Below are 422,007 nucleotides of genomic sequence, written 5' to 3' on the forward strand. Positions count from 1 at the left end.
TCAATCAATCGATGTGAGTTGATCATATAGAAATCACTTGGCGCATTGGCCAATTGTGTGTGTGTGTGTGTGTTTCTCCTTACCATTCGGACAAGACAAATCGATAAACTTAAATAATGAAATGAGAATCGATTACAGTAGAAAAAAAACAATTTAATCAATTATGATCCAAACATCATCATTCACATTTGAAAATGTCGAATTTCATTTTCGAAATTCTAATGGGTCGATTTTTGTTGGAGAAAATTAATTTTAAAAAAAATTCAAATTCAAATAAATTTCACTTAGGCGCCGTCTATCGAATGAACGACAAAGTTTTCATTTGATTATAAAAACGGTTTTTCTGTTAAAATCATATCAAATCGATTATCATATCGAACAAAATGATGAATAAAAAATTGACAAATAATATTCGGTTCAATCCACCATGCGCATACATTGAATATGATGAGAATTGTCAGAAGAATTAACGTCATTGACCACCATTCTATGGATACAGAAAGGATGGGAGAAAAAATTATCAAAAAAATTTAAAAAAAAAAATTTACCCAATCTATTCTGTTGTTGAACAATACATTCATCTGCCATTTCGCCAATAAAAAAAAATTTCAAAAAATACACGAAAATTTTCATAGAATTTTTGACATTTTTTTTAAAAAAAAAATTTCGAAATAATAAATTTTCAATCAAAAAAAAAAAACAATCGAAATAAATGTAATTAATTATGCACACGCATAGTTTGTCAACCTTGATCTGTCACCACCACCACCACAATTGTTCATTTCTGAATTAAACATCTGATTACCATACCACAAACTGAAATTGTCAATTTTGAAAAACAAATGTGAACAATTTTGACAGCAGTTTTTTTTGCCCTTTTTCATTCCATCATGTCTAATCGGATCCATCTACATCTCATCCAGAGGATATCACCATCAAAAAAAAAAATTGGTGTCAAGAGCTATAGATGTCAAGAATGAAATTTTTCGGTTTTTCAATAATCCATATGCACAAGCACACACACACAGGTTATATATAAAAGATTCTTGATGAAAAAAAAAAAAAAATTTTCATCTTTGAAATTTGAAAAAAAACGCGCACCTTCAGCATCAGCACATTGATGATAATGAAAATGAAAATGATTTTCATTTTGCCCGTAATATTATTGTTATCCACAAATATCAAACAATCAACAAGTGATTTAATTGATCTACATCAAAATCTACCTATTGAACAATTATGGAAAGAAATTGATGTTGTATTACAATTAATGCACATGAATCGTACGATTGGTGATTTAGTACCAACTGCGATTGATGATTTTACTAGGCCATTAGAAAATATAACTGGTTGTTATGCATTTGAAGTACATGATCATCATCAAAGTAATCAAACAACATTTATGAATATTTTCAATAAAAATCGTCCATTTAGTGATGTTGTTAAATTTTATTATCAAGCATTTCCTCACAATGATATTTCTGCCGATTCAATACGTGCATTATTATTATCAACACGTGAAATTATCAATCTGTGTATGATATTCGAGAATAGAAGACAACATCAATCAGATGAAAACTCGATGAAATTTGGTTTTACAGAACTTTCTGATAAGGTAAGATTTTTTTTTAATTTTGGAATTCATTCCATTGATTGATTTTCAATGTGTTCAATTAGAATGATGGCTATATGAAAAATATGCAAGGACTTTTAACGGATGAAATTTATACGCCAGTAACGACATTATATTATCTTTGGTATAATGGCATGATTCGGCCATCAACACAATCAACAGCGTTGGATGGCTCAAATCCTGAATGCGTTCGTTTTGTCGATAATTTACCGGAATCATTTGATTGGCGTGATAAGAATGTTGTTACCGATGTTAAAAATCAAGGTGAATGTGGTAGTTGTTGGGCATTCGCCACTGTTGGATCGATTGAATCAGCTTATCTTATTCATAGTAATATGACAAAAGATCAAATTAATCTGAGTGAACAAGAATTGATTAGCTGTGCACGTAGTAATGGTTGCCACGGTGGAACATCAACGTTATCATTTGATTTTGTTCGCCATCATGGTTTAACTTCGGGACAAGTTATGCCTTATCAAGCTAAAGATGGTAATGGTTGTTTACATGCACCACCACCATTGGCAGGTATTCGTGGTTATTGTGTTCGAAGTGAAATACGTTATTCAAATCAATATTCATCTGAATATCTTACCGATGATGATATTAGAAATACATTAGTATCATATGGTCCACTTTATATTGGTGTTAATGCTGATAGATTATCAAGAAATTATCGTGGCGGTATCATTGATGATGATACATGTTCAATGCGTGTTAATCATGCTGTATTATTGGTTGGTTATACACCGGATTCATGGATATTGAAAAATTCCTGGGGTAAAACATGGGGTGAACAACAGGGCTATTTTCGTATTGCACGTGGTAAAAATATGTGCGGTATCAATACAGAAATTGCTTATCCATTAGTGGTTTGATTTTTTTTTTTTTTTTTATAAATATGAAATTTTTGGAAACAAAAAAAAAATTAAATTAACCCATTAATGCCCAATTTTTTTTTTTGAAAAAAAGTTATCAATTATAGAAATTTGATGGCTACAAGTAATAAATATGACATTTATTTATTTTTAAAATTTTTATATTCCGAGAAATTGAACTTTGAACTTCCATCCTATATATAGGATGATGGGCACACAGACAACAAAAATTGCATATATTGGATATTATTGTTATTTTATCAAATACAATTGATATATTCGGTTTTTCTCTTCGAAATCCTTTTACAAATACAAATAATATACAACGTAACAATTAAAAAATATAAAACAACTCGATTCGACGATGATGATAGAATTGAAATATAATCAACCAATCAATCGAATCATTAAAATGGATTCAAATGTTTCGATTATTATCATTGATCATGTTGTTATTATTATTATCGTTTACCATACCATCAACAACATTATTTATTATTTGTTGAAGCCGTTTGTTGTTGATCATTATTGTTTCTGTTGTTATTGTTATTATTATCATTATTTGTAACCGTACGTTGTCTGTGAATCAAGCAGGAAATGAAGAGTGAAAATCCATTCAATGAATTTAAAAAAGCACATGTTATCGAACTTTCTGTACAAATGATTTGTGCTTGTGTTGTGATCAATTTGATTTTTGTTCCTGTGTAATTTTTAAAGATATACCAACATTTGGTATGAAATCTATTTTAATCATTATTATAATTTATAATTTTATTGTTCAATTTTCAGAATTAAAGATTACAATTTGTTGTGTAACAATTATTATTTGAAGAAATCTGGCCATAATTAAATAATGAATGCCGTGCCATTCCATTATTATGATTTAATCATAAACCAATTGTTGTAGATCGGTAAAATCTTGTAAAAAACTTGCTATATTTGAACCAAGTGATGATTCCTGTTGATTTAAACATTGTTCAATACTGATTCCTGAATTTAATAATGAAAAAATTTTCTCATAATCGATGGCAATCGATATTCGACATATTGGACATTTTTTATTTTGTTTCAACCATTTATCAATACATTTTATATGAAACACATGAAGACAAGGTAATCGTCTAAAAAAATCCAATAAAAATTAACCAATAATTTCATTTTAAACACAACAGACAAACACATGTAGGAAAATATACCTCCACAACAACAGCACCATTGTGAATGAATCAATGAAAAAAAAAGACAACAAAAATTGCATATATTGGATATATTGGATATTATTGTTATTTTATCAAATACAATTGATATATTCGGTTTTTCTCTTCGAAATCATTTTACAAATTAAAAATACATCAATTTGTAGTGTATTTATTTTATAATTTACTATGATATTATTTAAAATCATTTAAGCCGAAACTTTTATTGTACAAGATCCATTGATACGGTGATTTTTTTTACAAACATGGCATGTCCATTGTTTGTGATCTTGTATCTTGATGATGAAATGATTCCCTGTATTTAATAATTCATCACTGAGGCTAAAATGTCTTGGTCGACCAAGATTTTTAATTTTGAAAATGAGTCCAATGATAAATAAATTTTTGAAATTGACCTTTTATATTCAAGAAATTTTTTTTCTCTTGGGTCTACAATACAATAAAATGTATGAATTGGTGAATGACTGGTTAAATCGATTGAATTAGTGAATAGCAAAAAATACTACTTCCTCGATTTTATTGATAAATGGTAATTAGAAATATTTTACTAAACAACATATCCCATATTACTCAAATAATCCTCAATCAACTTTGGTTGTTTGATGGTCATGTTTTTTGAGTTTGGTCCAATACACATTCAGTTTATTTTATCATGTTTATTCCTGGGAGCTATTCATGGTCCTCTTCAACACCTGACCCTGGATATACGCTTGGATTTTCTCTGTAAACCCCAGGCCTTTTTGAAGTATCTTGTGACCAAACCATCCCGCATCAATACAATTAGCACTGTGGTCACCTTACTTCCATACATAGATTTCAGTTCGTTGGCCAGCAGTTCGTCAATTCTGTGTTCGGAATAATCCTCTTGTTCGAAATAACATATACTGTTTTATTATCTTTTCAACCTACAAGAAACAGTTCATTTTTCTTATCAAAACTATAATCTAATTTTTCCCTTTCTTTGTCGATCTTCAATGGCCAGATTCAGAATAAAATGCGATTCTTATTGCTGGTGTGGAGTTTGAATAATTTGTTTCTCTCACTAATAAAAAGAATAGCACTCTAACAATTTGGCATAGAAATTCTTAGGGTTACCATACGTCTGGATTTAGTCCGGAAATATCCGGAATTTCTGTAATAATCTTGTATTGATTGTCTTGTCTTGTATTGATGGTGACCCTATGGTTGAGAAACACTGATAAATAGATTAACCAGATTTTTGTTTGGAAAAATATGCTAGTCCTACATAGAAAACAAGAGATACTACGATGTAATACATAGGTTTCAATAATAACAGAAGTTGATGTTTTAGTACTTTGAATGCCCATGATCCTATATATAGGATCACCGGAAAATCATCATTGCGGTAATTAGATCTAATTTTAATTTGATAACTCATAATTAAAAATGTTATTTAAAGATCATTTTACATTTTTCTAATATAAATTGTTATCATTTTCGGATTATAAAATGGTCTTACAACACTTTGAATTCTAGTCATTCAGAAAATCCGACTTTTCGACAATCAAGATCAAATTAACTGTACTTAGATAAAGATAATACAGATGAGTTATATATCATTTTGAAGCTAAATAAACGTGAATAAAACGCTTTTAATTTTATAAAAATTGAATGAATAGTTTTGAAATTATTCATCTTCAAGTAAATATCCTATATCAGGGATGGCGAACCAATTGGCACGCGTGCCAATTTCCCACAGAGCTCTATTGAACAGGGGGCGCACGTTCGCCACCCCTGTCCTATATATATAGGATGATGGGCATTAGTGGGTTAAACAAATTTATATTTTCAATCATTGCCAATAGATGGCTGTATTGAATTAAAAAAAATTTGAAATTGTATACAAACAACAAAAAAATAATTTATTTCCAGTTTTTTTTTTGAAAAAACAAAATAACACATCAGAATAATGTTGTAGTAGTGAGTATATATGAGTCATCAAATTGCAATTTAAATGCAACACATTCTATAGATTGAAAATTGGGCATTACTGAATTGAATGGTGTGTATGTTTAGTATTTAAAGGATTGAAAATTCATTGATTTTTGTTTGTTTGTTTGTTTGTTTGTTTGTTCCAGTAAACGGATTCGACGCACAATTTTATGGATCTGAACATCTCGTGAGACAATCAAATCGACACCCTTTTTTTCATATAAATTCCCAATGTCCTGAAATTTTCAAGAATCATTTTTTTTGATTCTATTGCACAAAATGAAAATTTTCACATTTATTCAATACGTGTGAGAATGAAACTTGTATTTTTTTTTTTTTTTTGTATCATGAAAGATTTTTCGTTCATTTTTCTGGACCACTTATTATTCGAACAAACAAACAAACAACCGAACATAACCACTACCATAGTCTCGTCTGGTTTTATCTTACTATATATCTTGTCAACTTGTACTGGTGGTGATGGTGGTGGTGGTGGTGGGTATGTTGAAAACCAAAAAAAAAAAAAAAAAAAAGTTGAATGCGCTTGCGAAACATAATAATAACCAGCATCATCAAGTCTTTGTATTTTTTATATATACGAAATTGCTGTAAGTGTGCGTATATTCATTCATTTGGCCATTCTGTATTGTTTGGTGAAGATCTTCCATTGTCATCCGTGTTTTCTATGTGTTTGTATTCAAATGTTTGTTCCAAATGGAACAGTCGAATATTCATCATTCATCACACACACACACGCACACAAGCATGAACAAAACACAAGCAAAAATATTCGTTTTTTTCTGTTTATTGGTCCAGGTGAATTAGCCAATAGCCAATTTCAATGACGAATTAGAAATAGTGGTCCGTATTGGTCATCATCTTAAACACGAAGGTCGACATCGATGGTCTGGTGTGTGTGGTGGTGGTGACCTTCTCAAGTCAAGACTACTTCGTTCGTTTTCATTCTCTTGGATCGGCCAAATAAAAAACATCTGTTCATCGAGAACATAAACGACTAATCTAAGACCATCTTGGAAAAAAAAAGAAAAAAAATTGTGTTTCAATTATGTTGTTGTTGTTGTTTTGATGTTGACAATAATGATGATGATCAACATGATGATGATCATTGATTATTTTTGTCTGCCAATTTTTTTTTTCGTTTGACATCTTTATAATTATTGATTTTTTTTTCTCATCCACTGTTGTGTTGTGTTGTGTTTTGGCACCAATTTGTTTGTAAGGGCGTTTGCCTTGATGATCAAATTTTTGTTTTGTTTATTTGTGTGTCCATTATCATGTCACTATAAACAATGTATGTCATTTATTGATCCAAATTTAATTCAAATATCAAATCATCAACAACGACGACGACGAAAGAAAGAAAGAAAGATAAATATCGAATTTCAATCGATCTCAATTTCTCATTCTTTCAAACAAACAAACAAACAAACAAAAAAACTCAACCACTCATTGCATTGCAATGAGATATCAATTTCTCAGATGATAATCGATGAATTATCAATTGATGCCAGCAAAAAAAAACGATACAGCTACACAGTTCTCTGAACATTGAATTGAAAATTTTTATTGTTGATGTTTTTTTTGTGTTGTGTTGTGTTGTGATTGTTGAAAATTTCTCTGAAAAGCAAAAAAAACTTGACAAAAAAGGAAAACGAAAATTTTCACTCGATGATTATCATTGTTCAATTCAGCAATATTTATGAATTAAATTTCGACCAGATGGTTTTTTCATTCATTCATTTTGATTGGTCATCATCAATTCATCATTGATTCATCATGTTTACTGCCACTATTTTTATTTGGTTTTTCATATTGTTATTTTCATCACATTCAAATGGTAATCATCATCATCATTGTTTTTTTAATTCTCATTTTAATTCTAATTTCATATTGTAGCCATTCCATATCCAGGCACAATAGATGGATCATCCAGTGGTGGTGGTGGTGGCGGCGGCGGTGTTGGTGGTACAAAACCACGATTAAAATCATTCAATTTTGAACCAAACATTTTGGATGGCCAAACTGTTCGTGTTTTCTGTCAATTAATCGATGGTAGTCAACCATTATCATTTCAATGGCTTAAAAATGGCCAACCATTATCATCTACATCTACATCGTTGTTTCAACAACAAAATTCTTTTACATCATCATCATCATCGTCGCCCACATTGGCTACAATGACAAATCATGTTGATATACAAACATTTCATGATTATTCATCATTAGCCATTTATCGTGTTGATCGTAATCGTGATATGGGAAATTATTCCTGTCTTGTATCAAATAGTTATGGTTCAGATCAACATAGTTCAATGTTGATTGTACAAGGTTTGTTTGTTTCGTTTGTTAATCTTTTTTCTTTTTCTCTAATCTTCATCTTCATATCTTGATTGGTTTACAAATTTGTCTTTGAATTTTCTTTTTTGGAAGTTGAAAATTTACATTTTCAAAGTGAAATGCACACACACACTACTCGAAGAATATATTCTAATTTTAGAATTTTTTTCTTTTTTTTTTGTTAGTCAATGGAATGTGATCATAGCATCTAAACGATGATTCTAATGCAAATGACAAACAACAAACTTTTTTAAATGAATTCAATGAACTTTTTTTTTCTCTACTTGTCGTGTCTTTTGTCCTAATTTTTTCTTCTTCTTCTTCTTCTTTTCAATTTGCATTTGTTTTGTTTCGTCTTGTTTTCATTCAGCTTAACTTTACTTTGCATGATAATTGGCCATTTGCATTTTTTTTTTCATCTGGAAAAAGTGGTAGGCAATAACAAAAAAAATGAAAATGAAAAAGAAGAAACAAAATTGAGAATTCAGAATTTTCATCATTTGTTTAACGATTCTATCCTATCCTAATAGCAGGATAATAACAACAACAAAAAAAATCTCTTAGGTTTCTGAGAAACAAGAAAAAAATTTTTTTCGAAAAGTTTAATTCCTCTGTTTCTCTCTCTGTGTGTGTATACGATAAAATATATCGTTTCACAATTGTCCTAGCTGTGGCTAATAGTCCCTATGGATCCAGATTTTTCTTTTTTTTCTTCTTATTAGATTCTTCATTATTCTTTCAATAATCTTTTTCTTCATTCCATAACAATAGATTGATTTTTTTTTTGTTTCTTTCTTGGTTGTCTTGGGTATTGCCAGCCAGAAAAAAATCATCATTTTCAATTTGGTTTTATTAATATATGGTATATATTTATTTGTAACGAAACGACACGAAAAAAAAATACAAAATCCAAATTGTTTAGACAGCTGTTAAGCTTTTATAGAATGGAATTGAATACTTATTACAACCAACATTGAGTTTCTGTATTTTGTTTTGTTTGTTGTTGTTAGTTGTAATTTGCAAACAAACAAACAAACAAACAAACTTCAAAACAGCAGTAGCAGCAGCCAGTCAATCAAGCAAATAATGAAAATAAATTGAAAATGAGATGGAATCGATACTTTTTTTTTGTTTTGTTTTTGTTTTTGCCAGATGATAGTCGCGTGGCATATTTTCCATTTGTATATTTAGACATGAATGATGATTAGTGATGAATTTTCTCTGTGTGTGTGTGTGTGTTTTCAAATTAAATAATCTTAAACATTTGACCTTTCAACTTGATTTTTTTTCTGATCTTGTGGCAGTTGCTGATGATTTTAAGTGGTGATGGATTTTCTTGTCGTTTTTTTTTTTGCTCTGGATCATGAACCATCCATAAATGAAAAAGAAAGGTTATTGATGAGGAGATGAAAAAAAACGGAATTTGTTGTTGTCATTGACATGTTACCATAATTGATTAACTCGATACGATTGTTCCAGATTTTGTTGTTTTTTTTCCTGGTAAAATGTTAATAATGTTTCGCAAAGAAAAAATCATCATGTTCCAGACATTTTTTTTGGAAGGGGCGGTATGTGTGTGTGTAGAAAATTAGAATTTCATGTTCTGACTCCATTTATCCATATATAGGTTAATTAGTTTGTTCAAACATTTTTTTTATATTTAGAACAATGATAAATTAATCGGAAAAAAAGAATATCTATCGATTGTCGGTCGATTCATTCTGTTTTTTTAATTATTATCATAGCAACATCAGAATTTTTTCTACAGAATTCATTTACGAATATTTTCTTCTTTTTTTTTATTTATAATGATTTGCAATTAATTAATTGCAGCCATTTGTTGTTGTTTCATAATTATCATTTTTATTTTTTTTACGAACAACACCCACACACAGCGACAACAACAACAATCGATTAAGTTGAACTTTTTGACTCCATTTTTTGTGTGTCATTGCCTTGATCGTTTTTTTTTACTAATAATCATTATTTCAATTCATTGAATTTCATTATGTTTTCGGTTTTCAATATGTGTCTAATGTGTGCGTGTGTGTGTATGTGTTAAGAAGAAGAAGAAGATCACTTTATGAACGGAAATCGTTATGAATGATAGACAGGATGCACGCAATGATCGTTTTTCTTTCTTTGTTTATATATTGCTTGTCATTATTTGGCCTCCTTGTACGTGTGTGTATGAATATGTTGACCATCGTCGTTGACAACAGACAAACGATCATTTATTTATTTAAATGAAAAGTTTTTTTTTGTCGTTTAGGGAATGGTGTGCTGAAAAAAAAACAAAAAAATTCATGCTAGATTGACTTTTTACGTTGAGCTTGTTTTTTTTGTTGATATCACGTGCAGCTTGAATAACCGATGTAAATTGTTACATGTTTTTTTTCAATCTATTTTTTTTTGTGGAAAATAAAATAGAACCACCAAGTTTTTTGGAAAAACCACGAGATATATCGCTAGGTTTAAAACAATCAACAATTATTAAATGTCGTGCCACAACACCAATGCAAGGACATATTAAACCGGTGATTAAATGGAATCGTTTATTATTGGATATTGGATCATCATCATCACTAGCAATACCAAATAGTAATATGGCCATTCCAGGTAAATATAAATTGTATTGGATGTAGTTAATTAAAAGAAAATAAAATAAATTTCACACACACACACAAACACAAAAAAAACTAGATGCTAGACGTGAACAAATATCAAGTGGTGAACAATTACATTTAACCGATATCCGTATTGAAGATGCTGGCCTCTATGAATGTGTGGCGGAAAATCCACATAATCGTTTGACTATAAGTCATCAATTCACGATTACAGTCAATGGTAATTAAAAGTTTACACGAATCGTTGTTGTTGTTGTTGTTTGAATTTCATGTTTTTCATTCATTTATAGTTCCAGCATATTTTAAAACAAAATCAGATCAAATAGAAGTGAAACGTGCCGAAACAGCTAAATTAATTTGTGAAACATTTGGTGCAAAACCTATTCATATTGAATGGATGAAACAACAGCCACAAAGTGGTGAATTTGAACCATTGAATTTGGATTATATTCCTGATGCATATTCATTTCCACGTTATACGGCATTGGAAAAGAATTTTGATTCAAATTTTGATCAGGAAAATTCTGCCATAGAATCATCATCATCATCATTGTCATTGAAATCAATGCCTTTTGTTAATAATAATCGAACATTATTCGAATTACATATTAATTCTGTAAATTCAATGGATAATGGTCAATATGGTTGTCGGGCATGGAATGATTATGGTGAAGATATGCGCCGTATCAATTTGTTTGTACAGGATGTTCCAGCTACGGTTCGTCAACTGCAATTGAATCAAATATGGACTAGTGAAGCATCTATTAGTTGGTTATCACCCGAATCGATTGGTAATTCACCAATCACACAATATCTGTTGCAATATTGGAAAGAAATTCGACTGCCAAATTCTACGATGATTTCATCTGGTTATCGTTTGCATGAAATTGAATTGCCATCCACGAATAATGTTTATTTGATAAAAAATCTTACACCCGGTACATCATATGCTGTACGAGTGATTGCAGTGAATCAATTCGGACATGGACCATCATCACAATTATTACGTTTTCAAACTGAACAAGAATCACCCGCTGCTTCACCGATCGATATTCATGTTGAACCACAGGGTACACAAGCATTGTTTATACGATGGAAAGCACCACCAAAAAGTAATTGGAATGGTCGTTTAAAAGGTTATTATCTTGGTTATCGTTTGATTACCACAAACGTTGATGATCAACAACCACAACAACAACAACAACAACGTGCATATAAACAAATTGAATTCAATGGTATGGCTGAAGATAATTATCAAGAAGAATACATCTTGACCGGATTGAATAAAGCTTCATTATATGGGTATGTTTCATCCATTGTTTTTTTTTGTCTAACGGGAGGATTTAGGATTTCAAAATCTGAAAATGTTTGACAAATGATGGTTTGAATTTGAGGAAATGAGAAAAAAAACATTCATTCATTTAGGGTGTAACGTATTTACAAAGTTCATATTTGATCATAACTGGACACACAATAAGGGCAATTGAACTTTTCTATTTTTAAATATTGATTCAATGATGATGAAGAATGAGTTTGATATATTCTTCAATTCGGTGAAAATGTTTTTTTTTCTTCAGGGTAAAAAAAAATCCATTACTTTAGTTCACTAAATATGCCAATATGAAGTTTGTCTAAATTGAATAAGATTTTTTTTCTCGCTGAATTTTTTTTCCTGAATTTCGAATCGAAACATACAATAAATTCATTTATATAAATCATATACGGTTCGAAACATACAATTGTGTTTCCTGAGGTTCTGGATTTTGGTTGTTGATGATGATGATGATGATGGAAAATCGAAATTGAATTTTCCTTTTACCCATGTTATTATAAAACCGGCAAAATTCTGTTAGCTTTTTTTCCCAAGTTTTGAAGATGATCTATGCCGACAATTTTTTTTGAAAAAATTTGAAAAGAAAGCCCAATATTTTCGATTATCGATCCGATATCTTTATTATATATGATTCTCATTGAATCTTATCGATCTATCGATCGATTCATTCGTTCAAGAGTTTTTTTTTCTTCAAGTCAAGTTTTTTTTCTCCTGTTCTCGACTTGATATTTTGATATGAAAAAATTTTATGACAACAAAATAAATCTATACGTTTTTGTTTCAGAAACAATACAAAAAAAAACACATTCGGGTTATATCTTTATCATTGAATCGGCGGCACGTTTTGTTGATTCTGTTGTCCCAATCTATCCACCCAACCTAAACAACAACAGCAAAAAACAACATAAAGTTTACTGTCTGGATAGCCGGGAACATTTATTATGTTCCTGGCCATTTCAGATTGACCAGAATTAACTGGGTGTTTTTTTTCTACACTTTCTGTCACTTTATTTTTCAAAGCTGATAGAAAAAAAGTTTGAAGTTTGACCTAATTCTTTTTTTTTATATAAATAGCCATTCTTTTATTATTTTCATTATTCAATTATAGGGTATAGAAAAAAAGCACATCATCATTATTATAGTTCGAACTGCTTCAGGTACAAAAAAACATTGAAATTTTTTTTTTCATTTCCTAAATTCATCCAATTATGACGATGGTGTTGGTATAACGAGAGAAAAAAAATTGCCCAAAATCCCAGTGAAATCATCATCATCATCATCATTATTTTGATTGCTTGTGTGTGTGTGCATGTGTGAACCAAACTATTTTGTTGAAACGAAAAAATCATCTTTAATATTTAAGTACAAGGTACATGAATGATGGTGCAAAGGCCTTGATGATGATGATGATGATGATGATAATGAGCTTCATCACCAACACCAACCAAGTGCCAGAAAATAAAACGAAAGAAATACTTTTTTTTGTGGGTTTCAAACACGAATTTCAGTTTTTTTTTTCATTCCCGTCATTTCAATTTTTTTCCTGTTGTTGAAAAATGGCACCATTGTTGTGTTGAGTCAAAAGAAAAAGAATTTTTGTGTGTTTTGGCGCACGATTCTGGATCAATACACACACACACACACACACCCAATGACAGCCACATACACACACACAAAAAAGCAATTCTCTAGATTCTGGACGCTGAACTTGTGTGTGTGTCATCCTAATTTTCAGTCATTGCATTGTTGTTGCCTTCATGTCTATCTATTATTTTTGATATGAGCCTATACAACTATCGACGACCACGAATGACACGAAAAGTTTGTTTATTTGGGATGCTTGGAATTCTAATATATAGAACGAGGGAGATATATATATTTATTTCCTGGAACATGGGTCTATAGCTGCAAAATAAATTTATATATGCAATGCCATAGTATACACATACATTTTCAATGAATGTAAAAGTTTTGTGTGTGTGTGTGTCTGTTGCCATTGGGCCAATGATAAAAAAAAATTTCCAGTTGATCAATTCAGAAGAAATTCAGAGAATTATTTTTATTTTCCATTATCATCATTACACACGGAAATTAATCATACTACCAATAAATTAATGTAAAAATATTCTTTGTCTAAATTTCCGGTTTGTTTGTTTCATGGAATACCAAAAAAAAAAAAAAAAAAAAATTATAAATCTAACCAGACACACACACACAGAGAGAGAGAGAGAGAGAGATTCGATTTTTTCGTTTTTAGCCAATTATATTCACTGTGAATGTTGAATTGTTCAATTTTCCACGATTCCAATGTTCCGGGTGTGAGAAAATTTTTTTTTTTTTTTTGATATTCAGATAAAGATTGTGTCTAGAGAATCTATGAACAAAACGAATGTGTAATTTAAATTCATAAATTTCAATGAAAAAAAAACGGTCCATTCACAAAATGAAAAAAATTCTTTTATTCCTATTTAGGAAGAAAATGACACACACACATTCATTAAAGAGCATTTCCCTTCCAGTGTTTATCATTAATATTCATAAAGGAAAAAAATGGAAAAATTCCTGATGACGATGATGCTTTCAATTTTAAATCAGAACAGTTTTGATTCATTCATTCATTGGTTATATCTGTGTAATTAGAACTACTCATTTTCATTTTTTTTTTTTTTGCTGACATGACAAGAATCGTATATAGTAAGAAAGGAACATTTTTTTTTCGGAAATTCGATCCTTTCCACCAATAATTATAGAGTTTAAATCTTAGTATGATTGAGAATTTTGATTAAAAATTGCAGAATAAATTTTGGATTCAAATAAATTTACATTTACATTTCAATAACATCTGTAGAATCCATTTATCATTGTCATTATTAATGATTTCATATTCTCGAATTCGTCGATTCTTTATAATATATGTGTTGGTTTGTTTGATTTATGTGATTCACAAAGAAAAGACACAGAGAAAATCTCCAAGGATTTTCATTGATGATGATGATGATGATGATGGTTATTTAGCAACATCCATATGTTGTCGTTTTTATTTATTTTGTAAAAAGCTTTTTTTTTGCTTCCAAAATGTTTATATTAAATAATAAGTATATGTAATGCACATATGATGATGAAAATGTTTTTTTTTCATTACAAAATAAACATTGGCGCAGTGTGCATATGTATCGATTGTTTCGATCATCAATTTCAAATTTATTAATTTTTTGATTTTTTTTCTCTCAATTTTCATACAGAATCATTTTAAAATGTTTCAACGATGTAGGTGAAGGACCTAGTTCACATGAAATATTTGCCACCACAGCAGCTAAAGGTAATGGTTTGGCTTTTCATTTTTTATTTAATTTGCTGATGATTTTTTTTTCTCATATATATAGATCCACCACCAAAACCGACATTGATATTAGTGGAAACAAAAGAAAATTCTGCATTACTTAAATGGAATAAAGATTCTGTTGATGATGATATAAGTCGTAAGAATTTTTTTTTACAAATTCATTCGAAACAATTTATGATTGATTTTGTTTTTGAAATGAAATGAATAGATTATATGATTGGCTATAAAGAAGAAAAGAAAAATAAATGGATGGAATTGGAATTGGCTAAATCGAAATTAACCACCACCGATAATGATGATGATGATGATAAATATTACAATTATCAGCTGAATGGTCTGCAACGTGGTACCGTGTATCAATTATATCTTCGTTCAATTGGCCAAGATAAAAATTCCATTTCTGAACCAAGTGATATGTTGACAATACGCACCGGTGGTGAAGGTAATTATTTTTTTTTGTTGTGAATATTCTCGAAAATTGAATTTATTTATTTATTTTTTCTTCCAAAAACGATGATTATTTAGTACCATTAGTCAATATGCTCAATTCGAATCAAATAGAATCACAACCACAACAACCTTATCATGCTGTAGCGGCTATACCGACAGCCGCATTTATGCCAACATTAGCTACGTATAATCATCAACAACAACAACAAGTGCCTCCTTATTTCCGTATCGGTTTTATTATACCAATAGCCATTGCTATCGTTGTCATTGTCATCGCTTGTGTTGGAGCCTATGTCTATATTCGTATCGATGATCGTAATCAACAAATGAAATTATATAATGCTGCTGCTTCGGTTTCTGCTCCAGGAAATGGCTGTTCCAATGTTCATGTTGGCACATTAGCTGTTGGACCTGGAAAACGTTTTCAATATATTTCACCTGGACATACAAGTAGTAGTGGTGTTGGTAAAATGTTCAATACTTCTATAACACCATCATCATTGAATTCAAGCGGTATTGGATTACGTGATAATTCTTGTACACAAAGTTTAGTATCTGAAGAAAGTAGCTTATCGTTTCGATATTCCGATAGTTCATCTGATAAAGGACGTTTATTATTATCAAGGCCACCACCTCAACAATCATCATCGTCGTCGTCGTCGATGATACCAACTGGCGTTGTATGGGCACAACAACAATCACCAATACCTGAAGAAGATGAAGCAATTGTCGATATTGATTCAAGCGCATATGAAACATTACCATTTCAAAAAAATGGTCAATTTCAATCAACACCAATGCAAAGTTTTACATCAGCAGCAAATCAATCACAGCATCAGCTGACTAATAGTAGTAATAATTCCACAAAATCACCATCATTTCCACCACCACCACCGCCACTACCTGGTGCAATATTTAAATCATCACCATTAAACAATGCCAAGCCAAATACTTCTCAGAACAACAACAACAACAACAATATATTCTGTCATCACGTCGATGTACATCATACACAATCATCTGCAGCAACATCCGATACGAATAATTCTGATTCATATGATGATTTTCGTTTCTTTTCACGTGTCTAGAACACAGAATACAGAAAACAAAAACGCAATTAAAACCAATAACAACAAAGCCATTTCTTTTTTTGCTGTGATCAATGCTCATTATTCACAAACACACACACACACACACTCACATTCAAACGACAAACGAATTGAATCATTAAATCAGTAAAAATCCAATTGTTTTTGTCATCTTTCAAAAATTTCTGTGATTTTATATTATCTACATCTGAGAAAAAAATCATAAATTGAACAAATTTCTTTCACTTTTTTTTCGATTACAATTTACATTTCCACATTCATCATCTAAAAATCAATTAATTAGAATCCAAAATTTAATTAATCAATTAATTTATTGCAAAAGTAAAAAAAAACAACATCAACAAAATATTCGTGCGTGTGTGTGTGTATGTGAGGCTAGCAACAACAACAACAACGATGTTTGTAAATACAACAATTTCAACGAAATTTTGCCAAAAAAAAAAAAAAATTGTTTCTGTTATCACACACACACACAAATCAAAAAATCATTGATTCATCATCATTCATGCATTCATCATTTCATTGTTTTTCGATTGAATGAATTTTCATTTTCATATAATTCCAACAAAAACCATCATCATCTCATATATTTATCATATGTGTAAAAATTCTGAAATTCTGAATTTTCTCTTTTTCTTGTGAATTACAATTTATTATTATAATATATTCTGGTTGAAAAATATAATGTTTCCATCATCTGTATGTATGTGGGCGTCGGGGGACGTTGGTCAATAGAAAAAAAATCAATCAATTAATTAGCCATTTTTCAACTCTTGTTAAAAATTAACCTTTTTTCAACTTGGGTGAGTGTACATGTGTGTGTGTGTGTCTGTGTTTGTGTTTAGAAGCTGCAATTTTTCCACTTATTGATCAATCTGAATCAACACTTCAATGATAGTGGTTTCTATTGATTTTTATTCGAGAGAAAAAAAAGAAAAGAAAACGAAAAAACAATATTAAAAATGAAAAGAAAATTTGTTAAAATTTTTTAAACAAAAAAATGAAAAATAAATATTCTGCTGCTAATCTGGGTCCAAAAACCAATTGGTCAATCCAGTCTAATCTATTCTGGTCATGAATTAATTATCACATCACATAGCATCATGATTTATCACTTGTTTTCATCATTTTGTTTGAGATTAATATGGAATGAGATTTGATTGTTTTTTTTTCAACATAAACAACAACACAACAATCTATGAAATACTACAACATTTGGGCCGAACATGATCAGTAGATTTCATTTTTGTTTTATCTTTATCATCATCATTACTGGTAATGATACGCATTCTGCCTGAAGAATTATTTTTCATCATCACACCATTTGTTGTTCCATTTGAATTTACATAATGATTTTGAGCGGATTTCTTTTCACCACGATAAAAATGACCTGAACCAACACTAACGCCCTTTGTTGTGTTGTTGGCAGTTTTTCTTTTCGCTGCTATTGGTGGTTCAATTTGTTTATTTTTATCTTTATCTTTATCATCATCAAAATTGGACCCTTGTTTTTGTTCCTGATTTTCATCACCATCATCATTATTGGATAACAACGTTGAATCACCTTTCATATCAGCCTGTGTACTATGATCAATCGATTTTTTATCATCCACAATCATCATTGAATTATTATTCATATCCGATGTTGATATAGCCTTGATTTTTGACGAGAAGATCAAAAAAAAATTATCATTTTAATGAATCCATGAAAAAAACATTGAATTTACCGTATCAAGTAGTTGGCTTTTAGTAAGTAGATTACCGTTTGATTGACAATCGTTATCACTTAATTCATGTTTACATAATGGACATAAATGTTCCGGATTTAAATCGGTTTGTATGGCAACATTAAATGATTCGGTTGGTGTCGTCATCGTCGTCGTCGCCGTTGTTGTTGTTGGTTGACCTGAAGAAAAGAATGAAAAAAACGACGAATTTGATGTTTGCTGTTGTTGTTGTTGTTGTGGACCAAAATCTGCTTGTGTCGATTTATCCATCAAACAACAGCTATCAGTTTCGATAGCTTGATCACAAGTTGCTAATTTTTGACCAAATTCTTCAAGATTTTGATCCACCTCTAAATCAAATACTTTCGCTGCGTTTGTTGTTGTTGTTGTGGTTGTTGGTGAACGTGGTCTCGATGTTGGCCGTGATGTTTGCCTCGATACCGATCGTGAACCTGGTTGTGATGATGAAAAACTGAATTTAAATCTTCCATCAATTTGATCACGTAATTTTTGTAATTCTTCAACAAATTCTGTTTCATCAATATTGTTTTTATCATCATTAATATTGTTCTGATATTGTGAATCATTAAGAAATAATTTCAAACGGGAACGTGTAAAATTTTCATTTTCAAATGCTGAAAATCCAGATGTCAATGATGCAATGCTGATTTGATCATCAAAATCATTATCATTATTATTATCCCAATCGGTTTGTGTACCACGTGAAACTTTATTAATGAAAGATTTCACCAATGATTGTAGTGATTGTTGTGGTATAAAACGTCCAGTGCCGCCAACAGTAGTATTTGTACCGGATGGCACACGCCTCAATGAACCGGAAAGCATTGTTGGTGGTGTTGGTGATGTGGATCGTGATGATCCAGTCCATCCATATGGTGAACTGGATAGCTGTGCCAGCAACGATTGACTTGGACTACGGCTAACCAAATTGGAATTTGTACCGCCGGCTAATAAATCAGTTTCTTCTTGTGCCACGGCATAGTTTATTGGCAAATCTGGTGAATGGAATCAAAAAAAAAGAAAAAAAAATTAGATTTAATAAAAAAAAATTGAAAATCAATCAAAATCGAACATTTAGCAAGAAATAGATTATTAACACTATTTGGCAATGATGATGACATGATAATAATGATTATTCATTTCAAATTTGTATTGCACATGATGTGGACAATATCACAAAAAAATAAGGCTCTACATGATCCATTTGAGAAATGATTGACAGATTTATATAATTTATTATTTTTTTTCAAATAAAAACAAAACAAAACATCACAATTTCCAGGTATTTGCATACATTTTGTAATTGTATAAATCTATTAATGTTAAAATGAAAATGCTAAACAAAAACAAGAAAAATATTGGAGCCAGTAAATTTTACGCAAGCGCATACTTTCAGAATCCAATCCAATTTTTTTTTATTATTTTATTATTTTGGAAACAAAACAAAAAAAAATTTAGCGTTTACGCCCAAAAAAAAAATTTTTTTTTTGCAGTAAAAAAACCAATAAAACTTACTTGAACCACTTGCTCTTCGTCTTGTTGTTGTTTCCATCATTGTAATTATTTCTGATGATAATGATTCAGTTTTTGTTTGCTGAAATGATTCATCAATTTGAATTGATCGATTAATATTGATTGGTTTTGTTGTTGTTGTTGTTGTGGTTGTTTTTGAATCGATTGCATTTAAATTCGCTTCAATAGATGGCAGCGACGTTTTTGTTGACCAAAACGGTGTTGATAGTTCCGTTTTTAGTCTTAATATTGGTTCAAGAACTTTTGGTTTGTCCAGTTTGATAAAGAAAAGAAATTTTTTAACAAAAAAAAAACAGAAAAAATTCAATTAACACCTTCTTGGCGTCTAGAAAGAGAAATACAAACACACAGAAAAAAATATCGAGATCTTTCAACGCTCTGTTGATCTTTATTTCAGCAAACAAACAAAAAAAAAATGACGCACACTGTGAACACTGTGAAGAGACTTGAAGATCAACACTCACACAGTATATAATAAAAGATTATGATTATTATGATGTTGATGACGACAAATGACGATCATGATGATGATGATGATTATTTTGAATTTTTTTTTCTTCTCATTTGAATATCAACAACAACAGCAACAACAACAACAACAGTTTATTATTTGCATAAAGATGCTGATGATATTTTGATGATGATTATCTTGATTTTCACTTTTTCATTAATTGAATGTGGATATCAATTCGTGTTAATTGTGAGTGAAAAGAAAAAAAAACCCAATGAAAAAAAACCGTACACACACACACACTGAAACACATCGAATGATACAAATTTGATAATGTCTTGATTTTTTTTTTTGTTTGAAACAAAACTCTGAATCCAAATGAAGATTTTAAATGCTTTTTTCAATGTTTCAATTCACTATTTGCTTGGCTTGGTATTCTGTACTTGTATGATCACATCATCCACAGAAATTGATTCCAGTTTGAATTTATGAATTTATTTTTTATTGAATAAAAAAAATTGCTGCCTGTTGAATGATTGATAGATTGTGTATGTGTGCCTGTTTTTTTTTCTGTTGTTTAAAAATATTCATCATCCTGAATGACAAACTTTTACGACTACCAAACATACACACACGAACAACACGGCAACATTAACACGCAAGGATTCGTTGTTCTATTTTTTTCCATCGTCGTCGTCGTGTATGTGTGTGTGTGGTTGACATTTGAATTTTGATTGGGATTTTTTTTTTTTAAAAATTAAGCTTTTTTTTGATTTGTCATTTCTGGATATGAAATTTTCAAAAATTTTTCGCCTTGTCTCTCTCTCTCGTTCTACGAATGTCATCACTAGAATTAAATAAGTTTTTTTATTATACCCGTTTGATAAAACAGAAAATCTGCAGGAAAAAAAACGGAACAAATTGTAATCATCACCGTTGAATGATGATAAATAAAAATGACTTGTTTACACAAAAAAAACAACAAAACGTGATTGGGAAAACAAATGAAAAAAATGCCGATTTTTTTTGCTTCGTAATTGTCAATTGTCGGTTCATAAACTGTTTCATTGTCATCATCATCGATATTTATCCATAGATTTGAATGTCATCTCAGTGTTATCTCATTTATTGAACACTAGATGACGCGCCACACGCTTGTCATCGCCAACAACAACAAAATTATCGATTTGAAAAAATTTTTTTTGGCGCCCATTTCAATTTCTTCTGATTTAATTCCGCGAAATGTTTCCATTTCAATACCAAGGAAATTTTAATGAAATTTTGAAACTTTTTTTTTTTGCTTCTCAAAATCGATTTCTGTTCCGATAAAAATCATTAAATGATGGATACAGTAATGAGAAAAATGAATGAAAGTGGTGGAAAAAAAATTCGACAGAAATTTTTTTTCATTTTTGTAATTTGATATTTGTCTATTCTTCGTTTTCTTTCCATTGTCAATGAGAAATTGTCAATAATATCTTTCAATGTGCCCTTGTCTCGTTGTCGTTGTCGTTGATAAAAAAAAATAATTCCCATTGTTCTGACCGAACATTTGTAATTTTGGCCAAAATACAACAACAAACTCGAACGATGAAAAAAAAAATTCTTATTCTTCCACCGATCTACATCATCATCATCAACATGGAGTGAATGATTATTAAAAAATCTCATTATATCATCGCACTACCTACACACTGTGAACTAGGGGCAGCCCGTTTTCTTCTGAAAAAAAAATTCTGGCAACTGAATGTAAAAAAAAAATCAGACTGTATTTTTCCACTGTTTCTTGGCTCGAAAACTATGATTTGAAAAATACAATGATCTAACATCTTATGTCTATTATACACTTATGTAAATATACTGATGGCAAATATACTTCATATTACGAATATATGAAAAAAAACTGTCAAAAAATTGAAAAATAAATTGATTGATAATTGATTTTTAATTTTATTCAATCAATAAATTAAGTAAATCACAAATCATGGAATAATGTGATAGTGAAACAGTCACGCATGATTTTCATTTTATTTCACAGATTCTATCAACAATATGCTATCTATAGATAAAAAAAACGGTTGCCAACTAGCGATTCTGAATTCTGTAGAGAAAGAGAGAAACCGAAAAAAAGTACCACTGCTGGCAATCCAATGAGATTCCAAGCCTATTTTTTGCGAAATAAAAAAGAAGCAGAGGCACACACACACAAACAGTGAATATTCTTTAAATTCTCTACACGAAACAAACGACCTTAACTTAACATTTGGTTCATCATTTAGTTGATCTAATGTTTGTGTGTGTATAATAGGTCTATTTGGTCTAATTTGGCGTGTTGGTAGCACTAACTTGCCCACATACACATAAACAGACATACACACCCATTGAACATGCGTTTATATGGTAGACAAGAATAAGAAAAAATTATATAAAAACCAAAATCAAGACTATTAAGATTTATCACATTCAATTTGTCCGTTGTCAACCGTGTATGCCTGTGTGCCTGTGTGTCAATTTAAATTCATTTTTTGTCAATTTTTTTTTCATTTGTTGAGAATTTAAAATTTAAAACTTCAAAAATGGTTGATCAAGCTGTCATCGATAAATTGGAAGCTGGCTTTCAAAAATTACAATCATCAGCTGAATGTCATTCATTGTTGAAAAAATATTTGACACGTAATGTATTGGATGCATGTAAAGGTCGTAAAACCGGCATGGGTGCAACATTGGTCGATGTTGTTCAATCAGGTAAATTAATTAATTACCCGATGAAATGAATCGCAATTTTATAATGTTAATGTGGCTGATTGACCGACACTACTGCAAAATAAAATATGACACATCCAATCTAACGAATGAAGGTGACCTTTTGTCATCATCATCGTGTTCATCATCATCATTTTTTTCTTCATAGAAAGACAAAAAAAAATCTAACAGTCGATAAATCAATATATTTGCGGTAGCAGTATTTTGTTTTTTTTTTTTTGTTTTCATTGGAAACAAAAAAAAAAATTTTTTTCTCTCTCACTTAATGATTGTTAATCACGCAAATAATGAACATGTTAATTTTTTTTTCGACCCCACTGCTAATTGTGTGCAATGTCAATCACAATCAATAATCTAAAAAAAAATTCAAATTTGATTCACTAGTAGTAGTAGTAGTAGTAGCAATTTTAAAAATTTCGATGAATGAAAATCGATTATGTTTAAACTGTATCATCAATCGATGCGATTGCGCAGAATTTTCTTATCCCGATTTATGATGCTAAAAATAATCCACTTTCGTTTCGTTTTATTTATTACTGTTTTGGCGCTGTGTGATAGGTTTCGAAAATTTAGACAGTGGTGTTGGACTCTATGCACCGGATGCTGAATCGTATACTTTATTCAAAGAATTATTCGATCCAGTCATTGAAGATTATCATAAAGGTTTCAAACCAACGGATAAACATCCACAAACAGATTTTGGTGATGTTAACACTTTGTGTAATGTGGATCCAAATAATGAATTTGTCATTTCAACACGTGTACGTTGTGGCCGATCATTGCAAGGTTATCCATTTAATCCATGCTTGACCGAAGCTGTAAGTTAATTGATTGATTGATTAAATTGTTGATGATGACAATTCACTGTTCTGTTTATTCTGTAGCAATACAAAGAAATGGAAGAAAAAGTTAAAGGCCAATTGAATAGCTTTGAAGGTGAATTAAAAGGAACGTATTATCCATTATTGGGAATGGATAAAGCAACACAACAACAATTGATCGATGATCATTTCTTGTTCAAGGAAGGTGATCGATTCTTACAGGCTGCAAATGCATGTCGTTTCTGGCCAGTTGGTCGTGGTATTTTCCACAATGATAATAAAACATTTTTGATCTGGGTCAATGAAGAAGGTATGAAACAAAAAAAAATCTGAACTAAATTGAATGACTGATTTCATTTCATTTTTTTTAGATCATTTGCGTATTATTTCAATGCAAAAAGGTGGTGATTTGAAACAGGTGTTCAGCCGATTGATTAATGTAAGTGAAAATTGAATTTTTTTTTGTGAATCTCATTACACTGGGTTTTAATCATGAATAATATTTTTTTCATTTAGGGCGTCAATCATATTGAAAAGAAATTGCCATTCTCAAGAGATGATCGTCTTGGTTTTCTTACATTTTGTCCAACTAATTTGGGTACCACTATTCGTGCATCGGTACATATTAAATTGCCAAAATTGGCTGCTGATCGCAAAAAATTGGAAGAAGTTGCCGGTAAATATAATCTACAAGTACGTGGTACTGCCGGTGAACACACCGAAAGTGTTGGCGGTGTTTACGATATCAGTAATAAACGTCGTATGGGTCTTACTGAATATCAGGCCGTCAAAGAGATGCAAGATGGTATTCTTGAATTGATTAAAATTGAAAAATCTATGTAAATCCAATCAAGAAAAATGGCAAAATTTCACCAGAATTTAAATCAACAAGAAAAAATTCGAATATTTAAAATTTTAAAACTGGATGAGATTTCATAGCCACACCAAAAAAATTCGAGTCACACCCACCAAACATTGGCATATATTTTTCCTCACAATTTTACCAAAAAAAAAAAATTCAAGCAAAAATTATTTTAGCAAGTTTTTTTTGTCTGTTGTTTAAACTGCCAAAAATCAATGTAATGGATTAATTTGAATTAAAAAAAAAATAAAAAGTTATGAAAAGAAAAAAAATGATAAATTCTCAGACATCAAAGGGTTAAAAATATTTTTTTTTTTTTGCTAATAAAACTGAGTCCAAAACAACGACGACGGCAACAAAAAATATTATTAAAAGATGAATTATGCTGTTAACGTCATCAATTTTTTTTCACCATTTGTTTGTCACCGATGGTTTTCTATAAATAAAATGTTTTTTTCACATTCAAACATTTTATTATTCACTTGGAGATAATAAAATTAAAAAAAAATGATGATGATAATTGATCTAGTGCAGAGATGAAAGATTTTGTTGTGTTGCCAAAAAAAAAATTTCTTCTTTTTTTCTTAATTTCTTCCTGCATCTCTCAATTTACAATACATATGGCAAATCATCTTCTTCAAGGCTTCAGAAATTTTGAAATTGAATTTTTTTGAATTTATTTGATCAGTTTTCATCATCATCATTATTCTGGATCCATAAAGTTTCAACACAATGGCCATAATGTAAAATCAAGAATGCACATGTAATGGCTAATGGATAATAATAATAAAATTCTGTTCCACATTCTTTCTCAGGGCGTCATCATTCAATGTTATCGTCATTATCATTATTATCATGCTTACCATTAAAAAAAAAGAATTGTATCATCGTCATCATCATCATCATGAACACAATTCTTTCGTGTTTGTCTTTGGAAGCTAATCTATTATTAGTGACATTTTGAGCTAGAATTTCACTGGTTTACAAACCTACATTCAGAGAGGCAAAGGGGAGAACAAAAAAAAAAAATGCAAGAAAACAGCATTTTCGTCACATAACTGGGAACTTTTTGTTTTGTTACGGACGAAAGAAAGCTTTTTTTGCGGTTTTTGTTTTTTTTATTATTATTATTCTAGCAAATGATCAACAGTTGATAATTCTTTGATCAATGGCGGCTGGTATGTATTATATTGATTTGTTTGTTTCACCGTATTAAAAATCACATCATCATTTTGTAATTTAATAACCGTAGCAAATACAACGATGATTCGTGTACCATATGCAATTAATTGTAGCCTATGTGGCTGTAATGGTGCTTCCGTACGATGTTCAAAATGTAATTCAATGGCATTCTGTATTGGTTGTGATGATATGTATCATAGACATCCAAAACGACGTACCCATCTACGACAAGCTGTTGCATTGGAATATGTATGATTTTGAATTTTTTTTTGTGCCACGAAAATTTTTAAAAATTTTTTTTTCTCTGCAGATACAATTATTGGAAAAATCAAAACAACAAGAACAAAAATCATTGCCACAACCACCACAACAACAATCGATGAATAAATGTGAAACAACAAATTCTCTATATCCATGGCGTATAACACGAACATTACCACGAAATCCGGATAGTCTTTGGGAAGATTATGGTAATGGTCATCCATCCAAAATGCCAATACCACCACCAAGACGAAAGAAAAAAAATTTATTCATTTCCGGTATAAAAGATACGCTTAAAAAATGGGTAAATCAACCTGTTCAATCAACATGTGAACAACAACAACAATCTCATAATTATCAGCCAAATGGACATCGAATGTCCACACCGAATTCATCATCATCATCATCATCATCATCAGCATTTCGTCCATTACCACAAACACCGGCTACTGATGAATTGTATGCAAATATGCGTAAACATTCATTACAACCACAGCAACAGCAACAGCAGCAGCCACCTGTAAATATTCGAATGTTGAAAACTCGACAATTTGCAACGACAAGTACAATTGATCTATCGAATAGTGGTAATGGTCATAATCATAATGTGGAAAAACTAACAAAAAGATCAAGTTTACCACGTAAAAATTTTTCATATCAAGATTTAGAATTTTTTGGTGCAGAAAATCAACAACGAGAAAGTTCCATATTCTCGTGTAATCATCATCATCACCATAGCCATCATGGTGGTTCAACACAATCATTGTATCCGAGTTGTCCGATGAATCATTGTTCTCCATCATCAATTCAATGTAATCATTGTTCTCATCATCAGCCAAATCTCTGTTACGGTTGTAACAGCTGTTGTAATCATCGATGGTCCACAAATTCAATGGAAGAATTGCGAAGAAATTCCAATCATCATGACGTCGACGACGACAACGACGACGATGGTGATTTTGAAACAGATGATGAAGATGATATGATGATAATGAGAATGGTTAATAATGATGATGGTCGTTTATCATCGATTGGATTAAGTCGTGAAACTAAAAATCGTATACGAAGAGCTCGGATGAAACGTTCACAATCAACATATACTATGTATGGTGTTGGTAATCATAATTATGACGATGATGAACAACAACAACAACAACAATTTCCAACAGAGTTGCGGCATAATAATATTGGTTATTCAAATCGTTCGCCATCGATAATACGAGCTAATAAATTTCCTACATCATCATCGCCAACACCATCATTGAAATCAGTTAAAAGTTTTTCCGATCGTTATCGTTATTCGGATTCAATTTCAGATTCAAGTTCAAGTTCACAATCTAGAAATAAAGTGAATCCAATTGCCAAAACAAATATTGATGCTAAAATCTCACCAAATGATGATGAAGAAGAAGAATTGGTCACTGAATCTGGACAATGGTCATGTCGATTCTGTACATTCGTAAATGATTCTGGCCGTAATGTTTGTGAAATTTGTTGTAAAACAAGAATATCTTCAAATTCCGAACAAATTCATTCGAATAAACAAAAAGTATCATTAGTGATGAATGAAAAAACAACCAACTCATCAACAACAGAAACGGAAATTCAGAAACAACGTGATCATCAGCAGCCACCACCACCACCACCAACAAAAACCCAGGAACAAGAAATCATTTTTGATGAATCATTTGTACGTGAACAAATTGAAATTGAAAAAGAATTACAGAAACGAAAAGAAAATGAATTAAAAGTGGTCGAAGAAAATAAAAAATTGGAAATAAATGATCAAGATTTATCTGCAAGTAAAAAATCGAATGAAAACGAATCGACAAACACGAATCAATCAATAACAGCTGATGAAAACGAATGTAAAGAATTAGATAATCATGAAAAAATAGTGGCAAAAATGATTGAAGAAAAAATTTCCGAACAATTTGGTAAATTGAAATTAACGCCACCGGCAGCCACTGTACCAGTGGATAATAATCAAAATGTTTCACCAATCAATAATTCGACGACTACGATGGCGATGATGAACGTACCGATTTCAAATGCAAATCCGTGCACTGCATCGATGATGGTACCACCAAATTTTAGTCAAAATAATTCAATACAGAATAATCCACAACAATTTTATCCAATGAATAATCAATGGTCAAATAATTCGACACCATTACCGAATTTCAATATGAACAATGGTGGTGGTTTCATTCATCCGAGAACACCATCATCAAGTAGTAGTAATTCAACGGCCAGTATGTTTGGCTATAATGGCTTGAATAATTATCCTCAACCGATAATCAATCCAATGATGGTGATGGATCATCCTCAATCATCTTTCAATCATCATCAACAGGTATCTAATGATAATTGGTTTTCCAATTTTAAATTCTTTTTGTTTCACATTCTATATAGAATCCAGATTCATGTTCACAAATCAGTATGAATCGATTTTCAAGTTTCGACGATCTACAATCACTTAGTAGCGTGACAAGTTCGTCATTATTTTATCCGGATTCAAATTTATGTTGCACTACCAAACAAAAACAACAGCAACATAAATCAATGATTAATTCTAGTAGACAAATGATACAAACACTTCGTGAAGCAGAGAAAAAAGGCTATACAGCCGATGATCTTGAAGCAGCCATACAATTTTCTCCAGTTTCACCATTGGAATGGTTGGAAAAAAATTGGAAAAATCTCTATGAAACCGTAATGACAATGTCAAATAATCAGATTGTCGAATTAGAACGTACGAATGGAAATAAGATGCCGAATTTCATAATGATAACTGAAAAAGATGCTAAAACTGCATTGCGTTTATGTAAAGGAAATTTATGGCAATCGATAGAGAAATGTGTTCAAAGACATCGAGAGAATAAATTGTTTAATAATGACACCGCCAACAACAACAATGTTATCAATAAAAATCTACCATCGAAAAGTGAATTTTTTGCAATGAAAGTAACAGGATTAGGATCTGGTCGAGCAAATAATGATGCAAATCATGTGCTGATTGATAATGAAGATAATGATGATGGAAATGAATTTCAAAAATCATTTGCCAATGAAACGCAAGAATTTAATTATTCAGAACATTCAAAATTACCAATGGAAGAATTTCTTGCATCACAAGAATCAATGATGGATAGAAATGAATTATTAGATTTTTATCTACAAAATATTAAAAAATCAAAAAATCTGGATTATAATGAACTTGAAACATTGATAATGAATTGGCAACAGGAAAAAGCATCGTTTGATCGTGAACGTCAACAGTCCAGGATAAGGGAAAAAGAACGTGAAAAAATGCAGAAAATAATTGATGTACAAAAACGTATAAGTGGTGGTAGTGGTGGTGGTTATTTATCCGATGGTACCACCACTGAAGAAGAATTGGATAGAGAAGTTGCACGTGTTTTTCAGAATCGACGACTATCACAATCTATGATGGAAACAATTGATTCAGATCGTACACCAACATTTACACAAGAAATGGATCTATTTACAATGTCTTCACCGGGAACAAGTGGAATTCAAAATATTCGGCCACAATCACAGATAAAACAAAGAATTGAATCAAAATTGAATGAATTTGCAGCAAAACATTCTGGAACAGCAACAACATTATCTAGTCGAACAAATAGCATTATTTCAACGAATGATGATGAAAATATTACGACGCCTATTCAACAGCTTCAGCAACAAGTTGAATTGTCACCCATTTCAATTTCGGATAATTCTGATGAAAATTTCATTGATGCCGTCGCAGAAATTGTTGAATCATCAACATCACCTTCATCATCGGCTAAATCTACGGAAAAAATCGTCAACACACCAAAACCGTTGAAAGCACAGATTGTTGTGGACGAAATTTTCAATTTTATGGCTAAAACACAACAATTATCTAATGTTTGTGAAAAACACCAGACTGGAATAGCTGTCGTTAAAATAGCACCAGCCAAAGCTTTGGATCAAATTATTACCACTAATCAAAATGATTTGAAAATCATATCCAGTGTCAAACACACCAATGCCTGTGTGCCAATGTCAACAGGTGAACCAATTGTTATAAAACCACCACCACCAGTAACGAAATCGAATCCGGTTGAAACCACGACGTCATCATTATCGATAAAGGTAATTGTATTTTTGGATTTTGTATTTTTTAGAGTTTAATTGTCTATAGTTGTTATTGCTGTTTTGATTGAAACGCATAGGAACAATTAAAAATAAAAAAGATTAGATTATCGTCATCAAAATCTTTGAGCTTGACGGAATTATCATCATCATCATCATCATCATTCACTATGGATAATCAAGAAAACGCCAATTGTATACCACACGAGCCTGTATTTAGTAAATGTCGTGGTTGTGATAAACTGCAACGTGCATATCTAATGATGAATTCGGAAACAAATTTATCTAGATTAATTTATGATGATGATGTTAATGAACAAAACAAACACCAGCAGCAACAGAATCAAACAAAACGTATTAAAATTAAATTAACACCAAAACAGCGGCAACAAATCAAAGAAGAAATGACGAAAAATGTGTTTAAATTACATAAATCTGAGAGTATTGAATCATATCTAGCAGCTAATAATAATTATGATGATGACGAGAAACTAAGAAAAGAAGGTGCAAGGAAATTTCTTGTTAAAAAATTGCAAAAATCAATAGAATCATTGAATTCAAAGACAATAAAAATGAATAATGATGATGATGATGATGATAATCTCATTGTTAGCTTTCGATTTTCATTGATTGATTGTTGAATAAATTCATAAAAAAAAACAATTCACCATTGTTGATTGATTTTTTATTGATTAATTTGTTTAGCAACCAATAACGGGACCATCATCGTCATTGTCCTTGATTGGAAAATCACCAGTAGATGATCAATATTCCTATGAATTTCAATGGGCACGAACCGAATTGGAATGTGAATTATGTACGACAATTATGCCGATACAGGATATTGTCGTTATGATTGCTTGTACACATTATGCATGTCGTGATTGTATGAAAAATTATCTTACCATTCAGATACGTGAACGGCAACGTTTAGTTATTACCTGTCCATTTTGTAATGAACCAGATATTAGTGCCGATCAAGATGAACAAGTTTTTGAATATCTTGCCATATTTGATCCATTCATAAGGCATATAATTGATGCTGATATTTATGAATTATTTCAACGTAAAATGCGTGATCGTGCCCTAATGCGTGATCCAAATTTTATGTGGTGCGTAAAGGTATGTATGCATGCATAATGATTGAAAGATTTGAATATTTGACACTTGATTAATTCATATTTACATCACCAGTGTTCATCAGGTTTTATTGTACCGAATCCAAAAGCATTGACAGTAATCTGTCCAGATTGTCGTAATGCATTCTGTCGTCAATGTAAAAAACAATGGAAAAATCAACATCTAAATCTATCGTGTGAACAATTTGCACGATGGGAAAACGAACATGATATTGATTATGCTGAACAATTGTTGAATAAACATCTGGAAGAATTTGGAATCGGTTTGCTTCATTTCACATATATTGTTGATAATCATTTCATTTTTTCCAATTATAATCCATCTAGAATGTCCAAATTGTCATTTTCGTTATCAATTGGCCAAAGGTGGCTGTATGCATTTTCGTTGTACACAATGTTCATTTGATTTTTGCGGTGGCTGTTATCGTCCATTTAAATTGGGTAGTGTAAGTGAAAATTTTTCCTGTTTTTTTTTTAAATTAAAAATTCTTTTCCTTCAAATGTTTTTATAGAGATGTTTTCGTGCTAAACTATGTGAACGGCTTGGCCTTCATGCACATCATCCAAGAAATTGTCTATTCTATCTTCGTGATAAAGATATTGGCGATCTACAAAAATTACTTAATGTATGAGTCTGTGTGTGTGGGAAAATATGATTTTCATTAATTAATTAATTGAAATTGATAGCAAAATAACATTGAATACAAGACCAATGATGGTGATGTCGACCATGGTGCTAATAATAATAATAATAATAATAAAACGACAACTATGACAATTTCAATATCACGATGTCAAGTAATGGAACAGAAAGAGGTGAATTTTGTTATGAAAGATAAACCATGTAATCGTTTTGTTGAAATGGCTGGCCTTTGCAAGTGAGTTTTTTTTTCTTTGCTGATTTATTTCCAGAAAAAAAATGAATTAAATTTTTTTTTATTCTCACTAATCAAGATTACACTATAAAGAATATCTTGGAAATTTAATCTATCGTAATCAAATTGATCCGATTCCAATTCTAACTGAAAGTGAATTAGAATTAACATTGAAAAGAGAAAATATTCGTATTCCATCAAAAATTCGTGGCGAAGATTACATTGGAAAAATTGAAAGAGGTTTGGTTTTTTTTTTAATTGATTTGCTAAAAATAATGTAATTTTTTATTTCTATTTTTCTCTCACATGATAGTTGATTCGGGAAAAAATTCCATTAGAATCAAAATAGCGATCAATTTTTTGTTAAAAGATTAATATACGATAAAACATTAATGAAATAATTAAAACCAAAATGGTTGAATAACTAATAATTGGATAATTGATTGTAAATGCTGATGAAACGATGCTTTCCACATTATTCGATGGTTCATGTTGTGGTTCTTCTACATCCGATGAATTTTCATTTCCTTGATCTTCCGACGGATTTTCATTGCCATTACCACCACCACTATCACTACCGTTATCATCTCCATTTTCGACATCTTCAACACCACCATCATCACCGCTTTCTCCTTCATTATCTTCCTCCTGTGATGAATAAAAATATGCATACAAAATTGGATTGATGTAAAAAAACAAATTCACTGCATATCAATCATACATACGCCATCAGCAGCAGCACCACCAACAGTTATGCCTAATGGAATTTTATCCGAATCAATATGAAGCCAAAAATGTTTTGCATCAATAGCGACAGTAGATAGAAATAAAATTTCATTGTTCATTGTTGAATCAGCTGGAAACCAAAATGCAGATACACGTTTTTTTGGACTACTATTCGAATGTGTCCATGTATTCTTGTATTATTATTCACAAATCAAAATGAGAGAGAAAAAAAAATACGAATGATTGATTCTTTGATGATAAAATGATTCTGTACTTACATTTCCTTCCATATTATTTTCATTACAAGTAAATGAACGTGTTTGATTTGAATCTATTGGTACGAATGTACCGTCGGCAATCATTTCTGGATTATTAGCCATACGTGCTTGAACAATAAAACCACGAAATACTTGATGATCATTATGGGAATGAATTTCCACATGAATGAATTCTTCTTCATTCATATATGGATAAAGGGTAACATTGAATAGAAATGGATTCGTTGATTTTGGCTGCGATTGAATATTGTTTCCATGTCTTGGTTTCAACGTTATACATGATTCAATTGGTGCACCATTACGACGACCATTTACAAATAACGAATCATTATTTGAGAATAGAATTATTAAACATAATATCAAAGCACACTTAAGCGGTATTACACGATGATAAAACATGATTCTAGATATATCGATATCTTAAAAATGAACCAAAAAAAAAAATCAGATAAATCGTTGTCGATGAAAGTCCGCCATCCATCTACTATAGTGAAACTAATCTGAATATATGAAAATGAAGCACAATTTATTTGTTGTTTTTTTCATGAATCACCAAAAAATCATTTGTCATTGGCCGTCATAGATTATAAACAAGCAAAACGTTTATTTATTTATTTATTTTACTAATTAGACATCAACGTTTCCTTTTCTTTTGATTTTTCGTTTGTTTCAACAACAACAAAAGCAAAAATTTCAATGTTTAAAAAAAACATTCAAAATGATTATTTTCATTATTGCAAGGAAATAATCAATATTTGTTATTGTTGTTGGTTTTTTTTTTCTTCAGACTTTATATATTTCAAATTTCAAAGGAAACGACCAATACAATATTCTGATAACAATATATATGTATTTATTTTTTTCTACAGATGATAATTTTAGATTTGAGAAATTGTGGAAAAAAATTGCTTATGGCTTAATTATGATCATTTTGTTATGAATGAACAATAATTATTATATTGTTGTTGTATTTGAATCAAATGATACAATTTTTTCATTAATCCAAAAACAAAATAAAGTTTATTTATTTCAGAATGTATAGATTAAACATATATGTGTGAATTATTATTCAATTAATACAATTGTTAATCATTGAATTATCGATTATAAAAATGAATGAAATGATGATGTGGATATATATGATATGAATTGAAATATTGATTAAATATTCGATAAATTTTCGATGCTGTGTTTACAAGGTGGCAAAACCACGTTCAAATTCTTCGTAGATATCTACTGGTGGAATTAAATCCATTTTCATACTTTCCCGTATAGTGGCAAACTCTTTACAGCAAGCTTCAATCTGCTGGACGAATACTTTCCAATTGTCCTCAGTCTGCATAGCTTTCAATTTTCGCCAGAAATTCCATCGTCTTGTTTCCAAAATGTAATTACTAAACATACTAGACGATACGTAATTAATGGCATGTCTCATTGCCTGACGCTTTTCTTTCTGTCCCATAACTTTGAAAATAATATTGAACGAAGCCAATCGAGCACATTCACCTAGGTAATGGAACTCGGATGGAATCAGGGATGATACAGCAATACAATGGAAAGGAGATGGTATGTTGGCATTGATATCTTCTGTATCATGCTGCATAGACATACACCAAACTTCGGGTATCAAAAGCATAGCAAGATTAACCGTGAACAAAATACGATTGTTTCTATCATTCCAAGAAATGACCAGTTTTGAAGTTACCTCATGTACAAGTTTTCGGCCCTCTTCTGACATTTTAGCCATGAATTTATGGAATATTGTGCCTCGCGTCGCCACCAGCGCTGCAGCGGTACCCACCGCTTTAAAATAATTTGGCAATTTTTCGAAATCTATGCGTTGCAATTTAATAGGATCATCATTGTAAAGGAGAGGATAAAAAGCAACGTCCGAATCCTCATCTTCAAGGAAGTCTTTAGCTGTCTCTTCAAGGAGCGAACAAAGCTCATATCGATTACCCATAAGCCAATCCGATAGGCATTCTGATACAAAACCAAGATTGTTTGGGTCAATTCCAATGGCGAATTTAGTGTAAAAATCATAAGTTCCATCAATAGAACTAGAGCCAGAGCTTTCACTTTTTTCACTGCCTTTGGCCTGAGTGGCTTGCTCAGCTTGTTTTCGATCGTTTGGTTGAGACATCATAAGAAAATGCACAAATTTTTTTCTTTATGAAATATAGATCAATCAACTTTGACAAATTGAATGTGGATGTAAATGAAAAAAGCACGACACTTGAAGGTTTAGTAATTGAAAAATAATAATAAAAAATGTGACGTGTAATGAGCAAGATTTTGTCGGTGATGTAATCACATCCAACAGTGGGGAAGAGTTTTTATACCTTTGGACAGTGCTTTTTCGAGAATGTTCTCAGCGACGTTCACAATATATGTTATGATGATGATGATGTTGATTCAGAAAAACAATGAAAATTTTTTTTTATTTAGAGGGAAATGACATTTTTAATCAGATTAAATGGATAAAAATAATAAATTGTAACAATCAATCAATCAATCAATCAATGATGATGCAATCACGATTGATCGATTGATAAATCATCAATACAAAACATATCGATAGATCAATATAGATTGTGTCATTGAAATAATTGTACGATGCCATCCAACGATTTGGGTTTTGTTTCCATGGTGAAAAAAGAAGATTTGACATATAAATTTCTGATAAAGAAAAAAAATCTTTGTTTTAAATCGTATGCAATTAAACAAAATTGATGAGTATAAATTTTTATTTAATCGCCTACGATTATTGATGGAATGATCATCTGTGATTTTTTTGTTTTGTTTTGTTTTCGTTTCGAAAGAATTTTTAAAATTTCAAAATGTCTCGAAGTCGTGCTTTGAGTTTATCTTCCATTATAAGTGGTTCTGGTGGTGGTAATGATATGATCACCATCGAATCGAATCATATTGGCGTTCGTAATGCACAACATCTTACGATTGCTGGTGGATTCTTGGATTTTGCACTATTTGTGGCCGATGTTGAACATTTAAAATATTTACTGGATGTTGGTTCAGATCATGTTAAATATTATATATTATTAATCATTTTGCTTTGTGCTTCATTAATTTTACAGGTAAATTTTTGTTTTATTGAATTGAAAACAAATTTGTTAATTTCCATTTCCAGTTAGTCGTAGTATTTCTCATGTTTATCGTTGGCTTTAAGAATAATAAACCACGAGCAACATATCAACGTTCGTTTAAGAAATCCAATAATGATAAAACGGGTGAAGAATTATCATCGAACCAAAATGGACAACAACCATCATCATCATCGACATCGATAAGTGTACCGTTTAATGAGAATCAAATGGTTTCCATTAATGACAAGGAAAAAGTCGATACCATTAATCATTTGACAATATGTTTGGTTACAATAATTGCAATATTGAATGTATTCATCACTGTGTTTGGTGATCGATCATCAATCAATTTTGAACATATGAAACATTTATCCAATCATACTGATAATATATCGATTTAATTTTTCATAATCTATTTTTATTTAAAAAAATCAATTTTTATTCATTAATTAATAAATAAAATTCAATTACAAACGGCATTCATTATGCACATACAATATATTGAAGTGTATCCGAACGATTCGAATGATAATGACAAATCATTCGTGGACAAATAATGCAAACAAAATCCAGAAATTGTCGCATTTCATTTGCAATGGCGAATTGAATTCGATATCGATCATGATTTTTTGATTTTGACGATGATCGTTTTGATCTATCAATGGTAATTATTGAACGATTCGTTTCGACATGAATCCCATTGATTTCTTGCCATCCACATTGGCCAATAAATGTTGGTGATTGTTCTGTACATAATAATTCGAAATGATCACGAAATAAATACATTTTCATACGAGTATTCTGCACCATTGATGGTTGTAGAACGTTGACGTTGAACCAGACCATTTTTGTATTGCTGAATTAATCGAGGAAAAAAAGCTTTGTTTATGATGGGATTAAATAGTAAACAAAAAAAAATCCTCGTCAATAATCATCATGGTCAATTTTTTTTTTCATATTTCAATTTGAAAATTTGTTGCTTTCGAAATTCCGTCATAAATGACGTTACGCAATTTCTTGAGAAAAACAGTGTTTTTTGTTTGTTTTTGTGTTTTTATCATAATTTGACAATTGCTTTATTTATCATCATCATTATCATAAAAAACAATGGAAAATGAGACAATGATGAACATTGGCAATCAATCTGAGAAAGGCTTAATTATTGACAATGAGGATGATGGCGAAATATCTGAGAAAATGCCGTCATCTGATTCAAATCAATCATCAAAACAAATAGCAGAAAAAGATGAGCCACCGAATAAACGAACTAAACAGGATCGATGGATATATTCTACAAACTATGATGGTGGTAATAATGATGGATCTGAAATCCAACCGAAACAAGATAAAAAAGACGATGATAATCAAAGTCTTGATGAAGGTGAAATTGTCGACGATGATGATGACGAAGTTTGTTTAAAAAATCAATCAAATTCTACTTCAAAATTACCAATTGATGATGATGACGATGATAAATTCGAAGAAGGTGAATGTAATGATCAACTAATCAAAAATAGCAACGATAATGATATTGGTAAACAAAAAGACCAAGCTGATGAAATTGCATCAAATTATAGTGATTGGAGTGAAAGTGAAGATGATCTACTTAAAGCTGATAATACACAACAGGAATCGAAAATCGATACGATTCAAAAAGTTGACAAAACGACTCTATCGGTTAAAGGTAAGCGAAAAAGGGATTTTTTTACAAAATTTTAAAATTTTTCCAATTTCTAAAAGGCAACAATGATCTTGAAGCAATAAGCGATGATGATATCGATACGATTGCCGATGATATTTCGAACAACAATAAGACGGGTGCAAATGTAGAAAAATTATTACAACAAAAAGAAAGCAATGAAATTGTGGAAAAAGATTCAGAAGAAATTAGCATTCTGGATATATTGAAAATTGATTGGAAAAGTTTGATCGTTGAAAATGAAACAAATATTGTCAATAATGAAACAACAAATGATGATGACTTGAATCCAGCTGATATCAAATCGACTTTGAACAAAGATGAAAAAGAAACGAAAAAACAACGTAGTGAAAAATTTCGACAAAAAAATTCAACAATCGCCATGCTGAATCGTATTGGATTCAGTCAAAAATTTGCTGGTCCAGATGTGACCGCAAAAATCAATGATTATCTAGCACGTGAATTAGGTGCTGAAACTTATCGTCCAATGTTACATCCAGTACCTGCATTACATTCATTTTATCTATCCAAACAACAACACAATGATCATGATAAAGATCATTCCATCATGTAAATTATCTTTCCTTTTTTTATAAATACAAAAAAATGTACATTTTCTAAACGATGGACATTAACAATCATCAAACACAACAACAGAAAAGAAAATAATATAAATTGATTTAAATCTGACCATTGAATGAAAAAAGATAAATGAATTCAGATTAATACACACAGAAAGAAAAAAAAACTCTTTCATTTTTTGAATTTCTAACATAACAGCCATCTCAATAATGGATAATTATCGAATGTGAAAAAGAATCAAATGAATCTGTTGTTTTTGTTGCCAAGGAGCTATTGCTGTATTCATTGTTGTTGTTGTTGTTGTCATTCATCAATACTTGTTGACCATTGGTATTTTTTTTTTTTTTTTTAGTACAGATGAAGTATTTTTGAAGGACAATTTGTCAGTGATTGTGTTTTGATTTTGATTTCATGCGCCCATGAAAACCTGTTGGAATTATAAAATAAAAAAAAAGAGAAATGAAAATGATAAATGGATGATAATCTAATTCAACGATGTTGATAAAACTTTTGTTTTGATAGACACAAAATCATTTCATCGTCGTCGTGTGTGCTGTTGTTTCAAATGTCCATCGCGTAGTTGTCGATTGGATTGATTGATTTTTTTTTTGTTCGTTGGCAAAAGAAAAATGTTACGCTGTAATCCATTGTTTGTCATAATTTTATTTATTGTTGTTGTTGTTATTTCATTGCCTACTGAAGCAACATATCATTATGGAATCGGTAGCTCATATTATTATTCTGGTCCAAAAATTCCATTATTTCCGGCAACATATTGTCCACCTATTATAGCCCCCACTATACCGACTACTACTAATTATTATCAGCTAATACCGACTGTTTATCGTCCTTATGTTCCAGTAGTATATACATCACCATTACCAATATGGTATTCATCGTGGCCACATTCATCATATTTTTGGAAAATTCGTTCACAAAATGGAACAAATACAACGGATTATATTTATAAATCAAAATGGTATTCACCATTTTGGAAATATCAGGGTTCCATTCAACATTTTCCATTATCCAATGAAACCAAAAATGCTGATGATGATTCTTCTTCTTCTTCTTCTTCTTCAGCAGTGGAAAAAGAATCCGAACCGATAATGATGATGAAAGAAAATGAAACCGAACAGCTGGAAAGAGAATCAGAACCAATGAATGAAAATAAAATGGAAATGAAAAATGAAAAATTGAAGAAGAAAAAATCACAGAAAAAAAGAAAAACAACAAAAAAACAAAAAAACGTGATGTTATAGTTGAACCAACAACAACAACACGGTCATCGATTAATAAACGAAAACGTTCAAATTGAATGAAAGAAAAATTTCTGCAGTGAAACAAAAAATTGCCGCTTAGAGTAGCCGTTTAAAATTGACAAAAAAAATGACCACCAGATCACCAGATAAATAGTAGCAGCAGCAGCAAAAAAAAAATGTTTGTTTACATCAATCAATATTTTTTTTTTATTTTGAGAGAAAAAAAATCATAATCATCGTAATTTAATAAAATAAAAATCTTTTTTAGATCATTTGTATTCGTAATAATATTTTTTTTTTAAATATCGATAATCGATAACAAGAAATTAAACTTCAATAACTGCACTATTATTGATTGTTGTCGTTGTCGTCGTCGTTGGAGCCATAGTTGGTTGATTAACATTCGATAATAAATTATCGAATCGAAGTTTTAATTCATCAAATTTTCGACAAACCGATGATATACGTCCCTGTAATTCATTCGGTATATCAACATTCAATCCATTACGTAGACGATCTTGTAATTCTATAAATGGTATTTCTTCAATTAATAATCGTTGATGTAATGATACAATTTGTTGTTGATCATCATTAGAGAATAAATGTGGACAAAATTGATGTTTCCGATGGAACCATTCCATTTTACCGGTAATCATACGTAGACAATCAGTAGCATCAGCGATAGATGCTTCAGCATCCTGATGATGTATTGAACATTTATGATATTGTATAATATCAGATATTGATATATTTCTTGTTAATAATCTTGATGGTTCCATTGATACCGATAATTCATCTATCGGACTTGATGTTGTGTTTGTTGTATTCAATTCATCGGATGGACTTGAATCATCATATGTTTGATGAACAAAATGAGCCATGATATTATATGATCAGAACGAATTCGAATTCAATTCAAACATTCAATGTGTATGACGATGAGTTGGCAAACGAGAAACACAATAATTTTGAACTTTTTTTACATGTAGATATTATCTGTTTTAAAGAAATGATGGAAAAAAAAGAATGAAAAACATTGAAAAACAATTAACAATTAACAACAACAACAACAACAAAAACAAGTCATCAGACAAAAAAGAGATAATAATGAGAGAAAAAATCGTTGCCAAGTTTGTCATAGAGCGAAAGAAAAAAACTCAAGTGAAAATTGGTGAAAAGAATTTTTTTGTTTACCCGAGGAGAGGGAAAGAAAAAAATTCTGAATTAATTCAGTTATATTATCCGGTGTAAAGGTTGTGTATATCACGTCGTCGTTGTCAAATTACAACAATTCATATACGGAATGAGTTGAACATTTTTCATTCGAAAACACCATCATATGGATATATATCAATTATTTTCGAATGTTTTTTTTCGTTTGTTTACAAATCCAAATTGCGTGTGTATGTCAGAAAAACATTTACTCGTTTTGTTTGAATTTCATTGTCGCTGTCATTGGATATGGGATGAAAACATATTGAATGGCAGCAAGTCTTTCTGGTCTCTTTCAGTTACGTTCTTTTCACAAATGTGCAAATGAATGAATGAATGAAAAATAAAGTTGGTGGTTGCCAATAATGGATGGAAAAGACGGAATGAAAAAAAAAATAATCTGTGTGCATGTGCAGAATTTCATTCAATAAATTTCGATTTGATGAGAATGGCAAACAACCGACGACACACACACACATACACACACTTACTGTTTATCCACAAATATTAAAAGAACACATCTTGAAGAATTTATACTTGAGAATATGGAATAGTTCAAGGATAATGGAGAACAATGGAAAATCTGAACAAAATCTTGATGTTTTTAAAGAAGATCATCATGATGAATGAATGAAAATTTTTTTTGGATTAAGGCCCATAATTCATTTCATTTCGTCATCATCATCATCATCATCAGAGGATCGGGATTAGAAATTCGAAAATTATAAAATTCTTGTCATGTAATGTGATTGTAATCGGATTAAATTGAAAGAAAAAATATTCTAGAAAGAAAAAAGTTTTTTTCTGATTGAAATTTTTCGTTCACTTAAAACTTTTCTTAACTTGAATAAGAAATGAAGAAAAAAAAAGATTACCAGTCAAAACAGGTTCAATTCGAATTTGTTGACAATTCTAGTTGCAACCATAAATTCGATTCGACGATGATACACACACACACATTCACAATAGTAAACAAACATTTCTGGATAAATGGCAAAAATAAAATCAACAGCCCACCATTTTTCAATATAAATGATGATGATGGAAAAAAAATTCAATCCAAAATATCAATTTCGCTATATATTAAAAAAAACGAACACACATAGTGACGGTTTCAAAAATCATCATTTTCAAAATCCATCCGTATCTCCATCTGTAGGATTTTTGGCAAAATATTTTTTTTTAAAAAAACAAATTTATTTTTTTCCAAAATTATCAAATCCGATTAATAATCAATATTTCAATATATAAATTAAGGTGTGGTCAAAAAAAAAAAATTTTTAAATACAAATTTTGTACAGATTACAATATATATGAATCAACGATCATCATGATGCCATCATCAATTGATCAATATTATCGATCCAAGGATAATCATTTGGACATTTTTGACATGTTTTAAAGAATCTAGAGCCAATTTTTTCTCCTTTTTTAAATCGTACATGACAAATATTTGGTACAAGACATTCCGGCATTTGTTGTTGTTGTTGTTGTTGTTTTATTTTGTTGTTTTGATGATTCATTGCTCGACATTGCCATGGTTCAAATTGATCGATACGATCCAGATTGATTGGATTTTTTATCCATTGTAATAGTTGCCAATTTGTGACGAAATAAACATCACCCAATTTTAGGACTTCATCAATGAAACGTAAAAAACCTGCTTTATGATGTGCAGTGGTGAACCAATTACTTTGATAGAAAAGACCAAATGGTGCACGATTTGTTTCATAATGTCTTTTAAAATTTGTCATAATCAAATCGAATACACCTTTTTCATCTGTAGGTGATGTACAACTATTACCCATTGTACAACGGCCACCGCCCATTAAATCATGCCACATTATTAAACCAATTTCCCATAGACCTAGAAATATTTAATTTAAAATAATGAATATGACTCGAATTTTTTATTTTACCTGGATATGAACGTGTTGGACATGGTGTTATCATGCAATCATGTTGTATACCGAAATCCAGTGTATATGGCCAATATGGTGGTGCATTATCGAAAATCGAAATGGACGAATCGTATGTCATATTTGCATCCATTAACATTTGAAATTGTTCATCACCACCAATCTGTAGGAATGGTGCACGCATACCACGAATTTCATGTCGTGGTATGCCGGCAAAACGATGTAATATTTCACGTTGTCCAGCAATTTCACGATACCATTGTTTTGTCGAGAAATTTTCACCATAGCTATGTCTAATATACAAAAAAAAAATTTTACAAGCTAAATCAAATTTTTTTAAAAAAAACTCACGTTATCGAATGCGATGCAATTTCATGTCCACGTGCATACAATGTTTGTACTTTACCATAATCAGTCCATTCATGTGAAACAAAAAATGTACCCTTCATTGGACAACCATTTGGATTTGTACGTTTTGTTTGCCGTTCGAATATCTCTTGATATAGAGGAAAATTTACATCATTAACAGCATCATCAAATGTCAACAGAATCATTTGTGGTATTTCTTTACGTTTCAAACCAGCTGAATAAAAATGAAATGAAAAAAATTTCATGACAATTCTCTTATAAAAATCATCGAAAATTCAATACTTACAAGGTGGTTTAACATCTGGACAAAAACATTTTGGCAGTCGACAATTAAGTTTTGGATCACATTGTTGTTGATGATTTTGATCACTTGATGGTGGTGGTGGTAGCACATAATTTATTGATTCTTTTATCAATGATTTAATCGTTGATGATGCGGATGATGATGGCAATGGATTCGAACTAGATGTTATCAATGCATCATTTGTTGCTGTTGTCGCAGTGGATTTTGTTGTTAAATTTCCAGCAGTAGAAGCGAATAAATTCAAATGAAATACGGGCAGCATTTTTCGTAACGAATGTCCATTATCAAATAAAGCTGTTGTGGTTGTTGTTTTTGTTGTTGGTTTGACACGTTTCTCACTAATTTGACTAGCTTGCATCGATGTTATTAATGATGATGATGAATTATTGTTATTTTGATGATTATAATTTTTCAATAGAAAATCATCTGAACGAATTGTAAAAACTTCCATGTTATTATTCGTTGTCGTTGGTTTCGATGGATGAATCATGCTGCTGTTATTATTTACATCAACAATCGATTGATGTTGTTGTTGCTGAATTGTTGGTAATGAATTTAATCTTTTTCGAATAAATGTATCATCATTTTTTGAATTTCTTAAATTATCTCTATAATATGAATAGAATATAATTTGTGAATCTTGTCGTGGTTGTTTATTTGATTTCGATTCAGCCAATGTATTTCGATTTTCTATCGATGATTTGCGAGGATTATTATTCATGAATCTTTGTTGCTGTTGTTGTTGTCGATTCATTGGAAATGATAAACTTGGTAACAGATAACGTCGTCGTTGTTGATGATCTTTGTTGTTGGTTTGATTATTATTATAATTCAATGGTGATGATAATTGAGCACGACGAAAAACCTGTAAAAATGAATCCTGATTAAAACTTGTTGCTGCTGCTGCTGATGGTTGTTGTTTTTGTTGTTGATTGGAATTATTCTTTATCGAATCTCCAAGATCATTATTAGAGATTTTATTTTTCAATGATGATGTTCGAGTCGAATCAAATGCAATTGCTTTCGTATTCAATTCATATGATGAATCCATTGGTATAATGTGGTTCATTGTGCGTTGTTGTTTGGATTGTCCATTGGATGGAAATTTCGTTTGAAATTCATTGAAATTCCATAAATCTCTTTTATTTAGATAATCATCATTTAGATCATCATTAGCAGTGAATGTTATCGTTCCATCCGTTGTTGATGAATGATGTTGATTATGGTGGCTATTATTTTGTTTCATCATCATCATCACCATGACTGGCTGTTGTTCGATAACATTATTTCCATCATCATCATCATCATTGATGAAATTTTTATCAAAAACCAGATTTTGTCTAGAATCTAATTCTTTTGTATTTGAATTATTCGAAAATTTTTCTTGTCTATTTTTCTGTGTCATTTTTTGTTGACGTGATGTCATAGATGATAATAATGATTCTGTTTCAAAATCTTTCAATTGTTTTTTAACAATTTTCAAACGTGGGAGTAAATGTTCCGGATAACGATTTTCATTTTCATTGATTTTTACTTTCAACTTTTCATCATCATCATCATCACCATCGTCTTGTTTTTGACCGGATTGTTGTCTTGAATTTAAAGATTTCTGATCCGAATAATTTACATCCGTTTTATTATTATCATTATCACCATCATTACCAAAGACAATATCATCATCGCCATCGACACCACCACCATCAACGTCATCATCATCAAATTTTATATTTCCATTGTTGATCAATGTTGATGTAATATTTCTGTTATCATTTTGCTTCATGGTTGTTGTTTTTGTTGTTGTTGTTCCGTATTTCATTCCATTATTTTTATTTTCATCAATCATCATTTTAATATGTTTGACACGATTCTTCTGTTTAAAACGACAAGAAAAAAAATTAAAAAAAAAATCTGGTTCATGTTACATGTTTTTATTCGAAACTATTTTTACCATTGTTGTTGTTTCTTGCTGTGGTCTTGTTGAAATCGACAATGGATCGGCAATAGTATTTGTACGTTGTTCCAATAGTGAATATCGTAAATCGTTCGGTGTATGATCATCATCATTATCATGTATATAAATTTCACCATTTGTATCGATAAATGATGCGATTGATTCATCAAAATTTTGATTATCATCATCATCTAGATTATTGTTATCATAATCAAAATTGATTGCTGATGCTGTTGTGGTTGTGGTTGATCTATTTTTTTCATTATCAATAATTTTTCGTCCATTTTCATTATTATTATTATTATTATTATCGATAGTGGTCATTTTCATTGTTTTATTCAATTCGATAATCATATTTTTAAATCGGCCACCATCATCATCATCATGATTAAAATTCGTTGTTGCCAATGTTGTTGATGATGTCATTAGGATGGTACAGACAACATTTTGTGGCCAATCACATGTTTGTAATTCAGCAGAAAAATATAGACCACCGGTACATTGTTCATGTAATGGATCACCAAATACACATACATAATAACGTGAACAATCTTTTCTATCAGCAAAATAACCAAATTGTTCTGGACAAATGAATGCAGATGGTAGTGATGTTGTTGTTGTTGTTGTTGTTGGAGGCGTACGTAATTGTTGATCATTTTTATCATCATCATTACTAATGATTGTTAAATAATAATTACGTCGATCATCAATATTATTGCCAATTGTACGATTATTGATGGCCAGTTTCATCATTCGATCATCATCATTGTTGATGATGATATTATTTGCCACCGTTTTCATTTTCATCGGTAAATTAATCAATCGATTTTGATGATGATGATCATCGGTCGCATCTATATGGAATGGCAAAAAAAATGTAGTTAAAGTAAGAAAGTGAAAAAAAAGACAATAAAAACCCATCAATTTGGATCCAAAATCTTGATCTTTTCTTTTTTCTCTTGAATTAAATCTGATTTTTTAAAATTTAAATCTAATCACAATCACAATAATTTCACTTCCCGAATGTGATTGACACTAATTAGTTTTTAATACATTTTCAATACAATCGATCGATTGATTGATTGATTTACGCGCACAACTTTATCTTATTTCATTATATTATTGTTTTTATTTTATTTGATTGCTCATATATTTGATTGAAAACTAAAAATCGATTAATCCTCAATCGATTAGGATTAACAATAGTGTTTTACGCACACACACACACAAATACAGAGACATTTCGAGGAAAATTTCCTTCTACAAAAAAAATAAATAAATGATTCTTTTTTTCTGGTAAATTTCTATTTCGAGTTTTCTTTTTTCCTTTTTTTTCATTTTATCGTTTTTTTTTGTGAATTAATCGAATTTTTGATGAACCTAATAATGGTCTGGTCACCCACGAATGGAACAACAACAACAACAACAACGACAACAAAATGAATTGAATGGAATAAATTTTGTTGTAAATCCACGCAAAAAAAGTCAATGAAAAAAAACTAGATCATAAAATAATGACACCAGACCAGTAATGTTCATTTCATTTTTTCATTCATTTCATATCATCATCATTTGTGAATCTAATGGTGGCTAAGATAATTTCTGTCTACAGCTGTGTAAACAAACAAACAATCCACAAAACGAAAACAATTTCATTTCGTTTCATTTCATTTTTTTTTAATTCTTGCCACGAGCTTATTTTCAAACGAGATCACAAATCCATTGTTATATGAGGGACTTTTATTGAATTTTTTTGTTTCGCATTTTGTTGTTGTGATCTATAAATTTCAGATTTTTCGTATTTCAATTGTATCAGAGATAAAAAAGAAAATTTTTTTTTAATGTTATTTTTGGTGGTAGGTTATTTTGTGATCTAAATTTATATATATATATTGAAATCCATTTTAGATGTTCTGTAGAAATCATTTTGTAGCAGACTACTATTACTACTAATACCAATGTTGTATCACTAAAGTGATTTATTTGAAATCATTAAAAATAATCTGTATGGATTGAAAGGGAAAAATAAAATCTCAATGAATGAATGAATGAATGAAAAAAATAATGATGCTTCGTCGATCCGATGTTGTTTGTTGGATTACACATGTATATTTCATTATGGTGGTTTTGTTTGGGTTGTTGTTGTTGGTGGTGGCGGTGGCCGCCAGACAATACAATTCAATTCAATTGAATTCAACCGAATTGCATTTTTGGTAGCTTTACTGGTAGTTTTTTTTCTCTCTTTCTTTCATTCCATGATGAGAGATTGATTGCAATAATAATAATGATGATGATCATCATCATAATTGGCCAATGCACATAACAAACAAATAATTGATGGTACAACAACAATGCTATCTTTGGATAAAAATTCTTCAAATATTAGAATTGATCAATACCGATCGTTCAATCATATATATCTATTTCAATATCCATGATAATTATCATGAAAATTGCTCACACACGACAATCAACAACAACAACAAAATCAATTTTCATTGATCATTGAACAAACAGCTAAAGGTTATGTAAAATCATGGCAAATGGAAAAACCATAAAAAATTAAACGAGGAAGAAAATGCAAATAATTGAATGAAAAGAAAAAAATGGAAATTATGATTTTGTCATGATGATGACGAGAACACGAAAAAGTTATTTACCTGAAGACAATGGTCATCATCATCATCATCATCAGTATCCAATGGGATATCACAAACACACACACACACCAAACACCAAACACACAAACATTTATTGATCAGCAAGACGAAAAAAAAAATTTTCTGTTTTTTCCCCAAAAAAATCACCCGAAAAAAAATTGTTGCTGCTATTCGGGAACACACACACACACACACACACACGCACACACACACCGGAAGATAATTTACTAAATTCAATTTTCTGGCCAGAAAAAAAATGTCAAAAATTTTCATTTTTATTTTGACAATCATCATCATCATCATTTTTTCCATATTTGAATGATGATAATCAGAATTTTGCATGTTTTTGTCACACACACACACAGAGATTGACAATGTGTACACTGTTTTTTTTTCTCTTTATTACAAAAAAAAACAACAAGATTTTTTCATCTGCGTGTGTGTGTGTGTGGCCACCTGACCGCCGCATCACAAACAAACACACACACGCAAAATACCGGATAATCATTATACGAATATTAAAAAACGATTTACGACATAATTCATATTGAAAATTTTGTTAATTTGATAAAAATTGATGGCATCGGGATTTTTTTTTTTTTGTTCATTTTCATTTTCATTTTTGTGGCAGCTAATTCATACACATTACATCAACTTGTTGCTGATGACAGATGTGATTTTTTTTTTGCTGTTTTGTTTCTGTTACATTATCATCATATGTTCCGGTCAAATCGATTTGACAATGGAACGCGAAAAACAGAAAAATTTTTTTTTTTGTCATTTTTTTCTATCGTTCATCATATCACTTGAAGGTTACACCAATTATCTGTAGCTGTTGTTGATTTAAAATTTTTGATGATGTTGACTGTGATAATGTGAAAATTAATTAATTACACATCTGGTGTAATGTAATCATCATCATCAAATGTGCCTGTGACAATCAAAAAAAAAAATGTCGTCAAAGAAAAAAACTGAAATATTAACATCTGCCCTTTGTTCTTTTGTGTGAATGAACAAAAATTATGTTAAAACAATGTGGAAAAAAGAAACAAAAATGGATCATCATCGTTATCAACCGGCCATAGAGAACGAGAGAAACTCAAAATTAACATCATCAATGCCATTGCATGTATAAAAAAAAGATGAAAAACATAGATAAATAGTAAAAAAAATGCAATGACCAGTTTGTTCATTGTTATTGTTGTTACAATATTGTCAACTTTGACTTTGAAAAATGGATTGTAAATTTCATCAATAAATAAATCAATATAATCGAATCCATTTAGTGGTCACATTTGGTCATTATTAAAAAGGAAAACTTTTTTTTTTTTGTTCAATAGCACAAAAAATCAGGTTAAAAAGCTGCTGAAAAATTTTTTTTTCTATTCATATTGTTCAATTTCAATCTATTTGTATTTATCAATAATACTGTATTCTATTCTGAAAAGAAAGAAAAACAATTTAAAATATGCAAATTTTATCAAACAAACAAACAAACAAAAAAAAAGAAAAAGAATCAACAAACAATAAACATAAATAAAAATTGCAAAGTCCATTGTATTCTAATATGGACATTGTCCAGCACTCATCATCATCATCATCATCATCATTATCAAATGGCAAACCAAATACAAAACACAAAGAATGGACAAATATTAATTAATATTCAGCCAAAAAAAAGTGAATTGTTTTTTCATGTTCAATGTGTGTGTGTGTGTGTCTTCTCAAAAACATGAGCTTTGTATGTAAATCTTGTCAGAGAAAAAAAAATGATGATGATGAAAATCAAAACAACAATATGAATGACTGACGGACGGACAACCAACAACAATAATGAACGAAAAGAGATTATTGAAAGTGTGTGTGTGTGTGTGTGCGAGTTTGCATAGATTAACACGGTAGCCAAAGTGAAAGAAAATAAAAATTTAAAAATCAAATTCAGTTTGACGAATACACAGCCAGTGATGATCATCAAAATCATTTTATTTTTTTTTTTTTACTTCAGAACGAAAAAAAAATTGAATTAAACCGGATAATAGTAGATGATACCAATACAATATTGAATTTGGTGGCAGACAAGGATTTTCCACACCAAAAAAAAAAAATTAAATTGTCACCTGTGTACATGTACTACGTGTTATGAATAATGATCTGTTTTTTAATTAACATGTTCACACCTTTTTTGGGGTTTTTTTCCGGATCACACAAAATGAGATTGATGATTTATCGTTTTTTTTCTTGTTCACACACTCACAGACACACGGCAATTTGTGTTCATCAGAAATCAAGTACAAAAAAAACGAAACTTGGTGACATTTTTTTTCTTGCATAATTTCATCTATAATTTAAATAACCAATTGGGCGGCTTTAAACATTGGCCAGTTTTCTGCTCATTGAATGGCATTAATGAATGAATGAATGAATGAAAAAGAAAATTCTGAAACAAAAAAAAAACATACAATGATTAATTGAAATACAAATTGTTATGATCATTATGATGATGGCCAATGATGATAAGAGAATTTGACCACACAAAAAAAATGTATCATCATCTCGATCAGCTAAAACTAACCTACTAGTGGCGGCTAGTTTCATGAATAGAAATTATTTTGAAATTTAAACGAAACAACAGATAATTTAATGGATTTGAATCGAAATAATAAAAAAAAAATGTAAAATTCGTGAAAAACGAACAAAAAAAATTTCAGTTCATATTATATAATAATGGTATCATCATCATCGTCATAAGTGGTAGTAAGTAACTTGTTGCGCATCATTTTCGATTACAAAAACAACAAAATAATAGTGGTCAAATTAGCTGATTATTAGGATGATGACTAAAAAAACATCCACACACATCCAGCATTAAATCAGGGAAAAAAAATATTTATAAATACCGAAACTAATTATCGGCCATGTTTTTGAAATATGAATATCTCTGTGAATGGCTAAATGGTCCATTTATATATACGTTTATGGTAGATGATATGATCATGATTGAGATGATGATGATGATGATGATGATACAATAATGATGGTATCGTCGTGCATCACATTTCAACAATGAAAATGAATCGCAATCAAAATAATGCTTTGTGTGTGCGAGTGCGAGTGTGTGCGTTTGTTTGATCCATATATATATATATGGTGTCTATAGGTTTAAATTATGGTCATGGTCGACTATTTCAATGATAATAATAGGATTTTATTTTTTTGGAGCTGAAAAAGAAATCATCAAAGTTTTTCGTTTCCATTTTTTTTTAAAGAACAACAACAAAAAATGCATAAATCTTGCTACTGGTATTTTGTTTCACGGCAAATGAAATGAGATTGATCACGAATTTGTTTTTTTCTCGTTTCTTCATCTATGGACTTTGTTTACGAGTAGATAGAGACAATGTTTGAATGTTTTTTTTCAAGTTTTCAAAATAAAATGGAATGAAAATGGCAAAGAATTTATCAATGGAATCCAGAGTGTCAAATGAAAACGATTTCGCGATCAGGTCAGTCAATAGAGATTTTAAAATCAAAATGATCGATAATAATACAATTGATTAACGTGATTAATTGAGAATTTAAACTTACTTTTTATGTAACGTTGCTGCTGAGATCTGTCATTATCACCGCCTACACCATGCAATGTTGTCGATGATAATGTATTGGCTGATTTTGGTGGCAACAATGTTGTTGCAGTCGAATGATGATGAATATGAATGAATCTTTGTAATGATTGATTCGATAATTTTGATTTCAATAGTGAACAATAATTGAATAATGATGTAATGAAAAAAATACAAAACAATAATCGACACCACCATAATGACCAGCAACACCTACGTCGATAATTATTATGATGATTTATAATTCGATTAGATCGATTCATTATTATTATACACATAGTTGTCATCATTGTTTTCTAACGATGATAAATTGATTCAAACAACAAATGGCATCGTTCTGGACAAGGATATGTAACAGACACACATACACACGCGTTCAGATCATATGAAACTTTGAATTCCAAATGAAGATGAAGATGGGCGCCAAAATCAGACAACAAACATCTTATGGAGAAAAAAAAATACGATAAAAAAGAGAATTGTATGAGACAGTGGTAACAAAAAAAAAGTGAAAACTTACAGCGGCTTTTTTCATTCAAAATCATCATCATCATCATCATGATGAGAGACAGAGAAAATAAAAAAATTTCGGCTTCTTTATAACTGGCAGTTTGCTCTCTTTATTTTTTTGTTGGCTGTTTATTTTCCACATTAATGAATGTGATGATGATGATGAATATTTCGGCGATACCATATTATTTACCATTTTGACGATTATGATTAACATTAGATCGAACATCAAGAAATGATGAAAAAGAGACGAATTTATACATTGGAAGTTCTTCTTCATCCATTCAGTTGATATTTATATCACAAGAATCAAGGATAAATTTCGCAAAAATTTTCATGAGAAAATTTAAAACAAAAAAAAATTTTTTTTTTGACCAAATAATTTCACTTTTAATTCATTTTCACACACACACACACACCACTATTACATCATTCTATTCTGAAATCCATGGATAGAATTACCGAGAAAACAAAGAAAAAAACAATGATGATGATGATGATGAAAACGAATCAATCGTGTATCATCATGATGATTAACAAAAGAATGTGTGCATGAGATTCTTTTCGCTAGATTATCATGGATAAATGATTGATGAAATCAAAAAAAAAAAAAAAAAAAAAAAGAAAATTTTTTGAATTAAAATTGGATTTCGTTTTTATTTCTTTGTTTCGTTAACTAAACTTGATCATCATCATCATCGTCAGCAACTGGGAATATAATTTTTATTGTTGTTGTTGTTGTTGTTGTTGGCAACAAGATTTTCTCATTTTCTTATGCGGTTTAATTATCACCCCGTATAAAGTGATGATGATGACACATGGTGATGACAGTCACGGACAACAACAACAACAGCAAACATGATTATTATGATGATGATGTGACCAATGTTATTTGAATGTGAATGAATTTAAAAACTATATATTCAAACAACAACAAAAACGAGAAAAAAAATATCCATCATCATCATCATCATTATTATCATCATCGTTGAAAATTCTTATATTGTTTATACCCTGGAGAGAGAAAGAGAGCTAGCGATTATCTTGCATAGAACAAAACAAAACAAAACAAAAAAAAATCATTTGATCCATATGGACAATGAAGATGATGATGATCTAAATAAAGATGTTTTTCTTTTGTTTCGGTTCATTGATGATTTAAAATCGCACACACACACACACAAACACACACTGACAAGGCCGGTTATAATGATCATTAACGGTGTGAAAAAAAATTTTCATTTTTTTTTGTTTAAATCCACGAAAAGAGCAATTTTTTTTCGCGTTGAAACAAAACAAAAAAAAAAATAAATTTGATCAGATGATCATCATGATGATGATGATGATGATAAATAATGATTAAAATCAGAGAAAAAAAATCCTCAGAAAGCGTACATATCATCATAATGATTATGATGATGATGATAAGTCTTTGTTTTTTTTTCTGGAAATTTTCATAATTTTTTTTTTTGCTTTTTTATTTCAAAACATTTCTGAATTTAGGATTTTTCGTGTGTGTGTGTGTGTGTGTGAATATGTGTTTTGGTGAGAACTATTTTTTTGAAATGATGGTCCACACCGTTGTATCGATTATTGCAAATAATAATAATGCAGTGCTGGTGGTGGTGGTGGTGGTAATCTCATATTGACCAAATGAAAATTAGATCACATGACATGGGATTTATTATATTCGAAATTTGTGTGTGTGTGGCTATTTTTAAATTTTTTTTGGAATTTTTTTTTGTTGTTTTTATTTTTTTGGAACATCTGCCAAACATACACACACAAACACACAAATGGACATAAAAATCAAGGTCAAACCAATGATAATGATGATGATGATGATGATGACATTGATAATATTGGATAAAAAAAATGAAACAAACAAACAAACACATCCGTCGTAAACAACAACAACGTTCAAACATCATAAATTTTTCTTTTCTTTTTTTTTGCTTTGTTTTTCAAATTTGGTACAATAAATTCTTGATGATTTTTTTGTTTCATTTCAGGTTGTTTATCAAGGTTATCATAATGATGATAATGATGTTGAGAAGATGAAAACAAACGAAAAAAAACAAAAATTTATGATTTTATCATTCAAAAATATGTGAAATTTTCTCATCAACAACTTTTAATGTACCCAGAGAAATGAATGAAAATAGACATTTACGAATCTGTTTTGTTTTTTTTCACATTTATTTTCTTTTAAAATATCAAATTTTTTTTGTTTGTTTGTTTTGTTTTGTTTTCATTATTCTTTGACGATGAATATAATATTTGGATTGCATTCGTTTATTGTTGTTGTTTTTTTTTTGGGTAGGTGGGTGGGTGTGTGTGTGTGCGATGGATACGATTTGGCATTTTGCTTTGTTTTTTTTTTGGTATTTGAAAGAAAAAAAATTGGAAAAGAAGAAAAAAATACAGATTTTTTTTTCGACCGGTTTCCGATAATTGAAACATTTTCAGTGTGTGATGATTAAAAATGATGATGACGTTTTTTTTTGGTTACTTCTTACTTCAGAGATTTGATAAAAAACAAACAACGGTGAAAAAAAACAGGGATTGTGCATGTGATGATAATGAAATGAAATTTTTTTTTTTTTTTTTTTTGTTTCCAATTGGTCTGTACGTGTAAGTGGTGGTATGAACATGCGAGAAAAAAAATGAAAATTTGATCTCATACAATGGTGATGATGATAATGGAAATAACAGATGAATGTGTGTGTGTGTTTGGATGTTTTCGTGGTTTTTTTTAAATACTTTTTTCAATTAATAATGATTAATGATATATGATGATTTTTGAATTTGAAATGATTTGTTTTCGTTGTTGTTGTTTTGACTATAGGAAACAAAAATTTGATCATTTGTGTCTACATTTATAATAATAATGATGATACGATACGATGATGATCCTTGACAATGTTTGGCAATCGATAGTGATGAACAACAAGTTTTTCCCACTGGACGATTTCTGGTTTTTTTTTAGTAATGAACCTGAAATATTTTGGTTTGGAAATGAAAAAAAAATTGATTAATTTTTCCCCCATTCCGCGAAACAAATTTAAACTTACCCGTGTATTTATGTTTACTTGGTTTTATTATCTGTGTGTTTATTGTGGTTTAATTTTTTTTTCCAATAAAAAATTTTCACACACGTTTGTCACCACCATAATTCAATCGATTAATGATTGGCCATGATTGTTTTTTTGAATTAATCCTTATTTGTCGTTTTATGTTTGTTGTTGAACTATTGCCAATATCGTTTATTAATCGATCATATGCAAAATATTTATTATTATTACGAAAACGTTGATGCTTATTCAATGTCGGATAACGATGTGCCATTGTATATTGTTCACGATGATTTGATATCGGATGATTCGTTATCGGTGAAATACTGCGACGACGACGACGTCTTCTTCCTAATTTTTTCAATATCTCTGTATTGATTGCAATCTGTTCTTCAGTTTCTTTTGCTTTTCGCCTGGCAAGTTCAGCCATTAATCTTTGCCTCAATACGGTCAATGGATAATCAATCGATAATTGTGGACCTTCACCACGTTTTTTCACCACCGTTGGTGTATTCATCATACGATTAAGAATAATTTCAAAATTTTTATTATTCTCCATTACTTTATCAACATTTTTCGGTTTATTATTCATTATTTCATCTTTATCCGGTGTAAACGAATCATCTACATCTTCAAATGATAATAAATCATCAACAACATCAGTTGCATCACCACCAAGACCAGCATCTTTGAATAAAACTTCATCAATTTTACGTAGATAATATAGTAATTTTTTCGTCGATGAATGTTGGATCCAACCAGAATCGATAATTTTCTTCACAGAATCTACTTCATCAACACCAGCATTATCAAACAATAATGAATGTTGTTTACCAGATTTCGAATCACTTATATTATTGTTGTAGTTGTTATCATCACCGGAATCGTCTATATCCAATTTGATTGGTTTATTATCAAATTGTTTGCCATTATTATCTGCCACCATCGATTGCTGCTGTTTTGGTCTTGTTGAAGAATCTAATGAAAATTCTTCAATAGTTGGATCAAAAATTGGATCATCAATCAATCGTGATTCTGAATTATGATGCGAATGATGATGATGTACACGTCGATGTTTATCATTATTATTATTTAAACGTAATTGTTTCAATATCTTAAATCTCATTTGATTTGCTGATGATGATGATGATGATGGTGATCCAATTCTTTGTTGAATATTCGATTGTTGATTAAAATTATCATCATTATCATTATCATCATTATCCATTCTAGTATTAGAATAAATCATCATCATCAATGCATCATCAGCATTATTATTATCGTTGTTGTTGTTGTTGTTGTCATTAGCAATTTTCAACAATTTTGGCTGTCTATTTGCAAATTTTATGGAATTCCCCATTACACAACTATTATGAAATATCATCATCATCATAATAATAAATATGGTGATTAATAATGATAATGATGATAATCGTGATGACATTATTAATTTTGAATTATTATGTTGTTGGTTGTGGTGCTGATGCTGGTAATGATGATGTTGTTGTTGTTGTTGGGGGTGGTGGTGGTCAGAATTCAAATGATGTGGTTGTTGTTGATGATGATTATTATTATTGTGATGTTGATGATGAAGATGATTATTATATTTCGATGCTGTTACTTTGGTCATTGTTGTTGATATTTTATTTTTCATTTCTTTTTGATTCATATCATTATTGTTGATGAATTTAGTTGCAAAAGAATCCATTGATTTCATATTATGATCCGGAATAAGAATATTTTTCCAATTCAATTGTTGTGTATTATTTATGAAACATTTAAATTTTTCTTGCACAACAACAAGTGGTGCACTCTGTTGATGGTCAATGAAATCAGATTGTTGATCAAATGCTACCACCATGTCTTTGTGAATTCGGTTTGATTCGGTTTCAATTTTATTTTCTCATCAACCATATGAATTTAACGATGTAAAAACTATATGAACAATAAACGGAAGAAACAAAAAATCAAATTAGTTATTCTGTGGTAATAATAATTGGCATATATGTGAATGTGATGAAAGTTTAGCTCAATAACGAGCTAGAAAGAGAGAGAGGATGCAAATAACAAATTCGTTTAAATACTGAAAATTTTTACTAAATCCAGACTCCCTGATGTCTCTGGACGTGATATATATCTTGGGGTATATGAACGCGGCAGCCAATTGATATTTTTTTTTCTTTATCAAAAATGAACAAAATCTGCTGTAATTTATTGAACTGAGGTGCATATAGTGATGATGATGATGAATCAATGTATGTATGTAGTAACGATAAATTGTTTGATAAGAATCTAAAATTTCAAAAAAATCAATTTAAATCAACAAGTGTGTGTGACAGAAACGTAAATAATAAAAAAAAATCTAATCATCATCATCATAAGACAACTTTGTCGGCATTGTACCTATTTATACATGCTAATTGTACTGATTGATTCTGTCAATCAATCAATTAGTGAGAAAAAAAATTCACACAAACAATCAATCAAAATAGTGATACTCACCTCCGTGATCAAATTCACACAAATTGAATGAGATTTAATTTAAAAAAAATCATGATGATCAATCATCGATCCAATAATCAGATGATTCTTTGTTTGTTTGCCAATTTTTATATTCACAAATAAAAAAAAATTAAAAAATTGAAAGCAAAAAACAAACAAAAAACAAAACCAATAAAGTAAAAAAAAACCAATTTCTGATTCAATAAACAGAAAAATTATTTTTCACTCTGATCAATAATGATCAATCGATTGATTCCCTCTTAGTAAATTTATAAAAATTATATATATACTTGAAATCAGGGACGAGAAATTTCGAATGACAAACACACACACACACACACACACACACACATACATATTAAGCTGTAATCAATATTTATTGATTAAGAATAAGAAAATGAATTGATTTTGCCAGGGGAAATCCGTCCTTTTCTAAGTAAATCAGGTCAACAAGATTATTATTATTCACACCAAATGGTAATATTTGGATTTTTTCATTTTGTTTCAGCTGAAAATAAATAAATAAATATATATAAAAGAGCATCTTGTGTGCTTGTGTTTGTTGACATTATCACACACACACACACACACACTTACACACATATAAAAAATGATAAAAAAAAATTCAGGTTTTTTGTAATAGAAAAGAAAAAAAACTGAAAAGTTTAAAAATATACAAAATGCAGCAACATACCTTTTTTTCAGTGGTCGAATTCTGGATGTAAAATTTTTTTTTTTTTTTTTTTTGACTCAAACATACAGACACATTTGGTGAATGTCAATTAATCAATCAGTTTTTTTTCTTCTTTTAAGTTATTATTTATCAATCAATAATCGATGATTCATGTCATAGCGGCGTACAGATTGTTTATTCATCGAAAAAGAAAAAAAATTGTCTTTCAATTTGAATGGTAATCGCGATGGAGTGTATGCGGCGTGGGGGGGGGTTGTGAATTTCGTTGTCAACCGAAATGAAATTTCACCAAGAAAAAAAAAACAAAAAACAAAACAAACTTGATGATGATCAATTATTATTATTGTCACACAACAATATTGTTAGAATTTGTTTCACCGCGATATAAAAAAAAACAACAAGAATAATAAACCACCAACTTTATTTATATATGTGTGAAGAAGAATAAAATTTTCAAGAATTTAAAATTAAATATCGAATCAAATCAAATCAAATCTCAAAATTTATATATCATGAGTTCGTTGTCGTTGTAAATATAGTCTCGTATTGTGTTAATGTTACTGCTGCTGTTTATGTTTGTTGTTGTTGTTGTTGTTGATTGTTTGAATGCAGTTTTTAAAATGAATAGAAAAAAAATATTCATTGCTACCAGTGTTGTTCTTGTTTGTTAGTGTGTGTGTATTTGATGTTTGATGTTTTAACCTAACCAACCAACCAGCCAATCATTCAAAAATAATGATAATCACAATTATCATCATCATCATCATCATTATTTGCCGTGTGTAGTGTGCTGAACGCTATAGTATGTTGTGCAATTCAATTTCTATACTATTTTCTATGCCCGATTACAATGATGATGATGATGATGATTATATGACGCGAACCCGAATGCGCGTCAGTATTTTTTTTTTCCATTTTCTTTTCTTTTTTTTTCTCATTCATTCTCTCCATTTCTATTACATCTCATTGGTTATTACCAAAAAAAAAAAAAAAAAAAAAACATTCGTATACATACATTGCTTGTCAACGATACATTACACACACACACACACACACATTATTATGGTTGGCAGCCATCGAAAGTGACAAAAGAAAAAAAAAATTAGAAAAAAAAGCTGACGACTATTACCAGTATCAAAGTATAAATGATGAATGAATAACTATTACTGTTGCTGCTGCTGATGCTGCTGACTAACTTTTCTAGAGAAAAAAATTTTTTTCAAATTAGATTGCCCAGACCACTGAATAATAATAATATAAGAAAAAAAAAACGAAAGAAATCAACTGCTGAATCAAATGTTGATTGAATGAATGATTGACTGACTTGTTGTCGTTGTCGTAATCGTAATCTTTATCGAAAAATAGAAAAGATATGCATCATCTTCATACCGTACAAATATTTAATGTTTATAATTAGATTTTGGTGTGTGTGTGTGTGTGTGTGTGTGGAAAATGATTGACGAATAAAAAAAAAATGCGGTATCTTTTTTTTCCGATTCGATAATAATTTAGTAATTGTCGAAAATCAAACAGAAAAAAAAACATTTGTTATCATCATCAAAAGAAAAAAAAATTTCGACAAATTCTAATAAACTAGATTTGAATTCAATTTTTTTCTTTACCGGGAAAATTTCCTTTTTTTCTATTCTTTCATTCTACAAAATTCAAAACATAATGGCATTCAACAGTGAAAGAGAAATCTGTCTGTTTTCATTGTTCAATGTAAATGGATTGTTTTTGAATTTTGAAATCAAAAAAAAAAAAAACAATTACGAATGACAAAAAAAAATGGTTTATTCATGCAAATAATAATGAATTTGAATAGATGATGTTTTTCAATAACATAGATTCAAATTCAAATTTTTTTTCGCTACTTTTAAATTTCATTTCATTTTTATCAATTTAGTCAATCATGATCAAAATTGAATAAAAATGAAAAAATAAACCAAATTCTGAGATGTTTTTTTTTTCTTTTCAATCTTGCAGGTGGGTGGATGGTAGTTGGTGGTGGTGTTGCCATCATTAAAAAGTATTATAGATGGTTGAAAGAAAAGCACCGGAATTTGTGGCTAGAGATTCTAGATTCTGGATTTTTTTTTTTTTTTGGTTTCAAAAAAAACATTCTGTCAATCAAAATTTTTTTTTTAAAATGCCACACATTATGCACCAAAACAAAAAATGATTGTGATAATTATAATCATTCACATTTGGAAGAAAAAAAAACGACAACTTTTCAGCTGCAAAATCATCATCGTCATTATTTTTTATTTTATCTTCAAATGAATCAAATTATCGATTATTTGACAAATAGAAATGTTAGTTAGTGCAATAAGAAAAAAAATGAGTAAGAGAGAGAGAGAGGGAGATGGCCGGATGTTTTTTCGCTAAAATGCAAATTTTGATTTCTATTTTTATTTTTTTTTTGTTTTGATTTTTTTTTTTTTGATTATCACATATGAACTGAAATCGGTCATGTTTTTCGATGAAAAAAAAAGTTCATCAATCGTTTTCTCTGTCATCATTGTCATCATCATCATCATCATTCACACCAATGAATCCATTTTGTTCTAGTGAAAAACAAAAAAAAATTTAATGAATAATCAATGATGGTCGACGTCGATGAATTTTATGATGATGATGATGATGATGATAATAAGCAATGAATAATAATGATGTTGTTGATTCGAATGACAAAAAAAAAAAAAAACAACAACCCGAAGAAGAACTTGACCTTTTTATTCACCAAATGAAAAAAAAACAACAAAAGAAACAAATCATACACATGATTTCAATCAAAAATTATCGACATATGTAGATCACAAATTGAATTGCAGCGGGAATTTTGATTTTGTCCATCCATAATGACGATGTGGATGTTGAGGCAATTTTTTGTTTGTTTGTTTGACATTTAAAATTATTGTTATTATTACAACCAACAACGAAATGTTTTGTTTGATTGTCCATCAAACCATCAAGTTCAATGTTCATACACACTATATAATTGACCACATTAAATGTCAATAAAGAATATTGAACTGATTGAAATGACTACATAGTGGCAACAAGTGGATGGCATATTCGTGGATTTTTTTTCCAGTTCCCTCACTGAAATCCATCAAACGTCATTCATAGTGAATGAATGATTAGGAATTGATTTTGAATGCGGAAAAAAAGAAAATTTTTTTTTTAATTTCAATTAAAGATGATAACGATTTTTAATCAAATTGAATGTATGTTTAAAGAAAAATAACAAATTATCATATTGGCCATTGTATTCAGTGGTAAATATTTCATTTACATTCATATGACAATGGTCATGGTGATCATGATCATGATGATTATTAAACAAATCAAACATTGTCATATGAATTTGTATAAGTAGATAATAAATCGCTTCAATTGTCGATAAATGATTCATTGGACGTCCACGTTGATAACGCCAAAACATTGTCTGTTTTGAATCGATGATCAATGTTTTCAGTTCTATAAAATGAAAAATAAAGAGAAAATCAGATAGAAAAAAAAGTTTAAAAATCCGAAATGAGATTTGGGAAAAAGTAGACAACCGGAATTTCTGGTTATAGATCATCATCATCATCATCATCATTTCCTATGCATTACCAACAACAGCAGCAACAACAGCAACATTAAAGATTGATAAATATTTAATAGAATATTAAAAGTTGAATCAAGAAATTATTACCAGGAATAAAAATTCCGGTGTATGTGTGTGTATGCGTTTAATTTTATGAACCAAAAATTGTTTGATGAAACAATAACATGAATATTGAAATTGTTACCAAATCGGGTAAATGAAGAAAAACAAGGAAAACTTTTTCTTCATCATCATCATCATCATCATCAAAGCATTATATTTGCGGGATATTTTCTCGATTCCTTTCGCCCGTTCATCAAGGGAATAAAATTCCTTGTGTATCATTTATAAAAACAGCCAAAAAGCAAAAAGAAAAATCCAGAATAATAATTAAGAATGGAGTTCATTATGAAAAGAATTTTTGTTTATGTTCACGAAATTGATGATGATCTGCTTTCAATAAATTTTACTCAATTTTGTAGTTTTGAATATTTGAAAAGAACAGAAAAAAAACAGATATTCAGAGATTTTTTTTTTTGGCTAAATACAGCATATAATGTTTCGTAATCAAAAAAAAAAAATTGTTAATTAATTTCATTTGAATTAATGGTGTTTTATGATGAAACCAAATAATCATCCTAGTGTTGTGATTAGCTGATTAGTATTATTTGTGTTTCAAAGAAAAACTGGTCATTTAAAGGTCGTTAGTTCATCATTGTATTTTGTGTGGTTGAGGCCATAAAAAAGCCTATTTAGAATTGATTCATTCTATGTGTAGGAGATAGAGAATCTGTGTGTGTGTGTGTGTATCTAATTGACAAGTTTTCTTTTCACGGAATAAATCGAGGACACGGGCATACACACAAACAAAGAATCACATACTTATATAATTGGATTCCAATGTATCAACAAAAAGAATTCGAAACACGAAAGAAAAAAAAAGAACTATTCTGTTGAAAAGAAAAAAATTCTTCAAAAGATCGACACACACATACAAGTGATTAACAGAATAAAAGAAATCTAAAAGTTTTTTCATTTTCATTTTTTTTTTTTTTTTGAAAAAATTTTTCCTGGGGAATTTTTTTTCATTTTCTGTCACATGTTTCAATCAATCCTTTTCACATTAGTGTTAATTAGATCGATAATTTAATTATATTGTTGTTATTGTAGTTGTCGTTTCAAACGGAAAAATGCACACACACACTAATGAATTGATGTACGTTTGATGATAAATTTTAAAAGAATCCCGAAAACAAAACAAAAAATTATTGGCTTGACACACATATGATGATGATAATGATGATGTGATTAACTAAAAATAGATTTTGGAACATTTTCATTTTGAAATGAAAAAAAAAAATAAAATGAATCCACACATCACCATCATTATTAATGCCAGAATATGATGATGATGACGTCTAAATAAATTTTGCAAAAAAAAAAAAAAAAATTTCAACACTTACGTTGTATACGAACATTGCGTAGAATTTTTTTCGTCTGTTGCCAAGTGCTTTTATTAGCATCCAAAAAAAAAAAAATCGATCGATCGATTATTATTGGTGATTGAATGTGAAAGCAAAAAGAGAGAAAGATAGAAAGAGAAAAGAGAATAAAAATAGAAATAAATTTTTCAATTATAATTCCAAATATATGTGTGTTTGTCATCATGTCTTCTATCCCGATCTATTGATCATCAAATATTTAATCCGTTCAGGAAGTCAGAGAAAAAATTAAATTCCATTATTAGAATTATAATCCACAGAATAAAAATATGAATTTTGATACATATGAATTGGTAATGGAATCACACACACACACACAAGCAACTTTTCATTGATTCTAATAATACGTCAATATGTATTACGTGACCACTTTGTATGATTTTTTCTGTTGTTATTATGGCCATCGGATTTCATGGATGAAATTTATGATATTGAGAATCGGCATTGTCAAGTCATGTTGATCAATTTTTTTTTTGTTTCAAACAATAAAATGTTTGTGGTTTTTTTTTGTTCGCAGTTCTTTTTTCTTTGAAATTTGGTTTGTGAAATGGCGAGGAATACATTGAAAAATGAAAAATAAATAATAATTACCTGTCTATGACAACGATTCTTTCGATTGGAAATTCCGCAGATAAACATTGTTGTTGCTGTTGTTGTTGTTGTTGCTCATCATTATGATGATGATGATGATGGTAATAATTTTGAAGAAATTCTTGAACAGTTTGTGAACCAGGTTTTGGAAATAATAAAAATATCTATATAAGAAAAAAAAGAATCAAAACTCGAATCGCAAAAATTTTACAAAGAAAAAAATTGCAACAACAATCAAATACACAAACGAAGAAAAAAAAAACAAAAACAATAACATCATCCTGATCGGTATAGAATAAACAAAATGATGATGACATTAACATACAACCAAAAAAAAAAAAAAAAAAAAAAAAATACCGGAATCGTAAATTGAACGGAACAAATAAACAAACTAACAAAAACATGCACTGGTAATTTGAAACGAAAACAAAACAATCAAACAGAGCGAGAGAGAGAGAAAGAATCAGTTTTTCAATCAAATAAAATGTTACAAAAAAAAAATTAATGTTGATGTTGATGATGATGATAATGTTTATGTGCGTTTACGATTCGTTTCTAATGAACAATAAAAAATCTATTTATCCGGAATAAAGTGAATAATACTGTGTGACAGTGCAAATTTATTCTGTTTTTTTTTTGTTTTATTTCACGAATGTCAATAACGTTCACAAGAATTATTAAGATGCGTAAATATTAATTCTGATGAGAATTGAATTCAATAATCATTATTGCCATTATTCTCTATTTTGGATAATAGAAAATTCTAGCACATATGTGCGTTTTAAATTCAAGAATTATATCATCGTCATTGTCATCACAAGTAATCCCTATGAACAACCGAAATTGTACTAAAATATCATCATCATCATCATCAAATTGGTCGCACAAATTCCCAGACAAATAATGATGACGACGACGATGAACAAACAAACAAACAAACAAAAAAAAAGAGAAAAAATCATGGAAAAAAAAACAAATTTTTTGTTCCATTTTCTAATAAAACAAAATGAAAAAAAAATAATAGTGACCGCACCCATAGGAATTATGGATGAAATTCTATAAATTAAAAAAGAATCATCATCATCATCATCATACAAATAACATTGTGACCGACAACAGAAACAGAAACGGAAACTGAAAAATAAATTTTCTGTCCATTTATATTCAATAGATAAAAATAACATTAACGAATGTAAACAAAAACCAAATGAAATGTAATTTACATCGAATAATAATCATAAATCGAATGAAAATCTCACACACACACATATTTTTTCCATTGGATATACAAAACATAGAAAGAATCTATTGGTTTTCAATTTGAAAATTTTCTTTTTCTTTCACTCTATTCAGTATCTGGGCAATATGTGTGTGTGTGTGTATATTTGAAATGAAATTGAATAAAATAAAATAAATGAATACTATTGGTGGGCGATTTTGGGGTGATTTGTGAAATCATAAACATGGATTTGGCGTTCGTTTCGTATTATTATTATTTTTTTTTTCAAAATTGAAAACCAATATATTCATACATACGAATATAGAATATAGAATATATCTGGGTTATGTTTGACTTTTCCATGAATGAATGAATGTCATATGTGAATGGAGAAAAAAAAATAAATAAATAAATAAAATTCATGTCATTTAGAATATATATAAATAGAAAATAGAAAAAAAAATTAATAACGTTGAATGACAACACAGTAGCAACACAGCAACAACTATTACATAATAAAAAAGGAATTATGTTACACTGGAAAAAAAACGGAGAGAATTTGGATCAAAAGAATATGAATATTTGAATATTTGGAAATACACAAATATTAATAATTATTATTATTATTATCATGTAAATGTCATTTTCATTGACAACAATTAATATTAATAATGATTATGATTGATGATGATGATAATAACTTTTAATAATGATTTCATATTAATAAATGTTCAGCATATATTCAGCACAAATAAATAAACTAAACAAAATTGGACAAAGTCATCGTCATCATTATGTTTTATTTTCTTTGTTGTTGACAAGCATGTAACGAGAAAAACGAAAAACGAATATTTAAGTATTTGACCACTCAATGATGATGATGATTTAATGAACGATCCATTGAGATGACCATCACAAGTAATTTTTATTCTTAATTGTTTGATTTATATATGAAATAATTCTTTAATTTGGGCAAACACTTGGAAAACAGACATTTTTACAGTTTCCGTTTGTTTGTTTTTTTTTTTTTTCGGTGTTAGAACAAACACACACACACACCCACAAACAATTTGCATAATCATTGTTATCATAAATATCAAAAAAAAATTGAATCATACACATACATACCTTATTCAAATCATGCCAATCATTTGGCATATCTGGATAAGTGAATATTCTGACATCTTTTGGCGGTGTTGTTAAAATCATTGCATGAGTACTAGTACTTTTTCCATTCAATTCTTGTGGATGTTTTATAATATCAATTTTAATCGGTAATCGAATCATTGGTATTTTTCCAATCAATTCTGGTGATATGATGAAACATGTATAACAATAATAAAGCCGTGAATGATGACATTTTTCACATATAAATCGATCTAAGATGATGAGAAATTTCAAAAAAAAAACAGAAAATTAATCAATCTTATCAAAACCATAATGATTATCACTTACCACTAATTCGATCAAGAATACTACAATCGGCAATTCTATTGATTGATTGGAAAAATTTGAAATTTTAAAAATTAAACAGAAATAATTATGCCATCATCAAATCATACTTGAATTCATCAAATGGATCACCATCTTTACAATGTTCTAGGAATTTTTGTTCCAAGTGTATGGTAAAATCTTTACGCAAAACACCAGGTCGTCGGCCAAAAAATTTATCGATCCAATCGTTATCAATTTTATTTGATGATGATTCATCGCAATTGTCATCGTTATTCTTGAAATCAGCATCAAATTCACTGAAACTATTGAGAAAATCTTGATAAAAATCATCCGTAGTCATGATTGATTTGATTTTTTGTAATCAAAAAAAAAAAAAAAAAACAATTCGATGGATGAACTTGATACAACTTGAAACACGTGTTTGTGATGATGATGATTGGTTGATCACATTCAACAAAATAGAAAAGTTTCAAACTTCATCTCACAGATGGTGCTACTGTATACATGTGATCAACAACAAACCGGCAAATTCAAACAACAACAACAACGAAAACAAAAAACAAGCTTTAGTTGCCAAGTTTTTGATCTACGAAAAAAAAAAATTTTCATCCAAATCTTGACTTTGATTGAGGTTTTTAAGGTAGTCAAACTTCTCTTTTTTTTCTCTCTATCTCTTTTTTTTTTTTTTTTGATTTAATTTTCTCTTTCTCTTTTTCTCTTGATTTGGTTCGTCATGAAAACACAATAAAGTTATCCAATATTAAACGCAACAAGTTTCCCACACACACACACACACACACACAAACACTTTTAACAACAAAAAAAGCTTGGATTTATTTATTCAATGAGATTCATGAACTGATCATTTTGAATTTGTAATTCTACATGACAATTTCATGGTGTTTTTTTTTGTATGTGTGTTTGTTGGTGTGTAATTATGATTGTGAATTGTAAACAAAAATGGCCAGTGTAAAATCTATTTCCACATTATTTATGGATCCAAATCGTTTGGCAAAAAAACTACAAAATTTTACCGCTAATAACATTAATCATAATTTGTGTCTGCAAATGTTTGATCACTGCATTTCATTGATTTCATATTGGAAATTATTTTCCAATGAATTACGTAAACATTGGCTTCGTATATCCATCAGTCTAGCTATTGTTTCGATACAATTGATTTGGTTTTCATCATTTTATATTTCATTAAATCATGACCGAAATCATTGTTTTCAATCGATCAAATCAATCGATAATCAGCCAATAATGATTCCAAATAAAAGTGTTGAATCATCTTCTTCGCTTATAATGGTGAAAACCAGCGCCGATAATCATGAAGTGGATTCATCGTTTCATATGGCAAATAATGCTGACGATCCAAAAGAATCAACAGAATGGTTTTCATATTTTCTTGATCGATTATTATTCGTCATTAGATTAACAATCATTATGGTTATAATGGAAATATTACGATCATCAGATACAATATGGTCGATACTGTTGACAATCAAAAGATCAAATCATGTGAATAAAAAAATGAAATCATGTCGTGATCGTAAATCATTCATCGATTTAAGCTACATTGAACGTAATCGTAGTTATAAATAAATAAAGAAAAGAAAAATCGAATATTTGAACATTCACTTGTTTTTCATATTTTTTTTTTGGTCACAATTTTCCCAGAGAAAAAAATCAATCAATCAATCAGTTTAACTTTAGCTAAAAATATGAGCAAATTATCTCCGAAAAAAAAACTTATTGAACCTGAACACAAATATCGATGATGAGAAAAATTATGACCTTGAAATACAACCGAAAAAAATTTAATTTTACCAGCTCAGCTGCGAAAAAAAAAGATTCAAAAATTCATCATCAAGGTTATTCATGCTTGAAACCGTTAAAATCGTAATATTTTGTTCAAACGTTAAAATTCAATCAAAAAAAAAAAAAAAAAAAACTCATCAACTGATGCACACCACTTGCACACACACACACATAAACTCAGCGTTGGAAATGATGATTGACCGTCGATTCAATATTGAATTTTTTTTCCATTTGAATGAGGTTATCAATCATCAAATCCGATTATTATAAAATTTTGGCTGAGAAAAATAATTTTTTTTTCTATTATTTTGACATTGACAATTCCTGTTCGATTGATTATTAGTGATCAATAAACAAGTTGAGTTGTCGTCATATAAATGTCAATCAACCAATTGATTTGAAAAAAACGCACATTCATTCATTTTTATCTGCATTACAAATTGTTTCATTTACCCACCGCCATCACCTCAAACCTTTAATTGATCATTAAATATTGATTTCAATTTTTCTTGAATAAAAAAATTTTTTTTTTTTGACATTTTATCAGTTTGTTTTCAATCAATCGATCTGAAATCGGAAAAAAAATTTCATTTTTAAACACATAAAAACGTGATTTTTGTTCTATTGTTTTTTTCTACTAGATCAATCCAGATTAATCATTCAATCAATTTGAGAAAATAAAAATAAAATAATTGAATTTGTCAAATTAAACAATCAAGAGATTGATTTCAAATCATGCAATTCAAGTCGTTTGATCATCAATTATTTGATGGTTTTTTCTGTGATTATAAATGCTAAAATTTTGGGTTTGATTCAGAAAATAAAAACACAACAATGACCGGATCAAATCAATCATTTATATCGATCTATGCGGTGATTAATAACATCTCAATCATCATCACAATGGACAATTCAAACATCGATCAAAGTTGATTATGGAATTTATTTTTAACTTTAAGTTTTTCTTTCCGAAATTCTTTTGCCAGTTTGACACAATTACATTTATTGTGTTGTTGCCGCTGTTTTCCAATCGATTTATTGATCAATTGATTGAATGATTGATCAATTTTGTACAAATATCTCAATGAAGAAAAAAAAATTATTTGAATAATCATCATTTGATATTCGAGAGAGAAAAAAACAAAATCGATAATCGAAATCAACAAAACATTAAAAGTCAAATTGATTAAAATCATGACCGACAAATTATCAGTTTGTGAACATGAGAAAAAAAACAATACGAGTAATTGGGCCAATGAAAGAAAAAACAACATTCAAATTATCGGTCTGTGGTCAAAGAAACAACAACAAAAAAAACCAAATTATTTGGTCAACTAGTGTCATTATTATCTCCGTACCACAGTGACCACATCTCTTTCACTTTTTTCCAATTTGAATTCAATGAAGATTGATTGATTGATATAAAACAAAAAACACAAATTTTAATTAAAAACCAAACACGCACACACGCACGCAAGCACGCATGATTATCAAATTTTATTTTTGTCATGGCAACTTAAATGGCTATATATATATGCTGGACCTGGAAACGGAATTCAATTAAAATAATAATAACCAGAAAACAAAACAAAAATAAAAATGACCAGACAGATAGCCATTAATTGCAATAAATTGCACTTTTGAATAAAAAAAACTTTTTTTTCTGCATGTAAATTTATTTGATAATTTCTTCAATCAAAAAAAAAAAAAAAAAAAAATTTGTCATTTCATTTTCTTTGCCCCCGGAAATTATTGTTTTTTCATTTCGTTTTCATTTCATTCGCACGGAAATGGACTGGACAAAAAAAAAAGATTTTCTGATAACCATCATAATCATCAATTTCATCATGAATGTAAGGTGTGATGATGATGGATGATTATGGTTTTTTTTTGGACATAAAAAACAACAACAACAAATCAGAATGAAAGCAATGTGTCATCATTATCTTTATTATTTGTGCTGGACAAAGCTTGCTGATTTGCATATTTTTATCCATATAATAACCTGCTGGAAAGCAATCATTATGAAAGAAGGAGAAAAACAAAATGTTATATCAAATTAAGGAACAATGAAAAAAAAAACTCAATGAAATTTAAATTTAAAATGGCCACAAACAAGTCATTCATTCATTCATTCGTTCATTTCATTTAGACAATTAATAAAAAAAACAACAAAACAGTCCACTGTCAACGGGATGTGTTTGATGAATGTGAATGAAAATGTGTATTATTCTGTCAAACCATATAATACCTAAATCAATAAATCAAACATTTGGCCTACATCCTTAATCTTTGTTTGTTTGATTGAAATAAATTTTTTTTTCACTGACATTTTGTGATTTGATGATTTCAATGTAGTGAAACAAAAAACAGAAATTAGAAAAAAAAATCCTAGCCATTTATCTATTTCTAGAGGAATTCCGCCATAATTTATTCGAAAACAAAACGGCCATTTATATTTGCATGATGTTGATGATGATGATAAAACAATTGGATTTGAATGAACAACAACAACAACAAAAAGTAAACAAACAATGAAAAGCAAGCAAAGGAAATTGCACTGGATTTTTTTTGTTCATTTTTGTCGATTATTTTTTTCCTGTTTTTTTTTGGCAAAACGATTCTGAATGAATTAAAACGACCACATTAGATTCAGTTTGTCGAATCAAATTAGTTGACGATCGTCAATGGTTGATGATTGTACACACACACATTTGGTGAACAAACCTGAAAAAATGGCTATACAAAAAACTGTAATTTTATGCGTTTCATTTGGCCTGATGATGATCATAACATCGTTATTGGTGGCCACCGTTGTTGATGCTATAAGTAAGTTTTAAATTTGAATATTAATTCACTGTGTGTCTTTGATGATTGATCCATTGAAAACAAAACAGAAACTGAAGATGAATGTCTAGGTGAATTTGAATTCTGGTCCTGTCAATCATCAACACGACAATGTCAACGTATCTGTGAAAATAAAGGGTTTGTAATTTTGTTCTGCATTTAAATCAATCAATCAATTGCATATTATTGATTTATTTTGTTTTAGTGTCGATAAAAAGAAATTAAAATGTGATGGTGAATGTCAACGTGCTTGTGTATGTGAAGCCGGTTATCTACGCGATGGCATTGATGGTGAATGTGTTTATGATACTGAATGTAATCTTGGTGATGATGATGATGATGTTTCCGGAAAAGTGGATCAAATTCAAACGGAATCCACAACAACAACGACAACGACAACGGCAAGACCAGTGGTGAATAATAGAAATATTGGAAAAAAATTAGCCGATGTAAAGAAAAATAAACCAAAAAGATATGCCGGTGAAACTGAAGAATATGCGCGTGATGAAATTGATGACACGAATGAAATCATTAATGGTGATAATGATGATGATGATGATGATCATGAAGAATTAGAAGATTTTTCACGATTCTAGAATTTCAAATTAAAAAAAAAAAAATTAACAACATTCTAAACAACCAGATGGCGATCATGTCACCAGGTAATATTAACCAATCTGATGACGTTGTTTCGAAGATTATTTTCTTTTCTGTTTTTCTTTGCTTTAATAATAAACCAATTTATATCTATCGTCGTATAGTTATTATTAGTATTTTCGAGTGTAAGAATAAATAGATTTTTTATTCGTCAAGAAGTTTTTGTTGTTGTTGTCGCTGCTGTTGTTGTTGTTGTTGTTGTTATTGTTCAATCAACCAAATATATTTTTGGTCCGGTAATACAGTTATACTGGCACATTGGGTGTGGAGAAATAGAATGGATATATCTGTCCAAAATCAAATTCAATTTAATCAATTTGATTTGTTGTCGTTAACTGTTGTATAAATGAATGGGAAAAAAAGTGATGGAATGAAAAACGAAACGATATGAAATTGTTACTTTTAGCCGGAAATAAAAAGAGAAATAGAGAAATGTCAATGATGTTCAATCAATGGTCAGTTTGGACAAATAGACATATTAATGTGTAACATATTGAGAATCAATCAGATTGATATTCGTGTTTGCGTTGTGTGTGTGTGTTTGATGACCACATAAACGGCAAAATGAAATTTTTGGCTGTTTTGGCCAAAGAATTTTTTCATTTTTCCATTTTTTTTTTGTTCACACCAAATTCATGAATATTCTTACACTACTTACAAGCCAGAGAACAAAATCAACCACCATGATAATGATGTAATCAATTTTCTTTCCGGTTTTGTCAAAGTATTTTTTTTATTCTTGGAACCAAATTCATCATCATCATCATCATTATTATTATGATGGAAATTTTTTTTTTTATAATTGAAAAACAAAAACATAATAAACAACAACAACAACAACAACAAGCAATCTTGGCTATGTTTTTTGTTTCTAAATTTAGCATGGAAATAGAAAATTACTTATTCATTGTGCATTGTGCACTATGTGAATAGAAATTATTTAGATTTTCGGGTTTTTTTTGTTGTTGTTCTTTCATTAATAATTTAAGCTGGTAAAATTTTAAAATCGATTTCTCTCTCTCTTTTATTCTAATTTTTTTTTATCGCACAACAACAACAACAACGAAATTGATCGTCAGGCTTTTCCGGTAAATTGTCAATTGTTTATTGTTATTATTATTATTTTAATCGGAGAAAATCTTGAGATTTTTTTTTGTTTTGAGCGCGCGAAAAAAAATGTACAAAATTATCGATTTTTTTTTTGTTTGAATTTACCATAAGACTTGCATGCAAACGCACGAAAATAAAAAAAACGCACATAACGAATCTTTTCAAGTTTTTGTATATAGTGTCTGGATTCTGCTTTGCAGAATCTCTCGCGCTCGCTCTCTCTCTCTCTCTCTCGAATTTGATATTTTTAGATCTGGTCAAGTCATCTGGTCCGCACACACAGAGAAAAAATTCACAATTAATCAATAATAATTAATTATATCAAGACCAAAAAAAAAACAAACAATGTCCATTACAATGTTTTTTTGAAACAATTTTTTTTTTCATAAAAAAAACATGTGAAAAAACAAATCTTCACATTCCATATAAATTGGCCATAATGGAATGACATCGACATACACACAAATATTCGATGTAGAGAGAATAGATTGATGATTGTTATGAGAAAAAACAAAAAAAAAAAAAAACAAAAAAAAAACAATGATAATGAACAAAACAAAACAAAACGAAACAAAACAAAAAAAACTTGTCGGTAATAATGAGAAAAAGAAAAAATTTTTCTTACTTTGTTTTGATCCATTTTAATCTCATTCGATTTCGTTTGTGTGTGTGTGTGTGCGTCCATTGGAATTTTTTATTATTAGATTTTCAGATAAAGAAGAGAAAACGAAATTGTCGACATTCATTTAAACAACAACAACAACAACAACAACGACGACGACGACGACGACGACCACGACATTGATAGATAATAATGAAAAGTAATTTTTCTTCACCATTTTGTTGTTGTTGTTGTTGTTGTTGGTGACTAAAATCCATGTGTGTGTCATGAAAAATTAAATAATTTTTAAACTTGGGTCATAAATATAAAAAAGTTTCTGGTCTGTGTGTGTGTGCGTGTGATCGTGATTGTAAATTTTCGTGATAATCAACACACACACACATTATAATCTTGATGTCTTTATTTTTCTTTCTATATAAAAAGAAATAATTCACCAACTCTAGTTGAAATTGCTTAATTGATAATAATGTGGCCATTTTCATTCAAGTCAATGGTGATAATTTTCTGGCCATCGATGATGATGATGATGATGATGATGATTGCTTTGACTCAAACTTTTTTCCAATTCTATTTTGAAATCAAAACAAAAAAAAAACAACCACGGTTTGTGTGTGTGTATTGTTTTTTTTCAAAATACGTGATTTAATTACTTTTTAGTTGCAACTTAATTTAACCGAAACAAAAAAAACGAAACGAAACTAAAACATAAATGTGCTGCCATCGTTTTGAGCGTTTTTACTCATTTTTTTTTTATTTTCATTTATTTCAAAATCAAAATTTACATTGTACATATATTGTAAAAAAAATGTGTATTTACAGGCAAAAAAAAACCAATCAAATTTGGACAAATATAAAAAATTCAACAATAAAATGACAGATATATGAGACAAACAAAAAATCATTTTTTTCTGTAAAAATTTTGTACAAATTGCGTGTCTGTGTAATGATGGTCATGATTGGTCATTTTTTTGTGGAAAAATTCTCTTCATCGTTGGCCAAATCATAGCTACCAGAACTGTGGCTTAAATCATCACCAGAATCATCATCTTCGTTTTGATTTTCTAATTCTTTTTTCATGTTTTCTTTCGATGATAATGATAATGATGACCGATTATTGTTCTGATGATGATGATGATGATAATTCAATGATTCTGATTCGCTAACAACAAATAATCTGGAATTTACATCATCAACATTATCATCATCATCATCGACTGGATGTATTATAATAAACAATGATTTATCATTATCGATGGAATCACCGCTGTTTTTGTTGCTAATACGATCAATAATCAATTGATCGATTGAACCTCTCACCATATTATTTTTATCATCATGATCACCTTGTTTATATTGTTCCACAGTTGTCGTCATTGTCGATGGCATCGAATGAGAAGAATGATGATGATTGTGATTCTGATTCTGACAATTGGAACAATGAATCAATGATTCTGATTCAGATGATCCAGACAAGGATGATGATTGAACATTGGATTCATCACATAATGATTGATGATATGAATTGGATTTTTTTAAATAAAATTTTTGTTGTTGTTGTTGTTTCATCGACGTTCTGGTTATCATTGCTGGAAAGGTGGATGTTTGTTGTTGTTGTTGTTTGATTGATTGTACATTATCCAGACAATGTTGATGATCTTCATCATCAACATCTGAATCTCCGTCAGTCTTAAATGTTGATTGTTTTCCATGCTGCTGTTGTTGTTGTTGTTTATTCACAATCACCATCAACGATGATAACGATGACGATGGCGATGGTGTTGATGTTTTATTTTCCACCAATTTATCATTCAATACTGATGTATCATCATTATTATTTTCACCAAAATCTTGTCGAGTATTTTGAAATTTAACTCGTGATTTATAATATAAATTATAACGATTATTATTCGACGATTGCTGCTGTTGTTGTTGTTGTTGATTATTATGATTCTGATGATTATGATGATAATAATAATGATGTGCTTTATAAATCCGATTACGATTATAGCTTAATGTTGAATTACTCATAAAACATGAACATAATAATTTACGAAATGCACGACGAAAATCTTTTGACCAACATGCATAAATAATTGGATTCATTGCGCTATTAAGCCATCCTTTGTTTTTATTTTTCGTTTGTTTTCACAGTTTGTAATGGCCGTAAAAGTTTTATTTTTTTTTTGCGTTGATCCAGCCCAAGTGACAATAAACAGAAAAAAAAACGTACCGGGGATTAATTTTCATACAAACCGAAATGGTCCGTAAAAAAAAAGTTTGGAAAATTCCAAATGGATAGAAAAATTTTCCAAGGAAATTCGGATTAATCATGAAAAACGAAAAACAACAATAACAAATTAACAAATGACAATATAAACAAAACAAAACAAAAAACTTACCAAGCCAAGTGACAATGGAAAAAACTAAATCTGGTTCCATTATACAACTATCAGGACAGAATCCCATCAAAATGTTTGTAACAAAAAATGGTAACCTGTGAATATAGTAAAAATTTTTTATTATGAATTGTTGATGCAAATCAGTGAATGAATGAATTCATACCAACATAAGATGAATACACCCATTACGATTCCCAATGTTTTGGCCGCTTTTCGTTCTGTGTTTTGCATAGAAAATCAACAAAAAAAACAAAAACAAAAACAAAACGAATGAATGCGTTCATTCTTGGAAAAATGGTCAAGTTTTTTTGTACAGAAAAAAGTTTTTCTTCTCCTTAATCATTTTGTTTTTGTTTTGTTCTGTTTCGACAACAACAACAACAACAACAAATAAGAAAACTTTAAAATAGTCAAATTGAATGAATGAATTCAACGAAAAAAACGCACACACGACCATATGTGAATGTGTGCAATTTAAATTTGACCGATTTACCATCGAAAAAACAAAACAAAACAAAACGAAACGAAAAAGAAATTGAAACCGGTGACTATAACGTCGGACAAACATGCACAGAGAGAGAGAGAAATGTGCTGATTTTTTCAAAAAAAAAGACAGAAAGAAATTGCTTAGCTTGTCAAAACAATGAGGAAAATTGCAAAGAAAACTTTTAAAAATTTTTTTTCAAACAAAACAAAACCTCACTCCGTTTCTGTTTCTGTTCTCATTTACCTTTTGCCAATTTAGTTAGCCGTCGTCCAACGGATAAATTTGTTTTCGCCGTTGTTGAATGATGATGATGATTATTATTATTATTATTATGATGATTATGATTATGATTATCATCATCATCATCATCATGATTCTGGTGATGATTGTGATTCTGATTATTTTGTTTTTTATTCTTTACCGGTTTTTCTGTATCCATTGTAGAATTGTTTTTATTATTCAAGCTCATCATAGAATTATGATTACTACTAGCAGATATTATTCTATTCACATTTGATGATGATGATGATGATTCATTGTTTAATATTGTTTTCTGTTTTTGTTGATTATTATTCGGATGATCCATTTTCTGATCACGAATCATCATCATTTTTTTAATATCACAATTTTTTGCCAATTGTTTTGTTGTTGTTGTTGTTGTTTTTGTTGTTGATTTGGATGAATTTTTTTTCTTTTTTAATATCGATAAAGTAGTATTAGTTGTAGGGCTGGTGGCGGTAGCTACACTACTAGCAGCAGCAGCAGCGGCGGCGGCAGCGCCACCACCACGATGTATTCGTAATGTAAAATTTGAACGATAATAATCAGCATTATTATTAATATTTGAAGAAATATTATTTGTGCTGCCACTATTACTATGTAATAGATTTGCCTGTTGTGATGATAATCCGATATTATCCGCATTCATATGACCAATATATGACATTTCAATCTGTTTTACACCCAATTTCAATGAACGATTCTGTTCACTAGCAACAACATAGATACGATAATAAGTAAAAACCATAATTGTCAATGGGCCATAAAATGAAATGATTGATGAAAACACTAGATAACCAACATCTTCGGTAAAATTACAACGATATGGTTCAATTGGTTTCTATAGGAAAAAAAATGAAGAGAAAAAAAAACAAAAATCATTAAAAAAAGGTCAGGTGCAGCCACTGTAATCAATTAATTATTTTCTGATGATGGAAAATGTGAAAATTTTAAATTAAATTAAATCAATGAATGAATATTGAATCATCATCATCATCGTTGCCGTTTGATTATTTGATGATTGATTCGTTTGTGTTAGGATTTCCAAGGGGTCGAGGAGGACGAATTTTTTTTTTTGAAATACAGTTTTACATTGGTTAAAAATCTTAGAATGGAAGACATGTCCTTGTATGGTAAGGCTGAAGTTTGTTTGTTTGTTTTTTTTATTATTGTTGTTCAACATGGAAAAAAGCAACATTTGAAAGATAAACATTATATATTCAGTGATTTTGGAAAAAGGAAAAAAATGCGATGCATTGAAAGCCTGAAGCAATGAATGAATGAAATGGTATGGCTAATTTTTTTTTTTTTTTTTTGGATCCTGTGCACACACAATCTGGAATGATTGTAATTCTAGATTCTAGGAGAAAAAAAATTTTTTTTTCTCATCGATTCATTAGAAGATACTGAATGTTTTCGTTTTTTTTCTCACATTTCCGGAATTATTATTAGTGAAATTTAATCGTGTTAATTTTTCTGTTTCATCCTTCCATATATATATTTATTGATGTTTTAATGTGGATATATAAATGTGATGAAAAACATTTCCGGTTTTTGTCTTTTTCGATATATACAGAATTTGTTATTTGTAAATTTGTTGAACCATTATCATTATTTGGCGTTGGTTCTGATTAATTCGACCATGTTGTCGATGAGACAATATTCTTTCTTGTATTTTTTTTTTTTTTTTTTTTTTTTTGGTTCACAATTCGTAATAATCTATTCTGATGATTGTAAATTTTTTCCCAAAAGAGTCATGATGATGATAATGATGATGATTCATCAGAATAATCAAAGAATAATGATGATGGAATGAAAAGAATTTTTTTTCTGCTGAAAAAAAGGTTTAATGAGCTACGAGACAACAAGATGACAAAAAAAAAGAAAAAGAAAATGTTTTTCATTCATTGGTGCGTGTTTTTTGTTTTGTTTATTTGTACAACAACAGCAGCAATAGAGATATTGTTGTGTAAATTAATTTTTTTTTTGCATCTTTTTTAGTCTTGTTTTTATTCTGTTTTGTTGTCATCTCCTGAGAAATGTTGCTTAATCAAAATAATATACAAAACGAAACAAACCTTGGCAACAGCACGCCACCAAACAATGGCTGGAAATGAAATCAAGGCTGAACAAAGCCATAGGCTTAGTATAAATATAAATGCTTTACGTGGTGTCATCCTAGATGGATAGGTAATTGGATCGGTTATTGCCCAATAACGATCTAAATTGAGTACAACAATACAGTGGATTTTTTTTTGAAAAAAAGAAAAGAGAAAACAAAATATGATTATTGGTTAAAATATTGATTGGTTATTAATCAATTCACTGACCTAATGAAATGATGCAAAGATTCAATATACTAGCCGTACTGGCCAATACATCAAAACTATGCCATAAATCACACCAATCTTGGCCGAAAATCCACCATTTATTCATCACTTCATGTACAACAGAAAATGGCATAACAATTGCGCCGACTAAACAATCAGCAAATGCTAATGATGCAACAAAATAATTCGTTACCGTACGTAGATAACGTTCTTTGCAGATTGATAACATTGTTAAACCATTACCGAATACAACGATCACACAGATGATACCAAGCAATATACTGAGACCAGGATAATGAACACGTAAATCTGGTTCCAATATTATCGTCGTACCAATTGTTTGATTCGTTTGTTGAGCATCAATCGTTGTAGCGGTTGTTGTGGTTGTGGATAAATAATCATTGAACGGAAAATCAGCACTGGTGGTTGTAAATTGATTCAAAATTGTTTCAGCCAATAATGAACTATTATTATTATTATCACTAATTATTATCGATTGATAATCATTTTTATTGTCCAACATTCCGATTTGATGATATCGATTTGGAACACTTGTTGTTGTTGTTGTTGTTGTCGTATTTTCATCATCAATCTTGATTAGATTAAAATTATTCATTGTTTATTCGTGATGAATAATAATCGGAAGAAATCGTTTTTTTTTCTCTGCTCCATCCATAAATACCATGATGATGATTTTAAAATGATGGTGAACACGTATACGTTGAAAACGATAAATAAATAAATCAAGACAAACAAAAAAAAACGCAATTTTTTTGTGCAAATTTTATGTCCGATAAATCATTTCATCATCATGGTGATCATAATTGGAAAGACAAAAAAAAACGATTTGACCAAATCAAATTCAATGAATTGAGCACTGAACAATGCTCAATCGTTTGTTTTGTTTATTTATTCTATAATAAATCAATGAAAAAGGAAGAGAAAAAAAATCAGTTAAACATCAAAAAAATTGTCAAAAAATTTTGAACAGATTGAAATCCGAATCAAATTGAATTGAATCATAAATAAATCCAACATGCATACAAACGAATATGGATATATGGGTACCAGTTATACAGGTACCGATATTGTCAATATTATCCATTACGGTCATCATCATCATTATCGTCGGTCGTCGTTGTCGTCATCGTCATCGTTGACCAAATTTGCTAATCAAATATTTTTGTTTGTCATATTAATGTCACAATTTTTTTTTTCATTCGGTTTATTTACAAACAAACATGTCATTTTATCATGTGTCAAAAATAAAACACAAAAAACACACACCTGTCCAAACCAATAGAAAGATTGATGGAATGGAAAAAAAATACAACAACAAAAAACGAATGAAAATGAAATTGTTATTATTGATCGATAATAAAGACACACACGTACACACACACACACACACATAGACAACTGGAAACCCACGACGAAATGAACCGAACACACATACACACACAAAAAAATAAATTTTTTTCGCCTAAGAATCCGTAACGACGCCCAAAATTTTTATTCCATTGTCGGTCATGTTACACACACACACGGACACAAGAAAAAAAATTTTTTTTCAAGGTTCATTTTCAAGAAAAAAAAACCAAACCAAAATATTGTTGTTATATTTAACCAGAAAAAAGATTTTTTTTCCCCCATTCGTCAGAATATGAATTTTCCATTATTCCATGTTTTTATTAGTTGTTCATCATCATCGAAATTTTTTTTTCTGGTTATTTGGTTACTTGGTTGGTTAGAAATTGGTTTTTGAATTCCGGGAAAAAATGAAATAAACATTGAGAGTGAGAGAAAGAGAGTGAAATGTCATCATTTTCATTTTCATTTTTTCCTCATAAATAAGTTTTTGACTTGCGGACGGAAATGAATGAATATATGACTGCTATCTGTTGGTTGAGTGTGGTTTATTTATTCGCATTCGTATATGTGTGTGTGTGTTTACAAGTGACGAATTTTTAATGGAACAAATGGATTTTTATTTTGATTGTGACTAACTAACTAACTAACTAACTAAATTGCCAACTAACTAACCAAAAAAAAAAAAAAAAAAAAATAAAAATAAAAAGATAAAAATCTTGGATATCAAATCAAATGATCAATCTTTTTTTCTTTGATAATGTTGACAGAAAATATTTTCATTATTAATACGATATATACAGCATACATTCATTATAACGATGACTACTATTACTACCGATGATGTTGAATGATTCAACTTTACGTATATATTATGTGGGTTAAACACTTGAATAAATATTTTCTCCCAGTTGATAATGATGATGATAATGATCACAATCGACATCCTGAATGTTAATGATATTTTTCCATTTTCATCTTGATAAAATGATGATTGAATATGTGTTTGTGTGTGTGAGCGTGTGTGTGTGTGTGTGTGTGTGTGAGTATGGGTGTTTACTAAGTGTTTGTCCAACTAGAATCGAGAATAAAGAGGTGGTATATTTATGTAACAGTATTGTGATGCAATGATCGAATGATTGTGCTGACATCAACAGAATCATTATTTTGAAATCATGATCATGATCATCATCATTAGTGATAGTAGTGGAAATATATTCAATTCTGTATATACAAAAAACAGTAAAGAAATCTCCATTTCATTGTCAAATTCAGTCTTAGTATCGATAAAATAATGTCATCGAAACATGTAAATTTGCAATATAAACACACCCAAACAAACAAACAAACAAAATGTTTATTTGATTGAACGACGACGGTGAAAAAAAAATCGAGATTATGAAAAATTCAATGACGACGGAGAGTCATTTTTACTTGAATAAACAAAATATATACAAGCCATAAAGTTGGCCATCATCAACAATAACAAATAATAATAATTTGATGATGACCAATTTGATTATCTTTTTTTTTAATCAAAATTCTTTATACGTAACAAAATCTTGATATATACCACAAGCGAGAGAGAGGAGAGAGAGAGAGGTAATGCTGAAATTAGAAACTTGAACTGAATTTTGAATCAGCATAATAATAATAAAAATAAAAATGATGATAACAAAACAAACCTTTGGATCATGAAATCATGGAAAAAGACGAAATTTAAATAAAACATGAGAACATCATGATCATCATGATAGTAAATAGTGATAGAAAATCCGATTTCAAATTCTGTATATCAATGCAAAGTTTTTTTCTTCATCTTTCAGAACTTTTTCGATGAAAAAAAAAATAAAAAACTGGAACACCCTCACACAAAAATATAGCAATGAAAAACAATTGAATATTGAACAGCAGCAGCAGCAGCAACAACAACAACAACAACAACAAAATGATAACCACTGAATTGATTTCGGGAATATATGATTTTTTTCGTTCTCCACAACCAACCCCATCGAAAACCGCCTACCCACCAAAAAAAAAAATCAATTTCAAAAAAATCAAAATAAGTTTACGAATGAAGACGAATTATTATTACACAATAATCGAGAAAAACTGTGTGTGTGTGTGTATTGAATAGAATTCAATTTGATGATCGATTGTTCAATTGTTTAGTTTTGGTTTTGTTTGCACACATTATCTATAACCGGAGAATTTTTTTTTTAGAAAATTTCAGAATAATAAATCTATGGAAATATATCACTATCGTTTCCTGTTGTTTTTTTTCGTTTTGTTTTGTTTTGTCCTGTTTGTATGGAGAAAATAATAATTTGATGAGAAAGTTTACGGGAAACACAAATATCAAATCAAATCATCCATTTCTGTATTATTTTTCGATCAACATTCATATATCGATTATTATTGATTGGATATTGAATATTTTTTTTTTTGAATTTGAAAAAAAACAATGAAAAAAAACCAACATTGTAAACAGAATTGATAGTGTTTCATTCTATTCTGTTTCGTATGTCAAATTCTTTGATTCTAGTCGATACATTATTGATATGATGATGATGATGATGATGATTGAATGGAATAATATCATTTGTTATTATTATTTTTTCTTGGGAATCGAAAACCAAAAAATAAAAATGAATGAAACAATGAAACTAATAAATAATGTGAATGTGAATGTAAGGCAATCAATATTGCCAATTTCGTATTATTTTTTCCCTATTATTTTCCAAAGAATTTTCAACCACCACCACCACCACAATCAAATTAAAATTGTCACATGTCAAAGAGAGAAAAAAAAAGAGACAGTGGGAGAGAGAGAGGAAATTTTTTTTTACCCAGTTTATCAATAAAAAGTTTGAGAAAAAAAGAAATGTTCATGTTGTAGAAACAAACAAAGAACTGGCCTGCAAGGAAAAAAAAAGTTGATTCTATTTTTGAAATGAAAAAAAAAACAAAATTCTACGAAACAAAACAAAAAAAAATTCTACAATAATGACAGGGTTTCCATTCTCTATATATGTAATACCAGATCATCCAAACATTGGCTTGCTGTTCATTATCGTATTTCATTCATTCATTCATTCGTTTTTTTTCTGTTGTTGTTGCCATTTTTTCAGATACGGTTAATTAATCCAAGTGAAAATGACTCTACATCAATAATGAATTTGCTACCACCACTGCTACCACTACAACTACTGTTGCTGTCTAGTATTCACATCTAATTAGAACAACAACAACAACAAAAAAGATCATCTTCAGAGAAACAAAAAAAAAATTGACAATCAACATTTGGAACAATCGAATGAAACCAAATCAAGAATAATCATAATATTTATATGTCAACGACTTCATGATCATGATCATCATCTTTTTAATCAAAATCATTGATATCAATGCAGGGAAAGAAAAAAAAATAACAATTAATAAATAAGAATCGAGTAAAAGTGGAAAAAATAATTAATAATGGAAAGTGAAAAAGTGAACAAACAAAAAAAAAAAAAAAAATAATCTCTTGTTATATAAACTGGTGTATGGCGTATGTTTGTTTGGATCATAATGATAATGGTGATGATGGTGGAATGGAAAAAGAAAAAAAAGAATAAGAAGCAGAAAAAACACATTGATAATAAATATTGTCTTTCTTGTATGTGTTAGTTAGTTAGTGTGTGTGTGTGTGTGTGTGCAACAACCAAAACAAGAATCAATTACAACACAACAATCAAGCAACAAACGACAAAGAAGAGACAAAATAAAAATGGCAAACATTCATTCATTCATTCAGAGAAATATGAAACAATAAAAAAAACATCACATCATCTTCATCATCATCATCATCATCATTGAGCAGAAAATTAAAGTGAAGAAAAAACTGAAACCAAAACAAAACTGGAACATGAGAGAGAGAATCGTTTTACAAAACATTGATGATGGTGATGATGATGCACTAGTAGTTTTATCATTCACTGGAAAAAGAGAGAGAGAGAGGGAGTGAATAAAAAAAAAACTCATTGGCCTATGAGATTAAAGAAAAAAAAAAGGAAAAAATATCATCGAATATTAAGGCAATCAAACAATAGCTAACATGTGAGTAAGAAAAAAAAAGAAGACAACAATAAAGAATTGAAAAAAATTCTGTATACAAAACACAAACCATTAAACACTGAGGAGAAATGAGAATGGCAACAACAACAACGAAAAAAATTATGAATGAAATAATGGATGAAGAATTGTAAATCCAGAATAACGACAACAACAACAACAAAACATTGAAAAGTTGTATATTTTTTTTCTGTATTTCGGTTATTATTTCATTTCAATGAAAGAAAGAAAAAATCATCATCGTTGCCACAAACCATCATCATCATCATCATCACAATGATTATCAAAAGCTTCCTGGTTATTTTTTTTTCTTCGGATAAGAAAAAGAAAGAAATGATGTTTTTTTTCCACGAAAACATTTCCGATATCATTATGGATGAATGTAAGTATTTTGATTTTTGAAAATGGATTCATTTCCATATACAGAATATATTACAGTGGCAATCAGAATAATATGTTATGTTTGCCTGTTTTTTTTAGTGAAGAGAGAAAAAATTCTTGTTTAACAATGAAAAAGAAACAAATTTGACATTTGATTTTTTTGTGTATGTGCATGAATTTTTCAATGCTAAATAGATTTCACCGGAAAGAAAAGGTTAATGACATTTATTTATTCTGTTGTTTCATCATCATCATCGATATCATTATCATAAAGCACTTAGAAAAAATTAAGAAATTAGCATATTTATATAAACAAAATGCCAATATAAATATTGAAAGGTGATTATTCATCAATCGATTGATCGATATATCAAAGAACCAAATAAACAAAACAAAACAATCATTTATAATCATTGTCATCATCGTTCACCTTTTGATCTTGATTCAAACAACAACAATAACAACAGCAACAAAATTGGCTCATTTTTCTTTGTCCAATACAGAAAATAAAAACAAACAGTGCAAGCTAGAGGAGAAAAAAGTCCCACAATATATATCGTAAGCCAGAATTTTAATGGTGAAAAAATGATTAATGAAAAATTGGTGCATAATCGAACCGAGAGAAAGGGAGAGAGAAAAAATGAAACAAAGCTAACCGAAAAAATGAAACGAAAAACTTTTTTTTTACCGTTATAAATAAAACCAAAATCATTTTTTTTTGTGGGATCGATCAACCAACCGGAAAGGACGAAATAAAAAAAAAATCAGAGCCAAATGATAACAAAACAGAAAAAAATGAATGATAACATCAGAAAAACATCAAATTCCAAAAATTCTTCATTGAAAATCTAAGGAAAAAAATGAAATTTTATCTTCATACATGGATTGTTTGCGTACATTTTTTTTCGCTGTTTTTGTTATTGGCCATCTTTTTTTTTCTTTCTTACGTATTCATCATTGTATATCTATATATTACGTGCATGAACGAATAAAATTTACTCGTTTTTTTTCCAACCATTCATTGTTATCATTGCAAAAGTTGAGATCAAAAAGAAAAAATCTAATGGAATGAGTAAACGAAAGAGAGAATGAGAAACAAACAAAAAAAATGATTTGAATATATATCTCATGGAATGAAATCAAATTGAATGGAATGCAGCCTGAAGAAAAAAAAATGAAAAGAGCTAGTTTGAAATTTAAAACAAAAACAAAAAAAAAATGAATGCCATCGAAATTGAAAATGGATTCCGATTTAGTTTCTATTATTTTTTTTTTTTTTGGTGTGCTATTTGTAATATCATCATTCATTTGTGAATGTGAAATAAAAGTTGAAGTATTGAAGCCACTACCGCCACTAGAACCACCACACATATATCATGACACATGCCAGATTTGATTTTAAAATTTTTTCAATCTTTCGAAAAAAAGAAATTCTACACACACACACACACACACATATTCCCAATACACACACACACACACACACATTTTTCGAGGGCTGGCTGGCTGTTATACTAACTAACCCTTTTTTTGCACATAATTCAACATCATCTCACTATATTCTGGATTGGTGCAAAAAAAAACGGCCACAAATACCGAAATAGGAAAACCAATAGCGCTAATTACAGTGTATACATACAATATTGAAGTGCACTATGAAATAATGATAATGAAAATATATCTAGAAGCAAATTTTTGATCTGATTCGATGAAACACACACACACACACACATCGACACATATATTGCCAAAAGCAATTTTTTCCAACAGCAAAAAAAAGTAACATTTCCACTATATATGCGCGGCATTTTACATGATAATTTTTCCGGGAATTTTTTTTTATTTTATTTTTCATTTTGAAATAGTCAAATTGTCAGAATCAATTTGGAATAACAAAATAAAAAAAAACAAGCAACGACAAAATGAACAAACAAAATCAGAGTTTGACCACCGCAGAAAAAAATGACCAAATAAAAGTCAATTACACAACCACACACACACACACACACAACAAGGCTGAAAAGAAAAAAAGGAAACAAAAATTCAATCAATCAAATAATGTTACGATTCGATGAAAAAAACAACAACAACAAACCAATCTGAAATTAGCTTATCAATTATTCTAATGTATTCAATTTGGTTTTTTTGTGTTCAATAAATTTTTATTCAATTGATTCGTTAGTTTTAGTTTTATTCTGATTTGATTTGATTTGATTATTCTTGTCTGTTTTTTTTCTCTATTCTTGCATCAAACGTTTTGCCTTTTTTCCGATGTTGTTTTTTTTGGGGGGAAACAAAACCATTTGTTTCGTGATTTTGACCTTTTTTTCACCGCTGTCATCATCTATTGTTGTTGTTGTTGTTGTCATAATAGCACATTTTTCATTTTAAAAATTTTAAAAAATAAAAATTCAAAGCTGTTTTCTCTCTCTTTCTTTCTTTCTCTGACATCCAAACACAAGCAGCTGTTTGTTAGTTGATTTGTTTCAAAAATAGTGAAACGAAAAAGTTTTCGGTCTGTGGCACACAGCGCGTTAAACATTGGGTGAAAAATGAGATATCGTCGTTGATGGCTGATTTTTTTTTTTTTTTGGTTTAGCATTTAAATACACACACCTCGATTATCGCCGTCAATCAATCAATCAATCGATTGATCATTATACGATTTTAAATGTGTATTATTTAAAGTATCAAACCAAAAAAAAAAATTAATCAATGAATGAATTCTGTGAGAATAACAACAAAAATAAAAATGTTCAAATTTAAATCTTCATTTCATTCTCGCTTTGAATTCTTTTTTTTCATCATCAAACGAATTCATGTCCAAACTAATCACGATGAAAGGCAAAACAAAATGGTTCATTTAATGATTATTTCGTGGCCTCAACAATGATGATGATGATGATTGTATGTCATATTCATGTGACAAATTTTATTTCATTCATTTTCAAAATGAACAAGCAAACCCCCCACCAAAAAAAAAATATGGACCACCTAGCTTAAATGGAAATTTATATTTCGTGTGCGTGTGTGTATATTGTGTGAATGTGCGAAGATAATTTCCACTTTCACTATATTTGAATATCTATCTATCTAAATATATAAATCACAAATGAGAAGAAAAAATATGGTTGACAAATCCCTGATGTGATTTTCCGCTCTCTCTGTATATATGTGTGTGTGTGTGTGTATCAATTATGGAAGTGAAGCCAACATTTTGGCACTTTTACACGCTACTGGGTAATGTGAAAAGAAAAAAAAAATTTTATTCATTTCTTTTGTCGACCACACACACACACATTTCTCTTTAGAAGGGGTTAATAATTTGAATTTTGTGTAAATTATCATTATTTTCGTCATGTAAATCATTATCGTGTGCGTGTGTATTGAATTGAATTATTATTATTATGATGATGATGATGATTGAATAAAAGTGGAATCGAATCATCTGGTTTTCCATCTTTTTTTTTTTGTTCTTTCGTTTATTATTACTTGCCCACCAAATTTAAATGAAACTGAGACAAAGAGAGGGAGAGAGAGAAAATTCATCGAAATATAATGATGAAAGTGAAAATTTTGATCGACAAGAAAATTACATTATATATTAGAATCTTTGAAACTTTTTTTTGGTTTTTGTTTCCATTCTGGTAGATTTACATTGACAGCATTTTGTTTTTTTGTATAAAAAACAAAAGAGAAAAAAAAAGAAACGACAAACGATAGGCGGTTACTAATTTTATATAGAGTAATAATGCCGTTTTTTCTCTTAATTTCATCATCATCATCATCATCATCAGCGACATCGACATAGTCATCATTATCAAATTGAAATGACGTTTTTCTTCGACGATCATGATGATGATGATGATGATGATTGAAAGCTTGAACGGATTGCGTGTCGTTGTCGCTGTTTTTCTTTTTCTTTTTTTTTCTTCTTCATCGTATCTATAATTATCTTTGACTAATTCGATAAAATTCAATCATAATCAGCATTGCCATCAGGATATTATTATTGAAAATACATATAATTTGATAAACGAAAAAGAAATAAAAATGTCATCATTATGAAACAACATATACACAGAGAATGTATCGTTTTTTTTTGCATTCTTTGTAATATGAAAATATGAAATGAAGTGAATAATAATTAGAAATTCGATTTGAATTAGAATTCAAAATTGATTTTCGGATCAATAATGATAAAATCTTCTTGAATTACAGTATACAGTTGAACTTTTTTTTTGTTCATATTTTCTGAACAATAATTGATTAACATGAGCAACAGACCACTGCCACTACTGCTACTACTATTACAATTATTGAATTAATGTTCGACAATCGGAACTTAATTCTTTTGCTTTTTCTTTATTGTTTTTGTTGTTGTTGTTGTTTGTTGTATATTAAGAAGAAATTGGATCAATATGTAACCATGATCATCAACACAGTGTTTATTGATTGATTGCCGATTGATGATAATGAAACTAATGATAATTTGATCAATTGATTGTGAAATAAATCATACCTTTTTCTCTATTTTTTTCCACCGGAAATTATCCGTAATAAAATGATTCAATCGAAATGAAAATCGATTTGTAGGCGAAAAAAAGAAATGAATGAATAACGGATAAACGATCGATAAAATTATCATTTTTTTATCGAGATAAACATTCAACAATGTTAAAAAAAAATATCATCAAACTTGAAAGTTTCAAATGACGTGATAAATAACAATTCAACAGCTATGAAAACAAAACAAAACAAAACAAAAAAAATCAAACAGATCGATTTTGAAAAACCAGAAAAAAAAATGTAAAAACGTTAACAATGAAATAAAAAGTTTTATCTCAAAAGTTTTCCAATTTTTTTTTAATCTATTCTGAAGAAACTGAAAATTGATGATAATCATGATCAGAATCATTAATAATGATGATGATGATAATTACTCATTGGTTCGATTTTCACAAGTAATCAAAGGTCGAAAATAACCAAAACAACAACAAACCAAAATAATGATTAGTGGGGAAATGAAAAGTTTTTTTTCTGATTCAAATGATTAATTATTCTAGTAAGAGCAACAGCAACAACAACAAAAAAAACGATCCAATAAAGTGATAAAGGATTCTAGTAACATTGAAATATCACTTTGTCTGATGGTATGTATGTTTCAGCAACAAAATGGAAAAAAGATTGAGCGACAAAAACAACAACAACAACAACGACGACAACAGGGTAGGAAATGAAAAAACCTGGAAAAAAATCGATCAATCAAACGCTGATGACGATGGTGATAATAATAATAATAATAATAAGCGAATAACATGATGACCAATGGAGAATTTTGTAATTTTCAAGCAAAAATAGAGAGATCTACACACACACACACACCTGGTGCCAGTCAAAAACAAAACAAAAAAGTACGTTTATTGCATTCTGTTTGTCCGGCAAGATTAAACTTTTAATTACAGACAATCAATTTTTTTTTGTTGCTCTCTGTTTTTCTCAATGATCCAGGTGAGATTGTCAATATATGAAAATAATTCCAAACAAATATTCCGCGCACACACACACACACACACAGACAGACAGACAGACCGACCGACTATTGAGGAAATATAATTTCCGAACTCAACTATTGAACAAACAAACAACAAATATATTGAAAAAAGCAGAGAGGAGATCAATGAGAAGATTTTTTTTTCTTTTTTTTTTGCTATAATTTCATCAATAGGCCATGTGTGCGTCAACTTGAAAAACTATTTCAACTGCATACACAAGCAATGACATGACAACCGCTGCAACGGTGAAAAAAAAACTCATCTTTCAATCTATCTATATCGTGAATGAATGAATAAAACTTTTGTCTCTTTTTTTTAATGGGAAAATATAGAAATAAACTTTATATATATAGGTAACATTACTATAGGTTAATTCTGTCAAATAATCATCAATGATTATCTTTCTCTCATGTGATGGTAATCGTAATTGTTTTTTTTTCTATTTTTTCTGGCCTAAATTCCATGGCAATGCATTTATTTATTCATTGACCATTGTTATTCATTCATGCGTTTCAGTTAATTTCAAATATCTTGTTCAAAGTTTCTCAATGTCTAACTCTATCATTTGGAGCCAACTTGTTTCAATTAGTAATTGAGCTAAATTGCTGGCCATCTTTAATGATTTCGATCACTCACACACACACACATACATACACACAAAATGATCGAATCTTATCAGTATAGTTTTGTTATCCATTGAATTGGTGCTTGATAGAAAATTTTTTTTCATTGAAATAACCAATAATGAATCTAAAATTAGCTACTTTCTTCATTATTAAACATTTTTATATCAAAACCCAATCAAACACAAGCAAACAAACAAACAAACAAACAAACAACAAAAAAAGATCAAATAAAATCAAAAAAAAAGAATCAAACTAAACCAAAAGAAAAAACGAAAATCATCAAATAGCTTGTGGCGCCAATAATTGAACGAAAAACACACACAACAACAACAACAACAACAGTGAACAAGAAAAAAACACACACACACACAGCCATTTAGTGGATTTCATTTGTATTTGATTTTTTTTCTGTTCATTTTCATTTTCAAATACACAAAAGTCACAAACGTACACATTCAGTCTGTACAGTATATGACATTTAAAATCATTTGGTATTTGTTTGTGTGTGTGCGTTATTTGCAATTTAAATTGAATATATATATATAAATTCAATATATATATTGATGCGACGTGTACGATTGATGAATGGAAATATTTTGGTTTTATGCCGGATTTATCATCATCATCATCATCATATTGTGGTGATGAAAGGATCACCAAAATGGTAGCGTTTTTTTTCTCATTTCAAAATGAAAAGAAAAAATAGCTGCAGCGAATGAAGAATAAAAAAAAATCCAGGAAAATCCAAGAAAAAAATGAAATTCTGAAACTGATTTCGCCGTTTGTGAAAGCCGTTAAAACTCAGTATTGGAAAAAAAGACGTATCGGAAACAAAAGAGAAAGATAATTGAAAAAAAATGTGAAGCAAAAAAAATTTTATTCTGCCTCGAATTCACATATTATGTGACAAACAGACAAACAAACATATATATAGATAAATAAACGACAAAGGCATCAGAATCAGATTCTCTCTCTCAGTAGAATTTTTGTTGTTCATTCACTCATTTTTTATTTCATTTTCAACGAACAACACACCAAAAAAAAAAAGATTCTTTTCTCTTCTTTTGTGATTTGTTGTTCTGTCGATTATGGTTTCCATTATATCCAATGAAAAAAAAATAGAAAAAAAAAGAAAAACGCAGCCATCAATTTGGATTTGACATTGACTTTTTCTCTTTTTTTTCTAATTTTATTCATTCCATTCTATTCATTGATGTTTTTTTTTCTCGCCGCGTTGTTTGTCATTTTCATATGGTGTGTGTGTGTGTGTGTGTGTGTGTGTGTGTGTGTGTGTGTGTGTGTGTGTGTGTGTGTGTGTGTGTGTGTGTGTGTGTGTGTGTGTGACTGAGTGTGTTGAAGATTTTGATTCATCAGAAAATGTCAGAAATATTTCGGAAAAGAAAAAACATTCGATTCATAGCATCGTTTTTTTTCCATTTTTGGAAAAGCAAAATGCAACAAATCAATTATAGACTATTATCAAACAAAATGAATAAAAATGTGTTATATTGATGTTTTTGGAAATTTCAGTTATTGAAAAAAAATATTGGCCTTTAACAACAACAACAACAACAAAAGCCGTGATAGTAAAGGGGTGTAAAGTTTTTTTTTCAATTGAAAAGAAAAAAATTTTTCAAGAAAATTCATTCATTCATTCACACTGAATACAAAAAACAAGACAAATATGTGATTCATTTTGAATTTATTCGACAACGAAAGAAAAAAAGAAAAAAAATTCCAAGTTACAGATGCTTTGTGGTATATCAAGGAAAAAACAGACCAGAAAAAAACCCAACAACTACTACTATTCTCGACCATTTGATCAAATAAATGTCTACAAAAAAAGCCTCTAGTGTCAATGGATGAATAATAATAATTTGCCGGCTGTTGTCATCATGAATATTCTATCTATTGAAATCTCTTGAAAATTTATTATTTTTTTTTATTCTTCTTCTTCTTCATATACGAATGAATGTTTGGAAATACAAAAAAAAACCAGCAGGAAACAATGGCCATATAAAAAAAAGCGACAGAGTGAGAGAATGCATTCGAATTTCAGAATAAATTTAATTCAATTTATTATTTGTCGAGTTGTTGTTATTGTTGTTGTTGTTGTTCTGAATCGTCATCATCATCATCATGAAAATGATGAGTTGGCCAGAATAAAAGCAAAACGGATCATTTTTCCATATGGTTTTTCTTTCTGGTTCAACATTTTTTTTTCTTGCCATTCAAATGTTAGATGTTGTTGTTGTTGTGGTGATAATGAATTTTATTGAATTGAAATTTTTTTCTCATCGTCACTGGTCATATTATATGAATGACACATCATTTTTCTTCGACAAACATCCACCCACACACATGCACACGCACAAAGACAACGAACAAAATGAATGAATGAATAGGAGAAAAAAAATTCAGAATTTTTTTCTAAAAAAAACTCAGAAGATTATTAAATTTATGAAACAAATCGGACCAACAACTCCGAATTGGTTGTTATTGATGGTTTAATTTTTGAAAAATAAAACATTCAATTTTCATTCATGCAAAAACGAATATATGGACATATCATTTTCACCGAAATTTTTTTTGAACAAAAAAAAAACCAAAAGAAAAAGAAATGAATGAATGAATAAAGGTTTTTCTGTTGATTTTTCTTGTTTTGGAAGCTAATAATAATGATAATAACAATGACAAAAATGAAATTTGAAAATTTTTTTTTTTATTTGCTTTATATTTATTTAATGTTTTTCTGCGTGTGTGTGTGTGTTTGATGTTTTTTTTTCAGACATCAGCATGAAAGAAAGAAGATAACAAAATAATCAGATATAAAAAAAATGATGATAACATACACACACACACACACTGGCAAACATGTATATATGGCCCATTAAAAGCTAAAAGTTTTTCGATCATGTTTAACAACAACAACAACAACAACGATGATGATGATGATGATGATGACAACAGAATGGATTCGATAAACATCCAATTTTTTTCATGTTCTTTTTTTTGTTTTTTGTTTGTTATTATAAACTCTACAAACAATAATGTAGGTGAATGGTGGTGGCAGACAGATAAACAAACAGAAATCTACTCAGGATAGGTCATCATCATCATCATCATCATCATGGGAATGGATCTTTGTTTGTTTCAAAAAAACAAAAAACAAAATCAAATGAACATTACTACACATTCACTTTAATTATAATTGAACGATAATCATGATTTGGTCATCTTAGTAGATGCTCAATGTGTGATTGTGTGTGTGTGTGTGTCCAGTTTAATTTTTTTTTGTTGTCACTTTTTTTTATCTATCTGTAGAATGACAATCATCTAATAAAGTTATCGCACATTCACACACACACAAGGTAACACGAATGAAATGACAAACAAAACACATCATTTTTTTCAGGGGAAAAAACGGTAGTAAATGGCGTAAAAAAAAGACATAAAAAATCTCACCATTTTTGAGTGTCGTCGTTGTCGTTGTTCAGTTGGAAGGTGTTTCATGTTTGGTGGAAAAGAAAAGAAAAGAAAAAATTTTTGAACAAAACACTGGCGATCCAAATTCAACAAACAAATATTTGTAATGGTTTTTCGTTTATGATGAATCAAAATGACAAACAGCGGAATTCAAAGAAAAAAACTTGAAATGAATTTTTTTCTTCATCGAATAAGATTATGGAAACATAAAAATAAGAGATTTATTCACATGAAGAAGAAAAATTTAAATCAAAACATAACACACACAAACAGAGAAAGAGATTTTCGGACAAACTGGATTGAAAGTTTTTTTTTGGTGAGGATGAAACAAACAAACAAACGGAAAAATTGATCCGTTTGAATTTTAAAATTGAAATTCAATCCATTTTCATCCGTTGGATATGATGATAAGAATTTTTTTTTTATTTTTCGTTTGAAAGTTTGAAGAAATTCAAATCGGATTTTTTGTTATTTATCCATCGATGATGATCATTTTGATCGATGTTTTTTGATTTATTCAAACGAGAAGAATGAGAACAACGATGGTTGAATAATGCAAATTTCAACAACAACAACAACAAAAAAACGGATAATAAAACTTGCAGTATACGAATACAAAGTTTTATATTTATGCATTAAAAAAATGAGCAAAAAATTCACAAATCATGAAATTCATAGCTGAACAAAAAAAATTGTTGATGATGATGATAAAAATCCATAGATCATGATCATAAATCATTATAGATGGAAATAACAAAAAATCTTTCAAGCATGTAATTAGAAACAAAAAAAACCAAGTAGTACATAGTGGCATTTCATAGAATCCTGGTGGAGGTGGTGGTGTTGTTGTTGTTGTTGGAATCAAATTCTCAGTCAATTCGAGAAATTCATTGATTTCGTGATGATGATGATGATGATGAAAAAAAATTCATGTGAAAAGAAAATTTAAAAAAATTAAAAATTTTCATCACACACACACACAAATTTTTCAACCACAAAAAAATCATTTTTAATGAGAATTTTTATTTAAATAATGAGAAACAGAATTATTTCCGGGAAAAATCATGATAAACAATCAGTTTTTGAAATGAAAACCAAAGAGCGAATAATCGATTGATTCTTGGATGATGATCAAATTTTATAATCAACATGATTTTATTTGTGTAAAGTAAAGAAAATTGAAAAAAAAATCACCAACAATATGACAACAACAACAACAACAAAAACTACGAATAATAATGTGTGTGTATACCGCGCTTTCAGCAACCGACGTCCAAATAACAACTGGCGTCCATTTCAATTCCACCAATTCGGTGTGTAACGCCAACACCATAGTAGTGTTTTTTTTATATTTTATTTGTGTTTTGTAAACTTGTGTGTTCATTGCACACTCTCGTCGTTTTGGGCGATGATTCATATATGAATTAACGGAATAAATTTTTTAGTGAAATAAAAAAGCAAATTGTACGCCATCCCGTGATCAGCATTTAAAGCTTTTTTTGAAATTAATGATTGTTGATTGATAGACTGATAGATAGATGGCAGCAGGTGTTCAATAATGTGTTGAAATTGAATCATCACATCAAGAAGAATAATATTTAAAAATTGAACAAAATATAAACACAAAACCACCAATTATTTGAACTAAATTTGAATGAAAGAAAATTGTGAACATTTCATTTGATACAAACAACCAGATTCAAATACCATTACGAACAGAAATAATTTCCGAAACAATTCTTGAACATAAAACAGCCGTTGCATTGGTAAGAAAATTCCCGCAAAATGAACCCAGACCAACAGCCCAACGGTTTTGTTTAGCAGCCAATAGAATTGTGCTCAATTGACTTCGATCACCCCATTCAGCCAGAAAGATGAGTGAAAAAATTTTCAAAAAAATCATCGAATACAGCGATAATGTCGAAACATTTTTCGCTGATGAAATCGCTTGTTTTTCAATCATTTTTTCCATTTCACTTAGATCCGAATCTTTTTTCATACTGTATCCTGGGTAGGAAAAAAAATCGAGAATTAATTGATCTATTTATCTATTGCAATATCGAATACCAACCTTCAACAATCATTTTGATGCCAAACATAGCGAATAAAATGATTGAAATGTAATGAATAATAAATGGTGAAATATTTGCCGTCATTGTACCGAGAAAAACTGTTTCACGATAAGAAAAAAAAACGACGATGAAGAATGTTTGTAATTATAACGAAAAAACATATTCTCAACAATAATAATAATCATCATCAAAAAATACTGACTGGATAGAATGTTCATTGTGGTCAATGCAAACATTGATGACATGAACACTAAACATCGTGGATATTCCAATGAAAATATTGATGTTGTTAGAAATGTTTTATCACCAAATTCTGATGCCAGAATCAATGTGAATGATGAAAGGAAACCGTTCCAGAATTCTTGCATCTTGTTGTTGTTGTTGTTGTTGTGGTTATCATATGTGAAATTTTTTTTTCTTCCTCAAGAAAAAAAATAATTACAAGGAACCATAGTAGTGGAATAAAATGTTATTATTATTATCACCAGAAAAAAAACTTTTTATTTATTGATCATGATCAATTATGATTAATAGTCAAGTGGTTTTTTGATCAGCTAATTGGATTGGCTGATTGGATTTCAATTTGCTTGATTTATTTAAATAAGACAAACTAAATCTAATCTAATCATTGAGAAGCAATTGTTGATAATTGTAATTATAATATAATGATGATTTAAAGTAGATCAAGTTACAATTTATTCATTTTTTTTATCTCAACCAAATCAAAGTCAAATTCACTTAATAAAATTACAGCCAATTCAATCGTGACTATTAATCAATCACATCGATTTAATCGATGTTTATGACCATGTCCATATAAACAATGGTCAGCTGGACAAAATGTTTTTATCAAATTAATATTATTTTGAAAATTTATTGAATTAAAAAATAAAAAAATAAAACAAAATCAATCAATCAATCAACAATTTTTTTCGTGTGTGTACAATTGCTATGGATGAATATGTGATTTATTGTATACATGATGATGATGATGATGATCATGATTTGATTTGGCAGCAGATCAATCAAAAATCAATATTTACAAGAAAAAAAATATGAATAAGGCACAAAACTATTATTTTGATGATTAATTACAAAATAAAAAAAATCATTGGATGTTCAATGTTATTGCAGATACAATGGCCAATACGATGATGACAATATTCATCTGATGATAATCAATAATGGCCACATTTCTTTGTTGTTGATTCTGATGATGATGTAATTGAGCTTGATAATCGGATAATTGTTTAGTTTGACCACCATTAGTGTTATATTGTCTTGACCAACGATTATCGTTATCCACAACAGTACGTGATGGCAATCCATTAAGATAAGCTAATTAAAATTGGTAGAAAAAAAAGAAGACAAAAATCAAAAATTAATAACAATATATATACCTTGTATTGATTTGATCGATTGGCTTTAACCATTATCGATTATTCACATGATCGATAATAATGAAAAAGTTTTTTTTTAGTCCCAATTTAATTCAATTCAGAACATCATAAATTGATCGGAATATTCTGTCTGTGTGTGTGTGTGTGTGGTGTGTGTGTATTCTGATAAAGAAATCAAGAAAATAAAATTCTCTTCCATAGTATGATTATGGAAAAAAAAAACTTTAAAGTATAGAAAATCTCTCTCTTTGGCATACAAGTATTACTCAATGATGATGATGAAAGAATTCATAACATTCCATAACAATGAGTGATGATAGATGAAGAAAAAAAAAGTTGACTGATCTTGCCTGATCATATCAAGTATTAGTATTCTGAAAACATCATTCTTCATTATTCTAGCATTTTTTTTTTTGTTTTGTTCTTTTCATTTCAATGCATTATATATCCCCTAAGCATCAAAAGAATGAAGCATGTGATTTGATTTATTCTGGCAAGAAAAAAGGAACCGAAATAGCGGGAAATAGAGAGAGAGAATTTTGAGCTAAAATCTTAAGCTTTTCAGTGTGTGCATCAATGAATGATGAATTGAGTTTTTTTTTGGAGTTTCGAACCAAATAAACCACACAAACACAAAAAAACGGACAGATTCTTTGGTTCTTTAGTCTAGATGTATGGATAGTATAGTGTGGAAATTAATTTTTTGTTTCGTTTTTTTCTGTGGTTTTCAATCACTTCATTCAATAAACTTACTTGATGGATAGATCAATTTGATACGTTTTTTACGTATATAGTTTGTGGTTGGAATCTCTAATCGACATTCATAGATTGTACCAACTTTGATTGAATCAATACCAAGTCGATATTCAAACCATGATGTATATAGCTGTGGTTGTTGATGATTACTTTCATTTAAAATTGTAATTACATCGATTGCTGGAAATAATTGTTTTAATTGTGATTGTGGTGAATATGGTCGTGGTGGTCGTTGATAATTCATATTCATTATTGCCATTGAATCACTAGCGATCAATTCGGAAAAGCTCAACACTGGTTTCGGATATACATTTTGTGCACTACAACGGACCATTGGTCCATTGTGGACATCGTCATCGTTGTCATTATCAACATCACCACCACCATCATCATCATCATTATCATTATCAATATTTTGCACTTTTTTTGTACTAAAATCATTTGTAGGTGGTAAATTCAATTGACCATCATTTGAGAATATGTTGAATTCAAATTTTTCCGGTGGAACTGAGAAAAAGAAATGAGAAAATTAATTATCGAAAACAACCACAAAATAAAACATACCATAAAATACAAGTTGACCTTGACGTGAATCTTGGCTCATGATTGATGAAATAACACAGGTATAATTACCGCTTAATTCTAAACCAAATGGTAAAGTGGATGACGATGGTGGTGGCATCAAACGTATTGCACGATATTTAGTAAAACGATCATCACCAATCTGAAAATTCATATCGAAATATTTTCGTATCGATTGACCAACATATCGGTTGTTATCGGATTCCGGAATCCATTGATAAATTGGTTCTGGAAAATCATTATAAAACCAACGGACAACTAATTTAATATCTTCCTCAGTATCATATTGATAATCACAGTCCATGATGATTGAATTAGAATAATTACTACTATCCACTGATTGTGTGATCCAATGTCGAACAATTCGAACGGATAAACAATCTAATGATAAAAGAAAAAGAAAATATAGTTAGAAACGACTAATTTCTAAAATCACATGGGACAAAAAAAGTAGTAGCCATTAACATAAATAACCATAAACAAATGAAACAATCAAATAATCACTGATTTTGATATCATCATCATCATCATCGTCATATAGTCATAATATAATCATTTTCAATTCGTTTATTGCAATTTTAATTATATACCCATTGTTGATTATTTGCTGCTAGTCACTTGGTAATTAATGGGTTTTCATTTCATTATTTATTGTGATTATTATCGCACATCAAAAACATTACCATTCAATGATTCTGTTAACCCAAATTTTTTTTTCTGTTCACGATAAGTGCAATTTGTGATTATTATGGCCCATTTGGTGCAGAAGAAATGAGAAAAAAATTCAAATGAAAAACATTAAAATACAAAATGTTTTGACAATTTGGTATGATGACTTTCCACATCATCATCATCATCAGATTTATAGTTAGTGTAAACAAATATTAATGGTCATTAATGACCATTTGTAAAATTGATAATTATCTTAACAGCAGAACAACAACAACAAAATCTAAATGATGATAAAGAAATTAGATGGCGACAGATTTTCATTTTGTTGTTGTTGTTGAAAAAAAAAACAAATCAATTTTTTTTTGTTCTCTGTTTTTCAACATTGACAAAATGAATTGAAAATATCGATTCCATTCAATGGCCAACTAATTGCCATAATTTGTTGTTTTTTTTTCGATTCTGTTTTTACGATTTTAATTGCAACCATTTTCATTTATTCGCAGAATAGTTAACAGAATCTTTCATTTGGTTGTCTATTTTTTCCACTGTTTTTTGTCGTTGTTTATTTAATGATGCTTGTTAGAAATTTTTTTTTTTATTCTCACTCAAAAATAATCAAGATTGATGATCGATATTGTTAATGATCGATTAAACAGAATTATTCAATGTTGTAAAAGTCAATACATTGTCACAGTCAAAGTGATTATCCTCATCACAGAAAAAAAAAGTTTTTTCATCTTTTGGTGAAAATGAAAACGAAAAAAAAAATTCTCTATACACACAGATTAGTATAGTATGGCTTTAGAGCAAGCGATTTAAAACTTATTGACACAAACATGGAATGATAATGACAACGATGATGATGATGATGACGAAAATCTTTTTAATCATTCAGATCAATCAATTATCAGTCATTAGTGTTGGTCCAGTGTTAATGATTCTTTGGTTTTACAAAACAGAATTGAATAGATATATATCCAAACGCAAAATTCCTTAATGACCTAATTCCAAAACTTTACAAGTTTGAAACATAAACACACATACACCCACACAGAGAGAGAGACAAAGTTCAATCAGTTTTTTTGTGTAATTTTAGTATTAATAAATAAAAAAAATGAATCACATACACACACACACACCATCCATTAAAATCAATTGAATCTAGAAAAAAAATCAAATTGATTTTTAATGTGAAACTCTTAATGGATCACACACACACAGAGAGAAAAAAAGACAAAAAAATTGTCATTCAATGGAAACAAAAAAAAATGATCATCGAGTGATCATCATCATTATCTCCGTCATCATTATGACTTTTATGATGAAAATTCACTATACTCAAACACTAGAGAGATTGATATGATTGAACAAAAAAAAAATGGACGACATCATTTTTTTTTTCTTCCAACGACTACTAATCATCAATGACTATAGTAGTAGATGTTTTATTATTGTAGAGAGAGAGAGCAGAAAAGAAAGAAAAATGAATGAAGAATTGATCGTAGAAAAATCAATTAGAAATCAGGATGCAGTAATTTTTCTTTTCATTCACGAGGATATATTGCTTCATAGCCAGAATTCAAGAATTTCATTTCATTCGGGAGCCATAATAATTTTTGCTTTCTTTGATTATTTCAATTCTTCACAAGTCATTTTTTTTAGTCAGGAAAAACATATTTTTTTTCTATTTGCAAAAATCTGTTTTATGATGATGATGATACTTAACGACGACACTTTTTCATATCAAATGGGAGAAATTAATCTTCTTAAATGTGAATAATACACATTCGCGTAGATAGTGATGAAAAAAAACTGCCATTAATTCAACAAAGAATATTCTATGGATAGAAAATGGATTTTTTTATTCTTTTTTCTCCTCATGAATTGTGAAAAAGGTCAGAAATTTGGTCGTTAAGTGTAAATGAATGAGTGATTATTATTCTTTGGCAAGAATTTTTTTCGTTTTTTGTTGTTGTTGTTGTTGTTGTTGTTGTTCATCAAGAATTCTTATTCCAGCAAACAATGACAATCATCTAATTACAACGATAGATGGATGACACACATATAAAAAAGCGTTCATGACAAACAACAAATAACAATTCAATGTCAACTTTGAACTATTTGTTTCATTTAGTGAAATTGGATAATAAGAATTTGTTCTAATTATTATTACATGTATTTGTTTGTTTTTTGTTGTTTCGACAACGATGACAACAACAACAACAACAACAACAACGACGACGACGACAACAACAACAACAACAATGACAACGATAACAGAGAAAGAAGTTTTTTTTTTGTTGTCGATATAATAATCGTGACTTCTATGATAAAAAAAACGAATGAAATACACAAACAACGACCATACTATTGAACAATTATTAATTGTCATCAAACAAGTTTCGATGGCAAACAAACAAGCAAAGAAAATATTTCCAAAGTATCGAATAAAAGAAAAAAAAATGTGCCCAAGTCAGAGACAATCTCACAGTGTGTGTTTGTGTGTGTGTGGGATATTAATATGGTGAAATTTGGTCATTTTTCTTTTTTACTTTTTTTCTTTGTCCAATACAATCTGTCAATTTATACGATGACACACATATATAAAGATGTTCAAGTTGCTGGACTGCAGTCCAATACACACACATCGATTCTATTTGATTTTGTTTACACAACAAGAGAGAGAAAGAGAGAAAAGAAACAATAAAATGTAGCTTTTTTTTTGGTCGTCGTTCAATTCATTATCGATTGTATATGTGTGTATTATGTAGAAAAACTATTTACGTAAATCTGATCATTATCTCAGGAGAATCATCTATACATAAAATAAATGATGGTGATGGTGATGGTGGTGATGGAAATGAAAAACGATGAAAATTATTTTGGATATATATAAAGTTCAAGTTTGCAATTGAATTGAATTGAAAACAATGTGTAGAAAAATGCTGTGTGTGTGTGTGTGTGTGTGTGTGTATAGGCGATTGTAAGTAGTCATGATGAGTGCCAAAAACAAAGTGTTTTTTTTCGGTGTGATTTTCGATCGAATCAATATTGTGTGAGTGTGTGTGTGTGTGTCACAATGAATGCCAGTAAGATGTCGTTGAACCAATTGTATAGAATTTTTTTTTCTTAAAATTGAAAAAAATCGATTTCAAGCACCAAACACACACAAATGCGAAAAGTCAAGTGTGTGTGTGTGTGAATAGTACAACAATAAATGAATTGAAATTGACGAAAAAAAAACAGAAAGAATATAAAACATGAGAAAAAAAGACACGATTCCGACATTAAAAACACTGTATTGACTGTAGATTTTCGGATTGAATTCCTTCACTTATTCATTCGACCACTTTGCAATAGAGTTTTCGTCCATCAATCCTATTCTCTTTGCAAGTCGCGTGTGTGTATGTGTGTATTTGAATAAATCCAACACAAAGAAAGAGAGAGAGAGAAAAAAAATCCTGAATAAACACAACACAATATATTCAAACAAAGCCAATTTCTGGTGGATAGATAGTTTGTAGAGTTTGTGTGTGTGTGTGTGTATATATAAAAGTTCGATTCTTGATTCGATACGATAATAAAGATAATAATCAAAATGCTTGAACAAAATGATGAAAAAGAAAACATTCAAACCATTTATATACGATTCTGGATTCTATTATTCTAACAAACGACTAGTAGTTCAGCATTGTTATCATCATCATTATCGGATTTGATTTTTTTTTTTTTTTTGCATTCTAGAACATTATTTCAAACGACAATAATGACCAAAAAGTTGAAACAATTTTCAAGAGAATTTTTCCTTGTTTTAAAATACAAATTGTCAAAATTAAAAATTCATTTCATTTGAACAAACGAATAACGAAAATTGCAACAAAAACGTATAGAAAGGTTGGAATTTAAAAAAAGGATACATTTGCGCACAATCCGAATACACTTGAATTTAAATTGTTGGACGAAAAAAAAATATGTTGGTCTTTTTTTTATCTTTGCAAATCCAATTTTCTAAATTGAACCATACCAAACCAACCGACAACAGCAACGTCATCATTATAGATAGAATGACCAACAACAACAACAACAACAACAGATCAAAGATTTTCAAATTCCAAGACTTTTTTTTATCCATCATTCAAGAATAATCTAATAGAATAAATTTCATTTTGTTCATCATCAAATTCTAAATTCGATGAAACATCAAATTGAGAATTTTTTTTCTTTGAAACAGGAAACATTTATCAAAAAAAGAAAAACGAAGAAAGAGGAAATAAAGAATTCTAAATCAACATTTGCATATTGCAGCTCTGCTGTTGTTGTTGTTTTAAATTTTTTGCTCATCTTGAATATTCTGCCGTCTGTGTTCCATCATCAACATCATCTAAAATGCTTTCTGCTGCTGCTGCTTGTTTTGAAACATTTTTCAATCGGATAAACTTTTTCTTGCTAGTTTGCTCTCAACTTTTTTTTCTACGTTTGTTCGTTTGTTTGGCTGTTTTTTTTTCAATTTTCATGACCCAGAATAGTAGTGAGGGAAAAAAATGAAGAGAAATCGATCTTTTCATTGAACTAAACAGAAAAAAAACGAGACCGGAATATTGTTTCAACAAATAATCAAGTTTTTGTTTTCATCTGAAAACAAAAAAAAAGAAAAATTCCTACACACACACACACACATTGATAATGAAATCAATTTTGATGATTAAAATAAAGTTTTCGAGTTTTTTTTTGCCTTGAATTTTTTTTCTGTTCTTTATCCATTTTGTTTCAATTTTATTTGCCGTCGTCATCAACATCATCAACGCTAGATGATGGTAATGAGAAAAGAAAACATTTTTCTTGGATTCTTTGTTGACGAATGATGATGATGATAACAATAATCGTATATAATTGAATTTGAAAAGGTAGCAAAGAATAAAATATTTCAGTTCTAGTCAGCAAAAATTTTTCTTTTGTTGTTACCATTTTTTTGTGTATGTCATTTCGTTTGTTTTTGTTTGCACATTTCTATTTTGTGGTCCAAAATGATCATGATGATGATCATCATCATCATTTGGGTTAAATCAATATTTTTCTTTTCAATTACCAGCGAGAAAAAAAAACTGGTTAACAGCAACGTGAACACATTGTGTATGTGTGCATGTGTATGAGAATCATAATTCAATTTTCCAAACATCGAAAAAAAATGATGCCATGGTGTTTCACAACAGTTGATATATGAAAGGAAAAAAAAACGAGAAACTTCCGGGAAAAATGACGAAAAAGTTATATGGAACCTAAATAGATTAGAATGTTGAGAATTTTGGACAACTTTTTTTTCTCATCATTCATTCATTTATCATAACATTTAATAGTGAGAAAAAAAAACAAACTAGATCCATCATCATAGATTGTGATAAATTGAATAATTTTTTTTTGCCTGTTTCGTTGAGAGTCTAAAGGCTTAGCAAAAAAAAAAAAAAAATTTTCATTCAATAACAATTATATCACGTATATGATATGATATGAACTGGACAATAGACACATCTTATATATCGGTGAATCAGTTTATCAACTCTATATTATGTTATTATGGTGCTTGATGATTTTACTTGTCTGATTGATTCTTGATTCCATATGATTGATCACAATAGACTGGACTAGACTAGCCAGCAAGTCAAGTATATAGTTTTTTTTTGCTTTTTGTTGACTTGATAGTTTGATCACAATTCAGGTCATATATATATAGATTGATGATAAATATGTCTACCAACAAACGCACACACACACGCACACATAAAATATAGATCATCATCATGATCATCATAATTCATCCACTTCCACCACCTATACACACACACACACACACATGGCACAAATTCAAATCATAATCTTACAAACAACACATGGTTATATATATGTGAATTATATCATATCAGGTAAATTATGAATGAGACATAACATAGTAAACACACACACACACGCACACCATAGATAACACAGAGAAGAAACAAAAAAAAATTGTTGTCGTAATAATTATGATATGAAAGACACAGCAATAAAATAAAATAAAAAACGAAAAACGTTAAATTCAGGTGAATCTGCCATTTTGTTTTCAGTTGCTGCTGCTGTTGATTATTATTATGGCCAAAGCAAATGTGTTTTTATTTACTCAGAGTTAGCAAAAAAAAAAAAAAAAAAGAATGCCGCATGTTTCATTATGATGATGGAAAGTTTGCAACTAATTAATCACTAGAAGCCATAGAGAGAAAGAGACACGCACAACATACAGGTATACAAAAAAAAAAGATCCAGGATCAACGGAACTAAAACACAGAAACATTGTTGTTAATCTCTTTCTCTCTCTCTGTGGATTCCATGTATCTAATGGCGGGATTTTTACCATTTCGCCCGGTTTATAATAGGTAGCAGTACTAGGAAACCAATCATTGAATGTTTTCATATGATATTTGTATCGACCAAATAAAAATTGATTGAATTCCAAATGAATAAAACAACATACGGTGAACAACAATCCAGAAAATGTTGTCGTTGTTGTTCCATTTTCTTTGGAGAATAAAAACAAACTTTAAAAAGTTTTTTTTCCACCGTACAAACACTGTAAAGAAATTCTTTTTTTTTCTTTCAAGGAAAAAAATTCTCATTCTTCTCAATTTATTGACAACAAAAACAAACAAACAAACAAACGTTAGAGCGGCAAAATGAAAATGGAAAATCGAAAAAAAAAATTTGAAATGCAAATCACATGTTTTTGGTTGTTGTTGTTCCAAAATGTACTGGATATTTGAATTTCATTTCTTGTCAACGCCCCCCAATTTTTCCACCCACCCACATTCACTTATTACTTAGTTCTTATCGATTCTGATCATTTCATTTTATTTTATTTTATGTATTCCAAATACAAAACAAAACAAACAAAAAAAAAAAATAGGAATCGGAGATATGATAATCAATTAAGGAATTTTTGTTTTTATTACAAGATAGCAAAATAACGCAACAGTCATGTATAAAATAAAAATGTACGTAATACATTTATGTACAACACACACACACACACAATTTGTACAAATTGAATAACCATCATCATCATCATCATCATCATCATCATCGATCAAAGAAGCCAAGAAAAGTGAATGATGAAAATGGAAAAAATGCCTTTAAGCTTTCTCATTGGAGAATAAGAGTACAGTAAGTAATGCACACCAGCACACACACACACACACACACACACCAATATTTTTATCATCATCATCGTTTATTAAAGTCAAGTGTGTGTGTATTTGATGATCCAAAAAAATATCTCATGGGATATATACAATATTCAATTTTTTTCGATATTTTTTTTTGAAAATTGTTTCTGGAACTGATAAATGGCAAATGGTTGGATAAAGAGTAAAAAGTTGAAAATGATGGAAAATATTTTTTTCATCTTCTTCATTCAATAATGTACGCGTATCTGTCAAATGCACACGTTACACACGATATACGCCCACACGCAAATAAATACATGAATGAGAGAGAGAGAGAAAAAAAAATTGTAACCCAGAATAAACAACAACAACAACAACAACAAAAAGAAAAAAATTTCGATTTCTATGACGATCGAAAACACACACACACACACACAGACAGATAACATTTGAAATCGAATTCAAATTATACTCTTGAAATGGTTATTGGCAATATATGGTGTGTTTAGGTGTATGTTATCAAATGTAATTTATCGAAAAAGCAAAAAAAAAAAAAAAAAAGAAATAAAACAACAACAAATCAAGCACGTCAAACACGAAAAGAGTTTTTTCATTCAAACCTTGTGCGATTCTGTTTGAAATCTCATTTTAACACACACACACACACATATGGTATTCGTGTGTGTATGTGCAACACACTTTGACATTACACAGCAAAACGAACGAGAAAAAAAAATCGAATCAAATTGGAAAAAGAATCGAAAAAAAATTATGAATGAAATGAAATGATGGCAATAAATTTCTTTTTTGATACTTTTCTGCGGAAAAAAAGCAACTAAAGAATCAAAAAAAAAATTACTCAGTCCTTTATCATCATCATCATCATCATCATCATCGTTAGAATTATTATTCATGTATGTAATTCGTGGAATGATTAGAGAGAATGGGGAAAAAAAATAATAACAACACTAGAGGCAAACAACATTAATAGAGTAGATATCAAACATACACGACGACAATTTCTCTGATCAAAAAAAAAAATGTGAATGTGAAATGAAGAGAGAATAAAGAATCATCCAATTCATTAAAAATGGAAACACGATAGAGAGACAATTAGTTTGTATTTTTTTTTCTTTTGAATGATAATGATGTGAATGTTGTTCATTTCATTTCATTTCATTTGTTTCAAATTGTTTCCTTTGTTTTTTTTTTCATTATTCTACTTTTTCTCGTTATCGTTGTCGTGGTAATTATTCATTCTTATTGGATAGATTCTTATTCTTAGAATTTTTTACAACACACACATAAAGTTGGCAAGAAGAATCCAACACAAAAAAAACAATCAGAAAAAAAAGAATTCTCTTCTCTGCCCCCCGCCCACCAACCCATGGATGATGAACTTGAATTGATGGAATCTAGATTCTAGATGGATATCATCGACGTCATCATCGTCATCGTCATTGTCATTATTTATTCATTCAAATTAAACATTCATCTATTCATTTAAATTCAAAAACCCAAATCAACCAAAAGAAAAGAAAAAGACGTAAGAAAGAAAGAAATGAAATGGAATAAAAATAGAAAACTTTACTTTCACCAACAAAAAAAAACATCTTGATGAATAAAATATAATCAACAAAAAAAAATGAACCAAAATAAAAAAGTTCAAAATTCAATTAATATGCACACACCACATGAATTCTTCTAAAAAAAAACAATTCTGTTATTCATAAAGAATATCGTACATGTACAGACAAAAAACCGGGCGTTAAAAAAAATACAAAGAGAAAAGTCATTATGATGATTAATATTAATATAATAATCGAAAAAATGGAATATTGATCAGGTTGACAATAACAACAACAATAACAAAAAACAAAACGCGAAAACACGAAAAACACAAAAAGACAGCTAGCTGATTCATTAATACGTTGGTGGTTGCATGTTTGTGTTACAAACAGGTTTACAAATTGAAATAAAAAACAATGTTTTACCTGCAAAAAAAAAACAGAAAAATGAAAAGTCCATCATTCAATCATTCTTTTTCATTTCATTTCAATAGTCACGACATTTTCTTACACTTTTTCTTTTATACATATTTCAAACACCAACTGAGTCATGAGAGACACACATTTTTGTTGTTGTAGTTGATGAAAAATTTTCATCGATTAGTTCTTTCCAATAAATGTATTGCCTATTTTCATATAAATATGTCAACGACAGCTGACAAACAAACAAACAAGCAAACAAACGAAAACAATCAACATCTAAAATATTGGAATTCAACAACAACAACAACAATACTTGAATATATTGGCAGTGAAAAAAATTGATCGATTTTTTCGTGTGTGTGTGTGTGTGTGTGTGTGTGTATGATCAAAGAGAAAGAAAAAATTTTTACCTGAAATTAATTGTGCCAATATTAGCCATAAAAGTATCAATTTTCCAATTGAATTTATCATCATTTTCATCGTTGACAATGGCAATGATGTTGACATGATGCTACACGGTTGATGATGTATTGGATGTAGTCGCCACCACCACCAATGACAATCAAATGATTTCTTGATCATCATCATCATCAATTTTAAATTCATAATAATTTGTTTAATTGATTGAAAGTTTATTCATTGACACAAACAAAACATATGGACACAATAAAATTATTATGACAATGTTAAACCACTATATATATAAGAAAATTATTACACACCAATGATGTTCAGCAATGTTGTTGTTGAAATGAAAAAAAAGTTGAAATGGAATGAATTACGTTTTTGTTGTTTTTTTTTTGAAAATATCAAGTGCACACACATAGACATAATTTACACTTTTAGTTTTTGGCAATATCTGTTTGTGTGTGTGTGTGTAGATTTTTTTTCTTCTATTCTGGATTGTCGCTGTTGATTGACTGAAAACAGAATCAAAAATGAGAATTTGGTAAGGGAAAAAATATTTCAGTGCAAGGATCCACAGAACACAGCACATAGAGTCAGTCACTACTACTACCACTTGGAATCTAATGGTGGTGGTGGTATATACATGAATTGGGAACCAGAATTTTTTTTTTTGTGATTTATTTCCAAATTCTAGTATGTGCGTGTGTGTGTATGCGATCCACAAATCATGCTCTGTCCATGAATGAAAGCAAAAAAAGAAATAAACAGGCCACATATGATGAACACTGAATAAATATTTTCTTTTGCTTTTGGCTTTTTCTTCTTCAAAAACGTGAAACAAATTCCCGCTTGGCTTGATTTTTCACCAATGATTCATCTGTGTTTCAGTAGAAGAAAAAAAAACTTCATGTTGAATTTATCAGCCAGAGCAAAACAACAACAACAACAAAAATTATTCGGTTCTGTCACAAATTGTCGAAAATAAAAATGTCGAATACAAAATGGTCGAAAATATTTGATCGAAAATAATAAAGTCGAAATGACAAAAATGTCGAACAGACAAAAATGTCGAAAATAAAAATGTCGAAAATTGAAATGTCGAAATGGCTTGAGCCCTTATCCCTTAAAATTATCACTAACGAAAAAGACTCAAATATTATTTTTTCATTTTAATTCTGGATACACAGTGGCGACTTTTCCTTATTTAATGCAGAGAACGTCAGTGTTAACTTTACTTTATTCAATGCAGATAACGTCAGTGTTGACTTTACTTATTGTCAAAGACAAGGAAATTTTCTGAGACAAAAGTGTAAAACATCGATGAACCGATTTATAGTATTTTAGACTTTGATCTCTATTCTAGATTGTTTGTCAATACAATAGTTTTATCCAAACCTCACCTTCGGTGAGGTTTGTATTAATCTAATGAACCGAGACCACCTAACCTAACCTAACCTAAACTAGAAAAAAATAAACATTTTTGGCCCTGTGAAGACCGTTCATAACATTGAATGCTCCTTTTATCACCCACTCTTCAATAATTACTTAAAGATAATTTTGATGCTGTAGTAAATCGATAAACAATCAAATAATAATCACAAACAAATTTGAATGAAAATATAAAGTGAATTGATAATAATATGAATCCAAATAGTTCGAATAAAAATAAAATTTTATCATCTTAATGTTTGATTATCCAGAATTGAAATGAAAAAATAATATTTGAGTCTTTTTCGTTAGTGATAATTTTAAGGGATAAGGGCTCAAGCCATTTTCGACATTTCAATCTTCGACTTTTTTATTTTCGACATTTTTGTCATTTCGACTTTATTATTTTCGATCAAATATTTTCGACCATTTTGTATTCGACATTTTTATTTTCGACAATTTGTGACACAACCAAATTATTCTGGTTTTTTTTGCTCCTTTTTTTCTGGTTATACAAAAATTTGTGGCCAGAGAAAAAAACCACACACACACACACACAAATACACAAGTCCAGATTGAACATCGAAAAAAAAACAAAAAACAAAAAAAAAGATTGTCAAACATCAAGTATTTAAATTCTGTAAACAAGAAAAAAAACACACAAGAGAAAAACCTAGAATCTAGAATCATTGCAGTTATACAGGAATTTAATTCAATTTCACGCACACACAGACAGAAAAAAAAGTAAATGGAGAAGTTTTCAAGTGCACGAAAACAAAAAACAAAAAATGTTTTCCATTTCCGAAACACACACACACACCAGTAATATTCAGATTTCAAAAATTCATTCATTCATTATATCCAATATTGTTTTTTTCTGTCGGTGTCTGTCTGTCTGTTTCAGCAAAAAAAAAAGTGGGAGAGAACCAGAATTGTCATGCAAAACATAATTCACAATTTATGTCCATATATTCCACACATTATGATGATGATGATCACATTATATTAATTCCATTTTAATGATAATAAATAGGATCATCATCATCATCATCATACATATTCTGGTTATTATGAAGAAGAAGAATAATGAAAAAAACAAATAGGAATTGTTTGAAAATGAGATGACTATTTATTTATACAATGTGTATATCTACTAGTATAATTGTATATTACACAAATACACGTCATGTGATTGTATTTTTTTTTTAAATCCAATTTTTGTCAGTTCAAAATAAATATAAACCATTAACAAATAACGTTACACACAAAGTAATCATTATCATTAAATGGATTTGGAATTTGTTTTTCGTTTCTTTTCGTTCCTGTTTACTCGACACATTTTTTTCTTCGTTGTTGTTGTTGTAAATTTTTATATGATGAAATGAAAAAAAAAATTTGTCTAAAAATTGTTATTACAACAAAAAAAAAATTTCCAAAATATGACAGAATCATCATCATGTAAAAGCTGATTCTGCTGATTCTATGTTGTTGTTGTTGTTGTTGCATGATAATAATGTTCAAAGCTTTGACAATGTTTTACGTAATAATAAAATTTGCCTTTTGGCTATTTCGACACACAAACACATCAAACAGTTGGTAATAATAATACTGGGAAATGGGGCAATGATTTAGTTAGCAATAGAAATGATGGCTTCTTTTTGTTACTGTTGGAATAGTCCAACTTTCTGGATCAGTTCGTCATCATCATCATCAAAAATTGAGAGATTTGGAAAAAAATAGCGCAGAAAAATTGTAAATCAACAACACGAAAGTAGAATGGATGACATTTTCACATTCTATAAAATTTGTGGATAATGAGAAAAAAAAATCTATAGAAAGTAACCAACCAACCAAGCGAGATAGATAGATAGATCAATCAAAATGAGAAAAATTAAATTTTTTTCTTTTCTACATTGAAAAAAATAAATTCTAATCTTCCCAAAGACAACAACAACGGCACAGACAGACGTATTTACGTGGAACAACAGCAAGACAAAGAAAAAATCGATTTATTCTGCACTAGAACCTCGAAAAAAGAAAAAAAAACACTTTTCAAAAGTTTTTTTTCTATACAAAAAAGAAAATCAAATCAAATGATAAAATGGATCCAAACAAAACAAAACAAAACAAAAAAAAACTCGAACTTTCCACAGTTTTTAATTGATTATCATTGACCTTAGAATGAACATTGAATAAATACACTGAGATCATCATCATCATCATCAAAACGATCGATTCAGAAATGTCAAATGTTTCATCAGCTAAAGATGATGAAAAATGGAAAAGAAAAACCTACGCAAAAATCAAATGTTTCTATTTCAACACCATTGGCCATAGATTGTAATTGTAAATATTATCATTTTCAATGACGTTTATTTTTTTCTAGACGCTATCGAAATGATTGATTGTAATTGATTTTTTTTCGCCATTTTCACATTCGTTTATTTTTTTTTCTCATTATTTGATTTGAATCATTTTTTTTCGGGTGTGAAAGACGATAAAAATGGCGTAAAAGGAAAAAAATTCATTGAATTCGTCGTGTGTATTAATAATAATAATAATCATCATCGGTATCAAAACCCATTATCAAAGCTATTAAAGTAAACACACCAAAAAACATTGGGCTGGAATCGGCAAACAAAACAAAAAAAAATCTGATTTTTGCTGATTCAAGAATTTTCCAGAAAATTTTTTTTGTTTTTCAATGTAAAACTAAATATTATACTATAAGCAGTGTCGCAATCATAATCATCATTTAAAACTGATGACATTATTCACGGTGTAATTTATTGAACAAAAAATTAATCAAATAACGTGTGTGGAAGGGTGTATGGCATAATTGCAGATTGTGTTTTTTTTTGTAATCATCACCATCATTATAATAATAATCATCATCAGGTCGATTTAACGCATTTTAATATTATGGAACAGAAAAAAAATTGTAAATTCTGCTCGATTCTGTCTTTTCTTTCACACTATTCATATTTCTGGAGTGGAGAAATTTTCCATAAATAATTTTTTTTTTAAAGTTTGAAGTTTTTTTTATTATATTTCGTTTCACCATCATCATCATTACACAACACATTGATTATCAACAACAACAAAGAACCACCACCACCACCAATAATAAACATCAAATGATTGCCATGCCACGACCGCCACCATTATTCAATTCAATCTAATTCAAACATTGTGTAGATCACATAAAGATATTCGTGGCGAAAAAAAAGAAGAAAAAGAAAAACACAAGGTTCTGGTTGAAAATTATTGAAAACAATCAACAACAACAACAACAACAACAGTAAACAACCGACAGTTACACGCGATTATTCTCGGGTATTTTTTTCCATGCAAGTGATAAACATGAGTGTGAAACGAAGAGAGAGACAGAGAGAGAGAGAGGGAGAAACAAAATATGTTTTCAAAAAGATTGCAAAGAAAAACATCCATTATTTAGATTTATGATGCTAGAAAAAAAAATGAAAAGAAAAGAGAATATTCTTCAATGAAAAAAATAACCAGCAGCAGTAACAAAAGAAAAATGATGCAAATCAGAAAAAAATGAATGAATGAATGAATGAACAAAGGGAGGAAAAACTTGAAAATTTTTCATTTTTAACGCCATAATTTTATATTTATTCCACATATGGATTGTGTGGTTCACAATAACAACAACAAAATAACATTACGACGATGACGATGATGATGAGAAAATAAACAATAAAAAAAAACACTTAAAAAAATTTTCAATTGAAAAAATGAATTTTTGATTTTTTTTTTTTTTTGATCAACAGCATGTTGTTTTTGTGTGTGCTGCTATAGTGTGTCTGGCAATCCAGAGAAAAAAAAATTGATGGTGTTTTTTCTCTCTGACATGATGATGATTAGATCGATACAGAAGCAATTATCTGACAGCACAAAAGATTTAAAGAATTTTGTGACACACACACACACACACACACACACACACACACATGCAGAATCAAAAGATTTTTTTTCCGTTTCTTCATGTTTCACATGATAAGATGACAACTTTTAAGCTTTAATTTTTTGAGTTGAGTTGAGTTGACAAATTTGAAAAGCAAAAGCAAAAAAAAAAATGGAAAAAATTCACATCAAAATCTGATTTATATATCAAGAATTATTTGGCTAATTATTTTCGATCCATCTACAGATGTGGTTTGCAACAACAAAAGAGAAGAAAAAAAAATTTTGGATGAACAAAATTCAAATTGAAAAAAAAATTGGAATTTTCAAATCAAATTTGACAATTCTCAACACAAACACAAATGCAAAAACGAAAATCAAACAAATTCATCTGATGATGATGATGATGATGATACCTATTATGGATAGATAGATACAATTTACAGTGAAATAACACACACACACACATACAATGTACGATCATAATAATAAATCTAAATTGACGCCCATGAAAATAACAAATTTTATATTTGGATCGATTCAACAACAACAACAACAACAAAAGAAGAAAGAGAAAGAAAGAAATGAACCAAACACCTCAATTATTATTCTAAACATATACAACAACAAGGTTGAACACCAATTTTGTGTGTGTGTGTATATATATACAAAAAGCAGAAGAAAAAACAATTTAATGTGACAAAAAGAAGAAGAAAAAGAAGTCAATGAAGTATGGTTAAATTGTTTTTTGATTTGCCCGCATACAAACACGAACGAACGATATATACCCTAAAATAAATCGACCAAGTGGAACTGAATTTTTTTTTCGCTATTCACTGTTTTTTTTCGGTGTTTCAAATTTTGTCAACATTCGAATTGAATGAAAAAACAACAACAATGCAATACTGCAGATATAGAGAACGGCACAAATCAGGCACACAGATAAATAAATTTCCAAATACGTGTGTGTGTGTTTGTTTGGGTGTACGCGAGCATTGTTTTTTCAAGTAAATATTTGTCAAATATGATAATCAGATCAGACAAACCAAAACCGATGGAGACAGGCAAAACAATCCAGAATATTCTGGTTTATTTTTTTTTTTTTTAAAAATAGAATCACATATAATGATGATAATTATTTCGTGGAAAATGAATAACAAACAAACAAACGAACATCATTATTTTTTTTTCTTTGCTGCTGTATCGAATTCATTCCATTATCAATCAATAATCAATCAATTTAAATATGAAACAAAATAGTAAATCGGTAAATAATGAACAGTCATGTACAGAATTTAAATTTTTCAAAATTTGAATGAATAAACACACACACACACACACGTCAAAAACAAAACAAAATTTGTGTGTATATGTAACATAAGTAAACGACGATAAACGATTTTGTTTTTTTTAAACAAAAACAAATTTTCATTCATTTTTTAAAACCAACAAAAAAAACACGGTAATCACAAGGTTCTGGTTTAGATAGTACACACACACACACATGCACACACCGGAAACACAAGAACAAATAAAAACACGACTTATTGTTGAATATATTAAACAACAAAGCAAAATGAGAGAAAAAGAAAGAAAATTATCTTTAATGATCGTATGTATATAAACCAAACGAGAATCGAAGAAATCGACCGAAAATGAAAATTGTAAACGAAACAACATAACACACACACACACATACATAAAATGGAACATTTTCGGCATTGACATGACATGCAATGAGAAAAACATTATAATAATAATAATAATCATCATCATCATAATAATAATGATTATCGAACGTGAATTACATTGAATTTTCTGCAGTGAAAAAAAGCATAGATATTTCTGCCAATTTCCACAGATTTCCGAATAAATATTCTATTCTAAACACAAAACCATTCACATTTATCTACCTGTGTGTGTTGTATAAACAAATCTTACCGTGCGGTGCTTTTTTAGATTTTCGTGTGCATCCATATTTTGTAAGGTTTAAAATTTCCATCTTTTTTCTTTCTAGACCAGAATAGTAGCAGCAATAACAACAACAACAAAAATGCAATGTTCATTTCAAAAATATGCAATATGATGATCAAATCGAATGAAAAAATTCAAAATTCAATGTCTGCAATATAGACGATGAAGAAAAAAAAATTCATAAAAATGATGATGATAAAGTCACATACACAAATACAATGATGATGATGATGGTATTACAAAGAATTACAACAACAACAACAAAAATGTTTGATAATTCAATATAAATTGTGAAACAGAATGAATGAATGTTGCAAAAGAATTCATGTATTCTTTTCTTCTTGTTTGAATGAAAATATGATGATGATGATGATGATGACTGAAGAATAAATAAAATGTATGGCATATCCAGAATTCTGATGATGGAAAGTAAATTAGATTCATTCTGAATTAGAATGGAAAGAATTTCTTGAATTCTTGGCAAAAAAAAAATAAATAAATAAATTGACAAGCAACAACGTAACCAAACAAAAATTCGATTGATAATCTCATTTTCGATGATGATGATGATGATGATGACAAATTTCATATTTACTTATTGTATAGAAAAAAAAATTTACAAGTCGATTTTATCGAAATTCTAGCCAAAGAAAAAAATTCTGAACTACAGCCCAATAATCCTGGTTGTTGTTGGGAATTTTTTTTTTTCGTTTACGGATAAAATCTAATTTGTAAACGAAAAAAAAATCCAGTTACAGAAACAAGAAAAAAAAACCATGTGTGTGTGTGTGCTACAACAATGAAATGACATTTACATCCAAGATATTACTGCTACAACAACAACAACAACAAAATTCAGCAAGACTATCAGAAAAAATACCTGAACATGAATAGTTTTCAGGTTGAGAAACCAAAAAAAAAAAAAAAAAAAACAGAGAAAAAAGTCAATAATTTTTTTACCCGCTGTAAAACGTGAATAGTTTTAGCAATGTGAATTGTATAAACATTTATTATTGATTAATTCAGTTTTGACAATCCAGAAAAAAACCTAAAAAAAACAATCGTTTTACATCATTCTTTTTTTTGTGTGTGTGTGTGTGTGTAAATCATTCATTAATACACATATGAAGCTTTAGAGCGAACGATAGATAGAGAGAATAAGTTCATTTATTTGTTGTTGTTGTTGTTGCACAACCTGAAACACAGAATTCGATCAATTCTACAAAAAAAAAACACACACACACAAACACAAACTTTGATTGTCATTCTAGTAGATGAATAGATAGATAGAGAAACAATTCACAGAGATTCATCATTTATTAATTTACAGGAAAGTTTCTTGCAATGGAATGTTCCCAGCAAACAAACAAAAATACACACACACACACAGACATTTGTGAAACAATTGCGTCTATCAATCTGTTTTTTTTCAATTCAATTCTTTGTACCAAAAAAGAGAGAGAGAGAGAAAGAGAAAGTGAAAGGTCCACAATTGGAAAAATTTTCAAATAAATCGACCATATGGGAAATACACAACAGTGGGAAACGCGTTTCAAAAAAAAAGAGAAAAAAAAACATTTCAAAACAAAATGAAAAAAACGCAAAACTAAACTTTTTCTCTTTCATTCAATGGGATGATTGAATGAACAACAATATTACCATATATACAAAACACACACACACAGAATCACTGCATTCAGAGAATGTTGTTACCATTGTATTCGAATACACACACACACACACACAGCTTTCAATTCTAATCAATCACGAATTGAATTCTGAGTCAAAGCGTATTCTGTATTTTGATGAAACAAAAACAAAACAGTAGAACAGAATCAAACCGACCATAGTGGAATTAAGATTAATTTACACACACACACACACACGCAAACAATGCCCAATACTATAGTGAATTAAACACGAATAACAACAACAAAAACATGCCACAACACAAAAACAACAACAACAATAACAGAACAAGAATTCAATGGAAAAATAATAATAAAATATTTGGATTCTGTTACTGAATACACACACACACACACATTCATCATTGTTGGCGTTTTTTTTTGTTACTTTTTCTTATTATTGTAATTTAGTTTACCTTTTCAAAGTTTTTTTTTCACTCTGTGTATTATGATCTGATTTTCAATTCAATTCATTTCAAAAAAAAAACAGCAAAGAAGAAAAAAATTCCAAAATTTTTATTGTATAAAAAGTTTTCACACACACACAATATGTGCGTACGTTTGGAAATCGATGGAATCCTTTTGAGAATGAATGAATAGAGAATATAGAATACCCACACGCACTGAAAAATATTTTCTACCTTATCATTATGATTGATGTGTCGAAATATGTTTTTGTGGTTTTTGTGAGTGTGTTTTGCAGTGCTTTTGTTTGGTCGAAAACAAACAAACAAACACAAATATCTCAGATATATTAATAAAATAAATATATATGCTGCCAGATGTTTTCCAATATTTTTGGAATATGAAAAAAAAAATTTTTTTTCTTGTTCACCAAACAATCTGAAATTTATCAATCGGATACATAGAGATGATGATCAAAGTCACAGTAGATATCAAATCATAGTTTATCAACATGGACGACAATTTTCGTTTATTCAAATGCAAATTGTTTCTTGCACCTAATGAGAATTTTTATTCTAAGAAAAATTTTCAGCCTAGGAATGTGTGGAATTCAGTCAGCCAATTGATGCCGAATAAATTTTCATTCATCTTTTCAACTCTTTGTCTTTCTCTCTAGTTCTTAATCTTTTTCTCTTTTTGTGTGTTTGCCAAATTCTAAGCTCATTATTTTCAAACTGATTAATTAGTTAATTAGCTCTCTTTGTTTATGGCAAATCAATATATATACGGCTCGATTGATTGAATATTCTATTGCGAAAAAAAAGAAAAAAAAACCCTATTATGTAGTCATTTTCCATTAGGGAAATATCACTACTACTATATTACCACATAAAGAACCTTGTTTCCTATGAACAGAACAGAAAATAATATGAAAATGGCTTGCTAATCACAAGGATCCGATGGGATTTCGACACACACACACACACACACACACAGACAGAGAGATCTTGCTAGAAAACACAAACACACCCACAAACACAAACAGAGAGAAACTTTCTGAAAAACAAAATAATAAAATAAATAAAGTGTAGAATGACCATGGGCCGAATCAATAGCATTAGATCTAGCCATTTCAATTTATTTTTAATCAGTGAAAAAAAACAAATAGTGCAACAACGACCGAAAAAAAAGCTTTCAAGATTAAAAACATACATCTATATTACATCATCAGCCAGAAAACAAAAGAGAACGAAAGAGAGACCATTTAGGGTTATTTTCAATTTTCTTCGATAGAAATAAAAAAAAACATTACATCATTCAATACCATAGAATCGAATTGGGAATATTTAATAGAATTTTGAAATTCAATATTCAAAAGTCGAGTACCATCGATCACTTTGTAATACTTTGGGATCAATGTTCAATAATTTAGAGCAGAAAAAAAAAGAACAAAAAAAAAAATAACAACATCCGATGCAACAACAAAATTCGTAACGAATCCATCCAATTTTCAGGATTCATGAATATAGAAAAACAATACATTTGTAATTTTAGTGGTCAAAATTCATCAGATGATGAAGTTTGTTTGTCGGTTTGTTGGTTGTTGTTGTTAGAGTTTATATTGGTAAATCATTCATTGTTGTTGTTGTTCATGGTTGATTGATTTCCGGTTTGTTTGTTTGTGTGTTTGGTTTCATCATCATTCATTCATTCAATTTACTATAGTTTCCGTTTGTCTCTCTCTCTCTCCGTGTCATTCATTCATTATTCAGTTACATGAAAAAAAAACAAAGTCAATTTTCTCTATATTTGAATTGCAAACCATTTCAATGGTAATGCAAGATTCTTTCTTTTTTTTCTCTCTCTCTTTATTCTTGATTCTTGATTTGCCTTTGGCTTTATCCTCGACTTACACACACACACATAACCGAATAACCGACGTAATATTATTATATTATTATTGGTTGATTATATCGTTTTCGGTTATATACAAATTCTTCAAATGTGGATATGGTGAGTAAAAAAAAAAGAATTCTGTTACCGAATCTATGAAGAAGAAAAAAAGGAAGTCTAAATCTACACGTTCATTATAATACACATGTAATCATCATCATCAAACAACAACAACAGTGACGGTCTCATTTAATGTAATTTTCCTATCCATATCACCGTAGAAATTCTGTAGGTTTTTCTTTCTTTTTTTTATTCTTGCTTTCGATTTGATTTGGAAATGAGAAAAAAAACCTCATCATCTCATATGATGTGCATGTGTGTGTGTGTGTGTATCGAAGCATCAGGCTGCCTGCCTAATTGGTGCTGATGTACATGCATTTCATTTGAAATTTCAAACAATCAAAAAAAAAAATATACACGATTTCTGTTTTTTTTCACCAGTTTCCGTTTTATTGCAATAATGTTGAGGTATCGTATTACACATGAAATCATTAAACATTTAGCGAATCGATTCAAGAATATCCCATTAACGTTTATGAACGATGATGATGATGATGATGATGATTTGAATCTTGTTGTTTTTGTAGCACACATTAGTTGTGCACAACAGAGACAACGATGACGATTCCATTTTAGTATTCACACACGAAAGGTGGAATTCTGTTCTGGAACCAGAATTTTAAAAAAAAAGAAAGGTCATCATCATCATATCAGCACTATTCATGAAAAAAATATTTACAACTCTGATTTCACTGATAAATAAATGTCGATATTCGATACATTTGAAAAAAACGATTTGGTGATAAAAATCTGACAAAATTCAAAATGTCAAACAAACATTGATAAAACGAACAAAAAAAATTCTACTTACCAATTCCGACACCAATGTGCGACCATTCAACGAAATTCAAAATTTGCATATCAATTGTTTTCGATCAGTTTTGTTAGTTCCTGTTCTGTTGGCTGTTGGCTGTTGTTGTTGAAAATCTTGGAATTGAAACATGTGACAATCGTTGACAACACACACACACACACATTCGATATGGACAATAATATATCGAATAGATCGATAAATTTCAAGAATTCGTAAACAGTTTCACACTTATAGTGAGTGAATGAGTGAGAAATGCATTCAAAAGATTTAATCTTCTTGGACATTCTGGCAAAAAATATTATGAATCGATGGATGAATGAATGGACATTCTGTTTTTCGGCCACCAAGTATTTATTGTTTCATAATCATCGTTTAAGATGCACACAATTCATCATTTTCTTTTCATTTGCTATTGTAACACCAACCAAGAAAACAAGAAAAATGAATGAATCACATTGGGAAAATAACATGATGATGTAGAATTATTTTTTTTTCGAAAATAAAAAAAAATTCATTCCCATATAAATCGGTATCGATTGATGATTGATTAGATTTTGATTCTTTTGGAGCTAAAACATGGATTTTTTTTATAAATCAACAAAAAAAAATCATCAAGAAAAACAAAAACAGTGGCTATTTATATTCTAAACACTTTGGACTATTGGTGTCGAAATGGCCGGCAACATAACCAAAAAAAAAAACTGTCAAAATGTTTATATCGACAGTTTTTTCTTATCGAGGTGATTTATCTATTTTTTTTGTTGCACCACTATTTATTTATTGAATTCAAGGGACCGATTTCATTCGGATGATGACGATAATACAAGTTGACCAAAATGAAAAAAAAACAGAAAAAACGAAAATCCACCATTCACTTTCATCATCATTTGGATGTATGAAAAAAATATCCAAGCATTAAATTTCTAGTCAAGTTTTTTTCAATTTTTCACAGTAAATAACCGGAATTATTTCGAGCAACGTTGGTTTTTTGTTTCCATCTCTCTCACCCTGTCTCTCTCCCATTCCAAATTCCATCGATTTGATCCCCCATAAACAAAACAAGGCGGTCCCAATTTCCAATGAAAAGCAATTGAAACCTAAAAAAAAAGAAATGGAGAAAAGAAATTTTTTTTTTTGAAGATAATTAAATTTGGCTGTTTTTTTCAATTTTCAAACGCAAAAAAAATTCAAGTTCATTTTTTTTACGTTTCAATAATGCAACAACAACAACAACAGAAAACAAAATGACAAAGCCATAAAGAATTTAGCTTGTCACAGCAAACAAACAAACAAACAAACAGAATTTGATTCAAAAAATTCATTTCCATAGACAACGAATGTTGAAACTTTTCGATCTCAACAATGACAATGATCCTGATCTGAAATAAAATGAATGAACGAATGAATGTTTCGAATGTCATAATAGGATTACAACATTGAACAGCAACCAAATTCATCCCAAATGGATTGACTGACTGACTGACTGAATGATTGAATGACTGTTATTATTATTATCATTGGCCACAGCTGAAACAACAACGAAAAAAAAACGCCCCGAATCTAATTGAATTATTTGTTTTGAAGCCGAAAACGATAAATTTCAAATTTAAGAAAAACACCACACACACACACACCCAGACATTGAAGTTGAAATTTCAAAAGTTTCATAACTATCAAATTTCGTTTTTCGAATGTTTGCTGATCCAATTATGTCATCAAATTTTTTTATTTCTAGGTTATTCTGAAGAATTGACAATGTACTGGATCTGGATTCTAATTTATAGAAAAAAAAACCTAGGCCAATTTTATTTGATACACGCGTTTTTTGCAGCCAATTTGACAATGGAGAGAGAAAGAGAGAGTTACATAATTAATTTTAAATTACCAATCATGGCAAACATTGTCAATGATGATCATTGGGTTTAATTAAAATTCAATTATCTTTCCTATGCACACACACACAACAAGACCAACCATCGCCATTCAATTATCTTTGTGAAAGCAAAAAAAAACCGCTTCGAACCGGAACAGCAAACACCAAACACCAAACAACAACAACAACAGCATCACTGAAATTCGAAACATTTTTTGACAGCCCGAAAAAAAAACCGATAACCAAAGTCAAATTTAGACAAACATGCAAAGTTTACATGGAAAAAAAATTCACATTCACTCACATTATCTGTATTCAAATAATGCTGATCAATTAGGACACACACACAATGGCCCCCACTGACAAAAGTAGCAACTAAAGGAGAAAAAAAAATTCTGCTGATTAAAGCTCATCTCAACCATTATACAGTGGAGCATTATCCGCAATGGTCACAGAAGAACAAAAAAAAAAAATGTTGAAAATATGCACAAGCCATCGATAGAGTGAAAAGAATAATTTTGCTGAGTTGTATAAATTTTTTTTTTCATCTTCAACTGTCGTTCATCAATGTTTCTGGATCGATTTAAGGCTTCAAGATCATCATCATCATTATAATAATAATAATAATAATAACTATACTATAGTGAGATGAAGTGAATTGTAGAATTTATCCGTCCGTTTTTTTTCCTGTTTTCTCTCTATACTCAAAAAATGTGGTTATTGTTTGCCAGAATAAAAGAAGGTTCCGTTCACATATATAGTATAATTATTATTATTATTATTATTGAATATAAATAAGCAAAGTAGACTATAGAATTCTGTATTCTTGAATTTTTTTGGTTTTTTTTCTCTTAACGAAAAAAGAAAAGAAAAGAAAGGAAAAGAAAAACCTGACAATAACAGCAGCTGAATGACATTATTGATCGTTTGAAAAGAAAAAAAATGCAACCGTTTTTAGTTTCGCTCAGCATCTCAATGATGATCATATTATCATTTTTTTTCTTTTTTTTTGCTGGATGATGCTCATTAATATTATCATTAGACATTAGATTGTTCATCATGTTGAAAGATTGGTTTTTTTTTTGAATAATTTTCTGTTCTTTTGACAGCATTTTGCGGATGAAAAAAAAACATCACAGACAGCAGCCTAAATAAACAACAGACTTACACACACAGAGACACAGAAATCGATCATCTATAGCTTTGCAACGAGAATTATTAATAATGAGCTCAATAGGATATATTCCGTCTTGAACGTTGTTGAAGAAAGATAGAAAAAAAAACCACTGTGGTGATGGGCTACACTAATTTAACCATCTTTTTTTGGGACATGAAATAATTGTCAAACTAAAAAAGAAACAACCAAGATGTTTGTCATCACCACATCACAGGTGTATATTATACACTCTACAAGTCTATATATGTAACCAGAGGCTATGAATTAACAAACTGAACAAACAAACCAATGAAATCGATAATGATGATGATCTTATGGATTGATCCAAAAAAATAAAACCTGAATAACAACAAGATTGAAAAACAGTTGAATAGCCAAAAAAAAACAACAACAACAACAACAACAATGATAATAATGGTCCATTATGATCCAGAAAAATAAACAAACAAACGAAGAAAAAAATTAATACCATAGTCATTAACATCATCGTAGTTAGTGTATCCGATTGCATTATTATGATCCGGACGAAAACGAAAACGAAAACAAAAAAAAATCCAATTTTCCACCATTGTTTGGTTCATTCATTATGGTTTTTCTTTTTCTTTTTTTTTGGCTTGTTTCATTTGTTTATTCTGTTTCCACCATGATTCTAGTTTCTCATTTTATTCCATCACAAAACATACACAGAAAGTGATGCATGAAATGTTTTCATTTGCAGAAACAAAAAATTAAGATTACCAACCAGAATACAGTGTATATATGGTGTAAGCTAAATTATGAAGTGTCAAGGTTTCTTATTTTTTTCCTTTTTTGCTCGTTTGGCTTGGATCTTTGATCCTAAATGATCCTACTACTACTACTACTACTGAAGAAAAAAAATGATAATAAATATAAATTAGTCATTTGTGTAATGCACAATGAATGAGAAATGAATGAACCAAGAGAATCCAATCCATGGATTTTTTTTTTGTTTTTTTTTCTGGAAAAAAAATTCTCTAACCTGATCGCATTTTGTAGCCACAAACAAAAGAAACAAAAAAAAAATTTCAATTTTTGTTGCTGTGTTTCGTTTTTTTTCTGGACAAACAAAAAACCGGACATGTCAAGCAAATTAATTTCAGATTATTATTTCCAAACAAAGTGGATAACAAAAAAAAAATCTTTCCATGACACACACACACACACACACTTGGTATCTCAGCTATAATGATTTGAGATGCCATTTTCTTTTTTTGGAAATTATTTCCAAACTTTTTTTTTTTGTTGCCATTCTTGATTCCATTGATTCCAAAATGGCCGTTCATTTCATTTCGTTTTTGTCGTCAAATGTAACATAAACACACACACATAAAGAGACAATGATGATGATGATCATCATGAACTTTACTATTGCTAAATGCATCTCAAATTGATCCAATTTTTCCTCGTTTTTTTTTAGGAAAAAAAACAAAGAGCAAGAAATTTCAGTTCGTTTCAGCTCGGTTATTTGTGTTTCATATATCAATCGATTCTATTATTTTAACTCATTTCATTGTATATTGCTTGATGCAATCTTTTTTTTTTTTTTTTTGCTTCGTGTTAAATTAGCCTTTTAATTTGCTTTTCTCTTTTTTGTTTCGGTGCAAAAGCCCATTGTTCGCTCTCAATTTCGAATTGGATCGACATAGAGATATCAATCTTTCGTAACAACAACAACAACAGCAGCAACAACAACAACGACAATAATAGCAACAAATAATCTTCACCGTAGTGAAGTGGGGAAGTGAATGGCCATTTTACATTTTACAAAATGGTGGATTTTTTTTTCTTCTCTTCAAAATAAAACTATTCGTTTGGTTAGTTTTTTTCATTTAACTCTTTTTTTTTGTTTTTGCTTTTTCAATCATTTCCCAAAAAAAAAGTTCTGCGTATTCAATGAATTCTACATTCTGTTGTTCATGGCTAGATTGGATTTTAATTAGCTCAGTCGTTTTTTTTCTTCATCCTAGTTATTCTATTACGAGAATAATATTATGTTACATACACACACATGTTTAGCATCAATGGTTCATTAACAGGAACTAAAAACCTCATTGAAATGAAAATAATCATCATCACTAGAGATGATGATTATTTTGTGTGGAAAAATTTCGAGAATTTCATTTTGTCGTTGTTGTTTGGCAATATCCGAGGTTAATATTTTTTTTTCAATGGTTGTCGAGCAGAAATTATAAACAAGGTGATATTAGGTCGATAGGTTTCACTATCTAGATTTTTTTTCCATTCCAAAAAAAATAATGACATAGAATTTGGCCAATTTTGATTTCGATATAATAGAAAAAAAAATTTCGGAATTGGCAAAAAAAATGTAATATGTATCGATTTCAAAATAGAGACAGAGATCCATAAAATAATTGGCATTTCATTTCATCTTTCATTTTTTTTTCATGAAAATAAAAATAGTCAATTGTCGATAAGGTCGATAACCGAAAAAAATACAAAAAAACCGACTGAGAGAGAGAGAGAGAGAGAGAGAGAGAGCAAAAGATAACCGAATGAAAAAGAAACTATTTATTGCCAGGAATAATGGGCAATATTCGTTGTTGTTGCAGAAAATTTCGATTCTTTCACTCTGTTTGTGTGTGTGTGTGTGTGTGTGTGTGTGTGTGTGTGTTAATGAGAATCCGAGCAACCAACAACAACAACAACAACAACAACGACGACGACGAGAAAAAAAACATATAATGAATTCATTTATTATAATGAATACTCTGTTGTTGAAAAAAATGATTACAAAAACCAAAAAAAATCAATCAATCGATAACAGCAGCAACCGAATAATAATTATAATAATGTTATTCAACAATAATCATCATCATCATCATCATCGAGAGATATCGAGAGAAAATGAAAAAAAAATTTTCGACAAAAAACAGCGATACTTTTTCAAAAAAAAAATTGGCCAATTTCAAATATTTACGAAAAGTAACAAGTTACGTTGTTTTTTAAATCTTGAACAACAACAACAACAATGGCTACAACAGTGAAAACACTCAAGAAAATAGGTTTTATTGTCATTTTTTTGTGTGAACATAAAAACATCTTGACTTTGTTGTTGAAAGAGAAAGATAGAAAAACATTTTGTTGTACACTACTATAGTAGTAACTAGTGACTAATATTTGCAAACAACAATCAACACACACTAAATCATCAAACACTTATCAAGAATTATTTACTGTTTTTTTTTTTTTTTTTTTTTTGACATGACAATGAAGAATTCTTTAAAAGTAAAATAAGTAACGGTATCAAGTATATTATTTTAAGAATCATATTAACTTTTTTTTTTTTATTATTCCGTCGTATAAGAATATTCCAAGATGATGATGAGAAGAAGAGAATATCTTGCCGTTGTTGTTGTTGTTGTTGTTGACTCAGTATGTTTTTTTTTCTCTTTCATTCTTTGAATAAATAAATTTAAATTAAATTTTCTCACATTTCACTTGACAACATCCTTTGATGATTTTTTTTTTAAAAAACAACAACAACATTGAATAATTATACTTGAGATGTTTGGCAACAACATCAACACATAATGTAAAGAATATTCTTGCCATGGCAGAATGGATGGATAGATGCATTACATTAAGTGAACATATTCTTTTGGCCAAAATTAAATTTCACCATCACACTTAAACCTGGTTTTTTTTTCATTTCTCTGTAGCTAATTGAATTCCGTCATCCAAATGAGAGAGAGAGAGAAAAAAAAATTGGTGAAATGAAATTCATACACTCACGTTATATTTATGTACGAGAAGTGTATTTTTTTTCTTGTTTTTGTTTATTTATATATAAATTCATTCCGCCATCAGAAATTTCAAGAGTAACTTGTTTTCAAGAATCAATTTCCCGAAATGGGAAAAAAATTTTTTTATTTTGATAAACTTATCTTTCCTGTTTGATCGACAACAACAACAACAACATTTCATTTCACAGTATGACAGGCACATCAGAATACGATAGTGCAATAAATTGACTGTAATAAATAGTGGAAATCAATTTTTATTGATGATCCATTGAATGAAATTCATGAAGAAAATCTGCATTCAATCAAGAGGATTTTTTTTCTAGTTATCAGGCACACACACGACAGAAAAAAAACTAAAACATCAACCGATCAATGACTGATATCGATGAATCAAACATCAAACATCATCATCATCATTTAGTTTATTAATTATGGATCATCAAACATTGGAAAAGATTTCTGCACAAACACACAGAAATTGAGCGTAAAAAATTCAATGTACACAAAAAAAACTGGCCAAAAATTTTTGCTTATCGGTTATTCGGTCATTTCGAATTCGAAATGAAAAAAAAACAACAAAAATTCCCATTTCCTTATCTTATTGTATATGTGTCGAGTTTTTTTTTTTATTTTTTTTCCACTCAAATATTGTTATTACTACAACGACAGGAAATATGATCGAAACTAACATTCTCGACACAACCAAGAGAGAGAGAGAAAAAAAAACCAGAATAACGATAAGATATTATGGAATTTGAGAATGATGACATGGATCAACGACATGTAATAGCAACAACAACAACAAAAATGGTCACTTTTTATTACACACACACACACTTAATGATAATTGTTCCTAGTCAGAAGTAGAAAAAAAATTCCAAATAACCATATCATCATGAATAAATTTAATGAATATTGGTGCAAAGTAACCTATTTCTAATTATAGAAAGAAAAATTAATTGAAATTGACAAATTACGATATATATGAGGTAAAGTGATGATGAATGAATGCTGAAATGAAATGAATATATTATGATTATAGTCAGATAGATAGATAGATAGATAAACATGGCATTACAAGGGTAGAAATAGACATAAAAGTAAAGATTAATGTAATGGACCAAAACATAATGAATGAATGAATGAATGAATGGTTAATTGGTAAATTTTCGTTCGTTCGTTCATTCATTAACATGTAACACAGAATTTGTCACACACACACACAGATGCAGAATAAATAAATAAACCATTTTTGGACATGTATTTCATCATCATCATCATGTTGATATATCAATATTTAATCTGAATATACAAAAAAAAATAATGGAAAACAGAATAAAAAAATAAATGAGAAACTGTCATGGAATGTATTATGTGGTCATCAAAATGAGCAATTTTCTTTCCTTTTTTCTCTTTTTTTCTCCGTTTTTGTGGCTAAAAACACAAACAAAACAAAACGGAAAAAAAAGTAAATCAGGCGAATGATAAATCTCCATTTTTTTTTCATCATCCACTTTACTTTACTTTACTTTCGTATATATTCATTTTATTTTATTTTATTTCCTGATCATTACACTGATCATTCAATCAACCGAGGATTAATAATCGAAAAAAAAGGAATAACAATGACAAACAAACGAACGAATAAATTTTTTTTTTTTTGTTGCTGATGATGAGAAGATGAATTTCCATTTTCATCAAGACAACAAGCAACAAAAATAGCGAAAAAAAACTTGATGCCAAGAAAAAAAAACTGCAAAATCCAAATCCAGCGAAAGTGATGAGGTGCAATAGTGGGCGATTGGGGGCTTATTCTAGGATCCATCAACAACAACAACAACAACAACGGTTAAATGGAATCATTCATTTCATATTAAATTTTTATTTTCCCATTCGTTTTTTGTTTGCTCCAATAATCAAACTGAATAGAATCTGCAATAGGAAAAAGCAAAAAAAAAAATTAATTATGTCGACGTGTGTGAGCCATGATAATACAACTGCCACTACTGCTGCTACTTACCTGACTGATTCATATTTGATGATGGCCAACCTTTGAAATAGGTTAGTGAGATAAAAAAAAATTTCTTTCACCGAAATTCTGAAAATTTAATACACCAAAAAAAAAAATAAAAAAAAATAAAATAAAAGACAACCTAAGCAGTGGTTCATTTTTTTTTTCATTCTTTCTCTCATTCGATGCAAATTTTTTCTCAATTTCATCATCTTCAGAAAATGAAAATGATGAAAAATGTTTGCACCAGTTTATGCACACAACAACAACGACAACGACGACGACACAAGAAACATCCCAAGAGAGTGTAAGTAGAATGGAAAAGAAAATGTTTCTCTCATGAGTATTGACAGTGAAGAAAAAAAAAACGCTAGTTTTTGGTTGTCGGAAGCCAGAAGTTTTTTTTTGGCAAAAAAAGTTTTCAAAAGTTCCAGTTGGTTTAGTTTCGTATTTGTTTTTTTTTTTTGCTTTTTTTTTGGCCAACGAAGAGTGGTGGTTACAAAGTCAAAGTTGTGTTTTTGAAACAAAACAAAAAAAAAAATGAAAAAAAATTGACTCCATTCTGTTCATTTTTTTTCCAACGAAATTGATGAAACTGGAAAAAAATGGATGCTACAAAGTGTTATTTTTTTCTGGTTAATTTTTATTCATTAAGATCATCATCGTCGTAGTTCAATATTTGACATGATTGGATCGTTGTTTGATGATGATGATGATCAGACAGCAGCGAAAATCGCTCCATCACTATCTATCTGGATTGGAAAACAACAAAAAAAAACAAGATAATCTCTTTTACAAAAAAACGAAAATTCACATCATCAAAGAAAAGATTCTTAGTCTAATTCTTAGTAAAATATATTGCCTTTGTTGTTGTCATAATTGAGTCAATGTTTTTTTGTTTTTGTTTGGATACAAAAACAAAAATAAGATGCAGCCATAAATTATATTTAGTTTGAACGACAAAGCCAACACCACACCAGCAGAAGACAAAAGAAAAAAAAATTTATCCAGAACAACAAGACAACAATTTGCATCTTTGAACAAAAAAAAAAACAGAAACAGAAACAGAAACAGAAAAAAATCTTTAAATTAAATTAGTTTCAGCAGGCAAGCAGAATAAACAGGAGCTAAAAAAAACTTGAATTCACACAACAACAACAACAACAATGTGAATGAAATGGATGCAAAACTTTTTTTCGGTGAATATAAAAACCTAAAGACTTTATTATGCTATAAATGCCCAGGTTTTTGAAAATGATACGCCCTTGTTTGGGTTTATTCTGGACCAAACAATCGAAAAAAAAATTTAAATCTGATTTCTGGTTGGATGCTGAGAAAAGACAAAAATGTTTCTGGAAAGTTTATTGGCTGTATGAATTACAGCGGCCAATAACCGAATAATTGAGCCACGTGGCCGATCCCAGCCATCGATTCATTCATTTTTATCTGTGGCAAAAAAAAACTTGCGGTATTTGCCACAGATAAACATTCGGTTTTAAGAAAATGAAAATAAAAATAAAAATAATCCCCAAAACCAGAAAAGAAAAAAAAATCGTGCCATGAATACATTATTTGAGTTATCAAAAGCAATAATTAATCAGCAAATATTGACAGTTTGTAGCCGCCGCTGCCGCCGACACTTATTACAACAGAATAAAATAAGAATATTTTTTCATGCAGAAAAAAAATTGTTAATATCAAACCAGAGAGAGAGAGAGAGAGAGAGAGAAAATGAATGAATGAAAAAAATGAGTAAATTAGAAATTAGCTCGGCAAGTGGGGCAAAAAAAAAAGAAAGAAAATGAATCGAGTGTCGTGAATGAAGCTGATTGATAAATGGTAAAAATGTGAATTATTATCATCATCATCACCATCATCATGATGTTAACAATGAGATTTTTTTTTTTGGCAAAAAACGTCTGCTGTTGGTGGTTGATTTATTTGAATTTGAAAATTTTCAAATTCATCATCATCATCATCATCATCACTAGCGACGACAACAACGGCAAAAAAAAGCCCATTAACACCACTGTGTGTATCATTGAGAAGATTAGACGATGGAAATAAAAGAGAAAAAAAAATTCCATAAATCGAGAAACATTACGAATCAATCCTTTTATACATTTCATTTCATTTCATTTTTTTTTCTGGCTGGTTGGTTATAAATCAAAAAATGAACATTTTGTTTCGCTGTTTTTGTTGTTGTTGTTGTTGTTGTTTGTAATTTATTCAAATTATAAAACACAGCAAAAAAAGAAAAGACGCCAGATGAACAAATTTTTTTTTTGTTCATTGCGCTCGCTTTTATAGCATCAATTTTCATGTCATCGACACAGTCACAGCAACAAAAATGAACATTTCTTTGCCTTTCACTTGGATATTTGTCATGTTTAAAGATGCAAATTTTTTTTTCATTTCTTTCATTTTCACCAACCAAATCTATCCATCTTTTGACATTATGAATATTTTATCATCATCATCATCATTGCCATTTTTCTGGTGCTGGTGAGAAGCTTTTTTTCTCAGTTATATGAAAAAAAAACACTAAACATTGAAAAAAATGGCTAACCATTTTTCTTCATATTCAGAGAATTTTCGTTTCGTATATGAAAATGGTTTTTTTTCTTTCTTCCTTTCTTTCTTTCTGTATTCTGTTTCTGGAACCACCAGACAATATGAACGATACTCAGAATCCTCATTTGCTAGGCTTCAAAATTGATTTTTGTTTATAAAAAAATTTTCCATATGAAGCGAAAAACACGAGCTAATCAAGTTGTTGTTGTTGTTTTGCTCATTCGAATCATATCAAACCGAATCGATGGATGAATGAACCTCATTCGTTGTTTTTGGAAAAAAAAATTCTTCGGCTGAAACTAATTTAGATAAACAAATAAATTAACTTTATTCCACTCGTCGTCGTCGTCGTCGGCATTCTCAAACAATTTTCATCGAAATTTTCAGCATCTTTATAGAGATAGAGAGGGCTAAATAAAAGGAGCCAATTGAAATAATGATGATGATGCCGGGCTTTGTGATAATAAGACGCGCGCTTGATAATGAAGATTGCTGTGAGCAATTTTCAACAACAACAACAACAACAACAAAGATCGATCAATCGATCGATTCATCAATCGATTGATGAGAATGAATGAATGAATAAATAAATAAATGGATGAATGGATAACAGAGCAAAAAATTGTTGTTGTCTTTGATTAAATCATCGATAGATCGATCCACACACATACGAAGCAAATTATGATTTCTGTTTATTCTGTTTATCTGTGCGTGTGTATGTGTGTGAAAAGAATTCATGATCAGATTCAGATTGATTCAGTGTGTTTGTGTTTGTTTTAGATCGTGATTTTTTTTTCATTTTTCAAAAAACAAAAACAAAAAAAATTAAATTAGAAATTCAATATTCAATACTCATTATTTGATATTATTCGGATGAATATGAACAAAAAAAAACCATTATCATCATCTGATAAATGGATTGTTGAACAAAAAAAAATGAATCAATCCAAATCGATCAAATGTTTTTAATGCCATCATTATGCTTTGATGCGATTCTCATTTTGACTATATACAAACACACAAATCCTTACATCATGGATCGATTTATATTCATTCGGGCAAAAACAAAAACAAAAAATGAATCATTCGCTCATGTTTTTTGATTGGTTGTCGTTTAACGGATAAATTCATAAAATGGAGATCATTAATAATGGAAAAATAAGAAGAAGTAAGATTTTGCCATTATTATTTCGTTTGTTTGATGGAATAATTTTTTTTCTTTTTTTTTTGCAGAAAGAAACCAAATTCATGATAACGAAAGAAATATGAATGTTAAATATTCATACATGGACATGGAAACTTTGTATGGAATAATATTCCATATAATCATTATCGTTATGTGATGGATAAATATAAATCATAATCAAAACCACTATGACTGACATTTTGGTATTTTATTTTCCATAGGCCAAAACGAAATTAAACACACACTAGACACACATGAATATTGTATCGTAGAATCGTTATCACTATCATCATGAATCTACAATGTAATGAAAGAATTTTGGCTGTTGTTTTTCATTTGTTTTGTCTCGTTTGCTAATTACCTGCATGTGTGCCTTTCTTTTTCGTTTCGATGAATGAATAAATCAACATCGAACAATGATGATGATCGATTATAGAAAAAAAACTTTTGGTCACTTGACCTAGAAATTCTGACCATATATATATAGAGAAAAATAAAAATAAACATTCAACAGAATCCATTAATTATCAAAAGAAAAAAAAACACGTCAACATGTATATTGACCAATGCCGGTCTATACTGATTCGTTTGTGTTTCATTTCAGCAAAAATTCATATGAAATTTTTTTTTCTTTCAAAAAATTCCGTAAATCGATTAATCGTTTGTTTTAAACTTTAAAAAAAATTGCTACAACGAATTTTTTCATCGGAAAAAAAATTAAACGTGTGTGTGAAACAAAACGAAAAAAAAAATTCGAAACCAAATGGATCGAATTCTTGTTCTAGTGTGTGTGTGTGCGTGTGAAAAAAAAATGGAACCAAAAACGAAAAAAAAAATCCGCGAAAACGAAGAATAATGGTCAAATGAACAGTGCACACTGTGTGCAAGCAAACGAAAAAAAAAGGAAACGAAACAATAAATGATGTATCGATTTCGGATTCAAATAATTTATCACCCAGAATCCAAGAAAAAAAAACAACAACGTAAAACAAGTAATGTTTCAAAGATTCTTGGATTGTCATTACAAAATGTTCATTCTCTCATTCTCTCTCTGCGTGTGTGTGTGTATGTCGTTGTTAGTTTCATTTTCTTATTAGATAAATTCTCTTTCCATCTCTCTCTCTCCGGGTTATATTATTTTAGCTATTTATTTCGATTGTGTCACGTCAATATATAAAATATATACGTTTACGTAATAGTAACAATAAAAGCAGTAGTAATTGACGCCATTGGATAACTATTTCACTTTTTTGTTGTTGTTGTTGTTGTCGTTGTTGTTGTTGTTGTCGTTGTTGTTGTTGTTGTCGTTGTTGTTGTTGTTATAGCTGTATATATTGAAAATATTATGAATGATACATGGAATCGGAATATACATTGAATTGTTGTCGTAGATTCGATTCCGATGGAATGAAAGAATGAAATCGAGATTCTCGTTTCTATTTCACAATTCTATTTTCACATGTCTTTTATTCGGTGTGTTTGAAACTCAACTAAATAAAAACAAAACAAAAACAAAACAAAATAATAATGACAATAATTGGACCATTAATATAAATTATTATTATTACACCAATGTGTGTGTGTGTGTGGGTGTGGGTGTGGCACGTTGTGGATAAACGTAATGTTTGGATTTTTTTTCCCCGTTCTGTTAACGTTTCGGTATTTATTTATTGTTGTTGTTGTTGCTGTTGTTGTTGTTTTCGTTTTGATTTTGGATGTCATCATTACATTATAGTCTATATCGATTATTGATTGTATAAATTATCATTGTAGAGTTGTTTTTTTTTTGGTTATTGGAAGTGGCACATAAACACACACATTATTATTATTTGTCATTTGAAGCTATAATTTTAGATTAGTTGTTCTGGCGTAACAACTTTATATTTCGGATTGGTGTGTTTGTGTGCGGTATTCCTCTCTCTCTCTCTCTCTCTCTCTCTCTCTTTCTATTTCAAAAAAATCTGAAAATCATCTGAAAATAAAATATCATCATCGATGATTATTGATGATGGTGATGAAATCGATGATGGTTATAGAAAAATCAACACAAAAAAAACTTTGAAATTCTCATAGGAAATGTGGATTTTTGCTGATGACAAGAGAAACAAAACAAACAAAAAAATTTACTACACCAACTCACACATTTGGTCGAAATTTAGTGGCAGTACCGGAAAAAAAAATTTCATTGTTTTTTTTACATTCGAAAAAAATGACATTATTTATTATTTAAAATAATGGCTAATAACATTGCAGCGGTGGGTGGGTGTTGGAGATGAAAAAAAAAAAAAATTCGCCACCACTATTTCACATCATTCATCCACCATTCATTTATTTATGATCAATAATTCCAAAGAGAGAAAAAGTATTAAAAAAATGACCAACTGCTGTTGCTGCTGCTGCTGCTAATCTGCTGACCGGCTTGTATGACAACAACAACGGCAAAAAAAAAGTAAAACAGATTAAATACATTGGCATCAGCTTGGAAAGAAAAAATCTATCAGATAGATAGATTGGATCGATCGATCAATCTATGTCTCATATATATATATATCGATTGTTTGTTTTATTGGATAACAATTTTTATTCTTTAGACACACACATAGAAAAAAACAAATTATCAATAACATACACATACTAGCACCAATGTTTTCATGATAATAAATGGACATCATCAACAGGATGAAGAAAAGAAAAAAAAATAACCAAATCAATTGCTCCTAGAACATGTGTGTGTGTGTGTGTTGTTTGTTGTTGTTGTTGTTGTTGTAGCTATTGGTAAAGATTACATTATTTACAAAACAACAAAAAATAATATTAAAAAAAAGGCATAACGATTACGAGAAAATGAAGCTTTTTCTTTTTTTTTCTAGTAAATCCTTAAATCATTTCATTCCTCCTGTTTGATATAACTAAAACAATCATAAACTATAAGTCATTCATTCATGAAGACCAGATTTTCTCATTCTTTTCTTTTTTTTTGGAACACTAAATGTGCGTAAGTTGTAAGAAAAAAAAAATGCAAAGCCTTTCGATAAACAAACAGCCAGAAATGAGAAATTCTTGGTTACGGCCGTAAATATACACCGTATGTATAGTGATGTTGGACATTATTGGTCAAATATTGAACAACAATCAACAACAACAACAACAACAACGACAACGATCGATTGATTTATTATATGGATACTATAAATCATTTAATGTCTTGGCCATTGGCTTTTTTTTCTTGCGATACGATTCTGATCAACATTGCTTATTGGATTATTATCATTATTATCGTTGTTTTTCGAAACGCAGAAAAAAAATTGGCTAGTAAGAAAAGAAAAATTTTCCGGCATTTTTGTTTTCTGGAACTGATTCCATATTTTTTCTTCTTTTCATAATAATAACGACAACGATGTGCACAAGTGGTGATGAATTCATTTGAATTTTGTTTGTTCCATCACTAAAAAAATTCAAATCCGATTATTATTTGTCAAATTCGGATGGAAAAAAATTGCTTCAAAGAAGAAAAAAAAAATCGTTTGTTGCCAACACACACCCAGGCACAAAAACTAATCTGTGAATAAATGAAAAATAAAAAAAAATGTAATCAGATTATAGAATAAATATTGCTTGTTCACTATCCATCATTATCAATTCTGAATTTGAAATGAATTTAATTTTCAAAAATTCAAAACAAAATTGGAAAAAAAACATCATAAGAATAGAATGTCAATTTTTTTTTGTTGAATCCAAAAAGTCAATGGTCATTTTGTACGTTCAATCATTCAAATTATTTATTGCTTTTTTTGCAAATATCAAAAAAAAATTTGTTTACACACACACACACAGAGAGAGAGAGAAACCGAATCAAAAAGCCATTATTCATCACAACCGACCACCAAACACCACACACACAGAATTGATAATGACCACCATAAACAGAAAAAAAATGATTCCATTTTTCAACATTCATTGAATTTGATTTCAACAACAACAACAACGACAACAAAATAAACAAAAAACACGTTTTCATTTTTTTTTATTATTTTCTTCTTTTCGGTCCATGAGTTTCCGGAATGGCGGGGTAACAGGAAAAAAAAACATTCCCATTTCTCATTTCAAATTTTATTCCATCATCACGTATGGCTATTATGATTATTATTATTATTATGGCGAAAATAATTTGAGATTCACCATTCCACCAAATCGATTGAGGGGTTCTCTCCCTCTAGCCAACATTTGAAAACGTGCAAGCGAATAAAAAAAAATGCAATGGTCAAGAATCCATTTTTTCGTTTCTCTCTCTTGGTTATGGAATCCAAAAACAACCAGAATCAAAATGTTTTTTTTTTGGGCGAAAATATTCCACACACACATGCAGAATCAGTAGTAGCAGCGGTGGTATCGATTCCAGTGAAGCGAAAAAAAATAGAATCTAAAAAATTCTAATCGAGTATTTTAGATTCTGCTTGCTTTGGGATTTTTTTTCTTCGTTTTTCATTCATTTACATTCACTATTCATATATATTCATATATATTATGATTATCTTAAAAAAAAGAAGAATTTTCGCAAGAATCGTCATCATTATATTCACAAGTTGTTCATGTTCGTGTCGTTGTTGTTGATTATCTCTCTCTCTCTCTATTACTCGTATCATTTTTATATATGGATGGATGGATGGTTGGTTGGTTGATTGAGGAATATCATTTGAAATTTGATTCGATTCGAATCGCGCGATTGAACCACGTTCTCAATTCCCGTTAGGAATAGAATCGAATCGAATCGAAAAAAAAGGAAAGAATATCTTTTTTTTATTTATTTCGCCCACTATAGAATATTTGTTGTTGTTGTTGTTGTTAGCCACAAATTGCAATTTATTTTTTTTGCCATTTTTTTCATAGTTCAAAATTCCTAAAAAAAAGCCAATCATCCAGACCAAAGAATACCATCTCGTGAAAATATCATTTTTATTTGTTGTTTCCATATGAAATCGAAATCAACGTTTCATATGATCTAAATTATTATTATTCGAGTTTTTGATATGAAAAAAATGATAAATTTTTCAGAATTTAAAATTCAAAATCGAATTTTTTTTTTCTTGCTGCATTTACATGCTATTGAAACGTATGAACATGTGAAGTATGTGTATATGATCACAAGTACTTGCAACGTATGAATAGAGATTTCCAGATTACAGCTGTATTTGGCTAGTAAATTCTGGAATTTTCTTGACACATTATGTTTTACATGCGTTCTTTCTCATTGTGACATTCGAATTGAATCGAATAAAATACAAAAACACGATACTGTTTTTTTTTGTTCAGCAATTTTTTATCGGTCACAATTTGCGATTTTTTCCATATTTGATTTTTTTTTGTAATCGATCTCATTAATAACAACAACTATGAGTACCGTTTCAGACAATAATAAAGCTCAGGTATGTTTGATCATCATCATCATCAGCTTTTTTTTATTAATCTGATGATTATATCACAACTTTTTTCAGGCATTGTCTGCTAAAAATAAAGGCAATGATCTTTATAAACAACGAAAATTCGATGAAGCATTGGCCTGTTATGATCAAGCGATCGAATTGGATCCAACCGATATCACTTTTTTGAATAATAAATCGGCCGTCTATTTTGAACAAGGTAATTATGATGAAGCAATCAAACAATGTGAAAAAGCAATCGAAATTGGTCGAGAAAATCGTGCCGATTTCAAATTGATTGCTAAAGCATATGCCAGGATGGCCAGCTGCTATCAACGTAAAGAACAATATGAAGATGCGCGAACATTTTTTCAAAAATCATTAACCGAACATCGAACTCCGGAAACATTGTCCAAATTGAGTGATGTTGAAAAAATAATCAAAGAAAAAGAACGTAAAGCCTATATTGATCCAGATAAATCGTTGGAGGAGAAAAAATTGGGTAATGAAATGTTCCAGAAAGGTGATTATCCTGCCGCAATCAAACATTATACGGAAGCTATCAAACGTAATCCGGATGATGCTAAACTTTTCAGTAATCGTGCCGCCTGTTATCAGAAGTTAACTGAATTTAATTTGGCTTTAAAAGATTGTGAAGAATGTATTCGCCTTGAACCAACTTTTGGTAGGTCATCATCATTTTAATAGTAATTGTCTCTATTAAATCTCTCTATTTCAGTGAAAGGTTATATTCGAAAAGGCTATGCTTTGTTGGCCGCAAAAGAACATGCAAAAGCTCAAGCAGCTTTTCAGAAAGCATTGGAAATTGATGAAAACAACAAGGAAGCAATCGAAGGCTATCGTAAATGTTGTATGTCTTCATCGCCGGAAGATATTCGTAAACGAGCAATGGCTGATCCTGAAATACAAAAAATTCTAGCTGATCCTGCTATGCAAATGATTCTTCAACAAATGCAAAATGATCCAAAAGCATTACATGAGTATGTTAATTGTTAAATAGATGAATTATTGGCTCTTACTAATTTCATTCTTTTTTTTCACTTGAATTCAGACATTTAAAAGATCCAGAAATTTCAAGCAAAATTTTCAAATTGATGGAAAGTGGAATAATTTCGGTTCGCTAACTTGCAAAATTGAAAATTTTTTTTCTCCAAAACTCAGTTTTTTATTCGATAAAATACAACTAACAATAAGCAACACATGCATAGCTGAATTAGTGTGTTTTCCAGCCAAGCCTATTCTATGCTCGATGTATTTTTATGGTCACTTTTTTTATAATAAAAAAAAATGAATAAATGACATTTATGGATTATCTCTGAAAAAAATTGTCAATTTCATTACTAGTGCTGCCATCTGGCCATTGTTAGATTGGATAATAATCGATATATCGATTTTTTCTGTTTCAAATGTTGATTGTTCGATCACATGTGGAAATTAAAAAGACAACACAACAAAAACAATGGCAAAAAGTGAAACACCAGGAAGATTAATTTATGAAGCACCCGAACAGATGGTACGTTTGATTAAAATGATTAAAAGATTATCAATATCAACTACCATACTATCGGCTGGTGTACAACCATTTTTATATCCAAAATTAATTGCTACTGGTTCATCATTAACGATGGGTTTCGCAACGGTCACTTGTGCCGGTATATTTATATCGCCATTAATTTTGAATTGGTTCACAAAAAGATATGTAACAAAATTATATTATAATGAACAAAATGATCAATTCATTGCAAAACATTTAAATCTAATAAATCGTGATGTACAATTGGCATATAAATCAAATCAAGTTCAAGTACCAGAAATGTTGGGCATTTTCACCACATATATCGTGGATGAGATGAAGAAAAAACGACCATTATTTGTCGATCCAAATATGGTGATCGATATGCATGCCTATAAACGAATGCTTGGTTTTGATCGTCCAGTCAATCTGAGGCCTGAAGATTTTCTACAAAAACAACAACAACAACAACAACATGATCGTAAATCGTAAACACAATGATTTTTCTTTATTAATTTTTGTATTTATAAAATTAAACAAAAAAATCGAAATATAATTGTTCGTAATAACAAAGCACATAATTTACTCAATAAAAAAAAAATTTATAGTAGAAAAAAAAGATACAAAATGATATAATTTGTATGCAATAAAAAAAAAATCAATTCGTAAATTCGAAATTTCAATAACCGTAATATTTTAATGAATCATCATTGATGATGATTGTTCTTGGAGAAATTTTTCAAATATCTCTTCCGATAAAGACTTCTGTTGTTCTGACTGCTGTGATTCACAATAATTACAACGTGGAATCGTACTGAGATCGTAATGAAACCAATCAATTTCTTTGATCAATATTGTATGACATTGGAAATCTCTGATTTCGAATAGCCAATCAAATGAAGCAAATGAATCGATTAGATTCGATTGGCCACCACCATTAGTTGGATTGGAATATGCCATCGATACACCAAAATGATCATAGAATTCATTTTCAATCTGATCCAAAGTCCATAATGGATGGCCATTATTGCTACTAATACAATGAGGAAATACAATTTTCTCATGCAATAACATAACTGTCAAACATTTGGCTGCAAATTCACACGATGGATTCAATTTGACGATTAATTCATTATTATCATCTTTGATAATTTGAATCATTTTTCCAATCTGTTGATCACAAAATAAGCTTAATCCAAATGAAAATCCAAGATGATTATGAAAATGTTGTTTAAGTTCATCGAAAGTAATCATTCCATTTGATGATCGATGATGAACAATAATGGTAAAAATTAGGTGAAGAACACGTTGACGCCATGAATGAGAGAATTTATTAAGGAAAATAGTACTTGATGTATAGATGAGACAATAATTTTCAAACGAGGAATTGACAAGAATTTTTTCAAATAATTTCGATAATGATTTTATGCCCAAATTATCCAAACTAAATGATTCATAACGACGATGATAATGATAGATTAAATCATAGATTGGTATTGCAACATTTCTTTCATTATGATGATGATCTGAAATTTCTGATTCTCCATATGATATGACTGCCATTTCATTGAATATTTTCAAGAATCGTTTACCCAATTCCATCAATTGTAAATCTACACTTAACATTAATCGATCATGAAATGGTAATGAATGTGTCATGATTTCCAAATCACCACCACTATGATTGATAATTAGATTCGATAAACGGCAATAGTTCATTTTTACATTCAATTTTTTATGGATCAGCTGAGAAAAATCTTCACGAAATTTTGAACAATTTATGGAAAAATCTTGCATCGATAAAAGTGTCTTTTTCAAGTCTGTTTTGATTACATTAAATTCATCTAGTATTGCGGAATTCTGAACCAATGGATAACTGAACAGTGCTAATCGTCGATTTTTATCATAAATAAATTTCACTAAATTTGGTCTCAAATCAATAGCCGTGATCATATCTTCAATTGAACATGCACCATAAAAAGCGGGATCCAAGTCATCAAAATAATTTGGATCCGATAGATTGAATGGATAAAGTCTAGCCAAATGTGACATGAAACGAAGAGCTTGTTCTTTGAAATTCAACGCAACGATACGATGATAACCATATGAATAGATATTGAATTTTTTTCCACATGATTCCAATAATTCAATGAGATCTGAAAATCCATAATCACGAGGAATGATATTTTCATCAAAATGACGACGATATTCTACAACAAGATCACTTAATTCAATTGATGGAAAACATGTTGTTTTATTCGATGTTTGATTTCTCAATAAAGAATGTAAATTCAACATGAATTTTTTCAATAATTTTGATCGTTTACTTGATGATGATGATTGTTGATTGTGATGGTCCGATGATTCATTGAAAACAATAAATTTTGTTAAAATTTCTTGTTGATCAATTTCAATTTCCATATTACGAATACTGACATTAGGAACACAAGTAATTAAATGTTCAAGCATCACTTTTGGTCCATCATTATCGTTGATATCATCCAATTCTGTTTCGAATGTTTCAAGCCAACAATCGGGAAATGAATTCAACGGTATTTTACCATCATGAGATGATAATAGAAAGCACAGTCTTCGACAAAAAAAATTGAAATCAATATTAATACTGAAGATTTGATTAGAGAATAAGAAATTATGATTTTTCGATTGTTTATAATTTTGATTTTGTGAACATATTGTACATGCGGCTGCACGTTTAACAAAAGATTCACTAATCGTCGGTTGACTAATAGTAGTAGTAGTAGTAGTAGTAGTAGTACGAATTGTGGGTCGAGATTCAGAATTGACACGATTCAATGATTGCTGATGATCATTAATTTGACGACTAGAATAATGATTCACAAATGATGATGATGATGTATTTTGATTGGATTGAATAAAATTTGGTTCAAATTTAGATTTGAGAATATGGCCATAAAATTTTCGATTATCAACACGTTGATGACAACGTAATGCATCGGAACGGCATTTAAATCGCACAATTGCTTCATGATTTATCATATCAAGATACGTGATGCGTCCACCATTATTGCCAATAATTCGATTTAATAAACCTTTAATTTGTTCTTCTTCCGCAGCCGATGGAAGATTTGAAATTCGTAATGATGTCACTAATTGATTCCAAAAAATGCCGTCAATTAGAATTCGAGTTCCAAATAAAATCACTTACTGATAAAATCAGATTGATTATCAATCAGCGGATGATGATTCATTTGTACATTGACAGTATTTGTCAAACAAAATTGATCATAATCAAAATGATAATGTGAACTCTGCAACAGTGCTGACGATACTTGTTGATGATGAAATAGAATGACCAATACACCAAGACGATTTTTAATATCACTCAATACAGGTACAAAATTTATATCACCTAAAAAAATGGATTCGAATCAAATGATCATGAAAAACAATTTCTAATCATCGAATATTGGATACAAACTTGAAAACAATATAACAGCACAATTTTGTCCATTCGATTGTACAAAACGTAAAATTAATTGTTTCAATTTTTCATCGGCAGCGTTTTTGGCAAAAGAACTAACATGAATTATATTGACTTGTGTATTATTCAATTCGTTGATCACAGTGGAAGCAAAACTAGGTACATCACAGACAATAGAAAATTCTTTCTCAATCAGATTAAATCGTACGATAAATGAACGTATTTTTTCAATCAAATTCGATGGACTAACACCACGTGGAATTGAACAATTTTCAATATCCCAAAACACACCAACTGGTTTACGTTGATTAACAATAAAACGGCGATAATCTTGTAGCTGAAGCCAATATTGATTATTAAAATTAACATTCACATGTGCATTGAATTGATTTTGATGATCAGAATGATTCATGGTCGATAAAATCATTTGATTTTTGGCAGAATTTGTTTGTTGAAATATGGAAAGTCGATGATATTCACAATTACTCATGTCTTTGTTGTTGTTATTGTGGTCGCGTGAAGCAAATTTCGTTTCGAGACACGATATAGACATGATAGAGATTCGATGAGGTGGAAATAGTCAAAAATTTCAAAAATTTGAAAATATTCGGAAAACAAAAAAAAAAAAATAACAACTGGAAATTCAAATTCAAAAAAATAGTATATATTTAATTTAAATTTTAAAATAAAATGATGACTAGTTATTGCGTATGTAAAAGTATATTAATTACATCATATTGATGATGATGGGCTTATAATTGATAATAATAATGATCAATCGAATCAAGGCAAACAATTAAATGATAGTAGCAGCTTTAACAACTTGGAATCACATTGTTTTGACCAATTTTACTTAAAATAAATATTATTTTTTTGATTTTGATTTCTTATCATTTTTATTATTATTATTATCATCATTTGTTGTGTGCGTTGTTGTTTGCGCCACTGTCATATCTTCATCATGTTGTAGTGGTTTAATCAATTTACAATCAATCATCAATGTGGCCAACATCGGTAAACGCCATTTACCTTTTTGTTTAGGTTTTGGCATGCCAAATAGAATGAATTTGAATGTACCAACTCTTGGTGGATTGATGGTGAAAATTGTTTTGAAACCATTATCTTCACGTATGATAATGTTTCTAGTATCCATTTCCAATGAATCAGAATCATAAAGTGAATAGGTGATTAACATTGTTTCTATTGATTCCATTACTAGACGTCGTCGTCCACCCCATGTAACAATGATTGGTCCTTTTTGATTAACCATTTTGAGTTTATAATCATAAAATTTTTGTGTCAATCCCCATGGTAATTCATTCAATGGAAATGGTTCAATATATTTTCGGGCTTTCGTACATTCCAATAGAATCATTATTATTGGATCTAATGGCTGTGATAGGTCCTGTTGACTACCTTGCATTTCTCTTTCTGGTTTGGCAAATATCTACAGATCAAAAAAAAAAAAAAAAATAAAAAAAAATTAGATTCATAAATTTAAACATTACAAATCATCACCATTATCTTACTTTAAGTATAAAACGGCCAGCTAATGGTGGCTGTACCATAAATGAACCAACTAGACGATCTTCTTTCAATTGACAAAAAACATAATAATTAAGTGATGAATTTTCTTGTTCATCAGCCGCATATAATTTATATTTATAACGCATTGCTTCGTGGCTACCAATTTTCACCTCTGTAGATATACGAAATTCTAATGGATTATGAATTCTAGATCGTATGCTTAGATTATATTCAAAAAAATGTTCCATCACTTTAGGTTGGGCGTTGAATTCATCCAATTTTATTGGTTTATCCAATAGTTGCCATCTGTATGATGAATAGTTTGGTTAATAGAAAAAACAATCGATTCACAAAACAAAAAAAAATTTTTACCTCTCATAATTTTCTTCCACATCACTATATGGAAAATGTGTCCATATCAAAACGGCTGGATCGGTAAGAAAATAATGTTCATTAGTTTTGGCATGAAATTCTCCGGAAGCATCAGCATAACCAGCCGCCAATGTTAGATCAATAAAACGCCATGAACTCAACACAAATGCAGCATTCCATGATGAGATAGCATCTTTGCCTATTGTTTTTTTTTGTTTAATTGAAAAAAATTAAGTTAAAATTTTTTCTGGGAAAAAATTTTTAATTAAAATTACCTGGTTGAAAATGATATCCCGGACGATAATGATAATCACGTACGAAACCATCGATTTTTTTCACACGTACACCCATCAATCGGCATACATCATCGAAAAGGCGGCAATAATCTTTACTTTTACCTTGTTTTTGTTCAAGAATCTCTGTGGAAATCAAATTTTTTTCAATAGTTTCTGAATTGAAACGAATATTTCTTGTGATCCATGTGAACAGGGCACGAATTTTGAACAGATCATTTTTGGCAAATTTACATACATATTGTGCTATATCTTGTGTACGAACAAAATCCGGTGCATCAAGCATTTTTTCATCAATATCACGAAACATTAATGATGATGGTATCATTTCATTTTTATGACATAATGGTGATCGGGCAGCATATTCTGGTGATTCATCTGTCAATATATCATTTGTGGTTTGCAATGAAACATCTCTTTTCTGTACGGCAGCAACAACAACATTATTAGTATTTGGTAATAATTGATCCAAAGATTTTTTCTTTCGTATATCATCCAACAGTAGAAATATACAATCCTGTACTTTTTGTTGTTTCATTAAACCTTTACTTTTTGAACGCCATAATGTTTCGCTGGGAATTTTTCTGACAATCGTTGGATTTATTATCGATGATGAATTGTTTGCTGTTTTTTGTTGTCCATTATCAAATTTTGATAATGTTTTCTTTACTTTTTCAACAATTTCATCCGGTTTAACAATATTGGAATCAAATTCATCATCATCATCTAGTGATGACAATAATTGATGAACCATTTGATCATTATCATTTGAATTTGATTTACAATCAACGATGGCTTTGGTAAGATTTTCACTTATACGTAACAATTCATGTTGATTCGATGGTAATGTCAGTTCGGGTAGAAAACAATGATCAATTGAACCAAATTTTGTCTGAGTTGAACGTGTAGATTTTTTTTTGGTTGCCTGCACGGCAACATTGATGAATAATCGTTTGGTAAAATTTTGTTGTTCCTGTAATGAATTGAATGTTTTATGGCTTGCTGCAAGTAATAATTCATCATCATCAACGGCATCATTATGTTTATCATTATCATTATCGATTATTTGATCATTAGTATTGATTTTGTTCGTTGATTCATTCAAAAATTGTTCATCTAATGCTTGAATCATTGCATCGAATTCTTCATCATTCATATTAATCAATTCAGTTTGGCTATATTGACATTTGAAGCCAATCGTATCCGAATCGGTTTGTACTTCACTATGAGTAACATTTGCATTATACATTGTACCATTGATATCCATATTCGATGAACTATTACCAACAAATCGACATGGTAATAAAATACGCAATGTAAAACCATTGATAATACGTGAACGATTTTGTTGTTGATGATTAACATCACCACCACCACCACCACCACCATTGTTGTTGTTGTTGTTGTTGCCATTTTTATGAATCCATGATTTAGTTGACCAATTTTGTTGTTGTTGTCTTGCATTTTCGGAATTTGTTCCAACCGTAGTTTCTGTTGCATTAATCGGAACAATTTGTGTATTTGATAATGATGATGATGCACCACAGCCCATTATTCATGATTATTCAGATTTTTTTTTCTTTCTTCAAAATCATAAAATTCACACACACACACACACACGATTCAAATTCAATTGTTGTTGTTGTTGTTGTTTGGCATACACAAAACTTGTGAACTTGATCTGACCGAAAGAAAACAAAAGAAAAAAGAAAATAATAATCAACGTTATAGCCGGTGATGAAATGAAATGAAAAAACAAAACAGAAAAAAAACAAAATTAATTTTCAAAATGATAAAAACAATGAAATTTATTATTTATATATATATCATTGTCGAAATCATCATCCTCGTGTCATGGATAAAGTGACCGGAATTTAATTTCTTCATTTAATCTTGTTAAGTGATTTTTCTCTCTCTCTCTCTCTCTCTCTCTCTCTCGGGTGTAATTTACAAAAAGGTAATGAAAATGAAGATTACCTTAGCTCATCGAGTGACATTCAATCATCGAAAGAATGTCCGAATGAATTCAAATTCATTGTTGTATGTCGAAAATGATTCGATTTGTTTCGATTATAATTCTGTTGATAAAGAAAAAGAACAAGAAGAAAAAAAACAAAATGAAAATGAAAATGAAATAAAATGTATCATTCTTCTGCTTTCTGTTTGTCGTTGTTGTCGTAGTCATCAACATTGAAATCGATGATGAGAACCACAAACAAAACAAAAAAAAATTTTTTTTTCTCGTCATTATTATCATAATGAATGAATGATTAAATTCAGACGTGATCAACATTCATTCATCGTTTGTCATTGATCATTGACAAAATGAACGTGATTAGAATTGTTTTTTTTTCTATTATTTGCCGCAGTATTTAGTAATAAATTGTCGATTTGATTCATTCTAAAAAAAAATGACCGAATAATAATTACTCATTTCTATCCTTTGGGTACAGAAACAACAACAACAATAACGACAAAAACATTCAAAATAGTGGAGTGATAATTTAATTAATAATAGTCGTAATGATATTCATTCATAGCATTACCTATATATTGGCTATCGTTTTTTTTTGAATGAAATAACCTAATCCAATCGAATCGGATGATTAACATAAATGATTATTATGGGCAATCATCTATGATTACCAAGAAAAAAAAACTTGTTCATGGTCAATAAATATACATTGAGTAAAAAGTTTAGCTTTTTTTCAAACTTACCTACCCCACTTTTGTTTGAAGATGATTCTTCTCTTTAGTTTAAAATAGGTAAATCACACACACACACACACACATGGAGAAACAAAAACAAAGAGAATTTGATTCAATTTGTTGTTGTTGTTCCAGATACCAAAAAAAAAAAAGAAAAATTCGAACAGAAAAAAAAATGAAAACCAAATGCATGTAGCATTGTTTTTTTTTCTGTTCTGTTTTGTTTTGTTTGTTTATTTGGCTAAAACACCATCGTGTATAAGTGTGTGTTGTACACATCAAGGTTGACATGATTTTTTTTTTATTTTACTATAAGTCTCTATATATGATGATATTTGCTACAAAAGGCTGCAAAAAAAAACTGAAACTGTCAAAAAAAAAAAAAAAAATGTATGTCAACGTATTGTGCTGTGTAACGTCGTCCACCACCATTGACAATTATGTAATCCATATATCCATATTATTATTCTAAACATTTCTGCAATGCACATTGAACAAATTATTACCAGAAACGAAAAATCCAACTCTTCTGTGTCTGGTAATGTGGTTGCTGTTTTTTTTTTTTTTTTTTTTGGTATGTCGTCCAGGAAACACCAACAACCAAATAATACCATCAGCATATATGAATTATACGCCATACACATACGATGAAAAAAAAGGTTTTTTTCCAGTACTTTTAAACCTGTACATTGATCATGATGATGATGATGATGACCAAATAATGGTCATTAGATAGATAGATGAATAATCATTATTTTTACAAAATGAATTAGCCAGCAATAATTATCGTTCGTTTTTGATAATGAAATTGTCCTTGAAATCGATAAATTATTATTATTATTATTATTCAGAATTTGGATTTCAAGAATAAAAATCATTTATTTGACTGTCGTAATCGTTTTGGTCGTACAGTTGTTGTTGTTGCTGTTGTTGGTGTCGATGTTTGAATTTGTTCACGAAGTGGTTCAAAATTTATCGTTGAAATCGTTGAAGGATTGATTGTAAAAAGAAATGGATCAATTGTTGTTGTTGTTTGTGGCATTGCACGTGCCACGAAACGACAACCATCAACACGTTGTGTACAATGATAAAAATGATTATGTAAATCATAACCACGTGAACGAAATATATCAATAAAACGATTTAATTGAAAACGTGCAAAATCAATATAAGAATCTCGTCGTCCAATATTGTTGAAATCTTAAGGAGAAAAAAAAATTCATTTAGATTCAAGGTATTGAATTTTGAATAAAAAATTTACCATCAATCAATGTAGGAAAAAAATGTATAAATCGATTCAATGCCGTATCCTCTTCACGATAGGTTCCATCTGACCATGGTCTTATACCGACATTTGGATTTGAATTAAATTGTGGATCATATCCATTATAACCATACGTTACACCACCATAATAATTCGTACTTGGCGTCGGATATGGTGATGATGATGATGATGATGACGGTAAATTTGTTGTGCTTATTGTAACTGGATTTATAGTAACCGATGGACGACGTGTTACTGATGGTCGTGTTCTAGGTCTAGGTCGTGAGGTTGTGTTGTAGGTCTAGGTTGAGGCCGTGGCTGTGGCCTAGGTTGAGGCCGTGGCTGTGGCCTAGGTTGAGGCCGTGGTTGCGGTCTAGGTTGAGGCCGTGGTTGCGGTCTAGGTTGAGGCCGTGGTTGCGGACGTGGCCGATTCGTAATTGGCCGTCTTGTAGTTGTTGTCGTAGTCGTCGTCGTTGTTGTTATTGGATCCTGTTCAAATCCATCGCCACCACCACCACCATCTACATCATAGTCATCTTCACCACCACCATTATTATCATAATCATCATCACCTCCATTAGTATCAGTGTAATCACCAGTTCCGAAATCATCTGGAAAAAAATATATATCATGAATTTCAAAAAAAACAAAAACAAAATTACTTATGAATCACCATTGATAGATGGCAGTAATGATTTAATTTTTTCTCATAATTTTAATTATTGAATTACAAACCTTGTGCAAAAGATTTGGACACAAACACCATATAGATAATGATGATAAAGAATATGAATATTCGTGCCAATATTGGCGTTTTATGGCCAATGAAAATATTGATTAACATTTATTGATTATCAAAAAAAAAAAAAAAAAACAACATTTGATTTGATCACTATGAATACTATGATGATAATGAATCAAAATAAAACAAAACAAAAAAATTTTTTTTTTTTTTGTCATTGACAATTAATAATCTTTCATCAATTCAATTCATTTATCACTCTGTATTCAACGTTTTTTTTTCCTCAATTAATAAAATTATTGGTTTCAGAATTTCGAAACATTTCTCATATTAACACACACACACACACACACGCTGGTATCAATTTTTGATACTTAAGTAAAAGATCGATTACTTCATTGGCAACCATCTATCATCCATAGACAACAACAACAACGACAACGACAACGACAACGACAACGACAAAACAAAGACAAAGACATTTTGAATGAATCAACAAGTTGTTGTTGTTGTTGTTGTTTTGAATATGTGAAGGCGTTGTTTTCTGTTCCAAAAAAAAAAAAAAAACAACAACGAGACGACGACGACGAAAAACAAGGTCAAATATCGGTTTGAATATTTCTTTTTTCCATCATCATCATCATCATCAAATGATTGCAGGGGATTAATCAATCGAACGAAAAAAAAATCGATCGACGAATGATGGATCATTCAGAGAAAACAAAAATTCATTATGGTCATTTCATTTCATTTATTATTTTTTTCAAATGATTCGAATTCCAATCCGGAGCAACAATTGGGTTTTTTTATTTTAACAAACAAACGTAATTTTCGAATTTTTTTTTCCAGCTAAAGAAAAAGCCAAAGAAAAATGTAACATTTTCCTCTGGTTGAATTGATGGATTGCACTATATTGTTGTTGTTGTATAGGTTTATGGTAGAGAATCGTTGAAAACGAAAAAAAATTCATCATCATTACTGTTGACAAACCAAAAAAAAATCAGCACATAATAAATGGTAAAAATAAACGAAACTACCACCAGCAACAGCAACGATTATCATCATCATCATCATCATCATTCACAACAACAACAACAACATGGTAATCGACATAAAGATGAACAAAAATGTAACAAAAACAATTGTTATTGTTATGATGGCTGTAAACAACCACCACTACCGCCACAGCAACAGCAACAATCATCATCATCATCTTCATCTTGGCGAAAAAAATGTCGAAAAAATTTTTATTTTTATCTTACAATCATTGTAATGATAATAATAAATACATTATACATTCGATTCGTTGCATTAGAATTGATCAAATCCATTGGCATTGGTGTATTGATTATATCGCAGATTTTATTTGCACAAATTCTGTCATATTTAACGGCAACAGCATGTACAGATCCTGGCATTATACCACGTGCACAAGGTTATGAAGCAATATCCGTACAAAAAGAGATACGTAAATTATTATTATCATCATCAACAACGGCTAAATCGAATTCAAAAAAATCGATAAAAAAACAAAATTCACCACGTAGTTTTTCTCATTCACCATATGGAAAATTATCAACAATATGGAATGTGAATAAAAATCGTTTCAAAATGATTACCAAACCATTGATTATAAATGAACAATTTTTTCGACAAAAATATTGTTATACATGTCATTTTTTTCGTCCACCACGTTCATCACATTGTTCCGTATGTAATCAATGTATTGAACGTTTTGATCATCATTGTCCTTGGGTTGGTAATTGTGTTGGTAAACGAAATTATCGGTCATTTTATTTTTTTCTATTATCACTTTCGGCATACGGTATATTTACAAGTGCCAATGAAATTGCTTTCATTTTTATTGGTATGTACAAATGAAACGAACAAAAAAAAATGACATTTATATTACCACTCACCTCATTGTTTCTCGTTGTTTTTTTGTTTTTGTTTTTGTAGAACACCAAAAAATTCCTTCATTTCTTGTCATATTTCGACTATCACCAGTTGTATTGGCATTATTATCGATCAATATAATGATTATATGGTCAATTTTAGGCTTGTTAGGCTTTCATACATATCTGTTGGTGACCAATATGACCACCAATGAAGATATCAAACAAACATTTGTTGGACGTCAACAAATAGAACAATCAAAATCATATGACATTGAATCAGGTTCAGGTGAATCGATTGAAAATCCTTTTAGCGATGGTTCAGCATATGGTAATTGTACAAGAACATTATGTTCATCTCGTTCGACGACATATATTATTTGAAATGAACAACAAAACAAAAACCACCACCAGCAACCACAAGCAACAACAAGAAACATTTGATTGAATTATAAAAATGAAATTTTTTTTATTTTTTTTTACAAAATGATATTTATATACACAAAGAGATGACTAAAATAATCTGACAAAATAAAATAACGATGACGATGATGATGATTTGACATTGAATTTGTTTTGTCTTGTTTGTTTTCGTTCTTGAGTGTGCACAATGTTGTTCATATATATAAATAAAATATAATAAGAAAAAGTTTACATTTGTACAAAATCTACCTGTTGTTGTTGTTGTTGTTGTCGAGGTTTAGATTTTTTTTTTTTAGCAGCCAAAATACAACATTGAGATATTTGTTTCTTGTTCCGTTTGGTTTGTTGTTTTGACCAGTGAAACGTGAAACCATGATGATGCGAAAAAAATGGACAATGAAATAAAAAAAAAGCTAAAGAATGAAATGAAAGGATTCGAAAGAAGAAGAAGGAAAAATCCCTATAACAACAACTGGTATAATGGTAAATTGTTCATCACAGATTTTTTTTTCGAAAAAAAAAGAAAAGAAAAGAAACATTTTCAATGGAAAAAAGTCTCTATTCATCATCACTATTCTTCAATGTCATCATCATCATTGTTAAGAATCTTTCTCTCTCTCTGTTGTTCCGATGACACAATTCCGTTTTTTTTTCTTTTCTTATCTTTTATTGAAAGCCTGTTGCTGTTGCTGCTGCTGATGAATAATAATATATCACCCGTTGTCTGTATGTAATATCGATGATGATGACAAGAAAAAAAAAGTGTCCATGTTGTTTGTCATTGTAGAGATCATTAGCAAAATTGAATAAAATTCAAAAAGAATTTTATCATCCACTTTTGTAGCCATTTTTTATCATCTATAAATCGGCCTGTATAATAGAATGATAATTATCGAATGGATAGCGGATGACCACCACCACCACCATGATGATGATGGCCTAATTGATGATGATGAACCATTTGATCTTTTTATTGAATAATATTGACCACCACCACCACCACCACCAACATCATTATCTAGGTCATAATCTGTATTCATTTTATTACGATTATTATTGTTTATCATAATCTGATGATGGCGATTATGTGGATGATGATGAGATGGTGGCTGTTGTGGCTGTGATGATGGAACATTCATACGATGGTGATGATGAATTGGATTATTATTACGATCATTTATTATTGGATGATAATGACGATTATGACTTGACCATTCAATTTTTGCTTGATTTTTATTTTCATTTGGTTGTTGTTGTTGTTGATGATGATTATAATCACCATCATTATGATGCTGTGATGGTGGTAAATTCATTAATTGATCATCCGTTTTGTGGTTATGATCGACAGTTCTGTTGATGGGTATGGCAATTGCTGGTGGCAGTGTTGATGATGATGATGATTGTGGTGGTGAAATTGTTGACGACGACAACGTTGAATGGTTGAATTCATCCAAATGGCTACAACGATTAATCCAATATTGACGCCTTAATCTTTCAATTGTTCCAGTGGCTTTCAATTCACGTATTACTTTATTGAATGATTGAATTAATGGTGAACCTTTTGGCAATGCTATAGCAAATCTTCTTGGATACAATGAACGTGTATCATATAACATTGTCAGATTACAATAAATACCGGTCAGGTATTCAGCAAATGTTGATTCCACAATGAATGCATAACGTCCTGCATTGACACGTTCAAAACCTTCTTTAGCCGAACGTACCAATGCATCGGGATTTCGAAACATCCATTCAAATATTTTTCTAGCTATTGGATCACGATGTTTTGATAGATGAAAATATGTAGCACCAGTTTTATATGTACCATATGTAAGAAGATGCTGTCTCTCAGTTGGCGGCAACTCTTGTCGATGATTAATCTCATTTAATGTTACTAAATCTTCCAATGTACGTAAACCGACAGCATCATCACGTCGAATTATGGCGGCCAATTGATTTTCAAGAAAAGCATCAGTAAAATCAACATAACGTTTACGTGCATCCGTAACAGTCAAATCGGCAATAGCAAAATCGGCTCTCTATATTACACATATAAATAAATATATAATCATCATATCACGCAAACAAACAAAAGAAAACGAATGAAAAATAAAAAGCCCATAAATAACGATTAATAAATAAATATAACTAGTAAGGTCAAACGAATCGAATCAAAATCACATTAAATTATTATACTTACATTACGAAAAACTTCGCCAATCATTCCGTTGATATTATTACCATTATATTCAGTACCATATTTACCATCCGGTGAAAAATACAAACGATATTCAAAGCCAACTTTTTTGGCAATCAAATTCATCAGATCAACAACAAAACCTTCATATCGATCATTGATACGATCAGCATATGGCCAATTCTATGTATTTATATTTGTAAGAAAAAAAAGAGAGAAAAAAAAAAAAAACACCACATTAACAATACGAATGCAACAAGTGCGTGTATGTTTTTTTAGATAAAGAAAAAAAAATTGATTCAAGAATTCAACATCATCATCTTATTATCGATTTATTCGATTTGATTTGATTGCGTTTTTTTTCTAAGTTGTTGCTGTTGTTGTTGTTGTTGTTGTTGTTGTTGTTAAAAAGCGAATAATTTTCTCGCCTTTTTTTTCTTCACGAAAAAAAACTGACCAACAATTTGAATTGGCCACGCAATTCTTTTTTATTGCTTTTTTTTCTGGTTATTGGTGTGTACACTTTTCGGCTCGGGTACACTTGTTTGTTTATTTGTTTGATTATCGCCTTTGACATTTGGGGGTCATGGTCTCTTTTGCTCTGTTTGTGCGTGTGTGTGTGTCTAGAAATATTTCTCTTTGACCAAATAGAATTTATAGACAAATTCATAAACAAAAAAAAAAAAATTTTTTTCTCACTCGACCTTTCATTTCACACTCACACACACACACACACCATTATCATATAAACAATGATGATAATGGTGTGGCCATCTGAAATCATCAAAAAATCGTCATCGAAAAAAAAACGAAAATCTTGTTATTTAGTGTGGTCGGTTATCATCATCATCATAAATGTTTATTGTAGTTGCTGTTTGCATCAACAGAAAAAAATGGCCAATTTTCGTTTTTTTATTATTTGTTGCTGGTTTTTTGTTGTTGTTGTAAATTTTTATGACCATATCATCAAACAACAACAAACAATTCAGTGAATAAACACGGATTACAAATCCATTTGCGCGTTTGCCAATTTTTTTTTTATTCAATCGAAAAAAAAAATTACCAAAAACAAAACGAAACACAAAAAAAATGAATTTACATTTGCACCTCACACACTCCTTGCGCACAAACTGGGTAAATTATTTGCAAATTTTTTTTTTATTTTATTCAAATTATGATGATGACTATATGATAATATGCATTGTCCATATTGATTAGGCCATATATGCACATGCATACAAAGGAAAAAAACATTTCGATAATTATATAGTTTCTCTCGCAGAAGAAAAAAGAAGGAACCAATTTTCAAATTGAAAATTGACGTTTTCCACCAAAAAAAAAAAAAAAAAAAATGTGTCAATCTTCCACCCTAAATAATAATGACCAATTTTCATTTTTTTTTTCTTTCACCCAACTAATGATTTCGTGATCAAAACAATTTTTTTTATCGTTTGTGAAAGAAAAAAAAAATTCTTTATTCACATATTAAATACCGAAGACATCGCGTGTCATTGTGGCTATGATGAACGAAAAAATTAATCGATCACAATTTTTCATCATCAAAATCGATTTTTGAAAATTATTCATCAAAACGAATGAAAAAAAAATGAATGGTTGAATGATTACACACACACACACACACTTGAATATATAAAGTCGTTATATTGATGATTAACAATCGATCGATGAAAAAAATGAAAAAAAAAATCTTAATCATCATACACCAACGCACCCGGATGAAAAAATCATTGAAATATCCGTTGATTTTTTTTTATTCATTATTGTTTTTCATGTGTCACGCAATGGCATTCAATTCAATGAATGATTCATAATCAAGTTGATTTGATTATTAATTAATCGAATAGAAGAAAAAAAACAATGATGAAAATTGTCATTAAAGGTAAAATTGTTCAGTCAAATCATAATTATTATATATATGGTGGCCTAACATTTGAATAAAATAGGAAATTCCCTTTTTTTTGTTTGTTTGTTTGTTTGTTTGTGACCTCAGTAATGACTTGAAACTTTTGAAATTTTTAAATAAACGATCAAAACAAAAAAAAAACTTACCCGAAATGTTACACCTCTTAATAGTGGATAATTTGGTTTTGCATACACCATCGATTGTTGTGCTAAATTCATTATGATTATAATGATTGGAATGATCTGTGTAATCATCATTCTTGACGATAAAAAACAACGATAATGATGACTTATCGATGACATGGTTATGATGGTGGTGGTATATAGTAGGTTAAATTCTGATCACCAATCAAAGAATTGAATTGAATTGAAAACAATTGTTATTGGATGTGAATAAATCATTCGAAAAAAACCGGATCGATGATGAATCATAAATGTTTTCCGATTTTTGACAACAAACACACATATACACACACACAAGTGAAACAAATCACATGATGATCAATCAAAATTTATTTAAAGCAAAAGAAAATAAATTAAAGTTATCATTTTCTGTCTTTTTTTTTCTTTACAAAAGTTTCAATCAAAAAAAAAAAAAAAAAATTTACAATCGGTTATTGTTTTTTCTTTCAATTCAGATGATGATGATAATAATAGACAAATTCAACAGGTGGTCCTATCAATTCAGTCTTGAAAGAATTGATTCAGGTTAGTTGGTATTTGGTTAGATTTGATGCTAAATTTTTTTTTCAATGAAAGATGTGATTTCATTTCTTCTTGATGATGATGATGATGATGATGAATTCAATTTGATTTGAGAATTTGAATAAATAAAATAACGAATGGAAAAGATGGTGGAAAAGAGAAGAAAGTGAAAAAAAAATCCCAAGCTTTACTTATCAACAACAACAACAGCAAAATTCATTTATTCAACAGTCGCACAAATTTATATTTGGAACAGATATTATTATTATTATGGCAGATTTTAAGGCGTTGGTGGTTGTTGTTGCTGTGGTGATGATGATGGTGAAGTTTTGAAATCAGAACGAAAAATCAAAATAAAAAAAAAATAAAATAAAAAAAATGTCGAGATTGATGTGAATCGAATCAAATCAAATATAAAATCAAAATGAAATGCATACACACACCATAACACATTGGATGATAGGATCAGAGAAAAGAAACATCATTTTCTTTAAATGGACATGGAAACTAACGAAAACTAATGTCGCGAATGATGATGATGATGATGAATATATATGAAAAATTTTTTATTTTATTTTCAAAAAAACTGGCTTTCTCTCTCTCACATCTCACCACCATATCATATTCAATCAATTGAATGTTTTTTTTTCTTCTTCTTCTGAAGAAGAAAATCATCTGTTGTGTTCCGTTCGATACGGCAAACAAACTTTAAATGAACAACATTGATCGATTTATATTGGTATCACTAGAAAGATTTTTTTTTCTACCTTAAAAATTTTCTGTAGTAGAGGCAACATTTATGGTACTAGTGGTTTTAGTGTTCATTTGACCACCATCGACCGGTCGACCCGTCCGTCTGAATGATCAACTAAACGATGGATCAAAAAAAATGAAATGAAATGAAATGAAATGTGAATGAAAATGAACAACAGAACAAGCCCATTCACCTACGCGAAAATTTTTTTTTTAAATTTATTTCGTATCTGACAAATATGTGAATGAGAGAGATCAAGATAGTGGCAAGAGAATGAAGAAAAAAAAATGAGAAAAGGAAACTGGTATTTTGTCAGTCAATCACCAAAATACCATACTACAATACAAATACAAACAAAACAAAAAACGTTTTTCCATACACACACACACACACAAAATGAGCGTCGTTTTTTTTGAGGTCCTCAAAGAATTTGTGTATTTTCCATGTACCTATTTGGCCTCTATGCCCTTGCTGTGTGTGTGTGTGTGTGTAAATATGATATTCATCATCATCTTTCAAGCTTGATTGGATTTTGAGATTTTTTTTCTTTTTGTTCGTACAAAATCCAATTTTGATCTTTTTTGATAACAACCAACCAACAGATGTATATGATTTAATGGTTTAGATTTGACATGTTTACCCAAAAGAAAACACTATGGGCTACCCACTATTATCACCACCCCTACTACACCCACTTCAATTTGTAAAACACTTAATGAACTAGATATATCTATACAAATAACCTCGTATGGTGCATGTGTGTTTTTTTCTTACAAATAATGAGCGATGACAAATGAATGATTATGTTCCAAAAACACTTGTGTGGTGGTAAGCAACAAGTGTTTGTTCATATGAAAAAAAAATGAAATCAAATCAAATCAAATAAATTCATCAGAAATTCAATTCAAATCACTTTTAATAACAACAACAACAACAACAAGCCATACTTGAGATTTTTTTTTTTTTTTTTGAAAAATTTTCTTTTTCTCTCGATGAACAACAACCACAAAACCTACGCATTTTTTGAATTTGCCAATTTTTTTTTTAATATATTCCTGAATCATTATTTTTTCCATCTGTCATGCACAGTGATACAACCACAACAACAACAACAAGAAGGAGAAAATGAATGAAAATGATCATTTAATATTTGGATAAGACCGATGAATATTTTTTTTTCTGTTGATCACATTGTGATGTTGTAAAAACCATCAAATCAAGATTTTATTTTTTCAAAAAAATAAAAAAAAAAAATGGTCGATGAACACCAATGGAGAGCAAGAGAATAAATAAATGGACAAAAAAATCGTTTTTGATATGCCGACTATAAATGATGATGATCATCATTTTTTTTATGATGATTTTATTCATTGTTGACCATTTGTTGATTTGATTCGAATTTTTTTTTCTGTTTTCTTTGGATTCGATTCATTCGTTTATCGGGTAACCATTACCATAAACAAGCGAACAAAACAAAATTCTGTGTGTGTGTGTGTGTGTGTGTGTTTATTCACAAATCTAAACCTTTATGTATTTATAATTTGTATGATGATGATGATGATATGATAATGATTGTGAATGGCAAACAACACCTGTGGATATTTTGCTTTGCATTTTTTTTTCCTCCGACGATTAAAGTGTGAAACCAAAATCAAGATTGTGTGGAATACGGAAAAAAATTGAAAACAGAAAAAAAATCGTAAATTTCATCATTTCCTTGGCATTTTTTTTAATGCTTCTGAAATAGAGAGAAAAAAATCGCTTTTGTGTGATTTTTGTTTTGGCTTTGTTTTTGATTACCGGTATTATTTTATCACAAGTAAATCTTGCGACAAATTATTCACCACAACATAATGTTTTTTTTCAATTTTTATTTTTCGAAAAGAAATCATGTGAATAATCAACACTAATAATGATCAGTATATAATAATCATGTCCAGTCTTGGTTTGTCAATAGATAACTGAAAATCATTGAAAGAATTAAATTGAAAAAATTCAAAATGAAAAAAAAGGGAAAAATCCGATTCAATCAAAATTGTTTCAATCATAGGATCAATTTATTTTCAGCGATTAATCTTGGATTATCATCATCATCATCATCATAGAACGAGGTGTAGACAACAACAATAACAACAACAACACTAGCCCATAATGAAGAAGAAGAAAATGGATCGAATGAATAGTTCAGAGAGATTATCCATGTCTGTATTATTATTTTATTATTATTGTTGTTGTTGTTGTTGTTGTTGTTGAAACCTACACCTTTTTTTGCCGCATTACAATTGGCTGAATTGATTGAAATAACCGATTGAATATACATGCACGGATATCTTTACTACATCTATTTATAGTCAACACTTGTTGTTGTGGATCATGAAAGCCATGATATGTGGATGAATGGCAATCATGTTGTTGTTGCTGAATGGAACAAAATCGGATTAGATTAATTCCACGATGATGATGATGATGATGATGAAAAGATCCAAACAACAACAACAACAACAACAAATGCTGCAAATCATCATAAAAAGCATCGACAACTTGTCAAAACATAATGATATGATTCGAAAATTGTGGATTAAATAAATCTGAATAATAAAGAAAAAAAAAGAAAATAAGTTTTCTTGAATATGCTTGCAAAAAAAATGACAATTTTAAATCAAGCACACCACACACAAAGATTTTTATAATCATCATCATCATCATCATCAACCTGATAATTATTTTCAATCATTCAACTTTGAACAAAAAAAAAATCTCCAGTTATCAACATCATCATCCATCTTTCAATCTTGCAGTAATTTTGCTTCAAACAAACAAAAATCAAAAAAAAAAATTTTTTCCCGTTTTTTTTCGTTTCATTCACCGATTTCTAGATGTTTAGTTTAAAAAAAAAAATTTTTTTCTTAGTCTGAAGATAATGGATTTTTAAAGAGAGAGAGAGAGATAGAAACAAAACGAAAAAAAAATTTTGAAATAAGAACTATTTTTAAAAACATATTTATCGATTGATGATACGCCCTGTAAATCCTGAAGATGATAATCACGGAAATGATTTTTTTTTCTTTGCCGCATCGAAAACTTGTGTCTTACGTAATCTTTTTTTTTTTTTTTTTTTGATTCTCTACATTCGATAATTCGATGAAAATAAAATTCATGACCAATCATTGATCATGACAAATTATTGATTGCAACAGCAACAACAACAACAGCAGCAGCAGTGGAAAATGCGAATTTGATCAAAGAAAATTTGATTCAAATAAAAAAAAATCATCATTTACAATAGATTGAAGAAAGCCAAAACAATCGGATTAAATTTGATGGAAAAGAAAAATTTTCTCGGTCAATCAACAATCATTTTTCATCATACTGCAATATAAAGCAATGTGTTCCATATGTTCAAAATTGGCCAAGATCAAAAATCAAACCCCCACTCCCCGCTCAGCACCATGAATGTTATCCAAATCGATCACTATTATTCCCTAGATCCTGATAATCATAATCATCGTCAAATCTAAATTGTTCATCTCAACAACAACAGCAGCATCATCATATAATTCTTGTCATTTGCCAACAACAACAACAATGATAATAATCGAAAAACGACGTCGACAACGACGACCCACACATACCACATGCTAACCAAGTAGAAAAAAAAAGTTTTTAAGGTTAGGTCGAGGTTGTACGTTATGGTGGTTCGTATTTTTGTTATTAAAATGGAGATGTTTTGGCCAATAGGCTGATACACACACACACACACAAACACAAGACAATGGCGGCAATTGAGAAAATAAAGAAATGAAACGAAACAAATGGGGTTCATTTCTTTCAAATCCAACAATCAAACATACACAAAAGGGATCAAACCCAAATAATTTCATTTTTGAATGGGTCAAATTAACCTTTGAACTTTTCTATAGAAAAAAAAATTTGTTGTTGTTGTGTGTGTGTGTGTGTGCAGGGTACGCGATTGTCTTTTGTTGTTGCTATAGTTTAGTTGTTGTAGATTTTAATCATAATAACAACAACAACAACAATAAATGGCAATATTGTTCCGTTGTTGTTGTTGTTGTTGTTCCATCAAGAAAGGTACAATTGGCATTCTCTTTTGATGGCTAAATATCTTGAAAGAAAAAAATGTAGACAACAACAACAACAAACATCGAAAAAAAACATTGATTTTCAAAAAAAAGAACCTAAAGGTAAAAGAAACAAAAAAAAATGGCAAACACAACGATCGTTTAGATTGGAGATGAAAAATCTGGAATGATAATCACACGGTTTCTTCTTCTTTTTTTTCTCTTCAAAAAAGGGGCCATCATTATCGCATTCTTTCGGACTAAATATGTCCATTTTTTTGGCGTGTCATTTTTTCTGTCTACCATATACATCATAAATTGTACAAATTTTTATCGATTAAATTTTTCAAGATGTTAACAACAACAACAACAACAACGAAAACAAAACTAGAACACCAATAATGTCTATCTATAAGTGGATTGATTCTCAAGACTCACTTGACGATGATGATGATGATGGGCAATGTAGAACATTATCACTTTTAATGGTTGAACAACAAAAAAAAAATTTGTAGAATCCGCTTCATGATGACCACCGAGGTGAGGGTGTGTGTGTATGTGTGTGTAGAATGACCTACCTCCCATTCAAACCATTATCATCATAAACGAATTGAATATAAAGACGACGACGACACGAAAAAATGATCGACTATAATCATAAAGTGAAAAATGAACGAAGAAAACTTACGAAAACAAACGATAAAGTTCATATGGTTGGGTCATTCATTTTTTTCTGAAAAAAATGATGATGGTAAATAATGATGGTTTCTTTTTTTTAAAGTTCAACATACAGAAGAAGAAGTAAAGCTCGTACGGATGCGTCGGTGTATTTTATATTTTTTTTTTTGTTTAGTGAACTAATGGATCGACATTTATATCGAAAAACTGCACACACACACACATTAATCTATCAGTTGTCGTTGTCAATATCTTGGTTCGATGACCAAAAAAAAAAAAAAAATTTTTTTTCTTTGGATACAACCACACTCAGTCACTTGATCAAATTGATGATGATGATGATCAACAAATTTATCAAAATGAAAGAAAAAAAAATTGTCATTTCATCCATCCATCAACAATAATAACAAGCATTAATTTAATTTTTGATTTCGACGAGCACACACACAATTGGCCATGTCCGTCACATTTGATTTGATTAGCGAGAATGTGAGTTAAAGAGAAACAAAATCACCATTTCCGGTTCGAAACCCGTATATATGTCAAAATATTTTTTTTCGTTTTGTGTGTTGGTATTGATTTGACCTTTTTTTCCAAACAATTAAATCAATAAATGATCAATTTCATTATTCTTCTTCATTGAAATTATCAAAACTCAAATTCTTTTCAAAGAAAAAAAAAACCTGAAAAAAATCGAATTAGAATGGGATGGTAATCACCATTATTATTATCATCATCATCGACAACAATTGGGCTTGTCCTTTTTTTTCTTTACACTGGCTAAAGAGACAATCAATCGATAATTTGCACATGGTTTTTTTTTATCTTTCTATGCGACATGGCATTTGTAACTAGAATAAAATTTTTTTTTTTTGGGCACTTGAAGTAAGCAGGAAAAAAAATAGTTAAAAACAAAAATCATATCTACGAAACAAAAAAAAAATAGGCTTGGCACCAATGAAGCTTCTGTGGCTGGTCATTTTTTTTCAAGCATGTGTGTGTGTGGTAGTATGGACCGAACCAAACCAACCAACAACAACAACAAATGACCAACCAATACAATTTTTTTTGGTGTAATCTTGGTTCAAATTATTCGGGTATTAGAATAGTGAATTTTTAGCTAATTTTTTTTCAGGGTAGGTATAGGTACAGAGAGAGATTATAATAGTTTTGACTTTCTGTGTGTGTGCATGTGTGTGTTAATTATTGTTGTTTTAACAACAAACACAAAACAAAACCAAAAAAAAAACACAGAGCCAGGAATTGAATTTTTGAAAAGAATGGATAAAAAAAACAACCGAATGAATGAAATTAGAATTATCCTACTATTCAACAGCAAATAAAAGTTCATTTTCATTACATTTTAATCGGTGCAATGCAATAACAACAACAACAACAGCAGCAGATGATGATGATGAATTTCGTTGGTTTTGGACGAATAAATTCATACAAGGTATAGAATGGAAATGTAATTCAACCTCGAACAAAAAAAGGAAATTTAAATTCAAAAAAAAAAACTCAACTCTAAACCATTCGATTCATTCATTACTACCATATAGACAGAAGCAATCATCAAATCCATATTTTTTTTCGTTTGTTACATGATGGTGATGGTATTTTTTTTCTTTGAAATCTAATTGCATTTTTGTATAAAAAAATAATGATGATGATGATGATGATAATGAACTTGGCCGTTCTCTTCTTTTTGGATTTTCAAACACAAAAATCCATCATCATCATCATCATAATTATGCGCGTGTATTTTTTTTTTTTTTTTTTTGCTATTGACTACCCCAACTATGACTATTTAACAATCATTATCATCGTGTTTTGTTTCGTTTTATATATTCCGGCTGATGGCAATTTGCAATGGAAAAAAAAATGAAATGATGTGGGTATACCATTATCAGTGCTGCTTGCTGCTGCTGTTGCTTATTATTTCATAATTTAAGCCATATATATAGAGTGAGAGAAGTAACAAAAAAAACTGAATTAATAATCGATCAAATTGAAAATCAAAAACATTTCTCACATTTAAAATTCATTCAGAATCATCATTTTCATTACGATTATTATATAGTTCGATTATCTTTGATAGTTGTCGATGATCGTCATCATGATTGGAGTGGTAGTGGATGAATAATAATAATAATGATAATTCATAATTAATGTAGTGATTGCACATCCAATGTCCAATGTAATTATTTAATCGTTTCAATGGAATCAAATTAAATCACAATTGATGATGATGATTCAGATTCTTGAAAATTAGATATGATGCAATCAAACAAAAGCAACGGGAAAATTTTTTTTTTTTTTTTGCTGGTGTTAAAAAACGCCACCACAAACGAATAATTTGTTCAAAAGCCAAATTTGGTCAAACATAACCAACTTTGAGACTAAAATTGGCTATTTTAACATTTTCAAAAAATTTTTATTTTATTTTGACCAAAAAAAAAAACGAAAAACAAAATAAATGCGATTTGCATGTTCATCATGATCAAAAAAAAAAAAAAAAAAATGTTTGCGTCGAATGTGAAATGAATAAATTTCAAATACCAAAAAACAGAAAAAAAACCAATGCCATTATGATCGTGATCTGATCTCTGATTTTTTTTTTCTTTCCACCACTTGAAATTGAATGTGAAGACATTTAAAGCTCAAATTACTATAGAGAGAGAGAGAGAGAGAGAGAGAGAGAGAGAGATGAGGGAAAAAATTTTTCTTATTCGTTCATCACCGACGAAGAAAGAAGAAAAAAAAATTGAAAGAAATTTAAAATTTTTTTTTCAATTTTTCAAAATATTCATCATTGATGATGATGATGATAGCCGGCAATGATGACCAGTATGGTTCGACAGAGCAAAAAAAAAATTACCACCATTATCCACATTATTATCAATGACAAACATCTATGTTTGTCTGTGTGTCTGTCTGCCAGATATCTCTTCAAGTCGTCAATCGTTGTCGTCATGGATTCTCTGCTTGACCATTTCAAAAAAATAAAAAAAAAATAAAGCACAAAAAAAATTAAACCTCGACGATTACTAGACCGATATATTATCAATCAAAGTATAATGAAAGAAAAAAAAATTCAAGTCATCATTTCCCGAAAATTTTATACTTTCAAAGTTGTTGCTGTTGTCGAATAACCACAAATATCAAATTAGTTCGTTTTTCAGAATAAGCAAAAAAAAAATTGAATTAAATTAATCGTTTGATGAGATTCCTTCAAAGTTATTGGCTACCTGATGATGATGATGACCATAATGTCATCAAATAAATAAATCGACCATATCCGTCGAAATGTTGGTTTTTTTTCACTAATTTATTTCATTTCATTCATTCATTCATTCAAATAACCTGTTGAAAGCATTGAATTGAATGAAATTCATGAATATATATGGTTTATATCGTTTAAATTTATGAAAATTTGTGAAAAATAAAATAAAATTTATGACAAACAACCAAACAACCAAACAAACAAACAACCCGAACATTATCATCAACGCATAAACAGATCAACATATCACACAACTAAAACTACAACAAAAACATTCAAACATCCTTCTCTTTTAACCATATTTGAATTTTATTTTTAAAGAAAAAAAAACTATAACCATAAAGTTTACCCGAAAGCAAGCAACAGGTAATTGATGGCTTTTGATATTGACGGTATAAGAAAAAAAATTTTTTTTTTATATGATGCCAAGCCCAGTTTTTTTTACCATGAAGGATATATGATTATTATTGCTTATGTTTTAGCCATTATCGTTGAAAATGCCATAATCATCATCATCAATGATTCAGTGGCCTATCCGTAATTTTTTTTTTAATATTGATCATCATCATCATAAGCGCGTTGACGCCTTTAATTTAAATCAATAATCATCGTCAGCATCATCATCATCATCATCCATATTGGCTTCTGCTTATGCTCATTCGAGGTTGGTTGGATGGATGGAAACGAATTCTTCTTCTTTTTTTTCCATTTTACTTGTTAATTGATTTTAATTTGATTAGTTCCATAGTTTTATAGGCTAGGCATTGATTGTACCATTACAACAAATTATTCTTTATTTGGTCATGGAATTTTCATTTTAAATTTTCAAGCAATTACCATCATTGACCGATAAGAATCATCATTGAAAATTGACCATAATTCACTTTTTGAGTTACCATGTAAACTTGTGTGTAGTGGACCATTTAAAGAATGAGAACGAGAGAAAGATTTTACTTAGATAACCAACTAAAAAACATTTATTGTCAATTGAAAAGAATTTTTGCCTTTTTTCAAATTTTGACCAAAAAATGTTTTTAAAAAAGCAACAGGTGTCTTGTATTAGAAAAATGCAGGCAAGCAAGCGAAAAAGTCAAATGTTTATCTAACATAAATAGATAACCCTATTGAAAATATTATATTATTATGGCATGACGCCTACTGTTTTTGTTCACTCACTCTCTTTGAGCACGATCAAACACGTGTTTGTTTGTCTATTGGCCCAGGTGGGTCCGCAAACACACCAACAAACACAAACATTCCATTTATTCAAAAACATTGACTTGTTGACCCAATCTTTGTGTCAATCAATTGATGATAATACAAATGACAAATATTGGTTCAATTTGGTAAATTTTTTTTGGGGCCACGCCATATTTATCTATAAAAATATCGCACAGAAATTCCAATGCAAACACTTTGGTTTTTTTGGGGCTGTTTGTTTTTAATGTTTTTGTGTTTTTTCTTTTCTATTTCAAAAAAAAACGTTTATTCTCAAAGAAAAAAAATTTTTATGGCAAAAAAAGATTTGATTTCGTTTACATATTAAACACACACACAACGAAGATCATTTGAATTATCATCATCATTATTATTACAGGAACAGAAACCAACGCAAATGCACACACAAACACAGCTGAGAAAACAGCCATTATCCTAAAATGGAAATACCATCGCCATTTGCCTAAAAGAACCGGGATTCATTTCTGGACGACAAAAAACAACAACAACAACGAAATCCTGAATTCATAACGTTGAACAATCAAATCCCGTACAAATACAAATAGAAAAAACAAATGCGTAGGTTTTATTTTAGGTTATGGAATTTCGCAAATGAAAAAAAAGACTCGAAACGACTTGTAGAAAAAAAAAATTTTTATATCTAAAGATAAGATGTGAAACCTGTCGGTTAATCAACATTTTTTTTGGCTTTACTTTACTTTGATTAACAAATGCGGTCAAATCAGTTTGATTGACCATCAAAAAAAAAAAAAAAAAAATAACAACAACAACTAACCATCAACCAAAAGCAAGCCAGGGCAACCCTATTGTGGATTTATTTTATTTTCTTCTTATTCTTCTTCAACATTGAGTTTCAATGAACTTTTCTTTTATATCAAAAAATAAAAATAAAATGAAAAAAAATCATTCATAATGTCAATCTCTCTCTCTCTCGCTGCACTTTTTGTTTTGTTTTCGGGTTAATCTTTCACATCCATCCATCTAGTCATCCATGATGCCAAAAAAAAAATATTCAGCCATTCATTCAGTGTCTGGGTTGTAGCGTTGAAAGCTATTTTATTTCATTTTACGTGTATTGAATACTAGAAATATATCAGGGTTTGTTGTTGTTGTTGTTGATGTTGTCGATGAAAATTTCATGTATACAAAATGGACAAGAGAATGAAAAATTTAAAAAAATTGGTAAATTTTTCGTTTCGTTAAATTGTTGTTGAGAATCATACAACAACAACAACAACAATCACGCCTTGAAAGATAAATTTTACTCTGTCAGCCATTGGTTTTTTTTTTGCTTGAAAATGAATCATCGTCGTCGTCGTCGTCATTTCAATGGGTAGCAATGAAAAAAGCTTGTCAATCAATTTTCTTCAATGGATTTAAAACACACACACACACAGAGTGATTTTATTTTTTGCCAATTCCACATTCACAATTCCGATTCCAAAATTTCGTCGTTATTGATAGTCAGTTGATAGCCAATGATGTTGTTGTTATGTGAGAAAAACAAAATTTTTTTTTTTTAATTGATTGAAAAAATTATTACCCTTCGTCAAAAACTGATCATTATTGTATAGATGATGAAACAGGATAAGTTCACAAAGGAAAATGTCGATGATAATGATGAATTTTCTTGAAAATCAGTCATATTATTACTTGAAAAATGGTCATTGAGATCAGGAAAATCATTTTGATGTTGTGCTTGCATTATTTGTTGTTCACGTTGTTCACATTGATTATACCAATGTTGATCAATAATCGATTCTAATCTGCCAGTTTCATCAAGATATTCTAATGATTTTTCGAAATAACCAAAAAACGATGAATTATGTGCCAATGCAATGGCATATTCAAGCTGAAAATCGTAACCAAAACTTTTAACATTTTCCGTTCTGGCTGTAATCACATGAAGATCACAATCATTAGCGGCAATTAAATCTAATCGCACATTATCCGATACTAATGCATAATCACGTTCCGATTTTACTAGATTTACGGCCACATCCATTTGCTAATAATGAAATGAAATGAAATTAAGTCAATTTGAGCAATCAATCAAACAAACAAACATACAGCAATACTATATGGTAATAGATGATAAACCAATGGATTACGTGATGTTTTAAAATAACGATCAGCCATTGATCCTTTGATTACGATACGTTTACTACGTTGTAATATTTCACGTAAATCGTCCGTATTATTATTATGGCCATGGCTATTATTATTTAATAATGATGATGATGATTTTCGTATCAATACGGCCAATTTGGAACGCATAAATGGTCGTGTAAATTGAACAAATTTTTTCCGTTCCGATGTTATTTCCATATCGGCAATGATAAAATCAGCATTCTAAGAAACAAAAAGTATTAACAAAATTATCAGGTCATTTTTCTTTATTCCACCTAAAAAAATAGATAAATCGATCATCATCATCAAGTTAATTGCTGAAGCAGCTAAAAACAGCTCAATTAGCCATTTGATCTAGTTTTATTTTACGATAATCTTTAGCTTTGTTTCTTTTCATTTTTTTGGTGCAATATCGAAAATTTTTTTTTCCTATTCTTCCAATCATTAATCAACTATATATCCATGTAATACTACGACCTTGGTGGTCGATAATCATCAGCAGTGAATACACACACACACACACACAACACAAATATTCGGCCATTTATTTTATAATGGCCAAATAATCAATGTTTAAATATAAACATCTACTATAGCGCAACAAAAAAAAAAAGTAAATACCGGATTTCTGTGTGTGTCCGGAAACAACATGCATGTAGTATGTATATTTTTTTTTAATTTTATTTACAATCGTGGTCAGACAAAGAAAGAAAAAAACCACCTATAGCCAAACAAAAAATTGACCATATGATGTATGTATGTGTTCAATGTATGTACAATCAACCAACCAATCGAACCATAGACATTATGGTCTTGCCTATCAACATAAACAAACACAAAATGTTGTTTGCACGAATAAAATATGAATGGACAGAATTCACTGGATGACGATAATGATGATGATGATCATAGAAAGAGCAAAAAAAAAACTTACATTCTCATAGATTTCACCAATCAATCCTTGTGGTATAGTTTCACCGATTTCACCACCATAAATTGCTTCAGGCAATGTTCGTAATTGATAGCTAAATTGGCCAACATCACTTATTTCGGTTATTAATTCATGAAAAAAACTTTCATATATATCTGAACGTGGATGATTTGGCTGTTTAATTCCATAGATTTTGACGATTTCAGAATTATTTTTAATAATTAATTTCCAATTAAATAAGAATCAAAACAAAACAAAAAATAAAAAATACGTACCACTAAAGTAACACCATTCAAATGAAGTGAATTGATTTTTGATGAAATCGTGATTATTAAAATTGTGGTCAAGATCATCATCCATTTGGATAACGATCTAATTAGTGGCCAGATCGATGATGACATATTACAGATTGATCAGAAACAACCAAAAAAAAACGATGACAAAATTTTTGAATTTTCGAAATTAAAATCGAAAACACAAACGTCAAGTAAAAACACTAAAAACGTTCCAAATACGTTGTTTATTTTGAGCAATGAAGAGCAGAAAATTTATGACCATGTAAACAACAACAGCAACAACATGACAATAAATTGATGAACTTGTATACGGACCAATCACCGTTTACAGTGACAAAATCGCTTTCTTTATTTGTTGGCTCAATCTTTATGACAAAAAAAACAACAACAACAACAAAGACGTATTCATTGTCAAAACAACGAATCACAAAAAAAAACAATCGAGATGAATCATTTTTTTAAGACGTAACGGCATGCGATTTTGTGATTGCTCACAAAATAAAATCACAATCATATCAGAGTTACATCGAAAAACAAAAAAAAATCTGTGACTGTGATGTGTGCGACAAGAAAAAAAAAATTGGATGTGATGTGATTCTATGATTCATTCATTTTTTGTCAAAATAAACCGTAATATATTTGGCAACCAGGATAACGTCATTCGGTTATTATTATTATTCTTGCAAAGAATATTTGTCAATGATGGAATGAAAAAAAAAAAAGAAAATCCGATTCTAATTAAATTCTAACCAGAAAAGATGAACACATGGATGACATCCATATCATTTTACATTTGAAAATGAATGATTTTTTTTTTATCTTTAGTTAAAAACTGAAATAAAACAAAACTAGTACAATGTCATTCACTTTCTCTTGGTGATATTTTTTTTCGGGCCAAAGAATGCGGACAAAATCCGTATTATTATTAATGAAAAAAAAAACAATACAAATGTCTGGTTAAAGATTCCAAAGAGATTATCATCCAGTCTGACTTTGATTTTATTTTTATTATTATGGTGAAAAAAATCTACAAATTTTTTTTTATGACAATGAAGGAATATTAAAAGCTTGAAAGAAGAAAAAGAAAAAGAAAACAAAATTTAAGAATCCAATCAAGAATAGTGATCATCATCAACATCATCATCATAAAAAAATTTCTAAAAATAAAAATGAAAACGTCAATCCATCTTGGTGGAAAAAAAATCTGGGTGAGGCAATCGAATGAATAGTTATTTTATTTTTTTATTTTTTTTTTGCCATCAAAAATCAAATCGGTTTCGAGTTTAGCTCAGTAATGCATAAACCAGCATCCGAAAAGCAACATCAACAGCAGCAGCAATCAAATCAAACATTCAACATTAACTAAAAAAAATGGTGATGATTTACTCGTTAACAAAAAAAAAAAAAAAAATTCCAAAGGGGAAAATGAACGAAAAAAAAATTAAAGTTCATATTTTTTCTCCAAAAAAATCCTGTAGTAGTAGTAGTAACAGTGGTGGTGGAAATTGTTGAATGAAAAAATTTTTTTTTCACCCCAAAATGTTTCATTGAGTTATCAAGAGAAAAATTTAAAAATTTTTTTTTGTTTCACAGAAAACCAAAAATTAAAATTAAAAAATGACCGTAAAATGAAAATGATTTAGTTCTGGTTACATGTTGATTAAATCATCATCATCATCATCATCATGATCATTGGGATGATCATGATTGAGCGATTCATTATGAATCGAATTGAATAAATTGATTTTGGCTCGGAAAACTAACTATACACACAAACACAGCAATCAGAGAGATTTCTCAATGAGAAGGGAAAAAATTTTCTTCATTTCACAGACATAGACGAACAGCAAAAAAACATGTAGCCTGCAATTAATCGCTATTAATCAACAACAACAACAACGAAACATCCATATCTTTACATCGCTGAATGACATGATAAGCAGCAGCAATCATTTGGTTTGGTTTGGCAAAAAAAAAAAATATCCATATCGATCAATGTCATATGTGGCGAAATGTGATTATTTCAGGTTCATTCACTAAAAAGATCAGATCATTTAGCTGAAAAAAATCATATTTGATAAGCAGGGAAAATTTTTTCTTTTTTCACCCACTCTCTTTTCATAAATAGCGTGTAAATCAATCATCATTCTGATATTAATTTATTGATGATGAACAAAAAAAAAATCTGTTTTACCAGAGTTTTTCTTCTAATTATCCATATGATGAGAATTTTCATTGAATGAAATTAGTCATGTTATTTTGTAGCATAAATCAAATTCAAATTTTGTTTCAAATTATTAAATTATATCCATGATGGCAACATTTATAAATGACCATTACCATCACCAAAAAAATCATCTGTGGTAATTATCATTGTGAATTATGAATTTTCTCACCTACATAAAGTTTTTTTTTCTTTTCTTTTTCGGCTGATTCATCATACAATGTACAGTTGTTCATTGCTCATTATCATCTTGTAGTAATAGAAATAAACGTATTTGGCGATAACAAGTGTCATCGGATTTGAAAATCAATCAATAATTGTGATGATGATTAAAAATTTCACATGATTAAATCTAGACCATCAAATCATCATGTCAATCAATTTGTTTTTTCGCTTCTCGTTTATTTGGTGTGCACCTTAAAAGTATATAAAAATGTTTGAAAAAATGACAATAATTTTCATTCACTTTTTCTTTTTTTTTCTTTGAAAGCCTTTGAACTTTGAAAACTTTGAAAAATGCCATCAAAACCAAATCAAGCGTTTGTTTTGCGTGCACCAAACCAGGCAAAATTGGAACCATATGAAATGCCCGGTGATCCTGGACCAGACGGTTAGTTTTGGATTGATTTTTTTTTCATTCAAATTTTTCATTTTTTTTTTTCATTTCCATTTGCAGAGGTACTATGTCGTACATTGGCTGTCGGTATATGTGGATCAGATATCCATTATTGGCGAGATGGTAAAGTTGGAACGTTTATTCTTGGTAACGAACCATTTGTACTTGGTCATGAAACAGCGGCGGAAATTGTTCGATGTGGCAAGAATGTTTTACATCTGAAACCAGGAGATAGAGTCGCTGTTGAACCAACAGTTTCATGTGGTGATTGTGATTATTGTTTGAATGATCAATATAATCTTTGTCCACAAATTACTTGCCATGCAACACCACCAATCGATGGTACATTACAACATTATTTCATACATACAGCCAAGTATTGTTTCAAGTATGATTCATTCAACTGTAAAAAAAAATTTTGGATTTAATTAATAATACACATACACACAAACAGGGTTCCTGAAAAACTTACGAATGATGAATGTGCAATGATGGAACCATTAGCCGTTGCTGTACATGCATGTCAACGTGTGAATATAACGAAAAAATCAAACATTCTCATCACTGGTGCTGGACCGATTGGCTTGTTAATATTACAAGTGGCCAAAGCTTATGGTGCCAATCGTGTGGTAATAACCGATATCAATGAAGAACGTTTGAATTTCGCTAAAGAATTAGGTGCCGATGAAACGATATTAATTCAACGTGAAAATAGTGAAGAGAAAAATGTTCAAATCATTCGTGATCGATTCAATCAAATCGGATCGGATATTGCATTTGAATGTTCAGGTGTTGGAGTCAATTTTCGTTTGATTATTTTTGCATCAAAACCAGGTGGTACTTGTATGTTTGTCGGAATGGGTCCATCAGAATTACAATTACCTGTTGCTGCTGCTGCGTTTCGTGAAATTAAAATATATGGCTCATTACGATATAAAGGATGGTGAGATTTTTTTTGCGAAATTCAATTCATGATGATCATTTATATTTGATTTAATTTGTTTTTTCAGCTTTCCAATAGCTATCGATTTGGTGGCAAATGGTCAGGTGAATTTACAAAAAATGGCAACACATCATTTTGATTTCGCTGAAACATTGAAAGCATTTGAAACGGCAAAATCTGGCCAAGGTATCAAAGTTATTATCAATGTAGATCGTCAATAATTCTGACATCTATCGGCGGAGAAAAAAAGTGAATAAAAAAAATTTTGAAATTCAAAAAAAAAAAAAACAAAAAAAAATTCCAAACTTTTATACAGCCATCTCAGGGCCTAGAATTGTACTATCTATATAAATATACCAATGTTTATTGACAATGTGTGTTGATGATGATGATGATTCTTTTCCAATGTCATCTGGGTGAACACACAAGAATTCCATCAATTCTTGTGCGAGTGTGTGTGTGTAAATGAATACAATTTTTTGAAGAAAAAAAAGTAAGTTTCATTGATTTTTTTTATACAACCTAAGCTTTCAATTCCAAAAGTTCAATTGAAATTTGATCCAATTTGAATCGGGTTTCTTTTGCATTTTTTTTCGATTGACAAACACGTACACACACACACACGTACGTACAAAAAATTCAAAATATTTGTCAACCAAATGTGTGATTGATTACTGATAACCTCGAACAAGGTTAACAGAAAATAAAAGTGTATACAATTTCAAGTGTAGATGATGATGATGATAAACAAGTTTTGTTATATTTTTTTTTTACTAATCAATTGCCAAAAATTGAAAAATGAAATGCGAATGAAAATGAAAACGGGGTCCATATTAATCTCAAATGACAGCCAAATATGTGTGTGCGTGTGTGTGTGTGTGTGATATTTATAAATATCAAAAATCAAAAAACATAGATACACACTAGATATAAATGACAACTTTTTTTTTGTTGTTATTTGTTTTTCATCGTTATTAATTTTTTTTTTGCTACAATTTTCATGTTTCTAAATATTTCATTTCATTTTTTTTTTTGCTTCATCTTGAAGACAAAATCACGTTATTATTAAATTAATAATTCATTTGTGCTAGATTTTTTCTTGATACAAATTCAAAGCAAAAAAAAAAAAAGTTTGTGCAATAATAACAAAATGGCTACCATCGAAACGAATGAAGCGTTTGTTCTTTATGCTAAAGATGATGCACGTGTTGTCCAATATCCAGTACCATCGAATCCTGGCCCTAATGGTTTGTATCGATGATCTGATGAATTGAATTGGGATTAATTTTTCATTAATTGATTAGAGGTTTTATGTAAAACACTGGCTGTCGGTATTTGTGGATCGGATATTCATTATCTAAAAGAAGGACGTTGTGGAAAATTCATTGTCAATGAACCAATGGTACTTGGCCATGAAACGGCAGCGGAAATTATTGCCACCGGATCGGATGTTAAAGATTTTAAACCAGGTGATCGTGTGGCTGTTGAACCAACGGTTCCATGTGAAAAATGTGAATGGTGTACCAAAAACAAATATAATCTTTGTCCGGATGTAACCTGTCATGCTACACCACCGATTCATGGTACATTGCAACGTTATTTTATTCATCCAGCTAAATATTGTTTCAAGTAATTTCAGTCATTTGTTTTTTTCTTGATGATTATCTGATTTGATAATTTTCTTATTGTTTTTTTTCAGAGTTCCCGACAGTTTATCAGTGGATGAAGCTGCCGTTGTTGAACCATTAGCTGTTGCTGTACATGGATGTCGTCGTGTACCGATCACAAAAGATTCAACAGTTTTAGTCACTGGTGCCGGTCCTATTGGTCTTTTGGTGATGGCCACAGCTAAAGCTTATGGTGCCCGTCGGGTAGTTGTCACTGAAATCAATGAATATCGATTAGGTTTAGCACGTGAAATGGGTGCCGATGAAACGTTGCTTTTTGATCGTAGTACAACTGAACAACAAATGGTGGATAAAATCAGCGAAGCATTTGGTGGAAATTTACCCGATATAACATTAGAATGTTCTGGTGTTGGCATTAATTTTCGTGTAGTCATGTTGGCCACTAAACCTGGTGGCCATTGTATGATGATTGGTATTGGGCCAGCTGATTATAATCTGCCAATAGCTACGGCTTCAGCACGAGAAATCACTATTTTAGGTGCATTTCGTTATCAAAATTGGTATGTATATTTGGAAAGACAAAAAAATAAAAATGCGGAAAAATCGATTATTTAAAATTCATAACATTTGGAAATAATCGTTTTTTGTTTTGTTTTCCATAGTTTCCCTGAAGCAATTAATTTATTGTCATCAGGACGTGTTAAAGTTGGTGGTTTGATTTCACATCGTTTTGATTTCAAAGATAGTCTTGAAGCTTACGAAACAGCCGCCGCTGGTAAAGGAATCAAAATTATAATCAAAGTATAGATATAGAAAAAAAATAACAACAGACAGGCAAACGATTTGCAAAATACTAAAAAAAATGCACTCTATAAATAAAAATAAAATATCAAACAAAAAATGAAAACAAAAACAGATTTCTTAAACTCTGAATAAATAAATTTTTTTTTTGCAAAACGACAGAAAAAAAAATTTTTGTCGGTTTTTTTTCCACATTTTCAAGGATTATTTTTTTTTTAATCAGCCAAAAACAACAACAATAATGATAATGATCATTACCTGTTGAAATTTATTTTCTTTAATGACGACGACGATCATCATCAGATAAGTGATGAAAATGAAATAAACACAAAACGAAAATCAGATGTTCTTTTTTTATTTTGAAAATAAACAAACTGATTATATTTGTATTGATTGATTCATTCCGATCATATTATTATCATCATCATGATCGATAATTATGGACAATTTTCAATCAATTTAAAAATAAAGTTAAAAATAAAATTGCCAAATTTTTGTTTATTTTTTTCTGTTTGAAATTAAACAAAAAAAAAGGATGGTGATTGAAATCATAACAACAACAGTTTTGATTATGAAATTTTGTTTTGTTGTCTTGTTGTTTTTTGAATTTACTTTGATCACCATAAATAAATTGATTTGGATTTGGATTTTTTTTTCACAATATTTTTTTATGCATACAGTTTGTTGATCCGCAATAAAAAAAAAATTATGGACATCACAGAAAGACGGTGCAATTTTTGTTGTAATAATCACCATCATCATCATCATCAGACATTAATGCTCCATTAACAGCCGATCAAAATATGTGTAGTAGTTCATATATAGCGACTACGAAATTTGAAATTTGAAATTTATAATTTTTTTCAATTTGACATTTTTTAATCTTAAATTATACAATTTTAAATTTGGATGCATTTTTTTTTCTTATTTTTAAAATCATATAGGATCACGATCGATCGATGATAATCAATGATAATCAATCAATCAATCAATCAACAACAAAAATCACTGATATGTGCTTCATCCAAAATTGAATGTCAAGTTTTGTCATTTTGTTTTTCCCCATTCACAACCAATCAGTTTTGGTGGAAAAGAAAAAATTCTTTGAAATTGAATTTATGATAACCAAAAAAAAAAAAGTAACAAACGTAAACGTAACGGATTCGTAATTTCAATGTAAAAACAGTAAAAATAAAAAATTATTCATTCCAACGCATCATTATCATCTGATCAATCAAAAACGAATAAAAATAATAATAAAAAATAAACATTGATATGTGCTTGAACCAAACTTGAATGTCAAGTTTTTTTCCCTTTCTCAACCACCACCACCACCACCACCACAACCACCGCCATCACCATCACAGTTATTTTAAATGGATAAAATGTGATTCAATGCTACAATAACAACCACAGCAGAAACGGTGATGAAGAAAAAAAAGGAAAAATCTATAATGGATTAATATGTTGATTAATCAATCAATTTTTAAGCAATCAGCATGATTTGAAACTGTGGTATGCGTGTGTGTGTGTGTGTGTGTGAGTGGTGTTCCAAGAGAATGCTCTGAAGCAGCAATGAAATTCATCAAATAATAAAAAAATAAAGGAAGCTGATCTGATGATCATGATATTCAGAGCAGACACACGCACACACACACACATAGAAAGAAGACAGAAAAAAACTGAGAGAGTATTTGGATGATCAGATGAAGAAGAAAAAAAAACAGGTTATGTAGTGGCATTGAATGATCATTTTCGAACTGAACAAAGCAAATGAATTGAATTAAAAAAAAAGAAGAAAGTGTAAAACTTTTACCATTTACATAGCCTATAGAGATTTTCAAATAACATATATAAATACCATGGAAATGTATTCAATGATTCATTCAATCATCAATCGATCGATATATAGAGAAAATTTTTGAATCTTGTTCATTTGCTTCGTATCGGTTATTCATTGAAAAAGTTGAAAAATTTTCTTTGAAAAACAATTCATCATCATCATCATTCATCTATAATCGTTAAATTTCAACAAAACAAAACCAAAAAAAAAAAAAAAAAAAAAAAATGGATAACACTGAACGTGATCTTTGTCAATTAATCATCCAGGCACGACGATTACCATGTGAACAATTGGAACCATGTAAAGATTGGACTAAAGAAGAAATTGCACGAGCCAAAAAAATGTATCAAAAAATTGATCGTCTTCAATCATCGCCAAAAATTTCATCAAAATTATTCAATGAAGCACGTGATTGTTGCGATATGTTGAGTGGTTATATCCGTAAATTAGAATTACATATGCTATCATCGAATACACGTGCTATTAATTCGTTGACCGATCTTGGTAATGCAAACAAAGCTGCTGCAATCTATTGAAACAATGACAACGGAAAAACTTTCTCGCTCAATCTCTCTGGATACAAAATACAATGGCCAATATACATTTACATGCATATTTAATCTTTTTCATCATTGAAAAAATATTGTCTTTTTTTTCTTTCTTTCTTTTTACTCATTTATTCATTTTTTAATCCAATGTCTTTTTAACAAAAAAAAAAAAAAAAAAAACAAAAAAACCAATTTGATGATTTGATGAATTTGAATTCAATGTGAATAAAAATAAAGCAAAAACAAAAATTTATCCGATTTTCGTATTTTTATTTGACAGGAAAAAAAATGCCAAAAACCAATCGTAAATAAATTGTTTCAAAAGTCAAAAAAAAAAAAACACGAAAAAATTCACAGTCAATGTCCAATATATTTATATTTAGTAACAATAATGGCAAATAGAGATATCGAGTTTCTAAACATTTCCATGTGTTTTGACCATTTAAATGATCATAATGAAAAAAACTAATTCACTACCGATCCATATAACTAGCTAAAATACATAGATAAGGAAAACGGGAGCCAATTAATTGAAAATGGCGAAAATTGTGATTAACAAACACGTTCTGATATGATTATGATGATGATGAATATTGATGATCGTCGATGTGAAATTTTTAGTAATGTTGTGCAATTTTTTTTTTGGAACAACAACAATTATAACATCACACATTAGCATCATCAACATTAAATTGGATCGAGAGATTAAAGAAATTAATTTAATCAATTTAGCAATTTTTGATGCCATTTTTGGGCGAATTTATTCTTTTTTTTTTGTTTGTCATGTCGAAATCATATTTCCAAACCGACAGATGGCGTATACCGAACGTTTAAACAAGTCAATGCCAAATCATCGATCATCATCATCAAATTTCTTTGGCCAGTTTTTTTTGTTTTGTTTTGTATATTTCCATAAAATAGCCATTTGTTTATTTATTAGTGTGTGTGTGTGTGTGTGTGTTAAGAACACAACACAAAAACGAAGAAATATTCAGGAAATTGACCATCATCAATCGTCGTGTGGCAAAAAAAAACGAAACGAAACGAAACAAAATAATATGATTTCAAAGCTAATCACAAATGAACAAACAAACCAAACCAAAGTTTAAAATACAAATACACAAGTATATTTTGTAATCATTGAATGATGATGAAGATGATGATCATCATAATCATCATCATCATTGTTGAATATAATTTTTCTACATTTATTCAAGGATTCTTATTATGGTGTGTGAAAAAAAAATTAATAAAAAAAAAAACAAAACAAAAAACAATTATAATGTAACAAACAAAAACAGGAAAAGAGATGGAATAATGAAAAAAAAAATTTCAAAAAAAAAAAAAACAAAAAACAAAACAAAACACAATAGCAATCAAAACACTTTATTTAATAAATAAATATAATCAAAAATGGTCATCATCATGGATCTCGTGTTTATTATTATCATGATGATGATGATGATGAGGTAAATGATACATGAAAATGATGATGATGATAATTATATCCTGCCACAGCAATATATATTATCCATACTTGACCTCAATTCTGGTACATCTTTTGTTTTTACATTCTTTCAAGGTATTTTTTTTTTGTTTAATGCCGGTGTTTATTTTTCCAATATTTTTTTCAACGAAATTCCATTAATTTTTCTTTTCATTAAAATATCATCTGTTTGATCAAAAATCATCATTGTCATTTGAAATGCGTGATCGTTTTGTTAATTGGGTCATAAATCATCATCATCATCATCATTTTTTTCCATTGGGAGTGGAAATTATTTTACCAGAGAAAAGAAAAAACGAAATTCCTCTATTATTATGCAATAATAACCTAACACAACTACTGATGTTGTTGACCTGGAAAAAAAATTAATTACACAAACATCTATTATTACTATGTGATGATGATGGAATAATTTTCATATTTTGAAACAAACAAATGTTCAAATTATGAGTCTAGTGATCATGTTGAATGCATGAATGGATGATGATTGTGCTTAGTCTAGATTATTTTTAAGTGTGAACGTAATGACATTATTGTCTCACGAGTACAATAATCATCATCATCATCATCATGATGGTGATAATTGTTTTCATTCTCTTAATGAAGTTTTTTTTTATGTTGCGTGAAAAGAAGAAACGAAATTCGTTTTTTTAAAATGATGATGATGATGATGATGATGTGCACCAAAAACACCGAAACACATTTTGCTTATTTCAACTTTGTTTTCGTTGAAATTTAATTATCAATCACCAATTGTCATCATCATCATCATAATGATCATCATGTCGATGATGATCATTATGTTGTCATTAAAGTTTAAAAAATTTGATTCATTTTAATTAAAATTTAATAATCAAAATCAGGAAACGTTCTCACACATGCACACACATTCTACTTTGGTTTTGGTATTTTTTTTTTTTGGTCATGAGAACAAATTCCAATCATCATCGTTCGAATCAATTAATCGATAAATCTCTCTTCTGAATTCGATTAATTGAATTTTGACAATTTATGGTGTTTGAGAAACAATGATGGAGATCTCCAATTGTCACAAACAATTGATTTGTGGTATTTAAGCAAACTGTTTGCAATAAGTTTCAAGGATTTTCTGTTCATCATCATCATCATCGTCATCAAACACAATGGATCAATCATCATTATCGTTAAATCCAAACAGTAAAATTGAAAATGAACTTTATCGTTTGATGATCCGTTCACGACAAATGATCAGAAATGGATTGCAACCAGATCTTGATTGGAATGAAGAAAAAATTATTGATTCTGGAAAATTGTTAAAAGAAATCGAAATGATACAACGTACAATGAAAATGATAAATAAAACAATAAACGTGAAATTGTTCAATGAATCACGTGATTGTTGTGAAGAATTGAAAAAATTTACAAAATTATTGATCGAACATCGTAAACAATTGAAACAAATTGATCGCGATCAAATGCTAAAATCATTGGATGAATGGAGCGAACAAAATGACAATTTTGGCCGTATACGTAAATATTTTTTCAATGTGTAAGCGAAAAAAAATGACAACTGGCAAATTTGCACTTGAAATTATCTTGTTTTAATCAAATTAAATAAAGAAAAAAAAATGAACCGAATTTTATCTAAAAATTTTTTTTTGAAAATAAAAAACAAAAAATAAAATTTTCTTTTCTTCTCTTTACAATGATTAAAATCAAACATGAATCATCATTTCTATATGTTATTACTGTGTATTATTGGCATTGATGATTGTTTGTTTGTGATAAAAGAAAAATAAACAAACAAACAAGCAGACATTATGATAATGGCTCTTGACCATTGCATTGTGGGTGGAAAAAAAAATTTTTTCCATACAGCCATCATCATCAAAATGATGATGATAATGGCATGACATTTTTTTTATGGCCAAATTTTGTTGTTGTTGTTGTTGTTGTTTGTTGCTCGTCCTATCATCACACCTAGCTATTAATTCATTGTTTGTTGGCCACTTTGATGAAAATGATGATTATCACAAACACACACACACACACACACACACAAACGTGCACTTGCATGAACAAAGTAATGGTCCAAACTGCAGTAAAAAATAAGGATGGACAATTGGTATTTAAATGGTTTTTTTGTAGTAGAGAAAAAAAAACGATGATACATCATCACCATCATCATTTTTTCTGATACTTTTTAGTCAAATTCATTTCGAGAACGACTACGATTCAATTTCAACTTCAATTTTTGATTTCAACTCAATTTCAATTTCGTCAAATTCAACAAAATCATCATGTCGACAGCAAAAGAACGTGCCGAAAAAGAAATGCAACAATTAATCGCTAAAACACGTAAATCAATTGTTAATGAATTGGATTCATGTATTGATTGGATCGATGATGAAAAAAAGAAAGCGAAAAAATTATTGGAACAAATTGAAAAAATACAACGACAATGGCCTGGAATCGATGCAAAATTGTTCAATGATTCACGTGATTGTTGTGATGATTTACGACAATGGATCAAACGTCTGGATGAACATCGTAAATCTGTATTGAATAATGATGATCGTTTGGTTGTCAACACACTTGATGAATTGGGTCGTGCTAATGAAGGATTTCAACGTTCTCGTAAGATTCTTTTCTATAAATAAATCCATCCACATTCGAATGAAACCTTCCACAAATTCCATGATGAAATTGACCATAATTTTCATTTTTTCTTTCTTTGAATCTCATTTCTTTGACGCCATAACAAAAAAAAAGTGATGATGGTCAAACATTTTGATCAAAAGTCATTTGACTACTGATGTATCTCATTCGTAATTTTTTCTTTTTTTAGTCATTCAAATTAAATTTTAATAGTAAAAAAAGGCTAAGTTTATTTATTTATAAATTATATATGAATCATTTGGTAAAACGAGCAAGTAAACTACAATCAATCAATCAATCAATTAAGAAAATGATAATAAGTAGGCCGAGATAATGTGTGCTAAATGGTGGGTGTTTCGTGTTTGCAGAATTTTTTTTTGTATGAGAGTATGATTTGTGTTGAAAGTTTATCTGTGACTGTATGAGAAAATAAGAAAAAAAATCAAAAAATTAAATCACATTTTGAAAGAAAAAAAACTAATGTGTTGAAGAAGTGTGTGTGTGTGTGTGTGTGTAAAAATCGTTGGAATCTAATCAACTTCTTCCATTCGTGATTTATCATTAGCATCGGCATCAGCATCCGGTACAATTGTGTTGGCAATTGTTCCATCAATTTCATTTGAATCGATAGCCATTTCATCTTCATCGATACCAAGACCAAGTTTAATCATACGATAGATTCGTGATGCATGTGTTTGTGGATCTTCCAAACTGAATCCTGAACATAAAAGCGATGTTTCATACAACAAGATGACCAAATCTTTAACGGATTTATCATTCTTGTCTGATTCAGCTTTCTGTCGCAATGTTTCAATAACCGGATGATCAGGATTAATTTCCAGATTCTTTTTAGCAGCCATATAACCCATTGTAGATGAATCACGTAAAGCCTGTGCTTTCATGATACGTTCCATATTAGCACTCCAACCATATTGACTGGTAACAATACAGCATGGTGAACTAACCAAACGATTCGATACGAGAACTTTTTCCACTTTTTTGTCCAAAATATCTTTCATAATTTTACAAAGATTTTCGAATTTTTCCTTTGCCTCTTCGAAACGTTTCTTTTCTTCATCATCTTCAGGCAATTCAAGACCTTCTTTGGTTACCGATACCAATTGTTTACCATCATATTCTTTTAGCTGTTGTACACAATATTCATCAATCGGTTCAACCATATAGATTACTTCGTAACCACGTTTACGTACACGTTCAACGAATGCAGAATTCGACACAATTTCACGTGATTCACCAGTGATAAAATAAATGTGTTTTTGATTTTCTTTCATTCGTGATACATAATCTTTCAATGAACAAACATCATCACCAGTTGCCGATGTATAGAATCGCAGTAAATCGGCCAATTTTTTACGATTATTATGATCTTCATGAATGCCAAGTTTAAGATTTTTCGAAAATTGTTCATAAAATTTCTTATACGTTTCTTTATCTTCGGCCAATTCTTCGAATAATTCAACACATTTTTTCACCAAATTCTTACGGATCACTTTCAATATTTTATTCTGTTGCAACATTTCACGAGAAATATTCAACGGCAAATCTTCGCTATCGACAACGCCTTTCATAAAATTCAAATATTCCGGTATTAATTCTTCGCAATTTTCCATAATAAACACACGTCGTACATAGAGCTTGATGTTATTTTTTTGTTTACGATTTTCGAATAAATCAAATGGTGCACGTTTCGGCACAAACAACAGGGCACGAAATTCTAATTGTCCTTCAACGGAAAAATGTTTGACAGCCAGATGATCATCCCAATCATTGGTTAAACTTTTATAGAATTCAGCATATTCTTCTTGTGTGATTTCTTCTGGATTTCGCATCCAAATTGGTTTGGTTTTATTCAATTCTTCTTCATCCGTATATTTTTCTTTAATTTTTTTCGTTTTCTTTTTCTTCTTTTCATCATTTTTATCATCATCGGTTACATCTTCAATTTTTGGTTCATCACCATCATCATCTTTGTTTTCTTCAGTGGTTTTTTCTTCCGTTTCATCAACTTTCATTTCTTCATCTTCATCATCGGATATTTCTTTTTCACGTTCTTTATTTACAACCAATTTGATTGGATAGCCAATGAATTGTGAATGTTTCTTGACAACATCTTTGATACAACGTTCTTCACAATATTCAATTTGATCTTCTTTCATATATAAAACAATTTTCGTACCACGAGCCAATTGTTCACCATTATCATGATCTGGACGAATAGTAAATGATCCACCAGCCGATGATTCCCAAACCCATTGTTCATCGTCATTATGTTTCGAATGTACGGTAACTTTATCCGCCACCAAATATGCAGAATAAAAACCAACACCGAATTGACCAATCATGGATATATCGGCACCAGCTTGCAATGCTTCCATAAAAGCTTTAGTACCAGATTTAGCAATCGTACCAAGATTGTTTATCAAATCCGCTTTAGTCATACCGATGCCGGTATCAATAATGGTCAATGTTCGTTCATCTTTATTCGGAATAATTTTAATGTAAAAATCTTTACAATTGGCAATTTTCGATGGATCAATCAACGATTCATAACGTATTTTGTCCAATGCATCCGATGAATTTGATATCAATTCACGTAGAAAAATTTCTTTATTCGAATAGAATGTATTGATAATCAGGCTCATTAATTGAGCAATTTCGGCTTGAAAAGCGAATGTTTCAATTTCTTGATTTTCTTCCGGCATCGTTGTTTGATTGATTTTTGGTTAATTCACACGTTGTTTTTATCGAACAATGACACGTAATTGTAAAAAATGAATTTGGTTGAAAAAATTGAGTATTTTGAATAGAGCACAAGCGAAAAAAACACTAATGATTACCCGAAATCGAAATCAATTCGCATTATTTATATGAATCGACGTTATTGTCAAGAAAATTGTGGAAAATTCCCGAAAAAATTATCGCTACATTTCAACTATGATTAGTGCCACTATGATTTTCATCAATCGACACATGAGCACATTGCGTTTTGCTTGCATGCACATGTGGCTAGTTTTTTTTTTGAACGTGTGTGTGTTGTGAATAGAGCAATAATTTCGAGAAAATTCTAAAATTTCTCGTACATTCTCTATAGAGCGATAAATTTTCAGATTCTGTACTTTTTTTCCGGGAAAATTCCTAGATTACATTTGACATGGAATTGATTGAAGTATTGATTCGACTTGGAATAAAAAAAATGATGACATTTATAAAAAAAAAATTTTCTCCAGAATTCAAAAAAGTAATCGATCAAAGCCATATAGTAAAAAGTGGTAGATTGTCAGAATTTTGATTGAAAATAAACATGTTTATGTCATTTTTTTTTACAAACACAAGTGTTTCAGACAGATTTTCTATCTGGCTATAATTTCCAATGGTCCAAAAAAAGCTTTATATAAATATGGGCCAATTGAATCGTTGATAAAGAAAAAAAAATATCGGCAACAAAATTTGGCCATTCATTTGACAAAGTTTGATGAAAAAAAAACCCACTGATTATGATACGTCAATCGATAATCTGCATTCTCGTTTGTTTATGGCTGATTCAATTTTGTTCATTGGTTCATTCGAGTAATGGTAATGAAATTGATTTTTTTTTCTTGGAATTTAGACCCATATATATGTAGAAGACGTTGTTTCATAATTGAAAAGTTTATTTAGATCGTGATCCATTTTCTGGACATCGTAAACCAGCGGAATATGCAAATGATGATGTAACCGAATCCACATCAAAATATCGTGGACCATCAAATGGTGGACCACCAGCTCATCATCATCGTATGGATTTCAATGATGATGATGATGATCAACCTAGTCCAAGACAAGATGAAGATGATTATCATGATGATCATTTTATTCCACCTGGACATCGTTATGGTCATAGAGGTCCAGGTCCGAATTTTATTCCACCTGGACATCGTTATGGTCATAAAGGTCATGATTTTATTCCACCTGGACATCGTTATGGTCATAAAGGTCATGATTTTATTCCACCTGGACATCGTTATCAAAGACGTCCACCTCATGATGATAGAGAAAGTATTACAATTTGTATACCAGAAGTTGTTTATATTATTGTTCCTTGTACTAATCAAACAGATAATCCAATAACATCGACCACACCAATGGATCGAACAACAACAACAACAACAACAACAACTGAACAACCATGATACATCCACCAGAGATATAAAGGAATTTGAGTAATTGTCACTTTCTTTTGACATTTTGAAATTGACTGATTGATTGATTTGGTTTGATTTGATTTACAATAACAAAATTATTATTAAAAATTTGACAATAAACAATAGATAGATTGACAATTTTTGTCAGAGCAAAAAAAAAAATTGAATAATCTGACAATGCAAAACATATGCAAAATGTGGATAGAGCTTTATTGGTTATATAAATAGCGTTTTTAAATCGAAAAAAAACCAAAAAACAAAAATTTTCAGTTTTGATTTGTTTGTTGTTGCATGAATTGCATTAGACAACAAAAAAAATGCGTCAATTATTCACCATTCTTTTCATTGGTTTATTCATCATTCAACTTTGTTTGATTATTCCATCATGTGATGCAAATCGTAACAGTAATTTGTTTGTTTTTTTTCGAAAAATTCTTTTCTTTTCTAATCAATAGATTATACGGATATTACATTTAGGACACCATCATCGAAGGCATAACAATCATAGTGAAGGACAGCAAGGTGGTCAAACAAGAGGAGAAGGACAACAAGGTGGTCAAGGACAAGAAGGTGAATATGGCAATAATCGTTATCCACCAACATATTTTTGGAACAATCACGAAAATGAACAACGTTAAAATGTGAAAAATAAAAATAAAACATTTGTCACATACACACTTACACAAATAATAACAAATTATTGAAAAATTCATCTTTTTATTTCAAAAATTCCCAAAATACAGTTCAATTAAATAAAATATAAAATAAACCGGTTTATTCTGAAATCAATCAATGTCTATCGATTTGGGTTTGATCGTTTGCAATTGCCAATTTTTACTCTGAAAACAGACTATTTGATTATCACAATCATATCAAATTGTTGATATTCATATGATGATAATCAGCAAACAAACAAAAAACGAGCAAAGAAAAAAAAATGACGAATAAAAATCATCAATAACATCATGTCGATACAAGCAACCAGAATTCTACGTTTCCGTTCAATCAGATTGAATCGGACAATAACAACAACAACAGCAACAACAGCAACAGCAACACTGAATGATAAATCAAATAATCGAACGGATATTGCCATTTTTGGTGGTGGAATTATTGGTTCATCCATAGCATATTTCATCAAGGATAAAGCACCAATCAATTTGGGTGTTACGGTCATTGAAAGAGATCCATATGTAAGTCTCTATGTGTCTGAATGTGTGTAAGTGTGTGTATGTCATGATGATCATCAGATTATTTGCATTATTTTAATTTTTCATAAACACAATCAAGTATACACGAGCATCTACAACATTATCGGTTGGTGGTATACGACAACAATTTTCTTTGCCTGAAAACATTCAACTGTCAATGTTTACAGCTAGATTTTTGCAAAATATTCGACAATATCTAAGTATTCTGGATCAACCACCATCGGATGTTGCATATCATCAAATGGGATATTTAACACTTGCTGATAATCATCAAGCCAGCATATTGTGGGAAAATTTTCAAATACAAAAACAATATGGAGCATCAATAGAATGGTTGACAAATGAACAGCTTTCAAAGAAATTTCCTATGATTAACACGAATGGCATTGAAGCAGCTGTATTCGGTACAGCAAATGAAGGATGGTTTGATCCATATCGTTTATTGGTGGCAATGAAAAGTAAAGCAAAATTTTTAGGTACTAAATTCGTACATGCAAATGTTATTGGATTCCATCATGATAACGATGGATCAAAAAAAAAATGTCAAAAAGTCAGCATACGACAACCAGATGGTAATGAGATGGAAATCATGTTTGACATTGGTGTTGTTTGTACTGGTTATGATTCGAAACAAATTGCCAAATATATTGGTTACGATGACATACAACGTAGAATTAATTTTCCCATTGAACCACGTAAACGTTATGTTTTCGTAGTCGATTGTCGTAATTATGATCCTGATTATAAATTTCCATTTTTATTGGATAAAACCGGTGTTTATTGTCGACAAGAAAGTCAAAAGGGTATTTTCATTTGTGGTCGATCACCACCAACATTGGTGGAAGAACCAGAAATCGATAATCTAGATGTGGATTATTCATTTTTTGATGAATATGTTCATCCAATATTAGCCGAAAGGATGCCTTGTTTTGAAGCATTGAAAATCAAATCAGCATGGGCCGGTTTTTATGATTATAATCATTTGGATCAAAATCCAATCGTCGGTATGGATCCATTTTATTCGAATATTTATTGGGCCACAGGATTCAGCGGTCACGGCATACAGATGGGACCGGCCATCGGCCACGCAATGATGGAATTAATATTGAATGGACGATTTGAAACAATTAATCTCGAACGTTTTGGTTGGGATCGAATATTGAATAATAGGCCATTGAAAGAACGAAATATTTATTGAAACAAAAAAAAATTAAAATCAAAGTAATCAAAATCAAATTGATGATGATGATTAGATATGTACACAGATCAAAGTACACAGCATTTTTTTTTCTCATTTTCAATAATAAAAATTTCATGTGATTACACAAAAAAAAAAATTGAAAATTTATTTTTCATTTTCCGATATCGGTCATTCTAGTTTTGGTTCATGTCAACAACCAATCTGTCAATTAAGGGGAGACGAGTCAACAAAAAAAATGTACCCAGAATCTAACCCTATTCCTGTCCTATTATTGTTCCTTTCGATATTCATCCATGCAATAGCAACAAGTGAAACGATTGAAAATGAAACCAAATTGTTTCATTATCCAAATGTTTATCGTAATGAAACAATTTATGATGAATTTTTTGGAATAAAAGTGAGTGAAAAATTTTATTTTTTTAAGAAACAAAAATTCATTACACACACACACACACACTTGAATAGATTTATGATCCATATCGATGGCTTGAAAATACAATCAGTAATGAAACGAAACAATTTGTTCGACAACAAAATGCCATAACATTGCCTTATCTTCAATCATGTAAATATAGAGATCATATCCGTAAAAAGTATAGACAATTATTGGAATATGAACGTGTTGTTTGTCCATTCAAACGTGGTCCATATTATTTTATTCTAAAAAATAAAGGATTACAAAATCATTATATCCTGTATAAAATGCCAAATGGACCAGATGATCTGGATAATGTTGAAGTGTTTATTGATACCAATAAAATGAGTTCTGATGGATCTATATCAATGGCATCAACAAGTTTTTCCAGAGATGGTAAATGGTGTGCATATGGATTGGATGAATCTGGTTCTGATTGGAATATAATACGAATACGTTCAACGGAAAATAATACCGATTTGAATGAAATATTGACAAACATTAAATTTTCATCTGCATCGTGGACAAATGATAATCAAGGATTTTTCTATTCGGTAATTGAATTCAATAATTATTATTGATTATTTAATTGATTGATTCTGATTTTTGATTAGCGTTATCCAAATGAAAGTCGAATTGATGGCACTGAAACGGCAGCGAATAAATTCAATAAACTTTATTATCATCGTATTGGAACCGCACAACAAGATGATATTCTAGTCTATGAAACACCTGATCAGCCAATGAATCGTTTGTAAGAATCATGAAATCATATGGATCATTTAATTAATAAAAAAAATTTTTATTCAATTTCAAGCTATGGCAGGGTTAGTGATTGTGGTCAATATTTGAATGTATTCATTAAACAAAATAGTGAACATGAAGCATGGTATTATTATCGTTTCGGTGATAATCAAACTGAAAAAATTACCGGTAAACTTCGGCTTGAACCGATAATATCGACATTTGATTCAAATTTTGCATACATATCAAATGATGGACCAATTCATTACGTACACACTAATCGTAATGCATCAAATTATCGTCTGGTCAAAGTAAATCTGACTGATCAATATAGCTATCATGAATCAAAATGGACAGATTTAATTCCTGAACATCAAGATGATGTTTTACGTGTCGTAAGAATAGTGAATAATGATTACATTATTTGTCATTATATTCGTGATATTAAAAGTCGGCTAGAGATACGAAATTTAACCGATGGAACTTTGATAAAACAATTGGAAATTCCATTAGGATCAATCGAATGGATCACTGGACAACGACAGAATGATAGCCAGATATTTTTCTCGATTACATCATTTTTAACACCAACAAGTATTTATCGTATCAAATTGAATAATACTGATGATGAACCGGATTATCTGAAATCAACGATATATCGACAATCGTGGCCAAAAAATTTTAATGCAAGTAAATTTGTGACCAAACAAATTTTCTACACAAGTAAAGACGGTACCAAGATTCCATTGTTTATAGCGCATAAAAAAGTGAGTAAAAAAATTTCAACAAAATTTTCGGAATTGATAAAATTTTCATTCATTCAGGACATAACAATGAACGGTGAAAATCCAACATTACTATATGGATATGGTGGATTCAATAGCGTGACGAAACCACGTTTCTCACCATCAAAATTGATCATGTTGGAAAATCTAAATGGTATCTATGCATTGGCTGGTATTCGTGGCGGTGGTGAATATGGAAAACGATGGCATAATGATGGAAAATTGTTGAATAAACAAAATAGTTTCGATGATTTTATTGAAGCAGCCGAATATTTAATCCGTAACAATTATACAAATGCACAAAAGTAAGCGAATAGAATGATTGATAAAGACAGAAATAAAAATCATCATAAATAAAATTCAATCAATCAATAGATTAATCATTGAAGGTGGATCCAATGGTGGACTGTTGGTGGCGGCCGTTTCAAATCAACGACCAGATCTAATTGGTTGTGTCATTTGTCGTGTTGGGTGAATATTAAACAAACAAAAAAAATTTTCAATTTATCAATCAATCCATATCTGAATCATTTCATTTCATTTTCGTCCAAGTCTATTGGATATGTTACGTTTTCCACGATTCACCATTGGACATGCATGGATATCGGAATATGGAAATCCAGAATCAGATGAAACATATTTCCATTATTTATATGGTTATTCACCGTTGCATAATATTCCTGACGGAAATAATGTGACCAGTTATCCGGCTACAATTTTGTTTACTGGTATTGACACATTTTGATCAATAAAAAGATATATAAATTTTCCAATCACGATTTCTTTTTTTTTGTCATTCAATAGCTGATCATGATGACCGAGTGGTGCCATTACATTCATATAAATATATTGCACAGCTTCAATATCAACTTGGCGATCGTTTCGCCCGTAAACCATTATTAATACGTATCGATACCGGTACCGGGCATGGTGGTGCAAAACCAACGGATAAAATCGTAAATAGAAAAAAATTTTCTTAATCAAAACAGCAAAAAAAAATTCCATTTTTTTCCTCTCATTTGATTCGATAACCAGATTGACGATACGGTGGACATTTACAGTTTTATTATCAATTCATTATCATTGAAATATTTGGATTAACATAAACACCATGAATTATTGAAATTCAAATAGTTTTTTTTGTGTGTGTGACCATTTGGAATTTTCAACAACCAAAAACAAAACAAAAAAAAATGGATAATAATCACATTTGGGATGTATTTTGTGTGGATTGGCCTGTGAAAAAAATCCAAGAATTAGAAAATGATTAAAAATTCCAATTTCAAAAAAATTACCTTGAATTTGGTGAATTAAATTGAAAAAAAATTTTCAGCTCATATTTCAGCCATAATACGAAATGGAAAATTATTATTAAAATTAACCAATGATGGTGATTCAATGGAACGAAAATCATCAATATCGATGGTATCGAAATCAAAATCACCATTTGTTTTAAGCTTTAAATTTGGCAAAGATATGGCTCTATGTATTCTTGGCACCTGGATATTTTCCAACAGACCGGAGATCGTATGAAATAATGGCCGCTGTTTACAATCCAGTTGTATACATTGTTGAATGAGTGCAATGAATTTTTTCGGCACATCATCACGTACTTGTTGAAGATTTGGTTTAAGAAAACCACGACCAACTAGATAAAGTATTTGATCTCGATTATTCAGATGATTATATGGTAACATTCCGGTAGCCACTTCAAACAAAACAATTCCATATGCATAAACATCACTCTGGAATGAATGTGCTGTACCACGTATGATTTCTGGTGCCATCCATAATATAGATCCGGTTGGTTGATTGGTTGGCTGTAGGCCACCCCAATGTGATTTCACAGTGGCCAGACCAAAATCACCAATTTTAACTGTGAAATCTTTTGACAAGAAAATGTTATTTGATTTAAGATCACGATGAATAATTTTCTTTGCATGTAGATAATCCATTCCTTGCGCTGTTTGTTTACCAATATCCAGAATTTGATTCATTTTGAAATTCGTTTCAATTACATGCAAATGTTTATAAAGGGATGATCCTTCACACCATTGTGTTACAATCATCAGCTGTGGTTTTGAAACATAACCCATGAATAGAATAATATTCACATGACGTGTTTTACGTAATACGGCCAATTCATTTTTAAATTCAAACAATTGTGCTTGTGTTGGTTCAGCTACTTTCAATTTTTTCACTGCCACTGGTCCATGCCATAGACCACGAAAAACCGTACCGAATGAACCGGAGCCGATACATTCTTTTATTTGTATTTCTGATTCTGGAATTTCCCAATCTTTTATCGATTCACGATTTGAAGCTGAATTTCGACGAATTTTTTTCAATGAACTTGCATCTGCAGAACGTGCCCGTGGTTCACGTACCGTTGTTGTAGTGGCGGCAATATCTTTTTCATTCGAATCAATCAATTTAACATCTTTGATCAGATTGATTGTAATGTTCGGTTCCGATGATGACCGTTCTCGAGTATCTGAACTAACCGAATTTGAACGTTTAATATCCATTCGCATACGATCAATATTACGACCATTACGTTGTAATAAATGTAATAGATATTGATTGGTTGGTTGACACATTGGTGAAATGTGTGATGAACAACGTGAATGGAATTTAATACCACATGTTTGACAACGTAAACAGGTGAATAGTATTTTCTGACAATATTCACAATTGGTCCATTTAAAAAATGAACGACGTATCTGATGTGTCATTATTCGTACTTCGATTTTGCTACAATTATTCAAATCGGCAACATCGGAATCCCATGCAATAGGCAGATTCGTATCACATGATGATACCGAACACATAGCCACAGTTAATTGCCGTTTTTTCATTGCACGTGCCAATGCATCACGTACAGTTTGTCCATCCTGTACAGGAATAATTGTCCGCTGTTGATTTGGAAGATGGACATGCAACAGACGTTTATTTGGAAACACTGAATTCATTTTTAATCGATTCCAGCAACAATTACTACATATAACAATGGATCAAATGAAACAAAAAAGGAAAAAGATTTTCATATTGAAAACTTACAGAATTCATCATTTCCAACAATCATAAAATAATTCAATGTTGTCAATTATTCCGAATGTAAACGATGAACTCATTCAAAAACAAAAACAAAAAAAAACAAACAAACCAGATGCTCGAAATTTTTATATTTTCATTTGCCGCTACTTTATTTTTTGTGTGTGTGTCAAAACTATATACAACAACAACAACAACAACAAATTCGAGTTTGGGGGATGCACAAGAGCAGCTGATTTCAGTTGTGTCTTGAAAACTTTCCATGTTAAATATTTGAATCAAATTATTGTTGTAATTATTTCTGAGAAATATCATTGTAATTCTCCATTTTGGATTTAGAAAAAAAAAATTTTTTTTCATTCTGATAAAACAGAAAAAAAAACAAAAAGTTTGATCCACATATTAGCTATGAGTATGGTAGTTCTCTTTATTTATCGTTTTTTTTTTATTTGGAAAAAAATCGATAAATCTGAAATAAACTTGTTTCACATGTGTGTGTGTGTGTGTTTGTGTGACATGATCAAGTTTTCAGGATCGAACCTTCAATTATTGTTCAGTTTTATACGAGTAATCCAATAATAATAATGACGATGGTGATGAAAATAATGAAAATTTTACAACGGTTTTTATCTGAGAAATTTAAAAAAAAAATTAAAAATCAAAATCAAAATAACGGAAAAAATGACTTTTCCGTTTCAACTAATTATTACTATTTCATAATATGAAATGATCTATATGATGATGAATGATAAGGAAAACCGAATGGGAAAAGCCATCTTCATCATCGTCATCATCATCATCATTGAAAATTGATCATGATGATGATGTTGTTGATGATGATGATGATGACGAAAGAGCAAAAAATTAAAATAACCATTCTGTTTACATTTCTCAATAGTCTTTTTTTCATCACTAATTATCATCATCATCATCATAGGCCAAGGGAACGGCGACGGCGACGACGACAGCAACAACAATCTAGCAACGACAGACAAAATTTATCCTTGATTTGAGAATATTGACATGATATGATTGCATGAAAATTGAGCAAGTTTTTTTTTTAGAAAAATTGAAATTTTTTTTTGTTTATTTATTCATTGATTTAAATTGAAATAATTTTAAAATTATTACATTAGAGGGTTATCTATCTATTACTAATAAATCTCAAATCTCAAATGATTGATTAAAATTGAAAATAAATGAATTCATCATCATCACAAATTGAAAAATTGAAAACAAAAACAAAAACAGAAAAAAAAACATACAGACAAGATTGATTAAGGCTCTCATTCATCATTATCATTGTTATTAAATGAATTTTTTTTTTTTTTTTTTTGAATAAAATGGAAATCTGAATATGGAGAATGCCAATTAGAAAATACAAAATATTCCTCGTTACAAAAGACTTTTTAAATTTCTTTACGAAATAAATATTCTTGTTGTGTGTGTGTGTGTGTGTGTGTACAATTGCAATTGCAATTGATTTGAATGGGTAGAATGAATAAATGGAAATTGAAATCAATTGAAACAATTATAATATTTAAAACGATCCAATGTATTCTTGATACTTGTACGTCCTGATACCAAACGTGTATGTTTATTCTCAATAATAGCCTTCATCAATATATTTAGACAATTTTCAACATTTTGATTACCATCAACGGTGGTTTCAAAATATTCGGCTTTCCATCCTTTAGCCAGTCGTTTGGAATCAGTTTTCGGTATTTTACGCAATTTTTTTGCATCACGATCACCGTTTTTAATGCCAACCAATATAATACGTGTTTGAGATCGTACATCAAGAATTTGTTCACGCATCTTTTTAACGGTTGTCAAACTTTGTTCATCATTCACATCGAATAAACAGATGAAACCGTTTGCACTGCGATAGAAACTATCACGAACGGCTTGTAGTTCATCCGGTTCGACAATTTTAAATTCCACCTTCAATGGTTGTTGATTGATGGTCCATGATAGAAATCGATTAGCTGTCGATACATTTGAATCATGTTGTAGATTCATTAATTTATTTTTAAACGATATTTTATCCACATTTTTATCGCCAACAATAATAATTTTTTGGACAGACATTTTTTAATCTTCACAATCAGATTTTTTTTTCAAAGTTGAAAGATTGCAAAAATTTTTAAGACACAAACACAGCCACCAGTTGAATTTAATTTATTTTTTTTTAAAAACTGGTGAACAAATCGAAGAGTTTTATAGCATTTCAACAACAACAACAACAACAACAAAAAAACTTTAAACTTGTTATTGATTGATGACCACAAACAAAAAACAAATCAAATCATACCAAACAACATTTATCAAGTGCAAGTATAATCATTGCATTCAAGAATCTCATAATCAAAAAAAAATTGATTATTGAGAACCAACGGAAGATTATTATCTGTTTGTGTAAAGTAAAAAAAAAAAATTCAAGTTTTTTCCATTTCCACAGTTCCACCAAAAGCTAAACAACAGCAAACTTATTACCCTGATAACAAAACACACACACAGGCATTGAAATTTGGAACATTGAAATGATGATTTGTTTTGTTTGCTGGAAATGGGGTGTGTGTGTGTGTGTGCATGTGTGTGTTTGTACAAGAAGATAGTAATGAAATGAAATGAAAAATTGATCATATGATGCTTTAAGAAATGAAATTTTCTCGAATGGACAACATGGAGAAAAAAAGAGAGATGAACATGATGACGAAAGTGTTTGGATTTATTCAGACACACACACACACATATTGTGAGTCAAATTATCATCACTTTTTCTTAAGAAAATAAAAACAAGTTTCTCTCGATTTTTTCCATTTGAAATATAATCACGTCATTAAAATTTTTTTATTCTCTCGTTTCATTTATTTGAATCAGCCATTTCTCTCTTTCTCTCTATATTTTTGTGTTTTGTTTTTCAACAAGTTTTAGGCATCATTCCACAAATATGTCGATGTATGATGAAATGTCCAAGTGGACAAGTAGAAAAAAAAATTGAGATTTCCAACTTATCGATTGTCGATGATGATGATGATGACTCAGAAGAAAAAAAAGGAAGTGACAGAAATTATTTAGAGAAAATAAAAATTATAAGGTTTGAAACCGAATGTGAATTTCAATAAGACAATAAGAGTCTTTTTTTTGATATATTGAATTATTGAATTTTTTTTTTCGTTTGTTTCCTTGATTTTTTTTGTTGTTCAATTCAACAAAGGAAATGTAACGTTTTTTTTCATTGAAAAATAAAAAACAATTGGAAATTGAATTATTAGAAAAAAAAGGTTTCTTTTCAATGACATTATTCTGTAAAAAAATTATCATCATCATCATCATCATTTTGTTCACTTTTATTTCGTCATAAATACACAACAATATATGGATGATGAGCAATAATAATCATCATCAAGATTGAATTGTCCAATGGACCATGTCATCCATTCATTTCATTTAATAATCATGTAGTATATATAACCTTGTATAATGTTGAGAATTTTTAACTATAGACAAAATTATTATTTATACAAACTCACAACAGCAAGAGAATGTGGAAAAATGAAATGAAAATGAAATGAAATGAAATGAAAATTATAGTGACTTTCAAAGATTTTTTTTTTTACTTTCCTCAAAAAAAAAATGAAAGATTTAACAAGGTTCCACCACCACCACCACAACAATATAATCATCAACGATGAATAGACACAAAGAAGAAACAAACAAATAAACAAAAGTTCAGCTGGTGAGATTCTCACACATTTAAAACACAACGTCCATACATGCATGCATTATTGTCCTATTGACCCATATTGTCATAGTCGACATGTTCATCATCATCATCATTCATGCATCAATGAAACAAAAAAAACTGGTTAACAAGTTTTCCTTTTTCATTTTCTTTTCATCATCATATCTAGGAAACAACAATTGAAATGATGGTTATGATGAATTAATGAAATTTATGTAACGACAATGTATGTGCGAATCTTTATCATTCGCATTGTTTTTTTAATTTAATTTGCATATAATAAAAAACAATGGAATATGGAATGGCACATTTAGTTTTTCATGCCTTTAAATGTGAGATTTTTTTTCTGTGAGATCATAACGACAACCATAACGAATTTATCACTTATTTTGATGATAAATAGTAATATTGTTTGTTGTTTTGATTGATGGGCAAAATTTTGATTAAATGATGATGATGATGTAAATAATCGATTTAGAACAGGAATTTTTATTTTCCTTGTTGAGAAAAAAAAAATCGATTTAGAAATTTTTCAAATATCAGTGTACATGTCGCCATCTATTGCCAATGATAATGAGTACAAATGAATGAATCGATTCTAGTCCACTAGATGTCAGATTGGGAGCGGGTTATTTATCATTATTTGTGATAATTCGAATAGAAAGAAAAAAATAATGCCATCTTATGTTTTCAACAACAATGTTTAAATTAGCATTTCTGAATTTTTTTTTTATTTCAATACATTTGTATATTTGATTTGTCAATTGAATTTTCAATTCATAAGAATCATCGATGATGCTGATAATAAAAATAATGACGAATAAACAACAATGACAACAAACAAATAAACAAACAGAGAATGAGAATCATTCGGAATTCAAATTTGTTTTTCTTTTCCATTCTTCTTTGTCGCTTTCTGATTGTTTTAATAAGAGGATTTTATTCTTTTTTTTTATTTCAAATCATTATTCCAACACATTTTAAATTCAATATTTATCAATTTTCTTTCTTTTCAATTTAAAATTCAACAACAACAACAACAACGACGACGACAACAACAACAATTTTGATGAAATAAACTATAAAAACTAACACTATTTTTTTTTTATTTGTCATCATCGACACAATTCGATAACAAACAAACAAAACGAAACGAAACGAAACAAAACACGATGATGATGATGATGAAAATGGAAATTTTTTCAAATTCAACTAAAATGAATGAGCTAAAGCACAAACGAACAAAAATAAAAAAAATAAACGTTAATGTAAATGGCTTGTTTACATAACCAAGCAAGAAGAAAAGAAGATAAAAACCTACACACATTGTGAATGATTTTTTTTTCCAATTTTGATGAATAAAATAAAATGAAACGAAACGAGAAACGAAAATCTCTAAAAACCAAGTTTATGTTTTTGATTGTTAAAAATGTAAAAAAAAAAATATATAAAGCAGCCGTTACAGTGTGAATGTATAATGAGAATAAGGGAAAAAAAATCCAATGAGAATAATAACAATAATAATAATAAAATGTTTCGAATGATTCAATTGATTTTTGGTTATTTTTTTTTTCGTTGTAAATCGAAATGAATGAAAGAAAATAGATATATATCGAAATTTATTATTATTACACACACACTCAGAGGCTGAAATCCTATTATTTACAATTGAAAAACAAACAAAGTACATCTCTATTTTTTTTTATTTTTATTTTTACGATTGCAGTCTGTTTGTTCATTGGATTTTCGTTGTTTTTTTTTACATAATAATAATAAAAAAAAACTCATGTGTTTTTGCGTGTGTGTGTGTTGTTTATGGAAGAATTTTTTTTTTGTTTTGTTTTATTTCTTTTCTCCATCATCATCATCATCATCATCATCATTGTGTGTTCAACATAAACAGTTAGATCACATGAAAAGAAATGTGAAAAATACATACACACACACACACACACACGAAAAGAGATGGAATGAAATTAATTTTTAGTTTTATTTTTTTTTTTTGAGTTCAATTTTGGAAATTGTTACAATTCATCTTTTTCATCGTCATGATGATGATGATGACATTGATGATGATGATGATGATGATGAGACAAGTTTAAAAAAGTATTACCATTAATCACGCTTATCATCATTAATAGAAGAATACAGGATATAGAGAAAAAAAAATGAATGAATGAATAAAGTGTGTGTGTGTGTGTGTGTGAATAACCGAATCAATCTGAGAAATAAAGAGAGAGAGAGGGTCTTTTTTCTAAAGAAGAAAAAAATGGACGAAAAACCTCAAAAACTAGGTTTTTCTTCTGTCCATTTTATTTTCAAACAAAAAAATAAACGGGAAAAAAAACTTTTTGTCGTCGTCGTCGTCGTCGTGGTCAGTATAGTCGTTATTCATTCAAACGAAATAAAATATAAAAAAAAAATGTGAATTATATATGCACATCTTTTACGGCTTGGAAAAAAAAAAAAAAAAAATGATTGATGATTTTGGTTCAACGCGAAATACATAAAAAAAATGAGAAAAAAAACTAGGCAAACAGAATAAACGGGAAAGAAATGAATGAATGAATGAATGAAAAAAAAAATTTATTATTGTCGAAATAGTTTTCTGGCTCTGGCTATTCCTAAGCACTGGTGGTGATAATAAACCAAAAAAAAAAAAAAAAAAATCTGAAGAAAAAAAAAATGGATCCGTTGACCATTTTCAACAGAGCGAGTAAAAAAAAAAAGTGCAATGTCATTATTTCAGTAAATGTACATATATAAAAAACAGAGATAGATAGAAAAAGATTATCCATCCAATCGAAATAATGATGATGATGATGATGATGATTTGAGAGAAGAAGAAATTTCAATAACAAAATGTTAATTTTCATTTCAAATTGTCGAATAACTACAATAATAATCAAATGATTATTATTATATCGAATTGATGATTATCAAATGATGATCATTATCATCGTCATCATCATCATCATCATTATTATTAAAATAACGATAATCATTATCATTGTTATGAGATAACAACGATGAAAAAATGAATTAATGAATGAATTAATTGATAATGATAATGATGATGATCACGTTTGTTTTGTTTTATTTTGTTCTGTTTTTTTTTCTGGCTGCAAGTGTGTATGTAAAAAAAGAAAACTCGCCATTTACAACATTTTTTTTCTTTTATTTTTTTATTTTGTTTGATACATTTTATTTTCTCCAGTATAATATAATTGAGCTATATATAGAGCTTGTGAATGTTTAATTTCAACATGTTTAGAATCAATTTACTCTCTCTCTCTCTCTCACTCGAGAAATAATGATAATCATAATGATGATGATGAGCTAGCTGTATCATTTTTTTTGTAATAAAATCCTCATCAAACAATGATGATGATGATGATGGTAGATGTGTAATGAATGGAATATTTTGAATTTTTTTTCGCCCAAATATCTGATTCAGACAAATGAAAGAATCTCATACCGATTTACAGGAACAACAATGGAAAAATTTTCGAAACATTTCTGAAAACTTTTTTGGTAATGCTTTTTTAGGTGAAATGTTGTGAAAAAAAAAAATTTCACAACTAGTTAGTTATAATAAGTATACTTAAATCTGTCTGTAAAAAAAAAATAATAATAGATCGATAACAAAATCGAATAATAAAATTGACGATAAAAAATGATGATGATAAGTGTTAATTCAATACGAGAAAAAACAACAACAACAACAACAACAACAACAACAACAACAACAACAACAACAACAATTTTCAGCTATTTTTGGATTTTTGAAAAAACAGAAAAAAAATTCACAAAAAATTTTTCTATAGAAAAACAAAAAAAAAATCTCGTAACATTTTTATCATCATCATCATATATACACATTTAATTTACGACGATTGTTTTTCACATTCTCCACTAATAGAAAAAAAAGAAGAGAGAGAATCAATCTCAAAATTGCTTATTTGATCGTGCCAATTTCATTATATTACACACACACACACACACACATACACACATACACACACAGAGCAAGAGAATAAGAGAGAGAGAGAGATACAAACAAACATACACACCAAATACAACACAATCAAGATACAGAAAATGAAAATGAATGAATGGATTGGTTGAATGATTATTTTATCCAACTATCTATCTATCTATACATCTATCCTATCTATTATCATCATCATGATTATTATTATTATGTTCAACATCTCGATCATAATCATCACAATAATAATAATAATAATGATGATGATGATTAATAATAATAATAATAAACGAAAAAATGGAAAAAAAACGAAAGAAAAAATCCAAATAATTCGTATTTATTAATATATATGAAAAAAAACTCAATATATGAACAATTAATCATTGTCAAGAGTTGAAAATAAAAAATGTTCATCGTTCTCTCGCTCTCTTGCTATTTTTCAAGTATAAAAATACCATTAGTTTTCATATATGAGATTCAAAAACATTGTTTTTCTTCTTTCTCTATTTTCACATTTATTTCGTTCGTTCGTTTTTTTCGGTTTTTTCCATGGCAAAAAAAATGGCTGGAATATTGTATGGATCTATCTTTTTGCAGTAAAAGACTATTATTTCGTTTTTCTTGATTATTCGTCCGTTATATTCGCGTGGAGCGGCATTTCAATCATTTTGAATGATAATTATAATTAAGAAAATGAAATAAGAAAAAAAAGATGCATATCATTCAATTCAATTTTAATCATAATTTTATAATGATAATCAAGAAAAAAAAATATAAATGTAATGAAAAATTATTACACACACACACACATAAAAATGAAAAAAAATCCAACGATTAAAATTAATGATTGCACACACAAATGATTGTAATTGGTTCTGTTTTTGGGTATTTTTTTTTGTTGTTGTTCAAATCAAACAAAACAGAACGAATTCATTTTTTTTTCTAATTTGGAATTCAAATTCAAATTGGAAAAATTCACCATCAACATTTGTAATAGTAAAATGCTACAACAAATGACAATGACAAACAACGATAAAAATAGACAAATTTTCGAGACAATAAAAATTTTATTGCTATTGAAACAAAAACAAAAAAAAAGAAACAAAACAAAATATCCAAAATAGAAACCGATCATATCAAAAAAAAAAAAATTTTCTGCTTGAATGGGTCAAGGATTTTCATTTGTTTTTTTTTTCTCGTTTTTTTCCATATTCAGTTTTCCATCATCATCAAGACAACAATATTGTTCAATTTTTTTCTTTTTAAAAAAGTATCCATTATAATGAATGAATAAAAATAAAGAGTTAATTAGATATATTATGATGATGATGATGATGATGAAACAATCCATGATGATAATGATTACATAATCCATACATATATTTTTTAGTTGATTGTAAAATTTTAAATTTTTTTCAAAAACAAAACAAATCTTATCTTACATTCAAAGATCAAATATGGAGATTAAGCAAAAAAAAACGATTATCTAATGTTGGAAAAAAATATGATATCAGATGAAAAGTTTTTCAAGAATTTCAAGCCATTAAAAATTCATATTACCGATATTATGATACAACAACAACAACAAACGAACGAACAAACTAACCAACCTAACCGAAAAAGAAAATTTTGATAAATAAATTTATTGATGATCGATTTAGATATGCACATTGTGATCAAAAGATGTTCACACACACACTACATATTCAAAAGAATTTCTCACATTTTAACATTCTCTCTCTATCTCTAATTTTTTATCAATTGTAGCCCGAGGACAATAGGATTGAATAATAATAATTTCGTTTTTATGTTTCATTCGCATAATAATAATAATAATCTCCTGTAAACACACACACACACACACACACAATGAAAATTATAAGTAGAAAAAATGATGAGAAAAATTTTCGTTATCTCAAGTTCTTTTTTTTTCATTCGCATTTGTTCGTTCGTTTGTTTTTTTTTTTTTTTTTTGAATAATGAAAATAAATGAAAATGATAGATAAAATGAATGATAATGACAATAATAACAGTAATGATAATGATAATATAATGACGACGACGACGACGGTGATGATGATGATGATGAACGAAAATAATAAAAAAAAAAGAATGAATGAATACCGAAATAAGAAAAAAAAACAAAAAAAAAAGATAAAAATGGAAACAAAATTTGGAAAAAGAAGAAGAAGAAAAAATCCTTCGAAACACACACACACACAAATAAAAAAACAAAACGATGATGATGATGATGAATAATCAGACAAAGATGGATGAAAATTGATAAATTTTGTTTCTTTTTTTCCATCTTTCTTTATTTCATTCGAAACATACATACACACACACACACACAGAGCAAAGTCAGATGAATCAGAAAATCCCTTTGATCATTCATCATTAACATTTGTTTTTTTATTATTAATCAGGTTTTTGATTTGATTTGATAATGAATGTCATTTTCTTTCTTTTTGTTTTTTTTTTTTTGCAATTCATTTATTCATTCAACTATTACAACAAGAATTACAGCATCAACAAAAGAAAAGATACAGAAAAAAACAAACCATCCATATGTGTGTTTGAAATTTAAAAATAACTAAATCTTTTGAATGTTTTGTTTCTGTAATTCTTTTGAATTTTAATGGATTTTTTCCAAGTTACGAGAATGGGTGGAGAGTGAATGAATCCACACACACACACACAAACACAAGCAGCTGAATAAATTAAAATGTAAATTTTTTTTCCATTTTGTTTCATTTTTGATTATAACATAAATAAATTTGAATCGAATCGCCTGAAAAAAAACCTTGAATAAAGATTTGATTATTGTTTTTCTTTGATTCATAATCAATAAAGGATTAGTTTTATTTGAAGTTTCAAGAAAACGAATGTGAAAAAAAAATTGAAAAATTTTCTCACCAAAACAAATCAAATCATCATCATCGTGGTGTAATTTTTCATCTGCTCATAATAATAATATGATGATCGTTGATGGAAATGACAACTTTATTTTCATCATGTTTTGAATGAACCAGTTATACCGGATGTATTTTCCATTTTCTCAACACTACCATGATCATGATTTCACACAAAAGAAAAAAAAATTCAATCAATCATCAATTAGTAATCGAATTTTTTTCTCTGGAATCGATAATATAATTGATCGATTAGAAATGAAATGAAATGAAATAAATTATTATTACATTTCTCAATTAATGAACTAAAAAAAAAAAAAAAATCAAAGAAAAAGCCAATTATCAAAATGAATACATCGATTTCATTCATTTTGCAACAACAACAACAATTATAGATTTATCTTAATTTCCGTTTCCGTTTATCAATTACATTATCAACAATTTTCTGTTGATAACACAAGATCGACTACCTATTTTTATCGACAAAATTGTTCAAATAATTGATCAAATTGTTTCAAACAACAACAACAACAACGAGAACAATCATCAAAAGACGATAATCAATTTGATTTCGAATGAAAAGAAAAAAAAACATTTGACATCTTTATCATCATTTGAAATAAACGAGTGATTTCTATTAGATAAAAAAACAAACAAAATACCAATTACCGTTGTTGGGCACTCCTTTATTATTATTATTGAAATGGTGAAAAAAAACAACAGAAAAAATAATTGGAAAAAAATGAAAAATGTGTTAATTAAAAATGATTATCATCATCATCATCAACAACAACGAAAATGGAATTAAAATACAGAGAAAAAGTTTCATTTCTTCCCCCATCACTCATACACTTACACACACACACACATACATCAAATCATGGATTATCTCATCATTTTCGTGGATAGCAAAAAGAAAAAAAAATCAATTTTCCTATCGAATCTGATTAATTCCATGGAAAAAAAACAAAACAAAACGAAACTTAAAACCAAAAAAAAAACACGTCAACATCCACATCGGAATCAACATCATCATTATTATTATAATAATCATCATTTTGATTCTTAATATGGACATTTTTTTTTCTTGATAAAAAAAACGATTACAATGGAAATTAATCTATGAACAGCGTGTGTGTGTGTGTGTGTGTCTGGATCGTAAATAACAAACAGGAGCCAATAAAAAATGAGCTTTGCTTTTGAATCATAAATAGAGAGAGACAGAAAGAAAAGAAACCAAATTATCTTTTTTACATCATCATCATCATTTTAAATATATTGGTTGTTTTTTTTTCTCTCTCTCTCATTATAAATTGAAGAAAAACCATTGTGTTTATCAACAATGCAAAAAAAGGATTTTATCATATATAAAAATTAATGCATTCAATTTCGATCGATAATCATAAGATCCATTGATTAATTGATTAGGCAGAAAAAAAATTTAGAAACAAACTCACACACACACACACAGAGAGAGAGAGAGAGAGAGAGAGAGAGAGAGAGAGAGAGAGAGAGAGAAATCTTGTCACATTTATCAGTGTTATCAATGAGAAAAAAAAATTCTATCATAATTATTCATCATCATTTGTTCGTTTGATCGAGGGTAATTCCAAAGAATTTGTAATTATATATCATGCGACAAAAATCAAAATTCACTGTCGATGATGTACCCCTGAATATTATCGATGAATAAAGAGAAAAAAAAATACATTCACTTTAATTGATCATCAATGGCGATGACAGAGATTTGTGAATTGGGAAAAAAACCTGTTTAACTTTTGTATGCTGTGATAGAACGAAAAGCGAAATGCAAAAAAAAAACAAACAGAACAAGAAGAATTTAAAATTCAAATTTAAAACAAATATTCATCAAGCCGGAAATGGAAATGAGAAATTTGACAGGGAGAAATTTAAACAAAGTTAAACCCTTTATCATCATTTAATATTTAAAGAATCAAATTTTATTTCATTGTTTTCAAGTGTTCACTCTAATCATCATCATCATCATTATATGCATCATTTATGGCGAATCAATCGTAAATTGCACAACATCTACATCCGCAATTATCGTCGTATTCGTCTTGATAGAGTTTTGTTATCACTTTGTGTACATGTAATTTTCACATTCTTTTTCTTCTTCTTCTTCATTTTATTCTTATTCGTTGTTGTCGTTGCAATATGTTTCGTACTTTTTTTTTATCATCATCAACAACAACAACAAAAAAATTTGTTCAGAAATGATAAAAAAATGACAATAAAGAAAGAAAGAAAAAAAAGGACGAAAAAAAACAATCTAAAAATATTGAATAGAATGAAGAAAAATAAGACAACAACAAAAACGAAACAAAACAAAACAAAACAAAAAAACAACAAAATTCTCAACAACAACAACAACAACAAAAAACTTTGAAAAAAAGATTGATATCTTCTCTAGTCTACGTTTCTTTATTACATTTCATTCATTCAATTGTATATAAAATTTGTAGAATGCTGCCTGGTTCTTTCATTTCACATCTTGCCCATCTAGCTTTATATGTATATACCTATTACCTATCTACTATATAGCCATTCAACAACAACAACAATCCACACACACACACACACACACAATCCATCCATGTATCTAATATAAAAAACGAACTATCTGATGATGATGTTTGATGTTTGATGATGATGATGATGCTATTATTTTCTCTCTCTCTCTCTCGCTTTCTGGTAAATTGGACAGTAATAACAATGATAATAAAAAAAAAAGAAAAAGAAAAAGAAATAATAATAAGCGACAAGCGGATATCATTTTATTATTATTAGTTTTTATTGATTTTTATCTATTCATCATTCGTTTTATATCTCGCTCTTGGTCTCTTTTTTTTCCTCAGTTTCAAATAATGAATGTTTATTATATTGAATCAAGGGAGAATAGATAAATAGAGGAGAAAAAAAATTTTACTCACTCATACAATGGCAGCAAATTATTATTTTTTTTTCAAAAACAAAATTCAACCATTTCAATATCATTTTTTTTTTCTTCAGTTCACGCATCTTTTACAACTGAAAAACAATTTTAAAAAATGAATGAAATGGTGACAAATTTTTTTTTCTTGTTTAACGTAATGCCAACATGAACATCCTGAAACATTTGACTACATTTTTCCTACATTTAGCATCATTCATTCATCGATTGAGTAAAAAAAAAATGTTTTTCATTTCCAAGAATAACAACAACAACAGCAACAAATATGACAATAATCATTCAACCAAGAAAAAAAAAGAATGACAAAAAAAATTATCGGGAAAAAGCAGAAGAAGAAAAAAAAACAGAAAACAGGTTTTTTTCTGGAGTTTTCATCAACAACAACAACATTATCATCATCATTATTATTATTGTGTTATGAGATCATTCAGATTTTTTTTCTTTCATTCTTCAAAATAATAATAATAATAAAGACGATGATGATGATGTTTGAATAAAATAAAAAAAAGTGTGGTAGGTATTCAAGGGAGAGATGGAGAAAACCTAAAAAAAAAAATAAATGTACACAACTTGAATGGAAATTGTAGAGCTGAGGAAAAATTTATGGTTTTCAAACGAAAAAAAAAGAAAGAAAAAGAAAATCGTCATTATTATTTATTGCAGAAAAAAATATGATGATGATGATGATGTGAAACAATCAAAACAACAACAACAACAACAACAACAGCAACAACAAAAACAAAAACAAAATGACTTGAGCAAACACAATGATGATGATAATGGAATCAAAAATGAATTTTTCATCATCATTTTTTTTCAAATCCATTATATAATAGAATGGTCAACATGCAAAAAAAAAATAGCCATCAAGTCAAAATAGTTTTATTTTAGATCATCAACAATGATGATGATCAGCTGAAAAGAAAAAAAAAATTGAAATTCTATTTTTGAATTTTTTACAATGAAAAAAATTCTTTGGAATGTAAATTATTTTTCTCTATAGTTTTCATCATTATCGATATATTTTATTTTGTATTCAAACACATACACACACACAAACCGAAAAAGAGAAAAAGAAAGATTGAATGAGATAGCAGAATTTGATGTGATGAATATAAAAATATAAATAAAATTGATAGGGAGAGACAGAGAGAGAAAAGCAATAACAACAACAATAGCGAAAAACATTCGAATCGAATCAAATTTCAAAAATGCAAAAAAAACGAATGAATATAACAAAAAAAAAGTCATCAGTTTTTCAGAATCGAATCAAAATCAAACTGCTACTACTAAACTAAAATCGAAAAAGAGAATGAGAATGAGAATTTATTTTTTTCAGTAGAAAAAAAAATAACAAAGAAAATCGAAAACGAATAATAGATAACGAATCATACATATATACACACATAAACACAAAAAAAGTAACAACAACAAAAACACTGAGAGAAAGAAAGAAAAAAAAATCTTGTCTTGGTTGACTAGAGAAAATATATTGTTTTTTTTTCTGTTGTCGTTGTTGTTTCGTTGTTTCTTGTTTCAATTCATTCATTGATTCATCATTGGATTTTTTTTCTCTCTGAAAAAAAATTTCGTTATTATCATTATTGCCTGTAAATATTGTTGTTTGTAAAAGATTAGATGTGCATAATATAATGATATTGGACCGGCCATTTTGATGATGATGATGATGATGATGAAGAACGATAATCAAAATCAAAATAATGACTCTCTCTCTCTCTATCCCTCTTTCTGTTTTTATGATGAAATCATATTACCAAACTACCACTATCAAATGAAATGAAATGTGTATGTTTTCAAACAACAACAAAAATAAACCAAACCAAAAAAAAAAAAAAAAACTTTAGACCGAGTTATTTCATATAACCAAAACAACAACAACAGCAGCAGCAATAATAATAATAATAATAATAATAGCAACGATGATGATAATCAAACCAAAAAAAAAAGACAACAAAAATATTAATCGGAGCGTGAAGCGCGTTGTTGTTGTTGTTGATTTCACAACAACAACAACAACAACAACAAAATAAATGTATATTAAATCATTATTATTTGATCATCATCAATGGATATATGATGATGATGATGATGATGATCACCGTTTGTTGGTTATATAATAATATCGGGTTATAAAGAAAAACAAGAGAGAAAAAAAAAGTTGGTTATTTATCATTAATATATATATATTTCTACTACTTTGTATTCGCCAAAAGTAGTAGTAATAGTTGACTATATATTTACAACCTCATATTACCACTTGCAAAAAAAAAAACAAAATTTAATTTGATTTTGCTTTTCCAAATAAAAAAAAAATCAAAAGATAAAGAGAGAGAGAATGGAAAAATTTTAAATTCTCAGCAACAGCAGCAGCATAAAAACGAGAAAGAACAAAATTGCATAGGTTTTTCTTCTTCTTCTTTTTCATTTTTTTTGTTCTCATTTTTTTTCTGTTTTGTTTTTCATTACTTTATCATTATTATTATTATTATTATGGATTCCCACATCATCATCATCATCATCATATATTTTGAAACTTTTTATTTCAATTTTTCTTGCTCTTTCAATTTTTTTTTCTATTAAAGCTGTTTGGCTGCCTTTAAAGTTGTGTGTATGCTGTGTGTGTGTGTGTTCATCGATCGATCGATTGTATTCGAAAAAAAGAATGGAAAAAAAACTTTCAAAAACGTTTCTCTCTCTCTCGTTCTCGTTCTCGTTCACATTTCTTTGCAATGGTGCACTTATGATTATTTTTCATTATTTTATTTCGTTTATTCGAAATGAATGTAAAATTTTTTTTTTTGCTTTTTGAGAAGCAAAACAAAACAAAAAAAGTAGTGAGAAGAAGAAGTAAAAAAAAATTGAAATTTGAAATTCAATTGAATTTGGTATTTGGAAATATTTCTCGTCTTTGCTCTCACTGTTTTTTTTTCTTTCTCTTTCTCTTTTATTTCGTTCGTTTGTTTTTTTTATGTAACGAAAAAATTGAATTGAATTGAATGAAATTGAATTGAAATGGGAAAACAAACAAACAAACAAGAAATGAATGTGAAAAATTTAAATTGACAAATACGAAAAGAATGCAATGAAAAAAAAATGAATATTGAGATTGGTGGAAAAAAAAAGAAACTTTTATCATTTTGTTGTTGTTGTTGTTGTTGTTGTCATTGTTTTTTTTATCTGATTTGATTTGTTTTGATTCAATTTTAATGATAATAAATAAAAAAAAACTCTATGTAGAGTTAGATAATAAGATGAAAAGTTTGTCTATTTGTTTGTTTGTTTCATTAAATGCAACACACCTGTACATACATCTATTATCAATCTATAATCGTTCAATTTGATTATTTTGTTGTTGTTGCTGTTGTTTGATTGATAACAGTAAACAACGACATTATTTAAACGCACAAATAGATAGTCATATATATGTAATAAAAGTGGAACAATGAAGAGAAAAATTCTACTCACGTGTATGGCAAAATGATTGATTTCGATTTATATTTGCTCCATGAATGATGATGATGATGATGATGATTAGATTGAAGCATCACAGGGAAAAAGGGTTAGTTATTTGAAACAAAAAAAAAAAAAAAAAAAACACGCACACCCACACACACACAAACACACACAGAAAAAATAAATTGATGAATATGTAAAGTAGAGAAAGGTAAAATCAAACAAACAAAAAACGTTTGTCCTTGAAAAACAGTTTTGCATACATGAAATGGAAAAACAAATAATTTGAATAAAGAAAATGAATGAATGAATGAATGGATAATATGAGTGAATCAATCAATCGATCAATCATTTGGATTTTGATTCAAATCAAAATCATTATTTTATATTCAATTCAATCGACGATTGATCAATGATTGATTGAAATGGATTGTTCTTTTTTTTACGATGATGATGGAGACGGGAAAAATTGATAAATTATTGTTATCGGGTATGTTCCTTTTGAAAATAGTTGCAGATGTTTGCTGTAGTTGGAATTTCGTTGTTTTTGTTTGTTTGTTTTTTTTTGAGAATTTAATTATTAATTCAAACTTAATGATGATGATGATGATGATGATAATGAAGATGGAGAAAATTTGTTTGTCTCATTCTTTCGTGTTTTTTTTTTGTTTGTCATCAACATTGACATCTACGTGAGAATTTCGTTGAGAATTTTCGTTTTACTTGTAATTTTTTGTTCAGTCCAGTTTCTTTGAATTTCTTTTTTTCAACTACAGAAAAAAAATCCATCATTTGGCCATCATCATCATTATTATCAGCCAATGTTGATGTTATGGACAGCAGCGGTAATTACCAGGCCGAAAAAAAAGTTTTTTTTTCTCTCTTCATCATCATCATTATTATTCGGTTTAATTTTGTTGTTTTGTTGCGGATAATTTCCCATTTGGGAACCAGAAAAAAAACTGCGTAATATGAAAACATCACTGAAAGTATAGATAAATTGTTAATTCCAACAACAACAACAACAACAACAATAACATTGACATCAAACTGCGTTGAATGAGGTCTTTATCACCAAATGTTTTTTATTGGTTATGTTTTCGATTTTATAATGATGATGAAAAAAGTGCCAAACTGGAAAGAAAGATGGAAATTCAAATTTAAAATTATAAAAAAAAAATAAAATTTCACATTACCAGATTGATAAATTTGTAATCAATCGATGAATGATTCATCAACATCATTTTTCATATATTCTGTCTCTATACGTCTGTTCAAAATGTTTGTTGATATTAATCGATTCGAAATGACAAAAAAAACTTCCGGTATTTTTCCCATAATATGCGCATAAATTTTTCGTTTCGTTCGGAAATTGATTCCAAGCAGAAAAAAAATATCTGATCATTATCTCGAGATGATGGATTTTGAAATTGAAATTGATTAAATTTTCGTCTTTTATTCTTTCTTGAAAACATAAATTGGATATGTATAAAAAAAAAATTGAAACAAAACAAACATATGATTCTTCTTTTACGGAGAAGAAAGAAAAATTTCGAATATTGATCTAGGTGGCGCTACTTTCGTCAAACCAATGGTTTCACATTGCTGCTGCTGCTGCTACTATCATCCATACCACACGAAAGAACAAAAGAATTCATTTCGTTTGTATAAACACAAACTAATTCTAATGCTCCTATATAACAAATGGATAGTGGTATTGTCGAATGTGGAGAGAGAGAAAAAAAAATAATGTTTACCGTAGTAGCATTGAAAACAATTGAAAAGTTAATTTTCGCTCTAAAAAAAATTTTTTGTTTTTTATTTTTTTTATCAACATCACACTATATTGTATGCTTCTAGCTAAATTCAAAATCAGAACAAGAAGATTGAGTAGTAGTGGTTCACATATTAACATCGAACCAAAAACACACATACATTTTGTTATGGACACACAAATTATTTGTCTGCTGTTGTCGACGGACGTGTGTGTGTGTCGATAAACACACAAAAGGTTGCAACAAAACAAAACAAAACAAAAAAAAAAAAAAAAAAAAAAACCAAACAACGAATAAAGCGCGGGTAAAATGAATTCATTGAACAACAACAACAAACACACAACATTCAGAATCAAAGAAAAAAAAAATTAATGAAATTTTATCAAAGTGAATCAACAACGACTACTACTACAACAACATTGATAATAATCAGTTTCCGTTTCCGTCTGTTTATTGAAGTTTTCCTTAAAAAAAAAAATAATAATTATCGTGCCTATTTGATGTGTTTTGTGTGTGCTACATTTTTGTCGATTCGATCATTATAAATCAAATTCAATAAATCAATCACCGACAACAACAACAACAACAACAACAAGTGATGTTTTGATAAAGAAAAAAAAAAGAAATTTTGCCATTGCTTAGATATCTGTTTTCCAGATCAAATTTCCATTCAAAATTCATTAAATTTCAACAAAATTTGAATTAAATTTGTAATCAAAAAAAAAAATATTGTTATTCATCATCATCATCATTCAGATGATGAATCAGCAAATTCAATGAACCAAAAAAAAAAAAACTTTATCATCATCATCATCATCAGCCAAACAACAACGCATTATTTATGATCTGAAAACTAGCAAATTCATCAAATTCACGTGATGAAAAAAATTTCTTCATTTTTGGTGATTTATTCTGGTAGAGAGAGAAAAAAAAATACCTGCTAAAACGATCCTGAAACGGCAACAACAACAACAAAAAAAAAAAAGAAAAGTTTTGTCTTTTTTATCATCATCGTAAATGATTATTACGCAATAATTGTATCTTTGTAACAACAACAACAAAAAAACAACGAACCTTGTTCTTTTTCATTTATTCCAATCTTGTCCATGTGTTAGTGTATGTGGTTCATGGATTATATAATACGAGTTTTTTTTTTAAATATCACCATTGCCATCATCATCATCGTCGTTATTAATTTTTATTGAGAAGAAGAAAAAAAAAATTTCGAAATAATAAACACAGATGCAACTTCAAATGATGAACAGAAAATGCTGCTGAAATGACATGAAAATATTTTATAACAGTCGCTATTTCTACTTCTTCTTCGAATGTGTTATTTTTATATGTTCATGTGTGTGTGTTTTTAACGTGAAAATAGTTGAAATTCATTTCGATGATATATAATAATAAATTCATCATTGATGTGATTGAATTTCATTTTTCATTTGTAAAATTTTAAAATTTCTTGTGTTTTGTGTGAAAAAAAAAATTCCATTTCCTTCACATTCGTTCATTTGTGACGTATATGTGGTGTATGGCCAGCCATTATTAAGTAGTGGTAATAATAATGGGATTTTGTTTCTCTTGAAAATATCGATGTTGATTGATTGATTGATTGTGATTAATATAATAACAACAAATGAAAAAAAAACGTCATCGATTCAATTTGATTCGAATCGATTTGATTTGATTTGATTAATTCAATAATTTATTCAACAACAACAACAACAAAATCAATCCAATTTTTTTTATAGCAATTGGATTTTGAATTGTCCAATCAAATTGAATCAAAAAAAAAAAAAAAAAAAATTTTTTTTCGCTGTTTTTTTTGTCATTGAAATCGTTGGAATTGGAATTATTCACATACGCACACACACACACACGTGTTGTTTGTTTGTTTGTTTGTTTATTGTGTTTGTGTGTCAGATTTAATCATCAACAACATCAATGATAACATAGCGAAAAACAACAGGAAAAATAAAAATTCTTGTAAATCCAATTATCACATCGACATTTGACAATCGATGATAATCTGTAGCGTTGTTTTGCAACAACATGATCAATCGGTTATTTGATTATCTTATCAACATCATTATTTCATTGATTAAATCCAATTAATTTTTTTTTATCCATCCATCCATTCGTTTGTGTGTGTGTTTGTTGCAGCACAGGTGTTTTTTTGTGTGTGTGTAAATCATTTTTTTTTCTGTCATCAAATTGAATTTGAATTCTTAGTTTGTTTCTCGTTTAAAGAGAAAGACGAAATAGATTTTTCACCATCACACACATCAAATCAACTACGTCAATTGAATGTAAGTTTTTTTTGTCGTTTGTTTGTTTGTTTGTCAATCGTTTGTTATCATTTTTCCGATTTTGTCGTTTTTATCGTTTTTGTTTTTTTTTCTGATTTTAGATTGTTGAAAAAGAAAATTTTTCATTACTTTTTTGTGCAAAATGCAATGTTTTGCTGTGTTTTTCAGTGTGTTTTTTTTTGATAATTCTATTAATACACTCGAACAAGCACGCACGCACATTATACAATGATGATGATGATGAATTAATTAACGAATGAATTATTTTCGTATTTTGCTTTTTTTTTTCTCTCTCTCTCTATCTCTCTATCGGTACATTTCAATGATGAACTGGAATTCGATTCGAATATATAACGATGACGAAGGTGAATTAAACTGAATTGTGGGATGAACATGAAATTTTTTTTCTTCTCTTCAAATTCATTTGTCATTCATTCATTCAATTTTACTTTGAATTTGCGATTCTTTGTTCTTATCAATCCAAAAAACAAAACAAACAGAAATAGAGAAAGAAAATCGATAATGGAATGGAAATGGTAATGATGTTGATGATGAAAAACTATTAAGCAAAACAAAAGCTTTTCTTAAATCCGGTAATGATGTTGGTCCGAATGCAATGAAATCATGATGATGATGGCCATTTTATGTTGAATGAATGAATGAATGAATGGTGAATGGATTTTCATAATTCATTCATTCAGGCCTTTTTGTTGTTCATGATTTTTTTTTCGGTTTCAATTTGATTCTTTGTTTCTTTAAATTGATCAATCATGATCATCATCAATCCATTTAATCATCATCATTATCACCTTTATTTGTGAATAATAATAATAATAATGAAGACATTTAAATCTCATTTGATTTTCTAGGAAAAATTGTGCATTTTGTCAACAAAAAACAAAACAAAAAAAAAATGGTTGCATGTCCATTATTCATTAATCTTTGATATTTTTTTTTTGTTTACCAAATCTTTTGGTTTGTTGTTTTTTTTTGTTTTGTTTGCTTGAAATGTTATGTAATGAAATAAATTTCAGTTATTATTATGTAACTGGTAGTGGATTCTTTTTTGTTGTTGTTGTTGTTCATTTAAAAAGACAGCTTATGTAGCTCAAAAAAATATAATTCATGTAATGTTGTTTGTTATGAAAACAAGAAAAAAACTTGTCATGTATAGAGAGATAGAGATAGATAGATAGAGAAAAAAATTTGAAAATAAAAAAAAAATTGAAACCATTTTACAAGACATGAATTTTGTTGTTGTTGTTTCTGTTGTTGTTGTTGTTGTTGTTGTTGAATCTGTCCATATATTTCCTTGATCAATGAATTATTGAATGAATGCGAATGTCGTTTGATAAGCAATGACATGAAATGAATTTATCAAACACAGAGAGAGAGAGAGAGAGAGAGAGAGAGAGAGAGAAACAGAAATTTGCATATTTGCGTTTGTTTGTTTGTTGATTTCACATTTTATCATGGAAAAAAAACATTATTATTATGCTTGTTGTTTCGCAATAAATATGTAGACATAACATGTGAATGAATGAATGAAAATATCCGTTTTCAATGTTCAATGTTCATTTTTTTTTTTTTTTGGTTCCTGTCCTTTTTTTATGGATTGATAATTATGAACAACAACAACAACAACAATAACAACAAAAACGAAATGGTAGAATTTTCAATCCAAAGGAAAGAATTTTGTTTTTTTTTTGAAAAAAATCCTAGTGATAACAACAAACAGGAATATTGAACACACACACAGATTGATTAATCTTTGCTGGTTTGTTTCCATCATCATCATCATCATCGTGATCATTTATGGGACAATTTTTTTTTGTTTTTGTTTTTGTTTTCATGACTTGAATCCAATTATTGTAGATATGATATATGATGATGATGATAATCAAAATTGTTGTTCGGTTGGTGGTGGTGGTGGTGGTGGTGTTGCGGTTAAATTATCATTCGCGATAATGATGATAAAGATTATATTGTGTCATTAGTTGGCTGCACGAGAATGAAAAAACAAAACGTTGCTATTTCATTTGACAATGATTATTGTTGGTTGTTGGTTGTAAACAACAACCAAAAAAAAAACTCCTAATACCCTAGTAATTTTTATTTACATTTGATGATGATGATCATCATCATTTATTGATCTTCGCATATCGATCATCATCATCGTTCATCAAATAAATTGACTGATTGATTTGATTTGATTCATTAACGCATTTCATTATTATTATTATTACAATGTTTATTATCAGAAAAAAAATTATCATCATCATCATCATTATTCAATGGATAAAAGATTTTTTTTTCTCTCGTTTCATCAATATTCGATCAATAAAGATTAGAATCAATACATAACTTTATCATCATCATCATCATCATCAGCATCGTTATTTGTTTTCTTTTGTTGTTGTTTTTGTTTTTGTTTAAAAGAATCATTTTTTTTTTGATGTTTCTTTTGTTTGGTTGGCCAAAAAATTAATTGAATTTTCATCTAAATCAATCAATCAATTGATCGATCGATCGATCAATCAGTTTGATTATTATTCATATAAAAAAAATTATCATATTTCAAAAGAAAATAACAACAACAATCTGATCGTAAAGAAAAGAACCATCACCATCATTTTTTTTTGCTCATGAATAATTTTCGATTTTGATTTCGATATGAAAATTTTTTCAATGAATTTTATCGCCAAATAAATAAACGACTGAATCAGGTGACTTTTCTCTCTGCTTACAAACACAAGACATATAAATAGAATCAAAAAAATTTTTTTTTTGGTTTTTTCATCCAGGGTTTTTTATTTCGAAGAGAAAAACTCAAATTCGCTGTTGTGTTGTTGTTGTTTATTTTGGTTGTTGTTGTTGTTGATAATTTAAGCCATCGATGAATTTTTTTTTCTCGTCGATCAACAACAACAATCTGCATGATGATAAATATTTGGAGCTTGTAAACAAAACAAACAAAACAAGAAAAAAAATTATTAAAATTTGAACGAAAAAAAAAATTTTTTTTTTATTTAGATATAAACATCACAAAAATGGTGACGATAAACTGGTAAACAATCTCACGATTAATCGATTAATTAATGCCTATATACTATTTGGTTGTGTATGTGTGTGTGGGTGTGTGTCTCGTCGTTGTTGTTGTTGTTGTTGATGATTATCATATGAATAATTGGTAAATTTTCATATGCGTGTGTTTACATTGATATAAAAAAAAAATAAACTTTTTCTTGTTATATGCTCTTCACATCCATAATTTTTTTCTCTTCTCTCTCTCTCTTTTCGTATATCACAGCTATTATCATTATTATCATTATTATTATTAGCATTTTGTATTCAACAACAACAACAACAACCTTAATAACAACAACATGGCAGAAGAAGAAGAAAAGTTTTTCGCATCTCATCATCATCATCATTTTTTTGTTTTATTCATTCATTCTTTGGTAAACATTGAAACAAAACAAAACAAAAAAAAAAACGAAATAAACAACAACAATAACAGCGAGTTTTTCAAATTCCATTCAATTATAGCCATCATATATGATGGCCTGATTATAATAATAATAATTGTATATATATATTCATTTTTCATTTAGCCATTTCTTTTTTCACAAACTTTTTAATTTTTTTTTTTGTTGCTTGAAAATGATGATGAATTACTGATTGTTCAATGATGATTATTATTATAATACAGGGTGTATAATAATAATAATCACATGAATTATTATATTATACGTTGTTTGTAAGTGTGTGTATGTGTGTGTGTGTGTGTGTTTTAAAATAACAAAAAAAAAGTTATGATTCTATCTCTCTCTCTCTGTCTCTCGCTATTTATATGTATGCATGATGATAATTTAGTCATGATTATGACGATGATGATGATAATAATAATGAAATTTAATGCAAAAAATAACGACCGATGTAATCTGTGTCTATATATTCATATACAATTTTTTTTTATCTCACACACACACACACACACTTTGTGTTGATCTCATAAAAGTCTCCATATGATGATGATGATGATGATGATTGTGATAATGATATGAATATGATGGCGATGAACCAAACTGATAATCGTTTTGAAAAAAAGACATTTCATTCGCTTCTCTGTGTCTGTCTGTTTTTCTTTTTTAGTTGGTTTACCACACACATCATTTATATACATATTTGAATTTTTTAATTAAAACAAGGAAATTTACTGGGAAATTTCTTTCTTTTTTCATCGAAAAAAAAACTTCCAGAAATTATTCTGTGACACACATCTATGTCTGTGTCTTTTTCCGATGATGTGTGTGTGCGTGTGCTTTGTTTTTGGAATTTTTTAATTGAACTATAGTCATAACATATTGTGTGACAGGAGGAGAAATTAAATTTTGATTTTTTCATTTCTCTCTCTCTCTCTCTCTCTCTTTCTCTGTTTTTTTTCCCAATTATTTTGATTTAATTGTTTTGTTTTCGCCATAGAAAATAGAAAACATGAATTATTGTTTTCAAGGTAAAATCTTCACAAGAATTGTGCATTATAGAAAACATGATTGAAATTATGATTGAATGTACGTGTTTCGGTTGAGAGAATTTTTTTTCTCTCTGTTGAAATTCTATTGTTTTATAAATTGATGATTTTTGTTGTTGTTGTTGTTGTTGTTTTGATTTGAGTTTGGATTAATTGAATTTTTTGTTTTCAATTTTTTGTATCAATGCAGAATGACAGAATCAATTGATCTCGAATGGAAACGATGATAAATCATTGGATTTTTCGTTTTCTAAATAAAAATAGAAAATATGTGCCCATAAATAGAATAATTTTTGCATGATGATGATGATATTCGATCATCATCATTATCGAAATTTTATTATTCAAAACGGAATATTTGATTTATCCATTCATTAATCTTTTCTCTCTCTCTCACTGGATGTAATTAATCATTTTGTGGATTAATGTATTTGTATATCATATCATCACACATGCTTTTGGTTGATTCATTGATTCTGATTCTCTCCAACAAAAAAAAGGAATGATGAATGAAACGTTTTGATCGTCTTCGTCGTTTTTTTTTTTTTTGAATCCAATACATTCTATACTACGGTTTGTTATTGAATTCCAACTATGCAACACTGCCATTCATTCATTCATTCATGTGTTCTATTTCGACAAAAAGAAAAAAGAAAATTCCTTTGCCACAATGTTGTTGCTGTTGTCCAGTCGTTGTTGTTGTTGTTGTTTACAAATGTTTTAAAAAATTTACATTGAAAATAAAAAAACGAAAAATTCTTTTCAATTCTCAAAAATTTATTTCATTTCAATCAAATTTTCACGAAAAACAAAACTAAAGAATTCAATTCTATACATTCTTTTTATATTGAATTTTATTTAAAATTCTTTGAATATTTTTTGGTCCAGAAATTTGAGATATAAATTCAACAACAACAACGACGTTATGAATGAATAAATTATTATCATCATCATCATTGTTGTTGTTGTTGTTGATAGTTATGAAACTGGAAAATTGATTTTTCCAAACTGATTCTCTAATTTTTTTTTTTGATTCGATTCTGATTTAGAATTGAAAAATTAATTGAAAAAAAAATTCTGTTTTGTTTGTTTGGTTGTCAACGCCAACGAACAAACACAACACAACACAACCATCGTAATGGCAAATAAACAATTGAAAAAATGGAAAAATTTTTATTCATTTCAATATATATAATTCTTTATTATGACAGACATAGTATATATAGTGTTTGTAGAATAAAATTGAGATTTCATTCGTCTGAAATTCTTTACATTTTTTTTCTCATTTCATTTCATTCAACGATGACGACAATGTTATTACAAAATGATTTTGTTTGTTCGTATTTCGTTTTCATATTTCATTTCATTTTTTCAATTTCTTTTTTAAAAAGCAGAGATGTTTGTGTGAACAAAAATTTTTTTTTCAATAACAAAAAAAAAATGCTGAATGATGAAGCAAAATAGCAAGCTATATAAACATGACTTTAGGTCATTTTTATTCGGCCATTTTGTCGATAAAATACTGATGATTGAAATGAAATGAAATTTCATTTTTCTCTCTCTCTCTCCGTTTTGGACATTTCATGATTCTGATGAAAATTCTGGCTGGTTTGTTTGTTTGCGTGTATATATGCACATATGGATGATGATGATGGTTTTTCTTCCAGAAAAAAAAAAATGGTTTGTCGTTGTCGTTGAAAATCCGATTTGATTTTTTTTTCTTTGCCATCCATTTTTCTTTTATTTTCTTTTTTTTTCATTTCACTGAAAAGAAAGAATCTCTAATCATAAAAACAAGTCAAATTTTTCAAGTCACTCAGTCAGTCAGTTTCACTGATGATAATGTATTTATCATAATCAGTTTACACACAAAAGAAAAAAAAAGCTTAACATTCAGGGCAACACCCAATTGGCACACACACACACACCTCCTCCATTCAAATTACAATAAAATAGTCATTTTTTTTTTAGTCGTAAAACGATAATTTATTGCTTCCAGTTTTTTTTCGCATTCATTTTTGTTGTTGTTGTTGTTGTTGTCGTTGTGGAAAAACTGAATTTTAGCATCTTTTAGCATCAGCCATATGCATGTTTCAAGTATGATAAAAATCTGATTTAAAATTTTTTTTCTTTTCTTTGTTTGTTTGTTTGTTTGTGTAATAAATGAATAGACTTTTTTTTCTGTTCAGAAATGTGAAATTCTTGGAAAAGAATGATGATGATGATGATGAGAAAATTTTTTTTTTTCACTTTTTCCATCTAAAATTCAATTATAATAAAAACAAGCTGAGTTAGTGTGTATGTGTGTGTGTGTGTGTGTGAGGAAGAAAATTCTGCTTAAGAATTGAATTTTAAATCTTTCGTTTTTGTTGTTGTTGATGTCTGATATGAATTTAAAAAAAATGTTACGACATTTATGAATGGATGAGCGGAACACTCATTTACATTGTTTCATTGTGAAAATCGTTTAATTTTTCCCATTCTTTATGTGTATGTTTCATTTTCATTTTCACTAATACCTTTTTATCATAATGATCTTGTAGTTTTTTTTTCATTCAAAAATGTTCTACTTCTGAAACATTGTTCCAGTGTTTTTTGTTCTCATTTCACAAAATGTTTGCTGTTGCTGTTGCCGCTATTGTTCCGTTTGGTTTTTCGTTTCGTTTTTTCGTTCATTCAAATTTTTTTAAAATTCAAATTTCGTGTCGGATTTTCATTTTCTTCGTTTTTTTTCAATTTGAAAAAAAATTTTGAAATTTCGTAGAAAAATGAGACATTTTTATCTTCGTTCTTTCTCGATTTTCACTATTCATGTCGATGATGATGATGATGATGATGTCATAATTGAATTGAATTTCAATGTGAAAAAAATTTTTTTTTTTCATTTTCCATTCACTTTCGATGTTGATGATGAAATTGAATTTTTCGTCTTTTCTTTCACCATCTAATCACACAATTGTCGTAAATGTGGAAAAAAAAGGAAAATCCAATCGAAAATGAAAAAAAAAAAATTTTTGTCAACATTCAAATCTTCTGTTGTTGTTGTTGTTGTTGTTGTGCCCGTACGTTCAATGTGTATTGTTTTCTTCCGGTCATTTTCATTTTTTTTCCCATTTTCATTTTTTTTTTCTCGTTCATTGGTTTTTCCCCATATGTTTGTTTTGTTTGGCTTTGACATTTAATGTGCACATGCGCCGTTTTAAATTATGTTTATCTTTAAAGAGCTGTTTTTTTGTTTTGTTTTCAAATTATAATTTCATAGAATGATGATGTTTTTGAAAAAAAATTAACAGCCCATTTGATGATGATGATAATCAACACACAATTTCATATTGTTCATCATCATCATCAGATGATGATTATCTTGAAAAAAATTTTCATTTAGCCCATTATGATGATTATATGTAACATGGCCATTATTATCATCATCATCATCATTATTATCGCTACGGATGATGATGATGATGATGATAATTATTTTTAGTAAATGAATGTGTGATACTCATCATCATCATCATTATTGTTGTTGGAACGAATAAAAAAAACAAGATATGAATGTAATCAATGTTTCCATAAATGAATCGATCGATCGATCGATCGATTGGCCGTTAATTTGCAATAATAATTATTTAAATATATAAGTGATAAAAGAATCTCAAGAATGGTAATGATGAAATTGAATATTGTGAATGTATATGTCAAACGACAAGAATTTTTTAGTCATAGAAAAACATGATATGTGGAATAAAACCAAATTATTCTTGTTTGTTTGTTTTATTCTTCGTGTGTCGTTTTTTTTCTACTCTTTTGAGTTTTGTTTGTGATTTTCCTGTTTTTTCATTCATTGATTCGATTATGAATAAAAAAATAAATTCACGATTCTTGTCTTGATATCTGTGTGTGTGTGTGTGTTTATGTCATTCATTTTCATTTCAAATTCATAAATTTATGTATACAGAATATTCCAACGTTGATGATGATGTCGATAATAATTCATAATTAACGTTATAATAATAAAAAAAAATAATGATGATGATCATCCACTGAATGAATTTTTATATAACGGTTAAATATATTCACACACACACACACATTCCATTCATATATAGTCTATTTCTACTTATACAACAACGAAAAAAAACAATAGCTGAATATTCTTGTTGTTGTTGTTGTTGTTGTTGTTGTTGTTAATTATAATTATCATATTGTGTTTTCACCACCATTTATTTATATTTATTTTTTTCTGTTCTTGTCTCAATTAATGAAATTTTTCTCTCTGTGTTTGTGTGTAAAATCTAATTTGCATGTCTGTGTCTCTCTCTCTCTCAATATCATCATTATATACGAACATTTTCACAGATATAATGCTGTAATATTATTTCATTGAAAAAAAAATAAAAAATAAAAACATTGTGATTATTGAGAATGTAGAATGTAGAAAGTGCGAAATGCTTTTCCATTTTCATTTTCATTTTATTATTATAATGAAAAATCATTATGATGATGATGATGATGATGATTATAATGATAATGGTTGCTGTTGTTGTTGTTGTTTTTGTTTTCATTTTGATTACGATTACGATGATGATGGTGATCATTATTCTTGATGTTTTTTTCTTTGTCTCGTTTTCTGATTGTTTTTATTTCGGTTGTTTTCCATATTAATATTCTGTAATAATAATCATGATGATGATGATGGTACAGTTTTTTTTGTTTTGGTTTTTGATGAATCGATCAGTGGCCCATTTAAATTTTGGGCCGATTCTTGGCATTCTTTTTCCCATTAATTATCGTTATTGCAATCATCATTTTTTTTTGTTTCACAAAATTTTTTTTTTAAATCTTTTTATTGACCAGTTTTTTTTCCACGATGAAATAAAAAAACAATTTTTTATTACTTTTTTTTTGTAATGATAAAATGTTTATACCGGAATAAAAGAAGCAGCAGCAGCATTGATATTGTTATTGTTATTGTCATCATAATGACATTATGGTCTGATTATATAACAATCTTTTCTCTATCTATCCATTTTCTTTATTTATAATATCACACTATTTAGTTGTTTTTTTTTCGTTGTTGTTGTTGTTGTTGTTTTTGTTGTTGTTGTTGTTGTTATTATTATTATCATGATTATTATCATCATCATTCATCAATTTTTATTCTTCAAATTCCATAGAAATATCATTAAACAACAATATTATTGTTATTCTTGTGTAAATTTAGATTCATTCATGCAACTTTTTGTTGTTGTTGTTGTTGTTGTTGGATTTTTTTTTTATATTTATACATCATTATTATTATCATGTCCATTGATTCTGTTTACTATATTCTATCGTTCATCAATGATATGGATTCGTGAGAGAGAAAAAAAAAGTTTCATCATCATCATCATCATCATCATCATCTTTATGGTTTTTTGTTGTTTAGTTTCGGTTTTTTTTTTCTTCCACATTTTTTTTTATTTATTGTTATTGTTATTGATTGATAAAAATTGTTTGTGTACAAGTTTTTTTCATTGCATTTCATTTCATTTTTTTCTTCTTTTTTCGATATTATATTACACCACCACCACCACCACCACCACCTACTACTACCGCTACTTTTATTATCGGAGATGTGTCATTATTTTAATGATGATTTTTGCTGTTTTTTTTTCATCATCATCATTTATTATTACCCTCCCCTTTTGAAAGAAAAAAAACCATCATGATGATGATGATGATGAACATTGGTTTCACAACAACAACAACAACAACATATGTTCACAACAACAACAACAATTGAATTGAATTGAATTGAATTCAAAAACATTATGATTCTTGAAAAGCTTTTGCTATTAGCATAATTGCATTGTTGTTGTTGCCATTATATATTGTTGTGTATTTTCATTTCATCTTTCATTTTTGTTGTTGTTGTTGTTGTTGTTGTTGTTGAAAATGAAAAAAGATTTTCTTTTCTTCATTTTCATGTCCGTTACAATTTATATATATTTATTTTTTTTTCTGCCGATTGTAAATTGTATTTTTTTTTTTGTTTTGTTTTGTTTTGTTCTTTCCCGTTGTTGTTATTGTATCATTTACAAACACACACACCATCCATCCATCCATCCATCGATAGTGTGGATCCATTTACTCATCATCATTCCATTGAAAAAAAAATTTTTTTTGTTATTTTGTTGTTACTTTTATTGTTGTTGCAGTTTTGGTATTCAATTCAAAAAAAAACTTCGTAGTAGTAGTAGTAGTGGCTGCTACACAGTAGCAAACGAATATCATCATCATCGATATCGATATAAATCATTATTTACATATTTTTGCAATTTAAATTTTCCATTTTGAAATTTTAATTTAATTTAATTTTCAATTTATAATTGTAAATTTCAAATGGTTAAAAAAAATCATTAAAAACAACGAATCGTGGCACAAATTAAACACACACATTTCACTGATTGATGTTGACGATTTCGTCGTCGTTTTATTTTAGGAGATAATGATGATGATGATGATTGTTATTTTTTTTTTTTTGATACAAATTTTTCTTTTCAGACTCCCAAATGAATGAAAATGGCCCAAAAAAACAATCACATAATCACTGTGCCATCATATTATGAACATGAAAATTGGATTTTTTTTTTGTTTTTTTCGCTTTTTTTCGGCTCGATAATTTTTTTTTGTTTTTGTTTCTGTTTGGTTATTTTTGGAGTCTTTTTTTTTGTTGTAGGTGAAACACAATGGATTTTTTCTTTTTTTTTGTTCGTTTGGTTCGTCTTTTCTGTACAACGAAAAGAAAAGAAAACCAAAAGACCGAGTGGGCCAAGATTTTTTTTCTTTGTTCGTTTTGTATATTTATTTATTTTGCAACTAGAAAAATTCACTGGATTACACGTTTTTCATTCCAATGTAAATCATTTTTTTTCTCAGTGTTGTCCAATCAGTCTTTTTTGAATAAACAAATCATCAGTCAACGAAAATGTTACCTCTGCCCCCACACCGTTACAAACGCACGCACACACACACGAAAAAAATCATCAGCCAGAATTTATACAATGCAAACCTTAAACACTTAGTAGAAAAAAAAGTCAACATACACACACACACACACACACACGAAACATATTTCTCTGTGGATTGAAATTATGAAAAAAAAGACGTAAAAGAAAGACGAAAAAAAAACATTATCCAAATGAATAGACGCCTTTACTAATAACAACAAGCAAACATAATGATTTGGGATAAAAATGAAAAAAAATAGTCATTATTTACCATTATGATGATGATGATGATGATTATTATTATAGATTTTTTTTTCATTTCATTTTCACAACAACAACAAAAAACGACAACAACAACAACAACAACATAACATTATCATCATCATCATCATGATGAATATAACGAATTCAATTGAATTTTGTTGAATGCTTGAATGATTTTTATTATTACGTTTTTTTTTTGGTCGTATTTCGTTCGAGTTTTCGTTTCATTTTTTTTTCTCTCTCCAATACATTCCATTCATTCATTCAATTCAATTTTTACTCTTTCCAGTGTAAGTGTGTGTTTGTATATTTAAAAACTTGCCGCGCGCGCATTCATTTTTTTTCCATCGTCACCACCACCACCACCACTGTCTATCCTTGGCAATAATGAAAAATAATAATAAAAAAAAGACTTAATTTCGGTAAATAATACTACATACACACACACACACACAACACAATATTTCCCATAAAGTTTTTCTTGGTTTCGTTTTTTTTTTATTATTAATGTTGAGTGGAAACAAAACAAAACGAAACGAAAAAAAATTGAAAGGCGGTCCACGACAAAAAAAACGATCCAAAAACAACAACAACAACAACAACTGAGAATTGCAAATTTTGGATCGTTTTTTTTTCTTCTTTGCTGTTGTTTTTTTCTTTTTTTTCAATCATTTGGTTGCTTTTTATTAAATTGGATTAAGTTTTTTCTATTTCTTTTCTTTCCATCGTCGTTGTGTGTGTTTTTTTTTCATTATTTCTTATAACATAATTTTTGTTATTCCAAGAAAAAAAAAATTCAACGCTCTATATATATGTGTGTGTGTTTGGTATAATTTCTAAATTTAAACATTTTTCCTCTCACTCACTCGACTCTATGATTTTATCCTCCAATGATTATGATGATGATAGTGTTTTTTTGTTTCTCTTGTGTGTATGAATGGATCGAAGCAAATAGAAAAAAAAAGAAAAGAAAATAAAAAGTTTATGCAAAAAAAATGAGAGAGAAAAAAAAATGGATAACTTTGAAACTTTTTTTTTTTGGTTGTTTTTGCTGCTGCTGCTGCTGGAATCAAGATGGAAACATTTTTGTTTCTATTCAGTTCACCACTGCTACACACTACCAAATGGCTAGGAAAACTTCATCATCATCATCATTTTTTATTATCCCGAATGTAAAAAAAATTTTTTTTTCATTCGTTTTTAACTCAAATTTCACGATTTAATTCATTCAATTATCATTTACAATAGTTAGAGACAGAGAGAGAGAGAGAGAGAGAGAGAGAGAGAGAGAGAGAGAAATGAAATGAATGTTGTGTGTGTGTTGCATGAATGGATGTTTTTTTTTGTCTATCTGTGGAAGCAGAGAGAGAAAAAAGTTTAGATTTTGTCGAAAGAAGAAAAAGAAAAATGCAATTGAATTGAATTTAATTCAATTGAATTAATTCTGAAATGAAAGAGAAAAGAAATTTTTTTATTTTTTTTTATTTTTTGACTTTATATATGTGTGGCCCACAAATGATGGTCATAAATTCATTATCGGTCTATTTCGTTTTATTTTTTTCGTTATTTGAATTTTGAAAATGAAAATCTCTGGTTGTTTGTTTGTTTGTTTGTTGGTTTTTTCACTGATTTTCAAATTATTATTATTGATGGTTGAGATGGACTAAAAAAAGTTTCGTGTTTCGTCCCCCACACAAAAATAGAAATGTAACATTTTTTTTTGCCACGGAAACAACTTTCTATGTCGCAAGAAATGACGTTATTCATTATGGTAATTTTTCCACTCTTCATCATCATCATCATCATCATCGTTTCTTAGTTATTATGTAATAAATGTGAATCATGAATTTTTTTTTTTTTTTTTTTGGTTACAAAAATAGAGAACACAAAAAAAATTGTACAGTGAAATTAAATTACATTTTACATAAATTTTAAAATTCATGTTGTTTCCAAAAAAAAAAAAACGTAAATCGTTTGCAAAATGTTGTAAAAGTTTTTGTTTTCCAAAGAAAAAATTACCGGAATATTCCTGTTTTATGTAAATTTTGCACTCATTTCAATTTCAATATTATATTACCATTATTACTGCTACTACTACTACAACCACTAGGGCATTTTTTTTTCTTGTCATTAAAATTTTTTTTGTTCACAATTGGTGAAAAATCACTGATATGAATATTTGGGACAGATAAAACAAAAATAAAAATAAAAAACCAGGTGAGAAAATTTCTCCGGAAAAAAACACTAAACAAACCATGTGATTACCAGCAAAATTGCTGTGTGTTTGTTTGTGTGTGTTTTTCATTGAATGATTGATTTTTTTTTCACAGCTGAAATACAAAAAAAAAAAACAAAAACAACAATCGTTTGTCCATAAATACTTGATGGATGGATTGATTGATTGATTGATTCAATGAATGAATAATTTGAACATTTTTTTTTTCGTTGTTGTTGTTCTATTTCGTTTCAATTTTCAATCGATTATTCGTGAAATCTCAAACGTGCACATACACACACACACATCATCATTCAGTTACATTGAAATTGTTTGCACAAAAGAAAAATCGATCCATCGTTCTGTTTCTTTGAAATATCTCTGAAATTTTTTTGGCGAAAAAAAATCGAGCCATATGATGATGATGATGATGATGAAAAATAAATATTCAAAAATGGAAATTGAAAATGAAAAAAAAAATTATGCCAGCAACTGCTTGTGATGAATGGTGAAGAATAATAAATTTGGTAAAGAAAAAAAAAATTTTTTTTCATGTTCCAGGAACAAAAAAAAAATTTATTTCTGATGTGAGTATTTGCACATGTGATACATTTATTTATATTTTTAGAATTTTTTTTTATCGTTTATTTTTATTTATGATGATGACGATGACGATGATGACGATCCAAAATAAAAATTGTCTGTGCGTTTTGGCCACAATCATCGATTTCATTCTGAGAATCCAGTATTATTATTTGGAGTTTCGTTTATTATTATGAAAAAAAATAAAATAAAAACAATGAATCTAGACCACCACTACCATCACTAACAACAACAACAACAACAACAACAACAGTTTACATCTGGTGAATGTTTATGGTATTTCTTGTGTGAAACATAACCGATGTTCAATGTTCAAGTGTGTCTGTGTGTGTGTGTGTATTTTTCATATTTTATTTATTTTCATTTTGCTTTTCGAGAATTGGAAAAAAAAATAAAATGTAAAATTTGAATACTCAATATGAACACATGCATGGAAATGGAAACACACAAAATCTACACTCTATTCCGCATTCTCTTTCTTTCTCTTTTTCCCTCCGGTGATTCATTTATTACATTTACGCATACACACACAATTTCAATTACAATTTTTTCGTTTTAAATTTTTAATTTCTTTCGAATTTCATTCATTCATTCATTCATTTTTGATTTCTGAAATTTTCATTGAATTTCCTGCTCTACATTGTTGTGATTTATTTATTTATTGAAATGAATCATCATGTATCATGGATGTGTTTAATTATTATCATTGTCATCATCATCATATCATTGTTTTACATCAATAAAATCAATCAATCGATATTGAAATGGAAAATGTATGATGATGATGAAAGCTCAATAATTTCATAGTTTTTTTTTTGATCAACAAATATTTGAAAATTTCTTTCTCATTCATTCAAAACAAAACAAAACAAAAAAAAAATTGTTTTTATCGATTTCGATTCGATTCCATTTCGATTCCATTCAATTCAATTCATTCAATGATGATGATGAAAAATAACGATAACAAACAGTAATAATAATAATAATAATAATAATGATGATGATGACAACATTTATATTGATCAATCGATCAATTGATCGATTATTTTATGATGAACAACAACAACAAAAAAAGAAAAGATCGATAATAATCTCTCTCTCTCTCTCTATTTTTTTTTCGTTTGTTTGTTTGTATGATCAAAATGAAATGAAATGGAAAATGATAAACAACAGAATAGCCGAACAACTGAAAAAAAAAATTTTTTTTTGTTGTTCGGATATTGATGATCAATGATTTTTTTTGTTTCGGCCAAAAAAAAAAAAAAAAAAAAAAAAAAAATAGATTACCGAAACAGAACAGAAAACATTCAATTCTTATCCGATCGATCGATATTATTATTATTAATTGAATTTACAATTTTTTTTCCTCTCTCAACAACAACAACAACGAAAACAACAATGAAATGGAAATGACATTTCTTTTGATTCGTTCAACCAACATCATCATCATCATCATCATCATTTGTAATTAATACAAAGAGAGAATTAATTTGATTCTAGTGGTAAAGAAAAAAAACATTTCATATTCGTTTAGAATTTGTACGAAAATGAATTTTCATCATTAATTAATTCTTTATTAAAAAGAGAATGAAAACAAAATTAAACAAAAAAAAAATTCGTTTTTGTTTTTTTTTCTCTGTCATTCATTCATATACAATGTAACAACAACGACAACGAGGACAGAAAATTCTGTGATTGAAACAAAATATGAAATTCTTTTGAATTCATATATTAATTTTTCTCCTGATTCTAAAAATATCTTTGTTTTTCGTTTTTTTTCCTCTCTGATCCATATATCTCTTTATTATGTTTATAGGTTGAATTTATTCACAATCATCATCATCGAGTGATCATCCTCAATAACGACAACAGCAATCAAGTGAGTAGAGAACAATTTTCTCATTTTTTTTATTTTCGTTTTTGCAAACATATCAAGTTTGAATTTTATCGATTGAATCGTTGAAAAAATTTAGATAATTTTTTTGAGAGAAAAAAAAGAGAAACAAACAAATTATATGAAATGAAATTATAAAATTTTCAAACCATATTCATCACGCTACCATTCCATGGTTCCTGGATCTGTTTTTATTTTTTCGATTTTTTTTTTGATCATCATTAAAATAAAAATTGAAATAAAAATGTGAATGAATTTTGTCATCAATGAAATTGTCTTTCTCTCTGTGTGTGTGAGTGTTTTGAAAATCTTAAGTTTTCACTTTGTTCATCTGATCAATGAATTTTTTTTTTTTTCGTTTTCATTAGGCACCGGTGATCGATTTTGTGAAAATCCATTAAAAATGTTTGTAAATGAATATAAATTTTCTCCATCACTCAGGTGCACAATTGCACAATTGATTCTTGTTTTCTGCTTCTTTATTTTTTTTTTCGCTGTATTGATTTTGATTTATATAATTTTTTTTTATTTTATTATCATTACAACTTGTGGTGTGTGTAGCGTTAATTATCATGTGAAAAAAAATGTGAAAATTACCGGTATTTTTTTATTGTACTAAAAAACTTTTTGCATTTTGACTACCGTTTTGTTTTTTTTTTTATTATTCTTGGATCCAACGAAAAAAAAACTTCGTCGTTTACCATTACCATAGAATCGTTTATTGTTTTTTCCATTAATTTATGTTCGCTAATTAACGTATATATATATATGGAATATATAATATCATTGGTTCATTTGTGTTTGTTATTGATCAATCGATAATTGCTCCATTTTCTTTATGCATATCTATCGATATTTATCATACGATTGTTTTTTTTTCAAAGGTAAAGAAACAAATAAACATGCAAAAAAATTTTTTTAAAAGTCACAAGATATTTGTTGGTTGTCAACAACAAGAACTAACCACCCGATAATATATAACAATTATGGTGGTTACCATGGTATTCAAAACAATTGAGGAACAACAACAAGCAGAAAAAAAACCTATAACGGAATTTCTGAGTGTGTTTTTAGATTGTCAACTTTTTATTCTTATTCTTAGCTAGCGTCTTTTGGTCCATACGGATTAAATCATGATGAAATTAAGATAATCAATCGACGACATTAATCGATAAAATTGGATTTCTTTTTTTCTGCATGATGCTGCAAGATGATTGTAATTTCAGCAATCGCAGAATCATGCAACACACATACACACACACACACACACACTTTAACAGTGAATCAAAGATTTTGTCGTTTAAATTAATTAAGAAAACCATGAACGAATGAAAATAAAAACAAAAATCATTCCAACAACAGCAGAGTTATTAATGTAATGAAGAGCAAAGCAAAAAAAAAAAAAATCTGAATGAGATACGATAATAAATGGATACAATGAATGATGGTTGCAGAATCTGAAAAAATTTTTTTTTTGTTTGGAATTTTTTTTTCTCTCCTTTCTCATGCAATTTGAATACAACAGACAAACAAAACGGTTAGTTTTGTTCGACGATGACAATGTGTGTGTGTGTGTGTGTGCACAAATGAATTCTATTGCTGGAACAATTTAATTGTGAACATTTAAATGTTGAAATGAAATAAAAAATAAAAATAAAATAAAACTACGACCAAAGTATATACATTGCTATTAGTGTTATTGGACAATGAAAGTAAAGAAATTCTGTATTGTGTTCAATGTATTCACATATAGACATTGGCTGATGAAAGGATTAATGATCAATCGTCGTTGTCGGTACTGTGATTCTGTAATTTTTTTTTGTTTTTTTTTGTGCATGGCTGCGTTTGAACACTGCCAACTAAAGCTTTTGGCATTCATTTTTCACTCATTTCATTTCATTTATTCGTTCGTTCGTTTAATTTCATTCATTTGATTTTTTTTCCGAATGTTTCGATTCGTGAAAACATGTTTTAGTCAATGAAAAAGAGTAAAAAAAAAGCAAACACACACACACACCGATCATCATGATAATGATAATGAATGATAAAGAAAAAAAAACGCAAAGAAAATGTAATGACAAGCTTAGAGAATTTTGAGAATGAATTGAAAAAAAAATCACAGAAAAAAGTTTTTTTACCCATCATTTTTTTTTTACCAGAATCCATTTGCCACACCAGAATAACCATTCTGTGTGTGTGTGTGTGTGTGCGTGTTTGTTCTACATGTGGACTAATTAATCAAATTAATGCAAATAATAAAATTGATGATGATGATGACGATGATGCATTTATCCAAATTACGAAATTCTTCATGAAAAAAAAGAAGTATTGATCCTGGAGAAAAAAAATTTGAAATTCAAATGTAATTCCTTTTTTTTTTACTATGTGCACACACAAAAATGAGAATCACAATCTTTACATCCAGTTATTCGTCCTCACACCACCATATTGATAAATGTAAAAAGAAAAAAAAATTTCAAGAATTTAAGGAATTTTTATTGCTATTTGAATTCCACTTTTTTTTCGATTATCTGAATATTCTCCACTGAAATTAATCTTGGATGAGAGTAATGATAATCACTCTTTGTGTGTGTGTATGTAATGATATTGAAAATTCATTTGATCGATTGATTAATCAATCACTTTCACGTATAAACGGGGGCTGTATATTGGATAAAGGTTTTTTTTCACCACTTTTTCTTTTTTTTTCGTTTTTTAGATCAACATTTTAATTGATTTATCATATCACCAAATTCAAATAAAAAAGACATTAATTCTTGCCATTTGTTGTAATTCCAACAACGATGGATTAGTTTTTTTGGGGGGTGTACACGCAGAAAAAAAAATGAAAAATAGATCCAATTCTAATATGTAATGACGTAATTGTGTTTTTTTTTTTTTTGATTTCATTGGTTTCTTCTTATTCACAATTGCCATTAATAACAAAATTTTCCATTCATCGAATCAATGAAATATGAACGATTGTAAAAAAAAATGCAAACATTTCTTCTGGAATTTGATCGTTTTCCTATATTAAACAGAAATATATATATTAATCAAATGAACAAAAACAATTCCCTTGAATTTGGCATTTGCCAAAAAGACAAATCAAATGATTTATCATCCCGATCATCATCATCATTACAATATTAAATGTGAATATATATAATATATATTTATGTTAGAGTAAAATTCCAGAAAAACAAAATTACGAGATTTACAAATGGCAAAAATGATCATTTTGATTTTTTATTTTATTACAATATAAAATGATGATGATGATTATCATCGATCAATACTAAATCCTGATGATTTTCAACAGATGAATATATCATCATCATCATCGTGGTGGATTTTTTTTTTGTATATTCATTCTTTCAAATGTTGTATGAATGTGTATATTTTATTTTCACACCTACATCAATTTTTTGTTTTGTTTTGTTTTGTTTTTTCGCCATGTGCATATTATAATCCATTCACATTTCCATTATTCAATGCAAAATGGTGCACCATTTCATTTGCATATCATAGATATATGTGTAAAACACTGACGTTGATGATAAATCCTATAATAATCGTCTTTTTTTCTCTAGTTTTTGTTTTGTTTCAATAATGAAAAAAAACGGGCCGCGAATCGTTGTTTAGTGTGAAAATAAATAAATAAATAGATAATAACGACGGCTGTGAAAAATATTTAGGTCACCGACACAAACATACCGATCATTTTTTTTCTCAGTTTTTTTTTAATATTCAATCAATCAATTGAACAATTATAATCATTTGATTTCATACATTCATAAATCGGTGTCAATTGAATTAATTTAATCGGCAAAATGCCATCATTCATTCATTATCAGATTACAGAACCGATTTTGATGATGAAAAGAGAAACAAACAAACAAACGAACAAAAAAAATTGAATTTCAAATTCTTTACTTGAAATTTTTTCGATTTTTAAAAAATGAATGAACGATTTCATCGATGTTGATGGAATCCACTGTATAAGAATCGAATCAAACAGACAACAACAACAACAACAGAAAAAAGAAAAAAGTTGAATCATCATTCTTTTTGCAAAAGCAAGAGTTGATCGTAGGTTGTTGTCGGATATTTATTTTTTTTCTACTTTGTTTCCGATACAAGTTTGTGTGAAATAGTGATTGATGATATTAAAACATATTTTTCATTTCATTCTTTTTTTTTATTCTTTAAAAGATTCTTTTTATTCTTTATACAATCATCATTATTCGATATTAGACACTCGATTATCTCCCTTTGTGCGTGTGTGTGTGTGTGTGTGTGTGATCCAACTTTTTTTTCTATTGTTATCGTTTCGTTTCGTTTTTTTTAAACTCACAACTATTTTGAATTTTTTTTTCTCATCAAAGAATAAATTCTTTTCTTATTTTTTAGTTTGAATTCCATTTTTATTCTTGTGTCGGTTTTTCCACCACCATTATCATTATCATCATTATCATCATCATCATCATTCACGATGAAAAAGACTTTATTGTCGTTGTCGTCGTCATTGTTGTTGTTGTTGTTGTTGTTGTTATTATTGTTGTTGTTATTAATGTTTGTAGCTCTTATTTATTTCTGGTATACTCTATGAATCGTATCGGGTCGATAGATCGATCTATCGATCGATTGATTGATTGATTGATTGATTGAACAATGATTCCATTCTTTTTTTTTTGCCATCCATTCATTCATTAATTTATCTATAAATTTACTGACTTAAACTAAAAAAAAAGAGCCAGCCATTTTTTTTTCAAATAATTCATTTGAGCTTTATTCTAAGTTCATGCCCAGTAATCGTGTTGTTTGTTAAATTCATTTATTCACATACACATACATACAGTCGAAATCAAATCAAAATCATTTTTTTTGCCATTTGGAATTTGATTATTGGATAGAATTGGATTTTTTGTTTCTGCTTTCTGCTGTTTTTTTTTCAATTGAAAAATGCACAATAATCAACCTTGAATTGAATGATGTAAATAATTTGAAATGAATGAATGATGTAATTAATGATTATCATTTAGATGATGATTTTTTAATTTTTCTTATTACTACTACTTTTACCACCACCATCACCACCACCACTGCCACCACTACTACTACAATTATTAAGAATGATAATTTATTTGTGTTGTGCAATAAAATAAATTGTTCCAATTCATTGTTTGAAAAAAAAAATTAATTATAATTGATGATGATGATGATGATATTATCTTGTATGCGATGTGTGTTTTTATTTGTATTTTGTCTTTCTTTCTTTTTTTAAATTACAAACGAGATGATGATCATGATGTTCGGTGGTAGTGGTTTAGCATCAATTTTTTTTCAATTATAAAAATATGAAAAAAAAAAAATTTTTTCTCTGTGTTTACCGTTACTTTAAATATTCCACATAATTCATTTTTCTGTTCTCTTTTTTTTTGCGTCAAAATAGAAACATTTATTATCGTTTTTTATTTCTTTGGCTTTTCATCGACATATTTTTATTCTCCATCCTATATCCTATTATTATTCCAAGGAAAAAAATTAAAAAAAAAATAAAAAAAAAATTTCGTGATTTACGACCACACAAAGTATTAGTAGTAGTGGCAGAATTGAATTTTGGTTGGATGGCAAAAAAAAAAAAAAAAAAAAAAAAAATGCGAATATAAATAATAAAATGACAAAACTGATTGGAGAAGAAAATATTTTCCATTTTTTTTTGTTCAATTTCCTTTTGCGCATGTAATTTGTAAGTTTGTTGTTGTTGTTGTTGTTGTTGTTGTTAGTGTGCGTGTGTTATATATATTTTATTTTATATATTATCATTATCATTAAAAATCACATATTACAAGTGACAAAACTATTAAGTGTTTTGGTGTGTGTGTTTGTTTGTGAATGAAATGAGGAAAATGAATGAAAATCAAAAAAAAAAAAAAAGAAAAAAAATTTCCATCCATTCAATTTCCACTATTTGGGTGAACTGTACATCTGTACTTGATAAATGAATTGAATGAATGAATAATGTACATTTTTTTTTCACCGCTGATAATAAGAACACAAACACACATACACACACACATTACGATGAAATCGAATCATTTTTTTTTGTTGCTTTGATTGATTGAATTGAAAATGATTTTATCGATGAAATGAGAGAGAAAAAAAAATTGATTTTTTTTCGATTTGATTGATGTGAAATTGAGATTCTGAGAAAAAGAGTAAGAAAAAAAATGGATTTCATTTCTGTTTTATGTGTTGTAATAATTTGTTTTGTGTTTGATTATTTTCTCTATTTCTTCACATTTTTTTTCTTATCACCATTTTTTTTTTTTTTTTGATTGATTGATTGATTGTTTGAATTCATTTTCAAATATTCAATTACATTATCGATTTGTGTGTGTATGTATGTGCTGAAATGTGTTTGATATTGTAATGTCGAATCGATTAAATATAACGGGATTTTTTGTTACAATTTAAACCATCATCATCAGCAGCATAATTATGCAAATTTAATCGTTTTGATAATGACAAAAATCAACATCATCATCATCATCATTTAAGATCATTATTATTAGTAACAGCAGCAGCATCAGTGTTAATCGATGGTGTTGATCATCCTCTTTTTTTTCATCATTTATTCAACATGTGTGTGCCGGTTATAAACAACAACAACAACAACAAAAACATCGACAATGAACAATTTACGTGTGTCTGTGCCTATTTCGATTGTTTTTTTTTCGTTCGTTTTTAAAAATTGAATCTTACTGAATATCAATGACCAGAAATTCAACATTAATACCAACTTGAAACCATTTGCAACAATAACAACAACAACAACAACAACAGAAAAAATGTGTAAGTTTTGTATGAAGAAACCAGAAATAGAGCTGCAGGTGGTTTTTTTTGGTTGACAATTCTTGAATCCAAAAAAAAAAAAAAAAAACATTTTAAATCTCAAGTAGAAACGACGATTGTCGTTAGAGAAAAAAACAAACTATAATATCATCATTATCAACGAGAGCTAGAGCTAGAGAGAGAGAGAAAAAAAAGAATTTTACATCTTATCTAATCAGCTTGTACTCATTATCATCATCATCATCATCATTTGATTCATCCGTTCATTCATTTATTTTTTCCTTGGAATTTTTCAGTGTGTAAGTGTGTGTGTGTGTGTGTGTTTATCACACATACACAAACAATTTCCGTTGTGTACTTGTTGAAGTAAAAAAAAAAAGAAAAAAGAAATATCAAAAAAAAAATCCATTTCATTTTAGGTCGTATCTGATTTAGATCTTGAGCTATAAGTGTGTTAAAGAGAGAGAGAGAGAGAAAAAAAATGATAAAAAAAAATTTGACTCTTTGCCATTAGACAGCAATGTGTTATTATGGTGAAAAAAGCAATAGAACAAAAACAACAACAACAACAAACAAACAAACAAACGTAAAAATTCAATCGGACAAATCCAATATTTATTTGGATGTTTTTCGCATCATTTCTTTATCCGGATAATAATATATGGTAATAAATAACCGAAAGATTTAAAATCCGAAGGAAAAAAAATTCTTCTGTTTTCTCTGTATCATGAACATGTGTGTGTGTATCTTTCGCATCAGAATATTTTTGTTTTTATTTGATTCTCAAAAATAGATCAAAAATCATGATTTGAATGAACACACCGCCGACAACGACGACGACAACAACAAACCAAGAGCTGACATTTCCTTGTTTGTTTTGTTTGTTGAAAATACAAAGAATTTTTTTTCTGGCATTTTATTAATTCATTAAATCATCATCATCATCGTCATTTCTAAAATGCAAAAAATAACCATTTTCATCAAACACAAAGCACACACAGCAGTGTGAGGAGAAAATCAACAAAAAAAATGAAGAAAAATGTTGGCAAAATTTGATGATCCTGAGAGATTATGATGATGATGATGATGATGATGAAGATTTGCGTGGGAGGCACATATATACAACAAGAAAACATAGAGTTATTTGAAAAATGCTTTTTCTGGTTCGCATTTTTTACACAAATAGATAGAGAGAGAGAGAGAGAGAGAGAGAGAGAGAGAGAGAGAGAGAGAGAGAGAGAGAGAGAGAGAGAGAGAGAGAGAGAGAGAGAGAGAGAGAGAGAGAGAAAGAAATTAAAAATAAAAATAAAAATGAAAAAAACAAAAATCCATTACAATATACACACATAACGGTAGTTGTGTAAAAGACATTTTTTTTATCTAAAATTTTTCTTCATTCATTCATTCATTCATCAGCATTTTCGTTTCATTACAATGATAATTTTTTTTTTGGCTGGTTGTTGTTGAAAAATTGCAATAAATACAGCTTAAATATATGGCCCTGTGAAAATAAATAAACAAACCAAAAAAAAAAAAAAAAATTCAGACAAAATTAGACTTTTGTACAAACAAACGAACGAACGAAAAATTTCATTTCATTTTTTCGGACAATCTGTCCACGAATTCGGCAGACTCTCTACTTCTGGTTGGTCATTTTTGTTTTTTTTTTTTGTTCGTTACGAGAGAGGGAGAGAAAAAATTTTATTTTTATACATTTCCAATGGACCCTGAAGCAATTGGTTGGCTTTCTTTTTTTTTCATCGTTTTCAACGTATTTCAATTCAATTATGGTCATGTGCAATTTTTAGATTTTCAATTTTTCAAGTTTGTTTCAATTTTTTTTTTGCCGTTTTTCTCACACATAATCAAATTATTGATCTATTTTGATTATTGGTAATTGATTGATTGATTGAATACTATAAGTTTCATTCATTTTAAGCTAAGCTTGCAAACACGGACAATTTTTATTCAACATATAAACAACGACGTTGATTTTGATTTTGATTTTTTTTTGATTTTTTTTAGTGGTAAAATTCCACAGATTTATAATTACAACAACGACGACGACGACGACAAAATAAACATGTTGATGATGATGATTAGTTTCAAATGTATTCACATTCATTTTTCTTTCTTTTTTTTGCCTAGTGCAACAATTTGATCAATCAATGGGGACTGGTGATTGATCAAATTGTTGTTGTTGTTGTTGTTGTTGTTGTCGTTTTGGTAATATAATAAGAATAATTTTCATTCAAGAAAAAAAAAAATTTTTTCTCAAATTGATATCTTGAGTGTGTACGATAAGTGAAGCAAAATGAAAAAAAAATCTAAATTTATCATATCATATCTTACCATGCTCTAGTTACTGTTTTTTTTTTCTTCTTTTTTGATTCATTGAAAATGTGAATAAACATGGAACAACAACAACAAAATGAAATGAAAATAAATAAAATTTTTCCAGTCTAAAATGTGAAATGTCTTAGAAAACGTTATCATTATCGTTCACAAACGTTTAGTAGTTTTATTTTCAATTTTTAGTCATTTTTTTTCCTAATGATTATGATGATGATTACAATAATGACAACGTTGATTTGATTACAATTTGATAGTGTGTGTGTGTGTGTGGTGAAAACAAAATGGCTGATATTTTTTAATTGTGAAAAAAATTTAAAATTTTCTGATTTTCTGGTCCATTTGGTGAATTATTGTTGTTTAAAGATTGTCATCATGTGATATCATTATTGTTGTTGTTGTTGTTGAAAATTGCATTTTTATTCTGCTACTTTCTTTTTCAATTCTAATAAAGCAAAAAACAAAAAAAAACAAAACAAAACGAATCTCTATCTAAATTAATTACATTTTACATCACTGTCATCATGGTGAGCAAAATTCTGGAAATAAAAAAAAAACGAAACAGAATTATAATTGAATAATACATTTCTCTCTTCTGTTTTTTTTTTAATATCATGATCATCATCATCATCCTCCACATATTTGATTCTAATTCTGATTCTGAAATTCTTTTAAAGATTATTCATACACCCACACACACACACACACACACAATTATGAGGAATTAGAAATTATAAATACAGAATTTCCATTACTATATATTTATTTATCGATAATTATAAAAAAAAAATTATTATTATCAAATATCACAAGATTCCGCTTCTCTCTCTCTGAAATTCTATTTTTTCTCCCAAAATAATTAAATCATAATTATTTCATGTTTCTCTCTCTCTCTCTCTCTCTCTCTCGACATACGAAAGCTAAGCAATGTTTATGTGTGTTTGAATTGAACAAGAAAAACATGTATAGAGAGATTAATTAACTTTTTTTTCTTTCTCTGTCTCTCTGCCTGCTTATGTTCTTTTTTTTTTGTTCATTGGTTTTTTATACTTATTTTGTTTTCCATTTTCAAACCAAAATTTGTTTTCTTGTTTTCGTTGCTGCTGCTGCTGCTGCTGCACTTAACATGAACATGATGATGATAACAACAACAACAACAATAATCATCTTGAAAATGTATGGCAAAACTTTGATAAAACAAGAAAAAAAAATTCTTCATTCAAACGAAATGAAAAAAAAATTGGATATTTTTAATAGAAAACAAAAAATGCTAAATTACAACAAAAAAAAATGTTGATTGAATGAAAATGAAAAAAAATAACTAGAGAGAGAGATAGAGAAAACTGTGTGTGTGTGTGTATATTTTTTTTCCACTACTGTTTTAAAAATAGCTTTTTTTGTTTGTTTGTTTGTCAAACTGTTTGTTGTTGTTGTTGTTGTTGATGTTCAAGTCAGAGAAAAAAAATTCAAGTTTCTCTCTCTCTCTCTTGTGTTGTGCGTGTGCGTGTGCATATTAGAAACAAGCAAAGTAAAATTTTTCGTTTTGTTTGTTTGTTTGTTTGTTTGTTTATTGAAACATTATTTGTGGAATTTGTTTGTCTGTTTGTTGATTTTCATGGAAAAAAAATGTGAAATTGAAATTTTTTTTGTTGTTGTTGTTGTTGTTGTCCCATTTTCAATTTTCAATTCTATTTTTCCATTATATTCAGCAAAAATAATTTTTTCTCCTTACATATATGACGTAACATTTGAACAATATTGTTTGTTCTCATTTTTATTTTTTCTCGCCCACTATAGTTTTTTTTTCTTCATCTTGACCAGGTTGGTCACATATTCACATACTCTGGAACCATCGATTCAAATGTGTTGTTATTGGAGAAAAAATTGAACGAGAAAAAAAAACAAACAAACAAACAAAACTTGAAAAATGAAACAAAAAAAAAGCGTTCGCAGAAAAAAAAAATAATTTGTTTATTTCTATTTTTTCATATTCATATATGAAAATCAGATTGTCACATTTTTTTTGTTGTTGTTGTTGTTGAAAAAAATTTTCTGGTTCTCTCCTTCCTCTGTGTTTTGATTCAATATTCATGTTTACGATGATGATGATGATGATGATGATAACAATTTCAAACTTGAGAGAGACGAAAAACATTATTTTTTTTATCGTTCGTTCATTTTTTTTTTTTGAACAACATCAATAAAGCTTGAAAATCAAATCAAATATTCATGTGATTCATTCATTCTTTTCTTCATCATTACCATAAAGGAATCATCATCATCATTTTTTTTGTTATTATTATTATTTGTAAATTGTTCACGACTATATATATATATTCAATTCAATTCAAGCATCATTCAATGTGAGAATAGCAGGAAAAAAAACCTTATGCACACACACACAGACAGACACACAAAACGCTTCACTAGAACAATTTATTTATTTATTTCTCGTTTCGTTTCATCATCAATTGTTTGATGTTTTGATCATCATTTTTTTATTATTATCATCATCATCACTATTCAATTCTCAATCAGTTTTTTTTCTCTCGTTTTTTTCATTCTTTCCTTTTCCTGTTTATATATTTATATTCTATTTATGATAATTTTCTCTCCATGTGTGTGTGTCTGTGTGTTTGTGAGTTTGAAATTCAATTATAAATGTGCAAATGTGGAAAACGAACAAACGAAACGAAAAAAAAAAAAATTGTAAATTCAATTCAATTCAATTCAATGATGATAAAATTGAATTTTTTTTCCTATTGTTTTTTTTTACCATTTTCAATGATGATGATGAATATTATAAATGGTTATTATGTAGAATAAACAACAACAACAACGAATCGATCGATCGATCGATTGAGAGAGAGAGAGAGAGAGAGAGCGCAAAAAAAATGATGAGAATGGATTTTTGCTAGTGCATCATCATCATCATCATTTCGATTATAATTCAATTTTTGTTTTTTACATTGGAAAAAATTTTGAAAAATGTTTTATTTTTTTGTATACACATGAAATGGAAAAATTTTTCCTTCCCATTTTCCTGGAAAATGAATGAATGAATGAATGATGAAAAGCTTTAAATCTGTTTTTCAGTTTTATTTGGAAAATTGTAATTCAATTGGGAATTTGGTTTTTTTGCTGCTGATGCTGCTGCTGTTGATGCTGTTTCCGCGGAAAACATAGCATAGACATGAATTTGAAATTTTTTTCTTTCTTTTCCCTTCATTTCAAATGAAATAAGAGTTTTTAATTTATTGTATTGATTCATTATTCATTTTGGAATTATGACAACAACAACAACAACAACAACAGAAACAGCTGAAATGAAATGAAATGGATAAAGAAAAAAAAATTTGAAATTCATAATTCATAATGGCGAAATTCATGAATGTAATGTAATGTTGTTGTTGTTGTTTTCATCATTTTGACTATTATAATCTGTAGAGATTTGAAATGTAAACACAACAGCAACAACAACAACAACAACAACAAAAAAACAATACTGATGTTGATGATAATTTTTTTTTTCATTCGTCCATAAATATTTCATTTGATTTGAGATTCGTTTTTTATTTGCTGAATAAAATGTCGAAATTTTTTTTTCTCTCTCTTCTTCTATCGATCAATTATTATGATGATTATGATCCAATTGGTTGCACATACACACAATTGTCAGTGAGTCAATTTCACATTAAATCAAATTTTCACATTAAAATTGAGTTAAAATGCCTCTGGCTAAAAATTGATTGAATGGTTTTTCATAATTTATTTATTTTTATTTTTATTTCTCTTTTAATTTCATTTCATGATTTTTTTTTCATTTTCGCATCAATTAAAAATTTAAAAAAAAAAACGATGACGATTATATTCAATCGACAATTTGATTACAGTTTTGATTTTGGATGATTTGCAAATAAAAAAAACGAAATGAAATGTGTGTGTGTGTGTGTGAAAACAATGAATTCATTTTCTCATATGTTTTTTCTTGCTTCTTTTTTCATATATATATACAGATATATTTCGTAATTGAACCTGATGCAAACAAACAAACAAAAAAATTAACCCGAAAAAAATCGTAAAAAAAAAAATTTTTTTTGTTGTCATTGAATTGCGAAACCATAGTGAAACAAAAACTTTCATCATCATTTTCAATCAATCAATCAATCAATCAATCAATTGTTCAAGTTGATTGTCTACATTTCAAATGGTAAGCAAAAAAAAAAATTTCTTTTATGCACAATCAATTAATATGATCTCTCTCTGTTGTTCATTTTATTTGCATAATTTAGTGAGAAAAAAAAAATCATCATCGAAATATATTTACTACTACTCAAATGTGTAAATGTCACCCAAATGTGATTGAATTTCATCAATGATGATTGATTTAGATCAATGTTTGCCACAAAGAATTCACAACAACAACAATAATCATCATTATCATTCTAATCATCATCATCATCATCATTATTCTGCAAATATTCAACATACAAATTATCAACATCAAAATGTTCAACCAAATTCATCAACAACAGCAACAACGATTGATTCTATTGGATCGCATTTTCATCAAACAATGCCTACAACACAACAACAACAACAACAACAACAACAGCAATCAAATATTAATAATTCTTTATCAGAATTTATGACTAACAATCATCATCACCATAATAATAATAATAATAATAATAATAATAGACAATTCTATAATCAACAACAACAACAACAACAAACAGAATTAATGTATAATAATAATAGTAATGGTAAAGTGAAACGTTGCCATAATACGAATAATAATTCATCAACATTAAAATTGATTCAACAGAATCAATTATTCTCATCATCATTGAATCAATCTCATCATCGACATCATCATTTATCATCACCACTACCTCAATCTGCGAATATACGAATCAATCAAATGACAATGAATAATAATAATTCTATTAGTAGTGGTGCAGTTGGTAAATCAATTACACCACCACCATTAATAATGTCTTCGTCAACACCATCTTCTGCATCATCATCATCATCAATGTTGAAGATCTCAACAAATAATAAATCATTGATGAATGGTAACCATCTGAATCTAAATTTAAATGAAAATTCCAATGATAGCCAACAACAAAATGCTCAACAACAGAATGGTCCAATAATGACAACAGCAGATACGATACGTAGAAAAAAGAAAAGTCATCTTAGTCGTGATGAATTGGCACGTGTTTGTCAATTGGGTGAAGTGACATTTGAATCATATAATAATAGTACATATATGATTGCCATACGTAGTAAAGGTGATCGTAAATCATTGATTGGTTATCGTTGTGATTGGAACACTTGTGGTTATATGAATGCACGTGTTGAACGTATGTTTGGTCATATTCGATCACAACATCCTGAAGCGCCAACTGTTAAGAAATTAGTTACCACCGGCAATTCAGCAACATCTTCGACGACAACTGTGTCAACAGTGACAAGTTCAATTTCATCAACATCATCCACATCATCTACATCTCGTCATCGTTCATCATCATCATTATCGACAGCATCCACATCATCATCTGCGTCATCGAATTCTCATCAAAGTCCACTTGCAACATCATCGATCAATAAAAATAATTCTTCAACTACAACCAAATTCCACAATAGTACGTCATTGTCAACAACAATTAGCTCAACGACATCGACTACAACAACAGCAACAGCAACAACAACAACAAATTCAATTTCATGCAATTCACCAACATTATTGACAGCATTATGTCGAATTGATTCAAATTCCGATAATAATGGTAATAAAAAAACAATTGGAAAAAAATCTATCAGCAGCAGCGGAAGTCAATTACTTGATCTATTGAATGGTGGTAGCGGTAGTAGTACTAGTGGTACTAGTGCTATTACTGGTACGGTTGATTCAGAATTGAAACAACAGAAAACTACAAAAAATTCATCTATCAATCAAATGGATATTGTCACCATCAATGATGATAATGATAATGATGATGATGATGTTAGTGAAAATATTGTTGATAATCATCAATCACCATCATTGATTCCGAGTAATACAGTTGATCTCAATAATCATGTTGATCGTAATAATAATAAAAGCAATTGCCAACAACATGATGATGATGATAACGATTCTTCATCATTAATTGTTGAATCAAATACAAATAATCAACAACAACAACCAATCAATGGTGTTGATCAATCATCATCTGATCCAAATCAATTCAATTCATCAACCATTCAACAACAACATGAACCACCGACAACAACAACAACGACAGTAAATCTACAAGTAGATCTGGATCTAGATTCATTGTTTATTGATACTACAGCAGTAAATAATGAAGATGATGTTGTTGTAAATTCAATTTCTATGCCGAAATCGACAAGTTTACTGGATGATAACGATGATGATTGTGACCAAAATGATGAAGATGATGGTGATAAACACTCTTCATCCAGCACACCAAGTGAATCGTGCTTATTGTCATCGACAGGTAAGTGATTTAAAAATGAAAAAATAATTCACAGATTTTGTTGTAGTAAGAATCAATCGAATGAATAATGAACAATATTTAATAATAAAATAATGTTAATCGTAGCTGAATAATGCTACTCTTATAAATATTGTACAAACATAATTGTTAAGTAATTTCATTACTACAACAGATTTTAATTTAATTAATTTTTTTTTTCGATTTTATTTAGATGAAAATAATCATCATCTTAATCCAATTATGATCAATGCAAATGAAACAATTGATCATCAATCAATTATCGATAATTATTCAACAACGGCAACAACAACAACGACATTTAATGGAAATTCTGCAAATTGTTTTACATTTTCAAATTGTCCAAATAATGAATACAATAATAGTAGTAGTATGGAATCTCATCATCATCATCATCATCTTCATCATCTTCATCATCCTCATTGTTATCAAAATCTGATAATAATTCACAACAATCGGCTAGTAATCATCAAATGAATGGTTGTGATACATTATCATCATCATTATATGAAGAAAATGATAATGATCATGTTTCATTTGGAATGTCTTGAAGAAGCATTATTATTAAATGATGATGATGATGATGATGATGATAATGGTTCAAATACAAGTACAAATAGTGTTGGTTATGGTTTCGAAAACATTATCAACAACAACAATAATAATAATATCAACAACAACAACAACAACAATAACATCAACAATAACAACAACAACAACAGCAGCAATAGCAATAATAGCAATAAAAAACGTAAAGCAAACAATTCAAAAAATTATATTGGCAAACAGAATCTATTTCAAGAATTTCAAAGCGATGATGTTGCCAAAATTCGTGATAATGAAAATAAATATATAATCGGTATGTGTAGATCAATACAGAATTTTTTTTCTGATTAATTTTGTTTTTTTTCTAGCATTACAAAAAGACATGAAAATCGTTGGTTACCGTTGTGATTGGCCAGAATGTGAATTTCTTACCTGCCGTAAATATGTTATGGTCAATCATATAAATGGAAAACACACTAATCAAAGGCCTTATTCATGTGACATGTGTAATTTTACATTTGTCAAACGTTATTTTCTCAAAGCCCATATGTATAAAGTACATAAACGGCGAATGAGTTTAGATGACCGAAAAGATCAACATGACACTGATATTCATAATGATGATTGTTCATCATCATATGATGATTCTAATGCAGCCATTATCATCAACAATAGCAGTAGCAATAATAAACGTGATCATCAAAATCATGATTCATTCAATGATTCATTAGGCTTATTGGTTAATAATAATAATAAAAAATTTAAAATCGATCCACAATCTACAATGATCAATAACGTATATAATAATGATATGATTTATGATCAACAACAACAGCAACAACAGCCGCAAATTCCTTATAATGGACAATGTCCATTACCATCAGTAAATGATGTTCAAAATATTTGTTATAATAAACAACAACAACAACAACAACAACCATATAAATCTTCATCTTATCATGATTATTCTGATAATATCTACGCATATAATAATAATGTTTATAATAATTATCAACAACAATCGACGACAATTGTAAATAATAATCATCATCATCAATTTGATAATAAACCTATTGATGATTCAATGGTTATTAATAATAATGATAATAATAATTACAACAGTTATCCACAAATGAATCATATTGATAATAATAATTCATATCCATCAATGTTATCGACAACTACAAGACAACAATCATCATCGATTATTGATCCATTATTGACACCACCATTAATTAATAGCAATAATAATAATTGTCATCATAATCATCATCGCCGTCCTTCAACCCTTGTGGTTAATAATAATAATAATAATGTACCAATGACCAATTCTACTGATTGTTATAATAATTATCCAACAATTGATCAGCAACAACAATCATCATATTGTAGCAATAATAATAATACAGCCTTAACATTGACCAATGGCCATCAACATCATACACATCATAATTCATCGATAATTATAACGGATGAATTTCTTAGTCCACCATCATCAATATCATCAAATGGTTCATCATCATCAATATCATCAAATGGTTCATCATCATCATCATCATCATCATATAATAATGGTAATGGTCAATGGCCATTATCCAATGATCTACAAATGCAACAACCAATTCGTGTTTCAACATCATCGACAACGACAACAGCGACACCACCAACAATAAATAGCAATAATCAACGGAATTTATTGAATAATACACCAAATTCATTAGCAAATAATTCATCATTTTTCCTGCATACACCATCACCATCACCATCATCATTATCACATTCACCAGGTAATAATAATAATTCATCAATTCCAATGATTTTTCCAACAACATCGGCCACGACAACGACAGCATTGATCAATGTAAATCAACAATCTCCAGACATTACTACTGGCTATAATAAAAATATTTCACAACAACAACAACAACAACAACATTATCCAACCAATTTTGCTGATACATTTATTAATGGCAATCCAACAACGATTGATTATTGTGATTGGGAAATGAAAAATGATCATAATGATGATGTTGGTTTATACGAAAAAACCAACATGTATCATCATGGATCGATGAAACAACCAACACCATCGACAACAACAACCATACAACATCAGCCACAGCAGCAGCAGCAACAACAATATTTTGGTTTTGATCAACAACAACATTCACAACCAATCGATAATAATTATGATCAGCTTTTAATACCTTCTTATAATGAATTTACAGCAAGTAATAACGGTACCGGTGGTGGTTATCATCAAGTTGATCATCCTAATCAATCGAATCAAATGATGATGATGTCAACAACGTTTGGTCATCATCATCATCATCGTACATCATTTAACAATGGTCAACAACAGCAGCAGCAACAACAACAACAAGAATGTTGGACAACTGGAACATGGTAAAATAATTTAAAAACTAACGAACTCATACACCTAAATCATTGATCTCATCAATAATCATAATAATGATACTTAAATGTCACATCTATTTATTATCTCAAATTACTGAATGCAAGATTTTGATGATGAACAAAATTTTTTTCCTTTCAAAAATTTTCGTTTTTTTTCATTTCATATAATTTTTGGCAATACTTTCGTTGGCTAAACTGATTTTTTTTCTATCTTGTTACATCATCATTCATTCATTCATCGATCGATCGATCGATCGATCGATCTATCCATCCATCCATTCATTCATCCATCAATCCCGGTGATTAATAATCGATTATTGATGATTTAATTATTGACACACATGCGCTGAAAAAAAAATTCATCTTGTTGTTGTTGTTGTTTATACGAGAAAAAAAATATATTATTTTTGTTGTTGTTACACTGTTGTTGTTGTTGTTGTTGTTGATTGCTTTTTTTTGAAACAAAAAAAAAAATTTTTTTTTCATCACGTTTTTTTTCATTCAATAATCATCGAACAAAAAAAAAATTCTTGATTATCATTCAATTCATTCAATTATTATTATTATTTTATTATGTCCATGTTTTCTATTTCTATTTGTGAATTTTTTTTTCGCTCTTCATTCATTCATTCATTCACCAATTTATCCATCATCATCATCATCATCATTTAAAATCATCATCATTATCTCAAATCGATAAAACACAAAAATTTAAATTTAAAAAAAAAACAATTAACACGATCCACCTGGCGCCATCTAGCGAACATTATGATTGAATTGAAATAATTTGGCGCTCATCAAATAATAATTCAAAAAAATACAAAAACAAAAAACAAAACATGAATTATTGAACACACACAAAAATTAAACAATAAATCAAATCTTTGTAAATGTAAATATTCACACACACACACACACACACACTCACGAAACAAAAACAAAATCAATTTAAACTGAAAATTGAATGACATGAATAAAATTTGAACAAAAAAAAAAAATTTATGATAATAATACATTACCATTGCAAATTGATCATTGGCAGCATCGAAATCATTTTATTATTAAAATAAATCATCATTTCGAAAAATTATGATTTTTTTTCTTATCAATTTGAGCATCAATTGTTACCAGCCCGGTACAGGCGCTTCGCGCCTGCCCAGGCTGGCCCTGCGGGGCTGTCTATCCTTGACGGTCAATAAAGCTGGATACCCGCAGGTGGGGACGGCTGCGCCGCCCCCCTACTTGGCATCCAGTCAAAGGTATAAATCCTTGACGGTCAATATAACTGGATACCCGCAGGAGGGGACGGCGGCGCCGCCCCCTGCTTGGCATCCAGCCAAAGGTGTCAATTTTAACGCTTCGTGCCTGACGGTGGATTTCTATGCACGGCGTTTTGCTTCCGGCTTTCGGTTTGGTACCGCAGGGTCAGCCATGACTTGTGTATTGTACCCAGGGCCGGCCGAGGCGCCTGTGCAGACTGTGCACCGCACAAGGCCTCGCGCTGCCTTCGCCCTTTCCGCTGTACAACACATGTCATGTTGATCTTTTCGGTCATCTAAACTCATTCGCCGTTTATGTACTTTATACATATGGGCTTTGAGAAAATAACGTTTGACAAATGTAAAATTACGCATGTCACATGAATAAGGCCTTTGATTGGTATGTTTTCCATTTATATGATTGACCATAACATATTTACGGCAGGTAAGAAATTCACATTCTGGCCAATCACAACGGTAACCAACGATTTTCATGTCTTTTTGTAATGCTAGAAAAAAAAACAAAATTAATCAGAAAAAAAATTCTGTATTGATCTACACATACCGATTATATATTTATTTTCATTATCACGAATTTTGCTCTTTCTTGTTCGTTTAGCATTTTCTTTTCTTTATTTTTTCTTCAAACGAAAACACTAAAAAAATGAATGATGATGGTGAACAAACAATTTCTTGTTCGTTTAGCATTTTCTTTTCTTTATTTTTTCTTAAACGAAAACACTAAAAAAATTAATGATGATTATGGTGAACAAACATGAACAAAAAATGAAATGAAAATTATTCGAATTCAAATTCGATTTCGGAATATAAAATGAATGGTGATTAGATTAGATTAGAATTGATAAAAACAATACACACTTTTCAATATCATCATATACTCATCACATATTCATACATGCACACAAAATGAAAATCACGTGTGTCACCATCTAAAATTCGAATTCGAACTCTTTCTATGTTCTATTGAATGACTGCACCATCTATTGAATGCAAAAGCTGCAGCAACGTGTGCTGAGCTAGAACAATGAAAAAAAGCTTTGTCAAAGCTACATACCACAGAAGTGACTTCTACTTCTGAGCTGGACGAACTGTTCAGCGGCATTCAAAAGTTTTCCCGCATGCTCAGACACACACACACAACACACACTGAGTAGCTCATACTAAATAGTTATGTTTGTACTGAAAATAAGCAGGAATGGCCGGCTCAGCTTCGCCGCATTAAATGCCAAGTTAATACACAGTGCTAGTACACAGTGCAAGCACTTGGCGAGTGTAAAAGTTGCAGTTACACACAAACGTTAGCCTCTTAAAGAGATATATATAATATAATATAATATAATAATAGATAGATAGATAGATAGATAAATAAATATTTAAAAAAAAATACATATATAATGGCAGCACAATCGAATTTTTTACATTTTCTTCATTTCAGCACGCAGTTGCATTTCGAATTAATATATTGAGCATGGTCTTCCTATAAAAAAAAAAATAGAAAATAGAAAATCAAAAACACGGCCACTGAACATGCGTATTTTGAATTGATCTCGAAAATTGAGTGAAAAATATTCATTTGAGCATTTTTTTTTTCGTTCATGTTAGTCATAGTTCATTTTGTGTATGAATTTTTTTTTTACTCTGAATAATAAATAATAAAAAAATAAAACAATTTAACGAGAAAAAAAATCGGTTCCATTCACAGAGATCATATAAACTTTTTTTTTTAGTTTTCTATTTACTGTATTTATGTGTGTGTGTGTGTGTGTGTGTGAATTGATTTTTTTTTCTTGTAAGAAACGACTAACCAGTTTTATCAGCCATTTTGTTTTTGTGATATAACAAGGTAATAGTTTTTTTTTGTTTTGTTTCAATAAGTCATTTTTTTTGATGTTTATTCCGGTCAAATAAATCTATCGATAGATAAAAACAATACAAGATGGCTAGACGAAAAAAATTTTATGACAAAACACCGATTCCTAGTAAAAAACATGTGATTTCATCATCATCATCATCACTACCGGAAACTAGTGGCCAAAATATTGTCAAATCTTCGAATGAACAGCATATAAACTTGGAATTGCTTCAATTACTATATTTTTATGATAATCTAGTCCAATTAATGTTGTTGAATCAAAAAGAATGTGAACAAATTCAAAAAGATAATGAATGGATCAATCAAAATATGAAAATAGTGTTCCGAAAAATTGTCGAAAAAAATGATGTTCAATCTAAAATGAATGATTTTCCCAACAAATTCATGACATGGAAAAATTTAAAAAAATCCATTACAACAACATTCAATATCACTAATAATGCCAAACATTTGAATGTTGATCAACAGATGGCTCTTCCAGCTGCAATGACAAAATCAAAAATTAATGTAAATAGAAAATTGCACAAAAATATCGAAAAATTATCTCGATTAGCCAAAAAGAAATCATGTGCCTTTTCAATGAATAAACCAAGAACTTTGACCATAATATCTGATGATGATGATGAATCAGACAGTGATATATCATCAACAACAAGTGAATCATCGTCAAGTGAATCTTTGATTATTGAAAAAAAAGATTCAACAAAAAATGTTGAACAATTAGTTATCAATTGTGATCCATTCAATTGTATGCCAAGCACCAGTAATGGTAATGGCCATCAGATTCGAAAATCAATTTCAACAATAAACGCAACTGATACCTCTAGTCCTAATGTTTTAGCGATGAGAATAGCTGGAAATCAATATATTAGACCAATCATTCCGAATATTGATCAATTAATGCTTGTAAACAATCAATATCAACAACAAACATCGACATTGATCAATAATAAGCTACCAATTTTTGGCCAAATAATGATTAACGATAATAGAATTCCAGTATCTCAATCATCAATATCAAACGAACAAGTTTTGCCAACTTTATCCACCGACATTAGACCAAAACAACCATTCACTGGAAAAGTATTGTTATTTAATTCTAGACCAATTTTAGTTCAAAATGGTGATCAAGTTCAATTGCCAGTGATATCGAATAATTCTCAACATGCTCCATTACCGATTCTGGTTGAAAATTTCCCTCAGCCAAATAATAAAAACGGATCATCATCAACTGATCAATCTACTTGGGGTTCAACGAAAAAATCACCACCTGAAATAATCAAAATTGAAGATTCCGACGATGAGGATGATAATCATAATAAAGTTGCAAGTAAATCGAAATGTATTGAAAAAAAATCAAATGAATCTCATGAACAACAACAACAACAATGTAATCATCAATCATATGCCGTTCAACATCAAGGAAAATCATCAAAACAAATATTACATTCATCAGTAAATCATCCTGATGGTGAATTGATAAATGTTTCGATGCAAACATTACGGAAAAATATTACGGAAACGGAAACCAATTTAGCCAACAAGCGCCACTGTAATGCCGCCGCTAATGACAACAATTTTTTTTTGCAAACAACTACCAAATGTTTGCCCACTCCTGGTCTAGTCAATCAAAATGATTCAAAATCCATAAAAATTTCCATTCACAAACAAAAATCAACAAAACGCTCCAAAAATTCAAAGGCCGCATTGTTATTGCATCGAAATTCTTATAAAGGTAATGAGATGAATGAGAACAAAAAATAAACTCTCATTGCCCATTTTTCCAACTAAAAACCTAAATCCACACTGCAAGTAAATTATTTATTTTATTAAAATTTTCAAATTACTGATTTGTCATTTTTTCTTTTTAAATAGTAAATTAGGATTAGAATCATGCACTTAGAAAAGCCAAACATGCCGAATATATGAGAGGATATATGGAGAGGATATCGTAAGAAATTCAAACAAAGCCGTAATTCGATTGATAATCTCATTCAAAGAAAAAATGATGCCACATATAACGTTGATCATTGTAATTCATTTCTGGTTTTTTTTTATCTGTAACTTTTTTTGTTTTATAAATGACATTCAATCATCAAACCAAATCGAAAAATGTTCGAAAAAAGTTCGATCTCATCTTTTTTTTTGTTCTTTGATTCACCTTTTTTTGTTTTCCAAGTTCGATATATACGATAGTTCGAAATACACAACTTTTTTTCGAAAACCACAGTGTGTGCGTGTATCAGTATCAGATGCATCTTTGTATGTGAAACAATAAATGGAAAAATGTTTGATGAACTTCGAGCGTTATTTTCATTTCTACAACGACGATCATTATCTATTGATGGTCTTGTATTCGGTATTGTTTGCCGTATGACAGCCATTTTAATGTTGGCCGGTTTAGTTGTTGTTTGTTCAAATCAATTGATTGGTAAATTAATCAATTGTGATGCATCAGCCCTTTCGATTGAATCGGAATTTTTGAATACATTTTGTCTCATACATACAACATATATTGTTTATGAACCATCAACATCAATGAAGAAATCTACTTCAAATTCAATGACGAGACATAATGGAATATTTCCAGGCATTCGTTTAAACCGCGTCCAAGATCAATCGCATCAATTGAAACGTAGTTTTATCGAATATTATCATTGGCTTTGGATGATCTATTTTGTGGGCGGATTGTGGTTCTATTTTCCACATTGGTTATGGAAAAAATTAGAATGCCGTCGTATTCGATCATTGGTATCGCATGCCGATATGTTAGTGGATCATCAACATAATCAATCATCGGAATATATAAAATTGAAACGTATCGCTAATTATGTTGTCACATCATTCGGTTCGAATGATCGTTATATGTGGGGCTATTATTTTTGTGAAATTATTGCCTTCACCAATCTATTCGCACAGATGTATACATTGAATTTAATTTTCGATGGCCGATATCTCTCGTATGGTATTGATGCAGTTCAAATATTTTGGCATAGCAATTATGATCGTGATTTGAATCCTATAAATATGGTATTTATGTACTTTTTTTTGTTACAATTTTAATAATTTACTGACTGATGATGATGTTGTTGTGAACAACAGATATTTCCTCGTATGACCAAATGTGAATATCGCCGCTATGGTCCTTCTGGTGCATGGGAAAATCTCGATTCTCTATGTATGCTACCGATGAATATTTTCAATGATAAATTTTTTCTTTTCATTTGGTTCTGGATCATAATTATGTTTGTTGCATTTATGATTACATTTCTACATCGTTTAGCGCAAACATTTTGGCCAAAAATGCGTTCCAAATTTCTTTGTGATTTATTAATGAAATCATCTAATTGTGAAAATGATCCAGCCATGATTGATCTACTAACTAAATTACGAATGTCTGATTGGTTTTTTCTCAATCTAATTGCCAATAATGTTGATCGATTATTTTTAGTTCAATTATTAGCCGAAATAAGTATTATTATTAAGAAAAGATCTCAATCAATCGCGATTAAAATTGGCGATGATGATGTTGATGTTTGTATATTGGACCAACAGCAACAACAACATCAGCAATCATTTCCCGATCCAAAATCATCATCATTAGAATTATTACCAATGACCAATATTTCAATCTCAGGTCATCATTGATTGTCATCAGTTGAAATTATTATTATTATTGAAATTATTTTTGTTTTTTCATTGAATATAATAAATTTTATTTGGAATTTGACATGATTTTCTATTCATATTGTATATGACAAAGATTAAATTGCGCAATATGAGATTATCTTTGGCCACCAGCCTCCGGATTCATTGATGATGATAATATCATAAAGAACATTACGGGAACAATATAGATCCACTGTTATTAAATAAAAAAATAAAAAAACAAATTAATGATCATCATTAATGGTAATTAGTTCAATATTCTTACGTATTTAGCTAAAAATGATCGATTATCCTGTTTATTGCCGCGTAATTTTTCCTGTCTTTGTTGTTCAACACGTAATAAATAGGTTTTTGTTTCTGGTCTGTAAAGTTTGGAAAAAAATAACAAAAGAGACAATATAAATAAGGAAATAGTTTATTATTATTTTGGTTATTTTTCAATCAGGAAATTCATTTATTTAGCATATTTATCCAATGTATCAATCATATCATTTATAAATAAAACTCCAGCATTTTCACCAAAACCAAAATCTAAATGTGTCCATTTTGGATCCGAAACAATAAAATCACGAATCAATGTGACTCCAGATTTTTTGAAAATCTGCTTCAAATGTTCAACATTTGGTTCAGTCGATAGTATATCATTACGTCCTTGATATAAAGCTATTTTAGCACTTGTTGGAATATTTTCCAATGGAATATCGGGCGCTGTTGATTGATTATAATGGCGTTGATTACGTGCGGATGAACCATAATCGAAACGTTGAAAACGACCACGATTCACCGATTGAGCCCAATGAGCTATATCCCATGTAGATGTTGTTGATGGTGTAAAATGTAAATAGACACCGATACGTGTTTCATTCAAATTTTTCTTATCAAAACCACCAAAAAGGAAAATTAAATTGGCACAAAGTGGACGGATATCTGGATAAACACAAAATCTATCGACCAAGTTATCGATTAGAGTATTGGATGGCAGGAATTCACCACCAATCAATCTTAACAATGGTTCCATTGGAGAAAAATAACGCATTGGTGATTGAATATTTTTCACAAATGTTATCGGTGCTAAAGCAATGAATGGCTGTACAATATCAGCATATTCTGGACGTAGACTCAACAATGCAAACATAATGGCCGTTCCTTGTGAATATCCAACATAGGCTAATGTTTTACGTCCTGTTGCATTACGAATATATTCAATGGTTGCAGGTAAATCTTCGGTGGCCATCTGATCCCAGGAAAAATTCCAAAAATCACGATTCGCTGGTGAACGTGTACGATGACGACGTGAATAACGATTACCACGTGAATTTCCCAACCATACATCATAACGTTTGGTCATCATCAATGCAAAAGCCATTGTATCACCGTATAGTGAACGTTTCGTACGTAAAAATGGTGAATTAATACAAAAATCTGATGATGCACCAAAGAGACCATGTTGAAGTAGCACTGGTTTCAAATCTTGAGAATTAATCGTGCTATTTTTTGGCCATACAATACGATGTGCAAGCAAGATGTAACCATCATTTGTTTCAATAGAATGTTCTTCTACTTGAAATCCACGTGATTCAATCAATTCAACAAGTGTTCGATGTTGATCCGGATCATCTTCATGCATCGATTGACCATTTGTTATAGCCAGTAATATGGTTAGCAAAATGGCTATTATCGAATAATTCCAGGCAATCATCATTATGAATGAATGAATGAATTCGAAAATTGAAATGAAATAAAAATAAAATTTCACCAGATTGTTTTTGTAAAATGGCAGGACAAAAAAAATATTAAAAATTTTGTTCATATCTAAAAATCAAAAACATAAACACACACACACAGACACTTGATTGCACTAGTCAAACAAAGATTTTATATTATAGCCAAATATTCATATGTATGTATTATCCATCAATCAGGCAATGATGATGATCATGATAATAAAATTATTGGACATTGATATCAACGAAAAAAAAAATTATTTCTTTAAATAAATTGGTAATCAAGGACAACTATGATGACTATTATCGAATGAATCATTCAAACAAACTAAAAAACAAACGAATCTATCTATCGAGCTGGTTAAATAAAATAGATAATAAGGAAAACAAGATAACAATCCATTGATTGGAGTAAATTTGTTCGATTATTAACATGTTGATTGGCAATAATCGACAGCAAATGGAGAGAGAGAGAAAAACAATTGATAAAATTGTTTTCTTCCCCAATATTTATCATTAAGAGAAACAAAAACAAAAGATTATACATACCCTGAAGAGATGACAGTTTTACTGTATAAAACAGTTGTATTGAATGATTTCAATGTCCAAGAATTATCAATCGATGATGTTGATAATGTTGATGATGACGAACAATAAACATTCGGAACATTTGCCATTAAATATACGAATCGAGAATTTACATCTAATGAAATCCATAGCTGATCATTTAATGATGATTCCAATAATGCACACTATAGATCGATATTTAAAGTGATTAATAAATTGCAAAATAAAAACAAAATAAAAACTTACAGCAGGTATAAATGTTTTAGTAATCTGATATGGTTTTTCATGTTCGAAAACCAATGTTTGATGAGCTTCAGCTTTCAGATAATAATTGTCACCATTTTTTGCTGATTCTCGTAACAATTGTAATTGTTCATCATTGATTAAATCTTGTTTAATGATTGGAACATTATTCTGTATGGTTAAAAGACCACGATATTGATAATTTTGTTCTATGTATGAAAGTGAGAATGAAAATTAATCAAAAATAGAAATAGAATCATCATCAGATTATCATTACCTGAATTGAATGCATGATACAAACGAATGATGACTAGATTGTTGATTTGATTATTATTCATTATATTTTGTGATTGAATATCATCAATATTATTATTATTGTTGATAATTATGTTGGCCTGATGATGATGATGATGTTGATGATCACATGACTAGACAGAATTTGAAAAAAAACTTTTAAAATTAAATGAATTATGCATTCAGAAATTACCGTTTGACCTAGATAAATTAATGCTAATAACATTAATTTTATCCAATGATTATGATGCAATTGGGGCATTTTTTCGATTATTTTGAGTTCAAAAAAAAAATTATTCCGCTTGTTATGATCAATGATGATTCGATCATCTCAAGAATGAGTAACTTTTCGGACATGATTTCAGTATAGGCGGAGTCTGTCCCTAATTCATTTCCGAAAAGTTTTTCATGTTGCCAATTTTCAAAACGATTTTTATTTGGAATTTTTTTTCGAAATTTAATTCAAGGAATTAAAATTTATTCAAATTAAGAAAAAAATTATAATACAAAATTCATATAAATTCACGATCAGAAATTAATTAAGCAAGAAAATCTTCATTACGAAGATATTCGCCTGTATCAGCTTGATGGAATACAACAATGGCCATCGGATCAGCTACACGAATATCGGCCGAACATTTTGCTGCCACTCCAAAACCTAATGGTAAATCGTTCATCGAATAAATGATGACACCTTGATATTGATCCGTATTATCGCTGATTCGTGAAAGACCAGATTTCAGTATATGATTTCCGTATAGAAATTGTTGTTCAGCATTTGGTTTTAGCCATACTTTATACTGCACGTGCAAATGAAAATACATCCAAAATCAAAAATATGAACAAACATATCATATAAACCCATTTACCTTTGCATATGGAGCCAAAAATTCTAATGCCGTTATATTCAAACGAAATTTACGTGTTTTCGTAAATTTTCCAATACAAGTTCCAAATGAAATTAAATTTTCACGAGCTATGGTTGCAGCAAGTTTAATCATCCGTTCACTTGCATAGAAAATACGTTCTTTTTGTAACCGGAATGAATAAATTCCTTCGGGACGATCCAATAAACATTTGACATTTTCACCAATGCTAATTATCATTAAAATTCATGAATCAATTTGAAGAAATTTCGAAAAATGCAACAAAACTTACTATTTAGATAATTTTTCAAAAACTAATCTGGTTTCCTCTTCAGTTAGCGGACGCATAATTCGTCGATGATGATGATGATGATGATATCAAATAAAAATCGGAAAATAAAATCAAAACAATATATTCAGACAAATTGAAACATGTGCTCGAAATCAAATAATTTGCCACGTCGTTTACGAATGATCCGCTACAAACGTTCTTTAATGAGAACATGTGATTGGAATTTAAAAAAAAATTTCAAATTTTTAAATTTTTTCTTTCCATTAATTCATTCTTAGAATCTCAATAGTCATAAATTTTCAAAAACAAACAAACAAAAAAAATGAGACCTCTACAGAGAACATTAGCGTATTACTCTGGCTTCAATGCTACGAAAATTGGTCAGATTCGATATTCATCATCATCAAAGGTTTGGTGTAAAATAGAATTTTAAAAATTTCTAATTCTAACAACAATCAATTCTTTTTCCATTTGAAAAAAGCCAATTTATGATTATTCATTATTACCTGATAAAGGTGATCAAAAAATATGTCGAGCACGTCAAATGCTTGGTTTCAAAACGCCACCATTATTTGTTATACGTAAATCCAGCATATTTCTATACGAATCTTGTACGGATAAAATTGATATAACCAGATTTTTCAATACACTTAAATTGGATGATACATTCAATTCATGGTTCTGCATTACACGATTACATGTATGGTAATTGCAAAAAAAAAAATTCGAATTGAAATTTTTTTTACTAAAAAACAACAATTGATTTTTTCTGAATTAGGATGATTGCCAGCCGTTGTATGGAAGACAAGGTGAATGGTGAAACATTACGTAATGAATTATTGAAACGAATGTGGGAAGATGTCAATAATCGATTGGATAAATTATCGGTAAGAATCGAGAGTTTCAAAAAAAATCATATGGTCCATTTTCTATGCTTTTTTTAGTATATAAAGCGTCGAAAAAAATTTGTTATGGTACAGCAATTATATGCTGAATTCAACGCTACATTATTTGGACTTGATGAAGGTTTGGCCACTAATGATTGTATATTGGCCAGTGCTATTTGGCGTACAATACTTGGCATGAAAGAAGAGATGGCCGATCCATTGATATTAGAATTATTAGTACGATATACACGTGTTCAGGTAATGTTTAAATGTTTTGTTTCTTTTGTTTTTTTTTAATTCTAAAATTTCAATTCACTCAATCAAATAGACAGAACATTTGTCAACGACAATTTCACCCAATTATCTACTATTCAATGGCGATATTCAATGGAAAAATCTACCACCATTGATTGAAAATGATAATTTAAATACAACAACCAATAATAGAACAACATTAGCATCTTGAATTGAAATTTTAAATATAAATAAAATAAAAAAATTAAAATCAATTAAAATTATTTTTTTGTTTGTTTGTCTGTTATCGTTTGTAAATTAGATTTTTTTTTGTCCTTGATACAAAACAACAAATCAGGATGATTGAAAAAAAAAATAATATCAACTTGTTCTGTGTTCAGCGTACTGATAATGGGAATGAAAAACAAGTCTTTGATTTGACATTAGCCGATTTTTTCTTCTTATTTCGAAACGAAAACATCACTTGATCATGGAAATGATTTTGCAATGGCAAATGATGGTTTTTTTTTCGATAATCAAATGATGCGAATAAAACATTTACTTTTTATCATTCATTTTTTTTTGTGAATGATAATCCAAATCAATGATTTAACTATATTCGATAATGATAATCACGAACGAGACAGAGACATGTCCGTCTTTTAAATGTTTCCTTAATTTCATGTGTGTGTGTGTGTGTTTGATTAGTACCGAAAAAAAATTCGAAGAAAACAAATATTCACATTCAATTGAAAATGAGTGATTCGAATAAAAATGGACGAAAAAAATCCACAATGGACAATGGCTTGAATGGTAATAATAATGATAATGAAATATTGAAACCAGAAGAAACAAATGTTTTATTCTATGATAATGTGTAAGTAGTGCGTATTCAAAAAACGAATAAATTCTGGTTAATAATAATGTGGGTACATTGAAACTAATCATTTTTTTACCACAAAAAATAGGATACATCATCGAAAAGAATCGACATTCAGTGATTATAAATTAAAATTAGATTTTGATGGATTCAAGAATTTTATCAATATTCTTTTGGTGAGTATTTTGTTGATTAATAATTTGATCAATTGTTAATAATAATGAATTGTTTAACTGTACCACTGTAGCTTATATCAGTTGGAAGATTAGTTTTAGAGAATGCAACCAAATATGGTTTTAAAGCTAATCCAATACGATGGTTTGAAGTGATATTCTATCATGAAAATCATCCATTATTATTAGCCCTTTTGTTCACCAATATGATGGCATTATTTTCATTATTTATTGAACGTTCATATGTCTTTTATCTGGAATCTATGGGTCGTGTTTCACAGGAAAATCTACCCGAATCATCTATCACATTTGCACCGAAATCTGATGGCCAATTGATACATATATTGCGTTTTCGTACTTGTCCAAAAGAAGAACAAATTTTTCGCACATTTTGGCTATTAATTTTGTTTTCAATGATGTTTATACCAATTGGATTGTCCATCACATATGATTGTAATCCATATCTGTTGTCCATTTTATGTGTATGGTATTGTATCGTATTTTTTAAACTTTATTCATTTCATGAAGTCAATGCATGGTGGCGTACAGCACAAGTATATGGTGGCTGTTTACAACCAACAAAAGAGACAAATGAAAAATTAGAACTATATCAAGGTGAAACACTTCGTTCATGGGATCCATCAAAATTGATTCTTTATCCAGATAATCTTTCCATTACAAATATTCTTCAATTCCTGTATCTACCGACAAATTGTTATCAATGTAATTTTCCAATGAAAAAATCTCGCAATTATACATTCATGTTTCGATGTTTGATTGAATCTGTAAGTGTTTTTTTTTTGTTTTTTGTTCTCTTGAAAACATTGAACATGGTTAATTTTTTTTATGGAATGTAGGTGTTTCTGACGGAATTAGGTTGCGTTCTAATTCAACAATGGGTCATCGTACCATTAGAGGATAGACATTTTAATCTATCAGAAATAACTGTTTCACAATTTCTTTCACAATGGACCAAAATGTCGGTATGTTTATCATAATAATAACAATATAATTGATGATTTTGATTTTAAATTGAAATTTTAATTGTTTTTTTTCTGTTTGAATTGAAATTCTGAACAAATCCGTAACCATAATATAGTTGGCTACAATAACCATATGGCTATTAGGATTTTATTGCATTTTTCAATCAGTAATGAATTTAATGGCCGAAATGCTTTGTTTTGCTGACCGACATTTCTATGATGATTGGTGGAATAGTCATACGATATCAGAATTTTGGCGTCGTTGGAATTTACCTATCCATCGTTGGCTAAAACGTCATTCATTTATACCCATAATAAATAAAGGATATAGCCAATTTCAAGCAGCATTTTTGATATTCGTATTTTCTGGCATATTTCATGAATATTTTGTTTCAGTACCATTAAGACGTTTAAGTGTACATTTTTTCTTTGGAATGTGTTCACAAATCATATTGGAAATGGTTACTAAAAATATTCGTTCATGGCATCTGGCTAATGCTGTTGTATGGTGTTCATTAATACTTGGACAACCATTATTGATTTTACTTTATTATAATGATGTACAAAATTCATTGAAATGAATTTCAATATATTTAAATCATAATCAGGTAGATAGATTTTAAAAGTACTGAAAACAGCAGCAGCTCAATGAAACAAACAAACAGACAAACAAACAAAAAATCCAGTTTTGTATTCAATGGATTAATATGAAATAAATATGATGGTGAATTAAAAAAAAAATCATGAATAACTAATGTGTACCATACGATTGAATTTTTTGGTTATAGGAAAACAACAGTAGCAACAACAACAACAACAATAGATTTGGATGGATAGAGAGAGAGAGAGAGAGAGAGAGAGAAAGGTAGGATGGACCAATTGGAACCAAAAAATGATATTGATGTTTCCACATTAATGGATGATGATGATGATGGAAGGAGGAGTCAAGTTGAATTCAATTTGTTAGACATTGTATCCTATGTTTCTCTCTTTGTATATATATATATTCTGTATATATAAATCTAAAATTCTGTTGTCGATAGAATCACTAAAACAGAATTTATCCAATGTTTGAATCCAAAATGAAAAGCAATGAAATTTTCAGTGGACAAATTTGAAATTTGAAATTTGTCCACTCGCTGGTGTTAAGTGAATCATCAAAATTTTATCATTAAATTGTCAAGTGTGCGTGTGTGTGAAGAATTCATCAAAAATTTCAATTGTGATTCACTAGTTTTCAAAATGTAATTTATCTTTCGATGATAATGATGACGATGGATGGGTGAGAAAAAAAATGGTAAGTTTTTTTCCATGGATTTGAATATTTTAAATTAGCATTTTATTTTTTGACATTGAAAATCAAAATTCAAAAAAATCAAGATTGTTTGTTGAATGAACCATCATCACCATAAGCATCATCATCTTGAAAAATCAATCTAATGGAACTAATGCACATGACGACTAAAACACTTAAACATTTCAGGCATGAGTCAAGTGAAATTAACCCTGATGATTATGATGATGATTCCGGTTCAATGATGCCGAATAAGCCAATTGAAACCACAAATTTAATTGTCTTAGAAGTTTATTTTTTTCCCCGACAACAACAACAACAACAACAACAAGCAAACGATAAAATTTTTATTGAAAAAAATTACAATTGACACAATGGATGAATGAATGAATGATTGAATGAATTTTTTTCTTTGAAAAAACATTGTTTGACACAAAGAAAAAGGTAGTAGAAGCTTTTGTTATTGAAATGTGATCCAAACAAACGTTTCAGGTTTCATTCATCACACATTTTCCACCATCATCATCATGGGATTTAATAGTGATGAAAAAAAAGTCCCGGTGAACCAATGGTAGTTTTCAATGATCACCGGCTAGCTAGCTAGCTAGTGTTTAGTATTTCACATGTCATTCGTTGTCATGACATGAATTTATTCAATTAAATCTTCAACAGTGTAGTATATATAGTTAGTTTTAAATATGAATAGGATTATCATCTACTACAATCGCAAAAAAACCTTCATCCAAGGAAAAAAAAATCGACGACATCTGTCTCTCATTTGTAACGTGTTGAATACATTTATTCAAAATGTAACACAAACATACAGGAGGCTATGGTTCAATGTTTTGTTTTGTTTTGTTCGGGTGTTGATTAATCTAATTATCATTGATTATCCATTCCATTTCAATTTCAATTTCGGATCCATTCATTGATGATGATGATGATCGTGATGATGGTGATTGTGTGACCAGATGGCCAATAACCGATAACCGATGATGATGATGATGGAGGCTTAAATTTATTCGTCGTTAGTTAGCTGTATGTTTTATGTATTAAAAAGAGTCAGAGAGAGAGAGAGAGAGAGAGAAAAAAAAATGTATTATCATTATGCCTCCTTTTTTATTTTCACCATTGCCGGGTTAACCTTTGTTGTTTTTTTTTCCAATTCACATTCATTTACAATTCATCTGTGTCTTGTCCGTTTGTATGTTTTGTTTCGTTTTTATTATCAACCTTAATTTGAATGACAATAGCCTTCTTTCCACCCAAAAAAAAACTAAACAAACAAACAGACAGAGGTGGATGAATGAAAATGAACAGAAGGATGAAATAGTGTGAAATTTTCAGCTGTTTTAGCCTCCGAAAGAAAAATAAAAATAAAAAACTTTTAATTTTTAAAAGAAAAAATAAATTTTTTTTTTTGCCATTTAATCTCAAAACATAAATTTTTTCCCCTCCTCCCTAAAAAAAAACACACAGAATATGTGCGTAAATAATCATCATGGAAATTATAATCCGATCATGATGGATAACAACGATGATGATGAAGATCGTCAACGATACAGGTTCATCACAAATTCCATACTACAACAACAACAACAACGAAGGCGACGAGAAAAAATTTTGAAATTTCAACCAAAAAATTCATTAATAAATTTAGAATCAATGATGGATTCATCATCATCATCATCGTCATTATCATCGTCGTCGTCGTCATCATCACAGAATATCATTATGGGTCATCATAGATTACAATCATCATATGAATGTTTTGATAATCACCATCATCGACAACAACTAGAAAGACAGAATATTTGTGCATATCATCATAATCATCATTCGACCAACAATAATAATGTTGTTGATTCAAATTATTCAATTACTGCTACTACCACTGCTACTGCTTCAATTATGCTCAATAATGATAATCAAATTTTTTATCAACAACAACAACCTCAACAACAAGAATATTATGATGTATCACAAAATATCAACCGAATTGATGTGGATCATAATCATCAACAACAACAACAACAACAAACTTTATTCAATAACAATATTGATGATAAATTGAATTCATCCACATTACAAATACTGGACAACGATGCTTGTGATGATGATGATGATAATAATAATAATAATAATGTGAATAAAAAACTGCTACTTGTTAATCATGAACCAGAATTCAATTACGAATTCATGGAAAACGGAAAAAATTCTCTACAACAGCATCCTCATCATACAACATCCTCATCATCAGTGAATAATAATCACCAGCATCATACTACATCATTGGATTATTGTTTGATTAATAATTCAATTTGTTCAACTTGTACATCTAGTTCTTCCGGTTTATTACAACAACAACAACAACAACAGCAGCAGCAGCAGCAACAACAACAACAGGAAACGACAACAACAATGAATAATAATGAAAAATCAATGATGAATAGAAAACGTGGTCGTAAACAAAGTGTTAAATTCAATCATAATAAAATTAACGTTAATGGTGGCCGTAATAATGGAAAAACCAATGTCAATGGTCAACCACAACAGCATAGGCAAAAAAAATCCGAAATGGATCCAGAATTAGCAAAATTAAGTCGTGAAGAACGACGTCGTCGTCGTCGTGCAACGGCAAAATATCGTCTAGCACATGCAACTCGTGAACGGATTCGTGTTGAAGCATTCAATGTTGCTTTTGCTCAACTTCGTCATTTATTACCAACATTACCACCGGATAAAAAATTATCAAAAATTGAAATCTTACGTCTAGCTATTTGTTACATTGGTTATTTGAATCATGTATTGGATGTATAGATCTCATTTTCAATTTTGTATCTCTCTCACTCTTTAACTAGTCAATAATTTATTGATAATATTCAGGTTTTTTGCACAGAAAAAAAATAAATAAAACCTAGTCACTTTGTTTTTTTTTCGTTTGTCAAGAAAGTTTTTTTTTCAATTTTTTTAAAAATAAAAAATTTATCAAATTTTTTCCATCGAAAATGTAAATTTGTAAATTGCACATCAAAAACACACACGCTAAGAAGTGAGTGGAGATTAAAGAGATTTAACACGTGTGTGATAATGTCATCTCTGTCATTTTTTTTTTCAAAGTCAAATTGAATGATGAAAGTTGAGAAAATATATAAAAAAAAACTTGACGCTTATGCATGAATAAAAAGTGAAAAGAAACAAGAAATGAGTGGTGGCTGTTGTTGTTGTCCAAATCCAATTTGATCGACGTGCCAAATCCATCACACATGCATACACACCGCTAGGATTGAATTTCAATTTCATTTTCAATTTGATTCAATCGAAAATTGTGAAAAAAAAATTATTATTATTCCTGTTCGATGTTCACCTTTTCAATGTTTCGATTGCCGTTTCATTCAAGTATAGAAATTGACAAACAAATTGCCATTTTTTTATATTTAATTTTCTTCATTCTTTACCACCACTATAATAAAATAATATGAATAGCGGTTTTGTTACGATATATAACCAGAAAAATAAAAATTTTCTGAAATTGATGTCATCCATTCATCCATCCATCCATCTATCTAAATAGATATAGATATAGATAGATTTAATGCCGCTATTATGGTTTCAAAATGGAAATGACACTCTATGTGTTTTGGGAATTGTCACTTATTATTAGTTCAATTATTATTACTATACCAGATATATACTATTTTCATTTGGGAAACAAAACGAACAAAAAAAAAAAAAAAAAAAGATTTACTATAGTCACAATTACTAGCTAGTTCCACACACACACACACGATATGGATCATTGGATTTACGATTCAATTCGTTGCATTTTTTTTTGTCTAGATTTGAAAAAAAAACGAAATTTTCCTTTTTCTGTGTTTCTAGATATTCTGTAGGAATAATACACAGAAAAAGAATACAAATCATGGCTCATCATCATCATCATCATCATCAGCATTCAGACAAAAACAATCAATTTCATTTCATAGAAATGTTCATTTTAGAATCAAAACCAAACGAAACCAAGCAAATCGAAACAAGCCAAAAAAAAAGTATGCACAGAAACAATAAGTTTGATGCCAGAAATGTTTGGAACAAGCAAACCAGTAGATCGATGTTTCGATTTTTTTCCTATAGACTAGAGAATTGATGCTTTTTTTTTGTTCGTTCACTTTCAATTTTTAAATCTCTCATATGAAACAAGAAAGAAAAAGTTTTCTTTACCGTTTAATACTGGTTTTTGAAGATTCTTTTAGATTCATCCAACATCTGAGGACAATTGAAACGAGAAGAATTATTGATTGGATATCTGTGTGGATGAGGATGTAATTATCAATTCGGCCAAAATCAAACAAAAAAAAAATCAAACAAACAAATGTTGATTACACACATCTCACACTTTTATTCATCCACATGATTTGCGAATGCACAAAAACAAATCGAAACAAAAAAAAAAAACACTTGATTACCGTGAATTTTTGTTTTGTTTTGTTTGAATAATAATAAAAATATACCAGTAATGGTAATAATCTCATCTCTCTCTCTCTTTAATAATCATATGGTCAATTTGATCGTTTGATGGTTTTTGTGTATGTGTGTGTGATTGATTGATTGATTGTATGACACGCCGCGAGTGTGTGTGTGTATAGTCATTGTTCAAGTCATTTCTATATCCATTGGTTTCGTCTTTCGCGTATTTTGTTTTGTGTTTTTATTTTTTTTTTTGTATATACCCATTTAAATTGGCTTATTATTATAACACAACAATAGATATATAGCAATATAGCAATAGCAAACAAAACTTGTATGAAGAGACAATAGATTCATTCAAAACAATATTTGTGAAATAATCGAGAAAAAAAAAGAAAAAGAAAAATAAGTGTATCGGGAATTTGTTTCGGGTATTACTACGGATATTATTCTAGCTTTCTTTTTTTTCTCTCTCTCTCTCTTTCTCTCTCCCGCTCTGTTTCTGGTATCTGTGTTTGCATTTGGAATTATGGGCCAGCGAACCGTGTGTGTGTGTGCGTGAAACAATAACAACAACAACAACAGTACAACTGAATCACAATTGAAATTCAATGTTTATTCATCTAATTTTTCTCTTCTCTCTCTCTCGGCGTTCACTTTGTTTTCATCATCATCATCATCATCATTGATGATGATGATGATTGGTTCGGGCGCGATAATTAAATTATAATGTTTTGAGACAAGAGAGAAAAAAAATTCAAATAGAATCATTGGATAGATATAGGAAAAAAAATCCGCGGATAACGGAATCCACAACCAAGTTGCACTGAAAAAAATTTTTTGTAGGCCAAACAAAATTCAAAATGGGTCTAAATTAGATTAAAAGCTATTTTCTTTTCAAAAATTTTTATTTCATTTATTGATATTAAAATTATCTATATAAAATATAAATTGTTTGTTTATCGATTTAATCGATTAGAAATGTTCGTTGATTGTTTTTTGAATCCAATCATGAAAATAGGCTACATTTGTATAGACATTTGGTCGTTTCAATGATAAACATGTAGATGATCCAACCGATACTATGCCAATTAATTTATCATCCATGGTTGTTAATGGTCCACCTGAATCACCATTACAAGCACTTCGGTCGATATCGGCAGCACAAATCATTGATTCTGTATTAACATTGAACATTGATTCCCATTGTTGTTTACATTGTTGTTTATCAACTATTTTTAATGTGGCCATTAATAAACGTTTTGAAATTGGCAATGATCGACCAGTACGTCCCCAACCACTAACAATAACACTTTGATTAGATTCCAATTCATTATTAACATCTTCATTCAGCGTAGCTGTACCAATTAATAATGGAATTTTCGGCAATGGATATGATAGCCGTAATAGAGCAATATCATTTTCCACTAAAGCAGCATTATAATCTGGATGTATGAAAATGGAATGAATGGCCATCGTTGGTCCAGAATCGTATTGACGTGATGCATATCGGATTTTAAAATCCTCTGGTTTATAGCCACGTACACAATGTGCAGCAGTCAATATGAATCGTCGAGTAATGAATGATCCACCACAAACGAATTTATTTCGACGAAATAATGCAATCTGATATAGACGTTGACCAATACCAACTGGTGTTCCATTAACGATACGTTCATCATCGCCATTTTCTTCAATATTGACAGTATGACAAGAAAGATTTTTTTCCAAATTTGTCATTGGAATCAAATTATCATCATTGGTACAATAACCGCCAAAAGTATCGTTCATAGAATTATTATTATGATGATAATGATCTAATGACGATGGTATTATTTCGGATAATGAAGGCCATCTTATAAGACCGCCACCACCACCACCACCATAATCAGCGACATCATTCATGGTAGCATCTTCATCATTATAATTGCTTCCACTTTGTGAAAAACTGCTCCATAAATATGATGAAAACAGATAAATCAGAAAAAATTTCACGGCCAATACGAATGATAATGTCATTTTTGCACGAGAATAATAGATTCTGATCAGCTGTTGAGATGTGGAATAATAATGACAAATCGAAGAAAAATGTTCCGAATATTTATAGTCAAAAATTCTCGGTAGGCAGAGATATCATCAGTGATTATCGCGAGATTGATAATCATCGAGAAAATTTTTTATTACTATCCTAAACAAAAGAAACGAAAAGGATTAAATTCAAGAGTTGTCGTCCCACTGGTACAAATACCTTGATTATATTTTACTATTCTCTCCATGATTACCACCATGTGGTATGTAGCATACGATTATCATCTAACGATCATACATATAGGCTTTGGTTTGATAAACATTCGTAACGTTGTTGTTGTTGTTGTTGTTGTTGCTGCTGTTATTGTCATAGTAGTATTTATTATTGGTCAGCAAAGAATTTATCGATTTCGAAACGTTTGCTTTCGTTTGTTTTCTTATCATAATCGATCGATATTTTATTGGTTTGAAAATCATTATTTACATGTTTACATTTTCACATGTCCAATTATAAATTCGAATATATTCGAAAAGTAACTGGTTTTATCATTTGTAGATTTGATGACTCAGGTTTTGCTTTCTGTACATTTTTTATCGATAATTTTTTGGTTAATTTTCATCCGTTGTATGGATTTTTTTTTTCGCCGATAAACCAGATGATGAGCGTCTATAGATTGAACGATTATTATCGAATTTCTTGCAATTTTAATCATTTTTAAATGAAACTTTGGATCATGGGAACTTTATCCCCTCTTAGCAGTAAAAGTGTAAATTTAAAAGTTTTCTATTTATTCGTTGAACATGTGGATTAAATCGGATTTTTAAAAAATTAAAATTAAAAAATTCAATTTGTTTGTTTATTATGTTCGAAATTGACGCGCGCTATATATCAAACAGATGCGAACGTCATCTATGGACAGTTTTGTTTATAAAACTCGAATTTTTCTTTTATCACTCAAATGAAATATTTTTGACCATCAATTTGTTTACATACAAGAAAAGAATCCAAGATATCATTCATTCATGGATGATTATCATTTTATTGGTCTATAAAAAAAAGAATAATAAATTCTTATAAATTTCTAAATCGTCATTTAGTATGCATCATCAACGTGCTATGAATCCATTAGATATCTGTATGGATTATGGACATGCATCAAATTCATCAACAATGCAGCCATCATCCTCTTCATCGAATCATGTTTCCACAACATCATCATCACAACAGAATAATAATTCTGGACCAACGCTAACAACACCACCACCACCTCCACCACCACGTCCAACTTCAAGTCAATCGACTTTGTTGAATTCAAGTCCAAATCTAATTCTATCCACTGGATTTCATTATTCATTAAGACCACCACAACCAATACCTTCATCAAATTCTTCATCGGTTACTAATCTTGATTTGAATACCGTAGCTAAACGTTTTGAATATACATCGGAAAAACATCCTAAATTATTGCTAGAATCATTATCAATATTACGTCGACGTCGAGAACTTTGTGATGTTGTTCTCATTGTTGGTCAACGAAAAATCTACGCTCATCGTGTTCTATTAGCTGCATATAGCCCTTATTTTCTTGGTGAGAATCATTAGCATTTGTTACCATTTAGTTTTATTAATTGTAGCAATAAATTAATTATTATTTTACGCTATTTAGCCATGTTCACCGGAGAATTAGCCGAATCCAGACAAACAGAAGTAATCATCAGAGATATTGATGAACACGCAATGGAATTATTGATTGAATTTGCATACACTTCACATATAGTTATTGAAGAAAATAATGTTCAAGTTTTATTACCTGCTGCTTGTCTTCTACAAATGAACGAAATACAAGAAGTTTGTTGCGAATTTTTACGCCGTGAACTTGATCCATCCAATTGTCTAGGGATACGTTCGTTTGCTGATACACATGCATGTCAGGATCTTCTACATTATGCCGATAAATATACTCAAGATTATTTTCAAGAAGTGATTGAAAATGAAGAATTTCTGTTATTGCCTGTCAATCAATTGATCGATATTGTTTCAACCGATGAATTGAACATAACATCTGAAGAACAAGTTTATAATGCAATCATGAAATGGGTTCGTTATAATGTACAAGAACGTGGTCAACATCTAGCTCATGTATTGCAACATGTACGATTATCACAAATGTCAGCAAAGTTTTTAGTAGGAACCGTTTCCTCGGATATATTGGTCAAAAATGATGAAGCTTGTCGTGATTTGGTGGATGAAGCGAAGAATTATCTATTATTACCACAGGAACGAACGTTAATGGTTGGTCCACGTTTTCGGCCACGTAAACCTGTTCGTCGTGGGGAAGTATTATTCGCGGCTGGTGGATGGTGTAGTGGTGATGCTATCGCTTCGGTTGAACGTTATGAACCACAAACACGTGAATGGCGTATGGTTGCACCGATGAATAAACGTCGTTGTGGTGTTGGTTGTGCTGTATTGAATGAATTACTTTATGCAGTCGGCGGACATGATGGTCAATCGTATCTAAACAGTATTGAACGCTATGATCCACATACAAATCAATGGTCAATCGATGTTGCTCCAACTTCAACCTGTCGAACTTCGGTTGGCGTTGCTGTTCTCGATGGATATCTGTATGCAGTTGGTGGACAGGATGGTGTTTCATGTTTGAATATTGTCGAACGATATGATCCACAATCAAATCGATGGACAAAATTAGGCGGTATGACTTCAGGTCGTCTTGGTGTAGCTGTTGAAGTACTCGGTGGCTATCTTTATGCCATTGGTGGATCGGATGGTAATAGTCCATTAAATACCGTAGAAAGATATGATCCACGTACAAATCGATGGAATTTAGTTGCACCAATGTGGACACGAAGAAAACATCTTGGTTGTGCTGTTTATAATAATATGATCTATGCTGTTGGTGGTCGTGATGATACTACTGAACTTAGTTCAGCAGAAAGATATAATCCACAAACCAATACATGGCAACCAATCGTGGCCATGACTACTAGACGTTCAGGTGTTGGTCTTGCCGTTGTAAATGGACTTCTTTATGCCGTTGGAGGTTTGTTGTTTTTCTTTTTGATTCATTTTGACATTTACTCATTTTAACAATTATCCATATCAATTAGGATTCGATGGTACAACATATCTGAAAACAATCGAAATGTATAGTCCAGAAGATAATCAATGGCAACTTTGTGGTTCAATGAATTATCGTCGTTTAGGTGGTGGTGTTGGCGTCATACGAATGTCACATCCTACGGAATCATCATTTACAAACAACAAATAATAATCAAAAAAAAAAGAATATCATTAATCTATATAGAAGAACTTTTAGAAATAGCAAGCAAGAACAATTATGTTTAATCAGAACGAACATATATAAATACTAAGAAAACGTATTGTTTGAACTAATCAAATAACGAATATTCTAGAAATGCACGGCCGTTACAATATATACATTGGTTGTTTGCACAACCGATAGATGGTGTTAGCAGTGCTATTAATGAATTTTTTTTTCAAATTGAAAAATAGCAAAATGTTACAAAACTATTCATCCATGAATTTATAGATTATTCGATCAAAATTATTTTTTGTAAAATGAAATTTTTTTTTAATTGTATCGTACATATCATTATGTTTTTTTTTTTCTCTCTCTCTCTTGAATAAAAGAATTATCAGAATTTTCATTTTATTTTATCCAACTTTAAATGAAAAAAAACAGGTAGGATAAGAAACATATACAATGGTGGTATTGATTATTGGGTGAAACCGATACATCGGTTGATCAATGATAATGATGATGATGAAAAACTTGGAACGCAAAATTTATATACAACAAAAAAAACTTAGACACATTGAAAAGGATGTTTTGGTTTTCATTTTTTTTTTTTTTTTTTTAAAGACAGAGATGTATGTGTTGTGTGTGTGTGTGTGAAACAAAAAAGAAAACAAAAAAAACGATAAATTAAACTATTTTTTCAAATCAAAAACAAATTATTATATCATGTGTAGCCACCAAAAAAAAAGAAGTGATATGGGAGACGAACAAAAAAAAATCAATCAACAAAATTGTATATTCTGGATTGTGGACAAAAAATTTTTTTTTCTTTTCAATCAATTGCCACTACTACCATAGTGTGTTCTTACAAAATGACATGACATTCGATATTTAAATGTAAAATTTGTTTGTTTGTTTTTTTTCTCATGATAATCAAAAATTATGGAAATAAAGTAAAGAAAAATAAATTCAAATCATCATTATTGAGAAACAAAAATCGTAATACACACACACACACACACACACTCACTCACACGCGCAATACAAACAAAGATGACAAATAAAAAATGTCACCACACCCACACACACAGAGAGAAAAATAAAATGAAAAAAACAGGTGTTTACACTTACACATGCACTTGGTGAATAAACGTAATAATATATAAAAATCACCACCGGAATTGAAATAAAAAATAAACTACTTTGTATCACACACACACACACTCACTCACACGCCCACACGTCCACTATCTTCTATACATATTTTATATATCGATATCGATCGTTGTTGTTGTGAAATATGGCAAAAAAAGAAATAGAAAAAAGAATCAAGAGGTAGGAGGAAAAAAAAGGATGGATGGATGGATAGAAATAATAATAACAATGATGATGACGATGATGGAGAGGAAGAGGCCATTTTTCGGCAACTTGTGTGTGTGTGTGGGTGGGTGTTTTTTCACTTAAAAAAATCAAATTACATCATCTATCTTGTTTCGTTTTGCTTTGTTTTTTTTTGTTTTGTTTCGATTCATTTAAATTTCCATTTATATCAAGCTTTGATCGATTGATGGCTACTATTATGATGATTTGTCAATTGCTGATGATGATGATGATGTTGTAGTAGATGATTATTGGCACCACCACCATTACCAGCATGTACGATAGTACGTTCTTGATAATAGATTTCTTCCGTTTCTTTATCGCATACTAATAAAAGAATGGCGCCAACTAAAAATATTGCCGCACCCCAACCAACACCATATGCCCAACCGAAATACCAATGTGGACGATTTGATGGCACCATATTCGTATGATGTAATTCGGAATAGAAAAAGGCCGGATATAATGTTAATGAAACAATTATGGCTAACACTATGATGATGATGATGATGATGAGCGAGTGAGAGAGAAAGAGAGACAAAAAAGGAGAAAAATTATAATTTATTTATTGATCAATGTGTAAATCGATATTAATTGAAACTTACAAGCGCCAAGATTAATATATAATGCAAAACGATAAAATGTATATTTTTTGTTTGGATCACGAGATGATAGGCCAAATGAAGTCAATATTGTTGCAACTATAGCCAATAGGAAACATGCTACGGCAAAAAATCCGGATAATTTTATATAAGCTATAAATAAAAAATATTCCAATCGAACCGAAATATAGAAAAAGAAAAAAAAATGAATCAAGGTAACAGAAAAACACCAACAAAAGAAATAAGAAAAAAAAACATACCAGCATTACGTCCCCAATGGCAACCATCATGATCATCCAGGCCAAATGGCAATGGACGTGGTGAATCAACATCGATACAATATTGCCAAAGACCTTGACGATATTTCAATGTGGTCAACCAATTTGTTGATAATAAACATAATATCATTAATAAATCGACAAGAATATTACAAATGAGGGCGATGACCTATTTGAAACCAAAACAAAAAAACAAAAATCAATCAATCATTGAAGAGTTAAATGCAATATAAAAAGAACATGAAAAAACTTTGTCATCATCATGTGACTGAAAACTTTCACAAATATTGTGACATGAAATGAAAACAATACAAAAAAAAACAATTCAATTCAAGTCATTCATTCATTCATTCATAACCCTTTTGTTACGTACACACACACAAACAGAAAATCTGAATGAATGAAATGAAATGAAGAACCCATGTGGAGCTATCAAATATACATAAAGGAATAATAATAATAAATATGGCCAAAATAAACTATACCCATGCGAATAATCAAATCAAATTTTATTATTCAAATAACGATAACAACAACAACAACAAGAACGATAATAATAACATGATCATCATCATTTACTCGAGTGGAAAATTTCCATAAGAGAATCAAAAGAAAGAAAAAAAAAATCAAGATTTCATTTTTCAATCATCATTTAAAAATGTTGAAAACGGTTGTTTTTCATTTGATGAAGATGTTCAATTTTTTTTTGTGTTTGTATTTATAATTTAGAGAGAAAAAAATAAATAAATAAAATAAATGGTGATGATTTGTGCTTACTCTTGAAAAATGGAAATTAGGATTAAACCATAATGATTCTAGACCACAACAAGCTAGACAACAAAGTAAACATTTTGGTGGCGGTTGTTTTGTTAATATTAATGCTGTTGCAATTGTTGGCTGTTGTCTTAAACCATTACGATTAATATTATTATTACCGGTAATATTACCATTACCGGTAATCTGTACGGTTGTTGCATATGTTCCATTTGTTGTTAAACGGATCATACGTTGCTGTTGTTGTGATTGATTAGGTAACATGGGACCACCACCATTAACCATCATCATTCTAGGTTGTCTTTGTACATAAATTTGGCCTTGTTGTTGTTGTTGTTGTTGGCCAATCATTTGACCAGGTTGTGGTGGTGGTGGCGGGCTTGGAGCCAATTGTATCACATTTCCATTTGGAATTATCAATTGAGGTTGACCTTGTTGATGTTGTGGATTTGGATGCTGTACATAATGGACTACAGGATGCTGTTGTTGTTGTTGATGATGATGATGAAAACCATTCGGTTGTTGTACATGATTTTGATGATGTTGTTGTTGTTGATGATGATGTTGTTGATGATGATGTTGGTTCGGTATGGCGCCATTCATAATAATAACCGGCTGTGGCTGTGGTGGTCCACCAGGAGCTTGTTGTTGCTGTTGCTGTTGTTGATGTTGAGGCAACATTTGCCCACCTACACCAACAGCAGCATGATTCAATGTATTTGGTATAAAACCATTCATGATAAACAATTTAATTTTGAAAACATTGTCATTTCATTTCAAACATGAGACATACACAAAGATTTAAAAAAAATCTACATTAAACAAAGATAATGATGATTATTATTATTATGGAGCCGAAAAATCAAATCGAGTTATGAACAAAACAAACACGAAGAGAAAACAAAAAAACACATTCATTCATGAAATAAAAGATGAAAAAAAAGTTTTTTTTGAAAAAATCAAATAAAAAATTTGCACGAAAAATGTCCAAAAACTCTTTTTTATTGTTGTCCATTGGACTTGTGTAAAACACAAACACACACACATACACAAACAAATTCTTTATCTAGGCTCAATGCACGAAAAAAAACGGGAGAAAAAAAAATTTCCATCATGTTTTATTATTCGGATATCCAAGAAGAAGAACAAGAATCCTGGCAATCACACTCACACACACACACAAACTAATACACTAATAGCAGCAACATCATCGACAACAATAACAACAGCAGCAGCAGCATCAGTTGATGATGATGAAAAATGAGATTCACCCGAATTCACGACGAAAAAAAAGCAATGAAAGAAGTGGTGAACCTATGTGTGTATGGTTTGACAAAACACAAAAACCAATGCCCAAAAAAAAAACACGACTACTCATATACTACACAACCATCAAAATCCAAACGAAAAATAGAAAGAGACCAGAAAAAAATGAATAAATGGTTCGTATCTAGGCACCGCGAGAGCCAAAGAAAAAAAAAGACAGAGAACAAGAACAATTTTTTTTTTTTTTTTTGGACCTGAGACATCATCAACACAAAAAGAAATGAATCTTCTGCTACTATAGAAGAAAAAAAAACATTTGTTCATCACCAACAGAAAAAAGAAAATATTCACGCATGCGATATGCAAACATTGTACATTTGGTTCCTTGTTTTTCTTTGGATATTTGGCGCCATCATTGGAATGATGATGGCATGGACCATCTATATTTCCCATTCACACATATATACTCCTCCTTCCCCATAGCCTATCAAAATGTGTTATTCTAGGATTTTTTTTTCTTTTATTCCAGGATTTTGAAAAACAACATGGCGTTTGTGATATGTGAATCTAAATTCTATCTATCTATTTTATTCAGCCATCGAACGTATTCTAATGTATGAGTGTGCGTACAATCAATTCATTTGGCATAATGGGCGCCATGAAAAACGATAAATTTTTTTTCTCATATTCAACTATTGTTCCAGAATCGGTATCTATGTATATATAGTGAGAGAGAGAGAGAGAGAGAGAGAGAGAAAAAAAAACCGAAAATAGAGCCGGTTTTTATCTTTTCGGTTTTCTGTTGTTTTCACTATGTGTATGTGTGTGTGTGTGTAAAACATTTATATAAATTACAATCACACACTCAGTAAAGAATGAGAAATAAAACGAGAATAATAATAACAACGATATAGAGCTTTGGAAAATAAAGTAAAGGCTTTTTTCCATTTTTTTTTTCGTTGTTGAATCTTAATAATGGACGCCGGCGTCCACTTACACAACGAAAAATGAAGCTTTGTTTTTTTTTTGTTTCATAATAATCATCAACACCACCACAACCACCAACACCAAACACACTGGGCAAAAAACCAGTTTACAAATATGAAGAAAAAAGATGAATAAATAAATAAATAAAAAAAGAAAGAATTTGCTTCCTGAATCCAGAATAACCAAGCAAAAAAAAAAATGTATTACACACACACACACACACCGAGATAATGTTTCACAAAATAACAATGTTTGTTTCTGCTTTTTTTCATTTTCATTTTGTTCCTTTTTCACTTTTTTTTTCTCTCTCTCTCTCTCACACACACTCCTTCAATTATTCAACCAGGCCAGAATGGAAATAAAAAGCAATGTAAATAAATTCTTAAATGAATAACTACACGGTTCGTGGGGCATAAATGGAAAAAAAACAAACAAACAAAAACGATGGAGAGAATTAAAAAAAAACATTCATCCGGGTCATATAAATCTATTACATGCATATATGATTAACGATTATTATCAATGAGAAAAAAAAAGTCTAACACCATCATCATCATCATCATCGATAGATTAATATCCAATTATGATCGAGAGAGAGAGAGAGAATTTCCAATAATAATGAATTATCGATTTGTAATAATTAATAAATTACCGAGAAAAAAAACAAAAACAGAATGGTTTGAATCCCATTCTACTATTCTAGCACATTTTTTTTGTTTTGTGTTGTTTCGTTTTTCGAAAAATAAAAAAAAAATTCCAAAGTGCAAAATGACAATTTCAGAATTAATACCATCATCATCATCATCATCATCATTGTTCCACTGTGCCATATATTAATAATAATTGGAATCAATATTTTTCCATAGTAGGGGGTTCTGTTTTTTCCGGTTTTTTTTCTTGTGGAATTAAAATCCAGGAACAGAAACAGAAATTCTTCCATCATTTATTGCAATATATACAAGAATTTCATTTTGTTTTGGATTAAATTCTTTGCATAATAAATTTCATTATGATGCATCATGACCTCAAAACTGATCATAATTTCCGCGTTTTTTTCTGCTGTTTTGTTCTTGTATCACTCAATCATTTTAAGTGGAAAAAAATGGGAAAAAACCCGGCATCATTAATTTTTATTTTGTCGGGCATCCCCACATACACACACACACAATGATTGTTCAATATAATGTCGTCGGTAATTGCTTGCGCTACACCATTATCATCAAATGATCTTATATTTTGCTCATTACGATAATAATTCTAGCCAGAAACAAAAAAAACTTTCAAATATGATTTGTTGGTCGGTTGGTGGGCATCATGCATGCACTGTGTGTGTGTGTGTGTGTGTGTGCGTGTGATTAAACCAACCAACAGAATAGTGTAATATTTTCACCGATTGTTTTATTTTCTATACACACACACGGTGGTGATTTTTTTTCATCCAAAAATGAACAACAACAACATCAACAACAACAATGGAAAAAATTATTACAATTCGTGTCCAGAATATTGAATCATTAGCACATTTTATTTAATGCCATTATTGTCTATACAATCTACAGAAGAAATCCAAGAGAAAATTCATTCCAAAGCTTAGAGAGAGAAAGAAAATTGCCACGATAATCAAATTGATTCGATTTGAATCATCATTATCATCGTTGAATTTCAACGATAACCATTGTGTGTGTACACACAACTGTTACACACACACACACAGAGAGAGAGAAAAAAAAGCAGGACATCTGCTGCTGCTACTGAGATTGTTGTTGGTTGTTTCACAAAAAAAAACAAAGCAAAAGAAAAAAGAGAACAAGTTCAATTAAAATAATGATCATCATCATCATCATCATCATATCAGGAATAATAACGATAATCATGACAAAATAGCGATTGTTTCCGCCGATACACAATGATAGAGATAATTACCAAACACACACACACACACACATTTTTTTCTCCCATTCCATCCCCAAATTGTGAATTATTCAAGTCAATAAATTTCAAGATTTACAATCATAAATTAAAAAAAAAAAACGAGACTGATGGCGACACCTATCGTCAGTAGAATGAATTTTCAGTAGACTAAAAAAACAAAACAAAACAAAAAACGATAAGCTTCACTGCATTGATTTTCAAGAATTTATATTTTTCTGCAGAAAATAAAAACGGCGAAAAAAAAAGTTTTGGTGCATTGTCTGGTGCACACATGACAATAAAAAAAAAATCGAGAGAATATGAAAAAAAAATTTGCCTGTCAATTTTATTTTATGTTTTTTTTTACTTGATGCGCGGGCACACAAACAAAAATTCTTAAAAGCAATTTGCATGGCCTAAATATCACTGGAACAAAAGAGAGAGAGAGAGAAAAAATGATTCTATTCAATTTAAAACGGTACGAATCAATTTTTTTTGTTTGTTTGTTTGTTTGTCGAGAATCAAATCATTTTTTTATGATATTCTGGTTTTAGATTCTGGATTTTCACCAAAAAAAAAAATTCTCTACTTCTATATTCTCGATATTTTCTTGATTTCTAAATTCAAACAAATTGATTTCCGTACGATTCAATCGATCGAAATCAAAAGGCATCATTTTCCATCAACTTGATCATTTGAATTTTTTCTTTTTTTTTTTGCTTACACCGAGAATCGAGAATCGAATCAAATTCAATCAATTGTTAAAGAATAATAGAGAAACGAAAGAAAAATGTAATCAACAACAATCTTTTGTAACGATTTCGGGTGAATAAAAAAAAAGAAAAAAGAGAATCCGAAATGTTTTCAATCAAATTATGATTGAAAAAGAAGGCATGAATTACTTAGAAAAAAAGTGCTTAGTACCAAAAATAAATAAGCAACTGATCACCGAAAAAAGAATCAATTTTCTGACATTCTAACAAACAAACAAAAAAAAAGACGCCAATTGAATGGAAGAAAAAACTGATAAGAATTGATTATTCAAAGCTGACAAAAAAATGTGGTTATTGGCCATCAAAACACATACGCACACACACAATCAATAATGAATAATCAACATAAACGACGAAAAAATAAGAAAATTTTGAGAATGAAAACAGACTTGCCTTCAATGGTCGTACGATTGTCACTGTTTCCAGTGTCGCCGTTGGTGCAATCATCATCATAGTCATTTTGGCAGATTGTTGTTGTTGGTTTATTTCACTGGTGAATGTTAACCACTGTTTTTCGTCTTCTTCAAGGGATTTTTGTGTGGAAAATTTTTAACGTTTTGATCAAGATATGAAACACATACACACACACACACACAGAAATGAAATCCAAACAATGAATTTTCTTCTTTATAATCGATCGATCGATATCATCAAATGTTGTTATTGTTCGGTTGAATGGCTATTACTTTCGTTGATTACGGCTGCGTTTTTGTCATCAAAAAAAAAAAAAAAAAAAAAAACAGAATCCGAATAACGATGGAAAAAAATTGGTCTGCAATCGATGGATTATTTTGGAATATATGGTGGTAAAGTTGTAAATTGTCAGCGAAAAATGAAATGAAATGAAAAAATTCATGTGGTGCCCGTCATCACCAGAACCAGAACCAGAGAGAGAGAGAGAATAACGGAAAAATTGAAATTTATTTGTCGATTCACTATAGGAAAAAAAGAGAGAAAAAAAAGACAAAATTTATATATTAATAAAAAAAAAATTCTGCGAATGGAAAAAAAGAGGAAATTGAAGAAAGAAAAAAACCAAACAAATTCCTTGTGAATGTCCAACAAAAAAAAAAATACATAAATTGAGATACCATTCTCTACACAATGGATTAAATTCTATGGGAAATTGAAATTTTTCATTTCTACTGGGAGATAGTTATTGTGTTGTATACATTTGGGATGTTATTCATTCATTTCCATAATACTAGAATATTCTGTGTGGTCGATTTATCACCAACAACACCACCATCATCATCATCATCATCATCCTAAACACTTTTTTTTTGTTCATCATTTGTTTGTTTAACCAAGTGAGAAAACCATGTTATTATTATATTACATATATATAGATAGAATCTATAGTGCTAAATGAATCAGAAGACCTTGATTGTTGAAAATGTTATTGCAAGGGCTTTCCTTTCACTGGTTCACCATCATCAATGACACACAAACACACACACACACACACACACATGGTTGAACAAGAAAAACAAAACGATAATGATGGTGCTGGTGGTGGTATATATATGATAATTATTGAACAATAATATATTCATTCATTCATTCATTTATTCAGTTCCAACAGAAAAAAAACAAATTCCAAATATCCGTCACATGAATATGAAATATGTAAATGAACGATTTTATTTTGCTTGTTTGTTTGTCTGTCTGTTTGGTTGGACAACAATTTCCGAATTTAATGATGTTGATGATAACAATTTTACAACATTTACATAACATAATCATCATCATCATTATTTTTGGATTTTTTTCTTTCAATTTTTTTTCTATTATGTTTCGATAATGGGTGATGATGATGATGATGATGATGTTGGTGACCACCACCATTACCAACCAAAAAAAAAAAACAAAACATGATTTCCTGAAATCGTGAATCGTGATCATCATTCACAGATGCTATATATTAGATAGAAAGGTTTCGAAAAAAAAACTATTCTGAAACACGATATATACAATCACATAGTGGTGGTAATTGGTCAAAGTCTTGTTATAATTCTTCTCTTTTTATTATCTCGGGCTTGTGTATATACGAGTTTTATTTTTATAATGGAACAACAACAAGTAAAAAAAAAAAAAAAATAGTGTCCCAGGACAATACACGAATGAAAAAAAAACTGTATTAGATTCCAGGTAATTTGAGGTTAAATTAGTCTAGCTTATAGGCACATTAATATTAAAAAAAAATCAACCAAACCAGATGTTCAACTTTTTTTTTGATGGTTCTAGTGGTAGCAAATATAATAATTGAATATAAAGTTTTGTTGTTGTTGTTGTTGGCATGAGACAGGTGGCAAGAAACAACAATAAGTGAATGAGGAAAAAATATTTTAGCATCTTTTTTTTTGCCAATCTATCCATATATAACGGAAAAAATGAGATTAAAATTTGTATACCATGGTAAATTGAATGAAATTTATGGATTGCCGAAAAAAAACAATTAAAAATAAACAACAAATTATGTATTCTGTATCATTCATCATCAACATCATCATAAAAATTCATTTTTATGATCAACAGAATTTTGAACAAACTCAGAATTACACCAGTACATCACAAAAATTCATAATAAACGTAAATGTTTGTTCATCAATAACATCATCATTATGTTTGTGGTTTATTTAATTTTTTATTTTATAATCGTTGAAAAGAAAAAAAAAGACAATAAAACAAACACACATAAACATGCGCCGAGAGGGCAAAAAATGTGTAGGCGGCATAAATTTACAAAAAATTTCGATGTTAGTAAGTTTTTCAATTAGAAATTCTGTATTCTCACCCAGTCATTTTATATATGAATGAATGATGTAATGAAAAAACTGTGGATATATTCAAAATGTGAGAAAATGACAAAATCTATTTTTAAACTAATTCATCATTCTAGTCACGTGTGTGTGTGTGTGTGTGTGTGTGTGTAAAATAGCCACTGAATTGAAAGGACAACAACAACAACAACAACAACAACAACGAAAATGGAAAATGTGGTCAACAACAACAAACAACAAAACTTTGAAATATATCAAAAATTAGATTGAAACATGCAAAAATGAAAAAGTTTTACATTTATCAATATATATATGAATGAAGTGAAATTTTGTCACCATCACCAATTATGCAAATGACTCACATGTACTTGTTGTTGTTGTTTTTATTGATCACGAAAAAAAATTCTTCATCGGGAAAAAACCAAAAAAAAACGAGACAAATTCTTTTTTTATATAATGGTCCATCATCATCCTTTGAATTGGATTCATTATAAATGGAAAAAAAATCAACAACAACAGCGGCGACAGAAACAGAATCATTATCAACACCATCATAAACTATTTACAACTCCTTATTGAATGGATAAGATCATCATCATCTTCATATTTATGAGAAAAAAAAAGAATGTGAAAATCGACAAACAAAAAAAAAATAAAATACAATACATTCGCTAGTTTTTTTTTGGTATATATGTGAAGAAAGAATATTTATTCTCGATTGATCGATTGATCCATAATGATGATGATGATGATGATAGTTGTGAATAGATCATTTTATTCTTTCACTGTAGATAGTTATATACACCATAATGTTTTATGCGTAGGAGTAAGATAAAGAGAGAAAGCGAGAAAAAAAACCTATTAACAGATCAAAATTTATGATGATGATAATAATAATGGTTGAATGGTACAGTGCTGCTAGAATATTCTATCTTTATATAAATGAACAACAATAAGAATATTCATCATCATCAAGTAAACTAGATTATAATTGAGTAGTATGCACACACACAGACAAAAAAAAACATTTAATTTTCCATCAAGCGAAAACATATTCTACATTGTTCTGGATCGATGAAACAAAGAAAATATTTTTTCTTTCTGAAAATTAATAAATAAATCTGTAAGTCAGAAACAAATATCTCATATCATCATGAACAATTGAAGACGAACAACAACAACAACAACAACAACAACAGCGAAAACGAAAATTAAATTTTCTTTTCATCAATCGTTTCGTACTCTCTCTCTCTCTCTCTCTCTTGAACACGTCACATCATTAATGCGTGATTATTAATCATTCTGAAACAAACATCCATAGAATATAGCAATGATGATAATAATAATAACCGAAAAAAAAGATCCAACAGTGCGTAATCCTCGCACAACCCGAGTATCATAAGAAAAGAAAAGTAAGGAATAAAAATTTCTTGGAACAGTAACGAAACAGAAACGAAACGAGATTTCTATTCGGTTGGTTGAATCAGGACTTGAAATTGTGATTTTCTTTCACTCTCTCCCTCTCTTTCCCACATACACACACATTGTATTCAATGAGAAATCAAGTAACATTATTAATGGGCAAAAAAAGAAAAGAAAAATGTTCGTCTTCAAAATGAAATCAAATGAATCGAGGCGAGAAAATAAAATATATATTGGAACAACAAAAAACAAAAAAAAACAACAACAACAAATATAACAAATAAGCAAAGACGAGATTTTCTTCTTTTGTCTGTAACAAAAACAATACAAAACAAAAAACAAAGCTATCGATAGTTATTGGTTGTTTGATTTGTTATGATATAGAAAACAAAAGAAAAAAACATTTGAAAGATCGATTGATCAAAGAGAGAGAGAGAGAGAGAGATCGAGCGAATCAAAATGTCATAAACATTAAAATGCCCAATGTAATCATCATCAATTTGGCTATTGTTTCCATTGTTTAAATCAATGGTCAATTTAAAATCCAAAAACCGTAGCTTAAAATAGTTGATTTTTGATGGAAAATACAAATTTCTCACACACATACACACAGACACAGACAAAAACCGAGATTCCTTAATATATATCAGATCGGAATCGATCAATCAATCATGGAAATGAAAAAAAAATGTGTAAAAAATCAAGACATGCCAATTCAAACCATATTTAACCTTTTTTTCAGACACACACACACACAAACACTGAAAAATAGCGAAAAAGAATCAAAGAATTTTGTGCACTGAAAGAAAAAAAGTTTTCAGTTTTAATTTGAATTTTTAGTTTTCATTTTAAGTAAAGTCTGAAAACTTGAAACTTTTAGTAACAACAACGAAAACGAAAAATAAACAAAAAACTCTTACCAAACAATAATAAAGGTTGCTGCTGCTGCTGCTGTTGTTATTCTTCTTTTTCAATTCTAGACAATTCTTGTGAATTCAAAAGTGGATGGATTCAAAGAACAAGATTGTATTCAATTTTTTTTTCTTTTGGCAAACTTTAAACATTTTATATTCTGTATAATTCTGTATGAAAACCCATACACACACACACACAGGCACATATACAAAATGTTAAAAAACAATGTCAATGAGGATGATTTTATTTTGACAAAAATTGTCGACGATTATTCATTGTGAAATTCAATTTTGTTGTGGTCAGAAATTTTTACAAAAAAAAAAAAAAAAAATGAAAAATTTACATTTTCATCTGGATTTGCTCACAATTTTTTTTGTTTGTTTGTTTTCAAGGAAAAAAAAATGAAATCAACCTATTTAATCGGTAACCGAACACATATACACACAAACAAACGATGTCATTGTTGGTTGTTCATATCAAACAATGTTCTTGTTGGTTGTTATTATGATGATTCTGTTTGTTTGTTGCACATAGAATAATAAAAAAAAATGACATGTTACATGTGACGATCTCACAGAATTATAGAATCACACATCCTCATATTGATGCCACATTTATTATTCTTTGAATGAAATATCACACAAAACATGGATTTTTTTCAGCGACTACGTTTTTTTTTTTTTTTTTTTTTTGTTGAAAACTTGTCTATGTTTGTTTCTCTATGTTGTGTTGCATGTGTTTTCATTTTTCATTTTTCTGTTTGCAAGAAGAAATTGAATATATATATATATATAGTGAAAGAACGTAGTTTTTTTATTTCTTGTTCACCGAATAGAAAATCCAGACATTTACTAATACACGAACAAAAATACAATGAAAAAAATGTTGGCCAAAAGTATTACACACATGCAATGCATGCATGTAGGATATATATTTTTTTTCATGGACAAACTTTTTTTGGTGATTTTTTTTTTTTTTTTTTTTTGGTTCTCACTCTTGTTATTGTGTGTTCTGAGTGGAATTCAAAAAACTATGGTATGTTATATTCAATGCTTCTTCTTCGTCGTCTTCATGTTCGTTGTTGTTGTAGTCGTTGTCTTCAGACGCCTTTAATTTTTTTTTCTGGTAATCACATACCACACACATACACATACAGCTGAAGATTCACAAGAAGTGGTTCACAAAACAATTGAATACATATATTGAATGAGAAGCATTGTGAATATATATTCATTTTCTACAACAACAACAAAAACAATCCAAACATTTCAATATTTATGACGCCCATACTACGGAAATCTTTCGATATTTTGATTAGTAAAAAAAGAAAAAAAATTGCCTGTCTTTTCCTCCCACACAGACATACACACATTATTTGGATTTTTATCTCATTCTGGTTTCATTTGGCCGTGGTTTAGATTATTATTGACAGTTTTTTTTTGTTTTTGTTTAAACAAAACAAAGTAAATGATAAAAAAAACGACGAATGACTGAAATTAGCCCGAAGTCATTCAATTCATTCATTTATTTTTTTTTTCGTTCGTTCAAGTCAATACCGAAAATCGATATTTTTTTGTTGTTGTTTGTTACTGTAAGAAATGTGATACACATCATCATCCAACTATTACATACAGGACAATGAATGTCGATAAAACACTGTATCGATATACCATACCATATATATTCCTGGATCGAACCAAAATGTCAATATTAACTAAAGGCATCCTAATTCTTTTTTTCTTTCATAGGAATTCTAGTTAAACAAAAACAGAATTTCTAGTGTTTCATTGTATTTCGTGTGTGTGTGTGTGTCATGTCATTATTTTTTTTTGTATTAATAAATACCATTACGGGCATGTATATTAACAATGGAAAGAAAAAATGCCCAAAAAAAATTCTAGGGCCAAAATGCAGTATATTAATTAATCAAAACTCATCATCATCATCATTATTCATTCATTCATTCATGGAACAACAAGAAAAAAAATGTAAAGTTTGACTTTATTTATTAGACATGAAAAAAAAATTTTTGGTTCATGAATCATCAAAAAGTTTTTTTTTTCATTTCATCATTTAGTGTCATCATTTAGTGTCCAGGAATTTATCTATTAGTAATGGACCATTACTTACATTCTTTCGAAAAAACAACCGCAACAACAACAACAACAACAAAACTATTTCGAATGTTAATAAAATAATTATTCACATTTCATGTCAAGTGTTTGCTGTTGTTGTTGTTCTGGACTACAAATCTCAATCCAAAATTTAGGCCATGAAAAAGTCCAAATCCATTCATTTCTTTTTTTCTTTTGATATTCAAATCATAAATCTGGTCGAGTTTAATTCTTGAATTCCATATTTTTCCATAGTCACCCTGTTCTTGAGAAAAATTCCCCAAAGAATTTAGCGTAAAATTGCAAATTTCAGTTTTTCAAGTTCAAACAAATTTGTCCTCACATGATTTCGTGTATGGCATGCCTGTATATGTAATTTTTGGAGTCGATATGAAAGTTTTTTTTTGCCGTTTTTGTTCTCTCATTCATTCATTCAATTTGTCCATTTAATAGTAATCCTATTAGAGACACACATCTGGTATGACGACAAAAAAAAAATTTTTTTTCAAAGAATTTTATTCTTGATTTCATTCATCCATCGTCGTCATCGAAAAACAGTAGGCCAGTTATGCTACCCGTATGTGTGTGTGTGTGTGCTTCTGTATACAGGGGATGAAAAGATGATGATCGGCTTAAAAGCGAAAAAAAAACTACCATAAGGTTCTGTTTCATACCAAATAAAATGTCAATGATGTATAGATTATCATTTGTTTCAATGTAGAAACATTATACAATGTTTCCATGGATATCGATCAGATGATTTTATTGATTATTTTATCAACAAGAGGTTCGTTTTCTCGATTTAAAAACTGAAAAAAAATCCATTAAATATAAATCATCGCATTGAAAAAAATGCTGATGGCCAAGGCAATCGATTAAAAAAAAAAATCTTTTTTTGATTCATAATAAAACAACGACACCCATCATCATAGACACACAAAAAAATGGAAAAACCGGTCATGCCCGAATATTTTTCTCTCTCTCTTATTATCTTACATTCATGATTCATATTCTTATTGAGAATATGAATTATTTTTTTTGTTCATTGAAAAAAAATCATCCCGCCAGCAAAATGATAGAGTTCATTTACCTTTTGAAATTGCATTATTTGTCAGGTAATAATAATAATAACAACAACAACAACAACAACAAATGACTGACCAAAATAGCAGTTTGTTTGTCCGAGCTATTGCTTGAATAAAAGATAAAAATCAATTCACTTCAATTCGATTCGTTTCTTGTGTAATGAAATGAAACGAAACGAACAACAACAAAAAAAACATCAATGAATCATGATTATCAACGAAAAGAATGGTGAAGAAGAAAACAATCGAAATGTATAAAAAAAACTGGACACAATAGCCGAAAAGATTTGTTCTTCTCTCTTTCTCAAAAAACAACAACAACAACAAATGAATTGTATGAATGAATAAAAAATGGCCGCCTAACAATAACAACAACCAAAACATCATAATTTGACCTTGGTCATTCGAAATTCAAAACACACACACACACATTTGTATTATTGATAAGGTCAAATGATCTCCAGAATGTAATTTGTTTAAAGGAGAAGAAAACAAAAAAATCAATTTGGTCAGCAAATTCTTAATTTGAAATTTTTTTTGTGCACTACAAAATGGTCATCATTATCATTATCATTTTTAATCAAGAAAAAAAAATTTAGAGTACCACTTTTTTTTGCAGCTAATTTGCATATTAAATCTTCAAAATTTCATCAACATTTCAATTTATTTTTTGTTGTTGTTGTTGTTGTTGATTTTCCTTTTCACAATGAAAACAACAACAAACAAGAAAAAAATATTGAAATTTGTACACTTTAACTATCACACACACACTCACACATCCAACACTCAAAAACTATTATAGAATATTCTTTTCTCCTTTCATCAGATTCTCTCAAGGGTCCATATTTTTTTCTGTTTCGTTTCTTAATATTCAACAACAACAACAACTAGGAATTGAGATTTATTCATCAGCTTCACAATCGGCTTATTTTCGTTTTTTTTCTTTTGCCATAGTTTGGAAAACATACACACACACAGTGTTGTTGATTCGCAAGATGAAGAAAGATGTTCCTTAGAGAGAAAAAAAGAGATGAAGAAAGAGATACCAATAACACATACATGGATGCAAACAACAACAACAACAACAACAACATCCATTTCAAGCTAATAATGCAGCAGCTTCACCCATGTGAATAAGACAAAGAATTTCCATTGAAAAAAAAGTTCTGCAGTTTTTTTTCAGCTTTGCATTCACAATGCATATTTGAACATTGGAATAACAAGAATAAAAAAAAAGAAATGGAGAAAATGGGGTAAAAAAAAGTTGAGAACAAAAAAATTCAAATTTTTCTCCCAATCACCCACCCAGTACACACAACTCTTTCAAGGTCGCCTTTTGGTTTAGTTCGTTGTTTGGTGGTGGGAGTTTTTTTTTCTCTCTCGTTCGTTCAAATTCACTGGTTTCAGGACGGACGAATGATTAATTGATTCGAATTGTTATTGAATCAAGAGAATGATGAAAAAAAACAAACAGAGATGGACTTTTAATCATTTCAATTTCATTTTGATACATTCAAAACTGATAGATTTGACATTCACAGTGATGATGTGGCCATTTTTTTTAAACTAGGAAAAAAAAGTTTTGGAATTTTTTTTTTAAATTTAAAATTCTTTTTTCCTCCCATTTATCAGAAAACATGGACACATTCTTGCCAATCATTCATTCATTCATTCATTCATTGTTGACTACTACTACTAGTATTCATCACATAACATCAAAACCGTTTATTTTTTTATTTTTTTTTAACAAGAAACTGAATTATTCTCTGTGTGTGTGTGTGTGAGAGAGTGAGTGCAATGTGGAATGGAATTTAGAATTCATCATCATGTGTGAACGATGATGTGAGTGAATGGATGATTTTTAACGCATGTGAACCATTCATTCATCCATTCATCACGAAAACACAAAGCCAATGTGTTTTGAAAATGTATCAAAATCAAAAAAACACACACACAATGGATAGAGTGAATTGATTTTCATGTTTCACTTTGCAAATAGGAATCATCATCATCATTTAAATGAAATTAATTTCAAATGACAAAATAACTCATTAACATTGAAATTGAATCATTTTAATGTTTTACACATTGGATTTTTTTTTTGTATTTTGAAAAACAACACAGTCTGATAAAGAGGATTGAATGGAATACAGGAAAAAGGTCAGCCGATCAGCAAAAACAACAACAAAAAAAACATTAAATTGAACAATAGAACCGGAAACCAGAAAAAAAACTATTTCAATATGTGTATTAAACAGAGACATAGACATTGATACCAGAATCCACCGCTATTCATTCATTCATTCCTGATGACAATGGACGAACAGCAGTGGGTGGTTTTCCGATTTTTTTTTTTGTTTTGGAGTCAAAACAAAATGTCATTTTTTTTTCTCTTTCACAATGTTTCAATGTTTCTAAATGGAACCAAAGAATTTTTTTTTCATTCCATTAAAAACATCTTTTCTTTTGTAGTGAAAAAGCAATCTGATCCATAACGACAACAACAACAACAACAACAACAACAACAGCAGCAGCATCAAAAGTAATCCAAGTATGAAAAGGATCCAAAAAGGATTTTTTTTCGAAAAAGAAAAAAAAATTTCAAATACACTGATACACTTACCATTTTTGTGATGTGAGCAGAGTATAGTGTGAGTAATCCAAAGTGGAAAGTCGAAGATTGTCGAACGAAAAAAAAAACAAATTGAATCATTGGGAATTTTAGAGAATCGGAAACAAAACAAAACAAAAAAAAAACATTCGAATTCAAATATCGAATGACTCTCTATGGAGTATTAATTTTTTTTCAGTGGTTGTGGTGAAAGTACTGTAGTAGTATTGATAAAAAATCGATGACGATTGAGCAACATTTACACTTGAATGAATCACACCATACACACACAAAAAAAAACAGAAAAACAAAAAAAGAATTTTTGATGATTGTAGGAATATCACGAATAAATTCTGGTTCATTTCATCATTATCATTCACGTTCATTGATGATGATGATGATGATCAAATGAAATGATCTGTTTTTTGTTTCGGGTTTTTTGTTAACCAGATAAATCAACGGAAAAAACAAAACAAAACTACTAATTTGATAAAGTCACATGAACATGAAATGATCTTGATTCATTATTATATAATAATGGGCGTTATTCTCTAACATTTGGTTAATAATGATGATGATGAATTAGGCCATCATTAAATCATCATCATCATCATTTAGATTATTATAGGTAAAAAAATTTGTAATAATCAATATTTATTTCAAGGTTACAATCGATTACAACACAACACACTTGATAAATATCGATTGGATTCTATCGATTTTCATTCGCATATAACGCGCCATCTATGGATTGGGAATCAAGTCAGTGATTTTTTTTTATTGTAAAATTTCAATAATCATTGGTCATATCACAAGATTTTCTTTTTTTTTCCTGTATTCAAAAAAAGTAATCGATCGATATAATCAATTGCAATGATGAATAAGTATAATTTGCAAAAAAAAATTAATATAAAATAATTTATCGAGGTAACAATCCAGGTAATTTATGTGCTGGTGACATAAAACAAGCGAATAGATAAAACATTCCAAAATAGAAATTTAAACGTGCCATTTGTCTAGGTATTGATTCCAATTGTCGGTAACGAAATTGTCTTTCCAATTTGAATGCTTTAGGCAATGTTATTAATGGTAATAGTAGCCATAATGAATAATTTAATGAACCAACCACGAATAGAATGTATGGTATGAATAAAAGTAAAGCAAACAATACATGTGATAAACGATAACCAATCAATATGGCTATTGTTACACAACCAGCACGACGATCAACATTTATATCTCTGGTATTGTTTGAATGTAATATTGCTTCCGTATTCAATGCTAATGGTATTGCATATAATAATGTTACAAGACGAATCGTTCCTAGAGAAAGATTTTGAAATTTTGAAATGAAAAAATGGCCAGAAAAATGAATAAACAATTTTACCTGTTTGTGCAATGAATGAATATAAAACAGAAACTGGACCAAATGTAATCATAATGATAATATCACCTAATGCAATATATTTAAGACCAATTCCTCCGGTATAAAGAAATGAACTGGACAATCCACCAAAATAAATGAATGCAAGTAATTCCATTCGCGCTGGCGATTGAATGGCAACCACCAAAAAACCGATACATCCAATGAAATAGAAAAGTACACCTGAATAATAATAATAATAAAGATGATAAATGGATGATGATTATCAGCTGTGTAAACACAATCACACACTTACCAAGATTAACAACCTCTTCTGGTGTTAATATTGAATCAACAAGTGTACGATCATCGGATTGACGTTTTGAATCGATACCACGAACAAAATCGCAATAAGTATTAACAAGATTACCAGCAGCATGTACAGATAGAACGGTTAATAATGTGGCCAATAGAATGATCCATGAAAATTGTCCACCACTTGTTTTCGATGCCAATACCGTGCCCATTAATACAGGTATCAGAGATGTAAAAAAAGTACCGGGTCTCAATGATGATAGATATTGTTTGGCACGTGTTAAGATTGTTGTACTTGATAAAAATATCGATGAAATTTGTTTAGATATGTTCCATGATGATGATGTAGATGATGAAAAGGTCGAAGATAATAGCGGAGATGATGGAGATTTATTACACGATAATGATGATGATGATGATGATGATGATGTTAAGGAAGTTTCCTCATGTGAATTAATACTACTAGGAATTGGATGACTATTATGGTTAAAATTATTTTTATTGATAACATTTTCATCATCATCAACAACAATTAAATCATTTGATTTTGATTTGTTCATCATTATATTATTGTTGGTGGTAGCAGTAGTAGTGGTAGTAGTAGAAGTAATGGATAAATCAGTTTCAGCTGATGATTCATGATGATGATGATGATGATGATGTTGATGGTGGTGATGATGATTATCATCATTTTTATTATGATGATTAAGAATTCCAATTGATTCGGAATTATTATTCGTCATCATTGTCGTTGATGAAGCTGTTGCTGCTGCTGCTGCTGCGGTTGTTGTTGTCTTGGTGATTTTTGGATTTTTTATTTTATGTCTTTCCATTTAAATCGAATATTATTTAAATCTTTGAATGAATATATACCTATAAATGATTGAAGATCAACATGAATAGTAAATATTTGCTCAACACATTCATTCTTTTCCTCTTACCTCTGATGAATGTGATTTGAATGAAAAATCGAATCGATTTCTTAATCAATATGTCAATCATACAAATTAATGGAAGATTATGATTGATTGATTTGGTGAAGCAAAAAAAAAAACAAAACAAAACAGAAAAAACGGGTTAATTGACAACGCGTCACATCTAAGAACAACTTAATCAAGGACAACAACATCCATACACACATACATATTAACAATTTCGGGTCATCATCACTGTCACAGGTAAATACCATAACATCGCATCATCATCAGATGAATAGTAACAAAAAAAAGTAACCAATCAAGTGGTGATGTATTGATGACAAAATCTTTCAATTTTTTTTCATTCAAATTGATTGATAATTTCTTTTGAAATGAAATGATGAAATCAAATGATTCAATACGAATAAAACAAAAATACCCGATAAAGAAATGAGGCCAAACAGAAAAAAATTTTTTTCGGTTGCGTGTCGCAATTGATCGATTTTGTTTTGTTTGCCCGCCCATATAGTATGTTACCAGAACACATGTTTTTTGGCGAAACGAAGACATCGATGATCATCAAATCAAAAACAAAAAAAAATGATGATGAACAATTTAATTCGATCCAGAATCTGGCCCATTTATAATCAACTTTACAATGCAAGAATTCTATTGCCAAATGTAGGATTTCCACATCAACAACAACTATTTGAATCAACGTATTCCAAATACGATACATGGACCTATCAACATGACCAGGAGATACATCAAGATCGTCTTTATCCAAAACCAAAACGATGGCCCAGATATAATGAAATTATCCATTCACCTGAAGAAGGTCCAGTAGAGAGGGTGAGAATTGTTTTTTTTTTACTAGAAAGAAAACATTTCTAACGTTTTTTTTCGCTTAAAATTCAGTATTATTGCCATCATCGTGAAAATATTAAATATTCGCCGAAAAAAATGTATTTTGTCGCTAGTTTTGTAAGTATTTTTTTTATTCGATTAATTTTTCCGTTGGTTATCAAGATTTTTTTTTCTTTATAGATTCGTGGCATGTCAATCGACGAGGCAATCAAACAACTTTCATATGTTAAACTTAAAGGTGGTGCTATAGTGAAAGAAATTCTACAAGAAGCACAAGAAATTGCCGTACATGAACATAATTTTGAATTCAAATCAAACATGTGGATTGCGGAAAGTTTTTGTTCCAAGGGTGTCGTATATAAAGGTTTTCGTAAACATGCAAGAATGCGTTTCGGTGAGATACGTTATTTTCATTGTCATTATTATGTTAAATTGGTGGAAGGCGAACCACCGGAACATTATTATCCATCACAAGGGCCATATGTGGACAAGATGTCAATCGAACAACGGCTTGAACAACATGTTGGAAAATTGCGTCAACGAAGAATTGATTTTGCATTGTAGTTTAAAACAAATTTATTGATTTGTAAATAAAATTTCATTTTTTTATTATTATTAATTTCTCCTACTAATTTTTGTTGCTCGAATTCAGTCATTCTAATATCAATCGAAGATTTTTTTTATTCAACTGATGTAATTCATAAAGATGATCCATTACGTGGATTAAATGTTCCGATAATGTTTGCATATTATGCAAATTGATTCGATCGGCCATCTGGGCTAATGTTTTGTTTCCAGATAAAATTTCTTTATTCTGCACCTGATAATGATGAAGTTTTCTGTGTGTGTGTGTATGGTGTTGAATTGGATTAAATTTTGATTCAAGAAAACAACGAAACAACTTAAACTTACTTGGAAATCCAATCATGTTCGAGATGTAATTCATCAATTAAACTTTGAATTTGTTTGATAATCTTTTGTGGTGTTTGCTGCTGCTGCTGCTGCTGTGGATGATGATGATGGTGGTTTGATGATTTTTCTTGTTGATTATGTAATTCATTAATTTTATTACATAAAAGATTGTGTTGTTTCAAACGAGCCAATTGTTGTTGTTTAGCTATAAATTTTGAATGACTCTGATGTTGGAATGATTCACTATTGAGAACCAAATCAATATCCGGCTTCGTTAGACGATAATGTAAATGATGTTGAACCGGTAATGATAATGATGATGATGATAATTTTTCCATTGGATTCGATGATGATTGTAGACGATTAAATTTATTACGAAAACGTTCATCACTTTCCAGACAAAATTTACTATATTCTGATGATGGATTCAATGAATGATTAGTTGGATGAATCGATGATCTTTCAATCAATTGTTGATTGCCATGTAAAGAAGTTTTTCGAGATTTATCTTTATCCATCGAACATTTTGTTGTTGCCATTGTGGATGATTTTGGAATTTCCATTTCTATTTTAACCGGTGTTTCAATTTCCATTTTAACATTTTCCACCTTATTCTTATTATTATTTATCGATAATTGTTCCAATTGTCTGACAAGAAGTAATAAAATTTTATGTAAATCTTCTTCAATATCAAACAACGAACGTTCCAACGAATGATTATGATGATGTGTACAGCCATTGCCACGATTTCTTGAATTTTGATGACGTTCATCGAACATTTTCAATAATTCACGTTCAATTTGATCATATCGTGAATGTGATAATAGTAAACGAAAATCTGGTGCTTCATTGTTCAATGATAACGAATCATCTGTTTCCATTGTAATTGATCAAGCAAATGATTACGAATCTTTAACGAAACAACAAAGGTTAAATGGAAACAAAAACAAAATTGAAAAACAACAACTACACGGTAACTATGGTAACTATTTGGAATTTTATTTCGAGCATAATCTTTTTTTTTTGTTAAAAAAAAGAATCTAGATACATTTCATTATTCTTTGATCAATACAAAAGAATTAAAATCAATCGATAAATTCATAATTGATAAGTTCGAATATTGAATTCTTGTTCACAGGCACTCATACCAGGCATGAATGTATCCAATTGATTTGAACGTAAACTTTGTCGTTGTCGAAAACTTTCACGAATCCTGTGGCCACGTGTACGGCGATTTTGTTGTGGATTACATTTGAATATCAACACACCTAATGCAATTGAACGGTAGAAAACAATCTGAAATAATAACATTCGTAGACAATGATAAAAATATTGGCCTTGTTCATCACGTGATAACATCATTTTATACAACACAATGGATATTTCGCCAGTATTACAACGATCAAAACCATATTGTAATTGAAATAATGCTTCATTTATAAAACGTAGTACAGAAAATTGTGCAACAAATTGATAACCATAATGCATTTCTTCAATCGGATTGAATGTATTGGACAATACGAACCATGTGAAAAAATTTGAAAATGTCACCACAATCAATACGATAAAATTCGAACCAATCAACAATGCAAATAGATGACTCTGGCCTTGGATGACCAAGGCGCCAAGAAATGTTAATATAACCATCCACCAATACATTCCGGGTCGTACTGGTTCAAAAACATCAACAATATAATTATAGACAAGAATTATTGGAATTAATGCCAATATTTCATAACCAGATTTCACTAGATAAAATGACATTGTTGAATACCATCCTATTGAATTCAAAAAAAAAATAAATTTTTCATTAACAAAATTTCAATCATCGCCATCACAATTGCTTACCATTTCGATGTTCATTGAAAAAATAGACAAATTCTTTAGTTAAAGCAAAACCAGATTGTACAAGAAAAATGAGCAAAAAAAATGAATTCATCAATATTGTATAACAGGTATTGTTGACCAAATCAATTTGTTCCTGAAGACGAGCCGTAGAAAGATGATTAAAATCTTCATCAAAACTTACACAGCCACTGGTATGGACAGATTTTGGATTGAACACAAACCGCAATAGATATCCATGATAAATGTATAAAACAATATACGATACTGTTTCTAACCAGAGATAATTTTTCTGATACATTAGATTACGAAAAAATAGAAACCAAAATGATGTCAATGAAAATCTTGGACGATTTAGCTGTATACCATCATCACAAGCAACAACATCATCTTCAAATTCTTCATCAGTGATTTCTTGTGTTAAAATTCGTTGATCCGATAATTGACATAACATTTGAACGATTCGATCTTCATTCGAAAGACATGAATATTTCATTAATTCCTCGGTAACCACTGTACAACCACATGGATCAGGAAGATTAATCTCCGGTACAAGACGAAGATTTTCAGCAATTTTTTCGGCTACACCCGAATAAATACAAACACCACCACGTGCAAGACAATAGATTTGATCAAACATTTGTAAAATTTCTGTATTCGGTTGATGAATACTAACTACTAACGTGATTAGATGACGCCGAACCAATTTTTGAAGACAACGAATTTCAATTGCAGCTGAATTTGAATCCAATCCACTTGTTGGTTCGTCAATACAAATCAGATTTGGCATTCTCAGTGATGTCAATTCCAATGCCAATGCCAAACGTTTTCGTTCACCATCAGAACAATAATCAACAAATGTTGATGCCGTATGACTTATGTCCAATTCATCCAAGAGATTTGTTGCAATTTCTTCATAATCAATCTTGCCACCACGAAATGTTTGTCCATAGAAACGTTCGGCAATATTTTTCAATTTTGCAGCATAAATCAAACTTTGTTTTGCAGTCAAACCGGGTAATAGATGGCCAGAAATCTCTTGCGAAATATAACATATTCGTGTAGGTGTATATTTGCTAATATAGATTTGTGATTCAGCACTTAAATAGGTTTTCCATCGACCATTTAATACCTTTAATAAGGAAGTTTTTCCTGAACCTGAAGTACCCATCACTGCATTCAATGTTCCGAATCGAAATTGGCCATTCAGATTATGTAGAATTAATTTTGGATTAGTCATTTTTACAATCGATGGTGATTCACGTATCATTCGTTCACCGAATAATGATAAAGAACGCCATGCTAAATGTATTTTTCCACGGCAAAAATTTTCAAATTTTGTTTCTACATCTGGTTTGATTCTTGTGGTGAAACGAACTTTAAAACAATTTTTACTTCTTTTTCGAACATTTGATGATGATTTTGATGTTTGTCTGTCTTGATCATAATCCACTATAGATGATACACCATCATTCGCTGATCGACGATACATTCGGTTAATTTTACCTTTGAAACTGAAACGAATCCACATACAAATCAATGTTAGCAAACGAAGAATGAACATGTTTCGAAAAACGGGTTTTAAATTTTCAAAAATTTTCTCAACATCAACCGAATATTTATGAAGCATAACTGAATATTCTGTCAATGGATCATCACACCTGTCCAGGCCATAAAATGCATACAATACACCATTGTTTATAAATCTTGAAGCCAAAAAATTTGAAATCTTGATTGCCCATGGATTTCCCAATTGTTCAAGAATGATGAAATGGCCATCGAAAACAAACAATACAGTGATGAATATTTGAACAAGAACCATAAAAATCTGTATACGATCACCAGCTAAAATGAGTAAAAAATGACCAAATGATTGCATATATAAAAATTCAATCCAATAAAAGAATAGAAAATGACCAAATCTTGTCCAATTGAATTGATTTTGATCCAGATATAGAAAATCCATTGTAAAATAAATCAATGATGTACTGGTCAATACATAAAGAATACTTTCAATCAATTGGATTAATGTTAATGACCAAAAACATGTTCCCACTGAATACCAACGATTACGGTGTTCATTGCGAAATACTTTCAATATTGGTACGAATAAAAAACAAGCAAGACCCATTGCAACGGATGAAATGAACAATGTTGTCATTGATTGATGCATTATAAATGAATCATGATGTGCACTATTACGAAGATTATCGTGACAATTTTCTAGATCGGTTAAATTTCGTCCATTGCTGTTGTCACCATTATTATCTTCGATAATGAAATTTGAAATTTTTGATAATGAAAAATTTGATTGATCAGGCAATTCACAACAAGCTTTCGAACGAACAATTTCTTCGCCATTGAATACGGTGGAAATAAACACAAAAAGATAGGTGAATGTCAATAAAACTGCCAATACTGATTTATAATTGATCATAAACATTATATGAAATAATCTGATGAATTCAATGATAAAATCTTTGAATAGAAAACGTTTAAAATGTTGTGGAACACCATATGGTAGGAAATCCAATTGATCGAAATATGGCATCAATCGATCATGTTCAAGTTTTTGAACATTATGGGCCAATGTTTGTACTTTTTGGCTTTCGATTCCTTTATGGAAAAAAAACAAATCAGTGTTTCAATTGAATTTTTTCATTTCGTTGACAAACTTACCCATACAAGCGATTTTAAGATATTCTTCAATCGGTGGTTTTTCCAATTCATCTTCTTGATGATCATCACAACTTGAATCTAGACCAAATTGTTCCTTTAGTAATGGACGTAACTGATCTGGTGGACCAGCGTAAATACAAACACCGCCTTTAGCTAAAACATAAAGTTTATCAAAAAGATGTAAAATATCGCTATTTGGTGTATGAATGGAAATGGTCACAGACATTCGATGATTATCAGCTAAACGACGTAAACATTTCATTACAACTAATGCTGAATTTGAATCTAATCCAGTGGTTGGTTCATCTACAAACAGAAATGATGGTTGACGTCGTAGGGACATTAGTTCTTGTGCAATGGCAATACGTTTTTGTTCACCACCGGAACAAAGATTAAAACGACGTTTCAGAATCTTTTTGTCAAGCATTAATTCTTCAATAATTCTTTCAATATGTTCATTCATTTGATGTTTAGAGATACAACGATTTTTGAATAAAAATGCATAACGTAAAGCTTCGCCAACTTTTAATTGTCCATAAATCATTTCATGTACGGCACGATCAATCAAACCAATAATTGGTATACGTTTTTCCACCGGATTCAAATAAATTTCTGTTTCAGATGACAATCCAGAACGTACAACCATATTACCGGTCAGGCAACGGATGAATGTTGTTTTACCACATCCACTTGGACCCATAAAACCGGTTAAATTATGATATTCAAGTGATCCGGTTAAACATCGTAAAATTGGTACCTTTTCACGATGATGAAGCCAATGTGATGCTTCGTAACGAAGATTATGCCATACTAATGAAATATTCAATTCGTTTGTTTGTTGTTGTGGATGTTGTCTTTGTTGTGTCATGATTGAAACTGAAATCCAAATTGGAAGATTTTTTTTTCGAACAAAAAATCATCCAATGCTTTTCTGTCGACCGTGACAGGAAACAGCAACAACATTTTTAACCTCAAAGGTCAAACGACAATATTGTTGACCAAATATCATGTGTCATGTATCATCATGGTCAACAGGATGATTAAAAAAAATTTTGTTTTTTTTAAATCACAATTTTATTGGTTAGTTAATAATAGTAGTAGCAGTTAGATGTACAAAAGAAAATTATTAGTCATTTTTTTCAATTTTCACAGACGAAATTCTAATTTCTCATCATCATCAGAATGGTTATTAATTTGACCATCAAGACTAGAAGGAGATGATGATAATTTTGCACTGAGATCGCTCACTGTACTTTCCGTTGAAGTTGATGGCGATGGCTCTTGTTGTTGTTGTTGTTGTTCCGTTTGTTGATCGTGATGATATGAATGTCTTGTTGCTGCTTTTGCCGTTGTTGTTGACCATTCATAATGATCCAAATATGATTGATTTGTGGATGATGAAGATTTTCCAGTTATCCATAATCGATGATGATGAAATATACGATCACCATTTGCACGAAGCAACAATGCAAACCAGGAACCAAAACGAAATAAAATTGTCTGATAGATCAGTACACGAAAACAATGATAGAAATGAATGTCTGGATTTAAATCCGAATCAATCCTGTAAAGGACCAATGAAATTGGCTGCTGTTGTTGACGGATATATGATGAACGTGATAATGGAATTGTACAGGAATGAAAATAACCATAATGTAGTACAAGTATTGCTTCGTTTAGATAACGAAATACATTCAAAAATGATAATGTAAATCTGGTATGAATCTGGAAATTTGATGTTATCGATAGTAAAAAAACTAATGTCAATATAATAAGAAAAATTGTTTCTGAACGGATACGATTTATTGATATTATCACCACTAAATGTCCGAGGCTATGAATTGATTCCGTTGCAATCGATATGAGTATTACTGCCCACCAATAATATGTTTGTTGTTGTGATGTTGTTGTATGATCAGTGTCGATAATATCGTCTGGTTCATAAGAATAATGATCCAAATGATCGATATCGATTAAATAAAGATAAATCATTGTTATCGGTATGATTGGCAAAAAATCAATCCATATTAAATGCGAAAAATAAAATACACTCGAACTGAACCAACCTGAAAATAAATCAATAAATTTAGTTATATTAAAACTCAATCCAAATCAATCAAAATCACCAACTTACCATTTTGATGTTCATGTAGAAAAACCTTAATTTCACGGTAGAAAATCATTGCCGATTGAAACAGGATAATCATCAAAAATAAATGTGTAGAAATATAAACATAACGATAATTATCCCAAAGTTGTTCACCATCTTCATCCCAAATCATTTTCGTACCGGTACGATATTGTGGACAAATGGCTGTTGCATTGAAAATATCTTTACGTATACAACCATCTGGCTGGGTGATTTCTGAACCAAATAATCCATTCAACAATAGTGCAGTCATCGAACATATCGTTGCAAAGATGATCCAATAAAACCAAAGTGAATATAACCAACGGCCACGATAACGATGACTAAGCCGCATTATGGACATTATTGAAAATGATGCAATATTTGATTTGATTCCTTTATATTCCAATGATGTTGTTTCCTGTGGTAATAATTCATCTGCTTTCAATGTTTGTTGATCATTTTGTTTAACCAATTGTTCAATTGCTGGTATTGTACAATCCAAACATGAATAACGAAGTAATTCTTCAATAGCACGTTTACATGATACAGAAGATGAGGATGTTTCATGATTCATATGAAAAGATTGATTAAAATGTTGACGAATTGATCGAGGTGTTGCGGGGCCCGAATAAATACAACGACCACTTGAACTTAAGCAATAAATTTGATCAAATTGTGATAAAATTTGATGTTGTGCATGTTGAAATGATACCACAAATGTTATGGAATGGCGATCAGTCAATTGTCGAAGACAACGTACAAATTGTTCTGAATTGATTGCATCTAAACCGAATGTTGGCTCATCAATACAGATTAGATTTGGCATTTGTAATGATGTCAATTCCAATGCTAATGCTAAACGTTTACATTCCGATTGATTACAATCATCCACGAATGTTCCCGATCGATGTCCAAGATCTAATTCATCCAAAATATTCAGGGCCATTTCTTCATGATCCAATCGACCATTACTATAATCATCATCATCAATATTTTTGATTGTTGATGAAAAAATCAATAATTGTTTTGCAGTCAAACCGGGAATCAAATGTTCCCGTGGATAACGGCTAATAAAGCATACATTATTAGTTGCAAATTGACTTTCATAAAATCGCGAATCCAATGTTAATCGTGTTTTGAGTTGACCACTAAAAATTCGAAGTAAAAGTGTACGAATACTTCCATTTTGACAACCCATAATAGATGTTTGGCAACAGCCATCACCACCATTGCCCCCTTCGCAACCACCACCAATCACAGCATTCAAACTTCCCAGACGAACTTGTCCATTTAAATTGTTGAGAATCAAATTCGATGATTGATTCGTATCACATTTTTGATTGGAAGATTTTTTACAACAAGCAAATAATGATAATGAACGCCATGCTAATTGAATTTTATCACGACAAAATTCAACTTCATCATCATCTTTAAATATTGGCTGTATGATACGAACTTTGGCTTTTTTTCGATTCAACGGTCCATAATCGATTGGAATTAATTGCAATTGATTCTGATTTGATGACGATGATTTTGTTGAATTGTTATTTGTAGATGATAAACAAAGAATACGAAATTTTGGACAAAAATAATACCACACTAATAGAAATGAAATCGAACGAATCACAATCACTATAATCACTATTGAAATTAAGTGTTTAAAAATAACATCCAATTCTAATGGTATTGAATATTGTTTAAATACTGATGATGAGTATCTACTTGAATGATGATAATCATTTTGATGACTTTGATGATGATGATGATGATGATGATGATGAATTTTAAAATAATGATCACAGCTACGTTCTAAACCATATATTGCATATAAAACAGAATTATAGATTGGTTGCAATGAAATTATTGTCATTGCAATTGAACGCAATATTGATGAATGTATACGATCAATAATGACTAGAATATTATTATTTAATAATTGAAATATAATCACAATCAATTGGCCAATTGATGTAATGATTACAATTGAATAATTATTGGCACTTTTTGTTGTTGACAATTTTGGATATAGAGCACAACTTAATAATATTCCATATGCTTGATGATAAAGATATAGCAGCCAATATGATAATAAAATATGACCAAAACGATAAATATTAACATTTGACCATTTATTCATTATTGATTCATTTGTCGTTGCTGTATGATGATGATGATGATGATAATAATTTTCAATGATTGTATGATCAACAAGAAAATACATCAAACAAGTGAAAATTGTAGACCAAAATAATGATTCAATAAGATTGATGAAAAATGATGAAAAAACAAACACAATGAATGAATAGCGGCCTATTTTGGATGGGGAAAAAAAACAAATGATTATTATGTAGAAAACACACATAAATAATATACATACGATTTTGATGATCATTTCGAAATAAATTCAACATTTTCGAACAATATAATGATGTGATTAATATTGACCATGATGCTACGAACCACATTGAATACATTTGATATGTCACATAGCCATCAATCATCATTTGTTCGTGGACAATTTGTTGACATGTTTGATTTGATGGCACAATTAAACGTTGGCTAATTGAATCATAACAACGATTAGCAATGATCATTTTTGAGTCGATAAGAAAAAATGCTAAAAATAGATAATATAGAATTGGTGTCAACAATTTCAATGGAAACCAACGAGTTAAATATAGTAAGGAAAAATGTCGAAATGATTGAATGAATAAATCAACAATGGTGAAACATTTTCCAGGAATTTCAATACCATTCGGTTGGAATTTCAATTCTTGTAGATGTGATGATAAAAATTGATGTTCTTCCAACAGGGTTTTATCGGCCAATTTTCTTACTTTTGGATTAGTAAATTCTAAACAAGAAATTTTCAACATTTCTTCAATAGCCACAAATTCATCATTTTTTTCTTCATCATCATCATTATCATTATCTTGTGATGATTGATTAAAGATTCCTAAATCTTTTTCCATCGTCAATATCAATGACCCGGGTGAACCTGAATAGATACAAACACCACCATGTGCTAAAATGTATAGCTTATCCAGTAAAGATATCAAATAGGCGTCAGATGTTTGTGCTGAAATGATCATGGTGATGGAATGTTTTCTTGAAATATTTCGCATTGAAAATAATAACTTTTCAGCTTGAATAATATCTAGAAATTCGAATGGTTCATCTAGAAACATAAACGAAGGCATCGATTTGATGGACATCATTTCTTGTGCAATAACAATAAGACGTTTATCACCAAATGACAATTCATGAAATTTTTTATCAATTATTTCATCTTTTTTCAATGATAATTCTTCCAGAATTTTATCGATATATTGACCAGATTTAAATAATGAAAGAATTCCATTACGAAACACGAATGAATATAGTAGTAATTCTCTAACGGACATTTGATTGAATGTAATCAGATCATCAAGATTACGTTGGATCCAAGCTATATAGTTTGATGATTTTTTTCTATCATTGGCTATTCGTGAATAGATTCGAGAATCTTTTGATAATCCGGATGAATAACGCATTGAATTTGTCAAACATTTCAGTAATGTTTTCCGTGCATGATCAGATGGACCTAATAAACCATTGACAGTATTACATTCAAAATATCCGGTCAATCGTCGTAAAATTGGTGATGATTGTCTTGTTTTATTTGTTACTGTAGGATGATTCGATGTTGTTGTGGCGGTGGTAGTAGTGATGGTGGGCGTCGATGGAATCGATCCACGACGTTGATGAAATAATAAAAGATTTTTAACACTGAATTTATTAATCTTTTTTCGATAATTGTGATTATAATCCTGTTGCTGTCTATGAATGGATTGAAAATCATCATCAAAATCATAACGTAAATTATGCCATGCTAATGATATTTTTTTCATTGATGATGACATCTCATCATGGTTGTTGGCCATTACATCAACCGAAATTGATTGTCGATCCAAATGGTTGTTGTTGTTGTTGATTTTAATATTATTAAATTTAGTCATTTTCAATACATTCGATGACGATTCATCATCTGTATCATTGTTGTTGTTGACGTTATTATTTGAATCAATCATTATCACTTTTCATTCGGGAATTTATGATTAGAACACAGTAAAAAAAACAAAAGAAAAAAGAACAGAATTTATGAATAGAACAGGTTGCTGTTGTTGAATCGAAACATTCGAATGTCAAATGTTTTGGTAAAGAATTTTTTTTCGTCGTTATTTCTTTTTTTTCATAATTTACCCTTCATCATTGATTTTTGTTTCATTTTCGTAAACAACATCAACAACGACGACATCAAACGAGAATTAATAGTAAAAAAAAATGGAATTTTTTTTCTCTCACTCTCTCCTGATGATGATTGAATGAAGAAATTCACGAAAAAAAAAACTTTTACTTGGATTAGATGGTATGTGATGATGATGATGATGATTAAAGTTGATGATGATGATGATGATGATGTTAATCAGTTTCATGACGTTTTTTTCATCTTAAAATCAACCACCATTCTCACCATCATCATCGTCGTAATCTAATGTATCAATCTCTCTCTCTCTCTCTGTGTCTCTTTCGCTTATTTTTCTATCGTTTGCACTTGTGCACACATATACACACACACACACACACTCACAAAATTGATTTGGACATATTTTTTTTTCTTTTTCTTCTTAATTTCATATTCATCGAATTGAAGTTATTATTGAATGTGGAAATGATTTTTTTTTCTGTTTCATGGATCATTTTCATGAATCTCTTCGTTGTCGTCGTCATCGTCATTTTAAACGTTCTTAAAGATCCATTTTTTTCTGTGTCTTAGTTTGTGCGCCTGTGTATGTGTACTTGTGTGTGTGTGTATCACAGAGAAAAAAAGAGAGATGATGATGACCATGATATCATTGATGTTGATAATCAATTACATCGAACATACACACACACACACACACACACCTTTTAAATACAAACCGCCACTACTACCGTTCGATGAATGAATATATATGAAATTATAATTGCAGATTTCATTTCTGTTGTCTCCCAATTAATTTGGTAATGAATTACACTTGATTTTTCCATTTAAACTTGTTTTTTTTCAAGTGAATTTACAAAATTGATCATTCAACAAAATATCATCATAATCAACAGATCAGATCAGATCGATTCCTAATAACAACAATCGATCAACCAACCAAGAATAAAAATAATAAAAAAAATGTTAAGAAATAAAACAAACAATTGGCTATATGTGAAAGAAAAAAATTGATGATGATCATCGATGGTTTGTTGGTTGGTTGATTGGCTGTGTGATTGTGTTGTGTTGATGATGTTACCATCACATCATTGGTGGTCGATCGATTGCAGAATGATTGACTGACAGTGAGAGACACAATTTTGAAGATGCTATAAAAATAATAGCGAATTTGATTGAATATATCATTAACAAACAAACAAACAAACAAACAAAAAAATCCAAAATATTAGATTCAAGTTTGCGATATGTGTGTGTGTGTGTGTGTGGTTTGTTTGTTTATTTCTTTCCATTCAATAAATGTAGTTGGGTAGTTGTTTGAAACAAACAAAAAACCAATGAAATGAACAAACACAGTGAACACATACACAAGAAATACACACACACGTGTTTGAAGGTTAACCATTTAATAATGATGATGACTAGTAGATGATGATGATGATTTCTCTTCCCTTGATATTTATTTTTTTTTTCTTCTTCAACGAACAACAAAAAAAAATCCCAAAATTCTGTCTGCAAACTAAAAAGAAAAAAAAAATGTCGTAGCTTGCCATCAGGAATTTTTTTTTTCACCAACAAGAAAAAAAAACCTCCGATAAATTATTAATTTTTTTTTGCATTCATTTATTGATTTACATTTTTTCACCACAAATCATCATCATTTTTATCCATGATGATGATGATAATAATTCTTGTTGTCATCCCAGTATCTCAATCATCATCATCATCATCATCAATGGTTGTATTGATGCGTGTGCGACACATCATTGTGATTGGAAATGAAATGAAAAAAAAATGTCATGATGCCAACAACGATGATGCTTATAAGAAATCAAACTATAGAGAGAGTGTGTGAGAGAGAGAGACAGATGAAAACTTGTTTTCAAGAGAAAATTTTTCGTTGTTACTCAATTATATTATCCGTTGTTGTTGTTGTTGTTGTTTATTTATCGTTCCAAGATCATCATCATCATCAGTACTAGTCATCATACAGATCAACTTTAATTAATTACAAACACATTTCAAGGAGCTCTAGTTTCTCTTTCACACTTGCACTGTTTTTTTTCTGAATTCAATCAAAAGTAAAAAAAAAGCGTATCTGGTTTCGAATTAATTAATCAATTAATTAATTAGTTAATCAATCGATTTTTTTTTTGGTGAAGAAAAAAAAAATACAAATTTCATTTTCAAAGATTTTTTTTTTTTTTTTTTTTTTTTTGGTTAACCCCTTTTTAGTCAAATAATAGAAATTGTCAACAATTAATATTCCAAATGGAATGATCAATGAATGTGTGTGTGTGTGTGAGAGAGAGAGATAGAGAATGATTGAAATTCAAGCAATCTTTAATCATCATCTTCATCATAATTTTTTTTCTCTCTTCACATCTCTATTCAATTCATCGATTGCCGTTGACAACAAGTAATTTTTATTTGTCATTTCATTTTCTTCCAACAAAAAAAAAATTCATGATCGTGATCATCATCAATGTGAATCTATAAAAAAAAATGAATTTATGAATTTTTGATGTCTTATTAATCAAAATGGGCATATTTTATTTTTTTATTTATTTCTGATGATTTTTTTCCATCCATTCATTCATTCATTCATTCATTAAACCAATCAAATCAATTTTCAGAAAAAAAAAACTTTTCATCATTCCACAATGTTCATATGGCGTGTATGCATGTGTTCTGTGTGTTTGTGGTATTTTAGTGTTTACCACAACAACAACAACAACAACAAAATAACAACAACAACGACAACGATAATTATCATTATCATTATTTTATATTGTGGATGCTAAAAATACATTTTCATACACACAGGTAAATGTTGTTGTGGTGGTGGTAAGCTCGAGGCAAATTGGCAAATAATAAAAAATGGAGAAAAATAAGTTTTTACATTTCACAAATAAAATATCAACAATAACAACAACAACAACAACAACAACAAAATCAAGTGATTATGTTTGATGAAATTGATCAATTGATTTAATCATCATCAATATATTGGTTTTTTTCATTAAAAAAAAACTTTCATTCAAATAATCGTTTAAATCGATTGATTTAAATCAGTAAAACAGTAAAATAAAAAAAAATTTACATCATGATTTGCCATCTATCGCTTTAGAATGGAATGATTTTGATTGATGATGTATCATGATTTGAAAATTAATATTTTGTATATATGTATGTTTTGTTTTTATACTTTTCGTCTCATTGCTAGATATGATGGACGTACATTAGAATCATCATAATAGGAATCCAATACAATTGGTGCCGATGAATTGGAATGGCTACGAATGACATTTGGATTCATTCTTTCATAATAATCACTGATAGACTGTTGTTCTTCATTCAACGATTGTTGATGTTGCTGGTCATTTTGAATATCATGATATGGTGCATAACGATGTTCATCCAAATAATCGATTGATTCATATTCTTCTTCACCGATTTGTTTACCAGCTGTTGAATAATAACCACCACCACCACCACCAGCATCAGAAAGTTCCATACCAGGTAACATAATACCACCATTATTATTTGGACCCATCTGTTGTTGGTTACGAATTTTCAGGAAAAAATAAATCATACAGCTAGACATAAGAAATGTAAATAGTAATGTCGATAATATAATCATCAGTATTGAACTAGTTTTTAGCGAATCTAATCAATAAATGTGAAAAAAACGAAATGAAGTTTTTTTTTTTAAAAAAACATTATAGAATTCAAAGAAAAATTACCTTCAGATTTTACTGAACTTGTTGGTAGACAATTGGGCAGACTATTTGTCCATTCACCATCATCACAGATACGTATTTCTTTGCCAACAAAAATATTTGTTTCATCTATACAACGGAAAAATGCACGACTACCACGTATTGGAATCCATTCAGTATCATTCAGATAGAAAACACGATCATATTTATAAACTTCAACTAAATACGTATGTTTTTCATCATTTTCCAATACAAATTTATCACAACTACGTGTTGGTAAACACACTGGTAATTGTCCATGCCAACGATTATCATATCCACATTGTAATGTCAGGAATTGACCACCATAATTATCAACACGTTGAAAATCTTTTCTGCATTGGAATACATAATTTATTTGATCATTTATAACACGTGCTTCTAATCCAACTGGAACTTCTGGCAATCCACAAATTGGATCCGTATAATTATCATTATTACTATATTGTTCAGCCAATATGAATGTAGCCAGATCATATTTAATAGGCACTTGAGATGTAGTTTCAATACGTATTTGATTTGTCATTTGTTCAATTTCTTTATGAAAATCATCTTCGGATTTTGCACGACAAAAATACCAATAATCAAATCTTGTGGAATTATAATGCCAAGGTGATACGGAATTATTCGCTACACGTTTACAATCACGATATTGATTTGTGGCTACGGAAACAATATCAAAAACATTCGAACGAAGTTTTCTATCAACAAGATGATTAACAATGGAAAAACTTATCCGTATCATTTGTATGAATGCAGGTTTTGCTATAAGCAGATTCCAATAATAATCTCGAGCACCTTGTGCACGCAATGGATGTGAATATCTTTCAGCAATAAATGAATTACCAAATTTATTGAATGGTTGCAGATTATTGGTTAGATTGTATTCATTAAGTAATCGTTTTGGAAAACCATTTTCAGCTTCATAAATGAATGCCTGTACAAGATCATTATGACGAAATGCTTTACCACATAATGGCATTTCATTTAGCCATTTTCCTTTTGAACATTTACGATATTGTTTTAATGATATAAATTCATCACATGTATATTGTACTTGTTCATCTTCTACATATGTTAATTGTACCGGTGATATTTGAGATTTGGTCGGCCGTCCTGGATCATTACAATAGGAAATTATTTCAATTTTTTTTGCCGTCAATGATGATGATGATGATGATGATTCGGTATTATTAGCGACTGTTGTTGATGTAGCCAAAGTAGTCAAAGTCGAAATTGTTGCTAGTGTCGTTGAAATTTCATGCTGTCTATTTGTTTTCGATGATGTTGGCAATTCAATAGAATCTTTATCATCATTATCGTTGATTTTATCGCTATAAAATAGATCCTGATTACCGGACAAATGTTTTACATTCAAAATTGTTGTCGATGTCGTCGTCGTCGTTGAAGTTGTTGTCGTTTTCGTTTTCGACGTAGTCGAAGTCGAAGTCGTTGTTGATGACAAATTTTTTCGATTATTATTGTGCAGCAATTTTGAATGTTCAACACTTATTGCAATGGCAATAATTTTCATAATGAAAATAATTATTAAGATGTTTAAATTGAATCTTGATTGCAACATATTTTCAAGTTTTTTTTTCTGTCAATGAATGAATCAATCAATCAATACATTGTAGGTCGTATTAAAGTGGAAATACCACAACCATATCATCATCATCATCATCATCATTATCGGCAGCAGCAGCAAATGCAAATTGAATAAAGGAAATGAATGACAATGTCGTTGATGAATAAATTTCCATTGAATTTTTGTTTTGTTTTTTATTTTCATTGTTGTACACAATGTATATTTTGATAATTGAAATATTTTGTCGTAAAACAAACAAATAAACAAACGAACATGAAACATTTGATAATTGACGTTTATGTTTATGAGATCCGTTGTTTATATGACGTTTATGAGTGAGGATTTTTTTTTGTTATGCAAATCCGGTATGTATGAAAAATATCATCAATCGAAATAAATCAGGCCGATTTATATCCATTTTGATTTCATTCATTTGTTGATTATTTAGCACGTTTAATCGATGATGGTTCATCATTTTTTTCGACTGGATGATGATGACTTTTTCTTCAGATTGATTATTTGTAATCATCATTTTATTTTATTGTTTTTTGGTGGTTGAAACAATTATTGTAAAAAAAAAAATAAATAATCGATTAAACGTGCATCACTCACACACACACACAAACAATCACGTGATCATGCAGACAGCTCAAAAAAAAAAATTCAAACACTTGATATTTCTATGCTTCTTCTACAATAATGAAATTCTTTTCAACAATTTTATATGCCTCTACTTATTGACAGCTGAGCTGATCTGTTTACGCATATGCCGAAATAACATTGTTAACCAACACATTTCTATGCTTTTACTTTGATGCACTTTGGTTGTGTGTGTATTGTAATATAAAAAAGAAAGGGCGAAAAAATTTTCCTCCCAACATATGCCATTCCTGTTGAAATGAATAAAGAAAAAAGAAGAAGTAGACGACAACAACGACGACGAAAAAAATGAGCAAGCTTGGTCATACCACACACACACACACACACACTCACACAATAATAATTCTATACTGCCCAAATCGGCTATATTCGAATCATCATCATCATCATTTCTAATCATCGTCGTCGTCATCGGGTCCAACCTTTATTTTTTTTTTCGTCAATTTTTTTTCTGGAAAAATGTATAGACCCCCTATTTACTCTCATTCCATTCGAATGATGATAATTTGAGAATGAGAATGAATTTTAAAATCCAAATGAACTCGATTTCATATTTGTCATTGTGTTGTTGTTGTTGTTAATGATGATGATGATGATGTTTCAGAAAGACTTTTCATCAAATAGATCTCATTTTTTTTCATTGCTTTCCAATCTTCTTTTTCATCATTGTTTGTTGATTTTTTTTATTTTATTTATTCATGTCTCTGTGTGCATTTTGTTTATTTGTTGCACATGATCATCAATGACACATCTTCGATTATGATCCATAATGATCTATATATGACAATGAATGGTATGTATATCAATTTTTTGTTTGCTTGTTGTTGTTGTTTTTTTTGCTGTCATGTGTCGTGTGTGTTTGGTTGTTGATAATCAACGAGGGTATGATGATGATGATGATTTACTTCATTAACTTTTTTTCAAACGTTTGTTCAACGTCAGAACGAACCGAAACAATATTTGCATTTGTGTGTGTGTAGAAAAGAAAACATATCTAAATCGGCTGTGTTTTTGTTTTTCGTGGAATTCTTTTTTATTTTTTTTTTCAGATTTCAAAACAACCACACCAATCGTGTTTCAAGTTACATATACTGCATATCATTGTTGTATATATGAAGAAGATTTCAATGATAAATCTAATGCGCTGATATGGTAAATTCAATTTAATCAATTTTTTTGTTGTTGTTGTTGTTGACAAAAAGAGATATTTTTCATTGTATATGTTGATTTTATTTGCTCACTTAGTGATTCATTCATTCATCATCATCATATGTAACTGCTGTGTGTGAGCCATATGAATTTAATTAGTTCCAATTTTGTCCGTCTCTGTGTGTGTGTGTATGTGAATTTTGTTTTGTTTCTTTTGAATTTTATTTCTATATATTCAAATAATCTAATTGTGTTTTTGTTTTATTTTCATCAGATTCTCTGTGCTGAATGACCGCTGACAAACAATCACTGCAACAGAAAAGAAAATCTATGGTTTCGATTTTATTCGTATCGTTCGATGGATGACAAATCATCATTTTTTTCTGTTCATTGAATGATAATTTCTGGTGAATCATTCTTATTCAACTTAAAAATGGCTTTTTTCTGTCAATCTGATTAATTATCACCATCATCATCATCATAATGTGAATGACATTTAAGAGTATTTTTGACAAATGAAAAATTCTTTGCATTGTTTATTATCAACAACAACGATGATGATGATGATGATGATTTTGTTTCCGTCGTCTATTTATTGTCGAATGAATTTCAATATTTCACACGATTACCACCATATATACAATACACAGGAAGAATGATTCATTCGATTACCAAATAATTTGTTTGATTATTTTTTGAATTGAAAAAAAAGTTTCCCTTTTTTGTGATATAATATAATTTTTTTTAAATTCATCATCGTGACATAACACGTGAATAGAAAAAAAATGGGAGCACAAGGATCGAAAAATGAACCAAGCCATTCTCATCATCATCCACATCATGCTCATCAATCACATGATCATCATCATCATCAGATATTTCTTCAATCGCAACAACAACCATTGTTTCATCATCATCATCATCATAATCATCCAGGGCTTTTATTACAACAATCTCAACAACAAATTAGTCCTAATCAATTACAACAACAATTACAATTACAGCAATCAAATTTTCTTTCTGATCCACAACAGCAACAACAACAACAATTAATTATATCGGGACAATTTGTTGCCGGTGTTTTACCATCATCATCTGTTAATAATAATGGTATTATTATTGGTGGCAACGTTGGTGGTATATCACCATCACATCATTCATCATCAACAGCAACAACATCATCATCTAGTCCATTTACAGTGACAACATCAACATCATTCACGCCACAACAACAACAAAATCTATTAGGTCATCTTGATTCAATACAATCACAATTGGCTGCTGTACATCAGAATAATAATAATAATAATAATAATAATCAGAACTGCCATCAAACAAATCATCAACAACGATCTTCGATTGCACAGAAATCATCAAATTCAAATCATCATCATCATCATAAATCACGGCATCAACAACAACAGCAACAGCAGCAATTATTTGCATTTGATCCAACAAACGGTAAGTAATAAAATATTGAAAAAATTCACAAAAGATTTTTTTTTCTATTTTAAAATTCAGGTCACTAGTGTATGTTTTGCATGATAATTGATGTTGAAAGGAGTTGATTACAAGTGGATCATTTTCAGTGAATTTTTTTTCACTTAATTGTCATTGCATGTAAAACAGCAACGAAAAAAAAATTCATTAAAAAGACTTGTGAGCTGGAAAAAAAAAAGAAAATGGACCACCGAATTTTTTGAATATAAAATGTCATTATGTCAACCATTTTACGATGTAATGATAATAATAATGACCTGAAAACCAAGCAACCATTATGATGATGATGTGATCTATGAACTTGGGCGATATAAACATACCGGTTACAACATATATACAAAATATAATCGGAATGTTTTTTTTGAACAATGAATGCATGTTTTTTTTTATTTCTTGATTGTTATCATTATATTTCCATCATCATCAACAACAACAACAACAACATGTATTTAGGTTTCACACATTTATATAGTAATCATATTATCATCATTTACAGACACATCAACAAGTATATGAATTTATGTAAAAAATCAAGATGATGATAAAAAAAAAAATTTTTTTTCTTCTTTTTTTGCATGAATTCAAATGAAGATGCACTATTTAATTTTTTTTTTTTTTTTTTGATCAATGGAATTTTATACTTTAATTTATACGATTGTATGTATTTGCTTCGACTCTTTGTGTTTTGTTTGTATGAAACTTTGTGCTTAGGTCAAAAAAGAAATTAATCGATTTTTTTCGGGTTCAAATTTTTCATTTTATTTTTCTCTCGAAATGAGAAAAGCCCTCTATGCCATTGCTCATTTTCTATAGCCGATAAACAACCACAACAACAACGACAAAAAAAATCCATCCATTGAAATGAAAAAAAGGGTAAAATCCTTTAATTTTGATTCAAGAGAAAAAATATATTTTTTTCTTTCATACAACTGAAAAAAATTGATGTCATCGACGATGTCCGATGATGATGATGATGAGAAAAATTCATCAAAATTTTTATGAATAGAATGAATGAATGAATAAATGGTCAAATCTCTATGTGGATGTCCAGTCCTGCATTTCCCCAGACAATTTTTTTTTTTTTTTTGATTGATTGCCTGTGTTCCGCATGATGATGATGATTGTGATGGTTGGTTGGTCGGTTGGTCAGTCGATTGTATATAATGATCAAAAAAAGATTATCCATGTAGTATGAAGATCATTGTATGGTAATTGTTTGTAAAAAAAAAATGTATTTTTTTTCGTCAATCAATGCCGAATTTGAAATAAAATTTTTTTTTATCCATTTAAATGTAGTGGCCTTGGTATTCTGTTACAATTTTTTTTTTGGAAAAACCGACTCTCCCTCTCTGATTCTTGTTTTTTTCTTACCACATTGCAAATCTAATGCTAATCTTGATTTTAATCAAATCAAGAAATTTTACCGTGGTAATATATATACCTCTTTACATTGGTTTGTCGTGTGTGTGCTTGTGCATGTGTCCCACTTTAATAATAAATCACTTGATGATTGGTTTTGGCTGGTTGGAATGGTTGTATACCAGAAAAAAATATTTTTCTTCCATTTCTCTGAATTCATGTCCAAAATAAAGATGACTTATCTATCTCTTTTTTTTCCCCCTGTTTTTCTGATGATTTCATATTACATTGATATGATATGACATCCATCCATGATGGATACACCTGTCTATCTGTCTGTCTACCTGTGTGTCGGCATGTGTTTGTTGTGTTCATTATGAAAATAAGATAGATTAGTTCTCATAGTGTGGCATACTTGTCATATTATTATTATTATTATTACCATCATGTAAATAGAAACGGGTAAAATGTTCTTTTTTGGTATGCGAAAAAAAAATGAAAAACATTTTTATGATGTATCCGGGTCGTTGTCATCATCATAATTTGAATGTGTGTGTGTGTTTATCATATCAACATAATGTGATGGTGATAATCAAATTTCAATTAACATTCATTGGAATTTTTATTTATTCTAATCTATATATGTGTCGATAATGATGATGGTGGTGGCCAGGTTTTTTTTTTATTTATTGAAAAAAATTTTTTAAAATGCACTCATTTGGTCATTGGTATGCATGACCGTGATTTTTCATCGTTGTTGTTTGTTGGTTGGTTGGTTGGTTGGCTTCCGTGTTTATGTTACAATTTCATAATATATCCATGATAATCATAAATGATGATAATGATGATGTTTGGTTGGATTTTTTTTCATTTTCTTTTAGTGTCGCCTGATTCAAACAACAACAACAACAACAAAAAACGAACACGATAGGGTTCGATGAACTTTATGTTCGTTTTTTTCTGGATCATTGTTGCTGTTTTGGTTGCTGTTTGGATTTTCTAGTTTTAACCATTTGTTTTTTTTCTATTGTTTTAAATTTAGACACACTTTCTGGATTTCCTTTTTTTTGTTTGTTTCACCAAACAGAAAACAAAAGGTGTATATAACATTTTCACTGATGAAAAACTTTTTTTTTTGTTCTTCTCTATAGCATTATAATTGTGTTTCATAACCGGACATATGAATAATTTGTCACCATTTTTCAAGATCATATGAAATAAAATCTATGGTTCAATGATTTTTTTTTCTATTTTGGGTTTTGTTTTGGTTTGGTTTCAACTTACACACACACACACAGCAAACACCCAGGAGATTTCATTTTTATTTTAGCGCCCAATTTTTTTTTTTTTTTTTTTGGTTTTTGTGGTTTTTTCTTTCATTTTTCTTTTTGATAATGATGATAATTATTTTTATATATTTATAGTGTAGAAATCCATTCAACAAATTGCATTTTTCATATATAATATGATTAAAAGTTTAAAACTAGCTTTTTCTCCTGATTGTGATGATCGAAATCAATCATCAATATTAATGGGGTCATTTTTCATCATCATCAACTACATTAATAACAACAATAAATTGCAATCGATGATGAAATATTGATGGTAAAAGCAACCATAAAAAAAATTACAAAACACACATACACACGCACATAATAATTCCATTGAATCGGATTTAAATTTCTTAATCAGATCAACAGATTAGCTTTGTATGTAAATTGTGAGGAAATTATCATCACAAATAATCAATAATTAATAACATGATTCATTCATGATCTTAATTCCATTGAATTCTTGTATTAGTTTTTCTTATTCTATTGGATTAATTGAAACAAACTTTTTTTCGACAATAATAATAAAACATTTAATTTGACATTTGATCTTTTTTTTTGCTAGAATTTTTTTTTTGTTTGCCAAATCAAAAATCGATTCATCACAATCTTTGTGTGTGTGTATAAGTGAATGGTAGAATTATATAAACTTTTTTTCTGCTGACGTAAATAGAAAACCTTAGACAACACAATAGAGTGATTGGAATCTTTTTTTTTTGTTTTGTTTGATAACAGTGTCAATTACTTGAATGATTGATCATTTTGTTTTCACCAGCAAAGAAGAAAATCGAGAAAAAAACCACTCTACATTATGATCATAAAGAAACAAAAATCTAAATCTAATCTAATGTTTTTATTTTGTTTTGATCTTGTTTTTTTTCCATCTCATTCGAATAGAGCAATCATTTTTATCATCACGCCCACTACCTGAAGTGCCACAACAACAACAGCAACAACAACAACATCATCATCAACATCAACAAAGTCTAGATTCAAATAATAGCCAAGATAATGATTGTTGTCTATTTGAACAACAACAACACAATCGTTTTGGTCTTTCTATTTCACAAGAAAATCTTCTTCAACTTGATCAACAACAACAGCAGCAACAACAACCACTACAGAATGGTCAAATGTTTGTTGCTCTTTATGATTTTCAAAGTGGTGGTGAGAATCAGCTTTCATTTCGTAAAGGTTTGTTGTTGTTTTCGTTTGAAGATATTAAATTTGATTAATTGTTTCTCGTTTATAATTCCAATAAATAATTCATAATTTTTTCTTTGCCTTTTTTTATTGTTTTTTTAGGCGATCAAATGAAGATTGTTTCGTGTAATCAAAGTGGTCAATGGTGTGAAGCAATCTCATTTAATAATCAAGTTGGTTGGATACCACAAGCGTATATAACTCCCATATGTTTAGATCAACATAAATGGTATCATGGAAATATATCGCGTTCGGATGCCGAACAATTATTATCATGTGGTATTAATGGATCATTTCTGGTACGAGAATCAGAATCATCGCCAGGTCAACGAACCATTTCCTTACGATATGATGGCCGTGTATATCATTATCATATTAAACAGGATCAAGATCTTCGTTATTATGTTAGGCCTGAATGTAAATTCAATACAATCGCCGAATTGGTTCATCATCACTCGAATCAACAAGATGGATTGATCACGATGTTATTATATCCAGCTACTAAACATTCATCGGGCTATTGGTCAACAATGAATGAAAATGCCGATGAATGGGAAATCAATCGTACGGATATTATTATGAAACAAAAACTTGGTGGTGGTCAATACGGTGATGTTTATGAAGCTAGATGGCGTAAATATAATATGACAGTAGCAGTGAAAACATTAAAAGAAGATACAATGGCCGTAAAAGATTTCCTAGAAGAAGCATCAATCATGAAAGAAATGCGTCATCCAAATCTAGTTCAATTGATAGGCGTTTGTACATTGGAACCACCATTTTATATTATTACAGAATTTATGCCATATGGAAATCTTCTTGATTATCTTCGTAATAATGATCGTGAACAAATGTCGGCAGTGATTTTATTATATTTCGCCACTCAAATAGCCAATGGAATGTCATATTTAGAATCTAGAAATTTTATTCATCGTGATTTAGCTGCTCGAAATTGTTTGGTTGGTGAAGATTTTCAGGTAAAAGTTGCCGATTTTGGTCTTGCTCGATTAATGGGTGATGATACATATACGGCTCGTGCTGGTGCCAAATTTCCAATCAAATGGACAGCACCAGAAGGATTGGCTTATAATAAATTTACTACAAAAAGTGATGTATGGGCATTTGGCGTTCTCCTTTGGGAAATTGCCACTTATGGTATGGCACCATATCCTGGAATCGAATTGAGTGATGTGTATCATAAACTTGAAAATGGCTATCGAATGCAATGCCCAGATGGTTGTCCACAGCCAATTTATGATCTCATGAAAAAATGTTGGAATTGGGAACCAACACAACGCCCCACTTTTGATTATTTATATCGTACATTATTTACAATGTATCAAACATGTGCCAGTGGTTATTCATTGGAAGAATTTATCTCGTCCGATCAATTTGCTGATCCACAACAACAACAATTATTAAACAATGATGGTAGCTCTACAAGCGGTTTTTCCTCTAGCTGTGGTACTGGAACTTCTAATTTAGTCAATATTGTAACGAATCCAGAGCAAACATCACCAAGTCAAACACAAGTTCCATATAAAAAACTTTCAGGAAGCTCACCAAATATTGCTGGTCATTTATCCATAGTATCGTCTACTGGCAATAATATTGTTGATGATAATCCATCATCATCATCTCGTGATCCAATATGGCCTTCGAGCTTTTGTCCAACAACCAACAACAACAACAACAATGCATCGAGTAAAACAACAACCAAAGTAAATATGCGACAACGTAATAACCATAACGAACAACAACAACAACAACAGCCACGAATGCATCCAAATTTGCTCAAAGTAAAACAGGCACCTACACCACCAAAACGAACAAGTTCATTTCGTGATTCTACATATCAGGATAAACAACCAGGTAAATAGAACTGAAAAAATCAATGTATCAATTTCATTATTAATTGTCCGTTATTTAATTTTTGTTTATAGGTGATGAAGATATATTAAAAGGTGCTGAACAAACAATGAATGATATTGAAAAAGTTTTTGAAAATCTTAGCTCAATTGAAAAAACTATGGCCGATTTTGCTGCCCAACAATCGGTTCAACTTGATGATAATAGTTCTACGACATATATGTACAATTCAGATACGGATCAACAACAACGTAATTATAATTCAACAAATACAATATCATCAACATCCTCAACACGTTCTAGTTTGAATAATAATGCTCAATTAACAACGAATAAAAATACAATTCAACAACAACAAATGATGATATCGAATACGAAATCAAAATCAACACGAACAAAATCTAGTTCGAAAAATAAGAATAGTAAATTGAATTTTGATCGTCATCTAGCGGCTATTGATCCATATGAACAAGAACAACAGCATCATCAACAGCAGCAGCAAATGATTAATTCAAAATCAAATAAAAAATCCGATTTGGATGTGAAACGTGCCATTAATCGTTATGGAACAATACCAAAAGGTACACAGATTAATGCCTATCTGGATTCTTTACGGCCACAAAATGAAATGTTGGATACAAATTTTCAAAGCAATACTGACAATTTCATCATCAATAGTCCAACATCATCGACAGTAGATTGCCTGAATCTAGATATTCATCATATTCGTGATTCTTCGGATAATATTCTTACATTACAACATGCATCAGCTGCAATTAAATCACCACAACAAAATTATCCAAAAATTACTACATTTTCTAAAGATGCAAATAATAGTGTATCGATATTGGAAGACATTTCCAATAATAGTAACAGCAATCAATCGACAGTTTCTAAACCAAATCATCAGCATTTTAATTTTACTCGTCAAAAATCTGATTTAACACATTCGAAAACAATTGAAAATGTTAATTTTAATTTTAAAAGCTCAAAAGCAAGACAATTACGAAATGGAAACAAAAATCATCTGCAATTATTGAAATCGGTTGCATCGCCTAGATTGCCATTAAAATCATCTGCTAATTCTGATCAAATTGATTGTGGAAATGTTGATGATTTAACGATGCCCGTGTTTCATCAGATCACCCCACTACCGCCACCGCCAGCAATCGATGATGACCTCAAATCACCTAGTAATCCTACTCCGAAAATTCTAAGTAAAAGTGAATCATTTGATTTCGTTTCATTTAAACCATCTATGAATCCTATAGATCCATTGAATAATTTAATGACTTTAGATGAAATTATCAACCCTGAAGATTTTCCACCACCACCATCGACATCGGATCTCAATAGTGGTGACTTTAATAATAATGATGATGATGATGATGAAAACATTTCCGAATCACAAACACAAAATGAAAAACAAAACACAAAAGTGACAAAGAAATCATCAAAAGATAAATCATCATCAATTAATAAACAACAAAATTCACCAAAAGATGGTCGTTCAACATTGAACAAAATGACAACCAAACGTTCGAATGATACAACTACATTATCGAAAATTCCTATTCAAAATTCCGCATTCATAAATGAACTAAACGAAAGTTTTCGTTTGAAAACACAAAAATCGACAAATCAGAATAATAAGGACCAAACTACTACTACTACTACTGCCAAAGTGGCTAACACAACAAAAACTGCATCATTCCTGTTTAAACGAAGCTCAAAACCGGAACCAAGTTGTCCGGCACCGGCCATTCCTATATTTTCAAATTTTTCACAATCAAAATTTTATACGAAAAATTCGACCAATAATAATGATTCAGCTATGGATGTAAATAATTCCAATGTAGCAGCAGCAGCAGCCGTTGATGCTGAATATGTAACACCAGTGTTGAAAAAAGTTCCATTAAAACCATTTCAATCGATACGACAACAACAAGAATCAACAACAAATGAAGAAAATCATCATCACCAGACAACATCAACGGCTACTAAGCCAAAATCAAAAGCATCAAAATTGGCATTGTTTTTTAATAGCGGTTCAAATGCAAAAAATCAAAAACATTTATCAAAACCAAGCGAAGAACAAAAAACGAAATCTGATAAAACCATAAATGATAATAATAACTTGGATATAATGGATCCATCATCATCAATGATGAGTAAATCGATAATTTCACAATCCGGTTATGATGCCGATGATGATGATGAGATAACCAAACGTCATAGTGGTGTTTCAAATTATAAAAAATTCTGGGAAAATCATTCATCTATCACTGCTACAAATAATAATAATAATAATAATACTGGTGGTGAAACATCAGATTCGGGTATTGGTTCAATTTCTAAAAGTAATGATTCAGTAATATCATCATCAAGTTCAATAAATTCATCTACAGTAACTGTATCGATTCAATCTAAAACCAATAAAAATTCATCATCCAATACAGCTATGTCTAGTCCTAAATTGAATACACGTGGCAATTCAAAATTGATAAATAATAATAAAGCAATTTCCGCAAATATGCCAGATCAAACAAAAAGTTTATTAATGGCTGGAAAATCTCAGTAAGTAACTTATTGATTTTAATTTTTATTGAAATTTATTTGTTTTTTCTCTTCCGACAAAAAAATAGAATCCCAACACGAAAATCATTGATGAAAAATTCTAATGACTCATCCAACAACAACAACAACAAAATGGCCAACAATTTTAATGTTGTATTGAAACCTGTATCAGATTCTACCAATACAGCCAAATTAAAAAAATCTTTAGCATCAGAATCGATTGGTAATAATAATAATGATGATGATTCCACTATGATTGGTTCAAATCGTGAATCAATAATTGAATGTTCAAAACAGATTGAATTGATGCTTGATGAACAACTAAAACAGAATAATAACCAACATACGATGGGAAAAAATTTAAATGTCGATAATACAATTAATGCTGACACGACATCATTATCCAATATAAGTCCATCAAGAATGTCCAATAATTTAAAACGTGTATGCGATATAGTTCTTGTATTTCGTAAATCATGTTTATCATATGCTGAACATTCATTAATGCCACAACAAAGATTTCGTTTTCGTGAATTATTAACTAAATTGGAAAAAAGTAATGAATCATTACGTGGTATTGGTGGCGGTGGTATCAATGAAAATTCATTAGAACAATTAAATGAATTACAATCGAATCTACGAGATATTGTTGTTTTTGTTCAAAAATAATTAATTGATTGATTTTCCACCTTGAAAAAAAAGTAAAAAAAAAACCGCAAACAGCCACACAACATGATTTGATAAAACAATGACAAGTGCCAAAATGTGATTCAGACCAAAATTTTCTCAAATTCTCAACCATCAATAATCTTGTCATTCATTAATTTTTTTTTTTACTAAATTGATTCCAGTTTGAATCACATTCTTTTTCTTTTATATAAATCGCCATTATACTCAAAACAAAACAAAAAATCAATTTACACACACACAGACTCACCGATAATAATGATATGATATAAATGCTGATCCGACCATATAGACTCTGTTGTTGTCATACTTGAATTTCTAGTCCATTTTATCGATCGATTCAATTTAAAGTAAAAAACACAAAACGAAAAAAAAAATTTTTTTTCTTTTTTAGCAAATTTCCCATTCATCGATTGTGTTTCTTTTCTGTAACAAATATTTTTCTAATTCAATGTAATGCTTTTGATGATCGACAATTGATTATAATTAAAACTTGATTTTTTTTCGTTCGCCCTTGATTTTGAATGTATTAAACGAAAAAAAAAAAAAATAAAAAAAAAATGAATTTTTCTCATTTATTCTCGATTGATTGATTTGTTTGTGTTTAATTTTCTGCATTTGAATAATTAGTTAGATATTCTATCTATGAATGTGAATACACAAAGATCTTTTTGATGATAAATTTCAATTGTTATTATCGAGTAGAAAATTTTCTACCGTTTGTTTGAATTTAATTGATTCAACATGATGAAGATTATGACCACAATTTGGAAAACGAATCAAACGACTATTCGGTACATTAGCGGCAACATGTTCAGCTTGTTTTAATTCAATAAAAAAATCACGATCACCATGTAATACTAATGTTGGACATTGAATTTTTCGTAAACCATCTTGTACTGGTCCTAAAAGACCTTGTGGATAATAACGGCCATAATTTTCGATGGCCAAATCAATATGTCGTTGCCAAAGATCTTCTACACGATCAATATCATCGCCATATGCTTGTTCATATTTACGCAATAATTCTATATCCCAATTTTGAATGTCACGTGACCACATAATATTTTTCGATGCTGAATCCGTATGGAATGTCATTAATCCTTGTACAATCGACGATCGTATACGAGATCCACCAAATTTTCTTGCCATAATAATAGCAACTTTTGAACCTTCTGACCATCCATAAACTGAATATTCATTGTAGCCAAGTTTCTATAGAAACAAATTAAATCACTAATGTGGCAATCTAATGATATTTTGCTAATTCACAAACCTTCATCAATTCATCACAACGATCAGCATCATCATGAAGAACATTTGGTCCAATTGGCCGTTCGGGTGGTATTGAACGGCCCCAGCCAGGTAATTCAACACAAATGAATGTAAAACGTTCAAAATCTAAGCATCCAGAATGTTTTGGATTAAATTGAATATCGAAATCACTTTTGGCCGTACCAATAGCGCCCGGTATAACTAGCACGGCAATTGGACCATGACCAAATTTTTCAAAACAAATATTAAATTCACCAATCTTTATGAAATTCATCGTTGTCGTCTTGTCAATTCAATACAGATAAGTGTTTTTCAAACAAAATTACAAATGAAAATGGAATTTTCAATCTTAAAATTCTTTATATAAAAAACATTCAACGTCAACAAAATCGATCGACAGACCGATACTGATGATGATGGCAACAACAGTGATTAACGGTAATAGCACTGTCAATGTTGTTGTTGTGTTCAAATCAAATCAAATCAAAAACCTATAGGTATGGTTTTTTATCCTTATTTTTTTTTGTTTTTCACCATTATAATTACTCTTTTTCTTTTATCCTTATTTTGCCATCTAGAAAGATATTTTTTTTTTCTTTTTTTTCATTTACTTGTTTTGAACGAACACGAAGAAATTATAATCATAATCGGTATATACACTTGTGTATCACCTTTATCATCATAATCATGTCAAACGAGTTTTTTCTTTTTCCTTCTTCAAGTTCTCTCTCTCTCTCTCTCGCCAGTTGATTGCTTTTCATCAAATTTTTTTTCTGAAATTTCAAAAATAAAAGAGACTGTTGATTTTTATTTTCCAATGTACCAGTTTTTGATATTTATTTCCATTCGGCAACAAGTTTTAATCGTCTGTTAAAATCGATCAAATAATCATTTTATCATGAATCAATCAATAAAGACAATTTTTATCATTCCAAAAATTTTCCAATAAAAATTTTTCCACAATATTTTTAAATTTAATCGGATCCTCTTGATGAAGATGATGGCCACATTTTTTAAATATTATCAATCGATTATTTGGTAAATTATTGGCCAAATATGTTATTTGTTCCATATCAATGAAATCATCTTGATCACCATATAGAATCAATGATGGACAATGATAAATTTTTGAATGTCGATCATTATTCGATGCAATTGCGTTTGTCATTAGTAAACCATCAGGATAATATTCACCAAATTTATTGACAGCTAAATCAATATATTTGTTCCAAAGATAAGCGATAAGATCGATGTCATTATTATAAACAAGTTTATATTGGCTAAGCATAACCGAATCGTTCCAACATTCAGTATCACGTAATTTTCGATAATTTTGCAGGAATTTTTCATTCGAATACGTTGCTGTTCCATGCAATATCATTGATTTGATTCGTGGACCAAATTTTTGTGACATAAGAATTGCAATCTGTCCTCCAATGCCAAAACCATAGATTGAGTATTCATTATAACCAAGTTTCTATTGTTGAAAAAATAGAGAAAAATGAGTCAAAAATACAATTATTCAGCGAATATACAAACATTCATTAATTTATCACATCTAACAGCGTCATCATCAAGAATTTTCGGCCCATAAGGACGTTCCTGTTGTTGTTGTTGTTGTTGACGTGATTGTCCCCAGCCAGGTAGATCGACCGAAACAAATGTAAAACAATCAAAATCTAAACATCCATCATGATCTGTATCAAATTGTTGCCGAAATTGACTACGAACAGTTCCCAATGCTTCAGGTATGATGAGCACAATATCCATACCATGGCCAATTTTTTCATAGGCAATATTGAATCCATCGATTTCGACCATTATCGTCTTTATAGTTAGCTGTGAATTTCGTTCCGTGTGATGAAAAGCACATTTCATTCGATGCTATTTATACGATGAGAATGTCTCAATTTACACGAAAAAAAAACATAGAAAAAAAAGAAAATTTTGCACTTTCATTTCATATGATGATAGATAATCAAAGAATTAGTGTGAATTCTTTAAATGATCACTAATGATATTCACTTTACACCACTATAGTACATTCATCGATTGTTTATCAATATTTTATCGATTCACATATATTATGTTTGTCAAAATATGCATTTTTTTTACTAAAATTTTGCACTTTTGCTTTGTTTACCAGAAATTTTACTCAACAAATTTTTTTTTCAATTTTTATTCATTTTCAAACAACAATTTTTCAATAAATCTATTAGTTTTTATTTAGCAAAAAAATTTTCCAAATTTTTTTTAAATTTTATCGCTTCACGTCTTTGCAGAAAGTGGCCACAATTTTCATAAACAATCAACTTTCCATCACCAAATTCACTGGCTAAATTTTCACATTGTTCAACGGTAAAGAAAAAATCTCGATCACCAATAAAAATCAATGTTGGACAATGGATATTGCACAAACCATCCGATTTTGAACCAAGCAAACCATTTGGATAGATATCATTATATTTTTCAATCATAAAATCAACATAAGTTTGCCAAAGATTTTCAGCACGATCAACATTATTATTATAAATAATTTTATATTGTCTACGTAGCCTTGCATCCCAATTGGAAAAATCACGCATCAGTCTAAGTTTTTCGGTCATTTTATCATCATGATAAATATATGGTGCTTGTAGAATAAGATTCTGTACTCTGTCAATGAATTTTTGAGCCATAATCACCGCCACTTTGGTACCTTCACACCAGCCAAAAATCGAATATTGATTGTAACCAAGTTTCTGTTGTCAAAAATTAAAGAATCAATCAGTAAAATCACTAATCAATAATCAATGCTTACCGTCATCATTTGATCACATCGATCAGCATCATCGTGTAGTAATGTTGGTCCATATGGACGTTCCGGTGGACAAGAACGACCCCAGCCAATTAATTCCACACAAATGAATGTAAAACGATCAAAATCAAAACAGGCTGGATGATCAATATCAAATTGAAGATCAAAATCACAGCTAGCTCTACCGATTGCACCGGGAATGATTAGAACGGCATTAGGACCATGGCCAAATTTTTCATAGCAAATATTGAATCCATTAATTTCGATGAAGCTCATGATTTTAAAGTTTTTTTTTTGGGCAATTAAATTAAGTTTTTTTTTCGAAAACAAAGCTCTAATAATGTTGTTGAAAAAAATTTGTTGTTTTTATAAGCCATTGATGATGATGATGATGATGATGATGACAAGAATTGTCAACTATGAATTTTCATTCACTGTTTTCATTATCATCAAAACAAATATTTCGAGGAAAAACAATTTATAGCCAATACTAGTAATGATCAGATAAGATTAAAAATTTATGTGTTTTCATTTCATTTATAAATTGATAATACAGAATGATAGCAAAACTTGTCGGAACAGTTGTCATATATTTATTCTTAAAATTCTCAAGTTATCAGTTTATATTTATTTATTTATTTCACACTCAACAAGTGCATTAATTTAATCAATTAATAATTCTATATATATCGATACGGTATCGATTATCGTTATTTTGTTTTTGTTGTTGTTTCCATTTATTTTGTTCATCGATTTAAATGGAAAAAAAACTGTGGTCAACATTTAGCGATTAATGATGATGACGATGATGATGATATGAGTGAGTGAAAAAAAAATGAATATATCATCATTATCGTCATCATCATAGACAGAAAAAAAACGAATCATTTGAATTTCATCATCATGTGATTGTATTTCATCATGTTTCATCGTGGATTAATTAATCCCACATATCAATTAAATCTGAAAACAAAAAACGATCAAATGTGACCGATAATAATTAAATTAAATTGAAACAAAACAACCAACGTTTGTTCGTTGTTTTTTTTCTCCTCGGATTAATGGAAAATGATTTTTGTTTTTTTTTTTTTTTTTTTTTGGTTTGAAATCATCATGAGTTCCGGTAGAATTTATGCTGACATTTGATTTTTTTTTGTTTCCATTGTTTTAAATATGCGTTCATTGTATTGTATTTGATCTTCTGAATCATGTGTGTGTGTGTGTGGATATAAAAACTCGAAACATCAAACTTTTTTCTGGTCAGAATTTATTTTTCAGTTTAAAATCGAAAAATACATCGTATTTCAAAATTTTTCCAATGAAAATGATAAAAACAACCATGTTTATCAATTTGATCGTCGTTTTGCAGGCAATTTGTTTTGTACTGACACAATCATCGATTATTCCATTGAATGATGATCCAAACAGCAGCAGAGGCGGCGGAGTCGGCAACAACAACAACAATATTGTAACGATGGATATGAATCAATCACGGCCAAAAAAATCAAGTTTTTCCAGTATCGGTTGTTTGGGTACATATGATCGTGCAAAATTTGCACGTTTAGATCGTGTTTGTGATGAATGTTATCAATTGTATCGTGATCAAGAATTACATCGATCATGTAGAGAATTTTGTTTCAAAAATGAAGTATTTCCTGCCTGTGTCGATGCATTGATGTTGTCACACGAGGAAAAAGAATTGAGCGATATTGTCAATGAAATGTTGGGCTAACTAATCAATCATCTGATTTCAATTATGGCTAAAAAACGAACAAATGAAGTCAATTTCAAAACAAAATTTAAAAGAAAATAAATTTTTTATTTAATTTCTGCATAAAAATGAACATCATCACATGAAATTCATTTTATTTGAATTGAAAATAGAAAAAAAAATAATTCATTTTTTTTGTATTCAATAAAAATCCATAATTCCTGTTAGACCATTATCATTATTATCATCATCATCATTATTCACTGATGATTCATCTTGTGATGATTCCAAATCATTTTTATTCTTTTTTCCTTTTCCTTTCTTTCCACTTGATTTCGTAGTTACATTTCTATAATCATTATCACGTGCATATGGTAATGCAAAATCTTTTTTATTATAAGAACGTGTTAAAGCTGCTTTTATTTTCGAATCAATTGTTTTCATTGGATCCTGTTCACCTGCCCATAAAGAAAATTCCAATATTGAATCCATATCTTCTTTTGTTAATGAATATTGTTCCAATAAATCGATTACATTCGTAATTGCAGATTCTTTATCCAAATTTTTCAATGAATCAATAATAATTGTTTTTATCGGTTCCAAATAATCCATTACGATCGATTGTTTTGATCCATTCACCGATAATTTCATATGTGATGCTAATTCTTCGGTGATACGATTATTTTTATTTGTTGTAGATAATTTGCCCATAAATTGTGGAAATTGTGGAAAACCAAGACCATTTTCACTACGCATATATGCGCCAGGCATTACTGTCGAGAATATCGCTTGCAATGGTAATAATGACCATGATTGATTTGAACGAATTTCTTTTTCAATTAAATCCGATTCGGATATAGCATCGATTGATTTATATAAACGTTTCAATTGTTTACCAACACTGCGTCTATTTGATATCAAATAAAAGAAAAATAAATAAATATTGAACAATTTTTGAATCAATAAAGAGATTAGATTATTGTCATCATCGATTTGATGACAAAATAGGAAATAGAAAACCAAACTTAACCAAAAAAAAAAAAAAAATACATACTGTTTACTTGATAGATTAATTGAAATATAATTCTCATAAACAAATAACGGCATTATTGAATAATCACAGAAAAATAGATTCGATTTTTCATCCAAAGACATCATAGCATAATCTCGACCAGTGATGAATACTTTTTTTATCGCTTCAAATGGTGTCTATAAGGAAACGTGTAATGAGAAAAAAAAATTGATAAGTAAAAAAAATATCAAAAAAAAAAAAAATAAATAAATACAAACCAATCGAACATCCTTGATAGGCCGTTCTTGCTGTTTGATCAATTCCGAAACTTTTGATGATGATTGTGTAGCCAATAAATAAAGATTATGAATACATTGACGAATATCAAAATTGGATGATACAATCAAATCATCTAAAACATCTGAAGCGATTTTCAATTTTTCTTTAAATACAATCGACAATAATGTTGATCTTATTTGTTCAAATTTTGGTTTATGAAATCGTAAATCAAAACAATAATTAACTAATGAACGCATTTTTTGATCACCACGATCATTACATATACAAATGATTGGTATCATTGTCGTTTTGATTAGCTGTATCAATTCGGCAACACCGCCACGATCTTCATTGCCGGAAACGCCATCTACTTCATCCATTATTAGACAATGTCTTGCGGTAAGTTTTTGTTCATTATCCGTAGATTTTTTATCATCAAAAACGGTGGTAGTAGTTGTTGATTTGAAAAAATCCGTCAATTTTGTATTTTTCAATAAATCACGAACATTTTCATGTAACGATTTTTTATTTCGTTGATCCGATGCATTCAATTCCAGATAATCATATCGTAATTCTTTACACACTAATTGTGCTGTAGTAGTTTTACCGATACCAGGTGGACCACTAAGTAATGCAGCACGAAATCCTGCACCATCATCAGGTCCCCATTTACCGAATCCAGGTTTTTTATCCATATTCGAATGCCAATTTCGTAGCCATTTAATCAATTTATTTAAGGAACTACGATCACCTTGTTGACCGATTATTTGTCTCACACTGGTTGGTTTGTATTTATCAACCCATAATTCGGAAACTCTTTGTTGTTCAACAATTCTTGGCAGACTTTCACCATAGTTTTTTGGTTCTGATTTTTCTCGTTCGTTCATCGTCGGTTCTACTTTTGACAATTTATTACTTTTCAAAGGTGATTCTTTGATTTTATCAATTTTTTCATTGTTATGGTTGTTGTTAAGCTGATTATTTTTGGATTTTTGCGGCGAATCATGATGTTTTGATGATTTTCTGATTATAATTGCTGTCATATTTTCATCATCATCATCATCATCGTTCCCGGTTTTAGCTGCCAATTTTTTTGTCTCTTCACCAGATTTTATTCGATTGACCGAATCATCAATTTTTATTGTTTTCATTTTCATCTTTTCATTCGAATCTTTGTGATTGGAATTTTTATTATTCGATTCTTTTATTTGATCATTGGAGCTTTTTTGTTGTTTATCCATTATTGGCGGTAAACTTGATTTATTATATGGTTTCACCGTGGTATACGTATAACCTTCATCATCTTTGATTGTCGATGTTTCAATGATTTTTTCATTCGATTGTTTTTTAATCACTTGTTTTTCGGCATTCGAATCAATATTTTTAGGTTTAAAATAATTCAAAATATTATTTCTTTGATTTGGTGGAGTAATTTTTGGTGATTTTGATGTTTTTTTCGATGTTGATTTACCATCATTTTCTATATCGACGGTACCGGCAGCCAATTTTCGTGCACGAATTTTAGCATCTTTTTTAATCTCATTAATTGAATCGGTAATTTTTGTATCGATTACTTCATCTTTTTTTTCTTCATCTTCATCACTACTACTTATCATCAGAACAATACGTTTTCTTTTTTTCTTACCATGTTCAGGTGCAGATTTTTTCCCATTTTTAGATTCACGTATTTTGGAACTTTGAATTAACTTGTTTTCGCCACGATCATTGTCATCATCATCATCACTGTTATCAACAATTGGATGTTTACGTTTCTTAATTGAACTCATTGTTGTTGTTCAATAATCAATATATTTCAAAAAGAAAAAATAAAAAAAACAGAGAAAAATCCCAAAAACAGCGTGTATGAAAATAGCGGGACACTCGAACTGTGTGTTGCGCGCGCGCACAAATTTATTAATTTCTATTTTCACACATTGGGTCCTAGTAGTGTGTAAATAGTCTAAGTTTATTTTTTTTTTTGTTTGTTTCAATGGTTCATTATTATCATCAACCATCAGTTCCGTTTATTGATCTTTGGTTAATATATGGCTCTTATTTCGATTTGAATGTGGTTTCTATTTCGATGATCATCTGAGTCGGTCAGAAGAATGGAAAAAAAAATTTTTTTTTCGAATCCTGGACATTTGTCTCAATTGTTCATGTGTGTTCATGTCTGTTCCAAATTCAAGAGATATTCAACTATGATCTTGTCATTTATAGTCGAAATTATGAACAACAACAACAACAACAACTAAAGAAATGAAAACAGAACGTCGTAGCGGTATTAATAACGGTTTCTATTTTCGTATAAAGTTTAAACATTGTATATACACACTGTCAAATATATACTGCTTCTTCGATATCCAAAATTTCAGTGAATTCACCATCTTACAGCCATCACACACATGCTACATGGTTATATTTCACAAATAAAAAAAAATTCGTTAGATGAATCTTTTGTTAGGCCAAATGTATACATATATAACATCATCATAAAGATATATTGTGCCATTTTGATTTTTTGTTGTTGTTTTCGTATTTATATCAATGAATTTCAAAGAGATTAAGATCAAGAAAAAAAACCAATGATTCAATTGAATTATCAACAAAATAAAATTTTCAAGAACATTATCATCATGACAATCATCGTTTCCTGGTAAGTGAATTTTTTTTTTCATTACAAAAAAAAATTGATAAACATCGATAACAACAACAACAACAAACAAATGTGTAGGTAGTAAATTAAAATCTTTACTTTGCATTGGAATTCGAATGTTATATATCTGGGATTCGAATTTCAAACACACAAAACATTCGAAAATTAGGCCATCATTGACAACACACACACACACACACACACACAGTCGTGTATAATGTTTGTGTGTTTCTGTATGTGATGAGTTGGAACCCATATTTGTGTGTATGCATGATCCAAACATCTGGAACCAAAGGAAAAAAAAGTATTGAGATTTTGACTAGATCTTGTTTAGGTCAATCATGTAGAGGTAGTCCATATATTACCAGGACCTAGAAAGTGAAATGAAAAAAAAAGTCAAAAAAAATTATTTTCGCGCAAAATCAATGAAAATGAAAAATATCTGAATGTGTTTTGTTTGGTTTGCCAGTTATAGTCAGTGGATGATGCCAAAAAACAAAATCGCATCATTTATTGTCATTCACATTTCATTGTGCTGTCTGTATTTTGTGTGTTGAAATTTTCACCAAAAACATCTCCATCGACAATATTTGAATTGAAAAATTTTCAAAATGAAAAACGAGGTAACGATTTAATTTTTTTTACTTGCTTTTTGACTTTGAATTGAACCCCGATTGCCAATAAATCAACCACAACGATGATGATAAACGGATTATTTTTTTTTCATCAAATGTTATGTTATTTTTGGATTAAGTTTGTAACAATTTGTTTATTCGTGTGTGTGTGTGTGTGTGCTTGACCTTGTTCTTGATTTTTTTTTGTGTGTATGGTGATGATTATTTGACATCATTTGTCGTCGGTATGTCCTGAAATGTTTAATTTCAATCTAAACATTACAAATCAAAATTTATTAATGATGATGATGATGATGATGATGAACATACATCCTCTTTTTTTGTTTCTAAATTTGTAAAATTTTTTTTTCAAATTTTTAATTGGATTTGATTTGATGTTTCTTGGGTGTTTCCCACTTTATACACACACAGACATCAAGTTCTTTTTTTTTCTTGTTGTTGTTTGTCAATTGCGTGAAATTATCATCATCATCATCAATTATGATAAAGTATTTGAGCAGAGCAGAAAAAATTACAGCTTAAAATAACAAAAAAAATTTTCCTGTTTATTCAACCAAATCTGTACTTTTGGTGATGGCCCAAAAAAGGATTATTGGTGCGTTATTAAGTTGAATTCATTATAACTGATGCTACTACTGTGTGTGTGATTTAACCAGTGTTTACAGCCAACCTGCCAGCCAGCCAGCTGAAAATTCATAATTTGCATAGATAATATCATTGAAATGTCATATTTATTCAGTAATTTTTTTTTTGCAAATAGACAAGAGTGATTTCAATGTGAACGTAATTCAAATGGATCATCATAAAATAATTCAAAATTAAATTGTGGTTCCATACTATTATGATGTTTATGAATACTTGGTATACGTAATATACCAAAACGACACCATTTTCCATTATATTTTCGATTAATCAATTCATAAAGATCTTCAGGTGTTTTATCAATCATATCCTCTTGTTCTAATGCCAATATTATATCACCAATACGAAAATGACCATTCAATGCTGCTAAACTATTTGATTTAATTTTCCATATCATTAATGGTGATCTTTTTCGATTACCCCCTTCACTTCTTCCTTCCCCTAGAATTGTTAATCCCAATTTTTCACCAGATTTTATATATAAATTAATAAAATAAATTTGTCCCATACGTTCCAATTGTTGTTTACGTTCCATTATCGATTCATTTTGATTCATCATTGATGATGATGATCGATAATTGAAAAATTTCCAATTTAATTCAATACCAGTTTTATTCAATAAAATTGATTGTAATTCTTTATCTGTATCGATTATTGATGATTTTTCCACTTCATTTTCATTTTCATAATCCTCATCATCATCATCATCATCATATTCAGCTAAACGTATCAATGTTTTAAAACGATTCAATTCAATTTCAAATGATAATTGTTTCCATATATTTTGATATGCCGGATTATTCATCAATGATAATGGTGGTAATGATGATGATGATGATAATGATTCTTTATTCATTTCATCATCCACATTATCATCATGATTACGGGAACCACTACCACCACCAATGGATTGATTATAATCATTAATATAAAATAATTGCAATTGTTGAACTCTTCCAGCCAGTTCTTTTTTCAGATAACTTATAACTAGATTTAATCCACAAATTTTATTTTCATAACGTTGTTGCTGTTTTCTATTGAATCGATTATCTAGTTGTTGACGAGGTTGTTGTTCACGTTGACTGATAATTTCTTGTTCAATAGCACATTTTAACATTAATAGATTGGTGACATTTTTTTTACTGTCAACCACAAAATTATTACCAAAACATTTGCTGTTGCTATTTATGATGTTGCTGCTTCTACTGTTGCTACCATCGATGTCATCCACTTCATCTTCAACATTGCCGTGTGAAAGTTGTTTGTCGTTTTTATCTTCATCATCATCATCATCATCAACATTTTCCTGGGTAACTGCTGATGAATTAAAATCAATCGTATGCTGCCATACGGTAGATTTTAATTTATTTTTAAGATGAAAATTTTCCATTCTCAATTGATCAATTTCTTGTTGCATATGTTTCAATTGTTCAGCAAACAGAAATGTTTTTGTCATCAATTTAGCTTCTGATAATGCTAAATGTATTAATTCTGGTTCCAATTGTTCTATTAATGTTGTTGTTTGTTGTTCATCATCATCATCATCATCAGTAGTAGTTTCGTTGTTACTATAATAATCAACATCATCTATAGATGTGAACGATTTTGATGATACGGATTTTGTTGACATATTTTCAGATTCATCATCTTGATGATTTTCCACCACTTCCTGGTTGTCGTTGTCGTTGTCGTTGATAATTTTATCATAATCATTTTGACAACAACAACGGCAATGATTAATCCTTGAATATTCTTCACATTTTTCCAATAAACGTTTAAATGATGTATCAAATTCATTTTCTAAACGTTTCACAATGTTCATCAATTCATCATTCATTTTGTTTTGTTTTTCACTTGAATAAATGTCTAAATTTAGTTTCGGTTTTCTTTTCACTTTTCACAAACAGCACGTGAACACATACGATACAATACGTTGGTTAAAATGTGGAACAAGACTATTTTTAATCATTTTTTTTGCATTCAAAATTCTACATCTTTAATTAGAATTATCGAATTTTTTTTTCGTTTGTTGTTTTAGAATTTAGAATTTTTTGTATTTGGATTTGGCTTTGAAAAATTTGCCATTTTTTCCACCGCTTGTATTCCATGCCAATTCGGTTCCATTTACTATATTTGGCAAAAAAAGAAAGCTAAAAATCAAAAATGACAACTATGTAACCACAGTGAGAGATTATAATCATCATCATCATAATTCATCTGATGTCTTATCATCATTCCTAAAATATATACATTTCATCAACAAATCCAATTCATCACCATCATAATCGTCAACAGCAACAGCGGATTTCCTTCATCAAAAAAAAAAAAAAAAAATTTCATTTCCTATGTCATTTATTGTTGTTGCTGTTTTGATTCCAAATCATGATGATTGTTGTTGTCGTCATTTTGTTGTTGTTGTTGTTGTTGTAGTTGTTGACATTTATTTGACATTTATGTGGCTATAAATTTCTACATGTTTTTTTTTCTCTGTTTTGTATTGATAATGAATTTATTGTGATATAAAATTCAGGATCTACAATTAGAACAACAACAACAACAAATGTACACATAGTGATTGTAATTTTCATTTTAGTATGATTCCAATTCATCGATAATGAATTGTCAGAAAATTACGAAAAAAAAATACAACAAAACAAAACAATCGTGTTTTTTTTCTATTTCTAAATTCACATCAATACACATTTCATGTTTCTCGCTATCCCAGTTCAAGTAAGTTTCACTTGATAAATGAATGACATTTGACCTTTTTCTCTTTCTCTCTGAATGGTTCACCGGAAACTTGTTTTTCTTTATTATTTGTTTCAATTCATCGCTCCATATAAATCCATTTGAAAATTTGAAAAAAAAGATTGATGGTTGATTGAATGACAAAAAAAATCAATTCAAAAAACTGTTTGAATGACGATGATGATGATGAGATGTTGGAAAGAAATGAAATGAAAAAAAAAATTATAGATTTCTTCCCACCACCAACCAACCAACCAACCAACACACACACACACACAGCATTATTTTTCTGTTCCCGTTTCTTGTTTTTCCTTCCAAAATCAAATGTTTATTTAGTTTCGTTTACTTTCAATTAATATTTATTTATATTCATCGAAAATCCCAAAGTTATGTAATTTATATGTCTGTCTCTGTGTTTGTTTGTCTATTTTTTTTCTCTTGGGCGTTAGTGTGTAATGAAAAAACAGAAATCTTGACAATCAAACAGAAAAAAAACCAAAGAAATGAAAAAAAAAATAACCACATCATTCAATTTTTTTGTTGTTGTTGATTGAATTAGATTGGTTATGATTAGTTTTAAAGAGTTTTGATTTCTATTTTTTTTTCTAGAACAATTTTTATTTTTATTTTGGATCGATTCATTTAATAGATAGTGTCTTTTCGTGTTTGTATGTGTGTGTGTGAAAATTTTGATAATTGAATTTATTGCTGTTCAATTTATTTTAGATTGATGCACATTTATAATTGTTTGGCGGTGACAATCACCATCTGTTTTTTGGGTTTTCTTTTCTTGTTCCTGCTGTAAGTTTTTTCATTCAAAGTGTTTCTTGTTGTTGTCGACATTCATAAATCATCATCATCATCAGCAGCAGAAGTAATCAGTAATCTGGTGATGATCACCTTTGGATTGAAACAAAACTAAAAAAAAAAAACAGTGTACCTTACCATTTAACAACACCATATGGTGATGATCATTGGACCATGAGAATGAATGAATGAGTGAATCGAAAACGAAAAAATAAAAAATTCTCAATTTTGTAAAATTTTCTTTCCATTATTTCTTCACTATAAATATAATAGATGGATAATTGTCTCTCATTCTATTGTCATTGGAATTAAAAAAAAATGTCACGATGATGATGATCCTACAACGTTGTGGCGATAATATCCATGACAATATCACCGGTGAACGTTTTTTCTTCTTTCGTTTATTCATGTTGAGTTTTTTTTTCATCGTGGTGAATTATTCTATCACTACCCTCATAATCGGGATAGATGAATGAACTTTGATTGAATTCACCATGCATATCTAGAATGTCTATGTGTGTCTATGTATGGTTATTTATCATAATTCTTAATGATGAACAAAGATTGTTGTTTTGATCATTTATGGTCAACAAGTTTTTTTTGCATTTTATTTCCATTGTATTGTTACACTTGTTGTTGTCATTATGATAATGATGATGATGACCATATGTCATATATTACTGAATTTTTCATCATCATCATCATCACTTCAAAAATCTCAACGGTTTTGGAAACCAATTTTCTTGAAAAAGTTGAATTTCAAAAAAAGTCAAGAGATTTCAAATTAATGTTGATGATCGTTGTTGTTGTTGTTGTTGTTATTGTCGTTATGGTGATGATGATGATGATGGTAATTTGGATTTTTTTTTCTTTTTTTTTGCATTTCATTTCAAGGCTAACTATTGAATACCCTATGTGTCACCAAAATGCTTATTTTTTTCGTTGCTGCCTGTCTTTAATGATCAACTTGTTTTGGTGTGTGTGTGTGTGTATGTTTGTTTGCTATTAAATAGGAAAAATTCGTGAGAAAAGCATCATCATTTTTTTTTACTTTTACTGCAATAAACTTTGATTTTTTTGGGTTTTTTCTTTTCAAAAAAAAATACACACAACTTTAAATGTGGTCACACTATATTTTATCACCTTTATCTGTATGTTTTAAATACAGGTTTTCAATACGTTTTTTTTTGTTTTACTTTCTTCCATTTTGGTCAAAGGTTATTTTGTATGTTGATTTACGGGGCTAGGTCTAGCTAAGAAAAAAAAATACACACCTTAAGGGTCAATTTTTTACATTTCCTTTCTTTTTCTATTTCTATTTCTTTAGGGTCAAATGTATTCATTTTTCAGCGACATAAAAAATACGCTGAAACAAACGATAGTTTGTTTCAGAAAACAAAAATGATGCTGATGATTTTTAAATGATGATGATAATCGATTACCATTCAATATGGTAATTCAATGGATATTGTGTACATCCGTTGATTTTCTAATTATTATACACGCGTCTGTATGTTGTATACGAGAGAAAAAGTACAATTTACATTACAATTTGCTATTCATTTTTTTTTCTCATTAAAACTGATCAATAGCCAATTGAAAATAATCGAAACGCATAATCAATCATGATTATCATTTTTTTTGGTCCCTCTTTTTAGCTTTATGTTTTTAAATGACCAATGAGAGTCCATCATTATTCAATCAATCAAAAATCATGGATTTTTTTTATTCATTTTTTCTTTGTCGTTTACAATCAATAATAAATGCCATGTGATGCCGCCTTATAGATAAGGTGATTATAATATGGATTGTCCACTTTACAAAATCAAAAGGTGGTGGTGGTCTTTTTTTTTTTGTTTTAGGCGTGTAAAAAAGTGTGTGTGTATTTATTCTATCATTTTTAATCGGCCGAAAAAAAATTTCATATTCTGGGTCATAGATAAGGTCAAATTTTTATTGTCAGATCAATAATGGATAAATGGATCTATATTTGACATGTTGACCACCACCACCACGATCACCACCACTATTATCATCATCATAATCGACGAGAATCAATTTGATTCGATTATTATTATTATTGTTTGTTGTGGTTGGATGTTGTTGTTGTTGTTGTTGATTGACCGTACATCATTTGTTATACGTAAATCTTGAATGTAAATATTTAATCTTTGAAAAAACGATAAATGAATAGAGAAACGCGATCCCACGATACCAAAAAAAATGCTTGTTTTGTCTGTGTGTGTGTGTATTATTGATGACACCTGAAACACTTATACAAATATACACTCTCTTCATGATGCATCAACACTCAATTGATGATTATGTGATTATAATGGCTGTATAGTTGTAGTTTTGTTCTCTATTTTCGTGAATGAATGAATGAAAAAAAAAATTCACATGAATATGGACCCTTGGTTCCTAGCTATTTGGTGGTGTCGGTGGTGGTGGCATTGACACACCACCACTGGACACATGGACACATGCCGTGACTTTTAAACAAGGTAAAAAAAAATGATTTTTTTTTCTCAATGACAAACTTTGGTCTCTTCTATCACATTTCATCACGATGATGTTTTTTTTTGTTTTTATTTTTCCCATTTGGTTCCATTGAAAAAATTTTTGACGGTCTTTGTGTGTGTGTGTGTTGTATAATGAATCATGAATTGCCTCCAGGTGTGTGTGTGTGTATAAGTGTAAGCTTGTGTTACCTAACTAACCTTCAATATAATGGTGATTCATAACAAAACAAAACAAAAAAAAAAAAAACATTTGGCCAAATTCAATGTTAAACTTTGGACTTTGGTGTGTCTGCTGTTGCTAGGTTATTATTATGTGATTAATTTTGCACGTATTTTTTTCAGGTAAAATATATCCTGTCGTTCTGTTCACACACACATACACACAGGCACTAAAAAAAATAGCCAGAAAAAAAACCAAGATATAATCTCAATCAATTTGATTTTGATTTTAAAAAATTGAAATCATTCATTTGGTTGGCCAAATATTTTTGATTATCAACTACCATCATCATCATCATCATCATCGACAACTTTCGTTGTTTTTTTTCCAAAAAAAAAAATGAAAACGTTGTCATAACTACAACGTTTTTATTTTTTTTTCTTTCATTTTATGATCTCTCTATTTCACACAATGTCTGTCTGTCTCTTTCTCTCTCTGTATTTGTTTTCATTTCATTTCATTCATTCTCTTTTTCATTTGCACATATAAATAAACGAAAGCCAACAGAAAAAAAACAGCCGTAAAAACTTGAAGCTTTTGCCCATTTAAACAGCAGCGACGACGACGACGACAACAACAAAACTTGAAACACTACTACTAATACTAACCGTATGATGATGAACGAATTGAATTGATGAAATCAAAAAAAAAAAAAAAAAATAGAGAAAGAGAGAGAAAAATTACAAAAAAAACACAGTTGAATCATATTTCAGATTCAAATTCAAATTCAATTCGGCATTGCATCTTTTCATTTCAATCAGTGTGTGTGTTTGTTGTGGATAAAAATACAATTGATACTGTCTACTGTTCCAATTTAATGTTTTTTTTTTGCTTTAAAATGTTGAAAATTTTCCCTTTTGTGAACAAAAATCAATCAAAATCCATTTCGTCGATCGTACTGCCAACTAACCATTTGTTTTGTTTTTGTTTTTCAAAAATTTAAACGTTTTATTTTGTTTTTTTTTTCGATTTTTGATGATAATCATCATAATTCAGAAAAAAAACGATTGGTTAACGTATTAAATCTACGTTGAAACGTTGCCATTATATTATCGTTTCTCGTTTTATTCAAGTGTGTGTGTGTATCTGTGTTTATGATTTTGTATATGTGTCGTTTTATTGTCGTTGTCGTTCATCATTCGATGATGATGATGATGATGATTATATAACTGTCGAATAAATAGAAAATTTTCATTCAATTTTTCATGGACAAGTCGTTTTGTTTTGTTTTTTTCTATTGTTGAGAAAAAATTTTCATTTTTTTCTCGATTGGTTTTTTCGTTGTTTTCCTCAATCATTAATCGAATTTCTCATTCATTTTGTCTTTTGCTTGTGAATCATCATTGATTTTTCATATTCGTTTACTCGGGTTTAAATTTTTTTTTGTGTGTGTGTGTGTGCGCGATTCATTCCTAATCATCATCATCATCGTCAATTGATCCGTGACATTTTTTTTTCATTCTGTGTTAATTGTTATTGTGTTCACTTGCTCATTATTCAAAATGACTAAAATGATGAATCAATTTGCTTTTCCAGGTTTGTTTTTTTTTCACCAATTAATGCAAATTATTATACCAATCAATCTGATTTGACATTGATCATCAACTGAATGAATGTCAAAAAAGGGTAAAACCTTCACCTTGCAACCTTTCAGTGATTATCATCATCATCATCATCATCATTTGATGATTATCAATTTGTTCCATAATGAACATTCAAATAATTTCAGGTTTCAAAGCAAAATTTTCAAGGTTAATTACTGTTTCTTTTGTCTTTTATATGTGTTGTGTTTTTTATGTAGCCAGTAGCCAGTAACCAGAAATTTTAGTAGAAAAAAAACAAAACCAATCATCATATGTTATATCGACTAATATGACAATGGAAAAGTTTTTTTTTTAGGAAAAAAAAAATTCAATTTTCCCATTCAAATCGAAACAATTTGAAATTTGCATTTTTTTTTTATTCATTCATTCATTCATTCCAAAGACAAGATTCTATTGTGAATTTTGTTATTTATTGTTTATTTTCTGGTGAAAACGCCGCACAGACGCACGCACTCAACAACTTTCAATTGTTGATGATTAATTTTTTTTTTGTTCAAATTTCAAAAAAAACACGAATAATGAATAATGAATAATTTCAATTTGAATGCGTGCGTGTTTCAGAGACACAGACACTTGCACTTTTTTTTATAATCACTCCAAATTGATCGTTTTTTTTTTATTTTTGAGAATAAAATTTCAATTCATTATTGAACAATGAGTGATAATGTAAATTTATTATGAAAATATCACATTTACTGATTTTCTTTTCTTTTCTTTCTTTCTTTCTAGAGTGTTTTTTTTTCTGTGAATGAGAAATTAGTTTTTAACACCTACATAATTTTCGTTTGTACGTGTGTCTGTGTATGTTCCAGAGAAAAAAAAACACTTAGAGTCCAAGTCTTACACATGAACGCCCAATCCAATCTAATCCCCACATGATGAGTGAGATCCAATTTTGAATTTCTGTCTATGTATGTGTGTGTGTGTTGTTTAATATTCCCACGGCTTTATATTCTCTTAAATATTTCGTTCCATTTGGAATGGCCAAACTTTTCAAATGACCTGTTGTTGTTATTGTTGTTGTTGATTAAGTATTTTTAATTTTTGTTTACGTTTTACTTTTTTAGGTAAATTTCATTATCCAACCACCGATAATAAAAACTTGACCATTTTTTCAATATCGATCCTATGGCTAATAAATCAACAACAAAATTATTAAATTCTTCAATTGAATCAATAATCAATAATCAAAATTTTCAAAAAACTGCCAACACTGATCAACAACAATCGATTCATTCATCAATTACCGTTTTGAACGATGAATTGAGTATTAATCAAACAGCTAATGCTTTTGCTACTGCTAGTGATTCCAAAACATCGCCATTCAGTGATCAAATCAACAATCTTTTTCAATACATGAAGGATTTATTATTTCCAACAATAACATCAAATGATCATGGATCATCAGCCGATAATAATAATGATGATGATGAAGATTTTGGTGATTATTTCAATCTAGCATCCAGTGGTTTTGGTAATAATAATAATTTAGATTATGATGATGAAATGATATTGTTCAATACAACGACAGAAAAAAATATTTTAAACGATTTTGAAGATTCACAAATAACGTTTGAAAATTTTACATCATCAATTAATTTAAATTCCACATCATCATCATCATCATCGATTGCAACAATAATGCCAACAATAATACCTCGTTATAATTCACGTAATAATTTGGTTGATGATATAAATCGTTTGATTAATCATAATCATCGTGATAATGATGGTGGTGGTGATAATCATCGATCATTATCAACAACAACTACAACAACAACAACAACAACAATGACACCGATACAGAAATTATTTGACATTGATAAAATGATAAGAACATCACATGGTATTCGACCAAATTTAGATTCCACCACTACCACTATAGATACTTTTGTCAATGTTGATCACCAAAATCATCATAATCAAGATAATGGTAATGATGATGATGTTTTTAAAAGTCAATCATCTTCAATAGAAAATATTTTTTTAACATCTCCAACAACGACAACGACGATAGCATCGAATTTGACCATTGATGAATATCAACGACCAAATTTTTTTCATACGTCAACCACTGATATTTCAGTGGAAAATATTCAAACCGATGATACACTGATGAATAACATATTTTCATTTGCCGGTGATTCACAATGTTTTCATTCACCTGATGATTATGAATTAATTACATCGATGCTTTGTTCCAGTCTGTTGGTATTGGGCATTGTTTATTTCACATATGGTTATCGTTGTTTTCGCGCATTTAGTTTTTTTCGTTGGTTTCGTACTTGGTGCCATATTATTTCATACAATCTGTACGGCGGAAAATATATCGATCACTATACCAGTATTGATTCCACAACATGGTAATCTGATTGCCGCATTGTTTGCCGGATTGATTATTGGTTCAATTACAATGCTAGTCGCCTATTTTGGTCTTTTTATTATTGGCATAAATTTTGGCCTTATGTTAGCCATTGGTTTATTGATTGTGATTTATCTATTACGACCATATTATATTCCATTACAAGCACCATTGTCATCATTAACATTATTGATATTTTTTGTTGCATTAAGTTTAGTTGGCTCATTAACAACTGTTTATTTTTCTAAAGGTAAGTTTTTCATCTTTTTTTTATTAATAAATATTGATATGGAGATGTCCCAATTTTTTTTATATAGTTTGTTTGTGTTTCCCAATATCAATCAAACCGGGACACCGGACATAGAAATTGGTTTCTCTAGTTAGATTTCACTTGGAACAGGTCTTTTGATTTCAGTTTTTTTTTAATCGAGAAAAATAAATTAGTTTGAAAAAGTGGTGTTGGTCACACATTTTTTTTGTTGCTGCTGTTGTTGTTGTCCACCATATTTTTTTCTCTGTAATTTTTTTTTTGAAATTTTCATTTTTTAAATTTAGATTTGGATATTTTGGTAGTAGCCTCCATTGTATTGTGTTTTGTGTGTGTGTGTGTGTGACAGTTTCTATTTTTTTTTTTTATTGTTGTGGCTAGTATATTGTCAATTTCAATTAATTATAATGTACAAACACACACACACACACACACAACCATGTTATTGGTCACATATAATTTTTTTTTTTTTAGTTTACTCTATCACCTTTGTTAATGCATATAGTTTATATATTAGTTTATTTAACAACAGAAAGATTTATATTGATGAGTTTTGTTTTCATTTTGGTCATTATCGAACATTGACTTGTATGTAAACTAAATTTATCCATCTACCAATTTGTCAATTGATACAATTGTTGTTTGCTTGTTGATTAGCCATTTGGACCAATTTATTGTTATTGTTATTGTAGATGATGAATGAATGAATGTCCATCAGACCAGAAATATTATTGTTCATTTAAAATTCAGTTTTGTCATCCACTACATTACATTGAATGTAATTGTGTAATTGTATATGCGTGTGTGTGTGTGTGTGTGTGTTTATACATCTTTGATCAGATCAATCAACCGATCGATCGATCGATCACAATCACAATTGTTCATCTTTTTTTCCATATCGAATTGAATTGAATAGTTTTTTTGTCGTTGATTCAATTGTTGATATACTATATACTAATATTATTATTGTTGTTGTTTTTTTTATTGTATTTTTTGAAAAACAAAAAATTCAGGTGGTACCATAATGGCATCAAGTATGTACGGAAGTGCATTGACATTATTATGTATCGATTATTTTCTTGAAGATTTCAAAGTGATACATTGGTTTTTGGATCATTTAAGTAGCAATAGTGGTAGTAGTAACAATAGTAGCAGTATTGCAATCGATGTCAATAATAATAATGGTGGTGATTTCATTCATTCATCGATAAATCCAACAAATGATTGGTACGGACTATTGACCGGTATAAAACGTTCACAAAAATTATGTCCTGGTTCGTTTATCATATTGTTATTATGGCCAATATTAACACTGTTTGGTATGATCATTCAAAGCTGTTGTACAGCACGTCATTATAAATATGGTAATGGTGGCTATGGTATGGTTGATAATACAAGTGGTCGTGGTACACCACCATCGCTTCTGAATAATTCAAGAGAAAGTATTCGTAGCCTCAATCATTATCATCATTATTCATATCCGAATAAATCGGCTAAATTATATCATCAATCAACGAATAGTGTACGATCACAACAAAATGATCGATCATTAACGAAAAATTCATTGAATCTGGATGAACAACGTCTTGAACAACGTCATCGTAAATATCGTTATCTTTATCAAGTACGAACAGCACATGGAGATGTTATTTCACAGGTTAATATGATTGCTTTTAAAAGACATCAACAAATGATTGATTTTTAAATTTTTTTTCCATTCACAAATAGCATTATCTACAAAGTTTACAAAATAAAAAACAAAATCATCAAAATCAGCAACAACAACAATTGTGCCTTCCGGATCAGGATAGTTTTACATTCAATTCGGATTTATCATCACATTTTTTTCCATCCGAAAGTCGTACAACAACATTAAGTGTAGCATAATGCAGATGGATAGATGGATGGATTTCGATGAATTGTTTTTTTTCCTTCTTCATACATCTCATCATCATCATCATCATTATTATTATTCGACTGTGATGTTATATCATATGCATACATATTCTCTATATTTGTCTATGAATGAATTGTTTTTTTTTTCATTCAATCCAATATTTATACAAACGAAATTTTGCTTTGCATCATCCAGAAACACAAACATTCAAGATAAATGGCCATCATCATCATCATCATCATGATCATCGTAGTCATTGCCGTAATCATAATTCATCAATTATAACAACTGTTGATGTGGATGAATATATAATGAAAATTAGATCACAATTGTGTGTATGCGACTACTACAACGACTACGATGTCGTCGTCGACAACAAATGATGATGTTCTTTCGTTGTTATTTAGCATATATATACATACATGATTTATGTGTTCTATATAAACAGATAACATTTTATTTCGTTTCATTTTCAATTATTATTATGATGATGTTCATCCATTTCCATTTATTTTAATTCTATTTACGCGAATTCATCACATTGTTATTTGATTATTTTATTTCAATTTATTGTATTTTTTTCTGCATTATTTTGTACATTTATTTATGAATATATATCCATTTTGTTCTCAATTTAAAATGAATATTACAAATGGAAATATGATAATTAGAATTTGATTAATATATTATGATTGATTGAAAAATAAAAAATTTGAAAAAATTGCACTTGTAACGCCATCTTTGTTTTGGATTTCAAATGAAAACTTTAAATTGTTTTGTTTTTGCAATAAAAGATGTCGACACATGTCTCGAAAAAAATATATGTTTAAAATATATTCAAAAATAAAAATTTTCAAATATATTTTTGTTGTTGTTGTTGTTGATATCATACAACTTGCATTGCATAGAAAAATCCAGGTAGATTTTTAACAAAATTTTCCACTACAATTGGATAGCCCAATACTGAAAGCCATTTCATTTTGTCGCATAATAATGCTATATAACGTTCAAAATTACCATCATTATAAAGTTCATCACGATCGGCATAGATTTTTGGATTTCCCATCGACCAGCAAATAAATCCACCTAAAATATAAATAGAAAAATAGAAAGTGAAGAAGAAGAAAAAAAAATTTCATACGGTTGAATGATAAATATAACTAACTAGAAAATCAATTCATTTATCAATTATTATTATTCTGTTTTTTTTTCTATTTGTATTAAACAATCAAATCTTTCGAACAATTCCATTTTTTTTTTGTATTCTATAGACTAGTATATTTGGTAGTTTGTTGGTTAAGATCCATATATTTATATATACTGATTATGAGAGAAAAACAAAGCAAGAACAAAAACAAAAACAGAACAAAACAGAATAAAACAAAAATACCTGATTTAGTGATGCGAATAATTTGTGCCAATGAACGATAATCAATATGACCAGGACAGAATACACCAGCCATTATTATTATATCGTATTGACGATCATTGATCGGTAGCTTTGTTTCGGGCGTCACTATTGATTTGATTACATTCTTATAACAATTTTTCTGCTTCAATATCGTCAACATTTCTTCATTACTATCAAGTGCATCAATATTTTCATAGCCATTGTGTTGAAGAATTTCACCAATAATTCCAGTACCGGCACCAATATCTAATATTTTTGAATCTTTTTCAAAATTCATTTGTAAGAAATATTTCGCTGCTATCGAACCACCATTGTATTCCATTTCTTTAATATCCTGTATGATTGATTTGATTCGATTTGAATGGTGTATTTGAGATCAAATTGATTTCGGCGTATGAAGGAATCCGTATCAAACAATAACAATGAAAATATTATTAATAAGATTAATGCAAATAGCTTTAATGCGATATTGTCGAAATGGCGTTGACATTTTCATTCATTCGTGAAAAAAAAAATTTTTTTTTTCATATTATCATAAACTGAATGGAAAATTAAATTAGTTGAATGTGAAGTTGTTTTTTTTTTTGATTTTCTACTACGCCGTAATTTTTGCTGTTGTTGTGGTTTTTTTTTTGGTTATTTATCGAAAACACATTGTCATAAACAAATTGAACAAATAATCATCAATCGATTTGATTTTCAAATGATTGGAAATAACGACGATACAAAAAAAAATGTATCATCAAAATGAAAATTTTAACACATTCACAAACACAAACACACACACAATTGACATGTGTAAAATGATGAAAAAAAACGCCTACAATTTAATCATAATCATCATCATCATTTATTACAATATAATAACAACCACTTGTCGATTTCCATTGATATGATTGTGTGTGTGTGTGTGTGTAAAATTTTGTTTGTAAAGAGAGAAAAAAAAATCGATAAAACTAACCAACGACAACTATTTATTCTGTTTTGATGATGATCATGCAATCAATGCAAACACACACACACACATACAAATATCGTTTATTTGAAATGTAAAAGAGGAAAAAAAAGTTTTTCTCTCAATGTTTTTTTTTTGTGTGTGTGTGTATTAATATGATTTTCCATTGAGAAACTTCAATATCGTTATGGATATGGTTATGAAAGTGAGAGAAAGAGAAAAAAACATGTACACACACACACACAATATGTACAGGATATTGATGAATTGATTATTTTTTTTTTGTATGTTTGTGTGAGGAGGATATGTATTTATTTTTTTTTTTTTTTTTTGTTTGTTTGCCAATCTTTTTCCATTATTTCCATTTATTTTTCTCTTACTATGAACAGAAAAAAATGCCCTTCAAGTTTGTTAATGTTGTTGTTATTGTTGCTAGTTTGTTCTTGTTGGCTGATTGTAGTGGTCACATTTCAATCAAATGATAATCATCACCATCATCATCATGTCGATAATGATGATGATGATGAAAGGATCAGAATGAAAAAGAAAAAAATGTTGATTGTGTTTCAAGCCAGAAAAAAAAACAGGAGAGAAAAAAAGAAAGTGATGATGGAAAAAGGAAAAAAATAAATTCATATAGATGACCTTTATAATCTCCGTTATTTTTTCATCATCATCATGAATGATTATGATTTATGTGGCTTTTTAGCTTAGATGGATATATATCAAACTTGGATCAACATTATCATTAAAAATATGAAAGTAAATGTAATGTTTGTGATCCATGATCGAGATTCATTTATTGATGATGGAAAAATAATGATTATCAAATGCCTCTGTGTGTGTGTGCGTGTGTGTTTGTGTATCTTGGGCAAACCAGAAAAATACATTTACAATTGTAAATCTAAATGAAATTGGCTTAAATCATTCTTTTTTTTCTTGTTGGTTCTCTCTCGTTCACATCCTTTTATATGATGATCATCATCAATACACATGATCATCGTATCATTCAATGTTTTTTTCTTTTGTTTTTTTTTAAATCAAAAGATGATATCTAATCATAATTATCATTAAATCGGTGGTAGTGTTGCAAAAAAAAAATCATATTTTCTCGATACCGCATATCGACATCATCTAATTGATGATGACGATCACTATGTTCATTATCATCATCATCATATGGTAAAGGATTGTGTTTTTTTGTCTCTCTTTTTTGTTTTTTCACTAACATTTCATTCCATTGTTGTTTTCGTATTTTAAATAGTAAATAAATTGCTTACATCATAATTAACCATGAGAAAAAAAAACTTCCACACACACACACATATACTGAATAAATGAATGGATCATCATTACTGATGATTATTGCTGTTGTTTGTTTGTTGATCAAAACACATACAACACGTACGACGGAATTTCTTTTTTCCAATTTCGTGTGTGTGTGTGTGTGTGTATAGAATTCTAGAAAATTAGAATTAGAAATAGCGGATAAGCAATTGTGTTTATTCTATTCATCTATCCATGAACGAATGAACATAATCAATTTCTTTTTCTGGCCAAATGAGTCCAGTGAATTTTTTTTTTTTTTTTTTTGATTCTTTAGAATTGTTTATGTTATTCTTGATTATGACTTTCTTTTTTTTCTGTTGTTTTAATCAAATCGTCATATTTTCTGTTTGTTTGTCGATTCATTTGGTGAACTTTGCTAATCAAGAGATGATTCATGATGATGATGATGGTGGTGGTGGTGGTCAGAGAGAAAACAAATGGAAACAATCCAATGATAGAAACGGATTCATTTGTTAATTAGCATGATTTTTATTTTACAGCACTGACACGCACAATATTGTAGTTTTCTAGACACACAAAAAAAATTTACCACTCACCTTTTCATAATTAGCTGCCCATGATGAATAGAAACGATCCGTGTCCTGTGGATTTTTTGGTTTCAACAATTGATCCAATAGAAAATCGGCAGATTTTTTACTATCCAATGATTGTAATTTCGATGTCAATGAAGTCGTTGTGGATGGATTGTCATTCATATTTTCACATCGATATCTAATAACGATTATTTGATTGAATAATTGATTGATTTATTGATGAGAAACACATCTACTGAAGCAAAGAAAATGTTTTCTAATTTATATAGCAAAAAAATTTAAAATCAATGACAATTTTTTTTGGCAAAATCCAATCATTCTAATCATTGATTGATTTGACATTTTTTTCCCCGTGTTTTGATTCACTGAAATATCACCAATTTTTGTTTGTTTTATATCATATCTAAATGATTGGAATTTGAAAATCAATAAAAAAAAATTTAAAGCTGAAAATCCGACAAATTTTGATCCAAATCAAACAAATAAAAACTAAACAAACAGACAGATGAATCAGATATTTGATTTGTATGAAAAAAAAATTTGAATTCAAACAAATTTTCTTGTGTATCCATTCATTCATTGATAATGGGGAAAATCTTTGATCCCATATACACTTATTTGCTTGTCAGACAAAAAAAAAAGACAAAAATAAAGTTTTATGTTTGAAAAATTTCATTTTGTTTACAGAAAAAAAACAAACATGAAGAAGAATCTAAATATGGAAATCTTGATGTGTGAATATTGCATTATCGATATTTTAAAGAATCTTGTTTCTCGTATTTTTTTTTTTTTTTTTTTGATATTTAAATTCATGATCATCAATGACCATTTTTTTTGCCTGCAATATTTACATTACAATATTTTCCTCAGGGTGTATGTTCATATGTTCATCGTTGATATCATCGATAGCAACAAAGATGTTATGGCAAGACAAGCAATGAAAAAAAAAGATTCTTAACAGCAGCAGCACATTTTAATGATGTAGTTAAATGTGCGATTCTGATTCTGGTTGTGAATGAATATTTATTTCAATAGAATTTTTTATTTTCCTCCACTCATGCACTTGAATTTAAGCAATTCGTGTGTGGAATTAATCATCATCATCATCATCATTTTTCCATAGTGATGATTTGATACTGGATTTTTTTTTTAGTTTAGTTTAAAAAAATGAATACTAATTAATTTCAAATATCATTATGTTTGGCCAATTGTAAATTTTTTCCTTTCTTTCTGTTGTTGTTGTTGTTGTTAGTGTAATTTACATTTGAAAACATTCAATTGGAAACACAAAAAAAAATTCCAATTTATCATTCGTTTTATTCGGAGAAAAAAATGAAAATGAAAATGTTTTTTTCTTCATTTTGTTTTTCAGTTTTTTTTTCAACAAAAAACACAAGCATTTTAACTTTTTCTTTTTGCTGCCACTACTTCTTTTATCATCCATTTTTTATCATCATGATTACGCTTCAATTCATTCGACAAACGAAAATTTGTATTTATTTATTTTTTGTTGCACAAAATTTCATTTTTCGATATATAGATTCGTTTATGATTGTTTGGACAGCGCCACCAAATTTTCAATTTTTATTTTACGTGCATATACAACAACAACAACAACAACAACATATTAATCCGAAAAAGTTTTTTTTTGCCCACCAAAATGAACTTGAATTGGATTTCGAACCAAAAAAAAACGGAAAACGGAGAAAAATGTGTTTTTTTCACAACCAAATTCTATTAAGAATCTCGAATTCTTTTCGCTCGATGAACATTATCATTTTGATAAATGGATTTTGTCATGTTATGTTATGATGTTGTTTTTTTTTATCTCATCTCGTGTTGTCAAGATGATTGTAATCTAAAAACAAATTTTTTTTTCCACCACTGATGACAAACATCACAACCCTGAGGGTTGTGCTTCAAAAAAAAAAAAATAAATAAATATTATTATCATCATCAACATCGATAGACAACATGAATAAAGATTAAAATGAAAATATTCAAGTTTCACATCAACACAGGAAAACAGTGATGAAAAAAAAAATGATAATTTGCAATTCACAATAATTTTTTTTCCAGGGGAATTTCCTTAATGGAAACGAAAAATTCCCCGAAAAAAAAATTTGCATCCTTGAAGAATGTGATTAAATAAAACCAAGAAAGAGAGAGAGAGGAAAAAACATTCGGAATAAACATCCGGAAATTAATTTTAACCAATCAAACAACAAATGATGAAAATTAATTGAAATTACAATATGAAAACTTTGTTATCATCCCATTTGATGATGATGATGATGGTGAAAATAAATTTCTAATGGCTAAAGTTTAGAAAATTGATTAAAATTAACTTACAATTATCGAAATTAACCTTATTTTTTAACGTCATCAATGAGAAGTCCTTGCAACAACAACAACAACAACAAAAACACCCGAAATAATAGATTGATAAATATCAGAATGATTCGAAAAATAATCCAAGTTACAAGTATATTGTTACTTTTGTTTTTTATTAAACACAAACACACACACACAAACAGGTATTATATAGAAATGTAGACATTCAATTCAACTGGAATGCTTCTGCTACTCGATGATTTTTTTTTCGAAAATTTCCCCGAAAAAATTACGTTCCACCACCACCATCACCATTTAGATTTTTTTCCTCTACTTTCTATTCCTTTTTTTTTGTTTGGGTTTTGAATGACACCAGTTCTGGCGCCATACACACACACACACACACACATACAGTGTACAACAACCAGCAAGTCGACTTGCAGAACCGAATCGATAGCAGTATATTCAATTGGGCTTTTTTTGTGTATTTGTGTGTGTGTGTGTGTGTTTGGATTCTGTCAAATTCATTTAAATGAAATGAATTTCATCGTCATCATTGTTGTTTCTTAGCTAGTTTATCATTAGCCAACGGAAAAAGAAAATCACAACATATTAGACATTTATCGACGTTCGACATAGTGGAAAAAAACTGGACAACGGAAAAAAAACGCATCCATTTCATTTCATTTCATTCATTCATCCAAAATAAATTTTCTATCATCATCATCATCGTCGTATCAATGAAATATTTTTCAGTCCTTTTTTCATTTTTTTTTATATTTCCACCAAACACCAACACCAACGCCAACACCAACTCTCACACACATATGTTTGATTGATGTGATGATTGATTTTTTTTCGATTTTTTTTTGTTATCAAAAATTTTTCTTTTATTGTGTTTAGTGTGTGTGTGTGTGTGTGTGCATGAATTCATGGGTCATGATCATGATCGATTTCATATACTCGATTATTCATTGTGTGTGTGTGTGTCACACTATTGTTGTTGATCATCATCATCATCATGGCAAAAATAAAATCTGTTTGATTTTTGTTCTTCTTCTGATGAAATTTTGTTTATTTCAGCAAAAAAAAAAATCAAAATCAAAATCAACACATTCTCCACTGTCTGTTTGTTTCCCTGTAAATGGTGTGATAATCTTTGATCTTTGTCTTTTTTTTTCAATTTCCTATGAATCAATTGAAACTAAAAAAAAAACACTTGAATACTACTAATTTGATAAAACTATATATTGATATTTATGCACATATCAATAATATAATTGATCATCCGATGACATAACAACAACAACATCCGGTCATTCAGCATTATTGATTTCCAAGAATTTTTGTTCAAGTGCAAAATCAAAATTTTTGATGCAAACAAAAACTAAAACAGTGGAAAAAAAAGTTTATCCAACATAATCAATACATCAAAACCTCAGCAACAATATAACAGAAATTATCCAAAAAAAAAAAAAAAAAATTTTTTGTGCAAAATGAAAAATTTCATCATCATCACCATCATCATAAAAATTTGATTAATCAAACGATAAAAATAAAGGTAAACGAATATGAATTAAATTTTCATTTCATTTTCAATAATCGAAAATCGAATAATTCGATTTCTTCTTTTGCTTGATATGTACTCGAATGAAAGACGATTTCTCTCTCTTTCTCTCTCTTTCCCTCTCCTGCTTGCTTCAAATACAGACGATATGACAAAAAAAAAATTTCTGTCAACACAACCACCACCACCATCGTAATTATTGAATGCACCGATGAAAGTATATCATAATTTCTATACCCGTATAAAAAATTCTGTCTAATATAATTCCGAAATGAACCCATAATGAAAACGATATATGTATATGTGTGTTTTTGAGTGAACCAAAACGAAAAAAAAAATTTCAAATTTCAAATTCTGATCACATATTGTTGTAATTTTTTTTTTATTTACTATTCTGGTGGTTACATAATTTTTTTTGTCTCTAGTGTCATTATTATGAATATGGTTGTTGATATCATCGATGATGATGACGTTTAGTTTTATGTCATTTAGTCGAGTTGGTTAATCATTTCTACCTAGTTGAGTGGAGAAAACAGTTAGGGAAAAAAATTCTGAAAATTCCAAATTTCATTAGGTTTTTATCTGCGGTTGTTTTTTTGTTGGTGTTTTTCTTTTTTATTCATTATCAATTTTATTTGTCATTTTTCATATTTGAATTTGTCAACCTTTTTTTCGTTGTTTTTGTTGTTTTATTTTCGTCTTTTATTTTGCTTGAAGCTGCTTCTTCATTTTGATTCCGATTCCATATGATGATGACGATGAACAGGGGAAAAAAATAAAATTAATCGAAATTGACGCCAACACCAAATGATTGGAATTGAAAATGGAATTTTTCATTTTTCCATGAAATTCTTTTCATTTTGATTTTTAGCTTCAAAAAAAAAATGATCATCACGGAATTTTTTTTCCAATTTTCTTTATTTTGGTTTGAAAGTAAATTAATTACGAATGAAATAAATGAACAAAGCAAAAAAAAAAACAATTAGCACCCAATTATAAGTAGTGGCAATTTTTTACATTGAAATACAAAAATCTATGGGACTTGGGAAAATGACCAACGGACATTTTTTTTTTTTTTTGACATTCACCAATAATGTCAACAAGAATTTGAAAATAACAACTACTTATATATCTAGAATAAAATTGTCCAATTTGTTGATCATTTCATTTTGAGTGGAGTGGAATAATAATAGTAAAAAAAAAGAAAGTTTGCAGAATCTCAAAATTTTTGTTTTTTTCACTCAATTTTTTGTTCTTGATTTACCAGTGGCTAAGGATCAAAACAACAACAATGTTTATGTTGATGATAAAGATGACAATACAATACAAAACTTTTTTTTCACCACTACTTTCAAATAAAATCCACTTTGAACGATGAAAAATGACAATGTCAAAAGATCTAAAGATTTTTTTTTTTTGTTTCTTTGTTTTTTTTTCTTTCTATTCTCTAAATATATCGGACACAAAATGATTTTTGCTGTCGTTGTCGTTGTTGTTGTTGTTGTTGTCGTTGTTGTTGTTGTTGTTGTTGTTGTTGTTGTGACAGTGAAACGAAAATATGAACACAACCATGAGAAACAAACAGAAAAAAGTTTCATATTTTTTTCATTTTGTTTTTTTGTTTGTTAGTCTGAATATTTGATTTTTTTTTACGTTTTTTTTTTTTTTTTTTTTTGCTACTGCCATTGTTGTTTTGTCCAGTAATTTTCGTCTGTTGACGTGTTGAGATTCATTATCCATTAATGAATGTTGACTTGTGTGTTTTTTTTTTTTTTTTTTTTTTGTTGGTTCACTATTTGTGGACCGGACATAGCAAAATTTGTCTTTCTTTTTCTTGTGTGTGTGTGTGTATGTGTGTTTGTCTTGATAATAATCAGTAGTAGCATTTGTTTGATTGTTGATAATAATAATAATAATTATGATTAATTTATATTTGACCCGTGAATGATGATCAAGATCATGATGAATATTGAATTGGATAATGTTCTGATTATTAGTACTACGAGTATCTAGTGATCTACTGATCTTTTCTCTCTCTCATTCTCACTCATTCACGATAATTAGCATTTGCCATGTTTTCGTCCATATTTGACATTGACCATGTTTTTTTTCTCTCTCTCTCTCTCTCTCTCTCTCTCTCTCTCTCTCTCTCTCTCTCTCTCTCTCTCTCTCTCTCTCTCTCTCTCTCTTAATGTGTCCAAACATGAAATATAAAAAAACGAACAAGGTGGAAAATAAAAATTTGTAACATTGTTGTCATGTTACAATAACAACAAAAAATTTTTCTTCTTTGTTTGTCGATAATGACGTCAATGAGAAGAAAAATTGTGCGCACCAAAAAAAAACAACTCAAAATCCGAACCGGGCATTCGAGTAATTTTTTTCAGTTTATTGCATAAAATATTCATAAAAAATGTAATTGCCGCAATTTTTTCTTTTTTTTCTGGTAACTGACCAGCTGTGTGTGTGTGTGTGTGTGTGTGTTTTATTACTCGTAAGGCCGAGACAAATAATTGACCAAAAAAAAATTTTATTTAAAAAATTTTTTTTTCTCTTTGGTCTACTATAATCCGTTAACATTTTTGATTTTTATTCAGCATGTGTGTGTGTGTGTGTGTGTGAATGTGGGTGTGGGTGTGGATGTGAATTTTTTTTCTGATTTTTTATTTCTTCTGAACATAAAACACATTGAATTATTCATTTTGATTCATTGTAAAAAAAATTGTGAAAAAAAAATTCATAATGGCAAACATTTTATGCACGCACACACACACACACACACACACACATACACAGAGAGAGAACAAATGATGAAATTGCAAGAAAAAAAACAAATAACAATGATAAACAAAGCAAAAACCATCCGCACACACACACAGACGGAGCACGTTGTTTATACATCATTTTTGTTTGGTTGCCAATAAGAATTTCATTTTTAGAAACAAAAATTTTTTATTTAAATTCGCAGAATTTTTATTCAGCGAGAGAGAGAGAGAGATGGACACATGTTATTCATTTCGTATTATCATGTGAATGTAAAATGAATGCCAATAAACCAACAAAGCAAATCGAATAAAATGAAAATTTCAATGTAGAATGAAACAAATTGAATTTTTTTTTTTTTTTTTTGGAAATTTCAGCAAAGTTTATAAATTTTTCATCAGTTTTTTTTTCGTCTGGTTTCCGGTGGAAAAAAGTGATAACCACAAAATTTAAATCTGTTTTGTCTGTGTCATAATTTAAATTCTGATTCAAAAGATTTGGCTGTCTGTGAATGATATCAATTTGGTTTTTTTTTTCAAAAAAATGACCACACTACACCTGGAATAAATTATTTCAAGTACCCTGATTCTATTTTCCAAAGAATAAAAAAGCTGAGAATCACTTTTCTCAAATTAAGAATACCGAGAATTTGAAAAGAATTTTTTTTTTTTTGATTTCTGTGCACGTCAAAGAAGAAATAATTTAATGTATCATCATCATTCATCTATCGGTGAAGAATTTTGCTTATCTGAATTTAGCTTCAGGTTAAATATATGATTTTTTTTCAATTATTTTTCACTTTCGGACAAACATACACACCCACACACACCTTGAAAGGCTGCCATCACAAGTTAATAATGTTTTTCAGATGAAAGAAAAAAATGAGAAATTTCCAAGAAAAAGAGAAAAACATTCTTAAAAATAGACATTTTTTCCATTATATCATCATCATTATTCATTGTTTTAAACAAGCACACGCAATTTGGTTGAACGACAAAACCCAAAAAAAAAAAAAATTATTTTCGAGAATAGTCGGCAATCAATCAATCAATTGTATCGTCATCGTGGGAAAAAAATACCCGTAAGCGTTTTATGATGATTTGGTAATAATGAAGAAAAAAAAACAAAACAAAAGACAAAATCAATCAATACTGATTTTAATGAAAAAAAATAATAAATTGTCTTTGAACTTCTTGCACTATGAATATAATTTGCCATTATTCAATTACGTATGAAAATTTTTTTTTGTTCGTTGGTTTTTCTGGAATTTTCATTCACTTTTACAATATATAAACAATCCATTGTTATGGAATCAAAACAAAAAAAAAATCGCTTCAGATCGATACATTTCTGGAATTTTTTTTTCCAGTTTTCAATATTCTTGAATGAAAAAAAAGTATCGATAAACAGAAAAAAAACCCAGCCACACACACAGAATAAAAATGAAATGAAAATTTAAATCTCACGATAATGATGATGATCTTGGCCATTATTTTTTTTTTGTTACTACACCACCATCATCATCATGCTATACTAATTTACATATGAAAACCATTTTTAAGGCTGTTTTTTCGTTGTTATTGTTTTTGTTGTTGCCATCACACACACACACACACACAAAACAAACATTGAATAACCGAAAAAATTACTTTATAGGCCAACAACACTATATTTTTTTAATCAAAAAAAAAAGTAAAAAAAATAAATTGGTTATGTTTTGATACAATTTTTCTCTCACTTTCGTTTGAAATCATAATGGTTCTCTTGTGAGCCATTTTGATTATGATGATGATTATACTGATGATGTTATTCATGGTAAACCGGAAGACATTGTCAAGAGAGGGCAAAAAATAACACAGATACATTTTCAAGAAAAAAAAACATATTTTTTATTCCGGTTTGCAACCAAGAAAAAAAATTACGAAAAAATCTTTTTTCATCATCATCATCATCATCATCTTCGTCATTTCATAACGGAAATGTTTTCAAATATGAAAAAAAATAAAATAAATAACCGTCACTATAGTGACGTACAATGGTAGAACCAAGAACAACTTTTTCAAGTCATATTATTATTATCTTTCAATATTAACAAAAATTTTCATTCGATCATCCCGATAGGTGATCAATTTTGGCCCCGCAACAAAAAAAAAAAAAATAAAATAAATATCCGGCGATAAATAGTGGCAAACAACAGCCATTCAATTCAAGAGTTACCAAGTGAAAAAAAAACCGACAACATTTGCATATGGCCTAAATATATTAGATTAGCTTGAACACTATTTATGAAACTGACCAAAAAAAAAAACGAAAAAAAAACGAAATGTCCAGCCATATAGAAAGATTGATTAGTTCAAGTTTCAACATGGATATTGTTGTTGTTGTTGTTGTTTGACTGTGCAAATAAACTTTTTTTTGTTTTTTTACCAGTTTATTTAATTGATTTTCTACTGTGTGCCCTTTTCAATGCTAATTATTTGGTTCAAATTTTTCTGTCGGTTTTTTGAACCATAGTTTTTTTTTCTCTTTACTCGGTAATAACAAATTACCAATCAACACTCGTATTTTTTTTTGTTTATCTGTGGATTGGGCAACACTGAGCAAACAAACGAACCAGAACCATAGACATGGAATTTCAAATGAATTAAAAATTTTTTTTTTTTTTTTTTGATCTCGAATATAATTCATTTTGATGAAAATTATGTGTCACAAAGAATTTTCCTAATTTTTTTTTTTTGACTGTCTACAATCCACACATTTGTAATATGATGATGATGATGACAGACGTACATTACAATTTCTCATCATCTGCTTATCATTACAGGAAATGAAAATATGTTTGGCTTATTTTTTTTTGCGAAGATAATATCGTTGATGATGATAATAATAATAATAATAGTGACAATGGAAGATATTATTTTCTTTCGATGAACAAAACAAAAAGAAAAGACCCGAATTAATGAATAATTCTCTTTTGCAACTGAATAAATGATGATGATGATGATGATGATGATGATTATGGTGACGATAATGCATACATACCATTGTCTTTTTTCGGTTATTGGCTAATGATGGTGATTCTATTTTTTTTGTTCTCTTCATTGATGAGCAAATCTTTTAATTCTATTTTTTTTCTGCTGAAAATCCTTCGAATCGAATTATATCAGTTTATTATTCTGATTTGCAAGTACAGTTCTATTTAGTTTGGAGAGAACAAAAAAAATTTCAAACAAACAAACCAATAAAATCACCACCGCTGTGCGTTGTTGTTGTTGTTGTTGTTGTTGTTCCATTGATATTTTTGTCCAGAATTTTTTTTTTGTAGCATGAACAAGTGAGAAAAAAAATTCAAATTTTATCCATTCTCATTGTTAATTTGATTTCATCTTGTTTCATGTGACAAATATAACAAAATTTTGCTGCATCAACAACTGCATTGTTATTGCATTTACAATGATGATAATAATAATAATAATTTACATTATGTATAAAGTGAAAATTAAAACAATTCAAGTATAGAATCTGGATATTCTGGATTCTTTTCCCAGTTTTTTTTTTCTTTGTTCTGTCCATCATTATCATGATCATATTACTTTACATATAATGACAACAAATTCAAATTATCGCCAAATGTGTGTGTGTTCAATTAATGACATAACATAAATGACTATGATAAAATGAAAACGAAAAATTTCTCCCACTACATAGACAATAATCACAAAACATTGTCGATATAGAAAAATGAAGAAGAATGATGAAATTTTTTCCTGATTCTTATTATTCTTCCCCCCCAAAAAAAATTGTCTAATTCGATGCATTCTTGATCGTGATATACACACATTTTTATATCATTCGATCAGAATCTAAGTGTGTGACGAAAAAGTTTTTTTTTCTTTTCTTTACAGCCTCAATCACATTGAATCAAGAAAATGAAAAAAGCATGATGAGACAAATGAACAAATCAAGCATTAAATGAACCAAAAATGAATCGTCTCATTTATAATCTCGTGAAGAATCTTTTTAGATCACACACACACACACACACAGAATCGATATTGAAAGAATTGTATAGAATAATTTTCTGCCTATCTCAAAAGTTCATTTGTTGCTACAGATATGTGCCGACTCATCATTATTGTTGTTGTTGTTGTTGTTGTCATTTTGATTGTTTGTTTGTGGAAACAGGAAACAAAAAGCAACAACTACAAACAAATAATGACAAATCAAATTTGACTTTTTGTTTCATTTATTTATTTATCTATTTTTTTGCCATCTCAAAAAACCAAACGTAGCCAGTCACATATACAGGAACTTTGGCAAAAAAAAACCAGCAATAAAATCACAATCATTCATTAGTTCAAACGAATCCACTTCATACATCTTGATGAAATGTGGATTTAGAATATTTTTTTACATTCAGGAAACCAGAGAAACAAAAATCATAAATTGTCAATGATGACATCATCATAATCAGCAAACAAATTATTATTATTGGAATGAGAAAAAATGAAGAAAAAATGAAACAATTTTTGTAAATAGCGAAAAAAATAAAAAATGCAAACATTGCAAACATTCTATGGCTTTGTGTGTTTGTTTCTGGTTGATGATTATGATCAGTGGAGAAAAAAAAACATGACCAACCTAACCAACCAATCAGTGTGCTTTAGAAGATGATTAATTGATGATTTTTTTTTCTGGATTCTCAATTTTTCATTTTTTTTTAAATAAAAAATTTTGCTGTATCATAAACGTGTTTTTTTAACAGTTTTTAGAGACCAAGATACAAGGAATATTAGACCACTACAGACAAGTGATTTGGGAATAAAAATTTTGTTTTTTTTTCAAAAGAAAAAAAACCTTGAATTTCAGCAGTTTGTTGTTTATTGTTGTAATGAATCTAGTGTGTCGTCATCATCGTCATCGTCGTCGTCATTTTTTTTTTTTTTTTTTTTTTTTTGATTCAAGAAATTGCATTTTGGGAAACAAAAAATGCATGTATGATGCAAATATAAAGAAACAACAGCCAAAAAAAAAATCTGATAAATTAGATTAAAATTAATTATCATCAACATCATTTACTATGGAAATCAAAGAAAGTATATATCCATGTCTGTGTGTGTGTGTAAGCGAGAGATGAAATGAAATTTCATTATAATTTTTTTTTCTTTATGCAAAATAACTACCACCACCACCACCACACCACCACCAGCAGCAGCAAATGATGATGATGTTGATGATGACAATTTATCATTTAGTTTCCATTCAATTATATTAAATCTAATCGTTTTTGTTTTCATTTTGTTGTTGTCATATTCAGTGATGCTATCATTGATCATCAGGAATGTTTCTTGTTTTTTTTTTTGTTTTTAACATTTTCCATTTTGGTCAACAACAACAACAACAACAAAGTTTACTAGTAGCGTATGTATGTATTGTACCGGAAATTATTTATATTAAAATGAAAAGCAGCGGAAAATTGTGGTTGTACAAGTTGGTGGATAAAATGAGAGAGAGAGAGAGCGAGTGGAAACAAACAAAAAAAAAAAATTCAAATTGGTCATTTTCCATCACCACCACCACCACCATCATGGAATAAATCTATATAAAAAAAAGTCAAACAAATTGAGAAAAACAATGATCCGACATAATGTGTGTGTGTGTGTCACAACAACAACAACAACAACAACAACAAAAACGAAAAATTTTGTCCGTCAATTTTTCATTCAAAATAGTTGGAATATTTTCAAACAAAGAAAAAAAATTGGAAAAGAAACAGAAACAAAACAACAACAACAACAAAAAAAATATTCTGCCCCGCAAATGAGAAAAAAAAACCATGAAAGAAATAATGATATATTTATGCCAAAAACAATTCCAAATTTGATCGGACAGAAATATAACAATGTAGAAACAAAAATATGGCCATTCCCAAGACAAATATTGAAATTGCCACTGATGGCAGTAATGCTATGACATTTTTTTTTTTTTTTTTGGGTTGCCTTCATTTGAAAACACTTACGCACACAAATATCCGACAAATATGTCAAACAACAACAACAACAACAACAACAACCATTCCTTTTCATTTATTCATTTTTCGCAACAACATCATGGCCGGATAAAATGAAAGAAAAACAAAAATTTTTTCTCTCTGTTTTTATCTTTCTATTACCAAATTTTGAATTTGTTTTTTAGTTTTTTATTTTTGTTTTTGATTGTCACGAAAAAAAAATTTAGATGTTACAAACAGCATTTTCCAACAATTTCTGTCCATTTTAATTACCAGACAATCAAAAAAAAAAAAAAATCTTAAGTAAAAATAAATTATTCATTCACAAACAAGAAACAAAAAACAAAATTCTTGAAATTCAACTTCAATTCAGCCATGTTCATTTTATGGTGGTTGATTTGTTTTGTTCTGTTCTGTTTTTGTTTTTGTTTGGTTGGTTTTAGTTGCCAACATTCACATCACAAACGTGCCAGAATGTTGTTTTTGTTTTTGTTTTTTGTTTCACCACATTGAGCTACTTACCTTGTTTTTTTTTCACTATTTCAAAATTGATTGTCTACCGGTATATTTTGTCAGCACTCAATTAACCTAGTTTTTTTTCTCATTCACTAAATGAAATTGAGAATAAAAATGACTGAGTGAGAGAGAAAACAAATAAATAAATAAACGACGAAAAGAATTGGTTGGGTTAATTTTTTTTCTGCTCGAGAAATTTTCCGGAAATTTTTTTTCTGATTTTTTTCTCTAATTTTTTTCATTTATTTAAACAGGCAAAATTTACATATATTGGCAAAGAATTTTTGTTTATGGATGGACAATCGTGGACAAATGTTCAGTTATTGATTATTGTTTATCGAAAATCATCATCATCATCATCATTTTTATTATTTTTTCAAATGAATATAAAAAAAATCAGATAAATTATCATTATAATTCAATTGATATGGGCCTTTTACCTGCATCTGTACGTCCAATTGGTTTAATAATCAATAATGATGGACATGGAATGGAAAATAATTTGACAACAACAACAACTGCCAATGGTTCATTACAATCATCGTCATCATCATTTGATGGTTTTACAAATAATTTAGCTTTCCTGGTACCATTAAGTATTTGCCTGTTAACACTTTCGTTGTTAACATTTTTTGGTAATGCTATGGTTGTACATGCAATACGAACGGAACGTAAACTTCATACGGTAAGATAACAACAACAACAACAACAAATTACTCTGTCTACTTTTTCCTCCCATTTTTTTTCTCGTTTCTTTACATTGTGTTTGTCGTTGATACTTCAATGATGATGATAACACTAATTTATCGATGAAAAAGGGTAAATCATCGGAGAAAAAAAATAGCGGAAACACAATCTGTTCACACACACACACAAACTTGCACTCGCACACACACACACATTAAGCTCCATCATCATCATCACATTATCAATAGTTTTAGGATTTCAGAAAAAAAGAAAAAAAAACTTATCAAATAAATTAGCTTAATTTGAATCAAATCGAGCGTATCGATTTACTTCACACAACCATCATCATCGACCCACACACATTAACACACACTAACAAATAGGGAAGTTTTTAACGTAATTAAAAATCTCCAAGGCCATGCAGAAAGAAAAACATCGCAGAAAAAGAAGGAAAAAAAATTAGTAAAATTCTGGCATTCAATCTTTCTCACCATCTATTCGGAATAGAAACCAACAAAATGATTATAGAAGAAACTTTTTTCTTTTCCTTTTACAATTAGAAACCAACGCCAAAAACGCAAAAATTAATTGAAATCAAGTTTCCGGACAAAACTAAACAATTTTTTTTCTCACTGTCTCTAAAAACATCTTTTCCGGGACAAATTTTTCTGAAAAGGATCTTAGACCGTCTTTCACGGTGCCTGTGTGTGTGTGTGTTTAGTAATTGTTATAAGATTTCAACATTGAATTATTTGCAATGAAGAATCAAGAACTGAATCATCATCATTATTATTATATAAATAAATCCTGTCCAAATTGGATTTATTTTTCTTAATGTGTGAGAAAACAAGAATCAAAACAAAACAAAAAAAAATTCTTGATTCATTTACTTATAAGGATTAACGGCCATATCGTTGTCCAGTGTGTGTGTGTGTGTGTGTGTTTATTTTGCCCGGAAACACAGCATCCAATAATTCCATTCATTACCAATGATTTATTAGTGTCCATTCTATTTTCATCAAACAAAAAAAAATTTTATTTGTCCCATTCCATCTTCAGGTTTATAAATATAGCCATTTGTTCGAAAACACATATTCAGCACAAATAATTTATCAAAAAAGAAAATGAAATGAAAAGTAAAAAACTAAAAAAAAAACTGAAAAATTTTCTTCTCTTTTTCCACCTAATAATAGGTATCCAATATGTTCATATTAAGCCTAGCGATAGCCGATCTTATTGTCGGTCTTATGGTCATGCCGTTAAGCTCAACATATGTAATATTTGGTGATTGGATACTAGGACTGTTTGTTTGTCAATTATGGCTGGTCATTGATTATACTGCTTCAACTGCATCCATATTCAATCTATTAATATTATCATTGGATCGTTATTGGTCAATACGGTCACCATTAAAATATCTTTGTAAACGTACAAAAAAACGTGCATTAGCCATGATTGGTATTGTATGGATGATTTCGGCATTATGGGCCATACCGATTATTGGTAAGTGTTAATTTTCAATTTTTTTCATTCAAAAAAAATTCCAAAGATCTCCCAGGGAAGTTTTTCTATGGTTTAAAATAAAAAATTTTTATTTTTTCATTTGCATTTATTCATCACAACAGAAGATGCATTAATGCATAACTTTTTGTTCATTAGTTTGTAGTATACTACAAAGAAATATTTAAGGCAGTGAAACCAACATTCAAAGGGGCCATTATCATATAGACAGACATTAGCTTGGTTTTTGTCGGTGCTGACTTCCTAAACAAGAAAAAAAAGATTAAAGTTTTGTCCCACTCTCTTTTTTTTGCCTCGAATAAAATAAAACGCATAGAATTGAGAATGATAATGCCTATGTTCATGTTAAGGTGTGGGGGTGGCGGCGATGGCGGTGGTGGTGTTGATGTAATTTATCATGTCACCACGGCGAATTATAAAAAAAAGTAGCAAAAAAAAAACGAAAAATAAATAAACTTGATGTTCATTTCATTTTCATTTCATTGTTCCAAATTTCTTTTTTTTTTTTTTTTGCTGGTTTCGGATAACCCTTTTTTTCGTGTGTGTGTGTGTGTGTGTTACCAGCACCATTATCATTTTCCATCTTCAGACACAGATAGTAGACATGTAGACAGACAGAAGAAAAATGAATGAATGGAAAAAAAGAAAATACAACAAACTTTTTTTTTACTGAGAAATCCAAGAGAAAAAAAAGTTCTTGTTCCGAACAAAAAAAAAATTTTTTTTCTTCTATTTCACAGTAAAAAAGTTAAATTTGTTTTTTTTTCTCTCTATTAATTCTTATTATTATCATCATCATCATCATCATCATTTGATGATGATGATCCAGGAACTTTTCGCTGTTGTTGTTGATTTTTTTCTCATGAACAAAATTTTCTCCATATTTTTTCGGTTCATTTTTTTGTTTTTTTGCTTTTCACTTGAAAATGTTGAATTAAATTGGATTTTTTCATTCACTCATTTATTCATTCATAAATTGTGTAAAATAATGAATCAAGTGAAGAGAGAGAGAGAGAGATAGAGAAATTCCAAACTTACGAACGATAATGATGAAACTTGGCCATGTCAGAAATGATAATTTATTATTTACATATATCGAAATTATTTATTCATTCATTTCAATCAATTTTTATCAAAAAAATTTTTTTTTTATTTTCGTTCTCTCGTGTAAAATGCAAATTTTCTTCTTTTTTTTTCTCTCTCTCTCATTTATCATCATTGCTGTTGATGTTGTCAATTTTTAAATTTTATTTTTTATTTTTTTCCACAAGTAAAGTGGTATTTCACACTTTCCAATGGATTGAGTGAATGAATGAATGAATGCAAAGGAAATAGAAATGATGACAAAATCAGATCAGTGAAAGGGAGAGCGAAAAAAACTTTTCTTTCATTCCTTCGTCGCCAACATCATCATCATCATCGTGTAATCAAAAAACATTTTATTTTCATCAAAAAATCAATCAAAATCAAACGAGAATCACGTTTTTTCTCTCTATCTCTCTCTCTCCATCCACATGTTGTATGAAATTTGAATTTGTGTGAAATCAAATTATTCCTTTTTTTCCAAGTTTATCACTTTTTATTTCAAATTTTGAAATTCAACTGAAAAAAGGAAGATTGAATTTACAAGAGAAAAAAAATGATAAAATCTTGTAAAGCCAGTAATTTCCGTTTTTTTTTTTGTTCACTACTACATTCATGCAAAATGTAATTTTTCTTGGAATTTTTTCCCTTCATTTTTTTGAAATTGAAAATCAAAAAAGAGAAATCTACTTTATCAGATTTTTTTTTGAAGTGCCAATCCATTTTTTTTTTGCTGGAAATTTTCACTTACCAATTGAAAATGGAATGATGATCATGATCATTGAAACGATATAACAAATTGTGTTGTTGCCTGAATCCCAGAGAGAGAGAGAAAGAGAGGGAGAGAGAGGGAGAATGAGAAATCTATCTAGCCATAGGAAATGGATACGGAAATCGATGGAAAGAAAATTTGTCAATTGAAAAAAATTGAAATTGATTTCTGCCAATTGATTGAAAATCAAAACATTTGTAAACACACACACACACACACACCCACCGCTTGATTGGTCAATTGGCCTGAAACCACAAAATAAACTAGTGAATAGAACACAATTTATTACCAAAATAATATGCTTATATCACGTCAACCATAACTGTATCTTTTTCTTTGCTGGGACCAATGAATTCCAGATAGCAATATGCAAAATAAAAACCATCGACAACGTCAATTGTATAATCATTTTATTGTTTTTTTTTTCATTTCTATTTTCATTTTCTTTGTCGCTGAAAATTCTAATGAATAAAATATGGCCACAAACATTAATAGATTATATATATGATGATGAAATGAAATGTTAAAATATTTAAAACTTTCATTTGCCAGTTGCATTTTGTAAAAAGGAATAAAAAAAAATTATCAAATGAAATAAAATGAATCAATCATTTTAATAGTTTTTGGGCGTGTTTGTGTGTGTGTGTGTCTTGGTCATGAATCGAGAATCGAGAATAAAGAGAATTTAATTTTGTGACAAAAAAAAAAATTTTTCCATGAATAAAATTCTCACATGCTGTGTGATGACCATCAAAAAAAAAAAAAAAAAAAATCTTAATGATGATGATGAAATTATGATGACAGACCGGAAATACAAAAAGACTGACAGACTGTTGTATATGTAGAATGATAATTTATTGAATTTCGGTACAAAACCGATTACATCTCAAAACATGGACATTTCGTTTTATTCTGGATTTCAGAATTGAATGAAAAAAAACTGCCCTTCAACTAGATTAATTTGTAGATTTTTTTTTTTTTGTTGTTGTTGTTGTCTCAGTCATTCTATCGGCTTCTTCATGATTGAATGGCCAAATAAAAAAAAACATAAATGTTTTGAAGGTCAAAAACACACACACACACAGAAAAAAAGTACAAATTAATTGAAAAAATCTAATGAAGCTGAAAAAAAAACAAAAATAATACTGGATCATATTAATGTCTTAATATAATCTTGGCGCATATGCTTCATTGATTCTTTATCGATTAACAATGTTTTCAATTCTGTAGATTGATTGGGTGGAGCGATTGTAAATTTGTGAAAATGAAAATAAAATCGAAATTCTGGTAGCCAGTTTTTTTCTATTCTGTAGAATGAAAAATCTTTTCAGGTTTTTTTTCTTTCATCATCACTATTATTATCGCCAATTGAGCCATGTTTTTTTTCATTTATTTGACAAATGTTTTACATGCACGCACATATCGTGAAAAAAAAAATTTCTTAATCACAAACAATGGATGGATGGATGGATGAATGAATGAATGAATGGGTATGAAATTTGTTTTCGAAAATGGAAGAAAATCACTTTTGTGATAAACAATATTGTGTGTGTGTGTGTGAGTAAATAATCCGAAAATCTGATGATGAAGTTTAGTTTAATTCACTATAGTGTGTGTGTGTGTGTTTTCAATCAAAATCATCATCATCATCAATGGAATATAAACTGTTAACAAACAAAACAAAACAAAAAACAGACAGACAGACAGACAGATAGAGTGTACATTTTATTTCAATTTTCTTGAAAATGGCAAGCAATTTTCTCAAACTTTTCATAAATAAAATGACATTACATTCTCAGTTGTAGTGTGTGTGTGTGAACAAAAAAAAGAGAGCAATTTTCTTATCTTTAGTTTTTTTTCTGTGCAGTTTTCATTTTTTTTCTCTCTATTGCTTTCGGCTGAAGAACAAAGAAGAAAAAGAAGAAGAAAAAACAAATTTGAAACTACCAAATTCAACATTGATGATGATGATGGTGGTGGTGGTGGTGGTGGTGGTTGAATGGTTAGTGGCTGTACATAAGAATTTTATAAAAAAAAGTCTTCGTTTTTTTCTGCCAATTCTTTCAAATGTTCATTTTACATTTCCAACCTAATGGCCTCGATGATCGTTTCTATTTCTTTTTTCTTTTTTTTTTGATTCGATTCTTGTATTTTTGTGTGTTTGTGTTCAATGAAAATGAAAAATTTATTCTTTGAAAAGTGGAAGCAATTACATTCTTTGTTGTGTCATTTTTTTCTGTTTTTTTTCGTTCACAATTCAATGGTCTTATTGTACATTATCGAAAAAAAGTGGGGGAAAAAAACTCACTGAACAATGGCAAAAAAAAAATATTCCAATCGTAAAGTGGAACAGAATTCTTTGTGAAATATTCAAATTGCAAGTTCCATGTGTGAGTGAATGAGTGAATGAACAAGAAGAAGAAAAAAATAATAATCGAAAGTTTCTTTTTTTTCCAAATTCGACGAAATAAATTGAGAAATGCAACGTTGAGAGAATGGCATTAATTTCATTTTATAAAAAAAAATGTTTAATTTCATTCCAGATTCATTGCACTTTTTTTTCTACTTTTTTTTGAAATTCTTGGCTCTTTTACGACATTTATTGATTTTCAATTTTGATCATTAGTTTTTAGTGTTTTTTTTTCTTTACTCACAAGAAAATTATACTTTTTCAATTAGAAAATTTTTTCAGCAAATTTTCTTTACATGATTCAAATGAATTTGATTCATGATTGATTTTGAATAAATTTTGTTGCTTTTTTTCGAGAATTGAAACGTAGAATTTTTTTTTGTGATGACATGCGCACAGTACACTACTACTAGTCTACTAGTAATCAGCCACATGAGAAGAATTGTAATTTTTTCTCTTTTTTTCTGCTTAATTGTGATTTGTATCTCGTTTGTTGTACTTTTTTTTAGTAGTATAAATCAATCGACGAGGATTAATTATCTAATTATTATCGATTGGTGTTTTTTTTTGTTTCGCCAAAAAAAACATGAACATAAATTTTAATATATCGGTAGATTCTATGTGAAATATGATGATAACATTTTTTTTTGTCGCGATAATTAAGCACAAAATGTTTCCGGTAATAACTTCAAGTTTTTTTCCCTTCCCCCGAAAAAAAAAATTCATCATGATTAACAAGATTGGAATCAAGATTTATTCGATTTAAACGTTGAAATCGATATACGAACAAAAACCATTCTTAATGATCATCATCATCATACTAATGATTACTCAAAAAAAAAAAAAAATGTCTGACGTTTTAGCAAAAAGTTTTGGCCCTAATACGATAATTTATTTGTAGAAATTGAATCTCGAAAGAAAAATCTGCCTAACAAAAAAAAAGTGTCATAATGGTCAGAATGGGCGAAAATTCAATTTTCGCCCATTCATTCACCATTGGCTGATGAATCATTGATGATAATGATTGGCAATCAAGTCGTAAAAAATCGGTATCGATGGATATCAATATTCTTTTCTAGGGCAGGCTATTTATTTATTGTCAAACAATTTGCAACTTTTTTTTTCATTTTCAAACGAGCCAAAAAAAAAAAAAAATTTTTCAATGTGAAAAAAGTCCATTTTTTTCGCCTTTAAAAAAATGATGATGACGTATGCAAAGCTTCAGTTATTATAGAGAATGAATGAATGAAATAAAAAGTCATAAACATAATAACGAAAATTTATTCAATTTTGTTGAAATTTGTATCGAATTTCAAAATTCTATCGGTTATTATATTATCCTTCTGTCATATATCAATGATGATAATAATGAAAAAAATGGTTGTAGGTCAAAATCCCGAAAACAAAAACCCCGAAAACCGAAACACCGAAACCAAATGACCGAAAACAAAAACCCCGAAAAAAAATTATCCCGAAAAAAAATTATCCCGAAAACAAAAATCCCGAAAACAAAAACCCCGAAAAAAAATTATCCCGAAAAAAAATTATCCCGAAAACAAAAACCCCGAAAACAAAAACGTAGAAAATGGCTTGTTCCCTTAAACTTTAAAGCTTAAAGAATTATTCGACCAAACTGAATAGAATCAAAGATAAATAAGTGAAATTTGGATTTAAATTTCCAATTTTAAACGAACAAATGGTGATAATAATATAATATAAATGAATAATATAATAATATAATGTAATATAAATTATATAATTCGAATCCTAATTGATTCGGTCAATGAATCGTATTGACGATAAATTGACATCAATTTGCCTTCTCAAAAAAGATCGTGTTGGAGCGAAATTTGTAATTTTGGATGTTTCACCTCAAGTTTGAAAACGGACAATTTATTAAATTAACTGATCATTCACATGAAAAACTGACCAAAATTGATATATTTACCGATCGTTTTCAACTGACCAAAACTTTTAAAAAATTACTGACCGATCTCTTAGCGTCATGTTTTAGTCTAAAGTTTTATTATAAATATTGGACAAACAGGGGGGGAGATGTTGTAGTAATGTAATTACTTAACAATTATGTTTGTGTAATATTTATAAGAGTAGCGTTATTCAGCTACGATTAACATTTATGTAAAACAGAAAAACAATTCAATTCTGATCAACTTTTAGGTTTAATACAATAAAATAACATGTGCACTAAACGAACAATAATGATAGAATGATCTCCAATGGGGTGAGCGCTGTCTTTTTATCCCCTTTTCCAACACGTCATCTGTGTACCGCCAAGCCAACGCGCATTCTCTGTTTACATTTATTTATTATTAAATATTGTTCATTTTGCATTCGTTTGATTCTCACTACAACATGTTCATATAAAAGTAGTTCTTTGAGAACAAGGCTAGAAACAGTTATTATCAAATTTGAATCGATTGAATCAGAATCGTGTACACTGTTAAACATCGTTGCGTTATTATTATGAGCATGTTACGATCAAATTCAAAATTAGAACAATTGGCTGATCGAATTATGATGAACCAGAATGGTACAATGAACACCATCATGAATGAATTCATTGTATATGATGAAAAGGCCAAATCTCAATCTTAAGAAAAAGTTTAAAAATAATATAAAATGCCCATTTTGCCATAAAATTGGACATAAAGTTGAAGGATGTTGGACGAAACGAAAAATTGATTCCAATAAAACAGAAGTTTCTCCATCAACATCATCTAATGATAAATCTTCTTCTAGCTCATCATTTTCACAAAATCAAATAACAAAAATAAGAAGAAAGCTGCAAAATTGTTGATGTTGAAATGTGCTGAAAAATTATCAGATATCTGGATACTTGATTCTGGATGTACTTCTCATACAACGATTGATAAAAATTTACTTATGGATCAAGAAGATAAACAGATTGAATTTGAATTGGCTAATGGTAATACAATTACATCAGAGAAAAATTGGTAATGTTGTTATTGAACCAAAACCAAATTGAAAGATGTGGCCTATGGAGGTTTCAGTTCAAATTTGATATCTGTTCGAAAATTGATTGAAGGCGGTTTTAAGATAAATTTTGAAGAAAATTTGGCCCAAATAACAAAAAATGAAATTTCATTTAATCTATGGATTATTGACAACAAATTAAAAAATATCATCATGAATATCTAGATATTAATTTAAAATTTAAAACTTGTGGTGATTGTATGATGAATAAACTAGATCTAATGACTTCTTTTCGTAGAATCCGGTACATGAAATTTCTCACAGTAATAGTGTTAATCTCCGTTCATTTAAAGTTTAAGGGAACAAGCCATTTTCTACGTTTTTGTTTTCGGGGTTTTTGTTTTCGGGGTAATTTTTTTTCGGGGTTTTTGTTTTCGGGATAATTTTTTTTCGGGATAATTTTTTTTCGGGGTTTTTGTTTTCGGGGTTTTTGTTTTCGGGATAATTTTTTTTCGGTCATTTGGTTTCGGCGTTTCGGTTTTCGGGGTTTTTGTTTTCGGGATTTTGACCTACAACCAAAAAAATTGGTTATTTAAGTCTCCTGTTTGTGTGTGTGTGTACAAGCTGTAAAACTTTTGATCTTTTATAGATCTCGAATGAAAATGGATATTAAAGTTTTTTGATTTTGGTTTCATTATTTTTTTTGCACAAAATTCAAACGATGCATTCAAATTTTTATTTTTTTTTTTTTTTTGCAAACAAGGCGCATACAGAACAGAAAAACAATTCAATTCTGATCAACATTCTTCTGTCCTGTTGTTGTCGTTGTTTTTTATTTTATGAAAACTTTATCTTGCAGAATTTTTTTTTCGTTCATTCATTTTCTTTGTTTTGTCTTAAACAAACCGGAAAAAAAACAGAAAGGTAGAAAAAAAATTACCAGAGATTAAAAATAAAAATAGAGTAAAGTTTGATTGATGGTGTAAAAACAAAAAAAAAATAGCAAAATGAATATGTACAGAATTTGTGAATTTACTTTACATATATTCATCAATTCGATTCCAGTGGCAATACAAAACAAATAACCAGAGGCCATTTTCTTTTTTTTTCGCATTTTCGTTCTGTTTTGTTTGTTGAATGCAAATTTTTTTTTTTTGTTCAAATACAGAATAAAATGACAATCATGAAAAAAAAAATTTCTCAATGTTTTTTTTTCACCATTTTTGCTACCATCCATCATCATCATCATTATCCATTGATTCTCATGACATTTGTCTGTCTGTTTGTTTGTTTGTTTGCATTTTTTTCCAAATATTTATTTAGACGAAATTTGCAATTTTTTATGATCAAAAAAAAATAAAATTTTTCAAACAAATTACAGTGTGAACTTTCGTCCAATACCAATGTGTGCGTGTGTATGTGCGTGGGCGTTTGCATTTTTTCAAGTGTTTTTGTTCGCTGATTGTTTTTGTTTTCAATTGACAGTGACAATGATTTTTTACTGAAAAAAAATAAATAAAAAAAATTAATTCCAGTGTGTGAATACAGATAAACAGAATGGAAAGCAAAAAAAAAAAAAAAACACACACACACATGACAATTGTCATCATATTGTATAATTGATGGCCTTTTATGTTTACACAATGTTGTTGTCAAACAAACAATTTTTGCTCAAAGAATTTTTGACAATGACAATGTTAACAATTTTGACGATTCAGATTGGTCAGCATCAGAATTTTTTTTCAAAAAAAAAAAAAAAAAAAAAAAAAACAGAACAGAAACCTGCATTTTCGAGCAATTCATTTGATGATGATGAATTTTTTTTTCCTTCACATTTTGACAGCCAATAATTTTTTTTTCTCTCTTTTTGTTATCATTTTGAATTTGGAATTTTATTTTTTTTTTTTTTGGCGTCCAAATGATTTTCCATCAATTTCATTGGAATGTGAATGTGAATTTGTGGATTGAAAAAATATTCTTTTTCACCGATTGTTCACCAAAAAAAAAATGAATTGAAATGAAATGAAATGTGAAATTTCAACATTGATCAACAACAGTTTGACTTTTTTTTCATAGATAGAGAAAAAAAAATTGAAAGTTGATAGAATGTAAACTATAATCAAGAATTTTGTCGTTCATTTTGTTGCTATTGTCCGAATAACTGTAATTCTTCAATTCTACACAAACATTGCCGTAACAGCTGTTCTGTATTGTAAAAGTTAAAGTTTTTTTTTCCTTGTTGTTGTTGTTGTTGATATTTTTAAAGCTTTTTCGTTTTTTTTCCACAAAAAAAAGAAAAAAAATTTTCCATTTCATCGTCTTGACAAATTTGAAATCAAACAAACAGTCATCATCATCATCATCATCATATAGAAAATGAATTAAATTATTTGAGTTTGATTTTTTCTCTTTGTTTTTCTCTATGTGATCATTGAATGTTGTTTTTTTGTTTTGTTTTTGTTCTTTGCTGGACAAACAAACAAACAAACAAACGAGAAAAGAAAAAGTGAAAATAGAAATGTCCATGATCATTAAATGTCTATTTGTCCTTGTTTGTGAGTAAGTTTGTCACAAACAGAGCAAATTACATTAGATTTTCTTTCTTTTTTTTCTTCAATTTCTTCGGATGATTGAATCACTTTGTGTATGTTTGATTTTTCCTTGGAATTTTGTTTTTTCTTTTTTTTTTGAAACAAATATTTTAGCGATATGGTTGTTGTTTGTTTTGTAAGATTGAATTTTTTTCAATACTTTTTTTTATAGGTTGGCATCTTTGGTACAATGATGGCGTACGTAAACATCCAAATAATGTTTGTGAAACAGAATTTTCCGATTCTGTTGCGTTCAAAATAACAACATCGATTGCCAATTTTCTTGTACCAATGACATTGATGATGATTTTATATTATAAAATTTATCGTGAAATAAAAAGACGTGGAAATTTTAGCGATACAATCAATCATCATCATCAACATCGACATCATCGACATCATCAGCATAAACATAATCATAATAATCGTTTACAACAAAATTCAAATAATTTATCATTATCATCATCAATGATAATGATGAAAACAAAAAATTCAAAACCAATGAATCGTTTATCGAATTCGATAAATCATTATCATGAAAGTAACCATGAATCATTGCGTAAACATTATTGTCAACAGAAACCGATAAAATCTTCAACAACAACAACAACGATGACGACAAATGAAACCAAAACAACGACCACGACAACAACAACAACAACAACAACCCCGAATATTCGTAATGGAATGAATATTTTCATGAAAAATAAAACAATTTCAAATTTTCATCAACAAATTTTACGTTGTTCAATGAGAAAAAAGAGAAATGATAACAACAACAACAACAACAAATTTAGTAGTGATAATAATAATTCATCATTTTCAACAGATTTAAATTGCAAAAATAATTTCGATGATAATAATGATGATGATGATTTTGATCACTGTAATCAATGTGGTAGACGTCGTGAATCGAATGTAAACAATGATCATTCAAAATCATCATCATCATCATTAAACAATCAACGATTTTTTTCTATAAATTTTTTCATCAATCATTTTCGATTGTTACAATCGATACTATCGAGAAAAAATCGACAATCAATCGAACAACAACAGCGACGACAACATCGACGAGAACTAGATTCACATTCATTTGTTGAAAATTTTAGTGTTGATCTTGATGATCATGATCATCATTCAATTAGCAATGATAATGTAGTGAATGTGAAACAATTAAATTCAAATAAAACAAATTTAATTGTACAACAATCATCGATTGAAATAAACAATGAAAATAACAATAACCGTACTGTGATAGAAAAATGCTCATCATCATCATCATCATCATCATCTACGTCTAAATCGTCGATAAATTCATTATCAAATTTACCATTACAAACTAGGCCATCAAAATTATCAACTAAATCATCAGATTTTTGTCCAGATTTGAATCATCAAAAACAACAGAAAATGGATGATAACGAGGAAAAAGTGGAAGAAGAAAAAGATGACGAGGATGATGATGATGATGATGATGATATAACTGAAATATCACCACCCGCACCATCATTAGAATCATCGTCATCATCAGCATTTTTTCGTGATCTTAAACGTGAACAACTAAGGTAAACACAAAAAATGTTTTGTTTTTGTTTTTATTTTTTGAAAAATTTGAATTTAAAATTTTTTCAATTTCCATAAAAAACAACAACAACAACAACAATAACAAGATTAATGCAACGTTTGTGTGATTGTTTCAGGAAATAGACAGAAAACAAAACAAAACAAACAAACAACGACAGCAATTGAAAAGAAAATATTATTCAGATTTATTATGCCTGATCGATTGTTTGTTGAAATCTTTTTTTTTTCTTTCAATAAATTTTCATTCACTTTATTTGTTCCTTATTTGTTCAGATTTTTTTTTTTTGTTTCGTTTGCTGCATAATAAATCGACAATGAACCTGGAAAAATCTGAATCCAAGATTCTTATCCACTGTTGTTGTTGTTGTTGTTGTTTTTTTTTCGTTTCCAATTTCGTATTTTTTTTTTTTGGTCTATTTGAATAAATAGAAATAGAAAAAGAATTCATTCAAATTGATTGCAATTCTATTTCATATTTTTTTTTCTCTTTTGCCATTTTTTTCCCTGAAGAATTTTCTGACTGTAAAATGTAAACCTCGACATATAGTGATAAAGAGACGAAGAGAGAGGCAGTCAAATTCTGTGCCAAAAAAAAAAATATTGCAACGGATTTTCGATTTATCACACTTTTTGCAAAGATTTTTTTTTCCTCTTCAAAAATAATGTTTAAAAAGCGAATAAAAAAACAATTCTGAATCAATGAGAAAAAAGCCAATGACTAGCCAAATCATCTGTTATATACGAGAATCTGAATGTGTGTGTGTGTGTATGGATTTTGTTTTTCGATGAAAATTTTTGAAACCAATCAAACCACATACCATCATCATATACCCGAAAAATGATCCATTTTTTGTTTTTCTTTGTTTTTCAATGTCTGTAATGAATAAAAATGATAGTGAAAATCATGATGAAAAGATTGAGATGCGAAAAAAATATGAATCATAAATCATGATGATAATGATAGTGTTCACCAGAATCATATGTGGCAATTTTAAAACTAAAAAAAAAAAAAAATTCTATGATGGTCATGCCAAAAAAAAACCAAAAACAGCCATAGAGTAAATGAATGAATAATGAAACGAAAAAAAAATTATGACAATAATTTAGACCGAAAAAAAAATTACCGGCTGTTTTTCTTTCTCATTCTCTCAGCTTGTGTTCAAATGAGAAAAAAAACCCACCATGAATTTTAATCGATGTCAGAATCATTGCCCATTTTCATTCTCAAGAGAGAGTGAGAAAGAGAGAAGGAGAAATCCAAATAGAGAGAAAAAAAAGATGAATGAGTCGATAAATCATGAGAAAAAGGAAAAAGTGAACAAAAAAAAATATCATCGACTAATAGAGAGACTCTTTTCTAGACATTCAAGTCAATTAATCAGATTCTTTTTTTCTTTTGTATTTGAAAATGAGACAGAAAAGAAAAGAGATTTTTTTGTTCTGGTTAAAATTTCAAGTTCAGTTTTTTTTCATCTCATTTCATTTTATTTTTATTTTCATTTTTTTTTCTTATTTCAATAAGCCACGATAATGGTCATCGTATTTTTTGGACCACTACAAATACAAAACGTTGTCAACGATTTGATAATGTTGAAACAAATTTACCAACACCACAACATCAATCAATATTGAAGGATAATTACAATGATGATGTCGATAATGGTAACAATCCAGATAGTGATAAGTTTAATAAATCATCGTCAGATTATTATGATGGCCGACGATTAAGTTCACCACAACCATCATTACCACCACCAATATATTCATCACCATCATCATCGATTACATCAACATTATCAATGTTTTCATCGGCATCAAATGATTCAAAAAAATCAAAAGAAAATGACCAAACAAAACATGAAAATAGAAGAAAATTATTGAAAAATGACCATTGTGATAGTAATGATGATGATGGAAATATTGCCTATTATAATCAATTAACTTTGATGAGTTTACAGCCTTCTGTTGTCGCTGTTGATGGCAATGTTGCTAGTGAGAATATTTTATTTTCAACACTGCAAGAGAATCAGGAAATTGTAAATGTAGAATGTCAACAACAATCAAAACAACATTGTCGACAGAATATAAAATCACCATCGCCGATATCATTGTCACCACAACAACAACAACAACAACATTCATCATCATCATCATCATTATTATCAACATCAAAATCATTTTGTTTGATGCCTGAAAATCATTTTTTCGATGTCAATGTCAAAGTGGAATATATAGATTTTCCATCAAAAAATTCAATACAAAAAAATTGTTTTGTGACAAAATCAAATGTTGAAAATGGAAAAAATGTTCAAATGACAAATAATTTTCTGGACACAGATGTACAACAACGACAACAACAACAAAAAATGGATAAACAACGTTCCAATTCCGTGAATGATGTTTGTGGTATTTGCATAAAACAACAACAACAACAATCAACAGATGAAACAACGATGGCCATTCCAGTGTCCAATAAATCATCAACAAAATCATTGAATTTGGTGAAAACAACAAAAAATGACCATCGAAAGAGAAAAACAATCATCAACAATGATCATCATCAACCACAACGAAAACTTTCCAAATGTAAATCTGATTCTAATTCTAATTTAAATGAGAAATTTTTAATACGAAAATTGAATGAAAAAAAAATTTGCAATTCTAATCAATAACCATAATTTATCGGTTCAGTGTGTGTGTGTGTGTGTGTGTGTGTGTGTTCATTTACAAATGTATGGCCAGAATTTCCGGAAAGTTTTTTTTCCAAAGCAAACAATGAGAAAAAAAATCAATTCACAGAATATCACAGAATTTTTTTTTCTCGTGTCGATTTTTTTTTTTGCACAAATTTTATTGAATTTCATTTTTCAACAAGATAAAATCTGTAGATTTTGAAATTTTCCTATTTCTTTTTTCATTTTTATTTTATTTGACAACTATAAATGTGAAAAAGCAAAATCTAGATGAAAAGATTTTTGAATTTCAAATTTCAATTTTTTTTATATATCATTCGCTCTTTCACGGAATCAAATAATATGGAATTGGATCATTTTTTTTGTTCTCGTTTTTTTCAAAAAAAAAAAAAAAATAAAATAAAATTCTGGCTTGAAAATGGCCCTGTCAACAGACTGGACATGATGATGTACATTTAAATTATTGAAAATGAAAATTTCAAACAAAAAAAAAATGCTTGATCATCACATCTCTTGGGTTTATTTTTGTACCATTTCTTTCGATTTGAAATATTTGATTTTTCTTCTCTTTTCAAAGAAATTCTTGAGAAATCTAGAGAATACTACTATTTCACACCGATATATATATATATTTCAATGTTTGTTGTTGACAAATGTTTGAATTGTTCGGTGAAAAAATTCTGTTTTTTTTCTCTTTCTTTGTTATTTTTTTTTTTTTTTTTTGAGCAAACATTGTTCAAAAAGCAGTTGACATAGCCATAGCCATAGCCACCATGATAGTGATGATTGATTTAATTTTTTTTTTCTTCATCAAATTTTTTTTTCTCATTTCTTTGTTGACTTTGTTTGTTTTTCAATGTGAACAAAAAAAAAATAAAAAATAAAAACTACATTCTATTTATACATGTGAAAATAGTGTAAATATCACAAAAGCCAACAAACAAACAAGCAAACAAGTAACCGGACAATAATAAATCATCATTGTCGTCGTCGTCGTAGTCGTCGTAGTCGTTGTCGTTGTCGTATAAATAAATTTTAACATCATAAACAATAGATCAAACAATAGATCTATTTGCGATAGCCAATGTCCATCGTTTTTTAATCCATTGTTTATAATAATAATAATAACAACATTGGCAGCCATCTTTTTTGTGTGTGCGTGTAACCGGAACAAGATTTATGACAAAACAAATAAGAACAACAACAACAGCAACAAAAAAAAAACATTCTCCACACACACACACACACACATGACCACTTTTTTTCATTGATTTATTCGAAACAAGAAAATAAAACATCAACAGCAACATTGTTGTGTGTGTGCACTGCAATCATATTTATTGAATTTAATTCTGATGGATATTCACAGCATTTTTTGGAAACAGAATTTTCTTTACCCGACTTTATTCATTCATTCATTCATTTTTTTCTACTCACTGGTTTCCATTTGATTTTTTTTTCATTGTGATGGTTGTGTGTCTGTTTTTTTTTCCAAATCGGCACCGGTATTCGTACACAGAACACAGCAACAGCAGCAGTATCCAATTTTTCTGTATCAAAAAAAAAAAAAAAAAAACAAATCGATTCCCTGAAGAACATTGAATAGAAAATTCCAGAATAAAAGTTTCCTAGACTAAAATCTGCAGATTTTTTTAATACATGATAATTACAATGAGAAAATTAATGAAGAAAAAATTTTCAACATAAAAAAAACTCATCAAAAAAAAAAAAAAAATTTCAAAATCTTAAAAGGACAATGACTGATAAGATGGAATTAAAGATTGAAAATTATCATTGCTATTCACTCACACATGCATACACAAACACAGCATGTAAAATTTCAATGAAATTCATTAAATTCTAATCAGAGAAAAGACAAAAACCAAAGAAGAAGAAGAAAAAAAAATGCTTCCCGTCCCTTAAATTCAATATCAAACAGCAGGACAATAATATTTGTCTAGTGAGATAGATGGAAAAACATTCGATGTATTCATTTCACATACACACACACCCACACACACACAACATACACACAATTAAGTCCATTGATCTCTCGACAGCAAAAAAAAAAAAAAAATATTCAAAGACAATCAAAATCATCGTCTTGGAGCATTATTGCAATGATGATTAACGAAAAAAAAGAAGAAAAAAAAAATTAAATTATCAAATGATTATCACGTACACACACGCAGAGAGAGAGAGAGAGAATTAAATGTATGAATGAATAAGATTACACACACACACACGCACACGCATTCACATAGTACGTGCTCTTCTTTGTTTTCACGTTTTTTTTTTAGTTAAAATTACTATTTACAATAAACAAAATTACAAACTTACAATGATAATAATCTTGAGCTTCTGTTTTTTTTTTTTTTTTGACTTTGATGACTGGCTAAATGTTCACTAAAGTCGAGTTTTTTTTTGTTCGTTTTGTTTTGTTTTATTTGTCGAAGTATCAAGATGAAAAAATGGCACTAAAGTAATAAGATTCTCGAATTCGTTTCACTAATAATTTTGACCTCTTATTCTCAGTCCCTATTTTTTTTTGTTCCATTTTCTCATCTTCATCAGTGTTTTTTTTTTGATTCAATGATGATTTTTTTTCTCGTTTATTATAATTACAATTATAATGTCTATTTGTCTATGGCAACGTCAAGTAAACAAATGCAAACTATAGATTGATGATTGACCTCTATTAGCATTGTATCGGTATTCTCCAATGTTTGCAGTAAGAAAAAAGCAAAAAAAAAAAAATAAAGATGAGGTAAATGGACCATGCGACAAATTCTCAACAAAACTAAAATACATAGATCAATAAAAGTGATCTGTTTTTTTATTCATTTATCCATCTCTCTCTCTCTCTCTCAATCACTACACATTCATTCAAGTAATCAAGAAAGACACGCCATTACTTGATTAATTGAGATGAAATGAATGGTTCTGATTTTTTTTTTTTTGCTTCATTCTCATTTTTGTTAATAGTTCTCTTAATTTTTTTTTCTTCTTCTTTTGATTCTTCTTATATTCTGTCCAGTATCACTATATGGATGTAATGGAATCTATCAAGAATAACAAAAGAGAAGGGGAGAATTAGAGAGAGAGAGAGAGAGAGAGTGAATGAAACAATTTTTATTCCTATTTCAGATTCTTATCTGGAAATACAAATTTACTAAAGATAAATAAATATATAAAATGTCCATTGTACAATTGTACTGTTGAAAATTTGTATTTATTATCACACAAACACACACACATGAAAAAATATATACAATGAATAAAACTAGTCTATTAGATTGATGAAAATTCGAGAGAAAAAAAAAATTTTTTTTTTTTTCGTTCAATAACACGAAAAATCACTTATTATTATTACTACTACTACTGAGCCAATGAATCTGTATTATATGTAATATATATAAATGAAACCGGAGAGAAACGAAAATTATTCTTAAAAGATTCCTAACTCCCTCTCCCCCCCCCAAAAAAAAACCAAATTCCATGTATACATGAAATACGAAATGAAATGGTAATAATGTCTCATTGTGATTGTTATTCTATTCTGTCTTTGTATATCTCTGTATCTTTCACAATCTCCAGTGAATTCACAAAACAAATGAAAAGAAAAAAGAAATGGGAGACAATAGAAAAATGTTCGCAACGCATTGCTAAACAATCATACACACATCGATACAATGATGATCGATATGTGGATGACCATTTTTGTTACATTGAACAGTGGTGAATGAAAGAGAACAGAAAAAAAATGAAAGAAAGAAAGAATTTTCAATTTTCCAATTGTATTTTGATTTGAAAAAAAAATTTTTTGTTCACTTAAAAAAATTTTTTTTTTGTGCAAGAATAATTCCAAATCAGACCAAAAAAAAAAGAAAGAAAAGCGGATGATGATTCCAATGTTCAAGAATGCATTGCATTCCATTCATTTCAATGACGATGATGATGATGATGATGATGATGATAAAAGTATGAAGTGAATTAATGAACCATCAAAATGGAATGAAATTTTTTTTTCAGAAAAAAAAACAAAACAATGTCCTCTCCACTTGAATCTAATGATTTTAGTCATTTTCTTTTTTCTTTGGTCATCATCATCATCATCATCAATCCAAATGAATGAATTCCATGTTAAAATAGAGAAATGCAATGGCTCACATATATAAATATGAGAGCTGATGTGTGATGATTTTAATGATGAATAAAATATAATTTATTTTTATCAGCACCAGAGTTTCTCTGGCTTCAGCCTTTTTTTTTTTGTCTTAAAATCCAGATGGATGATCATTTTTACGTTCAGACAATTGAAATTGAATTTTTTTTTTGTTTTTTTTTTCATAACTGATCTTGAGTTAAACCCAGATGCGACTATAAATATGGCAAATATTTTTGGGAAAATGATCTCTGAAGTTAGATCAATTAAAAATAATCAATCTTCTTCTGCTTCCGATATTGACAACAATTTAAACGTAATGGCAGCTTCTAGATACAACAGATTGTTTTGCTCATATTGCAAAAGGAATAATCATACGTTTAAAAATTGCTTTCGACGCCTTCGGGCTCTCACTCAAAACCAAGATTCATCATCATCCTCATCAGCTGAAGTTCAATCAGATAATTCAGATAAGTTTAAAAATGCGTCTGGGGCTTCAATATTTGTCAATTCTTTTTCTCAAAATCATGATCGTAATAGTTGGCTATTTGACAGTGGAGCTGACCATCATTTTTGTTGCAATCGTAAACTATTCAAGAAAATCTGGAAAATCAACAGAATATACATTTCTCAGTTCAACCCTAATGACCGAATTACATGCGATGAATATGGCTCTATTGACATTACCACTGATACGGGTGTTCTTGAAATTGAAGCCTATTATGTTCCACAAGGACAAAATGTTATTTCGGTTACGAGACTATCAAGAAGCGGGTTTTCTGTACTGTTCACCAAAACTGGATTGAAAATTACTAAGGATAATGATTTAGTCTGGTTGATCGAGAAGCAAACACATGGTCGGTTCTTCAGTGCATGCCCTGTTCAATCTTCATCTAAAAATTGGCACAACATTCTTGGTCATGCAGATTTTAACAAGTTAAAAATTTTGAGCCAAAAATATTCTTTTGTTCAGTCAAAGCCCTATGAGTGTGACGTATGTACGGCAAATAAAATGTGCAAGCCAAATTTTGACAAATCACAACATCATCATTCAAAATTGCCAATGGAAGTTCTATATGCGGATCTATGTGGACCGTTTCCATCTTCGATTCATAATCAAAAATACATGCTGGTAATTATTGATCAATGTTCACGATTTTCTCAAGTTTTCTTCTTAAAAGACAAATCAGCTGTATCAATTCACTCATACATCAAATACTTTATCGAATTTATTGAAAGAAATACCAATTTTTGTGTCAAACGCTTGGTTACTGATAATGGCGGTGAGTTCGTTAATGAAATTGTTAATAATTATTTTCGTTCCAAAGGAATTATTCACGTAACAACCACTGCCTATACACCTCAATCGAATGGACTTGTCGAACGCAAGAATAGATCCTTGCTCAATATGGCACGATGTCTTCTAAATCATATCAACTTACCAAAAAAGCTGTGGCCATATGCCTTAAATTATGCAAATGAAATCCAGAATCGATTACCATCGGCCAATAATAATCAAATACCATTCGAAATAGTTTTTAATTCAAAAATTGATTTTAATAAGTTTCATATGTTTGGATCGAAAGTTTTCATCAAACTAAATCATTTCGACGATAAACTCGTTCCTCGAGCATCACCGGTTATGTTTATTGGCTTAGATCATTCAAAATTCATTGTTTATGACCCGAAAACGAATAAGATCACATCATCTCGAAATATAAAATTTACTGATGAAATTTATTCAATTCAAGATCCGAATTATGAAACATCATCTATTTTTTCAAATTTTATTCAACAATTAGATTATCATTCCAAACAAGAATTCGATGATGATGATAACTATGAATTGAGTGATTACGTCATTTCTGAAATACCCATTATTGACACTCAAACATCTGATTTTAACATTAATTTAATTCATCACGATTTTAATTCTTCTATAGATGAAACGTCAAACCATACAGATGGAATGTCAAATCATGCATCTTTAGTCAATCGACAATCTGATGATTCTTCTATCTCCAATGATGATTTATCTTTTTCTAATTCAATAAATGACAGTGAAGCTACAATTGAAAACAATGATTTGCCTATCGCATGGCGTAAGCCTGATCGTTCTGTGAAAATTCCCGATAGACTTGGAGTTGCAGCATCATCGTCATCTTTGTCATCTGCTTTATCGTCGTCATCAGATTTATTTTCATCGTCCATAAATGATTCAATTCCTATTCCCAAAAATTTCAAAGATGCAATGAATTCGCCACATAAAAATCAATGGTTAGCAGCAATCAACGACGAAATCAAATCATTTCATGAATTTAATGTATTATCTTCTGTGCCCAATAATAATCAACCAACAATCGATTCTAAATGGGTTTTTGCCATAAAAAGAGATGTCAACGGAAAAATAGAAAAATTTAAAGCTCGATTAGTGGTTCGGGGGTTTAAGCAAGAAGATGTCGATATTAATGATACGTTTTCACCAGTTGTGGACAAGACAACTATTCGATCCCTGTTTGTGTTGGCTCATCGGTTTAATTGGCACGCCATACACTTTGATGTGAAAACAGCCTTCTTACATGGTAAACTAGATCAAGATGTATTCATTACTGTTCCTGATCCTCTAAAAACAGATGGCTTCATATTTAAGCTTAATAAAAGCATGTATGGTTTACGACAAGCTCCAAGGGTATGGTTCAACACGCTTGTTGATCATTTGAACCGTATTGGATTGGTTCAATTAGATGGAAACATTTGTGTGTTTTCTGATGGTGGTCCAAATATCGAAAACTCGCTTATCATTGCTTGTTATGTGGACGACATTCTCTGTTTTGGACCGTTGTTAAAAATTGAAAGTTTCGGAAAGAGGATTAGTGGTGCGATAAAAATCAAAAATCTTGGTCCTGTTCAGAAGTATCTGGGTATCGAAATTATCAAAAGTAATGATGGATTTCACTTGTCTCAATCAAAATATATTGAAAGTTTGAGTGTACAATACCAAGTTAATGAAGCAAAATATGTTAAATGTCCCCTTCTTAATTCATTATTGGTGGATTCAAATGATAAATCAACAAATTTCCCGATTCGTAATCTCATTGGGTCGTTATTATACATTGCGAATTGGACAAGACCCGATATATGTACTGCAGTAAATCAGGTGTCCCAATATCTCCATAAACCAACAGACAGGTTGTGGCGACATGCATTCGTTGATTTGCAATGATTTCATCATTAATATTGTGAATCTGGAAAAAAGGTCACAAAGTTCAGATTGATCAATTTGATGCGAATAGAAAAAAAACTAAAAATAGATACCACAGCACAGTACAGAAACGCAAATCACTAATGATGTAATGAGCTTTTAATTTTTCACTTTCTGTTGTTGTTGTTGTTGATTCACAATTTTTGTATATATATTCATTTATTTACACAAAATAATTTACTTTCATCCATTGTAAATTTTCATCATCATTTTCTCTTTTTTTTTGTTCAAATTCTATTTTTATATGCTTGAAATTACTATTTAGATGAAAATGAATGAATAAAAAAAACATTCAAATTAGCGTGTGTGTGTGTGTGTGTGTGTGTTTTTCTTCAGAATAATGTATGAAAAGATACGCACAAGAGATAGTGAAAGAGTTTGATTTTTTTCTTTTCTCTCTAAAAATTCACTTTTTTTTTCACTGCATCACCCTCCCCCAAATTCTCATAGAATAAATGAAATAAATTCAAATCAGATTCGTTTATATAACAATAAATAATCATTTTCGTAAAATTCTTTCGTAATTTTCTCGTTTCACAAAGATAAACATACCCATTTACACACACACACACACACACACACATGCACTCAGAGTGATTTAACTTTTTTTGTAAAACTATCAAATACAATGAAAATAATAGAAACAAATTATCGAGATCAACAACAACAATAACAGCGACAACACAATGTTTAATTCATATGGATGAATTTCTGAATTAATTATACATGTGAACTATTCAATGTGTGGATGTTGTTGTTGTTGTTGTTGTAGACAATTTGTATAAATGTGCTGTGTGGACAGTATTTTTTTTTTGTATTCAAATTGGTTATATGCTGCTGCTGCTGTTGTTGTTGTTGTTAATGATGATGATGAAAAATTGTGTTTTTTAAGTGTTTTGTGAGTAAAAATAAAAAAAAAAGATCAAACTTCATTTTTCACTGCATTTTTACAATAAAATTGTGTAATGATGTAGTCGATTTTTTAGGAAGAAGAAGGATAATTGCTAGATTTGTTTGAGTGCACTGGAAAAAAAATTCATTAATTCTAGATGCTGATTTTTGTGTGTGTGTGTGTGTGTGCTAGTTTGCTAGTGTAATATTCATGATGAAAATCAATTTTTTTTTCTCACTCTTTTTGTTGTTGTTTGCTGCAATGTCTTGATTGGAATTGAATTTTTAAAATTTTTCCAGTTAATAAAGTGTGTGTGTGTGTGTGTGTGTGCATTTTGATCAATTTTGTTGAAGAAAACAAAAAAAAAATTCAGTTTCTTTTTGCAATTGAATTTTTTTTTTTTTTTTTTGAAAAAAAACTTGAAAATCAAAATGTCAAATGAAAAAAAAACACACACACAACATGAGATCAGAAAACAATTTTTCCTGTGAAATTGAAATTTATTCAATTTTGTTTTATTCAATTTAATTTCAATCTTCAATTGAAACAAAAAAAACAAACAGGCAGAAAAAACAAAAATAAAATGCATTGAGATAAAGCCAACATTTCAGGTGAATTCTTTCAACGCCTGAAATGTTGGCTTTACTGTCAAAAACATTCATGCAACAAACATTTATATATATATATATATATATATATATATTTGCAATGCAAAATAACAAACAACAACAACAAAATTGGAAAATAAAGGATTGATTCAATGAACTACGATTGTGTGTGTGTGTGTGTGTGTGTGTGTGTTTTCATGGAATGGTAGAAAAAAAAACAGAATTTTTTTCTCTTTCCAGATATCAAATTTGAATATCTACATTATTAACCAATGAACAGCCAATAACATTACTGTTGGTAAATTAAATATATTGGGATGATCGTATCGACAAAAACAAAAACAATAACTGATTCATTCTCAAATGAACCGTATAACGTTGATATTTGGCATTTAATTTGAATTTTATTGGATCAAAATATCCGCAAGATTGGTTTAGCTGGTCGGAAAAAAATATTGTGCTTAGTGTTTTTTTTCGAGTTCATTTTTATTGCTAACGTCTTTTGTTTTTGTTGTGAAAAGATTTTCATCTTTTTTTTTCTTTCTCACTTTCTCTCCTAATCAATCTATGGTGACATGTTCAACAACAAAAACACCTGTTTCATAATATTTTCATCAAGAAGCAATATAAAAACTTACATTTTTTTTGTTTCTGTACATTAGTAAAACAAAACAAAAAAAAATCAATAAAAATCGATTGATGAAAAAAAATAATAACCATCATTACAATGGAATGGAAAGTCAAAATGATGAAAATTTGTCACTTACATTACACTGAAATATCTCATTATCATCATTCATCGATAGTAATCGTTCATTCTTTTCATTTGTATTCATTGATATTTATTAGTTTTTTTTTTGATCTTGTTCTTTGTGTGTATCACTGTGTTCGATTCTACATTTCGACCTTATAATCACAAGAATCAAGTGCGACAGAGAAAGAGAGGGAAAAGAAGCCAACAATCACAAGATGAAAGAATAAAGTAGGAGAAAAAAAAAGATTTCCGTGGAATGCACATAGAGTACAACTCGATTCTCAAGTAATGTGTGTAACTAGCAAACAAAACATTATGTTTGTTGTTGTTTTAACGTTTTTTTTTATTCATTGAATATTCTTAAATGAAAAGAATTCAAACAGTGATAGATAGATAGATAGATAGAGAGTGAGTGAGTGAAATGTTTGGCATACCAAAAAGCAATATAAAAAAAAAACAGAATAAATAGATAGAACAAAAGTGGCTGAATAAATGTGTCGTCATTTTCAATGTTTGCGTGCGTGTATAACTGTCATTATCATCACAATTATTGAGATTGTCGTGAAATTCTTTAAATCTTTTCTGATTTTTTTTTCAGATTCCATTCTGTTCGTTGCATTGTAATATCGATTAGTTTTCTGTCATTTTTTTTTTCATTACATGTTTTTGCAAAAATTACCAACACCACGCTACAAATTATTCTGAAACTTGAGTGAATGATCGATTGAATGGCAGTCAAAAGAGAGAGAAAGAAAAATTTTTTATTATCGACCACTTTTAGATCTCTTTGCGATGAACATCCAATGGATCAAAATATTGATGAAAATCTTTATGTTGATTATAACATCTGTAAAATATTGCTTTTATTCTTCATTTTTCATTTCTGTTTTGTTTTCAAACACACACACACATTTAATTGCACCATTTGTTTTCGGTCTACGGTAAATTGTTTCCAATAATTTTTGTTTTTTTTTCACTCATTGAACAATTCATAATGGAAATGATTTCATCATTAATATATATCATATATTGATGTTGATGACTGCAACAGCAATGAACCTTTTTTTTATTTTGTAGAAAAAAAAATTAATGATGACAAATATGAAAACTGTGTGTGTATGGTGTGTGTGTGTGTGTGGATGGAAATGGCAAATCATCAACATCATTATCATCCGTTTATCGTTAGAATAATTATCTTCACACACACACACACACACACAGAGACAGTGAAGAATAATGATAATTTGGAACATGGAGAAATGAGAGAAAAAAATGAATTCAAAGAAAACTGGAATTTTCGTTTTTTTTGGGTTTTGGTTTTTTTTTCTTCAATAAATTTCAGGCATCCATTGTTCATCATGTGTGTGTGTGTGTTGAGTTTATTTCTTCTGATGTTGGCCATGAATACATTTTGTTACAGTGTGTGTGTGTGTGTTTTCTTTTCAATTTTTTTTTCTGTCTTATTCAGCTTCAATTTCATTGGTTTGTTTGTTACTATAGGCTCAAAAGCCGTATGCTTTTGGGTTTATTGAAGTGGAAAAAAGTTTGAATTTTCACTCACTCACTCACTCTCTCTCTCTCGCTCATGATCTGATGATTAAATGGATGATGGATAAACGACAACGACAACAGCATGAGAAAAAAAAACGAATGAAAATCAATAAATCAATAAAATTCAAAGCAAAAAAAAAACAACCAATGAGAAAAAAGTGAACGTGTTTCAACAAGCAATACGCCCACACACTCTTGCACACACTACAGTGAAAATCAACAAGATTAATCGTCAAATTTTGAAATGCAAAAAAAATCATCATCATCACATTATTATTGTGGCGATAAAAAGTGAGGAAAAAAAACAAATTTAAAAGTCAAAAGAAAACCAGAGAAAAAAAACTGGCGCAAATAAATGACCATAGAAATGAAAACTGAATGAAATTTTTTTGAAAGAATTTTCCATTGGATTCTTGGAATATTCTTTTATGAGATAGAGATTTTTGTATTTCATTTCTACTATTTTTTTTTATTTCTGCAGAACACTGATGAAGATGAATTCATGAATATAATTTTTTTTTTTTTTTTTGGATAAGAGATATTCCAATGGGAAATCCAAATTCTGTGTGATTTTTGTTTCGTTTCGTTTCTCTGTCTTTTATCCTTCAAATGTAATATTCACGTATTCCAGTTTTTTTTTGGCTATTCTCAATTCGATTGATTTTTTTTTTGATTTCATTTGAAACGTTTCTGTGTTCTGAAAATGTGTTGAAAAATCAATATGACTAGAAAATCAATCGATCAATGAATGATGATAATCAATGATTGGAGATTCGAGAATAGAAAAAAAAATCCATTTTTTCAATCATCATAATTAATAATATGGTGACAAAAAAAAGAGAGATTTACATAGTGTCATTGTCATCATGTCAGTTTTCATTTACCCGGTCACAGTAAAAAAAAAAAAAAAAAAAATTTTCTTCAAAATATCGATAATCGAAATGAGTGAAAAATCGATTTTTTTTCCAAGTCAAATTTCGATTGATTTTTTTTTTAGTTGTTGTTGTTGTTGTTGTTGTTGCCTGTTACAACAGATTAGATTCGATAATTTTTCATTACTTGCTGTATTGAATTGGATAGAAAATCTATATCAAAATAATCAAGGCCACACGAAAAGATTTTCATTTTACAAAATTTCTGACTTTATTTTAATTTTTTTCCTATTTTCTTTTCGCAAAAAAAAAAATTGTAGCCGTAACCAATTCAACTACAACCACGACGACAACGACAACAACAACAGGCAAAACAATAAAAATCAACAACAACAACAGAAATAATCGTGAAATGTTTAAAGATTGTGTATCGATTAAATCATCGGAAACAGTTTCCGCAGCGGTAGCCAAAACAACAACAACAACGACAACAATACCATCAGTAAGCCTTAAGCCAAAATCAATGGAAAATGTAGCCAAATCATTTATTGTATCAACCGCAACATTAAATACAACAACAATGTCAATGGCTACAATCAATTCATCGTCGACAATGCCAACAATAAAAACAAAAACAGATCGATATGATGATGATGATGATGATGATGGTAGTAGTAGTAGTAGTAGTAAAAGTAGTAGTAGTTTAAATGACAAAAAACGTATTGAACAACAAAACAACAATAATAGTGAACAGAATCAATTCAAAACAAATGATAAACATTTTCATCATTCCACTAATGTTCATATGGATAAATTATCCGTAAAAAATCATCGTAGAAAAAAATCCAATATTTTTTTCAATGAACAACAAAAATTGGTAAAAAAATCAATAATTAATGATGAATATGATGAACAGAAAAATGAACAAGCAAAAACATCACCAAATTTACTGTCATCATCATCTTGTGTTGAAATTAATCAGAATAACAAATTATTATCGGCTACAACATCTACATCTACATCATCATCATTATCATTAATAGAATCACAACAAAAACCATCAACAATATTGATTGCGAATAAAATTTCTGAAGAATTACCCATAGAATATGAACAAACATCATATGGTTCATCAACAAATTATTCATTAAGTGGTAATAATAATTTATCATTGACAAAATCAAGATTTTTATTAATTAAAAATCTAAATAATAATAATAAGAAAAAACTAAAGAAAAACAATGAAAATAAATCATCATCATCATCATCATCATCATTAATTCATAATGGTTTAAGAATGGTATCTTATGGTCGTCATAGAAAAAATGATCATCAAAGCAGTAGCAGATGTAAAAGATTAACGAATAATAATTCATTCTATGATTCATTTCGAATGAAATCATTTCGTTTTAAATCATTACGTAACCAGGAACAGAAGCAAAATGGTAATAATAATGATCAAATAGATTCAATTGAAACTACCTGTAATGAAAATGATGATGATGATGATGATGATGATGCTGATCAGATTTTTGTAAACGCTAATAATGCTGATGATGGATTGAGCACAGTCGTACCTGTTTCGGATACTGATGATCATTGTAAATGTAAAAACAAAAATAATCAAAAACAACGACAACGACAACGACAACGGCAGCAATCATCAACAATAACAGCTGCACAAAAACATCGTAATGAATTGAAACGTGAAGAAAGTTCACGTTTACGACAAGAGAAAAAAGCAGCCAGACAATTGGGTGTAATATTGGGTGCATTTATTCTTTGTTGGATGCCATACATTATTACCTATGTTGTAACAGCATATTGTGCCTATTGTATTAGTCTTACCGTTCATCAGGTGACCATTTGGTTGGGTATGTTTTTTTGTTGTTGTTGTGTATTCCAGATTCTTTCATAATAAATTCTTTCTTTCTTGTTTTTTTTCTCTTCTACAGGATATCTAAATAGTTTTTTGAATCCATTTCTTTATGCACTTTGTAATGAAAATTTTAAACATGCATTCAAAAAGATGCTTGGACGTTTACAGCAACCACAACATTTTAGCTATAATTTTGATCAAACATTAGCTACTGCTGCTGCTGCTGCTGCCACTGCTACTGGTGGTGGTGGTGGTGGTAATAATCAAAATCAAAATTATCATCAACAATCAGCAACAACAAGAGGTAATAATAATAATAGTGTACGAATAATTACGCAACAACAACAACAACAACAACAACAAAATAACAATGATAATTCAACAACAACAACAACAACAATAAAAACACCAAAAACAACGACAACAGCAACAATGAAAAGGATAATAATAACAAAAACTATAGATAATGAAAATGAAAATGAACAAAACAAAATGAAAAAGAAAAATTTATTGAATATTCGAATCATTTGATCATAACACATTAGAATTTATTTGAAAGACAGAAACGAAAACCAAAACAAAACAAAAAACACCCGATATAATTATGAACCAATTATTATTATGAGCAAACAATCAAAAAACAAAGAATCGATCGAACACAACAACAGCTTGTAATTTGTTTTTGATGTTTTTTTTTTGAATGAATGAATTCTGGATATATAAAAATAACCAATAACCAATTGTTCAATTGTCAATTGTTTGTGTATTTGTTTGATAATAATGACTGATTGTAAACTTTTTGACGACAACAACAACAACAACAACAACACACAGTGAGAAAAGAGAATTTGTATCAGTATCCAATTTGTTATTCTGTTTTTGATTATTCTTTCCACAAATAACGTAAAACTTGAATTGAATTTTTTTTTGTTTTCATCAAATAAAATCAATTTCAAAGCCAAATCAAAGTGGAAAATAAAATGAAAAATTTAATATCCATTCCTTTCTCTCTTTTGAGCGCGCTGTGTCACACCCACCACCAGAATATTGTCGACAAAACTACAGAATGAATGAAAAATGATTCTTGAAATTTAATTTGTAATTTTATTTATTCATTTTCAATTGTAATTTGACATTGACAAAAAAAAAGAAAAGAAAGAAACTGCTGCGCGTGAATGAAATGAAAAAAAAAATTGATGAAAATTCCAACAAGAAAGAAATGAAATTTCTTCTTTTTTTTTGCTACAGAGAGAAAATTGAGCATGCTGCTGACTAATATAATGACGATTGTTATGCATAAACAGCTGACAAAATTGAGCTATAAACAGAAACAAAAAAAAAACAGCCATAAGAATGAAGTGTAAACTGAATTTTTTTTCCACGTTTTACTTAAATGTTTCACCATCATCATCATCATCATCATCTCTCATCACAAGCTCCATACATGCGGACAGCCCCGTCCTCCTTGCTTCCTCGCTCACCCCCCCCCAAAAAAAAAAGAATAAAAAAAAACAAAATTCCGGTGATTAATGACTCAATTATTGTCATTCGGTTCGTTTTTTCTTTTTTCATTCAACTTTCTTATCTCAATTTTTTTTTTGTTTCATGTTCATTGCCTTGAAATTATATCATTCCATTCTATTCCATTCATTCATTCACAATCGATGTGACAAACAACAACAACGACAACAACTACAACCCCCACAAATTCATTCCATGTTCCATGTTCATTTTCATTGATTTAAACAATGAGAAAAAGAGGAGATTCTTTTTTTTTCTTGTTATTCTGTCATCGCCACATACACATACACACACACATGAAGAGAGAATTTGAGAATTTGAAATGGCGTTTTATTCAATAAAAGTTATAAAAAAAAATCAAATTGAATAAATGAAAAAAAAATTTTTTAAAGATTTTTCAACTTTTTTTCGTTTATATAACGTCATTTCTGAATGAAGGTCATATCTGACCAAAAAAAAAAAAAAAGAAACATCGAGAAGATCAACGATCTCTTGACAATGACATCATCATCATCATTATCAACGGAATAATTGCAATGAATGAATGAATGAGTGGCGACATTTATATTTAATGATTATTAATATTGTCGTTCGTTTTTGGACAATTACGGATGGACAACAACAACAACAACAACATCGACATCGACATCGACATTGACATCATTCATTTAAAGATGATTATTAGAATTTATTTGTTTTCACAGATAGCCGAGCGCACACGCACACGAACACGAACACACACACACACATAAGGCAAGGCAATATAACAACAAGAATATTCTTGTAGAATAAATTTCAATTTCAAGTGGAAAATAAAATTGAAAATGAAAAAAATATATAAAAAGAGGTGGAATTAAAATTCATGAATTCAACGATGACATAGCACACTCACCATCATCATCATGATGATCATCATCAAACGATAATAAAATTATCATCAATTTTTTTCCGTAATTGAAATGAAGAGAGAAAAAAAAGAAAAATTACTTTATCGATAATGATGATGGTTTGACGAAAAAAAAATCGAAAAAAATGAAAACGAAAAAAAGAAAATTAAATTTCAATCTTTGTATCAATATCCAGAAAAAAAAATTGTCAAATATCTCCTTTCTGAAATCGATGAAACTTTTCATTTTCATTTTCATTTTTTTTTGGCTAGGCCAGGGGTTTATATTAATGAAAATTGCTAAGATTGCTGATCCTACTCAAGAAACATGTATGTTTACCCCCTGTGAAAATAGATAACATTTATCGACAAATTTTTGTTTCTATTTAGTTCATTAGATTCTTTTTTTTTCGATCCCTAGTGATAGTAATATGATATTCTCTCGTTGTGTGTGTGTGTTTGACTTGAATATCAATGTGTAATTTATTCTATTTTTCTGCTTCTCTCTCTCTCTCTCTCTTTCTCTCTCTGTGTGTGGGTTTCTTCATTAAGTGTAAAATAATATTATTAATAATTTACATCATCATCATCATCATCATCGTCATCGAAATCGATAATCTAAATATCATAATTTCTTCTTTTTTTTTCGTTTGGTTCCAAATACTTGAACTGAATGAATTAATGAATTTTTTTTTTGAAAATATTAGAATTTGTTACGCCATCTTTTGGTTAGAATTTAAAACCATCTGATATTAAAATCGATATCGCCATCTGTTGTCGATTATTGATTTTGATAAAATTTATTTTTACCTTTTAAATGAACAAAAAAAAAAAACGAAAGAGATAAACAAAAAAGAAGATTTATTAACATGATTCAAATCAATCAATAATACAAATAATTATCATCATCATTGTGTGTGTATGTGTTATGAACAATATTTTTTTTTTTTTTTTGAAAATCAATCAAAAAAAAAAACCAAACACCATACTACTAAATTTTTTTTTTTTGGTTGCATCATTCAAATAATTAATTCATTCCAATAACAGAAAGAAAGAGCAAAAAAACAGAAAAAAAGGAAAACTTGAAATTTAAAAATTCAGAAAATTTTAAAATTGATTCTCTTGATATTCCATTTGTTGATCATTGTTTATGGTTTCAGTGTGAAATAAATTTCCATCATGATTATTATCACTATAAACAGCCGCAATGCTTGCCGTTGTTTTTATCGTCGTCGCCACCGTCGTCGTCGTCATCGTCGTTGTTGTTGTTGAATTTGTTTGATTATCATCATTTGAATGATCACCATTCGTTAATGATCTGGATTTTAATCTAATCATTTGTTGCTGATTATCAATTGAATTTTGTTGATTTATTTTTGTTAATGATTGTTGTTTATCATTATCGGATGTTGTTGTAATTAAAATTGTTGGAACATTATTATCATCATCATCATCATCATTATGTTCAATATTTGATTGATCAGTAATTGGTTGTGTTGCACAAATTGTTACAATTGTTGATGATTGTTGTTTTTTTGATAAATTTTTTATTTTAAAATCATTTCTATAAACATTGTTGTTACGATCACCACCACTAGATGGCGATGGTGATGATGATGATGATGTTCGTCGACATTTATTAATCGGTTTATTAGATAGTTGATTCGTATCAGGCCCCATTGTGAATGTCATTGAATCATTTGTGCCACATATACCACCACCACCACTAGATTTAATGGCAGCCTGTCTTGCTGTACCAGCACCATAACGATAATTACCACCAATATTTGACCGATGACGTTTTTTTTGGCCACAAGTTAACATACGTTTAAATTCACGACGAAATTTCATACTACAAGCACTATATATGATTGGATTGATTGCACTGTATGAAAAACACAAAAATAATTTATATATTTGAAAAAAATAATGACAAAATAATCATAAAATATACCTATTGACAAAAATCATTGTCTTGGCAAACATCAAATACCTAGAAGCATAGAAGCAAAAAAAAAAAAAAATGAAATGAATGAATGAATAAAATAACAAAGAAAACAAAAATTGAATACACCACCACCACCACCAACACCACCAACACCCCCATTGAAACATACCATAATTCCATGTATGGTGGAAATGAAAATGAATTATATACGACCAATGCACGATATGGTAGCCATAATGTTGCAAATACAGCAACCACAACGGCCAACATTTTAACGACCTTTAACGATCAAACCAGTGAAACACCACGAATTATAAATATAAATCATTTCCATTGTTGTTGTTGTGTTGTTGTTGTTGTTGTTGTTGTTGTAGTTATTTCATTTGGAGAAAAAAAAGAAGAAAAATGAAAAAAAACATGAAAAAAATCCATCGATATTGAAATGATGGGTAAATGATATCTATGCTGCTTGCTTTCTTTTTTTGGTGATCCAAAAAAAAAAAAAAAACACACACACACACACTGAGAGAGCGAAACACATGGAATTTTTTTTTAGCATCCAATCAAGATAATGATGATGATGATGATGATTTTTTTTTCTTTTCTCATTTTTTTTTTATTTTCACTGTCGGAATCAAAATAATGATGTTTTTTTTTCTCTCTCCACTTTTCTTTTCTCTTGTGATTCAGGTGTAAGTATATGAAATTCATTGATTCAATCATCATCGTCATCATCATCATCATTGATCATAAATTGAAACAGGAACAGAAGAATTGATGTGTGTAAAGATTGCAAAGATTCTGTCAGATAATCTTTTCCGTATATTCTATTTTTACATAGATTTTGTACGTAAAATCCATACACATTGACACTGGAATGAAATTCAATGGAAAGATAGATAAAAAAAAATCCTGTTCCCTTGTGATTTTTTTCCCCATTGATTTCATATTAATATGGCTTGATGTATGTATAATAATTGAATGAAATTCTACTATTGAACACCATTATTATTATCATCATCATCATCATCCATATCATTATCAGATTTCTTTTTTTTCATCATTGTTCGCCAATTCGCATTCACATATATAATGGTATAATAATGATTATCATCATCATCGTTATCATCATCAGATATAGGTAATATATACTTGCAGACACACCCATCATAGTGTAGAAAAACCAATCTTCCAGCCAGTCAAACGGAAAATTGACATAACGTAGCCATTAGAATGGCAAATTCTCAAAATGTAAAACAATATTAGTTCTGGAATCAATGAAAAAAAAAGAATTATTTGGATAAGAAGAATAAAAAAGAATCCGATTCCATGTCAATAGAAATTATTCCTTGATAATTATCATTCTTTCATTCTCACCATTGTATTCGGTACAAATGAAACAAAAATTTTCAATATTTACAATGAGAATGAATTTGATTTTTTTCAATTTTTTTTGTGTTTGTCAAACCTCAAAAATTCAAATATGAACAAAAAAAAATAAAAGCAAACATAAACTTTTATCATATAATAACAAGATGATGATGATGATGAAATTACAAAATATTGAAATCAGATGTTTCAAGAAAACTATTCATGCGAATTTTTTTTCCTTTCGTTATCATTAGAAATGATATGATATGATATGATATGTTTCAGTGTGATAATTTGAATGTGGATGAAGAATAATTTTCATCCCAACAACAACAAGAAAAAAAATTATGAAATTGAATTTTTTTTTGTTTGATTCATTCATGCGTTTGAAAGAATTTTTCCATTGAATTCTGCAATAAATTCTTTGCATAAACATTTGAATTTGTAATGGATGTGTGTAGTGTGTGTGTGTGTGTGTGTGTGTGTGTGTGTGTGTGTGAATATAACTGGTGTATTCACATGACATGATAGTGTGAAATTTTTATGCAGAATTTTTTTTTTTGAATAAATAAATGTGTTAGAATCAGCGGAAAACAAAACAATGTGATGTGGAAAATGAAGTGTTTATTTGAAAAAAATTTTTTGTTCCATTTCTCTCTCTCTCTCACACTCTCTTTATCTCGATTAGAATCCACAAGAATTGATGGACAAAAGAAACAAACAAACAAACAAAAAAATTGATTCTTTATTCTAATTGATTCTTTATTCTGATGGTCTGTATTCTCATCGTTTGTTTGCTTTCGTTTTTGTTTTCTCAAACATTGAGAAATGAGAGTGTCCTTTTTTTTCGATTCCAAGCACTGGAATCCAGTCAATTATTTTTTTTTTTTTCATTTGTATAGATAGAATATTCTCAAGATAAACACAATCAAAACAATCCAATACTAATGGTATTCATTTGACAAGTGACAATCATTTGTTTTTATCTTTGTTTCTTTGTTTGTTTGTTTGATTGACGTGTACAGAGTAGAATCAAAAAGTAATCATAACTTTTATCATAACAAATTTTTCTTTTTCTCCAGAATATTCCAATGATAATGATGAAAAAAAAATCTGACAGAAATAAATTCTTTTCGATTGATTGATTGATTGATTGATTAATCTTCAACAATATCAATATTGAAACTTAATTTAATTGAAAAACAAACACAAAGTATATGCGTACTATATGGAATTTTTTTTCCATTTTTTTTTATTCACTTACTTGTACACGAGATGAATCATGTGATGATGAACTTTTTTTACTATTTGCACCAATCGTTGTACCATGATGGTGATGGTGATTAGTTAATTGATTATGATGATGATGATGATGTGAATTTGATGGTGATTCTTGTTGTTGTGTAGGTGTGGATGGTTGTTGTTGTTGTTGCTGTTGATTATGAGCTGCGGACAATGATGTTGATGTTGTCGTACTGGTGTTTTGTTGTTGTTGTTGTTGTTGAAACAATCATATCATTACTATGATATAGAATACGTGCAATCAATGCATATAATATACATGATATTAATAATGGAAGTATGTAGAATAGAACAATATCTGTTAGATAATATCCTTTATAAAATTCACGATTCAATTTAAATTTGCATGTATAAATTTCTTTATTAATCCAAAGATAATTTATACGTTCAGTTTTAGTTAGAAATAACCATGGTGCACAATATGTTGTTGCAAACATCCAAACATACATTATAATACGTTTTGCACGACGTACTGTACATAGTTTATGTGCCAACATTGGATGACATATCGCTATGTAACGTTCAACAGTGAATGCAGCAATAGATAATGATGATGCATTGATGCCTAAATATTGTAGAAATATGAATAATGCACAACCAAATGGGCCCCAAATCCAACGATCACCTAATAGATAATAGGATATAATTTCATTTGGTACCGATGCCAATAAGACCATTGTATCGGCAATGGCCAAACTGACTAGATAACAATTTGTTGGTGTACGCATTGAACGGCTACGTAATACAACAATAACGACCATTACATTGCCCAATACGCCTATAATGATGAAAGAAATTAATGTAGAAATAAAAATAAAGCATTAATAACCGGAAATTGAATTATTTTCAATATGAGTGTGAATTTGTGTTACTTTAAAATTGTCCAAAAAAAAAAACCAATTTCTACTTTCCCTTTAGGGCGTAGCAGAATTTAATCTTAATCTGATTCCTGTGAAAGTAAATACAAAACCAAATAGCCTCAAAGAAAGGCCAAGAACAAAATTGAAATCAAAAAAAAAAAAATCACAGAGAAAGAGAGAGAGCGAGAGATTTGTTTCCAACATCAAACTCTGAAAACTGAGCAGCAGCTGCTACCCAGCGAGAAAAAAAAACATTGAAATAAAGAAAACACTTGCGTTGTTTTTTATTTTCTCACTTTTTTATTTCTCCATTTAAGCATCAACAAGAAGAAAAACAGAGAACCTTTAACAAACACACAAACATTGAGATGAAAAAAAGGATTTTTTCTTTTTGAATAAAAAAAAAATCATCTGTTCAACGTTTTTTTTTTTGGGCCAGTTTGTTTGTTTGTTTGTTTGTTTTCCTATCAAGATGAACAAAATCCACAACTCACACACACAGATACTCAAACTGCATGATATTCATGTGCATGTGAGAGATTGAAAGGATTATTTATCTAACAATAACCGAAAAGAAAAAAAAACAAACGGAAAACAAATTAGAAATTCAATACCGGCTCGATTAAATGAAAAGGCGATCGATATCGTTTCTTTTATTATTATGGCAATTGGAAGAAAAAATAAAATAAAATAAAATAAATCAAAATCTCAATTTTGCTAACAAAAGAAAACAAAAAAAAATATTGAAATAAGGAATAAATCTCTTTTTCTGACCTAAAATTGATTGATTCAAATGTTGTTTCGGTGAAAATGTTGTCATTAATTTTTTTTTTGTTTGTCTGGTCTATTCACAACAAACCAACCACCTACGCATACGAATACAAATACACAACAGCTCTGTGTGTGTGTGTGTGTGCTCGAAAATATCAAATACGATCATTGATTGAAATGAATGGAAATGAAATGTGAAGACAAGGCGAATTGAGAACAAAACAAAACAAAACAAACAAACAAACAAACAAAAAAATTACCAATTAAATTTCAAATCACAAACATCATTTTTTTGTGTCTGTGTGTGTGTGTTGACATCTAAAAAACATGGCAACATCATTTGTGTTTGTGTTGATGGAAAAAAAATCAAATCAAATGAGTAAATTTCTCAAGAAATTTACATAAATTCTTCTTCTTTTTTTACATGTTTACAATCTGAACATATTTTTTTCTGAATGATAAACATTGATTATTGAAATTTACATAAGAACTAGAGAGAAAAAAAATTGGAAATCAAACATTTGCCAAAACATTTCATTTTTGAAAGTGTTTTCGATCCAAAATCATGACTTGAAGAAGACGAAACCACAACCAGAATTACAGAATTTTTTTTCCAGCCATTTTTTTCTGGATCAATATATTTGGTAGTTGAAAATTTTAAATTTTTTTTCTGCTCTCATATCATTATCATTGTTATGTTGAAATTACATTCATCGCTCAATGTTTGACAACTTTTTTTCTCTCTCTTTCTCTCTCCCTGGTTCTTTCTGAATGAATAATGATCGATTTTATCTCTTGGGAAAATTAAATCTTGATGGTTTTTAAAGAAAGTGAAAAATTTTTTGCTTGAAAAAAATCGATATTGTAAACAAATACGATACATAAACCCCATATATTGTTGTATCATCATTCAATGAATGAAAAGTCTAGACACAGACACTTTACAGACAAGATTTTGTTTCTTTTTCATTTTTTTTTCTTAAAAAAAATTTGACGATCCAATACATCATTCATCATCCATATGACAGAACAAAATTCAATCGCATGTTGAATGACAAAACAATGATGATGATGATAATGATGATCATCATGTCATTCATGCTGCTAGCTGCTGTTGCCTCATTTAACATTCAAGAAGTATTAGAAAAAAAACCACAAAATAAAAACAAAAAACAAAAAAAAATTTTACCGTTTTTTTTCAGCAGAAATATCACTAGACAATAATAATATCATCATCATCATTTACTTGCTAATCATAAATCATTCAACAGTAACCTCAACAACAACAACAACAACAAAAATGACAATGAAAGAAATTTATTTTTGGTTTTATTATTTGCAACAACTGTATGCAAAGGCCATAAGGATGGGTTGTTCATTCTTTTTACCATCATCAACAACGATTCGATTGTCATTTTCGTAAGAAAAAAAAATTATGACCCAATTTTTTTTTCTGAGCAGACAAAATTATCACCACCACCACCAACACCCACTCATGTAAATATTGAAAAATTTGCTGCTGTTAAACAGCAGACATTATCATTATCATTGAATGGTTTTTATTTTCTATTTTGATCATACATACAGAGTTTCTCCGGGTAATGGCAATTTCAACCTTGTTAATTCTTTTTTTTATCATGAACTTTGCACTTAATAAAGAAAAAGCAGAAAGAAAATGATTTGTCAATGACAAATTGGCTAAATCATTCAAAATCATTTTTTTTTCATAAAAGCCTAAAGGGTCCAAATTCAATACATTTATTTCTCAGTCATCAATAAAATGAAATTTTTTTTTGTGTTTGCGTGGGCGTCATTTGTGTGTGTGTGTGTGTGTGTGTGCGTGGAAAATTGGAAAATTTGATCACCTGGACGTGCGTGTTTGTTGACCATTCACCATGTTTTTTTTTCTCATTCACCACCAGGCAATTTGAGATATTGACATGGAATTTTTTTTTCCATTTTCAATTTGCGCCAAAACGTACACACAGCCACCAGACACAGACGTCATTGTCGTATGAATTGAATGGAAAGAGAAAATTAAATTTCATCAAAACCATTCATTCGATGTTATAACCATGATGATGATGATGATGATCGTAATGATGGAATTTTGTTTTGTCGCTATTGTCACTAGAATAATCTTATTTTTTTTTTCTACACACCATTTTTTGTTATGGTTTTTTTTCATTATAATATTTGCCGGTCATATTTTATAGAGAAATGGAAAAAAAACCATAATTGAATAGAATGATGGTGAATACAGAAAAAACGCCTGTCATGTCGCCATCATAGAATGGCCAAAATAACCACGACAATTGATGATGATGATTGATTATCGATCAAATCATTGTATCGGTATTCAAAACATGAAATTTTTTTTTTGTTGATTTTTTTTCTCTCAATTCTCTCTCTCTCTGTTCGTGTGTGTGTGTGTTAACATTAAACATTGTAATTATGTGGTCGTGGTAGGTGAACATTGATTATGAATGAGTGACAGAATTTTGAAAAAAAATTCTGATCGTTTTGTTTCAATTTTTTTTCTTTAGTTTTCACTTTATTGAAAATGAATTCTTTCTCAAAAAAAAATCAACCAGAAAATAAAAAAAAGACAGCGGAAATTGTCGTTGTTGTTGTTGTTGTTTTTTTTCTTGATGAAAATTGAGAAATTCTGGCTGAATAAATTTCATTTCTACACACACATATATATCATTATAGCCATTTCCTTTTCACATTACCATCAGCATAATTCAATCGAATCCATGATCATCATCATTATCATTGATTCCATTCTAATGTATCGGATGTTGTTCATACGAACAATCAAACTTTGTTTTTTTTTCATGTTTAATGTTTGTTTTAAGAGAAACAAAAATCTACCCACTTTCATGATATAATGAATGAAATAAACATCATTAACCAGTAGGATCATTTGAACGTTTTGTGTGAAAGTTTAATGAAATAGCAAAAAAAAAACAAGAGATTAAATTTTCTAAAACTTTAAAAAAAATACGAAAACATTGATGATGTGTTTACATTTTCAAAGATGAAAAAACAAAACAAAAAACAGGATAATCGAGATTAAAATCTTAAAATTCATTAAATATTGAGATGGAAGAAAAAACTCGAACCCAGAATAAAGTCGATGAAAAAAAAACATACAAATGGAAATCTTTATGAAATCAATCCACATTGAACACATCCACATGAACAGAGCACAAAACAGTGGCAATAATGAATGGTGAGAGAGAGAGAGAGCGAGAAAAAAAACTTAAACTAAAGCCCGTGAGAATGAATTGGAGAGAAAAACATTTATTTTTGTTGTTGTTGTTGTTGTACAAAACATAACATAACACAACAACAACAACAATGGTCTGTATCGATATTTGTTGTAATGACACTGAATCGGTTATTATTATCATAATCATTGGCAATTTAGCTGCACACAGCAGCTACACACACATACACACAAAAAAAATTTTTCGATACAAACATTTCATTCCATTCTGTGTTCAATTCATTATTATTTAGTTTTGTGTTTGTTGTATTTCTCTAAATGTCTAGAAAAGAATAAATAATTCTCTCTCTCTCTCTCTTTGTGTGTGTGTGTGTTGGTGTATTGGTGTATGTTTCCATATTGTTCCAGTCGTTGGCTAATAATTTATAATGGATCATTATGGATGATGGTGGTGATCATCATCATCATCATCATTTAGATTTTGAATGTGGGTTTTTCAAATACAAAAAAAAAAATAAATGAAAAGTCCAACGAACCAGAAACTGAAAAAACAAATTTTTTTTTCAACCAAGTTTCAAGAATTAGTTTGAAGAGAAAAAAAATTTTGTAATTTTTTTTTTTGAATGTGGTCAAAATTCTGGACAATCAAATGTTACAACAACCACACTGGAAAAAAATGAATAAATTCCAAATTCTGAATGCCAATATTTCATTTTTTTTTTTTTGCAATATCCAAACCATCAATCATCAATATCAATGATCATTATTATTTTTTTTTCGATATAGTAGCGGTCATTATTGTCGTAAATCACCATCATCATCATCATCATATATAGTTTTTTTCCATTTTTTTCCTATTAAATGACACCAATTAATCAAACAAAAAAACTAGCAAATGTATTGAACAAATAATCGATTCCGGCGAATAACGGTAGCGGCAAGAAAAAAAAATTTTCATTTTTCATCATTTTTCAATTAAAAAAAAAAACAATAAACAATAAACTGATACACGAGGTCATTCAATGACAAATAAATCATTTGACCATTAACTATTTGAAAGAAAAAAAAAGAAAAGTCATTCGATGTATTGATCAAAAGTCAAATTAAGAAATCAAGAATCCTAGTAAGAATAAATTTTATCTTATACGATGATTATCATATGATATATATCGATACATTATTCCTGAACATGAAACATTGAATCAATATAATATCAATATATGCAATTGAAAAGAATTATAGAATCAATTGATACTGTTAACAAATCAATATTGATGATTCTGGATTCCAATGATGATTATTATTTGCCACAAATCTTGTTTATTTGCAAATTTTTTTTTTCTTTTTTCTGTACATTGGTAATTTATTCTAGCAATTGTAGTAGGAAAACTTTATAACTACTCATATTAATTGAATTTCATTTTCTAGTTGAGGCCGAAAAAAGCCAAAAAAAAAATCTAGAAATTTCCATCAAATTTTTTTTTTCATCTGACTATCTATATCATTTGTGAAGTTGTTGTTGTTGTTGTTGAACAAATAGAGAAAATTCAATGATTTTTTTTTTGATCGCTTTGTTTGTTTGTTTGTTCATCATCATCATTAAAAATAAAAATACATTCAGATTCACATCCTAAGCGAATGATGATCATCTTGATGATATCAGTTGGACGACAACAACAACAACAACCAGAATAAAAAAAAAAGAAAAACAAACTTACAAATGATAATTTTAATGATGATGTAATGACTTTCTATCACTCTCTCTCTCTGTGTGTGTGTGTTTGTTTTCCTTTTTACTTATTTTCAATATATAAGATTTATACATTTTCCATCTTATTTTCAGATTTATTTGTTTGTTTGTTCATCTATTCAGATATCGAATATCAAGTGGCCTGTTTTTTGTTATCATCGTTTACGGGAAAATATTCAGGCTTTACCGTTTGATGATCAACACTATTATCACATCATCAATGGCCATTATCATTATCATTGACAAACAGGAAAAAATTCATTTTTTATCTGGTTGTTCAAAAAAAAACAAATTATTTATGGCCAACTTTAGAGAATAAACGAGAGATCATAACGGTTTTTTTTTCATGGATGATAAACATCCACATAGGTTGATAAACATTTTTTTTTCATTTTTTTTTCGTTATGAAAATTTATTCTCTCACCATGTATATACATTATACATAGACATTTAACGATGAATTATGTGTTATATAATTTTTTTTTTCACTTCTCATTTTTGTTCGTTAATCGCCTTATAAATAACAGAATATGAAAAATGAACAAAATTCCTAAATTATTCTGTTGTTGTTGCTGCTGCTGCAGCTCTCATTTTTTATTCACCGAAATTTCATTTGTTCAAACGAAAAAAAAATTGATGAACCAAACTTTTAATTAAAAATTAAATGGCCAAACATAAAGTGCAAAGTGAATAAACATTATCATCAGTGTGTTTGTGTGAGTGTGTGTGTATGCAAAATTATTACATTACATACCGACAATGAATATGATACCCTGAAATATTGTACCAATCATTTGATATGATAATGAATAATATTGTGGTATTTTCCATGTATCTAAATTTGTTAATGATATTGGTGATTCAATTGAATTGATTTTATCACCACCACCACCACCGATACCACCGCCATCGATTGCATTAGTATTTACATTATAGATATCTTGCCAAAATGTTTCAACAAAATCATTATCATTATTATTCTGATGATTGAATGATGCATACGATGATGATGATGATGATGATGATTTTGTTGACAATGTTTCCGTTGTTGTTGATGATGATAGATTCCAATTGGTGAAATTGGACCAAAATAAATTTCCATTATCGATTAAATCTGTCGATAATGGTGATGATTCCAATGTAGATGAATAATCCATTTTTTTTCTGTTAATCAAATTCATATAAACGATGAAAAAAAAATGATGATGAATGTTGTAGTTGATTCTGATTATTGATCAATCATTTGATTGATTGAAAACATAATTTTTATTTCGAATCAAAAAACACACAGCCACACGTACACAATTCACAAATTCTAGCCACTGTAAGAAAGAATAGGTGAGAAAGAAAATGGAACAGAATTTTTTTTCCAAAATATTCCAATCACATTCAATTCACTACAATACAGATTACATATAATTTTCAATGTCCATCAATTGAGAATTTTCAATTCACCAAATAAAACAAAAACGAATTCAATGAAAACGAAAGAAACAAGAAAAAAAATCACAGACAAAAAAAAAGAGATAAACATTACAAAATCAGATGTGTGTGGCCAATAAATCTTTAAATGTGCAGACATAGTGGACCGAGAAAAAATTCAAAAACAAAAAATTGACCATCATCATTGTCTGTCTGTGTACGAATGTTAATCAATTGTAAAGAAGACGAAAGAATAGAAAAAAAACAATCAGAACAAGAATTTTTTTTGGTAAAAAAAAACATAAATTTTAAATGCCGATGTTCTTGTCGTGTGTGTCGGTGTCGGTGTCTGTGTCAGTGAAACCAAATTTCAAATGAATGCATTTGAATTTTGTTTTTGCAATTGCTTGTCGACGTTATGATCTGAAAAAAAGGAAATATTTTGAACCAGAGAGAATAAACAAACAAAAAAAACCAAACAGTATAACCATTATAAAAGTGAGAAAAAAAAATTGACACGCGCACGAGCATTTTACAATCAACCAAAAAAAAAAAAAAAAAAAAACAACCAAGATTCTTGAAGCAAATTCCATTCCGTTTCATTTCATTTTCCATTTACTTTTTCACGCATGTCTTTCTCTGCCTGTGTGTCTGTCTGCTCATGATGATGATGATGAAAAATAAAATGATCAAGTACGCACACAACGTTAGTGGTAATGATTTTGATGATTATGTTAAGAAGAAAAAAGAATCATTCAATTTTTTGAAATGTAAATCTATAAGAAAAGTTGTAATTTTTGTAACAACAACAATTTACAAAAACTTTGAATAAAAAGATTGATTTTTCAATCATTTAAAATACAAAAGTGTGATCAATTTGATCATTCTATTTTATTTGATCAATAACGTAATCAAGTTTGATTTTTAAATTTTTGCTGTTTCATCTAATGATGATCCAGAATCCAGAATTCAGAATCCTGGGAAAAAAAATGTCCATTTTTTTCTATAATAAAAATAATAATGTTCTTTTTTTTCGTTTTTTTTCCACTAATTGGTGTTGTATGTGCATTGTATTGAAGAGATTAGTGTTTCTGAAAATGGAAGATGAATAAAAACTTGAGATCATCATCAATGAATCTTGTTTTTTGTTTGACATGATGGCTAGAATAAAGTAACGACAAAAAAAAAATGAAATTTCGTAACGAAATTCCAAACCACTGAATCCGAATGGATATTTTGGTTGTTTCGGCAAAAAAAAAAAAATCTTATTCACCACCACCACCAGCATCACTTTTGCTGATCATTTTCCACCGCCCATCAAATTGATTGTTTGGTTGTATTTCCCAAGTTACATTTGATCATTCATTGACATATTTGTTTTTTTTTCTCATTCTCATTATAAAGAACAATCGAAACACATCTATTGAACAGTGATAAGAAAAAGAGAAAAAAGCGAAAACAAAACAAGAATAATACGAAAAAAGAATGGAAAAAAAATAAAATAAAAAGCAAAAAAAAAAAACTGTGAACCGTTCATGTGTGGTGGGAAAATGAATACGAATGAAAACGAAAAACGATAATTGACAACAATTCTGGATCGAATTTGCTTTCTCTTGGTTATATGGGTGTGTGTGTGTGTGTTCATGTAGGATTTGTTTGATGATGATAAAAATAATTGCCCCTATGATTTATTCTATTCGTTGATCAAGTAGTTTAATTTGTTTTTGGCATTTTGTTTTTTTTTGTCTTATTCTTATTCTACATAGTTGGTTATTCTCAAAACGAAATGAATTATTATTAAGATCCATACTTATATACTGCTATGGTGTAATTTATGGTGGTGATGGTGGTGGTGGCGGCGTTGGCGGTATAAAAATCAAATGCAATCAAATGTTAGTGATCAGAATAATTGATAAAAAAAAGAGCGAGAGAGACAACAACAACAACAACAACAACAAATAATCATCTGATCAGAAAAAATAGGATTCAATTTCACACTTTTCATTCACATATAAACAGGTATTTGTAATTGCAAATATTCCAATTTGATTAATCAATTCTCTTGTGTGCATTCAACTAAATGAAATCAATTCTGTTGCATAAAACGATGATCATCAAATAAATTAATTATTGAATTATTTGACATTATTCGTTGCATCATCATAATAATTATTCTTCACTTTGTTCATTGATAATCATCATCATCATCATTATATCCGATTCATTTAATCAAATTAATATGTATGTGTGTGTGTGTGTGCGAGTGTGTTTGATAGAATATTCTGTGTGCATTTATTTTTTTTGTTCATCATATTTTCTCAATCGATATATACACTGTTTTCAGCGTTGTTTGACTTTTTTTTATTAATCAGCATCATTCATCGATGTGTACGTGTAGCTTTCTCTAGCTTTTTTTTCGAGCTCTATTTAGTTTTATGAGAATTTAATGAATCATAAATTTATTATACAAGATGAACAATAATAAAAAAAACCGGAGAAAATTTTCAACCAAAACAAAAACAAATGATATGAAGGATAATAAGAATTCATAATCATGATATTGTCGTCGTCGTCGTCGTCGTCGTCATCAGAAAAAAAGTCGTAAATGTAGCGTTAATAGGATTTTTGATTTTTTTTTCTTCTTCTTCTTCGTTTGGCCTTGCCAATTTTATTTACCAAACAGACCAAAATCAAACTTAAAAAACAACAACAACAACAACAACAAGGAGACAAAATGGGAAAAATGATGACTTTCTTGTTTTTTTGCTCTATTGCAATGTGTGTGTGTGTGTCTAATTCATTTTTATTCGATAAATTTTTTATGATTTTTTTTTCATTTCATCATTATCATAATCAATAGAAATGAAGGTTGAAAAGAGAGATTATATAAGATGGTTATAATTTATTTTGTTGTTGTTGTTCAATGTTGTCCAATAACATTTCCAATTTTAAGATGCTAAAAATAAATTCTCTCTGTCCCTCTCTCTAGCGTGCATTTTTTTCTGTTTTCATTCTGTTGATCCATTTCTATCAAAATAGATTAGCCTATTGCAATGAATAATTTGTTTTCAACAATTTTTCGCCATTACTGTCGTCATGTTCCAGAAAATGTTGTTGTTTTTTTTTGGGGGGGGGAGAGTCATTTGTTTGGAATCTAGAATTTTTTTTTACTTCATTTCTAAATAGCCAAAAGATCAAATGTTGAATGCAATGAATATGAATAAATGTACAACACGAGAAGAAATTAAATCAAAAATGCACAAAGTGAATGGGCGGAATATGAATGAATGATATGAGATTTGATTGTGAATCGTAAATTCATTGGTTTCACATGATTCGGTGAGAAAGAAAAAAAAATTCACAAATCAAAGATGATAGATATGCATGAATTGAAAATCATTTTATCATTTTACAAACAAATGTAGTATGATGATGATGATGATGGGATGATTCCTAAAACGGTTATTTGTCCATCTTAAATTACTCTAGCTCTTTTTCTCATTGTTTTGATTCTGAATGGTCAGTATTATCATTTCCAGATAAAAATCTGCCCAATGGAGAATGTTGATGGTCATCGGCAGTGGGTATAATTTGTTTTTTGCGATTCGTTTTTTTTTCTATCCTCTTGGATGTCAACACATGGAATGGTGATCACCATCATTAATGATGATGATCATCATCATCATTTTGAATCAATCTTTATGACCAATTCACGATGGAATGTTTGCAATGATGATGATGATCATCATCATCATCGTATTCATTATCAATTCCAAACATTTGTCTAATGTGCAAAGAACGGCGAATGTAAAAATAGAAAACAAAACTCAAAAAATCAATGTTTGTTCTATTTGGTCGAAATAAAAAAAAAAAACAGAATTCCGAAATAGCTAGCATATGGGTGTGTGTGTGTGTGTGTGGAGAGAAGGAAAGGAAATAAAACACAATCAAATTAAGATCCATGAATAAAGAATCGCTAACAAATTTTATATCTTGGCCCTACGTTTTTTTTATTGTCTTCTATTTGCTTCCATAATGAATTTGTTTGTTTTTTTTGGGTTTTTTTTTATTATGCTTCTCGAATCGACAAAGAGAATCGAGAAAAAAAATGAGCAGAATTTATTCATCAAAACAGAGAATTTATTATTGCCATCATCGCCACCACCATCATCATCCGAATGATGGATCTTAATTGAATTATACATATAAATCAGTGAGGATAAAAAAAACACTAAAGATTAATTTATAAACTGGAAAAAAAATTACCACGAATACTGGATAATAAAAATAAAAAAAAAAATTCTTTTCAAAACCAGACTGAAACAATTTCGATTGAAGCAAACAGAACGTCTGCAGAATAAGATTATTGACAATGAATAAAAAAAATGAAAAATTTGCTTTCTTCTTGCTAACAAAAACAAACAAATTCAAATTCAAATTCAATTTAAAATTCAAACAAAAAACATGTGACAGTGTTGCTGTTGTTGTTGTTATTCTGGTTCTGGTTCAGGTTTTGTGTATATATGCAAGTTTACGTGAAAGAAAAAAAAAGTCAGCGGAAAAAAATGGAAAATTTCCTTGATAAACATGGAACAAAATTTCGTTTTTTTTTCTGTCCTATTTCCACAAACACACACACACACACACAGATAATGTTTACAAATGATATTAAAAATGTGAAATCCAAGTCGGCAAGTACTGTTGCATTGTTGTGTAATATAAACAAATTCTTGGACGAACCAGCCAGCATCAGAATTCTTGTATCATTTTCATA

General features: G+C 29.3%; 59 protein-coding genes and 1 long non-coding RNA gene across 100 annotated transcripts; 27 read left to right on the plus strand and 33 right to left on the minus strand.

Annotated features, from left to right (window-relative positions):
• The first annotated feature begins 845 nt into the window (after window positions 1–845).
• On the plus strand, window positions 846–2,664 carry LOC124498521 (uncharacterized). Its single transcript, XM_047062281.2, has 2 exons — window positions 846–1,615; window positions 1,678–2,664. Exons 1-2 carry the CDS (start codon window positions 1,121–1,123, stop codon window positions 2,506–2,508), a joined length of 1,326 nt encoding a protein of 441 aa, XP_046918237.2. The 5' UTR covers window positions 846–1,120; the 3' UTR covers window positions 2,509–2,664.
• Window positions 2,665–6,284: 3,620 nt separating this feature from the next.
• On the plus strand, window positions 6,285–17,578 carry LOC124498227 (cell adhesion molecule DSCAM). Its single transcript, XM_047061953.2, has 9 exons — window positions 6,285–7,536; window positions 7,596–8,027; window positions 10,467–10,655; window positions 10,740–10,883; window positions 10,954–11,965; window positions 15,239–15,315; window positions 15,380–15,475; window positions 15,548–15,781; window positions 15,865–17,578. The coding sequence occupies exons 1-9, from the start codon at window positions 7,476–7,478 to the stop codon at window positions 16,875–16,877; spliced, it is 3,258 nt and encodes a 1,085-aa protein (XP_046917909.2). The 5' UTR covers window positions 6,285–7,475; the 3' UTR covers window positions 16,878–17,578.
• Window positions 17,579–17,785: 207 nt separating this feature from the next.
• LOC124498616 (uncharacterized) lies at window positions 17,786–21,165 on the minus strand. Of its 2 annotated transcripts, none has more exons than XM_047062405.2 (3): window positions 20,162–21,165; window positions 18,626–19,641; window positions 17,786–18,553 (listed from the first exon to the last, which is right to left on the minus strand). In XM_047062405.2, the coding sequence occupies exons 1-3, from the start codon at window positions 20,199–20,201 to the stop codon at window positions 18,095–18,097; spliced, it is 1,515 nt and encodes a 504-aa protein (XP_046918361.1). In that variant the 5' UTR covers window positions 20,202–21,165; the 3' UTR covers window positions 17,786–18,094. The 2 variants fall into 2 exon arrangements, with proteins under 2 accessions (XP_046918361.1, XP_046918360.1); XM_047062404.2 differs by lacking the exon at window positions 20,162–21,165 and adding an exon at window positions 19,719–19,952.
• Window positions 21,166–22,942: 1,777 nt separating this feature from the next.
• Window positions 22,943–25,348, plus strand: LOC124498552 (Arginine kinase 1). The gene is made up of 5 exons (XM_047062319.2): window positions 22,943–23,375; window positions 23,952–24,211; window positions 24,278–24,524; window positions 24,586–24,653; window positions 24,731–25,348. Exons 1-5 carry the CDS (start codon window positions 23,207–23,209, stop codon window positions 25,055–25,057), a joined length of 1,071 nt encoding a protein of 356 aa, XP_046918275.1. The 5' UTR covers window positions 22,943–23,206; the 3' UTR covers window positions 25,058–25,348.
• Window positions 25,349–25,581: 233 nt separating this feature from the next.
• On the plus strand, window positions 25,582–33,103 carry LUBEL (Linear Ubiquitin E3 ligase). Of its 2 annotated transcripts, XM_075729379.1 has the most exons (11): window positions 25,582–26,254; window positions 26,329–26,507; window positions 26,569–28,875; window positions 28,935–30,662; window positions 31,368–31,784; window positions 31,857–32,064; window positions 32,129–32,247; window positions 32,314–32,427; window positions 32,489–32,679; window positions 32,756–32,916; window positions 32,990–33,103. In XM_075729379.1, exons 1-11 carry the CDS (start codon window positions 26,245–26,247, stop codon window positions 33,049–33,051), a joined length of 5,496 nt encoding a protein of 1,831 aa, XP_075585494.1. In that variant the 5' UTR covers window positions 25,582–26,244; the 3' UTR covers window positions 33,052–33,103. The 2 variants fall into 2 exon arrangements, with proteins under 2 accessions (XP_075585494.1, XP_075585495.1); XM_075729380.1 differs by lacking the exons at window positions 31,368–31,784; window positions 31,857–32,064; window positions 32,129–32,247; ... (2 more) ...; window positions 32,756–32,916; window positions 32,990–33,103 and adding an exon at window positions 30,743–31,322.
• LOC124498241 (ferric-chelate reductase 1) lies at window positions 33,040–34,286 on the minus strand. The gene is made up of 3 exons (XM_047061966.2): window positions 33,681–34,286; window positions 33,402–33,593; window positions 33,040–33,324 (listed from the first exon to the last, which is right to left on the minus strand). Exons 1-3 carry the CDS (start codon window positions 34,077–34,079, stop codon window positions 33,040–33,042), a joined length of 876 nt encoding a protein of 291 aa, XP_046917922.2. The 5' UTR covers window positions 34,080–34,286.
• Window positions 34,287–34,520: 234 nt separating this feature from the next.
• LOC124498256 (uncharacterized) lies at window positions 34,521–37,263 on the plus strand. 3 transcript variants are annotated; one of them, XM_047061992.2, is made up of 3 exons: window positions 34,521–36,391; window positions 36,503–36,775; window positions 36,829–37,263. In XM_047061992.2, the coding sequence occupies exons 2-3, from the start codon at window positions 36,521–36,523 to the stop codon at window positions 37,183–37,185; spliced, it is 612 nt and encodes a 203-aa protein (XP_046917948.2). In that variant the 5' UTR covers window positions 34,521–36,391; window positions 36,503–36,520; the 3' UTR covers window positions 37,186–37,263. The 3 variants fall into 3 exon arrangements, with proteins under 3 accessions (XP_046917948.2, XP_075585496.1, XP_046917947.2); XM_075729381.1 differs by lacking the exon at window positions 34,521–36,391 and having other exon boundaries at window positions 36,415–36,775; window positions 36,868–37,263; XM_047061991.2 differs by lacking the exon at window positions 34,521–36,391 and having other exon boundaries at window positions 36,419–36,775.
• LOC142597400 (uncharacterized) lies at window positions 37,089–37,750 on the minus strand. Its single transcript, XM_075729384.1, has 2 exons — window positions 37,280–37,750; window positions 37,089–37,196 (listed from the first exon to the last, which is right to left on the minus strand). The coding sequence occupies exons 1-2, from the start codon at window positions 37,628–37,630 to the stop codon at window positions 37,182–37,184; spliced, it is 366 nt and encodes a 121-aa protein (XP_075585499.1). The 5' UTR covers window positions 37,631–37,750; the 3' UTR covers window positions 37,089–37,181.
• Window positions 37,751–37,795: 45 nt separating this feature from the next.
• Window positions 37,796–40,599, plus strand: LOC124498257 (uncharacterized). The gene is made up of 3 exons (XM_047061993.2): window positions 37,796–38,468; window positions 38,525–39,053; window positions 39,691–40,599. Exons 1-3 carry the CDS (start codon window positions 37,892–37,894, stop codon window positions 40,325–40,327), a joined length of 1,743 nt encoding a protein of 580 aa, XP_046917949.2. The 5' UTR covers window positions 37,796–37,891; the 3' UTR covers window positions 40,328–40,599.
• LOC124498159 (uncharacterized) lies at window positions 40,507–42,579 on the minus strand. Of its 5 annotated transcripts, none has more exons than XM_047061874.2 (3): window positions 42,383–42,563; window positions 42,031–42,321; window positions 40,507–41,323 (listed from the first exon to the last, which is right to left on the minus strand). In XM_047061874.2, the coding sequence occupies exon 3, from the start codon at window positions 41,206–41,208 to the stop codon at window positions 40,654–40,656; it is 555 nt and encodes a 184-aa protein (XP_046917830.1). In that variant the 5' UTR covers window positions 41,209–41,323; window positions 42,031–42,321; window positions 42,383–42,563; the 3' UTR covers window positions 40,507–40,653. The 5 variants fall into 5 exon arrangements, with proteins under 5 accessions (XP_046917830.1, XP_075585497.1, XP_046917833.1 ...); XM_075729382.1 differs by having other exon boundaries at window positions 41,522–42,321; window positions 42,415–42,562; XM_047061877.2 differs by lacking the exon at window positions 42,031–42,321 and having other exon boundaries at window positions 42,415–42,579.
• Window positions 42,580–42,714: 135 nt separating this feature from the next.
• On the minus strand, window positions 42,715–54,100 carry LOC124498181 (uncharacterized). 2 transcript variants are annotated; one of them, XM_075729590.1, is made up of 8 exons: window positions 53,886–54,100; window positions 52,883–53,787; window positions 52,328–52,806; window positions 46,080–46,936; window positions 44,114–46,001; window positions 43,810–44,041; window positions 43,459–43,751; window positions 42,715–43,406 (listed from the first exon to the last, which is right to left on the minus strand). In XM_075729590.1, the coding sequence occupies exons 3-8, from the start codon at window positions 52,650–52,652 to the stop codon at window positions 42,868–42,870; spliced, it is 4,134 nt and encodes a 1,377-aa protein (XP_075585705.1). In that variant the 5' UTR covers window positions 52,653–52,806; window positions 52,883–53,787; window positions 53,886–54,100; the 3' UTR covers window positions 42,715–42,867. The 2 variants fall into 2 exon arrangements, with proteins under 2 accessions (XP_075585705.1, XP_046917857.2); XM_047061901.2 differs by lacking the exons at window positions 52,883–53,787; window positions 53,886–54,100 and having other exon boundaries at window positions 52,328–52,881.
• A 948-nt stretch (window positions 54,101–55,048) lies between these two features.
• LOC124498367 (corticotropin-releasing diuretic hormone 44) lies at window positions 55,049–59,964 on the minus strand. Of its 3 annotated transcripts, none has more exons than XM_075729592.1 (3): window positions 59,143–59,964; window positions 55,947–57,881; window positions 55,049–55,869 (listed from the first exon to the last, which is right to left on the minus strand). In XM_075729592.1, the coding sequence occupies exon 2, from the start codon at window positions 57,805–57,807 to the stop codon at window positions 56,023–56,025; it is 1,785 nt and encodes a 594-aa protein (XP_075585707.1). In that variant the 5' UTR covers window positions 57,808–57,881; window positions 59,143–59,964; the 3' UTR covers window positions 55,049–55,869; window positions 55,947–56,022. The 3 variants fall into 3 exon arrangements, with proteins under 3 accessions (XP_075585707.1, XP_075585708.1, XP_075585709.1); XM_075729593.1 differs by lacking the exon at window positions 59,143–59,964 and adding an exon at window positions 58,449–58,564; XM_075729594.1 differs by lacking the exon at window positions 59,143–59,964 and adding an exon at window positions 58,031–58,051.
• A 2,335-nt stretch (window positions 59,965–62,299) lies between these two features.
• LOC124498148 (tRNA-uridine aminocarboxypropyltransferase 1) lies at window positions 62,300–67,935 on the minus strand. The gene is made up of 6 exons (XM_047061856.2): window positions 67,612–67,935; window positions 67,505–67,539; window positions 67,178–67,428; window positions 64,831–64,994; window positions 64,201–64,247; window positions 62,300–62,625 (listed from the first exon to the last, which is right to left on the minus strand). The coding sequence occupies exons 1-6, from the start codon at window positions 67,842–67,844 to the stop codon at window positions 62,339–62,341; spliced, it is 1,017 nt and encodes a 338-aa protein (XP_046917812.2). The 5' UTR covers window positions 67,845–67,935; the 3' UTR covers window positions 62,300–62,338.
• A 4,045-nt stretch (window positions 67,936–71,980) lies between these two features.
• LOC124498140 (uncharacterized) lies at window positions 71,981–72,926 on the plus strand. The gene is made up of 3 exons (XM_047061846.2): window positions 71,981–72,157; window positions 72,226–72,313; window positions 72,381–72,926. The coding sequence occupies exons 1-3, from the start codon at window positions 72,016–72,018 to the stop codon at window positions 72,769–72,771; spliced, it is 621 nt and encodes a 206-aa protein (XP_046917802.2). The 5' UTR covers window positions 71,981–72,015; the 3' UTR covers window positions 72,772–72,926.
• Window positions 72,927–75,270: 2,344 nt separating this feature from the next.
• On the minus strand, window positions 75,271–80,935 carry LOC124498366 (uncharacterized). Its single transcript, XM_075729595.1, has 6 exons — window positions 80,060–80,935; window positions 79,808–79,950; window positions 77,694–78,570; window positions 77,127–77,181; window positions 76,964–77,058; window positions 75,271–76,684 (listed from the first exon to the last, which is right to left on the minus strand). The coding sequence occupies exons 1-6, from the start codon at window positions 80,673–80,675 to the stop codon at window positions 75,525–75,527; spliced, it is 2,946 nt and encodes a 981-aa protein (XP_075585710.1). The 5' UTR covers window positions 80,676–80,935; the 3' UTR covers window positions 75,271–75,524.
• Window positions 80,936–96,572: 15,637 nt separating this feature from the next.
• On the minus strand, window positions 96,573–98,400 carry LOC124498250 (putative divalent cation/proton antiporter TMEM165). The gene is made up of 4 exons (XM_047061980.2): window positions 97,863–98,400; window positions 97,660–97,758; window positions 97,296–97,595; window positions 96,573–97,232 (listed from the first exon to the last, which is right to left on the minus strand). Exons 1-4 carry the CDS (start codon window positions 98,026–98,028, stop codon window positions 97,171–97,173), a joined length of 627 nt encoding a protein of 208 aa, XP_046917936.2. The 5' UTR covers window positions 98,029–98,400; the 3' UTR covers window positions 96,573–97,170.
• A 103-nt stretch (window positions 98,401–98,503) lies between these two features.
• LOC124498249 (uncharacterized) lies at window positions 98,504–122,964 on the minus strand. Of its 4 annotated transcripts, none has more exons than XM_047061978.2 (4): window positions 122,906–122,964; window positions 100,381–100,779; window positions 99,814–100,323; window positions 98,504–98,998 (listed from the first exon to the last, which is right to left on the minus strand). In XM_047061978.2, exons 1-4 carry the CDS (start codon window positions 122,952–122,954, stop codon window positions 98,769–98,771), a joined length of 1,188 nt encoding a protein of 395 aa, XP_046917934.1. In that variant the 5' UTR covers window positions 122,955–122,964; the 3' UTR covers window positions 98,504–98,768. The 4 variants fall into 4 exon arrangements, with proteins under 4 accessions (XP_046917934.1, XP_046917933.2, XP_075585711.1 ...); XM_047061977.2 differs by lacking the exon at window positions 122,906–122,964 and adding an exon at window positions 110,662–111,558; XM_075729596.1 differs by lacking the exon at window positions 122,906–122,964 and adding an exon at window positions 101,082–101,234.
• A 17,719-nt stretch (window positions 122,965–140,683) lies between these two features.
• On the plus strand, window positions 140,684–142,277 carry Stip1 (Stress-induced phosphoprotein 1). Its single transcript, XM_047062299.2, has 4 exons — window positions 140,684–140,937; window positions 141,007–141,616; window positions 141,671–141,932; window positions 142,004–142,277. The coding sequence occupies exons 1-4, from the start codon at window positions 140,905–140,907 to the stop codon at window positions 142,074–142,076; spliced, it is 978 nt and encodes a 325-aa protein (XP_046918255.1). The 5' UTR covers window positions 140,684–140,904; the 3' UTR covers window positions 142,077–142,277.
• Window positions 142,278–142,372: 95 nt separating this feature from the next.
• Window positions 142,373–145,320, plus strand: LOC124498535 (transmembrane protein 70 homolog, mitochondrial). The gene has a single exon (XM_075729602.1). The coding sequence runs from the start codon at window positions 142,412–142,414 to the stop codon at window positions 142,955–142,957; it is 546 nt and encodes a 181-aa protein (XP_075585717.1). The 5' UTR covers window positions 142,373–142,411; the 3' UTR covers window positions 142,958–145,320.
• Window positions 142,948–146,615, minus strand: Marf1 (meiosis regulator and mRNA stability factor 1-like protein). Its single transcript, XM_047062296.2, has 3 exons — window positions 145,926–146,615; window positions 145,653–145,856; window positions 142,948–145,593 (listed from the first exon to the last, which is right to left on the minus strand). The coding sequence occupies exons 1-3, from the start codon at window positions 146,479–146,481 to the stop codon at window positions 143,162–143,164; spliced, it is 3,192 nt and encodes a 1,063-aa protein (XP_046918252.2). The 5' UTR covers window positions 146,482–146,615; the 3' UTR covers window positions 142,948–143,161.
• On the minus strand, window positions 146,571–150,941 carry LOC124498365 (uncharacterized). Of its 5 annotated transcripts, none has more exons than XM_075729599.1 (6): window positions 150,843–150,941; window positions 150,098–150,198; window positions 148,103–149,801; window positions 147,828–148,026; window positions 147,458–147,761; window positions 146,571–147,375 (listed from the first exon to the last, which is right to left on the minus strand). In XM_075729599.1, exons 3-6 carry the CDS (start codon window positions 149,670–149,672, stop codon window positions 146,794–146,796), a joined length of 2,655 nt encoding a protein of 884 aa, XP_075585714.1. In that variant the 5' UTR covers window positions 149,673–149,801; window positions 150,098–150,198; window positions 150,843–150,941; the 3' UTR covers window positions 146,571–146,793. The 5 variants fall into 5 exon arrangements, with proteins under 5 accessions (XP_075585714.1, XP_075585713.1, XP_075585715.1 ...); XM_075729598.1 differs by having other exon boundaries at window positions 150,839–150,937; XM_075729600.1 differs by lacking the exon at window positions 150,098–150,198 and having other exon boundaries at window positions 150,843–150,853.
• Window positions 150,942–151,653: 712 nt separating this feature from the next.
• Window positions 151,654–152,859, minus strand: LOC124498532 (uncharacterized). The gene is made up of 4 exons (XM_075729093.1): window positions 152,829–152,859; window positions 152,619–152,704; window positions 152,091–152,394; window positions 151,654–152,029 (listed from the first exon to the last, which is right to left on the minus strand). The coding sequence occupies exons 1-4, from the start codon at window positions 152,857–152,859 to the stop codon at window positions 151,704–151,706; spliced, it is 747 nt and encodes a 248-aa protein (XP_075585208.1). The 3' UTR covers window positions 151,654–151,703.
• Window positions 152,860–153,652: 793 nt separating this feature from the next.
• LOC124498534 (palmitoyltransferase ZDHHC9) lies at window positions 153,653–155,296 on the plus strand. Its single transcript, XM_047062300.2, has 2 exons — window positions 153,653–154,702; window positions 154,795–155,296. The coding sequence occupies exons 1-2, from the start codon at window positions 153,850–153,852 to the stop codon at window positions 155,112–155,114; spliced, it is 1,173 nt and encodes a 390-aa protein (XP_046918256.2). The 5' UTR covers window positions 153,653–153,849; the 3' UTR covers window positions 155,115–155,296.
• On the minus strand, window positions 155,175–216,344 carry LOC124498143 (putative glutamate receptor). 5 transcript variants are annotated; one of them, XM_075729606.1, is made up of 4 exons: window positions 216,023–216,344; window positions 214,839–215,960; window positions 157,354–157,533; window positions 155,175–157,192 (listed from the first exon to the last, which is right to left on the minus strand). In XM_075729606.1, exons 3-4 carry the CDS (start codon window positions 157,474–157,476, stop codon window positions 156,008–156,010), a joined length of 1,308 nt encoding a protein of 435 aa, XP_075585721.1. In that variant the 5' UTR covers window positions 157,477–157,533; window positions 214,839–215,960; window positions 216,023–216,344; the 3' UTR covers window positions 155,175–156,007. The 5 variants fall into 5 exon arrangements, with proteins under 5 accessions (XP_075585721.1, XP_075585720.1, XP_075585722.1 ...); XM_075729605.1 differs by lacking the exons at window positions 214,839–215,960; window positions 216,023–216,344 and adding exons at window positions 167,391–167,420; window positions 167,522–168,042; XM_075729607.1 differs by lacking the exons at window positions 214,839–215,960; window positions 216,023–216,344 and adding an exon at window positions 167,513–168,042.
• Window positions 168,238–173,939, minus strand: LOC124498618 (uncharacterized). 2 transcript variants are annotated; one of them, XM_075729610.1, is made up of 5 exons: window positions 173,348–173,939; window positions 173,076–173,246; window positions 172,082–172,363; window positions 171,555–172,019; window positions 168,238–168,470 (listed from the first exon to the last, which is right to left on the minus strand). In XM_075729610.1, exons 1-4 carry the CDS (start codon window positions 173,471–173,473, stop codon window positions 171,561–171,563), a joined length of 1,038 nt encoding a protein of 345 aa, XP_075585725.1. In that variant the 5' UTR covers window positions 173,474–173,939; the 3' UTR covers window positions 168,238–168,470; window positions 171,555–171,560. The 2 variants fall into 2 exon arrangements, with proteins under 2 accessions (XP_075585725.1, XP_046918362.1); XM_047062406.2 differs by lacking the exon at window positions 168,238–168,470 and having other exon boundaries at window positions 171,035–172,019; window positions 173,348–173,936.
• On the plus strand, window positions 175,850–177,466 carry LOC124498572 (sorbitol dehydrogenase). Its single transcript, XM_047062344.2, has 5 exons — window positions 175,850–176,015; window positions 176,083–176,202; window positions 176,269–176,596; window positions 176,663–177,151; window positions 177,219–177,466. Exons 2-5 carry the CDS (start codon window positions 176,109–176,111, stop codon window positions 177,370–177,372), a joined length of 1,065 nt encoding a protein of 354 aa, XP_046918300.1. The 5' UTR covers window positions 175,850–176,015; window positions 176,083–176,108; the 3' UTR covers window positions 177,373–177,466.
• LOC124498573 (sorbitol dehydrogenase) lies at window positions 177,484–179,692 on the plus strand. 2 transcript variants are annotated; one of them, XM_047062345.2, is made up of 5 exons: window positions 177,484–177,644; window positions 178,243–178,398; window positions 178,456–178,780; window positions 178,851–179,339; window positions 179,442–179,692. In XM_047062345.2, the coding sequence occupies exons 2-5, from the start codon at window positions 178,302–178,304 to the stop codon at window positions 179,584–179,586; spliced, it is 1,056 nt and encodes a 351-aa protein (XP_046918301.1). In that variant the 5' UTR covers window positions 177,484–177,644; window positions 178,243–178,301; the 3' UTR covers window positions 179,587–179,692. The 2 variants fall into 2 exon arrangements, with proteins under 2 accessions (XP_046918301.1, XP_075585724.1); XM_075729609.1 differs by having other exon boundaries at window positions 177,550–177,644; window positions 178,200–178,398.
• On the plus strand, window positions 181,452–182,220 carry LOC124498574 (uncharacterized). The gene has a single exon (XM_047062346.2). The coding sequence runs from the start codon at window positions 181,648–181,650 to the stop codon at window positions 181,957–181,959; it is 312 nt and encodes a 103-aa protein (XP_046918302.1). The 5' UTR covers window positions 181,452–181,647; the 3' UTR covers window positions 181,960–182,220.
• LOC142597290 (uncharacterized) lies at window positions 185,293–191,102 on the plus strand. Its single transcript, XM_047062041.2, has 2 exons — window positions 185,293–186,094; window positions 190,773–191,102. The coding sequence occupies exons 1-2, from the start codon at window positions 185,758–185,760 to the stop codon at window positions 190,814–190,816; spliced, it is 381 nt and encodes a 126-aa protein (XP_046917997.1). The 5' UTR covers window positions 185,293–185,757; the 3' UTR covers window positions 190,817–191,102.
• On the minus strand, window positions 186,320–197,848 carry LOC124498302 (heat shock protein 83). Its single transcript, XM_075729604.1, has 3 exons — window positions 197,734–197,848; window positions 196,928–197,670; window positions 186,320–188,819 (listed from the first exon to the last, which is right to left on the minus strand). The coding sequence occupies exons 2-3, from the start codon at window positions 197,643–197,645 to the stop codon at window positions 186,646–186,648; spliced, it is 2,892 nt and encodes a 963-aa protein (XP_075585719.1). The 5' UTR covers window positions 197,646–197,670; window positions 197,734–197,848; the 3' UTR covers window positions 186,320–186,645.
• Window positions 188,817–190,440, plus strand: LOC124498303 (uncharacterized). 5 transcript variants are annotated; one of them, XM_075729614.1, is made up of 3 exons: window positions 189,385–189,709; window positions 189,785–190,167; window positions 190,232–190,440. In XM_075729614.1, exons 1-3 carry the CDS (start codon window positions 189,631–189,633, stop codon window positions 190,241–190,243), a joined length of 474 nt encoding a protein of 157 aa, XP_075585729.1. In that variant the 5' UTR covers window positions 189,385–189,630; the 3' UTR covers window positions 190,244–190,440. The 5 variants fall into 5 exon arrangements, with proteins under 5 accessions (XP_046917996.2, XP_075585729.1, XP_075585727.1 ...); XM_075729612.1 differs by having other exon boundaries at window positions 189,386–189,709; window positions 189,785–190,171; XM_075729613.1 differs by having other exon boundaries at window positions 189,421–189,709; window positions 189,794–190,171.
• On the plus strand, window positions 191,248–195,964 carry LOC124498300 (prolyl endopeptidase). The gene is made up of 10 exons (XM_047062037.2): window positions 191,248–191,510; window positions 192,907–193,126; window positions 193,195–193,698; window positions 193,759–193,898; window positions 193,962–194,655; window positions 194,713–194,978; window positions 195,049–195,144; window positions 195,226–195,401; window positions 195,478–195,629; window positions 195,709–195,964. Exons 2-10 carry the CDS (start codon window positions 192,965–192,967, stop codon window positions 195,772–195,774), a joined length of 2,256 nt encoding a protein of 751 aa, XP_046917993.2. The 5' UTR covers window positions 191,248–191,510; window positions 192,907–192,964; the 3' UTR covers window positions 195,775–195,964.
• Window positions 199,005–200,396, minus strand: LOC124498304 (ras-related protein Ral-a). Its single transcript, XM_047062043.2, has one exon. The coding sequence runs from the start codon at window positions 199,816–199,818 to the stop codon at window positions 199,246–199,248; it is 573 nt and encodes a 190-aa protein (XP_046917999.1). The 5' UTR covers window positions 199,819–200,396; the 3' UTR covers window positions 199,005–199,245.
• Window positions 216,345–216,501: 157 nt separating the features above from the next.
• On the plus strand, window positions 216,502–255,204 carry LOC124498408 (uncharacterized). The gene is given in 9 exon segments (XM_075729603.1): window positions 216,502–218,913; window positions 235,338–235,400; window positions 248,642–248,835; window positions 248,918–251,134; window positions 251,346–251,527; window positions 251,584–251,691; window positions 251,693–251,794; window positions 251,867–252,011; window positions 252,067–255,204. Coding segments are annotated over 6 exon segments (4,713 nt in total). The 5' UTR covers window positions 216,502–218,913; window positions 235,338–235,400; window positions 248,642–248,835; window positions 248,918–249,000; the 3' UTR covers window positions 254,109–255,204.
• Window positions 255,205–256,888: 1,684 nt separating this feature from the next.
• Window positions 256,889–259,567, plus strand: LOC142597416 (uncharacterized). 3 transcript variants are annotated; one of them, XM_075729616.1, is made up of 3 exons: window positions 256,889–257,239; window positions 257,317–259,081; window positions 259,145–259,567. In XM_075729616.1, the coding sequence occupies exon 2, from the start codon at window positions 257,333–257,335 to the stop codon at window positions 259,031–259,033; it is 1,701 nt and encodes a 566-aa protein (XP_075585731.1). In that variant the 5' UTR covers window positions 256,889–257,239; window positions 257,317–257,332; the 3' UTR covers window positions 259,034–259,081; window positions 259,145–259,567. The 3 variants fall into 3 exon arrangements, with proteins under 3 accessions (XP_075585731.1, XP_075585732.1, XP_075585733.1); XM_075729617.1 differs by having other exon boundaries at window positions 257,085–257,239; window positions 257,317–259,077; window positions 259,145–259,335; XM_075729618.1 differs by having other exon boundaries at window positions 257,112–257,239; window positions 257,317–259,004.
• On the plus strand, window positions 259,495–261,053 carry LOC124498414 (innexin inx2). Its single transcript, XM_047062161.2, has 2 exons — window positions 259,495–260,299; window positions 260,372–261,053. Exons 1-2 carry the CDS (start codon window positions 259,556–259,558, stop codon window positions 260,915–260,917), a joined length of 1,290 nt encoding a protein of 429 aa, XP_046918117.1. The 5' UTR covers window positions 259,495–259,555; the 3' UTR covers window positions 260,918–261,053.
• Window positions 260,955–264,151, minus strand: EMC10 (ER membrane protein complex subunit 10). Its single transcript, XM_047062167.2, has 6 exons — window positions 263,960–264,151; window positions 263,750–263,900; window positions 263,476–263,681; window positions 263,212–263,414; window positions 261,204–261,300; window positions 260,955–261,131 (listed from the first exon to the last, which is right to left on the minus strand). The coding sequence occupies exons 1-6, from the start codon at window positions 264,026–264,028 to the stop codon at window positions 261,054–261,056; spliced, it is 804 nt and encodes a 267-aa protein (XP_046918123.2). The 5' UTR covers window positions 264,029–264,151; the 3' UTR covers window positions 260,955–261,053.
• On the minus strand, window positions 261,338–262,965 carry LOC124498416 (gastric triacylglycerol lipase-like). Its single transcript, XM_047062163.2, has one exon. It carries the CDS (start codon window positions 262,746–262,748, stop codon window positions 261,393–261,395), a length of 1,356 nt encoding a protein of 451 aa, XP_046918119.2. The 5' UTR covers window positions 262,749–262,965; the 3' UTR covers window positions 261,338–261,392.
• A 17-nt stretch (window positions 264,152–264,168) lies between the features above and the next one.
• On the minus strand, window positions 264,169–273,690 carry LOC124498428 (60S ribosome subunit biogenesis protein NIP7 homolog). Its single transcript, XM_047062176.2, has 4 exons — window positions 273,597–273,690; window positions 264,925–265,122; window positions 264,636–264,861; window positions 264,169–264,566 (listed from the first exon to the last, which is right to left on the minus strand). The coding sequence occupies exons 2-4, from the start codon at window positions 264,978–264,980 to the stop codon at window positions 264,306–264,308; spliced, it is 543 nt and encodes a 180-aa protein (XP_046918132.2). The 5' UTR covers window positions 264,981–265,122; window positions 273,597–273,690; the 3' UTR covers window positions 264,169–264,305.
• On the plus strand, window positions 265,408–268,822 carry LOC124498430 (diacylglycerol O-acyltransferase 1). Of its 2 annotated transcripts, XM_075729620.1 has the most exons (6): window positions 265,408–265,516; window positions 265,703–265,811; window positions 265,869–266,069; window positions 267,173–267,883; window positions 267,956–268,081; window positions 268,198–268,822. In XM_075729620.1, exons 1-6 carry the CDS (start codon window positions 265,413–265,415, stop codon window positions 268,660–268,662), a joined length of 1,716 nt encoding a protein of 571 aa, XP_075585735.1. In that variant the 5' UTR covers window positions 265,408–265,412; the 3' UTR covers window positions 268,663–268,822. The 2 variants fall into 2 exon arrangements, with proteins under 2 accessions (XP_075585735.1, XP_075585736.1); XM_075729621.1 differs by lacking the exons at window positions 265,408–265,516; window positions 265,703–265,811; window positions 265,869–266,069 and adding exons at window positions 266,675–266,922; window positions 267,014–267,101.
• On the plus strand, window positions 269,161–272,370 carry LOC124498427 (uncharacterized). Of its 2 annotated transcripts, none has more exons than XM_075729622.1 (2): window positions 269,161–269,378; window positions 270,855–272,370. In XM_075729622.1, exons 1-2 carry the CDS (start codon window positions 269,376–269,378, stop codon window positions 272,193–272,195), a joined length of 1,344 nt encoding a protein of 447 aa, XP_075585737.1. In that variant the 5' UTR covers window positions 269,161–269,375; the 3' UTR covers window positions 272,196–272,370. The 2 variants fall into 2 exon arrangements, with proteins under 2 accessions (XP_075585737.1, XP_046918131.2); XM_047062175.2 differs by lacking the exon at window positions 269,161–269,378 and adding an exon at window positions 270,534–270,579.
• A 1,092-nt stretch (window positions 273,691–274,782) lies between the features above and the next one.
• LOC124498418 (trypsin epsilon) lies at window positions 274,783–276,010 on the minus strand. The gene has a single exon (XM_047062166.2). The coding sequence runs from the start codon at window positions 275,859–275,861 to the stop codon at window positions 274,818–274,820; it is 1,044 nt and encodes a 347-aa protein (XP_046918122.2). The 5' UTR covers window positions 275,862–276,010; the 3' UTR covers window positions 274,783–274,817.
• A 106-nt stretch (window positions 276,011–276,116) lies between these two features.
• On the plus strand, window positions 276,117–279,498 carry dbo (Kelch-like protein diablo). Its single transcript, XM_047062158.2, has 3 exons — window positions 276,117–277,459; window positions 277,538–278,935; window positions 279,003–279,498. The coding sequence occupies exons 1-3, from the start codon at window positions 276,970–276,972 to the stop codon at window positions 279,161–279,163; spliced, it is 2,049 nt and encodes a 682-aa protein (XP_046918114.1). The 5' UTR covers window positions 276,117–276,969; the 3' UTR covers window positions 279,164–279,498.
• Window positions 279,499–279,551: 53 nt separating this feature from the next.
• Window positions 279,552–298,680, minus strand: LOC124498413 (uncharacterized). 5 transcript variants are annotated; one of them, XM_075729625.1, is made up of 6 exons: window positions 298,068–298,680; window positions 287,519–288,060; window positions 282,192–283,000; window positions 281,397–281,583; window positions 281,140–281,289; window positions 279,552–281,026 (listed from the first exon to the last, which is right to left on the minus strand). In XM_075729625.1, the coding sequence occupies exons 3-6, from the start codon at window positions 282,924–282,926 to the stop codon at window positions 280,704–280,706; spliced, it is 1,395 nt and encodes a 464-aa protein (XP_075585740.1). In that variant the 5' UTR covers window positions 282,927–283,000; window positions 287,519–288,060; window positions 298,068–298,680; the 3' UTR covers window positions 279,552–280,703. The 5 variants fall into 5 exon arrangements, with proteins under 5 accessions (XP_075585740.1, XP_075585741.1, XP_075585739.1 ...); XM_075729626.1 differs by lacking the exon at window positions 298,068–298,680 and adding an exon at window positions 292,658–293,135; XM_075729624.1 differs by lacking the exon at window positions 298,068–298,680 and adding an exon at window positions 292,589–293,135.
• A 127-nt stretch (window positions 298,681–298,807) lies between these two features.
• Window positions 298,808–301,151, minus strand: LOC124498417 (UbiA prenyltransferase domain-containing heix). Its single transcript, XM_047062164.2, has 5 exons — window positions 300,877–301,151; window positions 300,675–300,714; window positions 299,735–300,606; window positions 299,443–299,661; window positions 298,808–299,378 (listed from the first exon to the last, which is right to left on the minus strand). The coding sequence occupies exons 3-5, from the start codon at window positions 300,564–300,566 to the stop codon at window positions 298,975–298,977; spliced, it is 1,455 nt and encodes a 484-aa protein (XP_046918120.2). The 5' UTR covers window positions 300,567–300,606; window positions 300,675–300,714; window positions 300,877–301,151; the 3' UTR covers window positions 298,808–298,974.
• On the plus strand, window positions 300,678–302,132 carry mRpL22 (mitochondrial ribosomal protein L22). The gene is made up of 4 exons (XM_047062173.2): window positions 300,678–300,911; window positions 301,180–301,502; window positions 301,569–301,634; window positions 301,698–302,132. Exons 2-4 carry the CDS (start codon window positions 301,251–301,253, stop codon window positions 302,079–302,081), a joined length of 702 nt encoding a protein of 233 aa, XP_046918129.1. The 5' UTR covers window positions 300,678–300,911; window positions 301,180–301,250; the 3' UTR covers window positions 302,082–302,132.
• Window positions 302,101–303,310, minus strand: LOC124498420 (uncharacterized). Its single transcript, XM_047062169.2, has 2 exons — window positions 302,430–303,310; window positions 302,101–302,356 (listed from the first exon to the last, which is right to left on the minus strand). The coding sequence occupies exons 1-2, from the start codon at window positions 303,308–303,310 to the stop codon at window positions 302,170–302,172; spliced, it is 1,068 nt and encodes a 355-aa protein (XP_046918125.2). The 3' UTR covers window positions 302,101–302,169.
• A 99-nt stretch (window positions 303,311–303,409) lies between these two features.
• On the minus strand, window positions 303,410–307,668 carry LOC124498407 (uncharacterized). Its single transcript, XM_047062155.2, has 3 exons — window positions 306,954–307,668; window positions 304,278–306,890; window positions 303,410–304,207 (listed from the first exon to the last, which is right to left on the minus strand). The coding sequence occupies exons 1-3, from the start codon at window positions 307,651–307,653 to the stop codon at window positions 303,528–303,530; spliced, it is 3,993 nt and encodes a 1,330-aa protein (XP_046918111.2). The 5' UTR covers window positions 307,654–307,668; the 3' UTR covers window positions 303,410–303,527.
• A 335-nt stretch (window positions 307,669–308,003) lies between these two features.
• Window positions 308,004–314,594, minus strand: LOC124498431 (uncharacterized). The gene is made up of 4 exons (XM_075729628.1): window positions 314,312–314,594; window positions 311,462–313,159; window positions 309,088–311,394; window positions 308,004–309,019 (listed from the first exon to the last, which is right to left on the minus strand). Exons 1-4 carry the CDS (start codon window positions 314,409–314,411, stop codon window positions 308,100–308,102), a joined length of 5,025 nt encoding a protein of 1,674 aa, XP_075585743.1. The 5' UTR covers window positions 314,412–314,594; the 3' UTR covers window positions 308,004–308,099.
• A 187-nt stretch (window positions 314,595–314,781) lies between these two features.
• On the plus strand, window positions 314,782–317,938 carry LOC142597419 (uncharacterized). The gene is made up of 2 exons (XR_012832148.1): window positions 314,782–316,153; window positions 316,554–317,938. It is a non-coding gene; the product is annotated as an uncharacterized LOC142597419 (long non-coding RNA).
• On the minus strand, window positions 315,846–319,247 carry LOC124498409 (uncharacterized). Its single transcript, XM_047062157.2, has 2 exons — window positions 317,074–319,247; window positions 315,846–316,996 (listed from the first exon to the last, which is right to left on the minus strand). The coding sequence occupies exons 1-2, from the start codon at window positions 318,668–318,670 to the stop codon at window positions 316,530–316,532; spliced, it is 2,064 nt and encodes a 687-aa protein (XP_046918113.1). The 5' UTR covers window positions 318,671–319,247; the 3' UTR covers window positions 315,846–316,529.
• A 391-nt stretch (window positions 319,248–319,638) lies between these two features.
• LOC124498406 (uncharacterized) lies at window positions 319,639–331,516 on the plus strand. Of its 3 annotated transcripts, XM_075729630.1 has the most exons (7): window positions 319,697–320,129; window positions 320,386–320,488; window positions 320,760–321,946; window positions 325,573–325,869; window positions 325,981–327,750; window positions 327,822–330,324; window positions 330,393–331,516. In XM_075729630.1, exons 3-7 carry the CDS (start codon window positions 321,271–321,273, stop codon window positions 330,991–330,993), a joined length of 5,847 nt encoding a protein of 1,948 aa, XP_075585745.1. In that variant the 5' UTR covers window positions 319,697–320,129; window positions 320,386–320,488; window positions 320,760–321,270; the 3' UTR covers window positions 330,994–331,516. The 3 variants fall into 3 exon arrangements, with proteins under 3 accessions (XP_075585744.1, XP_075585745.1, XP_075585746.1); XM_075729629.1 differs by lacking the exon at window positions 320,386–320,488 and having other exon boundaries at window positions 319,639–320,129; XM_075729631.1 differs by lacking the exons at window positions 319,697–320,129; window positions 320,386–320,488 and adding an exon at window positions 320,633–320,674.
• Window positions 331,517–331,563: 47 nt separating this feature from the next.
• On the minus strand, window positions 331,564–332,763 carry LOC124498422 (serine hydrolase BPHL). The gene is made up of 2 exons (XM_047062171.2): window positions 332,288–332,763; window positions 331,564–332,226 (listed from the first exon to the last, which is right to left on the minus strand). Exons 1-2 carry the CDS (start codon window positions 332,558–332,560, stop codon window positions 331,696–331,698), a joined length of 804 nt encoding a protein of 267 aa, XP_046918127.1. The 5' UTR covers window positions 332,561–332,763; the 3' UTR covers window positions 331,564–331,695.
• A 327-nt stretch (window positions 332,764–333,090) lies between these two features.
• Window positions 333,091–334,164, minus strand: LOC124498421 (serine hydrolase BPHL). Its single transcript, XM_047062170.2, has 2 exons — window positions 333,826–334,164; window positions 333,091–333,763 (listed from the first exon to the last, which is right to left on the minus strand). The coding sequence occupies exons 1-2, from the start codon at window positions 334,162–334,164 to the stop codon at window positions 333,194–333,196; spliced, it is 909 nt and encodes a 302-aa protein (XP_046918126.2). The 3' UTR covers window positions 333,091–333,193.
• Window positions 334,165–334,484: 320 nt separating this feature from the next.
• LOC124498423 (serine hydrolase BPHL) lies at window positions 334,485–335,911 on the minus strand. Its single transcript, XM_047062172.2, has 2 exons — window positions 335,087–335,911; window positions 334,485–335,027 (listed from the first exon to the last, which is right to left on the minus strand). Exons 1-2 carry the CDS (start codon window positions 335,357–335,359, stop codon window positions 334,509–334,511), a joined length of 792 nt encoding a protein of 263 aa, XP_046918128.1. The 5' UTR covers window positions 335,360–335,911; the 3' UTR covers window positions 334,485–334,508.
• A 970-nt stretch (window positions 335,912–336,881) lies between these two features.
• Gnf1 (germ line transcription factor 1) lies at window positions 336,882–340,007 on the minus strand. The gene is made up of 3 exons (XM_075729632.1): window positions 338,085–340,007; window positions 337,849–338,003; window positions 336,882–337,701 (listed from the first exon to the last, which is right to left on the minus strand). Exons 1-3 carry the CDS (start codon window positions 339,870–339,872, stop codon window positions 336,996–336,998), a joined length of 2,649 nt encoding a protein of 882 aa, XP_075585747.1. The 5' UTR covers window positions 339,873–340,007; the 3' UTR covers window positions 336,882–336,995.
• Window positions 340,008–340,634: 627 nt separating this feature from the next.
• Window positions 340,635–355,105, plus strand: LOC124498160 (uncharacterized). Its single transcript, XM_075729633.1, is given in 5 exon segments — window positions 340,635–340,741; window positions 350,987–352,184; window positions 352,186–352,531; window positions 353,563–354,206; window positions 354,278–355,105. Coding segments are annotated over 4 exon segments (2,286 nt in total). The 5' UTR covers window positions 340,635–340,741; window positions 350,987–351,047; the 3' UTR covers window positions 354,437–355,105.
• LOC124498161 (methyltransferase-like protein 27) lies at window positions 354,986–358,932 on the minus strand. The gene is made up of 3 exons (XM_047061880.2): window positions 358,699–358,932; window positions 355,837–356,191; window positions 354,986–355,532 (listed from the first exon to the last, which is right to left on the minus strand). The coding sequence occupies exons 1-3, from the start codon at window positions 358,855–358,857 to the stop codon at window positions 355,333–355,335; spliced, it is 714 nt and encodes a 237-aa protein (XP_046917836.1). The 5' UTR covers window positions 358,858–358,932; the 3' UTR covers window positions 354,986–355,332.
• A 2,579-nt stretch (window positions 358,933–361,511) lies between these two features.
• Window positions 361,512–402,759, plus strand: LOC124498361 (uncharacterized). 3 transcript variants are annotated; one of them, XM_075729114.1, is made up of 8 exons: window positions 361,512–362,590; window positions 372,140–372,570; window positions 373,766–374,075; window positions 384,077–385,472; window positions 387,014–388,077; window positions 400,609–401,442; window positions 401,860–402,162; window positions 402,244–402,759. In XM_075729114.1, exons 2-8 carry the CDS (start codon window positions 372,313–372,315, stop codon window positions 402,696–402,698), a joined length of 4,620 nt encoding a protein of 1,539 aa, XP_075585229.1. In that variant the 5' UTR covers window positions 361,512–362,590; window positions 372,140–372,312; the 3' UTR covers window positions 402,699–402,759. The 3 variants fall into 3 exon arrangements, with proteins under 3 accessions (XP_075585229.1, XP_075585228.1, XP_075585230.1); XM_075729113.1 differs by having other exon boundaries at window positions 400,609–402,162; XM_075729115.1 differs by lacking the exons at window positions 361,512–362,590; window positions 372,140–372,570; window positions 373,766–374,075 and adding an exon at window positions 383,815–383,868 and having other exon boundaries at window positions 400,609–402,162.
• Window positions 402,760–405,571: 2,812 nt separating this feature from the next.
• On the minus strand, window positions 405,572–417,640 carry LOC124498359 (uncharacterized). The gene is given in 6 exon segments (XM_075729116.1): window positions 405,572–406,459; window positions 406,529–406,567; window positions 406,692–406,801; window positions 409,158–409,376; window positions 409,378–409,973; window positions 416,566–417,640. Coding segments are annotated over 6 exon segments (2,169 nt in total). The 5' UTR covers window positions 416,993–417,640; the 3' UTR covers window positions 405,572–405,681.
• Window positions 417,641–422,007: the final 4,367 nt, after the last annotated feature.

Source organism: Dermatophagoides farinae, chromosome 3 (assembly GCF_024713945.1).
Source record: "Dermatophagoides farinae isolate YC_2012a chromosome 3, ASM2471394v1, whole genome shotgun sequence".
Taxonomy (NCBI): Eukaryota; Metazoa; Arthropoda; class Arachnida; order Sarcoptiformes; family Pyroglyphidae; genus Dermatophagoides; species Dermatophagoides farinae.

Coding starts and splice junctions, on each gene's coding strand:
- LOC124498304 (XM_047062043.2), bottom strand. CDS start 199,818: ATGTCTGTCCAAAAAATTATTATTGTTGGCGATAAAAATGTGGATAAA.
- LOC142597400 (XM_075729384.1), bottom strand. CDS start 37,630: ATGGTCTGGTTCAACGTCAACGTTCTACAACCATCAATGGTGCAGAAT.
- LOC124498250 (XM_047061980.2), bottom strand. CDS start 98,028: ATGCAAGAATTCTGGAACGGTTTCCTTTCATCATTCACATTGATTCTG. Junction 97,759..97,862: donor CACAATGAACATTCTATCCA/GTCAGTATTTTT, acceptor ATCGTGAAACAG/TTTTTCTCGGTACAATGACG. Junction 97,233..97,295: donor AATTATTTCTGTTCGTAATG/GTATTTGAATCT, acceptor ATTCAAATTTAG/TTCAAATAATTGGTGGTTTT.
- LOC124498140 (XM_047061846.2), top strand. CDS start 72,016: ATGGTTGATGATTGTACACACACACATTTGGTGAACAAACCTGAAAAA. Junction 72,158..72,225: donor CACCGTTGTTGATGCTATAA/GTAAGTTTTAAA, acceptor AAAACAAAACAG/AAACTGAAGATGAATGTCTA. Junction 72,314..72,380: donor CGTATCTGTGAAAATAAAGG/GTTTGTAATTTT, acceptor ATTTTGTTTTAG/TGTCGATAAAAAGAAATTAA.
- LOC124498227 (XM_047061953.2), top strand. CDS start 7,476: ATGTTTACTGCCACTATTTTTATTTGGTTTTTCATATTGTTATTTTCA. Junction 7,537..7,595: donor ATTTTCATCACATTCAAATG/GTAATCATCATC, acceptor TTCATATTGTAG/CCATTCCATATCCAGGCACA. Junction 10,884..10,953: donor ATTCACGATTACAGTCAATG/GTAATTAAAAGT, acceptor ATTCATTTATAG/TTCCAGCATATTTTAAAACA.
- LOC124498573 (XM_047062345.2), top strand. CDS start 178,302: ATGGCTACCATCGAAACGAATGAAGCGTTTGTTCTTTATGCTAAAGAT. Junction 178,399..178,455: donor ATCGAATCCTGGCCCTAATG/GTTTGTATCGAT, acceptor TTAATTGATTAG/AGGTTTTATGTAAAACACTG. Junction 178,781..178,850: donor CCAGCTAAATATTGTTTCAA/GTAATTTCAGTC, acceptor GTTTTTTTTCAG/AGTTCCCGACAGTTTATCAG.
- LOC124498521 (XM_047062281.2), top strand. CDS start 1,121: ATGATAATGAAAATGAAAATGATTTTCATTTTGCCCGTAATATTATTG. Junction 1,616..1,677: donor TTACAGAACTTTCTGATAAG/GTAAGATTTTTT, acceptor GTGTTCAATTAG/AATGATGGCTATATGAAAAA.
- LOC124498417 (XM_047062164.2), bottom strand. CDS start 300,566: ATGGAAAGACATAAAATAAAAAATCCAAAAATCACCAAGACAACAACA. Junction 299,662..299,734: donor AGAAGAGGTTGTTAATCTTG/GTAAGTGTGTGA, acceptor ATTATTATTCAG/GTGTACTTTTCTATTTCATT. Junction 299,379..299,442: donor TTCATTCATTGCACAAACAG/GTAAAATTGTTT, acceptor ATCTTTCTCTAG/GAACGATTCGTCTTGTAACA.
- LOC124498421 (XM_047062170.2), bottom strand. CDS start 334,164: ATGAAATGTGCTTTTCATCACACGGAACGAAATTCACAGCTAACTATA. Junction 333,764..333,825: donor GATGTGATAAATTAATGAAT/GTTTGTATATTC, acceptor TTTCAACAATAG/AAACTTGGTTATAATGAATA.
- LOC124498572 (XM_047062344.2), top strand. CDS start 176,109: ATGCCATCAAAACCAAATCAAGCGTTTGTTTTGCGTGCACCAAACCAG. Junction 176,203..176,268: donor CGGTGATCCTGGACCAGACG/GTTAGTTTTGGA, acceptor TTCCATTTGCAG/AGGTACTATGTCGTACATTG. Junction 177,152..177,218: donor TCATTACGATATAAAGGATG/GTGAGATTTTTT, acceptor TTGTTTTTTCAG/CTTTCCAATAGCTATCGATT.
- EMC10 (XM_047062167.2), bottom strand. CDS start 264,028: ATGCCCCAATTGCATCATAATCATTGGATAAAATTAATGTTATTAGCA. Junction 263,682..263,749: donor GTATCATGCATTCAATTCAG/GTAATGATAATC, acceptor TTTCATACATAG/AACAAAATTATCAATATCGT. Junction 261,132..261,203: donor GATCATTTTTAGCTAAATAC/GTAAGAATATTG, acceptor ATTTAATAACAG/TGGATCTATATTGTTCCCGT.
- Stip1 (XM_047062299.2), top strand. CDS start 140,905: ATGAGTACCGTTTCAGACAATAATAAAGCTCAG. Junction 140,938..141,006: donor CAGACAATAATAAAGCTCAG/GTATGTTTGATC, acceptor AACTTTTTTCAG/GCATTGTCTGCTAAAAATAA. Junction 141,933..142,003: donor GATCCAAAAGCATTACATGA/GTATGTTAATTG, acceptor ACTTGAATTCAG/ACATTTAAAAGATCCAGAAA.
- LOC124498422 (XM_047062171.2), bottom strand. CDS start 332,560: ATGAATTTCATAAAGATTGGTGAATTTAATATTTGTTTTGAAAAATTT. Junction 332,227..332,287: donor GTTGTGATGAATTGATGAAG/GTTTGTGAATTA, acceptor TTGTTTCTATAG/AAACTTGGCTACAATGAATA.
- Marf1 (XM_047062296.2), bottom strand. CDS start 146,481: ATGTCTATATCGTGTCTCGAAACGAAATTTGCTTCACGCGACCACAAT. Junction 145,857..145,925: donor TGCTGTTATATTGTTTTCAA/GTTTGTATCCAA, acceptor CCATTTTTTTAG/GTGATATAAATTTTGTACCT. Junction 145,594..145,652: donor TAATCAATCTGATTTTATCA/GTAAGTGATTTT, acceptor GGAATCAATTAG/TGACATCATTACGAATTTCA.
- LOC124498420 (XM_047062169.2), bottom strand. CDS start 303,310: ATGGAAACAGATGATTCGTTATCATTGAACAATGAAGCACCAGATTTT. Junction 302,357..302,429: donor GAACATGATTGGATTTCCAA/GTAAGTTTAAGT, acceptor ACACACACACAG/AAAACTTCATCATTATCAGG.
- LOC124498418 (XM_047062166.2), bottom strand. CDS start 275,861: ATGACATTATCATTCGTATTGGCCGTGAAATTTTTTCTGATTTATCTG.
- LOC124498414 (XM_047062161.2), top strand. CDS start 259,556: ATGTTTGATGAACTTCGAGCGTTATTTTCATTTCTACAACGACGATCA. Junction 260,300..260,371: donor ATTTGAATCCTATAAATATG/GTATTTATGTAC, acceptor TGTGAACAACAG/ATATTTCCTCGTATGACCAA.
- LOC124498256 (XM_047061992.2), top strand. CDS start 36,521: ATGTCTCGAAGTCGTGCTTTGAGTTTATCTTCCATTATAAGTGGTTCT. Junction 36,776..36,828: donor GTGCTTCATTAATTTTACAG/GTAAATTTTTGT, acceptor TTCCATTTCCAG/TTAGTCGTAGTATTTCTCAT.
- LOC142597290 (XM_047062041.2), top strand. CDS start 185,758: ATGTCGACAGCAAAAGAACGTGCCGAAAAAGAAATGCAACAATTAATC. Junction 186,095..190,772: donor TGAAGGATTTCAACGTTCTC/GTAAGATTCTTT, acceptor TCTAATCAATAG/ATTATACGGATATTACATTT.
- LOC124498148 (XM_047061856.2), bottom strand. CDS start 67,844: ATGACTACGGATGATTTTTATCAAGATTTTCTCAATAGTTTCAGTGAA. Junction 67,540..67,611: donor GATCCATTTGATGAATTCAA/GTATGATTTGAT, acceptor ATCAATCAATAG/AATTGCCGATTGTAGTATTC. Junction 67,429..67,504: donor TATTCTTGATCGAATTAGTG/GTAAGTGATAAT, acceptor TCATCATCTTAG/ATCGATTTATATGTGAAAAA.
- mRpL22 (XM_047062173.2), top strand. CDS start 301,251: ATGATGATGAACAATTTAATTCGATCCAGAATCTGGCCCATTTATAAT. Junction 301,503..301,568: donor AAGAAGGTCCAGTAGAGAGG/GTGAGAATTGTT, acceptor CTTAAAATTCAG/TATTATTGCCATCATCGTGA. Junction 301,635..301,697: donor TGTATTTTGTCGCTAGTTTT/GTAAGTATTTTT, acceptor TTTTCTTTATAG/ATTCGTGGCATGTCAATCGA.
- LOC124498302 (XM_075729604.1), bottom strand. CDS start 197,645: ATGAATTCAGTGTTTCCAAATAAACGTCTGTTGCATGTCCATCTTCCA. Junction 188,820..196,927: donor ACAAATAAAAGAATGTATCG/GCTCCGGTTCAT, acceptor AAGAAAATCAAG/AAATTGAAACATTCGCTTTT.
- LOC124498423 (XM_047062172.2), bottom strand. CDS start 335,359: ATGAGCTTCATCGAAATTAATGGATTCAATATTTGCTATGAAAAATTT. Junction 335,028..335,086: donor GATGTGATCAAATGATGACG/GTAAGCATTGAT, acceptor TTTTGACAACAG/AAACTTGGTTACAATCAATA.
- LOC124498249 (XM_047061977.2), bottom strand. CDS start 110,857: ATGAATTTAAAATTGATGATGATGATGATCAAGAAATCATTTGATTGT. Junction 100,780..110,661: donor ATTGGCACAATTAATTTCAG/GTAAAAATTTTT, acceptor TTTTATCATTAG/ATTGTTTATCCGTTCGAATT. Junction 100,324..100,380: donor AGGTCAACTTGTATTTTATG/GTATGTTTTATT, acceptor TCTTTTTCTCAG/TTCCACCGGAAAAATTTGAA.
- LOC124498367 (XM_075729592.1), bottom strand. CDS start 57,807: ATGGTGGTAGCATTTGATCAACAATCTGATTTCATTGACCATCAACAG.
- dbo (XM_047062158.2), top strand. CDS start 276,970: ATGCATCATCAACGTGCTATGAATCCATTAGATATCTGTATGGATTAT. Junction 277,460..277,537: donor ATATAGCCCTTATTTTCTTG/GTGAGAATCATT, acceptor TACGCTATTTAG/CCATGTTCACCGGAGAATTA. Junction 278,936..279,002: donor ACTTCTTTATGCCGTTGGAG/GTTTGTTGTTTT, acceptor CATATCAATTAG/GATTCGATGGTACAACATAT.
- LOC142597416 (XM_075729616.1), top strand. CDS start 257,333: ATGGCTAGACGAAAAAAATTTTATGACAAAACACCGATTCCTAGTAAA.
- LOC124498574 (XM_047062346.2), top strand. CDS start 181,648: ATGGATAACACTGAACGTGATCTTTGTCAATTAATCATCCAGGCACGA.
- LOC124498366 (XM_075729595.1), bottom strand. CDS start 80,675: ATGAATAATTTTAATCTAATCAAGATTGATGATGAAAATACGACAACA. Junction 78,571..79,807: donor GGTGGCGTGCTGTTGCCAAG/GTTTGTTTCGTT, acceptor TTTTTCCTATAG/AAACCAATTGAACCATATCG. Junction 77,059..77,126: donor GGTGTATTCATCTTATGTTG/GTATGAATTCAT, acceptor CTATATTCACAG/GTTACCATTTTTTGTTACAA.
- LOC124498365 (XM_075729599.1), bottom strand. CDS start 149,672: ATGGGCTGTGGTGCATCATCATCATTATCAAATACACAAATTGTTCCG. Junction 148,027..148,102: donor GGGATATCATTTTCAACCAG/GTAATTTTAATT, acceptor AAAAAACAATAG/GCAAAGATGCTATCTCATCA. Junction 147,762..147,827: donor GTGGAAGAAAATTATGAGAG/GTAAAAATTTTT, acceptor TTCATCATACAG/ATGGCAACTATTGGATAAAC.
- LOC124498618 (XM_075729610.1), bottom strand. CDS start 173,473: ATGTCATCATCGATCTGGCCACTAATTAGATCGTTATCCAAATGGATG. Junction 172,364..173,075: donor TTGGTGAAATCTATGAGAAT/GTAAGTTTTTTT, acceptor TTTGTTTCTTAG/AATGCTGATTTTATCATTGC. Junction 172,020..172,081: donor TATTACCATATAGTATTGCT/GTATGTTTGTTT, acceptor TTTCATTATTAG/CAAATGGATGTGGCCGTAAA.
- LOC124498430 (XM_075729620.1), top strand. CDS start 265,413: ATGATTATTCATTATTACCTGATAAAGGTGATCAAAAAATATGTCGAG. Junction 265,812..265,868: donor ATCGATTGGATAAATTATCG/GTAAGAATCGAG, acceptor TGCTTTTTTTAG/TATATAAAGCGTCGAAAAAA. Junction 266,070..267,172: donor TACGATATACACGTGTTCAG/GTAATGTTTAAA, acceptor GTACCACTGTAG/CTTATATCAGTTGGAAGATT.
- LOC124498535 (XM_075729602.1), top strand. CDS start 142,412: ATGGCAAAAAGTGAAACACCAGGAAGATTAATTTATGAAGCACCCGAA.
- LOC124498552 (XM_047062319.2), top strand. CDS start 23,207: ATGGTTGATCAAGCTGTCATCGATAAATTGGAAGCTGGCTTTCAAAAA. Junction 23,376..23,951: donor GGTCGATGTTGTTCAATCAG/GTAAATTAATTA, acceptor GCTGTGTGATAG/GTTTCGAAAATTTAGACAGT. Junction 24,212..24,277: donor ATCCATGCTTGACCGAAGCT/GTAAGTTAATTG, acceptor TTTATTCTGTAG/CAATACAAAGAAATGGAAGA.
- LOC124498161 (XM_047061880.2), bottom strand. CDS start 358,857: ATGAATGACAATCCATCCACAACGACTTCATTGACATCGAAATTACAA. Junction 356,192..358,698: donor GGGCAGCTAATTATGAAAAG/GTGAGTGGTAAA, acceptor TCAATCATACAG/GATATTAAAGAAATGGAATA. Junction 355,533..355,836: donor TATTCGCATCACTAAATCAG/GTATTTTTGTTT, acceptor TTTATATTTTAG/GTGGATTTATTTGCTGGTCG.
- LOC124498431 (XM_075729628.1), bottom strand. CDS start 314,411: ATGGTAACATCATCAACACAACACAATCACACAGCCAATCAACCAACC. Junction 313,160..314,311: donor TCTTTCACATATAGCCAATT/GTTTGTTTTATT, acceptor CCGAATGAAAAG/TGATAATGATTGATTCAAAT. Junction 311,395..311,461: donor TCGAAATGATCATCAAAATC/GTATGTATATTA, acceptor CATCCAAAATAG/GCCGCTATTCATTCATTGTG.
- LOC124498428 (XM_047062176.2), bottom strand. CDS start 264,980: ATGCGTCCGCTAACTGAAGAGGAAACCAGATTAGTTTTTGAAAAATTA. Junction 264,862..264,924: donor TTTGAAAAATTATCTAAATA/GTAAGTTTTGTT, acceptor AATGATAATTAG/CATTGGTGAAAATGTCAAAT. Junction 264,567..264,635: donor TTTTGGCTCCATATGCAAAG/GTAAATGGGTTT, acceptor TTGCACGTGCAG/TATAAAGTATGGCTAAAACC.
- LOC124498616 (XM_047062404.2), bottom strand. CDS start 19,767: ATGTCATCATCATTGCCAAATAGTGTTAATAATCTATTTCTTGCTAAA. Junction 19,642..19,718: donor TAATCTATTTCTTGCTAAAT/GTTCGATTTTGA, acceptor TCCATTCACCAG/ATTTGCCAATAAACTATGCC. Junction 18,554..18,625: donor AAAGCCAACTACTTGATACG/GTAAATTCAATG, acceptor TCAAAAATCAAG/GCTATATCAACATCGGATAT.
- LOC124498534 (XM_047062300.2), top strand. CDS start 153,850: ATGGTAAAAATAAACGAAACTACCACCAGCAACAGCAACGATTATCAT. Junction 154,703..154,794: donor AATTGCTTTCATTTTTATTG/GTATGTACAAAT, acceptor TTGTTTTTGTAG/AACACCAAAAAATTCCTTCA.
- LOC124498413 (XM_075729625.1), bottom strand. CDS start 282,926: ATGAATGGTTTTATACCAAATACATTGAATCATGCTGCTGTTGGTGTA. Junction 281,584..282,191: donor CTAATTTCCATTTTTCAAGA/GTAAGCACAAAT, acceptor GGTTTCAAATAG/GTCATCGCCCTCATTTGTAA. Junction 281,027..281,139: donor ATATATTAATCTTGGCGCTT/GTAAGTTTCAAT, acceptor TCATCATCATAG/TGTTAGCCATAATTGTTTCA.
- LOC124498407 (XM_047062155.2), bottom strand. CDS start 307,653: ATGGGTCCAAGTGGATGTGGTAAAACAACATTCATCCGTTGCCTGACC. Junction 306,891..306,953: donor TCTTAAAATCGCTTGTATGG/GTAAGTTTGTCA, acceptor TTTTCCATAAAG/GAATCGAAAGCCAAAAAGTA. Junction 304,208..304,277: donor TTTCAATGAACATCGAAATG/GTAAGCAATTGT, acceptor TGAATTCAATAG/GATGGTATTCAACAATGTCA.
- LOC124498416 (XM_047062163.2), bottom strand. CDS start 262,748: ATGAACAAAATTTTTAATATTTTTTTTGTCCTGCCATTTTACAAAAAC.
- LOC124498257 (XM_047061993.2), top strand. CDS start 37,892: ATGGAAAATGAGACAATGATGAACATTGGCAATCAATCTGAGAAAGGC. Junction 38,469..38,524: donor AACGACTCTATCGGTTAAAG/GTAAGCGAAAAA, acceptor AATTTCTAAAAG/GCAACAATGATCTTGAAGCA. Junction 39,054..39,690: donor GATAAAGATCATTCCATCAT/GTAAATTATCTT, acceptor CGTTGGCAAAAG/AAAAATGTTACGCTGTAATC.
- LOC124498181 (XM_075729590.1), bottom strand. CDS start 52,652: ATGATGACAACTATGTGTATAATAATAATGAATCGATCTAATCGAATT. Junction 46,937..52,327: donor GCAGCAACGTTACATAAAAA/GTAAGTTTAAAT, acceptor CATTCCATATAG/ATGCGACCGATGATCATCAT. Junction 43,752..43,809: donor ATTGCATCGCATTCGATAAC/GTGAGTTTTTTT, acceptor TTTGTATATTAG/ACATAGCTATGGTGAAAATT.
- LOC124498303 (XM_047062040.2), top strand. CDS start 189,631: ATGATACGTCAATCGATAATCTGCATTCTCGTTTGTTTATGGCTGATT. Junction 189,710..189,784: donor ATTGGTTCATTCGAGTAATG/GTAATGAAATTG, acceptor ATAATTGAAAAG/TTTATTTAGATCGTGATCCA.
- LOC124498406 (XM_075729629.1), top strand. CDS start 321,271: ATGGGAGCACAAGGATCGAAAAATGAACCAAGCCATTCTCATCATCAT. Junction 325,870..325,980: donor TCAGCTTTCATTTCGTAAAG/GTTTGTTGTTGT, acceptor TTGTTTTTTTAG/GCGATCAAATGAAGATTGTT. Junction 330,325..330,392: donor TTAATGGCTGGAAAATCTCA/GTAAGTAACTTA, acceptor ACAAAAAAATAG/AATCCCAACACGAAAATCAT.
- LOC124498159 (XM_047061877.2), bottom strand. CDS start 41,208: ATGGCTCATTTTGTTCATCAAACATATGATGATTCAAGTCCATCCGAT.
- Gnf1 (XM_075729632.1), bottom strand. CDS start 339,872: ATGAGTTCAATTAAGAAACGTAAACATCCAATTGTTGATAACAGTGAT. Junction 338,004..338,084: donor CTATCAAGGATGTTCGATTG/GTTTGTATTTAT, acceptor GTTTCCTTATAG/ACACCATTTGAAGCGATAAA. Junction 337,702..337,848: donor ATTAATCTATCAAGTAAACA/GTATGTATTTTT, acceptor GATATCAAATAG/ACGCAGTGTTGGTAAACAAT.
- LOC124498532 (XM_075729093.1), bottom strand. CDS start 152,859: ATGGTGTTTGTGTCCAAATCTTTTGCACAAG. Junction 152,705..152,828: donor GTCCAAATCTTTTGCACAAG/GTTTGTAATTCA, acceptor ATTTTTTTCCAG/ATGATTTCGGAACTGGTGAT. Junction 152,395..152,618: donor GTGGTGAAGATGACTATGAT/GTAGATGGTGGT, acceptor GCCTCAACCTAG/ACCTACAACACAACCTCACG.
- LOC124498143 (XM_047061849.2), bottom strand. CDS start 159,576: ATGTCATCGATAAGTCATCATTATCGTTGTTTTTTATCGTCAAGAATG. Junction 157,534..159,420: donor TAAGAGGTGTAACATTTCGG/GTAAGTTTTTTT, acceptor ATAAATACATAG/AATTGGCCATATGCTGATCG. Junction 157,193..157,353: donor TTGGCGAAGTTTTTCGTAAT/GTAAGTATAATA, acceptor TGTGTAATATAG/AGAGCCGATTTTGCTATTGC.
- LOC124498300 (XM_047062037.2), top strand. CDS start 192,965: ATGTACCCAGAATCTAACCCTATTCCTGTCCTATTATTGTTCCTTTCG. Junction 193,127..193,194: donor ATGAATTTTTTGGAATAAAA/GTGAGTGAAAAA, acceptor ACACTTGAATAG/ATTTATGATCCATATCGATG. Junction 195,145..195,225: donor TGTGTCATTTGTCGTGTTGG/GTGAATATTAAA, acceptor TTTTCGTCCAAG/TCTATTGGATATGTTACGTT.
- LUBEL (XM_075729379.1), top strand. Junction 32,248..32,313: donor GTCCATTTAAATTGGGTAGT/GTAAGTGAAAAT, acceptor ATGTTTTTATAG/AGATGTTTTCGTGCTAAACT. Junction 32,428..32,488: donor ATCTACAAAAATTACTTAAT/GTATGAGTCTGT, acceptor TGAAATTGATAG/CAAAATAACATTGAATACAA.
- LOC124498361 (XM_075729113.1), top strand. CDS start 372,313: ATGGGCCTTTTACCTGCATCTGTACGTCCAATTGGTTTAATAATCAAT. Junction 372,571..373,765: donor CGGAACGTAAACTTCATACG/GTAAGATAACAA, acceptor ACCTAATAATAG/GTATCCAATATGTTCATATT. Junction 385,473..387,013: donor CTTAAACGTGAACAACTAAG/GTAAACACAAAA, acceptor TATTTCAATAAG/CCACGATAATGGTCATCGTA.
- LOC124498409 (XM_047062157.2), bottom strand. CDS start 318,670: ATGTTGCAATCAAGATTCAATTTAAACATCTTAATAATTATTTTCATT. Junction 316,997..317,073: donor AAGTTCAGTAAAATCTGAAG/GTAATTTTTCTT, acceptor TTTATTGATTAG/ATTCGCTAAAAACTAGTTCA.
- LOC124498241 (XM_047061966.2), bottom strand. CDS start 34,079: ATGTTTTATCATCGTGTAATACCGCTTAAGTGTGCTTTGATATTATGT. Junction 33,594..33,680: donor AAAATAATATGGAAGGAAAT/GTAAGTACAGAA, acceptor TAATAATACAAG/AATACATGGACACATTCGAA. Junction 33,325..33,401: donor GTGGTGCTGCTGCTGATGGC/GTATGTATGATT, acceptor TATTCATCACAG/GAGGAAGATAATGAAGGAGA.